Genomic DNA, 574,549 nt, shown 5'->3' with positions numbered 1-574,549 from the left:
GTCACCAGAGCCAGGTGCTCCAGGGGTGTCCCCTGTGTGGGCTGCATGCACCCTCCTGTTGGGGTTGGGCCATGATGTCTGTGGGCACATTGGTGGGGGGCAGGGGGGGCACTGGATCCTGGCCCAGCTAGCTGAGATGTCCAGCTGTGACTGTTATGGGCACAGTGATATGCATGGCTGGCCTCCGGCATGGCTGGCTGAGGCCCAGACACAACTGTTGAATGCTGGTGTGCGGGGCTGGCCCCCTGGAGTGGAAGCCACTTTGGAGGGGACCAGTGCTGGCCAAGGCCACCCACTGGGTGGGGCGGGACAAGAGCTGCTTTGGAGAGCCAGCCAGGGTGGGTGGGTCCTCACAGCAGTGTTAGGTTGACAAAGAGTGACAGATATAGCACCCACCCCACCCAACTGGCTGGGTAGAAGGAGAGTAAAAAAAAAAAAATGGTGCCCAATAGAGCGGCCATCCCCAGAGGAAGTTCCACTGTCTCCCTGCACCTCTGGCACATGCCCTAAAACTAGTCAGTGAACCTCCTTCTCCTACAATCCAGGTGCTTTTTGAGCTGCTGCCTCTGTACTGGGACTCAGAGCAAGTGAGTCTGAGCACGAGCCCTTCAAGAGCAGATCCTTGGTTTCCCACAGCCCTCTGTCTCTCCCGGACATAAGCCCTGCTGGTTTTCAAAGCCAAACGTTATGGGAGCTCCTCTTCCAGTGCAGACCTCCAGGCTGGGGAGTCCGACATGGGGCTCTGACCACTTGCTCCTCAGGTGACCCCTGCAGTTGTGACATCCCTCCTGCTGTGAGTTGCTGCACTGGGGTGGGTTCTGACCAGACTACATCTCTGCCTCTCCTACCCCTCTCAGTGTGACCTTTTCTTTGTGTCCTCAGCTGTAGACAATCTGTTCTGGGAGGCTTCAGGTCCTTCTCAGAAATAGCTGTTCTACATACACTTGTGGTTTGGTGTGTCCATCAGAGGAGGGGAGCTCAGGGGCTTCTTACTCCACCATCTTTATCCAGAACCTCAGTCTTAAACTAGTTTTAAAAGTTGGGCTTCCCTGGTAGCGCAGTGGTTGAGAGTCCGCCTGCCGATGCAGGGGACACGGGTTCGTGCCCTGGTCTGGGAAGATCCCACATGCCGCGGAGCGGCTGGGCCCGTGAGCCATGGCCGCTGAGCCTGCACGTCCGGAGCCTGTGCTTCGCAACGGGAGAGGCCACCACAGTGAGCACCCACGTACCGCAAAGTAACAAGCACCCTAAATACCTAAAAGAATGCAGACCCCCAATTTTTCTTGAATTGCTGAGTAATGAACCCTTCATTCATGTAGTTTCTCTCTCTGACAAAACTTTCGTTGCCAGAAGTCTCAATGGGAATTACAGGGCTCTCTCCAGTTCTCCAAAACTTTAGTTCACTGTATCTGAGATGCATATAGCTGGGCTGTACCGCAGTTGTTGAAAAGACTAAAACTCTTGCCTTTACCTCTTTATGTTTATATATTTAGTTCATATAGCTACAGTTACATAGTTTATATAACTACAGTTATAGTTTAAAAAATGTTTCACACACATTATCTCTAACTGTGTCAAATATTGCTCCAAAAAGGATCTGAGCAATTTACTGAAAACATATGCCAAAATTAAAACGTCTGGACGAACGGTGAAAACAAGGGAATGGGTGGTTAAGGGCAAAGAGAAAAGAACACAACTAGATAAGCCGCAGGTCCTCCCTGAGCTGGAATTTGGCCCTAAGCTTCTGAGATGACAAAGCGAAATTTACCATGATCAATTATGTGGTTCTCAATGTCCAGAGGAGAAAACACATAGATTCTCCAGCGATAACAAAGCTGTTCCTAACCCCCAGGCTTTTCTTTAGAAGAAATAGGTGAGTGTAGCCGCTCTCATTGAACCAGGGCCCTTGGCAGTTCTCACTCTTGGCCACAGGACTCCTGGGGCACTGAGGGGGCAGTGGTGACATCTGCCAGTTAGGAGCTCGGACCCTGGGTCTGGTGAGCTCATCCACCACTGACGAGATTTGGCATCAGGCAAGCTTCTTGACCTCTCTCAGTGTTAGTTTTCACATTATAACATAAGAAGAGGCATACAACCTGTCTCTTCCTTGAAACAGTGCAGCACAGAGCCTGCTACATGGTAATACCCAATAAATTTCTGTCAAATATGTGAGTAAATGAAAGAAAAAGGACACAAATGAACTTATTTACAAAACAGAAACAGACTCACAGATCTCGAAAATCAAACTTATGGATACCAGAGGGGAAATGTAGGGGGAAGTGATCAACTAGGAGACTAGGATTAACAGACACACACTACTGTATATAAAATAGATAAATAAGGACCTACTGCAGAGCATTGGGAACTCTACTCGATATTCTGTAATGACCTGTATGAAAAAGAATCTGAAAAAGAGTGGATATATGTATTATATATGTATAACTGAATCACTTTGCTGTACACCTGAAACTAACACAACATTGCTGTACACCTGAAACTAACACAACATTGTAAACCAACTATACCCCAATAAATTTTTTTTTTAAATATAAAAGAGAACCAAAAAAAAAAAGGAAAGAAAGAAACATGAGTGCTAATGTAGATGTTTTAGTAGACTGGATGGCAAGCAGTTTTGTTTGTATTTGTCTGAGAGTTTCCATTTTGTGAAGTAGTAGTCACAGTGTTCTGCTGAAAAGAAGGGAGATTTTGAGGCGGGAGGCATGATATAGCCCACTAGAGGGGGAGAGACCATGCCGACCCCCAACACTTGGTGTTCAGGGCCCATTAGGGCAGGTGACCATGAACTCGTACTGTCCCAGGTCTTCCTGCTGTGCTCAGCGGCCAGGGGCCAAGCACGGGAGGGTGGATCAGGGCTGGGGCACTGCTGGATGGAAGCTCAGAAGGCATACACAGGCAAGGGAATCCAAAATCTCTGGGCAAGAAAAAAATGAGGACTAAAATGAGCACTTACCTCATCACGTTGTGAGGGTCAAATGCATTAATACGATAAAGGACTTAGTGTCTGCCATAGTAAATGCTCAGGAAACGTTTGCTATCATTATTATTAATAAAAATCTAAGCTAAAGAGAGAGGGAAGGGAGATCAGGAAACAGCACATAATGAGAAAAAAAGCTAAGGGAGAGGCCTCATTATATAAGGAGCAGTTGTAGTGGGAATAATTGAGAAATTTTTCTGGAAAGATAGGAGATTCTGGTTAAAGAATGTGATTTCTGAGTCATTAAATTAGACTGTGGGATAGTTTTGATGAGAACCAAGTTTAACACAGTGGATCTCAAAGTCACTTTGCCTAAGAATCACCTGGGAAGAGTGTTAAAATGCAGATTTGCTGGACTTTTCCTCCAAAAATGTGATTCTGTAGAACTGGACAGTTGGCCTATTTTATCAAGCCTCCTAAACCATCCTGGTACAGCCAGTCCCTGGACCACACTTTGAGAAGTCTGGGCTAGACCACGACAAGGAGCAGAAGAGAAGGTGGCTGAAATGAGGAGACCAAGGACCGAAAAGCCTCGGTGTGGGATGACACATTCAGATGGTTGCTGACGTCACTCAGGATGGAGACCAGACAGGGTGGAGAAAAGGACGGTGAGCCAGAGGACAGAGTCATCACTGGATGGGGGAACATACAGTGAGAGGTGAGGAACAAAATGCTCTTGGGGACGGAGAGGAGCTGGGTGAGGACAGGGGGATTAACCTGATGGCAAGAGTCTTATAGGAGCAGGAGTGTTTCAAAAAGATGAGAAAGTCAGGGTCTGCTGTTAGCTTTCCAAAGCAAGTTAGTCACTAAGAGAACACGTAAGGGAATATTCCTAACATAAGAGAATGAAAGGCTTCCATTGAAGAAGGCTGCTGGGAAAGCCACGTACCAGGGGAGGAATTGGTTTTGATTAAAGAGTAGGATATAGGCTGTGAAGAAATTCAGGAGACGGGAGAGTCATTAAATTATGGAGAAAGTTCCAGAGGATACCATGAAAAGAGGTGGGGAGTGCAAACCTAGATTAGAGAACAGGAAGCACAGAGACTGGAAATCTGGAAGAAGGAAGTTGGCCAGAGGGGTTGACATTTGGGCAAACATAGAGGAAATAGCACATGAGGCACAGAGTAATATAATCCCAACAAACTCAAGGAAACAAGTGTCTTTCCTCCTGACTAAGTACCTTGGTGGCTGGGGGAGAGATTTTAAAAAGGAAAGATGGCCAACAGTATTTTAAACATTTTTTTCTCAGATGTCTGTCTCACACATGATGTGTGAAGTTCCCAGATTTTCTCAGTTCATGGTGTCCTAAGTGACTCAGAATTTTTCATGGCAGTCTGAGCACAAACGAAGTACTTAACAGTTCTGTTTATTAAGTAATCAGGTCCAAACCATTTACTAAGTAATTGTGTCCCAACAACTTAACAGCTGTTTGGAAAAACAATGCATGTAAATTGAAATAAAAAGTAATTTTTAGGGCTTCCCTGGTGGCGCAGTGGTTGAGAGTCCGCCTGCCGATGAAGGGGACACGGGTTCGTGCCCCGGTCCGGGAAGATCCCACATGCCGCGGAGCGGCTGGGCCCGTGAGCCATGGCCGCTGAGCCTGCGCGTCCGGAGCCTGTGCTCCGCAACGGGAGAGGCCACAACAGTGAGGGGCCCGCGTACCGCAAAAAAAAAAAAAAGTAATTTTTATATCATTCTTTAATAATAATTTACTGATGGGATGTGCATGTCTATTGGTCACAGAGAACATCTCAAATTTTATTAACTCTCAGGTTGGACACCACCACCCTCATTTCCTGTTCCACACTGATTTTCACATAGTACTTTTTTTTTTTTAATCAGAGAAAACACCCGAAACCAAACTTTGTGTACGTAAGACGTCGTCAAAAGAAAGGTAGCTCGATCCAGAAACTGGTAAAGACCTTAAGCTATGATATTGTGCAGGAGCTGATAGATGTCTCTGTGTTTGCCTTGAAATTTTTAAATATCCCACTGTACCACTGTGAGTTTGATGTGATGTCCCAGGGTAACTTGGTGCACAGTTTGGGAACTACAGTTTTATGGTAAAGAATTGGAGTTATTCATATTATGGGGAGTGATCCAGGGATTTAAAGGCGGTGAGTAATGTAGTCTTAGAAATATCAGTGTGGGAGGAGACAAGTTCATAGGTGGTGGCAGCAGTGCAGGAAATGTACTAAAAGCTAAAGCAAAGCCGTGGCAGAGGCTGTGGAGAGGAGGACGGTGGTGGAGTGGAGAGAAAGAGCCGGGGTGGCTCTGTAACTTGGCTTCTCCATCCTCTGACAGTCTGCCCGTCTAAAACTGTCATGGCCCCTCTCCTTGAACCCGGGTTCTGTGGCTACTTAACGATAGAATATGGTGGCAGTGCAGTGCCAGTTTCTGCACGCGGGCCTTAAGATCCTGACGGCTTCTGTCCATGGGGTGCTTGTTCTCAGGACTCACTTCCTTTCTCGTGGGTGCTCATTCCTCCTGCGATGAAGAAGCTAACGGGCAGGGGGGCCCACATGGAGAACGTGGCTCTCTGGCCCCAGGCCCAGCTGAGCTCAGCCACAGCCAGCACCAGCTTGTCAACCACCTGAGCGGTTGAGCCATCTTGAAGTCTACCCTCCGGCCCCTGGTCCAGCCACCCCAGCTGATGCTGCAGAGGGAGCAGATAATCTGGGCCCTCTGAGCCCTCACTTCTTTGCAGATTCATGAGCAAAAGAAATTCATGAGTGGCTTGTTTTAAGCCACTGGGTTATGGGGTGTCCTGTTACATATCAAGAGAAAACTGACATATAAGCTAATATTTATTTCAGATGTTTTATGAGCCCAATACTGTTTGAAGTGCTTTTTTCCCCCCCATGGTTAGATTTACTTTTCTTCTCTCTTCTTTTTTTTTTATTGGAGTATAGTTGCTTCACGCTGCTGTGTCAGTTTCTGCTGTACAGCAAAGTGAATCAGCCACATGTATACATATATTCCCTATTTTATGGATTTCCTTTCCGTTTAGGTCACCACAGAGCACCGAGTAGAATTCCCTGTGCTGTACAGTAGATTCTCATTAGTTATCTATTTTATACATGGTATTGTATATATGTCAATCCCAATCTCCCAATTCATCCCACAAGCCCCCTGCCCTGCCTTTCCCCCTTGGTATCCATACATTTGTTCACTATATCTATGTCTCTATTTCTTCTTTGCAAATAAGATCATCTATACCATTTTTCTAGATTCCACATATATGCATTAATATGCGATATTTGTTTTTCTCTTTCTGACTTACATACGTCACTGTATAAGTCTCTAGGTCCACCCACGTCTCTGCAAATGGCACAATTTCATTCCTTTTTACAGCTGAGTAATATTCCATTGCATATATGTACCACATCTTCTTTATCCATTCCTCTGTTGATGGACATTTAGGTTGCTTCCATGACCTGGCTATTGTAAATAGTGCTGCAGTGAACATTGGGGTGCATGGATCTTTTTGAATTATGGCTTTCTCTGGGTATATGCCCAAGAGTGGGATTGCTTATGTGAAGGTTTCACTTCATCTTCTTAACAAATATTATGGATACCTCTGTTTGATTTATGAGAAAACTGAAGCCTAGGACATTTTCCCAAGGTCATGCAACTAATTAGTGATGAATAGGAGACAGGAAGGCTGGAGGTGAGAAATCCAAAGACGGGGACTCCCTGGCAAGTGCAGGGTGTCCATGGTGTCGTTGCCTGATGTAATAAATATAAGAACACAGGAATGTGTAGGAAATATAGAAAAAGGGTAAAGCAGGTTTGGAAGGAAAATGGTATTTGTAGGTTTGGACACTTAGGTGAGGACGCCTAAGATCATTTGACTGTGTGAGTCTAGGATTCAAAGGAGAGCTCAGAGCAGGAGACAGAAACTTGCAAACTACTAAAAGATAAATGATCGTACAACCCTAACAGCTGATGAAATCACACAGGAAAAGAATGCAGATTTAGAGACTAAGAAGAGGATGACACTCTGATTGTGATAAGATTTATGATTTGAAGAAAGAAGGAGAAAAGAAAATGCAGAGAGGCAAGAGGAAAACAATAAAAAGTGGAGAAATTCAAGGGAGAAGATAGTTTCAACAAAAGGAGAGATTGGCCAATATTTTCAAGCTCTACAGGAAGGACAAGTGAACAAATGCCTGGCAAAGAAGTGAACTTGGCGAAGGAGCTTTGAGTGTCACGGCAGGGCTGGAAGATGGACCCCAGCGGACGAGAGATGAATGAGAAGGGAAAAATTGCAAACCGTGAGGAATGTCTTGTGAGACATTTCTTTGCTTGAAAAGGACAGAAAATAATACAACTGAAATGACTTATGTAAAAAGCTATCTATGGGCTCATGTAACTAAAACATCCAGGAATATTTCTGGCTTCAGCCACCGCTGGACTCAGCCACACTGGTGACGTCACCAGGATCCAGTTTCTCTCCATTTCCAGGCCCGTCTTCCATGTTTGCTCCCTTCTCAGCTGGCCTCTCCTTTTGTTGGCAGACAGCCTGTTGCAGCTCCAGGACTATTTGTTTCCAGGTTTCAAGCCCTTGGGGAAAAAATCTATTTTCTCAATAACTCAAACAAAATTCCTTGCGTCTAATTTATTCTAATTGGCCCAACTTGGGTCATGTGTCCATCTCTGAATCCATCAGTATTGCCTGTGAGATTGGTTAGATAAGGTTGAGATCACAAAGAGGAAGGAGGGCCTGGTTCCTCAGAGGGCAGTCAGGTACTAGTTACCCAAAGCAGCAAGAACGGTTGCTAGCAGCAAAAACAAGTCAGTCAACACAGCAACAATGAACTGTCATCATAGGAAGCTTGGCTGCAGAGGCAAGAAAAAAGAGAGCATGGAGGTTCCTCAGAAAACTAAAAATAGAATTACCATATGATCCAGCAATCCTACTCCTGGGCATATACCTGGACAAAACTATAATTCAAAAAGATACACACACCCCTATGTTCATAGCAGCACTATTCACAGTATCCAAGACATGGAAACAACCTAAATGTCCATTGACAGATGGATAAAGAAGATGTGGTACATATATACAATGGAATACTACTCAGCCATAAAAAAGAATGAAATAATGCCATTTGCAACAACATGGATGCAACTAGAGATTATCATATTAAGTGAAGTAAGTCAGAAAGAGAAAGACAAACACCATATGATACCACTTATATGTGGAATCTAAAATATGACACAAATGAACCCACCTACAAAACAGAAACAGAATCAGGGACACAGAGAACAGACTGTGGTTGCCAAGGGGGAGGGGGTTGGGGGGAGGGATGGAGTGGGAGCTTAGGATTAGCAGATGCAAACTATTACATATAGAATGGATAAATAACAAGGTCTTACTGCACAGCACAGAGAACTATACTCAATATCCTATGATAAACCATAATGGAACAGAACATATTAAAAAAGAATGCATACATATGTATAACTGAATCACTTTGCTGTACAGCAGAAATTAACACAACATTGTAAATCAACTATACTTCAGTTAAAATAATATTGATCAGGGCTTCCCTGGCAGCGCAGTGGTTAAGAATCCATCTGCCGGGGCTTCCCTGGTGGTGCAGTGGTTGAGAGTCTGCCTGCCGATGCAGGAGACACGGGTTCGTGCCCCGGTCCGGGAAGATTCCACATGCCGCGTAGCGGCTGGGCCCATGAGCCATGGCCGCTGAGCCTGCGCGTCCGGAGCCTGTGTTCCGCAACGGGAGAGGCCACGACAGTGAGGGGCCTGCATACCGCAAAAAAAAAAAAAAAAAAAAAAAAAAGAATCCATCTGCCAATGCAGGGGACGTGGGTTCGAGCCCTAGTCCGGGAAGATCTCACATGCCGCAGAGCAACTAAGCCCATGCACCACAACTGCTGAGCCTGTGCTCTAGAGCCCACGGGCCACAATTACTGAGCCCGCGTGCCACAACTACTGAAGCCCGCGTGCCTAGAGCCTGTGCTCTGCAACAAGAGAAGCCACGGCAATGAGAAGCCCGTGCACTGCAACGAAGAGTAGCCGCCTCTAGCCACAACTAGAGAAAGCCTGCGCGCAGCACCAAAGACCAAATGCAGCCAAAAATTAAAATAAACTAATTATATATGTATAACTGAATCACTTTGCTGTACAGCAGAAATTAACACAACACTGTAAATCAACTGTACTTCAGGTAAAAAAATATTGATTAAAAAAAAAGAGAGAGAGAGAACTGTAGTTAGAGTGGGGTCCAATAAGAGTTTTAGGAGGAAGAAAGAGCTGAAACAGAGAGGCTGACGATGTCAGGAGGGAAATGGATGAAATAAACCCCTGAGGAGCAAGGGAGTTGGCAGGATCAAGAGAACAGGTGGCAGGATTCGCTTTGAGCTATAGAAGGGATGCCTCTTCCCCTAAGACCAGACAGAGGATGGGTACCGACATAAAGAGGTCTTTAGATGGAGGAGAAGCAAGTTTAGGAATTGATGCCTCCTGACTTCTGTCTTAGCTGTGATTTAGGAAGGAAGCATTTGTGCAGAGAATGAGAAGGAAGAGTTAGCGGGGGAGGAATGGGACAGTTTCTGTGGGACAACGGGAGAGTTTAGACATGCAGACAAGTTGCTGGATGACAGTATTACATTTTAAAACAACATCATCCCCAACTTAATTTTCTGTACTATTAATGTCATCAGGAATATCAGTGAATAAAACAGAACATAAACATCAGCTCATAGAGTGGAAACTTCGGATGAAGTTATGCTAAAATGTGGAGATATTTTTATTCACTTATTGGCTAGCACAGGGATTATCATAGTGAGAAATCTTTGTTGGGAAAATTGATTACAAAATTCCCTTGGGATTCTGAGACCTCGAGTGTCCTCCATGTGGGTGGAGCTGATCTACTGACTACAAGGACAGGAGCATTTCTTTGTTTCTTGAAGAGTGAGAAGAAAATGAGAAGGAAAAAAAAACCGCAAAGAAGACAGCAAACTAACAAAAGACTGCATTCTTTTTTATGTGACCTTCAAACCTTTAGTGAAATTTCTAAACTTTTTAAATGATTGGTAAAAGCAGTTTTTGTTTTGTTTTCATGTATGTTCATGAAGGACTGTGTTTCCAAGCTGGGGTGATGCGAGCAGAATTGGGGCAGGGCTGTGAACGTGAAAGGAGGGATCCTGGAGATGCCCCGCTGGACCCCTGTGAGTGCCAGGAAGGCTCTGGAATTGCTTGGCCTGTTAAATTGAACTTCTCTCAGAGGGAATATTCACCAGTGAACATATGTATTTTTCTGGTCATCCTCTTACATTTATTTAAGTAATAGCAGAAAAGAGAAGTCATATGGGTAAAATAAAATGTAAACCAGATTTTATTTACCATGACACATAACCATTTAGTTCATAGAAACTATTATTGGGACTTGACTCTATTGGCAAAATGTCTCTATAACATTCAGCTCTGTGTTTTTTCATTCAAATCTCTGTGGCTTTTTCTTTCAGGGACTGGCTGCACACTATCCAACAAGAGAATATTGGCTGTAATCGTTGAACATCAGTCTACTACATCAGGCACCCCTTTCAGATGTGCATTGCTTTGAGGTTATGTACAACAAAATAGTAAATATATTGGTGTAAGATGGGGGAGATTATGATGAGCATTCCATGAACAACTTCGTTCATTGGAGAAAAAAATAATGCTGTTTCACTGGTGCTACTTCCAGCTTTGGACTCTGGGAGGTCTAGGATATTACCATCCAAATTCACTAGTGTAATTTCGTCCTCCTAGTAACCTGAGAGGAAGCAGGGAAGGGTGTTGGCCTTATTCTTACACTTCCAGAGACAGAATAAGGGTCCAGGACCAGGGTCATGTGTCCAGTCATTTAGAGCTTCTCAAGCCAGGTATTCTGCAAATAGAACTGTGCCAAGAAATCTGGATCCCTGCAGCCTTCAGGCAACAGGAAATACTCACTACAACTCCACTCCTTATTACAGATGCACACACAGACACACACACACATGCACACAAGCAGGGAGCAGCTACTACTATGTACCAAAAATTACCATTTTTTACTGTGCTTTGACAGGGAAATGTGACAGAGGGCATTAGAATCTGACTCTGAGTGCAGAACTGTTCACCCCACTGCCTCTTCAAGAAAATCATGGGATTCTTTTCCTATAAGTTCATTTCTTATGAAAGGAGTGAAGCTTTATCCACATGTGTTTTCTTCATTCAATGCCTTCAGTATTTATTTAGCTATTTAGCTGTACAATGTGCCAGCCACTTTTCTGGGCCAAGGTGATACTTCAAATCTCGATGGTGACAAACAATCAGCGGTCACTGGTGGGAAGATAACAGTGAATCTGTTTCCAAGTCCATTAGCATCTGTCGAGTCAAAGAAAGAGTCCCACTTATCATTCCTGACCTGACACCAAATCTTACAAATCACCTATGGCAGATGGTGGCTATAGACTGAATGTCTGTGTCCCCCCAAAAGTCATATGTTGAAAACTTAATGCCCGGTGTGATTTTAGTAATAAGGTTTTGGGGAGATAATGGTAGGGGATGGAGCCTTTGGGGGATGACTAGGTCATTAGGGCAGAGCCCTTATCAAAGAGGCCTGAGAAAGGTCCCTTGTCCCTTCCTCCATGTGAGGTTACAGCCCAAAGATGACCATCTAGGCAGTGGGCCTTCACCAGACACTGAATCTGCTAGCACCTTGATCTTGGACTTCTCAGCCTCCAGAACTGTGAGAAATACTTTCTGTTGATTATAAGCCAGCCAGTCTGTGGGGTTTTTATTAGAGCAGCCTGAATTAGTGAACACAAATTCCTCCATTCCAGTATATCAGACCCTCACATGTGTCTTTGTCACTTCTCTTACGCAGAGGTGGTGTCTGTTTCTCTACCCCCTTGAATCCGGGCTCTATTTGTGACTTGCTAAGACCAATAGAAGGTGGCAGAAGTGATGCAGCCAGATTCCAGAGCCCAGATCTTCAAAGGCTTCATCATCTCTATCTCAAGCCTCTTGGAGTGCTCCCCTAGGCTACCGTGGCATAGAGAATTAATTCCAGGACAGGAAACTACTTGGAGGAAGGGGTCCAACGGTCCCAGCTGAAAACAGAAAACGGAAGGAGTAGCATGAAGGATCCCAGGTGAAGCTAGCTAACCCATAGAATTGTGAGAAATTACTGTCACTGCTTTAAGTCACTGTCTTTGGGGGTGTTTGTTACGCAGCAGTAGGTAACTGAGAACTCAAGGGAGATGCCGGGGTATGTGTAGAGCTGCCAATCATTTTCTCAGTCAGATACTTGGAAGACATAAAAAAGACAATGACATTTTTAGATTCTTTCTACATTGCAATGGGGTCTTAGATTTACTGGTCTTTTCTGAAAGCCACCTTCGAATGTGCAATCAAATATTTTGCTTTTGGCAACAGTTCAATTATGCAATTTTTTTCCAAATGGGAAAAATGTAGATGACTTAGGATTGTGCTTTTTGGCAATGAAAAAGCTATTGGAAAAATGCACATAATTTCTGAAGACCCAAGGAATGAATTCATCCCACTACCTTTTCCGTTTTTATGTTACCTTTTCCCTCCTTCCAAGGGAAAGGGTGCAAATAACGATGGATTCATTTTCCTTTAGATAAATTTGAGCTCATTTAGGAATCATTTTACTTCACATGTCTTTAATGCAGAATAATATTTAAAGAATTTTCACGAATAGAATACAAGAAAGCACGCTTTTATGGAAATCTTTTTTCTAAGAGTATAGCTGAAGGCAACCTCACTCCTGGGCTTTGTTAAGTTACGTACATTTAATTGCCTGGAGCAGGTCTTCTAAAGTCAAGTTTACTAAAATATAGGCCTATGGGACCATATTTTTTGGAAACAAATTCTTTGCAAACATCTCATTTTATAATTTAATTGTATCCGGACTCTGCAGAATGTGAATATTTTAAGAATGAAACCACTGATCTGAAAATAAATTGATATCAAATATACAATTCCTGCAAGTTCCCCAAATTAAGGTAATTTTTTGCACATTTAAATGTTATGACCATTCCTAACTCCCCCCAACCCCTACCTCATGAGCCTTTTAGCTCTTAAAACTGTCTGGAAACCGAACCATACTTTAAATATTATTTTTATGGGAGAAAAATGAAAACACATTTCCCTTTTCTTTATGTGAGATGGGGCACCTTCGCATGACCCCTGCAGTTTGCCAGGGACCAGGAGTGGGCAGCTCAACTTCTGCGTGGTCCCCTACATACACGAAGTGACAACAGTCAGTCAACCTTACTTTCTAACGCCAGAACTCCTCTTCAAAATGATCAATACTCCTGCCCTGATGGCAACTCCAGCTTAACTTTGCTCTCGTCAACAGACTCTGCTGTTTTTGTTTTTGTTTTTTTTTTACGTCCCACATGAGCTTAAGTAGCTTCATTTTAACTCTTTCAGAGCAAGCCCAGACCTGTTTCTCTCATCAAGAACAGGGTGGGAGCAGGGGCGGAGGGTACTTGTCAGAATAAATTACAATTTTTGGCAAAAGCATCCATGTCTCTTACCCACTTAGGAACTAGAATATTGCCTTGTAAAAGCAGTGCAGACTTCTGTTATGACTTAATTATGAGGCCAAAATAAGGACACCGTTTTATAGGCTCTTTTAAGGTATATACATAAGATTTCCATCTTGGAACATATCAAAAGAGATTACATTTTTCCTAGCTGCCCGTGGGCTTGTTCTGATAACACCAGCTCAGCAGATTGGCCCAGGACCCCAATCTCAAGGTCCCGGGGGGAAGTTACACTGCGCATTTTCTTTGTCTACTTTCTCCTCCCCGTCAGTGAAAGGCTCATACACCTCAAGCCCGAGGCAGGAAATCACAGTTCCCACTCTTACCACACAACTGCATCAGGGTCCCAAGAGAGGGGTAACGACGATTAATCCCTGATGCTGGAGGAAATACAAGGCTGTCCAGCTATGAGAGACCCTTCTCGTACCCCATCCAAGTCATTCTCACGTGACTCACACGTAGGCTCTGTCTCACCTGGTCCCAGTGTCATTTGGAATTCCCGACCCCTACCCCAGCCTCTTACCCGAACTGTGCTGTATTGAGCTGGAAAACGGAGCAGATTGTATAATCATGAAGAAGGGACATTTGGGTGAGAACATGGGCTGGTTGACACATTTGTGTAGGTCAAGACTGAATCCTTCACTCCATTTTAGACCTCAGTGATTAATTTCTTTAGGATCAATAAACCCCTGGGAGAACTGGCTCATGCCGTCAAACCTTAAGTGAGAGGGTTGTGAACCAGAAAACATATTTCGTATTTTAAAATAATAAACATTAGTTGGCATGCCCATAGGTGTTCAGTACATTTGTTTCCCCTTAAAGATGTTTACTGAGGAGACAAAACACCTAAGTGGCTTTGTACGTATATGGGGTTCCTGGATGAGGGTGTATCCATAGAATAAGCCTCTTTAAACCAATCAGCTGCTCCGTTTCTCAGGTCCTGCCCCCAGGACTCATAATCAGTTCTGGCAACTTACTGCCCTGGATTTTACCTAAGCTGCCTTACCAATTTTAGGATCACACCAAGAATTAATTTATTGAATATGCTCTGAACAAGAGGATGTATAGTGATCTACTACAGTTGCCAATAACATTTTTTTTTCACTTACATTTGCACTGGATCTCAAGCTATTTGGATTTTGGAGGAAGGGGCAGGGTGAACTTAAAACTGAATCTAGACCTTCAGGTAAGAATTTTACATTTCATTTTATAATCAATCCTATTCTTTTATCAGAGTGCTGAGAAAATCTGTGAGGAATATAGCAAACGGACAAAAACAAAATAAAATATATAACTATCATGTATTAATTACATGTTGCAGTCTAAAAATATGCTAAACAATTTATATGCATTGTTTATATACATTGCTTTACTTAATCCTTATAACAACCTGCAAAGTAGGTTTCATCAGTGTTATTTTACAGCCAAGGAAACCAAGGCTCAGTGACCTCAGTGTTTATCCAGGGCCAGTCCACTCAAAGCCATGAGGTGGTAGAAGCAGGATTCAAGCCCACATCTTCCACCACACTGTACACTTTCAAGTTTCTGTGTTGCAAAATGACATCATTATTCTCTTTCTGTCCCTCTGAAGTTTGGTCTTGGAATCCCCAAGGGCATGACTTCCCATATTGATATATCACGGTCTACACGCTGGAGTAGCACAGAGTCAAGTGGTTCTTGAATGCAGAGGGGACCATATGCCTGGTTTCCCAAGGCATTTCATCAAGGTCTTTGGTTAAATTAGTGTCTCTGTTGTACTAGCTGGGAAATAATGAGTGAGACATTGATAAGAAGCAGAAATAATATTTATGTAAACATTACTTTGTGCCAGGCACTGTGTACTTTTCTGGCATTATCTTTTATTCATTCCAAGTATGCTATCCAAGGAGGTTTACTATCCATTTTACAGATAAAAACTGGGGCTCAGAGAGGCACAGTCATTTGCCCGAGGTCACACAAAGGGGGAGCTGGTGTTAGGTAGATTGGTACCTATAGATGTGGTCTGGCCGACAGACAGTGTTCTTAAATCTTAGGTTCTACTTGGTGGACTTTTGAGTATCAATTTTCGTGACATGGGCATGGAAAGGTCAACCCTCACAGGGCAGAGGAGACTTACTGTGACCCAGACTTACCAACAGACACAGTCATTTCAATAATAGCAACAAAGAAAAAAGAGTCGGCAATGTAGCTGCTTCACTAGGGGTTAAACACAAATAAGAGAGATGGGAGGATGTGCAGGATATATTAGTTTTCCATTGCTGCTCTAACAAATTCCTGCAAATTTGGTGGCTTGAAGCAATACAAATTTATCATCTTAAGTTCTGGAGGTCAAAAATCAGAAATGGGTCACACTGAACCAAAATGAGATGTGTGTGTTTCTCCCAGAGGCTCCAGGGAAGAATCTGTTTCCTGTCTTCTTCCACATTTAGAGGTGGCTTTCATGCCCTGGCTCATGACCTCGGTCTTCCCTCTTCAAAGTCAGCAATGACCAGTCGAGTCTCTCACTCCACCTCAGTCTGACACTGATATTTCTGCTTCCTTCTTCCATGTTTCCGGACTCTTGTGTTTACATTGGGTTCATCTGGATAATCCAGGATAACCCCCCTATTTTAAGGTCAGCTGATCGGCAACATGGATTCCATCTGCAACCTTAGTTCCGCTTTGTTCTGTAACCTAACATATTCCTAGGTTCCAGGGATTAGGATCTTTGGGGCACCATTGTTCTGTCTACCACCCAGGCGCACCATAGCAACACATGGTCCAGGGGCAGGACACAAGGAGGTGTGGCATCGGGGAACTTTGTCAAGAGGCTGCAGGGCTTCAGGATCTACCGGAACTTTAGGGGCAGAGAATGTACAACTGACAAGCACAAAGCAGGGTGTCAGGTTTAGAGGCTTGCATCAGAGATAGGTGCTCGGCTTCCAAAATACTTGATCCCAGAATTAGAGCCATACCAACAGCAAGGTTGATGATTCTGAGCTGCCTCCATTTTCAGTGGGAAGGATGTAAATGTCTCCTGAAGATGTTTTGTCCCAGGGCCTGAAGTGAAACAGATCTCGCAAGTGCAGGTCAAGTACCGAGCATTTTGTCTCCTCATTTGGGGACTGTCAACTCTGTAGTAGAGTCACAAATGACAGGTTGTAGAAGATTCCAGAGGCTGATGGGGGATGACTGGAGGGTAGGCACATTTCTAAATATATACACCGCTGGTCTCTACTTCCTTAATTTCCTCCAATGCCATTCAAATTACATCATGGGTTGTTTGTCAGCTAGCTTTTATTTTTTTAATTTTAATTGAAGTATAGTTGATTTACGATGTTTCAGGTGTACAGCAAAGTGATTCAGTTAAACATATATACATATATATATGTCTGTGTGTATATATATATATATATATATATATATATATAAATATTCCTTTTCAGATTCTTTTCCATTATAGGTTATTACAAGATATTGAATATAGTTCCCAGTAGTAGACAGTAGGTCCTTGTTGTTTACCTATTTTATACATAGTAATGCACACCTGTTAATCCCAAATCCCTAATTTATCCTCCCCTTTCCATTTTGATAACCATAAGTTTGTTTCCTATGTCTGTGAGTCTATTTTTGTTTTGTAAATAAGTTCATTTTTACCATTTTTTTAGATGCCACATATAAGTGATATCATATGATACTTGGTCCACTCATTGGGGTCACTTAGTATGATAAACTTTAGGTCCATCCATGTTACTGTAAATGGCATTGGTTCGTTCTTTTTTACGGCTGAGTAATATTCCATTGTATATATATATATATATATATATATAAAAATTTATATTTATATTTATATTTATATTTATATACCACATCTTCTTTACCCATTCATCAGTCAATGGACATCTTTTTAAAGTTGTAATGGGCAGCAAGGACTAAAAGGGAAGTGTGGCTCACTGAAACCAAACACAGAGGTGTATCCTAATGGAAGTGAACACCAAACCCTAGTGGAATGAATGATAATTGAGACCCGTGGGAGTGGACAGCCGTGGGATCTTCTGTGCTGTGTGAGTCACTTTCTCGGGCTCTCGGAATCCCAGTCTGATGGGGTGACTGGCTGACCAGAAAGCTCTATCAGAAGTCTCCAGCAAATCTCAGCCAGAGATGACGATGGCCCCAGAACATCCAAGGAGAGACAAAGTCAAAAGAGCTACAATCTAAAAACAATTCCATGGCTTTCCCATCTCTAATATCATCTCTATCTTTGTAAAGGAAGGACAAGGAGAGAAGAAGGAGCTGAGAGTTTGGTGAGGGAAGAGATGGGAAAAAGAGAAATCATAGGAATTCAGTTATTGGTGCATTATTCTCTTAAATTTAGTTTTACTCCTTTTGATATTTTACAAAGGGGGAAAAAATCATACCAAAGACTGTCTACTTACGTAATATATATAACTTTCTATACTCTATAGACCCATTGGTGATTTTCCAAACCATTCAATGGGACAGCTACTTTCAATGAATGCATACCCTCTATGGGCCTCCATTCTCATGTGACGATAACAGCAACACAAATAACAAATATTTGTGTGGTATTACATTTTACAGAGACCTATACCCTAAATTCTGTTCTAAAAATCTGTCTACCCTGAGCTAAAACCATAGTTTAATACATTAGTTTCTGACCTGGTGACCTCACAGAAGTCTTTTCCTTTTTCTCACATTTCCCAATCATAAAATGGGAAGAATTTTAACACAACACATTTACATATTTGAAGACTACCATAAAAATACGTTAGCGTGTTCTATTTGAGATTGCAAAGTAAAATACTAATATTGAATGTGAAGTGTTGTTTTGGACCTTCTTCAAGGTTTATTGTCTTTAATAATTGTATCTATAAAATTTTAGCTTTTTTTCTTTTCATTATACAAAATAAAAATAATTTCTCTTGCCTTAACGGGTACTTTGCAAACAGATTCTAACTGAAAACTGAAAGAATTATCATTGCTATTTTCCTTAGTGGATAGTACATGATCTTATCCTTCAGGCTTCTAAAATCCAGTCTATTTGCATGCAGTAATAAAATTATGAACTATCTTACAGTAGTTTTCATTTCAATATGCTATACAATGCAGTGTACTAGAATTGGGGTGGCGCTGTATAACAGAGTGAAAAGAGGCTTGATTTTGGAGACCAAACAGACATGGTTTGAGTTCTGTCTTTACTATTAGCAAGTTACTTTACCTCTCTGTGTTTTAATTTCTTTTTTTTAAACATCTTTATTGGAGTATAATTGCTTTACAATGGTGTGTTAGTTTCTGCTTTATAACAAAGTGAATTAGCTATACATATACATATAACCCCATATCTCCTCCCTCTTGCATCTCCCTCCCTCCCACTCTCCCTATCCCACCCGTCTAGGTGGTCACAGAGCACCGAACTGATCTCCCTGTGCTATGCAGCTGCTTCCCACTAGCTATCTATTTTACATTTGATAGTGTATATGTGTCCATGCCACTCTCTCACTTTGTCCCAGCTTCTCCTTCCCCTTCCCCGTGTCCTCAAGTCCACTCCCTATGTCAGTGTCTTAATTCCTATCCTGCCCCTAGGTTCTTCATGACCTTTTTTTTTTTTTTTGAGATTCCATATATATGTGTTAGCATATGGTACTTTCTTTACTCTTTCTGACTTACTTCACTCTGTATTACAGATTCTAGGTCCACCCACCCCACTACAAATAACTCAAGGTCATTCCTTTGTATGGCTGAGTAATATTCCATCGTATATATACACCACATCTTCTTTATCCACTCATCTGTCGATGTGTTTTAATTTCCACATCAGTACAATAGATAAAATGATTCTGAACTCTAAGAATTTTTGTGAAACTTAAATAAGAAAATAATAAAAATTTTAAATGCCTGAAAAAACTTAGTCATTCTATAAATTGTTAGACCACTTCCTCTTACCCTCCCTTTAATTAGGCTTCACTGCTTGGGGTTGTCACAGGTGGGTGTGTTTCCAGAAAAATTTTACAGGAGAAAATGAAGCACAGTAATCAAAGTCTCCTGGATATTTCTATACACACATATGTCTACATATATGTGTACATTGTATGTATATGTATAAACATTCAGCAAAATGTCTGGAAGATACACCTCAATTGATAACGGGGGTTATTCTGGAAAGGATTTGGTATTAGAACAGCAGTCAAGAAAGACTAGCTTTTTCAGAACTCTACTCAATACCTTGTAATAACCTATAATGGAAAAGAATCTGAAAAAGAATATATATATATATATATATATATATATGAATCACTTTGCTGTACACCTGAAACTAACACAACATTACAATATTGTATATCAACTCTATTTCAATAAAAATTTTTTTAAAAAGTATCTTAGAACCTCATGGCCAGAAACAGAGGCCACATTGTTTTAAAGAACCCTGCCTATTCCTGGTTTGAAACCCACTCAGAATGCCTGAGACCCTGGTTTTCAAAGGTACTTCAGCAAGAACATATTTGTTCCTCTACGCCTTAGCCCCAGGCGAGGACTCTGATTGACAAGGAGAAACAGCATCTGATCGGGGGGTGCTCACTGATAGTTTCTTCAACGTCACTGCATCTGACTCAGTCTATCCAGGCTACTCCAGTGCTGGCCTCATGAGAAACGGCAGAGCCAGGCTGGAACCCAGTAATATAACTCCATGCTCTGTGTTGCCTCTTCCATGATTGCATTTTTGTTAGACGTTTTTATATTCACCCAGCATTTACGCCATTCTTTGGAAACCAAGGTTAGGCTTGCCTTCTCTCTTCTGAAAAATGTAATCCCATTTCTTTGCGTGTGCCAGAACCTGAGAGCACTTCGAAAGTCTCCATATTCCGCTCTCATTATTTACAGAGTAATGGTACTTAGCAATAAATGACACACAGAGGGGATTCTCCATACGGTGGCCATATAAAACCCACACTGATGTGGCACAAGAATAAAAAAAAGCTCAAGGAGACAGCAAGGAAAGCAAGGTTGTATCTAGTTTTGCATCTGTTACTATCTCTCTGATTCTGGGCTGGTTATTTAACTTCTCTGGATCTGTTTTATAATCTTTACATTGTTCAGGTGGTTATCAAAAAGATACAATTCACAGCTCACACGCCAATGCCATAGACTTCTGTTTGACAGGCAGCATTGCATCAAAATGCATCAGAAGCAAAAACTCTTTAACTATGGGAGAAATGGACAAAAACATAATTTTAATAGATAAAGCCACCCCTAATTGAGTGGGAGCTGCTCAACTGCAGGGTGGGGGGGTTGGCTTTAGATTTCTCCAAGGTTCCTCCCATCGGGGGAGCCGTCATCCTGGGGATGAGGTCAGCGTTTCTGTGTTTTCACATGACAATCCCAGCCACCTCTGCAAGTCCAGTGCCACAGAATGCACAAGGCAGAGCTTCCAGACTCCTTTTGGTTCAAGCACTACTTGTAGCCAAAGCCATGCCCTCAGCTGCAGAATTTGGAACTTCAGACCATGTCATGGATTAGATCGCTGATGAGCAGAGCTCATGGCTTTGAAGCACTGAACACATTTTTTTTTTTTTATCTTTCCAGAGACGGTGTTTGTATGCTTGACTTAGCCGAAATGCATCACGGGTGTTTTCTTTATTATCTCTCTTTTAGTATCTAGTTCCTTGCCACTTTCAGTGTCCCGGACTGGCTCGTACTTCCTGGCATCCCTGAGCTTTAAGCCTAGGTTGAAAGTTAGAGCAAAAGTGAAACAGTTTGGAAATGTGGTATGACTGCTTTCGGCTGAAGTGTTAAAATTGCCAGTAAATCAGAAAACAAAGAGAAGACAGAGCATTTGCCCAAAGCAGAATTTCACCAGCATGAATAATTTTCAGGGCTTAGGAGGCTATTAAACCTTTTCTTTACACATATTTCTAAGCTCCGTTGAGATCGCTCCCTGAATTCCCAGATGTTTATAATATCTTGATGAGTCAAGCAATGTTCGGTTTCAGAGTCAAATTGTAAGTCCCCTCCAGCTCACATTTTTTTAAATTTTATTATCTTTACTAACAGGTCTGGCATGCAGCTTTGAGACCATAACGTGAAACTGGGTCAGACAGATGGCTGAACTAGTGGCTTATGACCTAAGTCTCAAAATGTGGGCATGTGCTAAATATAATTACCAAAAGAATACATTCACAATTTTTTATTTAAGTTTTTAGTTAAACAGTGATTGAGTCACCACTCTCCACCAGAGCCTCAAGTGGAAAAGTCTTAAACAGTCTCCATGTATATGCTGCTAGTTTAGTTTATAGTTTTCGTATCTTAAAATTTCTTATTTCATCTTTCATGGACTAGTGCCACTGTTCTTAAACTTTAGAATCCTAGGTACAAGCAGCAGGTGATGCATTCAGGATTACTTCAATGTGGTCAGGAAACTCAAGGGTTTTCTGTGGTTCTCATCCTCATCACCTCCTCTGAAGATGAAGAATCAGGACCAACTCCTCCCCACACCTACCCAAGGGTACAAAGAGACCCCAGCCCCCTTTGTAATCCAAGGGACCACTATTTGGATGGGTCCACCACATTTGAGAAAGAAAAGAGAGGATTGTCTCTCGCCTTGTGTAATCCTGAGTCATTTAGGTGGTTATCTTAGAAAAGATGCCAGATACTGTCTTACAACAAGAAAGGATACAGTGTAGAAAATAGAGACATTGTAGAGAGACATGATATCACTGGTTACATTGACAAGAGCTAGAATTAGTTGGTAATGTCATTTCCAAATGGTTATTTTCAGGGACCTTTTGTTTCTTGAAGTTTTGTAGGGACCATTGGAGCAGAAATTATACCTAGTACCCATTTGACTATTTTTTTTTAACTCTGTGCTTTTTTTAAAAGCCCTTTATGGAGCTTAAAAAAAGAAAGAAAGAAAGAAAGAATACAACAAAAAGCTGGCGGGTGGTCTTGAAATCACGGAATCATATCTTTATTTGAACTACGCTTAGATTTCTTGGCACGTTTAGGGCTGAACAGGTTGGAGAAATTCAGTACAAATAATCTCTGCTGGAAGAGGATGTGAACCTCAACCAAATGCTGGGAGGGACCTGAACATTTTTTTTTTCATCAGATCCTGAACCCATTTCAGCAGCCCTAGCTATACCTCTGAGGTTACACTTCCATGCTGTATAGAGAAAACATACCAGAATTTTCTAGTATAACTACAACCAAATCTGCAGTCTCCACTGGTCCCTACCAAAGAGTTACAGCTAAACATTTCCTACTGTAAAGAGTCACTGTCAATTTTGTAGTCAGAAAACAGAGGAACATACAAAAACATCACAAGCCATTCCTTCCTTGTGCCTTATGATATAAACACAGGCCCCAGTAGTTTGTGTCCAAAATAATCAGGGCAGAAACAGTCAATGAGTCTGATTAGAATTGCTCAGCAGATTTAATACACACTTTATTCTACATGGGTCTCCATTTTATTTTCTTTCTTTTATTAATCTTTTAGATTAATTACTCAAGAAATTAAATTACTCAAGAAAATTCTTGAGTAATTTTTTTTCTGGAAGCAGAAAACAGGTCAGTTTAGGTAAGATTAATGCACATGTACTGAATTTCTATGGGGGAAAAACAGAAATTAGGACATGAATGAAAAGGAAGGCACACCCTTATCACTGCTGCATGCCAGGTTGATTTGACCCACTAGTAAACATGCTATTCAGGGTGTCTATCGATGTAACATAAAACAGCACAGCTACTTTTTACCTTAAACATTTTTAAGCAGAAAGACTACTAAAAGGTGGTAACCTGGGCTAACCCGACTGTCTTTATTTCTGCTCCCAATGCTAAGCTGCTGGGAGTTTTGGGTCCAGCCCCAGGACCCAGCTGATTTCGCTTCCATGATGGATAATCCTACTCAAGTGCACAGGACTCCTTGGCCAGCCCTCAGCTCATCTCCTGCGTAATTCACCAGGTCAACTCTTTCAAACTGTTTTCCTTGTTAAACCCACAAACTCACGCTTTCAAGATATTACTTTGTAAACTAACACATGGATAAAGAGATTAACTTCTCCCTTCCTAATATTCCCCTTTCCCTTTGGTTTTGGGAGATGAAATGTTCTTTCCAAGCCAAAGCTTCCACCTTTGCTTTTGTATCTTTTTTTTCAGATTCCACATATAAGTGATATCATATGATATTTGTCTTTCTCTGGCTGACTTACTTCACCCTGATACCTAAAGCAGACAAAGAATGCACACAAAAAAGAAACTTATAGGCCAATATCACTGATGAACATATATGCAAAAATGCTCAACAAAATACTAGCAAACCAAATCCAACAATATATTAAAAGGATCATACACTTCTGCTTTTAAACCAGTTTGGTAGAATCCCCATCAGGTCCTTGACTGGGCACTACTTACCTACAAATTTATGTTCAGGTCCTAAATCTTACCTACAAATCTACTCACTTCTCTCTCATCTAAAGATATCCTCCATTCTCTTTAAACCACTGCAACCAGGAGTTTGTACCTGCCACCCACTAGGACTGACCCCTGACCTTGACAATGACAAACCCAAGTCAGTTCTCAGCCCCCATCACGCTTGCCCTGTCAGCAGCACTTCACACAATCACCCTTAGTCTGTTCAACCCAAGAGGCCAAATCCAATTAACCAATTGCCAAATCTCAACCTGTTGACTCTTCCAGAGCATTTGAAACCATTAACTAACCTGTCATTACTGAAACCACCCGCCTCCAGTTTTTCTTGATATTTAATTCTCTTGGTTTGTCTAATAATTCTCCAAATATTTCTTTTCAGTCCTCTCGGTGGAGTCCCCTTCCTCTATCCATCCCTGAAATGTAGACTTTCGATCAAATATACAAAAAACTATATGTAGAAAAAATAGCTTGAAGTGAGTCACTAAAACGTTTTCTCAGGTTAGTTAGAGAGTGAGTTATTTATTTCCATTTTACTACTGTATATGTTCTATTTTTCTCTAATTATCTTAACGAACTTTCATTTTATTTCCATCAAAATAATGCATACACATGCTTAAAAATTAAATGGCATAGAAATAGTTACAAGGAAAAACAATGCTTGTCTTCGATTCAACTACCACACACTGAATCCTGCTTTCCAGAAAACAACTTTTAATCATTGATGTTATAAGACTTACATGCCTTTATGTCTTGAAACAATTATTCATAGGAATAGGATACAAGTCAGACTGCTTTAACACGGAACTCCAAAACACAGTGATATAAGGCACTGTTCTGGCCTCCCTGTGGAGGACATGGCCCTTTTCCACAAGCTTCATAGACATTCTGCCTCACCTGCACTCCAGCCTAGGGAAGGCAGGGAGAGAGAGGAGGGGCGGCCAGGCTCCTTCTATTTCAAGAAACTGACCTAAAGGCTGCACACTACATTCCAGCATGGCTCCTTGTTGGCCATACCTAGCTTCAGGGAAAATGTAGTTGTTAGCTGGGTGTTCATGTACCCAGATTCATTTTTATTGTATAAAAGAAAGGGAGAATGAACATTAAAAGATCCACTAGAAGCCCCTGCCACATGTATGCAGCTCTTTCTGAACAATCAGCTTCAGATATTACCTGTTGGCTTCCGCAATGTTGGATGAAGATCTAGTTCATCTATAACCCCTTCCCTTCTTCCTTCCCCTCCCTAATAGAGTTAGTTCACTAATATTGGTCCCTCTCTATGTTATCTTTATGCCCTCTTTGTAAAATGACCATGTTATCACCTGTATCCTTCCCTCCACTTCTCAATGTTGTAAACAAATCTTACTCTTATATCATCAAGGTTCATAACATTTACATTTTTTGATGTACCCACATAAAGTCTTTGGTGTTTGCCTCTGGGTTGCTTCTACAAGATGAAAAAACAGTTAATAGCAGTGACAACATTTGATGGTGTAAACATTAATCACTTGTGCTAAGTAGTGCGCTTTAACTCCACTCTCGTCTCTAAGACACCAAGATCGTGAACACTCTCTAAAGAGGATCTTCCTAGAATCAAGTTCAAGTTGATTCTCCCTTCTAATGTCTTCACCATTTATTCAAACTCGTGTCATAGTTTACTTTGCTCTATTTCTGAACTATGAATTTATTGCACAGTTTATCCTTCTGCTTCTGAATGGATTTTCTTTGTCATCTTTCCTCCATCCCTAATATCTTCAGCTTCCTACTCCTTCTATCAATTGCTTGAACCTCACTTCGTTCATCTTCATTCATTCATCATCATGAGATGTACCCTAGCTCATTTGCTTCATATCCAGACTATGATTTTCTTTTTTCTTTTAAAAGATTTTTTTGATATGGACCATTTTTAAAGTCTTTATTGATTTTCCTACAATATTGCTTCTGCTTTATGTTTTGGCTTTTTGGCCCCGAGGCATGTGGGATCTTAGCTTGCCGACCAGGGATCGAACCTGCACCCCCCTGCATTGGAAAGCGAAGTCTTAACCACTGGACCACCAGGGAAGTCCCTTGTCAGCACTTTTAAAACTCAGTTTTCCTTCTACTTCCTCTGATATCTACCATGCTTTCTTTTCACTGTATGTTTAAACCTTTTTTTCTTTTACTATAATTTTAATGAGGTTTCAACAGAGATAAAATAGAGTGTGCCCGGTCTGGCATTTTCTATTGGAAGTACACATGTTATGTTGAAAAATTTCAGCAGTTTGGTGCTCACTTTGGTAGCACATATGGTAAAATTGGAATGATACAGAGAAGGTTACCATGGCCCCTGCACAAGGATGACGTGCAAATTCGTGAAGTGTTCCATATTTTTTGCACCCCAATGTTCATGGCAGCACTATTTACAATAGCCAAGACATGGAAGCAAACTAAGTGTCCATCAACAGATGAATGGGTAAAGAAGATGTGGCGCATATATACAACGGAATATTACTCAGCCATAAAAAAGAATGAAATAATGCCATTTTCAGCAACATGGATGGACCTAGAGATTATCATACTTAGTGAAGTAAGTCAGAAAGAGAAAGACAAATATTATATGATATCACTTACACATGGAATCTAAAAAATAATACAAATGAATTTATTTACAAAACTAGAAACAGACTCACAGACAAGAAAACAAACTTATGGTTACCAAAGGGGTAAGGCTGGGGGGAGGACAAATTAGGAGTATTGTATTAGCATATACACACGACTACATTTAAAATAGATAAACAATAGGCACCTACCATATAGCACAGGGAACTATATTCAATATCTTGTAATAACCTATAATGGAAAATAATCTGAAAAAAATATATAAATACGTGTAATTGGATCACTTTGCTGTACACCTGAAACTAAAACAATATTGTAAATCAACTATATGTCAATAAAAAAAATGTTTAAGAAAAAACATTTTAACAATTTGTACTCTTTAGAGGTTTCCCTGAGCCCTTTCTCCTCCATCTGCCTGCTCAGCCTGGCTCTTCACCATCACAATTGAGATTTCTTCAATTTCTCCATACATATGGTTCCTAAATTTCTGTATGTAGCCTGATTTAATACTTACCACACTCCTGTGCTATTAGCACTATTATTATCCCTACTTTATAAATGGGGAAGCTTAGGGACAGAGGAGTTAAATTACTTGCCCAATAACTCATAGCTAGGAAGCTACGGAGACAGAATTTAAACATGCTCTTAACCATCACTCTGTATGGCTTCATCCTTTCAACTCAAACAATCTAATTTCTATGGTCAGTAAAGGTGAATCATTCATCTTAAATACCTCAAATATAAAAATTAGTTAACATATCACCATCTCCTCTGATTATGCATTCTTCTAGGACTACCAGTAATTTTGATTTACTGACAACGTATGTTTTGTTTTCGTGACGTTTAGCAGGAATATGCCATTAATCAGCCTTTTGTTTTTCCCAAATCTGAAAATTCATTCCAAAAGAGTTTCATAGAAACTCTTAATGACTGAAAATCATGGTTCTGCTACTATATAATGTTGAGAATAAGAAATACTATACTTATGGGGATTAATTATTAAATCCAGCTAGGAATCACAGCCTTCCTAAGGCAAATAATTATAATGACACACAATAATGTTTAACATCTACGATGGGTACTGAAGTTGGGAGTGCTTTAATGCATGTCAAAACAGTAACAGAGATTCTATGCATCATAAGAAAATAATTCTGAGAATTTCTCTAAGAGAAGTAACTGTTGGTCAAACTAATGAGCATGAAATATTTACTACCAGAAATCTATGTATCCTTCCTGATCTATCTTTTAGGACCCTGCATAAAAAGTCTCTTCTAACCCTAAAATTTTATATTCCTATCCACCCATATGCTGGTGGGTATGGCCAGGTTGGGATGAGATAAAACAGTAAGACAGGCTTTGAGGTCAGACGATGTTGAGCTTAAATTCCGGTTCAAGGTTCAGCTACCTATGAGCTGTGTGATCTTGGGCCAGTTATTTCCTCTCTCTTAGTTTCCTTATTGACATAATGAGGGAAGTACTACCTATTTTAGGTAGGCGATTAGGAAAAGCCTCACAGGAGGTGATATTTTTTGCAGAGTCCTGCATGACGTAAAGGGTGGACATTTCTAAGAGGTACACAAAATCTCAAGCTCATAAAGGGAAAAATATGTATAATTTCTTTATGCACTCTGGGTAACCATAATCTGTTTTGCAAGGAAAACAACAGACCTAGAGGTAGTTTCCATAACTAATAAAGAGCTCACACAAACCAGTAAGAAAGGGAGCAATCAAATACATTTAAAACGGGGTATAGAAAAGCAAGTTAGGAAAAAATACCTATGGTCAATGAGCAAAAGAAAAAAAAATGTCCAATTTCTCTCTTAAAATCAAATATTATCAATTAAAAATCTAGGAGATATGATTTTTCACATATCAGAAATTTTTTAAAATAACAAAAAACTGATGCTGCCCAGTTCTAGAGAAGATGTAAAGATCACTCTCATGCAGGTTGTTACAGTCTCATCAACGTTTAAAATGACATATTTTTTGACCCAGTAACCCCACTTCTGGCAATTCGGCCTGTGGATTTACTTTCACAGCTTTCCAGCATGTACGAGGATATTTATTATAGAAATTATCTGTGATAGCAAAAAAAAAAAAAGTAGCAACAATCAAAGCTTTATCAATAGAAATCTGACTAAAGTATAGTATATGCATATGATATAAGTCTACAAGAATTTTTTTAAAATAAGAGATATTTTTTAGATCATCTAAATAGTTAAAACAGGGACTCTATAATTAATTTAGGGGAATCTGACCCTTTTACAAAGCAGAATCTTTCTATTCAAAGCAGAGTTTTATTCTCTTTCACCTGAAATTTCTTTAATGTCTTTCAGAAAATTTCTTCTCTTTGTCTTGTACATCTTTTAATCAAGTGTCTAATGTTTCAGTCATTTTGTTGGCTCTTGGGAATGAGAATTCTTCTTCCATTATAATTTCTCAATGATTTTTTCATGACTATAGCAGGGGTCAGCAAACAACCAACGTGGGCTAAGTCTGGGCTGCTGCCTGTTTTTTAAATAAAGTTCCATTGGAACACGGCCATGCCTGTGTTTACTTTTTGTCTACAGCTGCTTTTGCCCTACAACAGCAGAGGTGTGTAGTTGCAATACAGACGGTATGACCACAAGCCTAAAATATTTACTAGCTAGGCTCTTTACAGAAAAACATTTGCCAACCCCTGACGTACAGGAAAGTTATTTGATTTTATATGTTAATTGATAAGCAACTTCCCTACTGAATTTTCTTAATGTTTTTAATGATTTTCACTTTTCTTGGGTTTTCTAGGCTAAAAAATCACATCATGTGCAAGGAATGATACTACTGCCTCTTCTTTCCTTTATTTAATGTTTTTATTCTTTCACTGTTGTAACTGCTTTGGATTGACTTTCCAGAGAACTACCAAATAATTCTGGTGGTAGCAGGCATCCTGGCTTTAATAGCAATGGCTTCTAATGTTTCATTGAAAACTGTGACCCTGCATTTTAGCTTGACATAGGTATTTTTATCATGGTGAGGAAATATCAAGCCATTCTAGGGTTTTATACCAATCAGGCTTGACCATTTACCTTTATGAAAGAACCTTTCAATAGTTATGATCGTTTAGAAAAATCGTAAACCATTCCTATAGCACATTAGCAAATGTCCTAATGTGGTCGCCCCGGAGACCAGCTATCAGCTCCTTCAGGTCCAGCTGTAGACAGTGGCCTCCCCATAGCCACACCCTCCCCGGGCATCCACAGATCTGCTGATTGCACAGGACAAGGCATCAGCTCCTTGAGATTTATGAGGGCTCCCTCTGCGTTCTCCTTCCTACAGAGATGTTGATCTCTAATAAATACCTTACACCCCCAAACTCCCTCTCCGCATATGCCGCCAGAGTCCCCAACCTGCCCATCTAGGGAGTTACTGAAGGGCTGAGTCTGAACTCCTTATCGTGCCCTACCTACATGCCACGTTACTTTGTCTCTAGATTCCTCTCTGCCTCCCTGAGCTCAGCCCACACGTTGGCTTCCTCCTCTCCCTGCGCCGCCATGTCCTGTCCTGCAGACTAGCCGGGCCTGAGGACCACGCCCTCGCGTTCCCCTCTGTCTGGACGGACTCACGCCCTCAGCTCGCTCAGGACCCTGCTCGGCGGCCTCCTCTTCATGCCTCTGGATGTCAAATGGTCCACGCTCACCCCTCCCACCTCATCCCAGCTCACCATTCTCACCCCCTTTACCCTGCTTACTTTCTTCAGAGCGGATCACAACCTGACATGCACATATCTGTTGATTTATTTATTGTGCCTCTCCCCAACTTTAATGGAAGCAGGCCTGTTCTATTTTACTCACTAAAACAGTCCCTGGGACAGAGTAGGTGCTCAATATACATCTGTTGAAGGCACAAGCAATTAACTAAAAATAAAATGATCTTACTCTACAGGCTCAATGAGATCTTAACACAAATTATTATAAAAATTGAATGTAAAAGAGTGTTGCAAACAATCCTATTTTGCCCTTGACATAGCGTATTCGTCTGGAAGTGTTTTCTTCATCTATTTTACTGACTTCAATTTTCAGAGACCTAAAGTTTGGGGTTTAAATTTTTCCACTATCATCTTTTTTCTATAACTAATGAGGAGCTAGTAAACTCCAAAGCATTCAAATATGATTGTAAAGCTCAATAATAAAAAGAATCCCCTTGTCATATAGTTATATTTTTAAATTAATTTTAATTAAATAAGTAGTATATGATTACATTCTTTTGGGAAAATAACTAAACATCAATGATAAGGCTAAGGTCTACTTTGACTTTTACCACCAAGATCAATCCCCTTTCTCTCTCTCAAGAAATAAACATAATAGCAGTTTAGTACAGATTCATCCAGACCTTTTTCTATATACTACTTGTATATATAGTTAAGTCATATTTATGTGTATGGAAGTGTTCATAAGTGTATTAGCTCATTTAATCCTGATGCAAGTCATATCCACGAGGCATTATTTATTAAATAATAATGATATTCTATATCTCATAGGGTTATTTTGATGATTAAGAGTTCATGTGAGTGAGAACACTTAGCGGTGTGCTTCCTACAATGTAAGCACTTCTTAAGTGAGATGGAAAAGTCTACATTACATATTCTCTAATATGCAGGCACTCATAATCACTGGGGTGCTAGGATCTGGGGAGACATCTAACACCTATATTCAATTCCTGGGATGAAAAGGGGTTTTTAAATATCCTAAGGAATTATCATATGTCACAGAAACTCATATACTTCCAGTAGTTCTACTATTAGTGGTTTATAGTTTTATTTAAAAATATAATCAACTTATCTCACTATAGTTAAAAATAGTTTTTTGGTTTCAATGCAAATGATCCTTATTAAATACAGTAAAACTGCTAAAATTTTATGAACAGAGACCTTCATTACAGTATTATTTACTGGAAATAACTAAATATCTAATAATAGGAATCTGTAGAATAAATTGTGATATATGCATTGATGAAATATCTTGTCACCATTACAATGACATTTACAAAGACTTTGAATGATAAGGGAAAAGGTTGAATAATTATGTAGTTTAAAAAACAACATATAATGATTTTGTACTTAAAAGAAGAGCAAGAAATGTGCTCCATTTGTAGACGGCAATGAGTATAGAAACCACAAGCCTTGTGCTCTGGGGAAAAGAAATGATCAGAATACAAAATTGTACATTCAGCATGATTTCAACTTTGTAAAAAATGTTATGGAATTAGAGCTAAAAAGAACTAACCCGACATGTCAACAGTGGTTATTACTCTGTGAAAAAAATTACAGATGGTTTTAAATTTCTTTACCATGTATTTGTTCTGATAATCAAAAAATAATATTCTTTTAAGATACTTCCATTAGTTTTCTAGAGATCCCTAATTCAACCATATACAATATAATTTGAATATTCTGAACTTTATACTAATGGAACTCATGGACTTAGGATGCTCAGCAAGGCAAATGCCAAGTTGTTAAATATAAATTATCACTTGGGTAAGAGGTATAGAATTTGATATTTATAAACTGTACAATTGGAAGCATTTAATACACGCTATATACTTGAAATTATTTTTTAAGCCAGCCTCATAGCCAATTATGTTTCATGTTTATATTCTTCATTTTCTTAAATAAAAGTCTGCTGCTTTATTCCAAGTATCCTCTATAAATTAGTTGCACTAATAGATTGAAGAGAACTGAGAAGATAAAAAGGTTTGCCATTCACTAAGTTCTGAGCCTGGATCTCTCTTCTTTAAAGAAATATCATTAACCAGATGGAATTCTACTGCCTGGGTTGCTGCACCCTTTTATGAGTTGGCTCCCCAGGGAATTAGTCCGTGAACGTTACCTGTGAGAGGCATTTCCCCTCCTAGCACCCCTTGGCCTTTTCCTTCCACAGAACGGTCAAGATATCCCTGCCCCACTTCTTCAGAAGTGCTTATGATTCAAGATGAGCAGGGAAATGTAATTAACAGAAAAAGATATAATAGAAAAAAGTGTATAAATATGCACACATGCAGACTGTCTATGGTCACCGAAAATTCCAGTGAGAAATCTTGGTGTTTATTAAATGTCCCTACCCTCTCAGAAGGCTCCCGTGAAAGGATGCAACTCCCCTTTGCTTGGTGCCCCCTGAAGTCTTGGCTTCACCTGATGCTTCTAGGCTGTCTCAGCATCTGTATCCCCTAAGGTTTATTCCCATCTACATAGAAAACACTTAGTTAAGAGCCACTGAAAGAAAAAGAAACTCTCTCCAATCCTCCTGTTGGGACTGCCAGTTTTGTCAATGCCTTTTCCTACATTATCACTTCTCTTATCTCCTGAGAACGTCCAGGAAAGAAAAAGATTCTGTCCTCTCAAAGTTGGGGCAAGTTTCAAAACCTGGCTAGGTCTCCCCCTAGTGACAAAGTCAATTCATTTCTTCTGAGAGACATATTTGTTTTTGGATTTAGTTATTTCATAAAATGCTGGAGGTAAATATTTTCCAGAATGGGAAACCTAGACCAAATTCTTTATAAAAATGCTATGGAATGCACATGGACACTATTAATGGGAATCCTGATAACACAGCAGGTTAATGTCACAATTTTAACATTGGGATATAAGTCATAACAAACTCCAAAAATATAACTCAAAGGAGCTCCGAATTACTGGAAGGTAGTTATGTGCATGAAGTCATAAATTCCATAATAGCAAAATTCTAAAATTAGTTCTCCCAACCCCATTGTTAGGTAGATAGTATTACCCATTATTTATTTATTTTACTATGCATCGTTTATTAATGACAGTTAAAAAAACCTGAGGCTCAAAGAGGTTGATGTGTTGAAGACAACAGAGCTAGGAAAAGGTGAACCTGGGATTTGAATTTTGTCTAACTTCCCAGCCGTTGGGCTTCACGCTGCACTGTGTTAACCTAACATTCCACATCTCCTCCTAATACCTGGCCTCCTGTCGTACCTGTACTGGCTCTAGTATGGATGTTAGACCCAGATCTCATGCATTTTTCTGTTCTGATAACTCCTGATTTATCCTTTAAGCTCATATCTGTCTTTGTTTCTTGGAGCCCATGTTCCCTTAGCACTAAAGTTCTCATTTTCTAGAGCACCACAGACTACCTAGTACTCCTGTCAGAATCTAATCAAGTTAAAAAGTGGTTGGACGTTGCCCGCCTCCAACCCCACCTCCTACACCCCTCACTTTAAGTTCCATACAGGGAAGGATCACGCACGGAATAGGTGATCACAGATGTCTGCTGAAGGAATGAATGAGTGAATGAGAGAATGAATAGCAAGCATCATTCAAACAAGCTAAGTTTCTAACGTCGATTTTTCTGTCGCCTCTGTCTAGCCTAAAATTCTGACCCCCGTGTTTCTGATACTGATCTGATTACTGTGATCCTGATTTCTGACTACATCCTTGCTCTAGCCTTGGCACTTTGGGACCTGGGTTTTATCCTGAGTATCATATATGTCCCTCTTCCCTCTTATCTGTAAGACAAAACACTCTTTCCCAGATTATAGTCAGGGCCCAAGGGATTCGAGGGGCCCAAGTCTCTGGGGTTACTCCCTAGATACAACTTTCCCAAAGAAATGTAAGAAAATACATTTACTTTGTAACCCACCTCCTTTTGAGAAATCCATCTGTTCTACAAATGCAGAGAAATGCAGCTGGAGGGAGGACAGTTCACTTAAAATCTTTCAAGTGTGGCTCTTGTCACAGGTTAACATTTAGTGGGTTACTTGACCTTAGGCCAGATGAAATTTTCTACTAAGAAGTAATATGTGGACAGATCATCCAAAATGAAAATAAATAAGGAAACACATGCTTTAAATGATACATTAAACAAGATGGACTTAATCGATATTTATAGGACATTCCAACCAAAAACAACAGAATACACATTCTTCTCAAGTGCTAATGGAACATTCTCCAGGATAGATCATATCTTGGGTCACAAATCAAACCTTGGTAAATTTAAGAAAATTGAAATTGTATCAAGTAACTTTTCCGACCACCACGCTATGAGACTAGATATCAATTACAGGAAAAGATCTGTAAAAGATCTGTAAAAAATCTGTAAAAAATACAAACACATGGAGGCTAAACAATACACTACTTAATAACGAAGTGATCACTGAAGAAATCAAAGAGGAAATCAAAAAATAACTAGAAACAAATGACAATGGAGACATGATGACCCAAAATCTATGGGATGCAGCAAAAGCAGTTCTAAGAGGGAAGTTTATAGCAATACAATCCTACCTTAAGAAACAGGAAACATCTTGAATAAACAACCCAATCTTTCACCCAAAGCAATTAGAGAAAGAAGAACAAAAAAACCCCAAAGTTAGCAGAAGGAGAGAATCATAAAAATCAGATCAGAAATAAATGAAAAAGAAATGAAGGAAACGATAGCAAAGACCAATAAAACTAAAAGCTGGTTTTTGAGAAGATAAAAAAAAAAAGATAAACCATTAGCCAGACTCATCAAGAAAAAAAGGGAGAAGACTCAAATCAATAGAATTAGAAATGAAAAAGGAGAAGTAACAACTGACTGCAGAAATACAAAAGATCATGAGAGATTACTACAAGCAACTCTATGCCAATAAAATGGACAACCTGGAAGAAATGGACAAATTCTTAGAAAGGCACAATCTGCCAAGACTGAATCAGGAAGAAATAGAAAATATGAACAGACCAATCACAAGCACTGAAATTGAAACTGTGATTTAAAATCTTCCAACAAACAAAAGGCCTGGACCAGATGGCTTCACAGGCGAATTCTATCAAACATTTACAGAAGAGCTAACACCTATCCTTCTCAAACTCTTCTAAAATATAGCAGAGGGAGGAACACTCCCCAACTCATCCTACAAGGCCACTGTCACCCTGATACCAAAACCAGACAAGGATGTCACAAAGAAAGAAAACTACAGGCCAATATCACTGATGAACATAGATGCAAAAATCCTCAACAAAATACTAGCAAACAGAATCCAGCAGCACATTAAAGGGATCATACACCATGATCAAGTGGGGTTTATTCCAGGAATGCAAGGATTCTTCAATATATGCAAATCAATCAATGTGAGAAACCATATTAACAAATCGAAGGAGAAAAACCATATGGTCATCTCAATAGATGCAGAGAAAGCTTTTGACAAAATTCAACACCAATTTATGATAAAAACCCTCCAGAAAGTAGGCATAGAGAGAACTTTCCTCAACATAATAAAGGCCATATATGACAAACCCACAGCCAACATCATCCTCACTGGTGAAAAACTGAAAGCATTTCCACTAAGATCAGGAACAAGACAAGGTTGTCCACTCTCAGCACTCTTATTCAACATAGTTTTGGAAGTTTAACCACAGCAATCAGAGAAGAAAAGGAAATAAAAGGAATCCAAATTGGAAAAGAAGAAGTAAAGATGTCACTGTTTGCAGATGACATGGTAGTATACATAGAGAATCCTAAAGATGCTACCAGAAAACTACTAGAGCTAATCAATGAATTTGGTAAAGTAGCAGGATACAAAATTAATGCACAGAAATCTCTGGCATTCCTATACACTAATGATGAAAAATCTGAAAGTGAAATCAAGAAAACACTCCCATTTACCATTGCAACAAAAAGAATAAAACATCTAGGAATAAACCTACCTAAGGAGACAAAAGACCTATATGCAAAAAATTATAAGACACTGATGAAAGAAATTAAAGATGATACAAATAGATGGAGAGATATAACATGTTCTTGGATTGGAAGAATCAACATTGTGAAAATGACTCTACTACTCAAAGCAATCTACAGATTCAATGCAATCCCTTTCAAACTACCACTGGCATTTTACACAGAATTAGAACAAAAAATTTCACAATTTGTATGGAAACACAAAAGACCCCAAATAGCCAAAGCAATCTTGAGAACGAAAAACAGAGCTGGAGGAATCAGGCTCCCTGACTTCAGACTATACTACAAAGCTACAGTAATCAAGACAGTATGGTACTGGCACAAAAACAGAAATATAGATCGATGGAACAGGATAGAAAGCCCAGAGATAAACCCACGCACATATGGTCACCTTATCTTTGATAAAGGAGGCAGGAATGTACAGTGGAGAAAGGACAGCCTCTTCAATAAGTGGTGCTGGGAAAACTGGACAGGTACATGTCAAAATATGAGATTAGATCACTCCCTAACACCATACACAAAAGTAAACTCAAAATGGATTAAAGACCTAAATGTAAGGCCAGAAACTATCAAACCCTTATAGGAAAACATAGGCAGAACACTCTATGACATAAATCACAGCAAGATCCTTTTTGACCCACCTCCTAGAGAAATGGAAATAAAAACAAAAATAAACAAATGGGACCTAATGAAACATCAAAGCTTTTGCACAGCAAAAGCAAACCATAAACAAGACGAAAAGACAACCCTCAGAATGGGAGAAAATATTTGCAAATGAAGCAACTGACAAAGGATTAATCTCCAAAATTTATAAGCAGTTCATGCAGCTCAATATCAAAAAAACAAACAACACAATCCAAAAATGGGCAGAAGACCTAAACAGATATTTCTCCAAAGATATACAGACTGCCAACAAACACATGAAAGAATGCTCAACATCATTAATCATTAGAGAAATGCAAATCAAAACTACAATGAGATATCATCTCACAGCAGTCAGAATGGCCATCATCCAAAAATCTAGAAACAATAAATGCTGGAGAGGGTGTGGAGAAAAGGGAACACTCCTGCACTGCTGGTGGGAATGGGAATTGACACAGCCACTATGGAGAACAGTATGGAGCTTCCTTAAAAAACTACAAATAGAACTACCATATGACCCAGCAATCCCACTACTGGGCATATAACCTGAGAAAACCATAATTCAAAAAGAGTCCTGTACCAAAATGTTCATTGTAGCTCTATTTACAATAGCCCAGAGATGGGAACAACCTAAGTGCCCATCATCGGATGAATGGATAAAGAAGATGTGGCACATATATACAATGGAATATTACTCAGCCATAAAAAGAAACGAAATTGAGCTATTTGTAATGAGGTGGATAGACCTAGAGTCTGTCATACAGAGTGAAGTAAGTCAGAAAGAGAAAGACAAATACCGTATGCTAGCACATATATATGGAATTTAAGAAAAAAAAATGTCATGAAGAACCTAGGGGTAAGACAGGAATAAAGACACAGACCTACTAGAGAATGGACTTGAGGATATGGGGAGGGGGAAGGGTAAGCTGTGACAGTGAGAGAGTGGCATGGACATATATACACTACCAAACGTAAGGTAGATAGCTAGTGGGAAGCAGCCACATAGCACAGGGAGATCAGCTCGGTGCTTTGTGACCACCCGGAGGGGTGGGATAGGGAGGGTGGGAGGGAGGGAGTCGCAAGAGGGAAGAGATATGGGAACATATGTATATATATATATATAACTGATTCACTTTGTTATAAAGCAGAAACTAACACACCATTGTAAAGCAATTATACTCCAATTTAAAAAAAAAAAGAATATGCTACCCTTTTCTTTATTTGGAGAAAAAGGGCACAAGGTGAGTCCCATCCCTCCTCCAATTTTGTTATAAAACTATTTTATAAATATTTAAAAGCTATGGAAACACTAGCATTTATTAAACATAACACAGAATGGTTATTTTGGATTCTATTAGCACATGCATTATTTGAAAAGATTTCCTATATTTTCACCTGAAGGAAAATATCTTGCAAATCTATGTTTACCTTACACATTTTACTAACTACCTTGTAGCCATAGGCTGTGATTTGCAACAATCCTTAGAATATGCTGTTTTATTAGTTCAGTGACCCAGAAAGAGTATATATGTATAAAGCATATACATAAGAATATTTGTGATGGTGATTAATTATACTGCCTGGCATCTCAGAAGCATGTAAATGAAAAGCTGAATAACATATCCTATTATTAACACTCCTCTGTGAAATGAGGGGTGTGGAGAGCGTGGAACAATGGTGTGCCGAGAAGTTGGGTCAGACAAGTGATAAATCAGTTGTGGAGAAATAGGGAAGGAATTACCATAAGCATTAAGCTACCATTCTCACGCGATGAATGCAGAATAATAATACCATCTTTGTAAGTATAATGATGTTCCTTATAAATTATAGATCAATTCAGAAAAATAGCACTTTTATATTTTAAAATAAACGTAGGCAGTATATCCACAACAATAATGGAAAGGTCCCGTAGTAAGCCTCAATGAAATCTTAAATCCCAAAATAGAGCTCTCTATTCATATTAATTCAAGGTAGGAATTATTCCTACCTTTTCCTTACAACAAAGAATCATTGTGTTCAATTTCCTTAACCTGTACATAATAATTCACCTGCTCCTTTATCTCTGAATGTCAGCTAGGAAGCACTGCCAATGACACTGTACAGAGAATAAAACAACCAGGACTTGGAGAAGCACCTTGGATTTCTTGGGTGGGAACGGAACAGGGAGGGTGACGCTTTTGCCTGTAGCCTTACTGTTTTCAGGTTTTTATCTCCCCTACTAGATTCTAACCTCCCTCAAAACTGGATCTTATTTGTATTTGTATTTCCTATAATGCTGCTCACGATATGTACATGGTAGACATTTGGTAATTAAATGACTGCTTTTAGGGGCAGCCTGTTCTGTGACACAGACAAAAGAGAGCTGGAGGAAGCAGATGGGAAAAAGGAAGATCCAGTCTCCTGGATGGATATCAGTAACACCTCTGTAGTTCTAAAAATATACAGATTCCTGGGCACAACACCAGACCTATTGACTCTACCTCTCTGGAGGAAGGTTTAGGAAGACCTGGCTTTAATGTGGATCCCAGGGGGTTTTGACTGCAGCTGAAAACGAGAGCCATTGTTCAGGTACTTAATCTCTCTTTTCGTAGCCTGGTGTGCTATACATTCATGCAGTAAATAGCACCTTCTTGCTGTATATTTCTCAAACTGTATACCTATGATTTATATGTATATTAATATATATACATATTTTTTTTACATTACCATCTCATTTGAACAATATCTACTGAACAAATTGTATTCAACAACCATGATTTTGACAAATTGTTACATTCATAGGAAACTGACTTGGCAGCTCTCCTCACGGTGGGATTTTCCCTCCTAAGGAGGACCTTCGCCCAGCAGGGGTACCCTGATCTCACATGAAGACGAGTGAACTATTCCCAATAGTCATGTGCAGAAGGGCCAGTGCTTGAACCTTGGACTCTAGGACACACCCAAGCAAAGAGCAGACATTTCCTCTACTCTAAGCCACCTCTAATTTGTTCACAAATGGAAAAAAGGAAGGAAGGAGTTTCCCTCAAAACAGATTTTAAAAATTCAAACTTTTTCAGCTTAAAATGATTAAAGTAAAGCTTGTCAGCTTATGGATTTCGTGTTTCCAAAGCAGTACTGCATAGACACAACTTCCAGTGCTTAACACTGCCAAGAATTCTATCTTTCTTAGTCCTGCAAAATTGTGCCACAATGAAGATGTCAAATGTAGCTCACCTGTCATGAATGCTGGAAAAGCTCACGTGCTAACAGATTTGTTTTCTCCATGCGGTTGGGACAAGGCTGTCAGGTATGGTTGTTCAGGTTTTGCACTGCACAAGGGCACTTATCTAAGGGGATATTAGTTACATCATGGACTCTTTATTTCTATGATTACAGTTTTATTGACTCTAAGGATGGGCTGTTTCTATATTTATTGTGACAATTCTTTGGCAGATGGCAGTAAAGCATCTTGTTCCAATATGGTAAATGTATGTCATTTTACTTTGACTTACAAAACTGGAATTAACCATCAGAAACCTAGTTGATCTAACAACATCTAAAATTACCTGTGCTTCTGAACAAAGTGCAGCTTTTTTTTTTTTAGACTGATGTATTGCTTGGCAAATATCTCAATTTTTTAAAAAATCTCTTGCTGGAGTATGAGTACACTGGGTAAACTGATTTTTCAAATTGTAGTTTATATCATCTATCTGTTGTTTACAATGTTAGAATAATATTTATGAGTTCTCAGTTTACATATCCATTTAAATTAGTCGTTATGCTCAAAATTATATAATAATAATAATCACCAATAATAACTCACAATGTATTATTTGGACATAAGTTGGTCATTATTACATAATGATCTAATATTACAGCAGTTGTTATTTGTTATTAGAGAAAAGTCACCAATACAAAATTTAACTGCTGCTAGAATTTAACAGCTTATATATAATTATTTCAAAATATTACAAATTCTTAAATAAAATACTAATCATTACATTATTTTTCTCCAGATACCAGAAAAAGTATATTTTTTAATTTCTCAAGATCAGAACATGGAAAGCCCTTAGAGAAGTAAAATTTTGAAATATTTGGAATATTGAATATATATATTGCAAATCCATAATAAAAGGAAAAGTCTTCATAATTACTGCTTTGAACAAAATGTAGCATAGACACATGCTGTCTACAGAAAGCAGAAGATATGAATTTCACTTCTGCTTCCATGTCAACCAAAACCTATGATTTAAAAAACAAAACAAAACAAAAAATTTTTAAAGCAAAAAAAATTCTTAAACGAAATGTATTTTCTGCTAACCAGGTACAGGACATACAATTTGACTATTATGTCATACTAAAATTCTGTTGATAATTATCAACCTCAAGTAAGAAATTTAACATTTATAAAATAACACCACATTACAAGTAGGAAGTTTAGGAGAACCTACTACACACAAAAACCATCCAAGTGGTTACAAATAATCCTATCTCTTAGTTACTTTATTCTATCTCCAAAGACTCTGCATTACATTTATGTTAAAAAAAAAAAACTCTGGGGCTTCCCTGGTGGCACAGTGGTTGAGAATCTGGCTGCTAATGCAGGGGACACAGGTTCGTGCCCTGGTCTGGGAGGATCCCACATGCTGCGGAGCAACTAGGCCTGTGAGCCACAACTACTGAGCCTGCATGTCTGGAGCCTGTGCTCTGCAACAAGAGAGGCCGCAATAGTGAGAGGCCCGCGCACCGTGATGAAGAGTGGCCCCCACTTACCACAACTAGAGAGAGCCCTCACACAGAAACGAAGACCCAACACAGCAAAAACAAATTAATTAATTAATAAACTCCTACCCCCAACATCTTCAAAAAAAAAAAAAAACTCTTTGGGAATAAAAACAATAATAATTTGAAGAACAAGAATGGGTGCAGTGGTGGATAGCATTTATTACAGATTTTAGTAAACGTGAATAAATGGAAATGCATGTCCATACCAACATTGCAAAGGATTCCAAACTGATGTCTGGTCTGAACAATATGTAATTAATCATGCTGCGTGTGGGCAATGAGGGAAACTGCACACTGTCAAGTGCACAATATACAGGATTCCATTTTTGGCAAGGCAATCATGGTGTTCAGAGACCACCCAGGAGACTTTATAAGCCTAATAATGAGAATGTTCCTCATTTGACAGAAACCATAGCAATGACTGATAATAATATTGTAGAATATTTACATAGAATACAAATATTAACATCAAATAATATACCTCTTAGGGGATGGAATACAAAACCAAATGATTAAAATTATAGTAGATGCAATGATCATGATTATTCTGTTTGATCCAAAACAATGTTAATTATTTCTCAGTTACTACAGATCCAATCTTCATGTAAACCACATAGAATTTAAACATTTATTGTTAGATCTTTGCAGATTTTCAAAATACAAATATTTAGTCCAGTAGACACATGGATCCAAAAGAGTTATATACATTTTAGTAGACTTTTTTTTTTTTTTTTTTTTAAGTTTTGGCTGCACTGGGTCTTCGTTGCTATGCGTGGGCTTCTAGTTGTGGCGAGCAGGAGCTACTCTTCATTGCAGTGCGCGGGCTTCTCACTGTGATGGCTTCTCTTGTTGCGGAGCATGGGCTCTAGGTGCGCAGGCTTCAGTAGTTGCAGCACGTGGGCTCAGCAGTTGCGGCATGCAGGCCCTAGAGCATGCGGGCTCAGTAGTTAATGGCTCGTGCGCTCTAGAGCTCAGGCTCGGTAGTTGTGGCACACGGGCTTCGTTGCTCTGTGGCATGTGGGATCTTCCCGGACTAGGGATTGAACCAGTGTCCCCTGTATTGGCAGGAAGATTCTTTAACCACTGCACCACCAGGGAAGCCCCAGTAAACTATTTTTAAAAACTTCATCTAGATAAAACTATTTTGAAAAACCAAGCATAAATAATAGTGTCACAACTATGCATGGAAAACATAATGGATCATAAAAGAGGGTCTTCAAAAAAGAATATTTAGGCATTCTTAGTTACTTAAGAGTGTGCATTATGTAAGTCTGATAATGAAAAATTCAGGTAAGTTCTTTTTTGATACCACCATATTTTATATTATCCAAGAGCTAACAACTATTTTTCAGCTTCAGTGAAACACTAAAGTGTAAACACAAGTTGACATGTTTATTAACTATGCTACACAATAGTCAACTTGACACTATCATGCCACCAGAAACACAGCTGGAGGTAGGAGGCTCTATTCTTAGAAACCATGAGTGATATCAATGAAGGCATCTATTCTAGAGACAAGTCAGAGTTGCACTTACAAATATTTCCTTTGTAGAGTCACGTACCACAATGTTCATTGCAGCTCTATTTAGAGCAGCCAGGACATGGAAGCAACCTAAGTGTCCATCGACAGATGAATGGATAAAGAAGATGTGGCACATATATACAATGGAATATTACTCAGCCATAAAAAGGAATGAAATTAGGTCATTTGTAGTGAGGTGGATGGACCTAGAGTCTGTCATACAGAGTGAAGTAAATCAGAAAGAGAAGGACAAATACCATATGCTAACACATATATATGGAATCTAAAAGAAAAAAAAAATGGTCCTGAAGGACCTAGAGGCAGGGCAGGATAACGACGCAGACATAGAGAATGGACTTGAGGACACGGGGAGGGGGAAGGGTAAACTGAGACGAAGTGAGAGAGTGGCACGGACATATATACACTACCAAACTAAGGTAGATAGCTAGTGGGAAGCAGCCGCATAGCATAGGGAGATCAGCTCGGTGCTTTGTGACCACCCGGAGGGGTGGGATAGGGAGGGTGGGTGGGAGACGCAAGAGGGAGGAGATATGGGGATGTATGTATATGTATAGCTGATTCACTTTGTTGTAAAGCAGAAACTAACACACCATTGTAAAGCAATTATACTCTAATAAAGATGTTTAAAAAAACATTGCCTTTGTAAATTCATTGCTCAGAACGAATCAGGCATGATATTTGAAGTAAAATTAATGTTATGAGCAAAATTATGCAAGCATCAAATTCAACGTATATAATTTTCTTGAAAATATCAAAGGGATTAATACATTTTGGAAGAAAAATTAAACAATGATGTTTATAAAAAATTGCTGATGATAAACAAATTGCAGCCGCTTGACATTGATACCAACTTATCCAATGTGAATACTAGTGGAAAAGAGTAAAAAGACCAATTTCGGCTACAAACTCCCTGATCAAGTGGGTCTACATTTCCAAATTAAATCTCAAAATCAATGTATTTTTTCTATATTATATATAATATCACCATTAAAAAGAAAGATTTATCATACTGAAGAAAATCATGGCTTGAACTATTGCAACTATATAAACATTTTCCCTTGAAATCAATTAATGGCCCAGTACAGACCTGACATTGAAAGGACCTTAAATTGTTTTCTCACATCAGACACCAGTGGAGAATATCGTTTTTTAAGGTTAAAATATATTAAAAACTACTTAATGCCTACAACATCTCAAGAAAAAACAGATATTGGAGCAAATAAACAGCAAAAGAATTTTACTTCCAAAAGAACAAAATGTATAACTGTATTACATCTGTTCTAGTTCCTATTGCTAAGAAATGAATAATCTATTAGCCATATAAAGCCTTTCTAAGAGAAAGGGTACTTTGTTCAAATCTATACAAAGGCACCTTAATAATTAGTGGCCACCCTGGAGTTAGGAAGATGGATGCACACAGGTCCAAGTTCACATTTTCTTTTTACATGATCCCCAAAGCAGGACAGTCCTCCACTGTACTTTAGCTAAAAAGACCTGAGCAGAGCTCTTGTTCCAACCTGGCTCACATGCCCTTTTCTGAACCAATGGTCAGTGAGAGGAGATATTTGCTTCCCCAGATCCAACTCACATGTCCAGTCTATGGCCAGGATTGGGAAGTAGGGGTCAAGTAAGACAGTGACAGCCCTACTCGAGCTACATGGAGTTAGGAGAGGGAGGGGATTCTCAAAACGAAGGCTGAAGGTGCTGACAACGAAAGGAAGAAGGAAAATCATTCAGCAGACTAAACCACAACCACTGCTATCCACCACCACTGCTTACCACTTTGTAATGGAAGTCTGGACTGAGAAATTGCTAACATAGGCTGAGAACAGCCAGCAGTGAACACTTTCTCAGCCCTTCTCCAGAGAAATGACCAACGTGTTGTAGATCAACATAAGACAGGAGTCAATGAAGAATGCAGAATGACATCATACATACAGAAAAGTCTCCAAATTAACCTGGGAGAGGAACAATTTTCTTAACCATATCAGGTTAAGTGCTTTGCCTGATTCACATAAATAAAAAAGACTGAAAATTTACCCTAGAATCCCATTGTCTTCATTTCTGTATATTATTTGAAATTTGTGGCATAACATTGGAATGTTTAGTGAACATTTTATCATTCATCCTATATGTGGTTTCAGTCATTCTTAATGAAAACTCTTTGTCATACTGATAAAGTCCTAGAAACTTTTTCACTTTTTAAGTAGATTCACATGAACTTGGCAGATTCTACCAGGAATTACATTTGGATTATGGTGCCAGAACAAGGTAATCAAGACCTTTAGGAACAGAACAGTTCCTAAATAATGTTCGTTCTTTTCTGGTTGTGTCATATTCCTCAGTGAGAACTAATGTGCAACATTCTGTTGCTGTTTTGTCCCTAGCTCATTAGAAGTTCTAGCCTTGAAAATATTCTTTTGAATCTAAATTTGCAATTGTGTGACAGGTTCAGCGATAGCGTAGGAAAAGAAAATGAACTCTGATTCAAGTTTCCAGTCCCGGTTTTACCATTAACTTATGAAATCTCATGTATGTCACCACCTTCTCTATGCCTTTGGGTTTTGCCCAAATTTTAAAAAAGAATAATAGCATGATTTAGCAAATATTTATTAACTGCCCCGTATCAAATGTGCAACATACTAAATGCACATTCTCTGCTAATAACTGACGTTACAAGCTTGGGCAATTCTATTTCTTCTTTGGGTCTCAGTGGAACCACAAAATGTGGATTTTAAGTAGACAGTCTCTAGAACTCTCTGATCATTACAAAGCATGGTACAGTAGGGGTCAAAAGAAACAGACAATGGATGTGAAAATTATTTGAAAAGCAGAAAATCTTTCATAACTCTTTTTCAGTGATGATACAAGAGCACTGGAGAAACTTACATATACCATCATTTTTGGCTGTCAGTTTCATTTAATAAGCATATCTTATCAAAAGCCTACTGACATTTAGACCTAGTAGGAACTATCCAGTTCGAAGTGGTGCGAAGACAGAGTTATTTATGTTAGTCAGGCTAAAATTGGACATTTTAGATAATCAACATTAAATTGGGGATTGTACTCCCTTCCACCCTTCCCTTTCAAACTACAGTCCTCCCTCAGTATCTGCAGGGTATTGGTTCCACGAGCCCCCACAGACACCAAAGTTCACAGATGCTCAAGTGCCTTATGTGCAAAGCAGAAATAGAGTCACCGATGTAGAGAACAAACTTAAGATTACCAAGGGGGGAAGGGGGAGTGAAATGAATTGGGAGATTGGGAATGACATATATACACTACTGTGTATAAAATAGATAACTAATGAGAACCTACTGTATAGCACAGGGAACTCTACTCAATGCTCTGTGGTGACCTAAATGGGAAGGAAATCTAAAGAAGAGGGGATATAAGTATACATAGAGCTGATTCACTTTGCTGTACAGCAGAAACTAACACAATATTGTAAAACAACTGTACTCCAATAAAAAATTAATAAAATTAATAAAATAAAATAAATAAATAATGAGGTATTTTATAAAATGGCTTAGAACAGTGAATACACTTGGCCCTCCATATCCGTGAGTTTCACATCCATGGATTCAACCAACCGCAGACTGAAATTTCAAAATCTCCGTTGGTTGGATGTGAAAGCTGAAGATATGGAGGTCTGACTCTCCTCAGTTACCATTATTAGTATGAAGTTACCTGAGCTAGTAGGCCCTCCCATAAGGCTGTTCTCTCTTATCCCCATGAATCAATCTGAACTAATTCAAGCTAGTAGTTTATAATCAGGCCAATTTGTTTCTCTTTCAAGTTTAGAGGTTGGTTTGAAAACACTTAGAAAGAAAGAGGCAAGGTTACTGGCACTGAAAATAAGAAAACATAAAAAACAGTTTTTACACTTGTATGCATCCTCAGAACTATAAAGGGAAATTATAATTCATGGAAAGCATCTTCCTTCTGACAGGTAATAATGATAGCTAATGAGACTGACATTTACACTGTTCTACAAAAAAGTATTTTTCTAAACATGATGTATAATTAACACAACTTGCACACAAATCACACACACAAAATCATCAAATTATCAAGAGTTATGATGAATAATGTCCTCCAAAGGATTCTGTTCAACTCCCCTTGTGTCCTATGAGGAATTTAAAGGCTATTTTAACATTTCTTCTTCATTCTGCTAAGTACAGATAAATCAGATCACATTGATGAAAAATATCAATTCTTTCATCCTGGAAGGAAGGAAAGACAGAAGGAAAAGGGAAGAAAGGAAGCAGGAAGGGAGGTAGAATAAAAAGAAAGGGTAACATGAGATTTTGAATAAAAACCATTAAAAAATGTATGTTACATTCCATAGAGTATAAATAATGTCTCATTTATGCTTTGATCCTTTTTGGCTTTCTTTATGTAAGTTGTATTTTTTGTCATTACGTGGTATTCCCGTTATTTCTAGTAACATTTATTTGTTTGTTTTTCAAATATCTTTGGATCCTTTTTATGTTAGCAGCAGAGAGAAATAATGCTAGAGTAATAATGGACTTTTATATATGGTGAAGGCTAAGGCTTTCGCAAGTCCATGTGGAATTATAAACGTCAAGTGTGACTGTACACGTAAATATGGTAAAATTGTTAAGTTTTTGTTTTGCTTTGAACTTTATTATTTTATAACTTTAGCAAAGCTTTTAGCAAAAACTTTAAAATGGACACTGATGCAGGGGAATAATAAGGCTGAGAAAATAAAAAGGAACCGTGATTTACATTGTTGAACGTGTTAGGGAAGGTTCTAGTCAAACCTGTGGTTGGGTTGGGTTCTGTATACTTTTTTATTCCCTCCTCACTAATTTCCCAGACTTCTCATACCAGGAGTCAGCTTTGCCATCAGCCCTGCCTTTCCTGCAGCTTATCAACCCCAAATCCGTCACAATCCTCCATCCTGACTCTCCTTTTCTAAGAACGCTACATTTTAATGAACATATTCAACATTTCAACTTAATGTGCACTTGTTAGAATACAGCCTGCTAAGAGGGGCTGTTTCTTTTTCAGAAACATTTCTTTAAGTCTTTCTTGGACCTCACCAGATTTTGAAACAAAATTATATTCTAAAAACTTCCCTGAAGTGTCATTTGTGTTCAGGAACCTGCACTCAGATCAAGTGTTTCGTCAGCTGATCCTCTACCAATTCCATCCAGCTCCAGATTTTGACTGGATCAATTCCAGCTACTCACATCAGGTTTTTTCACTGTTCCTCACATATGGGATTCTCATGCTCACCCTTGTGCCTGTGTAATTCCCCCATCCAGTCACCTCAATCTTTGTTCAACACATAATCAACCAAAATTTATATATAAATATATATACATGTATCTGCTGAAGTATAACTCTCAAGTTATAATACATCTCCTTAATGAAGCCTCATGCCCTTAATCATCTAGTTCTTGTCATATCTGCTTTACCAGCTTGTAATGGCACTTGTTCATTTGATGTTTTATTCATGATTTGCTACTGTTAAAACATTTTAATGTGAATTGCAGCTATTTGGACCCTCACCTGAAAGCATTCAAAGTTTTTGAACTAAAGGGTAATATGACAGGAGCTGCATTTTCTCCTCTCATAGGATGGATAAGAATTGGGCTGCCGTGCCAGTCCCCTGCTTAAAATCCTTCAGGGGTGTCCTACAGCTTTCAGTAAATGATGATTGGGCATTGATCTGCCTTTACAATCTTTTCTACTGGAAATTCCTGCTACCCTTCCCCTCTGCTCTATGGAAATATTTCCAAATCCATGAACTCATCAGGCCTCCAGGATAAAAGGTGGAGGAACAACAGAAAAGAAGGGAAACCCAGAGCAGGCAATTACCTTAGAAAAAGACAAAATGTTCTCTGTATAAGCCATATGCTCTGAAAGATGATAAATAACCTGAAATGAACCTGAAAGCCATTGGTAAGTCATTGATCTACTGAACAATAAAAAGGAGTTTGTGTGCATTTAGTAGTTTAACTTCCGAAGACGCTTGGGGTTAGACGATAAAAGCCTGAAGAAATGTCTAGCTAACAGAATTTACCATTTCATTTGGAAATGAGACCTGAAAGAAAAATTCCCACACGTATCAGCAACTACATGTTTGCAGCTTTCTACTTAAAAGGGAATTTAAATTTTCACTGTACTACTACTCAACGTACTCCTTTCTATAAAACACTAGTACATCTCTACACTTCTCAAATTTTTATTCTGGAAAGCTGAAACTACTATACCTTCTGAGCTACCTGAAAGGGAGACTCAGACTCATTCTGGTGGCAATGACCAGTGTAAGAACAACGCACTATAAAAAACAAAATAGCCTCCATAGGAAATAGTTAGAAAGCTCCCAGGCAAGTGTGGCTCAGTGGCTTAAGGGAAGGAATGGCCTGTGACAACTTACAGCCATGCCCAATCCTAGTCTCAATAAAACCAAAAAGTTGAGGAAGAACATCAACTTTTAGAAGTTGGACACCCCAACTGGACACTGGAAAAAGACACCCCAAATGGCCAAAGGCCAAGAAACAGCTGGGAGAGATCCTGCTCAGCTTGCATCCACTCTGATCTTTTTTGAAGACAAATTTTGTGATGTTTCTCCTTTACAAAAAATACTTCCTGTTGTTCTTAGGATAGGACAAAATTTGTTATATGAATCCCAAAGCCCTATGTCATCTCGCCCTGAATTGTCCAATACAGTTGCTACTAACCCCATGTGATTATTATTTAAAAATAATTAAAATCAAATAAAATGTAAAATTCTGTGCTTCACTTGTATTAGCCACATTTTAAGTGATCTGTAGCTGGGAGCCTGGCAGTGTTCCGCTTCTCGATCTAGTCATATGTGTGTGTATTCACTTAGTAAAAATTCATGGAGCTGTACATTTATCTTTGTGCACTTTTATATTTGTATGCCCTACTCACATTATTATAAAAACTTAAAAATGCATTTGTTTCTTTATTTCATTTAAATGCTTGGCTTATAAACTAATGGTAAGGCTTTCCTTCTAGTTTAAGATGGTAGACTAAACACATGAGTTCACCTCTCCTTTTTAAGGATGTTCCATTGAAAGGACACAAAAGGTGTTTTTTAAGGAATAAACCATAGGAGGGCTGAAAAACTAGAAATAGGGCTAGCAATGGACAAGAAGATTTCAGATTGGTAGAGAAAACAAGTCAGGAAGAGTTTTATCCCCCAAACCAGAAGTAAGAATGGCCCTTTCCAAAGAGGTCCTTAAGAGCTGGTAGGTCAAAATCAGTGACCACAAAGAGTGGACCGTGGTGACAATTGAATAGATCATTGCTTTTGGCATAGTTGAATCATTTAGGCAACTTTCCCTCCCTTCTAGCCTCCTTCTATTCAAAGTTTATGAAGCAGAGTTTTTAAGTCCTCAAGGATAAAACTCAAACTTGTTTTTCTACCTGGGAGAAGAGTCAATGTGTTGCTGAAGGCTATAAGAAAAGCAGAGAAGAGCCAAGGCCAAAACGAGCAAAGCCGAACTGTTACCAGTGTGGTGGTAATACTGGCCCATCGCATAGTCACTAAAGAAATTATAGGAAGAGAAGGCAGCTCCATCCAGTGGTGAAGCACACCAAAGCACTCCACCCCAGAGTAAAGCTCTCCTTGGTAAAGTAATGAGGAAGCTTCTAGCAGGCATGGAAAATTTATAGCATCTAGAACTAGCCCTCCCATTTACAAGGGTGACATGTCAGGAAAACGGAACTACACAACGTCAGAAGAAATGCACACTAAATGCCTTCAATTTTTATTCAAAAATATGAACAAAAACAAGTCTTCCAGCTACCTAAGGGAAACTAATAGCACAGAAAGGGGAGAAAATGCCATCATAGAAAACAGAGATAATTTAAAGAAAAGAATAAATAAACTTTAAAATATACAAATGACAAGAATTTCTGTTGGGGAAAATAGATAGCCAGTGCTAATGAGGAGCTAAAATAACTAAGAATGAAACAAAACAACAACAACAAAAGAAATTAATTCAAAATTGGACTTGGAAGAAGAGAGAGGGAAATTTCCAAGAAATGAAAATGGGAACTAAAAAACAGAACAATAAATATAGTGCTGTGGATCTAGGGGGTTATTACATCAAGAAATAGATTTTCACAAATCACTTGGGTTCTAACATCCATGCAGGAATAGAAAAAATCTTTGATGCACAAAAGTGTAGTAATTGGAACTCAGTCACCTGTATAAAACCAGGATTTTCAGAAGGCTGTTTTCTCAGAAAAAGAGAGACCAGAAAAATATTGCTCAGTAGTATGTAACAAGGAAATTTATCTTTGTCCAAAGCTTAGGGTTAGGGGAAAAAATGTGTTATATGGGAATTTGGAGTCAGAATTTAATCTGTATGGTGAGAGACTCTCAATGCCAAAAAATAATAAAATCTGTCCCCAGTCTAATCCCACCTCGTCTGGGTGTCTGGCAGAAGAAAACCTAAAACTTTTCTGTATCACCCCTTCTACAAACAGGACCTAAGAACTGTCACAGGAAAACCAAAATCCACTGAAGATGAGCTCATAATCAAAAATTACAAAACATGCAAAAATGATTGAGCATGAGTAAGAGTCAGGAAATACAACAAACAAAAGGATTCACATCTCAAGAACTGAAGATAATACTCTTAAACAGATCAAAATAATTATTTTTAAAATAATGTAAATGACAAAAGGAGGCAGAAACTATGAGAAAGATATGACACTATAAAAGTGAATGATCAGATTCTAAAATGAATCACATGTAACAGCTAGAAATGGAAAATATAGTCATTGAAACTTAAAACTAAATGGATGGATTAAAGATTAGACTTGGTACAGTTGAAGAGGTAATTAGTAAAATGGAAGCTGGACCTGAGGAAAATACCCAAATATAGCACAGAGATACAAAGGGACAGAGGATAGTAAAGAGAGGTTATGAGGCAAGGAAAGTAAAATGTGAAGACCCAATGCATATCTAAGAAGAATTTCAGGAGAATGTAAAAAAAATTTTTTATTTTAAAACAATTTTAAAAAAAAGGAGACACAACATTCAAAGAGATCATGGTTGAGGATTTTTGAAAATTGATGAATATACAAATGCTAAAATCAGAACAAGTATTAAAGAAAAATTTTAAAAAAGGAAACTTACAACTTGACCAACTGTACATAAACTGCAGGACATCAAAGCAAAGAAAATCTTGAAACCAACCAAGGACATAGGACAAATTACCTCTAAAAATAGACGGGCAGCAAGGAGAGCTCTCCCAAACAGTGAACTGACATCTCCAAAGTGCTAAATTGTATTTCAAGAGAAAGAGCTGAATAGTCATTTTTAGGCCTTCAAAGACTGAACTTAGCAAAATATTCTCACTGAAAAAATTTGTAAACAACAGACTTTGAGAAGAAAGAAACTGGACTCAAAAGAAATGGGTATTTACAGAAGCAATAGGAAGCAAAGAAATTAATAAACATGTGGGCAATTTAAAAATAAAACATTGTAATTTATTTTGAAAGTATTACAATTATGCCTATTATTAAAGCACATTAAAGTCATCTATATCAGGTATCACAATAAATATAAATTAATTAAATACATCTGTGTGTGGGAAGGGTGTACCCACGGAGATTAAAGGGCTTATAAACCATTTTAATAAAAGAAGGTGGTACAAAAAAAGCAATCAAAGAATGAGGAATAGACTTGGGAATCTAAGAATGGTGATTGTTGAAATAAAAATTCAATGAATAGTGTGAATAATAGAACAGACAACTCTCAGACCCAAACTAGTAACTGAGAAATAAAATCAAGGAAATATCCCATAACATAGATTTATTTGTAGACCTGATATATGCCACAGAGTACATATTTGCTCCTACTATGCACCAGGCACTGTTTTAAGCACTTGAAATTACCAAACAATCTAATAAGATGTTATTAGTCCCATTTTACAGATGAGAAAACTGAAACACAGAACAGCAAAGTAATTTTCCAAAAGAGTGAAGGAAAATAATAAAGAAAATTTCAGAAACATAGAACATAGATCCCCAAATTCTAATATGTAGGAATAAGAGTTCCAGAAGCCAAAATTAGAGACAACAGAAGGTAGGACATGAGTAAATAATAGATATTATCCTTTTTAACTCAAAAAACTTATCTGCATTAAAAAAATTGGTGTGTATTTTGATTAAAAGAGCCTATCACATATATTCACGGTAAATGGAGAAAATATCTATGCCAGTAAATGGTCTAAATTCTAATAACAAAGAGATAAATCAAGAAAGTTTCCAGAGTGGAAAATGTGGTATCTTACAAAGAAATGGATATCAGACTTCTCTTTAGCAGCAATGAGTGATAGAACAATATGAAATAATTTCCTCTCCCCATTCTGAGAGGACAGTATTAGAAACTATCAATTGTAAGAGAAGAAATAAAGAGAGAAAAATATAAAGATATTTTGGGATTGGCAAAGCAAACTAAAAGAAAATTACCTTTTATGCACCCATATAAAAAAGTGCACGAGTAGATACTCCAGGAAAACATAAAAGAATACCCACTAAGGATGACTGAGATACCAGGAGAAATAACAGCAAGAAAAGCTGATAAAAATAAAGGATTCCTTTGGACTGTGAGATTGGGTTATACACCTTAAATAGTAGAGGACTGGTAATATAAAATTGCATTCCCTTTCTTTATGTGTCCATTCACATCAGTTATTTCTCCAGTGTATAATATTTACATCATAATGTAAATGCACTTCAAATGATTTTAAGAATAAGCCTACAGAAAAAAAGCATAGAAGACACACAATACAGAATACCTATTATAAACTTTGTTAGTGTAAAAATAATAACTACCAAAATAGAAGATGGGGGAGAGGAAAAGAACGTAGAGGTAAATACACTAATAAATATTGTCTGAGGTTCATGTACCAAGAAATATCAGTCTAAATTTCAGCTTAGTCAAGTGTAGTTTATGTTGAATCATAATTATAAAAAGACCTAAAAAGCAGAAATTGTTCAAAAAGAGTTACCTTTAGGAGTGGGGCTAAGGGTAGCTGTAGGAGAAGTGAGATTTTAGTTTTTCATTTTAGATCTTATGTTTAGAATTTTTTTAACCATTTGCCAGCAAAAATACCACAATGGCAACTACTGTGCTCTCTACTGAAAATCACTATTTTTTTTTTTTTTTTTTTTTTTTACCTATATGCGGGCCTCTAACTGCTGTGGCCTCTCCCGTTGCGGAGCACAGGCTCCGGATGCGCAGGCCTAGCGGCCATGGCTCACGGGCCTAGCCGCTCCGCGGCATGTGGGATCTTCCCGGACCGGGGCACGAACCCGTGTCCCCTGCATCGGCAGGCGGACTCTCAACCACTGCGCCGCCAGGGAAGCCCAGTCAAATGTTTTAGTGCCTTGAAATACTCAAAAAATACCTCATTCTAAAGAATAACAGAATTTGTATTATTAGGGATGGATACATATATATCTATATACACGTTTGTATATATTATACATATATATTTCAGGAGAAGAAATACAAATAAATTACAGAATAAAATGAGCAGAGCTTTTAAATGTTTTACACTGTCCTGTAAAAAAAGTTTATGAGTGTAGTTGGAATTGAGTTCTATGCACAATCCTGCAAATCCCTGAGCACTTTTGAAATAGGGGGAGAAAAATACCATAAGCGTTAAAAGGTGTCACTAAGGCTAATGCAACATGAGTCTCAGCTCTGGGAGGGTTCACCTTGAGTTACTCTCGCTGCGCCAATTAAGCACCTGCAGTGCAGGGACTGAGGGCAAAGGGCTCCCACAAGCCACCCCGAAGGCTCGAGACACGTCCCCTGCCACTCGTGGCCAGAGGAGGAATATACGTGTGATTAGGGGAGGCAAAGAGGGGGCGAGTCTAACTGGGAAACTAAGAGCAGCTTCCACAGAAGTGCTAAAAATAATGCTTTTAGTGCTTAATTTACTTTTATTTTCAGAACATTTCCCTAGAGCTGCAAATTGTTCTCCTTTATTTGTAGTACAAAAGATTGAAAAAAGAAAAACCTATCTTTGTGGTGCTCTGAGTTTAATGGACCTCCCATTTTACCTTTTTACTCTATTTTATTTATATTAATTTTCTTTATATTAATTAAATTTCTTTATAATTTCTTATATATTTTCTTATATATATTATATATTTTATATATTATTTATATAATTATATATATTATATTTTTTTCTTATATAATTTCTTATACATTTCTTTATATTAATTAAAATTAATTAAAGAATAAAATCATAAATAGCAAGTTGGTTTCTGAAGGAAAAATATATATATTGCCCTTAAAGTTTATTTCCACAAACTGCTTAAAATTCAAAACTAAAACTGTATTATATTATACCTTTCAGTGTAACCAGAGAGTGTGGTTCATTTCAATGAAACAAACTAAACATTTAAATGATCCACTTACTCAAAAATCACTCGTTGTTCTTTTTTAAAAAAATCTTTAAAATTTTGATTTTATAATCACCTTGAACTTAACTCCTTTCTAAAAGTCTTGCATAGACAACAAGCTAATGCAAGAAAATTCTGGTGGATGAGCAAGAGGAATCTTTCCTGCCAAAGCCTAGCGGAAGGCATAGTGGATCCAGTAAATGCCTCACTTACCAGACAAATGTTATTGGTCTTGCTTGATATTGTATTTCTTTTGTGTGACCTTTTTTTTCCTTTTCAGAGCTTTAATATAAACTGAATTTTCCAGAAATGCTATTATTGTAATTATACTGAAGAAATATCGTATTATAGTCTTATTTTTAACTTTATAAAGATGTGATTGCCACTTTGGTAAATCATGCCATCAGTGGGTCCACCTGCTGTTTGTAGTAGACAAATTTGAACAGAACACAAGCTCATCAAGACACATCTGCTGCTGCTGTCCCATGTGTGGTGGTTCTACACACAGGTGCCAGAATCGGGCTTCTTCTTATGTCTTCCACAGAAGTTTCAGTACTGCAGTGTAGCTGTGCCTGAGAATTTATATCACTAAATGCCAATTTGTTTATTATACGTTGTTTTCTTTAGATAGATATAGATTATACATTATTTTCTTAGACATAGATATAAATATTTAGTAATTATGGGTACAGACAGGTTATGTTACCTATGACAGTGTTCATTACAAAAATATGTTAGGTCTTATAGAGTTAATTGAGTTTGAACATCACACAAGCACATATGTGAATTATATCCATTTGAAAATGTCAATAAGAAACATTTGAATTCATTACATTTCAGAGATTAGGTTATGGAGATATATATATATCTCCATATATATATATATATATATATCTTCTTTATCCATTCATCTGTTGATGGACCCTTAGTTTGCTTCCATATCTTGGCTACTGTAAATAATGCTGCTATGAACATTGTGGGTACATATATCATTTTTAATTCATGTTTTCATTTTCTTTGGGAAAATATCAAGAAATGGAATTGCTGGATCATATGATCATCCTATTTTTAGTTTTTTGAGGAATCTCCATACTTTTTTCCATAGTGGTTATTCCAACCTACAATCCCACCAACAGTGCATGAGGGTTCCATTTTCTCCACATCCTCACCAACACTTGTTTTTTCTTGTCTTCTTATAATAACCATTCTAACAAGTGTGAGGTGATGTCTCATTGTAGTTTTGATTTGCATTTTCCTGATGATTAGTGATGTTGAGCATCTTTTCATGTGCCTACTGGCCATCTGTATATCTTCTTTGGAAAAATGTCCATTCAGATCCTTTGCCCCTTTTTTATATTGAGTTGTATGAATTCTTTATGTATTTTGGATATCTGTGTGTCTTTATTTTTTATGCCACTACCATACTATTTTGATTACTGTAGCTTTGTAGTATAGTTTGAAATCAGGACATGTGATACTCCCTACTTTTTTCTTTATTAAGTTTGCTTTGGCTTTCCAAGATCTTTTGCAGTTCCATATTATTTTAGGATTATTTGTTCTAGTTCTGTGAAAAATGCCATCAGTATTTTGATAGGGATCTGTGTGAGCTTTTTAATTAACTGCTTAGAGCACACTGAAGTCATAATGTGAGCACTTATTGAGCAAGACAGAGGTATAAACAGAAAAAATCCATGACCATAAATTGCACCCAAATCCTACTCAGCCATCTTGTAAACCAATATTGCTGATTATAAGAAAACCAGGTAGGAGGATACAAATGTCTCAGGGGAAACCATAATTATGAACAGAAAAGAAACTCGACTCCCAATCCTGCTATCTGTGAGTTTGCAGCATTGCTTCATTACAAAGAATAGCAACCAGTTTATGATAATTGGTACTATTTCCTAAATAATTTGTAATATTCTGTTCTATGCAATCTCCTTATGTTTTAATGGAAATACACCACCATAATAATTATTATTTTATTAAAAATATTTACACATATCTATCTGCAACCTATACTCTTTGATCTCAGGAGAGAAAAAAATCGGCTTTTAAAATATTCATTGACTTTTGCTACATTTTGGCCCTTCAAAAATATTATTTTATTTGAATTCCCTCTGCTGACCCTGACATTCAGTGTGCACTTTCAATCAGAAGCACAAGACATCTAATTGGTAGATAATGTTTGATGAATTTAGCTGTCACACTGAGACACAGGCAAGCCTTAGAAGCATGTACTCTGTTCAAATATAGGTTTAACACTACGAATAGAATTTTATATTTTTAATAAACAATTAGAGATTATATCTGGTTATAGTTTTAATGCAAATTTTCCTATATTGAAATCCTATTCTAGATCCTCTGAGAAGCAATATAAAGAGGAGATTGACAGTGCAAGAGTTTTATTAGGGAAAAAAGGAGGAGCTAAAAGAGCTGTCAGACAATGACACAAGTCTGACCCCAGAGGAGGAAGCAAAGGAGAGAAGGAGGGAAGGCTGAGTGGAAGGAATCATCCAGACGGCCATGCAGTCCAATCAAGGCTTGGCAAGAACGTTTGGAAGTCTCGAGCCAAAGCAGGCCATCGGGGGGCCCCATGTGTTCAGTAATAGGTCTGCCCTAACACCCCGGTCACATGCAGTCATTGGCTGGAGCAGTACAAACATGGGAGTGGGTTTCAGAGGATAGCCACTGGAGCTCTTGGTCAGTTATAATCCCCATAGCTGGAGGTCAGCAAGGCCCACTCTCATTGCTATCATGATTTCTGCCACTGAACCTTTGGAAAACTATTTTTCCATAGTTTTGAGATACATGATTTTGACAAAACTGTCATTACATCAGACTTTCAAAGTGACAAAGTTTTAAATTTTTTTATTTTATTTTGGAGTATAGCTGATTAAACAATGTTGTGTTAGCTTGAGGTGTACAGCAGAGTAATTCAGGTATACATATACATGTATCTATTCTTTTCAAATTCTTTTCCCATTTAGGTCATTACAGAGTATTGAGCAGAGTTCCCTGTGCTATACAGTAGGTCTTTGCTGGTTATCTATTTTAAATATTGTGATGCCAAATTTTGTTAAATCTCACAAAGATTCTAACAGAAGCCATTGTTAATCCATGAGAGTTATATTGAATTAATTGTGATATCAGATACCACAATAACAACGTGTTTTACTTCAGATATTTTCATGGTGATTTAAATCAAGAAAACTGTCTCGATTTAAAACAAATGGTGGAGATAAATAAATGTAAAGAATTATTGAATGTGGTTTTATAAAAGCAGATAAGAAAATAAATGATGCAATGGGATCAAACTTACATATTCTTTTCTTTAAAATCTATTATTTTACTCAGTTACCTTCATATTTCATTTGCTTTTCCAGAAAGCACATGAATCTTGTTATATCTAAAAGCATGATAAACATTCTCAAATGCCATAGAAATTTGTGACATCCCTAGAAAACATCTTAAGAGAAAAGAAGTAATAGTACTAAAACAACTCAACCACCTCCTTAATAATGGCTAATCTATTTTCATTTCTTCAAGTAGCTAGAGAATAATAAAAAGACTTTTTAGCAAAGGACTTTTTAGCAAGTCATCTGTATGTAACAGAAGAAAGCTTGCCATACTTTCCCGACACACTTAGTAATATACACCTACTGATTTATGTTCACCAGTCCTAACCATTACTGTCTGGGGTATTTTGCCTTCAGAAATGTCCTTGTATTTTTCAAAATTGTAAATGATAAGTGATTTGTTGTATTTTTAAAAAATATATTAACCCGGAATTAGTTTTTCTGAGTCTCTCCCATGTACAGATGTTGTTAAACTTTTGTTTGATTTTCTACTGTTAATCTGTCCCTTGTCAATTTAATTCTTAGACCAGCCAGAAGAACCTAGAAGGGTAGAGGGCAATTTCTTCCTACCCAACAGCTGGGATGAGAATGTTGTGCAACTTTACTGTCTGGACACTACTTTCCCCAAAGCTGTTGCAGTAAGAGAAGCTGGGCAAGTGACGGAAGCCAGCAGAAGGTGAGAATTCCTACCACATAAGTCAGTCTCCTGGATCTCTGCCTGCAGGGTGTGTTGGAAACAAGAGTGGGCCTTGGTGCTCTGGCCGGGTGTCAGGTCTGAGCCTCTGAGGTGGGAGAGCCGAGTCCAGGACATTGGACCACCAGAGACCTCCTGGCCCTATGTAATATCAATTGGCGAGAGCTCTCTCAGAGATCTCCATCTCAACGCTGAGACCCAGCTCCACCCAACGGCCAGCAAGCTCCAATGCTGCATGCTCCATGCCAAACAACTAGCAAGACAGGAACACAACCCCACCCATTAGCAGAGAGGCTGCCTAAAATCATACTAAGTTCACAGACACCCCAAAACACACCACCAGACGTGGCCCTGCCCACCAGAAAGATAATATCCAGTCTCACCCACCAGAACACAGGTGCTAGTCCCCTCCACCAGGAAGCCTATACAAGCCACTGAACCAACCTCACCCACTGGGGGCAGACACCAAAAACAATGGGAACTATGAACATGCAGCCTGTGAAAAGGAGACCCCAAACACAGTAAGTTAAACAAAATGTGAAGACAGAGAAATATGCAGCAGATGAAGGAGCAAGGTAAAAACTCACCAGACCAAAGAAATGAACAGGAAATAGGCAGTCTACCTGAAAAAGAATTCAGATTAATGACAGCAAAGATGATCCAAAAACTTGGAAATAGAATGGAGAAAACACAAGAAACATTTAACAAGGACCTGAAGAACTAAAGAGTAAACAAACAGTGATGAACAACACAATAAATGAAATTAAAAATTCTCTAGAAGAAATCACTAGCAGAATAACTAAGGCAGAAGAACGGATAAGTGATGTGGAAGATAAAATAATGGAAATAAGTGCTGCAGAGCAGAATAAAGAAAAAAGAATGAATGAGGACAGTCTCAGAGACCTCTGGGAAAACATTAAATGCACCAACATTTGAATTATAGGGGTCTCAGAAGAAGAAGAGAAAAAGAAATAGTGTGAGAAAATATTTGACGAGATTATAGTTGAAAACTTCCCTAATATGGGAAAGGAAATAGTTAATCAAGCCCAGGAAGCACAGAGAGTCCCATACAGGATAAATACAAGGAGAAACACATCAAGACACATATTAATCAAAGTATCAAAAATACAAAGAGGGCTTCCCTGGTGGCGCAGTGGTTGAGAGTCCGCCTGCCGATGCAGGGGACGCGGGTTCGTGCCCCGGTCTGGGAAGATCCCACGTGCCGCGGAGCGGCTGAGGCCGTGAGCCATGGCCGTTGAGCCTGCGCGTCCGGAGCCTGTGCTCCGCAATGGGAGAGGCCACAACAGTGAGAGGCCCGCATACCAAAAAAAAAAAAAAAAAATACAAAGAAAAATTATTAAAAGCAGCAAGGGAAAAGCAACAAATAACATACAAGGGAATCCCCATAAGGTTAACAGCTGCTCTTTCAGCAGAAACTCTACAAGCCAGAGGGAGTAGAAGGACATATTTAAAGTGAGGAAATTGAACAACCTACAACCAAGATTAATCTGCCCAGCAAGAATCTCATTCAGATTTGACTGGAGAAATTAAAACCTTTACAGACAAGCAAAAGTTAAGAGAATTCAGCACCACCAAAACAGCTTTACAACAAATGCTAAAGGAACTTCTCTAGGCAGGAAACTCAAGAGAAGGAAAAGACCTACAAAAGCAAACCCAAAACAATTAAGAAAATGGTAATAGGAACATACATATCGATAATTATGTTCAATGTAAATGAACTGAATTCTCCAACCAAAAGACACAGACTGGCTGAATGGATACAAAAACAAGACCTGTATATATGCTGTCTACAAAAGAAGACACACACTTCAGACCTAGGGACACATACAGACTGAAAGTTAGGGAGTGGAATTCCTCACCTTCCATGCAAATGGAAATAAAAGAAAGCTGGAGTAGCAATTCTCATATCAGACAAAATAGACTTTAAAATAAAGACTATTACAAGAGAAAAAGAAGGACACTACATAATGATCAAGGGATCAATCCAAGAAGAAGATAGAACAATTGTAAATATTTAAGCACCCAACATAGGAGCACCTCAATACATAAGGCAAATACTAACAGCCATAAAAGGGGAAATCAACAGTAACACAATAATAGTAGGGGACTTTAATACCCTACTTTCACCAATGGACAGATCACCCAAAATGAAAATAAATAAGGAAACACAAGCTTTAAATGACACATTAGACAAGATGGACTTAATTGATAATTATAAGACATTCCATCCAAAAGCAACAGAATACACTTTCTTCTCAAAGGCTCATGGAACCTTCTCCAGGATAGATCATATCTTGGGTTACAGATCAAGCCTTGGTAAATTTACGAAAATTGAAATTGTATCAAGGATCTTTGCTGACCACAACACTATGAGACTAGATATCAACTATAGGAAAAAAACTGTTAAAAATACAAATACATGGAGGCTAAATCATATGCTACTAAATAACCAAGAGATCACTGAAGAAAGCAAAGAGGAAATCAAAAAACACCTAGAAACAAATGACAATAAAAACATGATGACCCAAAACCTATGGGATGCAGCAAAAGCAGTTCTAAAAGGGAAGTTTATAGCAATACAATCCTACCTCAAGAAACAAGAAAAACCTCAAATAAACAACCTAAACTTACACCTAAAGCAATTAGAGAAAGAAGAACAAAAAAATCCCAAAGTTAGCAGAAGGAAAGAAATCATAAAGATCAGATCAGAAATAAATGAAAAAGAAATAAAGGAAACAATAACGAAGATCAGTAAAACTAAAAGCTGGTTCTTTAAGAAGATAAACAAAATTGACAAACCACTAGCCAGACTCAACAAGAAAAAAAGGGAGAAGACTCAAATCAATAGAATTAGAAATGAAAAAGGAGAAGTAACAACTGACACTGAAGAAATACAAAGGATCATGACAGATTACTACAAGCAACTCTATGCCAATAAAATGGACAACCTGGAAGAAACGGACAAATTCTTAGAATAGCACAACCTTCCAAGACTGAACCAGGAAGAAATAGAAAATATGAACAGAGCAATCACAAGCACTGAAATTGAGATTAAAAATCTTCCAACAAACAAAAGCCCAGGACCAGATGGCTTCACAGGCGAATTCTATCAAACATTTAGAAAAGAACTAACACCTATCCTTCTCTAACTCTTCTAAAATATAGCAGAGGGAGGAACACTCCCAAACTCATTCTGCAAGGCCACCATCACCCTGATACCAAAACCAGACAAAGATATCACAAAGAAAGAAAAATACAGGCCAATATCACTGATGAACATAGATGCAAAAATCCTTAACAAAATACTAGCAACAGAATCCAACAGCACGTTAAAAGGATCATACACCATGATCAAATGGGGTTTATCCAAGGAATGCAATGATTCTACAATATACGCAAATCAATTAATGTGATATACCATATTAACAAATTGAAGGAGAAAAACCATATGATCATCTCAATAGATGCAGAAAAAGCTTCTGACAAAATTCAACACCCATTTATGATAAAAAAAAAAAACTCTCCAGAAAGTAGGCATAGAGGGAACCTACCTCAACATAATAAAGGTCATATATGACAAACCCACAGCCAAACCCACCGTTCTCAATGGTGAAAAACTGAAACCATTTCCTCTAAGATCAGGAACAAGACAGGTTGCCCACTGTCACCACTATTATTCAACATAGTTTTGGAAGTTTTAGCCATGGCATTCAGAGAAGAAAAAGAAATAAAAGGAGTCCAAATTGGAAAAGAAGAAGTAAAACTGTCACTGTTTGCAGATGACATGATACTGTACATAGAGAATCCTAAAGATGTTACCAGAAAACTACTAGAGCTAATCAATGAATTTGGTAAAGTAGCAGGATACAAAATTAATGCACAGAAATCTCTGGCATTCCTATACAACAACAACAAAATTTGTGAAAGAGAAATTAAGGAAACACTCCCACTGTAACAAAAAGAATAAAATACCTAGGAATAAACCTACCTAAGGAGACAAAAGACCTGTATGCAGAAAACTATAAGACACTGATGAAAGAAATTAAAGACGATACAAACAGATGGAGAGATATACCATGTTCTTGGATTGGAAGAATCAACATTGTGAAAATGACTATACTATCCAAAGCAATCTACAGATTCAATGCAATCTCTATCAAACTACCAATGGCATTTTTCACAGAACTAGAACCAAAAATTTCACAATTTGTATGGAACACAAAAGACCCCAAATAGCCAAAGCAATCTTGAGAAAGAAAAATGGAGCTGGAGGATTCAGGCTCCCTGCCTTCAGACTATACTACAAAGCTACAGTAATCAAGACAGTATTGTACTGGCACAAAAACAGAAATATAGATCAATGGAACAGGATAGAAAGTCCAGAGATAAACCCATGCACATAAGGTCACCTTATCTTTGATTAAGGAGGCAAGAATATACAATGGAGAAAAGAAAGCCCTTCAATGAGTGGTGCTGGGAAAACTGGACAGCTACGTGTGAAAGAATGAAATTACAACACTCCCTAACAGCATACACAAAAATAAACTCAAAATGGATTAAAGACCTAAATGTAAGGCCAGACACTATAAAACCCTTAGAAGAAAACATAGGCAGAACACTCTATGACATAGAGCACAGCAAGATCCTTTTTGACCCACCTCCTAGAGAAATGGAAATAAAAACAAAAATAAACACATGGGACCTAATGAAACTTCAAAGCTTTTGCACAGCAAAGGAAACCATAAACAAGACGAAAAGACAGCCCTCAGAATGGGAGAAAATATTTGCAAATGAAGCAACGGACAAAGGATTAATTTCCAAAATATACAAGCAGCTCATGAAGCTCAATATCGAAAAAACAAACAACCCAATCCAAAAATGGGCAGAAGACCTAAGTAGACATTTTTCCACAGAAGGTATACAGATTGGTGGGAATTTAAATTAGTACAGCTACTATAGAGAACAGTATGGAGGTTCCTTAAAAAACTAAAAATAGGGGCTTCCCTGGTGGCACAGTGGTTGAAAGTCCACCTGCCGACGCAGGGGACAGGGGTTCGTGCCCCGGTCCAGGAGGATCCCACATGCCACGGGGCAGCTGGGCCCGTGAGCCATGGCTGCTGAGCCTGTGCGTCCGGAGCCTGTGCTCCACAATGGGAGAGGCCACAACAGCGAGAGGACCACGTACCGAAAAAAAAAAAAAAGAAAAACTAAAAATAGAACTACCATATGACCCAGCAATCCCACTACTGGGCATATTCCCTGCGACAAGCATAATTTAAAGAGAGTCATGTACCAAAACGTTCATTGCAGCTCTATTTACAATAGCCAGGACATGGAAGCAAGTGTCCATCAAGAGATGAATGGATAAAGAAGGTGTGGCACATATATACAATGGAATACCACTCAGTCATAAAAAGAAATGAAACTGAGTTATTTGTCATGAGGTGGATGGACTTAGAGTCTGTCATACAGAATTAAGTAAGTCAGAAAGAGAAAAGCAAGTACCATATGCTAACACATATATATGGAATCTAAAAAAAAAAAATGGTTCTGATGAACTTAGGGGCAGGACAGGAATAAAGACACAGATGTAGAGAATGGACTTGAGGACACAGGGAGGGGGAAGGGTAAGCTGGGACAAAGTGAGACAGTAGCATTGACATATACACTACCAAATGTAAAATAAATAGCTAGTGGGAAGCAGCCACATAGCACAGGGAGATCAGCTCGGTGCTTTGCGACCACCTAAAGGAGTGGAATAGTGATGGAGGGAGGGAGATGCAAGAGGGAGGGGATATGGGGATATATGTATACATAGAGCTGCTTCATTTTTTTATACAGCAGAAACAAACACGACATTGTAAAGCAATTATACTCCAATAAAGATGTTAAAAAGTTTTCAAATTAAAAATAAAAATAAATAAAAATTGAAAAATAAAATTAACGAGGACCTACTGTGTAGAACAGGGAACTTATATTCAATATCTTGTAATAAACCATAATGGAAAAAATCTGTAAAAGAATATATACAAATGTATGTATAATGAATCACTTTGCTATACACCAGAAACTAACACAACATTGTAAATCAACTATATATCAATAAAATAATTTTTTAATAAAAAAAAATCTAGAAATAGACCCACATATATAAGGACAACTGATTTTCAACAAAGAAGCAAAGAAAATTCAATGTGAAAATGACAGTCTTTTCAACAAATGATGCTGAAACAACTGGATATACACATGCAAAAAAAGAGAAACTTCAATCTATACTTGCACCTCATACAAAATTTAACTGAAATGGATCATATATCTAAGTGTAAATCCTAAAACTACAATATTGTAGAAGATAATATAGGAGAAAACCTTTGTGACCTATGGTTCAGCAAATATTTCTTAAAACTATGACAACAGAAGCACATTCCATAAAAGAAAAAAACTGATAAATTATACTTCATCAAAATTGAAACCTTTCACTGTTTTAAAGACAGTGTTAAGAGAATGAAAAGACAAGGCACAGCTTATGAAAAATATTTTCAAAATATTTATCTGATAAAGGACTTATACCCAGAATATATAAAGAGCCCTCAAAAGTTAATAGTAAGAAAGTAAACACCCCAATTTCAAAAGATGCAAAAGACTTGAACACACAGTTTACCAAAGAAGATACACTGATGGCAAATAAGCACATGAAAAGTTGCTCACCATCAACAGTTATTAGAGAAATTCAAATGAAAACCACAATGAAATACCATTACACACTACATCAGACTATTGAAAATTACAAAAACTGGTTACACCAAATGTTGACAGTGTGGAGAATTGGAAATTCTGTAAACTGATAATGGGAATAGAAAATGGTACAACCACTCTGGAAACCAGTTCAGCAGTTTCTTAGAAAAGTGAACATACATGGACCGTATGATCCACCCATTCTACTCCTAGGTATTTACCCAATAGAAATAAAAACAAATGTCCCGGCAAAGACTCACATATCAAAGTTCATAGTGAACTTTGTTATAGCCCCAAACTGGAAACAACGCAAATGTCAACAGACAATGGATAGACAAATTGCAGTGTACTCATCTAATCCATACTACTGAGGCAAAAAAATAAAAAAAGGAATGAACTAATGACACACTCAACGTGAAAGACACTCAAGATAATCGAATTGTACTGAGCAAAAGAAGCCAAACGCTGGGCCTTAAAAGTATATTTACTATATTATTTCATTTTTTTTTGAAGTACCAAATAATCTCTAGTGAAGAAAGTACATCAGTGGCTGCACGGGAACAGGTTAAGGAGGGAAAAGCAGTGGCAGGAGGGAGGGACTGTGGAGGAGCCTTTTGGGGACAATGGAATGTCCGTTATACTGACTGTGATGATGGTTCACAGATGTGCATCACAGATGTCCATCAATGGATGAATGGGTAAAGATGTGGAATATGTATACAATGGGATATTATTCAGCCATGAGAAAGAAGGAAATCCTGTCATTTGCAACAACATGGATGGACCTTGAAGGCATGATGCTAAGTGAAATAAGTCAGAGAAGGACAATTACTGTGTGGTATCACTTATGTGTAAAATCTAAAAGAAAAAAGCCAAACTCACGGAAGCAGAGAGTAGGAAAGTGGTTGCCAGGGGCCAGAAAGGCAGGGATGGGGGAGAATAGGGAGAGCTTGGTAAAAAGGGTATAAATTCTCAACTATAAGATGAATAAGGTCTGAAGATCTGATGTAAAACATGGTGATCTGATGTTGTACATGGTGATGTAAAACATAGTGACACTGTATTATGTAATTGAAATTTGCTAAGAGGATGTAAATGTTCACACACACAAAAAAAGGTAAACATGTGAGGTGAGCAGTGTGTTCATTAACTAGATGGTAGGAATCCTTTCACAATGTACGTGTATATCAAATCACCACAATGTAGACTTTAAATATCTTATCATTTTATTGGTCAATTATACTGCAATAAAGTTGACCAAAAAAGGGGAGCTGGAAAATGGACTCCTCCTTTTATACTTTTATTTTTTTCTATTTTTAGCTACACCGCCAGGCGGATGCAGGATCTCCCCCACCCGGGGATCGAATCCTAGCCTCCTACAATGGAAGTGTATTGTCTTAACCATTGGACCGCCACGAATCCTCCTCTTGATGTGGGGAGAGGCCTGGATCTAAGGAGGAATAGAAAATTAGGGCCACTTTTTTTAAAATTTTTATTTATTTGTTTATTTTTGGCTGCATTGGGTCTTCGCTGCTGTGTGTGGGCTCTCTCTCGTTGTGGCGAACGGGGGCTACTCTTTGCTGCGGTGCGCGGGCTTCTCACTGCAGCGGCTTCTCTTGTTGCAGAGCATGGGCTCTAGGCACGTGGGCTTCAGTAGTTGTGGCGTGTGGGCTCCGTACTCGTGGCTCGCGGGCTCTAGAGAGAATGCTCAGTAGTTGTAGGTCATGGGCTTAGTTGCTCCGCGGCATGTGGGATCTTCCCGGACCAGGGCTTGAACCTGTGTCCCCTGCACTGGCAGGCGGGTTCTTAACCACTGCACCACCGGTAAGTCCCTAGGGCCACTTTTTGCATTCAGTCTACCGCCTCCCTCTACAACTCCGATTTTACATCCTTCCACAGCACCACCTACAATCCATGAACCCCACTCTTCCAATGTAACCTCTCCCACTCGTGTCCTTACTCCCCTCCATGGTCAATCATTAGCATCATTTCCTTGCATTCACCCTCAACTCTGTGCTATTCTCTTAAGGTATATGATGGGTTTGTCCAAATCACAGCTCTGGTTCTGTCCATCTTTCCATGGACCCCACACCTGTATCTTTGTTGCCGAAGGTAGTGGGAGACCAACCACAAAGGGACACTGACTTGTCTGACTTTAAATCAAGACCATGAACCTCATGGAGGTCCATATGCTGCTGGCATCATTCCCACATCCCTACTGCATTCACTTTGATCTCCCAGATAATTATTTCATACCTTCTCTCTCCTCAAACCTCCAACACCGGCTCTCTATGCTCACTCTCAGCTGGTGACTTCCTATTTCAGAGAAACAACGGAAGCAGTGAGAAGAGAATTTCCATACCTCACCTGCCACCTACCAGCATCTCTGCTTCCTTGTACTATTACCTGCCTAGAGCCATGCCATCCACTTCCACATTGGATTCCATTCCCTCTTTCTCCTCTCCTGAGTCATCTATTGGTCCTCCTATATTAGGTCATTCTTATCATCAATAAAGATTTTTAGAAAAAAAAAGAATCCCACTTCCCTCTCCAATGACCCCATTGTGTCTCCTCTCCTCTTTATAGCAATTTCTCAAAAGTTTTGTTGGGTCTCCCCATCTCTCCAATCCTGTCCTCTTCTTCTCTTTTATAATTGTTCCATCGTAATATCATCTCTAAGAAGCGTGTGGCACAGTCATCACTTTCCCCTTGAAAGCACCTGTTCACCTGTTGCCTGGACACCACTCTTTTTCTTCCAATCGCATCAGGGGCTTCTCAGTCTCACTTGCTGGTTCCCCCTCAAGCTCTCAACCACGGGATGCCCCAGGGCTCCGTTTTTGCATCACATTTCTTCACTCATCGACTTGGGAAACTCATCAGTTTCCTACTCTTTAACACCGTACACGTGCTGACAATTCCCAAATTCATATCTTTTTTTTTGCTTTGCCAGAAATATATTTTATCAGTATTTTAACCGGATTCAGCAGTTGCACTGTCTAGACAGTCTTGATTTTCCTTTGCACAATGACAAACACCTTTATTCAACTTTGGAGAAAACACGTGAGCATAAAGCATTCTATCACTGCACGAGCATCTCTCATGGGTGTTAATATCCTTGTCCAGTGATGTCGCAAAGACCATCTCTGCTACTTTATACACTTGAGATCAAAATTTTGTGGACTTAGTAACTGGGAGGCCCGAAGAAAGAGAATAGCTATGACCCCAAATTGATATCTTTAGCTTGCACTTCTCCCCTAGACGTCCTCTTAGAACTATAATAGGCCTTTCAAATGGAACTTGTCCGGAACCCAGCTCCTGGTCTCCTCCAATCCAGCTCTCCCCTCTCAGTTAATGGCAATTCCGACCTTGAAGTTTCTCAGGCCAAAAATCGATTAAAGTGATGCAGCCATAAGCCAGAGAAGGCCAGCACCACCTGAAGCTTGAAAAGGCAAGAAACAGATTCTCCCCCGGAGCCCCCGGAGGGAGCACAGCCCTGACGATCCCTGGATTTCAGCCCATTGATACCGATTTCGGACATCAGGCCTCCAGAATGGTGAGAATACATGTCCGTTGTTTTAGCCAACAAGTTTGTGGTTCTTTGTTATTGCAGCCACAGGAAACCAGTGGGCTCATCTCTAGACCTTTGCACTGGCTGTTTCCTCTGCCTATAATGTCCTTCCACTAAGTATCAGCTCTGCTAGTTCCCCTACCTCCTTTAAGTCTTCACTCAAATATAATCTCAGGGAGGCATTCCCTAACTACCCTATTTAAAATCCACATGGCATACTCAGACACACACACACACACACACACACACATTCTGGACTTGCCATCTCCCTGAACATTTTTCATATCATTATTTCTCTACATCCTATGTATTTAATTTTCTCCTGTCTCCCTGTACTAAAATGTCAGCTTTGGGAGACCGGGGATGTTTTTCTTTTGCATTCTCTGCGTATCACGAGCACATAGAACAGTGTCTGACATAGAGGAAGTGCTCAGTAAATATTTATTGAGTGAACTTGAGGAACTTTAATATTCCACACCAACTGAGGAGAAAAACAGGTCCTCCACAGTCATCATAACCGTGTTCTGACTCTGAAACCTCAGTCATCACTCGTTCTGATGACACCCACAAATCTGGACTCACAGCTTGGTTTAAGACCCCATGAAGAAGCTCCGATAAAGACAGAAGACCTATGAAGCAAAGCAGAGCGGGCCAGTCCTGGGAGCGGCCCCTAAGTGGGTCATCCTGGGCTTCTCTTTAGAGTTGCTGAATCACAGCCTTCAGGGGGCAGTGCCAGGGAGTCAGCGTTTTCTAGGAGAGCCCTTACATAATGCTGATGATTAGGTAGATTTGGGAGCCATCTCAGTTTTTCTTGGCCCACATATTTTAAAACTTGCGGAAGAATGTTATTGTACTTTTTGTGATGAACTGCAAATGTTTTCAGCACAGCACATTATACATGGATCATTTTTCCGCCCCCTAAAACAACCACAGCTGTTGTTTGCCGCACGGCACGTGTCACTAGATATGATCAATGTTTGTGCCGGCAGACCTTATGCTAACCATCAAAATGTGTCACCATTCAACATCACCGAAGTGGGAGATTCCGCCTTCCTACACTGAAAACATCTCCAGTTTCCTCCTGAGCTTTCCCAAAAGCAATTACACTGATACATTACATTTAAGGAGAGTTCCACTTTCTTTGGTGGGGGAAGCTTGTTCTAAAAGTAGTTGAGTTTTGTGATTTACATTCATCATTCTGCATAAACTAATTCTGACCCATGACCCTAAGTGTCAGCACCACTTTTTGCCTTCACTTCACCCTTCTTACCAATAGGGAGAGTTTAGGGTCTTCCTTCCATTTTCCAAGTCATCCTCTTAATGAAGAATGGATGAGGCAGATCCTGGGTCAGATGGAGGCATCTGGCTTCTGATGTGGGCAGGTGTATGCACCTGCCGTGGGACAGCTATGCATTCTCAGGTGCACAGTCTTAGCGCTGAGATACATACTCAAAAGTAGAGCTGCATCCTCTTTTGAAGTCAATACTTATTAAAAGGCATAGTCACCAATAAACTGATACAAAATTAACCTACCTTTTTCTTCTTCGGCTTGGAAGATTTGGTCTGGGGAACAAATAGGAAGTAATGGTCTCAGGAATAAAATAGATTCTACAATAAAAATAATAACTAATATTTACTGAGAGCTCACTATGTACCAAGTATAATGGCTAATGTTTTTCTTTTTAATATTTATTTATTTTTGGCTGCGTCAGGTCTTCGCTGCGGCGGGTGGGCTCCAGAGCACACAGGCTCTCTAGTTGTGGCTTGTGTGCTCAGTAGTTGTGGCAAGTGGGCTTAGTTGCCCAACCAGGGATCAAACCCATGTCCCCTGCTTTGGAAGGCGGATTCTTAACCACTGGACCACCGGGGAAGTCCCCTAATCTTTTAAATATATAATTTAATCCTATGTGATAGGTATTACTACTACTACTACTACTATTATTATTATCTCCATTTTACTGTGGAAGAAACTATGGCAGAGACAGATTAAATCTCTTGCCTGAGCACCACCCATAAGTGACTGATCCAGATTCTGTTCCAGGCCTGTTGGACTCCAAGGCCGTCAATCACTTGGCTGAATTTCCTTGCTGTGATGTAAATTCAATCAAGGACTTTGTAGGTTTCAAAATATTTCTCTTGAAGAGCTGTTGTCCTGAAAATTGAGAAGAAGACGAATTCTTCTGTATTCACCTTGAGTTGTACTTCAAGAGAAATGCCAAGTGTCTGGGAACACAGAGAGGAAAGGGGTGTTTCAAGGAAAAACAGACCACAGCTATAAAGAGTCAGATGGCCAACATCTCACCAGCTTGTGGTCAGGCTGCATGGGCTGTTGTGTGAATTACAAAGGTATGACACATTTTCTGCTCTGTTCTAATTTGTCTCAGTCTGACTGCTTTCAGCTTTTTCGGCGACGCTTCCCACATTTGAACTAAAATGCCCTTTCACGATACAGTATACAGCTGAGACTTTCATGCAGACTTTCTGTTTTGTTTTCCACCTCACTTTGTTTATGTACTGCAGCGTGCTGTTCTCATAATGTTTGACATCGTATTCTCTACCCGGTGCACGGAATGCCACTTTGTAGAAACCCGCGCAGTGATACGGGGATTTATGATTTGAGTCTGGTTCTGCGGGATACCTACAGCTCACCTAGCTTGCCTCTTTGGGACCCTCTAAAGGCTCGAGGACCCTCTGTGAGGTTTCTGACCCATGTTGCCTCCTCTGCAGTGGCTGAGATTCACACGCAGGACAAACATCCTTTGGCAATTTAAGATTTCAAGGCAGATTTTAAAACCTTGATCACACTTTAAAAACAAATTATTACTCTCGTGTTAAATTCCTACTTAAGAAACAATTCACGTAGTCATGTGGCATGAAACATAACTGCAATGACAAGAATGCTGAGTCACATAGTAAGACCACGTGACGTACTGAGCATATGTACCATAACGTGTAGCACATACAGCTGTGAGGCAACCCTATAGACGATCTACATCTTACAGATGTGGGAAGTGTAGCACAGAGAGGTAAACTGACTCAATCAGGGCCACACAACTATGAGGAGGTATAGACAGCACTACGACTCAGTCTGTCTTACTTGAAAACCATCATGTTTAACCACTATATTATGTAGACAACTAAAGACATCAGTTTGGACTATGTTGGATCAGCAGTGGGTTAACTCTTTGGAAATTTGGATAAATGTAATAAGGGAAAACAGGAAGAAAAGTAATAAAGAGCACATTCCTTCCTAGATGAATAAAAAAATAATATTGAAGGCAAAACACTGATAAACAGAAGACATGGGTTCTAATCCCAACACGACCATACAAAGCTTCTCCTGACATGAACTGGGAAAACTGCTTCAGTTCTGACAGACCTGGGTGATCAAATGAGCTTTGAGTCTCCTCCACACTTAAGATCATGACTAATCTTATAGCTACGGTGATAGTGTTCTGTTTACAAAGAAGGGACCCCAAATCCATTTTATGCGAACATTCAAAATTAGACACTTCTCAGATGACCTCCAGATCTCCCACTTCCTAAATATATTTATAACATCATTTCCATGTTTGTACTTCGGACTTTCTTCTGAACAGCACACTCTGAGTCACCATCACTGTTCCATATCAGGCTGGAAATTTTGCCTTATACACACTTTGCTCTCAGAGATAGTTTGCAACTTCCTTCCCCAAAGATTACTATATTTTCTCTCAAGAAAAGAAACTCTGAAAGCAAAAAGATATGGCATCTATGGTCTTGTCATCTCCCAGTATCTAAGCACCCCCTGCGCTTGAGCATCATTATTCACCAAACACCAGCCCCCAGTTAACCCGCTACTGGGTATTTAATGACCAGAGTGGTTTGGAAAGGTGACCAGATGAGGGTATGACATAGGCTGTTCTCAGTCTAACCTTGCCATGGGATCCTAGAAGCCTCTTCAGGGACCTCCAAAATCAGCCTATTTCTTAATTGTTCTTCAGCAAAGATGTATAGAAGAGAGCTGGGGAAATAGCAGGGGAAAGGGATGGAAAAGCAAGCTGGATACTCATCTGGGAAACCAACAGAAAAGATCACGATTTCCTCACGCCGAGAGGAAGGCAAAATATAAACTGTGGGGTGTCTAACCATTGAGGTATAGGGTTATAAAGGTAATGAAATCATTCTCTAAAGCAGCAGTCCCCAACCTTTTCGGCACCGGGGAACGGTTTCATGCAAGACAATTTTTCCACCACAGCGGTGGGAGGCAGGGGGGCAGGGGGGCAGGGATGGCTCAGGCGGGAATGCGAGCTATGGGGAGGGGCAGGTGAAGCCTGGCTCACTCGCCAGCCACTCACCTCCTGCTGCACAGCCCGGTTCCCAACAGGTCCCCAGGGGTTGGGGACCCCTGCTCTAAAGATGATAGAAATTTTTAAGTAAAGTGAAATTACAGGCAGTTCTCACTTTCAAAGCTCTTCTAATATCTTAGCACCAAAAATAGAATGTGATTGTCCAAGTCATGTGGGGAAAAAGCCTATCTCAAATGTTTCAGGAGACTTTATTGTTAATGAAAAAAAATGGTAATGAGAAAACTAAGTGAGTAAAATCAACTTACATGAAGATTTTTATTAAAAATAACAAATGATCCTAAATCTCTAAAGCCTAGGAAATCTTTCTAAAATCTAAAGGATGCTTCTTGAATGCTATATTCTTTATTTTTTTTGGCTGCGTTGGGTCTTTGTTGTGGTGTGTGGGTTTCTCATTGTGGTGGCTTCTCTTGCTGACGAGCACAGGGTCTAAGCGTGCAGGCTTCAGTAGCTGCAGCACGTGGGCTCAGTAGCTGTGGCGCATGGGCTTAGTTGCCTCGCAGTATGTGGGATCTTCCTGGACCGGGGATCGAACCCGTGTCCCCTGCACTGGCAGGTGAATTCTTAACCACTGTGCCACCAGGAAGTCCAAATGCCATATATATATATATATATATATATATATATATATATTTTTTTTTTTTTTTTTTTTTTTTTGCGGTACGCGGGCCTCTCACTGTTGTGACCTCTCCCGTTGCGGAACACAGGCTCCAGACACGCAGGCTCAGCGGCCATGGCTCACGGGCCCAGCCGCTCCGCGGCACGTGGGATCTTCCCGGACCGGGGCACGAACCCGTGTGCCCTGCATAGGCAGGCTGACTCTCAACCACTGTGCCACCAGGGAAGCCCCGAAATGCTATATTCTTAATGAAGGTGTTCAACTTCACTTTACCCACTCATTTGTGGCTATTAAAAAAATTACATAAATAAGAACTTTATCTAGTAACTCATGATAATGTATTATTAAACAAAATCAATCTACAATGTCTCCTTACATTAAACATAGATGCACCAGAAAATTCTATGGTAACCAGTGTATGGGTGCATTTTCTTAGTTGGTTTTAAGACAATGCTTGCAATTATTTATACAACAAAATCGACATCTGGCCCTTAGTCAAGAATTTAATTCCCTATTATAATAGGGAAAATTCAGGTCTGATCTCCATTATTTAGATTTAGATGCTAGTATCTAAAAGCGCAGTCCACTGTAACTCAAAAAAAAGTGTTTCTCAATAATTCAAGATGCACATGTATCAACTTTTTAATGTTGGAAGCATTTTTAATGTGTGCATGAGTGCACAAAATACTGGACAAATATATTTCTATATAGCCATATATATGTGTAAATTATATATGTGTGTGTATATATATATATATATATATACATACATACATCAAGCTATTAAAGTATTACTTTTTTTAAGATAGTAGAATTATTCTTGGAAATTTATTTTCTTCTCTGTGCATTATGCTAACTTCCCAAAATGAATAAATATTACTTTTATAATAAGAAAAGGGCTATTTTTAAAACATTTTAAATTATGTTTCATTTCTCATCTCTAAACTATCTTGATATCTGTTACTTACATTATATTTTACTTAAATAGCTGTGTAAATACTGCTGAAAGTGATTGACATCTGCGGTGAGAATATCTAAATATCAGACACAGTTAGTAAACAGAGAAAATGTACCTGACAATTCAAAACATGAAACAGAGCAAAGAAAGTGACAATTTGGGGATATCCAAAAACTGTTATAACTCTCTTGATAGGGAATTGCTGTTAATAGCTAGGCTAAGATATCTGTAAACAGTGAAGCTTAAAAAAAAAAAAAGTCAAAAAAATAAATAAATAAATGGCCAAAATGATACACTGACATTTTAAAACTATTTTTCCTACAAAAATAGGGCTTAGATGACTGTTAATGTCTTTTTCAACTCTAATATTCTGACTGTATACATTTGCATTCAACTTCAGTTTCACAGGCTGAATATTTTTCTAAGAAAGCAAGTTCTGAAAATACACAATCAAATGCCATGAATTCATGTTTGGTATTTATATTTTAACCTGTGAAATAAATATGATTAGTGTTTTTCAGCATTTAAGAAGTAATACATCAGGTAAAGATTTTGTCAAAATGCACTGAAAAGCAAAATGAAGGTATCACATTCTATCACTTTACTTTTTAAAAATCATAATTTAAATAGTCCAGGAAACTAAACAAAATGGCCCAAGGGATTCAGTGGCTTCCTATGAAGATTACTGCCCCTCAGCCTGAGATGACTAATGCTGAAGCTCAAGACAAAATAAAGAAAAATGACACATATATGAAACTGGAAGGATATAACAAGAGACACAAAATAAAATGCTACTTTACCTGACAGAAAATTAAAATGTAGTTTGTTCTTCAAGGGACTGTATAAGCTGCAAAATTAAATATAGTTATGCCATGTTTTATAAAAGCAATGTCCGTGGGAATATGTTACAAATTGAATTTGGGGAAACACTGTCATATTAAATGTACTATGACAATTGGCTATTTGAAGTTGAACTCGTCTTATTTTTCTAAAGAATCTCAATCTCTTTTAAGTTACCAGTTTCCCAAGTGTTTTGTTTCATATAGTAGCATCCCATCATGAGGCATTATTGTAGATTTAAAGGCTCATATAAAGTCATGTAACGGTTGGGTCCGAATAGGTTATAAAGAAGCTGAGTGGTTTGGGATAGCTTTTTTCACTTTGGGATTTAGCTTTCTTAGAAGACTTCTGTGCTCTTCCACAATACCCCCTTAGTTCTACATTATTAAAGAAACCCCTGTCCAGAACCAGTGTGTTGTTGAGCATTTTTACTGTCGAGTTTGAAACTAATTCTCAGCTCTATTATTTCCATGAAGGGGAAGAAGAAGAAGAAAAACAAGTGAATGGAGATGCTTACAATAAGCAGATTATCTTCTCCCCCATCTCCCAGTGAATGTTGTAACGAGGGATGCTTTTGCCTCACCACAAACACAAAAATGAAAGAACAGACGTTTGGACCTTTACTGTACACATGGGTCTGTGTGAAAGAGATCCTGCCAACTCATCTCACTTCAAATGAAGGATTATTTCAGATAGGTCCATATATTACCTTTTCTAAAATGTTACAACTGTAAATATTTCCAAAGACACCTGTGCCTGGCACCATGTGGGACACAGTGCTTTAAACTTCCTAACATCCCCGTGGTCAGCCCCGTGAAGTGCGTTGATATTATTTCCCTTTGATGGAAAACTGAGGCTCTGCGTAATTAAGTCTGTGCTGCTACAAGGTGACTAAACTGGGTTTATCTGTCTCAAAAGTCATGCTGTTTCTTAAAATGTGGTCTTCAGACGCTCTGGATAAAAAGCTCCTGAATTTTCTTAAAAATGTAGAATGTGGATTCCCGCTCTCTGTCTCTTCCGCCCCTTGATCCCTTCCCACATATTCTTATATGATGGGTCTGGGTTGAGGCTCAGGAATCTTTTTTCATACGCTCCTGTCGACTGGAAAAATGTGCACAATCTAAAAGTTGAGAATTATGTTTTATTTAGGGGACAACACTGAGGACGTAAGCCCAGGACACAGCATCTCAGATAGGGACTGCTATCTGAGGGACTGCTCCAAAGGGCTAAGGGAAGAGCTGGGATACATAGGAGGTTTTGCAACAAAGACCAGGTAGTTGGAACTTCAAAAGATTACTGTTAATTAAAGAAAACCAGACATCTCAAGTTAAGGAATTTAGCACTTTTATATATGGGAAGATACTAGCATCTGGGCTTATTGAAATCCTTCCTTTGATGTACACCTCAGCTGTCTGGGGCCAGTATCTTGTGTTTTCTCATCCTGAGTTTCCTCAGGGTGCACTGCTGGGGGGGTGACGGGGTGGGGTGGCTACAGTGGCTGATAGCTTGATGGAGGGCACCCCGTTTCCACTCTGAGTTCCCACAGGGCTCACCACAGGGGCGGCTATAATGGGATGGCTTGATGGCTGCAAAATTTTTTGTTTATTGATACAGCAGGCAATATTTTTTTCATTGATACTCCATAAACGATCCTTCTGTACCTCAAGTTGGAGAGCTACAGCTTGACAACGAACTCTCTCCCTTGATCTCTTGCCTTGAGAAACAAATGTATTTTGATCTCTCCTCCTCTCTGGCATCTTCTCTCCATGACACTCATACCGGCTCATGGTCGTGTATCTCTCCCTTTGCCTTACAGGCAGTGCCGGTGGGAGCGTTCCTTTTTTGAGAAGATATGAACATTGCTCCAGAAAAAAAGCTATGGCAGTTCATTGTCCTAGTGGACAGTACCACCCTAAAATAGGTGGCATTGACCCAGCGCCAAAAGCTCAACTATAAAAAAAATGAGAAAAAATGGAATTAATGCTTCCTAAGAATATTTCAAAGAAACTGCGTTTTAGTCTTCGTTTCCACTCCCATCGGCATCAAACCTCCCTGCTGTTGGCAGATTGCAGCGGAGCATGACTCATACAAAGGTGAGAATCTGTTCAGCTGCTCTGTTGATCTCAGAGGGGTGACTGGGCTTTTTTTTTTTGCTTTTGTGCTCACCTCCCGGCTCTTGGTGGACTTAAAAGGCATTCATTTCGCAAGAAAAAGAGTTTTAAATGTTAAGTGCGTAGCATGATAATAGACACAGAGGCTTTGTCGTGGGCGAGAGAGATAACAGATAGAAGTGCCAACAGCAGCAACAGAGAAACGTGAGCTGATAGTGTAGTAAATTGTAACCACGATGCTGAGGAAGACACAGTAAGGAATATCTTGGAGGTAGGAAGGGGAGGCTGAGATTGGTGCAAATAGTAGGCTTCTGCCGGTGGAAAGAAGATAGCAGAGTGGTCCAAGCAGGGGAAAACCGGCAGAAGCAGAGGCGTGGGGTGGAAAGTGAGGTGTGTGGTGCAGAGAGAGGACAGTAAGGAAATGGACGTGGCTGCGAATAGTAATATTCAAGGTCAGATCCGTCAGCAGGCTTAGGGAAGCCTTCATCTAGATGGCGGTTCGGAGTAAGGCTCTTGACCTCTTAGTGTGGAAAAGCTACCTGTGAAGCCCTGGACATCTGGGGTCACAGTGGGAATCTATTCATGAAGTCATGGAAGAGGTGCCCCTCTCCTCCCAGGCATGAGTCCCGACAAATCCTAGGGGCTGGACGCGGGCGTGCAGATCCAGTTTTTGGTTAAGGCCTTGCAGTTGACCATGAATCATGATTGACTGGTTGGTGGTTCCCACTAAATGCTCACTCCACAATGTCACAGAGCCTGTCCTGATCTCAATATGCTTGGCTTTCCTAGTACCCCTTAACTTCTGGCACTACAGAAATTTCTAGTGGAAGCCCTTTAGGCACCTTTTTTGTATATGCTTCATAAAATCTTAAAGGTCTTCTCTCTATAGTATAATCTGTATGATCTTCTTTGTATCTTAAGGATAACTAGACAGTTTTCTTTTCCCACAGGTGCTATCATTAACAAAGAATTTGGCCTGTACCTGTGATGAAATGAAGTCAATTTAGCTTTTTGAAACCTATTTCCAGCCTTCAGGGAAAAAAAAAATCCTATCCAGCTGGTAGCGTATGATGCCTTCAACAGAAATCCAACATCATTATTAGTCAATGGGCAGCTATACTGCTTAGCCGAAGGTGACCTGCTGTGAAGCTTTTATAATCAGATTCATCCAGAACCCATTTAAGTCAAGCCTGCGTTGCCTGCCCCCAAACCACTCATTGTCTTTTTACAGAATTGGTGGATTCTCACCCCTCAATGGTCAGAAGACCTCAGCAGCACCTCACTCATTACCTATAATTTTTATACTCTTTGCTCAGGTTAGAACCTTTTGTCTTTCAGTCAGATAACCTATTCAGTACACAAATTTGAAAGTAATGCCTTTCTTGGTGCTAGTGAAAGTGCTTATGAACATGGTGAGAGCCAGGGAGCAGGGCGCTTGGAAGGATGGGGAAGGAAGAAGGGGGTGGGCACAGGAGCATACAGCCATCCTGGGGTGCAGTAAAACAAGAATGAGCGAGCTTCCCACAGACATAGGAAACAAACTTATTGTTACCAAAGGGAAAGAGTGGCGGGGGGGGAGAACAAATCGGGAGTTTGGGATTGACATATGTGCACTACTATATATAAAATAGATAACCAACAAGGACCTACTGTATAGCACAGGGAACTCTGCTCAATAATCTGTAATAACCTAAATGGGAACATAATTCAAAAAAGAATAGATACATGTATATGTATGACCTGAATCACTTTGCTGTACACCTGAAACTAACACAACACTGTAAATCAACTACAGTCCTATATAAAATAAAAATTTAGAAAAAAAGAAAGAATTAGCGAGTTTCCAAAACTGATATGCCTTCTGCAAGCCAATTCTGTTGATCCTTGAAATAGCAGTGGTACAGGTCAGTTAGAGCAGGGTGAGCACACTAGGGTGTATGTGATGGACTCGAGTCTGGTGACAATTTTCCTTTAGTTTCTTATATTTCCACATGTCTTGAAAACACAGGCCCTGACTGCTTTTGTTTCAGACTGTCATTTCAACGATGCTTCCTAGCAAACATCTTTGGAAGGCAGAAACAATGCTTTCCACCAGGGCAAAGGGCAGGCATATTCACTCTGCAGTATAGAAGGTTCTGGTTCCATAAACTCCTATTCCAACCCAGTGAGTGTTCAGGTGTCATCTGACTTTCTTCACATCACCCAGTGGGAATTGGGGCTCAGGGAACTGAAGCAGGAATGTGGCTGCTGCCATGAGTAAGTAAGAAAGTCCTTTGTCTCTGACCCAGAAGTCTCGTGTCTTCTGTCAGCATCCAGTGAGTGGCAGGCTTACTTGATTCCCTGCAAGTAGGGTCAAATCTCAGCCCATCCCCAGTTCTTGACATAGAGTGTTCCTTCACTCTATGAGCAGGAGAAGCCCTTTGAGGTGGTAATTTTGTCATTTTCACCATAGAGAGGAGGTCTTCTGGCAGGCATCTCAAGTGATGAAGGCGAAACTCTAACATTTACCAGGGTTCTCTGTGGTCAATACTTACATGAAACTGAAAATGTGGGACCAGTCCTATCCTTGATATATAGGTCTCAGGATGCTAATTCTATAACAAGAAGCTCAGTTTTAACTCTAAGGCAGAATCTAGTTTTAGGCTCTTCTAGTAAGACATTCTGAACCTCCTCCTACTTTGCCACTAGAGGGGAGGAAAAATAATTTTCCCTCTACCCTTGTATGTTCTTGGTTGAGACCCTCCTATAATAAAAAATGGATTAACAGGAGAAAAACAAAAGTTTAATAACATGGATACTTCCTGTATATGTGGGAGAGGCCCAGGAAAACTGAGTAACTCTCACAGATGGCCCAAGCCATCACCTTAAATACCATCTCCAGCTAAAGACAAAGAAGGGTGTTAGTGGCTGGGGGATGGGGGAGGAGGCCTGTTCCGGGGAGATGACCAAGGAGAGTACAGTAAGCAAGGGTATGGTCGTTATGCAAATTTAAGTCAGTGCCTTCTCCACTGATAAGAGTTTCCAGAGTTCTATTCTCTTCCTCTTCCTGGTACAGAGAATAAAGCACAGTTACAAATGGATATTTAACCCCTTATAAATGTAAATTTCTCTTTCAAAAGGGTAACTTCTGCTCAGTTTTCAGAGCTTCTTCTGTGTCTGCTACTTCTCAAAAATAACCAGCTCAAGATCGTCCTTATGCCAAAGAGGCATATTTTGGGGTAGTAGATGCTGCTTTCCCTCACACCTGCACTATTACAGGATAAATACCAGTTTCCCTGCTCTCCTTAAAACTAGGAGACATTCCGGCCATTAAGATATAACTGCAATTCTGCTGGGGACTTTAGAAAAGCATTTGTTTTCTATTCTTATAAACAGAAGCAAACGTGACTAGTGTGCACTCCCTTCCTGCCTTGAACATAGACAGGATGCTGGGAGCTGTTGGGGAAATCATCTCTTGACTCTGAGGAAAATCCAAGGGAATATAAGGAATACGTAACTGACATCTCAGTGATTGGCCACCAACAAAACTCTTTGTAAAAACAAGAAATTCCCATCTATTTAGGCCACCGTAAGTTGGTTTTATGTTACTTGCAGACGGGAGATTTCTAACCACTCTTCTAGTTCTTTTCACTTGCCAAACAGCTACCGGGCTTGCTCTGTGAAGTTTATGTTTTGATTGGAAATCCAAAAGCTAATTTAGCAGGCACCATACTGCAACTAAATTTCTTCTGTTAGATTTGTTCATGAAAGCCAGGAAAAGACCAATGAGATACAGATACATACATATATATGTGTATATATATACATATATTCATATGCATATGTAGTGGCAGTGATATATATATCACTGCCACTAAAATACGCCACACAATGGATATCAGTTCTTAAAACTTAAACATGGAAAGAGCTGGCAGGAGATTTAAGGTGAAAAGCAACCTTGAAAAAGAACCTGCAAATGTTTACTATTCAATAAGAATTCCAAGGAAAGAGAAAAAAAACTCGCAAGAGGAGGAAAAGGGATGTAAAGAGAGCAAATCTCAGTAGCTTTAAGGAGTGTTGTAGGTCAAAGAATGGCAAATACCTAGAACCTGTGAATATTAATTTCTACTATAAAAGATATGATTAGGTTAAAATGTCCTCAAAAAAAAAAAGAGGCAGGAACTCTGTCACAGACACAGAGGAGAATACTCTGAAGACAGAAGCAGACTGAAGTGATGGTGGCCACAAGCCAAGGAGCACCAAGGAAAGCTGGGCAGCCACCAGGAGCTAGAAGTGGCAGAGAACAGGCTCCCCCCTTGAACCTCTGAGGAATTACAGCCTCCAGACTTTTGGCCTCCAGAACTGGTAGAGAATGTCTGCTGTTTCAAGCTACCAAGTTTGTGGTCGTTTGTTATGGCACCTCTGGGAAACTAATACAAGGAGTTGAAGCAATGCACGATAAACAAATTTCCTGACAATGGATAAAACAAACAAACAAAAAAAACCCCACGAAATTCCATTCATTTTAGCAAATGTTTATTGAGTAACGCCTATGTGCTTCCCCAGGTCAGAAGTCTTAAGATGAATAAGAGATAATTCCTGCCTTTAGAAGATCACAGTATTGTAATGAGGAAGAGCAAATCTGACTCCACATTAGATTTGTTCTGTCAGCTGTGCTTACGTCATGCTGGCTCTGCACGTTTTGTAAAAGAGTGTTGCCTATAGGCTGAAATATACAGGGTAGGGAGGAGCTTCAAGATGGCAGAAGAGTAGACGCGGAGATCACCTTCCTCCCCACAGATACATCAGAAATACACCTACACGTGGAACAACTCCTACAGAACACCTACTGAATGATGGCAGAAGACCTCAGACCTCCCAAAAGGCAAGAAACTCCCCACGTACCTGGGTAGGGCAAAAGAAAAAACAGAGACAAAAGCATAGGGACGGGCCCTGCACCAGTGGGAGGGAGCCGTGAAGGAGGAAATGTTTCCACACACTAGGAGCCCCTTTGCGGGCGGAGACTGCGGGTGGCGGAGGGCGGAAGCTTCGGAGCCGCGGAGAGCACAGCCACAGGGGTGCGGAGGGCAAAGCGGGGAGATTCCCGCACAGAGGATCATGGCCGACCGGCACTCACCAGCCCAAAAGGCTTCGGGGCGGGCGGGGCTGGGAGCTGAGGCTCGGGCTTCGGTCAGAGCGCTGGGAGAGGACTGGGGTTGGCGGTGTGAACACAGCCTGCAGAGGTTAGTGCGCCACGGCTGGCCGGGAGGGAGTCCGGGGAAAAGTCTGGAGCTGCCGAAGAGGCAAGAGACTTTTTCTTCCCTCTTTGTTTCCTGGTGCGTGAGGAGAAGGGATTAAGAGCGCTGCTTAAAGGAGCTCCAGAGACAGGCGCGAGCCGCAGCTGACAGCGTGGACCCCAGAGACGGGCAGGAGACGCTAAGGCTGCTGCTGCTGCCACCAAGAAGCCTGTGTGCGAGCACAGGTCACTATCCCCACCTCCCCTTCCAGGAGCCTGTGCAGCCCGCCACTGCCAGGGTCCCGGGATCCAGGGACAACTTCCCCCGGAGAACACACGGCGCACCTCAGGCTGGTGCAACGTCACAGTGCCTCTGCCGCCGCAGGCTCGCCCTGCATACGTACCCCTTCCTCCCCACAGCCCGAGTGAGTCAGAGCCCCCGAATCAGCGGCTCCTTTAACCCCATCCTGTCTGAGCGAAGAACAGTCGCCCTCAGGCAACCTACACGCAGAGGCGGGTCCAAATCCAAAGCTGAACCCCAGGAGCTGTGCGAACAAAGAAGAGAAAGGGAAATCTCTCCCAGCAGCCTCAGGAGCAGCGGATTAAATCTCCACAATCAACTTGATGTACCCTGCATCTGTGGAATACCTGAATAGACAACGAATCATCCCAAATTAAGGAGGTGGACTTGGGGAGCAACGATATATATATATTTTTCTCTTTTTGTGAGTGTGCATGTGTATACTTCTGGGTGGGATTTTGTCTATATAGCTTTGCTTTTACCTTTTGTCCTAGTTTCTGTCCATCCGGTTTTTTTCTTTTTTTTTTTTTTAGTATAGTTTTCAGAGGTTGTTATCAGTGGATTTGTTTTTTGGTTTCATTCTCTTTCTTTCTTTCTTTCTTTTTAATTACCTAAAAAAGTTTTTTTAATAATTATTTTTTGTTTTTTATATTAATAACTTTTTTATTTTATTTTATTTTATTTTATCTTTTTCTTTCTTTCTCCCTTTTATTCTGAGCCATGTGGATGACAGGCTCTTGGTGCTCCAGCCAGGCATCAGGCCCATGCCTCTGAGCTGGGAGAGCCAAGGTCAGGATATTGGTCCACTAGACACCTCCCAGATCCACGTAATATCAAACGGCAAAAAACTCCCAGAGATCTCCATCTCAACGCCATGACCCAGCTTCACTCAACGGCCAGCAAGCTACAGGGCTGGACACCCCATGCCAAACAACTAGCAAGACAGGAACACCACCCCATCCATTAGCAGAGGGGCTGCCTAAAATCATAATAAGGTCACAGACACCCCAAAACACACCACCAGACGTGGACCTGCCCACCAGAAAGACAAGATCCAGCCTCATCCACCAGAACACAGGCACTAGTCCCCTCCACCAGGAAGCCTATACAGCCCACTAAACCAACCTTAGCCACTGGGGACAGAAACCAAAAACAATGGAAACAACGAACCTGCAGCCTGTTAAAAGGAGACCCCAAACACAGTAAGTTAAGCAAAATGAGAACACAGAGAAACACACAGCAGATGAAGGAACAAAGCAAAACCCCACCAGACCTAACAAATGAAGAGGAAACAGGCAGTCTACATGAAAAAGAATTCAGAGTAATGATAGTAAAGATGATCCAAAATCTTGGAAATAGAATGGAGAAAATACAAGAAACATTTAACAAGGACCTAGAAGAACTAAAGAGAAAACAAACAGTGATGAACAACACAATAAATGAAATTAAAAATTCTCTAGAAGGGGTCAATAGCAGAATAACTGAGGCAGAAGAACAGATAAGTGACCTGGAAGATAAAATAGTGGAAATAACTACTGCAGAGCAGAATAAAGAAAAAAGAATGAAAAGAATAGAGGACAGTCTTAGAGACCTCTGGGACAACATTAAATGCACCAACATTCGAATTACAGGGGTCCCAAAAGAAGAAGAGAAAAAGAAAGAGACTGAGAAAATATTTGAAGAGATTATAGCTGAAAACTTCCCTGATATGGGAAAGGAAATAGTTAATCAAGTCCAGGAAACACAGAGAGTAACATACCGGATAAATCCAAGGAGAAACACGCCAGGACACATATTAATCAAAGTATCAAAAATTAAATACAAAGAAAAAATATTAACAGCGGCAAGGGAAAAACAACAAATAACATACAATGGGATCTGCATAAGGTTAACAGCTGATCTTTCAGCAGAAACTCTGCAAGCCAGAAGGGAGTGGAAGAACATATTTAAAGTGATGATGGGGAAAAATCTTCAACCAAGACTACTCTATCCAGCAGGGATCTCATTCAGATTTGACAGAGAAATTAAAAACTTTACAGACAAGCAAAAGCTAAAAGAATTCAGCACCACCAAAACAGCTTTACAACAAATGCTAAAGGAACTTCTCTAGACAGGAAACACAAGAGAAGGAAAAGACCTACAATAACAAACCAAAAATAATTAAGAAAATGGTAATAGGAACATACATATTGATAATTACCTTCAATGTAAATGGATTAAGTGCTCCAACCAAATGACATAGACTGGCTGAATGGATACAACAACAAGACCCATATATATGCTGTCTACAAGAGACCCACTTCAGACTTAGGGACACATACACAATGAAAGTGAGGGGATGGAAAAAGATAATCCATGCAAATGGAAATCAAAAGAAAGCTGGAGTAGCTATTCTCATATCAGACAAAATAGACTTTAAAACAAAGACTATTACAAGAGAAAAAGAAGGACACTACATAATGATCAAGGGATCAATCCAAGAAGAAGATAGAACAATTGTAAATATTTATGTACCCAACATAGGATCACCTCAATACATAACGCAAATACTAACAGCCATAAAAGGGGAAATCGACAGTAACACAGTCATACTAGGGGACTTTAACACCCCACTTTCACCAATGGACAGATCATCCAAAATGGAAATAAATAAGGAAACACAAGCTTTAAATGATACATTAAACAAAATGGATTTAATTGACATTTAGAGGATATTCTATCCAAAAACAACAGAATACAGTTTCTTCTCAAGTGCTCATGGAACACTCTCCAGGATAGACCATATCTTGGGTCACAAGTCAAGCCGTAGTAAATTTAAGAAAATTGAAATTGTATCAAGTATCTTTTCCAACACAACGCTATGAGACTAGATATCAATTACAGGAAAAAACCTGTAAAAAATACAAACACGTGGAGACTAAACAATACACTACTTAATAAGCAAGAGATCACTGAAGAAATCAAAGAGGAAATCAAAAAATACCTAGAAACAAATGACAATGAAAACACGACGACCCAAAACCTATGGGATGCAGCAAAAGTAGTTCTAAGAGGGAAGTTTATAGCAATACAATCCTACCTTAAGAAACAAGAAACATCCCAAATAAACAACCTAACCTTACACCTAAAGCAATTAGAGAAAGAAGTACAAAAAAACCCCAAAGTTAGCAGAAGGAAAGAAATCATAAAGATCAGATCAGAAATAAATGAAAGAGAAATGAAGGAAACGATAGCAAAGATCAATAAAACTAAAAGCTTTTTCTTTAAGAAGATAAACAAACTTGATAAACCATTAGCCAGACTCATCAAGAAAAAAAGGGAGAGACTCAAATCAATAGAATTAGAAATGAAAAAGAGGAAGGAACAACTGACACTGCAGAAATACAAAGGATCATGACAGATTACTACAAGCAATTATATGCCAATAAAATGGACAACCTGGAAGAAATGGACAAATTCTTAGAAAGGCACAACCTTCCGAGACTGAACCAGGAAGGAAGAGAAAATATGAACAGATCAATCACAAGCACTTAAATTGAACCTGTGATTAAAAATCTTCCAACAAACAAAAGCCCAGGACCAGATGCCTTCACAGGTGAATTCTAGCAAACATTTAGAGAAGAGCTAACACCTATCCTTCTCAAACTCTTCCAAAATATAGCAGAGGGAGGAATTCTCCCCAACTCATTATACAAGGCCACCATCACCCTGATACCAAAACCAGACAAACAAAGATATCACAAAAAAAGAAAACTACAGGCCAATATCACTGATGATCACAGATACAAAAGTCCCCAACAAAATACTAGCGAATAGAATCCAACAGCATATTAAAAGAATCATGCACCATGATCAAGTGAGGTTTATCCCAGCAATGCAAGGATTCTTCAGTATACAGAAGTCAATCAATGTGATGCACCATATTAACAAATTCAGGGAGAAAAACCATATGATCATCTCAATAGATGCACAGAAAGCTTTTGACAAAATTCAACACCCATTTATGATAAAAACCCTCCAGAAAGTAGGCACAGAGGGAACTTACCTCAACATAATAAAGGCCATATATGACAAACCCACAGCCAACATCGCCCTCAATGGTGAAAAACTGAAACAATTTCCACTAAGATCAGGAACAAGACAAGGTTGCCCACTCTCACCACTCTTATTCAACATAGTTTTGGAAGTTTTAGCCACAGCAAGCAGAGAAGAAAAGGAAATAAAAGGAATCCAAACCAGAAAAGAAGAAATAAAGCTGTCAGTGTTTGCAGATGACATGATATTATACATAGAGAATCCTAAAGATGCTACCAGAAAACTGCTAGAGCTAATCAATGAATTTGGTAAAGTAGCAGGATACAAAATTAATGCACAGAAATCTCTTGCATTCCTATACAGTAATGATGAAAAATCTGAAAGTGAAATTAAGAAAACACATTTACCATTTCAATAAAAAGAATAAAATACCTAGGAATAAACCTACCTAAGGAGACAAAAGACCTATATGCAGAAAATTATAAGACACTGATGAAAGAAATTAAAGATGATACAAATAGATGGAGAGATATACCATGTTCTTGGATTGGAAGAATCAACATTGTGAAAATGACTCTACTACCCAAAGCAATCTACAGATTCAATGCAATCCCTATCAAACTACCACTGGCATTTTTCACAAAACTAGAACAAAAAATTTCACAATTTGTATGGAAACACAAAAGACCCCGAATAGCCAAAGCAATCTTGAGAAAGAAAAATGGAGCTGGAGGAATCAGGCTCCTGGACTTCAGACTATACTACAAATCTACAGTAATCAGGACAGTATGGTACTGGCACAAAAACAGAAATATAGATCATTGGAACAGGATAGAAAACCTTACCTTTGATAAAGGAGGCAGAAATATACAATGGAGAAAAGACAGCCTCTTCAATAAGTGGTGCTGAGAAAAGTGGACAGCTACATGTAAAAGAATGTAATTAGAACACTCCCTAACACCATACACAAAATAAACTCAAAATGGATTAAAGACCTAAATGTAAGGCCAGACACTATCAAACTCTTAGAGGAAAACATAGGCAGAACACTCCATGACATAAATTACAGCAATACCTTTTTTGACCCACCTCCTAGAGAAATGGAAATAAAAACAAAAATAAACAAATAGGACCTAATGAAACTTAAAAGCTTTTGCACAGCAAAGGAAACTATAAACAAGACGAAAAGACAACCCTTAGAATGGGAGAAAATATTTGCAAAGGAAGAAACTAACAAAGGATTAATCTCCAAAATTTACAAGCAGCTCATCCAGCTCAATATCAAGAAAACAAGCAACCCAATCTGAAAATGGGCAGAAGACCTAAATAGACATTTCTCCAAAGAAGATATACAGATTGCCAACAAACACATGAAAGAATGCTCAACATCATTAATCATTAGAGAAATGCAAATCAAAACTACAATGCGATATCATCTCACACCGGTCAGAATGGCCATCATCAAAAAATCTACAAACAATAAATGCTGGAGAGGGTGTGGAGAAAAGGGAACCGTCTTGCACTGTTGGTGGGAATGTAAATTGATACAGTCACTATGGAGAACAGTATGGAGGTTCCTTAGAAAACTAAAAATAGAACTACCATATGCCCCAGCAATCCCGCTATTGGGCATATACCCTGAGAAAACCATAATTGAAAAAGAGTCATGTACCACAATGTTCATTGCAGTTCTATTTACAATAGCCAGGACATGGAAGCTACCTAAGTGTCCATCAACAGATGAATGGATAAAGATGTGGCACATATATACAGTGGAATATTTCTCAGCCTTAAAAAGAAACAAAGCTGAGTTATTTGTAGTGAGGTGGATGGACCTAGAGTCTGTCATACAGAGTGAAGTAAGTTAGAGATAGAAAAACAAATACCATATGCTAACACATTTATATGGAATCTAAAAAAAAAAAAAAGGTCATGAAGAACCTGGGGCAAGACAGGAATAAAGACGCAGACATACTAGAGAATGGACTTGAGGTCACGGGGAGGGGTAAGGGTAAGCTGGGACAAAGTGAGAGAGTGGCATGGACATATATACACTACCAAATGTAAAATAGATAGCTAGTGGGAAGCAGTTGCATAGCACAGGGAGATCAGCTCAGTGCTTTGTGACCGGCTGGAAGGGTGGGAAAGGGAGAGTGGTAGGGAGGGAGACGTAAGAGGGAAGAGATATGGGGATATATGTATATGTATAACTGATTCACTTTGTTATAAAGCAGAAACTAACACACCATTCCAAAGCAATTATACTCCAATAAAAACGTTTAAAAAACAAATGTTAGCTGTGTAGCGTTAGGAAAAACGTTGTATTCCTTTGGAGCTAATGGATGTTAACAAAACATATATATGTATGTATGTATGTATGTATGTATGTGTGTGTGTGTGTGTGTGTGTATACAGCATAGCCTATTCTCAGAGCTCTGACCTTTAACAGTCCATTCATACAGAGATAAAAAGTTGCAGAACAGAATAACATTTGTTTTATTGGAGGTTTACAGGAACATCACGAGCAACCTGACCTACATGGACAGCAACACGAACAAAGGATTCTGACACCAATAACTTTGCAACAACTAACCACACCCCTCCCTCACCTTGCCTTTAAAAGTGCTTTGCTGAAAACCCTTCAAGGAGATTGGGGATTTTTTTGAGCACAAGCTACCCAGCTCCTTCATGGCCCTGCAATAAACCTTTCTCTGCTCCACACTCTGACATTTCTGTTTGTTTGGCCTCATTGTGCATGGGGCACCCGAACTTGCGTTCGGTAACATGGTGAGTGATGGCAGAACATTTACAGAGACAATTGTAAAATTAGGCAGATGTGACAAAGCCTTTATTAGTAGTAAAATGAAGTTTTCTAAGGACATGAGGCAATTTCTGTCCACAGCAGATCCAGGAAGTCTTACTGACCTTATTGGAAGATGGCAGGGTTTGAACTGGAGGAGGGGACACTGGAGAGGAAGGGCGCTGATGCAAAAGACATTCCTGCAGTAAAACCAAGACTGGAGCATGTAGCGAAGAGCTACAATCCTGTGGCCAGAGTGTAGACTCACAGGGAGTTCTGAACGCTGTATGAGGAATTTAGACTTGGTTCTGTGAGCCATGGGGAGTCATGGCCAGTGTCTGAGCAGGTGTACAGAGTGACCTTCAGCTCTCTGTTTACTGTGACGACCCAGGGGCCATGAGTGGGAGAGTTCGGGTAGAGGGGACCGGGAAACAGTAGGTAGGAAAGTGGGGAACAGGGAGATTAGTTAAGGGATTATTGCAACAATCTAGAGAAAGGTGGAAACGCTTGAACATAGCAGTGGCAGTGGGAATGAAAAGAAGAGGATAAATTCAAGGGATGTGACAAAAGTAGAATTTATGGAATAAGAATTCTGAATGAATATGAAATAAAAGAAAGGAAAGAGTGAAACATTTTCAAATCTGAGTAGCTGGGGGTTCTGTTATCTATCACCACATAACAAACCATCCCAAACCTTAGTGGTTTAAAACAGTAACCAACTAACTACGCTACTATTGTGGATATCCACTGCTGCATCACCAACCACCCCAAACTTGGTGTCACAAAACAACAGTCACTCTGTTATACTACTGGATTCTGTGGGTCAGGAATTTAGAGAGCATACAGTGGGAATGGCTGGACTCCATTCCACAGTATCTGGTGTCCCAGCTGGGAGGTCTCTGCTGTCTCGGAATGACTAGACACAGAGCCATTGGTAAGGCGATTTACCCATATATCTGCCCCCTGGGCTGGGATGACTCGAAGGCTGGATCAGCCGGGATGGTGGACCGCATCACCCACATGTGGGCTCTCCATGTGGCTGAGGCTCCTCTCAGCATGAAGGCTGGGCTGTGAGAGGAAAAAGCTGAACAGGAGCGTCTGGAGAGGGAGAGACCAATAGACCAAGGCAGAAGCTGAAAGGTGCTTTACAGCCCAGCCTCAGAAGCCACCTGGATCACTTCTTCTGTGCTCTGGGGGTTACAGCAGTCAAAGACCTGCCCAGGTTCAAGGGGAGAGGACACAGACCCCGCCGCGATGTAGGAGGAGACCCAGTACAGAAGTGCAACTAGAACGGGATTTTGTTGCAGTCATCTTTGGAAGACACGATCTTCCCATTCAAGAATCCTGTGGGTCAAGAATTCAGACAGGGCAGAGAAGGGAAGGCCCGGTCCTACCCACAACGTCTGGAGCTTCAGCCAAGAAGAGCTGAATGAATAACTGGGACTGACCTGATGGCTGGGAGCTGGAATCATATCGAAGCTTCTCACTCTCAAGTCTTGCACCTAGGCTAGGCTGACTCGTGAATGTCTGGAGCTCACTGGGCCCCTTCTCTCCCTCCCCCTCCCCCTCCCCTCCCCCTCTCCCTCCCTCTCTCTCTCCATGGCTACCTCTGTGAAGTCAGGCTTCCTACATAGTGCCTCAAGGCTCCAACAGCAAGTGTCCCAGTACAATAAGGAAGAGGTCCCAGGCTTTTTATGATCTAGCCTCAAAAGTAGCATAGCATCACCTTCATGGTACTGTCTTGGTCAAAGCAGGCATAAGCCCAGATTCAAGGGGCAGGAATATAAACCCACCCCTCAATGGGAGGAGTGTCAAAGAATTCATGGCTATGTTTTTAAATGGCCACACTGTGAAAATGGTGACATTAGTAAACAATGTCCAGGATACCCAGGCTTAAGGGTTTCGATGATGAGATTTGTTTTGTAAATATCACATTTGTGATATCTAGCAGAATCTTGGCAACATGAATCTGAGATTTAAGAAAGAGTCATTCCCAGAGAAATAATAAACTCGTGAGTTAATTAAAACAATGAGGAAAGTAACTGGGAGTAAATTAAAATTTAGTGAGAAGGGGCCTAAGACCACGGAACCACGTACTGTGGGTTCTGTTGGTTAGTTACCCAGTCTTCATCCCCCACCCCTTCCTTTCTGACAGAATCCCCACTCCGTTCATGGGCCCCGACCCACATCCAGGGTTGGAGCCAGTTTGTCTAAGCCTGTCACAGAGTCCTCTTCCCATAGGCACTGAATGGGCATGTGACAGCATTGTTAAAGTCAGGAGACAAGATGTGAAGTCTGTCAGGGCTTCTAGGAAAGATTTCCTCACTCCTTGTAAGTAGGCAGAAAGACATCATGCCTTTTTTCCCTTTGCATGTGGGACAGGCTGGGACCTGGGACCCTTTGCTGGGACCTGGGACCCTTTGCCTCAAGCAACAAAATACAACGAAACTATAAGGGACTAAAAATAACTGCGTGCATGCACATTTGGGGCAAATTCTGGACCAAAAAGATACAAAGAGACCAAAAAACCCAACTGCCACTTTTGAAGAGCCTGGAGCAAAAACAGGGTGTCGGGAGCAAAAGGAGGGTATTGCACATGCCCCCTGCACACACCACCACCTAAGGGGTGGGCAAACCACCTAAGCTACCCCCTGGCCTGACCCCTGGACACACCCCTCACCCCATATAAGAAAGAAGGTTACCCGCCCTCGGGGAGCGAGCCAGCAAGGGAAACTTGTCTGCTCTCGCCCCTCTTGCTGCAGCAGGGGCCCCAATAAAGCCTTGCCTGAACTTCTTGTCTGGCCTCTAGACAATTTCTATTGATTGGGGAAGGCCAAGAACCCTGGTCGGTAACACATGTAATCACCTCTGAGGATCTGAGGATGGGCAGAAAAAATGAATGGCAAAGAAGACCCTGGACCATCCTGCAGTAACTCTGGGCCATTTGTTTTGTAAAATAACAAATAGCTTGTTGTTTTAGTCATACTGACTTGAGGGTTTCTGACATTTTGAGCTAAAATCATCCAACTTAAATACAGTCCCAGCTGATACCCCAAAACTCCAAAATTCCCAGTACACACCTAAACTTTGGTTCTGGACTCGAGGAGTTAAAATAATACAGTTAAAAAGACTTTTAAAGACATTTCGCGTTATTTATTTAGTATTATTTAATTACAGATATAACAATATCCGGCATTTGTGTAGTACTTGACACATATGTCATTTGATCCTTACATCTTTTGGAAATAAGCAATGTGGGCATTATTTCTTCCGTTTTCAAGTGAGGTAAGTAAACACTGCCGTAAATCCTCTTGTAAATTTAGAAATGATTCAAGCAATAAATCTTATTCCACTTGTCAGGCTCCACTTTGCTTTGCAGATAGTACCTGTTCTCTGTAGATTTGCATATCTTAAATTTATAGCACTCACTAAGATAATTTTGAAGGGGGAAAATAATGATCACCTTCAAACACAAGCCAATATAAAACACTCTGGCAAGGTTTCACCCATAGACCGGCAAAGAATTGCAAGGTTTGTTTATATTAAATGCTCCGTCGGCTTGAAAAATGGTGGTAGACTTTCTGGGTGCTTAGTCACCCTTATGCTTTATGGAAAGAGGTCAAAGAAAGAGGAGGAAGTTCAAGACATTATTCTTTGAGTCTAGCATAGTACCAGGAGCACAAGTGAGCCCGATCTTATGATTTCACTGACAATAAATTTAAGTGCGGGGCCATTTCACATGAAATGAGCATTTAGGAACGTGTTCTCCGTTTTAAATCATCTGTTTATGATGGCTCTGTCCTTTCCTGTTACAGAGAGTCATTGTAAAGGTAAACATTAGTATTAATGGCTAGATCTTCCTTGACCATTTTTCTTAGTCAAACTCCATCAAATTTGACAAGCAAACTTTTATAAAAACGTATTGTTTTAACATGTCTGCTAAATCACCTTGTTGCTAGGCATTAACTTAAAAGATTACTTTCACTGTTACATCAACAGTCAAAAACAGATGGGATTCCTGCAAGATGGTGCAGAGAGAGAAGCTCTTGGGACATAAGCTGATTTTGTTGTCTTAATGAGACATAGTTGGGAATAATTCTTTTTTCAAGTCCCTGCCACAAAGGAGAATCATTTTTTCTATTTACAGAAAATGTGAAAATTCTCAAACCAAAACAATATTCTCTAGTGGAAAAGTGTTACACTCATCTAAAAAAAAAAAAATTAATTATTCAAAGTGCATGTTCATACTACCAGAAATCTACATGGATCTTGAAAGGAAATTTGCTCTCCTCTAAGCAATACTTTTGCAAGCATTTGCAAATACCTTTTATGTAAAAAAGGAATAAGAGGGTTGAGGAGGTGGAAAAAAGAATGCAAATGAGAAAAACGCTGAAAAGGACAGGAATACAAAAAAGTAACAAGTTTCCTCCCAACACTTAGCTGCTGTAGAGGCTTCCCTGTCTCCACGCTCTTCATAACTCATTATCAGGCGAAGCAGAGTTTGAGACTACAGTTTTTGAGTCTACAAATCGTTTATTCATTCATCCCAGGTGTGGGTGTAGATCCTGAGTGAAATGCCGTGAGCAAATACGGGCACTGCCCCAACCTCACTGAGCTTACAGTCGAGAAACCAAAAACTCTTTGTTATACAACCCCAATTGGCAAGATACTACTGTGTGACTTTTTGCTATAAATTCTGTGACACTTTGGTTTTGGCTTTGGTTTTGGTTTTTCCTCACTGGGCCAGAATATCTACCATCTGGATGGTTTTAACGGGTGTCCATCCATTTCATTTTCCTTGCCTATTTTCTACCCATCATCAAGGCTCCTAAATACATTCTTGGTATTTTTCTCTTCACGATATTTATTTCCTACATAGATATTGTTCTAAGAGAGTTATTCCCAACTTTCAGCAGTAAACATTAGCGTAAAGATCATTCCCAAATAAAGCCACTGAAAAACACCAGGGAGTATTTCAAGTTGGGATCCCATGCCTCCCTAGTTTACAGCTTTATCCCATCCTTCATTTTACCTTAAATGTTGAGAAGGAAAGACTAGCTATTGGTACCATCTGCTTCAATCCCTCTACCCTGTCCAGATCATTAATGAAGACAATAAAAAAATAGTCCCCATGAGAACATAAGCCATTATTAAGAGGAAATCAGAATATACAGAAATCACTATACAGACACACTTCTGACTTTCTGTGGGTAAAATATTTTTGATGTAATAAATGTCATATTTTTGCTTTAAAATGGATATTCCATGCATACTAGACATGAAAGGCACTAGACTATGGTCGCTAATACATGCTGCTTTCAAGGACCATGGCTTTTAGTGTAGTAAAGTATGTGTAAAACTCTAACAGTAAGATGTGAGTTGACGCCTGCATGGAGAGATATAGTTACACATATTCATTTTTTTTAAATTTTTTAAATTGAATTATAGTTGATTTATAATACTGTGTTAGTTTCAGGTATACAGCACAGTGATTCAGGTTCATATATATATGAACGTGATTCTTTTCCATTATAGGTTATTACAAAATATTGAGTGTAGTTCCCTGTGCTGTACAGTAGGTCCTTGTTGTTTATTTTATATAGAGTAGTGTGTATCTGTTAACCCCAAACTCCTAATTTATCCCTCCCCCCATCCCCCTTCCCCCTTTGGCAACCAAAGTGAGCTTATTCACAGACATAGAACACACATATTCCCTTATGTGGCTCTTGCGCCAGGCACTCTGCTAGGCACTAGGTATACAAAGGTGGATGAGACACTGTCCCTCCAAGGTCTAGGCTTGCTGAAGTTTATGGGAGATCCTTTACACAAAGCTTACACATGGCGCCTGGCTGTGCAACTCTGAATTTCATTTTCTTTGATTACTCTAAATGGCTCTCGTGTCATTATTTCATTAAAGCATGAAGCATTTCCAGTGTGACGTCCTACCAGACTTCCTGTGTGGTGTGTCGGCCTGTGGGCTTCATGGGATGGTAACTGTACTTCTCACAACTCATTCAAAGGCGATTGGTGGGGGACGGGAGGGCAGACCTATCACAGACTAGGAAAAACTCCTATTTTAATTTACTGTTACAAAACGTTGACTTTAGTGTTGATAGGAAACATTAACTGTAATAGGATAGTACAAGCCCCCAGTATTTACTCCATTTGAACAACGAGAGGTGCTTAACAAATACCCGAACTCTGGCACATGCCATGTCAAAAAGCCAGCTTTTCTGTTCACTCGCTAACCAGATGAGGGATGACAGCCCTGAGAGCCTAACTAGCACTTCACGTAAAACTGATTCTTTGTTAATGGGGGAGCTAATTACTATGCCACTTCCTTGGCTTAAAAGTCTTGAATTTCTCTACTTGCTTATGCCTGGGGCACAAAGAATAACAAAACCAAAGACAAGCCTTCCTAGGAGTTACATTAGTGAAATAACCCAGCCGTGTTTTAGTGGGATTGTTTGTCATCAAATATGTATGAAGAACCCAGTGCCCCACCTGACTAGACGCGACCATTTACCTCGGTGTTTTCCTATTGTGGCGACATGATCATAAACGTATTAACAAGTCCCACAGTGTGATCAACAACAGATGTAGAATTAAAAGTGTTGACAAGTTTCATCAGGTATCTGGACCTTATGCCCTTTCCACCACATCTAAATCCCATTGCTCCAAAAAACTGCCCAAGCAACTGTTCTCTCTGAAAAGCTGTTTGCTGTGAAAACATTCCCTTTTGTTTTATGCTTCGACTGGAGAAACACAGATTCCCTTGAACCAGCTTTTTTGAAAGAAAGAAATACTTTCAAAAACAAATTTATGAAATGAAATCAGTGATTTGATTAGTATCTATTAAAACAGAATAAAATAGTATTTTAAATAATTTAAAGGGGGGGTTAGTAATCATCTGATGCTTTTTGTCTTCCAGCCTCTTCCCCTTTAGGGAATTTCCCAATGGCCTTATATGCATCCTCTGGCCTCAGGATCTCAGACGCAAGGTTGAGCACATCACCCAGGCCGGCTGGTTGGAATCCTTACCTCTCCAGGCCTAGCAATTCATGCCATCAATGAGCTGTAATTCCACGGGTAGAGGGAGCAGAATTTTCCTCTGTGCTTTTGGAAAAGCCCTTGGGAAATACATGCCTTCTGGGTTCATGAGCTGTGAGAACAATGTAAGTCTAATGGTATATTTGCTACCACTTGGGAAGAGCATCCTTGACCACAAACCTAACGTAGAAAAAAGCAGAGCTAAGGATGGAAAAAGAGAGTGCAAGAGGAAGGATGGTGAGAATAACAATGAGACCATGTTTGAGGCTCCTAGTTCCAGCCAGACCTGAAAACATGTCCACCCCTGAAATTTTCAGTCATGTTAGCCACCAACTCCTTTTTTTTCTTTCTTTTTTTTTTTTTTTTTTTGCTTAATCTAATTTAGATGGTCTGGTACCGCAGGCTGCAAACTTTATTCTAAAGAGCCAGATAGTGAACTGGCTTTACTTAAGCTTTGCATGTCGCATGCTCTCTGTTGCAACTACTCTCGCTGTAACATGAAAACAGCTACAGACAGCACATAAACAAACAAGCATAACTTGTTACAATAACCTGTCCCCAATAACAGTCTCACTGGGGACACCAAAATTTGAATTTTATATCGTTTCCATGTGTCTCAAAATATTATTTTTCTTTTGTTTTTTTTCAACCATTTAAAAACATAAAAACCATTTTAGCTCAAGGGCTGTGCTCAACAGGTTACGGCTTGTCTAAGTTTCCATCCTTCCTTTCTGCCGACACACTCAGACTTTCCTCCAGCGAGTCACCCCTTTCTCCACCCTATGTTGTTCACTTTGGGTGGATGGACACTACCCTTAGCTCTAGGAATAGATATGATTGGTTTAAGCCAATAAGAAAATTCCATCTCCCTGGCCACAGAGTTGATTCAGGAGTGGACCCATGATGGAATTCAGCCCAGGGATACTTGAAGACGTTTCCTCTCTTCTCTCCCTACCTGCTCTGCCTCCCATGCCATCTGTCAAAGGAGATGTTCTCTTTTTAGCTGGTATTGCAAGGAATGAGGATTTGAAACTCAGAATCACTGCGGCCGTGAAACTCCAGCTTCTAGGAGGCAAGGTATTGCGGACTGGGAGTGAAGCTGAAGCGGAGCTGGGATCACGTGACACAGTCACTGAGCTGGATGAAGCCACATCTGAAGCCCAACTACCTATGGGCTCTTCAGTTATGAACTGATAAATCTCTTTCTTTGCTTAGCTTCTTTAGGACAAATTTTTTGATAAATTTGTATGTCTTAAAATGAAAAGAATACTGATGAAATTTTTAAAAACCTAAGAGGGCAACTACCTGGCTGACTCAGGAAGGCTCACATCACTGAGCAGCATCACGGCCAGTTTAGTCAAGTTTAGGGTCAAGGCCTCAGCTTTTCAGGTTCAAGTGCTCAATTTTTTTTTTTTTAATCAAAAGTCGCCGAGACGCTTCAGGAAGTAATTCACATCAGACAAATGCACAAAAGGCAGTATATTTATTTATAAACAGAAGTCCCCACCCCAATTTCACAGTTAGGAAGAACTCCAAACTCCTTACTGCTGCTGCAAGACGCCCCCCATGGCCAGTGCCCTCTGCCCTCCTCCCCCACCCCTGCTGCTCCCTCCACTGTGGCCAGTAACCATATCCCTGCTCATCCCCAAACACCGTGAGTGAGGAGCACATTACAATTACTTTTGCCTCCATCTAAAGTCCTCAGAGCTTACTCTGGCTCCCTCATTTTATTCAAGCCTCTGGTGGAAAATCATTCCCAGAGAGGCATGCCCTGGCCACCTGGTCTACAATAGCTCTTCCTCCTATGCATACATGCCTCCATCACTCTCTATGCCCTGACTCTGCTTTACTTTAGCCATATAATTTTAATCCAGCTGAAATTATGTTCTCATTGTTTTTAATCATCTGTTCCCCTCACTAGAATACAAGTTCCATGAGAACAAGAACCTTGACCACACTGTTCACCATTATATTCCCAGTGAGGTGCATGGCAATAAATAATTGCTGAATGAAATGAACAAATGAAATGAAATTAAATGAAATCAAATCAAATGAAATGAAGGAGGGAGGGAGGAAGAAAGAAAAAGAAAAAAGGAGAGAGAGAGAAGGAGGAAGGAAGGGAAAGAGGGAGAGGGAGAGAAAGAAGGAAGGAAGGAAGGAAAGAAAGAAAGGAAGAAAGGAAGGAAGGAAGGAAAGAAGAAAAGAAAGAAAGAAAAGAAGGAAGGAAGGAAGGAAAGAAAAAGAAAGAAAGAAAGAAGGGAAGAAAGAGAGGGAGGGAGGGAGGAAGGAAGGAAATCAGTCCATGCAGTCTTATTTCTGTAAGAAAATCTACAGAGGGAAACAACTAGTTTTTAGAAAATGTCTGGAAAATGTAATTCATACTAAAATTTTCTCACCTTAAGACCACAGATGGATAATTTAAAAACAGACCATTATCATGAACATAACTGTAAACCATCTCCATGGTAAATTACTTGCCAAATAACATGATTTAACAGATTTACATGTGTATAAGAATTTATAGCTTGCAAAGCACTTTTCCCCTAGATTTGCATTTAACTCTTATAAGACCTTCCTTGAGGAGACATTGTTATTTCTCTTGTATTGAGATAAGACTGAAGCTCAAAATTTTAGTAAGGAGTAACTCAAGGTTATAGATGGTAAACGGCAAAAACAGAACTTGACGTCTGAATCCTCTGATTTGCTTTTTTCTACTATGCTACCTCCCTCCAGCAATGACAAATCCCACCTATGATGTGGTGATTTACTTGCTTCAGTTTCCAAGTGTGGGATACTTCCCTGGTGGTCCAGTGGTTAAGACTTCGCCTTCCAATGCAGGGAATGTGGGTTCGATCCCTGGTTGGGGAGTTAAGATCCCACATGCCTCATGGCCAAAATACCAAAACATAAAACAGGAGCAATATTGTAACAAATTCAATAAAGACTTAAAAAAAAGTTTCCAAGGGTGACCTAAACTTATCCCCATTTTCTGGGACTTTCCACACAGAAATTCTTGTACAACCTGTCCCAGGAGGGCTTGATTATTTAAGTTCCTCACCTCCGTTTGAAATCTACTGGACTCATGCTGCTCAAACTTTAATGTGCATTTGAGTCAGCCTGGGGCTCTTGTCAAAATGCAGACTGTGATTCAGCACTTTTTGAGTACGAACTGAGTTGCTGAATTTCTAACAGGCTCCCAGGTGATCCTGGTGCTATAGTCATCCACAAACATCCATACTTTGAATAGCAAGACTAGAGCATACTTACATGGAATTTTTAATTGCAAGGTAAGTGTTATGGACTGAATGTTTGTATTCTTCCAAAATTCATATATTGAAATATAATCCTCAATGTGATGATATTTGGAGATGGGGCCTCTGGGAGGTACTTGTGTCATCATGATGGACCCCTCATGAATGGAATTAGTGCCCTTAAAAAAGAAGCCACAGAGCTAGCTAGCCCTCTTCTTTTGTCATGTGAAGATACAAGAAGTTGGTTGCAACCTGGAACAGAACTCTCACCAGAACTTGACCGTGCTGGCACCCTGGCCTGGCCTTCCAGCCTCCTGAACTGAGAAATAAATGTTTGTTGTTTAAGACACCTAGTCCATAGGAATTTGTTTTAGCAGCCTGGACAGAGACAATAAGTAAATAGCATTGCAATCAAGGTCAAAGATCTATTTTTAACATAATTGATGTTTGTCATCACTTCCCCAGCCTGCCCCCCACCTCTAACTATGTCCACATGTTAGTTTCCTTGGTTTTCTTTGGTCCTTGGTTCTCTTTGGGTGAAGGTACATGGATGGCTCAAACTCACCATTTGTCACTTTACCTCGACCATCCCTCCTCTCACTCAGAATCACTACGAGTTCCAACTGCTTAAAAAACTGCCTCATTCTTTAGAATGTTGGCTCCTAAATATCACAACACAACTTGCTGATAAGACAGAGCTAAGTTCATTGCCAGCCTTGACAGCGTAGACCACCACCTCACAGAGCTTTGGAAGGATCTCAAACAAGGAAGGGCATGGTCAACTTTACTGAGAATTTGCAGTCTGTTTCAAGGTGGGTCTTTTAATACAGGTGGGGGTTTGATTAATATTGGGTAAGAGACATGATATAATACTTTAGGACTGATGGTAGCATTAAAGTAGTTTAGCAAGACAAGGATTTTGAAGACATGGTTTCAAAGATTTTTAGGGCATAAACTGTCCTTGGTTGATGCTCTCTATTGAAGAGTTGATGGCTTGTTGGAGAACTTCTTGGTGTAAACAATAAAAACATTTCCAACTTTTATTTTCCCAGGAAAGAGTTTACTAAAATAATAAATCTGTGCTAATGAAGACAATGGAATGGTGAAGTTGTGTCAATGTGGATAGTTAATTGTGTAGGGATAGGTAGTTCCAATTATAGGATCCCAGTATCTTCAACCTGAGCTGAAGGACAGACCATTAGCATCTCCGTGTGGGATCCATCTAGATCTTCTCTGCTATTTTAAGTGTCATGGTCACTTATAAGATTTCCAGTTGCACTAATTTGCTAGGGCTAGATAACAAAGTACGACAGACTGGGTGGATTAAACAGAAACTTATTGCCCCACAGCTCTGGAGGCTAGAAGATCAAGGTTTTGGCAGGACTGGTTCCTTCTGAGGGCTGTGAGGACTCTTTCATGCTTCTCCCCTAGATCCTGGTTGTTTGCTAGTGATCTTCAGCATTCCTTGGCTAGCACAAGCAACACTTCAATCTCTGCATTCATCTTCATATGGTGTTCTCCCTCTGCATGTCTGCCTCTGTGTCCAAACTTCCCCTTTTTATTTGAACACCAGTCATACTGGATATGGGCTCACCCTAAGATGTCATCTTAACTTGGTTACATCTGTAAAGACCCTATTTTAAATAAGGTCATATTCTGAGGCACTGGGATTTAGGAGTCCAACATACCTTTTTTGTGTGATGCAACTCAACCCATAACACTAGGGGTTGTTTCACCCTCCATAAATGTCAGGCTTTCCTGATCTTTTTGCTGGGCAATTTCATTCGTTGGATCATTTCATGGGATAGTGACTGTACAGCAGCATGTTAAAATTCTGGAGATCACACATCTAATCACCACACTACTGACAAATATCAATACTAAGAGAAAGATTCTGATCCGTTTGAGTCCACTTCTCAGACAAGATCTGAGAGTTCCAAGATTTAATCAATAGAGAAGATTCTAGCCCCAATCTGAAGAGCCCACAGAACCAGGTAGGGGGTTATTAACCAAATTACCTAATCTCCTAATTTCTTTGCTGTATTCCAGCTCTTTTTACTAACAGTAATCTGCAGGGGTGGGAGTACAACATTCTTCTCCTAAAGCAGCACAGGTCCACCCTTGAGAAGCCAATGCTGTGGCTACAGTGGTTCCATTCTTAACCGCCACCTGCCAAGTTTATGCACCTCTCAGATGAGCAGGTATCATCTAACTTGCCTGCTATTCTCCTAACCACAGCACGTAGGTGTGTTCCCCCACTTTCTGGGCCTTTTGTAAAGCATGAATGAAGAAGCTTGAGGAGACAATAATGTAATCTGGAATTCCCCTTGAGACGTTAAGGTTTAGGTTCCAAATCAAGGTCGAGTTTTTCTCCTTGAATTATGTTTTCTAATTATGTCTTTCTCCTAAAGGAGAGATGTATGGGCCAAAGGAAGAAACTATATTGATGTCAGGAGCTACACTGAAAGGAGGTACCAGGAAATTCCCTGATGGTCCAGTGGTTGGTACTCTGCGCTCTCACTTCTGAGGACCCAGGTTCAATTCCTGGTTAGGGAACTAAGATCCCACAAGCCGCACGGCACAGAAGGAAGGAAAGAAGGAAGGAAGGAAGGGAGGGAGGGAGGAAGGAAGGAAAGGAAGGAAGGAAGGAAGGAAGGAAGGAAGGGAGGGAGGAAGAGAGGAAGGAAGGAGACATCAGTTTACCAAGATAACAAGTTCCTGTCCAGATTATGGGTAGTAGCTTGTAGGCTACAAATCCAAAACCAGTCATTGGAGGTCACCCAATGACATGTTTGCAGCCAAAATACCCCTACTGGATTGTCAAATAATGTTGTAATATTTTGGCATCACTTACAAAGAATAGTTTGGTGCTGAGCAATAAAATCTGTAGTGTGGAGATCATTAGGTAAATCAAAAACAAATAGTGCATCTTACTTGTAAGATCTATAAAAGTGTGATATCCTCCAAACAAACACCATCTGTTTTCTAGCCCCCTTTCAATTCTATTTCTATAAAAGTCTAGTTACAAAAGCCAGCTCCTACAAAAGTTTGTTGACTATTTTCCAGTGGAGACAGGAACTTCCTTTTCTAAGAACAACACAATAGGGAGTTTGGGCTAGGTTACTTAGTCTATTGTGCTATTTTCCATCTAAAAATCACCTAATGGTTGAGTTCATTTACCCAGAAAATCAACTGATTAGTACAGGCAGCTGGAACCAAGGGAGGCTGGGGGGCCCTGCACTGGGTTAAGTAGTGCTCCCTCACAAAAAATTTTTTGTCCACCTGGAACCTGAATGTGAACTTATTTGGTAACAGAGCTTTGGAAGATGTAATCAAGTGAAGATGACCTTGTACTGCATAAGGGTGGTCCAATAACCATGACTGGGTGCTATCAGGAAGAAGATTTGGACAGAGACTCATGGGAAAATGCCATGGGATTGTGAGGAAGGAAAACTCTTCCCTCCTTCGCTCCTAGGTTCCTTGGCTGGTCTAATAATTAAATTGGCTTAAGACAGACTAACAGAAGAAAACCAAATTATATATATATGGGACCACAAAGAGAGTCAGGCAACTGAGGCTTATGTGCCATCCCAAGTTAAGGAGAAGCAGGTAGGGGTCAGGGTTCAAAGGGGAAGAAGGCAATTCATAGGAAGATGAGCAAGTATTTGGTAAACAAATGTTTGCCATGCCATGCAAATAAGTCTTTCTGATGTAAAAAGTTATCCTTGGTATTTGCTCTCTTCCTGGTATAGGCCCTCTATCTAAATTCTTTTAGGCAATTAAGGGAGAGGCCAAATAACCTTTTCCTGTGTCAGCTGAGTCTTTTCACCTTCAGCCCAAAACAATGCATGTGCCAAAGTGGCACATATTGGGGTCACCTATTCTGCTCCCCTCACGATGCTGGAAGCAGTGATGAGGGTGATGCAGCTTCAAGCCCCACTGGCCACCACCAGAAGCTGGGAGACAGGTGTGGAACAGATTTTCCCTCCTTCTCCAGAAGGATCAGACCTGGCTGGCACCTTGATTTTGCACTTCTAGCCTCCAGAGCTATGAGAAAATAAATATCTTATTTTAAGCCACCTAATTTGTGGTCATTTGTTATGGCAGACCTAGCAAGCTAAGACACTCCCAAATGAAAATGTATACAAACCATCAGTTTGCTAGTCAGCTGCAACTGGGTACTGGGCTCATATAAAGCAGTGATTAAGGATGCAAAAAGCAGCATTAAGAATAGTGGCTTTATAACTAACATAGATAAAGGTAGCTTTAAATCAGCAAAAGAAGAGAAAGGGTAGCTTGTTTACATCCAATTTACACTCATATTTCTCCCAGTACCTGTTTTCTGACTGGAGCTGGCTGCAGGCATTCTATAATAGCCTTTGAACCTCTCCAAGAATTTAGTTAGGCTCTCAGTGAGGGCTGCCTGCCTGGCATAATGATCAGCCAAGGCATTTTATTTAATTCTTTTTTTAACCTCCATGCTAGCTATGAGCACCTACTTTTACAAGGGCACCTACTTTTATATGAGCACTTACTTTTATAATAGCCATCTCTTTAGGAAGCTTTATAGCACTCTAAAGTTCACTAGTTTGCTGAGCATTCCTTTTAAGAAAAATATTATTTTTGTTTTTCCTGTTTCTTTTTAAATTTATTTTTTATCAAGGTATAGTTGATTTACAATATTATATTATTTTTCAGGTGTATAACATAGTGATTCAAAATTTTTGTAGATTATACTCCATTTAAAGTCATAATAAAATATTCACTATACTCCCTGTGCTGTACAGTATATCCTTCTAGCTTATTTATTTTATACATAGTAGTTTGTACCTCTTAATAACCTATCCCTATCTTGCCCCTCCCCACTTCCATCACCCTATTGGTAATCACTGGTTTATTCTCTATATCTGTGAGCCTGTTTCTGTTTTGTTATATTCACTCATTTTATTTTTTTAGATTCCACATATAAATGATATCATACAGTATTTGTCTTTCTCTGTCTGACTTATTTCACTTAGCATAATACCCTCCAAGTCCATCCATGTTGCTGCAAATGGCAAAATTTCACTCTTCTTATGGCTGAATAATATTCCATTGTGTATATATACCACATCTTCTTTATCCATTCATCTCTTGATGGACACTTAGGTTGCTTCCATATCTTGGCTCTTGTAAATAGTGATACTATGAACATTGGGGTGCATATATCTTTTTAAATTACTGCTTTCATTTTTGTAACATATACACCCAGGAGTGGAATTGCTGGATCATATGGTAACTCTATTTTTAGTTTTTTAAGTAACCTCCATACTGTTTTCCATGGTGGCTGCACAGATTTACATTCCCACCAACAGTGTCGGAGGGTTCACATTTATCCACATCCTCGCCAACATTTGTTATTTGTAGTCTTTTTGATGATAGCCATTCTGACAGTTGTGAGGTGATATCTCACTGTGGTTTGATTTGCATTTCTCTGATAATTAGCAAGGTTGAGCATCTTTTCAGGTACCTGTTGGTCATCTGTAAGTCTTCTTTGGAAAAAATGTCTATTCAGGTCTTCTGCTCATTTTTTTTATTGAAGTGTAGTTGATTTTCAATGTTGTGTTAGTTTCAGGTGTGCAGAAAAGTGATTCAGATATATTTTTTTTCAGAATCTTTTCCATTATCGGTTATTAGAAGATATTGAATATAGTTCCCTGTGCTATACAGTAGGTCCTTGCTGTATGTTTTATATATAGTAGTGTATATATGTTAATCCCAATATTTTGATTTGCATTTCTCTAATAATCAGTGATATTGAGCATCTTTTCATGTGCCTGTTGGCCATCTGTATGTCTTCATTGGAGAAATGTCTACTTAGGTCTTCTGTCCATTATTTGATTGGGTTGTTTGTTTTTTTTAATATTGAACTGTTTGAGCTGTTTGTATATTTTGGAAATTAATTCCTTGTCAGTCATATCATTTGCAAATATTTTCTCCCATTCCATAGATTGCCTTTTCATTTTGTTTATGGTTTCCTTTGCTGTGCAAAAGCTTTTAAGTTAAGTTAGGTCCCATTTGCTTATTTTTGCTTTCACTTCCATTACTCTAGGGGACATATCCAAAAAAATACTGCTGTAATTTATGTCAAAGAGTATTCTGCCTATGTTTTCCTCTAGGAGTTTTATAGTATCTGGTCTTACATATAGGTCTTTAATCCATTTTGAGTTTATTTTTGTATATGGTGTTAGAGGATGTTCTAATTTCATTCTTTTACATGTAGCTGTCCAGTTTTCCCAGCACCACTTATTGAAGAGACTGTCTTTTTTCCATTGTGTATTGTTGCCTCCATTGTCATAGATTAATTGACCATAAGTTCATGGGCTAATTTCTGGGCTTTCTATCCTGTTCCATTGATCTATGTTTTTATTTTGGGGCCAATACCATACTGTTTTGATGACTGTAGCTTTGTGGTATACCCTGAAGTCAGGGAGCCTGATTTCTCCAGCTCCATCTTTCTTTCTCAGGTTTGCTTTGGCTTTTTGGGGTCTTTTGTGTTTCCATATAATTTAAAAAATTTTTTGTTCTAGTTCTGTGAAAAATACCATTGGTAATTTGATAGAGATTGCATTGACTCTGTAGATTGCCTTGGGTAGTATGATAATTTTAACAGTATTTATTCTCCCAGTCCAAGAACACAGTATATCTTTCAATCTGTTTGTGTCATCTTTGATTTCTTTCATCAGCATCTTAGAATTTTCAGAGTACAAGTCATTTACCTCCTTAAGTAGGTTCATTCCTTGGTATTTTATTCTTTTTGATGTGATGGTAAACTGGACTGCTTTCTTAATTTCTCTTTCTGATAGTTTGTTGTTAATGTACAGAAATGCAACAGATTTCTGTATATTAATTTTGTACACTGCAACTTTTCTAAATTCATTGATGAATTCTAATATTTTTTGGTAGTGCCTTTTGGATTTTCTATTGTTAATATCATGTCATCTGCAAATAGTGACAGTTTTACTTCTTCCTTTCCAATTTGGATTCCTTTCATTTATTTTTCTTGTCTGACTACTGTGTCTAGTACTTCCAATACTATGCTGAATAAAAGTGGCAAGAGTGGACATTCTTGTCTTCTTCCTGATCTTAGAGGAAATGTTTCAGCTTTTCACCATTGAGTATAATGCTAGCTGTAGGCTTATCATATATGGCCTTTATTATGTTGAGGTATGTTCCCTTCATACACATTCTGTGGAGAGTTTTTACCATAAATGGATGCCGAATTTTGTCAAAAGCATTTTCTGCATCTATTAAGATGGTCATATGATTTTTATTCTTCAATCTGTTAATGTGGGTTATCATGTTGATTGATTTTCATATTTTGAACAGTCTTCGCATCCCACTTGGGACAACCCCCTTTTGATAATGGTGTATGATCCTTTTAATGTACTGTTGAATTTAATTTGCTAATATTTTCTTGAGGATTTCTGCATCTAGGTCCATCAGTGATATTGGCCTGTAATTTTCTTTTTTGTGGTATTTTTCTCTGTTTTGGGTATCAGGGTGATTCTAGTCTTGTAGAATGAGTTCAGGAGCATTCCTTCCTCTGCAATTTTTTGGAATAGTTTGAAAAGGAGAGGTGTTACCTCTCCTCTAAATGTTTGGTAAAATTCACCTGTGAAGACATCTGGTTCTGGACTTTTGTTTGTTGGGAGTTTTATTACTGGTTCAATGTCATTACTGGTAATTAGTCTGTTCATGTTTTCTATTTCTTCCCAGTTCAGTCTTGGGAGATTGTACATTTCTAGGAATTTGTCCATTTCTTCTGGGTTGTCCATTTTATTGGCATATAGTTGGTTGTAGTAATCTCTTCTGTGGTGACAGTTGTAAGTTCTCCTTTTTCATTTCTGATTTATTGATTTGGGCCCTCTCTCTTTTTCTCTTCATGGTCTACCTAAAGGTTTATCAATTTTGTTTATCTTTTCAAAGAATCAACTCTTAATTTCATTGCTCTTTTCTATTATTAGTCTCCATTTCATTTATTTCTGCTCTGATATTTATGATTTCTTTCCTTTTACTATGTGCTTTGTTCTTCTTTTTCTAGTCCTTTAGGTGTAAGTTTAGGTTGTTTATTTGAGATACTTCTTGTTTCCTGAGATAGGCTTCTTGTTTCCTGAGATAGGCTTCTTGTTTCCTGAGATAGGCTTGTATCACTATAAGCTTTTCTCTTAGAACGGTTTCTGCTGGATCACATAGATTTTGGATCATTGTGTTTTCATTTTCATTTGTCTCCAAGTATTTTTTTATTTCTTCTTTGATTTCTTCAGTGATCCACTGGTTGTTTGGCAGCACATTGTTTATCTTACATGTGTTTGTGTTTTTTGAAGTTTTTTTTTTCTTCAATTGATTTCTAGTCTCATACCATTGTGGTAGGAAAAGATGCTTGATATGATTTCAATTTCCTTAAATTTACTGAGAATTGTTTTGTGGCCTAGAATGTGATCTAACCTGGAGAATGTTCCAGGTGCACTTGAAAAGAATGTATATTCTACTGCTTTTGGATGAAATGTTTTATACACATATTAAGTCCATTTGGTTTAATGTGTCATTTAAGGCCACTATTTCCTTATTGATTTTTCTGTCTGTATGATCCATCAGTTGATGTAAGTGGGGTGTTTAAGTCCCTTACTATTATTGTGTTAGTTACTGTCAATTTTTCCCTTCATGTTTGTTAATATTTGCTTTATATATCAGGTACTTCCATGTTGGGTGCATACATATTTACAATTGTTATATCATCTTGGATTGATCCCTTGATCATTATGTAATGTCCTTCTTTGTCTCTTGCTATAGTCTTTATTTGAATGTCTATTCTGTCTGATATAAGTATTGTTACTCCAGCTTTTTGTTTCGATTTGCATGGAATACATTTTTCCATCCCCTCACTTTTAGTCTGTGTGTGACTTTAGAACTGAAGTAAGTCTCTCATAGGCAGCATATATTTTGGTCTTTTTTTTTTTTTTAAATCCATTCAGCCACTCTATGTCTTTTGATTGGAGCCATTTAGTCCATTTACATTTAAAGTAATTGTTGATAGGTATGTATTTATTGCTATTTTGTTGTTTTGGGGTTGTTTGTGTAGGGTTTTTTTGTTCCTTTCTTCTTTTATTTTCTTCCCCTGTGATTTGATGACTATCTTTAGTGTTATGTTTATATTCCCTTCACTTTTTTCTGTGCATATCTATTATAGATCTTTGGCCTGTGGTTACCGTGAGGTTTATATGTAGCTATTGATTATTTTACATTGCTGATCTCTTAATTTCAAATGCATTTTAACAACACTGCATTTTTACTCTCCTCCCCCCATCATATTTTACATCTTTTTTGTGTGTATTCCTTAGCTACTTATCATGGATATAGATGATTTTACTACTTTTGTCTTTTGACCCTCCTACTAGCTTTGTACATGGTTGATATACTACCTTTACTGTAGGCAGATATCCATGCCATGGGTAGTTTGTTAACTCCAAGGGTGAGGTTGTGTAACAGTTAAGACTTAAGATTGATAAATCTATCAGAGTGCCTATAACAGTTTAAAAATTACAGGGCTTCCCTGGTGGCACAGTGGTTGAGAGTCTGCCTGCCGATGCAGGGGACACAGGTTTGTGCCCCGGTCCAGGAGGATCCCGCATGCCATGAGGCAGCTGGGCCCGTGAGCCATGGCCGCTGGGCCTGCGCATCTGGAGCCTGTGCTCCACAGCGGGAGAGGCTACCGCGGTGAGAGGCCCGCGTACCACCAAAAGAAAAAAAAATTACAAGTTTATCTTTTTAATATTTATACAAACTTCACCTTGTGAATTTAAGGGCAAAATAGGAGATTAGGTGCTTTATTCCCCCTCTTCCAGCACATTTTCTGATCACTTGCTTCATTGTTTCCTTTAGTTCCTTGGCTGATGCAAGGCAACTCTTTTCCCCAGGTTTTTTTGTTTATAGTTTCTAAACGTAGCTATCGAGAGACTCTCTTCTGCAGGGTTAAATGACCGGGATGGGAACCTATAATTGTTTTATGTATAAATTCATCAGTTTATTATGAGTTCTACAGCTCTTTCAAAATGCTTAGAGAGATGCTGGCATTCTGGCAATGGGGGTTATTTCCCATTAGAGTTTATGCTCACTACTGAATTCTCCATTTTGAGCTTGATGCCATTTACAGAAAGTGGGGAGAGAACTGGAGTCACATTTGCTGTGCAGTCTACTCCTCAGTGCTGATTGAAAGTGTATAAGAGCCTGTTCTGAAGTCGTCCACAGACTCATGCTTTCTTTGCTTGCAGGACTGGATTAGAGTCTAATCTATTTTCACAGAACAGACTTTGATGAGTGCCTCTAAGACACCTTGTCCACCATCTATAGCTTTTCTAAACCCCTCCGGTTTCCTATGCAGTTCAGGGTCTTTTAAGTCACCCTTGTGGTTTCCCGTTCTGCCTTTTCCATACAATTTTTTTTTTTTTTTTTTTTTGGCGACACAACATGGCATGTGGGATCTTAGTTCCTAAACTAGGGATTGAACCTGTGCCCCCTGCAGTGGAAGCATGGAGTCTTAACCACTGGACTGCCAGAGAAGTCCATCCATACCATTTTTAACATGGAGGTTTCTGCTAACATATGAACTAACCTGGTTTATAGGTTCCTAAAACTATTCTAAGTCCCCCTGGTAATTTTTCTTTATCCTGTCTAAACTTTGGCAAGTCTTCACAATGTCCTTCAGCTCTGATAAGACCAGGGCTTACAGTCAACTCTAAGAAGTTTTCTCTGTCTGATGGGTGCTTAACTTCAGGAGGTAACTGAGTGTCAAGACTTTTTATTTTAATGTTCACAATTTTTTTACTGAGAAATGTTTTAATTACTCAAGCAAAAAGCAAAAGTTAAAAAGACAAAAATGTTTACATTTTTTTAATTTATTTATTTTTCACATATTTATTGGAGTATAATTGCTTTACAATGGTGTGTTAGTTGCTGCTGCATAACAAAGTGAATCAGCAGGACTTCTGATGGTTGAGGAGGGATGGGGAACTGGTCAGAGGGAGAGAAGGAGGCCCAGGAAAGCAGTGGAACATAGGTTGGAGGAAGAGGAATAATGCAATAACAGTACAGTAAAGGTTATCAGATCCAAGCTGTGATATAAGGGGATTTGGGAGAGAGAGAGTTTTAAGATTTGCACAATGTTCTTTTGCTTTGGCTGAGGAATATCTTAAGGACACAATTTAAAATATGAATTTCTTTTGGACACTTCCTCATACCTATGAGAAAATGCAGACCATATTGGATTTTTGAAATTATATACTCTTTTTGATCTAAGGCACTTCTCAAATAGACAACGTTGGTCATTTGGTATATCTTAGAAGAACACCAAGGAGCAGGGGAACTAAGTTTAGACTGAGACAAATCCTAAGAGTGAGAAAAGTTGGTCAAACAGGCTGCAAAAGCTTGTGACTCAGACTCTACCCCACCACACCCTACAAAATTACAAAACCCCAACAAGATTTTGGAGAGGAACCGTCTTCCAGAACCAGACTCTCATGAACAAAGCCAAGCAAGATAGGGGAAAATTCACACAGAATTTGAGGAGCGACTATGGATAAAATTTGTCCAAAAGATGCTAGTCTGAGAAGAAATCTTTTCAACACCTCAGTTCCTGGGGTGGCTTGGGGAACAAGCTTATATCAGGGCCTACATCCATCCTTTTCCCTATGAACTTTCCTCTTACTGACAGACAACAAAAATGTCAAGGACAGGGCTTTCCTGGTGGTGCAGTGGTTGAGAATCTGCCTGCCAATGCAGGGGACACGGGTTCGAGCCCTGGTCTGGGAAGGTCCCACATGCCGTGGAGCAACTAGGCCCGTGAGCCACAACTACTGAGCCTGCACATCTGGAGATTGTGCTCCGCAACAAGAGAGGCCGCGACAGTGAGAGGCCCGCGCACTGCAATGAAGAGTGGCCCCCACTCGCCGCAACTAGAGAAAGCCCTCGCACAGAAACGAAGACCCAACACAACCAAAAATAAATAAATAAATAAATAAATAAAATTTAAAAAGAAAATGTCAAGGACAGACAGACAAACAGTAATGCTGTTAGGAATAAGGTAGATTTCCACCAGGGATAATTTTTTTTTTTCAAATCTAATCAGATAACCAAAGGATTCCTAAAAAGTATGCCCTACTCCTAGGAGAAAAAAATAAACTTAGTATTTGAGGAGCTCAATGAAAGAGACCAAAATTCAACCCAACACTAACAGACCTTCCTGCCCCCCGCCCCATATAAGTCAGAGAGTCCCAGTAGGTTCTCAGGTGAGGGTCTTGGACTACAGAGGTTAGTCTCAATTGAGCCCAGGGGGCCTACAAGGCTATTGAATGCCTCGTAACCAAATATCACCAGCCTTCTCACCCTCAGAATCCCTGCTTGTTCTACCCCCACCCCACTGTAAATCCTGCCCCAGCCCTCAGGATTTTGCTTACTAGATTAGGAGAGCTAATTTCAAACAAATAACCATAAATATTGAGTTATGTTCTCATAGAAAATAAAATTATACCAATGTCTTTAGCTAGCAGACTGGTGGAAACATAATTTGGTCTTGGAAAGAGAAGGCAGGATTTGCATGACCTGTTAGCCACTTTCCAACTAAGGGACTTTAATGGACATGTTATTTCATGTCTCTGAATCTTCTCTTCTCTGTGAAATAAAAATAATAAAGTATAAGCTGACATCATAACAGAGAAGATTAAATAAATGTGTCAACTATAAAGTACCAAGTAATGCAAAATTATTAATAAAGATAACTAAACAAGAATGAAATTAATGATAGAAATTTTAGGTTCTCTAAAATTGTAATGAGAAAAACTATTTTTGTAGATAGATAAATTGTACCACTATCCATCACAGATTTTTTGTTAACCCCCAGTAGAGTCATAGTGCCTGTAAGCTCTAAAATTGTCATTAGCTGATACTGTTGCATTCTTTGTAACATTGCTTTCCAGGGTTGTTGCTGTTTTCTCCTCTAATATGTGCAGTCTGGGTAATTTAGGTATGTTAACAATCATCTTCATTAAATTGAACCTTTATAGATTTAATTACTAGTCATTAATAGATATGAGAGATTGAAAAATTCAGAGCAAGTTTTAGAAAAATAATTAAGTATCTCACCTTAAAACAGTATAAATACTCTTAAAATAACTACCAGGTATCATTGAGTGAGTTTGCAGTTGTCTTACCAAAACTCTGGGTCCTTTCCTGTCTCCTGGGTCCTTTCCTCCTGTCTCTTGCCCTGTAAGGCAGCAGAGATGGTCTGGAGACCACTTCCCGGGAAAACACAGTCTTGAGTTTCCTCCGGTGAGTTAAGCACTCAGCTTACCTAAGTGACCTGTTCTTTGCTGTTGACATCTCCTTCTGCTCTGCAGCAGTCTCCTGACAAATCTCTACACGTGCTCCCTTGCCATTCAACAGTCTATTTTCCACAGCACAGCCAGCATGATCTTTCAAAGACATGTATCTGGTCACACCCCTCCCTTGCTTAAAGCTCTTCAGAGACTTCCTGATGCAATAAGGTAAAGCCAAGCTCCTTTTCCCAGATCTGATCTGATCCCGCCCACCTCAACCTCAACTCCTTACAACCTGAGCCCTCGTTCATCTGCTCCAACACCCCATCTCGCTGACCCCAAAGGAACAAGCACAATTGAATCCATGTTTCCCATTTGCTTGCTCCCCTCCAGAAATATTCTCCCAGGTAACTGGGTCTTCATCAGAAGAAATCAAATCTCTGCTCAAGCATCCTCTCTTCAGAGGGGATTCCCTGCCACCTGCTAAAGCTGCTCTCTCCCCCCACTGCCCTCTATCACACTAACCTCTTTCATGGCTTTCTTACTACTTCCCATCCTGGGTTTTTAAAATTTATTAGCTTGCTCATATGTTTACTTTCCATCTCCTTACGCAAGGACACAAACCTGACTGGTTCACCATTGGATCCTCAGCACCTAGGACAGCGCCCGGCACAGGGTAAGAGCTCGATAAATGTTTAGTAAGGGAAAAAAGACAACCCATGAAGATAAAACTCTCATACTCTCCTGTGAGTCAAAAATGCAAACTCGGATATCTGGAGAGACATTCCATGTTTCCTCACTAGAGGGCTTAATATAATAAAGCTCTTGCTTCTACCCAAATTTAACTATTAAACGAACTCAGTTACAGCTTCAATTCCAATCAATGTAAAGATTCTAAATTTTATCTGAAAAAAATAAATATTTGGGAAAAATAAATTTACCAAGTAGTCAAAACATTTTTTAAAACAAAGCAGAACAAAAAATTCAAAGAACAGTAGGCAGAGGGGGCCTTGTCTATCAGACAATAAAACATATGTTTAAAGCACCAGGGTTGGTTAAAACAGAAATCCAAGAAACAGGCATATACATAAAACTGCTGTCTCTATCATGTTGGAAAAAATAATTGGTAAAATTTTTCTCTTAGAACTAATAACTTCTATATAACAATAAAATCCACAAAATTAAAATATGAAGTAGGATAACATTTACAAAGTGTATTGTATTTAAAAGCTTAACTCCTCAATATGTCAAAGGATTTTCAAGTTAATGAGAAAAATTATAAATGCTCTAGAAGAAAGCAACTCTAAAAATACAAAGCTGCAATGCACTGTAGAAAAAATACAAATGTACGATAAATGTACAAAAAAAAAAATCCCTCTATTGATTCAACAAATGCACATTGAAACACAAGATAAAATTTTCATTATCGGATTGACAAAGATTAAAAATAATACTACCCAGGGCTTCCCTGGTGGCGCAGTGGTTGAGAGTCCACCTGCTGATGCAGGGGACACAGGTTCGTGCCCCGGTCCAGGAAGATCCCACACGCCGCGGAGCGGCTGGGCCCGTGAGCCATGGCCGCTGAGCCTGCACGTCCGGAGCCTGTACTCCGCAATGGGAGAGGCCACAACAGGTAGAGCCCTGCGTACCGCAAAAATAATAATAATAATAATAATAATACCCAGAGTTGGTGAGCCTGAGGGGAAATAGAATCCCTTTACCCACAAGAAAGTCTAGAGGAATATTGAGGAATAACTCCATGGAGGTCAACTTTTCATTGTGATTCATAACCCTTTAAAATTGCCACCTTTTGCCAATTCTCCTTTTAGTAATTTATCACAAAAATTTAACTGGACCAGAATACACAAGAATGTATCTCACATGTACAAGAATGTTTCTGGTACAGTTTTTTATAAAATCAAAAAATTAGAATCAGTATAAATGTATATATCATGTCAGTCTAACAGCGGACTCTTACATAGCAGTAAAGAATGATTGAGTACCAGTGTGTTAACATGAAAAGATGTTCATAATATATTGCTGAGAGGAAAAAAGCATGCTAAGAATACTTTGTAGAGTTTGAATTGTTATAAAATGAATATAGAGATATACCCGATTTTTACTATTTTGTTATATTACATTATAGCATATTAGAAAAATTCTAACCCCTTAACCAAAGATTAACAGTTGTTATCTCTGACAATTATTTTATGTGCTCACTTGTATTTTCTAATTTCTCTATAATGAATTTGTATTGCTTGCATCATAGAGAAAGTTTGGGAGGTTTTGTGGAAAAAGGAGGTAATTACTGATGTCCACTTAGCTGCATACAATGTTTTCAAGCCTATTTTTCATAAGCAAAATCTAGATTAAAACTACAAGCATCTTTTGAGTTGAAAAAATAAAAAATGAACTGTTCCCACAGATAATTTCAGCACTCCACCCAAATAAAGGACTAGATTTACAATTATAGTGGCCCTTTTGTGTTTTCTGTTACTACCAACTATTGCAGTTAATAAAGAAGCTTTGAAAGGCAAAAACTAAGCAATAAGGTGTGACAGATAATGTAGTTATTGTATGGTAATGAACTCCAGAGGCACGAAAAGTTTGAGATATTGCTGAGTACTGCTATCTCCCTTGGGTGTAATTAAAATCTGAAGAGCTTGCCCCAGAATCACTGATATAAATAGTCCTCCTTGTAGATAAATATATTTCCAACTGTTGTATGGGTGCTTTAGCTGTATTCAATTACACTGCACAGTAAAAACATAACTAAAACTGATTCTAAATTAAGGTTTGGGAACCATCATAACAGCCCAAAAGATTAATCCTAAATCTAATAGCAAAACTACACCAAGTTAGTAAAAGCCACTACAACAACAAGTACTAATACAAGCATCATAATAACAATAACAAAAGACTTCTGAAAAACACCTATCCTTCCAGATAACCTTCTATGTCCTTATACACCTGGAAAATAAGCCCATTAAATATTTAACATGTAATATTTCAACAGGAATGGATTAACAAGCAGAAATTAAATCTGGAATTTCAAGCCTATTCAATCTGCCATGGATCTTAATTGGAACACACTGTTAAAAAAAACATCATGCAATAGTCAGGGAAAAGTTGATATTAACAACATTTTAAATTTTTATAATTGGTATTATGGTTATACTTTGTAAAAGAATTCTTACCCTTAAGAGATAACAATACATTCTGAAATATTCAGGGAGAAAATGGTATGATGCCTGGGGATGGCTTCAGAATAATCCAGTGGGGGTGGGTGACTCTCGATGAATCAAGACAGGCTTTGGGTTATTAAATGTTGAGGCAGAGGGATGGACACATGTGGGCTCATTATATTATTCTCTTCAGTTTTGTGAATTTCTGAAATATCCCATCAAAAGTGCTTAAAAGCTATTTGTTTCCAAAAGAGTTCCTATATAGTAATCATTCCACATTATTGTATATCATAAGCAGTGGGGTGAAAGAAGTCATTATAAGATTAAGTTATTTTTTAAAACTTAGCTTATTTGGTAATACATAAAATCTCATTTGGTTCAAAACAGAGTTTTACATTATGGAAAAGGAAGCAACAACAATCGTCAAAAACATAAAGTTAAATGGGTATAAACCACTGAGATGAAAGCAAATGAAAGTACAGAATTTTGAGTGAGTCTGGTTATTCAGAGTTGAGATTGTCACCAAGATGGTGGGGAGGGTTGGGGGCAGGGGGCTGTCCTGTTTGAACTGAACTGAGATACTTGCTGAAAGCAGTGATTTTTAAACAATCAAATTCCTTTAAATAAAGAGAAAGACAAATTCTGTTAAATAAGGAGTCACAGCAGTTGTTTATCAATGAAGTAGACACAATTCTATTAACAATATAGAATAAATAAAGGGACAAGATGGAGAAATGAGCAAATCAATTTCGTTTCAGAGATACTTTGAAAGATTGCCAAACACTGCACTGTCTCTCCTTAAATAGCAATTACATTATATCAATATTTTGTCTCTGTTTTGCTTTTCAGGTGCCTTCTTAAGACCACTAAACAAGTCCGAACAAAAACAATGTGTCCAACTGCCCACAGTAGGTCTGCGCATAGGAGAGAACAAACAGGGTGGCACCTGGAGACAGCTCAGCTCTAAATACTTCGCACCTTCACGTATGTATTCTTGCCTTTATTCTCTCAAATAGTCCCTGCTTTTCCTCCTTTTCCTCAGGGTGGGAGGGGAGGACCCGGTGCAAGGCCCCGGGAATATAATCATAAACAAAACACTGATGTTTGACAATAACACTGCAGGTCGAGGGCCTCAGGCTCTGGGTGAAGTCACCAAAAGCCAGTTAACTAAAGTAGTCGTGCAAGACCTTATTTCTCAAATCTACCAATTTGCTACATTACTGCATTTTTTAAAATAAAGTACTTCTAAAGGGCACAGAAATTCATACTGGATGGCTGGGCAGAGCCTGTGAAATATGTAGGAAGACAAGATATCAAACCCTCCTCCCTGCCTTAAACATGCATCCTCTTCTCTCTGACCTTCTCCCCACTCCTCTGACCTTCCTCTCCCGCCTCTCTGACCCTCGGTCTCCTCCTCTCTCAGAGGCTCAACGTCGCTGCCTCTGCTTCTCAGTCCTCTGGTGTCCCCAGCACAGAGTCCCCTCTGTGCCCAGGCCCTGCATATGGAACAGCAGAAGGCAGGTGAAACATTCACACACTGCCACGGAAACCTACCAACTAGGACTTCTCAAAATTCTCAAAAACACATTCTAAAGCCTTTCATTCTGCATGAATATCCCTATAGATGATGAATCTGTTTCTCATAAGTGCTTAGAAAAGAGTACATTTAGAAAACTGGCCCTTGGGTGAATTGATTCTTGGATGAATTGGCTTTTGCAAATTTGGCTTTGGTTGAAATGTCATCAGCTCATTACATTGCATCCGTGTTGGAGAGAGACCCCCAGGAAAACCATGCAGGTGACATAAAACACACCTCCAAGGCTGGAGTCCCTTGGCTTTCCCCATGAGCTCTGGGCCCATCTCAGACCTAAAGACGAGGGGAAATGAAGACCTGCCCATTCACATCTAAACAGACTTGGCAAACCCTGTGCATGGGTGCGTTAACCAGGTTCCTGCATTGAACTGTCTTTCTTTTCCTTAACTGGGGTATAATTGACATGCATTATTTTAGTTTCAGGTGTACGACATCATGATTTGATATTTGTATATATTGCAAAATGATCACAATAATTGTAGTTAACATCTGTCACCAGAGTTATGTTTTTCTTGTGATGAGAACTTTGAAGATCTACTCTCAGCAACTTTCAAATGTGCAATACAGTATTGTTAACTATAGTCACCATGCTGTGCATTACATCCTCAGGACTTACTTGTCTTATAGCTAGAAGTTTGTACTGAATTTTCTTATATTAAAAGCAAGGCTCTTCACTGGATGTGAAAAGCTTTGATCAATGAATATAAGACAACACTTCTCAAAGCATGTGGTGCTAAATATTGTCTCTATTAGATGTTCTGCCAAAAATTATTTTAATCTTAAATAAGTCTGGGGAAAGTGGAACACAGTACCCCTTCTTTCTTGATGCTCCATAATGCATATTAGTGTATTAAATTCCTGCACTAAAGTATGAAAAAAGGTATCCAAATCCTGTTTTCTTGTGATGTTTTTGTTGTTATAGCTGTTATTTTATTCCTCTCTCTTTGATATATTTAAATAACTCTGTTTAGAGGTCATTCAGGATATGCTCTACCTTCTTGACACTTTGGGGGTGCGTTTTATGCTCTCTTTTATTCTCAAGTTTCTTCAAGGAGCACCTTCACTTAGTGGACCATGGGGAAGGGAGGCGTGGAGAGAATCAGACACACAAAGCCACGGTGAATGACTACATCACCTAAAATAATCAGAGCTGAACTATGGACCAACAAGTGAAATCCCGTAAGCGATGTGATCAAAAATTCTGAAATTAACAAGTTATCATTGATGCTGTGATAACTGGAGGCAGCTCAGGAAAAACTGTCTGCCTAAGAAGGTGCTAATCCCACGTAAGGGCTGAAAACCCCGATATTAAGACTCTCACTGAATAACTTAAGCAGAATGAAGGCCAAAAAGTCATAATAAAAAATAATGTGAGATTGTTGCTTTCTCCAGGGGCCAATGAAGACCCAGAGTAAAAATTAGTTAGGTTTGATCTCCTTGCCCTGCTTGTTTATCCAACTCAACCCAGACAGAAATCTTGCTGACAGTTTCAGGGCACACCTTCCAGCAGTTTGAAGTGGCAATTGCCCCACTAGCATTGTTCCCCATTTCATTCCAAATACTTATGACTTCCACAAGCTCGCTCTGTCTACACCTTTCCAAAGAATTCCAGGACACCTATAACAGAAAGGCAATGCCCATCAAAGTTATTACTTCCCACTGCCTCCTGTATCTAATCATAAGTATTCTAGACTTTCACCAAGTTTTCTTTACTACTTCTTAATGTTTTCTACCTCTAGCCACTTTTTTCTCTCCCCTTCTCTTCTGAAAGATTTAATTCCTATGTGATACTAATTTTTATACTATACGGCTCAAAGTGATGAATAAATATATACATACAATTAAATAAGTGAATAAATAAATAATCAGGATCCCAGTCTCAGTGTTTAATTTCTGGTACTCCTATTGAGTTTAAGTTTGTCACTTTTGATTTAATGTTTCCAACTTCTCAAATCCCTATTTTGTCCATTTTTTTAAATACGTAAAACCTTAAATAAAGGAAATAAAAAGGAAGCAAATGCCTTACCCTCCCAACATGGCCCCCCACCTCTTTTTTTTTTTTTAATTCGGTCTCAAATTATATCAATGTAGAGTATATTTGAGATCTATGTCATTTTATTTCCACATTCTTTATATTTGGGGGTTCCAAATAACCTCATATAATACATAATCACCTTATTGTTTTGCAACATGGAAATTTTTTGCCGGTATGAAATCCTCTTATTTATGTACCCAAAAAGGGGGGAAAAAAAAAACTTCAGACATTCAATTCTGGGAGATAGAGGCCCGAGTGTACTGAAATACCTAAATAAATCTATAAGTGGCTCATAAAAAATTGAACAAACCAGCAAGCTAGCTCAATTATACCAAAAAAAAAAATGATTTCTCAATACCCCATATTATATCATTTGTGGTAAAAAGCACGTGAAGTTAAATATAAACTTAAACTCCCTTACCATTGCTTATGGTTTCCAAAAAGGCCTGTCTGGTAAGGTGAAATTCTCCATGCTTGGTTTCAGCCTAAAGGGGAAACACTGATGGAAAGCTGAAGAAAACTCTCAACAAAGACTAATGATTTATGAAGGGTGAAAAAATGTTTTTAATTTTATCATAAAGAAATTATTTGGGGGATGCATAGTTAATCTAATATATTTATGTTAAAATCTCTACATGAATTTGTTACATACTAAGAAAAGTTATCAAGTAATTTAAGAAAATTTATTTCACTCAGATAAAAATCCATGTTGGCATATACTCAGAATAAGAATACCAACTACATTTGGTGTTGTTGAATAAAATAACTAGGAACTAAACTATAATTGGTGGGTGGAGTGTGCATCCAACAAATTTTCAACGACATCAATTAAGTATACTATTATTTCCACGTTGGGCGATTCCTATGTTGGGTAGAAAATGTTTCCTTCATAAACTCTAACTCTTTTCCCAATTCTAAAATTCTGTTATTCTCATACTTTGAATGGGCAATGCAACCTGCATCCAAGTAGTTGCCTCATGTGATTGATTAAATGCAGGTAGTTAATCTGTATATTTTCTCAATGGCTGTATTTTCTGACTGTATTGTTTGTACCTTAACGTTACCCTATCCATCTCATATTTCTTAATGTTACAACTGAAATTTGGGCTACAATTACACTTCCTATATTATTTTAATAAATTACATTATTTTTAAAAGAATACCAACTACATTTGGAACCCCCTGACAAATTCTCAAAAGCTTGTAGACACACAAAAGTTTGCTGTCAAAGAGTGAAAAGTATTTTGGCCTAAATTTGCTTTGGTTTTATTTATCAGTCTCTGCCTTAAGCAGGTAGTAAGAAAGCCACTCCTTTAAGAGTAACTCTTGACATCTGAATTGTGATCCAGTTTGTTATAACAATGTACCTTCCGGTCTTCCAGCTCCTGAGTGTATCTCACCTCCTTCATGAAGTCTTCCCAGATTACCCCCATCTAAGAGTTAACATGCCATTCATCCACATGTACTCTTTCATGACATAGCCCTTAGCAGTGTAAAGCTCTCCTTTAGATTTATAGAGGTCGCAAGCCCAGAAATCAGATCTATTACGAATTTTACTTCTTCTTCCAACTCCCAGTCCAGGAGAGATCTTGGTAGATACATACTATGTGCATCCACTCCATCCTGCCCCTCACTGAATTTAGGAAAAACAGCTCTCTGACCACAGAAAACATTCTCACATCTTTTGTACTAGCAATATTATAACTGAGCTAGAGAAATGAAACAGAAAGGGAAACAGAATTTAATGATTCTATCTAGAGTATGATAATAGTTATCTTCAAGTATATGAAATCTATTTGCAAGAAGATTTAAATTTATTTAGTGTGTACCATAGTCACTGGAAGTAATAAAAAGATATATATATCTTTTTTAGTTTAAGGAAGAATTTCTGAATGACTTGGGAAGTCAAGAAAAATGGAGTGAGTTTCATTAAGAGATTAAATTTCCTCAAAACTGGAAGACTTCAAACAGAGGATAGATTATCAACAAATACTGTATCACAGAAGAAACTCAAGCCTTGGATGGAGCGTTAGACCATGTGTATCATCCCTAAGGTGCTTCAGATACTGAGGTTCTTACTTGTCAGACTCACACTCTGATTTTTGAGACACCTCTGCTCATTTATTTCAGGCCTCTGCTTTTCAGGCAATTGCCAACACCTAATATTCTTTTTTTTTTTTTTAACATCTTTATTGGGGTATAATTGCTTTACAATGGTGTGTTAGTTTCTGCTTTATAACAAAGTGAATCAGTTATACATATACATATGTTCCCATATCTCTTCCCTCTTGCGTCTCCCTCCCTCCCACCCTCCCTATCCCACCCCTCCAGGCTGTCACAAAGCACCAAGCCAATCTCCCTGTGCCATGCGGCTGCTTCCAACTAGCTATCTACCTTACTACGTTTGTTAGTGTATGCTAACACATATATATGGAATTTAAGAAAAAAAAAATGTCATGAAGAACCTAGGGGTAAGACAGGAATAAAGACGCAGACCTCCTAGAGAACGGACTTGAGGTTATGGGGAGGGGGAAGGGTGAGCTGTGACAGGGCGAGAGAGAGTCATGGACATATACACACTAACAAACCTAATATTCTTTTAAAGAAAAATTTAAATCCTCCACAGAACCATTCTTACCTGTTCTTTAAAATGCTATGTTAAAACACAGTTTAAAAAACCTTCCTTGAAACTAGCCACAAAAGCGCTTTTGGTAAAGAGCTTTTCCTAGGAAGATAAGTACTGAGAAGATAATTACACCAGGAAATCAGAATTTTTCCTCAGCAAGGTTTCATCTTTCAAAAATCAATCTGACGGGACCAATTAATGTGCTGGAGAATAATGTGGCTTCAGAGAGAGAAAGACTGGAGCCTTCTTCCCCCTTGAAATAGATGACATCTTAATGCTCACAGAAGGTTCTCAGGAAATTTTTCTCTGACATTGAAATAAATATATGTGATTCATCATCCTAGATTTAGGAATGAGCACTCCACTCCTGGCTTTACTTCTGCTGCCGTGTGCAGCTGATTTTGGTACCCGCAGTGAGCAGGGCTGTGAAATTCATTGCTCTTCTCTAGAACCAGCCCTTTTATTTACCTGGTTGGAAGAGGAGGAAAAGGTCCTTCCCTTTGGTCTCAGCCCCACCATCCCTTCTCTCCATATCTCTTCTTTGTCCTTCCCAGAGTCAAAATAAATGTGTTAGAACCAGCTAAGAGCATGTGATGGTGTAAGAGGGATACTTAGATGAGAAATACTAGTTTGAACAGGTCATTTCAGTCTGCTGGGCTCTCCTGCAGTCTCTGGGTCTTCAAGGCAGTAAAATGCATCCTTATTTTAGACCACAGCTAATGATTTTTTTTTTTCTAGAAAACCTTCCCTGATAAAGGCTCCTTAATCTCCAAGCTGCTGGCATGATTTTTAAGACTTTCCTTATTTCTCCCCAGGTCATTCATATAATCACTTAAGTATTCCATGTATCTGGGCCAGACCTGGCCTACTTACAGTTGCAGGCCATATCTGCTAAATCTGATGTGTTTTGTGGTCATTGCTTTAAGATTTTTTTTTTTTTAATTTCAAAATCTTCAGTTTCACCATAGGTCCCACCAAAACCAGATGCCTTACGTAGGCTAACATTCACACTTTTATATGGCCTGTCTGGCCCCTGCAGCCATTTGAATCTGCACCCCTGAATCTTATGCAAAAATATTTCCATATCGACCCTCAGATTTGTGTGTCTCTCTGTTGTATTTCAAGCTGAAGGTAGGATGGTCTCATATCTACTACATGTTCTCTAACATCTAAAACAGTGCTAGGCATTGATCATGCTATGGATTTGGCAAACACTTAATATTTGAGGAAAAAATCATTATCAGAAGAAGTCTGCTTCTTAGAGCTCCTTAGGCACGTGTTCAGGACAGAGGGAAAATATGACGTGATTCTGCCGCCACACTAAATAAAACTCTTGTTCCTTATTATGGCCTCATAGGTGGAAACATTTTTTTTTATAAACAGGTTTAAAATTTTTACTTTATTTTTTACTGAGGGCAAGGAGTGGTGGAAGAAAGAATATGACTTTGTTAAGACTAAAAAAATGCCTTTTTTTTTTCCTCATCTAACTGGGTCCTGGGCTTGATTATAAACTCCCTGGAGGAGAATGCAGTGGCCATTTGACATTCTCAGCACACACAGGAAGAGATATTTTAATGAGCAGAGCTACTTGGGCTCTTTCTTCTCTCTCTCTCTCTTTTTTTTTTTTTTTTTTTTAGTGTCCAGAGTAGTCTCATGGAAATAGAATGTCTATTTAAATAAATATGATTTCAAATCTGTCATATGAATTTGGATATGTTTCTCCTTGGGCATGATCTACCTAGATTTGAAGCATCTTAAGTAAAATTTTGAGGATGGAAGGCTAAAGATTTAGAATGGGTCAAAGAATCCAACACAGGGAAAACTGGTAAACACAGAGAGGTCTGCTGAGTCCATGAGGATGGATTTCAAACTAAAAAGGTACCCTTTGAAATTGGAGCTTTTCTTCACAAGTCTGATTAGATATTTTTGGCACCTCCCTCCAGTGTCTTTCAACCTCCGTCTCGGCTTTCTGGTCCCCATTTCTTTTCTATACACGCCTCCATCTCTTCCTCCCCATCCCCTTGTTTCTCTGGCTCGCTGGGATGCATCGTTTTTCTAAATGAGTCAACGTTCATGCCTCTGTTCTCACAAACGCCCAGCCCACCCTGCTACCTCGGCTCGAAGGACTACTTCCATTTAGAACGCACACATCTCAGCTACCAGTCTACAGAAGCTATTTCAGGTACAGTGTTCAAGAAGCACATTAAAAACAACTGAAGCACATGCTTGGGAAATTTTATGGAATGGTAAAACATTTGGGCAGCTACTTCCCATAGAAAGGAGTGGGGTTTGGAAGGCCATTTTGTCTCGCACAGAAACTCAGCTGTTTTTAATTTTTTGCCACTCAGCACGTTGGAGAGCACGCCTCTCTCATTTACGTGCTCAGTTCGCAAGCAAGAGGCTAAATCAGACTTTCAGGGCCAGGCTGTCTCTGAACTTTCCTTACCTCTAGTCTTCTCCTCCATTGGCACATGGATATTTTTTTCAGTATTTCCTGCAACACTGTTTTTATTTAGCTGCCGTGTATTCTGTAAGGTTACACACCATTCCTCTTGATAAACTTCTGCATTTTTCATTGCTATAACTTAGCAGCTACAGCCTTTTCAGAGACATGGCTCACTTTTTAGAGAAATATATGGTCCATCTGTCATCACACAAAAGTGGACTTGACCACATGTCCTTTGAGAATTTTCAAACAACTCCCAGAGCAAGTATCGTGACTCTTTCCTGGACTGATTGAATTCTGCCCATAGCCTTTCCTGGGGCCAAGGTAATAGGAAAACTGATTAAAATTATGAAAACAGTGTGTTTAATCATTTAATCATTCTTAAAACACCCTCAAAAGAAAAGCACTATTTAATCCACTGTGCAGATAGCTGGAGACACAAAGAGTCTAGTGGTTCAAAGGACTGTCTTTCTCAACTTTTCTACTATCTCATCAGTCAAATGTCCAAAGGGAACTGATGTAATATTCTTAAGTGGCTTAAAATACCAAAACGATAAGAATTCTATCTTCACTTAGACACACTGTCCAGGAGTCTTTCATGACAGGATCTCTCTTTACTACTAGAGCGTCCTCCTTTCCAAACCACTCAGAAGGGAAAAGATTATTTATGAGTAACTTCTAACAGTTTATGTTGTATAAAAGTTTTCATGGGATTTTGCACAACTTTAAATCAAGAAGGATGCAAAAGAACACATTCCTGTTTACCTCTAATTAACAAGGAACAAACTGGATGGAAATGTTTGTTATTTTATCTATTTTGATGCAATAAAATTTGATGGCAATTACATGGTGTACATGTACATGAACTCAGTGTTCAGCCACCTACTGTGTGACCTGGTTCAAGTTACCTCACTTCCAGAGCCTCGGTTTCTTCATCTGTAAGTTGGGGATAATAAGCCCAGCCTTGTAGACTTGCTAAGGAGATTAAATAAGATAATGCCTGCAAAGCAGTGATCGGCAGGGTCTGACACACAGCATGCGTTAACACGTGGGATTCACACTATAGGCTTAAACCAAAACATTGCATAATTATAATGATTTGCCTTAGACTTTCAAAATTGTGAGGGATATTTTATAGGACTCTAGGTTAGGTCTATCAATTTATTCATAGACTTCTCCATATCACCATTCTAACTTTTATATAAAAATTATAGAAAACAAAAACAAAACTATTTATGTACATTGAAACTCAACACCCAATGGTTTGGTATGAGAAGGGAGCAGGTGGAAATATCTTCAGGTATTCAAGTTAGTGCCCTTATCTTAGGTGCCCCAGAGGCAGACCCCACCCTGAGATGAGGAAGTATAAGCACGGGGTTTATTAGGGAAGTGCCCCAGTGGAAAACCAGAAAGGGGGGGCAGGGAAGCAGCATAGGAAAGGGGACGGAGCAAAGAAGGGGCCACTTCAGGTCAAGCCCTGCCCTTCCCGGATCCTGCAGGGGAGCACTGAAGTACAAATTGTGCCCGGGGTTGGGTTAATCCTTGCTCAAGGCAAGGGAGCTAGGCGTGGCACACTTTGGTCTTTGGCTACAGGCTGTGGACTGGGGGTCAGAAGGGGAATGCCAACTCCAGGGGCTTCCGACTCTGTGTAAGTGGACAAAGCAGCTCCAGTGGCCCAAGGGCAGCCCTCCAGAAAGAATGGGGGGCTGTAAAAACCCCAGACACACTGAAGTGGGAGGGGAGTAGTAAGCGGGGGGAGGACAGCGGGAGATGAGTGCTCAGCAAAAGTCCAAGAATGCAGGGCTCTGAGGGCATCTGGGCAGAGCCCTGAGCAGCATCTACTCCATCACACAGCTAACCTGGTACCCATGAGCCCAAACTCGTGAGGGAGCTGATTTACAACTAGAAGGGATTAATTGTTTAAAAGTCAAACAAGGAAATAAAATAGCCTATCTTTCCCGGCTGCCTGCTTTGCATTCCTTCAAGAAGGCCTTCACTTAAAGAAAAGACTGAAAATTGAACAAATTCTTGTACACACTCTGGCCCCAGTTTGCCCCGATTTACTCCATTTCCATTCCGGTCCAAGGATATCAGCCGAGGTAAACTCCACAGCTCCAAGAGTGATTATAGAGCCCTTCAATGCTAACGCATTTTGCAGTTCACAAATCATTACCAAATGTGTTATCTGACTGTCCACAACCCCACGAAATAGGTATAACAGGCATTATACGCTACCCCGGTCCCAATTTTACAGATGAAAACCCCAGGCTCGGAAGTTAAACACCATGCCCAAGGTCATATGACAAATAGAAGAATTGGAACTCAATCCGGCTTTGCTAACTCCAGTGCTTTTTCTAAGACATCAGTGTCTGAATGGAGACATACCAGGTAGCTGTAAGATGGCACTACGGTAGCGACCCTCTGCTGGCTGTCTGCCTTTGGATACACTCTGGACCCTAAACAGTCCTACCAGTTAAGACTCTCAATCGAGTTCACTTGTGATGTGAAGGAGGATGAGGTACTCTTGGGTTTCAGGGTCCCCGCTGATGACTCTCTGTCCTTCACCCACTCTTTAAAGGAAAGCTTTCTGTCTTTTTATCTTTGGCTCTATATACCCTCCTTTGCTCATCTTATCTACCCTTACCCTTTCAACTCTTAACGGTCATATTTTGATGACCTGTGAATCCATTCCTCTTTAGGGGAAACTACTCTCTAGTCCTTACGACTTGTGTATCCAACAACCTACTGGCCGACCCAATGGCGCCTCAAATTTAACATGGCAAATTAGTCTTGGTTAAACCTGTTTTCCTCCTGAATCCCCCTTGTCACTGAATGCCACGCTCAGTGACTCTCAGGCACTGAAGCCACAAACCGGGGGATTGTTCTCAAGTCCTCATCCCCAAGAATAGGTCTGTCAACCGCATCCCCTGGAGTCCACACTCTCAACATCTCACTCATTTATACCCTCCTTCCACCTGCAGTGATATCTGTCAGAGCAGCAAAAGGCAACTCTGGTCATTTTGTTTCCATGCTTCGAATACTAGAATTCTCAGTCTCATCAGCCAATGTCCAGATGCAGCATGTTCTCCAAGCCCCTCCGTGGTTGAGCTTCTGTCTATACCTCCAGCCGCATTCGCACAGCTCTCCACGTCCCGTCTCCCCACGGGACAGTCTCTGGACAGTCCCTCAACATCCTTCTTCTCACACGGCTCCTTCCTCGAATGACACTCTCTCCCCTCCCTCATTTACCTGAAATTCTGATTTTGTGATTTACTTTAAGGAAATGTCCTTAATGTATGTCTATTATAGGATGAATAGCACCTTTACACTTACTTAGTTTACGTGTCTGCTTCCTCTTTCCCTTCATCTCGAGGGTCTGTAGTTTCTTCCGAGGTGGGAAGTTAGTTTTATTTATTTGTGCATTCCCAGTATCTAACATAGTGTTGACATTTCGCTGGTGCTCGATACATTTTTATTGAATTTAAAATGTCCATCGATAGAAGAATGGATAAAAAAAGGTGGTACATATATACAATGGAATATTAGCCATAAAAAAGAATGAAATAGTACCATCTGCAACAACATGGATGGACCTGGAGATTTTCATACTAAGTGAAGTGAGTCAGAAAGAGGAAGACAAATATCATGATATCACTTATATGCAAAATCTAAAAAAAAAATGATACAAATGAACTTATTTACAAAACAGAAACAGACTCACAGACTTAGAACAAACTTATGGATACTAGGGGAAAAGGATGGGGGGAGGGATAAACTGGGAGTTTGGAATTGACATATACACACTGCTATATTTAAAACAGATAACCAGGGGGGCTTCCCTGGTGGCTCAATGGTTAAGAATCTGCCTGCCAATGCAGGGGACACGGGTTCGAGCCCTGGTCCGGGAAGATCTCACATGCTGAGGAGCAACTAAGCCCGTGTGCCACAACTACTGAAGCCTGCCTGCACTAGGGCCCACATGCCGCAACTACTGAGCCCGCCTGCTGCAACTACTGAAGCCCACACACCTAGAGCCCATGCTCTGCAACAAGAGAAGCCACCACAACGAGAAGCCCGTGCACCGCAACTAGAGAAAGCCCGCGTGCAGCAACGAAGACCCAACAGAGCCAAAAAAAAATAAATAAGTAAATAAATAAATTAAATTAAATAGATAACCAGGGACTTCCCTGGTGGTCCTGGGTTAAAGAATGCAGGGGACGGAGGTTCAATCCCTGGTCAGGGAACTAAGATCCCACATGCCTCAGGGCAACTAAGCCCATGTGCCACAACTACTGAGCTCACACGCCCTGGAGCCTGCACACCACAACCAGAGAGAAGCCCATGCACCACAACGAAGAGCCCGTGCCACAACGAAAGATCCTGCACGCCTCAACGAAGATCCTGTGTGCTACAACTAAGACCCGACACAGCCAAAAATAAATTAAATACATAAATAATAAATAAATCTTTAAAAACAAAAAAAGGAACTTGTACTTAAAAAAAAAATAACCAACAAGGACCTACTGTATAGCACAGGGAACTCTGCTCCATATTGTGTAATAACCTAAATGCGAAAAGAATTTGAAAAAGAATAGATACATGTATATGTATAACTGAATCACTTTGCTGTACACCTGAAACTAACACAACATTGTTAATCAACTGTATGTCAATATAAAATAAAATTTTTTAAATAAAATATACATATATTTTTAAAAAGGTCATGTACATTGGATTGTCAAGATAAATATATTGAAAACTAGAATAGCATCTATGTCAACATAGTGTATGTTTCCTCATCATAATTTCAATATTAATTTTACCCATTTTCAAAATAAATGAGAATTTTAAAATTATTATTATTAAAAAAAAAAAGAAACACCAACTTAGAAAGCTAGACTGGTTACATAAACCACCTGATGAAGATGGGACAGATGTTACAGCCATTGTCTTATCAACCTATGCATTCCGTCCACTTAGAAATATCCCTGTCTTCTTAAGGGACTATGTCCATGCAGGGTACCATGCCACAAATTTGAGAAACCCTTGGCTTCTATCTCTCAGTAAGCAAATTCTTTCTCCAAGGGAGTTACTCGTGGTTTTCAGATGGCCACTCCTGACGAGAGAGCTGAGAGATTTTTAATAAACATTTCTACAGAGTGAGATAAACACATCTACATCACCCACTCCAAGCCACAGTTTCATCTCAGCGGACAACAAAGGCTAGAACCTGCCAATTTCAAAGCATGCCATGCCTCCACATCCTTTTTCCGTTATAGACATTAGTAGACTGATGCTTCAGACACCAAATAGTTAATATTATAAAATTTATGAAAGTATGATTTCTTAAAAACATTCATACAAGCTGGGGCAACTTGTTAAGCGTTAAGGTGTGTTTACATGTTTCTCAATGTGACTTAGCTCTCACTAGAGAGCTGGGCTTCCAGATGGTCAGGCCTCATCTTGGTCATCTCTGTGACCCTGGTGCCCAGCATATAGCTTTGACCCTGAGTGCTCACTGGTGGAGTTGAAGATAAATTAATGAGAGCCATAAGAGGAAAGTCAAAAATTACTAATCATAACATGTTTTTTCCATTACTTGCCTTTAGCTGAGGAATTAGAACAGATAGTATCTTTGTCATTCCTTTTAGCTAAGTGATCCTAACTTCGCTGAACACTGTAATTTCTTATGCTATACATAAAGGCCAGATCTCTAACATGGTGAGGTGTGGGAGGGAAGAAAAGTCGATCTCATTCACACTGTGACCCAGGCCTGTTTACACGTCCCTTTACAAGGAAAGGAATGGCTTTGTTTTAATTAAGTTCCCATTAGACTTAAACTCTTCTTTATCTCCCCAATGTTTTATTTTGAAAGTTCTCAAACCTACAAAGATGTTGCAGTAATATAATGAACACTCACATGTCCTTCATCTAGATTTACCAATTCTCGACAGATTAGTATTTTGCTTTATTTCTCTTCCAAATATTTTATTTGTATTTCATAATTGTATATATATATATATATACACACACACACATACACACATGTGTATATTTATTTCCATTTTTCTCCATTATTTAAAAATAAGTTGCAAACATGATAATTCACCTTAAACTCCCCACTATGTGTCTCCTAAGAGCAAAGGCATTCTCCTTCCCAACTGCAACATGATTATCACATGAAATAAATGTAATATTACACAAGAATATTAAGTCCTCATTCAAATTTCCCTATTGTCATCAAAATGTTCTTTACAGCTGTGCTCTGCGTGTGTGTGACATCCAGAATCCAACCAAGGAATCCCCCTTACTTTTGGCTGCCAGGCCTCTTTTTCGTCCCCTGTAACCTAGGACAGGCCCTAGGTCTGTCTGTTATTGTCTTTCATGACATTGATATTTTTGAAGAATCCAGCTCATTGTCTTGCAGATGTAGACCGTTTCCTGATCTGGATGTTTCAAATTCTTACCTCGTGACTATATCAGGTTGAACGTTCTTTGGAAGCTTCAGTGCTACGTGGGTGACGGTTTATACTTTCCTTGCATCACATCAGGAGGCGTGCCATGTGCATCGATCCCATCGTCGATGAGCAAAAGGCTGATCTCTTCTCTAACATGATACGTGTCAGATTTATCCATTGTAAAAGTACCTTTTTCCTGTTTGTATTGAACGCATCATCTGTGGGTAACACGTGAAGACTGTGTAACTATCTTGTTCCCCCACAAACATTTACATAATGGGCTTCATATCCATTGATAATCCTTGCCTGAATTGATAATAGAGGTGGTAGTAGAGCAGCGATTTTTAAATTCTATTATTCATTTTACGTTTGTAAGCTGGCTTTCTTCTGTGCAAAAGAGTCCCTCCCATCCCCTCTTTTTTAAATATCTCTGTGCACTCACACATTCTTTTTTATTCATGGTTATAATACATTTTCATTTTCTTGTTTGTTTGTTTTGCTAAATCTTTCCATTTTATTTATTTATTTTTAAACTTTTTATTTTATATTGGAGTATAGCCGATTAACAATGTTGTGATAGTGTCAGGTGCACAAATTCTACCATCTGAGGTCGCACATGCGTTAGTTGTCTGCTAACTCTCCTTGTCCAGGTGCAAGTGGCAGAAAAGCACCCGTCTTTTTTATTTTTATCTTTTTTTTTTTCATCTTTCTTCTTTAACGGAAGCTGAGTTCTTTAAAATGATTCTATTTGAACAGCTAGTCTGGAGGCTTTCATGACAGACTCCACTTTGACCAAACGTTGAAAGAGTTTTAAAATAGGAATTCAGCATCTTTTCTGCTCACCCCACTTATTTTTTCCTTAACTTACAGCTAGTTCCAAGGGGGTGAATTAAATGGCTTACTAGATTTTCTCTTCTTTCAAAAAGCTGCGATTTTCCAAAACGGCAGCCTGCCATTTAAACCACAGTCGTTAGGCGTCTCTGTTGTAGACTTAAACTGGCTGCTGCTAAAAGCTGAAAGGGCCATTTTTAAAGCAGCCCTTAGGTTTCAGGAGCCAAGAGGGTCCTAAAATCTAAAGTGTCTCTACTTTTACTGGGGGGAAAAACGTTAATTTTTTTAACCAGGAGAGAGTAGATATTTTCACCAGTATTTTTCCTACACAGTCATCATAATTAAGAAAACCACTCATCAAGGAGCTTTGGCTAGCATATATTTATATAACAATATACTTTTCTGAAAATGTCATTATTTTGTAAGCCACCTTTCATTATTCCTATCTTAAACCTGTATAGAGGACTTCCCTGGTGGCGCAGTGGTTAGGAATCCGCCTGCCAATGCAGGGGACACGGATTCAAGCCCTGGTCCGGGAAGATCCCACATACCGCGGAGCAACTAAGCCCATGTGCCACAACTACTGAGCCTGCGCTCTAGAGCCCGTGAGCCACAACTACTGAGTCCGCACGCCTAGAGCCCGAGCTCCGCAATGGGAGAGACCACTGCAGTGAGAAGCCCGCGCACCGCAACAAAGACCCGACGCAGACAAAAAGATAAATAATTTTATTTAAAAGAAAAAAAACCTGTATAGGGATTCTTCAGAGAGGCAGCTTTTATGATTTTGATTTTGTCAATAACATGTTACATAAATCTTCAATAAATAAATATAACGCATTTTTAGTTAAATGCTTATAAGGGCCTTCATTTATAAGCCAACAAAATATACATTATTGACGTTATAACAAGCATTTTTTGTTTCCATAAGGAAAGGTACAGTGTATTATGCTAAAACAACATATTTTAAATAATGTTTTTGCTATAATTTATCACCTATGACCCTGAAAGTGACCCCCTAGGACTTGAACACCTTATGAAAAGAGAAGAAAAGCCTCACCTTTTTCTAAGGAAGACACAGAAGTGACTGATTCTAGGTCAAATATTGATACCTTGGTGCCAAGTTGTGCTGGTTAAATGATTTGAAGACATCATTGAACAAATGTGTAATTTATAAATAACAAAGTTCAGGAAGTCTTCCTTGACAGTTTAGCTATTCCTGGCGATGTGAGTCCAGGTATTACCTAAGCAGAGATGGCTCATGGTTAGAAAGCCCTCATTCAGCTGTCAAGGAACTTGTCTCTGGGTTCAAGTGTGTCTTATCAGAAATGGTCCCTTCTAGTAGAATTTATTCTGGGACTTCTCTTTCTCGGCCCCCATCTCTCCATATATGCCTAAAAAAGCTCTAATGGACCATAGTCAGCAAGAATCTATCAATTGCTAATGGCGTGCCTCCACCCACACCAGGTTGCTTCTGGTACTTCGATGCTCCTTTTTTTTTTACTGCGAACAGTGAAACTGGCCTCTCTTTGCTTTAGCTGGAAGCACTCTGCGATTGCTAGTGGTCAAATACCTCTCATTCAAGGAAAGTTTAGTCTGAGCCTTGATTATAAACATGGCAACGTTTGACTAAGGATTGAAACTTCTTATCATGATTTGTCGAGAATGAGATAATGTTTATAAATTACCCTCAGTCCATTCAGAGCTCTAAAAACCAATCTAACGCATGGTACGTTTAGACGATTTAAATAAAATTATTTAATAAAAATTGGGATTGGTTTATTTTTTGTGAGACACAGAAATTATAAGAAACAAACATTCTTGGAATTATACAAGAAATTTCTAGGGGTTACTCCGACTGAAAGGCTGTCATTCATGCCCAAAGATAGTTGATCAGTTACTCATTCAGTAATCTTGTCAAGAAAAAAGAATTGTTAATAATTAAAATGTCCATCCATTTACGGTTAATTGTTAATTGATAATCTATTGATAAGAGATTGATTAATGAATAATGGACCACCATACAACCATGTAAAAATAGCTCTATCTAAATTGACTGGTTCAAGACACAGTCTCTAGGGAAAAATGCAATTTATTGAATAGCATGTATCATATTATCTCACTTCTATTATACTCTATATGCATATATAATTATAATACATATTTTAAATCTGAAATCTAATCTACAATTAGGACATATCTGTATACAAAGACAATATATACTTTATACACACACACACATACACACATAATGGGTATGAATTATTTTCATGATCAGAGGAAGAAATCAATTAAGATTTTATAAATAAAGAGGATTCTCTAGTGATATGGTAAAATACTGACAATATGTCAACTTAGAGAAAAAAAAGTCACAAAGCAGCATACATGGTGTGATCCTAATGTCGTAAATGTGATCCTAATGTGTGTATGCACATGTATGCAAGTAAGCATATGTAGTTGCATAGAAAAAAAAACTGAAATAGTCTCCAAAATGTGGAAAGTGTCTGTTTCTGGAAGGCAGGGTATGGTTGGATTTGTTTCCCTTCTTTGATATTTTCATCATTGTCCTCTCCTTTATTTTCCAAAGCTTCTATAATAAACATCAATTATTTTGCAATCAATGTAACACTTTTTAAAGGAAAAGACTGGGTGCAAAGGAGCTTATTGCAGCCTTGTTTGTAATAGACAAAACATGACAAGACTCACATCAGATGGGTAACAGTGCTTACCTTGAATCGGGGTGGGGATGGGGACAGGAGGATAGGAATGGAGAAGGGCAGACAGACTATACAATGCACGTACATGTGTGTGTGTGTGTGTGTGTGTGTGTGTGTGTGTGTGTGTGGTGTATATCTATACTATATCTACACTATATATTTATATATACACACATAGTGCATGATTCAGCTAGGAGTCCAACATGCCAGGATCAACATGCTTTATTCCGTTTGCCCTGCCCAGCTGAGTCTTCCACTTCCTAATTGCAGGGATGGGACCAGATGAAGTGAGCTGGCTCAGTCTGATTCTGGACCATTAGTCCATAAAATTCTCTCTGATGTTGTTCAAGGTGTCAGCAGCTCCAGCAAGCCTTCCTGAACAGCTCTCTCCATCCCATCTGCTGTTAGCTGCTCCTTTTCAGTGTCCCAGAACAACTGTTATCACTGCACTGGGAAAATTCTATTTTATTGTAAGTCCCAGCTTGTCTGTGTGTCTTCCCCAGCAGGCTGTATTACCTTATCTTCTTTGTACCCCTACCACCTGTACAGTGCAGCACGTAGTAGGTGCTCATTAAAGATGGATGTGTATTGCTCGATTGAATGAATGAATAACCAGATCCTTTCATGGAGAAGCCCGCCAGAAGGATGGAAAGCACCAGTCACTCCGGGGGCTGCTCCGTGACAAACTCGAAGGCCAAAGTCAATCCCTAAAATCACTCCACAACCTGATACCTTTCTAAATCAGGACACCAATTCGGATGTTACATGTCAAGGCCTGAAATACTGTAATGTATGTGACCCCAAATGGGCAAATAACATCCCAAGAACAAAAATCTGTTCCTGGGTGGCTGTGAGAAAAATATCTAGATATTGCAGTGGTTTCCAGTCCTGCAAAGCTTAATTCCACCAGACAGAGTCTTCTTCCGTAATATTTAATTCTTCTTGATAGGGGGAAATTAAATCTATTTATGTTTAAATTAATTTTTAAGTAACATTAATTAATTTTGTTAGATTCCCACAAGCATCACTGATCTAAAGTCAGTTGCACTCTGCCTGAACGAGGACCAAAACTGATGTCCATGGTAAAGGTAAAAAGTAAATTGCCTAGTTAATGAACTCCCATCTATTCAATATCTTACTCTAATCGGAAGAAGTGTGGCATCCAAGGTGTAGATTTGCATCTATAAAACACTCCTGCATTTTTTGATCATCTCCTTGTCACACCTGCCACAACACATTAGCAGGATAAAGACACCGACGCGGAAGAGGCAGGAGGCACGACCCTGCAGAAGCAGGAACAGGCCACCGCGATCGGTCCATGAGATCAAGAACAGAGCAGTGGGCTGAGCAGATTGTCCAATGAGAGCTTTGTGAGCTAATGAAGTAACAGGAGACAGTGATGTCCTGAGGCCAGCCCCAGGCATCGCCTTGGGTCATGTTCCAAAATATAACATTAGGAACCATGTCGCTGCCACTCTCTTGACTTCAAGTACCATCTATGCTGGGAAATTTTGTTTCTAAACCTCTCTCTCCAGAGTAGGCCAAGAGGAACAGACATGCTCTTTCGGACCCAGTTTTCTGGCCTGATTGTTTCCCTTGGCCTTGATCCCTCCTGGTTTTGGCTTCTTCTTCCTCTTCCCCTGCCTGTCCCTGAGGTCTCAACAGTCCAAGTGTTGGCACTGAGGACCCTTCCAACTATGAGATGTTTATTAGGTGATACGTTCCTCGGTCGTTTCATACCACGCGAACTCTGCCCTCTTATAAATTATCATGTGTTACTCATTCCACATATTTTGGATTTTAAACAAGTGAGGGCTTACATTAGTCTCCAATTCATCATTTCCCAAACTGTGTTCTACGGAGAAACCTGAAAAGTGTTCCTTTGGTACGAATGATGGACGTGTGTGCTATTTACCTAACAGAGAGTTGATGTTTCTCATCGCACAGGACTGGAGGAGAGAAAGCCGTTCTGGGATCCAATCTTCACTTTATTGTCATTTCCCAGATGGTCATGGGCAGATCCCTCTCCTCTCTGGCTCCAGCTTCCCTGTTGCAAAATAACAACTTGAACCAGAGCCTCTCTGCGGTCAAGTCCAGGCAGGCATCTACAGGCATTCAAGTAACGTCCAGGATAAGAGTCTTTAAGTTATCTTTCAGATAAAGAAATTTTTTGGAAAAGCTATGTGTGGTTCCCACAAATATGCCAGAGTCCACATCATTCCAGGGTATCTGATACTTAAAGAGCAAAGCCTGGCACTAAAGTAACAGAAAGAAATCTGAAAGGGGAGTAACCAAAGCCAAAAAATGTGTTTTCCTTGAGATATTTAAATGAATCTATGAGTCTAGATGTAATAAATATTAACTGCTTGGTCAAACTCTTGAATATCATGATGTATTAAAATCATATATCTTTCTTAAGCTCATATATTAATGCTATATCCAATTCTGTACCCTAAAATTCAGTTCAAAGAGATTTACCCAGATTTGCTCACTCATTAATTCATTTGAGAACTAGAAATATAAAGAACTGGGTTTGAGTCACAAGTTCTTAGATGTGGGAAATTCTTTCAGTTCTTTCCTCCTAAATTTCATCACTGAAGGAGCAACAGTAGTTGAGCAATAAATGGTACTTGTTAAAAAAATGCTTCTTTAAAGAAATGTGAAGAGATTCAAGATGCCCATCATTGTGTAAAAGTCTCCATAAAGTTGCAGAGGGAAGAAATGTCAACCCAGTGGTTCTCAAAGTTCTTGTTTATTAGTAACAACTTTTCTTTAGTGCATCACCTCCTAACACCTATGGGACACAAGTGTGCCTTGGAACATCAGTTGGAAAACGCGGTTCTAATTTTATCACATAACCATACGTTAATTCCTTTCAATGAGATTTTAGTCTCTCCTGTTTATTATAGCCACCACAGTACTGAGAATATAACAGGTACTCAACAAATATTTGCTAACTTAAACTTAGAAGGACTTGTGAGGGGTATGGGCAGGCTGAAACCTCAGCAGACATGGTACCCCATGTGCCAGTAGTCAAACTGGCCTAAGAGTATCCCCAAGGAACCCAGGAAATGCTTCCTGGGCTGCCTAGGCTGCCAAGGGAGGCCAGATTGGCTGCAACCCTCTGTGTCGGCCTTTGGGTCATGAGGGACAGTATGCAGGACATGGTGACCTCTCACTCAGCAGGACCAACTACAGAATTTGCAAAATGAACATGCAGATCCTTTGCCTAAAAGTTATTAAGAATTTCAAGACAGTAACAGCAGAGGATTAAACCCTTTTTAGTAACAGGCACAGTGTAGCTATACAGACTGCATGCCCCCGAAGTTGGCCCCTGCTGCTCAAAGCTGGGAGGAAAGCTGAAGGCAGCAATGGACACCAGGGGGCTGCTGGGTGAGAAGTTACAGTGTGCTCATGAAGAACTCAGAGAGCCCTCTGTCCAGGAATGTCTTCCTTCTGCATCCTTCCCTTGGACTAAAGCAGGTAGAAATACTTGGTGACCTCGTGGCAAAGAGAAAAGAGCAGCTGATTCAATGATTGAATTCAGCAGCCTAGACTCTGCTTATCCATAGTGTCACAAGTCTGACTGATCCCATGGGTGACCCTCCTGCCATGAGGTGGTGAGTCACAGTAAAGATGCAGGGAGGTGGCATGGGATTCAAAAGGAATATTTGGAGGAGCAGCAATGTTATAGCAATGAGGCAATTTTTTTTTCATATAGATGGGAGCTTGTAAATGTACACATGAAAGAAATTAAACATGGCAATACAGTATTATTCCTAAGTAAGCCAAAGGGATTGATCTTTCGTTTTTTCTAGAATAATGACAATATTTTTAAAAACTAGTCTAGGGGCTTCCCTGGTGGCGCAGTGGTTGAGAGTCCGCCTGCCGATGCAGGGGACACGGGTTCGTGCCCCGGTCCGGGAAGATCCCACATGCCGCAGAGCGGCTGGGCCCGTGAGCTATGGCCGCTGAGCCTGCGCGTCCGGAGCCTGTGCTCCGCAACGGGAGAGGCCACAACAGTGAGAGGCCCGCGTACCGCAAAAAAAAAAAAAAAAAAATTCTAGAAGGGAGTTCTATTTCCAGCATGACAGTGTGAGGACTTCCAAGGACCCTCTCCCCAGGGAAACTGGTAAAAGTTTAAAAAACAAAAAAAAACTGTTAAAAGTCTCTGGAAATGGTCCTAAGGGCATACAGCAAATGAAGACACATTTATTCAAGAAAACATAAAGACTCTGTGAGAACAATGAGAGTCAGTGGTATTTGACCAAGACCTGCTCCCTCCCTCCCTTCCTCCCCCTCCCAGCTCAGTGATGCAAAACTCCACTCCAGACACAGCAGCCAAGAACACAGAGCTCCCTCATGCCTCAGTCCCTGGTCAAAAAGTTATATTCTCTGTTTTCTATGCTCTAGCTTTCTTCCATTCATGGAATAAGAAAGGACACTTTTTAATAAATAAGTAATGATCCTAAATTGTATCACCCAAACCTAGTCTTTTCCAGCCTCAAATCCCATGCCCAGGATCACTTGAAAGCACTGGGATATGTTTTCAACAAGATGTCTTACTCACTAAATGCTGCCTTGTTTGGCTTCTGAATCAATACAGTCTGTTAAAAGTTTGAAAAAAAAATTTTTTTAACCTTAGATTAGTGTATCTAGAAACAATGCAAAAATTAGAAAACATAGGACTAAAGGAAATGGCTTTTTCTCACTGCTAGAGTTTTCCTTTCAGGTTTCCCAATTTTTGTTATATGTTGATCCTGGTTTAAAGAAACAGGCTTACCTTAATGAATACGTGAAAAATAAACTTCTGGAAGCAAATTCTCATGTAAGATTGAAAACAAAACCTTCTGGGTAGGAAAATGATTAGTCTAAATAAGGATTAATGAGTCATGTTTAAGGAGTTGGCAGGTGGTTACCAGGGATGTCAGTTGTGAGGTCCAAGAACACAAGGGGGCGCTCTCTGTACTTGAGGGACCACAAGGAGGTAGGGCAATTCCTTCACCATCATGAGCTGACCAGAGAACCATGGAAAGCCTCAACTGTGACAGCTGCCTTTGTTTCACCTTGAGACTGAATGGTTATTGTTCATCAAATATTTACACGTGTCTGCCACATAATAAAAATCTTTTTGATTAATTGAATTATTAGCTTCTAGAAGTATTTTGATTAAAAATATTATGTCATATTTAAAGTGATGAAGGGGAAAAACCTACAACCAAGATTACTCTACCCAGCAAGGATCTCATTCAGATTTGATGGAGAAATTAAAACATTTACAGACAAGCAAAAGCTAAGAGAATTCAGCACCACCAAACCAGCTTTACAACAAATGCTAAAGGAACTTCTCTAGGCAGAAAACACAAGAGAAGGAAAACACCTACAATAAAAAACCCAAAACAATTAAGAAAATGGTAAAAGGAACATACATATCGATAATTACTTTCAATGTAAATGGATTAAATTCTCCAACCAAAAGACATAGACTGGCTGAATGGATACAAAAACAAGACCCATATATATGCTGTCTACAAGAGACTCACTTCAGACCTAGGGACACATATAGACTGAAAGAGAAGGGATGGAAATATTCAATGCAAATGGAAATCAAAAGAAAGCTGGAGTAACAATTCTCATATCAGACAAAATAGACTTTAAAAGAAAGACTATTGCAAGAGACAAAGAAGGACACTACATAATGATCAAGGGATCAATCCAAGAAGAAGACAGAACAATTGTAAATATTTCTGCACCCAAAATAGGAGCACCTCAATACATAAGGTAAATACTAACAGTCATAAAAGGGGAAATCAACAGTGACACAATCATAGTTGGGGACTTTAACAACACACTTTCACCAATGGACAGATCATCCAAAATGAAAATAAATAAGGAAACACACGCTTTAAATGATACATTAAACAAGATGGACTTAATTGATATTTAGAGCACATTCCATCCAAAAACAACAGAATAAATTTTCTTCTCAAGTGCTCATGGAAGATTCTCCAGGATAGATCAGATCTTGGGTCACAAATCAAGCCTCGGTAAATTTAAGAAAATTGAAATCGTATCAAGTATTTTTTCCAACCGCAACACTATGAGACTAGATATCAATTACCGGGGAAAATCTTTAAAAAATACAAACACATGGAGGCTAAACAATACACTACTTAATAACCAAGAGATCACGGAAGAAATCAAAGAGGAAATCAAAAAATACCTAGAAACAAATGACAATGAAAACATGATGAACCAAAACCTATGGGAGGCAGCAAAAGCAGTGCAAAGAGGGACGTTTATAGCAATACAATCCTACCTTAAGAAACAAGAAACATCTCAAATAAACAACCTAACCTTACACCTAAAGAAATTAGACAAAAAAGAACAAAAAATCCCCAAAGTTAGCAGAAGGAAAGAAATCATAAAGATCCGATCAGAAATAAATGAAAGAGACATGAAGGAAACGATAGTAAAGATCAATAAAACTAAAAGCTGGTTCTTTGAGAAGATAAACAAAATTGATAAACCACTAGCCAGACTCATCAAGAAAAAGAGAGAGAAGACTCAAATCAATAGAATTACAAATGAAAAATGAGAAGTAACAACTGACACTGCAGAAATACAAAGGATCATGAGAGATTACTACAGCAATTATATGCCAATAAAATGGACAACCTGGAAGAAATGGACAAATTCTTAGAAATGCACAACTTTCCGAGACTGAACCAGGAAGAAATAGAAAATATGAACAGACCAGTCATAAGCACTGAAATTGAACCTGTGATTAAAATATTCCAAAAACCAAAAGCCCAGGACCAGATGGCTTCACAGGTGAAGTTTTTCAAACTTTTAGAGAAGAGCTAACACCTATCCTTCTCTAACTCTTCCAAAATATAGCAGAGGGAAGAACACTCCCAAACTCATTCTTTGAGGCCACCATCACCCTGATAACCAAAACCATACAAAGATGTCACAAAGAAAGAAAACTACAGGCCAATATCACTGGTGAACATAGATGCAAAAATCCTGAACAAAATACTGGCAAACAGAATCCAATAGCACATTAAAAGGATCATACACCATGATCAAGTGGAGTTTATCCGAGGAATGCAAGGATTCTTCAGTATACGCAAATCAATCAATGTGATACACCATATTAACAAATTGAAGGAGAAAAAAACATATGATCATCTCCATAGATGCAGAGACAAAATTCAACACCAATTTATGATAAAAACCCTCCAGAAAGTAGGCATAGAGGAACTTACCTCAACATAATAAAAGCCACATATGACAAACCCACAGCCAATATCATCCTCAATGGTGAAAAACTGAAACCATTTCCACTAAGATCAGGAACAAGACAAGGTTGCCCAATCTCACCACTATTATTCAACATAGTTTTGGAAGTTTTAGCCACAGCAATCAGAGAAGAAAAAGAAATAAAAGGAATCCAAATCGGAAAAGAAGAAATAAAGCTGTCACTGTTTGCAGCTGACATGATGCTATACATAGAGAATCCTAAAGATGCTACCAGAAAACTACTAGAGCTAATCAATGAATCTGGTAAAGTAGCAGGATACAAAATTAATGCACAGAAATCTCTTGCATTCCTATACACTAATGATGAAATATCTGAAAGTGAAATTAAGAAAATACTCCCATTTACCATTGCAACAAAACAAATAAAGTACCTAGGAATAAATCTACCTAAGGAGACAAAAGACCTGTATGCAGAAAATTATAAGACACTGATAAAAGAAATTAAAGATGATACAAATAGATGGAGAGATATACCATGTTCTTGGATTGGAAGAATCAACATTGTGAAAATGACTACACTACCCAAAGCAATATACAGATTCAATGCAATCCCTTTCAAACTACCAATGGCAGTTTTCACAGAACTAGAACAAAACATCTCACAATTTGTATGGGAACACAAAAGACCCCAAATAGCCAAAGCAATCTTGAGAAAGAAAAACGGAGCTGGAGGAATCAGGCTCCCTGACTTCAGATTATACTACAAAGCTACAGTAATCAAGACAGTATGGTACTGGCACAAAATCAGAAACATAGATCAGTGGAACAGGATAGAAAGCTCAGAGATAAACCCACGCACATATGGTCACCTTATCTTTAATAAACGTGGCAAGAATACACAGTGGAGAAAAGATAGCCTCTTCAATAAGTGGTGCTGGGAAAATTGTACAGCTACATGTAAAAGAATGAAATTACAACACTCCCTAACACCATACACAAAAATAAACTCAAAATGGATTAAAGACCTAAATGTAAGGCCAGACACTATTAAACTCTTAGAGGAAAACATAGGCAGAACACTCCATGACATAAATCACAGCAAGATTCTTTTTGACCCACCTCCTAGAGAAATGGACACAAAAATAAACAAATGGGACCTAATGAAACTTAAAAGCTTTTGCACAGCAAAGGGAACCATAAACAAGACGAAAAGACAGCCCTCAGAATGGGAGAAAATATTTGCAAAGGAAGCAACTGACAAAGGATTAATCTCCACAAGCAGCTCATGCAGCTCAGTATCAAGAAAACAAACAACCCAATCCAAAAATGGGCAGAAGACCTAAACAGACATTTCTCCAAAGAAGATATACAGATTGCCAACAAACACATGAAAGAATGCTCAACATCATTAGTCACTAGAGAAATGCAAATCAAAACTACAATGAGATATCATCTCACACCAGTCAGAATGGCCATCATCAAAAAATCTACAAAAAATGGGCTTCCCTGGTGGCGCAGTGGTTGAGGGTCCGCCTGTCGATGCAGGGGACACGGGTTCGTGCCCCGGTCCGGGAAGATCCCACATGCCGCACAGTGTCTGGGCTCGTGAGCCATGGCCGCTGACCCTGTGCGTCCTGAGCCTGTGCTTCATGGCAGGAGAGGCTGCAATGGTGATAGGCCTGCATACTGCCAAGAAAAAAAAAAAATCTACAAACAATAAATGCTGGAGAGGGTGTGGAGAAAAGGGAACCCTCTTGCACTGTTGGTGGGAATGTAAATCGATACAGCCACTATAGAGAACAGTATGGAGGTTCCTTAAAAAACTAAAAATAAAACTACCATACGACCCAGCAATCCCACTACTGGGCATATACCCTGAGAAAACCGTAATTGAAAAAGAGTCATGTACCACAATGTTCATTGCAGCTCTATTTACAATAGCCCGGAGATGGAAACAACCTAAGTGTCTTTCAACAGATGAATGGATAAAGAAGATGTGGCACATATATACAACGGAATATTACTCAGCCATAAAAAGAAAAGAAATTGAGTTATTTGTAGTGAGGTGTATGGACCTAGAGTCTGTCATACAGAGTGAAGTAAGTCAGAAAGAGAAAAACAAATACCGTATGCTAACACATATATATGGAATCTAAGAAAAAACATATGGTCATGAAGACCCTAGGGGCAAGACGGGAATAAAGACACAGACCTACTAGAGAATGGACTTGAGGATATGGGGAGGGGGAAGGGTAAGCTGTGACAAAGTGAGAGTGTGGCATGGACATATATACACTACCAAACGTAAAACAGATAGCTAGTGGGAAGCAGCCACATAGCACAGGGAGATCAGCTAGGTGGTTTGTGACCACCTAGAGGGGTGGATAGGGAGGGTCGGAGGGAGGGAGACGCATAAGGGAAGAGATATGGGAACATCTCTTATACATATACATAATTCACTTTGTTATACTTTGTTATACATCTCTTATACATATACATAATTCACTTTGTTATAAAGCGGAAACTAACATACCATTGTAAGGCAATTATACTCCAATAAAGATGTGAAAAAAATATTATGTCAGAGAAAAGAAAAATTAAGACCATAAAAGCTAAAACTTATATTCACAGCTTAGAAATTTTCGAGACACTTGAAAGTTATGTCAAAAAAACAAACAACAACAATAAAAACACAATTACAAAAATTCTCAGCTTTTTAAAAAATTTTTTTCTTATTTATTTCTGGCTGCATTGGGTCTTTGTTGTGGTGCGTGGGCTTTTCATTGTGGTGGCTTCTCTTGCTGCAGAGCATGGGCTCTAGGCATGCGGGCTTCAGTAGTTGTGGCATGGGGGCTTCAGTAGTTGTGGCTCGTGGGCTCTAGAGCGCAGGCTCAGTAGTTGTGGCGCACGGGCTTAGTTGCTCCGCGGCATGTGGGATCTTCCTGGACCAGGGCTTGAACCCATGTCCCCTGCATTGGCAGGCGGACTCTCAACCACTGCACCACCAGGGAAGCCCATGCTCCTCAACTTAAATTGTTAACATTGGTTAAGAAAAGCACCATTCGACTGTATTCTTTCCCTTAGCAAAATATTTTAATATTACTTTTCAGTGTGAAGATTAACGGACAGTGCTAGTTGTATAAATTAAATTCTCTAACCCGTGTGAAGCTCACGTCCCTATTTATAGAGTCTGCGTTGTTACCAATTCCAGTTTCTTGTACCCTGTGGGCAGGTTATTGATTAGCCAAGCCCCCATGGTGGGAGGCATCTGGAGGGCACAAAACCCCATAAAAATGAAAAAAAGTGGTAACCCTCATTCCAAGCAGTGGTATCATTCATAACAATGTGTTCTTGTGGGGAGCTTGGGGGGACTGGGAAGTTATGCCCTAGTCTAGGATATATTGTGTTATCTCCTTCTTTAAGTAAATATCTTTGTATGTTTCCGTGTCATTTTTCATTAAAGCAACTACGTTCAAAAAAGAAAAAAGAAAACCACCATTCGTTCCATTGCCCAAGTTGGAAACCCCAAAGTCGCCCTTGGCTCCCTGGTTCCAACTAATCAGCCTCCAGTTCCTGCAGGTTCTACTCGAGCAACCTCCATGCCCAGTGTGGCTCTTCTACACCAGACACTCATCCTTTACCCTCACCTGTATTACTGAAAGCTGCTCTTCTAAAGCACCGTATTTCCTTCACTTCATCTCCCATTCTCCACAGGAGTCTTAGCTAATCACGTGACTCCAATGCTGAAAAGCCTCCGTGGCTCTCGGTGACTTCCAACCTCCAACCTCCACGAGTAAAAGGCTCTTCAAACTCTGGTCCCAGTCTGACTTTCTTGTCTTCTTTTCCAGTCATTCACCAGTGCCCTCTTCTGGTTTGCTGCAGCACTCACTCTTCTGGGACAAGCCTTGTGTTTTCTCGCCCCCGGGCCTCTTGCCACTGCCTACGGTGATATTCCTCTTAGCTGTCCCTCTCCCCCGCCTGCCGCCTCCTTGGACTTAAAGACTCTCCTTACTCATCGCTTCTCAGTTCCTACGTGGCATGCCCTCCCCTCCCCCTCCCTCAGGCAGAATGAATTTCCTCCTCATCTCTATTCTCACGGCCCCCCAGCGACTCCCTTACTTATCACTTTGGGTTATAGCTGTGTCACTTACATGTCAATAAAATGTTTAAAGGAAAGGACTTATTTATCATCGTATCCTGACACCACACCTGGCATAGAGGAGGTGCAGACTTTCTTGAAGGAGACCCATAGGTAAAACTAGTTCAGGCAGTATGATCTTCGGACCTGGAGTCCTCAAGTTTCTATTCACCAAAGAGGCAGTGCGATAGAACTGGTAAGAGGTCAAACCTGGTCAGACAGCATGGATTCGAGTCAGGGCATGTGTCACTCTGTGGGTTATTTAACTTCTGAGTTAATCTCCTCAACTCCACAGTGTTGGTAACAGTACCACCAACCTCAAAGAACTGTCCTTAAAAATAAACAAAATTATGTGTGTCAAGCATTTCAGTAATATGAGCACTTACTAAATTCTAAATAAATGCGAGCTGTGTCACACTTCTGTCATTTTGATGCGCTGTAAAGACTCTGGCTTACATATTTTTGTTCTAAAATATAAGTATTCTACTATAATATACTGTTATATTATAGCAATATAGTAATATAATAGAGTATTCCACTCTAATCAGGATTGAAAGGCAAAGTAGGGTTCTTACAAAACTTAGACATTAGTATCCCCTGAAAGTAAAAGTTGGAAGATTCAGTGTTAGAAAGAACAAGATTTGATCGGAGAGAACTGGTTCTGAATCCCAACTCAGCCAGAAGCAAGCTGTGAGACCCTGGGCAAATTCTTGAACCTCTTTTTTTTTTTTTTTTTTTTTGCGGTACACGGGCCTCTCACTGTTGTGGCCTCTCCCGTGCGGAGCACAGGCTCCGGACGCGCAGGCTCAGTGGCCATGGCTCACGGGCCCAGCCGCTCCACGGCATGTGGGATCTTCCCAGACCGGGGCAGGAACCCATGTCCCCTGCATCGGCAGGCAGACTCTCAACCACTGCACCACCAGGGAAGCCCTCTTGAACCCCTTTGAGCTTCAGTTTCCTTACCTCTAAAATGAGTATCAAATACCCAGTCTGCAAACTAAGAGTTAACAAGCCTGGTGGTACATCATAGGCTCAAAAAATTCAGTGATTACCCTGAGATCAGTCATCTGTGAACAAAGTGCACCTTGAAATATGGTCTAAAAGTGGGTGGTTGAGAGGTATCTAGAACCACCACCCCCCCCGCCAAGTCCAAGCAATCTTCTGGGCACTTAGCTACAGGAAAATAGGCTTAGCCAGAAACAACAGCAATGGCTTCATAAAAGAAGGTGTTAACAGAAGGGCTGCAATCTTCATGCAATAGAGGATACATGGAAACACAAGATTCAAGATTTTAACAGTACTTATCCAACTCTGAATCAGAAAAAAAGGAAAAGAGATACTGAATCCAGATGAGTCTCAACAGAAGTGCCCTCTGTCGAGCAGCAGAGAAAATCCACCACCAGGATTTACCACCATGGCATCATTAAAATATCATCCCAAAACATCCATTCCCTTTGCTCTGATTCCACAATCACCAACCAAGCAATATTCTGTTTATTACTGTGTCCTTCCCCGTAACTTAATTCTAGAAACTGGAATCCCTAAATGGCGGAAACAAATACCTGGATATCGGAAGGGCATATTCTCTGGAGATCAATAAGTTGTGGCTTTTTGGGGGTTTTTTTGTGGTACGCGGGCCTCTCACTGCTGTGGCCTCTCCCGTTGCAGAGCACAGGCTCTGGACGCGCAGGCTCAGCGGCCATATAGCGCACGGGCCCAGCCGCTCCGCGGCATGTGGGATCTTCCCGGACTGGGGCACAAACCCGTGTCCCCTGCATCGGCAGGCGGACTCCCAACCACTGCGCCACCAGGGAAGCCCTAAGTTATTGCTGTTAATAAACTCAGATGTGTAGTGTTATTACTGTTGTTAATTTAGTTCACATGAGCCAGACTTGGAGCGCCTGATCAAGTCAGGCAAAAGTGGCCCAAAAAATCAAGATGCTTTGCTTTCAAACAAGGGGAAAAGGTTCCAGAGTAAGGAGCCAACTGTTGCCATGGGAAAACCTGTCTAGCTGGCCGGACTTCTCAACTCTGAGGATATATCTTCAACAACAGCATGAATGACTCAGTTTAATGACTTCCGTATTTGGAAAGATCAACCATGAGATGCCATTCTCTTTCTCATACCTAGAATGAGAAGAATCTCAAAATAATATGAGGGGAACTTCCCTGGTGGTCCAGTGGTTAAGACTGCACTTCCACTGCAGGGGGCACGGGTTCGATCCCTGGTCGGGGAACCAAGATCCCACATGCCGCACGGCATGCTCAAAAAATAAAAAAATAAATATTATGAGGTATCTTGCTGACGCGCACACACCAAGCGTTAACAGAGCAGGGATGAAAACCCTTAGTACCACCCTGGACTCCGACATGACCTCAGATCCATTTTCATATTTATGATCATTCTCCCCTATAAAATATGACCCACTACTGCTAACAGGACAATAGTAAGAAAGATTATGTTAATAATGCTTATACAGATATATGAATCTTGGTTTACTAAGCCGCATACTTCATCAGACTTGGTTAATAAAATAAAGGAAGGGCTACCCTTTACCTTCCCACTCTGATCCTCTTTGAGATGCTTTCTGAAACTCACCCACACACAAGAGACATTTTAAAGCTCTTTAAGTGAAAACGGAATCTAGCGTTCTATTTTTTAAAACATAGTCATATCAACACCGCCAAACACAAACTAAATGCCTTCCAAGTGTTTGAATTCAAAGCATTAAATTACAGAGAATTTCACGGTTTACTTCTTGGTTGAGGGTGGTATCTCAAAATACAGACCACTTAGTTTTTAAAAGCTTCTTGGCAAGACAAATATCTGAGCCAAAAGGCACGCAAAACTTGGAGAAGAAAAAAGAGCCCTAAATTTTGTTTCCAAAATCCACTAAATGAAAACACAGATTCTATTAAGGAAAGAGAGAGACACTCCCCTCCCCATCTCACTCTCAGCAAGGAGGATGTGTGAAGGATCCCAGCCCCCAGAGAGCAATATTTGACTCACGGCAGACAGCATGGTTTCCCACGTTTGTCACTAGACGAGTCCAAATAGATGCAGAAACACACAGCCACTCGTTCAGTGAAGTTTCTAGGCTACTTATGAAATCCAGAAATCTTCCCTACAGATGCAAATTTTCTTTTTGTTTCTCACGTTCATAGCCCAGAAATATGCCCCTAAATGGGCCTGTGGTCGAATTTATTGAAACTCTTTGGTGCTGCGATTCCCTCAAATATTTAAAAATGTAATGAAATCGACATATTTAAATACATGTTTCAACTCATGGTTACCAAGGGGGAAAAGCGGGGAGAGGGATAAATTGGAAGACTGGGATTGACAGATACACACTACTGTATATAAAATAGATAACTAATAAGGACCTACTGTAGAGCACAGGGAACTCTACTCAATAATTTGTAATGACCTATATGGGAAAAGAAGCTAAAAAAAGACTGGATAGGTGTATATGTACAACCGCTTCATTTTGCTGTACAGCAGAAACTAACACAACATTATAAATCAGCTAGACCCCAATAAAAATTAATTTAAAAAAATACATGTTTACTAAATTAATGTTAGTATGTTCAGAGTAAAAATAAACTTCCCCTTAGTACCATTCACGATTCCAAGTCATCGCACTAAAGAGAGATGGGGCATCCAGAAGACGACTAGACCCTTGTTTACTAGCAGGGAGCTCTACGCGTTCACCCCTCGTCACCCAAAAGGCTTTGGAACGTGAACAGTGACACACCGGCAAGATGAGCCAGGCTGAACTAGCAATTCACTATGATACACAATCAATCCTCCCCCATCCTCTCCAGTCCCAGGAGAGAGATGGCTCAACATATCAACAGGAACAGAGTCGTGCAAAAACTGAAACACTACGCAAACCATACATTTGCCCAGGTCCCGTTCACATCAACCTAGTGATACAAAGGCTTCTCTCTGCGTCACTCCTGGGGTGTTGCCCAGGCCACAGCCTTCTCAGAGAACTTCTGGTGCCCACCTACCCACAGGGAGAAACCGGCCTTCTGGTTTGCATCATATAACCCTGCCTCACTGGTGTGGCCCTGACCACAGTGGGTCCCATCCGCATCTCTCTCCAGGAGTCCTGAATTAGGAGAGAGGTGAGTCAGTCAGCCACTCTGGTCCTTAGTCCCAGCCCATACATGGACCCCCAGGAGCTGTGGTGCAGCCATGTCTGTCCGTCACATGCCAAGCAGTCAAACCCAACTGGAGAGAGAGAAGCAGAGGCAAAGGGCCATGCAGGGATGCGGGGATATGGGGCTGGGGGGAGGGGGAGGGAAAGAGAGCTAAGGACCCAATATCACTCCACTTCCTACTTCCAGCCCCTCAGACTCTGCTGTATTTCTTCCTGTTCCATTTTCCCTATGCTAGTTGGAGGGAGTTCTGTAACTTAGTCTATCTCAGCTTTTCTTCCTCTTTGAGATACCTAATCCTTTCCCACCTTCTCCCGCTATGTGACGCACACCACGTTGAAACAACCGATTTCTTTCCAACCACTTCCTTCTCTCAGTTCTCGGTTAGCAATCTCTGAATATGTTTCCACGGGTGTCTATGAATGCAGTAAATGAGGCAAGTTTGAAATAATCTTTGTTTTCACTTCTCTCTTGCACTGGGGGCTTTTAAGGCCCCTTGACTTAAAAGCATTTCCCTTTAAAACCGACTTAAGTTTAATCAGAACCAGAAACATACAACCAACAGACGACAGCCACCATCCCAGCAGCACTTCGATTTCTGGTTCATCTGTGTCTGCTGTGCTCGTTTCCGGCCTTTCCAAAAGAAAAAGGAAAGACTTTCTCTCTGACTTTCCATATTTTTTAATGACTTAGCACACTGACCTGCCAAAGAGCCCAAGGCTCCGAAACCCTAACGAGGCCTTAGAATAACAGTTTCTCCCCAGAACAAACTTCCCCTCAAGAGCACCTGAGTCAGCTGCCTCAGTCACACCTTTCCTAACGCGCTGTCCTGCAGCAAAGGCCTCAAACCCAGAACGGAGGCTTGTGTTCCCAAGCCGGTGACCAGAGAATTCCAAGGATAATTCAAGCACAGAGACAGCTCCAACCTTTGACACAGCGTGGATTACTTTTTCAAATATATTAACGCTAGAGTTTTAAAATTTTGAATCTTACCTTTTCTTTAGACGTGTAGGCTCATGATTTTTCTGAGTGAGATTTCATGCTATTGTTGTAAATGCACGTGAAGGTCATGAAAGTCTCTTTTTTTTTTTTTTTTAATAAAGAGGAGCGAGGCATCCCCAGGTCAGCGCGCTGTGATGAATTTTCTCATGGGCCTTTTGCCCGGAGAGATCTCTCTCTACCTCTCAGCCAGGTGAAAACCTTCTGCCAGGTGATTCTCGGTAGGCACCAAACTCTAATTGGAAATTGCCTTCTGGTGTTTAAGGACTATTAGGCAGATGACTCTGACTTGTTCTTAACTCCCCTAAAAGAAAAAATAAGGGCATAGGCTTCAAATTCAATAAAAGTGTTTTACAAAAGCTATAACCGGAGAGAGTCCTAGAGCACAGGATGGACTGAGCTGCACGGTGGCGTCTCTTGGCCAAGGTGTTTAGAGCTTGCGGGACAGGCTGGGCTAATCCAAACTAGGACCCGTTGGAGGTACTTCCAAGGCATATGGTTTTACTATTAACAACTTCTGAGAATACATCCACTTTTTTTTTTTTTTTTTTTTTTTGCCTTCCCTCTGTTTGTGGAAATAGTCCCAAAGAGAAGTCACAGCCAAGGGGCACTTTTAGACGTTATTTCAAACTCCTGTTAATTAATGAATTCTCCCCGTTGCTCAGAAGCCTTTCTGTAAATTGGATTTGGAGGATACCCGTCATGACGGTCTCCGTTTTCAGAACCTCACTCTCTCACTTCCTCTGCTACCGGGACTCCAGCAATTCTTGGCCGGTGCAGGGAACCTCAGTGTGCGGATGCTGACGCCCTTCCAAGGTCTCTGGGTCCCTCCTGTCATCACTCTGGCCCCTGTAAGCACTCGGCTTCCGTGGTGCACCGTGGCCGCCGCTCCCCGGCCTGGCCTTCCCTCCCAGGGCCCTCTCACACCCTGCCCGCCCTCGTACCTCGGCAAAGCTCCCGCTCGGGCGGAATCCACGCCTGTACCCGCTCAGCTGACGGCGGCTGGGACACGCAGGGCTCTGTTGAAATTCACCACCATGACCTTCGAGGGGGCCCTTCCGGCTGGCAGGCAATGCTGCATCCTTTCCCGGGCCGCGGGCTCTCCATTCCCAGCCCGTTGTTTCATGTCTTCTTTTTCATCAAACCTCCGACCGCTCCTTCCCTATTTTCTCTCTCGCTGATCACCTCGCTTCCTTTTCCACTGAGAAAATTAGTCAGTAAAGAATTTCCACCGGTTGCTCTCATCACACTGACCCTCCCCCAACACCTGTGCTGCCGAGGCTGCCTTTTTTCTTACCATCCTTAGGGTTAGGGTTAGGGTTACGATCGATTGTGACAATGTTTTTTTTTTTCGGGGGGGGGGCACTAAAGCCCAACCTCTCTCCCACCTGCAGGAGAAGATCACCTCTCCCCCTCTCTCAGCATTCCCAGAGCTCCCATCTCTGCGAGATCTTTCCCACCAGCAAACACACCAAATGTCATTCATTGCATCAGTTAAGATAATGTCAGTTAGTCCTCAGTCACTGCTTACTCAGTGTCTCCGCTTGAGATCTAATAACTATCTCAAACTTAATGTGTATAAATCCAAGCCCCCAATGTCCCATTCTCCACCCCAAGCCCTCCTCCCACAGCTTTTCCCACCTCGGCTGATGGATCCCCATCCTTCTAGCTGCTGAGATGAACGTGTTTTGAATAATTCTTAATCCCTTTCTCTCACAGCCCTTATCCAATCTGTCCACCAACCCATTCAGCCTATGGAAATGTCAGTATATCCGAATCCCATCACTTCTCGCCAGTTCCATGGCTCTAAGCCGCTTACATCCACCATAGTTTCTCACCTGGCCAATCGCTACAGTCTCCTGACACGTCTTTTGGCTCTTCTCAACGTAACAGCCCAAGTGATTGCAGTAGAACATTAGACATTAGACATTAGAACATTCGATATCAGACATACGGTGTCAGGCCTCTGCTGCCAACCCTCTGCTGGCTTCCTTTCTGCTCTTTTCTGTCATTCAATCACACTGAGGCCATCTCAGGCCGGGAACACTTTCCCCCAGCGGCCACATGCCTCCCTCCCCTCTTACATGGCTCCATTCGGCCTTATGCAATTTTGACTCCTTCCAGCCCTCCCCCACCCCAGTCCTTTGCTGTTCTCTTCTCTGTGGCACTGTCACCATCCAACACTACTTGTATATGGACTTGTGTTTGTGTGGGTGCCCTCTGTTTCCACAACAGAGAGCTGCAATATGCAAGCTGCCTGAAGACAGGGATGCCTGCCACTCCATCCCCTGCACCTAGGCTGGTGCCTGACTCCACGAAGGCCCTCCAGAACTGTTTGCTGTGCATTAAGAGTTACGTGAGGCCACTTCCCTAGTCTGCAGCGCATCCAGGTCTTAAGTGGTGCCCTTTTTGTTGCCTTTAAAGCACGAGTAGATAAAAGTCTTAGAAGCTCACCTTTGGGCTGGTGGGACTGCTGACTGATAGAAATTAGGAGCTAAGAGAGGAAAGTAATGTTGATCACACATGGCCTGTATTACTCTGCTCAGGCTGCCATGACAAAATACCATAAACCGGGTGGCTTAAACAACAGAAATTTATTTTCTCAGTTCATGATCGAGGTTCTGGCTGACTCGATTTCGGGTGAGGACTCTCTCCTCTTGCAGGTGGCTGCCTTCTCCCCTGTATCCTCACAAGGCCTGTCCCTGGTGTGGCACGTGGGAGAAAGACAGCACGAGCTTATAAGGACCCCAATCCTGTTGCATCAGGGCCCACCCTTGTGACCTCACTTGACCTCAACTACTTCCTTAGTCTCCAATCACTGCAGACTGGGGTTAGGGCTCCAACACGTGAACCTGGGGGGATAAACATTTCAATCTATGAACTGAATTGTCTTGCCTCAGCCTAGAACAGAGTAAACCAAGTTCTGTTTTTCTTCATGAGTCATGGCATATGTGGGATTCAATTTTTTTTGGTTCCCTGTCCTTGTTGTTTAACTATTTCATATATAGTAGTGTGTATCTGTTAATCCCAAATTTCCTAGTCCTCACATACAATGTCCTCACATACAATATCTTTTTAATGGATGTAATTATGCTTTTCCTTCCCGACAGGACTATTAGGGGTCTATTTAATACTCCAATCTGTCAGAACGTCTCATTCACAAAAACAAAAATAAAACAAAATAAAAACAGAACCTGGTAATTGAGTTTCAAGGTTCTATTCATGATCTGCTTCCTTAGTAATAACTAAACAAACAGTCCAAGATGTACAAATGGCTTTTCTCACTCCATGAATCCATCAACTAGCATTTGCTATGCTTGGCCACAGATGCAGCCCCCAAACCACAAAAGAAACATGTAACACTCTCCCCGGGTGCAAGGAGCTTGTGATCTTAGAGAGGAGAAAAAATTTACACAGAACACAGCTGTGAAACTGATACAAGACATGATAGAGTGAAGTGACAAAGAAGGTGTCACCCACAGTACGTGCTGTGGGACCTCAGAAGTTCTCTGGGCAACTTGGACTAAATGAAGCCTGTTGGTGGTACTTCTATGTATAAAAATAGTGTTGGTTTTTTTAATATCAGTGAATTGTGATCAAATATGCCATGCAAATTTCAAAAACAAATGAAAAACTATCCTGACAGAAGAGAAACATCCTACCATACCACTTCCTGCTAACCAGTGAGGAAAAGGTAACCCCCCCTTCTGAGACATCTTATTTAAGGGAAAGGAGAAAAGGGCTGGATTCTGGTAAGAATGAAGGTCTTTGATTGTATACTCACTCCTTTTTAAATCAGGACACAACTCTCGGTCACCAGAGGGAATGTACATTAGGCAAACTGTTATCCTGCCAAATAGGTGTATAGGAGGGCAGAATTTTTCCTTAAATACTGCTTTCACACTTGAGAATGGGCAATGGAGTTTTTAAGGTCTTTTGGGGAAGAAAAATATTTTTCCCCTACCTAACTTACTGGAATGAATACAAAACCTTTGCCAAATTTCATAGCATAATGTTTACTGTGTAACCTGTATGAACATGTGAAATAAAACATGCCTAAAATTATCTAGTCACGTAAAAGAACCCAAGACTTCTTTAATTCAATTCTATATCTATTGAGTGTTCACGACACAAAAGAAGTGATGCAAAATTTTATATTTCATGGTATTGAAAAGTATCATGTTTATGAAGTGATATATTCTAAAACCGAGAGTTTTCCCTGCATAGAAGTCCAACAGCTGTGTTTCTAAAGATCTTGATGACAGCGGGACTGCTGACACTCTGTCACCTGGTCGTATGAGTGGAACTTTGTCACTTTTCAAGGCACAGTCCTTCCTTAGGACTTCAGGTCTTGTGTCTTGAGCAGGGTACCATCTGCAGTGGCCGTGAGTACTTTGCAATTTATCTCTGAAAATATCTTGAATCAGCAATAGCTGTAGCACCTATGCAGACGATAGTGATGTTTTTAGCACCTTTAATAAAAAAGTAGAATCTTAATGGGCTATGAGAACTTGTAGCAGGACCTGCTTTTATCACCTAAAAACTGAGTCTTACAAAAGTTTTGACCCTCTTGGCCCTGCCATTTCTATCAAATTCATACTAGAGATTGTAGTGGCAGAAATGGAACAGATATTATTTCCCATATCTGGTGCCCTATAGGAGGAGCCACTGGTTTTTCCGTGGACCATTGTCCCCTATAGATGAGGCAGGTAGTAAATAGGGAATGAAAAACCAAATGTAGATATAGTTTGGTCCTGCACAGAAAAGTGTTCCTGGCTGACCTTCACTTTTATATTCAGCTGCCTTCAAAGCCTTCTTCCCCTCCCTTCACTTCCTGTTTAATTTTATACTCTTCTTTTATGTGAATCTGCATTCCAGCTAAATTAGCTTATTCTCTCTATATATTGCCCTGTCATATATTTTTTTCATCCTACTCCACCCTGAAAATTCAACCCCTCAACGCTTCTGAAGTTTACTTTAAGACTCACTTTAAATCCTGTGAACTCTTTCTAAGATCATATCAGACAGACACTAACAGCAATTACCAAATTAGCCATGAAACTGGCCCTAAAACTGGCATAGCAACCAATTACTTGTATCAACAGTAGACAGTAGATCATGATATGTCTTTTCTAGTTCTGGCATCCACCATTTTTAAATTCTGCATTTTTTTAAATCAAATGTCTCTTATCTACTATTTGCACCTGAACAAAACTGTAAATTTCTGGAAGACAGTTGACCATGTCACAATCATGTATTTAATTCCCTAAAGCAAATGGTCCTCAAATTGTGGACCCTGGGCCGGCAACATCAGCATTACCTTGGAATTTGTCAGAAATGTAAATTCTTCCGCGACACCCATGACCTACGGAGTCAGAAATTCTAGAATTGGGGCCCAGCAAACTGGGCTTTAACGAGCCTTCAGGTTATTCTGTTGCTGAAGTTTAAGAACCAGAGCCCTGGAGCATCTAACACCGTGCCCTGAACGTACTGTTATTTATTCGACCCACATTCGTTCAATAAATATTTATAGAGTGTCTACCACATGCCAGGCATGATGCTAGGGATACAGTGCAAGAGTAGAAATGTCCCCAGCCTCCCGAATTTGTAGGTAAGTTAGGGAGATTGGAGTTAATTAAGTAATCTCACAAATAAATATACAATGGCAGCTGTCACCAGTTGTAGAAAGGAAAGGCACGTGATGCTATGAAGGCTTATCATGGAGAATTGATCTTGTCTGAGGTGTGCTTCTAAGAAAGTGTCACTCAAGCTACAAAGGAAGAATGAGCGTGTGTCGGAGGGACTAAGACGCATTCCAGGCTGAGGGCACAGCAGGTGCAAAGGCCCCGAGCCCAGGGAGAATGCGATCCCCAGGGCTGAAGCACAGGGATCAGGGGGCAACAATGAAAGGTAGGCCTTCCATCCCAAATTAAAAACGGGTCCTTTTTCTGAAATGGTGGGTAGCAGCATAAGAAAGGTTTAGAAAGGAGGTGGGGTGATGGTGGGGACACGACTGGAGTTATGTTGAGCGGATGGAAAATATATGATGGGAACACATAGAGCCCATTCAAAGCACTGCTGCAGCCAAAGGCCAGGAGGGTGCAGGCTCAGACCACAGAGCTAGCAAAGGGAGACCTGGATTTGAGAAATATTTTGGAGTAAAACCTGACAGAATGTGCTGATGGATTGGCTATTAGAGCTAAAACTAAGCATTTAAAAAAATGTTGGAGAGGGTGTGGAAAAAAGGGAACCCTCATGCACTGTTGGTGGGGAAGTAAATTAGTGCAGCCACTATGGAGGATGGTATGGAGGCTTCTCAAACAACTAAAAGTAGAACCACCATATGATCCAGCCGTTCCACTCCTGGGCATATATCCAAAAGAAGAACACTAATTCAAAAAGGTACATGCACCCCAACGTTCATAGCAGCATTATTTACAATTGCCAATGTATGCAAGCAACCTAAGTTTCCATCAACAGATGAATGAATAAAGAAGATGAGATATATATCTATATCTTCACACACACACACACACACACACACACACAATGGAATACTACTTAGCCATGAAAATGCATGAAATGTTGCCATTCGCAACAACATGGGTGGACTTGGAGGGTGTTATGCTAAGTGAAATGAGTCAGACAGAGACACTGTAGGATCTCACTTTTATGTGGAGTCTAAACAAATACAACAAACTAGTGAATATAACAAAAAATAAGCTGACTCACAGATGTGGAGAACAAACTAGTGGTTACCAGTTGGGGGGACAGAATATAGGGGTGGGGCAGTGGGAGGCACAAACTGTTGGGTGTAAAATGGGCTCAAGGATGTACTTTACAGCACAGGGACCATAGCCAGTATTTTGTACAACTGTAAATGGCATGTAATCTTTAGAAATTATTTTTAAAAATTTGAAAAGGTTTCTTAAAAAAGAAAATTAAGCGTTAAGTTTTAGTCCAAGGTTTCTGGCTTGTAGGACAGATAAATGATGATGCCATTCCCTAAAATAACAAAAAAATCAGATAAGTTGACGAATAAGAGAGAAGATGAATGACTTGTGAACAGCTCCTGAAACACTAGAGAATATGGATCCACGGATAGAAGGATTTTACATGGGAAAGGAAACCCCCTTCCCTGGGACAGGAGAGAAGAGAGGTTGAATCTTGATGATTTGGTTGGTCCGTTTTAGCAGGAGTTGGTATGGTTCCCATTCTAATGGATTCCGTCTCCCGGGAAATAAGCCAGGTCATCTGCTTATAAAGAGTGGGCTGCACAGTAGGTGGTGTCATGGAGAAGATGATGTAAGAGGTTTGACAAGAGTGGAGCAGATCTGAAGAGCTGTTGCCGAGGATGAGGGGTGAGTTCGATCAGAGGAATTCTTGGATGGCCAGGAAATATTGAGGCTCATGCTGTGAATTTATCACAGCATCCATCTGACCTATTGTGCAAATTTCTGCAGCAGAGCTCGGCTGTTTGACTGGGGTCGTGGAAAAAATACATCGTTAGGCTCATCCAAGTTTGACTTTTTGTCACTCAAACGTGATGAAAAGATGGAGTGAGAGGACTTAGATTATTAGCAAAAGTGTATAGATGAGTGAATGAATGGTAGAAGAATTCCACTCCATAAATATTTTACACTTGGTTCCTTGAAAATTCGTGTATGAAAATAACCATAGCGAGACCACGTTCCAAATGATTGTATATCATCATAACCTTACATTCCATCTTCTAACCTTGCTTGTAGGCAGCCCTCATCTAACTATTAGGATTTGGGCTGTCACCTCCCCTCTTCCTGTGTTCCATCTGATGAGCCAAAATTGCAGTGAGCTTGACTTTCACATCCGGGGCTGACCCTGGGGAAAGGTTCCAGTTATCTCATGACTGGTGACCTGATTGGGAGTGAAAGGGCCTGCGTTATACTGGTGGCATTGATAAAAGCCACTGTGTCCCTTCCAATGCTGCCTGCATCCCAGCAAGGGTTGAAGCCAGCCTCGGTCAGTCTGCCTCACCTAGGTGATGTGTATCTTCACCCTGAGTGGGATAAAAACAGGAATACGGCCCTGGAAAAAAAATTTTTTTTTAAGTGGGAGGGGTAGGGATGGGAAGCTCAACAGGCCAGGGATCATCTGAAAATCCATTAGGAAGGTACATGAAAGTACACAAATACAAGTTCTTTGTATACTCAGTTCTTCTACTCTTTCCCTTTTGCTGATTCGTGCATTGTGAATACTCAAGTGGAAGGCTTATTTTTGAGAGAGAGAGAGAGAGAAATAGTCCAGGAATAGAGATGCAAGAATACAGAGATGCAGACGTAGAGAACGAACGTGTGGACCCAAAGAGGGGACGAGGAGCGTGGGATGAATTGGGAGATTAGGTTTGACATAGATACAATACCATGTGTAAAATAGATAGCTAGTGGGAATCTGCTGTGTAGCACAGGGAGCTCAGCTCGGTGCTCTGTGAAGACCTAGATGCGTGGGATGCAGGGGCTGGGAGGGAGGTCCAGCGAGGGCGGGGCTATATGTATACATATAGCTGCTTCACTTCATTGTACAGCAGAAACTAACACAACACTGTAAAGCAATCATACTCCAATAAAAAAAGAAAAGAAAAGAAAAATCATCCAACTCATGAGGCACTTCCGAGTAAATGCAGGGGTTTGGGGGCATTGGGCTTTCACCGTACAGCTTCTGGCCTCTGCAACAGGCATCACGCACTGGGCCCTCATTTGAGTGACAGATCATGCAGTGATCTGGACACATCCTGACTCCTTCTCAAGTCAAAAACAGCACAAAGCAGGGTCATCCAGAGGAAAACTTCATTCTCCTTTCGCATGGGACCCCTCCAGCCACAGTGGCCATGGCATCCGCCCTTCCTACATCCTCTTTTGAGGAATATACAAGGGCGGTGGGTGTAACCTCTCTTCTGGAATCTTGGACCTCGAGTACTACTACCGCCCTCATCTCAGCTTCCAGTCTCTTGCTCCACCCCCGACACCCCACATCTATTCCCTAACACTTGAGACCTAACAATTAGCTACCATTTTGTTCTCCTGTAGATTTCCTAAAGAACGCCCTAATTGAAGCAAAACCCAGAAAAAAATTTCCACAAAAGGGAATCCCATCACAGCTTCAAATGAATCAAAATATACGAACTCAAAAAGCACTGCAGGTTTTACAGGATAATCACTTTTAAAATTCCTGATGGAGCTTCGTGTAAACAAATGAGGACAGAAGTGTTAGGAGTTCCAGAAAGTAACAGCAGCAGTTTACCTGCTTGAGGAGGAAATTTTGCTATTTTGATGACTTTTTAGGACATCTGTTCTCAAACTTTTTGTTCTCACTCTTATCTCACTCGATATTTATGGAGGACCTCAAAGATTCTTGTTTTTTGCAGGTTTATATCAATATTTATCATATTAGAAATTCAAACTTAGTCTCACAATTTCTTGTTTTCAGTCTGTTACAATGTGTTGTTTTGGTTGCAGTATATGAAGAAAATTTGGCCTCGTGAGGAAATGTAATTGGAAAAGAGAGGAATATTTTAATAGCCTTTCAGATCATTGTAAATACTTTTCTTTGATCCTACCCCAAAACTGGACAATGGTAGTTTCTTTCTTTTTTTTTTTTTTATCTTTATTGAAGAATAATTGCTTTACAATGTTGTGTTAGTTTCTGCTGTACAACAAAGTGAATCAGCTATACGTACACATATATCCCCATATCTCCTCCTTCTTGCGTCTCCCTCCCACCCTCCCTATCCCACCCCTCTAGGTGGTCACAAAGCATTGAGTTGATCTCCCTGTGCTATGCGGCTGCTTCCCACTAGCTATCTGTTTTACGTTTGATAATGTATATATGTCCATGCCACTCTCTCACTTCGTCCCAGCTTACCCTTCCCCAACTGTGTCCTCAAGTCTGTTCTCTACGTCTGCGTGTTTTTTTCCTGCCCCGCCACTAGGTTCATCAGTACCATTTTTTTTTGGTTCCATATATGTATATTAGCATACACTTTCCTGTTGTTGTTCTCTTTCTGACTTACTTCACTCTGTATGACACTCTCTAGGTCCATCCACCTCTCTACAAATGACTCAATTTCATTCCTTTTTACAGCTGAGTAATATTCCATTGTATATATGTGCCACATCTTCTTTATCCATTCATCTGTCGATTGATATTTTTTTCTTAACAGTTTCCCAGAGTGGCTTTTATTTATTTATTTTTAACATCTTTATTGGACTATAATTACTTTACAATGTTGTGTTAGTTTCTGCTGTATAACAAAGTGAATCAGCTATATGTATACATATATCCCCATATCTCCTCCCTCTTGCGTCTCCCTCCCACCTTCCCTATCCCACCCCTCTAGGTGGTAACAAAGCACCGAGCTGATCTCCCTGTGCTATGCAGCTGCTTCCCACTAGCTATCTATTTTACATTTGGTAGTGAATATATGTCCATGCCACTCTCTCACTTCGTCTCAGCTTACCCTTCCCCCTCCCCATGTCCTCAAGTCTAGACAATGGTAGTTTCTTAAAGGTTAGTTGCAATACAGGATCTGAAAACATTACCACAAACTTATCACACTCTGTACACTCGAAAGAATGAGAGTGAAAATGGCAAATAACATCTTAGTAGTATTATACAAATAGTTTTGACCTTGTGGAAGCTCTGAAAGCATCTAAGGAACCCCCAGTGTTCCCAGCACCATACTTTGAGAACGATTGCTTTAGCGTCTCCCCGGGGAGGTTGCATGACTCTGAGTGGAACAGATGAATTCAATTATAATATAATGTGTTAGGTGTCATTACCTCCATCTCTAAATGACAAGTTTTCACTGACTGGGAACTACCATAGAATTGTGAAGCATTAAAGTTGAAAAAAAACACTGAGATCACCCCATCCAGACCACTGTTTTTAAGAGGAAACTGAGTGTGGAAGGAGGTCAGAGCTGATTTACCTGATAACCCTGAAGCCACCCTCTAATTTGGGAAAGTCAGAGTCACAATCCAGTGTGGATTGTGGAAAGAATACTGGAACCATTAACGTATGGAATATTTTTATTGCCTCAGTTATTTTCATCCCACACCCCAACAAGGAAACAACACACCCTGGTGTTACTATAATTCTTTAAATCCTAGCAGAACAAATATCTTTTTTTTAAAATTCATATCATTTTCTAGCCATACACTTTGGTGTATGGCTGACCTTAAAAGAAGCCAGCTTAGGGCATATACCCTGAGAAAACCATGGTTCAAAAAGATACATGTTCCACAATGTTCATTGCAGCTCTATTTACAATAGCCAGGAGATGGAAGCAACCTAAGTGTCCATCAACAGATGGATGGATAAAGAAGATGTGGCACATGTATACAATGGAATATTACTCAGCCATAAAAGGAACCAAACTGAGTTATTTGTAGTGAGATGGATGGACCTAGAATCTGTCATACAGAGTGAAGTAAGTCAGAAAGAGAAAAACAAATACCGTATGCTAACACGTATATATGGAATTTTAAAAAGCGGTACTGATGAACCTAGTGGCAGGGCAGGAATAAACACACAGACATAGAGAACAGACTTGAGGACACAGTGGGGGAAGGGTAAGCTGGGACGAAGTGAGAGAGTGACATGGACATATATACACTACCAAACGTAAAATAGATAGCTAGTGGGAAGCAGCCACATAGCACAGGGAGATCAGCTCGGTGCTTTGTGACCACCTAGAGGGGTGGGATAGGGAAGGTGGGAGGGAGGGAGATGCAAGAGGGGAGGATATGGGGATATATGAATATGTATAGCTGATTCACTTTGTTGTACAGCAGAAACTAACACAACATTATAATGGTTTATACTCCAATAAAGATGAAAAAAAAAAAAAAACGAAACCAGCGTAAAGTTCTGAATGGCAGGAACACTAAAGGAAAAATGAGAAAAAGTTAAGAGCAACAGCCTTTTATAATCATTATAGTCTCTGAAAATACTGTCCTTGGACTTGCACAGTGCACAGCCTATGCAATCATATGTGACTTCCCTGGCCAAGTTTCCAACAGTGACGAAATGTTCCTAAAATAGGAAGATGCAAAATTATTGCTTCCAGATGATCACAGCCATGTGAGAACATCATGTCCCCGTATGGTTTGCCCAGAACAGACATGTTCCCAGTCTTAGTACACTCTTAGTGCATTAACCCAGCCTCAGATAAAATCACGTGTTTTCGGGAATGACCACATCACCCTGTGGGTTCCTAGTGAGTATACCTTGAACTAAAACTAATCACGTTGTTTTCATAGCCGTCCCGTCCTCCCATTTTTCTCCCCTCCCTCACTCTCTCCACTACCTGAGAGCCCAAGAGCTTTCAAACCAGGTTTTACAAAACCTCCGCAGGGGCCATGGAGAGAGGTGAGGAGAAGTATGGGGTCCCCAGCTCCACCACTCCCACCTCAGCCAGAACACATTTTATGTCCTATCTGAGAACTCTGGTAAGATTTTGTGTTTTGAAAGCACTCCATGGTAAAATGCATGCAGCGATCTCCATCACACCTTGAATTAGTGCAGGTGGAAGTTAGGGTCTCCATGTAGCTCTACATGTTCTTCCTGCTAAATTTTATCTCTTAGGTTCAGATCAGCCTCTTGGTATCTTCTCCATTCAGATTTTGCCATCCGCTGTATTTTCTATCCCTCCCAGCTTCGCGCCATCTGCAAGCGTGACTAGCTTGACAGGTCTGTCCTAATTCAGTAATAAAAACAGAGTCCTTGAACAAGCCCCAGGCACCTCCCTCAGGGGGTATCAATTCATTAACTGGTGCTCTCTGGGATTGAGTTTTCAAATCAGTTCCCAATCTGCACATTCCATAGAGTGGTTCTCCCACCCTGAGCCCGAATTGAGGTTCAAATGTGTCGAATCAGGTCTGGCAAAATGGACAGACCTCGGATGAGGCCATCTGCAGGAATTCATTGTCTGAGGACTTTTGTTTGGGGGCTGAAGGAGGAAGGAGCGTTGCATGCAGATGTCTGGGGGTGACGTGGGGGGAATGCTGAAATGGTATCTCTCCCCCAGCCCAGTCCTGTGGGCTGGCAGCAAGGTCTGGGGGCAGGGGGACCCCAAGCAGAAGTTGAGGAAGGACTCCGCCCCAGGGGCAGAGCAGCTGTGAGCCAGGAGAGGAATCCTCCTTCCTTGGGAATCTTAAGAAACAGCATCTTGGGCACAAATGTCGAATTCTCAGGAAGACACCCTTGTTCAGAAGACACCCAGGGAAACCAGAGGAGAGGGGGAAACACAAGGGCACCTCCTTTACATACCTGCCAGATGAGTGAACGAACGTGTCTGAAACACCCCCTGGGGACTTGGGAAGAGAGTGGTGTACAAGTCCTTCCGGAGCACGAAGCAGATAAACACTGAGACTGGGGTGACTGAAACCATGTGATGTCTCTGCGCCCGCCCCCAGACAGACAAGCCTGGGGAGGTGCAGAAATATGTATTTTGTAATCAGTACACTTTTCACCCCAAATGATATTGAGAAGCACTTTAATAGCTTACTGAACTCTGAACACCCTAGTTTTTGCTACTTTCTCAAAGATTCCTGACTGCTGTTTTGGCAAGTTTCCTGGAAGCGAAACACCTTTATATAATTGTCATTACTCCAGCAGGTTTAAATTCCTGCTTTTCAGTTGCTACACTCTTTCCAATCTGAAGAAACATCCCTGTCATAGAGCAACCCGTGGAAGAAGTGGAGGAACTGAGTGGAACCCTAGAAAAGGTTGGTGCTGAAAGTTATGGCAGAAAAGATGGAAGCCAGTGTTTTCCCAAACTCACCCCATTACCTGGGGCACAATTATGAAACAACGGATTTCAGAACTCTTCCATGGAGTAGGGGCGGGGCCAGAACCCCTTCTTCCAGCAAACCCTCCCGGTGAAGCGTAGGGTAAGGTAAGTGTTCGAAACAATGATTTAGGGCAGCCTCACTTTTTACAGATGATGAAACCAAGACAGACACTGTTGAAGGAATTCACCCAGGTCCCAGCTTTGTTCACCACTTTTACATTCTCCCCCATCTAACTGATGGCCACAAGAGGTTCATTTTGGGGCCTCTCTACACATTTATCAAAATCTTTAACAGGGGGGCTTCCCTGGTGGCGCAGGGGTTGAGAGTCTGCCTGCTGATGCAGGGGACGCGGGTTCGTGCCCCGGTCCGGGAGGATCCCACGTGCCGCGGAGCGGCTGGGCCCGTGAGCCATGGCCGCTGAGCCTGCACGTCCGGAGCCTGTGCTCCGCAATGGGAGAGGCCACAACAGGTAGAGGCCTGCATACCGCAAAAAAAAAAAAAAATCTTTAACAGGACCTCAGGACTGGTTCCAAACTCATGCTTTCCAGAATGAGCACCTGAAGCCCCCGGACCCCACAGCAAGGCTCCATGGGACCACGGCTTACCACATGCCTTCTTTTCTCCACCAGAAAAGCCTTATTCTCACCTGTTTCATACATTCAGTTCTGTGAAAAAGTTCCGCGAGAAAGTTCCACAAGCAAGGTTTTGTGACTTAAAAGAAGAATTTGGGAGCAACTGGCCTGAAATATCTGCAAATCTGATCATGCTTGAAAAGTTCACCTGTCTCAAAAAAAAAAAAAAAAGAAATACTTCAGAGCCTCTTATTTCAATGTTCATTGGATGGTCATTAATCCTCGCTGCTAGGAACATCTATATGTATATATCTAAAGGCTGTGTCTATTTTATTAAGTAGAGATGGCCAATCACTAGACACCATTTATCTCAAAAAGTTCATGCTTATTAAGGACTATTAGCATGGATTTGGTGGAGAAAATTGATACCTATTTTCTAACGTGAAGGATACCAAAATCGACAACCATCCTTGGAAAATAATAGGATATATAGACACCTGTGAGCTGGGGTCTCTCAGGGAGAAACGATCATGACCCCTTCTGTCACACAGAGACTCTCGACCAGAACACTGCTCTCTGAGGAAACTCTGGGAAGCCTTTGCAGCTCAGCTGTGACCACCACAAAGGGTTTCATGCCAAACTCTGATCAGTGTACAGAATTTATTTTTGTCCTGAGTTTATATACTGATAAGGTACTGCCATTGGCTAGAGGTCTGTGGAGCCAGATATATTAATACTTGGTGTCCACAAGAGGAAGAAATGTAGCTTAACACGAACCTGGCACCAAAAAAAAATATCAATGCTTATCTAAGTATGAAGTTTGCCTTGTAAATGTATAAGAAAGTCCGGTCAGGGTAGTACACAACCTTACCAAGACTGGAAGGATTGGCTGGTAAGCAGGCAACAGCTCAATGTCTTTGTCATTCGTGCTGTTATCATTGGTGACCAGTGTGGTGCTCCTTTGAGTTTTTTAATTCCTTTCCAGCATGCCTCCAAAAACACACTGGAAAGCAGTGCTTGTAACAAAATGGAAAGAGCTACTGCAGTGACATAACAGAAAGATTTAGGGCAAAGAGCTCCTGTGCTTCCCAACAGGACGCCAGGATGGGCCTCTGGAATTTTCTCTCTATGAGAAATGTACAGTGATGATGGCTGTCATATTCCCTCCATTCTGGAGAGGTTAAAGCCACAAAGCATTTATTGGTCAGAGAAGGAAAGTAAGACTCGAGTAAGTCCTGCTGGATCCATATCTGTCGCCTTTCCCCTGCCTGACATCATGGAGAATTCTAAGGGCCAGCAGTAATTCTCCACAATGAAAGCTTATCTTTCCCCCAGAGCTCATGTCACAATGTCTTCTTCAGCCAGTTCTATCCACTATTCCATGAGAGAAGTACTGCTTCTCAACTCAGTTGTTAAAAATGCTTACTGAACAATTACTATTTTCCTAGCACCTATAGAAAGGCAATAGAGGTATAAGACACCATCCCTTTTCTCAAGAAATATATAATGTTTGAGAAAGAGATAGGAAATAATACTCGTGTCAGGACAAAAATACTCATGTCGAGGGTGTGAGACATACATACAGTGAGAGTTATGGGGGTCTCAGCAAGGAAGACTTGGCTTATCACAAACATTAATGAAGACAATTTTCATGGAGATAGAATTAGAATAATTTAAAGAAATGATCATTGTGAGGTTCAAACAAATTGCCACTTACTGAGTGCTTATCATACCCCAGGAACCACAGGATAAGCTTTAACAAGATACCGAAACTGGAAAGGAACTCAGAGAAAGCATAGAGAGATGTTATATGATGGTTTGGGGATTGCAGGTGATTTTATTTCTTCTGAATTTTTTTTGGTTATTAGTATTATATGTGCTGTAAGGAAGGAATAAAAAAGGATTTCTAAGATGTAGGCAGATAAGAAGCAATGGGAAATGTTTTATACTTAGAGAAGGGACTGTGGGCAAAAATATGACAGAATATGGCCTGTGCTACAGACAGTGAAGTGTTCGTTCTGGGAAAATAAACCAAGAAAGTAAGACCAGAGTCATAGTACCAAGAACCTTGGCTGTCTCATAGAGTTTATATTTAATCATATCTACATTGGGAACTCATTAAAGTTCCTAAGAAAGAAGGTATAGCTGGAAGATAATGTTGAGAAAGATTGCTCTGGTAACGTACAGGAAAGATTTTGAGTGGAGAGAGACTGAGAGAAAAACAAACAAACAACAGCAAAAAACCGCAAAGCTGTGATTGCAGTCTGAGGGTATGTGAGCAAATCAGGGCTTGGATGAGAACCTCATGGAAGAGACACAATGTGAACTCAGATCTATCTGCCCAAAGCCCACGATTCTGCTCTTCACACACCTGTCACGTGTGACTGGAACCAGAAAGGACCCTGGAGACCATCAACTCCACAACTTCAAATTCCTCCACCAGCGTCCCGAAGGACCTAGGGCACAGCAAGCTGCAAACCTAAATTTTCTTTGAAACAGAAGATTTTACATTTCAAACAACCCTTACTTTCTCCTATTGTGCATCGCATTTGTTTTGATATAAAATTAATATTTAAAATGTTTGCCACATAGTTCATCTATATTAAAAGTAATAAAGAAATTGTATTATTCTAAGAAAAGAAAATAAAATGTTTGCCACGTAAAAGTAATGATAGGTATATTCTATTCCAATTATACATGGACCAAGAAAGCCCTCCTCCAGCTGTCTAAATGAGCAGCAAACCAGGATCTTTTTAAATCCCCACAGAGAAGAGTCATTATCTTGTAGATTGTAGGCTTCTACATTCATGAGAAAGTTATGTCATATAATTAGTTTAAATATAATCTTTTTTAAATTGCTGACCATTGGGTCTACTCTTATGGGGGATCAGGGTGCAGAGATGGGGAAAGCAAAACAATGTCTGGAACGACTCACAGCTTTCACAGAGAATATCTTCCCACAGGTCTGTGCTGGTCTGTCCCCTACAAGTTCCAGTGATATAGGGGTGGGGGCATGGCAAAAAAAAAAAGTGGATCAACAGGGCTGATCAAACACATAGGCTAAAGAAAGGATCAATAGGATTTGGCAATAGAATGATACAAAAGGAGGTTTTTTTGGTCAAGGAGAAGGCAATGGAGAAATTGATGACTCAGTGACTCCCAGTCTGGGTGATGGGAGAAGAGTCAAATCATGAGCAGAAATAACAAAGCCCAGACGTGAAGTTTGCTGCAGAGAAAACAATGAGTTCACCATCGTTCCTGCTGCACTTTCACTGACAGAACAGTCAGGGGAAGGTATCCCAAGAAATATATTTGGAGTCATCCCTAAAAAGATGAAACTTTAAGAAAGAACTTCCAGGGAGCACGCAGAGCCAGGCAGAGAGGTCCCCAAGCTGGACGGTGACATGGTGGCCCTGAGTCAGCAGAGCAGGTGCTCTGATTGTGGAAAACCCCAGGGCTCGGGAGTCGTTTTAGAGAAGCAAGTCATAAGGGGTATAAAATCTGGCACCAAAGCAAATGTGATTAAAGATAGGGGAAATACCATGATTTTGATAAAGAAAAAAGAAAATCACTGCTAACTTGAAGGAAAATGGTTTCAGTGGTGTGATGGGAAGAGACATGTGATGAAAGGGAATTTTAGAGGATGGGGGTGAGTAACTGAAGAGATGAATAGAAGCGGCGAATGGTTCTAGAAAAGTCCACGAAGTAATAACCCTCTGTGTTCTGTTATCATTGTCATCTTTCTAAATGGAACGTACATAGCACTCACAAAGCAGCAGCAATAAATAAGCGATATTAGCAGTGGCCATACTACTGCGCTGATGTGGTTCCAGCATTGGGTTTAAAAAAAAAACAAAAAAGTAAATCTGCAGAGGTTAAACTGGAACTCTTGATATCCCTGTTTTTCTGAGGGAAGCCCACAATTGTCTCTGAACTAAAAACAATACACATCTGTCTCAGTGCTTTCTGTTTCAACAGCAAAAGGAAGAAAAGAGGGGGTTGGGTAGGATTTGAGCCAGACTATTTACTAAGGTTCTTTCCAACCTACAGAGTGATTCCATGAGTTTATCCATATCTGAGTCACAACGAAAACAAAAACAAAGCCCATGGTGATCATTTTTGTTGGTGATATGTTCCTATGCAAGGTACTGCAGAGAAACAGAAAACACCAGAGTTGATGCGAAATGTTTCATAACCCAATACTTAACGGTTAGGTAATCAGGCTATGGGAGTTGCCTGTGTGGTGAAACGTCTCTTGGTAAGCCTCAGAATCTAGCCGCATCTATCATATGATATGCATATTTAGCATACCATCCTGCATACTTATGTGTCCACAAGTATATATTTATACTCATGATCACTTACAAATGCATTGAGCTCTAGCCACCTTAACAGACTAACACTGCTCAATTTAAACCAAAATATCTTCCTTGAATTATAAAAGAACCTTTTCTTTCTAACACGCCTCTTTTAATAGATGAAGTAAGTTAAACTGTTCACTCCAACAAAAATTGCCTTTTCTGTTTTGGTGGTGGTTGTTTGTGTTGAAATGTAAACATTAGTCAAACTTTGTTGAACAGAAAAGTCCAACCCAGGAACGTAATTCCAATAAAAAGCAAAGTTATGGCCAAGCTCAGTGAAGACAGTAACATGCACGGAACCCAGAAAGAGGATAGATCAGCAGGGAAGCTCTGGGGAATGTAGCTTCATGTTAGGTTAGCAAAAAGTAGGCCTATTACAATATCTCCAACTTAAGGAAAATTGACATTATTTTGCTTTTTTGTTTAGCTTTTAATTAGAAGTTGAGCCTTCTTTCTTAAAAATATATGTCTTTTCATGGGTGCTACACACACACACACACACACACACACACACACACATGCAGGCTGGTGATGCTTAAGAGGAAAATTAGATAAAGAATTCTATTAGAACACTCGGAAATATAAAGATCTCCTTGTCATTAAAATATCCAAGAGGAGAACTGAGACCTGCACTGAAATAATAAACTGACTGTGTAATTGTATTTATAAAATAAACTGTCTCTATTTATATTACAGAAAAATACCATCATTTAATTATTTACATAACATTTTGGAGGTTTTTACAGCTCTTTAAAAATCCTGTAGAGCATCCAGGTCAAGCTGGTAAAATGCTACAAATACTATATTTAAAATAATTTCCACTATATTTTTCTTCTGAAAACACCACTGTAGAATTCAAACAGCTTCAACTGCTTGAGATGGTGAAATACCTTTGTGCTTTTCAAAAATCACATTTCATAAAGGATATTTATTCTATAGAATTAAAGTTTACTGAATAATAAATATAACTTTAAGTGATGCAAGCTGTCAAAACCCTTGAATGTCAAAGTTAAAGCAGATAGCCCTTCATGAGTTTTGCTGCTTCGGAATAAGAAAGGAAGCAGAAAGAGAACGATTAAGGAAAGGCAACCTCACCTTCGGACTTCTTCATCTTTGTATTTTCATCGTAAATAACAATTTAAATACCCTTTGAGGTTAATATTTTCTGGTTCAAAGGGAAAGTACAGAAAAAATTAATATATTCATGCATAATAGGAGGCAACAGAGACTGGAGTATCTTATTTGTAGCAAATTTTATTTTCAAATGACCATAAAAGGTATCCAGTTACTCTTCAGATTAATTTATGAGATCATGCAAGATGTAAACATGACATTCCAAAGGAAAAAAAATCATTCCTGACAATTCTAATAGATGAGGAAAAAGTACACAGAGATACACACCAGGAACTTTCTACATATGGCTAATACCTGGATCTTTATTCTTGCCTGCCTTTTGTCATTTCAGCACAGATAAATGCAGTGCAAAGAAGCAAAAGTTAATAATCCAAGGGAAGAAAAACTCGTTGATGTGATGCATGATACGAGAGAGTTTACTATATTAATATTCGCAAAGGAATGTTGGAAGTGGGGAGTGATGTTAGGTAAAAATATCTATTTTGCAACAGAGTTAAAGAGAAATTTAGTGGTGATTATATTGCTACCTACATCATATCCATAGGCTTTCCCTTGAGTACCACGCCCAATTCCAAACTTTTTTTTTTTGCTATGGAAACAGATAAAATGAAATGGAAATCTTTCCAGAGGGCATTCAAAATAATATATTAACTTAGAGTTATAATGTATTTTGAAAATATGGTAGATGGTAATATTATTCTGAAAAAAATGTTATATGGGCAGAATAGGTATCATAAAAATATTTTAAAATCAATGGTGCACTGTAAAGAAAGTAACTTCCTATTTTTGACATAGACTGTAAAGCAAAGGACTGTGGCTTTACACCAGAAGCGTTTTATTTATTTGAATATTCAGAGTTGGTTCCCGATTACTAAATGTATAAAATAGATCCAAAAGTCCAATCCAGAGTGTATCTATATAGTTATATAGCTGTAGGGTTTCAAAGAAAATACAATGCCATTTCTGCAGTTTGGACAAAGTCCTAGTGTCCTCATTTAACCCTGGGGTCTAGAGGCCATAAAATGTAAAAGGTTTTGGATCCCCTGGAGAGTCCACGTACACAAACTCCCTACGAGTAAAGCTAGCTTTGTTTATAACATAGTTGAAAATTAAACAGCAAAACTCCATACAAAATTAGTTCTTTACATTATTTTTATAACGATATTATCCCTAGGATTCTCCGTAAGAACCTAGAATAACATGACTCCAAATTTCCATTCCAGAATTTCCCACTTCTTTTTTTTTTAATTTTATTGAAGTGTAGTTGATTTACAGTGTTAATTTCTGCTGTTCAGCAAAGTGATTCAGTTATACATATATATGTATATCTTTTTTCATCAGAATTTCCCACTTCTAACACTTCTCCCTGGCAGGCACACTGCAACAGAAAATGAGATGCTATTTCTATTTTTTCTGGCTTATAAGATGCTGCGCGGCCAAAGAAATGTTATTGTAAAATAACGTGCGGTGGATTCTATAAGTTTTTGTTAAATAAAGCTATCTACTTTATAGGTGATGAAACATCACCAAGCTTTTAAAAGTGTTTGCTTTGGGTCCTTTGCTATGGAGTCATGTCCTTATTTGAGGTATAAAAAAAAACCCACCCACTCTGCAAGTCAGCCTCAATGTGGCAACTCACCAAAGCCGACAGATGCTGACTCCCAGTGAAGCGTTTTGTGCCCAAGATCAATTTGCAAGAAGTAGACTAACCCAAGCCTTTGGGAGGTAGAAGCTACAAAAATACAGTGCCCTGCTCCCAACCAAGAAGTCCGCGTCTTTCTCTTCCACGCCAGACAATAAGGGTGCAGTTTTGCAGACTCAGAGACCGCTGTCCATCACAGAAAAGCACCACGGACCTTCGGATTCAGCATCATATGCTTTTTTCTCTTCCCACTCACATAATTAACGCTCCTTTCCTTTCCTCTTTAAAAATGTGCCTGTTTCAAATGTGTATTATTTTTTTCAGATGTCTAATTTCAGTTACGTTCTTTCCCTCTGTGGTCTCTTCCCACAATTCACATTCCAGAGAAATATTTAAAGGTCTGTAAAACCAGGTGAAATTCCAAAATATTTCTAAACGAAACTGCCGCAGTTGACAACACAGGGAAAGAAGGCAAAGCTACAGGACAAGGATTGGAATAAACTGGCTGGAAATGTATTGGAAAATCTATTTAAGTTACAACAGCCTTGGATGAGGTTTCAATGAGGCATAAACATTCAAGTTACTGACAAAACCAACATGTTTCATGATCACTCAAAATAGTCTACTTGTCATGGTGCATTGTTTTTTTTTCTTTTATTAGTAAGTTGCTCTCTCTTTTTAAATTTTTTTTTCTTTTTTAGTATTCAGGAAGCGAAAGCATTTTAGAAAACATTCAAAATTCTGAGAATACATGTAAGTGAAATATTTACACTATCATTCATAAAAGTTACATCATTTACATAGGGTTCATTTGTATATAATAAAAATTTCATCATAATGAAAACTTTTCTGGAAAGTTATATGTTAATTTGTTTAACATATGCTTTGGATATACAGCTAAATATGAATAGTTTAAAAAATTCTGTCTGCAAATATCCCCTTAACAATTAAAAAACCTCATTCCTAAACATTTGTTTTTCTTTCCACTTGCTCTTTTGTTTGTGATATCATATGTAGTTTGAACTATGCAAAGATTGGATCTTGTCATAGTTCAGAATATATTTGTATACTTTCAATAAATTTGCTCATTGCATAGCAAACATGTAAACTTACAGAGGATCTATAAATTTTACCCTAATTATCTAAAAAAGTTGCTGAAATTTTACATGACAGTATATTGAGGTTTATTTTTGTTGTAATTTGGGTTCTCTTTGTTCTTTTAAAAAATATTTTTAGTCCATGTGTCAAGTGAATACAATAAAAAGTCATGAGACGTCAAAAACCAAGTAAATAATTTTATCCTAGATTACCAGAATTTAACCTCATTATATCATTTGGGCTTTTTCCTAAGTATAACAAGTTGGAAATGTATTGTGCTGCCTTTTAAGACAGTGTTCCAAGTTAATTTCAAAAGTGTGTGTTTAACATAAAGTTAACTATGTTTCCATCAAATAAAATGTTTATTAATGAAAGCTATTTATCATACAAGAAACAGCAAAGATAAGTCATCATACAGAGATGTACACTAGAAGTGACAGATGTAAAAGTGCATGCAGAGATTTCTGTTTAAAAAGGAAGTAATAAACAATAATACTAAAATCACTGGATTTTGATTCCTATACTCTTAAATGAGTGATAGCTTTTCTTTGAATTTACAATTGGAAAATGCCATTAACAGAGAGGACTAATACACATTAGCAAGCAGGTGAAATGAATGTTTTTTGGATTTTATTTTACAACTACTGTGCTTGACAAATGTGTGGGAATTTTTTATTCAATAATTTTCTTCAAATATGGGGTGGGCATATTACTGCCTGGTTGCTCTGATTTATACACGATTTATCTAATTTTGTTTAAAACCATATAATTTTAAGCCTCCATTTGTGTTAGACATCATAAAGAACAGAAGTTTTGTTAACATTCAGTAAATGACATTTAAGTCTCCCGGTCTCTCTCTCTCTTTCTTTCTCTCTCTCTCTCTCTCTCTCTCTCTGTCTCTCTTTTTTTGGCTCAATAGATTTTTAAATGTATGATTATCATAACCTAATATTGTCTTTGTCTTCACTGCAGTGGATTTCCGATCAAACTTTTCCCCTTCTTTTAATACTTTAGGGAATTTTCAAACGTCGGGATGTTTGGCTGTAATGCCCCAAGATTTGTTCTCCCTGAAAAAAATCATAGTGACAATTTATTAACTACAGAGCAACTTGGCTTTTAGGGGTCTGCAATTTCTATTTAGATTTACAAATATCCATTTGTGCTCAATAGACCTAACATTAAACTTAATCATATTTAAGGTTTCTTTTCATGCAATTACTTTATCTGCTAATTATCTTTTTTTTAATTCTAAAAATCAGGCTGAGTCAAATCAGTGGGGCATTACTTTTATTGTAGAAAAATATATTTAAAGGTAATTCTAAGTTGAATTACACTACATATGCAATGGTAATTTAAAATGAATCAGAAGTTTGGAAATCTAAAAGCTATTTGTATGTTTGCATATCTAAAATTTTTCATATTACCGTTTTAATAGCTTTTACAAATAGACAATCGAAAACACACTAGTACAGTTAAGCCTTAAGTAAAACTAATGGGAAATAAAACTCCTTAGATTCAAAATCGTTTATTCACACAAATTTAATAGGATATATCACAATTGTTTGGTCCATAAATATGTAGGGGAAATAGTTTCTATACAATGCATTTATCAATAAACAAAGAAACATGGACAATTTTGCTAGACCACTTACTGTACTATAAACACGAAGCTCAATATATAAGATTATTGAATTTATCAACTATATTGGGAAGAGTGCACAACTGCTTTCTATGACATGTTTGTCCCCTCTAACAGGATACACCATAAAAAGAGTTTCAGAAATAAGAGGTAAAACAGTACAAAACTAGTGAGGTGTCAAAAGGGCTTAAAACAGTTAATTTAACAAACAACACATATATCCTGATTTTTCACAAACTTACTTCCAAGTTATCTCATAAGGCACATAGGAGAACTGAGTTATAATTAGTCTACTTAATAAAGTAGATCTATAGTACCATATATTGTTCTGTCAAAGAACAAAATTTATAAGTATCAATATTTTACCTGTAAAAGTGTATTAATAAGATCTCAGCCTTACCAAGGTTGTTTGGTCTGGTTAGTGGTAAATGCCCAAAATGTAATAGAAATATGAAAAGTCAAGATTTAAGCTCCATATAAGATGATAACCACACTTGCTAAATATATAATGGCAATCACACCTTCTTCTGTTACAGTGTTATCTTCCATCATCTTTTTTTAAAAAATAAGCTACTTTCTGTGCTAATTTTCTAAAGACCCTGAGCAAAAGTTACAATAATGCACTTTAATGTGGGCAGTGAACTGTCAATATGTAACCACACATTTATACAGCCAGAAGGACACCTTTAAAATCTATTAAATAGCCACTTCGACCACCAGAGGAGATTTAAGGGGTCCAAAAAGTGGAGAACATGTGCAAAGTTATTCTTAACAATCCACTAAAGCAAGACATATATCTTGACTTCTTTTTTATTTTTATTTTTTTTAGGAAATCCACAATCTAATTGGTATTTAACTACAACAGAAGCATATAGATGAACATTCACCACTGCCCAGACCATTAAGATTTTAGCTTAAATTAAAAGAAAAAAAATGCTACTGTAAACTAGGAAATATATTCAGATCAGCATCCACAAGGCTTCTGAGTTTATCTACTTTAAAACTAAGAACCTCAAATCTCTACTGTCAGAAATTTTTTTTTCTGACAAATACATCAACCTGTGTCAAAGTAAAATGAAGCAAAACAAAACCAAAGAATTCTCATTGCTAGCATGTTACTAAGTTGTTTTTTTTTAAACATTATTTGTATAGAATGCCAGATACAATATCATGGTACAGCTGAAGCCAATTAAGAGCTATTGATTAAATTATACTGGTTTTTTTAACTTCTTAAAAAATTATATTTTGCTTATTTCCATTTTCCCTGGGAAAAAAATAATTTAGAAAGAATGGTTTTATAACTATCATTTTTAGCTTGAGGAGGTTAAAAGTATAGAATTTCAAATTCTGTTTGGAATTTTTATGGATACACAGGAGGTTTAAGTATTTTTCAAATGTTGAAAAGCAATAACTAACTAATAAGAAAGTTTTGTTGGGATGTACACCCTAAGAGAAAAAAAGAGTCACATTCCTGGTTAGATTTCCCACCTAATTAATCCTTAATATTTAGATTTGCTATCCTTAATGCTCTTGTTTAACCATATTCCTCAATTGTAAAAAAAAAAAAGGAATAATCAAAACATGTTTTTTCCATTTTAAAAAAGACAATATGAAATTTTCAAAATTCCATAAGTACACGTACAATTGCAAGATTAAAAAAATAATTTTAATAATTATCTGATTCTTTATTAACCTAATTATATAACCGGGAATATGATTATTTGCCCATCATAATACCACTCTTTTTTTTTTCTTCGAGATTCTGGAAATAAGTAACATACAATTTTAAGAGGCACTTATTAGAATGATTCCCAAACTCCCCTTACCGACTGAAAGATCTAATTAATTTTTTTTAAATCCAAATACACTTTGTAGACAAAAAAAAATACACTTTGTAAAGGAGACAATACTGTAAACTCATTTGCCAAGTGGCTGCAGAGGCTACACACCAAGCTGTTGTTTTTATTTCCCAAGTATCTTGTGGGTTAGGGAAAAAAAAAAAAAAAAGTCTTGTAAATAATAAAATAATCATTAGAATAATAATAAAAAGAAGAGGAAGAATTAAAAAAAAAAAAACACCAATGTTAGAAAAGGTTCGTTAAGGTAGTTTGCGAGGGGCTTCCGGATTCGCGGCTGTCCATGTTAGAGGTCACGGCTGTCACTACAGTGATAGTGGGATTGGTCAGGTCTGTTAAAGTGGTCGCAGTGCCGGGTGGACTGAGCGCGCCGCTGTCTGCTGAGGGCGGGGCCGGAAGCGACGTGCCATCAGCTTTATCAACACCCCCATTCTCCTGCCGCAAAAGGTTCCTTCTGAATTTGGCTCGTGCGTTTTGGAACCAAACCTGCAAACCAATCCCAATGGATTTCTTTACCGATGTTTATTTTTATACTTCTTTTTTTTTTCTCTCTCTCTTTCCTTTTTTTCTTCTTCTTCTTTTTTTGGGGGGGATATCTTTCTCTTTTAAATATAATTGTTTATTTTTCTTGGGAAAGCAGGGCCTTTTTTTTTTTTTTTTTTTTTTTTTGCTTTCTTTTAAAACAGAGTAATTCCAGTAGGACTACGGACACCCTCTGAGCAGCACGTGTGCCCCCGCCCCAGCATTAACAATGCCGCTTGGGGGCTACGGATGCTTAAGTGGAGATACCGTGGGGAAATGAAGGCACAGAGGTGAAGAGGGGGAAACACACCCTGATTCCTCAACTACCGTCTTTTTGAGAATGAGGGCAGGCGAGGTCAGGGAATGGTTCACAAAGTAAGAATCACTCGCATGAAATGAACATCATTGAAACAGATTTCAGCCTATTCTTGAGTCTGACACATGGCAAGTATTACTTGCATAGGAAAAACCCCGAGGGCCACAGACTCCAAGCAACCGGAAACTGGCGGGTGGAATTTTAAATGCCTGCTATTTGTCACTGAAAAGTGTAAGAGCATCACAGGTGACCCACAGCAACCCACTATCATGTCTCTAGTTACATATTCTTACCATGATGAGTTTAGGAAAGCAGTTGGACAGCAGATCTCACTCCCGGTATTTAGTTGTGAAATATGGTTGGTTAAAATGGGAAAATACTTTCTCCAAGTGGTTGCCGAGACACTAACCATACTTGTGGCTTTTCAGGAGTTGACAAAAAGGGTCGTCTTGAATTTGGAAGCTCACAACAGGTAGTGAGGCTGCCAAGAGTGTGCTGAAGTAAGACAGCGCCAGCAGGTCCCCCCGCCAAGTCTGTGCACTGACCCTAATGTGAACGTTGTCTCCAAAGCCACAGCTTGCGCAGATAACGTCACCCGCGTTTGCAGAGCAGCTAGGCAAGCTGAACTGGCTTTGGTGCACCCGTCTGTCCATCTGCAGGGAGAATGTGGCTGCATCTTAGAAGACCCTGCGTCTCTCTTTGGGCAGTCTCCGGAAAGCCCCTGCAAAATCTCAGTACACTCTCTAGGGAGTTACCTAGAGTAACTGAGGGAGTTACCTGACAGGGTACCTCTCAGTACCCTCTAGGGAGCTAACTAAGGTAGACTAATGAGAAGCAGTACAGGAAATAGCCGTATCACTCCAAACAGGGAAGAGAACTATTTTTACTGCAAGGGGAAGATGTATACACAGCCAACGATGGAGGTTTCTTACCTGCAAAACTCTTTTGGTCAGGCCTGTTTTCTGAGCAAGCTGCTTGAGGTCCTTGGCGTCCGGGTTGTGGTTGATGGCAAAGTAGGATTTCATGGTCCGGAGCTGGTGATGCTTGAAGGAGGTGCGCATGCGCTTGGTCTTCTGCGAGGGCGGGTAAGGCTGCTGATCTCGGTCCAGATGGTCGGCCTCATTCTCGTTACAACCTGTTGCAGTCACAGTGGACAAACAGGGGCTCAGTGGAAAGTCCTGTGTTAGCTGAGAAGATGGCAGGTGGCATGATAATGTCACGACACGACAACAACGGTGGAAAAAGCTGTCGACCCAATTATGAGTGGGAGCCAGACAAAAGAAAGAGGTTAATTGCCCACGACCTCCAAACTAGTCTGTTCATGTGGACACACCCGAAGTTTAGGTAGAAGAAAAAGATTAGATAAATCCCCTCTTCGGCTTAATGGTTGCTAGAAAACCTTGAAAAGATGAATAAGCTCTAAGTGTGGGAGGGAGAGAAATATTCTCCAAGAGGGAAAAGAAAAAAACCCTTTTCTACTATATTTATGTGTATCAGCACACCACCGCTCCACACACAGTTTTTAGAGACTCCACGTTTTGTCTGTATTTGTGAGATAAGGTGTATTCTCTGAAGGCATGAAAGATACGCGAGCGAGTAATTTCAGCTCTCTCACATCTGAAGGTCTGGGAGAGCCCCCCAACGAAGGAAGAATCTGTGTTCCAATTTTTAGCCTTTTCTGCTAATCCTAGAACGTTTCCAGAAAAAGTTAAAAAGTGGCTGGACAAGGGAGAGAAGTTAGAAAATACAAATTTGCAGGATTCTTATGTAACCGTAGGAATATTATTTTTGAGGGCTTTTAGCTATAACTGCTTAGCGTAGGGCTAACCAGGATGAAAATAGTTTTCCCTTGGAGTTATTTTAGTAAATATTTCTGAAAGAGAAGGAGCGCAGACTTTTCTTCCCTCGGTTCATGCCTGCAGCGCACCCCACAGCTCCCAGTTCAGAGGCTCTGACGTCCCTCTAGGATCGTGGCCCCGTCTGCTCTGGCACGTGGTACGGAGGCGGGTTGAGCTGTGTCCCTGGCTGGCAGGGCAGAAGGAGGGCGGCATCACAACACCCCTTGCACAGCTCCCTCAACACTGAGGGCAAAACAACCCAGCCTTTGAAACATGCCTCAAAGTCCTTATCCCCAGGATGTAAAGATGTGCATTTAAGAGGTCATTTCCAATAACCTACTGGCTCTGCATAAGAAATATGATTACAAAATGAAAACATTTTGCTAAATATTTACTGATTCAGCCAACTTCGCAACTTAAAGGGCATGGCAGGGTTGGGTTTTTTTTCCCCTTTAAACCTTACTTCAGATGTTTATCTCATATATATTCACACTGATCATCGTGCATGTTAGTGCATTATAATAGAATATCTAAAGTCAACCTGGTCGTTTCCCTGGGGGAGATGGGGGGGAGAAACCTGAATCTTGAAAGAAGTAAGACATCTCTTACTATTACCTCTTTCATTCTGCTTGAGAAAATAGTATTTGCCTGCTATTCTCTGGTTACAATTACTTTTAAATTGTATATCAGTACAATTGTATATCAGTATATATACAGTATATATACAGAAACCCAGTAGTTTTATAGTCATCAACAAGAGTCAGCTGCATCACAAAATCCACTTAAGAAATTCTCCCTAATGTAACAAGACTAGGCATGGACTAATGTCTCCTTTGTTCATATTTCCATGAAATCCATAAAGAGGGCACACTTGGCAAAAGAGCAATTGAGTTCATGGAGAGAAAGGCTCTATCATGTTCACCATCGGGTCCTCTAAGTCATGCACAGGGCCAGGAGCTCAACGAGCATTCGATCAAGATTTTGAATCTTTGTTCGTCCGTAAAATCACGAGTGACTATAAATGCAAAGTCAAATCAACTTGAAATGGAATGCAAGTTAGATATATACGGCCAAATGTTGAACAGAGGCTCCTTAAACTCCACCAGAAAGGGTAACTTGTACCCAGAAATAAGAGAGAGAATATGCTTTACATTTTATCCTATTGCATCCCCGGGGAGAGATGTCAAGTTCAAATATTCTACAGAATTGCACTTTTGTATCCTCAGATGGATGAAACAGCATCGCATGACCGACTATAAAACTATACTTATCTCCAGTAAACTGAGCTATATTTCACAACCAGATTATAAATGAAGCCACACCAAAACAGTCAAAGAGGCACACCTTAGTCATTGGAGGCTTCTTCAAGTAAGATTTCAATTCTGTCATAGGTGAGTGATGTGTAACCCTTCCTGAATAGCACATTAAATGGAATATTACACTTGAGGTAGAACACTTAACTTGGTACGTAAGTAATGCCCTTAACCATCCACCCCCACCCAAGTTATTATTTCTTAGAAAGGGGTTTGATTCCTATCCTAACTATATACTCATTAGTCTTTAAAATGAAGTTTATGAAAAACATTATAGACAGGTTTGATAAAATTGCTTCTCTGAATATGCATTCTATATCCATTATTGCTGATTAAGAACTCAGCAGAGAATTATAGTGTATTAAACACAATTATGGGACTTGTTTTCACATAGAATACAATTCACTGTGCAAAAAGATTGTTAGCTCTTTATTAAACTGTTATTAATATAAACAGATAAACTGTGTGATCAGTTATATTATGTGAACTAATAGAGCAACCTATGTCATCTACAGAGTAACGCAGTGCATTGGCCTAAGTTACGTGTGTTTACTATGAATGCCTCACATAAACTTGCAAGTGATTGCGTTTCCCCAGGGTCTACTTTTAAAGCTACAGGGGTTTTCTTCCCCCCGAATTATGAGAAGATATGATAAATCTCTTAAGACTGTCTTAAACATACACCTGTAAGTACACATCTGGCACTATAAAGTTAATTAGAAGATCTAAATATTTTATTCTCCGGTCAATTATGGAATGGTCCCCTATCCTGAAGTGAGTTTCTATTCTGCAGGTGTGTAACCTTCTGAAAACTGATCCCTGGGAGACCACTAGGGGTCAGTGCCAGGCAAATTTAACGACTGCAAGCAGCTTTTGAAGTTTGGAAGCCAATAAAGACCCTAAGGAGGGAGACTCGGCGAAGTGGCAAAAATTTAGTCTCTCAATTAATGTTAAATTACCCAAACAAGAGCTACCTGCCCCAGACTAAATCCTCTTCTCACCCTGGAGGGCTGCATTTCAATCCAGCACCCCAGATAAACTTTCCAGGTCTCTTTCTAAAATATCTGCCTGATATCTGTACAAAGAGCTACAAACTACATCAGGAAGAGTCTCATGAAAAGGCGTTTGCCTTATGTCGAGCACTCGCTGATCTTTGCCAAGCTTCCCATCTCTGGAAGTCTGAATCATAAACATATTCTGTGTACATGTGTTTGAAAATATATCAGTGTATAAATTAGATGTGTTTAGTATCAACATTAGTCTTTTCTGAGATTTACACTTAAGCAGAGATGGCTCCAAAGAAAGCTAAAATAATGAGCTAAAACCGCGGGTCCATTTTACTGTCTGCCCTTTAACGTGTTTTTAATGCACTGAAGTGTTTCTTTGGCTAGTCTTATAATAACAAACTGACATTGGATTCATAAACTTTTTTTTAATGGCAGATTGATTTCTGGTCAGGCATCTTTAACCCAATTTCTCTAGATCATTTTCACCTGATCTTAACTCTATGCTATTTGCTCGTATCTGGGAAAAGTCCAGAAGGGAGGAGACGGATGTTAATTAAGAGGCCCCGGCTCTGCAGTGGTGTGATCTACAAACTCCCTGGGGTCAGGGAGGCCCCTCCCTTACTTTTCCCTCCTTGATGAAGGAGAGCACCAACTTTCTCCATAACCTTGTAGCAGCGCTAATTTGCAAACTGAAGGCCTAAGTGGAAAGAGATTTTCGTTCTTTCTGAGAAATAAATGTGTACTCTCTAGCTCTCCTCGGAGAAGCACAATTTTCTTGACCCTAAAGCTCTGTGGATATTTCTCACGTAAAGTAAGATCAAGGCGAAATCAAACGTAGCTAATTAGGTTAAATAAACAAGCGAAAGCCCAGGCTTTTGCCACCTTTGGCTAGAAATCTCCCCACACTTCTGGACCTTCTCTGGGCTGAGGGCTTCCCTGCCTCCAAAAGCCTAGCTAGTTTCTCTCTCTCTCTCTCTCTCTCTCTCTCTCTCTGTCAATCTCTCTCACTCTAATTAGGGCATTAGGGCCTTGGTCTGTGGCTGGAGATTCCGATGTCATCTTCTATTAACAGAGAACAATTAGTGCCCTGCCCAGCCTGCCCCGGGGACCACGCATCAAAGGAGCCCAAGTAAGCGCGCTGGGCACCGTGGCCCCAAACCAGAGCCCCAGCCTCGGGCACAGCAAGGGCAGTGCGCAGCCCGACCTCCGGCGGGGGGTTGGCAAAACCCAGGGGTGCGCCCGCTGTGCGACACCAACCCAGCCGGTCAGGGTCTCAGCCGGCAGCCGGCCCTCCGCCTCTGCCCAGTGACCCGGGCTTGAACCCCCTGGGACCAGTACAGTCACGCTGGGTCCCCGCTCCTTGGGACACCACCCGCTGCGCCTTTTCTGTGAAAACCTCCCTAGAACCAGGAGGAAGCCGAGGAGAGAGCTGGGCAGAGCCCACTCAGCCTGCGGGGACCCTGAAAGCTGTGGGCCCGAGCAGGACTCCAGATTCCTCTAGCACACACTGGCTGTGTGACCCTGGGCAAGTCACTTATCTGACGGGACAGTGTCCCTTTACCATTGAGCCACAGTGGCTCACACACCACACCAGGCACGTGGGAACTGGAAGAGAAAAACAGGCAAGATCCGTGCTCTGGGCGCCCACCCTTTGGCTGGCATCTGGGTGCTCATGGTAACAGACAGGGGTTGCCACTATGAGGTCCCCAAGGTCCTTCCCAATAGAATGGACTCCCCTGGCCTGAGTCTCCTGCCTGCTGAGGTTTCCATCTGGGGCCAGGCCAGGGGACAGGGCGTCAGAGCAGCTAAACCAACCCTTAGGTTGCCCCAAAGTTATCCTAGGGCTTTCTGGAACCTCTTTTCCAGTGGCTGGGACTCACCGGAAGAGCTTCCATCCCTCTTGGAGTTAGACTGTGGTCCTCAGGGCCTGTCACCATCCTCACCTGGGGGATGGCAGGTGAGGGCGGGCTACCAACAATGAGAAACCGGTGAGTGAGAGAGATTGATGAATGATAACGTGTGCCCCTCCCAAAGCAAGGAGGAAAGCGTGCTCTCTGGCCTGTTGCCTGCATTTTGTTTTGAATTAAGAGAGAAAGCTGGAGGAGGACAGAAGAGCAGCCTGTGACACCACTAAGCCTCCTCAGAGGGCCTGACCTGGAGGTTCTTCCAGTCTTCAGGGCGGTCTGGGTGTCTGGATGGTTTATCCCGCAGGGAAGGAGCTGGCTGGATGGGTCCCCTGACCCAGGGAAGGAGCAGGCCAGCTCAGCTGTGGAGAGTGACTCCCGCCCCTACAGCTGCTTTTCACCAAGATCAGGGATTTGGTTTTTCAACACTCTTGCCAACTGTTTCCCTGATTAACTCTGGGCTGGTGACCACAGCCTCTGCCCTTTCTAGACAGGCTGGGGTTGGGCTCTAAAGACTTTTTTTTTTTTTTTCTTTTTTAGTATTTAGGGAAACCTCTTCCAGGATCTATAATTTGGCCTCCACTCAGGAATTGCCCTGGGGCTGTTTTGCTCCAACTGGGAGCCAGAAACTAATGGGCTCATTAACTAATGGGCAACAAGGATTTGGCCTGGCCTGTTTGGGGGGAAGGCATTGCAGCCTTATGAATGTGTTTTCTGCCCCAAACTACAGAAAGCTCTCTCTCACCTGTTCTCCCTCTCCCTCCCCCTCTTCTCTCCCTCTTTCCCTCTCTCCACCTCTCCCTTCTTTCTGAGTGAAAGGGAGCTGTAGTGAGAAAAGGGTCGTGCTAAGGAAAGCAGGGTCTTGCAGCCAGGTCTCGGACGGGAAGGAGCTGGATAGAATTCTCCTCTGAGCAGAGGAGGTTAGGGCTACAGGGGCACTGGGGAGGGGCTGGGCGCCCACCTGAGTTGTAACTGACGATGTCCACCCCCAGCGCGGGGCTCTTCCGCTTCCGGGGCCGCCCCTTCTGCACGGTGCCAGCGCCGTTGAAGTAAGGCAGGGCCAAGCCGCCGCTCTTGGCTGCCAGCTCGGTGTAGCTCAGCTGAGGTGGATACTCCCCTTGCAAGAGGGTCTCGAAGTGGGCACGACAGTACACCAGGCTGTCCTTCATGCCAAAATGATCGCCCGTGGTCAGGGTTTTGTTGCAGGTGGAGCAGGTGAAACAGCTCAGGTGGTAGACGGAGTCTCGGGCGCGCATGACCATCTCGGAGGCGGAGATGCCAAGGTGGCAGCGGGCACATCTCTGCACAGAGAACCTTCTGGAAGGAAACAGTCGAGTCAGGGCGCTGGTGGAGGCAAAGGCAGGGCCACCTCCCACTGTGACACCTGGGGCATGGTCAGCAGTGGCCCAAGACTGAGACCTGGGAGGGGTCCGGGAGCGGAGGACCCACGCCCACTTGGACATTAATTTTATTTGCTCATTGACCTGCTCTGGTGAACAAGACAAAGAACCCTTGCATTAAACTCAGAAGAATCGGGTAACTGATCCTCCGTTTTCTTCTCTGTAAAGTGAAAATTTTAAAAAGCAAAAACAAAACCAAAACCAAACCCTGCTAACTGGCTAAACTGGCTAACTCACAACACTATGTTAAGAATATTACATTGCGATGTCAAGTGAAAACGTTTCCTCGATTACAAAACATACAAACGAAGGGTGTTACTATTTATGGAAGCGTGAGCGTGCCTGAAAGCATTCAGACACGGCCCTGGAAGAAAAAGGACAGTTTTGCAGAGGGAAGCTAATTCTTTTTTAACCACTTTTCTCGCCTCAGCCGAGAGCGGAGTCGAGTCCCTGCACAACACTCGCGTCCCCAGTCCAAAAGCAGACCTGGGAAGAATCAATAAACAAGCTGCCGGCGACTTGACTCTCCGGCGTCTCTCGAGGCTGGCGGGCAGGTTCCTACCAGCGGGAACGGCATCTCGGAACTGAGAGGCCTGGGTTTCGGCGACAGCGATCACTCCTTTTCATGGTCCTTTACGTGAGTTCCCCCCGCCGCCCCCCCGCGAAAACCTGCCACCAGTTGCTGCTGCCCCGGCCACCAGTTGAGTTCCAAGGCACGGGCCTTGCTTAGTTCGTAGTAAACGGAAAAAAAAAAAAAAAAAAACCGCTTTCGTCTCGGTGGACCGAGAAACGTTCATTTACCCTTCCGAGATTTGCCCAATCCCCTCGGCCGAGCTGCCAAGCGCCCCCTGAGCGGGATAGTCGCTGATCAAGCTCTGGACCTTGGGTGCCCCCGTCCGCGCGCATCCTCCCCGCGCGTCTGGCGGGGATGGGGATGCTGCAGCTTGAAGGCGCACGCGGTGGGCTTCTCTGGTCTGGGGACTGGTAAGAGTACCCCCAAGGGACCAAAGGCTGGGGACAGGGAGGGGACTCCGGGGCTCGGGTAGGTGACCCCTCCAGGTGTGCCAGGGCATAAGGGATAGGGGTGGGAATACCTGTAGTAGTCCTCCTTGCAGTAAATGCTACCGTCCTTGGCGAAGCAGGTGAGCTCGGACTCGAGGGCCAGCTTACATTCACAGCATTTCAGGCACCTCAGGTGCCACTGCTTGTCCACGGCCAGCAGGTAGTACCTGTCGGCTATCTTGCCCCCGCAGCCGGCGCACAGGGCGGGCTTCTCAGGGCTCAACGGAGGCATCCCCTGCAAGGAAGCGCGCGCGGCGTCAGGAGGGCGCGCGGGGCCGCCCCACGCGGGTACCCTTCGCGGCGCCAGCCCTCGGCCTCGGCGAGCGCCGCAAGGTCAGGGGCCCCTGCGCAGAAACATTTGCAGTTTTTCCCTCTGCGACTCGCACGCTTTCTACTGCGTCCGCCTGAACGCGGCGTCCGCGTCCTTCCCGGACTTAACCTAAAAACACGCGCCGGCCACCTAGAGCCTGTTTCGAAAGGGCTAGGAGCGCACGGACTATAGTTTGGTGGATGTTTCCAAACTCGAATAATTAAAAGTTAAAAATTGTGGGTTCCGGTGCGCACGAAATAAAACAACGGAAATTGTTATTGGAGAATGGAAAGGCGATCTGAACAAGCACATACTATTTTTTCAACAAATACTATTACATTGCTATTTCTCTAAATCCTTATAAGCAACGTTGAAATTAAAAGGAAGGGAGAGGTTTTTATACTGGTGCTCATAATTTGGTCGACATTGTTTTGATAGGGATGTATTTGACAGATCTTGCTGTTCTCCAATCTTAAGGGTTATTGGTCCTTCCCCTAGTAAGGGTGTACCGTGCCTGTTCCCGGGGAGGGTCCGTTATCCCCTCTGCACGGGCCCTCTTTCCCTGGCATCAACATACCCAGGAGATCTTTGTCCTGAAAATCTTTTTAATGCCCAAATTAAGCTTCCCGCCTGCGTCCCCACGACACAGCAAGGATGGGGACACCTCGCCTTAACAAGCGCAGCCCCGCTGTGAAATTCGGGTTTGGATTACTGCTTTTTGTTTTTAAACAGGGTAGCCACAAAAGGGGGAAAAATAGAAGTTAACCGCTGTACATTTCCCTCAGGACTAGCAGAAATGGGTTGGACTTCCCCCACGAAACTCTGGCGGGCCTGGAAAAGTAAAGTTTCGCCCTTTATTCAGACAACGGCCTGCATTGAATTCATTTTGCAAATGTAGAAACATCCACCAACGCGGCTACTTGGTGGACCCAAAATACCGCTGACCCGCCCAGGGCAGTCTACCGACTTAGTTTGAGCCACAATTCCCGGTGTGATGCCTGAGGATCTACACAGCTATGTTCGGCTGAAATCATTTCCGGAGACTTTCGTAGTTTCCCTCCTCCGGCTCGTAAGTGGGAAAGGCGAGCACATAGATTATTCATTGGTTTTCTTTATTAAGCTGGCATGACTTTTATCCTACGTATGTAATCGACAGAGGTGGTCGATCACAGCGTTTAAGGGTTGGAAAGTTCTCGCTCTTGGGCTAGGTGCCCCACTCCTCCGGATTTTCTATTAGAGTCCCCTGCACACCATACCCGCCCGGCCCGAGAGCTGAGCGCAGTCCTGTCTCACTCAAAGGGCCCAGATGAGCTGCCAGAGACCCCGAAACTCGCGGGGTTTGAAGGTTCCACGTTCCGAGCATCCGGAGAGCTGGAGGGAGCCCAGTCGCATTCTAGTCCGCGCCAAATGTCCGGTCACCAGACCCAGGGACTAGAGTCACCAGGCTTCAGCTCGGCCCGGACGCTCGGCCGCGCGCCGGCAGCCCGTGGCCCGCACCAGCTCGCCCTCCGGCCGCCGATCCTCGCCGGGGAGGGGCCCGGGAATCTGAGGTCCGGAGGAGAGGACGTCCTCATCCTCTCGCGCCCGGTTCTCCCTGCTTTCCCGGGACCAGCTGCAGCAGAGGGGAGCGAGCTCGGGGTGTCAGGAGCGTAGACAATTCAAATCGGAAAAGAGCCCTTTCTTACCCTGTAGCCAGGCGGACCAGAGATAAGCCACCCGCCAACCTGGAGCGGACGCCCCCACGAGCCGCCATCCTCGGTCGGCCGCCGGGGAGGCTCGGCTCGGCTGCCCCGCGCGCGCACGGGCGCCCGGCTCCCGCCGGCGCCGGCCCTTCCTTACCGCGTCGCGGCCGTTGAGCTGGGCGCCTTTGGCCAGGCGGGCCTCGGTCTTGGATCTGCGCTCCATCTCCTCCATGATGCCTTGGATGTGGCCTCCGGAGATCCCGTGGAAGAGCATGGCTGGGGGGCGGAAAGGACACGAGTTGTCTTCTGCTCGGCACCCCACTATTTCCATATACACACTCCCGTGGCTCTCAGCTCATCCGAGGGAAGGAGAAGCAGGGACCGCAGAGGCGGCGCGATGGGGGGCTGCGGAGACGCTCGGGGACAGAGGGCGAGGGGGCGAGAGGGAAGAAGAAAGAAAGAGGCAGACGGAGTGGAAATTGGTCTGCTCGGAAAGGAAAAAAGAAGAAGGGGGGAGAAAAAGCCCCAGCGGCTCCCTGAAGGAGATGTGCGGAAAACAAACAAACACGGGCGGAGGGGAAAGGAGGCGAAGGCTAGAGAATCTTACTGCTCTGAGAGATCGAGTTACTAATGGGAAACAACTGCAGCGGGGGGAGGAAAACAAAATCTGGTGAAGAAAGAAAATAGTTTTGAACACAAAGAAAGAAAAAGAAGTGCTATTTTCAGCGGTCCCTGGCTGCTTGCAAGTTCCCAGTGCCTGTAGGTTGGGTTGGGGACTGCTCCTGCCGCCGGAGCTGTGTCCAATTTGTTAAGAGACTAAAGCCAGCCCATTTTTGATAATTTAGTAGGAGGAGTTCTCTCCCCGGAGCTGCCACGGATTTTTATTCAGACAACAAAGACCTGTCATACTCCTCTCAACCCCCTGGTGATGGACAAGTGGGGACAAACATGGGGGGGGGTAGGGGGGAGGCAGTAGGAGGGGGCATTTACTTCCCCCCAACACACACACACACACACACACACACACACACACACACACACACCCTTCCAAGAGTTCCCAGCAATCACGTTTTAAAGGGAAAAAGGAGCCCTTATTGTCCCCGCCCTGGCGCAGAAGGCAGAGAGACGGCCTGTTTGGTCCAAGTTCAAGATCAGACCCCGGCTCAAGATATGCAGAATGTCAGCTCCCACCTTTAGGTTTCCTCCTTGTGGACTTTCTGGTCCCCAGCTTATGGGAACCCCAAATAAGTAAATATTGAACAGACATTCCTGTCCTCCCCATCCCCTCTTCCTCAATTCACTTTTTAAAAGTAAGTTGCTTCACCTGCCCGAGGGCTTCCGACCCCAGCAGGCACTGAAGGAACCCCCAAAGCGAAAAGGAGCTAGAAGAGCCTATGTATCTGGAGTTTACTTCTGGCAAAAAGATTCTTCTTTGACAAATCAGTGTAGGGGAAAGGCCGTGGGCTTGGAGACGTGATGTGCAACTGAACCGTGACCACAGGGGGATGTAGTCTCTCACCCAGTTCAGGTTTGGAGGGAAACCGATGGCGAGTCCCGTGTCCCGTATGAAACTTGTCAATGTGGGCAGCAACTCGGGGACTCGCGCGAACTTGGCGCCGCCCCCCGGGACCGGGCGCGCGTCCCACTGCCCCGGCTGGACTGGGGGCTTGTAATCTAGACGCGCCACACATTTAGGAGGATGTGAAGGGGGCTTCTCGCCGTGGAGGAGGGGAAGGTGAGAGCCGACAGGCAGAATGGCAGCCCCGCGCCTCACAAGAGGCAGGATTGTTCTGTCTCCCTCTGTTCCCGTGAGCGGCGGCCCCTCCTCGGCCCTATTAAAAAGTGTCCACAATACTCTGATATTGTCGATTCATTCAAACCACCAGAAGCCCCCTAGGGGCCCGAAGCGGAGAGCGGGGGCGGCAGGAACCGACCCAGCTCTGAGCCGAGAGGAGGAAGCCCCGGCTGCGCTCTGCTCTGCGCCGCGCCGTCCTCCCTCTGGCCGCCTGTTTCCCACCGCGTCCCGTCGGCTTTCCCGGGACCGCCCGTTTCTCCCCGGCACGTCCCGGACACCTGGAGGAGTCCCCTGGTGGCGCATTCGCTTCCCTCGGGAGGAGCCCGACATGGAACGGTGGCCAAATCTAGAAAGATAGAGGGAGAGAGGGAAGAAGAGAGGGAGGGAGGGAGGGAGGAGGGAAGGAAAGAAGGAAGGGAGGGAGGGAGGGAGGGAGGGAGGGAGAAAGGAAGATCATGGGGGAGGAAGGAAATGAGAGAGGGAGTCGAAAGGAAAGGAAGGAAGAGAAGAATGGTGCAGATCCTGACTTCCTGCCCCAAAGCATCACCTTCTGAAGCTGCTGGAGTCACCTGTACCACGAAACCCAAGACTCCACTGCTTCCCCCTTACTCTTTTCTCTGGGTCAAAAATAATGTTATTTGCAGACTGGACGCTGTTACGGTCCTCCGGGTGCCAGAATACAGCTCATAAAACACAATTTCACACAGAAATGAAGCCAATCAAGTGAACTAAGCTGGAGACCTCCCCTCACTTTGGCAGCCCTACTGGACAGCAGGGCTGCTATTTACTGTAAGTAATGTAATTAGCCCCTTTGGATGGAAATCAATGAGCTTTTCAAACCCACGTGCACAAACGCTGAGGCTGGGGGCAGCAGCCCTTTCAGAGACAGCAGGTCCTCTCACAAAGGGGCAGACTGCCTTCCCACAAGGCGGTGACTGGGACTGGGGAGGGGGGGGGTAGGAAGAGGAGGGGTCTTTGAGAAGAACATCAGTCAATTAACCCAAGGAGGCTCCAAGGAAAAAGTAAATATGGGACCTCAATCCAGGGACCCGCTTTGTCTAGTTTCTAGGCTAACTCCCCCTGCCGCCGCCCCCCCCCCATGTGGATGTTCAGAAGTGGGTTTGGCTATTGTTGGATTTCGGTCCTGCTCAGCAAAAACAACAAAGAACCCAAGAACACCACTGCCTCCTTGCAAGGGCTGAAACTTCGGAGACTTCATTAAGTGAGACCTTAACAAACAACTCCAAGAAAAAGCCAGAACTTTGTGAAGTCTCCAGGGAAGCCAGGCACAGAAGTCCTGTGAGCCCACCAATCCTTCGGTCCTTCCTTCAGCCGCTGCACACAGATTTGTTCATTGTGAATCGGGTACAGGCAAGGCAGAGGACCTCCTGCCATCAGCTTCCAGGTTGGAGCCCAGCTATCCCTGCTTTTTCTTATAAAACTCGGGTTGCAAGTTCCTGTGCCGGGTGGGATTTGCTACTTCCCATAAAGATGAGAACTGCTAGGATTCTTCCTTCTCAGCCAGTGCAGAGAGCTAGGGGTGGGGCAGGGGGGCTGTTGGAGTTCGGGAGGTCCTCCTTAGTTCTGGGGAGATCGGAAATCCCTCCCCATTGTTCCAGCCCTGTCTCCTCTCACAGTTCCTGAAAAAGGAAGCCCATGGGAGCGGAGGATATTTTCTCCAAGAATTGGGCGCGTGCCCTGGGACGTCCTAACATTTTTGTCTTGCAGCCTCGGGGAGATGGCCTAAGAGTGTCCCCCAGCCCACCACCCTCAAAGCACTTTAAGGAGAGCATCTTGGTGGCTCTGCCTTCTTTCCTGTCTCCAGAAGAGCTGCTGGGGCCCCGGGCCCGCCGAATGACCCTCAAGTGCTCCGCACCCGCCAGTTCCTGGGGCTGAGTCCCCGCATCTCTCAATGGGACAGGTGCAGGGACCCCTACCCCCGCGGCCCGGAGGGGCATCTCGAGTCTCCCCTCTAAACTCAAAGCTCTATTTGGAGCAGGGCGGCAGAACCTTGGCCAGGGACTGCCCTCCGTCACGACGGAGCCCACTTCGTCCGCTCTTGCCTTTCTGCTCCACCAGCCACCCAGCCACTTACAGCGGCCGCTTTGAGGAAAGCGGGCGGCTAGGATCGGGGGCAGAGGAGTTGGGATTGAGGGTCAGGGCCTCGGAATCTCCGCTAGGGCGGCAGCCTGGTCCCGGGTTCCCACTCCCTCCCCAGAGGGGTGGAGAGGGAAGCAAAGGGAACGCGCGGCTTGATCAAGCGGCAACGGAGGCTTTAGGGTCCCAAGGGGAAACCCTGCCTCGACTGAGAGAATAAGCGACTCAAGGTCTCTTCAGACCTGAATTTTGGAGGCCAAGATCCTGTGCCCCGAGCTTGCCCTTAAAAGGGCAGAGGTCGCCTTTCCGCCTGACCCAATTAAGCTAGTTGAGGCGCCTCCTTGGTCTGAAAGGTGCAGCTCTTGGAGCGGTGTCCGTCTTTGGGCGCCGTCCTGAGCATCCCAGGGTCCGGGAGAGTCGGCGCCGTCCTGGGGCTTGGAGCCCCGCAACCAGCCCTGGATGCCTCGGGGTCTGCGCTGGGCGGGAGGCCAGAGCATAGCCCGGAGGCAAGCCGGCCCTTCTCCGTCCGTGGGCGCAGGGAAACTCTGTGTACACCGAGGGTGGCCGATCCAGACTGGCGCCGCCGCCAGGGCCCCCCTCGGATTCAGTCCTACTAGGAGGGCGGCCTCCCCCCAGCCGGGATGGGAACGGGCTGAGAGGCGCCGGGGTGCGCGAGCTCCAGCGCGAGGAGAGGGAGCCCCGCGGGCGGGCCGCTGCGCACCTCAGCCGGGAGCCCGTTCCGCGCGGTCGGCGCGCCGGGCCCTGCCCTCGGGTGCGCCCTATGTCCACGCATCCCCCTAGCCCCGCGAGGCCTCCGGCCCGCTGCGCGCTCCCTTCAAACCTCTGCCTCCAACGCCCCTGGGTTCTTCTGCAAGGGACGGCCGGCCGGTGGCGGAGACTGCGCTTCTGAAATCTGAAGGTCTTTTACCTGGGGTTTGCCGCGCGGCGGGCCCGCAGCAGCCGCAGGAATAAAGGGAGCCTCCCCCCGCCCCTTGCCACCCCCGCGTCCGCGGAGATCGCCCGCAGAAACGGCTACGCGCGGGTCAGGTTGAGCCAACAGAGGGGGTGAAACCAGTTTCCAGTTAAGCCCTAATGGGTGGGAAGCGACGTCTTCCTGCCCCCGTCCCCGCCCCATCCCTTCCAGTGAGGAGACGCCCCCAGCAGCTCCGCGAGGGACCCGGCGCGCATCCCTCGCGCCCGGACACCTCGCGGCTTAGTGGCACCGTGACCTCCGCCCCCAGCGCCTCCGCCCTGAGTAACTCAGACCTTCGAGAGAAAGGCAAGAGGAGGGGAACGCGGATTTCAGGAATGCTGTCAGGAGACTCGGAACGAGACCATGTATATTAGAGCCTACGGTTCGCGGTTTAATTTCTAAGACAAACACAAACCCCTGTTCTTCCCACCCGGTGAAGGCGTGCACACGCGCGTGCACACACACACTCACACACCCGCACAATATATGCTCCGGCCTAAGAGAAAGGGCAAGAGAAAGAGCCTGGCGTGTAACTCACCTGCCTCTAGAGTGGTGCCGTTCAGCATTCTGAGAGCTGGCGTGGGTCACTCAGCGATGGTGGCTGCACCGCGGAGAAACGAGCGCATCAGCTCCGAGGTGCGGCCCGGGGCTCCGAGCGCCTCCCACCCCCGGGGGGCGCGTCCCATCTGCTCCTCCCGCCGCGGCCTCGGGTACCGAGAGGCCTCGAGGGAAGCCGGGTAGCCTCCGGTAGGTGCCCGGGGCGCTCCCGGGAGCCGGGTGGTCGGGCTCACGCCGAGGGCGGAAAACTGCTCCGGACAGACAACCCCCATCGGGATCTTACCTTGAGGTCCAGACGTTCCCGCCCAAGAACCCGGTCCTCGGCGAGGGAGGGCGGGAGGCGGCGGCCAGAGGTGCGAGCCAGTCCCCAGATCTCGCCAAAGGGTCCTCTGTTAATCCAAATAAAAAAGTCAACCGGTGGCTGGGTGGGTGGATGGTTCTCTCTCCCTCTCTCTCTCTCTCTCTCTCTCTCTCTCTCTCTCTCTCTCTCTCTCTCTCTCCCTCTCTCTCTCCCCCGCCGTCGGAATTGACCCGAATCCCTCACCTCTGACCCGCAGCTCCCTCCACCTGTCTTTTATTTTCTATTTATGCTTCCAGACCGGGAAGAGGAGGAGAAAGGGGTGGGCAGAGGACACAGACGCGGACCAGTGCAGGGAGACAAGCTCCGAGGCTGCGTTCAGCCCTTCCAGCCTCTCAGTAATCAGGGAAGGTGTTAATGGAGGACTCGGCCGTTTGGGAACCTCATAAAGCCGAGAGCATCATGAGCCTTGGGCGCAGCGGGAGGGCTGGAGTCCCGCGGAGCGCCCTGGGCTCCCGGGTCTCCATCCGGCCCTGGCCTTCCAGGTGCTGCTACCTCAAAGATGCTGCTGCCAGCTGGTGCCTGCATAGACGGTGAGCGGGCGGTAGCTCCTGCAGGGAGCTGGGCTAAGCCACTGATTGCTCACCCGTCACCTCCCCGCCTTTCCCTCGCCGTCCTCCCTTTCCTCTCTGCGCTCCCGGGCTTGGCGCCAGCAACCCAGCACTTTGGGGTGCGTTCTGCGCTCGAGGGTGGCGTTCTCGGCCGGGTCAGCGCGAGGGCCCGAGGTATCTCTGCAGCCCGGCTCTGGCTAGGAGGCGGGGATGGAGATCCAGCCGGGAGAAAACTAACTCAAACCCTGGGAAACGAGAGTTCGCGGGGGCACAGACAGACTCCCGCACCTGGACGGGACGGGGGCCCGGTTACCTGGTCTCGGCTTCCCGAGGGGCTGCGTCGCCCCAGCAACCAGGGGCGCAGTCAGGCCGCGGGGAACGGAGAGAGAACCGGGAAGCCTGGCCTCTGGCCAATTATTTACCTACTCGCCCACCCTGTGCGCCCCTCGCGCTCAGAGATGGGGGCGGGGGGATCTCTGGGAGGCTCCAGCGCGGATGCGGAAGGGGTGTGAGCAGAGAGACTGGCCGCTCCACGGTGCGGGTCCGGGTGGGGCTGCCGCGTTCCCTTCCTGCCCCTCCACCCCTGGGCTACAGCAGGGGCTCCTCCGCAGGGCGCGGGCCGAGCGCGCAGGGGGTTGGGGGATCCCGCACATCAGCGAGCCGCAGGAGACCACTGCCCGGGATGGGGGCCCGTGGGACTGTGCAGGGGTAGACCCACCCCTTCGCCCGCCCCGCAAGCTCTGCCCACAGCTTAGGGCTGGCAAGGGATCCAGCAGGAGCCGCGAATCAAAGCCCTCAGGCTTTCTCTTTCCGTCCCACGTCCCGGAATGTAGCTCAGAGCACCCCGGTAGAGTCCCTCTTTCTACCGGAACCCTTGGTTGCACTTAGCCAGTCCCACCAGCCAACTATTCCTACTAGTTTACCTTCTAAGTTCCCCTCACCCCCGACTTTCCCCTTCCCAACCCGTCCTCTTTAGCTCTTTCTGTCCTCGAGAATCCCCCCTATCTCGGTTCGTGTTCCCAGCCAGGGAGCGGACAAGCCTCCCAGGTTCAGCTCCTCCGCTTGCTGCCTAGGCCGTCGAATGGATGGACGGCGACACCGACCCGAAGACCTTCAGTTGCTCCCGCTCATCTGTGTCCAAAGCAGTGGGTTTAATCCTCTTTGGGGTCACGAACCGTTTTAGGTATTTGATAAAAACATGCATTCTACACACACACACACACACACACACACACACACACACACACACACACACAGAGGCAGAGGTGCGCGTGCGCGCACTGAAGCGCACACAGAAGCTCACACTTCAGAATACAAATTTCGGACGGGAAGATGCTATCGCCGGAAATCTTCCAATCCTCCCAGAGCCCATGATTCTGAGTTTTTACTCTCTTTTACACCCACGGTCTCAGGAGGATGGTGGGGCGTAAGGAGGTTCTGGGCCAGGAGCCCGACCTGGAAGCCGTTTGTAGGGGCGAGGATCAGCCAGTGCGGGGCTTGGGCGCTCTGCAGGGCATCCCGCGGGCCTGGGTGGGCAAGAGTCAGTTGCGAGTTCTTCCACGACATTTTCTCAGAGATCGAGCTCTCCAGAGGCGCGCAAGAGGGTGCCAACACACACACCCCCGCCACACACACACACACACACACACACACACTTAAACATCTTTCTTTTTTTCCTGAGGGAGGGGATACTTCTGGCACCCAGAAGTACCTTTTAATTGTTGCAGGGTAGTAAAAAAGAGCACCGAGTTTTAATCCTCCTTCACGGTCAGACGTCCCGTCCACAACTCAAGCCTTTGCTCGAATGTAAAGAAAATGAAAAGGCAGGTGTTGACAGGCAGTGGGCAGGTGGGGGGAGGGGGGCTCCTTCGGGGAAAGGCGGGGACCGTGAGGCCTCAAAGTGCTCAGGGGAAGGCGACATGCCGATGGCCGTTTGCCAGGTCGTGGGCCCCCTTCCCCAGCCTTGTCTGGAGACCCCGCTGGCCTCCGGCGGTGGATACGGGCGCGCGGGAAAGACTTGCGGTCGCCTTAGGACACGGCGCCCTGCGGGGAACAAAGACCCGCGCCGCGTCCGGGGAGCATCCCCCCTTCTCCAGGCCCTTCTGGTCCAAAGACACCCACACCGGTGTGGGAGCCCCAGGTTGCCCTGGGGGGGGGCGGGAAAGCCTTTCCCTTCCTTGCTCTGCAAAATCGATGGGGTCGGTGTGGCTTTTGGAAGAGGGGGGAATGTGCACGTAATCCACCTGCTGGGAGAAGGGCCCAGGGCAGGGCCTTCCCCGCGAAAGGAAGAACCACCACGGCAGGAACGTATCCCCGCCCTCCACCCCGCTAAACACCGCACAAGACCCCCCAGCTTCCCCTTGGGTCTTTCAGTATTAGAAACAATCTAGAAATCAATCTCCCTTGATTTATGGTGCCTGCCTTGCGGCGGCAGGACTCTGCAAAAACCTTAAAAGTGGAGTAGCAGCGGAGTTGATTTAAACTGGGAAGTCTATTTCTCGGTATTTGTACACACACCCACCCAGTAAGAAACCTAACTTTTTACTTTACAAGGTGCGAATACAATAGAACCTGAAGTTCTTGCAGCGAGGCCCATTTATGTGGCCGTATTGTGTGTAATGTGGGAGCACCCGCCGCTGCCATCCCCGACGTGTGGTTCACGAGCATCTACCCAGAACCGCGGCCGAGAACTTCAGACCTCGGCTCCCCGGCTCCAGAGGCAGGAAAGAGTAAGAGCGTCCCCCTCCCCGCCCACACCCCAGCGGCGGCTCCTCGGCTGTTGTCGCCAGGAAGCCTAGAAGTTCTGCCAGGAAGAGTCACAAAGTCCCACGCAAGGGTCCTCCCGTCTTAGGCCAGTTCGGCACTGCAGGAGCTGCACTGGGAGAAGGAAAGAGCTGCCTCTAGGAGGGAGGCATCCCTTACCTTATTCCCATCTGCCAAGGGGCTTTCTCAAAACACTGCCTTAGGAGGGGGCGGGGACTGGGGGGGAGCCTCAAAGTGAACTTGCAAAAAGCAAATAGAACTCTTCTCTTTGCTTTCCTCCTCCTCTTGTGTCTCCAGAAAGTTGGCCTTCTCCACTCCATTTCCTTCTGGTCTTCCTCTTGGGACTGCTGAAGAACGCCCCATACAGCTCCCACCCAGAAGATGTCTGTGGTAATCTTCAAGTCTAGTGGGAAACGTGGAGCTAGCTGGCTGCTCGTTGACCTAAGAGTGGAAAGGAAAGTGGACCCCAGGAGTCCATAAACCTTCCTGGAAAGACTGACTGCCTCCTCTGTCACAATGCTGATCCCTTCTCCTGTTCTCCTCCAAATAGTTCCTGGAGAGGGCAACACCAGGCCACAGACACTGCTCTTTACGTCCAAGGAGGGCCCCGGGGCAGTGCTGCTGAGGGACCCACAGTCAGGAACATCAGAAACACTGGGACACCAAAACCGCCGACAGTTTTGGGAAACGACTTACTATTTGACATAAAATGAACACGTGGCACATTAGAGACTTAATGGGCTTCTTTTCACTCATTTTACAGTTTAGGTGTTTTGTTTTGAATCAAATATGGGAGAAGGCACCAGAGCCTTTTTGCTGCTTAAGATGTTTAGAAAGCTTTAGAAAAAACCTTCATTGAGGGCCACGGGCAGAGACAAAGGCAGACCTCTGAGATGTTGGAGAACCATTCAGATTCTGCCGGGAGAAAAAGCTGAGGGTCAGCTCTGGGTAAAGCCAGCCTTCCATTTCACTGACCAGCTTTCCCCTGCAAGGAAAAGGCTTCCTGGGGGCTGCTATCCTCAGAGGGAAACAGAAAAGGAGGCATGGGGAGGGGACCCAGAACCTGGGTTGGAGACTGAAGCCCAGGGTCTTCGCAGCAGTGAATGAAATAGGTGTAAAGCTAATAAAACATCCTAAGACAGATGAGCCTGCAAAGTGCCGTCAGAGATGGAGGAATAAAATGGGGGGGGAGAGAAAAAAAGAATGGTTTAATCGAAGCATCTTAAGCAGCCTGACCCCCAAGTCAGAATGATTTAAAGGTTTTATTAGGAGAACAGATGGAAGATGAGAGCATTTCTCGCCGCAGAACGGCCCTTCTTGGATACTCATATGCTGCAAGATATAGCATCATATCAATCTCCTTATAGCTCAAGATATAAATAAAAGGAAGAATGTATTCAAACTCTTCTGTTTGCCAGCAACCTCCCTTGGGTTGCTAACACTGAGGAGAAAACAGTAGAACTGAGGCTATAAAAAAAAAAATCAAGAGCTACTAATGTGACCCAATTGCTGCTATTTAGTTAATGGAACAGTCATTATTTTCTTTCTTCGACATACGTCTAATAATGAAGCAAAAAGAAAGGAAAATAATCATCAATGTGCCACTTCAGATACACACAAACAGAGACTTCCCTGGTGGTACAGTGGTTAAGAATCCTCCTGCTAATGCAGGGGACATGCGTTCGAGCCCTGCTCGGGGAAGATCCCACATCCCACGTGCCACGGAGCCTGTGTGCCACAACTACTGAGCATGCGCGTTGCAATTACCGAAGCCCACGCGCCTAGAGCCCGCGCTCCACAACAAGAGAAGCCACCACAATGAGTAGCCCAGGCACCACAACGAAGAGTAGCCCTCCCTCGTTGCAACTAGAGAAAGCCCACGTGCAGCAACGAAGACCCAAAGCAGCCAAACATAAATAAATAAATAAATTTATATTCAGAAAAGAAACACACAAACATTTGCTAGCTTTTTCATTTTACTGATGTTCTTTTAATACATGTTTAAGATTAATATATGCTTAAGTTTAAGATTAAACTAGTGCCCAAGTACTAACAGCACAGAAAGCAATTCTGGATTACGGTTTTATTTATTTTTTTAATAAGGCTCAATTAGATGGAGAACAGCAATGAAATTCTTCTCAAACATAAAAGTGTGAATTGAATCGCTTCTTTTTGGATGGATCTTTGACATTGACGTGACCATATGGACACTGCAAAAGTAATAAAACAAGTTACTGTTGAATTATTTAACAGTCATCTCGAAGAAGTACACTTTTCATGGTGAAAAAAAGAGACTGCTAGTAACGTTCTATAGATTATTTTTTCTACCTCCTATAGACTAAGAGGAGAACGATGGCAACATCTGGCAAATGGTTCTAATTAGGGTCCAAGAATCACTTCCTAAATGCATCCTTCCAACTTCAAGAATTTTACTGTCAAAACCTCACCCTTAAAAAATTCTCCAGTCCTCAATTCAGGCAGAGCTCTTATGGGTTTGATTAGAAACAGCTAATGGCACAGGTAGGAACATCCATAAAAGTGAAGGCTTAATTTTTCAATACTGGCTACTGTTAATACAAGCATTTAATGTCAATTCCTTGATTAGAAAGTAGGTCGCTTAGAGGAAATAACTCCTTCTTGCCCCCCAAACATACAGTCAAAGTGGACTATAAACAGAGCTTATCTGTTTATAATCTTAACTGTATAACAATTTACCTTACTAGTAGTATGCTTTTAAAAAGTTAGAGGGAAGAACCCATTCCCATTTATTTTTTGTTCAAAGTAGGGAAGTATTACATAGTTAGTTCATTTTAATCAGTGAGCATAGAGATATATGGCTGCTGAAATATACATTTTAGGAAACGTACAGCACTAAGTTTGGAGTAGCAAGTTTCATGGTTATTTTAAAGACACAGTAGAAAACAACCACAGAAAGAATGGGCAGGGGGTGGGGGGGAGAGAAGGAGAAGAAAGCGGAGGGGAGGGGGAGTAGTAGTAATTATAATAATAGTAATAATAATGGAGAAGGAGGAAAGGAAGGGAGGGACATGGAGGGAGGAAATCATTATCATTATAAAAAACCTACCTGTCAATGTTAGGCAAGTATCTATTTATTCAGCTAAAAATGAAAAATAAATGCTTCTTCCTGGGATCTAGTTTGCAATATTCCGGATTTCTTTTCCTGCCCTCTTTCTACTTGCCTAGTAAACACAACTTATTTGAAACCTCGTGAAAAGTTTCCTCGTAATAAAGAACTCCCATGAATTTCCAAACACAGTGTTTCAAGGAACTGATGCTCACGGTGAAACGTTACAAAATTCCATTAACTTTAAAGGTCCTCTGTTGGTCCTAAGGACTTTATTGTCCATGGCCAGAGCAGCTTGTGAAAAGTGCACACCAGGTTCTATTTAGCATTTTTATTTGACTTGTTTTTCAAATAATAGGTATTTACGAAGTCACGGAAGCACCGAAAACTGCTGCCATCCTGCCGAACTGGTACTCACGTGTCTGCAGGTAGAGCCGCAGCATCTGCCCCTCTGCAAGTGGGCCAGCCGGGTGAGCACCATGTAGCCGGTAGCTGGATCCACGTAGTTCAGCTGGCCAGCCTGAAGAGTAGTGAAATCAAACAATTCATTCATCTCAGTATTCATCGTATCTCCTCACCATCATTCCTACTCATAAAATACTGCAACATTTTCTTCAAACAATATTAAACTTCTTCCCAGCCATTTTCGTGGCACTTGCAATTAAGGACTGAATGCATTCCAACATTATACACAATCCAACTTTATGTGACATAAGGAGAAAATATACAGTTTGAGAAAAGTGAGAAGTTGATGGAAAAACAAGAACTCCTCTATACCCAATAACGATGTAGCCGCTGCTCAGGTATTTTTCATTCAGTTTCTAGGTAACAAGTTTAATAACAGGTGATTTAATGACTTTAAGAGCTTAAGAGGCTGAAAATGAACTTTCACTCAGAAGTTGCAGTTGCAATTTCAGTACTTAAAATATGTGGATAATGATTTAAACTTACAGAAAAGGTGCTAATCAAAACCAACAGTCCTTAGAGAAAAGCACTACCTTTACTATTATTTAACACTTTTCCTTACCTTCATCGTCTGCTACTCCACTGCATATTTTGTGGTTTTCTTTTTTTTTTGGAGTGTTGTTAGTGCCATTTTTAAGCAAAATAAAACTATTATTTTTAACATATTAACACTCACTGCTTCACGACTTTGATCAAAAGCAGCTTTTACTACAGCACTTCAGATGTCAAGAAAGCATCCTCTATCTACATTCAAACATAGTCTTAAAAAGCTGTCCCAAGCACGTTGTGTGAAGACAAATAATGCAACCTCTTCTGTGGATTTGGGCCACATGAGTGACATTATTTAGCCTTGAGATTTTGAAGGGGAACTGTCTCCTGGGCTTTTTCTATAACCCTTTTACCACGCAGTAACTCTGCACCACTCTTGCATAGAGCCTTTCCATTAAAATACACGTGACACTTAAATATCTTCTTACATGTATTTTTGCGTATGCGGCAAACTACTTCTTCAGAGTGTCTTCCTTAGCGGCTGAATATTTTGTTCTGGTTCAGCTTCTCATCAACTATGCGTCATGAATAAGGCGTGGAGTAAAAGGACAACTAGAGTTCAAGCCTAGGCCTCCTCTAAGGCATTCCAGCAAAGTGAGCCCAGGGCAGCAGAAATCCAGCCATCAAGTCCCAAGGCCAGCCTAAGGGGCCTCCCGAATCCTTTGGGGCCGCAGAAGCAGATTACATGAAACCAGCGGCACTGAACACTACTTTAGAACGACCGATTGTCAAGACCTTGCTTCTTTATTTACTAAGTCCGTGTTGGAAGACTTGGAAGAAAAGCAAAAGAACGCTGGGAACTCTGTTAGCAGACTTCTTTCTGCTTTTCATCGCTGGGGGTCTTCTGGAACCTGGGAGCCTCACAGATTGTTCCTGGGCCTGGGCTGCTCTCCTGCTCTCCAAGTCAATGGGGAAACTCTGATGGCTGCCCACGCAAACGTAATTTGTCCTCAGTAAGTGAGCCTCAGGTCATGGTGGCAACAGACAAAGGCAGGGCAAGAGTGTTGACAGTCTGACTGGAGAACAAGATGCCCAGTGATGCAGGTCAGCACACGTGAGAGAGCTACCTGCCTGCAGGTGTGGAAGAAGGACCACTGTGAGGGGGCTCTGATTTGTTGAACAACAAAAACAACAAGCTCATTATTGGGTTTGCTTATGGTCTCCTAGACAGCCATTTAACCTGCGATTCTGACACTGATGAAACTGTGTGAATTCCTTGAGTGAGAAAAAGTTTCTTTCCCTTCCCGGGCCGATTGAGCTGGTCGTTCCAGGCCACTGGTGTTTGCTCTATAGAGAATGATACTTTTTGCTTCTATTTACCACATTTATATAGTGAAGTGTGGGAACAAATTACACATTATTTTAAAAAGAGTATAAACAAGAACCATCAAAAGCTGCCAGTCGTTTCCTAAAGAGTCTTTGTGCAAAAGTTTCAACACAGAAGTGGATCTCAGGGCCTACTAACTAACCGTGGGAAAAAAAAAGTCAACTTTAGGCAACCTCCAAGGTTTTCTTCTCTGCTCCCCTGGTTCAGGCCAGATCAAATAACACTAGTCATGTCAAGTGCTGGTCACCCGCAGTGTATTCAACAGGCTACTTTTGTATCTTTTCTATATATATTTATCACAGAACTCACTTGCTCTTTCAAGATGATACAAATATAAACATGCTACCCTTGAACGTATGTAGTCTGTGTCAGAAAGCGTTAAGGGAGGTGATAAGTTTTGATATTGGTGCTAACAAGCAATTGTCAAATCCCCAAACCAGAAGAACACACAGCTCTAGATTGTCTAGTAAAAATGTAAAGGCCTATTTATACTTTCTTTTGTAACTCTGCTCCGATAGGTGGAAAGGACGAAAGGATGATAGCAAAAATTAAAATAAATTAAAAATAAGTTCATGTTTTATGTTTTCATTATTGAAATCATTGGATGGCAGTGTTTGATACTGCAGATAAACACACACATATTTCCCTGTGACTTCTCAGCTCCTCTACCTCCTCTATCAATGCCTTACACCACTCCCCCAACCCCAAACACACACGCGCATACACACACACACACACACACACACACACACACACACACACAGGACAGTGATGACAGGCCCTAGACTGCGACCGGAGTTTAGCTCGGACACTGATCAGAAAGGAGTCGCACTCATACTCAGGATAGATCCACGTTAACTCTTTGCCCGGAATAGGAAACTGTGGCCAGTTATCAAGCGAAAAGTTCTGAGCGGTAACCTTGCACGCCGTCAGAGGCCCGAGGCAGAACTGCACCGACCTCCGGCAATCCCTCTCCAGACCGGGGACGCGCAGGCGCACCTATCACCAGGCGGCCGGGGAGGGCGGGGCTGCAGGGGGCGGGGCTGCCGCGGAGGGCGGGGCGGGGTGTCTGGGGGGGAGGGGCCTCACTGCGCAAGCGCGTGGTCCTGGGGCTGCGGTCCGGGCGGGGCGGGGAGGGGCGGAGCAACCCGGGTGCCCGTGAGGGACGGGGCGGGGCCTCACCGCGCAGGCGGCGGCGTGAAGCTCCGAGATCCTCCGCTCTGCCGCTGTTAACTCTTTGCTCGCCGGACGCCTCGCTGCTCCCTCCGGCCCGCCCTGCGAGTCGGGCCCAGAGCCGCCGCAGTCTCCCTGCGAAGCGGAGCAGAGGGTGAAGCTGAGGCGCTGTCGGAACCCTTCTCCGACCCGGGGCGGTTCTGGCGGCGGGGCGGCGGACGGCTGCCTCCCGAGCGCAGCGCCCACGGACGCCGGGACCCGCCAGGCCGCCATGGCTGCCGCCTTGGGAGGCGGGGCGCTGGGGCCAAGGGGCGGTCCGTACTGCTCCCGCAGAGCCAGGCCGGGCACAGACCCACCACCCCGGACCCCGCCCTCCGACCCTCGACCCCGGACCCGCCTTCCGGTCCTGGACCCCGACCCCCACCTCCTGACCTCGGCCCTCCGGATTCTGACTCCCTCTCCGACTCAGGGCCCCGGCCTCCGGACTCGGATCCCGCCCTCCGACCCCCGACCCGGACCCCGCCCTCAGATCCCTGCCCTCGGACCTGGACCTGACTCGGACCCCGACCCAGCCCTGGCTCTCCGGCTCCGGACCTTGACCCCTGACCCCGGATCCCGCCCTCTGGTCCTGGACCTGGCCCTCCGAGCCCAGACCCCCGACCCCGCCCTCGCCCTCCGGACCCGGACCCCGGCCTTCCGCAGCCCCACCGGCCCTGCCCGGCAGATAAAGTGGACCTTAGGCAGCTGAGGAGGCTCCCACACGATGCGGGGACGGGGAAGAACGTGCCTTTTCCACTCTCTGGACTTTCATTCTAGGTGTTCCATTGGTCTTCTGAGGTGACATGTGGACCTTTTTTCTCGTGTCAAACTGGTCTTGGGATCTTTCAGCATAATCGCTACAACTAAGATGCCAGAAAGTGATCAAAATATCCCAGGTTTGTTTATAACCCGCTTGGGCTCGTCCAGAAAAGGCTGAGTATCTACAGGTGATGTGTGCTTGGAGGGCAGCTGGAAGGGGAGCCCTCACGGCCTGGTTCTTTGACCCAGACTAAAATGAGGACCAAAAGGAAGAACGGGCGGTGGTTTCATGTTGCAAAGTATTTGCAAAATCCAAACTAAAATTATATTTCCCGTCCGAAAAATGAAAGTTATTCTGCTACCCTCCACAAAATTAAATTTGAGAAAATTAGCACAAGCCCAGGAGGTAACTTCAGGCGTTAGAATTAAATTAACACCACTCCTGACTCCCGCCCTCAGCCTGTGTTTCAGGCTTGAAGAGTAGCCGTTTTGTAAGTGTTCTTCACTTTTTGAGAAAATGAGGGCAGGAATTGATCCCTGAGGACAAGAGTAGATTGTTGAGTGGTGCAGGAGAAGGATGACCCTGAACCATCACCACCCCTTTTTTGGCATCTGCATTTACCTATAATCATATCTGGATTCTCTTGGTAGGTGCTGATTGAAACGACCCTATTGGTCTGTTATAGTGAATCTTATAGTGAATTAATAAATCGGAATCCTGTTTTGCAGACCAGTTTCCTTTGTGTTGGAATAATAAATTAGTTATCAGGCTCTGGAGACTGCTTAGTGATCTGAGAAGAGTTCAGAACGTGGAAGCCTGAGGAGGGACCCTAAGTAAAGCTATGGAAAGAGCAACTGTGATTAGAAAAAGGAATTCACCATAAATCAGTTGTGTGTGTTTGCTTTTTGTGTTTTTTTTGTCAAACCAAATTATCAAATAAGGGAAATAAGTCTGGAAGTTCCAGTTGATTACATTGTTTTTAAAACTGAGGATGAGGATCTATTAATAGTTCATGACATTAATTCAAAGGGTGGAGACCAAATTTTATAGAAATGAAATAGACTAGACCAGGTTCAAATAGAAAATAATAGTCATCTAGGAAGAGTAAACACTAGTTTGTGCAGCTTTTGCTTTGGTGGATGAGGGGCAGGTGTGAATATAAAGGGGTAGGAGCAAGGGAGATCTTTGTGATAATGGAATAGTTCTGTGTTCTGGTTCTGTCAGAAGTCTACACGTGTGTTTAGAGGTAGAACTAGAGTACTTTGTTCCAATGTCACATTCCTGGCTTTGATTTGTGTTACAAGTGTATAAGATGTAACCAGTGGGGGAAACTGGGTGAAGGGAAACTGCTGTACTATCTTTGCAACTTTTTGTGAATCTAATTATTTTAAAATTTAAAAACAGTACTTGGAAAAAGAGATGTTAAAAAAATAGCTTTCGGATTACCCGGTAAAGCAGATCATGAATTAACCAGAACCTTTCCTTATCTCCTCCATCCCCAGGTTTAAAAATCATCCATTAGTTAGTAAGGCCTTTGGGCATTTAGGCCCAGAAAGCTGTTTTGTGGGACTTCCCTGGTGGTCCAGTGGTTAAGACTTCACGCTCCCAATGCAGGGGACCTGGGTTCAATCCCTGGTCAGGGGACTAGATCCCTAAAAATCCCGCATGCTGCAACAAAGATCCTGTGTGCCACAACTAAGACCTGGCGCAGCCAAATTAATAAATAAACATTAAAAAAAAAAAGAAAGCTGTTTTGTACTATTCACGTTACATGTGTGTGCATTCTTATATATCTTTAAACATAATCTGAGCTGGAAATCTGTATAGTTAAGAGTTGATAAAGTATTTTAGTACAGATTGTTTCCAAACAGATTTGATAATTAGAGTGTCATTTAGACTTTGAATAGGTTATCTGCCCGTTTCAGTTTTCGTCTCATCTTCACACTTGGGAGTCAGTGTCGTGGCACGTCACGTAACTTTCATTCACTGCATCTCTTGTTTGAAAGAGCCTCCTTGGATCTTGACCCTTACGTTATTCTAGCGCGTGTTCATTTCTTCTCAGACTGTCTGCGCTCACAGTAGACACACCTGTATGAAAATGGGGGCACGGCGTTCCACCTTAGAATGGTAAATGTAGTTCCCACTTTATTTATGAAGGATTTACACCCAGGTTTGCTTTAGAAAGAGTTCTGTGCCCCATCTCTGCATGTTACATGATATGGCATATATTTTATCCCCCTTCCTCTCATCTGTGATGTTTGTGTTGATACTGAACATGTTTGTTATTTGGAGGAGGAGGAAGGAGTTTCAGAGAAACGTGTTTCCCTAGGCTTCCCTAGGCATTGATTTTTAAATAGGTACATTAGCCCTCTCTCTGTTGTAGGCTGTGGATCACACAGCTTTGTCTGGTTACAGTAAAAGGGATGGGCTCCCATCACCGTGAGGCAGCACTTGATCTAGGCTCAGTGCCACGGCCAGGGCTCAGGCTCCTTTCCCAGCTCTGCCTCCTTATTGCTCGTGGCCTTTTCAGTGCTTCAGGTGCTTTTCTCGTGGGTGAAGGATGGCTGCAAACAGCTTTCTCATCCTTGGCCAGCTGAAAAGAGAGCCTTTTTATGAAGGTCCTGGACGAGAAGAAGCCTTTTTGCCCCCAGAAGTTCTAACAGCCATCTCTTCATCATGTGTCCGTTCCTGAACTGATCTTCACGAGTATAGCTTGTGCCGAAGGCAGTCGGGGCCTGTCTCGGGAACTGCCTTGTGAACCCTCCCAGACCCAGGCCTGAGAACGGCCTGTATTGATGCTGGGGACACAATTAACAAATGTCCACTGCAGTGTGACTTGCAAAGGCAAAATAAATTCCTCCAACCCACCCAGTCCTCTTAGCATTTAGTATTAATTGCTTATTGTTTAAAACATTTTTCATTGTTCCTCTGGTTCCCCTCTAGATGTCCTTCCTTTGATCTCCCACAATTATTTGCTCCATTTTAGCTTTTTACATGTAGTAATTTTGGGGGCACTGTTTTCTTAACAGATTGTAAACAAGATGGTAGGGCAACAGTACCTTTTTGGTACCAGGGACCTGTTTTGTGGAAGACAGTTTTTCCATAGACGGGGTGGGGTGCTGGTGCAGGATGGTTTAGGGATGATTCAAACGCATTACATTTATGGTGTACTTTATTATTATTACATTGTAATATACAATGAAATAATTATACAACTCACCGTCATGCTGACAGGAGGCGGAGCTCAGGCAGTAATTGAAGCGCTGGGGAGCGGCTGTAAATACAGATGAAGCTTCCCTCGCTGGCCCACCGCTACCTCCTGCTGTGTGGTCAGTTCCTGACAGGCTGTGGACCAGTAGCGGTCTGTGGCCCGGGGGTTGGGGACCCCTGTGGTAGGGAATATGCTGTTTTCATCTTTGTATCTCCACAACCCCACCTGTACTTTTTTACCTATTGCTATGACACTTAGTGAACAAAGGCTTTTCAAATGGGCAAGTCCGTGGTGGTTCATTCTGAAATATGTAATCCTTAGCCAGTGGATAAACATTTCATATGAAATTCTAAAATTAACATTCTTTACATAATGATGCAAATTTGAAAGTATTTACTATGGATTAATAATTACAAATAAATACTTTAAAAACTGGGTGATAAAGATACTAACTCTGAGGTCTTATTAAATCGTATTTATTAAATAGCATTGGGCCATTTTACTGACAATCAGGACATATGTACACATTATCAAAGTGTCTGATGTAAGCCCCCAAAAGCTGCCTCTGATTAACTTTAAGTGTTATTATCTGCGTTATCTTTTAACGAATTATGAATGTACTGCACTGTTAGTGGGCAAATGGGTGCTGGGGTCACAGAGCACAGACGTCTTGTCCGGGCACTGCCTGTTTTGCGCAGTTGTTTTTGGACACTGGTTTATGTATTTGATGTTTTTCAAATAGCCGGATGGTGAGTTATGACATGTCATGCTCCACGTAGAGCGCATTTCACTCTCAATTCTTATGATTGAGAGCAAATGTTACACGCCCCTAAGGTCGCCCATAGGGAATCTTCGTTTCATTTCATCCGACATCCCATAGCACACTTTGTTTCACAGAGCTGGTCTTAGAAAATTCTTCGGGGAATTATAACCGTTTCTGTTTGCCAGCCCAGCGAATCTCGGCTTTTTCACGAGGGGTGCTCGCCCACCAGCGCTGCCTGCCCGGAGCGCACCTGCACTCGGCTCCTATCTTTCCGTTTTATTTTTGTCTCCCTGGACAGACAAGATGTGGATGGGCTGCCTGACATGAAGGAATCTAGCCATTTCAGGTCCTCCTCCACCCTCGCAATCACTCTCTACTGAGCAGTAGACCAGCTTCTTCCCCCACCACCAAGGTGAGGCGGTAGGCTTGACTTGGTGGTTAAATTCGGGGCACTCGGACAGACAGTACTTACCCGACTGCATTGAAAGCAGCAGCCCTCAGCCCTTCTCACTGCACACTGCGCCCTCCCGTGATTTAATCTATGCTTACGTTTTTAATCTGCTACCTACATGCTCACGGCTCCCAGATCTCCGCTCAGGACCCACGATTGTGGGCTCCCAACACCTACTCTCCACCTGCCTGCTGTACAGATACACTTACAAATACCCCCAAACTCAGAATGGACTTCACCATTATTCCCTTCGAAGTCCTACTGCCCCGTTTACTTCCTCTTTTAAAAGCACAGCAAATTCAGAGATTTCTTTTCAGAGCATGACCCTTCACTCTTTCCACATCTCCCTGCCCATGGGATCACCATGTCCTACCCGTTTTACTTATCTATGTCTCAAACCTGTCCTCCTTTGCGTCTATCATTCTTCTAGTTCAATTTGTTATCATTTCTTTCCCCACGGCTACAGCTAGAACAGAATGGCTCATTGATGTAAATAACAAATAATGAGGACTTATTCTGTATCAGGGCCCTCTCCTAAGTGCTGGAGACGGATTGTTCATACTTCACGCGCGATATTTATTCTGACAAAGATATCCATCAGCTCCTTGAAGTGGTGAAGTCGTGCCTGTCCCTAAACCTCGGTTGCTATGTTCCCTCCTCTATGAAGCCCTCCCTGACTGCTCATCTTGCTTACCGCCTCCTCTGCAGGCTGGGCTGGGCACACCACTTCAGTGCTCCATCCAAAACGTGTCTCTATGTTTGCACTCTCTTATTGTATGTATTTGCACTCTCTTATTGTATTTATGAGGGCTTTTTTACTAGCAGCTTGTGAGGTCTTTAAGGGCAAAGGATTGTCTTAATCATCTTTGTATCCCTAGCAGCACAAGTACATAGGAAATGCTAAAAAAGAAAAGCTTGTTGAAATGAATGGATGAACACATAACGGCAGCAAAACCCCACATCTGTGTCACACAGTAAAGAAACGATACAAATGCACTTTCCCCTAAAATTTTATGGTTAAGAATCAGTGTTGGGTTTTATCGACACATCGGTTGATCTCAGTCTATTGTCCTGAGAGACAATATCCTAAGATAACCACAAGGTAACCGTGATTTTATCTGGTAATCTATTTAGTAAGCTCCCCCCAAACAGTCATCGAATTAATGGTAAGTGCAGTGTATGGGCTGCATTTCAAATGAAGTCAGTGTATGTTGACAGTGAAGTGCAGCCTTGTTAACCCTGAACAATCATTCCAATTATAAACTACATGCACACAATCACTGTCACATAAAATATCCAGACTAATTACTTCTAGCCCTTTTGTTATGCAATTATTCGAAATGAAACCTACTCTTATGGATATTCGGTATTAACAGTGTATTTCCCAGAAAGAACATTGCTAAAGAGCTAGCAAGAATGTGATTCCATTTGTACCTTATTACAATAGATGGATTAGTGTTGTGCTTTTACAATTACACGGGCAGCCACTGTTTTGTAGGATTTCCCACTTACCAACACAGCAGCAAAGAGATCTCGGTTCAGGTCGTAAATACAACATACAAATCAGAGCCTTGTTCTCTGCACTCTTGCTGCAGCCTGAGGGAGAAGAGCATGTCCACTGTTCCATGACTGCAGTGAAAGGCACACTGAGTTTCAGGTCAAATATCCATGACATTGATGTGTCTGACTAGTCTGCCTAGTATGGTCTATGTTAATACCCTCCCCGTGGTGGGCAGGAGGGATATGCCTCAGTGATCAGCACAGCACACAAGCCTTTTAGGTTTCCTACAGGTGTAAAATTGATGCATCTGTGGAGTCCTGTGGAATGTCGATCTTCTACATGTAGCTAAACTGTACACTTGCTGTGTGAATGGTCATGTTTGTACAATTCTATAAGGATGCTCTCACCACCAATTGCTCTATCTGATGGTATTTCTTTCTTTTTTTTTTGCGGTACGCGGGCCTCTCACTGTTGTGGCCTCTCCCGTTGCGGAGCACAGGCTCCGGACGCGCAGGCTCAGCGGCCATGGCTCACGGGCCCAGCCGCTCCGTGGCATGTGCGATCTTCCCGGACCGGGGCAGGAACCCACGTCCCCTGCATCGGCAGGCGGACTCTCAACCGCTGCGCCACCAGGGAAGCCCCTGATGGTATTTCTTGATGACACATTTCGATAGCATTGTTAAAGAAGATAGGTTTGGGTTTGTCTATGCTTGTGATTTGTTCAGCTTTTCCTTCATGTACTTTGAAGCTCTGTTACCAGGTGCATAAATACACAGGATTGTGATAGCCCCTTGCCTTTACCCCGTTATCATTATATAATGTCCCTTTTTACTTCTGATAGTTTCCCTTGTTCTGAAATGCGCTTTGTCTGATATTAGCATAACCACTCCAGCTTTTTTTTTTTAATTTAATTAATTAATTTATTTATTTATTTTTGGCTGTGTTGGGTCTTCGTTTCTGTGCAAGGGCTTTCTCTAGTTGCGGCGAGCAGGGGCCACTCTTCATCGTGGTGCGCGGGCCTCTCACTGTCGCGGCCTCTCTTGTTGCGGAGCACAGGCTCCAGATGCACAGGCTCAGTAGTTGTGGCTCACGGGCCTAGTTGTTCCGCGGCATGTGGGATCCTCCCAGACCAGGGCTCGAACCCGTGTCCCCTGCATTGGCAGGTAGATTCTCAACCGCTGCGCCACCAGGGAAGCCCTCCAGCTTTCTTTTGATAAGGGTTGTCATGGTATAACTTTTCCTACCCCTTTATTTGTTTTTATATTTTAAAATGAATTTCTTTTAGGCATCATATAGTTGGGTCTTTTTTAAAATCCAATTTCACAAGCCCTATGTTTTCATTGGTATTTAGACCTGTAATGGGCTAATGGTGCACACCCCCCCGCCCCCCAAATATATGTCTGTGTTCTGATCTCTGGAACCTATAAATGATACCTTTTCTGGAAAGAAATGGTCTTTTCAGATGTAATTAAGCTAAGGATTTTGAGATGAGGAGGTCCTCCTGGATTATCCGAGGTGGCGGTGTTGAATCCCGTGAAAAGTGTCCTTATAACTGACATACGGAGGATATGATGATATGACAATGGAGGGAGACGCTGGAGAGATGCGGCCAGAAGCCCAGGAAGCTGGGCAAGGCAAGGAAGGGATCCCCCCACCACCGGAGCCCTCAGAGGGACGGCAGTGCTGCTGGATTTTGGCTTCCAGTCCCCCAAATTGTCAGAGAGTAAATTATTGTCATTTCAAGTCTGATAAAATATGCTTGCATCATTCAGCGTCCACCTAAAATGGTATTTCCTCCTTCAACCCTTTCATATACACATAAAATGTGATCTCGTGTTCTTCATGACAGCTTGTTTGTAAAATTGACCTCAATAATCCACCCCCATCCATGTGCTCATATCCCCTCGTGTTGGGATATTTGCATCTCCTCCCATCAAGCGTTGAGGTTTCTCTTTCCCACGTAAATTGGAACTTGCTTTGACTATTGTGACTTTAGCAAACGTGACACAAACCACTGTTTGTAACGCTTGCATGCCCCCCCACTTCTTTTAGACAGAGTTGGAATCATGAGACCATGCTGTAAATAAACAAGCCCATGATAGTCTTTGGCAGAGCACTCGAGGAGGAAAACTGAGGCGCCCCTGCTGACTGCAGTACCCGCCGCCAGATGTGTGAAGGAGGCCTCCTTAGTCCAGCCCCGGTCAATCTGTCAGATGGATACGGCCTCAGGAGTGATTTCTGGGTAGACCAGAAAAAGAACTGCTCAACTGAGCCTGCCCAATTTGCTGCCTGTGGAGTCATGACAGATAAAATGGTTGTTGGTTTAAGTCAGTAGGTATTGGGGCAACTTGTATCATCAACGGTTAACTGAAACACTTCCCTAATGCCCCTGTTTCAGTCAAAGCAAGGTAACTGCTTTAATGAGCAATACCAAGGTGTGAATGAATTTCTACAATGAAAGTTTATTTCTTGCTTATGCAAAACCCACAGGATATGTTTCTGGTCAGTCAGCTCTCCTTCAAGTAGTGATCCCGGAATGCAGTCTCCGTTTCGCACCACTATTTTTAACTGATAACCTCTAAATTCACCAAAAGGTACCTACCCACTTCAGCCTGGAAGTAAGTTCATCCACTAGCCATATCTCCTTATCCGGATGGAAATGTATCCAACTCAGTCCTTGCCATCTCTGATTTACCCCTCTACCCCTTTCCTCTTCATATCTTCTTAAGACATAAATAATTATGTGTCCCTTCTCCCAACACTGAGCTATAACCTTAAAGAATATAGTCATATCTGCTAGAGTCTGTTGTAATACCAAACCTAAATCCTTGTATACGGTAGAGGTGCCCTAATACACATCTATCATCTTATAGAGTTTTCAACGTACTTTCAGAAACTCTATTTCATTTAAATCTCACAACATTTTAAGATAGAAAATATATAATCATATCCAGTTTTTACAAATGATGGAACTGAGGACTAAAGATTCTAAGTGATTTGCCCGAAGTCACCACCCAGGAAACGGCAGAGCTGGAACTGGAACCCTATAATATGACTCAAGTCTTTTTCATACGGTCAAAAATATTTAAGTAAACTAGCGCTTTGCCTTTTTTCCCCCTAATTTGTCCTATGTCCAATTCAGTCACCACATTTCATTCATTCTTCTCTCATAATGTGTGTCTCTCTTTCTTTAAATTCCTATTGAAATCTTACCTGTTTTGGGTCGTTGTCACTTGATGACTAAGTTACTGCAGTAGATGCCTAAATTATAATTCCTGCCTCTATTCTGTTCCTCCTCTAATTAATTCTTAACACTGTTGTCAAAATAACAGTACTAACACCTCATTTTAATTGTCATTTTCTGGTTGGAAAATCCTCAATGTCAAAATTTTACATGTAGGATAGAATATGAACTAATTAGCTAGGCATTTTTGGTACTCCAACACTTTGACCCCTGAAGTATCTTTCTAGTCTCACGTCCTGTTACTCTCTAGGTCAAACATTCTGTACTAGTCAGACTAATTTACTCACCTCCCCTAAATTATCCATGTTGCAGTCATGCTATTTTGTCTCTACAACAGTTCCCCAAATATGTTTCATTGTCCATCACTCCTCCATGGGACCCTGAGAGAAATTCTGACCAGTCTAAGTCAACCTTGGAAATCCCATTCTTCCTGCACTGATTGATTTACAAAAGCTCCTACCAATGAGACACAGGGGAAATTCTGCAGGAATGTTTCTGGGAAAGGTTTTCTTACTCGTATAACAAGACTAATGGGACCTTAGTTTCCAGGCATATGGCACAGTAGGTATCCTTAAAAATTTCCCTTACCAAAAAACCTAGATGGAGAAACCAAACAACCATATTTTTAAATGCACAGTTAAGCCTGAAAAAGTAGGAAAAATCTAGGTACCCAAACCTGAAAACTGAGCTAAACATCAGGGTTGTAATTTGTCTCTGACACTACTGTTGTCCTGGAGAATTTCTCAGTCTTGGGAATTGAGTCTTAGTGGCTGATGGAGTCATTGGCCTGTGCCGGTTGAATGGTCTGAGACAAGATCCTCGGGTTGAGACATCCTGAGAGCTGTTCCCTTAGTGAGGGCAGCACTTGACCTTTGTCAGAGCCCTGCCCTCGGTGAATGGCTGGACTATAAAACAAATCTGCCCACCAGGAGTGAGAGAAGGCAGGGCTCCTGTCTGACTCTGCCTGGACTCCCCAGAAAATCTGTAAAGAGAGGTCTGCACACACATGAGTTAGAGGTTAAAGTTTTATTCCCTACTATGTTAGTCTGCTAGGGCGGCCACAACAAAATACCACAGACTGGATAGCTTAACCAACAGAAATCTGTTTTCTCACAGTCTGAAGCCTGGAAATCCAAATCAAGGTCTTGTCAGGTTTGGTTCCTCCTAAGACCTCTCTCCTCGGCTTGCTGCCAACTCTTTCCCTGCTGTGTTTTCACATGGTCTTCCCTCTGTGTGCATGCAACCCTGGGGTCTCTCCCTCTTCTTACAAAACACCAGTCCTATTTGGATTAGGGCCCTGCCTTATGGCCTCATTGAACCCTAATACTTCTTTGAAGGTCCTACTACAAGTACAGTCACATTGGGGGTTAGGACTTCAACAGATGAATTTGGTGGGGAGTACAATTCAGTACTATTTACTTGAAGCAGGTAGTAGGTAGTAGGTAGTAGTACTACCTACTTAGTCTTGTAAAATCTAAGTCAGGATGAGAACAAGAATTTGTCCAAAGTTAGTAGAACCCCTGGTTGCTTGACAGGAGCAAAAAGAAACACATTCTCTCTAGTGAGATAAAGCTTCAACATTGGCCCCACAAGATTCCTCAGAAAAAGTCCTCTGGCCATGATTTCACAACCCAAAATTACAAAGCACAGGAGGAATCAAGGCATCATGGGCAACGGCAAACGCAAATAACAAACAGTACACTCTGACAACCAAAAATTCCAATAATGGAATTATTGGTTAGAAAGTAAAACATAAAGGCCTAACATGTTTAAAGAAATAAAAATGAGAATTGAAAACATGAGACGGAAGCAACACAAGCGGTTTAAAAATCAAAACAAGTTGGAATGACAACTAAATGGAAATTCTAAATGAAAAACAGAATAGCTAATGTTAAAAACTCAAAGAGTGGCTTAAAGGGCAGATTAAGCACCATTGAAGTGAGAATTAGTTAACTAGAATGAGAATATATAACATACATATATTAGTTAACTAAAATGAGAATGTGTGTGTGTGTGTGTATGTGTGTGTATGTACACACACACACACACACACACACACATATATATATATATATATATATATATATATATAATATTTATGGGGTTGGCCAAAGAGTTCGTTCAGGTTTTTCCATACACACATACACATACATAATGTTTCCCAAATTAAAACACAGAAAGATCAAGAGATGGAAGATTTGAAATAGGGGTAAAGAGACATAGAAGACAGAAGGAAGACAGAATTAGAAGGTCTACCATATGTCTAATTGGGTTCCCAGAAGTAAATAATATATTATAAATGATGGGAAAGAGCAATAAGAATTTTTTCCTGTAACTGAGAAAACACAAGTTCCCAGATTCAGAAAGTACAGTAACTTCCAAACAGCATAAGTAAAAAGACACTAATGCACATCATGGTGAATGTATGGAACATGAAAACAAATAGATCTTAAAAATGGCCAGAGAGAAAAGTCAGACTATCCACTCAGGAATTAAATTAGACCAACAGCAACTTGAAATCAGCAACCTTAGAAACCTGAAGGCAACTGCTTAATTGTTTCAAAATGTTGTGATGAAATTCCTGTCAACCTAGAGTTGTACATCAAAGCAACCAGAGAATAAGTGTGAAATAAATATTTTTTCAGACAAAAAAACTATTTATCATCGACAGAAACGTAGTAAAGGAACTCCGTAATAACATACTGCAGAAAGAATGGAGATGTGAGAAGGGAAGTTAAGCAATGAAACTTGTAAATCTGTGAGTAAGTAAAGCTAAACAAAGACTGATTTAAAATTATGATACTAATGTCTAATTAATGGAATTTAAAAACACTATTAAATAAAGTTAACACAATGGTCAATAGTACGATGTAAGCCAGGAGAGGAATAAGCAGAATTGAAGAGTTCAATAATCTTGTATTGTTTGGGAGGAGGAAAAAGCTATGGAATAAAGTTGTTCACTTAAATATGCTTACTACTTTTCAAAAATAACCACAAAGAGGATAAAATACAGCATATAATTTTGAAAACAGAAAAAAAATGGCAGAACAGAAAAAAAAATCAATCCAAAAAATCAATCCAAAATAAGAGAAAGAAGCGAAAAAAAATAGATGCATAAGAATTATAAAAATAAACACAACTATATTAGTAATCATCAAATAGAAGTGAACTAACATCTCAGTTAAAGATTAAAATTATTAGAATGAATTTTTAAATCTATATGCTGCTTAAAAGAAACATATGTAAAATATTAGTGCAAAAATATTGAAAGAGAACAGATGAGAAATTATATACCAAACAAATTCTAACCAAGAGAAAGCTGCTGTAATTATATTAATAGCAGATGAAATAAACTTTAAGGCAAAAAAAGTTAGAATATAAAGGGATACTACATAATGTTAAAGAGTTTTGTTCACTCGAAGCTTTAATACTTCTAAAATAGTATGCATTGGGTCTTAGAATATAACTTCCTAAAAGTGTTTAAATGTAGCTGAAGAAATCTATAGCAAACATTATACTAAATGGCTAAACTTTAGGAGAACCTCCTTTAAAACGTGAAATAAGAAAAAGATATTTGCTGTTACCACTTCTCTCAACAATATACTGAAAGCCCTTATCAGCATTAAGACAAAAAAGAAAATTAAAAATTGTAAATTTTGGAAAGACAGAAACAAAACATGGTAAAGTTGTCATAGAATAGAAAACAACAATAAGTTTAATTTCATTGTGAGAACAAATGAGAAAATTTAACTGGGTTACTGGAGATAAAAATCAATATTAAAAATCAACTTTATTATTTTTATGCATGTTACAAACAATTAGAAGATACAATTTTAAGAGATAGATTTATAATGTATCAAAAATATAAAGTACCTAGGGATGAATATAAGGAAAGCTGTGCTATACCATACTGGTGTAAATTGTAAAACTTTGTGGAAAGAGATAAAAACCACTGAAGGAGTATTATGAATAGACACTCCATATTATGGCAATGTAAATTCTTAAATTGATCCCTATATTCAATGCATTTCCCATCATACAAACCAACAGGGGTGTTCATTGAACATGACATAAAGTGGATCTTAAAATGGAATCACAGAAAAAAAAAAAAAGAATCCTTTTAAATGGAATTATTTTACGTGGAAGAGAAATGAACAGACTACCCCAGAAAACTTTGAAAAGAGATGTGGGTGGGACTGTCTTATCAGATATGCAGGCAGATTGCAAAACTAGTACAGTTAAGACACTGTGGAGTCGGAGAAGTGATAGACTAATAGTTATTGGAACGGAACAGAAAACTCATAAACAGCTTTATGTGTATATGGAAACTTGGTACAGTACAGAGATGGCATGGAAGATTAGCAAGGAATATGTGAACTGTTCAATACAGAGTGCTAGGACATTTTGGTAAGAACAAATAAAATAGAAATTCTATCTCACTCTATGTGCAAAAGCCAGTTTCTGATGGATAAAATACTTCAAAATAAAAATCAAAAATTTAAAATTTCTAAGACAATATATGAGATTATTTTATGGCCTTTAAGTTAGAGAAAATTTTCTTAAACAAGATATAAAAAGCACAAAACATAAGGAAAATGATGAATACATTTGGCTACATTAAAATGAAACTTCTGTTCTTGAATATCTACCATTAAAAAGTGAAAAGACAAGTCAGAAACTGGAAAAAAATATCTGTGATATATACAACACACAAGAGACTCTTGTTCAGAAAATATAATAAACTTGTACATATTAATAAAAACAACAGAAAAGAACACTATGAGACTAGATATCAATTACAGGAAAAAAATCTGTAAAAAAATACAAACACATGGAGGCTAAACAACACACTACTTAATAACCAAGAGATCACTGAAGAAATCAGAGGAAATAAAAAAATACCTAGAAACAAATGACAATGAAAACATGATGACCCAAAACCTATGGGATGCAACAAAAGCAGTTCTAAGAGGGAAGTTTATAGCAATACAATCCTACCTTAAGAAACAAGACACATCTCAAATAAACAACCTAATCTTACACCTAAAGCAATTAGAGAAAGAAGAACAAAAAACCCCAAAGTTAACAGAAGGAAAGAAATCATAAATATCTGATCAGAAATAAATGAAAAAGAAATGAAGGAAACGATAGCAAAGATCAATAAAACTAAAAGCTGGTTCTTTGAGAAGATACAAAAAATTGATAAACCATTAGCCTGGCTCATCAAGAAAAAAAGGGAGAAGACTCAAATCAATAGAATTACAAATGAAAAAGGGGAAGGAACAACTGACACTGCAGAAACACAAAGGATCATGAGACATTACTACAAGCAACTATATGCCAATAAAATGGACAACCTGGAAGAAATGGACAAATTCTTAGAAATGCACAACCTTCCGAGACTGAACCAGGAAGAAATAGAAAATATGAACAGACCAATCACAAGCACTGAAATTGAAACTGTGATTAAAAATCTTCCAACAGGGGGCTTCCCTGGTGGTGCAGTGGTTGAGAGTCTGCCTGCCAATGCAGGGGACACGGGTTCGTGCCCTGGTCCGGGAGGATCCCACATGCCGTGGAGTGGCTGGGCCTGTGAGCCATGGCCGCTGGGCCTGTGTGTCCGGAGCCTGTGCTCCACAGTGGGAGGGGCCGCAACAGTGGGAAGCCCGCATACCGGAAAAAAAAAAAAAATCTTCCAACAAACAAAAGCCCAGGACCAGATGGCTTCAGAGGCAAATTCTATCAAACATTTAGAGAAGAGCTAACACCTATCCTTCTCAAACTCTTCCGAATTATAGCAGAGGGAGGAACACTCCCAAACTCATTCTATGAGGCCACCATCACTCTGATACCAAAACCAGACAAAGATGTCACAAAAAAAGAAAACTACAGGCCAATATCACTGATGAACATAGATGCAAAAATCCTCAACAAGATACCAGCAAACAGAATGCAACAGCACATGAAAAGGATCATACACCATGATCAAGTGGGGTTTATCCCAGGAATGCAAGGATTCTTCAATATACGCAAATCAATCAATGTGATATACCATATTAACAATTGAAGGAGAAAAACCATATGATCATCTCAATAGATGCAGAGAAAGCTTTCGACAAAATTCAACATCGATTTATGATAAAAACCCTCCAGAAAGTAGGCATAGAGGGAACTTTTCTCAACATAATAAAGGCCATATAGGACAAACCCACAGCCAACATCGTCCTCAATGGTGAAAAACTGAAACCATTTCCACTAAGATCAGGAACAAGACAAGGTTGCCCACTCTCACTACTATTATTCAACATAGTTTTGGAAGTTTTAGCCACGGCACTCAGAGAAGAAAAAGAAATAAAAGGAATCCAAATCGGAAAAGAAGAAGTAAAGCTGTCACTGTTTCCAGATGACATGATACTATACATAGAGAATCCTAAAGATGCTACCAGAAAACTGCTAGAGCTAATCAATGAATTTGGTAAAGTAGCAGGATACAAAATTAATGCACAGAAATCTCTTGCATTCCTATACACTAATGATGAAAATCTGAAAGTGAAATTAAGAAAACACTCCCATTTACCATTGCAACAAAAAGAATAAAATACCTAGGAATAAACCTACCTAAGGAGACAAAAGACCTGTATGCAGAAAATTATAAGACACTGATGAAAGAAATTAAAGATGATACCAATAGATGGAGAGATATACCATGTTCTTGGATTGGAAGAATCAACATTGTGAAAATGACTATACTACCCAAAGCAATCTATAGATTCAATGCAATCCCTATCAAACTACCACTGGCATTTTTCACAAAACTAGAACAAAAAATTTCACAATTTGTATGGAAACACAAAAGACCCTGAATAGCCAAAGCAATCTTGAGAAAGAAAAACGGAGCTGGAGGAATCAGGTTCCCTGACTTCAGACTATACTACAAAGCTACAGTAATCAAGACAGTATGGTACTGGCACAAAAAGAGAAATATATATCAGTGGAACAGGATAGAAAGCTCAGAGATAAACCCACGCACATATGGTCACCTTATCTTTGATAAAGGAGGCAAGAATATACAATGGAGAAAAGACAGCCTCTTCAATAAGTGGTGCTGGGAAAACTGGACAGCTACCTGTAAAAGAATGAAATTAGAACACTCCCTAACACCATACACAAAATAAACTCAAAATGGATTAAAGACCTAAATGTAAGGCCAGACACTATCAAACTCTTAGAGGAAAACATAGGCAGAACACTCTGTGACATAAATCACAGCAAGATCCTTTCTGACCCACCTCCTAGAGAAATGGAAATAAAAACAAAAATATACAAATGGTACCTAATGAAACTTAAAAGCTTTTGCACGGCAAAGGAAATCATAAACAAGATGAAAAGACAACCTTCAGAATGGGAGAAAATATTTTCAAATGAAGCAACTGACAAAGGATTAATCTCCAAAATTTACAAGCAGCTCATGCAGCTCAATATCAAAAAAAACAAACAACCGAATCCAAAAATGGGCAGAAGACCTAAATAGACATTTCTCCAAAGAAGATATACAGATTGCCAACAAACACATGAAAGAATGCTCAACATCATTAATCATTAGAGAAATGCAAATCAAAACTACAATGAGATGTCATCTCACACTGGTCAGAACGGCCATCATCAAAAAATCTACAAACAATAAGTGCTGGAGAGGGTGTGTAGAAAAGGGAACCGTCTTGCACTGTTGGTGGGAATGTAAATTGTTACAGTCACTATGGAGAACAGTATGGAGGTTCTTTAAAAAACTAAAAATAAAACTACCATATGACCCAGCAATCCCACTACTGGGCATATACCCTGAGAAAACCATGATTCAAAAAGAGTCATGTACCACAATGTTCATTGCCGCACTATTTACAATAGCCAGGACATGGAAGCAACCTAAATGTCCATCAACAGATGAATGCATAAAGAAGATGTGGCACATGTATACAATGGAATATTACTCAGCCATAAAAAGAAATGAAATTGAGTTATTTGTAGTGAGGTGGATGGATCTAGAGTCTGTCATACAGAGTGAAGTAAGTCAGAAAGAGAAAAACAAATACTGTATGCTAACACAAATATATGGAATCTAAAAAAAAAAAAAAAAAGGTCATGAAGAACCTAGGGGCAAGACGGGAATAAAGACACAGACCTACTAGAGAATGGACTTGAGGGGAGGGGGAAGGGTAAGCTGGGACAAAGTGAGAGAGTGGCATGGACATATATACACTATCAAACATAAAATAGATAGATAGTGGGAAGCAGCCGCATAGCACAGGGAGATCAGCTCGGTGCTCTGTGACCACCTAAAGGGATGGGATACGGAGGGTGGGAGGGAGGGAGATGCAAGAGGGAAGAGATATGGGGACATATGTATATATATAACTGATTCACTTTGTTATAAAGCAGAAACTAACACACTATTGTAAAGCAATTATACTCCAATAAAGATGTTTAAAAAAAAATTAAAAATATCAAAAGACATGAATAGTTATTCCAAGAAGAGAAAATATAAATGGCTAATAAAAGTATGAAAAGGTGCTCAACCTAAATTACTCAGGACAATCCAAAGTAATACCACAATTAGATATTATTTTATACCTGACAGATTGTAAAACAAAGAAATATTGCCTGTGAAATGGAGCAAAGAAAACATTTATACTCTGTGGGTGGGAGTATAAATTTGCACAAATGCTTTGGAAAGCTAGTTGGCACTCTATTAAGTTGGAAATGTGCATATCTTGCAACCAATAATTTCACTTTTGGCAGAGAATCTGATATATTTGTCTGCAGACTTGTAGAAGAATTTTTCTAACAGCATAGTATGTAAGAGCAAAAACCTGTACACTATGCAAGTATGTGTTAACAAGAGAAAAAAAAACCCAGTGATATGATCTAGCAATGGGATACTGCACAGCAGTGAAAACAAATGGACCTCAGCTGTACAAGACATGGAGGTGAAAAACAGTGGAATGCATACATGTAACGTCATTTAAATAAAGCTCAAAAACATACAAACATCAACAATGTATTATTTAGCTATGAACACATATATTTCAAAGACTATAAAGAAGAATAGGTACATTCATGGTATGGGAATGTTTAGTTGAAAACCAGCCTTCCACAATCACTGGTGTTCAAAGAATTGGTAAGATGCGACCCAGCATGATTTTACAACTGTCTTCTTAAACATTTTTAAAGCCAGTATTTTTTTAATTTTAAAAGATGTTTATGCTTTAAAATTTTTTCTGGTTTATTTGGACCTATCACTCCTGCTCGTTGATTTTATTACGAAAAGTAGAGACAGAACCTAAGTATATAACAATAGAAAATAAGATGGAATGCCCTAATTGTCTAATAATTAGTAGATGACTGAAATTATGGCAGGTTTTTTAAGAGTATATATAGCCTGACCCCATTTTAAAATAACACAGACACACACGTATATGTACACACATGAACATACATGCATGGAGAAAGACCTGAAGGTATTCACTGAGATCTCTCAAGGTGGATGGGATTGTGTGAATTCATTGTTGTTCTTTTGATTATATTTTCTGATATTGCCTTTGTGATAATAAAAATAGTCAAAGAAATTAGATGAGAATCTTATTGCTGGGCATTAAGTTGTTCTGACTAACACGTGTGCACTGCTGGCTCATACACTTGACATGACATACATTCAATGAAAGTTTTTTTCCCAACCAATCCCTCTTTGGGTATTTGAATTTATTTTCCTTTTAAGTTAGGGAGACTTTGTTGGAATAATTCGAAAAGCACTGCCTTATGACGTGCTTCAGATTGCCACATATTAATACACATTGTTAAATCTCATTTTTAGCTACATTCACCTGTACCTCTGTAAGTATCTTGTCATTTATTATCATTGCTTTTAAATCTGATGGAAGAAAATTCTTAAGTAATCTCATTAGTTTTATATTTTTTAATTTGAAGCCTTCAGTAAGATACATTTTGAATGTATCTTCAGAACATTCGGTAAGTACATACTTAGCTCCCTGACTGAAGCTGATATTTACAGATTTATTCAAGTTCAATTGCTTAAGGTGCTGTGCTTAGTATCTCCTTATACAACATCAATCTGTTCTCCTAGGGAAAAGGGAAAAAATTAAGAGCTGTTCTTAGTTATAAAGATCTTTCACTAGTACTGTTTTTTATCTTTAAAAATTTTAAGTGCACCCTTAAATGAAGTGTTATATTTGAGTCTCCAAAAACGTATGAATTAGATATGATACTAAATTACTCCTGTTTGATAGATCAGAGAACTGAGTTATTATAGAGAACTTAAGTGAGAGTGATAGTAGTTATTTTAGCTACCATTTATTTCTATACATATCTATACAAGAACTCTCCCTGCTTACTTAATGTAGGGGCCATAAAAAAGTGCTGTTCATATCTCCAGGGAGCACAAAGTAGGGAGCTAGGTGGGATACGGAGAATCCTTACTGCAAGATGGTGGCCTGGTTGCTAAAGATTTCACCAGCAGTGACCTAGGAAGACATCGCATTGGAGGGCAATGCGATGTACTGATGCAGGTATTTGAAAGGTATGGGGGAAAATACCTACAGGCAATAGAGCTAAGCTGAATTGGTGCCCCGAAGAAGGAAAATGAGAACCTGAGAGCCATTAACAGTGGGTTAAAGGCTGGGTGTGAGGATCAGAGGTTCTGTGGGGTAGCTTACAAAGAGGTCCTTGTTTCCTGCAGTGGAAGAGCACCCAGCTGAGCTACAGGCTGTAGGTCTAATGGAATCCATTTAGATGCTCCTCCTAGGCAGGTCTGGTGTCCTGAAGTCAGTACTCTGGTTGGGGAAACCTGGAAGCTTGACACATGGGGTGGTGGTGTCTACCTGGGTGCCCCTGGTGCTCTGCAGAGCAACCTGAAACCTGGGAGCTTGCAGAGGTGGCCCAACCTTCCCCAGTAAGAGCTGGCAGTTCCGTTGTGCTAAAAGATGCCTTTGGAGCCTCCCTTTCCCCCAAGAGCTGCCCCCGCCTCCTTTCCTGGCTTCCAGGTTGATAATCCAGGGTTAAATTTCAGCATAAGCCAGCTGAGGACAGCCTGGCAAGTGAGGGAGGAGACTACCCCCCAGGTGAAAGAATTATTAACAGGACGGACCAGGAGGAACCAGGTGAGTATCCCCAGGACTGGATCTTCATGGCCAGAAATAAGAGCAGGTAAGTAAGAATCTTTGACTTGAAGGATCCTTCTCGGAATTTAATACCCTGTCCAGGACACTCTAATGTGTCTAACTCACTGCTAGGGTGGCTTTTAAAAGCCTGAAAAAAAGTGAAGAACAGAATAAATGCCCAAGATGGCCTGGAAGAAGGAGTAAAGATGCTAAGGGAAGTGAATGTGTTACCGACCCTGACGAGTGGGTCCCCAACATGGTTCCTCCTGCTTGGTGTCTCTCCGGCCAGTAGAACGAGACCCACTTGGGTTCAGAAGCAAAGGAAAGCTTTCTTCTTGGGTCAGAGAGTGGAGAGGTGTGAGCTCGGGCTCTAGAGCACAGGCTCTCCGACAAGCCGTGCGGGGCTGCTTTACAAGGGCTGCTCCGCGGGGAGGGGGCGGGGCTCTAGGGGGCGGGGCAGCTGCCCTGCTCAGCCTCCAGATCTCAGTGCCGGGTGCAGCGACTCTGCCCTCACCCGGTACCCGCCATCTTGGATGGAGTGTCGTGCGCAGCGACTGCATGAGGCCCTGAGCTGAGGTGCGGGGCACAGCCCTTTAGCGCCGGGAGCTCCGGTCGGAAGGGCCTGGTGTGATTCCACTGCACATGGGACCCTGTGAGCCAGTGAAACGAGACTAAGCTCAGAGTATAAAAAAAGGTTAGACCTTATTTGATTATCCATAGTCGATTTTTATTTCCTGGGGATTGTTAACGGGCTTTGCCGGTGACGAATGTGCTGGAATGGATATATTTTGTGAGGCCAGAAAACCCGAAAGTGTTCAGCGGGAATGACCTGGAGAGCATCCTGTTCCCGGGGCCGCTAGAGCGCGCTGCTGAGCGGTTCCCACCACCGTGGGCTGGTGGTGGGGAATCTGGAGCCGCAGGAGGGAGGTCCTGAGACCGGAGATGTCCAGCCAGGCTGGAGGGGCAAGAAGTGGTAGAGATAGTTAACAGAGCATAGCACCCTGAGGGCCAGACAGACCCAAACGACTACTTAACGCGTACAAACCATAAAAAAATGACACGAGTGAAAGAACCGGAGACTCAGGATGGGCATCCCAATAAGATGTCCAAGCTCCTACTCAGTTCCTGGACCCGAGCCAGTTTAGGGTCGAGAACTCACTGACTGAAGCTGTTGGCCGGGTTCCTAGGAAGAACCATGCGGCACCGTGACAAGCGTATACAGTAGTGACGCCCTGGATCCTTCACTGTGGGACCATTTCCTTGAGTGAGAATACACTGGGCGGAGGGGAACATCTAGGGATTTTGAGGGTCTGTTGGATGCAGGGTCTGCGCTGACGTTAATACTTAGGTCGGAAGTGTCGCTAGCAGCCATGACTGGAGAGAGGAACGGCCTGCCAGCTCCAGCTGCTCAACTCCAAATCCATCACCATCTTCATATCCAGGCCATGCTTTCCCCGGGCTGCTTCCAGCCGATGACTAAGCCAGCCAGGGCAGGACCACTCCTGGGAGGTGCGCGATTCCTCTGAGAGGCCACTTGTGGATTGAGGATCCCCAGGCAGCCTTGCCAACTTTGCTTGGAACTGCAGGGCTGACACTTCACCCAGCCTTCCTGCCGCGTCTCTTTCACTTGGGGTCACAATGGTGTTGTGGTCTGCTGGTTCCCCCAGCCTCTTCTAGCTCCCTCTGCATTTATTCTTACAAGTTCTCTCCCAAAATTAATTGCTTGCATTTCTTAAATGTGTATTTTAATTTAAAAGATGCATAACATAAAATTTATAAACATTAATTTTTTAAACATTAATTTTTTAAATTGTGGTAAAATACATGCACATAAAATACACCATTTTTTAACCTATTTAAAAGGGTACAGTTTTTTGGGTTTTGGGGGGGGGTGGCCACATAGCGGCTTGTGGGATCTTAGTTCCCGAACCAGGGATCGGACTCAGGCCCTCAGCAGTGAAAGTGCAGAGTCCTAACCACTGGACTGCCAGGGAATTCCCTAAAAGGGTATAGTTCTTAAAAAGGCATTAAGTGCATTCACATTGTGCAAATATGACTGCCATCCATCCTCAGAACTTTTTTCATCTTCCCAAATTTCATATCCATTGCCCTGTCTCCCCAGCCCCTGGAGACTGCCATTCTATTACTTTCTGTTTCTATGAGTTTGACTACTCTAGGTATCTCATCAAAGTGGAATCATACAGTATTTGTCCTTTTGTGATTGTCTTATTTCACTTAACCAATAATGTCTTTAAAATTCGCCTATGTTGTAGCATGTGTCAGAATTTCCCTCCTTTTGTTAAAAATAAATTTATTTATTTATTTATTTATTTTCAGCTGCATTGGGTCTTCGTTACTGCAAGTGGGCTTTCTCTAGTTGTGGCAAGCGGGGCTACGCTTTGTTGTGGTGTGCGGGCTTCTCATTGCGGTGGCTTCTCTTGTTGTGGAGCACGGGCTCTAAGCATGCAGGCTTCAGTAATTGTGGCATGTGGGCTCAGTAGTTGTGGCTTGCAGGCTCAAAGGTGTAGGCTCAGTAGTTGTGATGCATGGGCTTAGTTGCTCCACAGCATGTGGGATCTTCCCAGAACAGGGCTCGAACCTGTGTCTTCTGCATTGGCAGGCGGATTCTTAAACACTGCGCCACCAGGGAAGTCCCTCCCTCCTTTTTAAGGCTGAATAATACTGCATTGTATGTATGTGCCACGTTTTGTTTACCCATTCATCTGTTCAGTGGATATGTGGGCTGCTTTTTGGCTATTGTGAATAATGCTTCTATGAACATAGGTGTACAAATATCTCTTTGAGAACTTACTTTCAATTCTTTTGGGTTTATACCTAGAAGTGAAATTGCTGGATCATATGGTAATTCAATTTTAAATTTTTTGAGGAATCACCATACTAGTCTTCCACAGTGCCTGCACCATCTTACATTCTCACCAGCAGTGCACAAGGTTTCTAATTTTTCTACATCCCCACCAACTCTTGTAATTTATTTATTATTTTTATAATATCCATGCTAATGGGTGTGAAGTGGTATGTCATTGTGGTCTTGCTTTGCATTTCCCTAACCATTAGTGATTCTGAGCATCTTTTCATGGACTTATTGGCCACTTATACATTTTCTTTGAAGAAATATCTATTCAAGTCTACCCCTTTTTAAATAGGTTAGTTTGTTCTTTGTTATTTAATTGTGGGAACTCTTTAAATGCTGGATATTAAGTTTCCAGAAGTCCCCGTGGGCCCCCCTCCAATGGCTTATAATGATAATTTATTTCTCTTTCATGTATTTTTAAAATTGAAATAAGTTAATATACAATATTATGTTAGTTTCAGGTGTACTAAATAATGCTTTGCATACATTATGAAACGATCACTACAATAAGTCTAGTAAACATCTGTCCCCATACAAAGTTATTTCAATATTATTGACCATATTCCTTATGCTGTATCCCTGTATCCCTGTGACTTATTTATTATATAACTGGAGGATTTTACCTCTTAACTCCTTCACCTTTTTCACCTCCCCCACCCCCTTCCTTCGGCACTTACCCTTTTGTTCTCTGTATCTGTGAGTCTGTTTTCATTTTGTTTTGTTTTGTTTGTTTTGTTTTTAGTTTCCACATATAAGTGAGATCATGCAGTATTTGTTTTTCTCTGTCTGACTTATTTTACTTAGCATAATACCCTCTAGATCTATCCATGTTGTCAAAATGGAAAGATTTCATTTTTTTATGACTGAGTAATATTCTGTTTATATATATATATATGTATATATATATAATCACATCTTCTTTATCTATTCATCTGTTGACACTTAGGTTGCTTCCGTATCTTGCCTATTGTAAATAATACTGCAATGGACATAGGGGTGCATATATCTTTTCACATTAGTGTTTCTGTTTTCTTTGGGTAAATACCTAGGATTGGAATTGAAAATAATTCTATTTTTAATTTTTTGAGAAAACTCTGTACTGTTTTCCATAGTGGCTGCACCAAATTACATTCCCACCAACAGTACATGAGGGTCCCCTTTTCTCCACAGCCTCGCCAACACTTGTTATTTCTTGCCTTTTTGATTATAACCATCCTGAGAGGTCTGAGGTGATATCTTACTGTGGTTTGATTTGCATTTCTCTGATGATTAGTGATGTTGAGCATCTTTTTATGTGTCTGTTGGCCATCCAATTTCTTACATGTTTAATACCATCTTGGTTTCTGTTTCTTGGAGGACTTGCACCAACACAATCATCATGTTTCTGTTAGAGTGAAGAATTCAGGAGCCAGGTGAAAAATGGAGTCTTGCCTAAGTCTGGCTTACAGTGGGTCTGGTCTGCTGTGGAGACAATGGGTCTGAAGATCCATCCATTGGTCCTTTCTCCAAACCCTGCCCTGAATGTATTACCAGTATTGATATACTTGGCAATTGGAGTAACCCTAACATAGGGTTCTTAGCTTAGGGGGTAAGAGCTATTACAGTGATTAAAGCCAAGTGGAAAACTCTGCAAACAAACCCCTCTCCACCAAAATAGTTAAGCAAAAATATTATTGCATCGCAAGGGTCATGGTGGAGGTTAATGCTACCATTAAAGGCCTAAAGAATCAAGGTAACATTCCATATCATATTACCAATCTGGGCCCTATAGAAACTGATGAATGACTATGGACTACTATAGACTTAACAAGCCTCAATTGTGCTGCTAGCCAGAAAAAAGCTAGAACAGTTTACTAAGGTCTCAGGTAGGTGATATGAGTCAACTGAAATGGTGAGTGCACTCCTTTTCATTTTGGATAGAAAAGAGTAGGAGTGAAAAACAACTACAGCCTGTGGATCCAATCTGGTCAGCTGTCTGTTTTGTAAATAAAGTTTTATTAGAACACAGCCCCACTTACTCATTTACATATTGTCTGCTTTCACACTACAACAGTAGAGTTGAATAGTTGCAACAGAGACCATATGGCCTGCAGAGCCTAAAACATTTGCTATCATGCTCGCCATAAAAAATTTTGCTGACCCCTGGAAAAGAAGACCAGAATCAGTTTGAATTCACATGGGATGGATAACGATATTCATTTGCAATTTTGCATCAAGTTTCTGTTAATTCTTCCACCCTCCATCATAATATAGTCCGAAGAGATCTGAACTGCCTGAACATCCATAGAAATCATTATGATCCATTACACTGATTATATCATGCTGATTGGACAGGATGAGCAAGAAGTGGCTAGCACTCTGGAGGCCTTGGTAAGACACATGCACTCCAAGAGGTGGAACTTAAATCCTGTGCAGATTCAGGGACATGCCTCTTCAGCGATGTTCTCAAGAGTCCAGCAGTCAGGAGAGCATTGGGATATCCACTCCTAAATAAAACACAAATTGCCACATCTTGCATCTCCTACCACAGAGCAGGAAGCACAAAGCTGTGTTCTGGAGGCAACACACTCCACATCTAAGAACACCTGTCCAGGTGGTATGTTAGGTGACATGGAAGTCTGATAGTTCTGAATGGGGCCCAGAGAATGAAAGAGTTCCGTACCAGGTCTAGGCTTGAATGCAAACAGCCCTATCCCTTGGGCCATACAGTCCAACAAACCTTATGGCATTAGAGGTGTCAGTAGTAGGAAAAAATGCCATGTGGTGCTAATGGCAAGCCCCAGGGGGAGGATCACAGCATAGGCCTCTGGGATGCTGGAACTCCAGCAGTGGAGTTGGTATGATGGGCCCATAAATGAAGTGACCCTGTTGACAGAGAGGGAGTCTATAGGACAACAGGTTAGACTCCACTTAGAAGACTGATTTGGATACTGCTGCCTCCGAATGTTTAACCTGTGAGCAACAGACACCAACAGGTACTACTGGTGTGGCACTTTCCAAGGAGACCAACCAGCCACTTGGTGGCATATCAAACGCACTGGCCCCTTCCACGCTGGAAGGGTCAGTGGCTTATCCTCACAGCGATAGATACATATTCTAGGTATGAGCTTACCTTCTGGCCCTCAGAGCCTCAGCCAGCACCACAATCCAGGGAATTACAAAATGCCTGATCCATGGCCATGGAATCCCATACAACATAGCATCCAACCGAGGGACTCACTTCACAGTGAAGCAGGTGTGGGAGTGGGACCATAACCAGAGACCCACTAGGATGGAGAGTGGAAGGTGAGCTGGGAGCCACCAGCTGTGCCCAGAGACCAACCAACTATGGTATTGGGGGCTATAATTTGTCCCACTATCCCCTCTTCTCAGGAAGAGAAGGTCCCAGGAACCACAGAATAGCTGGCTGTTCCTGAATTGCTGGGGGCAGTAGATCTGTGAGGCACGAGGGTGGTGGATTTTTGCAGTCATGGAAATGTGCTGCTTGGATCCTGCTGCGAGGAGCATCATTGACTGATGGCCCAAAATGCTGCTCCCCTGGGCCCACTCCTGTGTTTGCGCAGACACCACATTTCCCACAAGCATCTCCAAACTGATGACTGAGCACAGAGGGGATACGAAAGTCGGCTCATTCCATCAAGGCAAGGGACTCCTCCAAAAGGTGACTTTGGCTCAAGGACAACCTCTCCTCCTGGCTGAGCATCTCTTGGAACTGAGCTGCCATCTGACATCTTCCCACCCATTCCTCCTTCCTCTCTGTCTCCTTCCACTTGGGTCAAACCAGCACCTGCCCCTTCCTTCAGTAAGTCTCTCGCACGTCTAATCCCGTCTTGGCAGCTGCTTCTAGAGGCAACCTGAACTAATACATTTACATGCTTACAAAATAGCTTAAGGTTTATGTTATTATCCCAAGCACAGAGGCAGATGAAGAGCTGAGTTTTAAAGAGATTAGATGACTTGCCTGATGTCACTCAAGACCAAATGCTCCTCAGACGTCTTTCCAACATTCCTAGTTGCCATGTAAAAGAGAGGCTGTGCTATAATAGGATAGACACACTACTTAATGGGGTTGTTGCAGGAAAATGGGATTCTTCTACCCCAAATATGTCAGCAATTGAGAGTCTTTTCAAATGAGAATTTTAGAGTTGTTCCTCTCTGTGCCTTTCAGTCGCAAGAGCTTATGATTTTTCTTTATAGATAGAGTGGGGTTTTTTCTGCTTTTTTGGGGGGGGGGCTTGTTTTCTTTCTTTCTTTTTTTTTCTATTCTAACAAAGGGGTCTTGTTACTATAGATTAAAACCCTAAAATGACCCAGAAAGAGGAACGCTCCATTTCTAATATATTTACATGATCTGGGGTTGTGGAACTGGCCAAGCTCTCCCATCCCCCTTCCTCTCCCTTACAGGTTAGTCATTTTGCTCTTCCTCAAATAGGCCAAGCTTCAGGAATCTGCCTTTCTTTTTCTCTAGGCCTAAAATGCTATTACCCAGGTTCAGCCCCACAATTTAGGTCTCTACTAACCTTAGTCTCTAAAATGGACTCCTCCCCCATCACACATTCTATTATTTTACACTGCCTTGTTTTCTGCATAGCAATTATTACTACTTGAATGGTTTTATATGTTTCTTTAATTATTGTCAGTAAGTAATCTCCTGTAGAATAATATTTTTATAGCAGGCAGTTTTTCCTGTTCACTTGTATATGTAGGTTTTTCATAAATATTTGTTGAATTAATTATTAATACAGAAAATATATACCTTGCTGCTTTAGCAGGACTCTTTTCCAAACTTTCTCCCTTCCCATTCTCTTGCCAGTCACCTTTCATGTAGGTAAAATCTGGTAAAAATAAACATACATTTTGAAGAAGTAAGTAAGTTATAAAAATTTAACTTTGTAGAATCCTCTCATTCATTTAATATGTTTGTTGAAGGCCAACTATTTATATGCTAGGGATTTTTCTAGATCTGGAGACTCAGCAATGAACAAGACATAAAAGGTTCCTGCTCACCTGGAACTTACTCCGTAATAAGGAGGAGACAGATAATAATGACAAACAAACACCATAACTGCCAAAAATCAGATAATAATATGTGTTTGTAGAACATGTTAAAGCGGTGACAAGATGGAGTCAGTGGGCAGGTATTTGAAATTAAATGGTCAGGGATGATCCCTTTGAGAAGATGGCAGGGAAAATCATTTTAGTGATTCATTTCAAACTTCAAGAGGCCCTTAGAGTTTTTCAAAGTTGTTGTACCAATTTACACCAAGCCCCTTTCAATTTGTGAGAGTACCAGAGGGAATATAGCTAGTTTAGATGCTTAAAGCAATATGAACTTGGGGAGCTTGAGGAAGACAGAGACCAGAGCAGTGAGTGATGGGGAGAGTGGTGATAAGTGTGATAAGAGATCCAGGCAGGCAGGATAGAGATGTTTGGGTTTTGTAAATCTGGATAAGAGGATTAGATTTTAATACTGAGATGGGAAGGCATTAAGGGGTATTAAATGGGGACTGACATGATCTTTTTTACGTTTTAAAATGAATGAAAAGTAAAACAAATTGAATTTTAAAATGGTCAAAGGAGGAAGACTCTGGGAAGATGGCAGAGTAGGGAGCACTAGAAATTTCTCCCCGCAGCATCCACACAGCACAGGAAGATCAACTCGGTGCTTTGTGACCACCTAGAGGGTGGGATAGGGAGGGTGGGAGGGATATTCAAAAGGGAGGGGATGTGGGGATATATGTATACATATAACTGATTCACTTTGTTATATAGCAGAAACTAACACAACATTGTAAAGCAATTATACTCCAATAAAGATGTTAAAAATAAATAAACAAATAAATAAATAAATAAATCTCTCCCCCAACCCAGACAACAATGGCACTGGTAGAATATGACTATTTTGGAACTCTGCAGTCTACTGAAGGCTTGCAAATTCCAGGGGAAGGCTTGAAGAGTAAATTGTGATTAATTTTAGTCAATTTCAGCCTTTAGCATAGCAGCAGCTACCCATCTACCCCCAGCCAGCACTGTGGCAGGCAGCTGTGCATGTGTTTTGGAAGTAGTTTGCAGGAGCCAGGGTTGGCAACAAGGACCCTGTCTTCCAAATACTGGCGATCTGTGCTCTGATCTCTGCTTCTAATCACAGAAAGGCAGGCAAAGAGGCAGTGGCCATTGTTATTGCACCTCCTCCCACTGTTGTAAAGTGATTTCCAGGGGGTTAAAGGGATGGTGCCTTTTCCCAAACACCCTTCATTTTTCTTTTTCTCCTTTTGGGAATCAGACATTGAAGATTAGAACATTCAAAAGCAACTGCACATGCAGGGGAAATTAGAAAGTCACCATGCATGCCCAGGGGAAAGTACAGATTCAGAAAGGATTTGAGATGACCTTAAGTTTTCATGCAGACTGATCCTCAGCACAGAGTCTACAACAATAAAAACAAAAACAAAACAAAATCCAGTAAGCCTTGGGGAAGGGAGAGAATCTGACTTCTAGAGCTACCACATTATTAGATTTAAATATCCAGTTTTCAAAAAAAAAATCACAAGGTATACAAAGAAATGAGAAAATATGACTCATTCAAAAAAGAGAAGAAAAAAAAAACCCAGAAAAAACAGAATCTGGCTCTGAAAAAGACCTGATGGCAGATCTACTAGATAAAGACTTTAATATAACTGCCTTAGAGACACTCAAAGAACTAATGCATTTTTATTTATCTAAAAATAAACCAAAAGAAATTATGGAGCTAAAAAATTAAATAACTGAAATGAAAAAAGTCACTAGTGGGATTCAAAAGCAGATTTGCACAGGCAGAAGAAAGAATCTGCAAACTTGAAGATAGGACTATGGAAATTACTGAGTCTGAGGAACAGAAAGAAAAAAGATTGAAGAAAAATGAATAGAGCCTAAGGGATCTGTGGGATACCATCAGGCAGACCAATATATGCATTGTAGGAGTCCCAGAAGGAGAAGAATGAATATTTAAAGAAACAATGGCAGAAAAGTTCCCAAATGTGATGTAAGACATGAATATAAATATTTAAGAAGCTTAATGAATTCCAAGTAGAATGAACTCAAAGAAACCCACCAACAAGACACATAAACAAACTGTTGAAAGACAAAGACAAATAATTTTGAAAGCAGCAAGAGAGAAACAATTTGTCACATACAAAGGATCCTCAATGATCATCAGCAGATTTTTCACCAGAAAATTTGGAGGTCGAATAGTTGTAAGTTGATATATTCAAAGTATTAAGAGAAAAAATAAACTGTCAACCAAGAGTCCTATATCCATAAAAACTGTCCCTCAGAAGTGAGAGAGAAATTAAGACATTCCCAGATAAATAAAAGCTGAGGGTGTACATTGTACACAAAAGGAAATGATAAAGGAATTAAATCAATTCACTACCAAAAAATCAACTAAACACAAAAGAACACAGTAATGCAGGAAATGAGAGACAAAAAAATCTTTAAGACATAGAGAAACTAAATAGGAAAATGACAGAGTTCTCTCCTTATCCAATTACTTTAAATGTACATGGATTCAGCTACAATCAAGAGAGAAATTGGCAGAATGGATAAAAAAAATTATCCAACTATATATTGTCTACAGGAAATTCACTTTAAATCCAAAGACACAAATCAGTTGAAAGTGAAAGGACAGAAAAGGATATTCCATGGAAATAGTAACCAAAGGAGAACAGGGATGGCTATACCAATATCAGACAAAATAGACTTTAATTCAAAAAGTTTATAAGAAACAAAGGGCATTATATATTAATAATACATTAATTATATATTAATAAATGTTCAATACAAGATAAAACAATTATAAACATTTACACACCTAATAAAATACTGTTGAATTATACAAAGCAAAAACTGACAGAATTGAAGGGAGAAGTAGAACTACAATTGTAAATGGAGACTTAATACTCCACCCTCAATAAAAAATAGAACAACTAGACAGAAAATAAGTAAGGAAACAGAGGACTTAACTCAATAAACCACTAGATCTAACAAATTTTATACTGTACTCAATGACAACAGAATACACATTCTTCTCAGGTGCACCTGGGACATTTTTCCAGACTAGACCACAAATTAAGTCTTATGACATTTTAAAAGGGAAATATCACACAAAGTATCTTTTTTAACTACAGTGGGATGAAGTTAGAAATCAGTAACAGAAAGAAAACAGGGAAGTCCACAAAATTGTGGAAACAAAACAACATAGGGCAAAATATGATCCAGCAATTACCCTTCTGGGTATTTATCCAAAGAAAAAAATATCACTATCTTGAAAAGACATCTGCACCCCAATGTTCATTGCATCATTGTTTTCAATAGCCAAGACATGAAAACAACCTAAGTGTCCACTGATGAATGAATGGACAAAGAAAATATGTTTTATATACATATATATACACATAAGCACAGACACACACATACATATACATACAATGGAATAATATTCAGACATAAAAAAGAAGGAGGGCTTCCCTGGTGGCACAGTGGTTGAGAGTCCGCCTGCCAATGCAGGGGACACGGGTTCGTGCCCCAGTCCGGGAAGATCCCACATGCCGCGGAGCGGCTGGGCCTGTGAGCCATGGCCGCTAAGCCTGCGCGTCTGGAGCCTGTGCTCCACAATGGGAGAGGCCACAACAGTGAGAGGCCCGCGTACCACAAAAAAAAAAAAAAAGAAGGAAATCCTGCCATTAGCAACAACATGGATGGACCTTGAAAGCATTATGCTAAGTAAAACATGTCAGACAGAGAAAGACAAATACTGTATAATCTTACTTATGTGTGAAATTTGAAAAGCAAACAAACAAACTGAACTTACAGATACAGAGAACATATTGGTGGTTGCCAGAGGAGGGGTGTAGGAGTTTGGTGAAATGGATGAAAGTGGTCAGAAGGTACAAACTTCCACTTATAGGATAAATTAGTCTTGGGAATGTAATGTACATCATGGCGATTATTGTTATTAATACTGTATTGTATAGAAAGTTGCTAAGAGAGTGGATCTCAAAAGTCCTCATTACAAGAAAAAAATGTGTAACAATTTGTGGTGATGGATGTTAACTAAACTTATTGTGGTAATCATGTTGCAATATATACGTAAATTATTAAGTTGTACACCTAAAACTAATACAGTGTTATATTCAATTATGTCTCAATTTTTAAAAATCCCCCCCCATTTTGGGGGGGAACTTCCTATGAAAAGGAATTAATATATATCACATTTTAATTAAAAAGTATTTATATTGAGTCATTAGTTTCCCTTAATAATCCAACAAATTGGTCTTTGTTCCAACCTCTGGAATAAATCCATCTGTACATAACTTCCCCAGCTAGGTAGGTTTGTGCATGTCAAAAACAAACAAACAAAACTTTATCCCAAGCTAACTCACCCTCTGCATATATTCTATGGGAAAATTCAATAGAAAATGCAAATAAATAGTTACAGTAATGGTTATATATTAACCTGTAGTATAGTGGATCAGAAGTTAAAATATGTTTACTAAATCTCATCAAGGTACAGTCCACATTTTTAAATAGCCCATCCACCTCACTGAAATTTAGGGAACTGAATATTCAGAGATCTCCAGAGTCTTAGGAACAGGCTGAATCTTCCATTTATTCAATTTGTTCAATTAATAATTAATAATCTAGTTCAAAGCAAACCAATAACAGGGATATTCAGATAGATTTAACAATTATCTTGAGAGTCCACTACTTTAAAAAATATAGAACCACATTTTGTATAAATGTTATATAAAATCACTTATAATTTGCAAATATAAAATGGCATAAACAAAAAATATTCATAATCACCTAATGAAGCTATTTCTTCTTTACTAGTTTTTTTTTTAACATCTTTATTGGGGTATAATTGCTTTATCTTTACTAGTTTTTATTTCTACTGTTTGTGTGGAGTGTTTAGTGTAGGGTTTAGAATTATTTCAATGCAAGACAACAATACATAGCTTGGTATCTTGAGTTTAAAGAAGTGATGTATAAATACATTGCAAAATGAGCAGTGAGAAAATGTGGGGAAATTGTAAGGAATAAAGCTCCATGAGCTCTTGACCTCGCATGTGTGAAATAATTTATCAGAATAAAAGAGTTATAATGTTAATATGGCCTGGATTTCAAGAGATTAACTTTATTCCCCATTCTGAAAGTGCAAAAAATAGAGGAAAATTAAGAAAAAATAATTCTCTGATATAAGAGATTATAAATGAAAAATACAGCCTAAATCATAGGTGTTTCATCAATGAAAGAAATGTGGTTAGAGAGAGAAAGACTTTACATTAGTATATCCTTGGTTAACCTTTGATTGACATACCAGATACTCATCACGGGCATATTTTACTTCCATTGTGCCGTCTGATTTTGTTTTCTATTTGAGGTTCCACCGAATACATTCTCTTGTGATAAATGTGGACATTTTTGTGATTTTAATGAACATGAATTTTATTATTGTACTTTCCATTATCTTTGAATTCCTATGACTGAAACATTATTAAACTTGTCTCTTGTGCCATACTCTTAATTATTGTATTCCTAGAAGACTTAATCCTAGATCTATATAGAACATTCCATCCAAAAGCATCAGAATACACATTGTTTTCAGGTGCACGTGGAACTTTCTCTAGGATAGATCACATACCAGGCCACAAAACAAGTCTCAATACATTTAAGAAGACTGAAAAAAAAAAGAGAGACTTAATCCTTAGGTATGTGAGGTATTCTATAAGAGTGTGCATTTCACTGATGAATTTGACTGAGACTTCAAAAATATAATGGTATTATGTTAATCTTTCCCATTAATGTTTTGTGTTTTAATGCTTCGTACTTGGTCCCTCCTCTGGAAATTTTTAGTCCCCTTTCCTATAAAGACTCATAGTTGGCTTGAATTGGGGTCTGTAATAAGTAGGAGATACAGATACTACCATTTTCTCCCTCTTGCCATTGGGTGAGTTCTGTGAGCTGATCTTTCTCAGGCTTCCATTAAAATCTCTCTGGTTCTAGAGCTAAAGACTAATGGAGAGGGATTTCCCTGGCCGTCCGGTGGTTAACACTCCGTGCTTCCAAGGCAGGGGGTGCAGGTTTGATCCCGGTCAGTAAACTAAGATCCCACATGCCACGTGGCACGGCCAAAAAAAAAAATATCAGCAATGAAAAAAAAAAAGACTAATGGAGAACCTCATTAAGTATTTCAAGTATTTGTAGTATTTTCATATGTAAAAAAGTTTTGGAGAATATGTGGGATAATAGGAGTAGACTAGGAGCAGTGAAACAACTACAGAAAGGCATGTTTAGGTTTGTAAAGAAAAAGGTTGGCATTCAGAATTTTATAAACCTGCCTTTGGGAGGCAGTAAGGTGCAGAGATTGAGATGGTTTCCCATGGACTTCAGCTCAGCCATTGCTGTCCCTGTGATGTGTGCCTTGGTTTATTCTGTGAAATAGGTATAATAGTAATGCCTCCCCCAGAGGGTTTTTGTAAGGATTAAATGAGATGCTTCCCGCCAGGCACTTTTAAGTGTGTGGTACAGAATAAACATTAAATAAAAGTTAGCTTTGTTGTTATGGAATGGCTGTCTGCTTTTGTAGGCTCGCCAGCACTAGAGGAAATTAAGCAGAGGTACAATAATAAATTGGTAGGAGTTTTATGGATCAGAGTTAAGCATTGGATAGCGTCTTTAACCCCTAAGGGTTTCTGTTTCTATCATTTTGTTTCCAGTGAATAGCGAGGTATCTTTCATATATGACAATGGTGACATTAACCTGTATATCATGCTTTTTTCCTGGTAGTACCATTCCAATGGTACAATCTCCTGTAAGCAATCTATGACCACAGAATAGGGCAGAGCACACCACTGCTTCAATCCAGTCTCCAATGCCGACCTCATAGAGCAAACCACCTACAGATGTCAGAGACCTACACAGACTGTGAGTTCAATTCAGGGAAAACACTAAGGAACAGTTCTTTTGATAATTTGAATCTCTCTTATTTGATGGCAAAAATTAAAAAGGCTCATAACATTCATTGTTAGACGTAAATGAGAAAATGGACACGGTAATATATTGTTAGTGGGAGTATAAACGGCAAGCATTTTGAAAAGAAGTCTAGCAATGTCTATTATAGTCTAAAACACATATTCTCTTTAACATACCCACTCCATTTTGAATAGCTTTTCTGTAGAAATAGACACATTGTTTTTTTGGTTTTTTTGTTTTTTTGCGGTACGCGGGCCTCGCACTGTTGTGGCCTCTGCTGTTGCGGAGCACAGGCTCCGGACGCGCAGGCTCAGCAGCCATGGCTCACGGGCCCAGCCGCTCTGTGGCATGTGGGATCTTCCCGGACCGGGGCACGAACCCGTGTCCCCTGCATTGGCAGGCGGACTCTCAACCACTGCGCCACCAGGGAAGCCCCTAGACACATTGTTTTTTAAGGCCATGTTAAAGAATCTTTATTTTACCATCGATTATGGTGGCCAAAAATGGATACAGTCTCACTGTCTATCCACAGGGCGATAGTTCAGCGAAGTACATTTTTACCATGGAATATTATGTGACTGTTTAAAAGGATGATTTAGTTTTCTATGGACTTGAGAGGTCCATGATATACTGAACAAAGCAAGTCCCAGCATAATAGTTACAGTATTATCTAATATTGGAAACAGCAAATAAACAAAAAATTTCCAAATGCCCTTTGAATGTTTTTATATATAATGGGAGAAGTGAGGATGGTCACATGCCAGACTGATGACATTGGTTACCTCAGGACTGGGGCTAGGAGGGAATCAGCATTTTCTATGTGTGTTAATGCATTGTTTTGCACACTGCTTTTGGATGAGAGAAACTAAAAAGGAAGTGGTTTAATTAATGAAGAACTTAATAATTACAAAAATATACCTACTTTTGGCACAATGCAAATTTCTTGAGAAAAATACTCCTACTCTCCCTTCCTATCCTTGTTTTTTATTCCTTTATTCCTCTTTCCCCCCCACTTTCTTCCTTGTCCCTTTCCATACTCTACTTCTCCTAACAAAACAAAAGTATTTTTGTGAAAATGGGAACATATTACAAGTCAAGTGTTCTACCAGACTGGAAGTGTACAGAAAAGCAGCTTATTATTATTTTTTCTTTTTTATCTCAAGCACTAAATATTTATTGCAAAATTTCTTTTTAAGCAGAAGAATAGAGTACCCCCCCATCCCTATTAGTGGAGTTCTGCCAGTGAAATGGAATCTCCAGTGAAATGGAATTTCCTAAGATCATGTTGTTCAGAGTGAATACAAAAACAACATGCCTTTAAAAAATATATATATTATATATACGTATATATGTGTATATATATATTATATATATAAATAAGAAACCAGCAGTTTATCTTCTTATGGTAGGCAATAATGCCAAGTACTCTAAAAGAAAAGTCAGATCTTTAGACTCTGACTTTATGTGGACAAGGGCAAAAAAAAGAATAGAATATATTAATTAGTTAAAGGGACCAAGCCAAGATTTTTCTCATGTAGTGACAATTAGCTATTATTAAACACTTGTGCAGATAAACCTTTTGAAATTTTTCTTCCTAAAATGGTATATATTTAGAGTTTTTAATGAGTTATGTGAACTATGCGGTTGAACAAATTTCTATCTTTATTTCTGAAGGGTTTGAGCCTTGGCTGACCTCTTTGTTAGGATTGCTATCATCTTACATTAATTTTCTTCCCAGAGTTCTATTTTTGTCCTTTCTTATTACCTTAAAATCTTTCTTGCAGAACATATGAAACAAATACAAAAGTATACGGAGAAAGTGTAATGAATCCCCATGTACCCATCACTCAGCTTCAACAGTCATGTACCCATGGCAACTGTTATTTCATCTACAGCACATCTGTTCCTTCAACCATATTATTTTGTAACAAATGACAAATACCACAAATATTTTAGCTCTTAAGTCTAAAGCATATGAACTCTTCCAAATATAGCCACAACACTATTATTATATCTAAAAGAAGAGGGATATTTTCTTAATATCAACAAATACAGAGTTATTGTTAGAATTTCTAGTTGTCTCTTAAATAGTATATTTTCTTTTCTTACAGTTTTTAATCTATAGGTTCTTCCTCGGTATATTTTTCCCCTTTGAAATGTATTTGCTGAAGAAACTGGGTTGTTTGTACTCCTTGTAAATTGGAAGTTGGAGCTAGAGACTTCATCAGATTTAGATTAGACATTTTTTCTTGCCAAGACACCTTACAGGGACTGTTGTGTTCTATAAGGAGACACAAATGGTTGATTGTCTCATTTTTTGTGATGTTGGTAGCTGTTAATGCTTAATATCTAGCTGTATTAATTTATTAGAAGCTGCAAAATTGTGATATCCTAATTATGGCATTCCTTCTTTATTTATTCGCTGGGCTATTTTTCTAAATAGAAAATTCTACTGTTTGATCATTTTAGTTACCCAGTGTTACAATTCATAAAGAGAAAGCAGGGTAAATGTTTGAGTTTATCCTTTTACTTACCAGTTTTCACAATAATGAATTTGTTCCCTAGCATCATGCAAGAGTAACCAATTAGGTTTTGGGGTTTTCTTTGGTTAGTATCACTGCAAACACATGGGATTAAACATATTTGCTATGTTTCAAGACATTATAGCTATTATTCTTATTGATGCTGTATGTGGCTAGTGTCCTAAGTAGTCTGATTCCCACTGACATTACCTTAGTTTTTGATGGTTTCTTTGCTCTTTGGGATGACAAGGTGTTCCACACTCACCTTGCACATTTCTAATTACACTTGGAATTAGCCAAGGCTCCTTTTGGTGGGTTCTTAGCTCTGTTGAGGTGGTCATTATTTCTAGACCTTATGAGTGGACAGAGTAGAAAATATTTTTTTTCCAATAAAATATGTCATTATATCAGAGTTCGTATTTACATATATTTTTAAGTAGATCAATCACTTTTTAAAAAATGTATTTATTTTTGGCTGCATTGTGTCTTCGTTGCTGCGTGCGGGCTTTCTCTAGTTGTGGTGAGCAGGGGCTACTCTTCGTTGCCGTGCGTGGGCTTCTCATTGTGGTGGCTTCTCTTGTTGCAGAGCATGGGCTCTAGGTGCGTGGGCTTCAGTAGTTGTGGCTCATGGGCTCTAGAGTGCAGGCTCAGTAGTTGTGGCGCACGGGCTTAGTTTCTCCATAGCATGTGGGATCTTCCCGGACCAGCACTCGAACCCGTGTCCCCTGCATTGGCAGGCAGATTCTTAACCACTGTGCCACCACGGAAGTCCCCCTATTTATATTTTAAAGTCAAAGTCAGGGCTGTCTTATATCTGTATTGCTTGTATTTTGCATCTATATATCCTTTACATTACTGAAACCCCCAGTTCTCAAGGTCATCACAGATGATATAATTAGAATATCACATACTTGCCTATTTGTTTTATCCACAATGTACAAGTGTCAGAATAACAGTACCAACACGCCAGCCACAGTACAATTTTTGTATTTCTGTGTTCCATTTTGCACGATTCTATTGCTATATTTTCAAGTTCAGTAATCATTCCTTCTGTTATATCTAATCTGCTGTTTATGCCATTTAGCATATTGTTCATTTCAGATATTATACTTTTTATGCCTAGAACTTCAATTTTAGTCTTTTTTAATCTTCAAATTTTCCTCTCATTAAGATGATTTTTTCTCTATCCTCTTGGACATGTGGAGTATATTTATAGTACCTATGGAGTATATTTTATAGCTTTTTAAAAATTGAAATATAGTTGATGTACAATACTATGTTAGTTTCAGGTGTACAAAATAGTGAATCAACATTTACATAAATTACAAAATGATCAGCGGGATAAGTCTAGTAACCATTAGTCCCCATACAAAGTTACCGCAGTGTTATTGACCATGTAGCTGTACCCTCGTGATTTATTTGTTTGATAACTGGGGGTTTGGACCTCTTAATCTCCTTCACTTATTTTGCACCCACCTCCACCTCTGACAACCATCTGTTCTCTGAATCTATGAGTCTGTTTGTTTTGTTTTGCTTGTTTTGTTTTTTTAGATTCCACATATAAGTGAGATCATACGGTATTTGTCGTTCTCTTATTTTGCTCAACATAATGCCATGTAGATCTATCCATGTTTTCAAAAATGGCAAGATTTCTTTTTTATTGAATGGCTGAGTAATATTCCATTGTGTGTGTATATATATATGTGTGTATATATGTGTGTGTGTGTATATATATATGTGTATATATGTGTGTGTATATGTGTGTACATGTGTGTGTATATGTGTGTGTATATATATGTGTATGTGTGTGTGTGTGTGTGTATATATATATATATGTATTGCATCTTCTTTATCCAGTCATCTATCAGTGGACACTTCGGTTGCTTCCATATCTTGGCTATTGTAAATTGGCTTGCTGGTATAAACATTAAGGTGCATATATCTTTTTAAGTTAGTGTTTTTTTTTCTTTGGGTAAATACCCAGAAGTAAACTTGCTGGATTGTATGGCAGTTCTATTTTTAATTTATTGAGGAAACTCCATAATGTTTTCCATAGTGAGCACACCAAGTTTCATTCCACCAACTGTGCATAAGGGCTCCCTTTTCTCCACATCCCTGTCAACACTTGTTATTTGCTGTCTTTTTGATAAAAGCCATTCTGACAGGTATGACATGATATCACATTGTGGTTTTGGTTTGCATTTCCCTGGTGATTAGTGATGTTGAACATCTTTTCATATGCCTGTTGGCCATCTGTATTTCTTCTTTGGAAAAATATCTGTTCAGGTCCTCTGCCCATCTTTTAATCAGATTGTTTGGTTTTTATGATATTGAGTTGTATGAATTTTTATGTATATTTTGGCTATAAATCCCTTATTGGATATACTGTTTTATAATAGCTTCTTAAAAATGTCTTTTCTAATGATTCTATCCTCTGTCATTTGGGGTCCATTTCTATTGATAGGCTTTTCTCCTGGTTAGGGATTACACTTTCCTGCTTCCTTCCTATGCAAATTTTTGATTGGATGCCAAACATGGTAAATTCTATGTAGTTGGTGTTGTATTTTGCTGCATTTCTTTAAATATTGATGGATTTTGTTCTAGAATGCTGCCAGATTACTGGAATCATTTTGACCCTTTTGAGTCTTTTTAAGCGTTGTCAGAGCAGGTCCAGAGCAGCCCTCCATCTAGTGCTTATCTGATTCCACTGCTGAGATTACACCCTTCTGAGGACTCTACCTAATGCCCTAATGATTCAGGGGTCTTTATACTCTGATTGCTTAGAACATGACATATTACCCACCCTGTAGATCGCCAGGGAATATTCCACTAGTCCTTTCTTAGGCTTCATGCACTGTCCTCCCATGCACATGAAGACCACTGTTCAACCACAGACTAACAGATCCTTCTGCAGATCTTCGGAGGCATTTTTTTTTTTTTTTTTTTTTGCACACCTATCTGCTTCCTGGAATTACACACTAAAATTCTAGCTGCCAAAGCAGCTAGGGAGCCAAAGCCTCCCTTCACTTTGAATTCTCTCTTTTCAACTCATCAAGAACGCCAGGCTCTGTTTGGGGACCTCTTCTCACTACTGCAGCCTGGACGCTCTCCGTAAGCAAGAAGCTGGGATAATTACAGGGCTCACGCTCTTTGTTTCTCTTCTCTCCGTGGTTATTGTGTATACTGTTCATTGTTCACTGTCTGAAAATGAGTGTTTCATGTAAACTCACCCATTTTTCTAGCTGTTGAACTTTGGAGGGTTAAATTGACCCCTATTATTCAATTATAGTCAAAATTTAAGTTTCGTCAATTTTTGACATTGAACACTGAAGACCCTCCAGGGTTTTCTCAGGCTTCTATCTATACAGCTTCATATCCCATTGTCCCCAGGATTCATTGTTCCTTTTAATAATCAGGATCATTTACCCAAGCTAATAATGAAACCTACTTTGGTCTGTTTGCTTAAAGGCATGAAAGATCTGAAATACCCAGGTGGCAGTCTACTTCCAATTCAGTTATCATTTTGTGTACCTAGAGGATGTATTATTTCCGTGTGTACTAAAGTTTCTAAAAGATCAGAACCCTGATTCACAAGAATAGGAAGAGTTTGTCACCTACAACTTGTAGTCCAAGCCATGGAGGCTCCGGCTAAGTTCCCAGCTTTGGCCACTAACTCCTATGCCGGGCAAAGCCCTGTCGCAGCAGGGCAGCCCTGGGAGGGATAGTGATTCCTCAATGAAAGAAAAGTAGATACCTGCCTAAGGCTCTCTCTCCTTCAAGGCAAGTGAACCATTATAAACCATCAACAGGATTTGTTGCCCACCCTCCTACCCATGCTTTTTAAAGGATCAACCCTGGGTGGGGCTGTAAAGTTTCAGCTGTTAATTTCTGTCCAGTACCAGCAAATTATACAGCAATACCTATATATAAGACCTAAACTTTTCCCTTCCTGGTCAATTAATAATTAAAAAAACTCCCCCTGGGATAAAAATAGAGATTGAGGGAGGGGCAACAGAACAAAGGACAAGTTGGGAATGACAGTCAGATGCTGATGAAATTTACCTGTGCTTTCAGGGGCTGCTTTGTCTGAACCCATATATTTTATTTCCACTTGAATAGTGGAATGCCACCGGGTATGCCTAACTCTGTGACTTCCTAGAGTTAGATAACTGCCGGGCTTGTGATAGCAATGGCCTTATGTTGTTACCTGATGTTCCAAAGTCAGACTTCTCTGTCAGGGACAAATTAAGTCGAGCTATTTCTCAAAATATCAATACTATTGTTATTGCTAAATATAAGTGGCTTTGCTCAAAGATCTTGGGACCCAACCTTAGAAATTTTTGCTCCAATATTTGACAAAAGCATTGTAACTGCTCATAGACTCTTAAGGTATAGTTAAAGCTTCTGGATCGTGAGGACCTTTGCGTTATGTTTTTTTGTTAAGTTTTGATTTGCTCTGGGACCCATTAAAAGTATTTGGCCTTTTCTTAAATCTGATAAATTGATGGGAGCAGATGCTTAAAGGTGGTATATTGCTTCCAAAATCAAAAAATATTTACCAAGCACTGTGTCTGTTTCTTTCAGGTAGACAGTGAAAAGGCGTAGGAGCTTCACCTCTTTGGAGAGGGTAGATATGAAACAGGGGGGAAGGGGGCAGGGCACAATCTTTAAAAATATGACATAGCCATGGAGGCTATGACAAAAGCTGGTTAGAACAAACTAAGTCCAAGATGGTGGAAGATTTGACTTCCAGTGGACCTTGAGCCTCCTTACTCGCTCATTGTAATACATTAGCTAAATGACACACCCACCAGCGCAATGACAGTTCTGAGGCTGACCATAAAAGGTCAAAAAGTGGACGGTGGCCCAGTTCCGGGAAATCCCCGCCACTTCCCCAAAATAATTGGAATAATCCTCCCATTCATCAGCCTATGAAATTACCCAGCCCATAAAAACTAACCACGCCGTATTTAGGGGTCTCTTGCCTTCTGAGATGGCCCACACTGTCTATGGAGTGTGTTTCTTTCTAAATAAATCCACTTCTTACCTGTCACTTCGTCTCTGAATTCTTTCATGACGAGGCAAGAACGTTAAATTCATCAGGAACAGATAGACATGCTGAGTTCTACTGGATCCCCAGAAATTTTCCTGAAACTGAGATAGGAGGGAAGGGGGCATGGCACAACCTTTAAAAGAATGACATAGCCATTGAGGATACGACAAAAACTGGTTAGAACCTACCATGCCTAAGATGGAGGAAGATTCCACTTCCAGTAGACCTTGAACCGCATTATGTGCTTATTGTAATACATTTGCTACACAGGTGCCATGACAGTTTTGAGGTCAACCATAAAAGGACAAAAAGTGGGCAGTGACCTAATTCTTGGAAATCCCTGCCCCTTCCCCAAAATAGATGGAATAATCCTACCACTCCTTAGCCTATGAAATTACCCAGCCCATAAAAACTAACAACCCCATACCCTGGGGCCCTCTCACCTTCTGAGTCAGCCCACACTCTGTCTATGGAGTGTGTATCTCCCTGAATAAATCTGCTTTCACTCTATTTCCACTTGCTCTTGAATTCCTTCCTGCACTTGGCAGCCTGTTCCAGGGACTCACTCGAGACCTGGGACATGACCTTCCTCTCAAGCCCCATTTTCCTGCAACAAAGTGGCTAACAAAAGTGGTATTTTAGTGGAACCAATATCCTACCCCTTGGCACAGAAGTATTTTATCCAGGCTTCTTGGGCAGCTGCCACTATATGCTTTCTGAATCCTATCAGCATATTGTCATCAATGTAGGGGACCAACATGAACTCCTACGCTCTGATGAGACAATAGATGTCAGTAGTGGCCCAGGATCCATGAGCTGTCACCCCTCTGGGGCAAGATAGTAAAGGTGTCCCACTGTCCTGCCAGGTGAAAGTAAACTACTTCTGTGTTCCCTGATTGTCAGCAGAGGAAAAATATCTGCCACCTCAGTAGCTGCTTACATGTGCCAATGGTATCAATTTGTTCCAGGAAAAAGACACATCTGTAGCAGTTGCTATACCTGGAGCCACAAATTAATGAAAACTGTTTTATATATTTTATAAAATATTTAAATGTAATAGAAATTTTAGACAACTGGATACCTAAGTTTTTATTTCTTGACTGTTTTTTTTTCCTCTGATGTATGTGTTCATTAATTTGAAAGTTTTCAGAGTAAATCACATTTGATACCTATTAATAATAATTGAATTTAACATATAAAAAATAATCATAGTCTAGGTCACTTTTATGTCATCTGGTTCATATTCCTGTGTGACTCTGAAAGAATATTATAAATGGCTATTTTTAATATCTATTTTGAAATGATAAGTCAATGTGTATAAAAAATGTAATTCTCAAAATATAAATTCTTTTTTGCTTTTATTTATTTTCTGATTTATTTTTTCACATGTAATTAAAGAGTTAAAGTTATATCAAACAGGTAATGAACTTTAATTACCAATTTTAAGAAACACTATAGTTTTAGGGCAGATGTCATTTGTTTATGTGTTCAATGACAAAAAAATCTGGTTGTTTTTTGTCTAGACCTTTAACACAGAGCAACTCCTTACAACAGAATGGGGTCTCCCCATGCCTCGTGAAAGATGAATATAGTCACTTACCTGTATTGTTTTTTATGGAAATATGCTTTAATCTGGTAATATTTTATGATCTAATGTTATAATTTCTTCTACTGTACTTTGTTAGGACTTCTAACTAGATAGTTGGATTATTAAATAATACATAATGTTTCCTTTTCTCTGTTTCCAATTCCCTCATTTTCAGTTACAACCCCTGGTCATAAAAATGCAAATTCAGTATGCAAATTATATTCATTTAAAAATGTATTCACAGCAGCTTTAGGTGAAAACACAACTGCCTTTCAGCTAAAGCCAAAATGAAAATCATGCCACTTATAAAATGAGTATTCATAATTTTTTTTGGAAAAAGCATATATGAACAAAGAGACTAGCTGATCTGTCTTGAGATTGTGACATTTGTGAACAAAAAGGGTATGGGCTGAAAATCTAGATAAACACTATGTGTAGAAACTCATAGCTTCAGTGAATCTTTGGACAGACACAATACTGAGCTATTGCAAGGATACAAGTAATGGCTACACAAACATTAGAACACAAAGCTTTTATAAAAATGCGAAAAATATGTAGGCTCTGTCAATAATAGAAGGTGCTGGCAATAATATCCATCATGGCTAAACTAACTGAACAAATATTTATTGAACACCTTCCAGGTGCTGAACTGTGTTAATGCTGGGGATTCAAAGATGAGAAAGTCATAAACTCTGTTCCTGAACAGCTTACTTATCTACTTAGAGAGAGAAGCATCTAATAAATACTTAGAATTCAATGTACAGCAATAGAGATATTAAAATATTTATGGTTGCTAGAGGAGAGACTGACAGATTTACATGGAGAGGTGGTGAAGGCTACGTAGAGGATGTGAACTGAGCAATGGAGGATATAAGAAGAGGGTAAACATACTCCATGTTGGTATTTAGAAAGTTGTTTATGTAAGGTGTGGGAGAGAGAATATGATGATTGGGAATCTTAGGATGCATCTGGAAAGGGGATGCAGGAAGGGGAAAGAGGTGGGATCAGGACTCCAGCAGGGTGGGCAGGAGAGCTGTAAGTTTCTGTATGTGTAGCAACCATGCTCAATCTGCCTTTGAGAGAAAACGCAATTCAGGTAAAAGCAGTGATATTGACCGTCAGTGTCCAGTGGTAACACCTTCAGGGGGCACGCCTGCAGTTGGGCTGAGGCCATGTTCTCCCTGGAGAGCCTCCAGCTGGTAGCTGAACACTAGGTGGGGATAAGGCCCTGCCGTTTCTGCCAACCGGGGGCTCCTCTAACAAGGCAATATCCCCAGCTCCCCACTGGGTTGGCCAAGGCTTTGGCAGCTCTGCCTCCTGGTGTGAAGTCCTCTCTGCCAAATTCCCTTTCCTTTCCCAGCTGTCAGATCAGCATCACGGTCTGAAGGCTTTCCCTTCAGCCGCCTCTATTTTTCATGGAGAAGCAGTAGACGCTGTCTCTCCTAACATCACTTCAGCACTTGCTTCCTGGAGGACCCAACAGACACAGGAAGTATCAGTTGTTTGTAAAATCAGTGTTGCTAAGAAGGGTACTCCTTTTATATCTATATTTATATGTTTATATCTATATACATTTAAACATTTGCTAAGTAAATCTGATTCAAATCCTATAAAATGTAAGAGATTAATTGTATGCAAATGCTATGAGAATTTTTTCAGAATTAATCATATACTTCTAATGTGCTTAACATTGCTGAGTTTCTTTTAATGAGAGTTTATGCATTTTCAGCTTTTGTTTTGTTTTTTTTGTTTGTTTGTTTTGCGATATGCGGGCCTCTCACTGTTGTGGCCTCTCCTGTTGCGTAGCACAGGCTCCGGACGCTCAGGCTCAGCGGCCGTGGCTCACGGACCCAGCCGCTCCGCGGCATGTGGGATCCTCCCGGATCGGGGCACGAACCCGTGTCCCCTGCATCGGCAGGCGGACTCTCAACCAGTGCGCCACCAGGGAAGCCCGCGTTTTCAGCTTTTTTACTGTCATTTCAGAAAGACCACTGGCTAGTGTTTTCTTCATATTATTTTTTAACAGCATATGCTTGATACATTGATGATGTCTTAAATTGCACAGGAGACTCACATGCATCTGCTTTTGCATGAGATTGTAATACTGAGATAAAGGTTGTGGAGATTTTAGGTTTCTGTTTTGCTATCCTTTTGAATTCATGACCTCAACATCTCCAAATTTATAATTGGATTTGAATCCTTGAGACACATGTTTACATTTTTTCCTCCTTGTTTTTATGTTTTCTATTTCTTTACTGAAAACCTTAGATGTATCCTATCACTGGCTCATTGATAGGCAACTAAAGAATTGACCTGAAAACACCACAATGAAGTATCACCTCACACCTGTTAGAGTGGCTTTTATCAAAAAAATAACAAATGATGGATGTGGAGAAAAGGGAACACTTGTGCACTGTTGATAGGATTGTAAATTAGTACGGCCACTGTGAAAAACAGTGTGGAGGTTCCTCAAAAAAATTAAAAATAGAACTACCATATGATCCAGCAATTCCACTTATGGGTATTTTTCCAAAGAAAATAAAATTACTGTCTCAAAAAGATTATCTGTACCCCCATGTTCATTGCAGCATTATTTACAATAGCCAAGACTTGGAAGCAACCTAAGTATCCATAGATAGATGAAGAGATAAAGATGTAATATATATATATATATATATATATGTTATACTGTATATATTCCTCAACATGAAAAAGAAGGAAATCCTTCCAACTGTGACATTGTGGATGGACCTTGAAGGCATTATGCTAAGTGAAATGCCAGACAAAGACAAATACTATATGATCTCACTTGTATGTGGAATCTAAAAAAAAAGCCAAACACATAGAAAAAGAGACCAGATTTGTGGTTGCCAGAGGTGCGATATGGGGGGAGGGGGAACTGGAAGAAGATGAGCAAAAGGTACAAACTTCCAGCTTTAAGTACTAGGGATGCAATGTACAGCATGATGGCTACAGTCAACACTGCTGTCTAATACACAGGGAAGTTGTTTAGAGAATAAATCCTAAGGGTTCTCATCACAAAGAAAAAAAATTTTTTCTTTTTTTTCTTTTTCTTTTTATCGTACCTACATGAGATGATGGGTGCTAACTAAACTTACAGTAATAGTCATTTCACAATATATTACATGTAAGTCAAACCATTATGCTGCACACCTTAAACCTATACAGTGATGTCTGTCAATTATATCACTAAAACTGGGGGGAATAAAGGTATCCTCAAGTAACTGTATATTTTCTGTCAGCAGGCTTTTTGGTATTTTTTTTAAAAATGTTGTGCCTGTGATTCTTCTCAGCATAATATTTTACTTAGTTGATAAGTGGTGCCTGTTTAATCTGCTAAATGCTGAATCATACTTTCTGTCGTTTCTTCGGTCTTTGAGTACGACTTTCATGTGTGTGTGCATCCATGTGTTTTAAAATATTTTGACATACTTCAAGTGAGAACAGCTAATAAATAACGTTTTAAAGAGGAGTATCGTCAGCACAGAAATGTTTCTATAAAATCATTGCACATTTATTGATGTAGTTGTTGAATTAACTTATCTATGTGTACTGGTTTCCTAGGGAGGCTCTAACACAGTACCACAAACTGAATGGCTTAAAACAACAGAAATTTATTTTCTCATGGTTCTGAAGGTTAGAAGTCCAAAATCCAGGGGTCAGCAGGGTTGGTTTCTTCTGAATGTTTTGAGGAATATTTGTCCCATGCCTCTCTCCTAGCTTCTGCCCTAAAACCTTGGCATTCCTTGGCATGTAGGTGCATCACTATAAATTCTGCCTCTGTCATCACAGGGTGTTTTCCTCTGTGTCTGAGTCTCTCCTCTTCTCAGAAGGACATTAGTCTTAGGTTGATAACATCAACAAAGATCCTATTTCCAAATAAGATCACATTCACAGGAATCCAGGATTAGGACTTCAACATCTTGTTGGATGACACAATTCAACCCATAGTAATATGTAAAACTACATTTTTGTGATTACTTTTAAGTTTATAGATGGCTTTGACATGTTTTCTCATTACGTTTCAAATGTTACTTCTTTCACATCTTCTTCCTCATGATGATTTTAAAGAAATTATTATGACTCATAAGTGTTTCATATTTAATCCTAGAACCATTAATATCTATTGTTAGTATATGAGATACCACTGCTTAACTAATTAGACCAATACAAAGTGAAGTAGTTTAAATATTCTGAACATTTACATCAAAATGTTAATCATTCGATACTCTAACTCTCTTCCAAATCTCTCTCAATCTCTGGAATTTCTCAATATAGGAATTGGACAATTATATCATTTTCAATTTCCTTGTTCTTAAATACCTCAAAGTCATGTAGGGCTTAGGGTAAATTTCACGTCCTTTTATAAGCATGGCTTTCTTATTAACAAAGGATCTTGGTATCTAATTAACACAGGAAAGACAGGGGGTGTGGTGGGAAGAACATAGGCTTTGGACAGAACTGGGATCCAAGCCTGTGTTCTACTACTGTAAACTTTTCAACCTTGAACAAGTCATTTAACCTCATCTGTTAGATGGTGCTCGTTGTTTGGAGGATTAAGTGACAGCAGCTAATGTAGTTCATTAGCTTCAGTGCTAATAGCTTCTGTAGCCTCTTTATATGCCAAGCATTGTTCTAGGTGCTTTACATATATTACAGTAAGTAAGTTTTACACAACATACCAATGAGTTAAGTTCTATTATTATCCTTATTTTAAAGAAGGGGAACTGAGACCTAAGACGGTTTAGTAGCCTTCCTGTGGTCAATTAGCTAGTTGTGATACCATTGGAATTTACACCATCCTGCCTTTCCAAGTCATTTATTGGAGAGCCTGGCCTAGTGGTCTGTGTGCCTTTTGGACATTTATGTGGAGATGTATTCAGACACCTTTATGTATCTGTGGTTTAACGGTAATGCTGTTTTTACTGGAAAACTAGAGCTAGCAAGGCACTGAAAATCCAGAAAAAGAGTTTTACATTAAAAAAAAAAATCAAGCATAATGTCTTTGGAAGAATGCGGAAACTGTCATCTGCTTCTCACCAATATTGATTTCTTTTTCATTAATTTAATTTTGAAGATGCCCAACTTCTCCCATGCCGTTTGTGAGTGGCCACCAGGAAAGTGTCTTACAGTCTTTAATATGTACTAGGGATTATGAGTGTGTGTGTGTGTGAGCACATGTGCGTACACATGCACATGTGAGCATTGGGGAGGGTGTACAATTTGCGTGAGAAATGTTTGAATCCCTCTCGAGACTCTCAAACTGTTCAGCAACACCTAACTGTTCAGCCGGATAACACTACAAACGCAAGAGAACATGAAATACCCTCTTCACATACACAAGAACAAGGCATGTTGTACTCTAGGGATCAAACACTGCCTTCTGTGAACTAATCTTGTGATTTCAACATTCACCAGGGAGCAAGGTGTAAATAACTGGAAAGGAAATTTGACTAGAAGTGACAGTCCAGCTACTCACAATGTGCAGCAGTAGAACTAAGGCTTGTTTGTTTAAGTGGACGTGAAGAGTTAATTTCTGGCTCTTGGCACTAGATAGTGGTCGTCCACTATCTGAGGAGGGCCCGGGGAATCTGGTAGGAGGTAAATCAAAAGCGTCTGGCACGTACGAGCAGCGGGCTGTGGGAAGCCCCAGCCTTACTGCTGATAGCTTATCTTTTTCCTTCCATGGAAGCTGGATCATGGTATTTAAAATATTGTCAGAGTAAATTTTGTGTGTGGTACTTTGGAGGTATTCATACAGATTGAAATCTTTAAAAAATGTAAGTTATATTTCTTCTTTTATTAGCAAATAGAACTTAGCAGCATATTTTTATTTTTTAATTGAGTATAGTTGATTTACAATGTTGTGATAAGTTATACTTCAAACTTACCAAAATATACAGAAAATAAAACGACACCCAGTTAGATATAATAGATGGTAAACCACCTACTTAACATATGTTTTTTTCTTCCTCGTTCTCTTCCTCTAAAAAAATATTTATATGCAATTTCAAAGACATAAAAGAAGAAACAATCTTCTTTCACCTAAACCTCAACCCACTTCCCCCAGCTGCCCAAGATTATTTGGAAGCAAGTCATAGCTATCATATCACTTCATCCATGCATTTTTAAAACATTAATATCTAAAAGATAAAGATTATTTAAATATGTCCACAATATCATTGTCTCATCTAAGATAATTAATAGTAATTCCTTAATATCCTCAAATATCCATTCAGTATTCGAATTTTCCTGTTTTATTCTATAATACAAACAGTCTGCTCGTTTGAATCAGAACCAAAGTAATGTCCACACATTGCAGTTGATTGACAGGTCTCCTAAATCTCTTTGAATCTGCAGATTTCTCATCCCCCTGTCTATTTACTTCCTTGCAATTTATTTTTTGGAGAAACCCACACTCCAGATTTTGTTGATCGCATCCCAGTGGTTCCATTTAATATTTTCCTTTGTTTTTCCATAAATTGGGAGCTGGGTTTAGAAATTTAAGCAGATATAAGTTCTCTTTTTTAACAAGAATATTTCAGAGGTATCTTGTTGTACTTCTATCAGGGGCACATAATGTTGGATTATCTTTCTTTTATGATTAATGCTCAGATTATCATCTTCTCTTTAAAGAAATAAAATGTTATACAGTTAAAGTTCCATCCCACCTCTCATTCCCTCCCCAGAGGTAACTACCATCCTGAATTTTGTGTGTTTCATTTTCTTACATATTTTTACACCTTAATTATATGTGCATATTTTTATAAACAAGATTTTAAATGTATATGTGTTTTAAATTTTTACACAGTATCATACTGTGTGAATGTATTTGTAGCTTCTTTGGTGATTTATCTATGTTGAAATATGAGGATCTAATTCATTTTATTTTTAACCACAATTTAATGTTACATTATATGAATGAACCCCAGTTTATTTATCAATTTGTCTAATTATAGACAGATATGTCATTTTCACTTTCTGCTATTATAAACAGCACTGCAACAAATACTCTTGGACCTGGGTCCTTGTGCGTACGTACTCAAGTTTCTCCAGTACTGGTACTGGAAAGGGAAATTTCTGGTTTGTAGTGATACACTGGAGCTGGCTTGGGCTGGCTTATTAGAGCCTATTGTTATATTTTCAAAATTTTTGCAAACTGGATTTTAAACACAGACATTATTAAAAATTAAATTACGTAAACTTACAAGTAACTTATATTAAAAACAAAGTAATAAATACCCAAAGTTTATCACTTACTAATTATTTTACTGTAATTTATTGATACTATGCTCTCTTTGTACATACTACCGTTATCTATGCTCTTGAGGTTATTTACATCTGTTTTATCTGTATGGAGGAAATACTATATAACAGTGTGATACTGCTTATCTCTTCCCAGCTCTGCACTGAGTGGCACCACACTGGTAGCTTGAAATCAGTCATGGTGGGAGTGTTCACATCACAGAAATTGAACCCTACTACAAATCAGGACTTAATTTAGTGTTTTGTTGATGGTCTAGACTTAAGAAAATAAGGAGGGAAATGTTAATACTGCAGATTCATCTTAAAAATGTATTGTGTCTACAGTCCTTACATTGTGAATAGCCCAAAAAGTGAGGAAATCGTCCCTCAGTGTTCAAAAACCATTATCCAGTAACACATCCAAAGTCACATTAAATGGTCACATTAAAATTCCTTGGGAAGTGATGGGCTATCCAGTGAATGATGGCAAAATTTAGAGGCCAATTCACACCACACTCAAAAAGCAAATTCCTCATGGATTAAAGATCTCAAAGCACAAGCAGTTTTCTTTTGAAAGGAAATGTAAGAGGATACCTTTGTGGCCAAAAGAGGAGGCACCACGCAGATCCATTTTGAAGAAAGAGCTCGTTGGTGGGCTACAAGCAGTGTGGACAGCTGTTAGCCTCCAGATGTTAGCTTTGTCCAGATCCACCTCAGCTTTTGGTCCAACCTAATGCTGTTCTTGGGGAGGTTGTCAGGCAAAGACTGAGCAAAGTGGTAATTCAAGCCATTTCCACCCAATGAGGGACTCCTTGGATGGGCAGTCTTTGCTCTGGAGTTCGCATCAGGCTGGTAGAGACTTTGTCAAATCTGCACTGTGGTCTCACAGTCCCTCGCCCAATCCTGTTTTCTCTCTCTTTTTCTTTCTTAGGTGTTATGCCCCAATGAATCTTCTGCGCACCTGACTTCATTTCAGGGTCTGCTTCTCCTTGGGGAACGCACCTGCAACACTCTTTATGACTTTTTTAACTTAGAAAAGGATTTTTCCTTTATGAGTTAAACAGTTCTACAATGTAAGTCCATACTGATCATATTATAGTATGGCTTGTATACAGTTCCACGGAGTTTGGAATTCTAAACCCCGAATTCAGACTAGGTTCTAAACACATGTATTTGCCAAAATGTTAGGAGTCGTTGCCTTTGGGTGGTGAGATATGGCTGAAAACTTTCTATTTGCATATCCATATTTTTTCGTTTCAACAAGCTTATTCTACTTCTATATGAGTTATGTAATAAAGTATATTTCTTCACTAGGAGTGTTCGTAGCAATGGCTGGGAGCTTGATGATTAATTCTACTCAATTAAAAAAAAAACATTTGTGGGTGTCCCTGGTGGCGCAGTGGTTGAGAGTTCGCCTGCCGATGCAGGGGACACGGGTTCGTGCCCCGGTCAGGGAAGATCCCACATGCCGCGGAGCGGCTGGGTCCGTGAGCCATGGCCACTGAGCCTGCGCGTCCGGAGCCTGTGCTCCGCAACGGGAGAGGCCACAACAGTGAGAGGCCCGCGTACCGCCAAAAAAAAAAAACCAAACATTTGTTGAGAACCTACAAGCTGCCGAGCATTCTAAAACAGCAGGAGATGTAAACGTGAGTAAGATCGTTCTTACACCCAAGGGTCACACAAATGAGACCAAGGCAGGAGACACTTTGTAGGGTTGTTCTGATCAGTTCATTGTATTCTATCTTAATGCATTTTGGTCAAATTCTCTTTGCTGAGAAACTTTTTGTTTCACTTTCAGGTGGTAGCTTCAGTACATCTAGAAACTTACCCTCTGTATTTACTTAAGGGAAGAAGTCATTCTTTTTTGGTTGACATAGGGCCTTTCTCACCCTATTTCAAAATGGCACTACAATTGTGTCTGTTGTGTGAGGAGGAAAATTTCTTCCTGGACTTAGTTGGCTCGCTGGCGCTCCCCTATGTACATCGGCCATGTCCCTGTTAGCTGGGGACATGTAAGTGTTGCAACTCTAAATGGAAGGTCCGTGCAAAAACACAAGCAGCACCCCCGCCCTGAGGTCCCTCTCTTGATCTCTGATAGGAGGAAGCCCTTTCCTTCCTAGAGCGGCAGGAAGGTGAGCGCCATACGATTAGAAACGGGAGTAGGAGTGAACATTGCAGCATTGCTTGGCAATAAAATAAGACACAATTTTAAAAAGCTGTTTAGATTCACCTTGAATGAAGAATATGGAGGAATGAAAGGGAAACAGCTGTGTCCTGAGACTTTGAATAAGCTGCCCCCAAATCCCTTATGGCAGAGAGAGATATGTGTGTGATGAGGCCAGTGGCATAGACTAAACTCAGTGATAGTGATGATTTAGAATCTGGCGTTGCAAAGTTTTTGTGTGTGTGTAATTTTTTGTCTGTGTGTAAATTGTAACCCCCCCAACCCCCCAGATTTGAATTAGGAAAGTTACTCCAACTCATCTCAGTCAACCTTCAAAGGAAAGCTAATCAGCAGAGGGGCTGGGGGAGAGGAGAGAGGACTGGTTTTATGTGTAGCCTGTCAGGGCAGGAGTCTCTGAATTTCGTCTTTCCAAACAGAAAAGATTGCTTATTGTTTTCCTTGTAGACCTATCACACAGCTGGCAACGTCCCAAAAACTCAATTTATTCTCTAGGGTCTTAGAACCAGAAACAGACAAAGAAGAGTCGTTTCTCATGGTCACTCAGAGGACATGGAATGAATATTTTGTGCAGCTGTAGTTAAAAAGGAAACGCCTTGAAGACTAAGAAAACTGTGCAATTTCTGTGTTTGGGCTGTTTTTAAATTTAAAGTGGAGAGGCCTGAGAAAAGGCAAAAGTAAAAATATTTCATAGACGGTTTAGCTGCATTTTGTCCAAACTCTTACGGCCAGTGTCGACTGAAGAAAAACACGCAACATAAAAGGTGTGAGTTGAGTTTATGCAGTGTCTTACTGAGGACACTAGCCTGGGAGACAGGCTGTCAGACAGCTCTGAGAAATTGTTCCAAGGAGGTAAGGGTGGGAGGTCAGCGTATATGTGTTTTTGGCAAAGGAGAGACGTGTAAACAAGCACACATCTCGGTAGAAGTTTGCTGCTAGTCACGAGGAACAGACATCTTAGTTAATTTTAGTGCTTTTCGAAGTATGGGAACATGCAAGAATCCAGGTTCATAAAACTTTTTAATGAAAATCCTGAAAACATCTACTATCTGAAGGCCTGTTCTGCCAGTTTTCCCAGAGCACAGAGGGCCTCATTCCTGATCTCCACCCTGAACTCCTTTCAGGTGTGTTGAAGGTCAGCGACTGCAGCGGCAAGTGACTCAATCCTTGTAGAACCGGGTGGCCAGCGACATTCCTTAGTTGGCACCAGACTTTTGGGGAAGAGGAAACTATGCAAAGCCGTAAGTTCCTAGCAGCTTTCTGTGGTGCTTATGGGGATTAAAATGATGTCCTCTCTCACACCCAGGCTTGAAATCTAATTCAGGACCTGAAACTGTCTACACATTTCTTCACAGTCTCCACCTCCCAGACCTTGGAGCCTCCATTGGAGGTTAGCTGTTTCCTGATCCCTCACTTAGCAAAACTAGTGTTTTTCATCTATTTAAGATATATTGTGTTGGGCTTCCCTGGTGGCGCAGTGGTTGAGAGTCCGCCTGCCGATGCAGGGGACACGGGTTCGTGCCCCAGTCCAGGAAGATCCCACATGCCGTGGAGCGGCTGGGCCCGTGAGCCATGGCCGCTGAGCCTGCGCATCCGGAGCCTGTGCTCTGCAACGGGAGAGGCCACAACAGTGAGAGGCCCACGTACCGCAAAAAAAAAAAAAAAAAAAAAAAGATATATTGTGTTCACATCTTTATTTATCTGAAAATCAAATGTATCTTGTCTTGATGACCCATTATTATGCAATTGACAGGATTTCTTTCTTTCTTGGTGGTAAATAAAATAATGGTCCACTTTATAAGAGGTTAAGTAAACAATAAAGTAATAATGAAAGTAATATCAGCTCCATTTTTGAGGACCTTCTTTGTACTAGTCACTGTGCTAAGTGCTTTGCAATTAGTATCTTATCTAATATAATCCTCACAAAAATGTGTGAGGATTAGCTTCATCTTACATATGTGGAAACAGACTGGGAGACCTTACCTTAAAAGAAGTAAGGGGGGGCTTCCCTGGTGGCACAGTGGTTGAGAGTCTGCCTGCTAATGCATGGGACACGGGTTCGAGCCCTGGTCTGGGAGGATCCCCTATGCCGCGGAGCAACTAGGCCCGTGAGCCACAACTACTGAGCCTGCACGTCTGGAGCCTGTGCTCTGCAACAAGAGAGGCCGCGATAGTGAGAGGCCCGTGCACCGTGATGAAGAGTGGCCCCTGCTTGCCACAACTAGAGAAAGCCCTCGCACAGAAACGAAGACCCAACACAGCAAAAATAAATAAATAAAATTATTAAACTCCTACCGCCAACATCTTCTTAAAAAAAAAAAAAGAAGTAAAGGGGCTTCCCTGGTGGCACAGTGGTTAAGAATCCACTTGCCAATGCAGGGGACATGGGTTCGAGCCCTGGTCTGGGAAGATCCCACATGTCGTGGAGCAACTAAGCCCATGTGCCGCAACTACTGAACCTGCGTGCCACAACTACTGAAGGCTGGGTGCCTAGAGCCCTTGCTCCGCAACAAGAGAAGCCACTGCAATGAGAAGCCCATGCACCACAACAAAGAGTAGCCCCCGCTCGCCGCAACTAGAGAAAGCCCGCGTGCAGCAACGAAGACTCAACGCAGCCAAAAATAAATAAATAAGTAAATAAATAAACAAATAAATAGAAAACATTTAAAAAAAAAAAAAAGGAAGAAGTAAGGGCTTCCAGAATCCAGGTCTACCTGAATCCAAACTGTATTCTCTTTCCACTGTGTTATGAGATAACAACAGCTGCCTCTTTTTATCCAGCTCTAATAACAGTAATAACAACAACAACATCATGGTATAATGATGATAGCAGCACTTATATGGCTTTTATAAAATGTGTGTGTGTGTATACACACACAGTCATTTAATACAACACGCCTCTATAAAGCAAGTACCATTTGCCATTATTATCCTCACTTCACAAAAGAGAAAACTGAAGGATGGAGACACTGCCCATTGCGCGAGGGCACACAGCTGCTCAGTGGCGGAGCCAGAGTTGATCCAGGGGCTTGACTAACCCATCTTGCTCCCACACTAGGGTTAACAGCCAACACTAGGGAGCTCTTCTCTTCATAAGAGCTCATACCCAAGTGTCCACAGGCCCTGAGCATGATTCATTCGTCTGTTTTCAGGAAGCAGATAAATTTACATCCTAGTTTATTGTCTTTTTCGCTCAGGTCCCGTACACCTCAATAAAGAACAGCTTGTAGGTTGCAAAAGAAATGTATCTAATGCTACTCCTTCAGGAGACTTTATTAAAGTACCAGGGCTTAGCCACATCCAACAGTAATGTAAATTCTAGGGTAAGAGAATGGAATGAACCTATTTTGTACTTAACCGGAGCTAATAATCATTTTGCTTAGGATACACCTGTCATCCTCCTAACAAGCTATTCTTGTTCTCATGACACAGACAAAGATGCTGAATAAAGGTGAGGCATGTGAAATCATGTGAACAAAGTTACCTCAGTTGTGACAGAACAGGTCTGTCTGTGGCCACAGTCATTACATACTTAGCAGCCAAAACGGGGGTCCGTTCGGGGAAAGATAGGAAGAGAGAGAAATTTGAGGTGGAGTAGAATATGGGCCCCAGTGTGATACTTGGCTCCGTCTAGGGCATAGAGAGAGCCTGCTAGGAAGCTGTAGAAACTGTATGAGGAAAAGCATGAGAGCAGGAGTAACTTGCCCTGTGGAAGAGGACAGTGGCCCTCAAAGGAGTGGCCCTTCTCTTTTGCAGGAGGGGGAGGTAAGCTTGGCTAACATTTTATTTCATAACGCTCATCTTTAAAAGACCAAATACAAAGTCTGAACCTGATTAGAAGCCATGTGAGGCCATTCCCGTAAGTCCCCAAGAAGTGCCCGAAGGCTAATATCATAATTAATGAAATGGTTTGTGAGTGAACATGAGAGAGCACATCCATTAAACTACAGCTGAGGATAATGCAAATTTTAGAGGTAAATCTCAAAATCTGGCAAATGATACAGAAAATCTGGCCAAGCTTTTTACCACAAATCTGCTGCTTTAAAAAAAATAGCCAAAGATCTTCAAAATAATGCCTGGACAATTGAAAAAGCCAGCATGTGATTTATAATATGCCACTGAATTTGAAGAGCGTTGGAAGGAGATTTGCTTAAACCTCATGAAGACAATGATTGAGCGTATGGAAAGGAGCCGCTCGTGTGGGCAGACGTGAGAAAGGTTACTGCAAAAACAGCCTGTCTTGTCTCGCAGGGAAAAAAACCAGAAGCAGGGAGGCTCTGTAGTCAATCAGCATGTCTGAATGACTCTATCACCCTGAAAAGTGCAGGTCAACACTGGACTTTTCAAAGCTGAGATGGGCTTCACCCCCTACCCCTCGTTCCCCCTCCTCCACCACCCAGGACCCTGCACCACCATCCTTCCTAATCGCTACAGGATAGAAGCAGCAACGAGCTGGAACTGAGACTTGGAGCAGAGCGCTGCACGGTCAATACAGCGCTGGAGCAGAAAGTCCATGAAACATAAATTTCTTGGAAAATGACCCTGGTTTTTGGCAATTATTACTGTGAATGAGAATGCTTCAGCATCTCAACCCAGAACAAAGTAGCAGGATTTTTTTTTTTTCTCCAAATTCCTCTACAGTATGTTTTACTCTTGTGTTTATCCCTGACTCACAATTGCAGGGACATTTTAATCATGCCTATTCCTGAATGACTTTGAAGGCGTCTATGCTATAAAACAATATCTGACTTTATTGTATACTATTTATTATCGAAACTTTAAACATTTTTTTCTTACTCAGAAGATTTTTCTTTTAAAGACAGAATATTGTAAATGTATTTCTATGGAACGTTTTAAAAATGAAAAACACAATAAAGTTAGACTCTACTAAAGTTTACTGCTTAAACATTTCCATTTTCAAGGGTAGAACTGGTATAGCAAATCAGCCTAACCTAGAACCTTCTGTAATTAGGACCCGACAGAGTAGAAAATATAGACAAGTGAGAAGTGAAATACTTTTAGCATTTTGTTGACTTATTCCTTTGGGGTCAGTGTACAGTAGGGAACCTGAATAATTCCAGCTTATTCTATAGAAAGTAGATTATGTTAAGTCCTAGAAGCTTTCTTCTGCAGAAATTAGGGTTCCTCATTAAAAGTCTAGAAGTAGGGCTTCCCTGGTGGTGCAGTGGTTGAGAGTCCGCTTGCCGATGCAGGGGACATGGGTTCGTGCCCCGGTCCGGGAGGATCCCGCATGCCGCGGAGCGCCTGGGCCCGTGAGCCATGGCCACTGAGCCTGCGCGTCCGGAGCCTGTGCTCCGCAACGGGAGAGGCCACAACAGTGAGAGGCCCGCGTACTGCAAAAAAAAATAAAAATAAAAATAAAAAATAAAAGTCTAGAAGTAATTTGTGACCTGGAGTTTGGGCAATCAGACAGAATAAAAGACCCATGTCACATGTTTTCAATGTAGGGATTTCATTTTTTGCCTCCATGTATTCTTTGTTGTTTTTTAAAGGAAGATTTATCGACAAGTTTCACTTAGTGCAATACACCTAAAAGGAAAATCACAGTACAAAGAAAGATTTAAATCAAGGCCTCAGAATTTCATACAAACACCAAGACCAAAATCCTAAAGTATTGGTATTGCATCTCAAAATTTCCCCGTTAACTTAAAAATAAAAGATTAAACTTATGTGCCATCGAGGTTATTAAATGAAACTAGAATTAACAAACATGCCAAATGTTTCACTTTTAGTTGTAGACACAGCTCCTATACTGAGTTTTACAAAAAAGCATGTCTTTCAACATGCATCCAAACAGTGTTCAATGTAATGTGGTATAAGAGCAGCATTTAACATAATTCAACTGCCTTAACCTAAATACACCTACTGCTTAAGTGCATCCTACAATATAACTAACTTGAGAAAACCTGAAAAGTATTTAACAGTAATAGATTACTCAACCTAGTTGTTACATCCTAAATGAATGTTTTGTTCAAAAATACTGAACCTGGGCTTCCCTGGTGGCGCAGTGGTTGAGAGTCCGCCTGCCGATGCAGGGGACACGGGTTCGTGCCCTGGTCTGGGAAGATCCCACATGCCGCGGAGCGGCTGGGCCCGTGAGCCATGGCCGCTGAGCCTGCGCGTCCGGAGCCTGTGCTCCGCAACGGGAGAGGCCACAACAGTGAGAGGCCCGCGTACTGCAAAAAAATAAAAAATAAAAAAAAAATACTGAACCTTAAATCTTTAAAACAATCCTGATTTCCATTTAGAGTAAGCATAAATCACAAGCTTGTATTGCAAAACTGTTAAAACTTAAGTTTTGTTTTTCTTTTAAAAAATGTTGACCAAGAGTCAGTGATCAGGATCAGTTACATTCCCCATCCACCACTAATACTGGACATGCTAGATATCCCTCCCATTCTGTTCACACCTAGAAAAAAAATGGCAATGAAAACACGACAACCCAAAACCTATGGGATGCAGCAAAAGCAGTTCTAAGAGGGAAGTTTGTAGCATACAATCCTACCTCAAGAAACAAGAAACATCTCAAGTAAACAAGCTAACCTTACACCTAAAGCAATTAGAGAAAGAAGAACAAAAAACCCCCAAATTAGCAGAAGGATAGAAATCATAAAGATCAGATCAGAAGTAAATGAAAAAGAAATGAAGGAAACAATAGCAAAGATCAATAAAACTAAAAGCTGGTTCTTTAAGAAGATAAGCAAAATAGATAAACCATTAGCCAGACTTATCAAGAAAAAAAGGGAGAGGACTCCATGTATTCTTGTATTCTCTCAATTGACCTCTAAAAGGCAAATGGTGAATATTAGTGGAAATAACTCAAGAATGGGAATTCTTTTTGGAGTTAAAGACCTGAGTGCTAGTCACAGCTCTGCCCTTGAACAGTTTGGTTTTAGACAACCTAAACCTCTGAGCTTCAGTTTTGTTCAGTTTTACTTTTTTTCTTGTTTAACTTGCTTATTCAACCTCCATTTACTGTATGTCTACTCTTGTGCCAGGCGCTGGGTTAGACACTGAGGTTACAAAAATGAACAGTCTACATAAACTCTGCCTTCATGAACCTTACAGCCCATGGAGGTAAGCAGACTTAACACAGTAAAATGGCATTAATACTTCGCTGATTATAGTTTTGGTAAGTGTTAAGAAGGAAAAGTAGGGCTTCCCTGGTGGTGCACTGGTTAAGAATCCGCCTGCCAATGCAGGGGACATGGGTTCGAGCCCTGGTCTGGGAAGATCCCACATGCTGCAGAACAGCTAAGCCCATGAGCCACAACTACTGAGCCTGCGCCCTAGAGCCCACGAACCACAACTACCGAAGCCTGTGCGCCTAGAGCCCATGATCCACAACAAGAGAAGCCACCACAATGAGAAACCTGTGCACTGCAGTGAAGAGTAGCCCCTGCTCATTACAACTAGAGAAAGCCCACGTGCAGCAACAAAGACCCAACAAAGCCAAAAATAAATAAATAAAAGTAAGCTGCAAAATGTCATTAAAAAAAAAAAGACGGAAAAGTAGAGTCTAGATTGACACCTCACAGCAAAGTTTCACCATCTTGCTTTTGTGGGTCTTAAATGACAAAATGAGCTGGCACTTAAAAGGTCAATAAGTGAAAGCTGAATCTGAAAACATGCTGTTTGGCTAATGGAGAAACTGGCCCAAAAAACCAGGATCAAATTTCTCTGATTCCTATTCCTCTTGCTTATCAGAAAACTGATCGCAATCTTATCAGAGGGCTGGCAGAGGAAAAAGGAAGAATTTCATGAAGCGTATGCTCTATCTTAAGGACTCAAATTTAGTATGTCTCTTGGTATGAATAAACCTTAAAGAATTCATATAATTTTTTTTTTGCACATTGCTTTGGTTTTTTACTCAAAATTTAAATCCTTTGACAAACGCTTTTTTTTTTTTTTTTTTTTTTGCGATACGCGGGTGGCCTCTCCCATTGGGGAGCACAGGCTCCGGATGCACAGGCTCAGCGGCCATGGCTCACGGGCCCAGCCACTCCGCGGCATGTGGGATCTTCCCAGACCGGGGCATGAACCCGTGTCCCCTGCATCAGCAGGCGGACTCTCAACCACAGGCGCCACCAGGGAAGCCCCCTTTTTTTTTTAATTTTTAAAGAAAGAGGCTTAGAACATGAAGCAAAGATTCAAGTGCCATTGGGTAAGGGATTTAATTGAAGGGATTTCATTCAGTTCTGTGCAATTCATCACATTCTGCTGTGAAAAAAAATGAAGGGAATCTGTCCTGGTACTAAATGAAGCCTTGTTCTGATACCATTGATCACATACAAGGACTCCTCTAAGCCAAACTAAAAATGGAATATTATAGACCCCAGAGGCAGCTTAGGAAGCTTCATACTAGCTCACCTGATGAACTCTTAATGTATGAGGGAAAGTACTGCTTTGTATGCATGGCCCTGTTTTGCATTTCATTGGCTTGAGATATTTAAGATACCTTGTGTTTTTGTGGCTGTCTTTAAGATCAAGAAAGCAAAACAAGGTACGGAGGAAGTTACTTCCTCAGGGAAACATGTCAGAAGTAAAGTCAGAAATACCTTTGTCTGACCCATTCTGGCTGGACCCGGCTCTGTGGGTCAGTGGTACGATGAGGGGAACTGGCAAAATGAAGAGGGGCATGGGAAGAAAGCAGAAGCCCATATAGAAAGGGAGGGGAAAGAAGTTGAAAGAGAGAAATTCTGAAAGGAATGCTTCTTCCATCAATTTAGAGTGGCTGATAATGCTTTTGGAGAAATTTCAATGAAAGAAAATCTTGGGGAAAGTTTTTCTTTGATTGTTTTTGAATGAAAAATGCAAATTCTGAGAAATCAGTTCAGATCAAAACCTGGAAGGGATAACTTAATAGGAAAGAAAGTAGAATCAAGATTCAAAAAGAATTTACAGGTTGGAAAATTGGGTCAAAATAAAGAATATAAAGAGATAACAAATGCTGGATGTGGAGAAAAGAGAACACTTGTGCACTGTTGGTGGGAATGTAAATTGGTGCAGCCACTATAGAAAACAGTATGGAGGATCCTCAAAAAATTTAACATAGAACTACCGTATGATCCAGCAATTCCACTTCTGGGAGTATATCCAAAGGTAAAAAAAAAACACTAACTCAAAAAGATATCTGCACCCCCATGTCCACAGCAGCTTATTTATAATAGACGCGACGTGGAAACAACCCAAGCAAGTGTCCACTGATGGATGAATGGAGAAAGAAGTTGTGGTATATATACAATGGAATATAATTTGGTCATAAAACCTGAGAATTCTACCATCTGTGACAACACGGGTGGACCTTGAAGACATTATGCTAAGTGAAACAAGTCAGGCAGAGAAAGGCAAGTACTGTAGGACCTCACTTACGTGTGGGACCTAAAACAAATCCAGATTCACAGAAAAGGAGATCAGATTTGTGACTATCAGGAGTTGGGCTTGGGGGAGGGGCTTGGGGGACAGTAGGTGATCGGGTAAGGTCATGTGACAAAGTAACCTAAAGCAGAATGTTTAAGGATGTACATGCAATGTCTTAAGTTAAAGTTTTGGTATAGGTGTTCCTCTATCATTTTGTTCTCTCCTGAAAATTAAATTATATTCTAATTGTTTTTTTACTTTTTTGTTGCTGTTGTTCAGCCTACAAATTTAATTCAATTCAAACCATACTTAGTTAGCCCTTATCATTGCCAAAGAGGTACCCAAAGAGATTCAAGAGGAAAATTTTAGTGAGACATGTTTTCGGCCTTTATGCAGCTTACATGCATGAAGTGACCAACCATCCCACATTCAGTTTGGTTTTTTTAAATAAAATTTTTACTTTAGTAAGTTCTGGACTTACAGAAAACTTACAAAGATAGTACAAAGAGTCCCCAATATAGTCCACACTTAGTTTCCATGACTAACAACTTACTATGGTACGTTTGTTACAATTAATGAACCAATATTGATAAAGTATTAATAACTTAAATTCATACTTTATGCAAGCGTCTTTATTCTTTAGCCAAGGTCCTTTTCTGTTCTAGGATCCAATCGAGGACACCCCGTTAGTATTTATGTCTTCATAGGCTCCTCTTGTCTGAAACAGCTTCTCCAACTTTCCGTGTTTCTGATGACCTTGACAGTTATGAGATGTGCTGCTCAGATAGTTTGAAGAATGCCTAATTGGGATTTGTCTGCTGCTTTTCTCGTGATTAGACTGGAGTTACGTTTTGGGGGTAAAGACAACAGACGTGAAGTGCTATTCTCATCATATCATGTGAAGGATACGTATTATCATACGTATGACTTACCACCTTTGATGTTGACTTTGATCACCTGGTTGAGACAGTATTTCTCTTCTGTACTTACTTTTTAAAATTTTTTTCACATGTACTTATTTTTTCTTCTCCTTTCCATACTGTTCTCTCTGGAAGAAAGTCACTATGCACAGTCCACACTTAAAAATGGGGAGTTTTGCTACACAAATTATTTGGAATTCTTTTGCATGGGAGATTTACCTATTCGTCCCCATTTATTTATTTATTCAATCATTTATTATACTGATAGAGACTCATGGATATTTATTTTCTACTTTGGTTGTAACTCAATACTACTTTATTTTGTTGTTTAAATTGTTTCAGCTCTGGCCATTGGGAGCTCTTTCCATTGGCTTTTGAATTCCTTTGACATTTCCCTTATCGCTGTGGGTTTGGTTTTTTGAGCACTTTCTTATTTCTGGGACGACAAGATGCTCCAGGCTTATCGTGCATCTTTCCTGACCCAGTACTAGAATCCAGCCATTTCTCCAAGGAGTCTTGCTTCCCTAGTTTGGAGAATGACATTAGAAACTAAGATCTGAGCACTAAGTGTGCTTGTTACTACTCGGGACTTCTCATCTGACAGAGCAAGGAAACACATGTGCATATGTGAACCTGTGTATGTGCACATCACTATCAAGATATCTATATGTAACCACTGTACGTATACTAAGCTGACCTTGAGTTCATATTGTTCTCTCAAGCTCTATGTTATTACTGCATAGCTCATCCTAGACTCTGCCCCTCGCTTATTTGTAAACTACCATTGCAACAGGAAGAGCCATGCACCCCGTTCACTAACTTAAATCTTCAACTGCAGTACACATGTAAGGTGGTTTCAGACTTGTTAGCCTGCACCCCTGCAGGAAACAACTTTTGTCAACCCAAGTACAGTTAACAACTCCTCTCGACTTTAATCCTGCAAAATCTACTCATTCCCAGAGTTACTTAGGTCAACACCTTTCCCCCTGCCCTGTCAGTGAGGATGTTTCACACATTGATGTTGCAGTTAGTTTCTCTCAGTCACATTCTGCATTCCATCCTGGTCCTCCTGACCTCTTAAATATTTGTTTTTTTAAATTGAAATACATTAAAGTTCGCTCTCGGTGCTGTTAAGTTCTATATTTTTGACAAATGCATAGTCATGTATTCACCTTTATAGCATCATTGTCATGGTTTCACCAGCCTGAAAAAAATCCCTGGTGCCTCACCTACTGAACCCCCACCTGGGAACCCCTGACAACCATTGATCTTTTTATCATCTCTATAGTTGTGCCTTTTTCAGAATGTCCTGTAAATGGAACCAAACAGTTTGGAGGCTTTCAGACTGGCTTATTTCACTTAGCAAAATGCATTTAAGATTCAGGCATGTTGTTTGGTCACTTGATAGAACTTGTTATCCCTTCCCAGTTATCACTTGTTCGTTTACTTTTTGGTCTCACCTACAATACTATAAGCTTTGTCAAGACAAAGATTCATCTTTCTTGTTCTTTATTTTATCCCCACTGCCTGGTAGACTTACAAAAAAAAAGATCAATAGCTATTTGCTGAATGAATAAACCCAATCAAGTCCTTTTGGATATTGTTGTGTAAAAGCTCTTTGCTCTGTTCTACTCCATAAATACTAATATTATAATTGTTAATACCTGGATTAGAACAAGAGAAGTTACTGTCAAAATCTATTTGCTAATTCTTAACCATTTCTTAGACTTTTCATAAACTTCATATTTAAGATAGTATTCCAACTGTAGCCTTATTTGTGACAAATATGAAATTGGGATAGCTAATTTGCTTATTTCTCTTGGTATACTGCATATAATTTGAACATATAAATAACATTTAAAAAGTCTAAGTAATGCGGCTTCCCTGGTGGCGCAGTGGTTGAGAGTCCGCCTGCCGATGCAGGGGACACGGGTTCGTGCCCCGGTCCGGGAGGATCCCACATGCCGCGGAGCAGCTGGGCCTGTGAGCCATGGCCGCTGAGCCTGCGCGTCCGGAGCCTGTGCTCCGCAATGGGAGAGGCCACAACAGTGAGAGGCCCACATACCGCAAAAAAAAAAAAAAAAAAAAAAGTCTAAGTAATAACCTTTAGCATTAATTTTTACAACCTGAGAGAAGCCTCTGTTTGTATTCACTTATATTTTAAGAAAAATGAAAACCTTACTTTTTAATTATGTAAATTCTTTATTAAAGTAAAAAGCACATGCAGAATTATGCATAAATTGTAAGTGTACATCTTGATAGATTTTCCAAAATGAACATATTCAGATAAACTTCACCCAGATCAAGAAATAGGATGTTGCCAGAACCTCAAAATTTCCTGTCATGTCTCCTTTTAATCACTACTTCCTATTAAGGTTAACACCCTTCTGACTAATTTTGCCTGTTTGTGAATTTCATATAAGTGGAATAATATATTGCATTTTATTTTTGCGTTTGGTTTCTTTTGCTCAACATTGTATTTATGAGCTTCATCCATATCGTTGTGTGTAGATTTAGATTTTTTTTTCCGCTGTTAGATTATATTCCCATATATGAATATACCATTAATTATTCATTCAACTATTGGAGGGCATTTAGGTAGTTCCTAGTTTCAGGCTATTATGAAGAGTGCTGCTGTAAACATCTGAGTATATGGCTTTGATGAACATAACATATATAATGTTTTAAGTACATATTTAGGAGCAGAATGGTTGGGTCATAGAGCATGTGTAATGTTATGATATAATCTATTTTTAAAACTATGTCAGGATTTTACTGATTGTCCTAGAAAGCTAGAGTTGAATGCTTTAAAATCCATAGTATTTAGTAAGCATATTCTACTGTATTTCATTTAAGAATATGAATATACCTGTGGTGGGCAGAATAGTGACACCCTCCCCTAAAGATTTTATATCCTAACCCCTGGAATCTGTTTAGTATGTTATCTAACATAGGAAAAGGGACTTTGCAGATGTGATTAAGTTAAAAGTCCTTGAGATGGAGAAATTATCCCCGATTATAGAGGTGGGCCTAATTTAATGACAAGGGTCTTTACGAGAGGAAGAAGCAGGAAGGTCAGAGTCAGAGCAGGAGATAGGAGGACAGGAAAAAAGAGGTCAGAGAGAAGGAGAGAGATTGAAGATGAAGGAAGCTGGCCATGAGCCAGGGGATGCAGATGGTCTCTGGAGCTAGGAAGAAAAGGAGCAAACTCTCCCCAGAACAGTCATCAGCAAAGTAATGGACTCTCTTTCTGAGCCTCCAGGAGGGACACAGATTTGTCAACAGTGGTTTTAGTCCTGGAAGATCCGTTTTAGACTTCTGACCTCCAGGACTGTAAGAGAATAAATTTGTGTTGCTTAAGCCACCGAGTTTGTAATTTGTTACAGCCGCAATAGAAAACTAATACAATATTGAATGTGATCCTTTAAAAAGGAGCTATTTTAAGTTCTGCTTATATGTTTATTTTTTAATAAAGTCTCTATTTTGATTCATAGTTTCATTTTAACACTAAAGATGACACGTTTTATATGTTAAATTCTACTGCATAAGAATGAATAAACACAGGTGGAATTCAACTAAGTACTAATACGAGCTACTTTTTATGTATCACATTTATTTTAGTGATACCATATTTATCGTGCAGCTTGTCTTTCTTCACATTTTAATTTTCCCATTTGCTCTATTTTCTTTATTTTATTTTGGTACCCATCATTTTTAAGCTCTGTATAGTTCACTCTATATTCCAAGACCGTGCTTTTCCCTTGGGGTTGGCAAAAATTTGCCCCTCTCCATATCAGATAGAGAAGAGTGGCTTTTTGTGCTGAAATTCAGGAAACAAGTAATTCTTGAGTCTCTTTTACGTACATTTGAAAACTATGGTCTAGTAAGCGAGTGGGATCAAGATGCCAGAGGAGGAAAACCCTGAGCTCACCTCATCCCATGAACACACCAGAACTACAACCACATGTAGAGCAACTCTCTCTGAGAATGACCTGAAGACCAGCAGAACGGCTCTTTTACAGCTAAGGATATGAAGAAAACACCCACATCAAAACAGGTAGGAAGGGAAGAGAAGTGATCTAGTCAGCACCCACGCCACCACAGGTGACTAAGAAGAATAGGGGGACATCGCAGGCTTGGGGATCCTCCCCAAGGAGTGAGGGGCTTGAGCCTGGGGTCTGGCACCAGGGAGAGGAGCGCCCTTGGCTGGGACTGACATAACCAAGGGCTGTAGGAAACAGAGACTCTGCGCTTGAAGGGCTCAGGCACAGACTTGCCTTCTCCCAGTCCCACCACGGAGGCGGCGTATTGCAAAGTGATTTGTGCTCTGGCCAGCCCTCAGTGGGCTCTGGCTCCAGCCCTGCACCCACAAAGGTGACACCCTGGTGCACCCAGAAGAAGCCCAAGTGCATGACTGCTTCTGATCCAGCTCCCAAAGCAACTGGGCACACTTAAACAGCATGAAGATATTCGCACACAAGGACACACTTTCAAGACTGGGATAGGTAACTGTTTGGCCTCATTTCAATAAAGGATAAACATAATGATGTAAATTCTGACATCAAAAACATAAAATGTGGGAGGGAGAGTAAAAAAATGTAGAGCCTTTAGAATGTGTTGTTTGACAAACAGAAAATCTAGAATGAAGGTTAAAAGACAAAAAGTTGTAAAATCAACTATAACTACAATAAACGATAAAGGATAAACATAATGATGTAAATTCTGACATCAAAAACATAAAATGTGGGAGGGAGAGTAAAAAAATGTAGAGCCTTTAGAATGTGTTGTTTGACAAACAGAGAAAGTCAAACAAAATGATAAGACGGGAATATTCCAAATGAAAAAAATAAGATAAAACCGCAGGAAAAAATCCTAGTGAAATGAAGGTAAATAATTTACCTGATAAAGAGTTCAAAGAAATAGTCTTTAAAATGGTTGCCAAACTCAGGAAAAGAATAGAGGAACACAGTGATAATTTCAATAAAGATTTAGAATATACAAAAAAGAACCAGTCAGAGCTGAAGAATATAATAAGTGAAATGAAAAATACACTGGAAGGAATTAACAGCAGATTAGGTGATACAGAAGAATGCATAAGTGACAGAGTAGTGGAAATCACCCAATCAGAACAACAAAAAGAAAAAATTATTTATTTATTTATTTATTTATTTATGCCACACAGCTTGTGGGATCTTAGTTCCCCAACCAGGGATCAAACCCAGGCCCCCTGCGGTGGAAGCATGGAGTCCTAACCACTGGACTACCAGGGAATTCCCTTTATTTTTATTTTTTTATTTAAATGAAGATAGTTTAAGGGACCTTTGGGACATCATCAGACACACTAACATTCACTTTATAGGGATCCCAGGACAAGAGAGAGAAAGGGACAGAAAACACATTTAATGAAAACTTCCCTAACCTGAAGAAAGAAACAGATATCCAGGCTCAGTGAGCAAAGAGAGTTCCAAACAAGATGAACCAAAAGTGATCCACACTAAGACATATCATAATTAAAATGGTAAAAGTTAAAGATAAAGAGATAATTTTAAAAACAGCAAGAGAAAAAGAGTCACATATATGGGAAACCATATAAGTATATCAGCTGAGTTTTCAGCCAAAACTTTGCAGGTCAGAAAATAGTGGCATGATATATTTAAAGTACTGAAAGGAAAAAAATCTACAACCAAGGATACTCTGCTCAGCAAGCTTATCATTCAGAATTGAAGGAGAGATAAAGTTTCCCAGACAAGTAAAAGCTAAAAGAGTTCATTGACACTAAGCCAGCCTTATAAGAAAGGTTAAAGGATCTTTTTTAAGAGAAAAAGAAGCCATAACAAGAAATAAGAAAATATATGAAGGGAAAAATTCTCACTGGTAAAGATAAGTATACAGTAAAGGCACTGGATTAACCACTTAAAAATCTAGAATGAAGGTTAAAAGACAAAAAGTTGTAAAATCAACTATAACTACAATAAATGATAAAGGATAAACATAATGATGTAAATTCTAACATCAAAAACATAAAATGTGGGAGGGAGAGTAAAAAAATGTAGAGCCTTTAGAATGTGTTTGAATTTAAATGGCCATCAGTTTAAAACAGATATATATAGAGGTTGATCTTTCTGAACCTCATGATAACCACAAACCAAAACCTACAATAGATACACAAAAAACAAAGAGAAAGGAACACAAATACAGCACTAAAGAAAAGCATCAAACCACAAGGGAGAAGACCAAATGAAGAAAAGAACAGAGAAGAATTACAAAAATAACCAGAAAGCTAGTAACAAAACGGCAATAAATACATACCTATCAATAATCACTTAAATGTAAATGGAGTAAATGCTCCAATGAAAAGAATGTCTGAATGGATTAAAAAACAAGACCCACATATATGTTGCCTACAAGAAATTCATGTCAGAGCTAAAATACACACAGACTAAAAGTGAAGGGATGGAAAAGGATATTTCATGCAAAAGGAGACAAAAAGAAAGCTGAGTAGCAATACTCATATCAGACAAAATAGAATTTAAAACAAAGTTATAACAAAAGTCAAAGAAGGGAATTATATAATGATAAAGAGGTCAATCCAAGAAGAGGATATAACATTTGTAAACATATGCACCTACCATAGAAACATCTAAATGTATAATGCAAATATTAATAGACATTAAGGGAGAAATCGACAGTAATACAATAATAGTAGGGAACTTTAACACCCCACCTACATCAATGGACAAATCGTCCAGACAGAAAATCAATAAGGAAACACTGGCACTAAATGACACATTAAACCAGATGGACTTAATAGATATTCTCAGACCATTCCATCCAAAAATGGCAGAATGCGCAATCCTCTCAAGTGCACATGGAACTTTCTCCAGGATAGTTCACCTGCTAGGCCACAAAATAAGTCTCAATAAATTTAAGATTGAAATCATATCAAGCATCTTTTCTGACTGCAACAGTATGAAACTAGAAATCAATTATAGGAAGAAAACTGAAAAAGTCGCAAACATAAGGAGACTAAACAATATGCTACTAAAAAAACAATGGGTCAATGAAGAAATCAAAGAGGAAATGAAAAAAATACATTGAGATGAATGAAAATAAAAACATAACTTTCCAAAATCTATGGAACACAGCAAAAACCAGTTCTAAGAGGAAATTTATAGCAATATAGATATCAAGAAATAAGAAAAATCTTAAATAAACAGCCTAACTTTCCACCTAAAGAATTTAGAAAAAGAACAAACAAAACCCAAAGTTAGTAAAATGAAGGAAATAATAAAGATCAGAGCAGAAATAAGTAAAATTGTGACCAAAAAAAGTAATAGAAAAGATCAATGAAACTAAGGGCTTGTTTTCTGAAATGATAAAAAAAAATTGACAAACCTTTAGCCTAACTCATCAAGAAAAAAAGAGAGAGGAGACCAAGATAATAAAATCAGAAATGAAAGCGAACAAGTTACAACTGGTATCACAGAAATACAATCATAAGAGAATACTACAGTAATACACCAACAAATTGGACAAACAAGAAGAAGTGGGTAAGTTTTAAGAAACATACAATCTTCCAAGATTGAATCAGGAAGAAATAGAAAATCTAAACAGACTGATTACAAATAATAAAATTAAATAGGTAGTAAAAAAAACTCCCAACAGACAAAAGTCCAGCACCAGATAGCTTCACAGGGAAATTCAACTAAACATTTAAGGAAGATTTAATACCTATACTTCTCAAACTATTTCAAAAAATTGAAGAGGAAGGAACACTTTCAAACTCTATGAGGCCAGATTTACCCTGATACCAAAATCAGACATAGACACTACAAGAAAAGAAAACTATAGGTCAGTATACCTGATAAACATAGATGTAAAAATCCTCAACAATATATTAGCAAATTTAATCCAACAGTACATTAAAAGGATCATACACCATGATCAAGTGGGATTTATCCCAAGGATGCAAGGGTTTTTCAATATCTGTAAATCAATCAATGTGATACACCACATTAACAAATTGAAGAATAAAAATCATATAATCATCTCAATAGATGCAGAAAAAGCTTTTGACAAAATTCAGCATCCATTATGACAAAAGCTCTCTAGAAAGTGGGCATAGAGGGAACCTACCTCAACATAATAGAGACCATATATAACAAACCCACTAACATACTCAACAGTGAAAAGCTGAAAGCATTTCCTCTAAGATCAGGAACAAGACAAGGATGCCCACTCTCACCACTTTTATTCATCATATTATTGGAAGTCCTAGCCACAGCAATCAGAGAAGAAAAAGAAATAAAAAGGATTCCAAATTGGAAAGAAAGAAATAAGACTGTCACTATTTGCAAATGACATCATACTGCACATAGAAAATCCTACATACGCACTGGAAAACTACTAGAGCTCATCAATAAATTCAGTAAACTTGCAGAATACAAAATTAATATACAGAAATCTGTTGCATTTATATACACTAACAATGAACTATGAGAGAAATTAAGGAAACAACCCCATTTACCACTGCGTCATAAAGAATAAAATTCCCAGGAATAAATCTACCTAAGGGGTAAAAGACCTGTACTCAGAAAACTATAAGACACTGATGAAAAAAAACTGAAGATGACACAAACAGATGGAAAGATATAATGTGTTCTTATTGGAAGGATCAATATTGTTAAAATGAACATACTCCCCAAGGCAATCTACAGATTTGATGCCATCCCTATCAAAATACTCATGGCATTTTTCACAGAACTAGAACAAATAATCCTAAAATTCACATGAAACCACAGAAGATCCCAAAGAGCCAAAGCAATCTTGAGAAAGAAATACAAAGCTGGAGGTATCAGGCTCCCTGACTTCAGACTATAATACAAAGCTACAGTAATCAAAGCAGCATGTTACTGGCACAAAAACAGACCCATATATCAATGGAACAGGATAGAAAGCCCAGAAATAAACCCATGCACATATGTTCAACGAATCTACGAAAAAAGAGGCAAGAATGTACAATGAGGAAAAATACAGTCTCTTCAATAAGTGGTGTTGGGAAAAGTGGATGACTACACGTAAAAAAGAATGAAACTAGATGTATATCATACTATATAAAAATAAAATGGATTAAAGACTTAATGTAAGACCTGAAACCGTAAATCTCCTAGAAGAAAACTTAGGCAGTACACTCTTTGGCAACGGTCTTAGCAATATTTTTTGGATATGTCTCCTCAAGCAAGGACAACAAAAGCAAAAATAAACAAATGGGACTACAGCAAACTAAAAAGCTTTTGCACAGTGAAGAAAACCAGCAACAAAACAAAAGGCAACCTACTGAATGGGAGAAGATATTTGCAAAAGATACGTCTAAAGGGGTTAATATCCAAAATATATAATGCACTCCTACAACTCAATAGAAAAAAAAATCTGATTAAAAAATGGGCAGAGGACCTGAATAGGCATTTTTCCAAAGAAGACATACAAATGGCCAACAGGGAAAAGAAAAGATGCTCAATATCACTAACTATCAGGGAAATACAAATCAAAACCACGAGATATCACCTCATACCTGTTAGAATGGATATCATCAAAAAGACAAGAAATGATTAAATGTTGGCAAGGATGTGGAGAAATGGGAACTCTTGTTCACTGTTGGTAAGATTGTAAGTTGGTGCAGCCACTGTGAAAAACAGTATGGAGTTTCCTTGAAAAATAGAACTGTCATACAGTCCATCAATTCTACTCCCGGGTATTTATCTGAAGAAAACAAAAAACACTAACTCTGAAAGATATATATACTCCAATGTTCGTAGCAGCTTTTTTTTTTTTACGACAGCCAAGATATTGAAGCAACCTAAGTGCATATCGACAGATGAATGGATAAAGAAGATTTGGCATGTGTATACACACACACACACACACACACACACACACACAAAAAAAAAAAATGGAATATTACTCAGCCATAAAAAGAATGAAAGCTTGCCATTTGGGACAACATGGATGGACCCAAACGGTATTATGCTAAGGGAAAAAAGTCAGAGAAAGGCCAATACTGTCTGTTTTCATTTATATGTAGAATGTAAAAAACAAGACAAATCAGCAAATACAACAAAACAGAAACAGAATCACAGATACAGAGAACACACTATTGGTTACCAGAGGGGAGAGTGGTGGGGAGAGGGGCAAAATAGGTGAAGGGGATTAAGAGGTATAAACTACCAGTTATAAAATACATAGGTCACAGGGATGTAATGTACAGCACAGGAAATATACTCACTGTTTTATAATAAGTTTGTATGGTGTGTAATCTACAAAAATATCAAATCACTCTATTGCACACCTGAAACTAATATAATGTAAGTCAACTATACTTCAATAAAAAATAAATAAGTAAATACAATAAAATACAGTCTAGTAAAGGAATCAGTAGACATAGAACATGTAGAGAATTTTCAATGGTAAAAATTGCTATTTCATTAACCTTCTTGATCTCTATTTTAATTAAACTTGTTTTTGATCTAAATTTGGACAAGACTTACTTGACCAACTAAGTAGATAGAGGAAAAATGCAAGAATAGACAAATACAAGACACACAAATGTTCTCTGGACTCCATCTTTCCCTGATTTCCCTAAATGTTTTCATCTATATTCTGTGCCGTTCCTTTCCCATTAGTATATAGCCCCTCTTCAACCCAGCAAACAAACATTAAGTACATGGATTAGGGCCAGGAATAAAGAAAAGCACGAGAATTAACTGAAAGTCCAGGAAAATTTTGATCGCCAGCAAGTATTCCCCTAAATTAGAATATGGACACAGCCCCCAGGTTAAATACCAAATCCCAGAGCCAGCAGCATGGTAGCATCTGGGCAGGGATTATCTGATCCTGGGGTTTATGCTGAAATCCACCTCAGGGAAATTAGATCCTCCTCAGGGACTCTGAAGCCACGTGTAAATTGTAACAAAGACCCAGATAGCAAGATTTTAAAACTTATAAATATTGTATTAGTTTTGTACAGATTAGATAGGAAATACTTAAACTCTGCCTTAAAGTAGAAAGTGGTCTAATACTTTGGCCTTCGAAGTATTATAGTTCTAGATAGAATGTACCAGTTGTACAATGAGTCACAAAATTGGAAAATACTATATACAAAAATTTTAAAAAGAGATAAATTAGGGAGTAGTTATTTGTGTCTATATATGTGTATATTATATATATATATTTTTTTCTCTTCTGTTTGTTTTGCTAAAGGATTCATAGAAAGTAACTGATACGTTTGAAAGGTGATGCTTGCCTAATTGGTGAGCAATATTTAACAATCCCCTTTCCCATTCCCCCACAGCCCCCCCCACCCCGGTTTACTGTCTTGACTTATGTTGTGGGCTGGTCAGGGGTGACTGTGCACTGCACTACTGCATACCACCTCCAAGTTCCTGCCCTGAGGTCTCAGCCTGCTGCAGATGCCTTTTGTTGAATTGGTAGCCTTGGTCAGAACTAACAGCAGAGGACAGTGTACCAGAGTTAATGACTAGAAAGAGAATTTGTGAATGCAAAGGAATATACATGAGTTACCAAGTTGGGGGAGAAAGACAAAATCAGGAGGAGAAACTCGAGGATGTTTTAGTTTCTTTGAACTCCAGAGATAAGGTGAACCAAATACCCAAGTAGATTAGGGTTTCAATAAAGACGGAATTAAAAATCCTCCACTCCCATTTGCCTTGGCAAAGGCCTTCTCCCCATGTTAATTATATTAAACTGACAAAAGATACAATTGTGGCACTAGTAAGAGCCCAGATATGGGGAAAAAACCTAAGTGTCTGTCGAGATGAATTAGTAAAAAGATGTGATATATATATACACACACACACATATACAACATGGTGTATTGTTCAGTCATGAGAAAGAAGAAAATCCTGCCATTTTCAGTCACATGGATAGACCTTGAGGGCATTATGCTTAAGTGAGGTAAGTCAGAGAAAGACAAATACTGTGTGATCTCACTTGTGTGTGGAATTCAAAAAATCCAAATTTACAGAAACAGAGAGTAAAATGGTAGTAACCAGGGGCTGTGGGGTGGGGAAATGGGGATATGTGGGTCAAAGGGTATAAGCTTCCAGTTATAAGATGAATAAGTTCTGGGGTTCTAATGTACACGATGGTTTATCATTAATAATAGTGTATTATTACATAATAATATTTATGTTACATAATATTTATGTTACATATAATTGATTATCAATAATTATAGTTAATAATACTCTATTATAAACTTGAAAGTTGCTATGAGAGTAGACCTTAAATGTTCTCATCACGGAAAAGAAATGGTAATTATGTGACATAATGGGGGTGTTAGCTAATGCTATGGTGGTAATCATTTTGTAATGTATAAGTGTATCAAATCAAACTTATACAATGTTATATGTCAATTATATATCAATAAAGCTAGGGGGAAAAACAAGAAAAGATACAAATGAAGTAACTTGTAATTAGAAGCAGAGCAACACACGGTTTAGTTAGCTACATTTTAAAAGAAAGTCTCCGCAGGGGTGTCAGTCTGTGAGAATTTCTTGCTGCAGAGGAAAGATTAAATCATGAAGGAAAAAATTCAAGTCATAGATAAAAAGGTAAAACAAAGCCCACATACTTAAGTGCTTCTAGGGTACTGGAGATGTTGGCTAAGTGGTGTTGATGATAAACCTTTGTGTTCAATATGCATATATCTTGCATGGTTTAGGTCACCTGCATTCCTGCTTAGAAGTAGTAACCTTGGGGACTTCCCTGGTGGCGCAGTGGCTAAGAATCCGCCTGTGAATGCAGGGGACACGATTCGATCCCTGGTCTGGGAAGATCCCACATGCCGCGGAGCAACTAAGCCCTTGCGCTGCAACTACTGAAGCCCGCGCGCCTAGAGCCCGTGCTCCACAACAAGAGAAGCCACTGCAATGAGAAGCCCGCGCACAGCATTGAAGAATAGCCCCAGCTCGCCGCAACTAGAGAAAGCCCGCGTGCAGCAGCGAAGACCCAAAGCAGCCAAAAATAAAAATAAACAAATAAATAAAAAAAAAAGGTAGTGGGGCTTCCCTGGTGGCGCTGTGGTTGGGAGTCCACCTGCTGATGCAGGGGGCGCGGGTTCGTGCCCCGGTCCGGGAAGATCTCACATGCCGCGGAGCGGCTGGGCCCGTGGGCCATGGCCGCTGGGCCTGCGCGTCCGGAACTGGTGCTCCGCAACAGGAGAGGCCACAGCAGTGAGATGCCCGCGTAACGCAAAAAAAAAAAAAAAAAAGTAACGTTGGTCGGGGAAGTTGAAACGCTCTCTTGGAAACCTGCGCCCTGGGAAACTTCACTGAGGATTGCAGGAACTGTCTCAACCTATAGCTAGAATTGTCCCATCTGCCCCATAATGATCACTCCCAGAATTGTACCAACACCAGCTCCTCCCTCATGGGCTGGAGTGGCCTACTCCTTAAGGTGAGAAATTTCTAAAAATGTGCCCCTTGGAACCCTGACTCTCTGCTCTGGAAGTTCTCTCTCATGCTCCCCCATCCCCACCTCATCCTTCTGTTTCGTGGAAGTAAGGAAATAAGGCCTTAGGAAATAAGGCTAAGCCTGTGAATATAAAACAAATTGTGTGTGTATTATGGACCAAGGGTTCCTCCTTACTGATTTTTGTATGTTCATACTTTCATAACCAACTATTAGGACTTTCCAACTTCAAGAGGCTGTGATACTTCTAGAACACATCTGTCATTACAAACCGAGTTCTTCTCTCATCTTAAATTGTGAACCTCTATGATAATTTGGGGATGTAGAAAACATTAACTTTGTGGCAGTTAGAAAAGAGAAAAAAGGGAATTCCCTGCTGGTCCAGTGGTTAGGACTCGGTGCTTTCACTGTTGTGGGCCTGGATTTGATCCCTGGTTGGGGAACTAAGATCCCACAAGCCATGAGCCACGGCCAAAAATAATTTCTTTTTAATTAAAAAAAAAAGCATGCATATGCGATAATCTTTTTTTTTTAATTTAGTAAACATTTATTGAGGTCATAGTATGTGCCAGGTATTGCATGTACATGAACTACTGGACAAATTGTTGCCCAAAGTCTTGCAAGAACATACTTTCAAAAATAAATAATTGTTTATAACAGCAGAGTAGTTATGAGAATGGGATTGTTTCCAAAGTATATAAAATACTTTGTACTGTATAATAGTTTAAGCTTTGTCTTCTAATTTTGTTTATAGTATTAAATGTTCATGAAACTTTTTTTTTATAGACAAAATAAAGGGACAGTTCAGCCACATCTTTCTTGGAATTACCACAACTTCTAAATTATTGAAAAAAGTCCTGGATTATTACAATGGCTTTTCTAACTGGTCGTGTTGTTTCTGTTCTTACCCATTTAAAGTGAACTGTCTACCCTGAAGCTAGATAATTTTCTTATATTGTTAATTTATGTCACTTCCCTGCCTACGACCCTCCATTGAGGGTCTTTCCACTTGAAAAAAAATTGAATCTTTTAATATATATTATAAATATTTTAGACCAATCACATTTTGTTGGGTGCAACATATTTACAAAATAAAACAAAAAAAATTACGATACATATGAATGAAATTGAATCTGATTAACAAGCAGCTCTATCACAACCACCTACTTAAAAGGAATGAAAAAACCTGTTAGTCTGCATATATTAAGAGTTTTGAGACATCGGTCCAAAATTGTATCTGGGAAAGAGATGTGGAGAAAATCCAAAAATTTTAGGACAAAATCCAAACTCGTAACCATAGTCTTCTTGGTTCTAAATTCTAGAGAAAGCAAAGTGACGACCCACTTCTTGCTTTCTATTATATATTTCTCTAGTTGATAATCTTTTTCAGGTATTACTTACATACTATAAAGTGCATAAATATTAAGAGCACAGTTCAGTCAGTTTTCACATATGCATACTCCCAGGTAACCACCGATTAGATCTATATCAGAACATTTCCAGCGCTTCCGCAGGTTTCCTTACGTCCCCTCCCAGTCATTACTTCCTCTGTAGAGAAACCCTGTTCACACTTCAATCGCCATAGATTGGATATCCTTATTCTTTATCTTCATATGAATGGAATTATACAGAATGTAGTTTTTGTGTGTCTGCATTCTTTTGCTTGACACTATGCCTACAAAATTCATCTGTGTTGCTGTGTATAGCAGTGGTTTATTCTTTATATTGCTGAGTCGTATTCTATCATACGCATATACCCAAAGAGATTTATATTGGTTCCTGTGGACTGATATTTGGATTGTTTCCAGGTTTTGTCTCTGATGGATAAAGTGACTATGAACATTCCTGTACATGTGTTTTGATGGACACGTGTGCTAATTTCTCCTGGACGTACACCCAGAGGTGGAATTTCAATGGCATAAGGTATTGTGCGTGTTATATTTTAGCAGATTCTGCCAAGGAGTTTTCCAAAGTGGTTGTACCAAGTTACATCCCCAGTAACAATGTACGGGAGTCCCAGGTGTTTCGAATCCTTTCCAACACTTGCTATTAATCTTTTCATAATTTTGGCCTCATGTTGGGTGTATTGTGAAATCTCTGTGGTGTTCATTTGCATTTCCTTGTGACTAATAACGTTGCACACTTTTTCACGTGCTGACTATCCATCTGGATATCTTCTTTTAATGAAGTGCCTGTCCAAGTCTTTTGTCCATTTTTGGGTCGTTTACTTTAAAAAAAATTGCTTAGTAGGAGATTTTTAAACATTTTGGGCATGAATCATTTATCAGCTATAGATACCCATGTGTCAGATATATATCCCTTAGGTTGGCCTGTAAGACAATGCTCCAGGACGATCTTGAAAGGATATCCTGTCATCATTTTGCTCTATTTCCAGAGTGTGGGTAAGTTTTCCTAAAACAGAATATATTTCTACTACGTTTAAAAGAATTAACATCACTAACGTAGGGCTTGTAAGCTGTTCAAAGGTACCTTTCTTTTCAGCTAACGGCACATCCTAGGGATGAATGTTGAGAACAGCCAAAAAAAAAAAGAATTACTCTCATTTAAATACAGGAAAAGGCAACGTCACAGAACGAAAATTGTCACCACTCCCACCCCCCCTTTCATATATTTCAGTTCATAATATCCCAATATGGGCCAAAACACTGTTTCCAGCAGGCTTTGCATTAACAGAAATACATGTAAGAAAGGAAAAGGCAGGAAACCTCCAAGGTTTATGAGGCTTCCTCATTAAGGAATGCTCCTCCTTTATTTGGCACCCCAGAAATCTGTATATCCTTGTAAAATACCTTTTGTTAAGATTTTGGGTAGTGAGGTGTGATCCTTTCCTTTGCAAAGCGACAGGCTCATTTTCAAGCTGAGCACTTTAGAAATGGGTACAATTTCAGTGGAAGTTGGAAAACTAGAAATCGATTCTCCTACAACAGTCTGTGCCTGTATACCCTTGGGAAATGTTCACATGGAAACACACACCTCAGTTAGGGAAACTCTGTATTAAGACTTGCATTAATCACTCACAACTGAAGCTACTTACTAACTCCGGGCAGCTATCAGAATCCCGAGTTGTGTCAGGTGTGCTGGATGTCTTCCATTTGCCTCTTCACACCACCCATCCCCTGCTCCCTAGGAGAGGAGTTTTAGTGGGTTCAGTCAATGAGCACCTCCACCCTCTGGCTTCCAGGAGGGTTTGGCCAATGAGAATCCCTGACAGGAGACTGAGATAGGGTATTGATAACCCTGACTCTTCCCCTATGAAATTGCCTTGAGGTGACTGTATCCCTCTTCTGAAGCCATTGCTCTTCTCAGTCTTTCTCTCCTGGGTTTTGATAACCTCTGTCATTGTCCAAAAGGCCAAAAGGCTCTAGAGGTGGGATAGTTCTGCTGCTGGTAGCCCAGGTTCCCGCACTATTCTCTGTAGCTTCCCAACACTGTCACTCTTTTCAATTAGTCTCTTTGTAAACGAACCCTCCTTAAACTTTATCCTAATTTGGGCGTGCCATGTGCTGCCTGTTGAGACCCTACATGATACTCACTTTAGAGATGCTGGCTAGTCCCTGGCCTGAGATCCATCAGAGAAGGGCTCCAATATGTTTTGGAGCCGAGCAGCTCCAGTTGGGCATGGCTGGGATGTTCTGAGGCTGAGGGGTGCAGGGGCTCAGAGCCACTCTGTTGGTCTTCTTTTATGTGTGTTGTCCCTGCTCCACCAGCATGAAGCAAGCTTAAGAATTATCTAAGCCCAGAGGCTCGGGTGTTTGGAGGCCTTGCTGGGACAGGTAGGCTGCAAAGTATCCCTGAGGGTCATAGCAGACCCTGCGGTGATAGTAGAGACCAGACCGGCCAGTCAGCCTAGGAGAACCTCCTAACAGTGAACCACATGTGTCAAACTATACTGCAGCTTAGAGCAAATAAAAGGCACAATGGCGTGGGAAGGAGACAACTTAAACCTATTCCTTAGATATAACTTCTTCCCATGTTCAAGAGACCAAACGGTCAAACAACATTTCCTGTGTTCAAACGCTGAAGAAGCCGATCAGTTTATCCAGAGTCCCCTTGAGGAGGAGCTCAGTTTCTAACTTAAGTGTTTTCTCTCCCAGTTCCCTGCCAGAGGGTTTCTTTTTGTTAAATTCTGTGTAAAAACTCCACCTACCTTGAGAACTCCTAACCTCATACCTATCAGAGTCTGTTATCATCCCAGGACCCAGCCTCCTTTGTCAGGCAGTTAATATCCCTAAACCTGGTTGTTCAGCTTTAGAACAACCTCAGCAGGCCAGTCTGGGGTAGGCGCAGCCCTCCAAATCTCATCAAAAGCCGGAGAGGACACTCGAGTTACTGTTTAGCCTTCAAGAACTTCCTGAGCATGAGTGCCAAAGGGTAATCTTTGCAGCAAAGCGAATGTTTGTTCTGACAGAGTCTAGCTTCCTAACCGTTCAAGAGAAAGAGGACGACCTTCCTAACTGCCTCTTCCTTAGCAAAGTTATCTACCCCAGGCTTCTGCCAAGTTAGCCTTTCGTTTTATTATGCAAGTGTTTAAATGACTCCTGTTCAATGGCGTTAGCCTTCCCTGTTATTATGCAGAATGCTTTAAATTGCTCATTTCCTTCCTTTTCCAAACTCTACCTCTAGCTCTTTCTTAAGGATGATGCTCTTTATAGAGTGATATACATCTTAAAGGTTACTTCCTTAGCCATACACACACACACACACACACACACACACACACACACACACACGCACACACACATGCACATACACGCATGCACGCACGTGCCAAAGCTCTGACCTGAAAAGCTTTCAATTTCAAAGTCCTATAGTACTTTTAGCTTTCTGATGAAAAACAGCAGTACCTGCCCCATTCCTCCCCACTCCTTATTCCCATCACCTTACGCACTTCTGTTTTAGCTATTTTATCTTGCCTACTTACCTAATTCTAAAAATTGTGCTTAGTCTGAAATTTCTGGATTTTTCTTTCACTGATATTCCTGATTGTGGACATTTATGATGCTCCTCCGTTAGGAACGAAGGGCTTAGTCTCCCACCTGCTACAAGAGCTGCTGGCAGACATCCTCAGGTGTCGGTTACCTTCAGAAACTGCCTCTGTAAAGGGGCGGTGCCGCTTTGCCCGGGTCACAGCCTCTTCCGGGGAGGCCCACATTCAAGGACAACGTTGAAGAGCTATCCAGCATCAGGGTGCCCTGAAGGGACGGCTGAGGCCCTCTTTGAGACTCCATTAGAGCCCGACTTCTTCCGCCCAATCTTCTCTGTGCCTTCCCTTCTGAAGAACGTTCCCTCATAAACGTCCAGCGTGATGATCTCCATCTCAGAATTCAACGTGGGGCATCCCCGCTGACTTCCTGCCATAGTAGATGAGGACTTCTCTGTCTTGCACAGATATCTCCTCTGTCCTCTGTCCCCGCATTCCACCTGTCCTAGGTAGTTATCTTACTCTTTTTAGATAAATCAGCATGCAGTAAAATGACAGTGTAACTATTATTCACAGCTAAGTCACATGGTTTTCTATGACTATATTGTGTTTCATGAACTTTTTCTTACTCCTGATGTAAATAGTTGCCTCCTATTTTTATTCCCTTGGTTTTTGTACCAATCATCTTAAAACTAATTCCCCTCTGCACAGGGTCACAGATATTAGCTCTTCAATCAGTCTTATACTATTCTTAGAGACAGCACTCTTGGAGGCCTCTGTTCTCTCTAATCTCGTTTCTCTCTGTGCCTGCTGACTGCTGTTATCTTGGTATTTCTGTCACCATCATTCTGGGAATTCCTTTTACTTTCCCCCTGTGTTGTGTCCCTTGGTCCCGGGATCCCTATCTCCCTCTTTCTTGGTTACTACTTCATTTCAGTGGGGGAGCATTCCCTAGTAGCTTCCTGAAAAAGGGTGTACTCTTAACACCTTGCATTTCTGAAAATGTCTTTATTCTTTCCTCATCCCTGGCTGATAGTTTGGTGGAGTATAAAATGTTAGAGAAGGAACCATTTCCACGGCTTGCGGGATCTTAATTCTCCCAAGGGATCAAACCTGGGCACTGGCAGTGAAAGCACCAAGTCCTAACCACTGGACCACCAGGGAATTCCCTCCACGGAGTTTTGAAGGCATTTTTCCGTTGTCTTCCAACCTCAGGGATGGGAGGGTCCTGTCCTTTTTATGTAATTTGGTTTTTTGTTTGTTTTTGATGTCTGAACATGAAAAATCTTCACATTAACCCTGGTGCTCTGAATCTTCATGACAATGTGAAATGAGTTTCTTTCTACTCAATGAGCTGGGGGTGGCCCCTTTCAGTTTCGAACGTCATGTCCTTTAGTTCTAGGAAATGCTCTCTTACTATTTCTTTGATAACATCTTCTCTTTATGTCTTTGTTCTCTCTTTCAGATGTTGAACTTCCTGTCTTGACAGTCTAGTTTTCTTCTCTATTCTCTTTCTGACTTTTATGCTAATTAGGAATATTTTCTCAACTTTCTCTCCCAATCCTTTTTACCGAGTACTTTTTTTACTTTGTTTTTGCTATTTACTTTCAAGAGCTCTTTCTTATTCTCTAAATGTTCCTTTTTTTTTTTTTTTTTTTAGGCAGTACCTAGTTTTTATTTCAGGGACTCAATAACTTGTCTGAGTGTAATAATTATATGTCTTAATTTTTTTTCCCTTGTTTCCTCTTTGTTCCTTTCTTTTGTTTATATTGTCTCTGCCTCTTATGTTAGAGACTTTCTGCAAATGTTGGTGATCCTTTGCTATCCAATTATTATTATTACTAAAGAGTGAGGCACTAAAAAGCTGATTAGAAGCTCTGTGTGCTCAGGTGGACTTTACCATCAGGCCATTTTGCAAGGCTCTTTTCCCTTGGGCTAGTCCACTTGCCTAGAGAAGTATCTTCTCTTTTCTGCTTGGAGGTTATACACCCTGGCTGCTGGTGTTGGGGGGAAAGGGAACTGGAGATTGCAGTATTCAGCATGTCCACTTTTCTAACCTTCCTTCTAAGTCTGGAGTCTCTCCTCCCCAGCGCATCAGCTATGCCTGTACTTGAGTCTTAGAGCCCCTGTGGCTCAGTTGCTCCAGAGAGTAAAGGTATCTTCTCTTTGGGAAAGCACATTTGTTTGTTGCGTGGGGTGAGGGAGATCAGGGTTCAAATGCCATTTTTCAAGGACTTTCAAATAGCCCTCTTCTTCTCAGCTTCACCCTGTTTTCAGAGGCACACATTGCCTCTAATTCCTTTGTCTTTCCGTTAGTCTGGCCTGAGAATTGATTTGCATCTTTTGGACTTGGATGCTTAGATTTGAGCTTTCTCTGGACTGCTAGGTCAGTTCCCTTCTCCATTCCAAGACTTCTTTTTTTGTATGCTGGCATATATTTTCCTAGTTGTGTGTGTGTGTGTGTGTGTGTGTGTGTGTGTGTGTGTGTGTGTGTGTCTGCCATTTTTCCTCTCTGCAATCATTGCTGTGGGGTTTTGGGAGGGACTGGAGATAGACGTTTTTATTCTTTCTTCTGTGTTTACATGACCGTCTGAGGGAGCATGCGTGGAGGAGTCTCATTCTTTCAGTACCTGCACAGGAACATTGTAGAGAGCGTCATTTCCACTGGAAAGATACGGACTCTGAGATGTAGTGACCAGCCTGGTGATACAGTGTGATTCAGTGTCAATTAACTGTGTTGACCTAAAGCAAATAGACTGTCAGTTATTTCTCCAGCAAACGTGGGTTTATTTGGGATCATCAGAGAGTTGAAATTTGCAACCATAGTGAGCCACGTGCCAGTCCCTAGCAAAATTGAAGAGGACAACTCTTGTATTTATTTATTTATTTTTACATCTTTATTGGAGTATAATTGCTTTACAATGGTGTGTTAGTTTCTGCTTTATAACAAAGTGAATCAGTTATACATATACATACGTTCCCATATCTCTTCCCTCTGCGTCTCCCTCCCTCCCACCCTCCCTATCCCACCCCTCTAGGTGGTCACAAAGCACCGAGCTGATCTCCCTGGGCTATGCGGCTGCTTCCTACTAGCTATCTACCTAACGCTTTTATACAGGGGAAAAGGAAGTCGGGAGGGCTACGTAAACAAAGAGTCCTTGGCTTTTCATTGGCTGGGTCCTTCCAGGAAAGGAGTCTTTCTTCTTCCTATTGGGCTCTGTTATTGTTACAGGGCATGAGAGCTCTCCCTTCTGGTCTCCAGAATCTATTTAATTGAAGGTCCTGTTTATTAATTTTTTTACCGTCATTACCCAAGGAGGCCCAGAGGTGAGAAAATATAGGGTAGATTAGAGGATAGCATGATATTTGACATTCTTTGGGTGATTCAAATTAAGTGTGTGGGACATGAGGATACAGAAGTAGAAAGGGCAAGTCTTGGACTAACCAGCCTGAGGGCTTGAAGAAACCATATGAATCAGCATGCCAACAAAAAGAAGTTTTTCCCTCAAGGCCTACCTTTATGCTGGGTGAAAAAGAGGATGAAGTTAAACAAGCTAGTGTGCTGTTCCTACCTTAGTATATACTTCGGTTTAGAATTTAGGACATACAGCATGTCTGCTTCAAAAGGACAAGAGGTAGTTTAGTGTGTGTACAATACAAAATGGACAATGGGCTGAATCTCTTCTGCTTGCCTCTCTAGATCACTTTTCCACCCCTCACTCTGCTTTTGGCCCTGGGGGACAGAACTGGACAGGCTACATCAACTCAGCTCGTGGGCCCCCTGCCTTTTTGTTGGATCCAACCCAAGGAAGCTTCGGTAGGAGATCCAAGGAAGAAAGGAGGGTGAACTCAGGGTGTTCCTCCCACCGGCTTCCTCCTTGCGGTGTCTGCTCCAGCTTTCTTACCAAAGGTGATGGCTCTCCTCAAGGCGCCGGTTCTGCAGGACCCCACCCTACCGCCTGCCCCCTCTTTCCCTCATCGTGCAGCTGGCACCCCCTCTTGCTCTGTGATTCCGGTGGGTGGCACAGCTATGACTATACTGGAACTTCCAAACGGGGTGCATAATGATGAAACAGAATAGTGTTACACAACTGGGGCTGTCTGCCTTTGGGGCTAAAGCACTACAGGGTGTAAGGCGCTGGTTTTTTTTTCCCTTGGGCTTTTTGTTGCCTCTGGATACATGACTGAGGGATAAGTTGCCAATATGTGAATTTAATGAGTGTCTTTTTAAAAAAATTATTTCATTTATTTATTTTTGGCTGTGTTGGGTCTTCATTGCTGTGCGCGGGCTTTCTCTAGTTGGGACGAGTGGGGCCTAGTCTTCGTTGCAGTGCATGGGCTTCTCATTGCGGTGGCTTCTCTTGTTGCGGAGCACGGGCTCTAGGCGCACAGGCTTCAGTAGTTGTGGCTCGTGGGCTCAGTAGTTGTGACTCATGGGCTCTAGAGCACAGGCTCAGTAGTTGTGGCGCACGGGCTTAGTTGCTCTGCGGCCTGTGGGATCTTCCCGGACCAGGGCTCGAACCTGTGTCTCCTGCATTGGCAGGTGGACTCTTAGCCACTGCGCCACCGAGGAAGCCCTGGAGAAGCGTTTTGAATGTAGCTATGAAGCCCTGCAGGTAACAGGTGTGCTGGGAGCATGCTAACTGATGGACCTGCTTGTGTAATGCATGGTGAGGGATGGTGATTGGCGCACCCTCCGTGTCCTGATACAGAGGGAACAAAGGCTTCAATGTAACTGCAAAGGGCAGAGAAGAGCCTGCCCAGTGCACTGCTGAAGGGAATGTAGTCTTCGGTACAGTCGTCAGCAAGAGAAGGGTAGGGTTTTTTGTGCCTAAAGAGCAAAGCACTACCTCTGTCTGGGCAAAAGCTGCTGTTGGTCACCTTGGTCAAAGTTCTGTTGAGGAATGGGTGGGTTGCTGAAGTCCTAAACGTCAGAGCTTAGCTTCTCTATCTGTAAACTCATGCTTATCCTGAGAAGCCGTGAGGGAGAGGGGGCCGCCAGTTCAGAAAGCCCTGGGGCAGGAGCCCACATTTCATCAACACCACCCTGAAAGCACCAGTGGGCCATATTTCCGCACCTGCCGCCAAGGGTTCCTCAGGCTGGAGGCTGCAGGTGTGGTGAGGAGAAGCCCCAGCATGACCTGGCTTCGCAGAAATACAGAGGACACGCTTTTGTAAACTGCAATAAATTGAATTGTTCTCTAAGTACAAGTCCTGAGTCTATGCAGTTCAGTCTCCTAGGAGCTAGGAAAATTAGCATTCCAAATATTTGTTATTATTGAATAGATGAATGAATGAAATAGGAGTAGGTTTGGTAAATTTAGGGGAGGGGAGAAGGAGAAGAGTGTGGCAAGACAGAACCTCATATTAGATGATGCCTCCGGGGGAGAGTCTATGACCTGTTTAGGGGACCTTCTCTCCTCTCTTCCCCTTCCTCAAATTATTCAAGTAATAAAATGATTTATTAAGTACTCACATTTTAAGCCATTTGAATTTTTCACAGAAGAACTCTTATTCAGTTGATATTGATGTTAAATATTTTTTTTATTTTCTCTTTTAGCTTTTTTATTCTTTCAAGTGTAATTTTATATATTGAGCCAAATGTCCTTTCTCTATCAAAATCTTATGGAGGAACTTCCCTGGTGGTGCAGTGGTTAAGAATCCACCTGCCAATGCAGGGGACACGGGTTCGAGCCCTGGTCTGGGAAGATCCACATGCCATGGAGCAACTAAGCCTGTGCACCACAACTACTGAGCCTGCGAGCCACAACTACTGAAATCTGCATGCCTAGATCCCGGGCTCTGCAACAAGAGAAGCCACTGCAATGAGAAGCCCGTGCACCGCAATGAAGAGTAGCCCCCGCTCACGGCAACTAGAGAAAGCCCACGCGCAGCAACAAAGACCTAATGCAGCCAAACATAAATAAATTAAATAAATAAATCTTATGGAGACAATAAAGTTCGCAGATGGACCCATCTTGAAAACAGTGAAATCCTGAATGGCGATAATATGCACTTTATCATTCTTCCCTTCTTTACCTGGTGGTCATCCCATCACTGTACTAGTCAGTGAGTAATAAATACAAATGGCCCCCAAATGATGTGGGTATTACAGAGGACACACACACACATGCAAAGCAGAAATCATACTTCCTGCCCTTAAGGTATTTATAGCCAGAAGTGCTTAAATTATTATATGTAAAAAAAGCAAGGAGCAGTTAAATATGAAACAGTTGGAAATTGGCTAAAAGTGCCATGGAAACGCAAAGGTCCACACTATCGCGGCCCAAAACCAGTAGAAGGAGTTTCCATGAAGGAAGCAAGAGCTGAGCAGGACCTTGAAGTATGGGCAGGAGGAAGATGGAAGGTCTTCCAGGTGGGATGGCTAAGCAGGAACGCAGGCATCAGAGATGGAAGAAGGCTGATGCTGATGCATCCTCTGTGTTAGAAGCCAGAGTAAGGTGTGTCTCTCACAGCAAGCACCAGGCTGTAAGTGCCAGGTTAATGTTATTTGAGGAGAAATGCTGCCTTGGGACAGTGACAGGTGGCACTATTGTTTGGTAATTGATTTGAGTCTTAATGGTTTGTGCCTGCAACAGGTATGCTGTGAATACTCTAATTGGTGATGAAAGAGGCTCATGGGGAGTAGCTGAGCTGCTGGGTGTTCTGTTTAAAAAAATAGGTAAGAAATTTAGAGTGTTGGTTATGTTTTAGGGATTTAGGGACATCATTTCTTAATTTTTGGCACAGTCTGACTTGTTCCTTTAGTCTAACTATGCTTCACCTAGTAAAATCCTGTGTTTTGATGGCTTGGGATCCAGAAAGACTTGGGTTTGTAGCCCATTTTGTGTAACTTTGGGGAAGTTATCTTTCTGAGTCCAATCTGCGAGAGAGGGAGAAAAAAATGGCCTCACTGGATTGTGAAGATGGAAGGAAAAATATATTCAAAATATGGAGTAAATCTCTTGGCACATAATTTTCCTTTTTCCCCTCTTTTCCTTTCTCAGTTCAAGTAATAGGCAACTGTACTCAAGAATACCACGTAACTTATACAAACTTGTGACATTTCTTTGGTGTAAAAGGGAGCGTTACTGAAAATTACCCTGGGCACAGTATTAAATTGCGACTGACCCTCACTACATTTCTTTATGAAAAGAGAAGAACAAAGACATGAGAAAAAAAATTTTAAACCCTATAAACCATTGAGTAAAAAGCCAACAAGCTTGTATCATGAGAAGTGTTCCACGTTTCTCAAAGTCAGAATCTCGTTGTGGTGTGCTTGGCAGTTGTCCCTGAAAGTAGCAATGCACACAAGTATTAAATGCAGACTGCCACTTCTCTCATGACAATCATGTCTTTCTCTATCATATTCTTTCTTCTCAAACTTTCTGGCTGATGCATTCTGGCTGTTCTGAGAAATTAGGGAGACCTGAATTGGGGCCTAAAAAGGCCACGTTTGTGTCTGTCTAGATTCCAGAGTGATTAAGTTTGGGGACTGAAATTGAATTCATGTGATGGCCTTTGCTGCGCAGGGTTGCAGGATGCCGTTGCATGTTGTGGTGTGGTAACACACGGGAATAATTAGACTTGTCATTAGAGACTTTCTGACGTCTCATCATTGTTGTATTTTTATGCTTTGAATTCCTTCACTGAAAGGTGGGACCGGAGATACAGTGAAGTGCCACTGAAATATCACTGCCCTCTTTCATAGATGACGTAAAGCCTCATCGATGTAAGGCTTATTATTTGGTAGCACTTAATACTGTGTTTATAAACGTAATGCTTGAACTTGATTCTTCTATTCTTGCCAGACAAACTAAATGGAGAATCTCAGCCCAAGAAGCTGCAGTCCTAACACATTCATTAGCACATGCCCGAGTCTGACTGGACAGGCACGGGCACAGTGAGTCAGCAAAGGCTGTACTCTGACCTACTCTGGGCTTCAGGAAGCAATTATTTGTAACCAGATGCATCTGTTCCACTGAGGGGACTCCTGCCATTAGGCTCACAACAGTTAAGGACTGATTTCAGGGTATGTTGGGCTGATCCTACAAGTCACTACTATAGATCCTGTACTGATTCTATAGATCCTGTGATTCCACAGATCCTGGCCTAGCCCCATGAAGCTGCCAGGCCCCTCCTGCAGGGTCCCTGAATCAGCATCACAGAATGTGAGGCAGCCAGGAGACATCAACACCTTCGTGGTGAATGCCAGGATACAGCTCTCTTCTTCTCTTGCTTGAATTTATGCTGGTTTTCTTGCTATGAGTTTCAAGCTTTTTGTTGCTTACTACCAAAATAATAGGACTCTATTTTTCACTTTCGTATAGCGTTGTCTGGGGGCAAGAACCATTAAAGAAAGCTCAGAGAACGTGATGAAGCTGGTAACCTGAGTCTGAAAAGTTTAACCCATCACTGGGCTCCGAGCATGCCAGTCACCTCTATTTATAAATGAGCCCAAAGAACACCCCCAAGACTTTAGTTGTCTGCCTACAATCCCTGGATATTGTGATGGTGACAGCTCAGGTTCATAGGTGAGAAATGCAGGCTGGTTCTCCTGAGCAACAGTCACCTAGGCCACCTCCTCACTTGGATGTCTGGCAGGCATTCAGCCTTTTAATGTTCAAAGCAGAATTTGGGGTTCCTTCCTCACCCTATACCATCACATCCCTTCTGTCCCTCACCAAATGGTCAAAAGGCCCATAGCAACGTGTCTTTGAAACCTGACGACTTGTCATTCTCACTGCAGCTGGAATCCAGAGCACTGTCATTTCTCCTGGGTTATAGCAATGGCCTGATGGAGAGCTTCCTTAATCCCTTACTTTGCTCCTATGCTTCACTGCAAGTAGAATAAAATACATAGCCTTTGCCATGACCTGCAAAAACCCTTTGCAATGTGGCCCCTGCTCAGCTCTCTGGGAGACTTTATCTCCTACTACTCTCACCAGCCACCCTGGTTTTCCTTAAATGTGCCATGCTTGTCCCTGCCTCCAAGATTCTGCATTACCTGTTCTCTTGGCCAGGAAGCCTCACCCCTGGATCTTCACACCGCTGCAGTCTGCAGCTCAGATGTCTCTTCCTTAGCGAGGCCTGCCTTGTCTATCCACCATCACTGTGTCACCATTCTGTTTATTTTCTTCTTAGCACTCATTGCGATCAGAAATTTTATTATTTATGTACTTACATGTTTATTGTTGGTCTCTATTAACTAGACCATAGGCTCTATGAGGGCAGGAACTCCGTGGTCTCTAGTGATAAAAATATTAGCCTAGGCAAAAAATCTGAACTTCACCAAAGAGTAGACTAGCCTTTATAACCAACTAGAGAATACGGATCACATACTCTAGCTAGGTCAGTTTGGGAGCCAAGATACATAGAGTCCTCTGGGAGAATGATGGTATGCGGGAAAAGTGCGAAACAGCTTAAAACAAGAGGACGGCATCTTTAAAGGCTTTGCTCATTTAGTTTTTTACTGTTGTGGTACTGTTGTACCTTCCGGTTGTTGATTCATCTATATTTTTATTTTTTTATTCTTTCTAACATATCTGTTAGTTTCCTAGTCTAATTTTATTTTTTAGTTTGTTATTGTTCCCTTTTTTTTGGCCACCCCACACGGCTTGTAGGATCTTGGTTCATGAGCCGGGGGTTGGGCTGAAGCTCCTGCAGTGGGAGCTCTGAATCCGAACCACTGGACTAACAGAGAAACTCAGACCCCAGGGAATATTCATTGGAGTGAAGTCTCAAGGAGGTCCTCATCTCAGCATCAAGACCCAGCTCTACACAACAGCCTACAAACTCCAGTGTTGGAAGTCTCAGGCCAAACAACCAGTAAGACAGGAACTCAATCCCACTCATTAAAAAAAAAAAAGAATGGCAAAAAAATGTCACAGATGAAGGAGCAAGGTAAAAACCTACAAGACCAAATAAATGAAGAGGAAATAGGCAATCTACCTGAAAAAGAATTCAGAGTAATGATAGTAAAGATGATCCAGAGTCTCAGAAATGGAATGGAGGCACCGATTGAGAAAATACAAGAAATGTTTAACAAAGATCTAGAAGAACTAAAGAACAAACAGAGACAAACAACACAATAACTGAAATGAAAAATACACTAGAAGGATCAATAACAGAATAACTGAGGCAGAAGAACGAGTAAGTGAGATGGAAGACAAAATGGTGGAAATAACTGCCGAGGAGCAGAATAAAGAAAAAAGAATTGAGGACAGTCTCAGAGACCTGTGGGACAACACTAAATGCACCAACATTCGAATTATAGGGGTCCCAGAAGAAGAAGGGAAAAAGAAAGGGTTTGAGAAAATATTTGAAGAAATTATAGTTGAAAGTTTCCCTCACATGGGAAAGGAAATAGTCCCCCAAGTCTAGGAAGCACAGACAGTCCCATACAGGATAAACCCTAGGAAAAACCCACCAAGACACATATTAATCAAACTAACAAAAATTAAATTCAAAGAAAAAATATTAAAAGCAGCAAGGGAAAAACATACAAAGGAATCCCCATAAGGTTATCAGCTGATTTTTCAGCAGAAACTCTGCAGGCCAGAAGGGAGTGGCACGATAAAGTGATGAAAGAGAAAATCCTACAACCAAGATTACTCTACCCAGCAAGGATCTCATTCAGATTCCAAGGAGAAATCAAAAGCTTTTCAGACAAGCAAAAACTAAGAGAGTTCAGCACCACCAAAACAGCTCTACAACAAATGCTAAAGAAACTTCTCTCAGCAGGAAACAGGAAAAGAAAAAGACCCACAAAAACTAACACAAAACAATTAAGAATATGGTAATAGGAATATACGTATTGATAATCAAATTGAATGTAAATGGACTAAATGCCCCAACCAAAGACACAGACTGGCTGAATGGATACAAAAACAACACCCGTATATATGCTGTCTACAAGAGATCCACTTCAGACCTAGGGACACATCCAGACTGAGAGTTAGGGGATGGAAAAAGATATTCCATGCAAATGGAAATCAAAAGAACGATGGAGTAGCAGTACTTGTATCAGATAAAATAGACTTTAAAATAAAGACTGTTACAAGAGATAAGGAGGGACACTACATAATGATCAAAGGATCAATCCAAGAAGAAGATATAACAATTATAAATGTTTATGCACCCAATATAGGAGCACCTCAATACATAAGGCAAATGCTAATGACCATGAAAGAAGAAACTGACAGTAACACAATAATAGTAGGGGCTTTAATACCCCACTTACACCAATGGACAGATCATCCAAACAGAAAATAAATAAGGAAACATAAGCTTTAAATGACAATGGTCCAGATAGATTTAACTGATATTTATAGAACATTCTACCCAAAAGTGGCAGAGTACACTTTCTTCTCAAGTGCACATGGAACATTCTCCAGGATAGATCACATCTTGGGTCACAAATCAAGCCTTGGAAAATTTAAGAAAATTGAAATCATATCAAACATCTTTTCTGACCACAATGCTATGAGACTGGAAATCAATTACAGGAAAAAAAAAATAAAGAAAACACAAATACATGGAGGCTAAACAGTGTGCTACTAAATAACCAAGAGATCACTGAAGAAATCAAAGAAGAAATAAAAAAATACATAGAAACAAATGAAAACAAAAACACAACGACCCAAAACCGATGGGAAGCAGCAAAAGAAGTTCTAAGAGGGAAGTTTATAGCAGTTCAATCTCACCTCAAGAAACAAGAAAAATCTCAAATAAACAATCTAACTCTACACTTAAAACAATTAGAGAAAGAAGAACAAAGAAAACCTGAAGTCAGTAGAAGGAAAGAAGTCATAAAGATCAGAGCAGAAATAAATGAAATAGAAATGAAGAAAACAATAGCAAAGATCAATAAAACTAGAAGCTGGTTCTTTGAGAAGATAAACAAAATTGATAAACCCTTAGCTAGACTCATCAGAACAAAAGGGAGAGGACGCAAATCAATAAACTTAGAAATGAAAAAGGAGAAATCACAACTGACACCACAGAAATACAAAGGATTATAAGAGACTACTACAAACAACTATATGCCAATAAAATGGACAACCACGAAGAAATGGACAAATTCTTGGAAAGGGACAATTTTCCAAGACTGAACCAAGAAGAATTAGAAAACATAAACAGACCTATCACAAGTAATGAAATTGAAACCATAATTTAAAATCTTCTAACAAACAAAAGTCCAGGACCAGATGGCTTCACAGGCAAATTCTATCAAACATTTAGAGAAGAGCTACCAGCAATCCTTCTCAAACTCTTCCAAAAAATTGCAGAGGGAGAAACACTCCCAAATTCATTCTAAGAAGCCACCATCACCCTGATACCAAAACCAGAAAAAGATATCACAAAAAAAGAAAATTATTGACCAATATCACTAATGAACATAGATGCAAAAATCCTCAACAAAATACTAGCAAACAGAATCCACCAACACATTAAAAGGCTCGTACACCATGATCAAGTGGGATTTATCCCAGGAATGCAAGGATTCTTCCATATACACAAATCAATCAATGTGATACACCACATTAACAAATTAAGGAATAAAAACCATATGATCATCTCAATAGCTTTTGACAAAATTCAATACCCATTTATGATAAAACTCTCCAGAAAGTGGGCATAAAGGGAACCTACCTCAACATAATAAAGGCCATATATGACAAACAAACGGCAAGCATCATACTCAATGGTGAAAAACTGAAAGCATTTCCACTAAGATCACGAACAAGACAAGGTTGCCCACTCTCACCACTATTATTTAACATAGTTTTGGAAGTCTTAGCCACAGCAATCAGAGAAGAAAAAGAAATAAAAGGAATACGAATTGGAACAGAAGAAGTAAAACTGTCACTGTTTGCAGATGACATGATACTATACATAGAAAATCCTAAAGATGCCACCAGAAAACTATAGAACTAATCAATGAATTTGGTAAGGTCGCAGGATACAAAATTAATGCACAGAAATCTCTGGCATTCCTATACACCACCAACAAAAAATCAGAAAGAGACATTAAGGAAACAATCCCATTTACCATCGCAGCAAAAAGAATAAAATTCCTAGGAATAAACCTGCCTAAGGAGGCGAAAGACTTGTACTCAGAAAACTATAAAACGCCGATGAAAGAAATCAAAGATGACATTAACAGATGAAGAAATATACCACGTTCTTGGATTGGAAGAATCAACATTGTGAAAATGACTGTATTACCCAAAGCAATCTACAGGTTCAATGCAATCCCTATCAAATTACCAATGGTGTTTTTCACAGAACTAGAACAAAAAAATTCACAATTTGTGTGGAAACACAAAAGACCCTGAATAGCCAAAGCAATCTTGAGAAAGAAAAACGGAGCTGGAGGAATCAGGCTCCTGTACTTCAGACTATACTACAAAGCTACAGTGATCAAGACAGTATGGTATATGGTACTGGCACAAAACCAGAAATATAGATCAATTGTACGGGATAGAATGCCCACAGATAAACCCATGCACATATGGTCACCTAATTTATGACAAAGGAGGCAAGAACATACAATGGAGAAAAGACAGCCTCTTCAATAAGTGGTGCTGGGAAAACTGGACAGCTACATGTAGAATAATGAAATTAGAACACTCCCTAACACCATACACAAAAATAAACTCCAAATGGATTAAAGACCTAAATGTAAGACCAGACACTATAAAACTCTTAGAGAAAAACATAGGAAAAACTGTCTTTGACATAAACCACAGCAAGATCTTTTTTGACCCACCTCCTAGAGTAATGGAAATAAAAACAAAATTAAACAAATCGGACTTAATTAAACTTAAAACCTTTTGCAAAGCAAAGGAACCATAAAGAAGACAAAAAGACCACCTCAGAATGGGAAAAGTTATTTTCAAATGAAACAATGAACAAAGGATTAATCTCCAAAATATACAAACAGCTCATGGAGCTCAATATCAAAAAAACAAACAATCCAATTAAAGAATGGGTGGAAGACCTAAATAGACATTTCACCAAGGAAGACATACAGATGGCCAAGAGGCACATGAAAAGATGCTCAGCATCACTAATTATTAGAGAAACACAAATGAGAACTACAGTGAAGGATCACCTCACACCAGTCAGAATGGGCATTATCAAAAAATGTAGAAACATTAAATGCTGGAAAGGGTGTGGTGAAAAGGGAACCCTCCTGTACTGTTGGTGGGAATGTAAACTGATACAACCACTATGGAAAACAGTATGGAGGTTCCTTAAAAAACTAAAAATAGAACTACCATACGACCCAGCAATCCCACTACTGGGCATATACCCTGAGAAAACCATAATTCAAAAAGAGTCATGTACCACAATGTTCATTGCAGCTCTATTTACAATAGGCAGGACATGGAAGCAACCTAAGTGTCCATGGACAGATGAATGGATAAAGAAGATGTGGCATATATATACAATGGAATATTACTCAGCCATAAAAAGAAACGAAATTGAATTATTTGTAGTGAGGTGGATGGACTTAGAGTCTGTCATACAGAGTGAAGTAAGTCAGAAAGAGAAAAACAAATACTATGTGCTAACGCATATATATGGAATCTAAAAAAAAAAATGGTTCTGATGGACCTAGTTGCAGGGCAGGAATAAAGTTGTAGACATAGAGAATCGACTTGAGGACACGGGGTGGGAGGGGGAAGCTTAGGCAAAGTGAGAGTGGCATGGACATATATACACTACCATATGTAAAATAGATAGCTAGTGGGAAGCAGCTGCATAGCACACGGAGATCAACTCGGTGCTATGTGACCACCTGGAGGGGTGGGATAGGGAAGGTGGGAGAGAAGCTCAAGAGGGAGGGGATATGGGGACATATCTATGCATATGGCTGATTCACTTTGTTATACAACACAAACTAACACAGTGTTGTGAAGCAATTATACTCCAATAAAGATCTATTAAAAATATGTATATATATTAATACAGTGAATCTATAGGTAGACTGAGGTCCAAGTATACTCTTTCTTTTTGGAAAATAATAAAAAAGCATAGTTCCTATGATTTTTTAAACGATTTATTTATTTAATTTATTTTTAGTTTTGGCTGTGTTGGTTCTTTGTCGCTGCACGTGGGCTCTCTCCAGCTGCGGCGAGTGGGGGCCACTTCTCGTTGTGGTGCGCAGGCCCCTCATTGCGGTGGCCCCCCTTGTTGCAGAGCATGGGCTCCATGTGCATGGGCCTCAGCAGTCGTGGCTTGCGGGCTCTAGAGCACAGGCTCAGTAGGTGTAGTGCATGAGCTTAGTTGCTCCACGGCATGTGGGGTCCTCCAAGACCAGGGCTCAAACCCATGTCCCCTTCATTGGCAGGTGGACCCCCAACCACTGTGCCACCAGGGAGGTGCCCTATGATTTTTATAAGGTACAGAGCTTAGCAACTTTTAAATTTGTTCTCATTTTATTTAACCAGAGTTCTACTCTGCTGAACTTGTCGATGCAGAAAATTAACCGTATTGTAGAAAAGGGTATACTGAGAAACTAAGATTGAAAAGTAATGATCACAGGAATGAAACTGGTTGGCCTTTCTTTGAGAGAATTTTCTTGTATCTAGTTTCAAGTTCCCATTTTGATCCCAAGCAACAAATACCACCTATGTGCCAGATGTCAAGGCAACCATAGGCCCAAGATTGGTAACTGAATGTGCAAAATACACCCTCAGGGGGAACACAGAGGGCCAGTCATGGTTGACATTTGGGGTTTTGAGGGTTTTATCTAGGACACAGTCAAGCAGGGATTGTGTTTCATCTTTTGACATGTTGTAGTGCCTCAATCGTTATCCCTTCAGCTGAAACACTTAGATATTCAACATGGAAGGGACACAGGCGGGGAAAAGTACTGTTTCTCCAATATCCTGACCAAGTAGAACCTTGACAGGGGTAGACTTCAGGGTTGTATTTATTTATTATTTTAATCCCAGGCTCCAATGACACAGAGCAAAAGTTCGGCTTAGTCAAGGGAAAGACAGGGGACACATGATCAGCCTAATTAGTAGGTTACATCAGAAGTCCGTAAAGTGAGGGATGGGTGAAAATTTGACCAGCACAGCCAAGGGGACATAATGATCAAGTGCAGAAAGAGGCTTTGGATGACAGATCCATTACTAAAGCGATTACCTACTTTTGCCAAAATGGAGACATCCCGGTCACCTGAGTTGTCCTCTCCAGGACAGGGAGGTTAAAAACAAAGGACTAACAAAAGAGCAAATCCTTCTTATACCCCAGCAAGTGATTGAAATTGCCTTCTTAAGAGTTTGACTTGGGATTTTCCTGGTAGCGCGGTGGTTAAGAATCCGCCTGCCAATGCAGGGCACACAGGTTCGATCCCTGGTCCAGGAAGATCCCACATGCCATGGAGCAACTAAGCCCGTGCGCCACAACTACTGAGCCTGCACTCTAGAGCCCACGAGCCACAACTACTGAGCCCATGTGCCTAGAGCCCGTGCTCCGCAACAAGAGAAGCCACCGCAATGAGAAGCCCGCACACCACAACGCAGAGTAGCCCCTGCTCACCACAACTAGAGAAAGCCTGCGCGCAGCAACGAAGACCTGACACAGCCAAAAATAAATAAATAAATTTATTAAGGAAAAAAAATAAATACAGGCTTTGCTCATTTAAAGGAAGAGGGCTAGAGCTGGACAGGACCGTGGCAACCGCACATCAGGGGAGAGCACTGCCTGGAGCCAGAGGAGACGGTGTGGCGAAGCATAAGGCCCAGTGGGTATTCAGTAGCAGATGGATTTGAACGTTAGTTCGGGGGGCGTGTGCCTGAGCCCATCCTGAGATAACTGTCAGTTCAAGTCTACCCAGGCAGCTCTTGCTAGCATCCATTTTTTGTAATACGCAGCTCAACTAGAGAGACGGGTATCTTCATTGGCTTCTTTTTTTCTACACCTCCACCTCACATAAAAAAATTGCTACTGCATAATTGTTTCCCAGTATGGAAGTTTAATGTAATAGGTTAAAAGCTTTGTGTTGAATGGAGACTCACACAACAAATAATATAATATAAAATAACAAGAATCATAATAGGAAGTCTATTTTGAATTTTTATGAATGTTCATAGAGGATTATACTTAGTTTTGCTTTTTCATCTTTGAGAACCAGGAAATCCAGTTGCCGGACCAAGACTTTCCCTAAAGACACAGTTCATCTGTGGACTAATTATTCAATACATTAAGAAAGTTTCAACTTTAGCTTTCATTATCTATAAAATGAGGGGGTAATAAGTTTTTCAGCATCTTTTAGATCCATATAACAAACTTATAACAAACTCTTTTAGTTTCTTATATAGGTGCTTTTGTTTATCCTATTGTACGGCGGACTTCTAAAGAAATGAATAACCTCAAAAATATTTAATACTGCTTGTAATTTGGGTATGTAAAGATGTCATGAGAGAGATGCCATATAATAATACTTTTGAATTGAAATTTAGACCTGCTGGAGTGTTGCTCACTTTTTTTGAGTGAGAGAGAGAGAGAGAGAGAGAAAAGAAATATATGTGCTTTATAAAGAAAATGGCTTTTAAAAATGGCTCAGTGGTATTCTGCAGGCTGACTTCTATTTCCTGGTACCTCTGGCACACAGGGGAAAGAGCATTCCTCCACACAGGCTTTCTTGGAATAAAATGTCCCTGGAGCGTTTGCTTCCTGCCTCATCATGTACAGTAGTACCTGTTTTACTTACTAATCTGTACCTCACAGGACTATCGAGAGACCCAGCTAATAAAATATCATCATAAAGCACTTGGCAAAATCACAACAGCTATAAAAAGGATACATGCAAATGTGGAGAGGCTTGTCTTTCTGGTATGTACACGAAGTCTTTGTGCATGAAATGATATAGTGACTCAAATGTTAAGATTTTTTTTCTCTCTCACAAATTGGAAGTAGTTTTGCCAGCTGGCTTGCTGGAGTGAGTTTTTGTTAACTCAATCATAGGCCACTTGATTGAAAACCTTCCTTCTAATTCTAATAGTAGGCCTCTCCTCATGAATTCATGCCTGCATCACTTAAGAGTTCATACCTGCTTATTTAAAGGGGAAGGGCAACATGCTTGTGTTAAAAATCAGAGAGGGAAATAAATGGGTCGTGTGGGGATCAATGGCCTTATGTCATCGTGGAATAGGAATTACTAGCACCTGTTTGGTAATTTTCTTAAGTAACCGCTGTGAGAACACAGTGTAATTACCATGCACAGTACGTAGGGTAATGTCCTATGTTCCTGATCTACAATCCAACGCAGAGGGAGGTGAAGGGAAGTCCAGGGGGTGGCTGTGTGGCAACAGACAGAGCAGTCAGTCCACACGGGTGCAGGGGCAGCAGATGGGGTGACTGAGTCACCGGTCCTGAGCCCCCCTGCATTCCTGCTTTGCTCAGCCATCCTGATTGGCAGCCTCAAGAAGACAGGAAAAGCTACTGGAATTGTGCACGTTGAATGAAGAAAGGCAGGTACGGCCGAGTCCTCTTTACAAGTCAAGCGAGTTCCCACCAAGCTAAGAAGACCTTGATGAGTTTCATGGAGCTGCCCGTCGGCTTCCCTTCCCAGGGAAGATTACCGGCCACGGTTGTCTTGCCAGATACCTGCCTATGTCTTGGATCTGTGACATCAGAAAAAACAGCAGAGAGATAAGATGACAGCCAGGAGACCTCTCAGTCCTTGTTTATTTTTATTTTTTTTGCGGTACGCGGGCCTCCCACTGTTGTGGCCTCTCCCGCTGCGGAGCACAGGCTCCGGATGCGCAGGCTCAGCGGCCATGGCTCACGGGCCCAGCCGCTCCGCGGCCTGTGGGATCTTCCTGGACCGGGGCAGGAACCCGCGTCCCCTGCATCGGCAGGCGGACTCTCAACCACTGCGCCACCAGGGAAGCCCTCCTTGTTTATTTTTATCATCTTCTTATTTGCACCAGTAAGAAAGGGGGAAGTAGACATTTTGAAGTTTTGAATCTCTGTTTATCTCCTCAAGGATATTCTGCTGTGGTATTTAACTGAGTTCTGTTTGCGGGCACACAGCATTTTCCTTTCTCTCCCTAGAATTGCTCAGACATAAGTGCGTGTAATGTTTGCCTAGTTATTGTATCTTAGGAAAGTAGAACTTGCTGTAAGGAATTGGCTGGGGATCATTTCTCTGTTTGTATCAGGATGAGGGCTGCTTATAGGGGTTACTGACTGTGTTGAACTAGTAACATTGCATTAGATGCTCTTACGCTACCTTCAAGTGAATTCTAACGTCATTGCTCATCGGATATGATTACTAGGCTCCAGAGAGTATTAGATGGGTGTGAGCAGAGTTGCCATACAATGCGGATGTCTTTATTTGTGTGGAGTATCTGGTGGGTGTGAGGGGGCTATGTTCTACTTTGGTGAGAATAGGACTGAGTTGACGCCCTGCATTCAATTTGTGCGGCCGAAAAAGGACCATTCCAGGGCGCGGCACTGGGCTTGCCACATTTGGGAGCGCCGCCTGAAGTTGGGCACACAGCCTCCCGACGCCCTGCCGTTGGGCAGGTGGAGGCCGCAGCAATGCTAGGGTTGCATCAGTCCTCCTGTTTGCACTATTTCTTTTTGCGACCATGGCCCCGCCTTAAGTATTTCCAATTAAGAAACAAAACCTCAGGAAACCGAAACTTAACCAGCCGCTCTCGCTTCTGTAATTACGCCTGCTGACCCCCCCCCCCGCAACCGTCCAACCAATCAGACGGCGACTAGTGTCTCTGTTTAAAAGTCAACCAATCGGCGACTAGTGTCTTTGTTTAAAAGTCAACCAATCGGCGACTAGTGTCTCTGTTTAAAAGTCAACCAATCGGCGACTAGTGTCTTTGTTTAAAAGTCAACCAATCGGCGACTAGTGTCTCTGTTTAAAAGTCAACCAATCGGCGACTAGTGTCTTTGTTTAAAAGTCAACCAATCGGCGACTATGTTTGTACCGGTCTATAAAAGAGCTGTACTAAACTCCACCAGGACCTTTTAGCGTCACCGGCAAGGAGTGCGCGGAGGTCCAGGTTCGAACCTGCAATAAATGACCCTTGCCGTTTGGCTTTGACTCTCGACTCTGGTGGTCTTGTGGAGGGGCCTCGCGACCTTGGGCATTTCAGGTGGGGTTGGGAGAGTCTTTCCCACGCCACAGGGTTACACACACTCCGCCCTGCTTCTTGCAATCCAGTGCAGCTCCCAGGACTTAGGAAGAAAACTTGTCTTTGCTTACAGTCGGTTGCTGATACTCTGCTCCGAATATTCTTTTATCTTAACTCGAAGGACTGTTTTTAAATTTTCCAGTGTCTGGAAAAATGAGGAACAAAGGTAAAAGTGAACTAGCTGAAGGTGGTCAGAGGTAAGAGAATCTGATTTTATAATTTTGGGCAAATCACCTGAAACAGGGGGGAAGGAGAATCTCTTTTTGCTGCATTATTTTTGAGAATTCTACTGTCTTTTTAGCTAAAAGTTTAACAGCAAAAGAAACAAATATCATCATTTCCTATTTGAATTTTATAAATATTTGGATATGTTCAGATTTGGTAATAAAGATGTTAAGAATGATCTGAACCCTTTGTCTCCAAGCTGGAAGACAACTTCTGAAGTTGGCTTTCAAATTAATATAGAATGCTAATATAGGCTATGAGGTGTGAAGACAACTCAAGGAATAATATGTTCAGGAAACATATTGCTCCAAAGTCTTCTCATCTACCTTATCTGTATTAAAAAAAATTATTTATTTATTGGCTGCGTTGGGTCTTAGTTGCTGCCCGCGGGCTCTTCATTGGGGTATGTAAGCTTTTCTCTAGCTGTGGGGAGCGGGCTTAGTAATGGCCGGCAGCATGTGGGATCTTAGTTCCCCAACCAGGGATCAAACCGGCATCCCCTGCATTGCAAGATATATTCTTAACCACTGGACCACCAGGTCTCTCTATTTTAAAAGTACTTCATATGTCATTTGAAAGGAGAATTTTACCTTTAGATTCAAATTCATGATATTGCTGCTAAGCCTAAAAAGAATAATATACTTAATGTTCTTTTTAACAACACTATCTCAGTTGGTATTAGAAGGCAGGTCCTACTAAAATATTTTCAAGATGTTTTTCTAAAGACTTCAAGAAATTTGACTTGTTAAATACTTTATATAAAGGATTTTTCTTCCTTAGTAAATGAGGTGATGATATTATTAATAAATTTCACCAGGGAATAATAATAGGAGGCAGTGTAGCGTTAGATTTCAGGGAATGCCTGACTTGGATCCATGCTGAGTGTTAACTCATGAGAGGGTTGTGTCTAAAAGCTCATGTCTAAGTTAATTGTTTGGAACTTAAAACCCTGATATAAATTGGTGAAGCTCATGGCCCAGATGAGTCTAGCTATGCTGTTCCAAACTTGAAGCATTATTAAAGGTATTAATTAAGAAATACCATTCTAGAGTTGACAATATTGTTTCTTTTTCCATACTCCAAAGGGGAAGGAGCTGTCGATACTCCAGGTATCAGTATCTCTTGATTTCTGTCTAAGGCATATTTCCATTGTGTGAACGGATCGAGTCTGGGGGGCCAGGGGTTACCTTTATGGTTATCACAGTACATTGTAAAGCAGGACAGTTGTCTTACTAAAGGCCCTGAACTTAGATTTCCCCACACCATTAATATATAAGGATGTATATAAGTCAGGGACTATTTGGGTATGGCTTGAGGAAGGTAGACATTATTAGGTGGATAGTGTAGTTAAAGCCAGTCAATTATGATGTCTAGTTAAAACTTATGCTGAAAGTAGTTAAAACTTCAGAATTAAATATTTTGAAAATTATTAAAGGCACTTAAGGGCAGTCAGGGAAGCAAGGAGTACTTGGTGGGGGTGAAGAGCAAGTGAAGTGGCCACCACAGCCATCTTCCATCGAGAGGGGGTTTGTTAAACTGGATGAACTGGAGTCTCTGTTATTGTGGCCATTTGGGGCTTAAGGCCCTTCCTAATGTGGGAAGTCCAATAGGATACCCCTCAGAACCAGGCATGCCAAAGGGATTCAAGGGAAACTGATTGTCTCAAACATTGGAGCAGAGTTAATCCTCCTGGAGGATTCATAACTACAAGTCACATCTCACCTGGGTGGTCTGAAAAGTTTCAAGCTGAGAATTTAGTATCAGAGGGTTCTGAACTGGTAGTGCTCCTTAGACTTCTACTGGCAATAAATGAATATCCTCTCCAGAGAACTCAGCTTCCTTTCAGATCTCACTAAATTTCCACATATGAAGCTCCAAGGATCAGGTAACAAAAGGAAATCACCACACGTGGAAGAAAAGAAGGGACCATAAATTAGAGCCAGCAGAAAAAAATCAGATAGTAGAATCAGACCCACAAAGGCTGCAGAGATTGGAATTATCATAAACAGAATTTAAAATAGGTATGTTAAATATATTTTAAGAAATTAAAGAGAGGCTTAAAACACAAGTTGAGAAAGCAGATTTAAAAATAACCAAAAAGAGCTTTAGAAATAAAAGTAATATAAATTGAAAACTAAATGTTTAGCTTTAACAGAAGATGAGACAAAGCCAGGGAAAGAATTAATGAAAAGGAAGATACCATATGAGGGGTGAGATAGAGGGAGGGGATATGGGGACACATGTATGCATGTGCCTGATTCATTTTGTTGTACAACAGCAACTAACACAGTATTGTGAAGCACTTATACTCCAATAAAGGTCTATTAAAAAAAAGATATTTGTGAAATTATCCAGAATTCTGCCTAGAATGATAAAGAAAAAGAAATTACGAAAGAGATGTTAAGAGAAATGGAGGGTAAAAAGAGAACATGTGTATAATCAGAGTCCCAGAAGGAAAGAGGAGAAAGGATGGGGTTCAGAATTTCCCAGAACTGACGAAAATCACCAGTCCAGGGTCAAGAAATGCAAAGAAATCAAGAAGGATGGATTAAAAAAAAATCTGCATCTCAGTGCTTCATAGCGAAACTAGAAGTCTAAAGACAAACAGAAAATCTTAAAAGCAGAGAGAGAAGACAGATTACACTTCAAGATTACTTTCAAAATTCACATTATAACTAGAGATGCTAGAAGACAGTGTAATGGTATTGCAAATGTACAGAAAGAAATGTCAATTTAGAATTCTTTGTCAGTGAAGATATTTTTCAAGAGTGAGGGTGAAATACATAACATTCCTCACCCAAACAAAAAGTGAGAGAATCAGTCAGCACCTATGGCATTTATTTTAGGCAGAAGGAAGGCAATCATAAATGGGACATCTAAGATGAAAATAAGAAAGAAGAGCAAACTAAGTGGTAGATGTCTGGGTAAATCTAAACAAACATTGATATAAAACAAGAGTATAATACAACATAAATAATGTGTTGTAGTTTTGGAGGGTATTTTAAAGGTCCTTGTGTTGTCTGGGAGAAGGTTCATGTAGTGAGAGAAGGTTCATGTAGTGATAAACTTTGGACTTAATCAGATAAATTTGCCTGTTAAAATTTCCAGGATAATCACTAGATGAATAGGAACAGAGTACATAACTTACAACTAGAATAGGGGAGAAGTGGAAGCATTAAAAAAAAAATCAATCAATCCTAAAGAAGGAAAGGTGAGAGAAAAAAACCACAGATCCAGAGAAGACAAATGGAAAGTACAACATTAGATGGCAGAAACAAATTCAAATATGTCAGCAATTATAATACATGCACTGGTCTAAAAGCGCAATCTAAGAGTCAGTGATTATCAGACTAGGCTGAAAGCCAAAAGTAACATTTGTTAGCTAAATCTACACATAATGATTTAGAAGGCTTTGATGTAATAGGATGAAAAGAGAGTTACTAATACTAGGTAAACACTAATCAGAAGAAAGCTGTTTAGATACTAAGGCAAAAGCATTGCTAGAATTTAAGAAAGTCACAACATAATGATAAGTTTACCAGGCAGATATAATAATTGTAAACTGGCTTGCATATTACAACACAGCCCCAAACTATATAAAGCAAAAATTGAAATAACTTCAAATTGAGATAGACAAATCCACCGTCACATTAGGAGATTTCAAGTCATCTCGTCCATTAATTGAATTGTGTCAATTGTGATGCAAATCCAGTAAGAGGAGATGTCAACAACACAATCATAATATTTGATCAAGGACATATTTTTATTTTTATTTAGTTATATTTTGGCTGTTTCGCATCGCGCGGCTTGTGGGATCTTAGTTCCATCGACCAGAGATTGAACCTGGGCCCACAGCAGTGAAAGTGCTGGGTCCTAACCACTGGACCACCAGGGAATTCCCAAGGACATATTTTTATGTATATTCTTTACAAACACACACAGAAAACTAAAATAAGCTCAAAAGATTTTAAGATTATTAGCTTATAAACTATGTTCTTTGACCACATGCAGACTATGTCCTTTGATGACTATAGTCCTGAAATACGTTAACATCAATAGTCAAGTAGGAAATATTACTGCTGAAATATGATCTTAGGAAGATCTAATACCAATTTGAAGACTTGCCCTTTGTAGAGTTCTCTACGACTCATGTCAGAAGTTCTAAAACTGCTAAACTTATACCATGGGTTTCAATAAACATCTCACCAAGATAATTGTATACAAAATTCTCTTTTTTCAGTAATTTTAAACAAATCATGCAAATTGTGTCCATCTGTGTTTCTATCCCTTTTACCTCAGTAATATCTGAATAGATGAATAAACCTCTTCATCATGGTCAGCCTAAAAGCCAGTTTAAAAAGATTTGTGTGTGCATATGTAGTATTTCCTCTTCATATACTTAAAGTAAATTTAAAAAAATTATATTGTGCAGGGGTATGACTGTCACTTAAATCTCAACAAATGGTTGGAGAAAACAGTTGTATTAATAGTGCCTCACCACAAATTAAAAACTCCTGATGCAGGCAGCCCAGGTAGGGTTCCTTTCTTTGGAGAAGAATTAAATATAATGAAAGTAGAAGTCTGAGAAATTTAGTGACACTTGGAGCAGAAGTGGTTTTTGAGTTTACAGATTTTTTTCCAAGGCTTTGGACTATGGTAACTTCTTATGTAGAAAAGAGTTTTATTTGGGAAAAAAATTATGTGGTGTATGTTGCCTCATTGTGAAACTGAAATCCACAGAATGGTTTCTCAATAGAGCACACAATTAGTAGCACTTTTAAATTTGAACATCATATATCATTCATGTGATACACAAGTAGTAATTACCATTTTACAAATGTAGGAACCAAGAAACTGAGTGTCTCACCCCAAGTCAAGCTATGACAACACATTATGCTAAAATATAACTTTTTTGTTTCCCCATTATGTCCTGTCCTCATTTTAAGTTATCGGGTCTGACTATGCAATATATCTTGTTCTGTTGGCCAAGTAACAGCCTATCTTTGGTAAGAACGTTTGAGATCGGTATAACTGAGTTTAATTTTAGGTTCTTGATTCTAAATTCTTTACTTAATTCCCAAGACTTCCTGTTTAACTTGTATGTCTCATGACTCACACTCTATACATACCACATTTGGTTTCCTCTCATCCTCTTACCTTTTACGTGAATAAAGTCTGAAGCAGCCCCTATTTGGATGAAAAACACTGAAGCCATGTGTCAAGGGTGGTAACGTGTGGGAGAAGCCTTCTTGGGAAGGTGTCTGCGTTAACAGCCCAGCCCTGGACGGCCTTTCGCACGTCCATCCTAAGACTACTTCTAGCTCTGTTCTCACCCCAGGGAGAGAGGCGGTATAGGGTAGACCTGGTCTGAAATCCAGCTTGGCCATCATCCCAGGGTTGGTTTGGCCCGCTTCTTCATCTATGAGATGCTGGTGAAAGTGTCTGTCATGTAGAGTGACCGCAAGCGCTGGGACGGTGCATACCAGCTGCTCCCACGTACCCCAGGGCTCTGAACACTGCAGCTCTTTGTACAAGCCCCTCTGCCCTCGGGCCGCCGTCCAGCCCTGAGCTCCCTGGCTGCCCTTTCACGAGGCCTGTCCCTTCGTGGGTGTGTCCCCAGGTGAGTGCTTGGCCGTGCGGCGGCCTGTGGTGGGGGAGGTCTGTGTCCCCGATGTGCAAGCAAGTGGAGCACTGTTATTTGGCTGCTTGGCAGGGCTCTTAAGCAGGTGCAGGTCCTAACCTTCCCGACTCCAGAGGGGGCGGCTCTGGAATCGGAGGTAACCAGGCCCAGCTGGAGCCGAGCGGCACCTGGAGCTCCGTCCGGGTTTGCAGCCTGACAGCAATGAAACGCACCAGCCTACGCAGGGTCGAGCAAACACGGGCAATTGGTGCGCCGGGCGCACGCGGGGTGGAGCACAGGGCGAGTCCAGGTGCTTCGTCAGGTTCTTAGCTTTCCGCGGGCTGAAGCCCTGACGCCCCGAGCCTGGGCCGGCCCCGGGGAGGCAGCCGGCCGGTCCGGCGCTCAGGACGCGGGGCACTTGCGGTCTGGCCTAACAGCGGCCCGCGGGCCACCGGGCAGGGCCCCTAGGGGGGCCCCCAGACGCCCGCCCACGGCCCGGCCCCCCGCCCCCCCGCGGGGGCCGGCGGGCCGTGCGGCCCAGGTGAGGCGGTCCGGCTGCGGCCCCGCCCGCCGACTTCCTGGTTCGCGGAAGGTGCAGGCAGCGTGAGGCCGGCGCGAGGGGGCGGCGGGGGCGGCGGCCGCGCGGTCACCCGGACGTGGGGGCGGGGCGGGCGCAGCTCCACCGCCGGGCCGCGGCCGCCGGGCTCTGAGCGGCCGTTCCCGCGGCGGCCGGCGGGGCGGGGCGGCCCCCGCGACATGCAGCCATGGACTGCAGGACCAAGTGAGTGCGGGCGGCGGGCAGCGGCCCCTCCTCGGTCCCCCGACCCCGGGCCCCAGGACCCCCGGGTCCCCGGACGGCCTAGGCCGCGGAGCCTGCGGGCGGCGAGGACGCGCGGCCCGGCGCGGAGGCCTGGGCGCCGGCGCGGCCGCTGCGGGTCCTGGGCCGCGGGTCGGACGTGACAGCCGGGCGCCCGCGCCGCGTCGGGCCGCGCGGTGCGGGTGTGAGGTGTCTTCCCGGCGCGGTCCCAGGTCCTTCTTTTTACGCCTCTTCTTAGGACCTGAAAGGGGCCCCCGTGTGCGGTGATACGGCCGCTGGTCCCTGCCAGAGGGTCTGGGAGGCTGGGTGGGCGGTGGTGGTGTTTTGATGTGTTGGCTCCGGTACCCACCAGGGGAGGCTTTTCTTTAGGAGACGAATTAGGCAGAAAGCTATTTGTGTTAAGTGTGGTGATTTTCTTTTGGGTACCTTAGAGGCATGAGTTTTATATTTTGCTACAGAAACTTAGTTTGCAAAGAATTCCATTTTTCTTCTCTTCCCCCGCCCCCCTTAACCCTCCCTTCCTCCGAGTTTAAAATCGTGAATAACGTGTATTTTTCTTTTAGCGTGAAAGGCCTTTAAAATTTCCCAGTATAATAGAATCGATATTTACTATTTACACTTGAGAGATCCTAAAGACTATTACGAAAATAGGAAAATTGTGTGATTTAGAATTGTTTTCTTCAGTGTTTGATATCTTGCGGGGGGTGGGTTGCTAGGTGCATGACGTGAAAAGTGGACCTTTTGACCTGAACCGGCTTAGGAGGGAGGGTCACCTGACTGAGGGTCCAGGTTGATTATTCCCATTGAAGCAAGTGAATCGTGGGAGGGCTGAGGAAACTTCTATTTGCAAATAAATTTATGTGGGTTGTCGCTTCCTATGTTTCTAGATTCTTGTAATAAATTTTTTAAAAATCAAATGTTTATTTAGAAGCCAAAGCTGCCATTAGTTTCTTGAAGGAAGTGCATATTACAAACAGCCAGTGCACACAAAGACACTAAGGTCTCCTTGGCAGGAATAACTGAAATATATTAACACTTTGATCACATGGACTTTGTGGTATCAGACTTTGACCTTTTATCTTCTGGCAGAAAGATTAAAACAGAACTAAGTTTTAAAAAAAACCCAGAACTACGTTTTTAAAACAGATGTCTCAGTAGGTTTCAATTTGCTTTTTGAAATAAAGCAGAGACTATGTTGAATGTATGAGCAGTTAGTGAAGATGTGGATAACTCTTGAATGAAGCAAAGCCTCACTGTTCTTAGTGATAAAATCCAAGTATTGAGGCAGATGTCCAATTTCCCCAAAGATAACTGACATAAAATAAGGCTTTTTTTGGTTGGCCTTGGAGGCTATGTATAGTTTGGCACTTTAAACATGCTTATGTGCTGTAATTATTATATCTCAAGAAAAGTTTATGCGAAGTATTGCATTTAAGGAACATTATGAATGACTCATGGTGCTCTAGAACATGGCAGGTGGAACCAGGTGTTCATTTACACCTGTATTGCAAGTCCTTTGAAGAAAGCTGGAGAACCTGCTGTCAAACTCTGCTGGCAGGGAAAGGTAGAGACACTTAGGAACGTGCTGGCTTTCCGGTTTTGATTCAGTAAGATAAAGGCAATGCTTTATATTTATACAGCACTTAATACTTTATAAAGTACTTCCACTTGTATTATTTGATTTGTAATCCTCACCATTATTATTCTTTGAAGCGAACAGGGTACTTTACAGGTAAGAAAACAGGCTCAGAGGTTAAATGTTTTGCCCCAAGACTCCAGGCTCCTAAGCCTCAGGGTTCTTAAGTTGCTGAACTAGGAAAACACTTTACTTCTTATACGCTGTGGTCATGTAGTTATATGGAACATACTGAGACAAGAACGAGATTAATTTTTAGAGTTAAGAAAATATAAACTTTGTTATAGGAGATAAAAATAACAAAGTTCTTTTTCTTTTAGGGAAAATCCAGAAAGAACCTTTGACTTGGTATTGAGAGTGAAATGTCATGCCTCAGAAGATGAAGGTATGTGTGTTTGCTAATTCAAAACAAGCGCTATTGTTGTAGACGACCAGAACGTGGTGGCATCAGGATCGTACTGAATTAAATGTGTATTCTGTGTCTAGTGTCTCAAGTTCTGGTAATAAAATAGATGCTAAGTCTTTGCCACGAGGTGGTAGCAATCCAGAATGTTATCTGTGCAGCTTAAATTTCAGGTGTATGTAAAGGCCATGTAACTTACAACTTAACTTTACCATTGGTTGATGAAGTTATTGTTAGTTTTGGTGGAAGGGCATGCCTTTTCATTTTTCATTTTGTTTTGAAAATTCAGCTCCTTTTTTAAATGCTAGCAAAAAATTTCTCGCCTGTACAAATGGGAGCCGCACCAGTTCCCTTCTAATGTTTCCCAAATGCAGAATGTGAACTGAGTACCCACTCCATGGGGTTCACTCCGGGAGCCTAGGACTTTCAGGGGGAGGTAAAGAGTCATGGGACATTGGTAGGAGTGTAAAATGGTTCAGGCTCGTGAAAAACAGTTTGATGGTTCCTCAAAAAGTTAAAGATAGAATTTCCATATGATCTAGCAATTCAGCTCCTAGGTATGTACCCCAAAGAACTGAAAACAGGTATTCAGACAAATACATGTACACGCATGTCTGCAGCAGTGCTACTGACAATAGCCAAAAGGTGGAAACAGCACAAAGGCCCATCAGTGGATGAACAGATAAACAAATTGTGGTTTATACATGCAACGGAATACTATTCAGCCATAAAAAGGAATGAAGTGCTGATACATGCCACAATGTGGATGAACCTTGAAAACATTTATGCTAAGTGAAAGGAGTCAGATATAAAAGGTCACATATTGTTACGATTCCATTTATATGCAATATCCAAAATAGGTAAATAGGTTTCCAGGGACTGAGGGGAGAAGGAGATGTGAAGAAACGTTTAAATGGGTAGGAGGTTTTGTTTTAGAGTGATGGAAATGTTTCAGAATTAGCTAAAGGTGGCTGGGATTGTACCAGACCGTGAATGTACTAAATGCCATTGAATTGCACACTTTAAAAAACAAAAAACAATCACGGGACATTACTTGGAAGGGTTTCAGCTGTCAGTTCTATATAATTTCCTGAAAGGACAAGAACACTTTAGGATCATGAATTTTTGTCAGTTTCTCCCTTACTTTTATCCTGCGTGTGTGTGTGTGTGTGTGTGTGTGTGTGTGTGTGTGTGTGTGTGTGTTTGTGTGTGTGTGTGTGTGTTGGGTGGTGGAAAAGAGTAAGGGACATCTCTTCTTGCTCATTTCCTTCGTATTGTGCCCTCGGGCGATATGCTTTCATGGATATCTCCAGTGTATGATTTCACTGCCAGTGTACTTAGACCCCAGACAGCTTGATGATTCAGTGTGGAATTTTTGTCCAGGCTAGTTGTCCACTCTCAAGGCTTGGTGGAAAGTCTCTCGACACTCTTAGCTCCTGAAACCGGCCAGCAGTTATATACTCCTAAGCAATTTGGGGCTGCACACCTTAAAATAGAGGAACCTAACCCAGCTGTGGTGAAGTGGGCCTGGCTAATTTTAGGTAGGAAGTCAGACACCTTCCTGGCTCCCCCAGCCCTGCCTGCTGCACTTAGGCCCATGTGAGTTGCAGCTGTGGTCAGGTTTTTCCCCAGGCGGGGACTGATCCTAGGTTGTACGTGAGCTTTCTCCGATTAAAAAGGTAATCTTTTGTTGTCCTATATGTATTAACATTGGTCTGTTTACGTTCTTTCCAGGCCCAAGTAAGTTCTCTTTGAAGACTCCAATGGATACGTTATTATTATTATTTTTAGCTCCAATTTAAATCTGTTCTTATAGTATATTTGATATGAATAAATCTTCACAGTACCTACCATAGCATCAGCTAAGGTGTGTGAAGTAGTGCCGACCTGATGTGTTTGTAAAACAGGCTAAATTCCTTTGGCAAACATGGTTTCTCTGTAATTTTAAATGCATGCTAATGTGATCTTGATGAAAGCATGGACCTACCTTATGGAACACCCGCTCTGTGTGTGTGTGAGAGGGATTCGGACTTTCCATGCAGACTCCTGCGCGGTTTACTCCTTACTTCCGCCCTCTGCCTTTTTTCCATTTTTCAGGAACTGGTCATTTCAGTTGGTATCTTTTACTTCTGCCCTTCTTTTATTACCTTCTTGCTTTTTTGCTGTTGTTATTGTTAAATCGCTACTCATCAGAAACATCTTCATTTGTATGTTAGCCATTTATCCAGCATGATGAAGTTGGAAATATAATAAATGGTTAAAATAAGCACTTTGGCTTCTCTGTAGGGTGCAATTAATCCATTCTACCCATGTATTCCATTAAAATGGCTCATTGGCACCAAATTCAAAAGATTTTTTAAAAAGCTACATTCAACTAACTATGTAAAAAGCATTAACAACTGTTCTTTTTTGATTGTGACTTAAATTTATGAATATAACTAACATTTTAGGGCCTAACAAGTTACACTTTTTATGCTCTAAAAAGTGATGCTACTGTATAACTAAAATTTTATGTCAAATTGAGAGTTTGATGTTTCTAAATTTTTTTTGTTAGTTTTCTATTGTATTGATAAATATTGAAGGGCAAAATGTCCAGAAATTATTAAAATAAGTTATTGGAATATTCTTATTTAACTGTCAATGAAACCTATTTATCTAATGAGTCTCATATACGTATCAGTTTGTTTAAAGTAGGATATGGTTTTTTGGCTAACATTTACATGAACATGGATGATATTCTTATGTAGTAATGGACCGATAAAACAAAATGTGTAAGTTAGGATGTTTCAGGGTACAGATATAAAACCAATTTAAATAATAAGGAAACTTGATATTTCATAGGAGAGGAAGTCTAAAAGTAGGTCACCAGAGGCACGAACCCACGTCCCGTGCATCAGCAGGCGGACTCTCAACCACTGCGCCGCCAGGGAAGCCCTGGTGTATTTTTTTTTTTTTTTTTTTGGCGGTACGCGGGCCTCTCACTGCTGTGGCCTCTCCCGTTGCGGAGCACAGGCTCCGGACGCGCAGGCTCAGCGGCCATGGCTCACGGGCCCAGCCGCTCCGCGGCATGTGGGATCCTCCCGGACCGGGGCACGAACCTGCATCCCCTGCATCGGCAGGCGGACTCTCAACCACTGCGCCACCAGGGAAGCCCCCCTGGAGTAGTTTTTTGATGACTATCTGTTTGATCCAGTAGAAAATATGATGCTCAGGGTAAACTTGGTTTATGCTAAGACTGGTCATATTACATTAAGATATTTGGCATGTTTCTTGTTTACTTATTAATAGAGAAGTTTTAACTTATTTATCCCAAATAATTTACGTCATAAATATCTTCAGAGACAGACCGTCGTTAACTGAGTTTTAGTTACGATTGGAAATGGCGGTGCTGAACTATAACTTGATACATCCGGCTCTGGTGAGGTGATGCTCATCATCTCATCTGTTGCTGTTTGGACTTGTTTCAAAGGCAGTATATTGATTTTTTTGAAAAGGACACATTTTAGAGCACATGTGAAGGGCCCCACAGATTGAAGCATTGCTGTGAGTGGGGTTGGTAGTGTTTCCTACCGCGTCCCCTTTGTGTTAGTGGATGGGGTTCTGGTGGTGTCCGCCCGGCTGGCTGGGGCGTCTCCTCGTGGATGTTTTCCTGGCAGGACAGCTTCCCTGGTAGCTTCTGCTCCAGCTCTCCGAGAGTGAGGTGCCAACATCTAGGTCTTAACGCTCCTCCTGTTGGGTTTCCAGACATTGCTGGCGCCCCTTTTCTTCTCTTTGCTGTCTTTCTTCTTCCCAGCCATCAGGGAAGTTCAGCCAGCAGGGTGGCCTCCCTTCGATTCTAATAGCAGAACTTATTGTAACCCGGCTGCCCCTGCTTTCCCCAGAGTGATTCAGGGAAGGGAATGCTCAGTAGAAGATGGGAGATGCGGCCTCTTGGGGTTTTCCTTCCAGGCAGTGGCCTTGGAGCTCCGCTTTCTCTTTCGTGTTGTTGGCAGTGCACCCCCAGCAGCAGGAGGGCAGTAGCCCCTACTCGTGTAGCGCTTCGTGCCACACACAGTTCTGGGTACTTTACAAAAATGCTGAGGTAGGAAATGAAGAAACTGAAGCACAGAGGAATGAAGAAAACTTGCCCAAAGCAGTCTGGCTCCAGAGTCTGTATTTTAACCTATTGCCTTTTTATAGATTTGATATATGCATGTATATTTTAAATCTGCTGCCTCTGTCGCCTTTCAGTGTGCAGTAACTTCGCATCAGGAAATACTAGAGTATAAAATGTATGCGGTTCAGGTATTTTTTTCCTGGAAATTAATGAATGAAGTATAATTCCACATAAAATAACTAGTGAGCTTTTTCCTTGTAGTGTTGATTCTGGCACTAGTCTTTTTAGGATTTCCATCTCCGTATTTAGTGACTCTTTGATCTAACAGTTTTACTTATTAGTAGTGTTCAAGACATCTTTTAGCAAGTCTTGTCTTCTTTATCCCTTTCTCTTTAGCTAGAATAATTTCTCTTAGGAGCAAATCCCTCCTTGCTACTGACTTTTCACTTTATCAGCCTGCCTATCCCAGTATCAGATTATGCGTCCTTCTGAGCTCTAGCTTATGTGAACAGTTTAACTGCCTCTTTTTTCTTAAATCAGAACCTTAGGCCAAAGAATCCTGCCTTGGTCTGTGTCCCCCATGCCCTGCAAATGAAAGGTACTTCTAAACTCACTTTTACATTTGATGAGTTTTCATCTATAGGGATACTGTTTACACAGATTCACAGCATTTTGCTTCTTCCTGTGTTTTAGCACTTACTGTGTTCTTCTAGATATGTCTAGTATAGTAATATAGAGACATGTAGATACAGCATAGCATCTGCTTGCCCTGCTTCAAGGAAGCTTTTCAAGGACTGGGCCACAGCATAGTAACTGTATGTATCCTTAAGGAACAGTTTAGCACAGTAACTGGCATGTTTAGTGCATAGTTACAGAGTGAATAACAGAAATTGGACCGAGCATAGAGCCTGACCATTGGTTGGATGAATTCACAGAGGCTGCCCTTGTGGACGTGATCCTCAGTGTGTGCTGGTGGACAGTAGCAGGGACATTAGCGACCTGTGCCTTGGGTGGGGCTGTTTGGGGTCCCTGTGCTCACCCCCCATCCCCCATTCAGGACCCACATCTGCCCGGCTCCCTCCTCACGTCACAGGATTTACTGGCACACGTGCTGTGTTTGTGCGTTTGTGGAGGCTGCCCTAAAGCCCGTTGACGCCCCTCCACACATGCCAAAACCCCGCGAAAACCTTAACAATTGGAAAGTAGAACTTCGATGAGTCATACATACGATAAAATGGTCTAGGAGACTACAAATTGCCCAAGTGGAAAAAACCCTGTGAGTAAAACGCGGTTCCCCTGCTTTTGCTCTCGCTTTGTGTTCGTTAAGGAACTCTTGAGTCCCTCTCAGCCCACGTGCACTAGGATAACTTAGAGTAATCTTGAGTGAAAGTTTTAACTTTATATCCTACATTGTAGAAGAAAGCAAAACTTATTTTCTCATAGTTGCTAACCAGGGGCAAAGTTTAATGTGGTTCTTGAGGAGCATGTCTTTGAGATACACCGTTTTCGTTTTACGTCGAAGATATTGAGAACAGCTCTACTTTTCTGTTTGGCTCTGAGCATTACCTCCTTCACGCAGCTGCCTGCAGGGGAAAAAGCAAGTCACATTTCAGGGTTCAATATTTGTTGATTGTTACTTTGATAGGGATGCTGCAGAATTTATACTTTGGTAGTTTGATTGTAACTTGTCTCATTAGGTGCTTTTATTTCTTCACATGCTCTTTAATTTTGCTGCTTTCGTCCAAGGTGCCCTTTTGATTTTCCAGGTGAGTGACCCCGCCATTCCACTGGCGGTGAGACAGCTCCTCCAGGCGCTGTGCTCTCAGGCTGCTGTTTGGCCACTGCTGTGTTGCACGGTGCCATGAGTGTGTCCAGGTTTTTTCTTGGAACTTCCTTGTTTTCTTGACTTTCAAGGTAATATGTTTCTGGTATACTTTTGATCATATTCTCTCATTTGGAGAGAATATTGAGATTATGGTCAATTAATTTCCCTCTTTCTTTTCCTCCTAATTTTACTTTTCTACTTGCAAGTTAGAGGACAGTAATTTACCTTTTAAAATATACAATTTCAAAGTGCATATACAGTATTAGCAGTAGACATTTTTGGAGTACTTTAAACAAGCAGCCATGGAATTATTTTAGATAACAATGAAAATCAAAGGGATTAAGGGTGAAGTATGTTGTCAATCAATTCCAAAAGAATCCTTCTTCTGTAGAAATAGGTTTTAATATTTAACATTCAAAAACTCTTCCCACTTTCAAACTCTTAGGCTTAATGCTAAAGGGATATTATGGAAACCAAGAGAGTTTTTTAAAATTTTTTTTCGAGCTAGAAAGCATTCAGGACAGCTTTTTTTTTTTTGTTTGTTCGTTTGTTTTTAAAGAAGATGTTGGGGGTAGGAGTTTATAATTAACTAATTTATTTTTGCTGTGTTGGGTCTTCGTTTCTGTGCGAGGGCTTTCCCTAGTTGTGGCGGTGCGCAGGCCTCTCGCTGTTGCAGCCTCTCTTGTTGCGGAGCACAGGCTCCGGACGCGCAGGCTCAGCGGCCATGGCTCACAGGCCCAGTTGCTCCACGGCATGTGGGATCCTCCCAGACCAGGGCTCGAACCCGTGTCCCCTGCATTGGCAGGCAGATTCTCAACCACTGTGCCACCAGGGAAGCCCTCAAGACAGCTTTAATAAACTCCTGAGATGCTGTGATGGTCTTATACCGTTAGGTTAAATGGTTTTCCTGCTGTATTTATTTTGGGCACAGCTAGACTCTTAGTTTACATAAATTAAGGATGTTAATTTATTCCAGGTGGTGGTTTGATTTTTATCTATGGAAAAGGATGTGTTGTTTTGCATTTCTGTGGTAGGTCAGTCCTCAGGCCTGGTTGGGGAACTTGCCAGAGATGCTCCTGAATTGATTTTCTAGAGGCATTTAGGAGGTTAGTACTGCCTGGGGTCTTAGGGCACACTGCAGAAGAGAACAGTAGAATTGTAGAACTGGAAGTTTCCTTAAAGAGCACCTGGTATAGCCCATTAGAGGGGCACCGCGTTGACACGTTTTCTGACTCCTGGAGCCCCTCTGGTCCCAGCACGCAGGTGCGTTGTCCTCATGCCGCTCGGTGACCACACAGAGACTTGGACAGAGCATCACACAGGCCTCCCCCACCCCACCGGCACCTGGCTTTAAAATTACCCCTCTGCTCACCACTCTTCAAATCACAGTTTCTTTAAGTAGGTAGTGTTGCTTAACGTATTTATCTGATTAAAGTAATTCACCGTGAGGTGTGAACAACTGGTAGACAGCCCTCAGGGGAGCATTTTAATTTTAAAGAAAGCCTTGCACACTTGAATTAATTAGAAAGATGCAACTTGCTATAGTGGAGAGATCTCTGAACTGAGGATCAAGTGCACCTCTGTCAGTTACTGGTTAGGTTACTCATTTCCCCCCATTTATATTGATACTCTGTTCGTAATTTGTGATTAACAGCTTTAATATGAGTGTAAGTATATTTAGAGTATTTGTTCAGTGAATTTCATTAAGACTTTTTTTTTTGGTTTATAAGTTCTCAGTTAATGAAATAAAGTTATATAGCATCATGGTTACGGAGCCTTATTTACCAATTAATTTTCTCTGATTAGGCTTCCAGTTAGATGTATTACAGAAACAGAAATAAAAACTATGTATCTAATTTATACAATGTGTCAGTAAATGTGCCAAGAGCCTACAAATCCTATTTATCTTCACTACAACCGTATGAAGTGGGGACTGTTATCATTTTCATAAAGATGAGGAAATGGGATCTCAGAAAGGTTAAATAATGTGCCCAAGTCACACAGCTGTAAGAGGTGGGACTGTGATTTGAATCTGTTTTTCTGATTCTAGAACCAGTATGCCATGCTGCCTTTAAAATAATCATCTTTTTCTAATAGCAGTGACTTTTTTTTGCAGCAATTTTAGAAAACCATCCTTTTAGACAATCCCTAATTCTAGGCTTGACCAGAGTTGTGATATTATATGAAACATTTTAACAAACGTCAATCAAAAGACGAAAATGGGAAGAAAAGTATAAACGACATAGGAAATATTCAGTCCTCTTTCATTCATTCAGTGAGTGTTTCTGAGTGGCAGTTATGTGTCAGACACAGATGCAAAGCAGTTGAGAAGGTGACATTCTCGGAGAGAGTGTGTCAGTTCCAAATCAGTGACTGTAATCATGTTGCAAGGGCTGTGGTCGGGCTGGCACAGTGCCCAGCACCGAGTGTGAAAAGGGCGGCACCTCACTCTGGGTCATGGGGGCCATGGTGGGGGGTTCCTGACGGGATGTAGGGAGAGACAGATGTCTTGTCTGCTCTCAGCTGGGCACCAGGCAGTTATCTCTTTCCAAAGTTAGTTGTACTTCGTATTCAGAATCTTGTGTGAATAATTAAGAGTAAAGAATATATTGCTTTTGGTGTAAATATTTCGAACTAAGGAAGATGATTAAGAAGGACTCTCTCTGCTACAGTGTGATCTGCCTTGGCAGGCGATTGTTGGGCTTTCTCAGAGCCCAAAACAGTGTCTGACCCAAAATATCTGTTCAGTGAGTATTTGCTCAGTTGTTGAAGCACTATTTTTAAGGTACTGAGATGGCTTTTACGGAAAAGGAATGAAAATTATGAAGGGTGTTGAGAGGTATTGCTATTAAAATCTTTTCTTTTTTAAAAATATAACAACTTTATCGAACAGGTGGAATTTGTGAAAGTGAAACTACAGAAGTAGAAGATATAAAAAGAAGTTGATGAGTAATAATCCTTTTGATATTTGCCTCATGGCAGTTATATTGTATATTGAACTTGGTCTTTACTGTCCTGACTATGTGAACACTGGATTTTAGGTTTCTGAGGACAAGTATCTCTTTGGATCTCTTGTAGATTTTTGGAAGGTGTCATCTGTATGGATGATGTTCAATAGTGACTTAAGTTATACTCTGTTATTAAGGTGAAATTAGTAAAAAGTTGTGCTGTATTTCCAATACCTATTTTAGATTTCTTAAATCTTTTAAAAAACTTTAATGTGTAGAACTTTGAAAGACTATAGATTTTTATTACCACAAGCAATAGGTGCTTTATTGAACTTTTTTTTTTTTTTTCTAGTAGAACTGTTTATAAACCACAAACTCTGTAACTTAGTAGGCAGAACTGGTAAAGATCAGATAGAGCCTTTTCCTCTTTCAGTTCCGTCTTATCATTTGAATCTGAAAATAAAGCATAGAACTATCAGTTTAGTACATCTGATGGTCTTCTGCAAATGTGTAAGCGTCCAGAAATTAGTCATTTCAAAAATAATTTTGTCCTGGTTTGGTAGCAGAGATGCACCAGCATAAAGATATGTTTAGATATGTTTCATTTATCATTAATGAAAATTAAGCAGTCCTTTAAAATTTTGTAACCTGAGTAATTGTAAAATTTAAACTTCTTATTCTGATAAAAGATTATTTGAAACAGCATGAATTTGTGCAGAAAACATTGGTTGAAATGAAACACAAATAAGTTCAGAAGTGTGTTAATGTCCTCAAGGTCTGCACGTTAAAGATACATGGAAGTGGTTCAGGAAAGATTCTTAAGTGGCTTTCTTTTTTGAGATTCCTGTGTATTTTGGATATGGTATTTGGAAGAGGAAGTCATGTAATATTTGGGGAATTTTTTTCAAGGTCTTGGTCATTGTTAGTCTTTTATATAAATTAAAATGGTATTTTGTATTTAATAATTATAAGCAATTAATGAGTTTACTTTTGGAAAATACTGCTTTATCTATTTTTATTTTGTTCTTATTACCTCAGAGGACATGAGAACTAACCTTTGGAGTTGTCGTTTTGCTGTGTAATGTGTGATTTTGGTGATGAATATTTGCAGAATAATCATTGTGATAGTAAGGGGCAACACAGTTTCATCAAGATTATGTGTTGGTTGTGTTTACTGTGTACAGGTTTTGGCATGGTGCAAAAGACATAGTAAGCTAAGAATTGTTATGTACAAAAATACTAGTTTCCAGTTTTCAGTGGTTACTGTTGTGTTTGTTCATAACAGTGTTTACTCTAAAAAGTGGAAATATTAAAATGGAATATGACTTGCAAGCCAGAATTTTAATTTGTAAATATTTATTTCATTCTTAGCTCGATAGTTGAAGACATAATGAATCTCCAGTATAGCGCTTTTCATGTGGCATTGTTCTGCATTTGGTTTTTGAGGCTGATGTAGCTGTCCGGAATTCCTTATGTAGCCATTATAAAATCCACTCGCTTATAGTTTACTCAGTTTGGGAATTCATATAATCTCTTGGTAATTTTTTGACTCATTTCCCTTAGGTATTATCCAGATAGGCAGTGACCATTTTGTTTATAGATGGGTATGGAAAGAAGAGTGGAGATGCCCCTCATATCAAGTTTTCTACCTTAAACCTTGTATCATATACCACTCTTTTCTTCCTTGTGGTACATTCAAATGGTGGCCAGAGTATTGACAATGAGGTCACTGAACACTTCAGAACTGCCAGTAGGACTGAGTTATATTTACCGTGGTTTACAGCTTATATTTTCATGGTATTGTAGTCCTTTGAAAATGTATGATTTGTATTACCTTTAATATGTATGACAGATTTACCACATATAATTTATATTTACTTAACATAATTTTAAATTTGACTAGAATTCACCTTAGATATGGCTGAATTTAATTTGGTCATAACACAGAAATTATTTAGGCATTGTTATTAAGGGACTTATCGATTCATATTCTGAGTTACAGCTCTTAATTTTAAAGCTAGGCTTGAGGAGAGTGGACGGTGGGTGCTTTTGCTTGGCTTATGGGTTGGAGGAGGTGAGTAAGCTGGAGCTCAGTGGTCCCTGAGAGATGTCTTCTTCCCGTACAGATGTTTACAGCCCATAGGGGCAGGGGTGCTGAATCTTCTACAACCAAAGGAAAGGCCAGAGGCCCTGTTTCTGCTTCTGGGATCTGTAACCAGTAACTTGGCCCACTGAGGCCGGCGAGCTGTTTGCACACCTCATGCCACGGAGGTGTTAAATTCTGGAATTTGTATTTGCCTTGTTTCGCTTTTACTTTTTGGCGTATGCCGTGTTTATTCTTTCATTCCTTAGACATTTAATATTCTTACATTCCTTTGGACTGTTTTAACTTTAATTCTTTAGTTTGTAATTTTATTTATTTATTTTCTTTTGTGGTACGCGGGCCTCTCACTGTTGTGGCCTCTCCTGTTGCAGAGCGCAGGCTCAGCGGCCATGGCTCACGGGCCCAGCCACTCTGTGGCATGTGGGATCCTCCCGGACCGGGGCACGAACCCACGTCCCCTGCATCGGCAGGCGGACTCTCAACCACTGCGCCACCAGGGAAGCCCTCGTTTGTAATTTTACTTTTAATTGTACTTTGCTTTTGTTATTTTATATTCTTTTATTCAGTTTTTAAAAAGGTTTTATTCCTCTTATTGTTTAACAAATCATTTAATGAAATTCTTTTGTTTGAAAAAGTTTTGTTCTTTCTTGTTCTGATACAGAGTGCCCTTTGGGCATTTTTTCTTTTTCTAATGAAGAGACAAGGAGAGCTAGTAGAGGAGAGTGAATATTATTATTATATTTCCTTAACCTGATTATTTATTTATTTGCTTTCTTTGAATGAAAAATAAAAATAATATAATATAGCATAAGGTTTTCTTTTTTCTTCCAGTTTTATTGGGATATAATGGACGTACAGCACTGTATAAGTTTAAGGTGCCCAGCATAATGATATGACTTACATACATCATGAAATGATTATCACACCAAGTTTAGTGACCATTCATCATCTCGTATAGACACAAAATTAAAGAAAGAAAACAATATTTTTCCCTTGTGATGAAAAGTCTTAGGATTTACTCTCGTACCAGCTTGGTAACATACAGCAGTGTTGTTTGTGTTTTTCATGTGGTTCCTTACATCCCTCATATACTCACTTATCTTAAAACTGGAAGTTTGTGCCTTCTGACCACCTTCATCCAATTCTCCTTCCCCTACTCCCTGCCTCTGGGACCACAAATCTGATCTCTTTTTCTATGAGTTTGTTTTTGAAATATAATTGACCTACCACACTGTGTTCGTTTCTGTTACACAGCATAGTGATTTGGTATTTATATACATTTCAAAATGACCACCAGGATAAGTTTAGTTACAATATGTCACCTACAGAGATATTACATAGTTCTTGACTATGTTCCCCACACCGTACATTTCATCCCCATGACTCATTTATTTTGTAACTGGAAGTTTGCACCTCTTCATCTCCCTCCCCTAATCACCTATTTCTTACCACCCCCATCTCCTTCAACTACCTTTTGTTCTCTGTATCTGTAACCCTTTTTCTATCTCGTTATGTTTGTTCATTTGTTTTTTAGGTTCCACCTGTAAGTGAGGTCCTACAGTACTTGCCCTTCTCTGCCTGACTTATTTCACTTAGCATAATACCGTCTAGGTCTATTCATGTTGTCACAGATGATAAGATATTATTCTTTTTTTATGGCTAAGCAAATATTCCATGGTGTGCATGTATATTTACATATATATGTATACACACACACACACACACACACACACACACACACACACACACACACCACATTCCTCTGTTGATGGACACCTGGGTTGCTTCCATATCATGGCTATTGTAAATAATGCTGCAGTGAACATAGGGATGCATATATCTTTTCTAATTAGTGTTTTTGTTTTCTTCGGATAAATACCCAGAAGTGGAATTGCTGGATCATATGGTGGCTCTATTTTTAATTTTTTGAGGAGCCTCCATACAGTTTTCCAAAGTGGCTGCACCAAGTTACATTCCCACCAGCAGTGCAGGGGGGGAGGGTGAATATTATGAAAGGTAATTGTTGTGGAAACTCTCAGAGCAGACACACTCTACATAAAACTGATGCTTACTCTTTGATTGAATATGAATAGGTAGTTAAATCTCTGTTTCAAGGTGAACAGGAGTAAATGGGTCTGATGACATGATTTTCTAAAAACCTGAAGTTTGGAATCCTCTTATGAATAAAACAGAATGTCTTAACCTCACAGACGTCATGGTGGAGTGGAAAGGTACTGGACTAAGGGTAGAAACATGGCTTTTGGTCCTGGCTTTGCTACTTCTTAGTTGTGTGACTTGGTAGAGTTGTTTAACTTCTTTTAATTTCACTTTTCACAGTTATAAAAAGTTTGCACTGCATATCTCAAGAATTGTTATGAGAGTCAGATACAAAATGGCATGAAAGTGCTTTGTAAACTGCTGTAAATCACTATGTAGATGGAAACTTTTATTTGGTTTCTGTACCATGGTCATAAAGTCTTTGAAAAAAGGCATGATCTCTTCAACAGAAATCAGGTGTCAGTGATGAAGTTCCCTCCTATTTTGATGTGTGTGATCAACTTGGAAGAAAAGAATGAGAAAGGAAGGTGGTAAGGAAACCTCCCAGGCCCCCATTTAGTATTGCAGAAGGGTCAGACACTAGGAAGATGGAAGATGCCAGTGTATTTTGGGCTGATGAGTTAGTTTCACTTTGACAAGGACGTTTGTCAGAGAATACAGATGTGTAGTACTGAGTCTGACAGTACTCATTGAAAGGCTGGGTGGCATCTAGAGGGACTAAGCAGACCTTGGAAATCACAATGTGACTTTTCTTTACGCTCTTCCACATTTTTGACATGCACTAACTTAAACAGGGAAGTGGGGATTCCATATATGCGTAAAATTTCAAACTTTGAAGAGTTAATATTGACAAGCTGGAAGGTTATCAGAATGGGAATAAACTAAGGGCCCACGTCTCTCAAGGAATGATAATGAGGTGAGAGTAAGGGTAACATTATGTAACTGTAGGGTTCTCAAAGGACTTGTTATCAGTTGGAGGTGCGGTGCAGTTCCTTAGGAGTTCTGTGTAAACTGATACTAAGCATTGCAGTGTGTGAGTGGTTAGACTATAGCAAATTCAGGGTCGTCCCGGTCATGCCATCACTCTTACTTATTTGCATTCCTGTATAACTTTCTGGAATGCATGCTAAATGAATCCTATAGCTGTGGTGAGCATTAGAAGTTGTATGCATAGCACGGGCTAGCTTATCAATGCTACAGAATAGAATAAGCCACTGATTGGATAAATAACTAATGATTAAAAGTTGCTCCAGTGTTAATTACTTGAAAAACCTGTTTAGGCTTTTTAACAAAAATCTGGACTATGTGCCATAAGAGTGGGTTGTGGTTATGAACATCGTCTTTTATTCAAGTGATAATGGATAAAATTTGAGAACCATTGTGTTCAGATTTAAGTCCAGCAATTAACTTTGAAGCAGAATTGTTATATCATTGATATCAATCTCTTTTTATAGGCATTTTTATAAAGTTTATGAAGTTTACATTTTTTCAAACAAATTTAAGAGCATTCTGTATATTCCTGAGTTCTCAGTAGCAGTGTTCTCAACCTTATTCATGTCATGACACATAGAAGATGACAGGGCTTCCCTGGTGGCGCAGTGGTTGAGAGTCCGCCTGACAATGCAGGGGACACGGGTTCGTGCCCCGGTCCGGGAAGATCCCACATGCCGCGGAGCGGCTGGGCCCGTGAGCCATGGCCGCTGAGCCTGCGCGTCCGGAGCCTGTGCTCCGCAGCGGGAGAGGCCACAACAGTGAGAGGCCCGCGTACCGCAAAAAAAAAAAAAAAGAAGATGACAGCATTTGTATGGACATCTGGGCAGATGGACTTTATCAGTGGTTAGGAGGTATTTGGCCTGGGGCTCCCAGGGTTGAGGGCATCATTTTATTCTCACTCTTCTTTTAACCATGAGAGGGGCACGGGGGGGATGTTCTCTTTATGGTTTCTTTGGTGAGAGGAGAGTCTGCTCTTTTATTCACTGCTGTTGATGCTAGTATGGTAGGACTCTAAAGTTAGATTGGATTTAGAAGAACTTGGTTGGAGTTCTAAGTTTGTAGTGTGACTCTTAACCTCTCTGAGCCTCAGTTTGTCTTTTTTTTTAAATTTAATTTACTTTTTTTATTTTTGTTTTTGGCTGCATTGGGTCTTTGTTGCTGCACGCGGGCTTTCTCTTGTTGCGGCGAGCGGGGGCTGCTCTTCCTTGTGGTGCACGGACTTCTCATTGCGGTGGCTTCTCTTTGTTGTGCAGCACGGCTTTAGGCACGTGGGCTTCAGTAGTTGTGACACTCGGGCTCAGTAGTTGTGGCTCGTGGGCTCTAGAGCGCAGGCTCGGTAGTTGTGGCGCACGGGCTTCGTTGCTCTGTGGCGTGTGGCATCTTCCCGGACCAGGGCTCGAACCCGTGTCTCGTGCATTGGCAGGCGGGTTCTTAACCACTGCGCCACCATGGAAGTCCCTCTTTGCCTTTAAAATGACAACAATAACAACCTTCCTCTTTCCACCATAAAGTTGTGATGACCAATAGAGATAATAAAATATTACATATGAATATGCTTTTAAACAGTGGTTATTTTTATTGTAATTTAAGCAAAGTGTAGGTACATGTCTTTCATAACTCACAAGAAGTAATACTTAGATGCTTTTGTTAGATATGTATACTGTGTGTGTGTGTGTATATATATATACATATATATATACATATTTAATATATAATGACATAGTGTCCATCTATGAGGGCTGCTGACTCCAAAGGTAGGAGGGTGAATTGCAAGATTTCACAATGTCTGTGATAATATAAGGATTAATGAGGGATGTATGCATTTTTTTGCATTTCAGGCTAAGGCCTAGCATACACTTTTGATAATAATTCTAATTATGGCTTCTGATAAATATTATAAACAACTTTCATATTCATCTATTTTAATGAATTAAAAAAAATTTATTTTTTTTTGTCTGTGTTGTGTGTTCGTTGTTGTGCGTGGGGTTTCTCTAGTTGCGGCGAGCGGGGGGCTACTCTTCGTTGCGGTGTGTGGGCTTCTCACTGCGGTGGCTTCTCTTGTTGCGGAGCTCGGGCTCTAGGCATGCAGGCTTCAGTAGTTGTGGCTCATGGGCTTCAGTAGTTGTGGCTCGCGGGCTCTAGAGCGCAGGCTCAGTAGCTGTGGCACATAGACTTAGCTGCTCCACAGCATGTGGGATCTTCCCGGACCAGGGCTTGAACCCGTGTCCCCTGCATTGGCAGGCGGGTTCTTAACCACTGTGCCACCAGGGAAGCCCTTAATGAATTTTTTAAAATAAAAAGGATAAAAAAAAAAAATAAAAAAAAAAATAAAAAGGATAATGAATAAAGTTCAGTATTCGTAACCCACACTTACTGATAGTCTGGATATTCATACCACTTTTTTCCTAAATAATAAAGCTAAGCTAAATGTCCAATGGCATTATTCTAATTCCTAGGAATAAGTAGCCTCTGGCCTTGCAGAGTAAGACCACAAAGTAGTGGGTAAATATGTTAATTCTGTCCGTCACAATTGACTAATCAAAATGTTCTCCTCCATCATGTTAGACTCTGTGTTTAGGATAACTCTTCGCACTTTTATTGAAGAACTAGCCTGATACCATTGAAGAAATGAGGTCTCTGTTTTATTACACGTCTGTAACGCTCTCTGGAACCAAAGGTAGCCTCCTTGCTGGAGCAGCGCTGCTCTTTTGAGCGTGTGACCAGTGTGTGGGGCAGTCTTGTCCAGCCAAGGAGCTGTCAGCCTCTGTTGTTAACTGCATTTTTTTCAAACTAGGGCCTGCAAACTCTCATGTGTAAGAGACCCTGATCTCCAGAATAAGCTCTACCTTTAAGCCTAATGTTCTAGATCCTCCGTGACCTGGGCTCAGATGACCATTTTAGACTTGACATTCCTGTTTCACATCACTCACCACTCAAACAAATCAGGTGATGCTAAGATACACTTCCTTTCTGTCTAGAGTTCTGTTTCCTTCCACTTCTATATACAGTCTCCCTCAGTATCCTCGGGGGATTGGTTCCAGGACCTGTCGGGGATACCAAAATTCAAGGATGCTCAAGTCCATGGTTGGCCCTCCGTATCCGCGGATTCCACATCCACAGATATGGAGGGCCCGCTGTATATTCATTGAAAAAAACGGGCGTGTAAGTGGACCAGTGCGGTTCACACGTGTGTTGTTCAGGGGTCAACTGTAGTCTGCTTGTACTCATTCTTAAAGCTCAGCCATGGTGATCGTGTCAGTCATGTCTAAATGCATGTTAGTGTATTAAACCTAGCATCAGGTTACACACTCGTTTTAATGGCAGTTCTCTAAAATGTATATTTGTTTTAATGGCAATCATTTAAAAAGGTTTTTCTAAGGTAACAGTCTTTTATATCATAAAAAATAAACACAAATGATAAAAAAAAATTTTATTACCATTATATAAAATTTAATACAAAAAAGAGTCTCTCCCCACATCAGATCCAAAGTGCCTTAGCACCCCTTCCTAGAGAAGACATAGTTTTGGCCATTTCTTGTACATCCTTTCAGAAAATGTCAGTACATTTGCCAGCGTATTTATATAAATGTTCTCTTGGACACATATGGATGCATTCCATGCAAACTTATCTCTTTGCTTTATTTAGTTTAGTTTGCAGATTCTTCTACTTCCTCACACAGGGCTCTGGCTAATTGCTCTGTAGAGGGGTCACTCAGTGACTCTACTGTGATCTGGTTCCCCTTTACAGTTTCTTCCCTGAGATTTTCTCTGCATAGGATAGTTTTTCCATCTCTCAATTAATTTTGTTGTAAGTGATGTGTTCAGATTCTTGAAGGCTTTTATTTTCACTTTTTCCTCATTTGTTACTAATGCCATCAATTCTGTAAAGTGGAAATATTTAAGCTTGCTTTGATGAATAAAAAATTTCACTTGCCTCTCATTTAATTTCTTTTCACCATGATATAAAGAACTTTACTCCCTAAAATTGCACTTTGAAAATATTATTCTTTTATTAATAGTTTATTATAAAATGTGGAAAATCTTAGATCAAAAATCCATTTGCATCATCTACTGTCTTTGTGACTTTGGGCAAATTACTTACCCATTTTTTATGTCTCTCTTTGCTCATTTATAATAAATGAATCCATTTTGCATTATCACATGAGAAAATATATGTGGAAAAATGACAAATGTAAAATTTTTACGAATGTTATAAGAAATTAAAATCAACGTACCATCTAATATATAAGATTTTTCTCAACATCTATCCAGAAGAAGCCCAAAATAATATTTGTCATCAAATATTTTCATTGTCAGATTGTATGCAATTATTTATTTTCTACCTTAATGGCCAATGCAACTCTAATTGCTTCTCCTCTTCTTTTCCCATGTACTTTGGGAAGTCACTTGGTAAGATGGTTTGTATTACACTGTGTGAGAACCATTGTTGAATCCCTCAAGTAAGATAAGGAAAAAGCACGCCTTCTGTCCTGAAGAGGCATGAGACTGCCGATTCTGTTCAGAGTTCTCAATGTTCTATTTGCTTTTAATGTCTCTCCTTTCTGTGCCTTTTTGGCTGTTTTCCTTCATTAGTTTATTGTCCTTGCCTTACCTTCTCCACCTGGCTTCGTGCCATATCTCGGTGCCCCTTCCTCCCTCTGTTGGGCAGTGGAGGCTGTGTTGTAGAGATCACATCTTCTCCCTCCGTTCCAGCCAACTTCACACTCCGTGCCATTTCACTTTCCCGGAACCTGTCTTTAACAGCCAGCTAGTTAGTTTCCCGAACATTCAGAGTATTCTGTTAAACTTTTAATCTCTGTGACACACATCTGTTTGTTCATGGCTTGTTTGTCCATCTATCCAGTTATCCATCTGAGTGTATAAAACGTCATTCCTGTTGCTAAAAGGAATGCAGAGATGATACTGGCTGCAGTCATCAAGGAATTTATAGTTTAGTGAGAGAGAACATATATTGGGTTTATTGAATTTGTTAGATTTTGGACTCTTTCCAAACCCCATCTGTAACTGCTACTCTCAGTAGAAGATTGAATGCTTGAGAAGCCAATAATTACAACTGGATATGATAAAGTTTTAATTCTTTTTTTAGTTTATGGAAGTGCCTATGTTAATATCCTCTCTGAATGGGATCACTTCCGATTTGAAGATGCATTTATTAATAAGGAGGCTATGAGGAAGAGCTATTCTGAATCAATCAGTGAGAAGTGCTGGATCACAACTGGTCTTTGTTTTAATGTCTAAGCATTATTTAAAAAATTTAATTTAATTCTTTTTTTACAATTTTTGGGAAGCTCTCCAGGCAGGCTGTTAAAAAAATATTACCCCTCCGAACTTTTTCCCTTGTTTAATTAATGCTTGGGTGACCTCTGTGTCAGGCAGATAGAGACAGCCATTATTTCCTGATGGCTTCCTTTTCCTCTCAGTTTTGGCAGTGTTTCAACAGGAATGCAGCATTGACCAGGTGGTGTACTGTATGACAACTTATTTAATGGTTAGTATTTTATTTCCAGTGAAGTAATATCTGGTAACTAAATAATTCCAGTTGCCTGGCCCAGTCATCTCCAGAAGCAGGAGGAACTCTGCTCCATCCCCATGGTCTGTGTTGTAGCTTCAGGTTGCTGCTGACACAACTCAGACACAGGTGTGATGACGACTCAGCCTCTCTCTTATTCCTGGGCTATAATTCCGTTCTTCTACCCTTTGCCATGTGTGTCTCAGTTCTCGTAACTGGGTTTAAGTTTGTGTTGGTACTCCAGTTCCTTCTTTGAGTAAATGGTAAGTTTTTCAAAAACAAGAAATAATGTCACAGGTACCTCTGAATTCCATACGCTTAGCGTAGCGCTCTGTATTCAGTAGGCATTTAAATGAATGTATACTAGTCAGTGATGAAAATGCTTACTTATATTTTATAGAGTAGCTGTAAGTTCCTTTGATGGCTGGCGCCAGGTATCACATTCATCTTATTCATTAAAAGTATAAAAGATACTTTTATAGGGAACTCATATTTCAAATACTTTAGGTCTTAACATATGGTGGATAAAGTTCAAATTTTTATTCTCTATTTGGCCATGTTATAACTACTTCTCATTTTGTCTTTGAGGCAGTCTAATCAACTGTCAACTTTTTAAAATGGAAATTTGTTAAAGTTCATTTTCTTTTCTCAGTATATATCTATATCTGTATATCTATTTATTCACATATTTCCCCTTACTAATTTTCTTCCCATTTTAAAAATTCTGCTTTTTTCTTTCCTTTCATTGTTTTGGTGTCCTGAACCATTATCCTTCTGCTTTGCAGTATACTGCAACTGCTAATATTCATTAGTTGGAAAGTATTGTAGAAAGTATTCTCCACAGGAGCTACTCGTTTGATCATCCGTCAGCCTTGTCCTAGGACGGCAGTGGCTGGGCCATGTAGATGGTCGGCCGACTTGAACCATGACTTTAACCCTGAAATCTACTCTTTGCAGTCCACCTTGATCTTATGTCAGAAAAGTAGAGCAAATTGAGGAACTTGCCCCAAAGTACAGAATCAAGTGAATGATTTCTTTAGGTAGAATGAACTTTGTCTTTGCTAGGATAAATTGGAAGTTAGAGTAGCTAAATTGTCTATGTGTATCTGTGACTATAAATGCCCTTATTATTATTATTTTTTTTGGTGGTACATGGGCCTCTCACTGTGGTGGCCTCTCCTGTTGCGGAGCACAGGCTCCGGACGCGCAGGCTCAGGGGCATGGCTTACGGGCCCAGCCATTCCGCGGCATGTGGGATCTTCGCAGACCGGGGCACGAACCCGTGTCCCCTGCATCGGCAGGCGGACTCTCAACCACTGTTCCACCAGGGAAGCCCTGCCCTTATGTTTTGAGAAAAGAGATCCAGGCTTATTGGAAAAAATTCAAATAAAAGAAGAAAATAATAGAAGAGACTAAAAATCACTAAATCTTATCACCCAGAGAATATCATGATTAAAATTTTGCTGAACAACCTGTTACACATCTCTGTATAATGTGTAGTGAATATGTGTGCATTAATATTATGTACCTTTTCATAAACTGGCTCCTCTGTCCGTAGTGTCCTGTAATCTGACCTTCACCAATTGACAGTTTATCATGAACATCTTCCTGTGTCTGAAAATAGCAGTCTGCTTCATCGGATTTAACAGCTGCCTAGAATTCCATTATATGGGCCTGCTGGGCATACATCTTATTGCACTTCTGTTATTATCTACTTTGAATAAATTCTTAGAGGTGTCATTGTTGGACTTTTGATATGTATTGGCAGATTATCATACAAAAAGATATATATTATCATCAGTGCAAGAGAGCGTTTGAATACAACAGTTCTCAACAATACTAGGTATTACTCTTTAAAATATTAATATATTTTACGTGACTCAGCATATTCACATCATTACAATATGCAGTCAATATTAAAACATTACTGAAATAATTTACACAATTTTTTCCAACTTAGTCTATGTATATTTTTGAAAAATACAGTATTTTTAAGCGTGCTTTTAGGTTCATAGCAAAATTGAGTGGGACGTACGGAGTCCCCAAACCCCCCTCCAGCCTCCCCCATTATCAGCATCCCCCCCACCAGAGTGGTTCACTTGCTACAACTGATGAACTTACACTGATACATCACAGTCACCCCAAGTCCGTAGCTTACATTCGGGCTCATGCTTGGTGTTGTACATTCCGTGGGTTTCGACAAACGTGTGCTGACATGTATCTGCCATTATAGTATCATACAGAGTGCTTCCCTGCCCTACAATCTGTGTACTCTGCCTATTCATCCTTTCTTCTGCCCTGACCTCTGGCAACCAGGGATCTTTTTATTGTTTCCACAATTTTGCTTTTCCAGAGATATCGTCCCTCTTAAATTTTTGAAAACATTTTTACCTGTCTTACTTTATATTTCTTTTGATTGATTAGAAAAGTTGGCATTATTTCATGTTGGCATTATTATTTGTTCGATACGTTTTCCATTTTTGTCTTTTGCACATTTGATCGATAAAGTCTTTCATTTTATCTATATCCACCAATTATTTATCAAATATTGATATTTTTCCAATGTAACATTTATATTTTAATCTTGTTTATGATCTTTATTCAGAAGTTAAAAATTTTTTTTCTAGTCAGATTAGTCTCTTTTTATGGTTTCTGTTTTTTGGATTTTTGCCAAGGAGCTACTGAACCCAAGGAAGAAATCAGGAGGAGCAAGTGCTTTGAATATATTTCTGATACAGGTCAGCTTTATTACAGTTATATTTTTATTAGTGTACAGAGAAAATAAAGTTAATTGAATTACACTGACATTATTTCCTTAAATGTTTGGTAAGAATTCACCAGTGAAGCTGCTTGCTTTTGGAGTTTTTTATGTAGGAAGGATTTTGATTATGATTTCAGATTCTTTATCACACAAATGGCTATTCAGACTTTTTGTTTCTTCTTGTGTTAGTTTTGGTAATTTACATCATTTAAGGAATTTGCCTATTTCATCTAATTGTAAAATGTATTTGCACAAACGTGTTCATAAGATTTCTCATTGTCTTTTTAATTTCTGTGAGATCTGTAATGATAAGCCCTTGTTTTCATCCAGTATTGGTAACTTGAATATTCTCCCTTGTTTTTCTTGATCATTACAGCTCTGGGGGTTTACCAGTTTCACTGATATTTTCAGAGAACCAGTTTAGGGTTTTGTTCATGTCTCCACTATTTGTTCACTTTCTGTTTCATTGATTTCCGCTCTTTATTATTTTCTTCCTTCTTATCTTGCATTTAACTTCTTGCTGCCACTGCTGCTTCTGCTGCTTCCTGTTCTCCTTCTTCCCCTCCCCCTCCCCTCCCCCCTCCCCTCCCCTCCCCTCCCCTCCCCCCTCCCCTCCCCTCCCCTCCCCTCCCCCCTCCCCTCCCCTCCCCTCCCCCTTCCCCTCCCCTCCCCTCCCCTCCCCTCCCCCTCCCCTCCCCTCCCCCTCCCCCTCCCCTCCCCTCCCCCTTCCCCTCCCCTCCCCCTCCCCCTCCCCTCCCCTCCCCCTTCCCCTCCCCTCCCCCTTCCCCTCCCCTCCCCTCCCCCCCCTCCCCTCCCCCTTCCCCTCCCCTCCCCTCCCCCCCCTCCCCTCCCCCCCTCCCCTCCCCTCCCCTCCCCCCCCTCCCCTCCCCTCCCCTCCCCCTCCTCCTCCTTTTGGTGTTTGTTTATTGCCATTTTTTTCTTTTGCTTTTATAAAAATTGAAGTATAGTCGATGTTCAATATTATTTGAGTTACAGGTGTCTTCTAGCTTCTTAATGTGGAAAATTAGAGCATTGATGTTTAAACCTTTTTTTCTAATAGAATCATAAATTTACCTTTAAGCATTGTTTCAGCTGTATCCCACAAATTTTGACATGTTATGTTTTCATTATTATGTAGTTGAAAATATTTTCTAACTTCTCATTTTTTTCTTGGTCCATGGGTTATTTAGACATGTAGTGCTTAATTTCTAAATACTTGGGATTCCGTCTTGTTATTGCCTTTTTAAAAAATTTAGCACATTTAATGATCATTGTTTTTCTCCCCAGCTACACTGTAAATTCATTCAGGATGGACTTTAGACTTCATTATATTGCTGTTGCTCTGTGTATCACTTTTATTTTATTTATTTATTTATTTTTTTTGCGGTATGTGGGCCTCTCTCTGTTGTGGCCTCTCCCGTTGCGGAGCACAGGCTCCAGACGCGCAGGCTCAGCGGCCATGGCTCATGGGCCCAGCTGCTTCGCGGCATGTGGGATCTTCCCGAACTGGGGCACGAACTCGTGTCCCCTGCATCGGCAGGCGGACTCTCAACCACTGCGCCACCAGGGAAGCCCTGTGTATCACTTTTGAATGATTTTTAAATGAAATCCCAGCCCCATCTTCGAGTAACACTGAAACAACCTTGTCCATTCTGTCCAGTTTTGTGTGTCTCACACCTCAAGGCCATTGTGGTGTAGCCACTGGCCCTTGCACTCGGGAGTCAGTTTTGACTTCCAGGCCGAATTCTGTAATTTAGGCTGGACTCCTTTATAAAACTAGGAAAATCCTGTCACCACAGGTTTGTGGTAAGACCAAATGAGATGCCCGTGTAAGGACTGTCACAATCCCTGGTGTGTTGTGCACCCCCAGTAGAGGCTGGGTGAGTTGAGTAACTGAGGTACTGCTTTCAGACAGCACTTGGATGGGGAAGGTGGACTGCGGTTCCTTGCTCTCGCACCATTGCTCTGCGGTCCCAGCCGCACTTAGGGGCACTGGCCCGTGCTACCTGGTCTTTCCCCCCACCCCCAGCCCTGTGGCCCATCCAAGCCCAGATGCTGGTGAGCACAGCGCCGTGGCTGGTGCCCAAGGACAGACCCCACTGACTTATGATGCAGTTTAATTTAGGTGAAAGAACATAACTCTGTATATGACTTCAGTACTCGAAAATGTAAGGTTTGTTTTATGGCCCATAATGTGTTCTGTCCTGGTCAATATTCAATATGTGCTTAAACACAGTATACATTGTGCAGTTGTTGGATGTATTGCTGTATAAATGCCAATTAGGTAAAGTTGTTGATACTGTTTTTCAAATCGTTTATATCCTTACTGATTTTGGGGTCTATTTCTTTCAGCTACTGAGAGAGAAGTGTTAACATCTCCAACTATAGTTATGTGCTTGTTGATTTTCCCCTTCCAGTTTGGGCAGTTTTTGCCTCATGTATTTCGAAGCCCTTTTATGAGATGCATACACATTTTTGATTATGTCTTCCTTATGAACTAACCCTCTTAACGTATGGAATTTCTTTCTTAGTATCTGGTAATGCTTTTTGTCTTTAAGTTCACTTTGAGGAATAAGCCGCTCTGCCTTTCTTATGATTAGTGTTGACACGAAATTCCTTTTCCATTCTTTTCTCTAAGCTGTATTTCTGTATCTGTATTTAAAATATGTAGATTTGGATTTTCCTTTGTCTATCCAGTCTCACAATTGCTACCTTTAATTAAAGTGTTTAGTACATTTACATTCAATGTAATTATTGGTATGTTTGGGTTTAAATCTACTGTCTTGTTATTTGTTTTCTAGTTGTACTATCAGGTTTTAAAAAAAATTTGTTTCCTTTTTTTTCTACCTACCTTCTTCTATATCAGTGGATTTTAGAAAGTATTTTATACCTTTCTCTTCTGTTGGCTTTGTTTTTAGTGGCTCTAAGGATTACATTATACATTATTCAATTATCATAGTCTACCATAAATTAAAATTATAAGAACTTTCCAACAGTAAATTATATTTACTCCCTCCCTTCCTTTGTGCCTTTGCTGTCATACATGTTACTTCTATATGGGTTATTATCCCCACAATAAATTATTATTGTTGTTTAAACCATCAATTGCTTTTTAAAGAAATTAGAAAATATTAAAAATAGTCTTTTATATTTACTTACACATTTATCATGTCTGGCAGTCTTCCTTATGTAGATTTGAATTTCTATCTGGTTTCATTTTCTTTCAGCTTGAAAATCTTGTTTTAGTATGAATTGTAGGTCAAGTCTGCTGGTGAGAAATTTCTCTCAGCTTTTGTTTATCTGAAAATGTATTCATTATTTTGAAGGATAATTTATTTGGAAATAGAATCCTAGTTTGACAGATTTTTCTTTCTGCATTTTAAAGATGTTGTTCCATTGTTTTCTGGCTCGCCAAATTTTTGATGAGATCTCAGCAGAAATTTTTAATCATTATTCCTCTATATGATAATATGTCTTTTTTCCCCCCTCTGGCTGCTTTTAAGGTTTTCTCTTTTTATTTTGGTGTTCAGAAATTTGATTATCATGCGCCTAGATTTACTTTTCTTTGCATTTATTCTGCCTGGGGCTTTGTTGAACTCCTTGGATGTGTGTGTGTGTGTGTGTGTGTGTGTGTTCAGATTCTGAAATTATTGACCATTATTTTTTTCTAATGGTTTTTCTGTTCACCCTCCTCTGTTTCTCCTGGGACCGCAATTCATGTATGTTAGGTGTTTCACTAATCACAGAAACTCTGCTTTATATTTCTTAGTATTTTTTCTCTCTGTGCTTTAGTTTGTATAGTTTCAGTTATTCTGTATTCAGGTTCTCTAATCTTTTATTCTGTAATATTCAGTTGCTGTTAGGCCCGTAAGGTGAATTTTTTTGTTTCAAATAATGTATTTTTCAGTTCTAGATTTTTCCATATTTGGTTCTTTTTGTTAGTTTCTATTTTTCCACTTAAATTCTTTCTCTGTTCACTCATTCTGGCCTTTCCTTTAAATTCTTAGACATATATTTTTTTAAACAAACAATTCTTTTTTAAATTCTTTTTTTAAAAATTATTTTTTATTTTTGGCTGCGTTGGGTCTTCGTTGCTGCGCGCGGGCTTTCTCTAGTTGCAGTGAGTGGGGGCTCCTCTTCATTGCGGTGCGCGGGCTTCTCGTTGCGGTGGCTTCTCTTGTTGCGGAGAGCGGGCTCTAGGCGCGCTGGCTCAGTAGTTGTGGCACGTGGACTCAGTAGTTGTGGCTCGTGGGCTCTGGAGCACAGGCTCAGTAGTTGTGGTGCACAGGTTTAGTTGCTCTGCTGCATGTGGGATCTTCCCGGACCAGGGCTTGAACCCGTGTCCCCTGCATTGGCATGTGGATTCTTAACCACTGCACCACCAGGGAAGTCCCTTAGACATACTTTTAATAACTTGTATTAGTTTCTCATTGCTGCTGTATTAAATTACTACCAACACAGTGACTTGAAGCATCAGAGGTTTATTATCTTACAGTTCTGGAGGTCAGAAATCTGAAATGAGTCTCACTAAGCTAAAATCAGGGTGTCAGCAGGGCTGTGTTTCTTTCTGGAGGCTCTAGGAGATAATCGGTTTTCTTGCATTTTTTAGGTTCTAGAAGCTGCCTGTGTTCCTTGGCTCATGGCCCCCTTTCATCTTCAAAGCTGGTGATGGCCAGTGAGTCTATCACATTGTGTCACTGACATGGACACTTTCACTTCCCCCTTTCATATTTAAGGATTCTTGTGGTTACATTGGGACCACCTAGATAATCTAGGATGCTCTTCCTATTTTAAGGTCAGCTGAGTAGCAACCTTAATTCCATCAGCAACCTTAATTCCCCTTTGCCTTGTTACCTAACATATTGACAGGTTTTAGAGATTAGGGCATAGACATCTTTAAGGGTCGTCTGCCTTCCATATCACTCTCTTAAAATTCTTGTCTGCTAATTCTAATGTCTGGTTCATTTGGGTTTTTTTTCCTACACACGACCCCTCCTGATCTGGTTATGGACTACATTTTATAGCATCTCTGCATATCTGATAACTTTTAATTGTATGTTGAACATTGTGGAGGTCCTATTATTGACAGCTTAAAATGTGTTACCTTCTTTTAGTGAATGTTGTTTTGTTTTTGTGTGCAGTCAGTTCTTTGACGGATGGATCAGCTTGATTCTCTTAAGATTTCTTTGTAATCTTTGTTTGGGTGGGTCTAGAATATTTTACTCCCAAGGTATATCTCCAGAACTGTGCAAGGTCGGAGATTTTACCCTATTTCATGGATGCTGTCAGATGACAGGGAGTTTCCTGACTCAGAAACAAAGGACTTTATTGCTTGTGGCACATCAGGCAGAGTGTGCACCATCATGTTTTCCTTGCCCCTAAGTTACATGGGGGTGGTATGAATGAGCCTAGATGGATGCCTGCAGATGCAACTGGTTGCATTATAGGGGAGGAACCCTGAGGTTAGGGGACCCAGATTGTCTGTGATGTGCAGTCAGCATGCCTGCCCTTTGCTCCTGGAGGGAGATTCTCTGTCTGCTTTAATTCCATTAGTATCACGTTAATAGTTTTGACCTGCTTTAATGATTACTTGCTTTATTAGTAAAACATCCTGGAAAAGATAGTCTGGAACGAAACCTAGTTAGCGGCTCTTCTCTCAAGAAGTGAAGAAAGATAAGAGCCCTGTGGCCTTGCTTCCCACCAGTGTAACCTTTCCGGGGTAGCTTCAGTGGGATTTCCCGGTGTTCAGTGTGGCATTGTCTGTGTGCTGTGTGACCTCTAGAATCCGTTCACCTGCTCACAGCCAGGTTTTGTAGACTGTCACCCCGCATGTGTGCAGCCTAGTGTTTGGCTAAAGACTTGTTAATATGACCCTTATGCCTGTTTTTGGAGCTCTTTGACTTTGGTCTCCCGTCGCCTCATACCTGCTTATTGGCCGGCTTGACTCCCTCCTCCTCTGCTCAGCAGGACTGCTGTTCTTCGCTCTGTGCTGAAGTTTTGAAAACGCCTCCAGATGCAAAGCCAGGGAGCTTGTAGCGCTCGATTCATTCTGTGTGTTTTCTTTTTCTCAGGGACCATAATTCTGCTTTGCCTATTGCCCAGCATCTAAAAACATTTTTTTCAGATACTTTGTGCAGTTTTATTTGATTTTATGTTGCTTATGGTGGGCTGGCTAGTTTTTACCTGTTACTGCCTCATGGCCAGAAGTGGAAGTCTCCTATCACTTTAATTGATTTATGCATTATGTATTATGGCATCCAGACTATGAGACTGTTAAAAATCAGGGATCTTATCTTTCTTTTTATTCTTCAGACTGTTATATAAATAGGTGCTTAATAAATGTGTCATGTTCCACAAAACACACAGTAGAGATGAGACTGAAGTACACAATTTGTACTGAAGTACAAAAGTGCTGTCCCTTGATATTATTGCTGTGATAATGTTGAGAATGCTATATGTCAGATTGGTTTATAGCTATTTACCTCTATGTAAACAGATGTCTAAAGCTGATAACAGAAAACTTTGTATGAATTGTTGCTGAGTTTTTTGAAAGAAAAGGAAACCCCTGGAGAAATTAGTAAAAATTAGAGTGCTGTGTTTGGACTTCTTTTTACTGAAACTTGAAATAGTGCCATTGTATTATATTTGATATTTCTCTATATAATTTAAATTTGCATAGTAATTTATGGGTCAAAAAGGAATTTTACATGCATTATCTTAAGTTACTTTTGAGTTTCTCAGCAGCTCTTTGTGTTAGGCGCTTCAACAGCTCTCCTCATTTTACTGATGAGGAAATTAAAGCTCAGTGAAGAGTATTCACACTTAAGGTTCCAGAGCTATGTAGTGGGAGATCTGGGGCTGCCATGGGGTCTCCACATGAAGTTTAGTGGTCTTGTTGCACACCATATGTGTGGGCCACCAAGTTAGCTTTATTTATTTTCTGAGTGTGTACAGTTTATGTCCATCTTATGTATTCTGATTTCTATTTGGGATCATAGAACGTTAAATTCTTAATCTGGTGAGATTGTGTGGGCGCTAATGTTGTAAACTTTGTGTAATTGCTAAAATTTGAAACTCCTTTTAAAGGTTTTTGTTAATAGTAAACACTTTCTTAAAGGCATAAAAAGTATGCTTTTGTGTTACCTCAGTCCATAAATATTTATGGTCCTATTTGTCAATTTGATAATTAGGTTCAAACTATTATGTAAAAAACTTAAGAATTGTTTGTTGACACATCCTCATATTAGGCTTATTTTACTGTAGATATTAGTATTCTAACATTAGAATCTACTTAAATCATGTTACTAGTTTAAAACTGCTTTAATGATTATTTACATTATTAGTATGTATAAATAGGTATGACATCATTGTAATCACCCTGTGTGTATTTATTTGGATAATATATCCTTAGTTGCATTGAGTTTAAATGTTGACAATTTGGAATGCATGCTTGAATTATATTGATTACTGTATTTTAGGGTATTTCAGAAGTACCAGTACTTTCACTGAGAGGATTATTTGGCATGAGATGTTAGTTTTCCTCCAGCCAGTGGTGTTTGCACTTGATTTGAGAGAGGCTAGCTCTATCAACACATAGGATAATGATTTACTTGCCTTATCCTTTTTCTTTGTAGCCTTTAGAAATTCCAGAAAACAGAGTCTCTTTGTTAGGAAGAAAATACGGTCTTTATATGAAAGCTTTGAATGCTTTTCTTATCAAAATACAGAAGGCTCTTTATCTTTTGATCCAGTGGATTTACTTATCAACATAGGTATCAGCTTTGTGTTTCACTCTTTCCCTCAGAATTATAGGGCAAATCTTTGGGGCTGGCCAGCAGCTGGTTTCTTTGGACATCATAACAGCAAGTGAAAGTGACAAGTGTTTATCCGTTTTTGCAAAAGTGGTTTATAAATATTGTCTTCAGCTTATCCTTCATTCCATTGCTAAGCTGGACTTCGAACTGAAGATAGCTCATTTCTAGTTCTACCTGAGCCTATAACTAGTTACATAACCTTGCATAAATCATTTCCCCTTTCTTCGCTCGAATTGCTTTGGTTAAAGGGAAACTGTAACTATCCTAAAGCTTCTTGCAGTTTAAACATTCTGTTATTTTAAGGGTATTTGTGCTTTAGTTCTTCAACTAGATTATCAACTCAAGAAGGCAAGGATTTTATCTTACTTTTGGTACTTCTCACAACATATAGTATGGTACATCGGATATAATAATAGAAACTTGTTCACAGCCTCAATCCTCAGACCTCAACTTTACAAGAATCACTTTTCCCCTACAGGAGTGTCCTTCCCTCTGCCGTTTCATATCATTCAAATAAAAACTAAAAACCTTCCAGGGACCTTCCATGGCCCTCTACAGTCTGATTTGAATCCCCTCTTTTTGTGTTTTTAACCGTATCTTCTATCCTTTTCTCCTGCTCCCTCAGCTGTAGCCAGACTGGCCTCCTTACTGTACCAGGAACACATCAGAAATGCTCCTTTGAAGCCTTTTGGTTTTCACTCTGCCAAGTGCTCTTCTCCAGGATATCTCCATGACTAATTCCTTTACCTTCTTCCAACTGTTTGCTCATTTGCAATGAGACCCGCTTTGACCAACTTAATGAAAATTGCACACTTTTTTTCCTTGGCACTCATGGTTCAATTATCTGCCCAGCCCTGAATCAAACACTAGTTAGTTCACGGCTGTAGTGATTGTCTTTGCTGATATAAAATGAAATTTGATAGCCCCTGGAGTCATGAAGTGAAACCGTTAACAATATCTTAGCACGTTACGCATTTTAATTTAGAAGTAAGGTTCTGATTTCCTATAAGTCGATAGAAGCATTTGTAGACTCAATTATGTTCTATTGGGATGAACTCATTCTAGGAGTTGGGAGTAACGTTAACTTCCTTGGAACTACATGGTTCCCTGAATGGAAATCAGGGGCCTTTAGAAAAAGGTGTTATGGATTCTATATGTTGTATATGTCCTCATATTTCCACGTATATATGACAGTAAGAGGTGCTCTTTCAGTCATGAAGTTGGTATTAAATTGGACATGCTATTTATCTGATAAATGCCATATTGGTGTGTGTGTGTGTGTGTGTGTGTGTGTACATACATATATACATATATATGTATGCATATTCTTCCTTGAGTTTCTGATATAAGATGAAATTTGATAGTACAGAACTCCTTAGGGTACTTGAATTATGAACAATATCTTAGCATATTACACATTCTCATTTACAAGTAAAGGTCTGATTTCTTAGAAATTTGTGAAAACATTTTGGAGACTCAGTTATGTTCTATTAGAATGAATTTATGTGCTTATTTTCCATCTGCATATCTTTTTGGTGAAAAGTCTATTCACATCGTTTCCTTATAGTTTTTAAAATTGGGTGTTTGTTTTCTTTATTGCTAAGTTTTTAAGGATACACACACACACAGGACTTCTTCGTTGGATATGCAAAATTTTTCTCCCAGTCTGTGTCTTGTCTTTTCATTCTCTTAATTGAACAGTGTCTCCCAGAGAGGAGTTCCTAGTTTTGGTCAAGTTCAGTTTATTAGTTTTCATTTTCACTTAGTTCAATATATATCTAGTTTTCGTTTTGATTTCTTCTTTGACTCATGGGTTATTTAGAAGTGTAGTACTTAGGTTCCCATTATTTGGGGATTTTCCAACCATCTATTATATTTTGGTATTGTAATGCCAGAGAATATATATGTGTTTGATTTGAATCCTTTTAAATCTATTGAGACTTGCTATATGACCCAGAATATGGTCTTTCCTCTTAAGTATCCTGTATGCATTTAGGTTTTTGTTTTAGGACACAGTTAAATTATTTGAAAACAGTTTGAGGGCTTCCCTGGTGGCGCAGTGGTTAAGAATCCACCTGCCGATGCAGGGGACACGGGTTCGAACCCTGGCCTGGGAAGATCCCACATGCCGCAGAGCAGCGAAGCCCGTGCGCCACAACTACTGAGCCTGCGCTCTAGAGCCCGCGTGCCACAACTAGTGAGCCCACGTGCCACAACTAGTGAGCCCACGTGCCACAACTACTGAAGCCCGTGTGCCTAGAGCCCGTGCTCCACAACAAGAGAAGCCACCGCAATGAGAAGCCCGCGCACCTCAACGAAGACCCAACGCAGCCAAAAAATAAAAAATTTTAAAAAGAAGAAGAAAAAAGAAAACAGTTTGATTGTTTGAGGCTTGCTTTGAGGCTTTGTCAGGTGACACCTTCAGTCTAGTGCTGAACTTGTTCTGCTTTCAAAGCAGTACTACCCTCTGGGGACTGGACCCCATACCCTGTTTATTATTAGGTTTTTTTCCCCCACTCGGATGGTGTGAACGTCAGCTACTCCTGGTCCCGGGAGTTTTCATTCTGCTTCCTTTGGGTGGTCCTTTCCCCAGCCTCAGGTAGTTTCCTCGTATGTGTATGCACCCACGGATCAGACTCCACTGGAGAGGTGGGCAGGACAGGGAGCTGGGGCGGTGGTGAGCCCTTGCGGATCTCCAGAGCTCGTTCCTGTGCAGCTTTCTCTTCCCCATGCTCTTCTCTGGGCACACTAGCTGCCTCAGCCTCCCAGGCCCACCTCCTAATCTCAGGAAAACCACAGGGTTCTGTCCTGCTTGTGCTACACGCTGGAAGCTCTCCAGACAGTAAGCGGGGGCAGCTGCAGGGTTTGCCTTCTCTGTGTTCTCTGTCAGGGATCACTGTCCTGTGCTGACTGATGTCTGAAACATTTGTTTAAGGTCGGGGGTCAGTCTAGTTCCTGTTCCTTTCTCTTGGCTGGAAGCAGATGTCCTGTTTATAGATCATAGAAGTGCTGCTTTAACACTCCGTACCTTGGGTTAGAGGAAAAGAGATGGCAACTAGATATACGGGATAAATACGTTTTAGAAATATAGTTCATGGTAGTTCTGAGGATCTTCTGTCATCTTTCTGCCAAGAAAGTGATTCTGCATCAGCACCTCCCACTTTGTGTATTTCTCACTTCACAATCGGAATTCTTCTATGAGAGAGAACGGGCCCAGATTTGGGCCTGTGTTCGGCTCATTCAGCTCTGGCCTGGGGTCAGATTTACCAAGTATGGATGTGGCTTTCTGGACGCCACCTAGGGTCTAGGCTGCAGCTCCCAGGAAACAGGGAATTGTGACCTGGGCTCTCACTCCCTTTGTGGATTTAATATTGCTGTTTTTGGTTTTGGAAGGAAAAGATTTATAAGTCCAAATGAGAAAAATAGTACCTTAAATTCAAAACTCAGCATCTCTTCAAAATAATTTGTCATGAAAGCAGCTTCTCCAGTTGTAATTATATTAAATTCTCCTCTTTGTCCTAAACAGTGGTTACTCATGCTTGCTTATCCATACTGGGTTAGAGAAAAAGAGGAAATGTAATAAACAGGCATCAGAGAAATTACTAGTGTAAAAGCCGTTGAAGAGGAATGTAAGTAGAGAAGGTAAATCGTAGGAAATCAGGGAAGTAAAGAGGTCCTGCTGGAAGAGAACCGGCTGGATTAGGTGCTTTCCAGTAAGTATCCGTACATCATTGCTTTCCTTTCTAATGCTGTTTCAGCGTTATACTGGGAATTTTGCCGTTGCAATAAGTAATGCCTTATTTATTTCTCTAAAGGCTAGTTAATTGGAAAACACAGTTCTGTCAAGACTAAAGAGAGATGTGTGAAAGAAGGAAGGAAGCCAAGCCTTTTTTTTTTTAAAGCTAAATTCTAAATACTTATTTTGAAATTTACCAAATTTTACATAATTGGAATCTAGAGGCTTTGTATCCTTTACTAAATTAGATTCTTATGTTGTGCATGTCTTTCTCATCTAGCTAAGGAAAGGCCTAAAAACTAGTAAGGATAATGGCCCTACTGTCATTGAAATGATTAAGTAGAATTGCCTATAATACTTGGTAGTAAATAGAGGCAGATGAGTCTAACAAGAGAATGCAGACATCTCCTTATCCTGGGGGGCCTCTGGAATTCTGTAATGTGTCCAGGTAGAATGCTGCTAGGTGGGTGTCCACAGCTTTTTTAGACCTGCTGTTCAATGTTTGTCAGTATGTTCTGGAGCTATTGATTGTTTGCTTGACTGATTGATAAATCAGGTTCCTGGGGTGCATTTTAGATTGTTTTTATGGGAGGAAAGAGATAGAAGTGGGACCTGCATTTTTGAAGAAGTTTCCCAGGTGACTGTTAAGCATATGGAAGTTCGAAGTCATTGTCCAAAGGAGGAGGGCTGTGGTGGTGCATAGGTCCAGCTGCTTGGGCACAGGGCAGAGGCTAAGGTCTGACCCCCCGCTCCGTAGGTGCGCTGCTGGTCGCTGGCTGCAGGGGCTGGGCAGTGTCTCCCCTAGGGCGCTACGTGTGCAGTAGGAACACCGGATCTGGTTGGGGACGGGTGCGGGCCGGCTGAGAGTGGGCAATGGTACTTGAACAAGAAAGACTGGGGGGGATTTGGGCTCATAACAGGCCGTTGACCGTGTAATCGGGCAGTCGGGTGACTTTGAAGAGGGGGTGGCAACGGATTTTTGATGTCTTGCATAAATGCTAGTACTGAGAAATCTCATTTATGAAATCAGTCTCAAAGAGACATTCAGAAAAATAGAGGCTTGGGTGTGTACACAGAAGTTAACAAAAAAGAGGAAGCGTTTTCAGAATGAGTGATACGACAAAAGCAAGGAAAGCAGTCAGAAGCGAAGGTCATGAGAGCAGGAGAGTTGAAGCTAGTGCATAGTCATTCCACACAGTGGGCGTGGAGCACAGGCGTGTGTGTCAGATGTATCGCTCATCATCATCATTCATCTCAGGGATCATCTCCATGACAGATAGAATTTATTCCTTTAACTTAAATGGTTTGCCCAATTCTTATATTTTATCTTCTTGGGTCGCAAAACGAGTGGATGAGATTAGGTATTATCTTTGGTTCCCTCTTAGTGTCTTTACTATTCAGATTCAATAAAAGTTCTCATCTCTTGCTGCTGAGCTCTAGCAAGAGGGTTGTTTTACAGTTTTTCCAGCCTGCATTTTCTAATAATATCTCAAAATTGATAGGAGTCTAAATACCCATTGTTAATGGAATGTTTTATGGCTCACACAAAAGTGAGCATGAACTGTTGAGCAGAACTCCAGATCACCCACCCAGAAAAGGAAATATGCTCATGAACCCATGAGAAATAGCCTCAGAGTGAGGAGTTCTTTTTAAGTGTAATGGATGGAGATAATGCTCAGCCTGAATTTTTTTCATTTCAATTTTATCTTCCTGCCAAAAGCCAGGGTATTTTATAAAACCCTTCTTATGGAGCTGAGTAGCCTTCTGCAGCAAAGAAGACCCTTGAAGCAGGTGTGTTATGCAGAGGACATAGTAAAATAAGAGCTACTCTCCCTCCAGCATTTGGAAGGATGCCCTTGATACTGTAATCAAGGAGAAACAAATCAGGACCCAGACCTGTAGGAACAATGTAAGATTCTACACCTTGAATTTTGAACTTTGAGCAAGTACAGAAAAGAAAGAATTTTCCTTACTTATTATGTCAGCTTTGGTATAAAGAAGTGACTTGTCTATTTGGAATCCATATAGATTTTTATGCTGTTCAAAACAGAGCCATTGTACCTATTTTATTTTGCCCATTTTGTTTCCCGTTAAAAGAACTGTCCCTTTTCTTATTGAGACCAGTTCGTTTGTTTGTTCATTCATTCATTCAGCAAACATTAATTGATGGCATACTTTGTTCTAAATGCAGTACCAGGTACTACGGATACGAGTTTTTGAATCAAAGTTATGCTAGATGCCAAATTAAACTTTGTGTCTCTTATTTTTTTTCTGGTCCTTTTTTCCTCCTGTGAGTTCTGGCATAATCCCTAAAGCTGTTCTCCATATCAGTTATTCCTCTTTCAAAACTGTCCGTTTTTTGTTAGTGCTCTATTTTAAAGAGTAAAGGCCAACCTGACGTTTTTTGCTTTGTTTTTATTTATTTATTTATTTTTAAAGACCTCAAAATGTAGAGGCTTAAGTAACAAGTTTAGAAGCAGGTGGTCTGTCTGGAGGACGCTGTTGTGTGAAGTTATTCAGGGATTCATGTCCTGCTATTTCCTAGACTGTTGTTCTCATCTGCAGAGTCAAAGCTGGGTCACTACTGTGTCCAAGTTCAAGCCCACAGGATGGGCAAGGGAAGTAGTTCCAGCAAGGCATTTCTTCCGTGGCACGGCAGGGAGAAATTTGATACATCACTTTCCTTGGTAAAAACTTGGTCCACAGTGATCCTTGGCTATAAGGGAGGTTGGAAAATGTAGTCCTTACGGTCAGGCGGCGAGGAAGGAGGACAGGAGTTAAGGGGCTCAGCTAGCAGTCGGCTGTTTGTGCCCGTATCCAGTTGGCATCTTTTGTGGTTTCAGGAGCTCACCCCAGTCCAAGGAGCTTGTGAGGAATAAACAACACATTATAGGCCCAAACCTGTTTACTGTTCTTTCTCTTGTCCTTCATCCCTCACCTCCAGTGCAAACACATCTAATTTCCAAACATAAGCTGCCGTGTGTGTCACTGGGTTTAACGAAATACCAGGGAAAGAGTGGTGGGAATGATGTCACTCTTTTTACCGATTACACGGATACTAGCTCAGCTGGCCATTATAGTGGAAAAGCATTTAAAACTATGAACAAGCTTTATAGAAGTGCCAGATATTAGCTCTAATATATATTTTTTTATTCTTTCTTACGATAAAAACCTTGGCTGGTCACCATCATGTCACTGCATTGTTTTTTGTGACCTCTGGTATTTCCTTTCCTCATCTTTCTCTTCTCCCTCTATCCTTCATTTATTTACAGAAGACTTTATTTTTAACATTATGCTTTCTTTAATTTTGAAAAGCTGGCATGTTAATATATTTAATCCTAAACCTGGTCAAAATTAAATTTTTAACAGAAGTATGGAGTGAATTTCTTATTTAGGATTTTCAATTTGATTTTATGTTGGAGGAGGTGACTATAAGGTATAGAAATACTTCTGAACGAAAAGGTTTTGTTGCAAAGTATTCTTCTTTACCAAGTTAAGATACTCTATAAATTAACTTTTATATTTTAATAGTAGTCTAATACTGATATATACATATATCTATTGTATGTATATGAGTACATATATATGCATATTTATTGATGAGAATTTGAAAAATAAAAAATGCATATATCAGAAAATATAAATCACTTATAATGCCATATTCTAGAAATTACCATTGTTAACATTTTTAGGTGTTTCCCTTGTGTCTTTAATATATGTGATGTTGATTTTTTTTTTTTTTTTTTTGCTGTACGCGGGCCTCTCACTGTTGTGGCCTCCCCCGTTGCGGAGCACAGGCTCCGGACGCGCAGGCTCTGCGGCCATGGCTCACGGGCCCAGCCGCTCCGCGGCATGTGGGATCCTCCCGGACCAGGGCACGAACCCACGTCCCCTGCATCGGCAGGCGGACTCATAACCACTGCGCCACCAGGGAAGCCCGATGTTGATTTTTAAGAGTCATGGTCAGTTGGTTGTCTTTTGTCTTCATTTTACTGTGGCATAGTTCATAAATAAAAAAGATATTTAATGGTAGACATGATAGATTCATTCAATCTTGAGTTTTGTGTTTTTCTGTTTTATCAAATGTTGTCCTTTTTAATTTTGTTAAATTGTTGTGCATTTTTTCCTGCAGCAGTCAGAATAAAATATTTAACATTTGCTGCCAGTCATTGCCTATGTGCTTAAGCTCTAGAGTCTTCAATTTAAATGTTTTCCTTTGCCAAACTTAGATTTTTATGTAACTTTTAAAAGAGTAAGTACATACTCCTCCAAGCCAGACATCTGTTGTGTATAAGCATTGATTCCCCGCACACCCCTCCCCACCGCCCCCCAAGGATAAATGTATTCCTTTTGTTAAGCTTGTTTGTCATAACCTCTTGAAATTGTCAGGCTAATCAGCATCATAGATTAAAAAAGAATCACATTTTATTTCTCCTAAAATTTGGGAAATCAACTTTATATTGCTGTATGGGCTATGTAAAAGAAATGACTTATTCCTTAATCCTGAATACTTTATACAGTGGTTGCACGTCTCTCATTAATCACTCTCCATTTGTAGTCTTTTGAACTATTCTGATTATTTTGTAGTTTCTTCTTTTTTTAAATTATTAATGTAGTATGTTAACAATTTTGAAAAAAAGTAAAAAGATTCTTCTTTTTCATACCAGCAACATAAAAATATTCATTTTTGTGCATTCCCTTTCAGATTTCAGTGTGAGCTTACTTAATGTGGTTGTAATTGTATAGAATAGAGTTTTTACTTAATAATTTTCAATATTGGTTGCTGCCATGGATGTGAATTACAAGATTATGTATATTTAAAAAGCTGCTCTCCTCCCTACAGCCATTGTAAATATTCATGAATCACCCATAACTTAACATGCTTGAGAGAATTCTTTTGTTGCCATGATATGACCAAATATAAATTTGTCTGAGGTATTTAATACTTACAGGTTTAAAAACATTTACAAATAGTTTTCATAACTATGGTTTGGCTCATGTACCATTATACTTCCCATTTCTAAATTTTAATCAAATACATGCTTTGTGGTTTACAGTTTCTTCTTTGTTCAACATGAAAAAACTTGTAAAATAAATAAATATTATGACATGTGAAAAGATCTGGGTTTTTTTGACTTCTGCATTTTGACCAGCTCCTTCAGTGATAAATGCAGCAGTAAAATTTTTAATGAGAAATAGCTAATGTAAAAATTGCAAAAAAAAAACCCTGTTGTAATTTTTTGCATGTATCCTTTAGTGAGGCAGATTTTTAAGTGCAAGAGACTAGAATATCATAAATAGTCCTGCGTATTATTTTAGGGGCGTGCATGTATGTCAGTAAAATACAGTTACTGACCCATGTGCGAATTGGTGACTGAGATTGTTCAAGCCTTGAGCTTTAAAAGTTTTCCTCTTATCTTTATGTTAAACAATGGAAAGTTTTACCGTATGGTCAAATGACATCTTCATCAGGTTCTCAACAGGGTACCTTAGTTAATTTTCAGCTGAGTGCCTGACAGGATTTTCTCTCGGGCGAGCCGGCTGGACGGGAGTCTAGACGCAGAGGCCGGGCCGTGGAGGGGCCTCACGATAGTGTCACTGTCCAGGCCGAGTGGGAGCAGCTTCCTCTGATGTGGGGACTCCATGCCCGAGCCCCGGAGACAAAGACGTGGCCTTTGTTCTCCAGGAGAGGGGCTAATCCGCCTGCTGCCCACTGGGAGGAACCTTTTATGAGGGAGAGAAAAAACCTTCCCTGGAAGGTGAGGGGTGAGCAGTTTAACCTCTGACCGCAGAATAAAAAACCAGTCAGGGGGAAAAAGTGCTGGGAAGGGGCGAGGCAGAAGAATAGGAGGACCGTCCACTGAGGTCTCTGCCGGGTTTATAAAAACAGGTCCAGCGGATGGGTGACTGTCAGAGATGGATCCCTGCATTCTCGTAAGGCAGGCATTTTTCCAAAACTGTCTTTTGACTCAATAGTCTTAAATGTAGGTGTTTAATATCTTTATTTGAAGATTGAATCTTGCGGACCACAATATAAATGCAGGAAACAGTAGAATTGTAATATTTTTCTTTTGCTGTCTCTCTCTGATTAAGCAGTGCCATTAACAGACTTCTGCTAAGCTCTGAATGTTTATTTCCTTGCTGTACGAGGATAAGAGCCTGTTCCTCCTTTTTTCTTGATTCTTTTACCCCTCAGTTTCTTTATTTGATATGACTCCGCATCTTTACAGCAGAGAGAAGCAGGATGTGCACATCTCTGTACATTTTAAGACTCCCTTCCATTTGATCTGTGGCATTTTCGTAGCTACTGTGTTAATTCCGGGTCTTTGGGAGGTCAGGGTTATTATACAACTCCAGGCAGGAGCTAGTTGCAGTCCTAGTGTAAAGAAGCCTCTGAGTTTGTCTCCCAGTATTATCAATACTGCAAATTTAGTTATAATCCAATTAGAACGGATGGAAGTTAGGTTGTTAGTTAATCATTGGGTCACCTGCCCTCTTGGCTCAGCCAGTATGGACTGTTTGCTTCCCCTTCTCCTCTCAATCAGGTCGAACAATCCTGGGTGATAATTAAGGTCTTGTGCGTTTGGGCCCCTTGCTTGACCGCGCTGATGTATGTAACTTTTTCCTGAAAAAAACTGAATGTCAATACGGGGTAAACAGCCGCTTGCATCGTGTTATGTGGGACATACTCTCAAGCTCAGTCGGCCAGGGGTCACCGTTCACTGAGTTAATATTCCTTCTGTTGTTCGGATTTCCTTTGGTAACAATAGATGCTTCTCCCTGCAGTACCCAGTTTCACCCTGAAGAAAATGGGAAAAGAGGGAGGGTTTGAAAAAGAGAGGGGGAGAGAGAGAGCATGCTGGCTGGATGAGCAGAGAGACGCTGGAAAGTGGAGGTGCAGAGAGGGTTGGGGGAAGGAGATGGGGTTGGGGGCGACGTCTGAAACGCACAAGTCAGGGAGGTGGGTTTATGTGAAGAGAAAGAAATAGCTATAGTGACCTGTCACCTAGGCTGATGGATTATCTTCATTCATCACGGCCACACCTGTATCTCAGTGTTTCCCCTCTCGCCTTATAGTAATGAGTGTTAGTGATTTCTAACAGTGAGCGGAGGCTTCTCATGTGTCAGGTGCTTTTATAAGCTACGTGTGCGTGTGTATGTATATAATCTCCACTCATCCTAACAACATGCCACAAGGAGGTACTAGTGATAATTCACCGCTTTACCAAGGGGGAAACTGAGGCCCAGCCTGAAGTATCTTGAGAAAGATCACGCGTAGCTCATGGGTGGCGGTGAGCGGCACGTCTGCCTGAAGTCTGACTGGAGCTTAGCCACCTGGCCTCCTAATGCTATGCTATGCTTCTTGAAAAATTCACAGAAGGTGTAATTATATACCGCCTAAAGTTTTGAACTTCAAACGATAGTCCCCCAACTTTTAAAAAAAATTGTTCTACTTTCTTAGTACTTCCTGTAGAATAACCTAAACAGGAGTCAATTGCTCACCTTTTAAGAGGAGAACCTGGTGTTGAAATACACAAATAAATATAGATACTTTTGATCTGTATATCGTGAATTTCAAATTCATTTTTTTCTTTCATTTTGTCTTTTCTTCCTAGTATAGTTTCTCATTTAATTATTTTTCTAAATGTGTAGTTCTGTTCGTTGTTCCAAATGACATAGTTCTCTTTCTTATTCCTCTATTAATCTGTTTTGATTCTTTGCCCGTCTGGTTTTGTCATTTCTTCCAAGCTGTGATGTGAATACTCTTGGGCAGTTACAAGAATAAAGTAGCACCCGCTGTTCCTCAGACTCTCTAGGAGCAGTTGTTCTCTATGTTGAATCATGGAGTTGTCATATGATGATATCAACATTTATGAGTTGTAGTAAGCTGCTTTTGAGCGTGATAAGCTCTCTTCTACTTTGAGATTGTGTTTTCTTTGGATAGTGTGCCTGTAAAATCGAGACCTCTCAAAAACGTTAAATTTCTGTGATGTGTATATGTAACAGTTATGATTAAACAACCTGTATCTGACTTTTATTTTTTTTTAAGTGTGGTTCTTAAGTCCAAGGAAACTGGTTTGTTAATACTATCCATTTTCATTTTATCTTAAAATGTTACCTTAGAATCAGCAAACTGGAGGGATTCTCCTGCACTGAGTGTGAACTTAGATACGCAGGAACCATCTTGATTCTAAAAGGCACCAGAACAGATTTTTAAAAATTTCAAAATAGTGGTTTACTTTGAACATGTGATCAACCTTAAAGAATTATTTTCCTTTTCTAATTTAAATCCTCATACCATAGTGAAGAGGTCAAAAAATAATGGCCCCCTGAAATACGTTATTTGGCTCACACAGTGTTTATGAAATGTTCGATTGTTTTTCCCAATTTAAAAATTAGGTAACTTTTTTTTCCTGAAAATTCTGACTTCTCTTGAAAAATCAAGAGTATCTGTCAGTGCCAGGCCCACGCTCCACGTGGCTGGAGCTGAGTGGCGGCTGCCTTCCGAGGAGGGGCTTGGGATCTGCCCTCCACCTGTGTCTCCCCGCAACAGCCCCCAGTTCCCTGCTCACTCAGTTCCATCCCCTGTGTATCCCCTGGAGGCATTTGGCCTTGAAACATCATTATTCCTTTTCTGTCTAGAAAGAGGGACTATATTTGTGAAATGAATAAATAATTATACCTTGACTTTGCTCAGATTTTTAAGAAAATTTTATTTATTTTTTGCTTTATGCCACATTTAAACATTGGCACAGATACTTGATTCATTATATTACTTTTCAGTCAGGGTTAATCAGACTTATGTTAGAGTAGGCTGACTACTTCTCAAAAGTAAGCAAATTAAAATAAGGAAAATTCACGAAATTTACTCTGAATAAATTGGTGTGATAGGGAAGAATTTTGTGTGCATTATATATGTTCATTGAATGGAGAGAATGAAGAATTCAATAAAAACCTGAAAAAGCCCTTTAGGCCATATACATCAAGAATATGAAACATGATTTCTGCCTTCAGGAGCTTTATTTAAATGGGGAGACACAAATAACATAGTGAAGTCGTAGTGTAAGGCAGTGTACTTCAGAAGAACTGGTTCAGATGGTGTGCGTGGCCCGGGGGGCGGGCCAGTCTGCGTGGTTGCAGTGTTTCGGGAAGGCCTCAGAGCCTAGGTGCAGAGCAGTGCATATAGAAACTTTGGAACGATAGAGAAAAGGATTTCAAGGAAGGGGTTATAGCATGAGTCAGTGCTTGGAATTGGGGATAAACTTTATTTATATGAAGGACAGGAGGCCTGGAATGAGCAGAAAACTTGAATTGGAGTGTGGTGGGAAATGCACTCAAGATTACTTAAGTAATTGGGTGCACAATGCAGAATTTTGCTACACTGACTAGTCTCAATACATGGAGTTAGTTATTGTGTTAAAACGGAATATTTTATTTGAGGCACAAAATACCTACGAAGTTTGAAGAGCTGAGTTTTGTTAGCCTCAGCAGCGGGAAGCCACTGAACATTTTTCTGTGAAGGGAGACATAACAAGAAGGCTTTTCTAAGAAGATGAATTTAGTGGCAGAGGATTGAGAAGAGCCGGGGGCGGGAAGACTTAGGTAATAAGGATGTAGAACAGGATGAATGTGGAAGAGGAGGAACGGACGAGAGCCACATTTCAAAGCAAGAACTGACATGATTAGGAAGTTGATTGGATGTAGAGGATGGAGGAGGCATATTAAGGCTGAATCTGAGCTGTTTGAAGAAGCTTTGGTGCCTGGGTTCTATTAGTAGAGATGGATAGGATTCCGTTTTAGATACCCGTGTAAGGTGTTGGTATAATGAAATCCTTGGAAAAATCAGGCACGAGATACAGAACTTTGCTTTATTGATGCTTGTGAGCGACTCTGTACAGCACTTATGTTTTATATATGGCATTATATGTTCTACTTTTGAGTCCAGTGTCTGAAACAATATTTGAAACTTGAAGAAGACTGAAAACTTTTAAAAGGCTTGAGAAAAAATTTCTTTACAGAAAGATTGAGGCAGTCATTCTCAGCCCAAGCTGCACATTAGAATAACCTGTGGAGTTTTAAAAACTCGCAGACATCCTGTGGTCTGGGATGTAGCCAAGAGGCGGGGGTGTGTGTGTGTCACTTTTTTTTTTTTTTTTTTTGGTTGATGTTTCTTAGGTAATTTCTAATTAGCAGAAAGGGTTGAGAACAACTACCTTTACATAGTGGAAATACTTGGTGATGGGAAATAGAGTTTCAGTAACCATTTTTGAGTTTTTTTTTTTTTTTTAAATTATATGTGGGTATGATCCATTCCCCCTGCCCTCCCACCCCCGCCAGTTTTTCAGGAAGAGAAAAAAAGATGTAAATTTCCAACCATTAGGTTTATTTGACACTTCAGGAGGGAGGCTGGGAGATTTGGAGCCGACCCTGTGTGGGCAGAATACGAACAAGTACATCTGTTTAGTGGAGCAAAAAGGAACCTGACCTTCAGGGAGAAGACAGGCCCCTTAAGACCCCTCCAGCCCGTGATCTACAGTGCATGATTATCTCCATCTGTGATAAGTAACCACATCTTCTGCACACGTTCTCTGTAATCTCACGTGACAAGTTATTTTTGTGAACTTGTGTTTGCTCCTGCAGCCTACTTAGAAGTAGAATCCAGCCCAGTTCGCCCCCAAACTGGATCACTGTTTTCTACTTGAAATACTCGGCAGTCTTCTAAATGTATCTTCAATAACTTGATAATTATATGTTCCAAGGAAAAGGGTGAAAATTACCCTAGGGCTTAATTATTTGCAAGCAAGTTCAGACTAATAGCTTTCTGCCCCTTCCACAAAATGTTTCTTGTTGCCAATATCAGTATTATATTTACCAATCACAGTATTGGCCTCGGTTAATGGTTAATGATATATGCCCATTATTAGTTCAAAGAAATTCTCTCTACCAACAGGGAAGACTTTAGAACTAAAACAGCATAATTCAGTTAGGAACAGGATGAAATGTCTATTCACGTATCTCTTCCTTTCATTTGTTCTTTTATAGTATATCGAGAAAGACCTAAAAGTTCCTCTCTTGTAATTGAGAACTGAGCTATAATATCTAGGTTATGCACACTTCGCTTATCGTAACGCATCTCATTAACAAGGTCCGTAATCTTTACTGTGGACATTTTACAGGTGTTGTCCCAGTGCCCGTAGGCCTCTCTAGCTTGAGGGTACGGGTGGCGTCACATTGATATTTAGACTCAGACGTTGACTGCTTGATAACCCCTAGCTGAGTACCCTCCAGGTCTCTGTCCCATTTTGGAGTGTTCCCTCTTCTTTAGGATTTCTGTGGACCCCTCAGAGGTGCCTCACAGGTGCTGAGGAGTTGCTTGTCGACCTCACCTGCCCTGCTTCCTACCTTTGCTCTCAAAGCCTCACCGCAGTCATTTCTGTAGACTTGGCAGTGCTCCCGCTAGGATGCTGCTTGTGCTGCTGGCCGGTGCCGACGGCGATGACCCTTGCTCTCACCTGGGCTGCTGGAGTCACTCTTGCTGCTCCTGGCTACTGGACCGCCACGCCACTCGCGATGATGTCAGTCACAGCTCGTTGCATTTTCAGTGTCACCTCACAGCCTGGATCGCAGTTCTGCAAAGTGGGCGAGGAGGTGGCCCCTAATCATCTATGTTAAAGGAGTTCTGCAGAGCTCCTTTCGTTTTTATGAAACACTCTTCTTTTCTCGCCAAAGTACTCACCTGCCACTGGGTCAGGTCAGATGCATAAAATGTCTACTGTAATCTGTTGGGAGAACTTCCCTTTGATTTTTAGGCCCTACTGCGTTCTATCTCAGGAGGGTGGGTCATCTCGTAAGTTTTATCTGCCGCCTTCCCTTCTGTTTTACCACACAGATTGTCCATAAATGTCTGAATCCCAGTCCCAGAGGTTAATGATATATGCCCATTATTAGTAAGATAATGAGATCTAAGTTCTTTTCTCAGGAGGTTCATTTTATGTTATCGGGATTGGTGCAGTAGTCTGGTAACTGGCTTTATTATTTTGTTGTCTTTCATTTTGTACTCAAGGCAGCAGCCAGGTGATCCTGTTAAATACGTCAGAGCTTGTCACTTCTCTACTCAGACTCTTGTGTGTCCCTTTCTCAGAGTGCAAGCCAAGGTCCTTTTGCTGACTCATAAGGCCCTCCTGTTCTGCTGCCTCATCCTTATCTCTCTGACCTCATCTTGCCTCCTTGTTTTCATTTAACACTGTGTTTCAGAGATTTTTTTCCTATGAACAAATATGTTTTTCAAGGCTTTGGTCTTTTTCAAGGCCATATAGTATTTCATAGAATAATAATGCTATAACTGTTTCCATACTAATGGACTTGTACGTTATTTCCAGGACTTTATTAGTTGCAAACAATGATTCAATAAATATTGTTATGTGTATATGTCTGGGTACATGAAATATATTATTTCTTGCATTTCATACTTTTCTTTTGGAGAATTAACTTTTTTCCTGATGATGCTACAATCTTTAGAAGTTCCTTAGCCAGTGTCCAGTTTTATCTTTCTAAAAATATCTTTATTTTACCCACATTCCTGTTTATACAGTTCTCAGAGGACAAGCATACTTCTTCAGAAGTTTTAGATATATTATTCCACTGTCTTCTGGATTCCATTGCTGTCTTCGGGAAGTCTGCTGTAGGTGTAAATATGTATATATATTTAGAGATTTAGAGTTTACCTCTTTTCCTCTAGCATGCTTTTAAAGATGTGTATGTCTTTTTGTACTCTGTAACTTCATTATAATGCCTCTGGATGTGTCTTTCTTGAGATGTTCCTTGGGTTTGTTGTGATTTCTAATTCTGAAGATTTATGTCTTTCACTGCTTTTGGAAAACTCAGTCATTATTACTTCTAATGTGACCTCCATCCTTCCCTTGTTTTGTACACCCCAGTCTCTTAGATCTGATCTTTTAGAACTTGAAATAGACTTATATTATCATTCTAGTCTCCATTTTTCTTAACCTTCTTTATATATTTCACATTTTGGAGGGTTTCGCTGTGCCTTATTCTGCTTAATATCTTTTGTGTCTGATTCATTTCACTGTTTCCCTCTTCACTTGTATATGATCTGTTTATTTCTTCTAGTGAGCTTTTAATTTCATAGATTATATATTTTTTCATTTCTTAAAGTTTTGGTTGTTTTCAAAATTTGCCTTTTGTTTTTTTTTTTTTTTTTACAAAAAAAGAATCTCATTGCTCATGTTTTGAATCCTTATTTCTTTAACTATTAAAAAAATCCTTATTATATATGCTGTTTCAGATAATTGTAATATCTTAAGCCTTTGAGGGAGAGGGGTTCTAATTCTGTTGTTTCTGATGGCTTATAGATTTTCTGTAGTAAATTTGAATTGCAAACCCATCTTTGGCAAGACTTGGGCTGAGTGTTTCTCCTAGAGGCAAATATGCTTGCCTCTGTCATATGCCTGATAATGCCATGTTTCTGGGGTCACAGAATCCGTTCTCAGGCTCTGGCAATACAAAGATAAATAAGATAAGGAGTTATGGCATTTACAGTAAGTCTCTTAGTGAATTTATATGTTTGAGCTTTAAACTACATTTCTTTTACATTTAATTTGTTTCTAGCTTGAAAGTATTTTGAAAAAACTGAGATGCATCGTTTTATTTGGTTCTTTAATATTTTGTTTTATAGTTTTATTTTTCATTTTAAAATTAGTTTTTAAATGTTTTTAGTAGTTATACTTTATAAAGCTCACAGAGATTTTGATTTTAGTAAGCTTTGAGTCATTTTAATAGTATATTCTATTTATTAACTTTGGCTTATTCCCAAGTGATTGAAACTTGTGTTATATCCAAGAGTGCCAGGAGTCTACTGTATTTCAAGCTATATATCAAACAAGAAAAGCTTTGACCCAGTTTGCCCTTGTGCTTGAGATTATTTCTTGGTCTAATATGAACATTATTTTAAATGTTGTAAATAAAACAGAACTGTTTTATGAGGCTCAATTAATTTTACATTTCTGAGTTTTCATGTCAATGCTATTTCTTGAAAATCTATTTTAATTCAAAGAGTTAAATATAATGAGTACTGAGAACATAAACATGTCTTCTTTTTAGTTAATCATGTACTCGTAGAAAGAATATATAAAGAGCAACAGTCTCGAAATGCTAGTCTGAGAGCTAGCTTAAAGCATGGCCCCTTGCCTGCTCTTCTCTTTAAGGGAATTATAATAGAAGCTATTGCTTTAGGATGTGATGAACATCTCAGCTGACTAAAAGGTATTCCAGATTTTGTATGGAAGATCATCTTTCTATAAGCAGCCCACTAACTTTTATCCCTTGCATTCTAATAAAAACTTTTGTGTTGGTTTTTAATGACTGGTATCTGAAAAACGTCAAAACATTGATTCTCAGGTGTAAGTTCCTTGTCATAGATTAATCAAGATTGAACATCTGTGGTACAGCATTTCTTTCCCTTTTTTTTGTTGTTGATTTTTTAAAAACGCTCATGAAGGGCCCTTGGGACAGATGGCCCCTCACTGTTGATGGTTCGATTACCATGATCACCCACAGCTTCAGAGGAGTGCGAAGAAAAGAAATTGCTTTCTTTGTCAAGGTGTTTTCAATTCAATTCTCACCCATTAGCCCTGTTTGGTTAAGTTTGGAATTACTCAATCAGGTGATTGATGAGGGTTTTCATTTTATTATAATAGGTCTTGTGTAAAAGGAATGGAAGTAGCAAAATGATATATCTAAGCTGCTATGGAGTATATTTTCTTAAGGTTCTTTGAAGTTCCATTTTCATTACCTTAGCTAGAATTTGCTTATATATGAGCAAAAAGAGCTTCATTGTTTTGAGTTGTGATGCTAATTTTAGATCGTTCTGGGAAGAAACATTTATAAAGGCTAGAACTGGTAATTAAATTGCTTCTATAGTTTAAGTTTCAAAAGCACCAAAATAATTTTACAGTAGTAGTTGTTTAATTATCCAGATGATTCTTCAGAGTGAAGATGATCACTATGGGATCATTATTATATTCAGATGTTTCTACACCATTGCTTATATACATTTTTAAGAGGTTCAACAAACTGACAGATTTCCAAAATTGTGTGTTTTTAATTTTAAATATGTACGTTATGTAAAGCAGTAAGTAGAAGCATGATCTCTGCCATTTTTGTAACTGGTTATAAAGTAAGACATCTTGAAATAATATTTTCATTTCCTTAAGGTTTCTGTATATGTAAGTCAAACTCAAATGAGTAAGTGAAGAATTATTTTAGTTCTAGAATGAGAAGATACTGATTTGAATCTATTAGTAATTAATATTCTATTTTAGCTTTGTTCACATATATTTTTCCAAAGATTGTTCAGAGAAAGTCTGTAGGGTTTAGGCCATTATTTTACAAAAATGCTTAAATATTTGGTTTGCTAAAAGTATTTTCCTGTGGATAATAAGGAAAATTTCTAAACTTGTGAATATGCCTTAAACTACTGTCCACTTAATGAACAACAAAATTAAAGATCAACAAGTAGAGCAAATTTGGCTTATTTGTAGTGTGCTTTTATATGCAGCAGTTTATGTTAGAAACGCTGTATAATAGGAACAAGGATATCTGGATTGTGGTCTTGGCTTGAATAGGTAGTACGTCCAGACATGAAATACAATATAATGTCCTAAGTATGAGTGGTAAAAAAAGAATCTTTAAGGTCCTCTCCCATTCAGAAAACTCTATGATTCTATCCATACATAATGAACCTTTTTTTGAATGTTTTAAAAGAAAAAAAAGAAAACCAGGCCCTAAAATTAGTTTTTACATTCACAAATATTGGCATTTATCCTTTCTGTTGTTCACATTGGAACTAATTGCTTAAATTCTACAAAAGAAAGCATTGTAGGAAAGCACAGAAAAATAATTTCTCACAGACATATTAGATGGTATGGTACAAAAAGACTTACATCTTTTTTTTTTTAATTTAATTGAAGTATAGTTGATTTACAATGTTGTGTTAATTTCTGCTGTACAGCAAAGTGACTCAGTTATACATACATATATTCTTTTTCATATTCTTGTCCATTATGGTTTATCACAGGATATTGAGTATAGTTCCCTGTCCTAGACAGTAGGACCTTGCTGTTTATCCATTCTATATGTAATAGTTTGCATCTGCTAATCCCAAACTCCCAGTCCATCCCGCCCCCCACACGCCCTCCTCCTTGGCAACCACAGGTTTGTCCTCTATGTCTGTTTCTTAGATATGTTCATTTGTGGTATATTTTAGATTCCACATATCATATGGCATTTGTCTTTCTCTTTCTGACTTACTTCATTTAGTATGATAATCTCTAGGTCCATCCATGTTGCTGCAAATGGCATGATTTCATTCAAAAAGACACATCTTATTTAGACATGGACTATCTGTGTGTATGTATCTGGCATATAGAGATAGAAGAAATAACAGTGTATCTTTATGTCTATGTAGCCATAGTTCCTCATCATTGTTCCTTAAATCATATAGTCCCAATGTCATAAAACACTTAATTTTGAGATAAAATTATTTCCATTGTGGTACAGAAATAGAATTACCATTTTGATAGTAACTTTTAGCATTGAAATAGTTTAAAAACATTTTGGTAACATTTTTCTTGCTCAGATTACTTCCCACTATCACTGTCATGGTTGATATTTTCTCTGAAAATATACCTGTTGCCAGATAAAATGTATATGTAATAGAGGGAATTCTGAATTATTCATTGCCACATTTTAAAGAATATTTTCAGTCAACAAATATCAAATTCTTTAACATGTGGTTCGTAATGCCCGTCAGCGTGAGAGATACGTGGTCCTTTGCTATTAGTTCTCAAAGTGTGGTCCTCAGATGAGCAGCGCAGCATCACTTGGGAACTTGTTAGAAACGCAATTCTCAGACCCACCTTTGACCTCCGGACTCAGAAGTTCTACAAGTGGGACCCTGGGCTCTGTGTTTTAACAAGCTCTCTTGGAGCTTTTGTTGCACACTAAAGTTCGGGAACTACTGAGCTGGGCTTTGAAGAAGACGCTAAAATTTTAAATTAACATCTTATGTTAACTTTAAAGTAATTTGTACAAACACCTGGCTATGTATGCTTTCTTAAGACATAGCCTGAATTTAACATTATTGAGCAATGAATTTGTTTTTACTTTTACTGTTGCTAGTAGTCTTAAAGTTTGTAATGTTATGCAGTCTATGGTACTGCATTTTTTGGGTGGATTGGTAAAGATTTTTATTAATATCTTGTTGGCATGCGTGGTATCTTTCTACCAGGGCTGTAAATCTGTGTTTTACTGGGTTGCACACCAAGGAGAAATGGGAGGATATATGTTTTCTGGATCTCTGGCTTCACCAAGGTCATCTGTGGCCCTAAATGAGGGAGTGAGTTGCTTTTTTAAATACTTTTTTTGTGATCAGGCTGGATATTAAATTACAGTAATTATTTTGCAAGCTATTTTGACAGATGTAGTGAAAATTACAATTTTAGGGGTGTGACATCAGCAAGATGGTAGAGCAGGAGACCTCCATCCCCTCCCCCCACCAAATATAAACAATTAGACAGCTGTTCACAAACAAAAACTGCTCTCTGGGAGAGCTCTGGAGCCCACTTTAGAAACTTCAGCAACACAGTGGAACAAGAAATTTGAGAATAACCAAAGTGGGGAAGGAAGAACAGCTTCATTTTGACTGTATCATCCCATCCCCCAGGCCAGCATTGCTCGGTACCCAGAATGAACCCTACAGCTAGAAGGAGTTCCCCTTGTAGGGAAAGAATAGTGGGATGAGTGACCAGATTCCCCAGTCTTTTCGGGCACCACACAAAGGTCCCGCCTCAGTTTCACCCACCCAGAGACCGGCAAAGCCAAGAGGTATAGAGATAACTAGGAACGAGGAAGAAAAGCTGGCCACCCAGCCCATGTGGCAAGAGCAACTGCAGTTCCCCGTGACCTGCTCTGCAGGTGACCCCAGCTGGTTCGGAACCCCTGCAGATTTTACTGGCTTTCACCCCACGGATATTTGTGTTTGCTGACACCAGCCACCTGAGTCCCTCCTGTTTTGCCAACTCCTCTCCCAGCCTCCCCTACTGGAGCCTGGGAATCGCACCGGTAGCCAGCCCAGGCCTCTACAGCTATGCAGGTGCAAGACACCAGTCTAGACCCTTGTGGCTGACCCCCACTGCTGTGCAAGCGCTCAGGGCTAGCTCCTCCAGCTGTGCACGTGCATCCCCTGGTCTGATGCGTGTCACCGCCCTCCACGGCTCTGTGCATGCCTGAGGGAAGACTATGCAGTCTTGGGAGAGCATGCTGACAGTCAGGGCCCCCTGCTGTTGCGGGCCTGGATCAGATCCTGTGCTCTGTTGCTGGCCGGAACCACTATGCGGACCTGCAGCTGGTCCCTCCAGCTCTGTGCCTGCATGCCTCTGGTGGGATCCTCATTATTGGCCTTCACTGCCCTGTGAAGTGCTGAAAGAGACCACCAACCAAGAATACAGTTGGCCCCCGAATGACGTGGGGGTTAGAGGGACTGACCCCCACACACCATGTAGTAGAAAACTTGCGTATAACTTTACAGTCGGCTCCCCTGATCTGCCATTCCACAGACTGTGTAGTACTGTAGCATGTATTTATTGAAGAACATCCATGCATAAGTGGATCTGCACAGTTCAACCATGTGTTGTGCAAGGGTCAACTGTACTATACCCAGCAAAGTCATCCTTCAGAAATAAAGGTGAGATAAAGACTTTGCCAAGCAAATGAAAGCTGAGGTGGTTCATCACCACTATACCTGCCTTACAAGAAATGTTGAAAGGACTTCTTCAACCTGAAATGAAAGGATGCTAACTATGAAAAAATATGAAAAGAAACAACACACTGGTAAAGGCAAATGTATAGTCAAATTCAGAATGCTCTGATACTGTAATGTGGTGGTGTGTTAACCACTTAACTCTAATATAAAGGTTGAAGGACAAAAGTATTAAAATTAATTGTTATAGCAACAGTTTGTTAGGTACACAATATAAAAAGATGTAAAGTGTGACATCAAAAACAAAATGTGTGTAGGAGGAATAAAAGGGTAGAGTTTTTGTATGTGATCAAAGTTAAGTTGTGATGAGGTTAAAATAACTGCTGTGTCTCTAAGATTTTTCAAGTAAGCCTCAGGATAACCACAAAACAAAAATCTATAGTAGATACACACAAGATAAAGAGAAGGGAATCAAAGTATACCATTATGGAAAATGATGAATTCACAAAGGAAGACAGCAAGAAAGGAACTACAAAACAGAAAACAATGAACAAGTATTTGCTTGATTATTTAGGTGTTCTGATGTAGTATGCATTTATACTTACGATTATTATAATCTCTTGATGAATTACCTTTTAATTACTTCAGATGTTAACAGACTAAATTCTCCAGTAGACTGAATTCTCCGATGAAAAGGCATATAGTGACTGAATAGATAAGAAAATAAGACCCAACAATATGCTGCCTACAAATAACTCTGTTAGGTCAAAGGGACCTAATAGACCTATACAGAACATTCCATCCAACAGCAGCAGCAGAATATACATTCTTCTCAAGCACACATGGAACATTCTCCAGAATAGACCATATGTTAGGTTACAAAATAAGTCTCAGTAAATTTTAAAAGATTGAAAATACCTTTTCCAACCACAGTGGTATGAAGCTATAAATCAGTAACAAGAGGAAAACTGGAAAATTCCCAAATAAGTGGAAATCAAACAACACACTCCTGAACAACCAATGGGTTGGAGATTAAATCAAAAGGGAAATAAAACAATATATTGAAGCAAATGAAAATGCAAATATACCAAAACTGATAGGATGCAGCAAAAGTTGTGCTAAGAGGGAAGTTTATGACAATAAATATCTACATTAAGAAAAAAGAAAGATCCCAAACAACCTAACTTTACACCTCAAGGAGCTTGAAAAAGAACAAACTAAGCCCAAAGTTAGCAGAAGAAAGGAGATGACAAAGATTACAGCAGAAATATGTTAAATAGAGAATGGAAAAACAATAGAAAAGATAAAACATAATAATCTTATCTTTTGAAAAGATAAACAAAATTGACAAATCAGATTTATCAAGAGGAAAGGAGAAAGTACTCAAATAAATAAAATTATAAATGAAAAAGGAGACATGACAACTTGATACCACAGAAATACAAGGATAATAAGACACTACTAGGAACAACTATATGCCAACAAATTTGACAACCTAGAAAAACAAGAAATGTATATATTTAACCATTCAAAAAAATATAACCTACCATGTCTGAATCATGAAGAAATAGAAAATCTGAACAGACCAATAATAAGTAAGGAGATTGAAATAGTAATCAAAAACCTCCCAACTAAGAAAACCTAAGACCAGATGGCTTCATGGGTAAATTCTACCAAACATTTGAAGGAGAAGTTAGTGCCAGTTTTTATTATACTCTTCCAAGAAATTGAAGAGCAGGGAACACTCCCAAACTAATTTTATAAGACCAATATTACCTTGATATTAAGCCATATGAGGATACTAAAAGAAACCTACAAGTGCCAATAACCCTAATGAATATATGTGCAAAAAATCTCAACAGAATACTAGCAAACCAAATTCAACAACACATTAAGAGGACCATACACTATGATCACGTAAGATTTATCCATGGATACACAGGTGGTTCAACATACACAAATTAATATGATACATCATATTAAAAGAATGAAAGATACAAATTTTTGGTCATCCCAGTAGATCAGAAAAAGCATTGGATAAAGTTCAGTATCCTTTCCTGAAACTCTCAACAAATTGGATATAGAAGGAACATACCTCAACATAATAAAAGCCACATGACAGTCCCACAACTGGTATCATGCACTACAGTGAAAGGTTCAAAGCTTCCCCTCTAAGATCAGGAAGAAGACAAGGGAGCCTGCTCTTATTCAGCATAGTGCTAGAAGTCCTACCCAGAGCAGTTGGGCAAGGAAAAGAAAGTCATCTTAATGACTTAAGGAAAGAAAGAAGTAAAAATGTTTGCTGATGACATGATCTTATATATAGAAAATCCTAAATACTCCACCAAAAAACTGTTATAACTAATACAGTAAAGTTTCAGGATACATACAAAAATAAGTTACAATTCTGTCCACTAACAATTACCTGAAAAATAAATAATCTTATTTACGATAGCATCAAAAACAATAAAATACTTAGGAATAAATTTAACCAAGGAAATGAAAGATTCATACAGTGAAAACTGTAAGACCAGTGATGAAAGAAATTGAAGAAGACACAAATAAATCAGAAGATATCCCATGGTTGTGGATTGGAAGAATTAATATTGTTAAAATGTCCATACTACCCAGAGTCATCTGTATATTCAATATAATACTCATCAAAATTCCAATGGCTTTTTTCACAGAAGTAGAAGAAGAAGTTCATATGGAACCACAAAAGATCCCAAATGGCCAAAGCAATATTGAGAAAGAACAAAGCTGGAGGCATCCCACTTCCAGATTTCAGACTATACTACAAATTACAGTAATCAAAACTGTGTGGTACTGGCAGAAAAACAGACACAGAGACAAATGGAATGGAATCCAGAGCTCAGAAGTAAACCCTACATGTATGACTGAGCAATATTTGGCAAGGGAGCCAAGAATACTCAATGTGGAAAGGATAGTCTCTTTCAATAAATAGTGTTGGGAAAACTGGATATCCACATGCAAATGAATGAAAGTGGACCTCTACCTTACAGAAGTCACAAAAATTAACTTGAAATGGATGAAGGACTTCAACATAAAATGTGAAAGTATAAAAATCCTAGAAGAATGCATAAATGGTAAGTTCCTTGACATCACTGTTGGCAATTATTTTTTGGATATGATACCAAAAGCACAAGCAACAAAAGCAAAAAGCAAGTGGGACTATATCAAACTGAAAAGCTCTGCACAGCAAAAGAAAATGAAAAGGCAGCGTATAGGATGGGAGAAAATATTTGCAAACCATATATCTGATAAGGGGTTAATACCCAAAATATAAAGAACTCATACAACAGCAAAGAACCAAATAATCCAGTTAAAAAATTGGCAGAGGGCTTAAAGAGACATTTTTCCAAAGAAAAGATAACAGCCGCCAACAACTACATGAAAAGGTTCTCAACATCACTAATTATCCTGGAAATGCAAATCAAAGCATAATGAGATATTATCTCACACCTGTCAAAATGGCTGTTATAAAGACAAGATAACAAATGCTGGCTAGGATGTGGAGGAGAGGAAACCCTGGTTCATTATTGGTGGGAATGTAAATTGATGCAGCCACTACGGAAAACAGTATGGAGGTTCCTCAAAAAATTAAAAATAGAACCACCATGTGACCCAGCAATCTCACTTCTGGGTATTTATCCAGCGAAGATGAAATCACTATCTTGAAGAGAATCTGCACTCCCATGTTCATTGCTGTATTATTCTCAATAGTCAAGATATGCAAACAACCTAAATGTCCATCAGTGAATGAATGGTTAAAGAAAATGTGGTGTATACGTAGCATGGAGTGTTATTCCACCCTAGAAAAAAGGAAGGCTACCTTGCCATTTGCAACAGCATAGGTGGACGTCCTTGAGGATGTATGCTCCATGAAGTAAGTCAGAGAAAGACAAGTAGTATGTGATCTCACTCATAAGTGAAATCTAAAAACATTGGACTCAAAGAATCGGAGTAGGATGGTGGTTGCCAGGGGCTGAGGGGTGGCAGGAGATGTTGGTTCAAGGGTACAAACTTTCAGTAATGAGTAGGTTCCAGGGATCTAATGTCCAGCATGGTGACTATAGTTCACAAATACTATACTGTGTATTTGAAAGTTGCTTTGAGAGTAGGGCTTTAATGTTCCCACCATACCAATGATAATGAAAACAACAAGTCAGTAACTATGTGTGATAAAGGATGTGTTAATTAACCTTATTGTGGTAAAAATTTCACAATATGTACGTTTATCAAATCATCTCGTACACCTTAAGCTGACAGAGTGTTATATGTCAAATATAATTCAGTAAAGCTGGAAAAGTTGTAATTTTAACTGTAGTTATCTAATTCCATGGTTTTCTGGGTTTTTTCCCCCACATAATAGTATATGTGGAAAATGAGATTTATATGGTAAGCTTGGGTAAACAGATACGACTGTTCTTTCAGATAATTCCAGAGAGAGCGGGGAGGAGTGGAAGGCAAGGAAGAGAGGAGGGAAACTGATTCTGTACTTTTCAGTACCTACCTCTGATCGCAGACAGAAAGCATTGTTATGTATAGGTATAAGACCAGAACTTCGTCTGCCTAACTTCATAATTACAAATGTTCCGTTTATTCATTTTACTTTATTTTTCAGTCCTACAGTCTTCAGATATATGCAGTAGATTTTCTACTGAAAAGACACTGTTTTAAAATGCATTAGCATGACTTGGTATAACATTTAGTACTAATGGGTTTTACAGAAAAAAATAAAACCACTTCTCTTTTTTAGCTTTTGATCAGCAATTCACATCTGTAACCACTCTTCTGTTGAGGCTCTCATTCCATCACACATGGCTGACAGAAACCTCAGCCCTGACTGAATCTAGCAATTATCTCCTGCACCTTGGCCCTTGGATGATGATGGGGAAATACCACATTGTTGCCCTTAAACACTAGGCTGAGCACCCACCAAACTGAGTGCTCAGCAGTGCCTGAAACAGCTGTTTCACACCTCCTCAAGCCCCCCAACAACTTCCCTCCTAGGAGGGAGCTTTGCTCCTACTATACACACAAAATAATCAGGAATTTTTGCACAAAACTCTTAACTTTGTACCCCAGATTCTAAAATCTCCTTGGATTCATACCTCCTCTCCTCTTTTCTCATCCCTATAACAATGGGAAAATATTCTTCAGCTTCTGTCCAAGGCTCATCTCACTGTCTTGATCAGGATGCCCTCTTCCTGCCTCCTCAGGGGTGTGCGTCTCTTCTTTTCTGGCTCTCCACTGCCTCACTAACTCCCGTGATCACCTGAACATGTTCAAGTCTGCTCCGGTCTAAAGGAAACAGAAACGACAAACAGACCTGTCTGGCTTCACCTCTTTCCTCCTATCTTTACTTTCTTCTCCCTTGTACTGTCTCTTAAATACGTTGCCCCCATACACGGTGCCTCTCTTTCCTCATACTCCATGATCTTCTTAATTGGCCTTCTGCTTCCCATCCTGCCACTGGAGCTCATTTTACTGTGTGTGGCTTATGCTCTACACACACTTACCATTTTTTGAGCCATCACCTTGCTTAATGTTCTGCCACATTTGTTTGAGAATTTTTTGGATACCCTCTCTTCCTGTGACTTTCATAAACACACCCTCTAACTATATTCTCCACACAGTTCAGGTGGTCCTTCTCCCACGGTTTAGTGGCTCCCTCTGATACCTTGGGTACATCTTCAACTCTGTGGTCTGTCCCCTGTCTCTCCAGCTTCATCCCGTGACATTCTCTCTCTCCTACTCTGCATTCTAGATGTATTTCTTCTTTTTTTTATTTCAGTTTCCAAATGTTTTCTGCTTTCTTGTAACCTCTAAGACTTAGTGCATATTGTTTCTCCATTCCGGAATGTGCTCCTCTGCCCACTTTATAGCCCAAATCATCCTTTGCTTGTCTAACTAGTGGCTTTCTAAATTAGATTGGCTTTCCTTGTGCTGTCTGGTAGTATCCTATCCTTTTAGCATAACACTCATTAAATTTTACTGAGCTATAGGTTTAGATGCCATCCTTTTTTGTACATTGTAGAGACCTATTTTGTTTAGTTCACCATTATATCTCCATAGGTGGACGATTTTCTTTAATGATTCCTGCTCATTTATATTCAAGAGACATCACCATTCTTTTCTTAGGAACATTTTTTGAAATTATTAAGCCAGTGAATTTTCAAATTGAGTTCAAGCATTCCCGCAGGATACCTTGTTTGCACAAAAACTAGGTAGCTCTGTGACATTTTTCTCCATGTATGCTATAGGGCTTTGAAGGGCAGGGACTTTTCCTGTTTCTTTAGCATTGCATAGATTTTTGAATAAAATAAATTGAACTTAAGTGGGACACAGAAATGTATTGATTTTGTAAATTATTTAAAATAGCTCCTCCTTAGATCTCAACTAAGAAAGTTCTAGCCTCTGACATTAACTAGCCTTATAATTAAGACATGCTCCCAGGGACCTCCCTGGTGGCGCAGTGGTTAGGAATCCACCTGCCAGTGCAAGGGATACGTGTTCAAGCCCTTGTCCGGGAAGATCCCTCATGCCACGGAGCAACTAAGCCCTTGCACCACAACTACTTGAGCCTGCATTCTACAGCCTGCGAGCCACAACTACTGAGCCCACGTGCCACAACTACTGAAGCTGGCACGCCTAGAGCCTGTGCTCCGCAACAGGATAGGCCACCTCGGTGATGAGTAGCCTGCGCACCGCAAGGAAGAGTAGCCCCCACTCGCCGCAACTAGAGAAAACCCACGCGCAGCAACGAAGACCCAATGCAGCCAAAAATAAATAAATAGATAACTTTATTAAAAAAAATAAAGACATGCTCCTCATTGCATTGGCTTCAGTTTCCTCATTTGTAAAATTCTGATTCTACAATGTAGGTGAATAAGCACTGAAGCTATAATCAAGCAAAACACTAATACTATATATATATTCTGCCTTTTCAAAGGTATATAGTCTCTGAACTGTGGTTTTACAAATGCATAATTTTAAATATATTCATCTATGAATTCCACAGAGTTAAGTAAATATTATTCATTTGTGTAAATTAAAGTTTTTCCTGCATGAAAAAGTGTAGTTGAATCAGTAATATTTTAAGTTATTTTAATTTTTGGTTTTAGTTACAGGCCAGAAAATGTGAAAGGTCTGGTTGCAAAGGAAAATAAAATATTACTAAATTTATCTCACTTTACATTAAAAAAAAAGCCTCAGGAATTTGGAATACTTGTGATGGTGATGCACAAATAATACATTAAATACTCTCCTTCCAAATTTACTGATTTAATAAAAATTTGTATATTTTTCTCACTACACTGTAACATTCTTTTATTAAAATAAGAGATTAACTATATTTATGTAAAAATCAAGTTACATGTTCTTCCTTTCATGCTTATTTGGTTTCTGGATTGTTGGTGGCAAAGTTCCTCTTTAAGATGGGAGTCTTCTCTGAGTTACGGGTGGACACTGGACAGAAGAGAAACACAGTGTGTCCCAGTCACCGCAGGCAGCGGTGACTCCTACCAGCAGTTCCCATCCTTTCACCCATAAAATCAGCATAAAATCGACCTAGCTTTGCCAGGTCAGATCTCGCATCTGGAAAGTAATCCGCAGGGAACAGAAAATTCCGTCATTGTGCATAAATTTGAAAATTGGACTATTATCATTTTTTTTCAGAGCTCTTTTGTTTCTTCCTCTGCAGTCCTTGTGAAGAGTTGCTGCCAACATGTGTCAGATACGGGGTAAACCTAACCACACAGGCAGTAACTAAGTTAATCCATTTCAGATACGGATTGCACATGATTATAATACATTTTTGGGTGCTGAAGTGTAACACGCATTTAATGAAAAGAAGAGAAATAGGGTATTTTCCACTATGTGACTAAACCGATATTTGCTGTTTTCATGTATTCACTTGTTCATCCTCTGTGAAAGAACAGACCAGACGGGACAGAAAAAACTGCGTAGTGTAAGGGATGAAGAAAAGTGAGGGAGGAAGACGTCATTAGGTAAATGCTGCAAACAGCAGGGCAAAGTGTTAGGGCTGTCCAACAAGACAGCTATCCTGGCTTTAAGGTGTAAGTGTAAGGAATCTGTCGTATTTTCTCAAATGGCAGCTGTAAAATTGAGGTTGTTTAAAACGGATATTTAAAATATTCACATTGAAACTCTCTAACTCCATTATTTATAAGAAGGGACTATTCCACATTTCTGCATGATGACTTGTTTATAGGGCCATTAGTTATTGTGTTAATTTATCAAGATAATAACTTGTTTAATATTTCATGAAGAATCCGTCATACACTTTTGTTTTATGAGATGCAAATCTTAATAACTACTGTTTTGGTAAAACTGCCACATAAACACACACACACATACATATATGTACATACGTGGGCACATATATATGTTTTCCAACATAATTTCTACAGGACGTTAATGTTTCAGTATTTTTAGGTGATGTATACATGTCACAGTCATTTTAGAAATGTACACATTTTGTTTTACATGAAGGCATAATCATTAATGTTAGCTCCATAAATTAGTAATGCATTATTCTTATATAAGATGTTTTAAATGATTTTTATGTAGAAACTTTTTATTCCTTAGTAAAAAGGTTAATTGTAGAAAGTATGCTTCCTTTTTTTTTAAGCTAAAATATTTGAAAAAAATTTTTTGAGCCTAATAAGTAATACAGCAGGAGAAGCCGCCTCATGCTCAAAATGTTGCTGGTAATTACTGAGTTTTGAGATTAAATACTTGAAATTATGCATCCTTGGACTGTATTTTTTAAAAAGCAATATGGTATAGTGGAAATAATGGGATTGAGCCGTAATTTTTTACTGACTGGGTACATAAAGTGGTATTTTTGATATTTTGATCCTGTCTTGTCGGTTGTGCTTGTTACTTATATTGGGCTTTCAAAGGCTTTTTCGGAAGTAATATTATCCTTTGTACAGTACCCTTTTAAAGCACATTTGCAGTATTCAGAAGTATGTTATTGACAGAATTAAAAGATACGTATGCAACCAAAATATTTTTTAGTGTTAATTAAAGCCTTCTTTTTATTATGCTAAGTAGAAGAGAAATAGTGTGAAGAAATAACGAAAATGAAAACCAGTGCGAAAATTTATAAAACAACATTGATTTTTATATATGAATAACTGGATATAATATATTAGAAAAAATATCTATGAAATACCCCAAAAATGTCAATTGTATTTTAAACAAGCTTGATGCCTTATGCCTACCAACTTATCTATTGTTTTAAAAGCTGATTTATGGTGTTGCAAATATAGGATTTCAAAAGTGAACCTTGATATAAAACAAACATTATTACTGTGTTTATACACTTTTATTGAGGATTTTATTTTCTTTTTCATTTTTTAAATTGAAGTATAGTCGATGTACAATAAATAAATGTAAGTTACAGGTATACAGCATAGTGATTCACAATTTTTAAAGGTTATATTCCATTTATAGTTACTGCAAAATACTGGCTATATTCCATGTGTTGTACGATACATCCTTGTAGCTTATTTATTTTGTACATAATAGTTTGTACCTCTTAATCCCCTATTTTGCCCCTCCCCTTCCTTCTCCCCACTGGTAACTACTCATTTGTTCTCCACATCTGTGAGTCTGTTTCTTTTTTGTTATATTCACTAGTTTGTTTTATTTTTTTAGATTCCACATATAAGTGAGATCATACAGTACTTGTCTTTCTCTGACTTGTTTTGCTTAGCATAATGCCCTCCAAGTCCTTCCATGTTGTTGCAAATGACAAAATTTCATTCCTTTTTTATGGCTGAGTAGTATTCCATTGTGTGTGTGTGTGTGTGTGTGTGTGTGTGTGTGTGTGTGTGTGTATGTATACACATACATACCACATCTTCTTTATCCATTCATCTGTCAGTGGACACTTAGGTTGCTTCCATATCTTGGTAATTGTAAATAATGCTGCTGTGAACATTGGGGTTCATGTATCTTTTCGAATTAGTGTTTACATTTTTTTTCAGATATATATCCAGGAGTGGAATTGCTGGATCATATGGTAGTTCTTCTACTTTTAGTTTTTTGAGGAACCTCCATACTGTTTTCCACAGTGGCTGCACCAATTTACACTCCCATCAATAGTGTAGGAGGGCTCCCTTTTCTCCGCATCCTTGCCAACATTTGCTATTTGTGTTCTTTTTGATGATGGCCATTCTGACAGGTGTGAGGTGATATCTCATTGTGGTTTTAGTTTGCATTTCTCTGATGATAATGATGTTGAGCATCTTTCCATGGGCCTTTTCACCATATGCATGTCCTCTTTGGAAAAATGTCTTTTAGGATTTTAAATGGAAATTTAAGATGTTGTATTTTAGTCTAGTTTCTGAGGGCTGTAATATAATTGATTACATATTTACCACATTTATATTTTTCTTTTCAAATTAAAACCAGTATATTAAGTGGAGTTAAATCTGAAAATTTATATTTCAGAATCTTAAAATCTAAGGTATATAAGTAAAACATGAGTTGCTAAAAGAAATAATATTTTTAATAATCTGACCAAGTTATTCGTTTTATTATTCCTGTTCCAAAGGTCATTAAAACCCTTAAACTATCAAAATATTTAATTTTGAACCTCATCAACTGTAAATATTTAAAGAAAAAATTTAAAATTTTTAGAAAAAGTAGCTTTGACAATTTTAAGAGTATTTGAACAAGACTGTTGCTATAAATGTGTTATTTTCTCTGTTTAATGCTCTGTGTCAATTATTTACAGATCCGGAGGTATTGTGGAAGTTCCCAGAGGACTTTGCAGACCAGGTTGGAACCACATAATTTTTAAAAAGCATTTAAAATTGGAGAATTAATTATTATTACTACTGTTACTACTACTACTATGACTACTACATATGAATTGATTTAAGTATTTTCTCTTGATCAACTCTGAGAATAAAAAGCCATGTGTGCAGAATACATGGAAAATGTTTTGAAGTTACCAGGTAGATGCGTGATGAAGAGGCCCTTTCGTGAAGCTATTAGGAAGTGAATGTTTACAGTTTCAGCATGTTTTTATACTCTTTTAATGTGTCTGTGGAATATATATTTGGAAACAAACATTTCCCCATCAGAAAACTTGATGATGTGGTACTTTGAGGGATACCCTTCTGTAAGTAAGACAGTAAGAAGTAGTAACTGCTATAACTAAGAGGTCAATTCTACCCTTGTTACAGTAATGTTCGAATCATTAACATATATAAGTTGAATTGACATTATTTTCTTATTTTAAAATAATTCTTATCTATGGCTTTTGTTTTCTTAAAATGGGAGACTTGGAAATGAATTTACTGCATTTGTATTTTAATTATAATATTCTCTAGTTCCTTAAGTATTTTGTATAGCCAAAACTATGAATTATTTTGACATAATGTATGTAAATTTTTAAAATCTTTATAATTTTTATATGGATTTATCATTTTGAAGTGAATTATATGGTTAACCGTACAAATTTAAATTTTTATATAAACAAGTACTACTGGAAATCTGATGAGCAGGTTCCTTTTTTTATCTACAAAGAAATGGGGTAAAACAATCTTGTCACTTAAAATTATAACAGTACAAGCTTAACCATCAGTTAAGTTCACAGGTATGATTCTCATAATTTACCAAAATAAAAGCTGATAAAAGTATTCATTTTAAAGCAGTTCATTCAGAGCTATACAGACACATGTGATTTTGATGTGGAAGAATAATTTTCTACATGTGAAAATCAGTATAGAAGATTAGGAAATGTCACTGAAAAAGTGAGTTAAATGAGCATGTTAAATACTAATTAGATCTAGTGCAGTCCTTGACTGTTCTTTCACATAAAAAGAGAGCATGTACTCTTAATTTGTTTTTAGCCCCTTGGAGAAAGAATAGATTTATAAGTATCTTAAGTATATAAAATAAGTCCCCACAGTGAAGACATGATTTGCACATGTGAGGCTTAATTGGGTTTGTTTCCCAGTAATGGGAAGTTACGTTAGACACTTGTTGACTAATGTTACTGTTTTGAAATATCAATACTATTCCTCTCTTGGTCTTTCTAGTTCTCTCTGGTCTAACCTCCTGTCCAGATTCATTTTTCTTTTCTTTTCTAACTTCTACCTCTTAAACTGCCCCTGAGAATTCCTAGGGTATCTGAAGGCTCCTAACTTTGGGTTCACATAAGGGTGATAGTGTACTTGTCGAGTTCAGCTACAGTAAATTTTTCAGTGAGACCAGCAATTGCTGTTCCTCTTTGTGACAGATAAAACTGGTGCTAGGAATGTTTTAGCTGTTGCTTTGTTTCCCAGATTTGTGAGGTCAGTGGAACATTAATAAGCCCTCACATACTAAGTAAAACATAAAAGCATTTGACCATGTACTGGTGATGAGCATTCGTAACCCCCAGGATTCCAGGGCATGCGGTTCTTACAGACTTTTTGAAGGTTAGAGCTGAAAGGAGCTTTAGATACCATTTTGTCTTACTACTTCAGTTTATATTTAAAGAAACAAAACTTCATACGGGAATCCAGCCAAGGGCCTTGAAGAATGGTTTTGCTATATGCTTTTTGGTGAATATGCTGCATACTACAGATGACACAAGTGCTCTGTGTGTATTTCTCATCCTCCTTATCTTTTACTACTTTCCTATACTAATTGTCTACTTCTTCCTAAACAGCCTGTTCACTGGATCTGAGACTGCTTCAGTAAGAGTAATTCTTAATCTCTCCTTATTTAGCTCTTAACATGTACTAGGCACTATGCTAGGTGCTTATGTGCACAACTGATTTTATCTTCAAATTCTCCCAGTACTGCTAGGAGATAGTATCAGCCCTGAAACTGAGACTTAAGTAAGAAACTTGCCTGATAACACACTGCTTAGAAGAGGCAGAGCTAGCTGAGACTTGAGGGCAAGTTGGTGTAACTCAGAAGCATGTGTTATTAGCAAGGAAGCTGTATTATTCCTTCTGCTTGGAATGCTGACCCAAACCCTACTCACTTATTTTAGTTCTTTTAGAAAAAGTTTATTAGAAGTTTTCCCCCCAGTATCTTTATAATTTGAAAGCAGTGTGTTGTTTAATCCAAATAAATGATACCAATCTGTTTAGTCCTTTAGTTGTACCACATACAGCTCTTGGTCCATCATAGGCATTGGCTTATTATATACTTCTTTGCATGTGTTTTCCTTCTTTTGGCAATAGAAGAACCAATGGGACAACCCACATCACATTTCAGGAGTTGTAATTAATTTTTGTTGTTGTTTTTTGTACAGTGGAGAATTTTGTGTAGGAGAGTAGGAGATGAAACTATAAGCATATACTGGGCTGGGTCTTGGCAACAATGAAAGGCCTTGCTGAAGAGTTGGTCCTTCAAATGAACTTAAGGAGAGTGTGATATAACAAGATAAGTCTGTTAGGAATATTGATTTGGAAGAGATTTCAGTATGGATTGGTTGTGGGAGAAACTGGAGGCAAGGAAGTGAGTTGGCTTTGCAGTAGTGCCGCTGAGGAGCAGGAAGGATCTGAAAGAGTTGGTTACATTAGGAATGAAGTAGAGGATGAGTGTGTTAACCTGAAACAAATAGACTGCCAGACGTTTCTACGGCAAAGGTAGGTTTATTCGGGATCAGCAGAGAATTGCAGCTCGGGGTCTGCAACCATGGCGAGCCAGGTGCAAGTTCCTGCGTGATGAGGGAAGGAGAACCTTTTATCCAGGAGGGAGGAAGTCAGGAGAGCTGTGTAAACAAAGAGGCCGTGGCTTTTCATTGGCTGAGTCCTTGCAGGAAAGAACAGTATTTCTTCTTCCTGTTGGGTTCCACCATGGTCACAGGGTGTGAGAGCTCCCCCTTCTGGTCACCCCGGTCTATTTAATTCAGGTTTTTGTTTATTAATTTTTTACAAGTGTAAAGGGGGGAAAGAGAGACTGCGTGCAAAGGTGTTTTGGGGAGCATGGGGTGGAGAAGAGTAGTGAAGAGAGAATGAGTTTCTTTTTGGCACTTTGAGAAATCTTGAATTATCTTCCATGCAAGTGATGGGAGGGGACTTTGGGGATTTAGGAAAAATGGAGGGTTTGCAACCTTCGGAAATAGAAAGGTGTGAATGAATTTGAGGATTTACAGACCGATTTAGTTGATGTCAGATTTATGTTTTGCAAATACATTGAGAGCTGTGGCTGAAAAGATTAATGCAGAACAAATCTTCCCATCCATGCTGCTGATAATTGCAACATCTCCTATTACCTTTGTGAGTTCACCACTTCTGTATAAAATGAGTAATTTTGTTTCTTTTTGCTGCTGTCAAGCTAAGCTCTCCATTGTTCTTATATTCCTGTTGCTCACATTTACACTTAATAGCTTGATGCTGTTTTTCACAATACTTGACTTTTCCCCGGTACTTTCTGCTTGTTATTTCATGGTTCACTTTTCTGTAGGTGTGCTGCTTTCATGAACCATCGGCCTCTTAGGGCCACGGCTAGTCTGTATTTCTTGAGCGAGAGGAGTCAGGCTTTGGGAGCAAACTGTACCTTTAGAGAGTGGTCAGAACTAAAATCTTATAAATGCTGGGGGCATTTTTGCGTTTGAATCACGGCTCTGTATTTACAGATTGCACGAAGTGTTGCTTTCGGCAGGGGTTTTCTCTGTCTTAGTTCCTCACCTGCAAAATAGGGCTGACGTTGCTACTCTGACAAAAGTTAGGGTAGGAATGACGTCTACGAAGCATAGTGAGTGCCTGGCACATAGAAAGCACTCCATAAATGTGAGCCGATAGTTCTATTGTTACATTGTAATGCCACGAGCGTTTATTAATTTATGATGAGGAATAGATAAAACTGTTTTATGTAGAGTATTGTTTTTATAGTTTGATAACAAGTTGGAGAATTTCACTGCTTTATAGATCTCCAGAAAGATGTATAATTTTATAGTGTCAGGGAAGAAGAAATTTTCCTCTACCCTTCTAAGTCCTTCTGGCTGGCTTAAGAATTACATTGACATGAAACAGATTAACAGGAGAAGAATCAAACAAAAGGTTAATAACTTGTACACGTGGGAGAGACCCAGGGAGACTAGTAAGCAGCCAGAATGGCAGAAACCCTCCCCTTAAATACCATCTTCAGCTAAAGACAAAAGAGGATGTTGGGGGTCGTGGTCTGGGACCTCAAAGGGGAGGAAAGCAATTCACATGGAGAGGGAGAAGCAAATGTTTGGTAAACACGTGTTTGCTGGGTCAGGCAGGGACAGGGGGGGCACAGAGTGGACTCTGTCTGATCTCTCTAGTCTAGTTCCCCCACCACACCTGGCCCATATTCTTTGCAGGTTTCTCTGGTGACGGGTCTATTCTGGGAACAGGCCCTCTCTCTAAATTCTTTTAGGCAGTTACCGGGGAGGGAATAAGAAAAACTTCCCGAGTCTTGGTTTCTTAAAAATAATCAGCCTGAATAAATCTTCTGCCAGAGACACACTTTGTGGTGACAAATATTGCTCCCCGATGGTAGCATGAGAGACATCTTCAGGATGGCTCCCAGCAGAAGTCATAGGACCATGGAGCCATCCTCTGCTAGTAATGGCCAACACACAGAAATCATTAGGTCCATCTGCTTGGTTTCTAGATAGGAAAAGTAAGATGATGAGGCACTGACCCCAGGTCATATTTCTTGTTTACCTTTAACTCTTCACTCTTGCAGTATTTTTCCTGCTTTCACACAAACTGCAGGCCTTTCATGATTCTGGGCCATTTCTTATGTCTCATATGCCGTTTTCCATTTCTCTGATGTGCTTCCTTTGTAATACAACTTAGACGCTTTACCTGCTGTGATATATTGAAGCATTCCTCTTTTTGTGTTCCGTAGGCATTTTTTGTGTTTTGGGGTTTATTGCGTTACCTGACGTGTGGAGGAGTTGTTCTTGTGCATCTTATTTCAGGGGATGCTCCAACTTAAGCTTCTTTCTCAAGCCATGGACTTTTATATATTTATTTTTGACTTCTGTGTCCCCCACTCAGCTGCTGTACTCAATCTGTCATCAAATCTTATTGCTTGTGCCTCTTTTATGTCTTGTAAATCTGTCCATTTCTCTTTACTTCTAGGGTCCTTTCCTTAATTCACATCCTCCTAACTCTCCTTTTCACCTCTGTTTTTGTTCCTATTTAATGTATTCTCCACAGTGTAGCTAGAATGATCTGTAAGAGAAATGATCTCACTAAAGGGAAAATACTGCTACTGACATCACTACTGTCACTGGTTCCTTACTGCGTGCTAGGCAGTTTTCTAACTACTTTACCTGTAGTAGCCCAATTAATCCTTATAGTACCCTTATAAGCCTAAGGGGCTACTGTAATTCCCATTTTACCGATGAAGAAACAGAACTGCAGAGTACTTAATTGATATAGCAGGAGTCACACAGCAATAAGTAGCAGAGCCATTATTCCAAGCCAGTGTGACCCCAGAGCCTGCTGTACTAAATGCTTATTGAACTCAGTTCTCCCCACTGACACCTTCAAGATAAAGTCCAGCCTTCTTACCATGATCAAGCCCCTTGTTCAAGGCCTTTGTTTATATCTAGCCTCATATTTCTGTCTCCCTTTCCCGTTGTCTAATACAAAAGTGGTCTGCATTTCATAGCGAACAACAGTTTCTCTTATGTACTCACCATCCATTTACCTTCTCCCTTTGAACATGGGAGTCCTTCAGCCTGAAATGCTAGTCTCCTCCTTGCTCTCCCCTTTGCTTGTCTTTCTGGTCTCAGCTCGGAGGTCATATCTTCTGAGAAGCCCTTTGTTTGTCATGGGTCTGGATTGGATGTACCTCATTGGAGTTCCCTCAGCATTTTATGTTTCCCATGTTATGGCACTGAGATCTGTCATCTCTTTACTTTCTATTTACCCCATTAGACCAACGATCTCTGAGACTAGTATTAAAGAATAATTTTTAAAAGAAAATAAAATCGTGACTCCTACACAAATTGAAGATTTTATTTGGTAGAAGTGTTTTACTTTTTTAACTCGTTAACTGGCAAGGGCATCAGTAAAATGCTATAACCTATTCAAAGAAGAGTTCAAAGTATCACGATTATATAGGTAAATCAGGAATATTGTAATATATTTTCAGTGACTTTTTTACATGGGGTGAGGGAGGAGGGGCATCAGCTTTCCCTCCATCGGACGTGTCTGTGGACAAATATCATTTGCGATGCTGTCATTTATCTGCAACTTACAGGATTATAGAATAGCTTAGACAGTGAAAAATGCAGGGCCCTGAAAAGAAGATGTCAGACGATGGCTTGTTTTTCATTGAAGACAGCCAGTAACCTTCGGTCCATTTCAAGTTTTACAATTTTTCCCTGCAGTCTTCCTCTTTATCCGGCAAGCATAATAATATCAAACAAAGATTATTCTAGATAACAAGTTCCATTAGGTTTGGCCTGATTATTTACATAGGCAGGACAGGAGTGTTAATTTAGCCTATAAGCCTCCATGAATTTACATATCCAGGGCCATGCAGTGTAGAACAATTACTATATCTACAAAATCAACTTCTTTCTGGAAGTTTTTATAAGGAATTTCAGATTAGACTTTTAAAAGCGTCTGTTTCTAGATAATCCCAAAGCTAGGAAACCAAGTCCAAGAAAATATCTTTCCCAGATTTTATGTGTACTATCTGTAATATTCGTAAATTCCTCTCAAGCTTAACAAATTTGCTAAGGTTCCTGGGCCGTGAGGAAGGGACCTTCTTTAACACTGTCAGGCAGGCATTAGGCCAGGTTTCCTGGGAGGGCTTTGTAGGCTCCCTAAGTATAGTTAACCTTTATTCCTTCCAAGTGCCTTGACATGGCTGATTAAACAAGCATGTTTCTCCAAAAGGACACTTTAAGTAAGGTCTTGGTTGTTAGTCAGTTTTTCCACTTATATCCTGGTAAAGTGAATGACAGATTTTTATTAAACTTATGCAAATAATAATATTGCAATGAAAAGTAAAGGGACTTAGTAAGAGTTTCTGAATTCTGGGAGGGAAGGAATCAGTGAGAACTAGATGTAATTTAAAAACTATATTTCAGTTTACAGGAGCAGGGTTTACAGAATTATTGTGGGTTACAGACAGCTTAGGAAGAGAGGAAAGGGCTTCCTTATATGTCCAGAAAATAGAGCATTAAAACAGCATCAATATTTCAGACAATAAGATTTCCATTAGTTTATCCAACACAGTGCAGTAAATTATTGTTCTGCTGGACCTTGGCTTAGCAGTTTCATGAAACTTTCTGCTTCTTGACTAAAAGCGTCTTGGAAATCCTGACTCAGTCCAGTGGAATGGCCTGAACGTTGTCTCAGTGATGTCAGTTCAGAGACCTGTACCCAAGCGTCTGTTCTTTGAAGTGTCAGGAGTTTGAAGTACCTGATACAACCCCTTTCCACAAAGCTCTGAGGCTGACCTTCTTTGTTGAAAACAAACTGTGGCCTCTAGCTTATGGCAGTCCTCAGGGTATCAGAAACAGAAGTAAACTGTCTGTAGATGACAGAGACTTAATGGATATGGTTAATTTATTAATGATTATTTTCAAGTTTGAAATGTCTACTGAGGGTTCATAATAAAAATAAAATATGGAAAAGGAAATTTGTTTCCGTTGTATGAAAAATGAAGGTAATAAAGCCATTCAAAAAAAGTTTTAGACAAAACGTGTGTAAGACCAACAAGTAAGCCTGTTTTCGAAGGAGCCAGTTCAGGTTATGCCTGATTTATGAAAATGGGTGAACAAAATTTATGGAGGAAAGATCTTGAGATATAACATACAAGAATCCTGAGGCATAATATGGCAAGAGTATACCCAGAATATCAAGTGAAGAGATTCATTGTATCTGGAGTAGGGCCTAGATGAATATATTTTTGTAAAACTTCAAGGGTAAGTCTAAGGTGCATATCCAGTTCTGAACCACTGACTTAGAAGATACAAAGAATTTAAAATAAAGAACTAAGGTTGCGACCAAGTGGAATTTTAAATAATAACTGAAATTATAACTGGCAATATTATACTATTGTTGTCTAATATTATCAGGCAAAGCACTGCCAGTAGTCTGATAGTATGGGAAAATTCAGCAGAACTATTTCGTAAGAGTTTGACTCTTGTTTTCCTGGAGAGTAAAACATATTCTGGAGACCAGGGGCATTGGCATGTCTCTGGAAACTTCCCATAAAGCATGTGATTTCTGAAATATTCATATTCATAAAATTTACATGTACAAATTTAACCTAGGGCAGGATAAGCACCTCTTCTGATTTGCCAGCTTTTTGTGTAATAATAATAATAGTTATATCAGACAACCCTCATGATAATAATATATCAAACAAACCAAATTACTTCTAGCATCTCATTTTATAAGGCAAGAGTACACATTCCTGTGATTTTCAGGGAATCTCTAGGAAATCTCCAAGATAGTTTTAGTTATAAAACGTATCCTGAAAGTTTTTGATTTTTTTTCTGCATTCAGAATCTGAGTTTGGGAAGGCAAAATTTTAAAAGTTGTTAGAAGATTTGGCTGTTTGATTAAGATGGGGTCCATAGGTGCCTAAGAAGCAACACTTGATTATCTGTTTAATCAAAGTGACACGGCTTCCCTGGTGGTGCAGTGGTTGAGAGTCTGCCTGCCAATGCAGGGGACACGGGTTCGTGCCCCGGTCCAGGAGGATCCCACATGCCATGGAGCGGCTGGGCCCGTGAGCCATGGCCGCTGAGCCTGCGCGTCCAGAGCCTGTGCTTCGCAACGGGAGAGGCCGCAACAGTGAGAGGCCTGCGTACCGCAAAAAAAAAAATCACAGTGACAATAAAATATTTAAAAGTAAATATAGACGGTAACACAATTGAATAGTTCTTTCGTAAATGAGGAACTTTTGTACCTCCCCACTCTGCCCGAATAATAGAAGACATAGTAAAATCAGTATCAAGGACAGAGAATTATTCTGTTAAGACACAGAGTTCTGGCTATCTCAGAGGTACACGGAGGTGAGGATAACTTTTCATGTTGCAGGCGAAAGCGTTAATCAGGAATCCAAGGAAGCAAGCCCATCAAAACTGAGTGAACTTTAAAAATTCTTACAGCTTCTTTTCAGTCAGGTATTACCAAACATTTTAAGTTTTATTCATTGTGCTCTGTCATAGTCAAGAACAAACTGACACTTAGAGACATATCTCAGAGATCTGCAAGGTCAAACTAATTTCATTATCATCACCATAATAATTGTGTCATTTGTGTTAACATGTAGTGCATCCATGATTGCTATCTTCAGATGAATTCATGTATCTTTTAAAAATTTATCAGTTTTAATTTCTAATACACTACATTTCAATAGTTATTACATAAACACTAGCTCTTCACCATCCTCAGCAAGTCCCAAGTATATAGAGGTAAAAAACAAAAAAAGCCCAAGAATTGCTGTTTTAGGATAAAACTGTTCTTTGAAAAAACAAAACAAAACACACAGTTGTATTTATCTGATACTGTTGTTCCTAGTGTAGTCTTAACCACTCATATTAATCATAACTTTTAACCTAAATAACTAACTTCTGTTTCACAGAAAAAGAAAAAACAAAAAACACTTGGGGGACAGATAACTGAGCACCTTGTGTCCTGCACAAGCATTTTACAAGACTACCAGACATGGTACCCATCATACCACTTTCTAACACCACACACCTCCCGATTAGATCTCTGTATAGTGGCCAAAATGAACAAGTTTATTAAAATGAGCCAAAAGTGTAGGATTTTCACAGCACACAAAAATAAAAAGTATATAGACTTAAATATGCTTAGTAATCAGTGTTTTTAGTATTCTATCTTAGAAATTATCTAGGTTCATAATATATATAATGTATCATATAATGTATAATACAATGAGTATACATTGACTAACTCAATATCAGTTCAATATTTTGGTTACCTAAAGGTTTTCAGAATTATGTTTTAGCAGATACATTACAAAATATAGTTACTGTTGAAATAAAGCTTACCAGAATAATGATACAGTTTGGTTGAGTAGAAATTTACACCTTTTGTAACCTTAAACAGTATGCCATTTGTTCATCAAACCTGTATACATTTAGGAAAAACAACCCCAAAGAGAATGAATGTATGCTTATATTGTACTTAATATTGATACATCAGAGAAGTCCCAGCTATATTTATTAAACTAAATTGATAGAACTAGGTGTTTGCTAAGGATTTTCCTTAATCATGTGAATTTGAATTCACCAAGAATTTTTTTGAAGTCTAGCCCATCTGAAGTATTAGAAATTCAGTTTCCTTATTTTATAGGACTTTTAGGAATAATCAGTTTATGCTCATTTCTCTCTATAAGCCAATCAGAATAGCGCTCCTTTAATTTAGTTAAAATTTTTGTAAAGGACTCTGTTTTTCAGAGCAGCTTAAGGTTCACAACAAAATTGAGAGGAAGGTACGGTGATTTCCCATTTACCCTGCCCCACGTTTGCATAGCCTCCTGCGTTATCAGCATCACTTACCAGATGGTGCGCTCTTGACCAAGGATGAACCTACACTGATACATAATGACCCAAAGTCCGTAGTCTGCCTTAGGGTTCACTCTTGCTGTTGTACAGTCCGTGGGTTTAGACAAATGTATAATGACATGTATCCATCACTATAATATCATATGGGTATTTTCACCGCCCTAAACATGCTCTGTGCTCCGCCTAGTTATTCCTCCCTGCCGTCCCCTGCCCTAGCAACCACTTATCTTTTTATTGTCTCCATAGTTTTGCCTTTTCCAGAATATCATACAGAGAAACCATACAGTATGTAGCCTTTTCAGATTGGCTTCTTTCACTTAGTAATATGCATTTAAGGTTCCTTAAAGTTCCTCCGTGTCTTTTTATGGCTTCGTAGCTTATTTCTTTTTAGTGCTGGCAAATATTCCATTGTCGTAAGTACCACAGTTTATCCATGTTCCTACTGAAGCACATCTTGATTGCATCCAAGTTTTGGCAATTATGAATAAAGCTGCTATAAATATCCATGTGCAGGAGTTTAATTTGTGACTTTATAATCTAGTTTATTGATACTCTCTGGAGATAGAGCACCATTTCACACCAACTCAGTAAGAGCAAAGGCCTTTCTGAATTATAGACATAGAGACTCACAGACACCAACAATTTTGATCATATTTTTAGGTATACTTTACATAGTGAACAGATAATATAGATAGGTAGGAAGCTGAAAGATACATTGTTAAAAGCAATGCTATATTTTACAAGGCCTTTTTAGTTACGTTTTTGGTTGTTAGTTTTATGATATCAGAGGTGAAAATTTTGCCAAATATTGAACAAGTTTACTTAACCTAGGCAATTAGCATGTGCCTAAAGCTGCCTTAAAAATACTCATAGAATACTTTTTTTTTTTTTGCAAGGTACTGGTCTGGCAACATAAGGCTTGTAAACAGAAAGACGTGTGGTCCTTGCCTTCCAGGAGTCTTACTATTGGGGAGGAAGATTGGTTTGGGAATCAGAAGTGAACTAATATTCCGTTTCTACTTCTAACTTGAATGTACGACTTCAAGGAAATCATTTTTACTCTCTGAGGTTCAATTTTCTCCTCTGTAAATGGAGACACAGGTTGCTTATTGTTTTTACAATACTTGGTTCTACGTATAATTCCAGCAGAAGGCCGGGTGTAATATGTGCCATGAAAGTTACTCACAATGCAGTGTAGACGTTCTGGGAAGGAAGACCTCACACATTTAAACAGGCTAAGAGGGAAGTAGTAAGTTTAGACTAATTGTGCTGGTGATGGCAGTATTTAGTGTATTTTGGTAGTTTCTAGGATTAAAAGGCTTGAAGAGGGAAGACCATGTTTATATAGAATAGCAAGAAGCCACTTTAAAAAGGAGATTGAAGACAGAAGCTAGAACTGATTTCTGTGTCAAGAAGTGACAGAGATGGCAAGATGACAAATACTACCTGAATACACACCATGCATTATTTTTTTCTAATACTAGATAAATAAAGATAAATATAAGAAGTTGTCAGCTCAGAAGGACCTCGTAGTCCAGTAGGGGAGAAAAAATTATTCATAATATACTGTCTGTTCTGTAATACTAACGGACAGGTTGTAACGGTGGTTCCCACAAGGGTGCCTCACAGCTGCAAGCGGAGGGTTTAGCTCTGGACGGCAGTGGTGAGGTGTGCCTCCCTCTTTAAGATAAGCAGAAAGAAGGAAGACTGATGGCAGGGGCTTATTGATAAAAGACAGTATTCTGGGAGGACTCAGTTTCAGGGATGTTGAAAGTACCTTTGTTCCTTAAATCGTCTTGATTGTCATTCTTATGCTGGCGTGACTTGAGAGAAAGGGGTAATGGGATGTGAGAGGAAAGTTTATCCTGGATATTCCGCCTTGGTCCTACTACATTATTGTCTCTTGCTTCCCCAAGAATTGTTGTCAGTTGGTACATGCAGAACAATGGCAGTGCAGTTGGTGTACTTGAAGGGTGTGAATCTTCATTCATTACTTCTGGGACTGAGAGTTATCAGAGGCCAGCAATAGAGAAAGTGGTTTACAGGTCTCTCAGCGGGCGTTGGAACGATATTTGGGAAGAGAACGTAGTTGTGGCATTGGGTGCATGTTTACAGGTCTCTAAGTGGGCACTCGAAGGATATTTGGGAAGAGAATGTAGTTGTGGCATTGGGTGCATGTTTTACTTCCATTCTGATATCCACGTGGCGATGCTGGTGTTTGGCAGGTGTGCGTGGAAGGGTATCTTTAAGCCTTGTTCCTGGACCACTGAGTGTATTCTTGGAGTTGGTCCTCTTTTAGGGTAAGAGTGGAGGATACTGTCTTTTATATAGAGTTAGGGTAACTGATTGTGACACCCTATTGTATTAGAAGCGCAGAATGATGAAATTATTTTGTGATTTGGAATTGATGTGGAATGATAGCTAAAGACATTAGAATTTTATTTCTTGCATTAAATAAAAGACTTTTTTTTTTTTGGATAGTATAAAGTGGAGTTTGAATTCTGTCAAGTTATATGCTTGGCTCCATCAAACTACAGGGTAGGCATTCAACAAATGAGAGGGCGTAGTCAGATTCCCTTCATGCCCTGCCCTGGCTTTTCCTAGATCCTGTTTCTTTTTTTGGTGGCATTTCTGTTTTTACTGCCCATTTTTCTTCTTCTCCTTTTTTTTTTTTTTTTTTTTTGTGGTCGAGTTCTACTTATTCTTAGACCTTAGCTTGAAAATTAATCCTTCTTTGAAGGTTTTCCTGACCTCCCAGGCAACCTGTCTGTACTTCTGTGTAGCCTCTTGCATTTGCCTCTATATTTTACAGTTTTATTTTCATTCTTTCTTTTTTCAAATGTCTCTATCTCCCCTACTCTGTATGTATCTTCTTATTTTTCAGTCACCACATCTAGCACAGTGGCTCGTACATAATAAGGTCTGAATAAATGTATTTTGAATTACTAGTTGAATAGATAAAAGGAAGTTGAGTAAACTCGTTATAGATTATTTTAACCTTCTTGGAAAAATAGGAGCAAGATAACCTTCTAAGCAGAATAGATATGAGGGTGTGGAATATTAAATTTTGAAAGATTTCAGACTGGTGTTATGACACATATAATAGGGATTCATCAAACTGTGAATGAAAAGATGCGGCTCAGTGGAGGGGTCAGGCAACATGAAGGTTTAGTAGGTCCACCACTGTTCGTTCATGACGAGCACCTGCCTGTGTGTGTGTACCTTCTCTCTTTCTCACATTTCTGTTGAAGGTTAAAAAAAATTAAAAATCAATATATATTGACACACTAGTATGGCTCTCATGCTAGATAACTAAAAAACACCCTTGGTAATGCATTGAGAAACGTTCACATATTACATAATTATTTTAAATTACAATAATAAAAATTCCATTAATTAAGCAAATCTTGGTAGAAACTAATTAAGAAAACTTGGTGGAATTCAACAGTTTGAATTACAGTTCTGAGCGAATAGTAGTAAGAAACTATGTAATATACAGTAATAAAAGAACATTTTAAATCTTACCCTTCAGCTGTATCTTTGTAGGTCTTTTGTAATTGTAGGTAACTTGCTAGTTAGCTGTTTCCAAAACAAATAAACTCATCAGCACTGTATACAGTTTTCATGTTCAGCAATATCTGGTAGTTGGTCTGCATGGTTTAGGAAGAATGCCTGTTCTTTATTTAAAAAAATGTTTTACACATCCATCATTTCCAAAATGTATTTCTTTTAATAATTTTAAAGGGATTTGATCGCAATAAATAAAGTCTTTCATGATTTGAAATTGCGGTAGATTGATAGCTGGACATTTTATAATTATGCTTCTTGCATCAAGCATAAAATCTAAATTATTTGGGAATAATTTATTAAATCTGAATACTTTCAAAATAAATATTTAAACAATTACAGGTATTTTTAAAAACTGGATTTCTTTTTTTGCTTGTTTGGATTTGATTCTGTCATTTTATACTACCAGTTGATTGTATCAGGCACAGAAAAAAAATTTAATTGCATTCTATACCAACTATTGTTTTTCCAAATGGAAAGAACAAATTGTCTTGAACCAGTTTTTTATGTGTGATGGTTAATTTTTATTTTACTACCACTATGAATATTTCCATTATATATGAACACGTATTTTTGATTTCTTAATTTTTAATGAAATTAAATCTTATAAAGAGAGATGATGGCTAATTTAAGAGAATTATCATATCAAGACTGTATACTTTGTTTCATATTCCATTTTATCAGTGATTTATCTTAATAACCCTAAAATATAAATTATTTCTTATAATTTGCTTTGTAGATACACATAGTGTTATGTGTTTCGCACATTCCTGTGTCAAAAAAAGAAGAATCATAATAAAACTAAGTGGCAAGCATGTGGGAAAGTGCTTAAAATTAAGTCCAAGATCATCACCATAATTATATCTTTCTGTCTTTCTTCACGTAGGCAAGATTTGTTTCCTTTGTAAATGCAGTGCTAGAAAGCTCAAGGCAAAATGTGATCATGTTCTTATTTTACCTGCATGCTTGTCTTATATTTTCTACTGTTAAAATTTTAAAGTTTTATTGCAAACAGGGAAACTAATTTGGAAAAACATAGTGAGAAATTTTGCTTTAGAGCTGAGGTATTTATTGGAATACAGAACTGTGTAATCTAGCAAACTCCTATTGAAAAGAATATTTTTGCATACATTTTAGATAATAAAATTTGAAAGCTCCTGAAAAAAATGACCTTATTTTTCTGCTGAAGGGTGAACAGGTTTTACTTTAATGAGCTCTTAGAGGTGAGGGGTTTTATACTCATTTTTATAGCAGTGAAATTATTATATTTTAACTATGCAAATAATTTAGACCAATCCTGGAAGGTCTGGCATTACTCAACAACCTATAGAAATTAAGTAATAATAGATGATGCAGATTGAAAAAGATAAATGTGGTTTCACAAGAACTTACTTTGTATTGAGCAGTAAACGTTTGATAAAAGTCACTTTGGAATTTAGTTCTATAACGGGTTCTGAATCTTTGAGATAAAGCGTTAGGAAATAATTTTTTTCAAAATGATGTAGCATAGGCTGATGAATCAGAAGCCATTCTCCTGAAATCAGGAGAAAAAAAGTTAAATTTAATATAGGGGCATGAAAGTCTCTCTACCAGTTCAAAATGTTACATTTCACATTTTTCTTTATTTTTAGCTTAAAAAGAAGTTAAAATTAATTAACTATGAAACAAAGGATGGAAGCAAAAGTAGCATGTTTTCAGATGTTACTTGGTGGAGAAATTAAAATCCTTCAAATTGACATAAAGTCAATATTAATTTACATGGAGTATGTTACTTTGAAATAATCTTAATCATTATAACTTTATAGTGCTTTAAAAAATGCCTTTCAGGGAAATTTCTTTTTTAGGAATAGGTATAAGTTGAGTGAAACTTGTGGGTTATAAGAATCAGTAGCTAACCATAAATTGCTACCTTACCTTTTTATTTTGCTATTTCCATTTTCTCTCCCCTCTCAGTACATTATTAATAGATAAGCCCTATTAAAGTAATATTGCCAGGTTGTTTACTGGTGTTTAAAATTTAAGCCTGAAATACAGTTAGGGAGAATAAGTAGATATGAAAGCAATTCACAATTAAAATTTTGAAATTTAAAAAATATCCTCTGTTAGCTGAAAATGTTGAACTTGATCAACATATGGTACCAGCTAGCCTCATCCCCACCCGTTCTTTTGTTATCTTGTTATTGTTATAAGGCTTAATGACAGTTGTAAGCCATAGTTCTGGATATGGGGGTTAGTCCACCCTGGGGAGAAGAGGAGGAAACAGCAGTGTGGATTATGGAAATATGGATTGATCTAAAAAGAGACCCCTTGTAAAAGAATGGGACTCAAAGGAAAGCTAGGAAAAACTGAAGAAAAGATGATGGAATATGATGTGAAAATGATCATTTGAAATCTTTCCTTTCATTCCCAGCTGCTGTGTTTTGGAGAAACGGAATGCATTTGTATGTTAAGGGAGATGCCAGATGAATAGTATTATTTATTAGATATATTTTCATTTTGAGTGAGATAAATTATGTGCATTTTAATAGACTTTGCATATGTTAGACTTTTTAAATCTTAAAGACATAATGTTAGGTATGATATTTCATAGAAATATTTCAAGCAGTGTACAATGTTTGATTAATGTTTGGCCTTTAAATAGACCTAATTTCAAAAATTAACTTCATGGTTGTTATATATTAAGTATTTTAACTAAATGTGATGGTGAATATTATATTTAAAATATGAATTATTTTTTTGTTACTTTTATAACTTAGCTATTCAAATATATAGTTACACGTTTATTCATATGTGTTTTTCTAGACAAGTGATAACATTGCGGCTTGTCTTGGTAAGCTAGTACTAAGAGATAACATACATCTTTATCCTTAGCCTCTTTGATCAGAAGCGACAACAATGCAGTCTAGTGGTCATTTTTGCGAATGCAGACACAGAGTCCATGTGGTTTTAACTAGTTTGTGATGTGTTTGTATACAATGAAAGAAAGACTGTTGCCTTGATTCTGAAGTTTGGGAAAAGTTAGATTGGCAAAGAGTTAGCTTAAAAGCATAGAAATAAGGCCTTTGGGAGGAGGTTTTGAGGGAGGATGTTTCCAGTTTTGGACGTGCCAGGTAAGCTGGTAGGGATGTCTTCTAAGTAGTAGGACGCCTCTGGCTGGACGCCGCCGGCTGGGGTTCAGGAGAGGAGTATGATGTGGCTTCACACAGCTGTTGAGTAGCTGAACTGGGTTCTGACCCTCACCTTCTGGCTGGAGAATCCAGGCTTTACCCGTGCTGTGTAGCAGTGAGACTGGATTTCCCACGGAGAGGTGAGGGCTGCAGACGGAACCCTGGGAACACCAATGGAGAAGGCTCCATGAAATAGCCTGGGGGGCAAGGAGGAGAGCTGGATGAAGTGGGCACAGACGTCTGGGGAGGGTGCTCGGGAGCGGAAGCCTTGCCTTCCTCGGTCAAGGGGCAGGTCACTGTCAGCCTTTGATCCCACATGTCTCATCCCTGGTAGGCGTGGAATAAACATGTGTTAAATGAATAAAGTGTTACACATTGCAGAAGTCAAACATGATAAAGACTGGAAAAACGGCTATTAAACGTAAAAACTAGCGATCACTGATGACTCTAAGCTGAGAAGACTCACCAGCAAGCAGTGATAGACTTACATCGTTCTTGCAGGAAAATCTTCAGTGAGAGGAAGAACTATTTTAGTCTACTTTTTAGCTGACCAAAGGTTGCCTCTACTTTATAGAATTTACCTTAGTGTGCTTTTACAAGTAAGTCACTCCTGGTTTTTATATATACTCCTTATATTCCATATATTCCAATACAGTAATATATTGTAAAGAATAAATAGAAGGCATTAGATCATTTATTCAAGAGAACTACCAATCCTTAACTGAGAAAATTTATCAAATGACTCTCGCTCTGTGTGTGTGTGTGTGTGTGTGTGTGTGTGTGTGTGTGTGTAGTTTCTGGTTTATTGAGTAAAATGAAGAGACTCTTTATTGTAAAGACAAGAGACTCAGCACATTGTGTGTTCTCTTTAAGGTCATTTATGCTGAAGTGGACTAGACTAGGAATGATCAAAACTCATTGCTATTTGGTGAGGCTTGTTTGGTGGCTTTCTCTGTGTGAAAAGAACCAGTGTTCACAGTTGAATTTCTCATAGAAAGAGTTCTGCATTACAAGAACTAAGACCAAGATTGGCACCTTTTCTTAAAAACCTCAGCAAGAGGCCAAAGATTACATCAGCAGGGAGTGTGAACTAAATTTTTATTCCAAGAGGTAGATGTTCTATAATGGGTGGAGCAGAATAAGTTTGCAAAATAATAGCTCACAATATTTCTATTTAGAATCTCAAGAAGCAAATCATGCAAAAAACAAAAAGACCACTTGTGACTTCAAATTTAATTGTAATTTGACATATTAAAAATTATGGGCATGTACATTTTTTATAAAGGAAAAATCTTGTATAAATTAAGATGACTTAAAAATACAAAAAAAGAAACAGAGTTCCTAGATTCTTGATTTTTAGTCCTGCTTGCTAGCTATATTTGAATAAGGTTTTATATTAATTACTAAGTACTTTAGTTCCTGCTTTAAATTGAAGGGGATAAAAATGTCTCGCAGACTTCATGAATAGAACGGCTAATGGCATCAGTGGCCCGGGGTGTTTACCATCTGAGCTGCAGTTTTCCGTGTCCTCACCTGCCGCCACGTAGAGGCAGCTTTGGCCTGATCTGCAGGTTCCTACTCTTGAGCCTAAGATAATTATCAGTGCATGCTCTCTCCACCCTCAGCCCCTCTGTTGCTATTAACATTGTTTAACCTCATCCTGCCTGTGTTACTTGAGCATTATTTACTTGTTCTGGTATGATCCTTGTTCTGATAAGTGACAGATGATTTTGTTTCAGTTTTTAAATAATAGGCTTCAGGGCTTCCCTGGTGGCGCAGTGGTTGAGAGTCCTTCTGCCGATGCAGGGGACACGGGTTCATGCCCCGGTCCGGGAGGATCCCACATGCCGCGGAGCGGCTGGGCCCGTGAGCCATGGCCGCTGAGCCTGCGCGTCCGGAGCCTGTGCTCCGCAACAGGAGAGGCCGCAACAGTGAGAGGCCCGTGTACCACAAAAGATATATATATATAATAATAATAATAATAGGCTTCAAATTTAATTCCTTGGTCTTTTGTTCCTCTGTGAGAAAGAATCTACTTAAGTCCTTATAAGTCTTACTTGAAAGAAATCAGATGTATGTTTATACTGTAAATCTAATATTTTCAGTGGTGATAAATAAGCGTAGACATAAGTAGCATTGCTTTTTTGCCTCAGGACTTAATTTCAAGGGCATAGAACAACCCAGAGCAGGTAAGACTCACATTTGTGATGACATATTATCCCATCTCTTCTCCCACGATTTCCTCACATCTCGGCCCCCTTTATTTTTCCATACGCCAAGCTGAACTTTGGTTCGGAGGTATTAATTGTATACCCTTAATTCTTGATATGTATGGACAATATCTACCATATAGAGACCAAGCAGGCATCAGATTCAGGCATCTGCTGATTATATATTGAACCCTACATGAAAACAAAGTGAAAAAAAGGCATGGCATGGGGAATAATGGTTAGAAGCTTCAGCCTGTGAGTTCAAATCCCAACTCTAACATTTGTTAGCTGTGTGACTTTGGGCAAGTTACGTAGTCTCTTTCACCTCTTTTTTCCCCTCCACATAGAAAAGGGAATAAAACATGGGTTGTTGTAAGGGTTAAATGAGATAAACATGTAAGTGCTTAGGTCAGAACCTGGCACAGAGTAAGCAATTATTTTATCATATCTTTATTTGGGAAGATAATCAGAAAGAAAGCATGCAGACTCTTAAATCACATTTCCTTGAACTGTCTACTGAGGTGGGTTGATTCTGCTGGTGCTAAAACAGTGTCATTTCATATGAAGTCAACAGTTTTTTTTTTTTTTTTTTTTTTTTTTTTTGAGAGCATGAGTGATGTCCCAGGCACTGGTTAGGCATTAGGAGAACTCCAGAGTTGAATAAGCCGTCAAAGATTTTGGAGATTCGTTTGTTCTGATTGATCATGTCAGTTAGAACAACTAGGACTTTCTGGGTCACTACTGACTTCATTGATCTCTGGTTACTGACTGATGACATACTGTGATTATAATACCAGAAGTGGTTGAGTACTCTATAACGTATATCTTGATACAAATCACTAGAAAAATAAAGACAGGATTATGAGAAAATACAGTGATTTCATAATTTGGGAACATTATAATAAAGCTGCTTGTTGAGGCGACTATAAAAATATGAAGAATAATAGTAACTGTCCATAACAGCAGACAGTAAAAGAGTCCTATCTCTTATCACTTCCGTATCTTTTAATCGGTGCCATTCCCTTTCTTTGTCTCTGTCTAGGCCAGATTCTCTCTCTGGAGCACCAGACGTTTTATCCAGCTACCTCCTGGGCGTCTCCATTTTTACTCTTGTTTATATCTCAGTTTTGTACCTTCTCTGCATTCCTGCTGCACTGTCTCACTTCAGGTCACCACTCCTCACCTCGACGATTGCAAAAGCCTTTCTATCTGATTTTCCAGCCTTCAGTCTTGTCCTTTTAAAACCCATTCTACAAGCTGTAGTCAGAGTGATCTTTCTAAAATTCAAGTCCAGTCATGTCCCTCCCTTGCTTTAAACCTTTCAAAGCTCCCCTGTTTCTCTTAGGTTGGGTGACCATGATTTATTGTCCAAACTGAGATACTTATTTATTACTTTTTCACTGATAATTTGTATATGGTGCAATGCAGATCTCAAGTGTACAGTGAAATGAGTTTTGACAGATGCTTACGCCTGTGTAACCCACATTCCTTTAAAGATGCAGACTATCTCTGTCACTCCAGAAAGTTCCCTCTTGCTGCTTCCTGGTTACTTCCTGTGCCTGCTAACCCACTCCCACAGCCCCAGGGTACCACTGTTCTGATTTCCGTTATGATAAATTGTAACTTGGACACATGAGAGTAAAAGGGGTTGCTGCTGATAACTGCACTGAGAAGATGCATGTAAAGGGTTCTGGGCAAACCAGGAGGGGTGGTTTCCCTACTCTTTGCATCAAGTCAGAACTTCTTAATTGGCCTAAAGCCCTTTTGATAGAATCAGTCCCCTGCTTATTTCTCAAGGCACATTCTCTTATCATCCCCCCAGACTTTGTACATGTTCTTTCTTGTCTCCAGACCTTTCTGGACCTTTCTGTAATATTCTTTCCTGTGATGGGAAAACCACCCTTAACTCCTCTCTACCTCCCTCCCGTTGTACAATAGTCGGGCCAACTTCTTGTTCTCTCTGTATTTCTCTGTTTAGCAATAGATGAGATTTCTTCCCTTGGGACTTCCACCACACTCCTCCAGAAGCACCCCTGCTGAATTTGGTGTACATGTCTGATTTCTAGACTCCCTGGTGTTTTTCACTTTTACCACCCACGCTTTTATTACATTACATTGTGATTGTCTTTGATTACTATTCGCACGTTAAATATTTGCTAACTGAATATACATAAATGTACATAAGCATATTAATTATTCATATAAATAAGTTCATGTTGAGTTTGTAAATATGAGTTAGTACTGATTAGACTTTATACCTAAGTAAATAATCTTCATAGAACAGTCTGTATTTTATAATTGTGTAATTATAATTTAGTTCTTCCAGACAAAGCCTCCAAATGGGTAAATAGTCAGTTATGATTTTTCCAAACTTTAAAAAGACACCGTGATTCTCATTTCTACTAGGTGACCTTATAGACTCCAGGGACCTTCAAGGTATAGAGAAATAATTAGTATGTGTACTGTTGCTCCCAGAATACAATAGTCATCTAAAGTGTAGGGGCCCTGATTTATGCTCTAAAACTAAAGTTTCTGTTGTTTCTTAAAGCATCAGACAAACAAGATTCCCATCTGGTTTATCGCAGGATTCACTATCTAGGGAAAATCAAGCAGTGCAGGCATAGTTCTGAACTGGGTTCAAGGCAGGATCAAAAAAAAAAGAAAAAGGGTAATTGTAGTTTACTTCTCTGGGACATATCATACCTCGTTTGTCATCCATAACAGCAAAATACATTCTTTAATCTGTGATTTACCCAATGAATGGAGAGTATTTACATGAATACAGTGACAGAAAGATTGCACATGGTCTAGGTCTGAAGAATATGAGAAATAATATGAATCAAGGGTCTGGCAGTCCACAGGACTGGGGAAAATATAAAATCCAGACTGGAGAAAATGTAAAATCCAGCTAAAGGTTAACAAAGAATGACTCAAAATTAAACAAAATGGAAAACATAATTCAGTAATCAAGGGCAGTGTACAAAGAGGATGTGTTTTCTAAGGGCATCTCTGTCAGTGTCTTCGCCAGGACAGTTGCAGGGAAGCCCCCTTTGAGGTGAAGGGGGCAGGAAGTCTCTCCGTTCCTCACACTGGACAGTGCCTTGTGCAGAGTTGGTAATTAATCCTTATTAAGTGCATTGATAAATAAGTACATGAAAAAAGAATTTTATTAGTAAACCCTCCCTTAAATGAAAAATGTCTGTTGGCATGACTCTTTGAAGATATTTTTAATTCAAAGAAGTAGCCAGGGTGGTAGCCCAAAGTAAGCTCCTGTACATACTGAAAACATCAGATATGCACAGTGTATGATTTTGCAGCATTAACCGAGTTTGCCTCTATTGTGTTTGATTAAACAGAAATCGTTGAATATATTCAAATCTATATCTATATCCATAGGCACCTATATTAATTAAATGTGTTAACCATTTTCCAAGGAGGCAGATAAATTATTCAGTATAATACTTTGTATTTTGTATCTCAGTATGTTAATGTTTTGGCATAGGTCATTGGACACAGGACCTTAAATGTTGTAGTTATTTAGTAAATATGTGTTGAATAAGTATCTTCTTCATTTGAATTCATATGACACTTGAGTTCTTAAAATAAGTTAACTAATTAATAAAAGAGTTAACAGTTGTCAGTGGGGTTTATGTACCTGACACTGTCTAATCATTTTACATGGATTTTCAACTTAATCCTCATACAAATCCCAAGTAAATCCTCACTTAATCCTATGAGATAGATGATAATTTTGGCACATTTTCTAGAGATGGTGACGGGGGCGCTTAGCCGGGGGCTGGCACAGCCAGGTCTGAGTGTCACCTCCTGGCTCCAGAGCACCGTGCACTGACCACTGGGCTTTGCTGCCTCGTGGGTGTGTGCCTGCACACTGGTGCCTGTGCCTATTTCTGGGATCTCATCGTAGCTCTGAAAATTAGTAATCACGTTTCCTTTACTCTCCACAGCATCTAGCTGTGGGTTGGGGTCATGGTAGCGGATCAGTTGACTGGCGTCAAACTCGTTTCTCTCTAAAAATTGAGGCTTTTTTCTACTTATCTTAATTCTACTTATCTTGATTTAATGGCAGTTTGATATTCATTTTTAAGTAGCTTAGTGTCTATAATGCAAATAAATATTATAGGCAATGCTCTATTTTATTATATAGGTGTTTCCTTTGATCTAGAAAATGTTACTAGTTAAAATAGGAGTGAGTGATGCAAAGAATAAGTATATTAGTCTGAAAGGAATGGGAGGTTACATGGTTATTAGGGAAAAAGAAAGGGAGTCTTCCTAGGTGGCTTTTTCTTAGAGTTGGATAATTGTTATTCAAATCACTGTTTAAAAGTTAGTGTTAACGTAGGCATAAAAATTTGAAGGTGGTTGGAATAGAATTTTTGACAAAAAACCTTTGGAAGCCCATTTGCTTATATATATATATATATATATACTTTCATGCCTTTTGAATTATTCTCTTTATCTTAAATTAATGAGGGAAATGTATTATTCCTTTTATTTGCCAAGTAAACCACCTATCTAATCGTTAAGTACAGTATACGTATTTTTGGTAACATCATGCTGTACTGCTTTGAATCTAGGCTTTTTCATTGGCATTAGCTTAAGCTAATATTGAGTACAGAGCTCTCATCACCTGACTGATACACATAGAACCAAAATCTCAAAATGCGTATTTCTACAATACAGTTCTTTTTACAGTCGAATGTATTTGCTTCGTGGCAGTTATTTAAATCTTTCAACAATAAAAATTCATTCATAATTTTTTTTGTTTGTGGTATGTGGGCCTCTCACTGTTGTGGCCTCTCCCGTTGCGGAGCACAGGCTCCGGACGCGCAGGCTCAGCGGCCATGGCTCATGGGCCCAGCCGCTCCGCAGCATGTGGGATCTTCCTGGACTGGGGCACGAACCCGTGTCCCCTGCATCGGCAGGCGGACTCTCAACCACTGTGCCACCAGGGAAGCCCCATTCTTAATTTTTGATAGTGAAAAATAACTTGATCAGAGTTAACAATCTAAACACTGTTAGTGTCAGAATTCACAGACTTGGTGTTTTCCTTAAATTAAGGAAGAAGGGTGAAAGAGAAATTTACTTCTAATTGAAATAGTACATAAAAGTAAAACCAAGAGAAAAATCCTGCAGTGGTCTCAATTATTCTGATAGTTATTCCTTGGCTCTAAGTTTAAAATAGAGTCTCCAAGCTTAAAAAACTTTAGAAAGTAAGACGATGTTTAAAGAGGCTGTATGTGTAATTTACAGTATAATTGTAGTTCTGCCTTTTAATAAAATGCATCCCAATCTAAAAACCCTGTTAGTGTAGCTGTGTTTCCTTGGAAACTTAGAGCATCTCGCAGTACCCCTGTGGGTGTGCCGTGGTGCCTTGAGCAGCTTGGGTGCAGTTTGGGAATCCCCGTTGTGCGCTGTGCAACCTGCTTGTCACTAGGTAGCTCAGTGAATATTTCTTTTGAGAAAAAAAAAGTTTATTTTTCCCCCATGTAAAGCACAAATAGATTGAGTGAATACATGGTATTAATGAATTCTCATTTGTTTGGGGAGATAATATTCAAAATTAAGTAACTATCTTTTTAGGAATCAGTGGCCATTGTGAAAAATTAGATTAAAATTGATAAGTAAAGCCCCCTTTTTACAAAAGGATTCTGAAAGTGTTATTCAGATGAATAAATTTATGCATATTTGAAAACTGTCCTTATGTAATATCGTGTATATTTTTCCTGAGAACTTTGGTAGAACTGTAATTCTTATATAATTAAAATTGCTGTGAGGAGTCTTAAGAAAGAAAAGATGATGCTTCACTCAAGCTTCTTTGTAATTAATTACAGGTGTTGTGGCCAGTGGAAAATGGATGGGTTTGAATTCTGACTTCTCTAAGTAGTCTAAGGCTAAGCTAAGCATGGGTAACCTTTGCCCTGCCCGTGGTTAGTCTAGCAGTGGCCGCCACCTTCTGGCTGATCAGCTGCCACGGGAAAGTCAGCCGGTGGGCCTGCTGGGAAAGGTTTCCCCGCTGATAGAAAGAGCCTCCCAGGAAGCTTTCGCTGGATACAGCGGTATCTTCATGTGGTCAGCTGAACTCTGGCAGCTCGTTTTGTGACCACGAGTAGATGTGCCTGAGGACAAAGCCACAAACTCCGGACAGCAGAGCAGAAGGATGGAGGACTCCTGAGTCCTTGAGGAGGGTGCTGAATCAGTCCCCGAAAAAGTCCACCGTGTCACTTTGGCAGTGAGAGGGTAACTACTGCTTGTGTACAGTAGGCGCCCTTATCTTATTCCTTAGTTATAGGTGCCAGTCAAACCAAGTTAAACACTCAAGACCCTTACTGTAGGCAATCGAGTGTGTTGTGAAAAACCCTCCCAAGTGATTATCTTATACCGTCTTATCTTCCGTCTAATTCTTTCTGCCCTCCCATTGAGAACCCCTGGAGAAAGACGGTTATGAAGTTGAACAAACAGAATTTGAGGAATGATTGATTGCATATGGGGGTCAGGGAAAGGGAGAGGTCTAGGCAACTACCATGTGCTTGTTTGGGTAACGGGGTGGGCAGTGCTGCCGTTCTGGGTGATAAGGACTATAAAACTGAAAGAGTGACTTCAGTTTTGTTCATTCTGCATTGGAGGTGTCTGGGGAATGTTCAGAGATTGATACTAGAAAGTAGTTAGAAGTATAATCCTGGAGTTCACAGAAGTATCTGAACTATAGGACTAAGAAATTTGGTAGTTGTAGTTGAATCCGTGGGTGTAGGTGAGATTGCCTAGGCAGGTATAATTTACTGAGTGTGGCGGAGAGGACTGGTTGGAACCTCAGCATTTCAGTGGAGGGCAGGGGAAGGAGCCATTGAGGACAAGGAAAACAAGTACTGATCCCAACGATGGTGCATCTCCTTGCCTCTTAGATTTTTTTCAGAGAAATTCTAAGACCTTTGTAGTTACTGAACTCTAATCAGGAGGTAAACTTTACATATTTCAGCTTTTTTTTTTTAAAGTAGATTCTTAAATGCTCCTTTCCTCTTTTATTTGATCAATTTATAATGCTCAAAGGTAACCTCATGGATAGTCAATATACCACTCTTAACATGAGCAGTTTCTTCTCTCTTACACGATCAGTTTGATCATAATGCTTATTAGTACAGATACAGGATATAGTACCAAAAAACCACAGTGTATAAATTTGCATTAATCCTTGTTTTCAGTCATTTATATATTTCCCAGTCAGTTTATTTATATAGTAGTAGACTTGTTTTTAGGGCATATGCAGATATATGTGTTATTGCCTCTTGTATTTTGCTATTCATAATTTTATATTCTATTAATATATCATTCTTTTTCTTATTTCTGTTTTTAACATTTGACATGTTAGTCAATGTGTTCTTTCTATGAAAAATCTTTTAGAGAATTAAGAGGATTTTGAGAACCCAGATAATTTTTCTTGCCTGAGGAAGTTAGGTATTTCATAAAAACAAAAGCCGGTAGGAATAGAGAAACATAACTTTTGAAGAGTATTGTCTTAAACCTTTCACATAATCTACGGATGCCAATCCAGAAATGTGTGTGTGTATGTGTCACATCAAGAACACAGTGCGGTGGAAATACCAGAGTTTATGAGCACTTCTAATCAATATAAAAGTACAGTTTTCAATTAACATCATTGTTAAAAGGATCCAAAAAACTATTTGCATGTATTTTATTCCTCCCTCCAACTCTCTTCCCTCCCTCCCTCTCCCTCTCTCTCCCTCTCTCTCCCTCTCTCTCTCTCTCTCTCTCTCTCTCTCTCTCTCTCTCTTTTCTTTTTCAACCTCAGTTTGAATAGCACCTGTAATTAAGGAAGAAAACCGAGCCCTGGGAGCTAGGTAGGACTTGCAGCCATTGATCTGTGTAAGCCCAGCTTATACTGTCAGGGGAGGAACAGTCAACTGCTGAGCTGCTTTGTCACTGACATAAGCTGAGAGAGGATTTTTTTGTCTATACTGTTTATACACTAGTCTATAGACCTGCTGGCTGGTTGAATTTTAAAGAGTGCGGAGGTTTAAAGACTTGTCCCCTGAGGGATGCTTCTGCCAGTTGGGGAGCGAGCCGTGGCTGTTTTGCAAAGTGTGTGCATGTGTGTTGCTTCTGGAAGGAGGGAGGGGGAGGGTGTGAACGATTGAGCAACTAACTGGGAAACATTCTTCTTTATTTGAGTCTTAAAATCAATGTGAAATATATTATTAATTCGGGTATATTTGGAAGCAGACAGTGGATTTTGAATATCTATCTTTATTGTTACAGAAATGATATGAACAGCTTTGCAGGGGGAGTATCTGAATAGCGTTCATGTGTGTTGTAAATATGGGAAATGGCTTCACTTTTGCAGCACAAGATAAGGATTAGCAGTGGTCAGATGAATTGTTCTCTTTTGTAATGTCCTGTTTTCAGTTTAAGTAATTTGAATTATTTCACGCTTAGCAGCTCTTTTAGTTCCATTTATTGATAATAAAACATTGTCAGTAGTAAAACAGTTGGCTTTTTCTAAATACGGGGTTTGCGCTCGTACTTACAAATGTATGTTCATAAGCAAACCTGGGTACCCTGCCCTAAAGATAGAAGATAGCTTTTTTACATATGCTTTTCTTTCAGCTTCAGGGACTTAAGGCTCATGAAGCTTTCTTAGGTTTTGGCATTGGAATTTTACAATGGTTTATTTTTACTTGATACTTTATACCAGTTTACATTTTAAAAGAATGGGAGAAATTCTGCTTAAAACACTCAATCCTATGACTGTGTATAGGGCTTAATATTCATATACTGATGATTTCTCTGAATGTAAGTTTTATTGGTAGAGAAGTAGTGATAGGGCATTTTTTGCTGGGGAGTGGCTACTGCATGAAGATATTTGCTCTTTACTCTTTTAATATGAAGCCTCTTCATCAATCTCTGCTTTCTCTTGTAAAATCGCCTGGCTTTAAACTTGTGTGATGGTGTCTTCAATTCTGACTCTATGACAGGAGTTAATTTTAAGTTGTTTTTCATATTTAACAAAATAGATCTTTTTCTATGTTTTTGCCAAATATCTGACAATTATCTGCATTTTGTTTTACTTGTTAATGTATATGATTTCTAAAAGCTTTTAAAATTATTTTATAATAACTATAAAATCACTGCAGTTTCAAGTCAGTAAGATTATTTTCTATGCTTAATTAAAACATTGATTTTCATATTAGGAAATTCTTAAATAAAAGTGCACAGAGTAGAAGCTATGTAGTTTTACATTAAAGGCTTATTTTTAGATACACATTTCTTTAAGAGTGTTACTTGGGATTAAACTTAGTGTTACTGATGTTGAATTTACCAAGAGTTCAACATATAAATGTGTTTCTTTAGCTATAGAAAATACTTTTTTTTGAACCATTTTACTCTGGGCCACGTAGAGTTGTTATACCTCTCAGTAATTCATTGCTGCCAACTTCATTCCCTTTTCTCTGCCTGCATTTTAATTGAAACAACATTTATATTTCTGAGCCAGGATCTGTCAGAAGTCCCTGTGGCTACTCTGTGGTACAAGCAGCAGCAGACGCAGCTTACCCATATGGTGCGGTGCTTCTTGTAAAATCCATATGGCCTTGTTGAAGGGAGTCCCAGCGGGGATGTGAGGGGTGTTAATACCCTTCAGGCCAGGCCTTTCCCTCCTGGGGCTTCCGTGGCATTGTCAGTGCAATCTGCCAAAGCACACACTTAATTCCTTTTTAATAATCAATTATTTTAGTCCAGGAACCTCTGTTATTTTTCTTAAGAAAAAGACAAACTTTTTTTTCCTAAAAAATGTCTCCAAAAAAGTTTTAACTGCATCTTTAAAAATATTCTAAAGCTTTTTTTTTTTTTTGCATTTGCAGGAAGTACTACAGACTGTGCCAAAGTTCTGTTTCCCCTTTGACGTTGAAAGGTACAGTATAAGTCATCATTTAAAATAACCTTAGCCTAATCTCAGTGAGCACTTTAAAATTATTACATGTGTTTTCTTTATAAAATGAAATGTATTTTTCCCCCATTGCCTCTAACAAAAAAGACTAGAGGTTCAAAATTAAATAATATTTGAAATGGAGAAGCCTTCTAAATCATTATATCTTCTGTTTATTCCACTGTGGCCAGTTAGGATTAGTCTTAAGGTTCCATTTCTTCCTTTTGTTCTTCAGGTACACGTTGTAAGCACTAGGAGAAAAAAACATTAATATGTCCTTTATCAGAGCCTTAGAATTGTGTCTTTTAAAATTAGATGTATATATCCTGGTTTCTATCTCACTTCACCCTGATTGAAAAGACCATCTGTGTGATATTGTAAAACTCATGGCTGGTTGTCTCCCAAGAATAGCTTTATAGAAATCGTGCAATATTATGGAAGGCTGCAGAGAAACCCTCTTACCTAGCAGTTTTGAAAATCTCATTATGTTTGTATTTTACTGAACAAATGCTGGATGAATAGAGTATTACCTGTGTGTAACTGGAATGTCACAGAATATATAGCCCTTTGAGCATAATAACAGATCATTTATTGTTTTTCATGTGATTTTCATACCCTATTATCAGTTTTCTTTAAGGGTATGCTGTGAGGTGGTATTAAAAGAAAATTTATTTTAGGAAAATATTTTGCTAAAAGTAGAGATTAGTAAAAATCTAAAATTTTACAGTGTTAAAGATAAAAAAGCCTTTCGAACGATGGGCTAATTGATAGTAATAAGTACTGCTGGTGAATGATGCCCCTTGTTTTACCTCTTTTCTGGGGAATCACTTGTGCCTGCTAAAGTTGCAATTTCCAAATTAATAGCAAAGATGAAATAAAGGAAGAAAAGCTATGGAAGTAAATTGTGAACATTGGGCACTAGAGGGCACAGGAGACACTAGAGGTTGTTTGTGAAGTTTGTAAAAGTTAAAAAAACAAAAACAAACCTGTCCCCATAAAACTGTGTTTGTTAAATATTCAGCATTTGAACTGCAGTATTTCCTGACAATTGAAAATGATTTGTAGTATTGGTGCAGTAGGGGTAAGTAGCTTGTTTCCTCATACATAATTCCTGTGGCTATTTCAAAGCCAAAGTTTAGGTGTCCTGGAAACTTTATTTTGGGACAAGGAAGCAGATGTTCAGTTATTGTTGTCTAATGGCAAAGTTATGGCCAGTAACAGGAAATATATTTGTATATTTTAAATAATAGTAAAGGTTCAGCGTAATGATTTATACTGCACCTTACATGGCAGTGTGACACGTATGATGATACTTAGTTCACGTTAGCTCAGATTCTTTGTAGTAAGCTTTTTTTTATAGAAATTGTATTCTTATTTTGTACTTGGAAATTTATTACCAGGATACAGGTAGCTCTAGAAGAGAATGCTAAAAAATTGCCAATAGTAATTTGTATGGTACTTTATTGGGTGAGAATGTCAACAGAAGAAGCAATTAAACAGAGTTGGTGGTGGCTGCCAGTAGGCTGTGCAGCAACACGCTGTGCTGTGTGAGAAGCCTTAGAGTCACCTGGAGGAGAGGCTGGGGAGGGGCGGACCGTCGTATGACCAGCTTCTCACCTCCCCGGTTCCATTAGTAGTACGTTCGGAATTTATGAAATATTTGATAAGTACTTTCAAGCATGTGAAAACTTACGGTAAGATACCTTATGATTCCCTAGTAAGGGATTAGAATATGCTGAATTGCTCAGTCCATAAGGCGTTTCAACCTATTTTGGTACTTGCTTCATGATTTAGTTTGCACATTTCACGCTCATTTTAGTTTTTAAAACGTCATTCTATCTTTGAGAACCAACTGATTGGAAAGGTGAAAACAATGCCACACATACATCTATTCTTGCATTTGCTTTTCTCTAAGAAAATTCTCACACAAGGCTTAAAGTGTTATAATACTGCTGTATTTTAGAGTGTCTCAGAATCAAGTCGGACAGCACTTTGCCTTTGTACTGACAGACATTGAAAGTAAACAGAGGTTTGGATTCTGCCGACTCACATCGGGAGGGAAAATCTGCTTATGCATCCTCAGGTAAGTATTTGTAGTAAAAAATAAAATTGGAGGCACGATAGATTAACGGTGTCTTTCTTTTGTACTTTGCTATGCTTGGGATGCTTAAAAATATGCTTATATATACTTTTAATTGTTTTATTTAAATCCAACTAAGTTGAAAAATAATTTTATTTACTCTCTATATATGGCATCAATTTGGTTTAAAGATATACCAGTAAGAGTAGAATTTTGCTTCAAAGAATTGGCTCCTTCTTTTTTTTTTAATCTATTGAAGTATAGTAGATTTACAATATTGTGTTAGAATTGGCCCTTTTAAAGATTAGTTTTTGTGGGTTTATTTTTGAAAAATTAAGATATGAGGTCAGATAATATATGCTTCACATATTAAGTGGGATGCAAAAAATTCAGTTAAGTTAATATGTGTTGTATTGCTGACCCAGAACTTGGATTTTTGAAAGTGAATTGTTGGTTGTAGGTAAAGGTTGCAAGCTGGTGATTCTGGGCAGAAGTGTTTAGAGGTGTTTTATTTGGCCTCATGGTGTTTAAAAAATTTTAGAAGGTGTTTCTAACCTTATAAATTTTAGTGAAATTTTGCATAAAGTTCACGTTTTTCGTTCCTTTTGCTAGCGCTGGTCTTGCTGTCCCAGCAACACTGAGCTGGTGCTGAGCAGCAGGTGTCTCCTTGTGTCAGGAGTCTGCTTGTTTCACAAGCCCTGCCTGTCCGCCTCCATCACTTACCTGGTTGGCCTGGACTCACTCGGCAGACAGTTGAGAGCGCGTCTCTCTGTCTGTGGACCTTGGGTTTGAGTTGCTAGTGCTGAGGAGGACGGTCCGGAAGGTTAGCTTCCCTTTAATATGTCCTGATGACTCAGAAATGTAGGTGTGTTCTATACAAATAGGACTCTATACTGTGATGACAATACGGATATTGGTCAAGCTAGATTCTATAGAAATGTTTATAGTAAAAGAAATAACATTAAATTTAATGTTCATTTGCTTTTTAGCTACATTCCTCTCAATCTTTGAGGGTTAAGTTATAAATTCTACTCAGAATATCTTTTCATTAAAAAGTCAAATTTACAGAAAAGTTTCGAGAATAGTACCATGAGCTCTTGTCTACACATCCCCTAGATTCACAGTTGTTAGCCTGCTTCTTTCTCTCCCCACCTCCCCCCACTCTCTCAGTGTACACACGCGCACACACACACACACGCATGTGCACGCATGCATGCACGCACACACAAATTCTGTATGTCTCTCTGTTGTAGTATTGTTTTTGCTGACCCATTTGAGAGTAAGTTACAGACATCATTCTTATGTAATATTTGAATCTATTTTACATAAATTAATTATGATATCCATAATTAAAGAGTCTAAATCTTTGTTTTGAACTCTTAACATACTTTGAATACAATGAACCTATTAATAATTAGCACGTTTTTAAATTTTCACAATAGTCCCTGTGAATGGGCTTGTAGAATAAACATTCTTAGCCATTTCTGTTTCAATTTAGGAAAGCCATTGTTAACCTCGAAATATTTACACAAAATATGAACTATAGCTATTTGTTAAATGATTGAAGGGTTAGTATCGTGTCTGTATCTCCAAACCAGTTGTCATTAATTTGTAGGAAGCAGATTCTAGAGCAGTTACCATATCAGGTTACTTTTATGTAGTTCTCAAACCCGTCTGGGTGGAAGGAGACTTGAATGTTGTCGTTCTACATTAAGAACAGTCTCACCCGCAGAAAATATGGTTCACTTATATCAGTGTAATAAAAACCAAAAAAATCGTCTATGCCAATAAAGAAAACCTTTCACAGTAAGCATTATTGGTTATTTAGTCTTTTTAAAAAGAGTAAATGTTCCTTTTGTTATTTGACGGTGCTTTCCAGTAGATAAGAAATAGTAGGTATCAAAGCTTTATGAAAAACTGTGGAGGAGAGTGAGAATCTTAAATTGAGAAAATTCTATCCTACAGCTTATTTTTTCCTAGAAAATTAAAAGACTGCCATCTCATAGATGTTAATGGCATGTCTCAGTCACTGTCCTGGAAAGTAGTATGCAACGGTGTTCTTTGAGAATAGCCAATTTAGAGACTAGCCAGTAAATTAGAGAACAGAGAATTAAAATATAATCAAATTCAGCAGTTTATTTAGAAAGTTGTGATGGGTAGGTAAATACCTATTTTAAGGTGTAATCGGTGTATGTCTGTGAAAATAATTTTGGCAAATCTCGGTGAGTGCTGTAGTGAGAGGAATAATGGTGTTTTGGGTTCTGGTTTGTCCACGGACTACACTGAGTCTTCACCACTTTCGATTGAACTTCATACGTGTTGAAAGGAAGGATGGGACTCTAAACGTGCTAGAAGAGATTGTTGTTGATTTTTAAAAACTACTGTAACTGTGAGAGCCTTTGAATCCTGACATTGAATCCTGAAGCCAAAAACGTTGGCATCCTTTGACTACATAATGACGAAAACTTCTGTTTGGTGACAAATATAGTAAGGAAATTGAATATTCCAATAATAAGCTGGTAGGACTATATTTACAACCACTGTGACAGAGAGTTAATCACCATAGAGTATAATAAGAGAGAGAAACAACCCAATAGAAAAATACGTAAAGCATCTGAACGGCATATTCACAGAGGAAATGTGAATAGCGTATATATACATATATGTGTGTGTGTGTGTATACACACACACACACACACACATCACCTGTGAATGATGCTCAGCCTTACTAAAGGTAAAAGAAACGAGCACATTACGATGGGCAGAAATGAAAAACTAAAAATAAAAAGCATGAGGGGAAATAGATATTTCATGTGCTGCTTGTAGGACTGTAAAATGACATGACTTTTTGAAGGGGGATTTAAAAATATCTATCAGATTTTTAAAGTCTCCTTCTCCTTGACTCAGTTAATTCCAGTTCTTGAAATTTAAATCTCAGGAATATTCCCAGTGGTGAGTAGTAAAGTGTGAGCAAAGTTATTTATTATGACATGGTTTATAAGAGCAAAACCACTGGATGTAGATGTCTCTCAGGAGGAACTGATTAGGTGCTTTAGGGCCCATTCCCCAGGCTCCACTCTGTGCCCCCTCCCTGCCGGAATGCTATCTGTGCTGTTCACTGATGCGTTGTATTCCCAGTGCCTACAAGAGTAAACTCTTAATAGATATTTGTTGAATAAATACGTTAATGAATTAATGGCTAGTACAATGGAATATTATTTATCTGTTAGGAAAAATTATACACACAGATACTGACTTGGAGAAATGTTTATGATATATTGTGAAATGATGAAAAGTTTCAAGGTAATATTTATAGTGTGTTCTTACATTTGTAAAGAACAAGTTATATGTATATATAAATGTATATTTTAAGGAGTAGTCAATAACAGATTTATATATTAATATATGATTGTATATACTTATAAAAGGATAGATCTCTAATTCTTTGACTTTGTACACTTCAGCATTCATCTACTTTTTGCAGTGAGCAAAAGTAATTTTAATCAGTTTTTCCTGCACTAAAATTCTGAGATGTCAGGACTATATAAAGAGCATATTAAAAATGTGTGGGAATTTACCCAGATCATCTTTTGTCAGGTAAGACAACCAGGACAGGAAATGGTCCTACAAGTGTGTTTTCGTGGAGATACTCCAAAGGCAGCAGCTGGTCATTGTTGACTAGCAGAATTAAGAATGGGAAGGGAACAGGCATTTCATTCTACACGCTTGAAATTTGGAATCACAGTGCAAAAGAATGATCTTTGGAAGACAAAAAAATATTACTTGTGAGGTGACCTTCCCATCACCATCTTAGAGCCAGATATTAGTGTTTTTCTGTAATTTCAACACAGAATGTTCAACGTGGTGGAAATGCTTTGTGAGAGGACAGGAGAAATGTGACTACACCTACAATTTATTTTCTATTATTTTTTCTCTTCCAACAACACTCAATTTCATCGTATCCTTAAGATGTAGTAGGAGAAAGTTTGTTTAGCTTCATATAAAACCAAGACTTAGAATTTAGTCATTTTTGAAGGGTTGTGGGAAGGGAAGGTAGAAGCAGCAAACGAATTATTCATGGGATTGGTTGGGGCAATCAGGTCTCTTCCTTTAAAGGCCAATTTCTTGAATTCCAGACTCTGCTGCTTCCAGGGGTTCTGTGAGAGAAGGCCACCTCTGCTAGTGTTCTGAGTGTTCACTGGTGGCTGCCAGGGCTTTAGAGTAATGTTTGCATTCAGTGTTTTGGGAATGTCCTGGTCCTCTTAGAATTCAGGCTTAATTCTAAGTCCTAAATTCTAAGGCTTCTTAGAATTAAGCATTAATAGGGCTAAAATTTATTGAGAAAAATGACAAAATACTTGAATAAGCAAGACACAGAAATATGTGTCTTTAACCATGCTTTTCTGTTAACAAAAGTAATTTATTTTACTATAGAAAAATTGGAAGAAAATAAAGAAAAAGAAAGTAAAGGCACTTATATTTGTAAAACATAATCATTGCTTAAATTTTGGTATTCATTCTAGACTTATTTCCATGTCTTGTTAAGACACATTTATAAATCTTTCTATTGGATAGCAAACTAAATATTTAACTGTAGTGTTTATTCACAGTTGGTAAAGTGAATGAATATGTATAGAAGCAGTTAATAAATTGAAAAAGCTTCTGTGGCTTTCATATTATCCACTGTAAGTGCTGAGAATTTTTGTACATGCTTAATCTGACAATTGGTCATTTCACTTCTTTTTCTTAAAAGTTGAGATTTAGCATAAAGATGATTTCCTTTCTGATTATAGTTTTTAAAACTAGTTACTTATTTCTTTACCTGGAGTATATTATGACTTTCAAATATGAAAAAATTTTAGCGTCTTTTTCTTGAAGCTGTCTTTTGTGAAAAATTAGTGCATTTATATTGAAACACACTACATTTTTAGTTATTGTTGCGAGATAATACTGGATTGATTATTCAGAGGTCATTTTTAGTATCAGTGATTTAAGATTCTTAGATAGAAATTAATAATTTCTCCTGTTGTCTTTATATCCTGTTAAACACTAAAATTTTTTATTGTGATCAACTATATATCTTCATCAAAAAACTCTTCATTTAAAAAAAAAACTCTTCATTTATTTTACCTTCTAATGTTTGAGTTTGTGTTTTAATGATCTAAATTTTAAAAGAAAAGTATAAATATCTCTTGAGTTTTTGTTGACATCGAACAGTTTAAAATATTTTAGGTCCCTAAAGAGTAGTCATAATGAAAATGGGATACATTTAAGGATGTTTAAGATTTTTTAATACAAAGTAAAATTAAATACAAATTGGTAGTAAATTTTCATTAGAAAAGCAAAAAATAACTCTGAGTGTTGGATTTCTTGAATAACTAAGACTTTTAGGTTAGAGATGACAATGATAATACTAATAATAACACATAAATTAATAACATCATTTAGTGTTTGTTTACTATAAGCGAGGCATTTTGCTAAGTGATTTATATACATTATTAATAAAAACTACTCTATGCCTTAGAGTTATGAGCTAGAAAATTTTCACATAAAGCTTTAAAGCTACTTTTCATCCTGGATGATGCCATTATATAAGACTTGAAAGTAATTTAGATTTACCTTAGAGTTCTAAGCTAGAAAATTTGCACACAATGCTCTCAAAAACCATGGGTTCTTCTTTGACTGGATTTATGCTATTATAAGTTTTGAAAGTAAGTGTATTTAATTTGTATTTGTTTCATTCTCTCTGTAGAAGAAATATTACAATTCAGGTTTATTTAATATAAAAGTCAATATTTAATTTTGAATTTTTGTATGCTTTAGCCTTTTCTATGGCATGTCTCTCCTACTTTAACAAGATTTCAAAAATACCCTGAGGGCTTCCCTGGTGGCGCAGTGGTTGAGAGTCCGCCTGCCGATGCAGGGGACACAGGGGACACGGGTTCATGCCCCGGTCCGGGAAGATCCCACGTGCCGCGGAGCGGCTGGGCCCGGGAGCCATGGCCGCTGAGCTTGCGCGTCCAGAGCCTGTGCTCCGCAACGGGAGAGGCCACAACAGTGAGAGGCCTGCGTACCGCAAAACAAAACAAAACAAACAAACCCTGAGATATTACTAATTTAAATCATGCCATTGTTTGTATTTAGAATTGCTTTCGTATAATAGCAAAAATGCAAGAAGTAACTTTTCCCCTAATTTGATTAACATAATTTTACAACTATAAAGTTGTCGCCAAGGGTTCAAAATTAAATACTGTCATAAGGAAGACAGTTTGATGTTTGGGGCCTTTGTAGTCCTCCCTGCCCACATCCCCTGTAACTCATACCAAACTTGAGGCTTTCACACTCTTCCTTGAAGCAAGTCCCTTAGAAGCAGAATGTTTCAATTTTACACATTTTGTGTCAATTTTCCAGGCAGAAAAACAGCCTCTAGACATTAGACATTTTTCTACGGAAAGGCAGTTTCCTTCGTTTTATTTGATTACTCTAAGTTAGGTTCCTGCTGAGCACTTAGACTGTTAGTGGTTACCTGACTGTTTGACAAAAAACATTTCCTTTCCTTTATTTAACCTTTGACTTTTGGATGTAAAAGTTTTATCAGCTCGATAGTGGAAGCCAAGTGTGAGGGAAGTCTCGCATGGCTTTACATATACATCTGTCCTTTGCCTTATGTCTTTATGAAAAATTAAGGAAATAATCTTAGGAGATGCTTTGACTTTCGTTTTAAAATAATTGGCCTTCATGTATTTGTTTTACATTTATGTATGTTTACAAGACTATGAAAGTCCCAGGAATCCTTTGTTAAAGAACTACATTTTCAGTTTTATAAAATTCAAGTAAAGTGTCTTATTTAGTCATTATATGTTGAATACATTTTTTAAAACTTTCTGGGATTTTTGTGTTTGGTTGTACAAAAACAGATTGGGACTGTAAAATTTAGTGAAAACTATTTTAACTTAACGACCATCAGCTTAGGAGCTTATACATTAGTTAAAAATTAATTGCCTTGAACTTATGTTGTTTGAAAAGTATCTAAAAACCACAAAAATAAAAACATGAGAATAACATTTCTTACCTGAGCAAGATAAGCTTGTATAATTTATAATATTTATTTTATATCTATGTGTGTATGTATTTTTTTGGCACACGTTTTATCTTTAAACTGTGCAATGGAATCTTGTTAAAATATTTGAATTATTGACTACTTTGTGTACCCCGGACCATTTTCTTGTCATATAAAAAAGTAAGCAGGACTTCCTGTTGAATAGTTGCACCATACCAGGGGTTGTGAATTCAGTTACCTGTAGGGACAAGATAAGGGCCTAAAATGAGATAAGCAGGTTTGGCTGACAGTAGGAAATTGGGGTGATCCAAATAAATAACACATGCCCCATCCAAAGACAGAAGCTGTTACCCAGCTTTAGGTATTTGTTGCAAAGTTAAAATACTGGTTACAGTATTTTACCAGTATTGCCAGTTCTTTTGATTTTTAAGAGAAGAAATCTAGATTTTTAAGTGAATTATCTGATTTAGAAGTTGGCCACTTACTCAGTTCAACAACAACAATGGTGCGTTGCCCAAACAGAATATGACTGTGGGCTGGGTATGTCTGCATGTAGCCAGTTTGCACCCTCCGCTCTGGATGCTGTTGTTTATTTGCAACGGAAAATGTCCCTGTTTCCTTGACATCCTAAGAGCGTGACTAGGTTACAGAGTAGTGCCACTTGGATACAAGTGATGTTTTCATTAAAAAAAGATGAATGATATGTACTCTTAAAAAGGAGCTAGTTATCACCAAGAACCAGTACATGTTCACGAAGCAGATTGTGTGTAACTAAACTCAGTTCTTTATGGTGATGGTACTTACTGGTGTATCAGGCAGTGCTGTTGTAGAAATTTGAAAGAGTCTGTCCCATTATCTCTCATGAACACATTATATATAGAGAAAAATGTTGGCTAGACAATAGATAATGCAGTTATGAGTCTTCTTATTGATCGAAATTTACTTAGATGTTGATAGATTTATGTTGTTTGGGCAGAGATCTTGTACCATGTTGCAGGCCATATCCTTCTCAAAATTTTTATCCACAGTGATGAACGTATAAGCAGTACTAAAATCTATAATTAGAAGGAATTACCAATCTGTGAAATGAAAGAGTCAACCAGATGTTTATCTGCTGGGAAATTTGCCCATATGAATAAAATATAATTTAAGAGGCAGAAAGGAAGGTAATGCTCTGAACATTAGTTAAACAAATTTTAGAAGATAGAATTTACTTTAGTGTATAGAAATTATAAGTAGGCTGATTTAAGATTAAACTAGAATGAATGAATTTTGTTCACATTTTATGCAGCTTCCTGAAAACCTCTGGTCATTGGACAATGTTTATTCAAAGGCTGGGTATTATAGAAGTACATGCCTGTATTGGGTGATTGGTAGACCCCTGAGCATGTATTATTGCTCAGAGTTCTAATCTCAGGCTTGCCATTTGGTAGCTTTGTGACCCTGGATAAGTTGTTTTACCTTAGTTTAGTCAAATATACATCATAGTATTATTATAAGAATTAAATGAGAGAACACGTATAAAGTACCTAGCGTATTTTCATACCTATAGTTAGTGCCTAAGAAGTTTTATTCTCTGTACTTCCAGTTATTTTAATGTGTGGAATCTCTGATTCTTAGATTCTGCTCTCTACTCCCTAGATGGGCATAGACCTGACTAGTAAGTCTTACTGTCCAAACAGAAATAACTAAGCATGATGGAGCCTTAGAGATCACTGTGAGAAATATCTCATAGGTGTAAGCCTTGTTGTAATAGTTAAAAAATTATATTAGTCTGATTTATAGCAGTGATCTATATATAATAGAGTCAAGAGTTGAATGAACATGAGAACAAAATCCAGCATCCCTGTATAAAGAACAAACATAGCCTGGTATCAGGATGCAATGCAGTTGAAAGTATTCTTGGAGATAATAAAAAATAATAGTACTTGTAAAATGATACCAAAATACCTAGCACTGTTAAATTTTGAAAAGTGAACTGACTGTTAATCAATTATTAATTCAGTTTGTTTCATTTTCAAAAACAGGTCCATAATCTTACAAATAAATTGTGGGTTTTTTGGTATAAACTAGCTTTTTAATGAAAAATTGGATTCCAGTTTGTTTTCATAATTTGAAAAGAAATTGGAAGGGGAAGATAATCGATGAAAAGTAATAACGTAAAGATGAGAAAACCAGAACATTTGGTCTAGAAAAAAGAGATTCTCTCACTTTGCAATAACTTATAATTATGAGATATTTATTACATATCTTATTTTTATAGTGAACCAGGAAGGAAGTTTAAACAAGGTTCCACATTATTTGAGTAAGGTGAAAATGACAGTATAAGGATTAACAGGTAGACATGCAAACCACCTAAAGTCAATAAATCTTGCTTTATCTTAAGATTCTTGAGAGCAGGATAGAAACAGACCTGCATGTTCCTTGAATAGATTAGGTCTCATCTCATCTGAGCATATAGATCTGAATTACATAACACATCGACATTTTCTTGAAATAGCAATTTCTTCAGGCTGTTAAAAGTTGAAATGTGACTATGAAGTGACTTCAAATGAAAGAAATTGTACTGTATCCAAGGAACTACAGTGTGTCTTAGCAGGACATCCTCCATGAAAATTATTTCATTGAGTTATAATGAGTATGGAAAATACGATGTGGTAATTTGCATGATATTGAGTTGATAATCTAAAAACAGTATTAGTAATGTTTAAGGGTTTTTTTTTTGTAAGCAAAAGGTATGGTAGAAAGTAGATTAGCTATCTAAGCACTAGGGTTAGAAGAGTTGAGTAACTTAAACGTGAAAATTGAGATTACCTATGCTAACTTCTGATTCTTAGATTTTCCCCAAACCGTCAGAGCTTTGGCACATACTCACCCAGGTTTTTCGAGACTCCCACATGAGGCTGTCAGCTTGTTGCAACCCCCTGTCCCAGAAAATCCTACCCAATGCCCTCATCCCTGTTTCCATCTGGACTGGTTGCTTACCAGGCTTTGGCACATTTATCCTTAGACTTACCTGTTCTTCCCTGGAATTCAGTTTCTTGTCTCTATATCCCCATATTCCTCCTTTCTACCTCACTCTTGCATTTTGTCGCTTCCCAAGAATATTATGGAGAAGGTAAATTTTTGAGTTCTAGAAAGACTGAAACTGCTATTAGTCTATCCCCAAACTTGATTGATAGTTTCTCTGGACAAAGAATTCTAGGTTGCAAGGGATTTAACCTCTGCCTTTTGGAGGCATTATCTTCTGACTTCCCAGAATTGCTGTTGAGACAGAGGTTCAGGGACATTTTGGATTTGATGCCTTCGTACGCTACCTGTTTTGTCTCTTTGGAAATTCTTAGGTGCTTCTCTGTTGCCCCTGTTCTGCAATTTCACTGTGATACTCTGGTTTGGCTCATTTATTTTACAGTTACCCCAGTGGCACTTTCAATGTGGAAACTCATGTCTAAAGTTCCGGGATTTTTCTAGTAATTTTTTTTTTTTTTGGCGGTACGCGGGCCTCTCACTGTTGTGGCCTCTTCCGTTGCGGAGCACAGGCTCCGGACACGCAGGCTCAGCGGCCATGGCTCACGGGCCCAGCCGCCCCGCGGCATGTGGGATCTTCCTAGACCGGGGCACGAACCCGTGTCCCCTGCATCGGCAGGCGGACTCTCAACCACTGCACCACCAGGGAAGCCCTCTAGTAATTTTTAAAATGAAATTTTCATTTCTTTTTTCCCCTCTTTTTTTTTTAGAACCAGTATTAGTCAACTACATGATAGTCGAGGTTGATACACTGATATTTTAATATTTACTCTTATTTTCTATCTGTTTATCTCTTTATCCTAGTTCCTAAGAGATATTCTTCATTTAGGTTCTAATCTTTCTATGGATTTTTCTTTTTTTTTTTTTTTTTGCGGTACGTGGGCCTTTCACTGTTGTGGCCTCTCCCGTTGCAGAGCACAGGCTCCGGACACGCAGGCTCAGCGGCCATGGCTCACGGGCCCAGCCGCTCCATGCATGTGGGATCTTCCCGGACCGGGGCACGAACCCATGTCCCCTGCATTGGCAGGCGGACTCTCAACCACTGCGCCACCAGGGAAGCCCCCTTTCTATTGATTTTAATTTTTTTTAGCATTTGTATTTTGAATTTATAAGAACTTGTTCTTATTGTCTAAAAATTTATTTTTTCACTTCTTTCTCCTTTTTTATATTTCATTTTGTTTAAAAGCATCCTGTTCTTCCCATCTTGCCCCTCGGTTCTTCATGACCTTTTTTGTTGTCTTAGATTCCATATATATACGGTATTTGTTTTTCTCTTTCTGACTTACTTCACTCTTTATGACAGACTCTAGGTCCATCCACCTCACTACAGTAACTCAATTACGTTTCTTTTTATGGCTGAGTAATATTCCATTGTATATATGTGCCACATCTTCTTTAGCCATTCATCTGTCGATGGACACTTAGGTTGCTTCCATATATACACTACCAAACGTAAAATAGATAGCTAGTGGGAAGCAGCCGCATAGCACAGGGAGATCAGCTCGGTTCTTTGTGACCACCTAGAGGGGTGGGATAGGGAGGGTGGGAGGGAGGGAGACGCAAGAGGGAAGAGATATGGGGACATATGTATAACTGATTCACTTTGTTATAAAGCAGAAACTAACACACCATTGTAAAGCAATTATACTCCAATAAAGATGTTAAAAAATTAAAAAAAATAAAATAAATACTAGATTAGAACAATGAAAAAAAAAGCTTCCTGTTCTTTATTCAGCTCCTGTGGATATTAATGATAATTTCTGAAACTTTCACCTGGTGTTTGTATTGTCTTTGTTTACTTGGAGTTCCTTTTATGTTTGTATTGGTGTCTGTATTTCCTCAAATATCTGGTGGTTGGACCGTTAATTTATATTTAAGATAGAGGCACTAAACTGAATTAGCATCATTGTATGTGCAGTGGTTAGTTTCACAAGAAAATATAGGGCCTTTGAGGTGTTTTCTTCCTTTGAGAAATTCCCAGATCAGTGTCTCAGGATGCTGTGGGGGCCAGTCTATTGGCTAATGGTCATTTTCCCTTCTCTTGACACTCAGGTTTTGGTTTTCTCTTTTCTGCAAAGTCAGTTATTCTTTGCTTGCTTACCACCTTTACAAAGCCATTCACCTTTGTTGCTTTCTATTGCATTTGCCTTGTCCTCATTAATTTATACCCTTTTTATTTATTTACAGTCATTTTAGTGGCATTTCCAAAGGGCACAGAGATAAATGGATGTACTACTCAATATGCTAGATTTAATGAAAAGTTGGTAGATATTTTAAAATATGATAGGTCTCTTTTGTATCATTACTTACTATTTATAATGATCATTTTAAAGAACTCTATAGCATTCTGCTGAGTAAGGATGCTGTCATTTACCTGACTGTTCTTTTGTTATGACTTCAGGCAACTCCTAATTAAAAAGCATCATTCATGGTCACTAATAAATCAGACATTAAATGAAAAAAATGCAGAAAGAATGCTGTTTTTCTAAGCTCTAGTCATTGATTATGAAATCTGTTTTGTGTATCTGTACTCTTGTCAGTATATAATTGTGTAGTAAAAGTATCACACTTTTTTCTCTTAAAAAGTAGTCTGTTGCAGTCATTCTTTGAAGAAAAAAATGAATATTTGTTAACTGATAATTAACTACACTGGTGTGTGTTGTGATTTACTCTTATATGTGAAAAGTGTACATTTTAATAAACAATTAAAAACTTTGGATAGATTTTAAATATACATACCTTAATTTGTTGAAAAGGAGTACAGATTTTATTTTGTACAATTGATTTTTGGATTTAGTATTTTGCTTTCATAAAATTAATTATATTTGTATCTAGCAAAATGAATCAAAATGATTTTTAAATTATACGTGTTTTTGATACTTAAATGCTATTTATAATATTTATAATTTTTAAAATAGGCTTTCTTGTACTGATATTTATTTTGAAATTTACCATCCTACGTAAACATCAATTTCCAAAGAATTGATTTAATTAATAAGCACATAATTCTATTTTTTATATATTTAATCCAGTAATATTTAAAAAGAAATGATTATATCTTTGTTTTAAAAGCTTTTTAAAATTAGTTTTTATTTGATATTATCTTATTACAGTGGTTAATTTTTATTCTATGAGTGCTTTTGGTGCACTCATACCATGCTTACCACACAGTGGGATTAAGTGATTTTTGGTGCTGCTAACATAAAATAGAAGCGTGTAATGAATAACCTTTATAATGGAATTTTGGATTCTGATTACTTTATGAAAACTAATAGTACATTATATGTAAAATTTTACTGTAACAGTAAAGAGAACATGGGTATAGTTCTTTTTTGCCCTCCAGGATCAACCTGTTTGAAATAATCTAGATTTGATGTTATTTTGCCATCTTGTTTCTTGATTCTAAATGATACACACACACACACACACACACACACACACACACATTTTTAAAGTTTTTTGTTTTTTTTTTTTTTACAGTTACCTGCCATGGTTTGAAGTATATTACAAGCTTCTAAATACTCTGGCAGACTACTTGGCTAAGGAACTGGTAAGTCATGTTTTTTCCCCATTTTTTAAATTGTGGTAAAATACACCTAACATGATATTTACCATTTTAACTGTCTTTAAGTGTACAGTTCTGTACCATTAAATACATTCACATTGTTCTGCAGTGATCAGTACCATCATCTTTACAACCTTTTTACTTCCCAAATTGAATCTCTCTACCCATTAAACAGCAACTTCCCATTCCTCCCTGCCCTTGCCAAGTCCCTGGCAACAACCATCATACTACTTTCTGTCTGTCTGCATGGGACCATGTACCTCGTATAAGTAGAATGATATAATATAGATCCTTCTGTGACTGGCATATTTCACTTCATGTTTCAGAGTTCATCCATGTTGTAGTGTATGTCAGAATTTCCTCCCTGTTTGCGGGTGAATAATATTCTGTTATTCACACACCACATTTTGTTTATTCATTCAGACTTAGATGAACACTTGTGTTGCTTCCACCTTTCGGCGGTTGTGAACAAAGCGGCTATGAACGTGGGTGTACAAATAACTGTTTGAGTCCGTGTATTCTTTTGAGTATATTCCCAGAAGTAGAACCGCTGAATAACATGGTAATTCCGTGTTTAACTTTTTGGAGAACTGCCATAACATTTTCCACAGTGGGTGCATCAATTTACATTCCCAGGGGCAATGCACAGGGTTCCAGTTTCCCCATATCCTCCTCAGCAGTTATTTTTTGTTTTCGTTTTGTTTTGTTTTTATAATGGCCATCCTAATGGGTGTGAAGTGGTATATGTTTGTGGCTTTCATGTGCGTTTCCCTAAACATTAGTGAGATAGAGTCTTTTCATGTGCTTATTGGTCATTGTATATCTTCTTTGGAGAATTATTTATTCAGGTCCTTCGCCATTTTTTAATCGGGTCTTCATGTTGTTGTTGAGGAGTGGGAGTTATTTACATATTCAGATATTAATCCTTTTCAGATATATGATTTGCAAATATTTTCTCCCATTCTGTGGGTTGTCTTTTTACTTTGTTGATAGTGTCCTTTGATGCACAAAAGTTTTTAACTTTCATGAAGTCCAATTTATCTGTTTTTGTCTTTTGTTGCTTTGTGCTTTTGGTGTCATGTCAAGAAATAATTTGCAAATCCAATGTCATGCATGAAGCTTTCTTTTTTTCTTCTAAGAATTTTATAACTTTAGCTCTTATATTTATCTTTACACCTTTATTCTTTTTTCTTAAAAATAAAAACAAAACAGAAACTGAAGTTTGCTTTGAATTAATGAACTTCTCTGGGATGATAGTTTGTAAATTTTCCCCTTAATCATTCTTCCCTATTTTAAACAAGGACTAATTTACTAAGATATTAGCTATGCTATTTGATGCAATTTAATTCAAATAAAAGTTTTTTTTAAAAAAAAAGTCTGCAGTGATTGCCTGTTGTTGCTTTCTAATTTTGAAATGTAGGGTATATTTTCTGGTCTCTGACTATCTGCTTAAATTCTTACTTGATACTCCTCCACACTTGAGACTGTATTTTGTTTGGTCATCTGACATTGTGTTTTCTTTGCTTTTAGTTATAGCCTCAGTCTTTCTTTGAACTTTTTCCTTTATCTACACCTAGAATTTTGGTGTTCTTAGTGTTCTTTTCTCTTCTCTCTAGAAATTACTTATGGGCATCTTATGCACATTCTTAGTTGTTAAGTACCACCATATTCTGATCTCTAAGAATGATCTTTCTGAAACCTGATTATATCATTTTACTGCTTGCTTATAATCCTCTCAGTGGTTCCTTTTTTTTCTTAGAATAAAATCTAAACATGTGTGCAGCTTGACATATTAGAAGCTTCATGATCTGCCATCTGATAGTCCTTCTTGGCTTCTCTGCTCCCACTTTTCTACACACAATATACTATCCAATTATTTGGAGCCACTTAAATTTCCTAGAACACTGGTAGAACACTCATCTTTTAAAATTCAGTGTAAATATCTTTAAAAACAGACCTAAACTCAATACAAATACTACTCCAGATACTTTTTATTAAATAGAATTTAAATGTATTATTAATAAATTAAGACACTTCTTTTACTCTTCTAGTGAGCAATCTCCTAATTTGGCAATCAAATTTTATTATTATAACATAATAGCATGTTTTTAGTGTTTGTCAAAAGTCCAGGGTTTGTGTGCATGTGCTGTGTGTGTAAACATTTCCCTCTCTACACTTGATGTACTTCTGTGAAGTATTCATTAGAAGGTCATTTTACACTTGAACAATTTTATATTTAAGCTATTCAGTCATTCATTTTCCTAAGAAAATAACTGGAAATAGCAGTATTCAATTATTGCATCGAAAACCCAAAACCAGAATTCTGCTTCATTATAGTTTCTTGTTCTTTGTGTTTTTGAGTAAACATGTGGAACCAACATTAATTGTATTAGTTGTCCAACTTTTGAATATGTTACCTTCAGAAACTTAATACTTATACTTATTGTATGTCATATGCTCCCTGAGACCATACGTAGTACTGGAATATGTAAAAAAACATACTGTGGTTTCCTGAAGAGAGGAAGTGAGGGAGACTACATTTGTGTTCCTAATTAGAGGAAAAAAAAATTATAAGTTCACAGTATTAATCAATAACTGGAAGTAAATCTATGAGTGTAATAATTTTTCTTTTCATTGTTAATTCAGTGCCACAGGGTATTTAGATTGGAATTTAGATTCACAGTCAGTTATCCTTACCTGATCAGCATTAGGCAACTACAAAGGATGCTTAAAAGCTAGACATTTAAAAAATTTGTTTCCATAAGGATTTTGTATACACAGAACATCACTATCGTCCAGAATATCCTGTGGTACATTTCACTGCTTAAATGGTCAAGTGATGAATGCTTTAGAGTCCTTCTTGTTAGGTCATTCTAAAGAGAATTTCAAATAGGCAGTTTTGTTTTTTTTTAATAGATCTTTATTGGAGTATAATTGCTTCACAATACTGTGTTAGTTTCTGTTGTACAACAGAGTGAATCATCTATATGCATACATATATCCCCATATCCCCTCCCTCCCACCCTCCCTATCCCGCCCCTCTAGGTGGTCACAAAGCACAGAGCTGACCTCCCTGTGCTATTCGGCTGCTTCCCATTAGCTATCTATTTTACATTCGCAGACATAGAGAATGGACTTGAGGACACGGGGGAGAGGGGGAAGCTGGGGTGAAGTGAGAGTAGCATTGACATATATACACTAACGAAAATAGGCAGTTTTGAGTACACACTCTTGCAAGAATTTGTAGAGATCTGAATTATTAAGTTTTCATAGTCAAGTTATGAGAAATTGTGAGAAGTCATGTGTGTCTTGTATCCATATCCCTTAAAATGAATGATTAACTTCTTTGAACAACTGCCTTTACCTTTGGTTTATTCTCCCAACATAAACATTTTAAGAGAGAATAAAAATAACTATGTATATGAGAAGCTACCTTCACGTATTTATTGCTGGATTTGTATGTGTAATTCAGAAAAGTGAGTGTGCACATCAAGGTACATTATTACTGTACAAATCCCATAAAGTAGATGTGTTATATATTTTACGTCATCCCATTTAGCATGGGGCAAATAGTAACTAAGAGCTACTTAGAAAAGAAGTATTTAGAATATTTGCATCTTGCATCAAAGTGGCATCTTAGTACAATAATCTTACTTAAATTGTACCTATTTCTTAAAAACTAGGTTTGTGATTTTAAAATTAAAATGGAAAATGCAAGCATTCCTCTGCACTAAATAGTTGGCCAAGTTGTGAATGCAAAGGAAAAGTTCTTGAAGCAAATTAAAAGTACTACTTCAGTGAACACATGAATGGTAAGAAAGCAAAACAGCCTTATTGCTGATATGGAGAAAGTTTTAGTGGTCTAGATAGAAGATCAAAGCAGCCACAACATTCCTTTAAGCCAAAGCCTCATCCACAGCAAGGTTCTACCTCTCTTCAACTCTGCGAAGGCTGAGAGGGGCGAAGAGGCTGCAGAAGGAAAGACTGAAGCTGGCAGAGGTTGGTTTAATGAGGTTTAAGGAAAGAAGCCATCCGTTTAACATAAAGTGCAAGGTGAAGCAGCAAGTGCTGATGTAGAAGCTGCAGCAAGATCCAGGACATCTCCTAAGATAATTAATGAAGGTGGCTGCACTAAACAACAGATATTCAGTGTAGAGGAAACAGCCTTCTGTTGGAAGAAGATGCAATCTAGGACTTTCATAGCTGGAGAGGAGAAGTCAGTGCCTACTTTTCAAAGCTTCAAAGGACAGGCTGACTCCTTAGGGGCTAGTGCAGCTGGTGACTTTAAGTTGAAGCCAATGCTCATTTATTATTCCAAAAATCCTAGGACCCTTAAGAATTATGCTGAATCTACTCTGCCTGTGCTCTATAAATGGAACAACAAAGCCTGGATGACAGCACATCTGTTTACAGCATGGTTTACTGAATATCTTAAACCCACTGTTGAGACCTACTGCTCAGAAAAAAATTCCTTTCAAAATATTACTGTTTATTGACAGTGCCTCTGGTCACCCAAGGGCTCTGATGGAAATGGACAACAAGATTATTGTTTTCTTCACGCCTGCTAACACAACATCCATTCTTCAGCCTGTTGATCAAGGAGTAATTTTGACTTTTATTTATTATCATTATTTTAAATTTATGTTTATATTTATTGTATTTATCATTTTAAAATTTATTATTAAGTCTTATTATTTAAGAAATACATTGCGGGAGACTGTAGCTGCCACGGATAGTGATTCCTCTGATGGATCTGGGCACAGTAAATTGAAAACCCTCTGGGAAAGATTCACCATTTTAGATGCCATTAAGAACACTTTTGGTTCATGGGAAGAGGTAAAATATCAATATTCACTGGAGCTTGAATAAGTTGATTCCAACCCTATTGGATGACTTTGAGTTGGGGGGATTCAAGACTTGACTGGAGGAAGTAACTGCCGATGTGGTAGAAATAGCAAGGAAATGAGAATTAGAAGTGGAGCCTGAAGATGTGACAGTTGCTACAATCTCATGATAAAACTTGAACAGAAGAAGAATCGCTTCTTTATGGATGAGCAAAGAAAGTGGCTTTTTGAGATGGAATCTACTCCTGGTGAAGATGCCGTGACGATTGTTGAAATGACAACAAAGGATTCGGAATATAACATGAGCTTAGTTGATGAAGCAGCAGCAGGGTTTGAGACGATTGACTCCAATTTTGAAATAAGTTCTACTGTGAGTAAAATGCTATCAAACAGCATCGCAGACTGCCGATGAAAGGGAGAGTCAGTTGATGCAGCAAAGTTTATTGTCTTGTTTGAAGAAACTGCCACGGCGACCCCACCCTTCAGCACCCACCAGCCTCATCAGTCAGCAGCATCAACATCGAGGCAAACCCTCCACCAGTGAAAAGATTCTGACTTGCTGAAGGCCCAGATGATGGTTAGCATTGTTTAGTATGCTAAAAAAGTATTTTAAATTAAGATATGATGTTGTTTTTTTTAGACATAATGGTATCGCACATTCAATATACTACAGTGTAGTGTAAACATAACTTTCATATGCACTAGGATACTGAAAAATGCATGAGACTCGCGTTATTGCTATATTTGCTTAATTGCGGTAGTCTGGAACTGAACCCCCCATATCTCCAGGGTCTGCCTGTATATAACACGTCTGAAGTGAGTAGGCACAGTGAATGATTTTGTCAAGTAGTTTTAATTGTATTTACTTAGTTCCTATTTCATTTATAAAATGTACTTTTTTTTTTTTTTTAACTCTAGGAAGATGATTTGAATGAAACTCTCAAATCACTCTATAACCAGCCAGTACCAAAGGCAAACACTCCTGTCAATTTGAGTGTGGTAAGTATTGAGTCAGTAATTGATGTTTTGAGTCACAGCAGTTTAGAAACTCTGCTGAGTCACCCATGCTGCCATGAAGACTTTAATGCCTGTACTGACATTACTACATGGTGATATTGAGGCTTTCTGACATGCTTTAATCATAACATGATATGATAGATGTATACTTCGGTAGTTGTTAAATCACAGATTTTTAAATTATATGCTAAAAGTTACCAAATATCTGAGAATATTTTGATTGCAAGAAACATTGATTTTCAGGTAAAATCTGTCCATAATAAGAAAATACACACCCACACCCACACAAGTATACAATACCAAATGCCCCTCATAAAATGAAAACAGTACATAATAAGTATTGAAAATGTACTGTATAACCAACTATATGATAAAGATTCTGGGTTAAAAAACTCTTTCCCCATACTTCAATACATCTTTTAGTATAATCACCAAATACTGGAAATATGATTAAAGTTTCTCAAAGCAGTAAGGCTGTGGTGGTATAGATTATTTACCACTGAAACTTTTAATGAACTGTACTGTCTATAACTAAAATCACCCTAGTACTTTGGGAGGCTTTGTAAGTGTTCAAAATTAATAATCACAAAATATGAATGTTTTCGTTAATTTTCTTCATTAATTTGGCATATAATAGAATGTTAAAATTTACCTATGTTGATTTTGGTTCTTCCAAAATAACAATAAACTGTCCTGATTAAGGAAGGAAAATATATAATGATGCAAGAGAAATTGAAGGAGAAAGCAATTTGAAATGTATGTAATCGTGTTAATAGGTCTTTTGGTGGTTTTTTTATATTTAACATCTTTATTGGAGTATAATTGCTTTACAATGTTGTGTTAGTTCCTGCTGTACAACAAAGTGAATCAGCTATACGTACACATATATCCCCATATCTCCTCCCTCTTGCGTCTCCCTCCCACCCTCCCTATCCCACCCCTCTAGGTGGTCACGAAGCATTGAGCTGATCTCCCTGTGCTATGCGGCTGCTTCCCACTAGCTATCTATTTTACATTTGGTAGTGTATATATGTCCATACCACTCTCTCACTTCGTCCCAGCTTACCCTTCTCCCCTCCCCGTGTCCTCAAGTCCATTCTCTACATCTGCGTCTTTATTCCTGTCCTGCCCCTAGGTCTGTCTGAACCCTTTTTTTTTTTTTTTTTAGATTCCATATATATGTGTTAGCATATGGTATTTGCAAGATAAGGAAACTGTTAGCCTTATTTCATTCTTTCTTTGGTAATAACTTTCTTCTTGCTTAGATTTCCCCCTCTAATTTTGTTTGATCATAATATTCCCCTCTGTGGTTTCCTTCTTTATATTTCTGGTGGCAGCAGCCTAGTCTGGGTGCTCATCACTTCAAGCAGTCCTTAGTCTACAGCCTCTCCTTCCAGTCCCTTCTAAAGGCTGTAAGATCAAACTTCCTTCAACTATGTAAAGTCCCCTGATGAAAACCTTTAGTAGTCCCCCATTTTCGGTAGAATTTGTCCAAATTTTTGGCCTTTCAGGACCATCCACTTCTTAGCCTCAATCCAGCTTTTCACTTTTCTGTCTCAGTTTTTTTCCCCATGAATTGATTCTCTACACTGGTCACAGTTTTCTGTTCATCTTCTCGAGTGAACATTGTGCTTTCTTGGTTGTACAGCTTCCTCTAAAACCTCTTGTAGACTATGTATCTTTAGAACTAGCTCAGTTCCCACCTCTGTGAAATGTTCCCTTGTTAACAGCATAATGTTCTCGGCCCCTTTATGTCTGAATCCTCTTTTGTTGCTTAATGCCAAAGTGGAAATAAATGTTATGTAGTCATTTAGAGATTGGGGGCTGGAAAGCTAAGGATAACCTGGAATTTTTTTTTTTAGCGGTACGCAGGCCTCTCACTGTTGTGGCCTCTCCCGTTGCGGAGCACAGGCTCCGGACGCGCAGGCTCAGCGGCCATGGCTCACGGGCCCAGCCGCTCTGCGGCATGTGGGATCTTCCCGGACCGGGGCGCGAACCCGTGTCCCCTGTATCGGCAGGCGGACTCTCAACCACTGCGCCACCAGGGAAGCCCTAACCTGGAATTGTTAACCGGAATCGGGGAGTCATCTGCAGACATGGTTGTGGGAATAACTGAGCAATTTAAAGGGCAGAATGTAGAGAGGATAGAGCAGAGGGTAAGGTCTAATTGCCCGAAGAAGTTGTATGGAAGAAGAGAGTACATGGAGGGAGAGGACTGGAGGAAGGAGCAGTTAAGGAGAAACTCAGATTTGTATGACGTCATTGAAGCCGAAAGAATGCAGGTTCACAGTTAGTGGGAATGAAGTACAAAGGACAAGGAAAAATGCCCCGGAGAAGGAGGAAAAGCTCTGGATTTTCTGAAAATAAGTGTTTTTCTTTGGAAGAGTTGTATGTATGAAGTGATTCTAACACTTTGTTAAATGGTGAAGGAAACATACTGTAAGTGCTAAGATGATAGAGGCAGCTGTGGAAAGCTGAGAAATAAAAATGTATTCTCTAAATTTGACAGTATTATTTGTTCAGGAGTAACTAAATATCTTATAAAAATACATTTCAGAAATATTGGATATTGAAACACTTTACCTTTATTAATAAGAACTGTAAGTCAGAGATGTCTAGGCTTCTTAATACCCAAAGACTAGAAGATTTTGGTTTAAATCACAGTCACTGAATGTGTGATGTGAGGCAAAAAAGTTAATCTCTTTTGATGTTCCCTTTTATCCATTTGAGAAATTTAGTGAATCAGTTTTTGAGAAAGTTGTTTGGGGAATTTTATGAAATGATATATTTAGATATACCACAAAAAGCTATTTGAATGTTAGTTGCTAGTAAGTTGACGTTTCATTTGATAAGGAGAGGATTTTTATTATATCTGAAATAATCTTGGTAAAGGAATTTGAGTGACTGTGTTGTATTTCTATGTCTGATGGTTATTTTTATATTTTAAGCCTCACATATAAGCTTTTTTTTTTTTTTTTTTTTTTTGCGGTACGCGGGCCTCTCACTGCCGTGGCCTCTCCTGTTGCAGAGCACAGGCTCCGGACGCGCAGGCTCAGCGGCCATGGCTCACGGGCCCAGCCGCTCTGCGACATGTAGGATCCTTCCGGACCGGGGCACGAACCCGTGTCCCCTGCATCGGCAGGCGGACTCTCAGCCACTGTGCCACCAGGGAAGCCCCACATATAAGCTTTTGAATCAGTAGTCTGTGATAGGTTTCAAATCTTGTTCACCTGTTCTCAATACAATATCTTAGGTATTGTTAAATCCAACTGGTTGATAAACCTTTATGTAAAGTCCACTCAGTAATTTCATTTGACTTCAATAATAGGTTATAAAGTCACGTGCCAGTGCTGTGCAGTTAATGACCAGCAAAACTGGGATGAAAACACTTGTCTTCACCTACTAGTACAGTTTTAGTTTTGTGATGTCAGATTAAAATTGATGGTCATAGGCATTTTTGTTCCTCCACAAGTGGAAAAGAAATTTTTGTTTGTTTGCAGAATTTCCATTATAAAAATATGACAAGACTTAAGAAACTGCTGTGATTTTCTTAAAATTTCGTATTTCATTAATATTCCATCACATGAGTTTTTCAAGACTTGACATTATAACCACTAGAATATCACAGAGATTTTATGAAATGTTAATATCTAATGTAAATGCTTATTTTGAAAGTACATTTCAAAGCCATTAAATATCCACAGAATTCTGTACTCTCAGTCAAGAATTAAAGTGCTTCAAGATTTTTCTAGCAAGAACTAGCAAATCAGCATTTAAAACATTTGTAATGAATGCTATTCAAATGTTTTCAGCAGATAATGTGGCTACATGGGTTTGTCTCAAATACACAGCAAATTGTTGTGTAAATTTCTCCCATGAAAGTAAAGTACTCATTTTGTCTCTTATGTATTGTAAGAACCAAGAGATATTTATTGCCAGTGAGCAAGTTCTGAAAGATCAGCCCTCCCTAGCACGGGTGAGTTCAAAGGACATTGGCTTCTGAAAATCACTGTTAAATTGGGAAGTTAATTACTTCTTTCACTATGTCTTTAAGATTCACTCTGGTCCTTTGGGAAGTGGTAAATTTGCTTCTTTTAAGAAAATTAATCATTCAGATTATATTTTCTGTTTATACTATCTTTTAAAGCATAGCTTTATGAAATACAGTGCTATTAAAAATCCATCCAAATACAAATAGCTAATAGAGACCAAATCCATGCTTACCCTCGTGTCAGTGGTGGTGATGTCAAAGTGGGCTCACTACATGGGTGTCTGTCACATGTTTTGTCCAGGGTCTCAGGACCTTGTTCTTCCACCCTGCAAGCCACGCATTGTGACGGTGCCAACTAGCCTTGCTCTGACTAGTTCAGTGGTGCTCAGTATTGGCTAGAATGGTTTTTTGCCCCCAGATCTTTAATTATAAGACAATATTAAGTAGGTCCTTACGTGAGATAGTAAAATGATTTTGGAGATTAATATGAACAGAAAATAAAATGATTTTGGTGATTGACTTGTACTCTGATTCTGGGTGGTAAAATTTGGGAACATTCTGTGAAATGTGAAGGTGTGCACAGTATGCTTTTTGTGTAAATATGTCTATGAACTGTTGTATTGCTTTGAATATTATAGAAGCTAATTAACATTTGTTTAGTGGGTGTATAAAAGTCATATTTTGGGTTAATTACCTTTTAAGAAGTTTTAAATATTAAAAAATTATTTTTTATTTCTGCTTTCTAAATAATATAGTGGCTGATATGTACCAGAGAAATTTATGGGGACTTAACTGTAGGAACTCAAAAATCTCAATAGATTTTGATATATTCTTGGGTAAACAAACCTTATTTTTCCAGGTTCCCTAAACCAAATGTGTTAAAATTATCTATCTATCTATTTTTCAGTAATTTGCTTTTTTGGTCTTAATAAACTTTTTCTAGGATTCCCACTTCAATTTTAAAGTGAAATATTTTTAACCAACACTTAAACTTTTTGTATGAGAAAGTTATTGCTAAATCTCATATAAACCTGCTATCTCATTTAAGAATCTCTCAAATTCAGCAAACCCTGAGCATCAGTCCTTGGTATTTATTTAGTTGATATGTTTTAAAATTTTTAATCTCAAATTATACGTAATGCTACCAAATTTTAATTCTCCTTTTCTTATGTGATTTATTTCTGTTGATTAGCATTCCTACTTCATTGCCCCTGATGTAACTGGACTCCCAACAATACCGGAGAGTGTAAGTTTTCTCTGTTTTTATTCTACTGATATTATGAAATTTATTTATTTTGGTCTCACTGTTTAAGGATTTCTTTGTAGAGAAATAGAAAACATTGTAACTCTCTGTGAGAAAAAATGAAAAAATAAAGAATAATGTTATCTCTTTTTCTTCTTTATGTATCTGCTACTTTACCTCCTGTAGATAAGACAAATTATATGAGAAAAACGATTTCTACCATTTGAGATAGTTCAGTAGGATAGTCTGTGTTCAGTTAGGTCCTGGTCCCCAGATTAGGCAGAAGAGAGGTCTCAGGAGATGACTCCTTTTGGCAGGGAAGGAACACGTGCAATGGGAAATATTATCACGCAAATAGTTACTTTAGTGAAATGACCATAGTATTTAGATTCCTTGTATATATATATATATATATATCTTTTCAAATTTTAGATGTTCTCTACTTGATTTCCTGATTTTTAATATAAGTAATACATGTTTTGTAAGGCTTGAAGGATACTACAAGAAATTATAAAATTGCTACAGTTCACATTTATTTAGAGTCCTGATTGTAGCCTTACTAGAAATATTTTCAGTGTTTTAGTAGTTACTACAAATTAAAATTCTGTAGAAAAGCTTACATGGATAAATAGAATTGACAAGTACACTTTTGGATGCTGTGTGAAAAGGAAGTATTTCCTTTCATAATTTTTTTCAGCTTTGTTTTGGAAAGATAAAATGAATTAGTAGAAATAATTCAATCACAGTGAAGGAAACATCAACTTAAGGAATATGTATTATTTTCCTCAGAACTCTATTGTGCTTCCAAAAATGTTTTTGAACCTACTGAGTGTTTGGTTTCCAAAAGCACGTGGGTTATAAGTGAACGAACAAAGTCCAAGAAGACAATTGTAAATTTCCTAATTTCGAACCGAGACTGTCAGTGGTGTTTTTGGTACAGATGAGTCCAGTTAACTCCTGTGAGAGACTGCGTTCAGCTGCTCTTCACGTGGGCCTGGGATAGACCATCAAATCAGCAGGTCACATCCCAGGCTCTCAAGTCTTGTGCGAGTCCACCGTGGGCTGCGGGTGTCTGTTAGGTGTCCTGGAGGCTGACTCACCGCCTTGACTTACGTGCGCCTGCCCCCACGTCAGGGTTGTTCATACAAGTCAGTCTCTTGCTTTAGCCTCTCCTCTTCTTACCTTTCTTAAATTTACTAATAAGCCGCTAATAGCTTGATTTCACAAACTTTGCTGTGACTTTGGAAGTTTTAAAGAACCATTCTAAGGAAAAACTGCCACTGAGAATATACATTTTTACATCTCCATTAATATATTTTATTTTTAGAATGTCCTGTTTAGGGAAGAGGAAAAAAAAAAGCAAGGACCTATACATAAGGCAGCATTCTGCATTGAGAAATAATTCCCCATCTAGAAATTATCTTTGAGATTATAGGAAAAATATTAACGTTGAATGACATAAAAGTAATTTTGTATTACGAAGACTTGAAATAGAAGGTGAGGTGTGCTTCAGCTAGAGAAAACAGGAAATGAATCTCTCCACCAAGTTCAGCATCACTCACTGTTTCCGTTTATGTGCCCTGCTGTGATTACTGGTTTGTTCTGGGAAGGTCTGTACCTCACAGAAATAGAAGAAACATTGGATTTCTTAGTTTCCTGCTCAACTAGAAGTTTTAGCCTTCTGGGTCATAGTGCACCTGGCACTGCAGTTTCAGTCTGTTGTCATCTCTCATTCAGTCTCTTTATCACTTGTTGCTTTCTGATGGGCTTAAGTTTGAGTACAGAAAATTAAAAATGAGTAAGAGGAGAGGATCTAAAAGTGAAAGTTAACGCAGCTTACCCCAGTTTTGTTCCTATGTGGGGAAAACAATTTGAAGTGTTAAGTCAAGGAATCAAATTAACACCAACTTTTATTTGGTTATAGTGGTATAAAGCAGGCCTGACATGGGATATAAATGAGATCTTCCTTAATAAAGAATCAAAGGTGGGCTTCCCTGTGGCGCAGTGGTTGAGAGTCTGCCTGCCGATGCAGGGGACGCAGGTTCGTGCCCCGGTCCGGGAAGATCCCACATGCCACGGAGCGGCTGGGCCCGTGAGCCATGGCCGCTGAGCCTGCGCGTCCGGAGCCTGTGCTCCACAGCAAGAGAGGCCACAACAGTGAGAGGCCCGCGTACAGCAAAAAAAAAAAAAAAAAAAAAAAAGAATCAAGGGTCTGCTTTATAAACCCATCTCATCCTGTGGTTGCCTTATGCGTAGTCTATAGTTTCAGGCAATGATTTTGCCTGCTGGCTGATTGGCAAACAGAGGGAGACTCAAATGTATTTTCTGGAGCAGCAGTTCTCAAAGTTCAGTGTGTGTAAGAACCACTGGCAGTATTTTTTTAGAAAATGGATTCCTGGGGCTGTACTCTGAAGATTACCACTCAGCAGGTCTAGGTTGGGGCCCAAAAAACAGGCTTCTTTTTCAGGTGCCTGGGGAGGGAGGGTGGGAAAGATGTGATGCTCTGATCACCCTCTGAGAATGTTTTCGTAGAGTAGGGCTATGTTTCAAATAATAGTAGAAGGCTACGTGCTCTGTGTGGCGGCAGAATAGAATTAAATTTAATTATTTTAATGAATACCACTTATTCTCCTAACATTGTTCGTACTTCAGACTCTGTGGCGAACGTATCAGATACTTTCCCTGTAACTTACACAGTTGTCTCTGGCTTGTGCAGAGGAACCTCACGGAGTACTTTGTGGCTGTGGACGCGAACAACATGCTGCAGCTCTACGCCAGCATGCTGCACGAGAGGCGCATCATCATCACCTCCGGCAAACTCAGCACCGTGAGTATCTCACACTCCCCTCCGCGCGGAAAGACCTGCAGCCCACGCAGAGGCAGAAATGCTCTGCGTGTGCTTACGAGACAATATCTACATACCCTTTTGATATATGGTTTTAATCTGGCTCTTGGAGTACAAAGGTCTGATTTATGGAAGGCCTTCGCGGGTGCATTAAGTCAGGTTAATTATTTTTTCTTATCAGAAGATGAGAGGTTTTTTTTTTCTTTTTTCTTTTTAACTCTCCAGAGTTCATTTTAGTGCCTTCTACCATCTAACGAATTCTTAAGAGCTATTATGAGATCTTTATTATTCACTTGAGGCTTTTTCCATTGGAGCTACTTGAAAGAAATCAAGGGGCCATGATAATAGCTGCTATCCTAACCTGGCAATAGGTAGATTCATCTTTGTTGCCAAGTAGTGGTTTGGGAGTGGGTTCTATAATAGTTCTGATTTGGAGGAGCTCTTCAGACTGATAATAACTTAAAAGTCAAAATAGCGTTTTTTTTAAATCACAGGTTGTATGCTACTCACTGAAATGTTTTTCTGGAAGGTCTTCATTACTGTGGTAAAGGCAGGGAGAATAGAGTTTTCTTGGGTCATAGAAAAACATTCAGAAGTATTTTGCTAGATTTTCTAATTTTTTTCACTTTGAGCATTAATATTTTTGACCTAAAAATTTTTAATATAAATGTAAATATAGTTTTGAGTAATGTATGAGATATTTATTAAAAACATTATTTAATATTTCATGAATTAGCTTCCTTGAAATTTGGCTAACTGATAAAAATAAGATAATACCTATGTTTTGTTCTCTGATAGTAGAAATAAAAACCTTATTCTGCATAGTTTTAGTATTTTAGAGCAGAAGGAGCTTCAGGATTTCTCTAGGGCATCTCTTTAGGGTGTAACAATGAGAAAGGTGTTGATATTTTCAGAGAAAGGTTAAATGGCTACCCCAAGGCCAACTAAGATAGTTGGAGACAGGTAATGTGAAACTGGGTCTCCTGATGCTAATTTTGGGTTATTTGCATTACTCTAGAGTTGAAAAAATACAGTCTTGAGATTTTGAAATGCAATAATGATATGCCCACTTTTCAAAAAAAATTGAAAATACATTATTTTACACATTGAAAAACAAGTTATATGCATTTGAAGGAGTAAGTGTGGAGAAATGATGTAGTTCAATCAGAGAATAAGTGCTAGTCGGTGATGCAGGTAATTATTTGCATTTTCTTAAAGTGATGTTAAGAAATACAATCTGAATTATTTGGTACTTTTTATATATTTGCTTTTCTGCTGTGCTTAACTTACCGTTGAGGTAAAATCATTCTTATTTATCCTCCCCTTCTCTTCCTCCTCATCACATTTTTTTTTTAACTACATTATTTTTGGTTACACTGACATTTTCTGCATTTATTTATTAATTTATTTCTTTTTTAGCTGCGCCACACAGCTTATCCTCATCACTTTTTTAAGCCAGTTTTTTCAAGATTATAAAGAATATTTCTATATGGATGTTGTCCTGAAGATTAAAAAGATTGTACAAGCTATCCTGGAGACCTAGGAGCTAAATTCCTATCAAGATTAATTCATGTAACATATTTATTATGCACCTACTATGTGCTTGCCACTTTCTAGGCACTGAGGATTGAGCAGTAAGCAAAGCAAAGTCCAAACACTCTTGGAGCTTATGTCCAACTGATAGAGAAGATGAAGACATGAATGAAGCAATAGCTGTTATGTCATATGGTGCTGAGTACCAAGAGATAAGGGAGAAAGTGGGTGTGAATGTGGGGTGAAAGGTCAGGGGCAGATTTCAGTTTTGTGTAGGGAGGTCAGGGAAGCCTTCTCTCATGAGGTGGTGTTTGAGCAGAGGTCCGAAGGAGGTGTGGGCGTGAGCGTGTAAGCTGGTCTGTGTAGGGAAACATTAGAAATAAATCTGATGGAAAGCAGTATGGAGGTTCCTCAAAATATTAAAAATAGAACTACCATGTGGTCCAGCAATTCCACTTCTGGGTTTTTATCCAAAGAAAACAAAAACACCAATTCAGAAAGATATCTGCAACCCTATGTTCATTGCAGCCTTATTCACAATAACCAAGATGTGGAAGCAGCTTAAGTGCTCATCATAGACGAATGAATAAAGAAGATGTGGTGCATATATACAATGGAATATTAGCCACGGAAAGGAATAAAATCTTGCCACTTGTAATAACATGGATGGACCTTGAGGGCATGATGCTAAGTGAAATAAGTCAGACTTTCGAGAAAGACAAATACCATATGATCTCACTTATATGTGGAATCTAAGAAAACAAAGCAAACAAATGTAACAAAACAGAAACAGACTTATAGATACAGAGAACAAACAGGTGGTTGCCAGAGGTGGAGGTGGGGTGGGAGGATGGGCAAAACAGGTGAAGGGGGCTGAGGCACCGACTTCCAGTGAGAAAATAAATAAGTCACAGGAATGTAACGTACAGCAGGGGGAACATACTGAATAATATTGCCGTAACTCTGGCGACAGATGGTAACTAGACTTAATAATGCTGATCGTTTCGTAATGTATAAAAATCCCAAATCACTGTATTTACACCTGAGAATAATATAATATTTCAAGTCAATTATACTTCAATTAAAGAAGGAAAGAAATCTGAATATATGTAAATATTTTGTAAAAACATTTTTTGGTAGGTATTGTAAAATGTTGGTGTTTCTTTTTGTTGTAATTTGTAAACACCTCTTAATGGCTAGGTAACCTCTCTTCCACTCAGTTTCTTCACATTTAAACTGGGAACATGGGAGTGATACTAGTTTTAATCTCATAGGGTTGCTTTAAAGATTAAGGATATGTGTACATGCACACACACATATGTGTATATATGAAGTGCTTAGAATTTTATCTGCATAAGATTAAATGATTATCAGCTATAAATTTATAATAATCTAGATCTGAAGTTTAGAGTAAAAATGAACATGCCTACCCTTTAACTTTGTTTGAATTAGAAAATAAATGATTTTAATAAAGGCTTGGTATTAGTCAGGGAGTTGTTTCTTTTTTTTTTTTTTGCACGAACCTGTGTCCCCTGGATCGGCAGGCGGACTCTCAACCACTGCGCCACCAGGGAAGCCCCCAGGGAGTTGTTTCTTATATTTGAGGTCAACGTAATAGCAGTTGTTTATGAAAGTTCCTGAAAACTTGGTGGTGATGTCACCTCTCAGTTAACAGCTTTGTTTTGGTTCACCATCTGGGGCAGTAGGACTGATAAAAGAAACATAATTCAAGTTTGCTCTCATGATCTCCTCACCCTCCTTCTGTAGGGGAAGCTGCTTCACTTGAATCTAGCTTGAAAAATTCATGTATATACACACATGCGTGCTATAAATTCCACGCCCAGTAATGTTTAAGGTCAAAGACTAGTACCATAACATAAATTAGAAGTAAATATTTTTTTAGAAAGCGTTTAGTGGAACCTCTGAAACGACCAAGGAAGGAGTAGTTAACGTATCAATGAATTGACGTTAAGACTACTGCCAGTGAAGCTTTTTACATCCTTATAGGATTTTATGTACCACAAAGACTATAATGTACTTAAAATTAATGCAAGAAATTGTGTTTTACCCGGTTTTCACTTTTTAATCTATGGCCAAATTTTTAATTATTGGAAGAGCATGTATAAGTTCCTCGCATTTATAATTTTGTTATAGTTTTGGGAACTTTGGATTTATACTTTGATATGGTCATAATTTTATTAGAATCATATCTGTCAACTGTATAGCTAGCCGGGGGTTTTACTGGTGATACCCTGACAGATAATGAGCTACCCGAGTGTTCCTTCCTCAGGTATTGTGTGTAGTTAAAATTATAATTTGTAATTATCTTTATAGCGATAAACTTTAAAATAAAAAAGTTTTGAGCTGTGTTAGCAAAAGTATCAAGAGTATTGTTATGTTCTAAAATTTTTCGTGGGTTTTTCCTCCTTACAGTAAAATGTATTTTGTTAGGACTCACTATTATATTTTTCCGTGTTTTGAGTTGAATGAATTGGAATGTCATCGGTTTTGTGTTTATCCTACTGATGTGTACATTATCCGGTACACACGGAAGGGTTCCTGGTAATGCTGAACAAGAATGTTGATTTTGTACATGCCGTAGGCAGGTCCTAGAGGTTTAAGCCCCAAGTGAATAGCAGACTAGCAGGACATCGGCCCAGAGTCTCATGTATTCAAAGCAAAGGAATAAATCATGATATTACAAGGGTGTATCAGTTGACTTTTTGCTGTTTTGTGACCAGAGGTAGGGAAGGATTGCTGTTTAAAGCCGTGTCATCGGCTCTCAAGTCAGTCAGGCACGAAGCCTTGTCAGGTGCTCTGTAATTGTCCCCCAGACGTTCTCTAGCTAGTCAGCTGGGGCCGTGCGTTTTGTTTCCAACACTGAGCTGGCCAGCGTCTGACAGGAGCTCTCGTCATCCTGTCAGTGATGTGTTAACTAGAGTGTATCTTTGTGGCCTGTGGAAGCAGGTACAAGGGATGCTCTCTTTAGAGCAGATGTCTGAGTGTTAGCTCCCATTTTGACCAATATTTAGTTGGTAGATATCACCTCTTGGAGTCTGTAAGCACATTAGTTACAGAGATGTGATTGTGTAGTCCGTGTCCTGTCTGGACTGCTCAGAGCAAGCAGTGTGCTGTGAGTGCAGGAATTGTGCTAATACACTGTCGTCTCTTCCTTTGTTATAGTTGCCCCCAGGCATTTAAGCATATGCTTTTCTCCCCTTCTCTCATTAATACCATCAAGGGCCTATGCAAAAAGAAATCTTGTGATCCGCGGAAAATCAGCTATTAAAATGTAGATGTTATAGGTTGAGTTAGATTGAAGGGGAATCCGCAGGATTTTAACCTCTCCATCTGGATTTTACGTATTCTTGACTTGTCTCTTAGTAGTGCCACCTATCAGCATTTAATCTGAAACCGGCAGCACAGAGGATCTTTCTGGAGATTAAGAACTGAACAGTTGGTGCGAGAACAAAGATTACCCAGATCTACTCCCTGCTTCAGATTATTGCAGTGTATTTTTCCCCCTTATGATTTTAAAGCTGCAGCAGCATGGTGCAGTTAAAAATTATTATCAAGACCTCTCAGGGAGAGAGAATCTAGGAACAATTTTTGGATTTTTAATTCTCCCCAAAGCCCATAGCAACCACTTATGTCAGCCGAAACTGCAGACAGTGACTCTACTTACCATTGTGTTATTTGACTTAGATACTGCTCTTCAGAACATTGCATTTTCATTCACTGCTAAGTGGATGTGGCTGGAGCGTGGAAATGGGACTATTGAGGTTGGTCATGTGACACTTTGTGGGACGATTTGTGTGGAGGAAACGTCTAAGACGGGAAAAGCTGCAGGTGTTTGTATCTTCTAACTCTTGAGGTGATAAGAGCTGTTTTTCATAAAAACGAGCACAGTAAAGGTTAGAACCATGGTCGATATGTGTGTGTGTATGTGGGTGCAGTAAACTTAATCTTCTGAACTGTGGATATCAGAGAGAAAAGTTTTTAAAATAGAGTAAAATTTTCCCTAATTATGGTATGAAATATGAAATGTTCATCTGATGCTGCAAATGCCAGGGTAGAAACATGTCTCTTTAACAAGTAAAAATGTGTCTCTTTGATTGCCTTTTTTGACACTAGTGTCTTTAAATAATAATAATTATGACAACAGTAAAGGTTTCTTTGTAAATTCTGAAGTTGATAAATTAGAGGATAATTTCCATATAGGCCTTTGTCTTAAAAAAAAAAAGATTTGTGTTCAGCTGTTTTCTACTAGTAATTTTTAAAAAAGTCTATGCCAAAATTGTAATTCCTTGGGGGAAAAGTTATCAATACATCTTAAACTCTTTCAGCTTCGTGAATTTCTCTTGCTATATTGACTCTTGTCCAATCTGTACAGGAACTTGGTTTGCTATCTTTTGGCCTTCACGTAGTCCTAAGGAGAAAACATACTCCTTTCTTCCCATGGCAGGTGGTTTCTTTGTTCATTCATTGAATCACTCCTCATCTATGGCTCACCTAACTCATGCCAGACGGTGTTCTACATACACAGGCAAGGAAACGAGGTCACAGCCTCTGTATCAGTCTGGGTCCACTCAGGAGAGAGAAACTACAATCATCTGAACGATGCAAGTTGAATATAAAGAATTTAAGACTGTCATGTGGGATCGGGGTAACAGGGAGGGGCTGCGGGAAGTGCCGGGAGCCGTGAAGAACCTGGCATAGTAGGTATAAAGCAGCTACAAACCTGAGGGGAGCTGGGGATCTGTGCCCAGAGAGCCCACTGCTCCTCCGGGCTGTCTCGCCGGAGGCCCCCCGCCCCGCCGGAAGCCAGCTGAGGGGAGGGTGGCACCAAGGGAGGCTTCCGGCTGCCGGGCGCTGCTGACGGTGGCGCTTCACCCACCAGGTGCAGGAGAAGCCTCTGTGCCACAGCCGCCACGCGCCGCGGGGGCCACAGGCACCCTGCCCGGAGCTGCCGAGGCGAGCCGGGGCCCCCGGCCCCTGCGGCCTGCAGGGCTGAGCTGCTGTCACACGGCAGCCTGGCAGCCACCCACCGTGCTTGGCGAGCTCCAAGGGGGACCGCCTGGTGAGTAGACTGGGGCCAGGACGTCAACCTCTGTCTTCCCGAAATGTCGCTTCATTGTCTTCTCCGGACAAAGCTTAGCATCGTGCCGGCTGCTAAAAGCAAAAGATATCGAAAGGGCACAGATTTATTTTCTCAGATCTGACAAAGAGGGGTAGACTTGAGGGTGAGAGGCAGTAAATCGGTAACTGGTACAGGCCACCCCTTTGGATGCTCATCCTCCATTGACACCCTCTAAATCACTTGCACTTCCTGAGCAACAGCAAAACAAAGCTCTGTGTCTGCCTAATGAGATGTAGCTGCAGTACAGACATTTTCACCCTTTCCCCCAAATGGGAAGCAGCACAGTGCCGAGAGTCATGTGTCCATCTCTTCAATTACAATTACATTTAATTTTCTGTTAACTACTATCAACATATATGTAAGATAAAGATGAGACAGAGAAGAAAAAGTGGTCAGCAGATAAAAATAAACATAGGAAAATTAAAAATATGGAAAGCTACTACAGCCCTTGTTTATGTAACTGCTCATGAGACCATAATTGATATTTCTGACTTACTTCTTTCATTACCTGTTCCATAGTCCCCTCACCTCAGCCAGAGCCTCAGCTGTTTGGATTTTTTTTTACCTGGTTTAATGATACAAACTTTCATTTCCAAAAGATCTGGATCCTCGATAGTTCTGTTTTTTGTTTTTGATTGCCGTCGTTTCCCGTTAACATTTACTACCAGGCATGGAAGTACCAAGATGCATCCCAGAGAATTCCATGGTTCCAGACATAGTCCTGCCTGCCTGTTGTGTAAAAACAACCCGACTTACTTCTGGTTATTGAGATCAGTCATTCCAGCCAGTAGATTAACCCCAATTTTTAGCCTGTTGATTCAGTGGCCAGGTGGCAGTCACATCTTCTGGTTCAAGTGGAAGCGTTCCACTGTTGGGAGGTCAGATCCCCAAGCCAAAAGCTCCCTGCATGGCTGGGGCAGGAATTAGAATTTCTGCAAGTGGACCGTTAAGAGTGATGATGAGAGGGCCAACCCCACTCCTACCCCTTGACTCCTGGTCCCATGGATTCTGGCTTTGGGAGAAACAGCGCCGCAAAACGGTTTCTGATTCAAAGCGTATCCTGCATCATGTTAAACAGAGCCCCACCCTTTAAGGGTGTTCTTTCCCAACTGGCGTCATAACTGAGTCATCCGTGAGCCATTCCACCTTTTGATTAGGCCAGCAGCTTCTAGGTTATAAGTGTAGGCCAGAGTAGCTGAGTTCATGGACACGAGCCTCTTGCTCTACTTTGCTGTTACATGAATACCTTGATGAGATTTAGTGCTTTATGGAGTGCCGTGCTGACAGGTATGTTATTCTATGAGTCTGATGGTGGTGGTGCTGGCAGAAGGATTATGGCAGAGAAGACGAGTCCTTACCCAGAATATTTATTCCAGTGAGGGTGAACCTAATCAAGCCTCCTTCCTGATGGAAGAGGTTCAGTGTAATTAACCTGCCACCAGGTAGTTTACCTGATTGCCATGGGAGATGTCTCCCTAGACACGTTCTGCTGCAGAACCACCTGAAGAAGGTGCCAGGTGTTACTGCTGGGTACTACTGACCAGTGCCCTACAAGAGCCAGGCCCCGGAGATGCACAGGCCCTTCAGGAGCCTGCCCCAGAGCACACGGAACCAGGAAGCCACACTCCCATCCTCCTGCAGTGCGTCTCCTGTGTCCTCTGCGGACAGAGCTCACTCTGTCCTCCGTCTGGTAAATACTTAAAGGGCCCAGATCCATTGTCGCAGATGGGTAGCAGAGAGTGCACTTGGATCTGAGAGGCATAACTTGAAGGCACAGCTTCCATGAATCTCATATTTTGTTGTGATTTACTATGATAAAATAGTGTAATGGAAAGAGTAAAAACTAGTTAACCACTTGAGAAGAAAAACATAGATCTTTATTTTGAAGGAGATATTTGACATTGGTAGAGTTTTCCAAACATGGAGTATAAGGGTATTTATTTATTTGGTATCAATAAATATTATTATTTGCCAGGTAGTGGGAATTTCAAAGTTATTAACTTATGATTCTCTAGAATCGTAATAAATAATAAATTATATAGTGTCAATCAAGGCCAGTCAGTGTGACTAGAATTCTGATGTGGGAAATATAGGAGGGAAGGTGGTAGATTAAAGAGTTGACCTCAATATTACGCCTGGTTCTTGGAAGGAATTTGTGATTTGTCTAGGAAATAGATACTTGTGTGTGTGTGTATGTGTGCGCAAATAGAGTGACAGAGAGAAGTCATGCTACAAGATGTAGTTGGAGAGAGAGCAGTGGCCAGATTGTGAAGAACCGTGTTTGTTAAATGAAGGGGTTTGGATTTTATCCAACAGATTGTGGGGAGGCAAATGAGGGACATGCTGTGACCAGTTTTGTTTTGGGGAAGAGAAGCTGGTGGCATTAGAAAAAATAAAGTAGGAAAACTCTGACAGCTGTCTTGTTAAAAGGCAGTCACAGTAAGTAGAAAAAGAGGCGACCAGCTCCTGAGCTAACAGTGACCATGAAAGGTAGATGGAGTTGGGTTTTAGAAACATGGCTAATAAGGAAATGTCTGTTGGATGTAGAGTCTGCTTGAAAGTAGGTAAAGAAGAGGGAGAAGTTTACAATGACACACAAAGGACAAATATTCATCAGCTATTTCCTTAGTGTCTGATATATAGTGGGGGCAGAGCCTGATGTCATTTGCTACTAGTAAATTGTAACTCTGTAAAGTGTGTGTGTGTGTTTATGTATAGATGTATATATTTACAAGTGTTTGATATGCCTGCTAAATATACATATGTGTACGTTAAGTATATATGGGAATATTATATACAATTTTAATGATACAGCATATGATATATATGTACAATTATTCATTCTCATTTAAATACCTGTAATTTACAAATAGTTCACTTGTAAGGATTCAGAAGTCCTTTGGGGCTGCTTGCGGTTGTCTCTTTCAGTGGCTGGTGGTTTGCCATTAGTTTTTTTCCTGGTGAGAGGTATTTTAAGTTATGATTTTCAGAGATGCCTACTATTTAAAACAGTGCGTTCAGTCCATTAGACTTTATTTATTGGTTATTTGGAATATGTCCCCAAATGTGGTAGTAGTGTGATTATATCAATAATATCTTCTAAAATTAGAGATTTGTTTTTCAGTTCCTGACTACTCACCTGAAAAATTGGATGACTTCATATAAGCCATTTTTTCCTTTTATCCTGAAGTTTATTATATAAAAAAATGAAAGAATTGAACAAGAATGATTTCTAAGGTTCTTCCTAATTGTTAAATTTAGTGATTCTTTAACTGTACTGTTTATTTCTTAAATAAATGCCTTATTTTAAAATATATGGTCTTTATAGAATTCACACGAACGGTCCTCTAGAATCCAGGGTCTAGAAGTCTGTGTGGAGAGAAGATAGATACATTTGAGCTGTGTTACAGTGTCAGACGCCTGAAAGTTGTGGAAAACTAGATGGGCCTCTTCTCCAGGAAAAGCTAAACTGCTACAGAATTGGCTTGAAGATGTGAACTAGAGAGCAGTAAATTTAGTGATGGGGAAAGTCACGTGGGGGGGGGGAGTGTTTGAAGGCGTTGACATTTATGTGCAGTGTGGCAGCTACAGGAGTTCAGAATTGAGGTGGGGTCGGTATGACAGGCATGGTGCCTGTTGAGGCTCACTAGAGTGAAAGCTCCTTGAGGGCAGAGGCTTTGTCTCCTTGGCTGATTATTCTGTCCCCAGCACCAGCAGCGGTGCCTGACACATGTTTGGTGCCCCACATCTAGCTGTGTGATCTTGGGCAGGTTGGTTCAACTTTGCCTTGGTTTCCCCATGTGTCAAATGAGTGAAAGAATGAGTACATGGAAGAAGCAAGCAAGCAAGAAAATATTAGAATTGTTTGGCTCGGAAGAGCTAATTAACCAGTGACCAACCGTGAGATGAGCAGAACTTTCCAAGGGACTTGGATATGATGCAGAGAGGTCAGGATGAAGTTTAGTAATGAAGCAGCAGAATTTACCATCCTAAAGGGATGGAGAAAGAGAATGAAATATAAGATGATACTTTAGTATAAAAAAGTATTGAAAAAGAAAAATGTACAGCCAAATACTGTCTTTTTTCATGATATAAAATGGCTATTTCTCTAAACATTTCTTTACAACTATCACTTAATTTGAGTGTCAGAATTTTGCTCAAGTAAGAATATCTTATAGGGGGGATAGCTTTGTAGTTTTCAAATACTGTGCTGCTACCTTTTTTGTCCTCAACTTTTAAACGTGAATGTAAATTAAATGTGTTGAAACAGATAGTTTTTTTATGCTTTCCACTGAAATTTTTTTCATTCCACAAGGAAGTTTATCACGTTCATATCTGCAGCAGTTTATTCTGTGTACCTTTAGGTATTTATAGCACTTACATTTCTGAAGTAAACATTGATTCAGTTAAAAATCAAATGAAGTCTCTAATCAATATTTCTTGGATTCTGTGCATAAATACATTCTTAGGGGACATAAATCTGCCCCTCAGTAATTCATATAGAACTTTAGTTGAAGGCAGTGGGACTCCTACATTAAAATGAGGCAGAATCTGGCTAAGAGATACACAGAGACTAGAACAACAGGAGTGGCGGTGCGTCAGGATGAGATCTTTACTTGTAAAGCGTGTGAATTAGAATCGTGCTGTTTTCCGTCGTGGTCATCACACTCGATAGATCGTTTTCCTGTTGTCTCCTTGGAAATCTGATAATGTGGTTTTATTCTTCTCAAAATAGATGTCTACTGAATTGCTTAAAGCGTTGCTTAGTTGTATTAGTAGGCTGATCTCCTCAGTAAATATATAGTTCAAGAACAAGGTATAAATGAGATTCCATATCACAAAGGGAAAGAACTTTGGTTTGGCTTCCAACTAAATATACTCGCAGATGCAGATTGAGATGATAACTGGTAGAATTTTTATCAAGTATCTTATCTTTGTAACATTTTTCAGAGAATCTGCTCTCCTGGTTTCCTGCTGAAGGCGCAGACTGTGATGCCTGGGAAAGTTTTGTAAATTGCATCTCTATCCTAGATCCTGAATTTTTCATTTAAAGGTCAACTGTTCTTGTCTGTCTGTTCAGTCAGAGGCTCATTCTCCACTATATAATTAGGATAAAATATTTTCAGCCAGTATATATTATTCAAAGGCTTACAATGAATGGGAATTTTGAATCTTTTTATATCAAAAGGCAGGTTAATATACTGGTTATTGTACTCTGGAGCCTGCTGGCGTTGGTCTCCTGGACTTGCCACTTGTGTGATCTCAGGCAATTGGTGTAACTTTGCCACAGTGTCCTGATCTGTAAAATGGGAGCAGTGATAATACTGCCTGTTTCATAAGGTTGTTGTAGCATTAAATCTGAGTATGTCAAGTGCTGAGAATAGCGCCTGGCACAGAGCTAGCATCCTATAAACGTTTGCTCTCGTAACTGTTGTCAGTGAGAGCAGCTCCCTTAGACCTGTGGCCAGAACGGGAAGCTCTAGGTGCCTTTATTCCACCACTAAGCTCACTGTTGCCAACCTCTGTTGTCAGGTTTCTCCCTCGGATTTCACAGGCCCCAGTTCTTGTCTCTTTCACATGGTTTTCATATGTACTTATTTTACAGTTGTACTATATGGGAAATAAATATCCCAGTGATTTTATTTTGTGTTAGTCCACGCTTTGGGTCTGAATCAGTTCAATATATTGAGTGTGCTCTATGAAATTATATGTGCGTTTAAATATTCCTATGCCATTTAACGAAGATTTTTTTTCTTTAACCTTTATTTGGTACATTTTTTGCTTTATTTAGTACAGTTCATTTTTATTCAATGATAGCAATGTATAAGTCCTTCAGTTTCAAGGATGTTATGCCAGGAACATGTTCTAACCCAAACACCGAATCTTCTTCTCTCCTCTCCCCTGCTTTCATGAAGAACAGCTTATGTGGTGTTAGAAAAACAGCTGACAGAATGTCAGAAGAGCGCCGTGGGGTTCTAGCCCTATCATGAACCTATCATAGAATTTTGGGTAATTCTGATCCAAAGAAATATGATTAGCATTTCCCTTTAAGCTTAAATATTCAATATTTCATAAATAACCTAAAAGTAAGAAGTTTTTCCTTCTTACTTGGCTTATAAATTGATCTCATTTCTTTTTTTTAATTGACATGTAGTTGATTTATAATATTATACTAGTTTCAGGTGTACAACATAGTGATTCAGTATTTTTATAGACTATACTCCATCTGATCTCATTTCTTTATAGAACTTGATTCTGCAAAGCAAACTTCTAAAGTATGTTGTTTATTTTCCTTAATTTGCAAAGTTCTGGAAATGTTCTAGGTAAATTATTTGTTGTGACAGTTAGCACTGTGTTCAGAGGTGCGGACAGATCTTATCCAGAATGAAATCTGGCGTCTTTGCTGTGTCCCAGGAGGCTCTTCAGTTCCGACCTTGCTTCCTCTCTGACCTCAGCTCCTGCTGTTCTCCCGTTTAATCTAATCAGCCGACCCCCTACTACTCCAAGAAGGTGCCAAGCCTGCTCCCACCTCAGGACTCCTGAATGCCCTTCTCCCCAAGTGCACCATACGTGGCTCCCATATTTCAGTCAGGTCTCAGTGCAGATGTGGCCACATCAGAGTTTGTCCCTATGCTCCTGTCTAGAATAGCCCTTCTGCTCTTACCCTGCTTTAGGTTTCTTCATAAAATTTACCTCTGACATAATATGTGTTTCACTTGTTTATTGTTTGCTTTCCCCACTGATATGTAACTTGTTCTGTTCTGTGTCCCTATTGCTTAGTAGAGATTTATGATGGTACATGGCAGGTACTCAAAAACTCTGTTGAATTAAGCAAGTAAATTATTATAATGTCTCCAATTTCACAGTTACCTAATGTGCTTTAAAGCTTTTAGAGATTATGTTTAGATAGATTTAGAAGGTGGATCTGAATTATAGTCTAGTTAAAATGTTCTGTTAACCACCCGTATGGAAAAAACAATTCTTAATTATTACTAAAAATACAAAATGTTAGAATTGATCTGATCCAAGAGTAGAGAATGTTAGATCTCTCAGAGACGGGGTTTATAGATCATCTAGCATATATTTCTTATTTTAAAGATTGGGAAACTGGGATCTGGTTATATTTGCAGGTGTGCCAGAGTGGCACAGCCTCTTAGTGGCCAGTCCCTAACTTTTGTCCACGATGTACTTCATTGTTCTTACCTTATACAACTTGCATATAACTGTTTAATTTCCTAGTAAATTTATTTTTTCTTAATTGTATTTTTTTTTTTACTTACAACTTTACTATCTCCTCTACAAAGTATATGCTGTAATAGTATCTTCTCTATTTTTTAAATCACATAGTTATTACATGATGCTAGGTGTGTAAGGGAGATCTTCTTTGGTAGGTTTCTGCCTTCTTTGGAAATCTCCACTTGGATGTCTCATAGTTAACAGAATCAATATTCGTGAGAGCACATTCCTTACAGTCCCACCTGAACCTGACACTTTTGTTATATTTCTTTAAATAATTCGTCCTGGTCGCTTAGGCCAGAAACTGAGGTTTGGGGCCGGGCAGGGATGTGGGATGGGTAGTATTTTTACCTCTCCCTGTCACCGATCCCCTGCATCTAAGAAGCTAACAAATCCTGTAGAGCTTCCTTCTTTCCTGGTGGATCTTGATCAGCTGGCATGACCCTCTGCTGAATGCTGGCCTTTGCAGAAAGTTTGTGACTTTGCTTCTCATTGCAGAAATCATCCTCTAAGAAACCAGTCAAATTCATCAGATGATATTGTGCCTTATTAGTGAGAAATTCATAACTTCACTTAAGGATAACCATTAAGGGCACAGGGAAACAGCTGTAGCATTTAATAGAGTGCTTTGGACTCTGGGTGTGCCTAGTAAAATAAGTTACTATTATTATCATTCCTCATTTTGAGAATGCATTTTTTCTCTCTTGTTACACTGTTAATTATTTTCTAAACAATAAAAAAGAATACTTTCCTTTTTAAAACGGTTTTAAATGAGCTCTTTTAAAAGGCATCTATCTGCAGATGGAGAAACTGAGTAAATTAACTGCCTTTCACAGCTACATAAGTGCTTTTAGCCCATCAAGTTACACTGAAACATTTAAAGTTACCTCATTTACAACCAGCGAGCACATGCAAGCTCTCTAAGAATTGACACAACTGAGATCAACCCCATTTTCATTTCCCTCTAGTTCAAATATGTGAGAGAAATAAATCTGGTCCGTAATTGTTACATAGAAGTATCTGAATGCCTCCTAGTGGTATACTGTATGCTCTAATTAAGGAATTTTAAAAATAATATTTATTGAAGGAATAGTATAGATAAAATATTAAAACTTCGAAGTGCCAAGTAATAAAATCCTTTAATGATAGCATTCTAAATGGAACAAATAAATTTTTTTGCCGTATAAAATTAATTAAAAATCTTAACTGGAAAAGAAATATAATACATATGACGAAGGTGAAAATACTTTTAGTCAAAATTTTTATGTTTTTGGTTCAGATTAGATTATTTTAACTGACTTTTAAAAAATCTAGTGGAACTATTTTGCACTTAAATATAGACAAATGTTGCTGTTAAGATTGAGTCACTTTGTTTACATTTATCCTTTTGAATTAATTTGATTACTATGTATAAATTTTAATTTCTTTGTATAATAAAATAGAAATAATGGTTTATAGAAATTTTGTGGTGCATTTTCAGATGGTTTTGTTTTTAAATTCTGATTTTCAAGTTAAATAAAATGACTTATTCAGTAAATGTCTTGAAAATGCAGACTATAGCAAAACTTTAAAATGAAGAATGCTGATTTAATTATTGCTTTAAATGCTAAAGAAATGACTCAACACATACAGAAATATAATTTAAAATGTAAACGAAGTCAGAGAAAGAATTCTGATGAGGGTCAGTAGGAGGGAGGAAAAAAAAAGCGATATCCCTTTGCTAAGCATTAAAAAATATTTAATTAGCCGCTTGCCAAAACAAAACAATTAAAATGGCAATTACCTTTAAAATAGCATCAGTGTATTTGCAGCTGTTGTGATATAAAGCTAGGAAACACGATGTTAATCTGAAATGAACAGTTTAAATATGAAATTATGATATCCTTGGCTTCCTGTGGTACAGCTGTCAAGCTTGGGCAGCTCGCTGGTCAATAGTGACATTCTCCGTGTCAGTGAGCAGAGTCTCCTGATACCGTCACCCGCGGTTCACACGTTGCTGAAGCTCCAACTGTCGAACGTTGAGTCCCCTGGTGATACTGCAGCTTCCAGACTCTCCTGACTGGCTCATGTTTCATTCTTTGGCAATTTGCCCTAATGATATCCCCCAGGAGCTTTCAGCCTCTCCTCCTTCCCATATTGCATTGTGGTGTATTAATCTGAGTGAGTGCAACCTGGGCGGCACACACTGTAATTTCCTATGGTTCCTTCTAAGATGCTCGCCTAATTTTTCAGGTTTCCTTTTATATGTTCTAAGTTTTGCCCCCAAACACTATATTTTCAGGAAGTTATAACCGTCCACATAAGATGCCCAAGAAGCTACTTTGCTGCTTATGTGTTTTTCAGAGGGCCTTCTGAAACATGAGGCTTTTTGCAGGCAGAATTGGTCAAGATAATGTGATTCAGGTCGTTAAGTAAATTGTTTTGTGAGTGTCTTCAGTCTTTGATAACTTGAACATGTCTCTCTGTTTGGAAGGTCAGCGGCCGCTTACTGCTGTTTTCCTTTCACAAATTCTAGTTAACCGCCTGTCTCCATGGATCGGTCGCCCTGCTCTACCCGATGTACTGGCAGCACATCTACATCCCAGCGCTCCCTCCTCATCTGCTGGACTACTGCTGGTAAGCTGGCTCTGCCGGACCCCTGGCAGCCCAGGTGTTAGGGTTAGAAAGAGCGATTCATGTGTAGATCCAGTGAGCTTGGAGTACATGTGTGTATATACATGAATGAGATCCCTGAAACGTGACGTGGAGATGAGTAACAAGTATTAAAAGGTGGTTTTATGAAGGGAAGAGTAGTTCTCTCCAAAGGTAGCAAAAATTTATACTTGGCAAACATGAAGTTCTTTAGATGTTGTGAGTTTCCTCTATAATCATCTAGATAACTAAATGCATAAATAGAAGCCGATCCGGTCTTCGCGGTGGTTAGGAGCATTTTACAGAAGTTGTAGTGTCAGTGAGAGCACCACATCCCAGATGCCAGCATTTGTCCGCAGAGTCTTTCAGACACCAGGTTGCCTCTCTCGGAGCACACGCTCGTGACCTCCCCTCAGGACACGCTTTCCCGCACGCCTCTTCCCTCAGTAGCACATCCAGTACCAGATACCAGCAGAGGGGTTGCCTCTAATGCAGGGGTTCCCTGAGTTCCTGGTTATCGAAGCCTCAGCCTTGAGCCACTGTGAAAATCAGTGTTGACAAGTGTCGGGGGCAATTCTGGAAAGTTTCTTGGCATCACAGACACAGCTGCCAGTGATCTCACCCAGTCTGATTTCAACTGTCCCCTTCTCCTGGAGGTTAGGGAAGAATTAGACTCCCAAACAGCAGCCTTGGGATCTTCCTCGGGGCTGTAGGGTAATCATCTTCTGCAGGCGTAGCTCAGTTCTTAAGAAACCAGATGACATTTTTACTCTAAACCATGCATGTGCGCGCGCACGTACACACACACACACACACACACAGAAAGAAGGAACTGATTTTGACCATAATGTGTTCATTTATATCACAACTAATGTTATTAAAAAACAAAGATCTTTTAGAATCAAAGTAGTTATTTATTTAACTTTCTGATTTCATGAAAAGCAGATCACTTAAAGTGTTTAAGGGTTAAAATGATCTAAGTTCATAACATTGACGTTTTCAAGACTAGCCTTCTTCAGGACAAATGATTTTTAACGAGAGTACGTACCTTTGGCCACATATTGATTATACCAGTGAATTGTGTGTTTCCACAGCAGGGTAATAGTATTGATAATGCTGGGCAGCAGGTTTCCAGTGACCTCCCACTGCCATTCTGCACTTTGGGTGCTGGGAGGGAGAAACAGTGGGGCAGGAGACTGTAAGTGTGTGGTTTAATTACACTGTGAAGCACCACACACACGAATCTGCAAGTAAAGCTGGATCTAGAAATAGCTCTCTTGGTATTTACTTTAGAGTGTTCTTCTCTGACCAGTATACCTAGAATAGATTAGCATCCTTGAAAGCAGGAACCTCAATTCTTTCATGTCGACATGTGTAGTAGTAGATCTTTCCACATAGTATTCAGTAATTAAAACTTATTTTAAATAATATTGACAAAAGTATTTGAAAATATATTGATGTATGATTCTTTAAAATCTATATTAAAGTAGTGGTTCAAGAACCAACACTTTGTGAGGTTTAGAATTATATTTTATCATATGTAATGTTAATGCCATTTAAATTTTTCTATAAAAATGTTCTGAAATCTTAGGAGGTAACATCCCTTTAAGTTCAGTTCTCTGTAATGATTACACACTTAGGACTTTCTAAAATATTGTTATTTAGAAACTATTGCTACCTCTTTACAGATATGTCTTCCTGATACTTTCTAACCCTGCCATCAAGTCCTTTTTCTGCTGCTTCCACTGTGATGAAGGAAGCTTGTTTCAGTCTTACTAGTTTCTAACCTCTGAAATAGCCACTTTAGGACAAGTTCTAACAGCCGCCATGCCAGGCACTTCCCTGGCCCAGAGAGTAGAGCAGTGATAGTCAAACAAGGAGTTATCTGAGAGTTCCTGAACCTTAAGGTCACAGTGATAGGCTCAGCTTCTGACATAGGAAGTGGGCAGTATCATATACTTTTTTTTTCCCCGAAAATAGCTGTCTATGACTCCAGCTCTCTTTCATTGTCAGAAAATTCCATGGACTAAACTGTTCCCTAGGGAAAGTGTTTTTCTTCCCTTTACATCTTTGCAAATGATCCTATATGCAAAAGGGAGAAAAATATTAGAGATTATCCCTTCGATCTCATGGGGTTTTTTTAAAGAAAATGTTATATTCCACTCCAAAAATAGCACCAGGAAGATGTGATGGGGTAGATGTGTATTTTGCCAGCTCTTCAAGGTGATTGGACTTTCCCAGTCCTGAGGCAGTCCTGACTCCTGGAAGTGTGTCTCTGGTGTGGCACAGACTTGGAGGGCCACGATGCCATCTTGTGACCGTGGATGAATAGCGCATCTTGGTCGGCTGAGGAAGGCTTGCTAATTTGCCGGCTCATTCATTCATCCATTTGTACGCCAGACGTTTAGTAAACATGTGTTTGCCAGGCTGCGAGTATGTAATGTAATGAGTAAGACGTAGCTCCTGCCCTCTCGGATCCCCAGATAGGAAGAAATTCCCACGTTTGTGCACATGTACACACGCGCACATGATGAGCACAGAGGAATACTGTGATGCTCTAGGGTTTAGGTCTGAGGCGTATAAAAGAACGCTGAGCAGAACACCTAGGAGGAAGTGCCCACCTATCTGCTAGGGTAGGGAAGGCTACTGGGAAGAAGTGACGCCATCTTTGTTTTCCCCTTAATCTACCAGTATAAGGGGGAAATGGGGAGTTTCTATTTAACAGGTATAAAGTTTCAGTTATTCAAGATGATTAAGTTTTAGAGATCTGTTTAACATTGTGCCTTTACTTAACCAATACTCTATTGTAGACCTAAAAATTTGCTAAGAGGGTGGATCTCATGTTAGGTATTGATACTGTAAAAACAAAGCAAAACAAAACAACAAAGGGAAAGTACTTTAATATAGCAAGTCTAAAGTAATGTTGCCAGACACGCTTAACCTTCTGAGCCCTTAAACACCTCGGAGGTAGTATGATTCCAGTACCAGTAAAAGTATAATCATTTATTTGTTCGAGAATGGTTGTCACCTTTTTATTTAGGCTATCTATCTGATTCTTCATTCTATGAAAGGAGAAGATGTAGCTCCTAAGAGAATAGTGTTTTAAAAACATAAATGGAAAATTATGTTGTTTAGACTACCCTAAGTTAATATACTGCTGTTACAGCCTACCCCATGGGTGGCCTCCATGAGAAAACCTAAAAAGAAAAAAAGCTATTACATAGTAATTATTTTTCAGCAAAGATTAGTTGCTACCGAAAAGAAGCAGCAGTCATAATAGAGCCTTCTGTATCTTATCTTTGCAAAATAATTCCATTGACAGAAAGATCTAGGATAGTTTTGCACATAGCTGATAAAACATCTGTGTTGCCAAGGAACTCTTCCTGACTTATTAACACTCTGTCTCATTAGGAGATTTCAGCTAGGGTAGCAAAATTACTTTTCATGAGACTTGGCTGACTTAATATTAGGATGTATACAATCCAATTTTCATGACAATGAAATAACTATTCAGTTAAATCTATATTCTGAAAAAACATCATGTTTATTTTAGGAAAGTATGCTCTAGTTGATAATGTTTGCAGTCTAACATGTTTATATTTTAGATTTTGTAGAAATTAATGAAGTAAAAACACGTAGAGATACCCAGTGATCCCATAGAAAAAGTTTTGGTTTACTTTATTATTAAGTTCTGCATAGGAATTCTTTATTGGATTTTTATTCTAGTTTAACAGTTTCTGTAAATTTATTGTTTATGTTTCAAGAGGTGACTAGCTTTCATGAAGTTTTAAAAGTGTTACCTTAGTGTATTTCGTAGGACTTCAGTTGGTAGTTATTACTTTTGGCTCTGATTGTTTGAAATCTGATCCACTCAGTGTACCTTCAACGTATGTAAAATGGATGTAATAATTTTTAGAAGTCTTAAGTGTTTTGATTAACACTCATTGTATTAAAACGTGCTTTGAGGTTTGAGATATTATGAATCTTTCTATATTATGAATCTTGTTGGTCGGGTAACCTAGCCTGGGGTGAATTGGAAAATTGCACAGTAACTTTAATAAATTTGTACTATTTTGGGTGTGGAGAAGGCTTGACATATTTAAGATCTTGGGAGTTGCCCACCCTGTTTTGTGAAAGTTGCCGGAACCCAGTCATGGGAGCCCAGAGGAGTTAGTGGCACATATTTTATATCGTCTATGGAGTCACAGAAGGAATTCCAGAGATGAGAACTTGAACTGGGGAAGCAACTAGCCTCCTTTTATTTAAGCAAAAGTGGAAGAGTCCACATTTATTCCTTCTGTTTCCTTTTGAAGGCAGAAAATATGTTAGATCCTAGGGATATCAAGGCCTATAAATAGTTCTTAACTTTCAGTCAAATGAAATATCCAGAATATCAGATCAATTCCAGATGGTCTGCTGCATAAAAATAGAAAAAAATAGGAAGGAACAAAGCTGTAGAAGACAAAGACAACTGGGAATTAGAATCTAGTACAGTATGACTTAAGGAACAGGCTAATAAGGATTGGAAGAAGAACTTGAACCGTTTTTATTTTTTGTGAATCCTGGATATAGAAGTTAGTGGCTAGCCATCCTTAAATAAATTAGGAACTGTTTAAGGTTACTTTGAAAACTGTGGATCTACCAAGGTGCCTCTTTTATCTGTTACTGATTCTCAGTAGCAAAGTGGACATGCAGGAGTTTGGACAGCTCTGTTCTAATAATGACGGGGATGTTTGGAAAATTATGCAAATTCTTTGAAAAAGAAGGTTATCTGTTTTCATTAACAGAAAAGGTTTGCATTAAATATAACACAAAGATGTATATAAAAGAAATGCCAAAAATGTTTTATTTTTAAATAGCTATTTATTTGCATATCTTCTATCACATTTGTAGACCTTGTTCATTTTCATGTTTTCTTGTTAAATAACATTTTAATTTTGAAATGTCAAGTTGAATAATTTCCGCCCTATATTTCATGAGAAATATTTTTGAAATTGCTAGTAAGTCTTAATTTGTATATTACAAAAGTTATTTAATGTCTGTATTCTCTGCCAGAGTATAAGCTCCAGAAGGGAATATATTCTGTCTATATTGTTCATTATTGTACCCTAACCCCTATGCCAGGTACTGGCACCTGAGTATGCTCCACATGTTGTGTTGAATTAATCAATAGAATTCTTAAACTTACCTGAATATTTTAAAATTTATTAAAATTATATTATTACTACAATTAAAAGTGGGATAAATAAGAATGTACAGAGTTTAAATAATAGACAAGATACATGAGTGGAAAGATAGCACAGAAATAGAATGGTAACAGTGGGGGAGGAAATTATTTATCTTTGCACCTCTAGTTCCCAAACCGTGCCTGGCACATAGTAGGTCTCAGTAAATATATTGTGACTGACTCAAAAATTTGGGTGACTAAATAGTAGGTGTGAAACAATGAATATATATTAAGAAAATCATATAAGAATCTAACTGAATAAAAAAACTGTACAAAGAAATGTGAATAAATTTGATGATTATTTAGGATATATTTGATGGGAAGTATACAGAAAAGATTCATCTCAGACTACGGCCTAGACCCTAATATTCTTGTTTTTTAAACATTATAACTTTTAATTATAAATGATTTTGTGATTTTATATAAATCAACCTTAATTTGAATATATTAATGGCCTCTAAGATTATATTTGAGTTTTCTATACTGAATAATTTTAAATATCTATGATGTACTATGTTAGAACTATACATTTAATAAATTTCTTTTTAAAAGCATTCTGAATTACTTATTGTTTCAGTTTTAATGAGCTATATGAACACGTACATATATATTTTTAATTTAGTGCCCCAATGCCATACCTGATCGGAATACACTCCAGCCTTATAGAGGTGAGTATCTTTCAGACGTGAGATGGTGATAACTATTATTTTTATGAATTAATTTAAAACAGGTGTGTTTTGAAAGAATATCAATTGAATAGTACAAAGAAGTGACTAGTTGCATATTTAGAGTGTACTTACATGATCATTTTCAAAAAGGTAGTATTAAAATAACTTTATTTTAATTAGTATGCAAAATGACCATCTTCAGTGGTACGAGACCCATTGAAAGTAGGTTCAATTTGGTTGAAGTCATATGGTAAGTTTTAAATACTAAAATCCTTAGTCTTTGATGAACCACTTTCTTTATGGAACTTGAGATCTTTTATATCTATTTGTCTTTCAGAAGAAATATTTCTGTATTTTGAAAGTGAGAATTTATGTAATTATGTGTCATAAAGGGAAAGTTTTTATTTTGCAAACTTCACTATAATTCAGTGTACCAGTGTTTTTCAAAATGTGTTTTAATACACTAATCATGAACTTTTAAATTAGAATATAACTTTGTAAGACTTTAATTTCAGTCCTATTGGGACTTAAAATGTAGTTTGGTTTGTTTTTTTTTTTTTTGCACTGTCATTCGAAAATGACTTTTGTCACTTGTTATCACTGTAGTGAAAAACCTTGAGCTTTAAACACCTTGAGCTTCAAATCAGTGAGATTTCCAGAGAAGACTTCTTGTAAGATTAGCTTCTAAAAAAGTAAACAAAAGACTTGGGTCAGTTGCATGGCATCATTATGCCGGCTGATTTTTTCAAATATATTTCTTTTCTTGCTGGTTGTTCATATTGTACTTTAACCCAGTTTCTAATAAGCAACTTTAATGAGTTAGATTTGGTTTTCTGATTAGTTGTTGTCATTGTATATACCATCAGTCATCACTTTGCTGATCAAGAAAGAGCCTGGTGATTATTTTAAAATTCCTGAGCATCCTTTGTGGAGAGAGTCGTGCTTTAACCATTAATAAAGAATACATTTTAATGAATTTTTAGTAGGTTTAATTCCTTTTTAATTTTGAAGTCTGGGTTGGGTAACATTATGACTTTATATTTTGTCAATTTTTAGAAAATAACTTCTTACAGCCCAAGGTACTTGCATTGAAAGGACAAATTGTATAAGATAAAACATGAATAAATAGGTATTTAATCTGTTAGTAGAGTGTGGAATATATGACTGGAATTTTATTCATCAGTAGTTTGACTTTTTGCAAAATCTAACCATGGTTGGTTGGTATGGTTTCAAAAAAAGTCATCAAATTTGATTTTGATGTTAGTGCACGTATCTCTTCTTATGTAATGTACCTAATAGAATATGTCATTTTTATAATACATTTATTTATACAGATGAAAAATATGTAAAGTGGTTGATTGTACCTGTTGATGTTGTTGTTATTATTTTTACATAATGATTCTAGACCAACTTTTAAAACAAATGATTCAGCTTTTCCAAAATATTGTAGAAAGGAGTACATGCTTTAAATATTCAATTCAGTTTATCACATGTTTATTGTACACCTGTAGAGAAAATCAGTCCTTTTTTAAAGGAGCAAATTTAAGAATTTTTTACTCCTTAGAGTATTGTCTTGGAGAAGCAGTCCTTTCTAACTTTAAATTGGCTCTTATTAAATGAGACTGTGTAAAGCCATGATTAGATCGGCTGAAATCTCTGTACCTTTTATACTCTGGACTTATCAAACTGTCTTAATAGTCAGTTTTATTTGGTTTAATAGTGAATGAGAAACTATAATAGGAACTTTAAGAATGTTTTTCAACCAGTTGGGTACCATTTAGTAACTTTCTTCTTAATCTTTTACCAGGTGATACAGATCCTACGTTTCTATTTTTATGATGACATTATTACACAGATTATTTTCACTAAAATTCTGATCTTTTTTATTTTATATAAATGGTATTATAATTAAAATATAAATATATATTTACATATTTTATATATGAGACAGAACTGAATAATCTTTCACATTTGTTTGGCTGCAAGTACAACTAATTTTTTGTGGAGGAAGAATCAAAATATTCTCTTCTCTCAGTCAAGACAGTTTCAACACTTTTTATCAGTTTTACAAAGACTTTTAAACATAATTGTTCAAAGACATGAAATTAATGTCTTTCTAAATCTTTTTTAAAAATTATTTTTATGCGATCATAAGTAAAAGATGACTAGAACTCTCTTTTTAAAAAGTAAATTTGCTTCTAAAATAAAGGACAAGGGCATTTTGTTCTCCCTGAAAACTAGACTTTAGGGATGAAGTCAAAGCAAACTAAGGCCTGTGATTGGGAATAAGTCAGTACAGGCTACAGATGTGAGGGTTATATTATTTGTTTTAATGCACAAATGATTCTAGGTAAAGTGTTGGCCCAGTTTCACAGTATCGTGTGGCTGCTTCCACCGTGTCCCTTCCCTTGCTCCGTGTGCAGAGTGTGCAGGTGTGCTGGCATCACCTGGAAGGAGGATGGCGTGTGGAGGATGCCAGGAGTCTCGCCAGTTCAGCATCTGCTGTTGTTCTCAATAAGATTTTGTCTGTGTCCTAATATCATTTTCTTATTTTTGAAGAAAAAGCACATTGTTTTCTCACATTTTCTTACTCTTTCCCCATCCAAACAAGTTGATGAATTTTATGAGACGTAAAAATATGGGACAGAGAAAGTGGTGCTGTTTTATATGCCATATGACTTTCCACTCCTGTTTAGAAAAAAATGGCTAAAGCCTGATTTGGAGGGAAATAACAGAGAAAATACATTAATAAGAATTTTTTTTTAAAGATTTAAATTACATGCTATCTTCTCCCCCCTTTTTTGCCTTTGTAGAATTGTTCTCGTTTTAGGGAGGCCCAGTCTGTTGATTTATTGAAATGAATACATTTTCCATTCTTAATGAGTGTTCCCGTTAACAAATTTTAATATTCAGCTATTATTAGACTTCTTAAAACTAAGAGAAACTTTGAAAAAGGTATACATTTCATACTAATGGTAATTTCCTTTATTCCGAGATTTTTTTTTTAAAACTTTTTATTTTATATTGAAGTATAACCGATTAACAATGTTGTGATAGTTTCAGGTGCACAGCAAAGTGACTCAGCTATTCAGAGTTTAGTGTTAGCGTCATTACAAACATTTTGGGGTCACATAACCATTACTCTATGCTATTTAGATGAACTCATTTCATTCCCTGAAAAATACATCAGGTTTCTGGATTATCTTTACATTTTCTGTTAAAAGGGCAACTTAGAATTGAAGAGGGAAATCAAAATTATGATATACTTTTTGCATACAAATGCCATTAATATAAATATAGTTTTTGTTCATAGGTTATTTTTGTAGTTATGCTATAGTTGATTTGTAGATAACCACATATTTATATATGTAAACCTTTTTTACGTATATGTATGCACATGGAAAGGAAATGAGTTTATTTATAAATGTTTTGACAATAGTATCAATGTTATAAGTTACTTTCTTAGAAATGGCCATTTTCTGAGTCTTACTTTAGAATAATTATAATGTCTTTTACAGGATAGAGTTTTAGAATCACATGCCCCCTTGAGAATGCATATTCCACATAGACATTGTGGCTATCCTAACACATAAAAATTCCCTACTCTAGACTACCATTTTCCTAGCAAATTTAACATTCTACCTGATACGCAGAGATTTGAAATTCTAAGTGGATCACAGAAATTCCAGTCTTGGCTAACTTAAAAAATTGGCTTGGCCAATTTAATATTAAGCTATTTAAATAATCTGAAAAAATGGCTATTATTCTACAATGTCACTTTTAAAACTACTGCACTGAAATTAATTGATCAATTGCTAGTTGACCTATGCAATTAGGGAATTCTGGGTTGATGGATATATTTCATTAATGCACACCTTACTTATTTTCATTAGGAAATAATATTATTTGCTATCATCTAGATAAGACTAATAGAATTATATGATTTAAGTAGACATATTAGTTTAAATAAGAAAAATAAACCATAAATATTTTCTTTCTTTAAGGATAAAAATTTAATAAATTCTAATTTACTATCATTTATGCATATATTGAGATAATTTGACCATTTGACTAAGCTTTCAAACAAATATGACAAGTCAAATAGTTAATCTGATAGGCTATTAAATTTGATCCTTTATATTAAAGTCATGGGATAAACATTACTAACAGTAAATTCCATATTACTGCTCTCTGTCATTTTTTCTTACTCAATTTCACTTGTCATCATCAACTTATACCAAATTTACATGAAGATATAGAGAAAATATTTATTAATTTAAAACTTACTTTACTACTTAGTAGTCATATTTATTGTTTTGTGTTAACCCTGCAGTATGATTTAGGCTAAAAATAGCTATAGAACGGGCCACATGTTCCTGTATCATAGGATTGAAATTCAATTGGTAAAATTTAAAGGATATAAATTTTTACAGTTTAATATAGCCATGCCTATTTTGTATTTGTTGTAGTATCTCTTTGGTAGTTAAATTACATTCAGTGTCTCCAAACTATTAATATATTTAGATGAGTAAACATGCTATTTTAAGCATTTTTAATCTTTCTTTTTGAATGGTTTAGACAGACTTTCTCATAAGGCAAAATTGTTTATATTCTTTTATAACATAGAATTTTCCTTTTTTCTTTTCCTAAGGATAATGCATTAAGATAATTTTCTCTACATATCTAAGTTCATTATAACTTTGGAAGGACAATATACTAAGATGTTTGTTTATAATTGTGTTTTTTAAACAGAGAGTGAAAAATAAATCATTGGAGGATGTGGTTATGTTAAATGTTGACACAAACACTTTAGAATCACCATTTAATGACTTGAGCAGCCTACCGAGTGACGTGGTAAGTCTGGAGGATATTTTGTGGTGAACAAGCATATATATGTTTTCTGCTGGACCCTTGAATCAGCAAGAGTTACTTTCCCATTTTTCTGTCTGAAATAGAAGGGCTGAATATGAGCATGTGGTGTGAGAGGAGTCAAAGCAGAGTCTGTCTTTCGTATTTTTACCTTTTGGCAGTTGAGGAGATGTCAGATGCAATATCATATTCCTTATTGTAAAAGTAGGATCGTAATTAAAAAGCTAGATGCATTCATTAGGCAGAGTTTCTTTAAACATAAGTCTCTTCATCTCATCTTAATCATTATATTACAAAGTAGGCATTTCTGTCTGCCTAGTGGCATGTCTTGCAAAAGAATGAGAGAGTTTTTGAAGGCAAGAAGAAGAAGGGGGCCAATTATCGGCTTTTGCTTCCCTGCCACCTGCCAGCGCTTTTCCTTTTAATTAATGATCTGATGGCACTGGTCAATATAATAAGAAATGCTTGTACAGTTGGGGTCAGAAAATTCTGGCTTTGATCTCCCCCAACTTTCTGAAACATTTATTTGTTTTCTCTAAATTATTTCAGTTTTATTTTAATCCTTTCTATCCTGCTGAGGGCTGCAAGAATGAAAACCTACACTGTTTGTCATTTGCTCTGGCAGAGCAAAGACTGCTTACTTAGAATTCTATTTGTAAATTAAACTGCAAACCCAGTTTGTCATAAAAGACATCTGATCCTTTTGAAATGACGAAAACTGTCTTTTGTCTGTAAAGGCTGATAAATTAAGTGCCGTCTCTCTTCTGGTCTTTGATCTTGCAGAGGTTTGTGTGTGTGTGCATGTGTGGGTCTGCAGCTTATAATAGGATATATTCTGTACTTTGTGTTAAATAGTCTCCAAAGTCAATTTTCTGGCCTTCCTATTCCTCAGAACAGGGTAAAAATGCAGATTGTACTGTTTCTGTATATATTCTAATGGCTATTTTAAAATATCTTTATAACATAGTTCTAAGTTAAAATAACTCCCCTTTAAAAAAAAAAACCATTGTTTATTCAGCTATATTAAAATTCGGGAATAAAAAACCTTTAAAATATTTTTTTTTTCTGTAATACTGCAAGTACTTTGAAATCACTGTTAGGGAGCTTGAAAATAAAAAAGAATAAAAAAAAATCTCAAACTCAGAAAATACAGTAATACTAGCCTTGATTGCTTTTATGGCTAGTGATAGGGAAAATGTGACTTTAAAGTCAAACTCAGATTATTTATGCCCATAAATAACCTAAAATACTTGCTGACCTTGAAGCAAATTAAATCGAACTACTTTATCTAACTGTAGTAAAATTTATGCTATGTATGAACAAATCCAAACCCAGGCCAGTGAAGAATTATATTATCTTTTTAGCTCATTATAACTCGATTGCCTCATTATAAAGATTTTGCAGAAGCTGCTAGAAAGGATTGGAGTTGTTCATTTAGAAATCCATCAAAGTATTCTTCACTGGATAGGGACATAATTATGAAAATAAAGTCCCAGCTTTTAAGAATGTTTTCCTTATGTGCATGTAGTTCCTACCATTAATTCCCTAAGAAGAAAGGATTGTTTTTTCTTTTTTTTAAATGAGGAAGGATAAGAAAGAGGAAGAAAAAGAAATCAGCTTTTTTGTGTTATATTAAAATTTTTATAGTCAGCCCCAGTGATAGCTGATTATTTCTTTGAGAAAAACAATCTTTAATAGTAATTTTTTGATGAGTGATTCTTTTTAAATTGGGAACCTCTACTCTCCTAGTAGAATTAGTTTGATATTGAAACATTTATTTAAATATGTGAGGAAGTTAAACAATATTCATGAAATGTAAAAGCCTAAATATATAAAATGACAAGAGGGACCATCTCATTGTTTATTTATAAGCAACAGTTAACTGAACATAACTGAAATAGTAAAAAAATATTCATAAAAAGGAACTCTGCAAGGTAATGTAGATATAACTAAATATATGCTCGGAATTAAGGAGTGCAGACTTAGACAAATTTGAAGAATGAATAAACTGAAATAGTCCTGAGGTGGAGCTAGGACTATCTACAGAAAGTATGAGATGTTTTAAAGTTAGAGTCATTTTCTAAAAGTGTTTCATGTTATTGTTTGTTTAACCCAGCTCTAATAAATTTAGCTTTTTCATCAGTTTTCCAAAGCTATCTCTTATAGTAGGAAATACAATAAAGTATCACATCATACTTGCTATAATTGTAAATGTTTTAAATGAGACGTGTTAAAAATCACAAATGATCATACTGAATTTTTCTGTGACTTGAATTAATAAAATATACTTGAAGCCTGAAAAATATTACAGTTGGTATTGTTTGATAACTTAATAAATTAACTGATATTTAAATGGGGACATTTTAAAATCATTCACCAAAACATTAAAATTATGCTTACAGGCTAGATGGCTTTCTGTGCATGTGCACTTTATTATCGTGTCAGCTTGACCAGTGGTCTTGGCTGTTCCAAGGTCAGTGGTCACAGTTGTCCTGAATTACTAGTTCTTTTTTCCTGTGGACCCTCTGCTGTGTTGCATGCTGTAATCTTCTTAATGGCTTCATTCCAATATTCACACATAATATTTTAGATTTATTGACTGTTAGAAATACTACCATGCCAGTAGCAGTTCCGCTACTCTTAAGGTATTTAAAATTGGAAAAATAAATCAGGCCAAAGCTTTCAGGAATCCTTTGTTTTCCTTAAGGGAAGGGGAAAAAACTCTCTTCCTGTCTTCTGACAAGAACAGTTGTTTTTCGATTTCATCATTTCACTTTAGATCTGGATCATTAAAAGAAAAAAAACAAATTTTATTGGGAGTGATTTTAACGATATTGATTATTACATGGAATAACTTTTAAAAGCATTAAAATATACTGTTGTAGTTTTTGTCTACGAATACATTGTGAGTTTTATTTTTTTTAGTGGCTATGCCAAGTTATAGGTACCTTCAAACATATGTAGTTTGAGTGTTTTGAAATAAAAAAGTAAATTTTAGGGCTATGTAACAGTATCGATTGCAATTAGTGTTATTGTCGTATGTTTTTAAGTGGGGGCAGAAAGAGCCAGTTGTATTAAATAGAACATTTGAAATCTCAAATGGGTTCATTTTAATTTAAGAAAATGCATTATTGAGACCCCCTTCATTGCAAATATATACACAAATTTAGTTTCAATTACATAATAATGTAAAATGTTGTATTTCTAAGGTATTAGTGCTCATTTAAATTTTTATCATCATTAACATTTTAAAAAGTAATTTGGAAATTGTTACTATTTCAAAAATAAATAGAATGCCTCACTAGTGGGAAAATTAAGCTAAGTAAAGTTATAATGAGATACAGGAAATCTGTCTTTATGTGAATATTAAGTTAAAACAATTATAAACTAACTCTTATAGAAGAAAGCAGGTTAGAATTGACGTCTGAAAAAGTTACATGCATTAGAATATTCATTACTAGGAAAACAAATTTTGACCTGTACTGCTTAACTGTTTTTAAATAATTTTAACTTATTAGACTGTAAAAAATAATATACTCTGAGACAGGTCAATATACTTACACCCCTATGTTAGATAAGAGGGTAAAGCCACAGAAAGTATGCTGTTAATGGTATGTCTAGAGCTTTAGTTCATAGCAGTTGATCCTCTGACTTACGCCCCAGGCACTAGAGCATGGTCTGTCTTGTATAAACGTGATACACAGTGCAATGAGTAACTCTTAAAATTTGATATAGAAGCTTACTCTCCATTCTAATCTTGTTAAAGAAGTATCATTATGACCTATTTGATTTAAATTAGGATTGTCAACACTGTTTTAAAAACTCATTTTCATGCTATATGTAATGCTATTGGAAAACGATTGTCTATTTTCTATTATGAGCCTGTGTAGAAAATACAGTATGTACGCTGAAGAGTTATTGTACCATTCACGGTAGGCCACAGTATGTTACAGGACAGCAACATTTAGTATAAAGCATATTTAATTATTCAAACATTGAAAAGACCTTATTATAAAATAGAGTCATTTAAAATACTGTGCGTCTTGGGCTTCCCTGGTGGCGCAGTGGTTGAGAGTCCGCCTGCCGATGCAGGGGACACGGGTTCGTGCCTGGGTCCGGGAAGATCCCACATGCTGCGGAGCGGCTGGGCCCGTGAGCCATGGCCTCTGAGCCTGCGCGTCCGGAGCCTGTGCTCCGCAACGGGAGAGGCCACAGCAGTGAGAGGCCCATGTACCGCAAAAATAAATAAATAAATAAATAAAAATAAAATACTGTGCGTCTTATACTGAGGCTTTCAAGTATCACACCAAGGACTAGGTTAATGGTTTTACCATTACATGAAAAGGAAAGACACAAATTGCTCCGATTAACTAAAAATCATTACAAGCCTAAAGAACTAGAGAAAACAAACCCAACTCTGACTTTAAATTAAAATTTTCATATATCTGTATTCAAGTGAGTTAATTAGTTTGGGAATAAGTTTGGAAAAGAACTGGCTTTTTCAGAGAGTTTTTAAAATCAGCTTAAAAAATTAAAGTATGTAAACAAATTTAACTCTTACAACCATACAAATAAGTCAATAAATATATTTAATTCATTGGATATTTCCTCTAATCTAACACGAAGGTTTAGTATGTTAAATTGTCATAATATATGTTAGAAAGAGAAAAAAAAAGGCCCCAGAGAATATTTTATTAGTTCCAGGTTTGCCACAGCCATGCTGTAATCCTTATCTTGTTTAGCAGTGAATGAAGTCCCCAGCAAACTGGTAGAGTGTCCAGGTTTACAACTATGTTACAATTTCACTCTGGTTCTGGAGTAATTGAGAGGACACTTTTTTGTTTAATAGAGTAGTCTCCAGGAGACAAATCCTGCTTTCAGTTTGCCCCTGAGAGTAGTGTTTGTAAGGGTATTTTCATCTGACTTTCATAGTAATGAAAGGGAGAAACCTGGAAGCCGGTTTAATATCTATCTTTGTGGCTCTGCGTGCAACTGTGTGTTTCCTGTCTCTGGAGAAGGAGAGCAGGTTGTGATGGCAGTCACCGTGCTCCTGCACTCGACTTTGGCTGTCACGGGGATTCACCCTTCTTCTAAATAGTTACTTTCAGAGATGAGATTGTTTACGAAAAGGCTTTTTGTTTGTAAGTAAACTATGAATAGATCCTGCTATTTTTTCCTACTGTTTTCTTGGTGTGTATTTTTTAATATAAACTTTAAATACCAAAGCATAACAAAACAGAAATTAAAAGCTCAAAATCTTAATTAATTGGGCCCTCAACATTTAAAAGGTCTTTGTTGTTTTTCTCTTGGCTGCGTGAGAGAATCTGTGCCTCCCTCTGCAGGACCCAGCCCTGCGCGGTTCCTCCCTGCATGTCTCTGTATGTTTGCCATTTTAAAGTTGATTTAGAGTTTGCTACTTCTGGTGATTTTCAGTGCTCATGAATTTCCTTGGCTTTCTCCTGGCCTTTCATTTCCATCTAAATTAGCCAGCTCTTCTCCTAATGTCTTATTCTAAATTTATTTTTGGCTGCGTTGGGTCTTCGTTGCTGCACGCGGGCTTTCTCTACTTGCGGCAAGCGGGGGCTGCTCTTCATTGCGGTGCGCGAGCTTCTCATTGTGGTGGCTTCTCTTGTTGCGGAGCACGGGCTCTAGAGCACAGGCTCGGTGGTTGTGGCGCACTGGCTTGGTTGCTCCGCGGCATGTGGGATCTTCCTGGACCAGGGCTCGAACCCATGTCCCCTGCATTGGCAGGCGGATTCTTAACCACTACGCCACCAGGGAAGCCCCTCTCCTGATGTCTTTTTTCCTCCACTATCATCTTAATAATGTGCTTCTCTGTCTTCTTATGGCCAGTATGTGTGTATGTATGTATATATATGTTTTGGCTTTAAAATAATTTAAAAATTTGTTCCTTGTTTTTTAAGTTCTTCTCCATATTTGAGAGACTTTTTGTGTGTGTGATGTTGTGAGCACTGTCATCATAGTGGTTTCCAAATCTTGCTGATATGATGACTTGGTGGACTTCTCAATGAATTTTGTTCCCGGGCACCATCACAGATATTCTGATCCAGTTAACTAGAGAAGTTAGTGTAGCAGCATGCCTTGGACAGGTTAATTTGTTCATTCGTTCAGCAGATACTGATTGAGCACCTACTGTATGCCTGTATTGTGCTGGGAGCGTAGTGGACAGGAAGACGTAGAAGCTGTGGTCCTGGAACTCACATTCCATTATTAGCTGAACCCAACCACAGGGCCACACCAGGTCATGGTGATCCTGGGAAATAGCTGGGTTTGCCCAGCTGGGTTAACCAAGCACCGTTCAAAACTTAAGATTTCTGTTACCAAAGAGAGGGAGAGTGGCTGTTGGTAGGCTGACAGCTGTCTCTGCCATAAGCGAGCCCAAATGAAAATAATGGTAGCCAAGCTGAGAGGCCACTCTTACCCGCCTCCAAACTGAGATCTGCCTTTGGAGGTTCAGCTCAACATGTCAAAACACCTGAGTGCAGACCTGGCCTGAACAATGAGTATGAGTAAGGTGGAAGGTTGAGGAATAGCATATACAAAGGCTCTGCTGTTGGCAGATTCAGGGAATGGAAGGAAGTCCTGTATAGCTGCGCTTAGAGGAACAAAAGAAGAGGTTACACAGATGAGGTGGTAGAGACAGGTAGGAGTGAGAGCATCATCTACAACTGTTTTCCCTTCAGAGGCATCTTAAAATGAGTGGAAGGTCTGTGCTTCTTGTTCAGGACCTCCAGACTTTACTGGGAATTCACTGGAGATTTGTAGCAGAGGAATAATAGTGAGATCCACTTTGACTTCTAAAAATATCATCTTGGGTTCTAGGTCCTGAAGATCACTGGGGTAACGAAGCAGAAATGAAGCAGTTCAGAGACCATTTGCAGTGGTCTAGGTGAGAGATGGGAGGCGCTTGAACTGGATAGTGGCAGGGAGTTGGAGAAAAGCGGACAGATTTGAAATCTACATCAGAGGTCAAACAGCTGGGGCTCAGTGATTACTGCTTATGGAAGATGAGAAAGGGTGCAGCGTTGAGAGGGACCTGCAAGACACCTGGATGCACGGAAGTGACACTGACATTGGACTTGAGGTAGAGTAAGAGCAGTTTGGGTTGTGATCATTTTAAGATGCCTCTGAAGGGAGAATAGTTGTAGATGACATGGTATTTTAGGCTTCGAAAGGTAATTTAAGCATTCAGAGAAACAATGTCATGATACCCTCTGGGAGTGTATCATATGTTTTTCATTTAATAAATGTTAAAGGTTACTGTTTTAATTCTTAGATAGAAGCATGTTAGAAAATTATGTTAAGAAGGAAGCGTTAATTTTATTGCTTAAAAAACTGAACATTAGAAGGATTAAAGAAGTGTAGGGATTTAATATCTGATGCATACAATGACCATAACATGTTTCATGGAAGAATAAAAGACTTTAACCTTGTAACTTTTTCCTAAAGCAAATAATTATTTGAAGCATTAACTTTTCTGAATGTCCGTAGTTTCTAGAGTGCAGCTTAGTTAGGAAAAAGGATACTTAAAGACATCACAGAGATGTTTCTGGTCATGTAGGTTTTATCCTAATGTTATTCCTGAACATTTATTTTTATCTTCTGTTCTTTACCCTTATGTTTCTCTTTGTGATCCTAAAAAGTAAAATTAAAATTTATGGGTTACAGCGATTGATTTATTTTTCCTGAGAAGACACATCTAAAAGTCAAGAGAAAATTTCTGTCACTTCTCTGAAAAACTCAGCTCTTTTATGTCACCTCCCTTCCTAACCCCCGGTTGGCATAATTGCTTCATTACTCAGCCCATGTGCACGTGGCTTGCACTCTTCTATTTATACCTGTTTGCTGTGTTTACTCATGTAATTCCCTTCTTTTATCCATGGTCACTTAGTGCTAAGAGGGTAAAAGTGGAGAATTGGTGGTAATATTATTCATGTTGCAGTGAACTCCCACTGGGCTCAAACCCAGGTTATAATTCCTCCTGTGATGGCTGCTTTAGAAGCCTGGATTCTCGTTGTATGAAAGGAATTTGAACATTTGATAAGAGCAGTGAAATGACGTTTATTCTGAAGTTTTTTTCACTGTTTAACTTTTTTTTTTTTTGCAGGGGAGGTCTAGTATGATACCTAATTAGACTTCAAAAATAATTTATATACAGACTAAAAAATGTCATAATAAAATAAAATGTCAGTTTTCAAGTCATCTTTAGCCATCGGAGATTGAAGCTTACTTTGTTAAGAATAAAAAGAGAAAACAATTGATACTTTTTCAAGATCCCATGATAGGATTTTGTGATAATAGCCATGTGACCAAGGTTCCAAATGCTTTTCTGAATTCAGTTATATGTGAGTATAAACTTTAGGATCTCATGGAAAGATGTACATTTATTTCATAACTAAACTTAGAAGTTTGGAAATTAAAGCAGAAAATGCTATTTCCCAGACCAAGTATTTTAAATAAGTGCAGAAGATATATCACCTTATTTATAGATAAAAACTGCTAAAAGCTATTTAGCTCTGCAAAGCGTAGTGGTAACTGGTGATAATTTACTCCAGTGGTCTAAAGGACAGGAAAATAGCAAGGCTGACACAATCATTTTATGGTAGAGTAATATCCTAATAGCTGAAGCTGACTATTAAAAAACGCTTTCATTTTTACAGGCTGTTTTTGAGCGCTCATTGGTGCACACAGAAACGCTTAACTCAGCTGCCCTTCTGGTCTCTGAAAAACAGGAACCACCTCAGACCTACTGGCAGTCGAAGCCCACCTAGAGTAGGTCAAGGAAGAACTCCTTATATGCTGTTTGTAAAGGTTGAAATAATGTAGAAATAGGCAAAGGAAAAACTTAACCATATTTCTTGCTAGTCTCACATGTCTGTTTGAAATTATATAGTGTGCTCATATAGAATAGCACCGTCCAATAGAAATATAATATGAGCCACATATGCAATTAAAATGTTTCTGGTAATCATGGTAAAAAGGAATAGGTGAAATTAATTTTAATAATGTATTTTATTTAATCCAGTATATTCAAAATACTGTTTCATCATGTAATCAATAAAATTATTAATGAGGTATTTTGCTCTTTTTAAGTCTTCAAAATCCAGTGTATTTTTTTTTTTACACTAATAGCAAATGCTAATTTGGGCTACTCACATTTCAAGTGCTTGTGCGTCTAGTGGCTACCGTTTCGGACAGTTCTAGAACAGGTATTTTCTTCTTTCCTATTTTGTATAGAGCTCTTGAGGAAGTTCAGGAGCTCTCACTGACTAATTTTGGAAGTGAAGGCTACCTCGTTATGATTTGGTTAGGAAGGGCCTGAGGCAGTGTGATGAATACCCTGGATAACTTACGCATTGATTAAGTAATCAAGGACTTGGGGTAATAAAGGGTGAGGGATGGTTTGACTTGCCTCCAGTCTCTGGGAGCATATGTGTCATGCTTGTCCTAAGGATTCTTAATTTGTGGAGAACTGAATTGTCGCTTCCAGATTTTATAGAAAAATACATCTTGAGGAATTTTCTTTTACAAAGATACAAGGCATGACATTTAAAAAATTTTTTTGTTTTCTAAAGTAAAAATTAAAATAACCCAATCATTTTCTTTTTATAATACTTTGGAAGACTAGAATCTTATTCTTTCCATCATAAGCCTTTTTAGAGGGCAATAATGAAATACATGTATTGATTTTCATCCCCATTGGTTTTTTTTCAAAGGCATTTGAAACCTAAAAAATAACATTATTACAGACTTAAGAATAAAGGACGTTAAGTCAGAGGTTTGTTTTTGCATCCTTCAGCTGTATTTATTTTTGAATATGTGGGTTACCTAAAAATATGCATTAATTGAGGTTAGATTTTAATAATAAAAACTTCTTCTTAAATGAATCCTAATTTATGCACTTTGTGGGCTAAATGAATTAGGGTCTAAACTTTTATCTGAATCTATGGAGCTTGGGTATAAATTGAAAAGATCACAGCTATGGGGAAAGACCTATACTGCAAAGGCCTTTCTGCATAGATTATGAACATCATAACTCAATAATTTTTTCAAAACTGTGGTTATAATTGGACCCAATGGGGGTCTCTGTCTTTGATCAGATCACAGTAACTGTGACTTTACACTGGAAAATGTCACTACTGTGAAGGTTTATCACCTGTAGAGCTGGTCCTTCCTCTGATGCTGTGTTCCTTTCTCATTAGCATTATTCAAAGTTTAGTTGTTAATTAGGTTGACACTTCAATTACAATCATCATCCACAAGAGTAGTCAGGGCTGCTTGTATAAAGAAATAAGAATATTCCTCCTTGCATATATATGTAGAGGAGGAATGACATTGTTTTGTTATCTGGTAGTATCGTAAGGGTAAGAACGTGCTCTGATAAGGGAACAATCCAACCAGAATTTGTCCCATCAGTTTTTTCTTAAGAAAACAGAATTTCTACGTGACTTCACGTTCGCATGTAGAGCATTGACAAGTAATGTATATGAGCATCAATGGTATTTTTTAAGTGTGCAGAGTGTAGTTTTTATTATCTGTGAAAGGAATTGGTCAAGTGAATTGGATGCATAGGAACAGATCACATCACCTCCCCTTTAAAAACTAAGAGTGAGCGTCAGAAGGTTGATTACTCTTAGAAAATACTCATCTAAGTAAGGGCTGTTCATAAACAGCATGCATTCTCTAAAATACACACAACCTGAAATTAAAGGATGCAACTGTATGAAAAATTATAACAAATGCAGGTGCCTTTTAAAATTCCACAAATTCCTAGATAATATATTTTTCTTTGATCTTAAAACATTATTAATGTGATTACTGGTTCATAAGGCAATAACGTTGACCTCGAATCCTGCATGTGGTGGTGGAGAAAACTGGACAGAACTGGGTTGAAATCTCAGTTTTGCCACTTAGTAGCCAGATATTGAGGGCAAGTCGATTCACATGTTTGAGCCCCTGTTTCTTCATAAATGGTAACGTGAGTACCTTTCGTAGAAGACTCTGAAGATCAGATGGGACAGTGTCTAACGAGCACAACACAATTCCCCACTTGTGGTAGGTTCTCAGTAACCTTAACTTCCCTCCCCTCTTTTTATCTAATAATGGTGAAAACTATTCGACAAATGACTGGAAAATTATTTATATATACAAACGAAGCTTCCAAAAATAAAATTAACTAGCAAGCAGTCGAACGCTACCCAACCGGCTTCATCTCCAAACAAGTAGACACATGTTGTAATTGCTAAAAATCTGCAGAAAAGTGGCTCACAAGCAGTTTACTGTAAAATAATTAAAGCTTATTTATGTCAAGAGGCCTTGGGAAAAAAAGAGAGCACAGACCAATTTGCATTAGCTCATTACTGTGGGCCCCTGCTTTCCTTTCAATTAACAGACCAGCAGGTGCTCCCTGACTTAGAAGATAAGCCGTCAGGCAGAGGATGAGGCTCCGGCTGACCTGCACACGCTGCGGTCCGCCTGCCCATTGGGCTCGTGCCTCGCTGTACCAATCTCTGAGGTGTGAATTTAACGGTTCCTCTCTGTCACGCAGGTCTCGGCCCTGAAAAATAAACTGAAGAAGCAGTCTACAGCTACGGGGGACGGAGTGGCTAGGGCCTTCCTGAGGGCGCAGGCTGCTTTGTTTGGATCCTACAGAGATGCACTGAGATACAAACCTGTAAGCGTTTTATTTCATCACTGTTTTAATGTGCTCTTGTGTGGAAACATTTTAATATCCCACCCGAAAAAGTATCGTAAAGGTTTTTGAAAATACAAAATAATGTGCTTTAACACATGATGTTCCACCTCCAGTTTCTTGACTTTATGGTTTTCGTTCTTTTAGTAAATAACCCTGAGTTAATATTTCCCACATTCTCTTGCATAGCACCTTGTTTATTGTTCTAAAATTGGAATTCTTACTCGTAACTAATTAATGAGTTGTGCTACTAAGTCTTAGAGTAACGACCCAATCTTGTTAGGATTACTAAGAAATCAACCGGACAGTTGGGTTTATTAGATCAGAGTTTAGAAATGACAAGTATAATGTGAAAGTTTAAAAATATTAGAACTTGAACATTTTGCAACATTTGGAAATTTATTGTCTTCCTAATTCATAACACTTTTCTAAGTGGGCTTATCTATTTAGCATATCCTAGCTCACTTTGCCATTTCTTTCTTGTTTTAATAACCCCCAAATTATTATTATGTAGAATTGTAACCCAAGTTGTTAGATGGTCCAAAAAGGTATAAATTAAAATATGTCTTTTTCTCTCGGAATTATTGGTTAAGCGTGTTAGTCTGATTTTACAAAAATGATTACACTGCCCTTTCATGACCAGGTGAATAAATGGATTAAAAGTATTGAGTTAATAATAAGTAATAAGACCTGTTATCTAGTGGATACTTCACCATTGTTAAGGCTGTGTAACCTCGACCCATTTCTTTAGTCTCACTCGACTTCCATCTTATTTGTAAAGTGAGAATTCTTATACCTTCTCTGTCTACCTTTCAGGGTTGGTGTGTAAATCCTGTCATAAACCATGAAGCACTAAACAAATGTGAACGGGTTATATGCTTTCCGAGCTGACTTCTAAATTAGTAGTTCCCACCCAGTGGCTCTTGCACCTCTGAGGAGTTATTGAGTTAGGCAGATCAGCTACTGTCTCTGGAAAAGTGCATGTGGTCTAATTTGCATGCTGATCTTTTTGAAATACGTGTGTATATTTTAAAACATTATACAGAACTCATAGTCCGTACAGAGTATACGTATCTCACGTGGGGGAGTCTTCAAAAATTATTGACAGTGATAGGGTCTCATTCTTTACAAGACTGGAAACCAGTCATCCACACTACAGTAGAGCATAGTCGTTAAAATTAGTAAACATCAATTGAAACAGAAAAATGGGTTTGAAAGACAGTTAGTTTGCTGCATTTAAATACTTAATCTATAAACTACATTTTTCTTTTCATTTTCCTTTTTAAATTTGTAAAAGACTTCAGATTTGAGGAAAGCAGATTGAAGAGACAATTTTCTTAAATGATTTAAATTATCCGTGTTGTTAGGTGACGGTTAAAATTATTAAAATATTCCATCTTGAACATTAATTACTTACTATAGTTTTTGTAGCTTGATTTTCTACCTCTTTGAGCTTGATTGAGCAGATAGTAGGGTTACAGGATTTCAATGACTGACTTGTTTTTTAAACATCGTGAAAGCCAGATTCTCAGCATTTGTGGGAAAATAATTTTGTCAGAGAACGTCTTTCCTGTTTATTGATCACAGCTTATAAATTTATTTGTTAACTTATCTACATTTTTCCTTTTTATGTTTGATGTTTTCTCCTTTCCTTTCTACTGCTGGTTCTTTCTGGGAGTTGGGGGATGGTATTTTCATTCTGTATGCCTTCACATTTCTTTTGACTCAGTCTTTGAATGAAAGCTCAATTTTTAAAGTATACTGAATGTATTTGGACATTTTTTTCCTATATATTTTCAAAATAAATAGTTTTTAAGGAAAATTATTGTATATAAAATATTTGTTGTTTTAGGTATTATCTTTACAAATAACCATGGACTCTTTTTTTGGACATTTATATAGCAGGCATATATCTTTGATATATTTTCTGATTGATGTAAAAAAAAAAAGAAAAGAGCCAAGTTTAGAAGTTACAATTATTTCATGGTTTTGTCTCTTTTCATCATAAATGTATTTTAGTGGTATCCTCCAGCTACTGGAGTACAATTGGAAAGGAAAATATTACAAAATAGCTTTTAATGGATATGAATTCTTTAATTAGGTATTACTTTTTGAAATTTCATGATTGTTTATACACACACAAAAATTGAGCCAGTATTTCCCTTACGTTTGACAAAATTGAACCTGTTGATTGGTCTGTGACGGACCAGAGTCTCAGGGCCCTGCCTTCGCCTGGTGTTCAAGGCCCTCGTGATGGGCAGGTGGTCTGTGTCTTCCTTTATTTTTTCTGAACTTTGACCTCAACTCAGAGAATTCTGCCTGAGGCTCTAAATGTCCCAAGCTTCTCAGGCTTCCAAACCCTTATTTACAATGTTCTTTCTTCCTGGCAGTGCTTTTATCTTTCTAGCTTTTAATGGCCATCTAGTTCTTTCCTGATCCTTGAAGCAGTAGTTTATAGTGACACTTTCTTTCTGTGAATTGATTATATTTACTTTCCTTAACACATTTCTTTTCCCTCTTTTTTTTTTTTTTTTAAAACATCTACCACTTCTGTGCAAAGTTTGAGGGTCCTTAGAGTTTGGTGTGCTGCCTGACAATTTGCAAGGGTCTTGAAAATCTGCTAGTTTTTTTTTTTTTTTTTTTTTTTTTGCGGTACACGGGCCTCTGACTGCTGTGGCCTCTCCGGTTGCGGAGCACAGGCTCCGGATGCGCAGGCTCAGTGGCCATGGCTCACGGGCCCAGCCGCTCCGTGGCATGTGGGATCCTCCCAGACCGAGGCACGAACCCGTGTCCCCTGCATCAGCAGGCGGACTCCCAACCACTGCACCACCAGAGAAGCCCTCTTTTCCCTTTTTAATATATTATTTATTGTAGTTCTTATATTATTATTTTCCCAGACATTAATAGTTTATTAATTGCTATTAAAATAATAACTGTTGAGTGCCCACTGGATGCCAGGCATTGATGGGCCCTTTGAATTAACTCTTTCATTTAACCTTTACAAGCCTCAAAATATTACCCCTTTCATTTTAAAGATAAGAAAAGTGATGCTCATAGAGTTTAAAAACCTCCACTAAGGTTCCCCAGCTGGTGACGAGTGGGGCTGCATCTGGATCTGTCCTTCCCACGGTCCCGGTCCTGCTTCAACGTGGAGTGTTTCGTTCCATTAGGCCTCCTTCCTCATATCATCTACTCCTTGAGATAAATTTTCTGAACTTACATTTCTTCTCAATGAAAATATATGGAAGACACTCCGTATACATTTACGTAAAGACTGAACAAACAATACACAATCTTAAGAATTTTCTCAAAAGGTGCAGATGGTATAGGCGTCTCATAGAGTCCATGTAAGTTTGTGAAGTAATTTGTTACTCATGCCATATATTTCCATGCATGGTTTTGTCCACGAGGGGTGACTGCCGCCACTCAAACTGCTTCTTCCTCTTCCCCCTGCACCCTCTGCAGTGGCACTGGGGAACCAGTTGGTTGTGGGTTGTGAGGGAAAGCCCTCAGGATGATCTGAGTATTCATTTTCAAATGCACATGACAAATACTGCCAAAGAGTAACTTATTTTATAAATTAAGCACTTAGAATGTCTAAGTGACAACGCTTAATATGTTCTCACTTTTCTCCTAGTGCCTAATTTACACTCTCTGAATGACACACTGGCATGATTGACAAATAAGTGGTACCTGCTCTTAATTACAGAGAAAATTATAAAACTCCTTAAATTTTGGGAAAGTGATTTCAATAAAATAATGGGTGTTTTGTTGGTTTTGGATTTTAGCCAGCAGCAAGTTAGCTACTTTTTAAGAATTCCAAAACAGGAGATCAAGCTAATGTGCTAAATAAATGGAAGAAAAGTGCTAAGGGCACAGAGTCTAAACAGAGCTTGAATCCTCGTTCTGTGGCTAACTAGCTGTATGACTTTGGGCAAATAACCTCTTAGTGCTTTAGTTTCCTCATGTGTTTAAAAAAGAAAAAAAACAGTAATACTTCTTGGGTTGTTCCGAGGATAAAATGAGTTCATATATGTAAATTACTGGAGCAGTGCCTGGTATATATAGTTCATGCTCTGTACATTAAGCTGTGATCATTAAAAATGACTTTTTAGAAGTAGTAAATTTGGTAAGGAAAATTCCCTTAACGTAACTAAAATAAAGTGCCCTCTGCTGATCCCCCCAAAAGAAAAACCTTGCCGTAAACATGAGAATACTTTTAAATGATTGCACTAAATAACCAATAAAGGGTCATCATTTGTACCTCTGTATCATTTGTATCACAAGCTATTAAAAAATAAAAGTCAAATTTTTGACCAACAGCTAATGCTAAAGAAATGTTTGCCTGAGTTAAAATATTGCTTAGTATATTCAAAAGCATATACTTCATTACCCTAAGAGCATGGAGATAATGCTGAAGTCTGTTCCTTTGAATATTTAGGATGATATCATTAGTTTCAAACACCCAAGCTTTTCTGGGCTACCGTGAGCCTTGCTAATGGATAAAAAGGAAATTCCTTTTAAAATAAAGATTAGCTAGTAATCTGGGCTCCTGTTTGACTAGTAGCAAGAGCTGTCCTTCAGACATTTTTTGGATTATGTTCCTTTAAAACATTATCAGCGAGTTATATTTTGTGATTAAGTTCAAGCAATTTAAGTACAGGATTGACATCCATAATTTAGGTGGCCAATCACTAAATCTTTGCCTTAAAGCTTCCATTTAACAAATTTGTAACTGCTAACTTGTTAGAGACTTCAAAATCCGAGTTGGACAGTTTATGTACTCACCCGTCGCAGTGGTGTGGTTCCCAAAGCATGTGAGGTACCCACTCATCTTATTACCCAACCTTGAGTACCTTTTGACCTCAAGATGGTTTCTACAAAAGAAGTATTTGGTATTTGGCTTTCAGATGGAATATGATTGCACTCTCTTTCCGCTCTTTTTTTTTTTTTTTTAAACTAGTAGAGAGGGAATTTTGCTTAATTTTTTAGCAAAAATGTAAAAATATTGCCCAACTAGTATGGGGCAGGGAGAACTGGGGACTTGGCTAGTAAGGGTTCCATATGTATATCACTGGTAATATGTGTCATGAGAATAGAGGATGTTTGTCCTTAAATTGTGGGGAAGAGAAATGTATTTTATCATAGTATGTATAAAATTAATACATAAATCTATTGATCTTTTAAAGTGCTCTTGTTTATCCAAAGTGCTAGAAGCAGCTGTCCCTAAAAACAAAATCAATTTCTTTTCCCATCTTAACTTGCTGAATCACAGGCCAGTGGAACATTGAGAGCTATGTTTTTTCAAGACAGATCTAATAACTTAGGATACACTCCTGTAATAATATGTACATAAGAGAAGATTTTTATTAATGACTAAAGTTTATGATGTGAACATGCGACTTTTCACGAACGATTCTCAGCAATTAAAGCAGCATTGTTTTCATGGTCACTAAACTGAGAGTAGATAACGCCATAATAATAGCATTGGGACACTTGGAAGACAGATGCTACATAGCCTGAAAAATCTTTATTACTGTTTTCTATGAGAACCTAACTATATTTTAATATTCCCATGAGACAACTGGTAGCCAAATATTTCAGAGAATTTAAAAATGTAAATATACCGTCATTATGCAGACATTTTTGCTTAGTTTGTTTATACTCCTTATGAAACAGTGACATTACATATTACGTCCAAGTGTGCTAAGGGACTGAATAAGTACTATGTTGATGCTTTGGATTTTACTTCACATTTTTGTACAGTAGCATTCTTCCTGACACCTTCCTTTTTTTTTTTATCAATATGAACTTTTGCTAAGTCATACACATTCTTAAAGCATAAAGATCTAGTCTATGTTTTTAAGTATTTTCTTGCTCTTGCAAAGTTTCCCACCCTGGAGAATAGTCTAGAACTTTAAACACATCTATTCTTAAAAATAAACTAAAGTGTTATATTAATTCAATAACTTCTCTGAAGCTGAACATAGTAATAGGGTAGGAAAAACAGCTCCATTTCATCCATATCTTACCTGTGCCTTAATTATCTTATAAAAATAATTCAGATAGTAACTAGTGGGTATTTATTGAACACAGACACAAGGTACTGTGTTGGGTGCTACAGGGAATGCAAAGATGTACATTTAATACAGTGCAGAAAATGAGTGCTAAAAGAAAGATACAAATGTCTCTGGATATCCGGAGGATGGAGAATTTACTTCTAGAGGTAAATCCCGTGGTCCGTATGGGCCAGATTGATGCCAGTGGAGGGCAGTTCTGAGTAACTTAAATGCCGTCAGGTAGGAGTGACTTGCACTTCCTGGCACCCTGCAGGGGTGGCACCCTTTTTCTTCCCAATCATTAGTCATTATACAAGTGACTGAGAGTGACATTGTTCTGTGGATAATCATGACTCTGCTCTGCTTTTTATGTTTTAAAAGGTAAATCAGTGTGAGCTTTGGTGTTTTTACTATTGTCAATGGGTCCTCATCGTAGAGTGCTGGTGTGTTGTTGATTGATCCTTAGAATGTGTTTGTTGACTGACATACTTAAATGTGATGGTGAGCAGTGTGCTGGTGGTTCCTTTCTGGAAAGTCTGGTTCTCTTCTCTGTAATAAGAACTTCATTCCTACTCTACGATGCATCATATTTTTCTTACATCCTTCCACGCTCCTTTGTTTGACATTCCAGTTGCAGCAATTTTGGTTTTGATTCCTTTCTGTTGCCTCATGACTGCTCCATGAGCAAAAGAGTCAGTTGCTTTACCGTCATGTCAGAATTTTCCCGTGAAGATTTTTTTCTTTTCCACCTTTTAATATTTCTACCTGATTATTCTGTGTCTCCACTGAACTATATATTTATTTACTTACTTTTCTGTCAATGAGCTGTAGAATTTTAAGAAATTAATTAGATTATAGATGAGTATTTCTCAGTTGCATCAATCTTTGTCCCTCAGTAGGGTGATCCGCTTAACTTGAATACCTAGCTCTGTGCAGCTATTTCCTAAATATAGGTTAAACAGCACATGTTCCAAGCTTGACTTTCTAGCTTGTGTTACTGTACCTTCAGGCGGCCTTCACTGTCCTAGAGGCCCTCCCCAGGCTGTCCCGGCTGGTGTTACTTTCAGAGGAAAATTGCCCTTAGCTAAATGGGCAGGGCCTTCCAGGCATCTCACCTTCACCTCCGCCCCTCCCACCGAGAGGCCCAGGTTCAGTGACTGACCCACACAGGAAGTAGGAAACTGGCCTTGCCTCAAGGCTGGATGGACTCTGCCACACGATTAGTACTTTTCCGTGGGTTCAGTCTGAAGCTGATCTCCAGATGAAACCAACATTCTTGCCTGTCCTTTTTCCCTGCCGTATCCTGGTCCCCTTAGTACCTATTTCCTGAGAATTCTCCGCCAGCAAATCACGTGAACAAGAATCCCCGTCTCAGGCTTGGCTTAGAGCCCAAGCCGAGACACAAGCCACAGTTGATTTTACCAGATTCTTATTAAACCTGGTTTTTGTTCTGTATTCCTAGTCTTTTTTATTTTTTTTGTTTTTTTGTTTTTGCGGTACACGGGCCTCTCACTGCTGTGGCCCCTCCCATTGCGGAACACAGGCTCTGGACACGCAGGCTCAGCGGCCATGGCTCACGGGCCCAGCTGCTCCACGGCATGTGGGATCTTCCCGGACTGGGGCACGAACCCGTGTCCCCTGCATCGGCAGGCAGACTCTCAACCACTGCGCCACCAGGGAAGCCCTCTGGATGTCTTTATACTCTTAAAAATTATCAAGGACATCAAAGAACTTTTGTTTATGTCGGGTCTATCTATCACTCTTTACCATATTAGAAATGAAAACTGAAGTTATTATTGATAATTTATTTCAAAACAATACAAACCAATAAAAAAGGAAGGAGAAAAAATAATTTTTAAAAATGGAAAGGTAAAAACACAAACCTACTAAGCTTAACATAAAACATGTTTTCATGAAAAATAAGTCTATTTCTAAACAAAAAATTTGGTCAGAAGAATGGCACTGTTTTACATTTTTCCAAATCTCTTTACTACCCAGCTTAAAAGAAGCTGGCTGGATTCTCACGTTTGATTCTGCTTTCATTCTGTTGCAGTATTGCAAATTATGAAGCCTCTGGAAAACTCAGTCGGATGTCGTGAGAAAATGAAAGTGAAAGGGCAAATAACATCTTAGCACTATTATGAAAATAGTTTTAGTGTTGCAGACCCTATGAAAAGGTCAGAGTCCCTGGACCACTCTTTGAGAACCACTGCTGTGTGTCAGTTGATAAACAAGTCCTGTTGATTTTGCCATGAAATGTTTAGTAGCGTAATTAACCACATCAACTTCAAACTCTCACAACCTGGGTTAATCTACTTAAACTTTCTAAGCCTCAGCTTCCTCATCTGTAAAATGTAATAATTACCACAGTTTATTGTACTTTTACAGATTACATGACGTGGAATAAATAAAACATTTCATATAGTCTTGGATACCCAGAAATGGGATCATTTGGAGGTTGAGAGCATAGAGTGAATCCTGCCTCTAACAATTACAGTGCTGTGCAGTCTTGAGCAAGTGACTTAAACTTTGTTTTAGTTTAATCCTGTGTAGAATATGATGATAATAAGCTTGAGGTTCATGTGAGTTAATATGTGTAAAGTGCCCTACCACAGTGCCTGGCACATAATAAGTATTATGCAGTCATTAGCTGCTGTTATTACTGTTAGTGTAGTCATCGGTGCCCCGTAAATGTTAGGTAATAAGAGTCGGTGCTGTTTCTTCCTGTCTGCTGCCTAGTTTGTCTTTTCTTGCCTGATTTATTTTGTACCATTATTTCCTCTTGCCTATGCGCTCTCCATTCCAAAACACGTACACATGCTTCTTTGAGCTGCTTGAGGCCTTCAAGGACATAGCCAGTGTCTTAGAATGTGGCTCAGGCCTTTTCCAGGATGGCTCAACCTACCCTTTCCCTCTGGTACTCTCTGTAACCCATGTCCAGTAGCCACTAGGCCTCAGCCAACCTCTTATTATCCCACTTTGGTGCTTTCTCTAATTCACACCCACCCCAAACACACTACCCACGTTTTGTCCACGTCTGTCCTCTCTCAAGACTGTCTTTTCTGTCTGTGTTTCATAAAGCTTCCATTCGTTTTCAAAACCAGCTCAAATTTCCTCTGTGAAGCCACAGATGCCCCCAGGTTAAACCTTCCATACTGCAGGCCTAAACTGGGAATTTAGCACGCAACACTGGGTATGTAGTCACCTTACTTGGAACAAGACAGTTTTTGAGAAACTACTCAGTCCTAATCCTGATTTTTCATCAGGTCATAAATAAACCAGAAGATCCTAAGCAGAGTTCCTTCTTACCACGCCATCCAATTTGACTTGGATTGAAAAGAATCTGTTCCACAGGATACACCCCAAGGATGACAGCAATTGAGACTCTTGTGTATTAATACATAAAACTTTACAGCATTGTTAAACAAGCCTTATTTTTCTTTCCCCTGTGAGAAAATTCTAAGATGTGTCAGGGCTTTGTCTTCTTCGTAATCATTGAGATCCTTAGCGAACAAACTGTTGATCAATTAAAGGTTCAGTTGGAAGCTTTTACCGTGATGGTTGTTATCAAGGAGGGGGGCAGGCAGCACGTCTGAGCTTTCTCTGCCCCTTCTCCTGACAGATTGCAGGCAATTGCTACAAGATTAGTGAGGACAGAGTTCTTCCAGGCAGTTCACATTGGCTGATGACTAGTTACGCCCAACTCTTGAGGAAGAGTCGGTAGACTTTGCTCCCACCCCTTCTCCCTGGAGACTTTCACCCCCGCTCTCTGCACCCTCCAATCAGAAGAAATGCTTGCTTGTAACATCAGAAGTCTAAGCTTTTCAACTGGAGCTAGAACTCTATATTTGAGTTGAAGACTATTCTGCAATGTTAATGACAACTTTTAGACATATTACAGACTGTAATAAAATCTCTCTCACATGTTTGGGGATGAAAAGTCCATCAAATAAAAATTAAGATTATCAATAGTCCTGATTTCTTTGTTATAGCAATGATATAGTTGGAACTGCCGTTAGAGGCAATGATTTTGTTTATTTTTAAAATTTATATTTGCTTTGGAAAAGACAATATGTCATACGGAGCAAGGCTTTAGCTTACTTGCTATTTCATTTATTCACTTATAAAACATTTATTGGGCTCCCAGTGTAACTAGATATATTGCTGATATTAGGGATTCAAAGACAACAGGTCTTTACCTTTAACAGGATTCCTTGTTTGTTGTTTTTCCCCCATTAGATTGTAAGTTCTATGATAGTGGCAAATATGGTGTATTTTTTTTTTTTTTTTTTTGCGTCACGCAGGCCTCTCACTGTTGTGGCCTCTCCCGCTGCGGAGCACAGGCTCCGGACGCGCAGGCTCAGCGGCCATGGCTCACGGGCCCAACCGCTCCATGGCATGTGGGATCTTCCCGGACCGGGGCACGAACCCATGTCCCCTGCATCGGCAGTCGGATTCTCAACCACTGTGCCACCAGGGAAGCCCTGTGTGCAATTTTTAATACTCATAATCAATCTAATGATATTAAATCTTTGTTTTTAGGGGATTTAGTCTTACTGTGAGGGAGTGAAAGTGACCATTTTTTAGAGCCCAAGGGATGCTTGATTAGGAAGCTATGGCAGAAGCTTATCGGCTCGAGGAATATTTCTACCAGCCTGACCTCCAGCCATGATGTGTAAGGGTCTCACTCCCTCTACACCCTGAGTACCTTGAAGTTCTGTCTTACACTCCTGTGTGACCCCCCCAGGTGCCTCTTCAGATAGACTGGTTTGTGCTGACTTTCTGTTGACGTCCCCGAAATTCTTTGTTTCTATCCAGGGTGAGCCCATCACGTTCTGTGAGGAGAGTTTCGTCAAGCACCGCTCAAGTCTGATGAAACATTTTTTAGAAACCGCAGTTAACCTCCAGCTTTTTAAGCAGGTAAGAGTGGACCTCCACGTTTTGTTCTGTAACAAGTTTACAGAAATGTAACAGAAATTTATAACACTTTTTTGTCACTGTAAAATTATGTCTGAACTTTGCTATTAAAAACTTCCTCACTGAAAGTTGCTCAGCTGATGGTCTCACAGAGGAGAGTATCCATGCGCAGCAGCAGAAGCAGTAAGACTGGTTATGTAAGGCATCTTAGAAGGGCTTATCGTAGTGTGCTAGATGGGTATGGTAAACAAACTGAGTTTTTTAATAGGACCATCCCAATGCAATCCAGTTTATAAAAACGATTTATAAATATGTAACTTTTCAAGCTTTGTAAAACTTTACATAATCACAAATTAAAATTTCAGAAAAAATTTATAGTCCTTCTGTGTGTCTTGATTTCTGGCTCAGAAAATAAAACTGTCATTTCAAAAAGCAGCAGCTTGACATCAGATTCCAGAAAGTTTAGATGCAGTGTCTCTTTCATCCCACTGTGTGATCATGGCAAGTTTCTTAATTTAGGCTTGCCGTATTTCTGTTTATGTAATTTAAATTAAGTTCTTAACACTTACTTTTCTTATTCCACATGACAATTTTAAGTGTAAAGTTAGCTATGTGAATTCAACATTTAATGAAGACCTACAGTGTGTCATAAACTGTGCTTGGGGCCAGGGTGCAGACATGAATAAAAACTCAGTGATGGGACTTCCCTGGTGGCGCAGTGGTTGAGAGTCCGCCTGCCGATGCAGGGGACACGGGTTCGTGCCCCAGTCCAGGAAGATCCCACATGCCGTGGAGTGGCTGGGCCCGTGAGCCATGGCCGCTGAGCCTGCATGTCCAGAGCCTGTGCTCTGCAACGGGAGAGGCCACAACAGTGAGCGGCCCGCGTACGGCAAAAAATCAAAAAGCAAACAAACAAAAAAAACTCAGTGATGCCCTTGAGAAGCAGACAAGTTAATAGAAATTCCTTTGTCTGTTAAGAGGAAAGAGACCAAATAACTCAAAATAAGCTTCAAATTAGATAAGTAAAGAAACCAGCATGGTTAAAAAATCCAATACCATTTATCTGTATTCTGAGGAAGTTCTAAATAATGATCTGAGTTAGAAGAATGCTCTGTGGGGATATACCTGTCTTCCAATATGTGAAAGGTTACCTTAAAGAAAGGATTAGATTTGTCCAGTACACAGCTTTCTGGAACAGAAAGAACCAGGTTTGGTGGGTTTCCAGGTTAAAGATGTCTTGTGAATTTCCCAGGATGGAGTGGGCTCCCTTTGGAGCTCTCTGTCCCTAGAGGGCTCCGGTATAGACTGAATTACTTCCCAGGATTGGAACAGGATCGAGTGATGGTCTGTAAATGCTGAAGTGTGTGGCACAGTGCAGGCCCAGGCTAGTCGTCCAGTACATGCTTGTTGAGTTAAATATCAGTGCCCTTGCTGTGTTTTTGTCTGTCAAGAGGAGATAGTTGTACCTCCCATTGTCAAAACTGAGTTATGAAGCTCAAATTATATGGAGGTCAAGGACTGAATGGTTGGGTAAAATGACGTATTACTTCCCTTTTTGAGATTCTGTAACTGGAGTCTTATCGTTTGATAACGTTCATAACATGGTCTTTTTTTTTTTTTTTTTACGTAACTACAAAAAGCGTATGTATTTTAGGAGTCAGGTAGAGTTGGGTTAAACCTTGGCTTTGTCACTCAGTAGCTTTTTGTTCATAAGTATCTGTTTCTTTCTCTATAAAATAACAAGTATCGTACCCTGCCCCACAGGTTGTGATACAGTTTATGTGAATTAACACCTGTGCACTCTCAGCTCGACAGTGCATGAAACTTTGTGGAAGCTCATAAATTTTAGGGTCTGCCTCATCCTTAGAGCAGTTACATTAACAAAATACATATCTATGCAGGATGTTTTAAAAGTATAACTTGGTCAAAAAGGCTAAATGTAACATATGAGGAATGGTCAAAGTAGAACCGATTATAGGACAACTTGGATAGTTTTACATATACCAATTGACTGTGTTCTTGAACTTGATACTATTTTATGAACCTTAAGAAAGAGATAGTTGAAGGTATCCCTGAAAGGACTTGAAATTCTGTTGACAGCATCACAAAGTTGTAAAGGTGAGTCAGGTCCAGCATCCAAGGTGCCGACAGTACAGTGTTGTGTGCTTTGGAATGTGTTAGGAATGTGGATCTCCTGCTCATGTTCTTATCACACACAAACAGGAACATAAATGGACACAAGGAAACTTTTGGAGGTGATGGACATGTTTATTACCTGGATTGTGGTGATGGTAACAGGGGTATATACATCTGCCCAAACTCAGCAAATTGTCTGCATTAATTATGTGCAGTTTTTTGTATACCAGTTATGCTTCACTAAAGCTTGGGGGGAAAAGGGAAAAAAAATAGGAATCGATTGATAAAAATTATTAGCATAGATGAATTCTCAAAGACACTACTGATCTTTCTGAAAGAATATAAAAATATTTATTAGGTACAAATGATTAATATTCCTGACCATGAGTTTGTGATCCATTATGGGTCAAGAACTACCCAGGTCCTCTCTTCATTCAACAATTCTTATGCATCAAAATTGAGAGAACATGAACCCAGGAGAGAAGCATATAATCTTAAGGTAGGCATTAAAGTGAACTGTAATTTCTGATAATATGGCAGGGAAGGATTCGGAGCTCACTTATGTACTGAAACAATTTAAAATGCAGAATTTGAAAAAACATCGTGTGGTGAGGGTCACAGGAGACAAAGCCCAGTGCTTACTCTCCAAGATGAGAAGTGTGATAGGAGATTCAACTCGCATCAATCTGGGAAGACTTACTGTAAAGGTAAACAAGAAATAAAGGTGCTCCTTCCCTTCAGCCACTTCCTGGGGATTGTACCTCTGAAGCTCTGGCATGAGTGGAGGGGAGGAAAGAGCGCTGCTGAGAAGTTGCCACTCACCAGCATGCACAGGACTCTGAAGCCTGAATTAATAATTTCTGATTTGGTCTGACCAAACTCAAGTCAAGTGTAAAGTTATCCTGACTGTTAGTGCCCTCAGGCAGAAGCAAATATGCATCCTCCTTGAGGAATCCCCCTTCATCCAGGCATCAAGGAATTCTCCCAGCTAAGATCCCAAAGAGAAATTCCACTCTTAAAAGTCATTAGACATACAGGGAAACAAATCGTGAACCAGAAACAGCAGACAGAAACTGACCTGCAGAGACTTCAAATACTGGATGTAACAGAAGTAGAATATAAAATAGCTGTGCTTAAGATGTTCAGAGAAATAAAAGACGAGCTTTAAAAATGTTCAAGGCATAAAAACTTTGAAGAATGTAAAGACAATTTTAAGAATGTAGCAAATAAACTTCTGGTAAGGAAGCATGTAATTTAAATGAAAGGAAATTGATGTATTAATAGCCAGTCAGATCTAACTAAAGAGAGATTTGCTGAACTGGAAGATGTGAAAAAGAAATTATCCAGAACATAGTACAGAGCCATGAAGAAGTAGAACATGTAAGAGGTTAATAAACATAAAGGGTGGAGTGGAAATGTCTGAAATCCATACAGTCAGTCCTGAAAGGAGCAGACATGAAGTGCAGGAGAGATGCTGGTTGGAAGGACAGGGACAGAGCCAGTTACATGCACACTTTATAAATTCAGGAAGTCCCACATCTCCAAACTGAGGAAATAAGAAGAAATCTACACCCACACAGCAGATTCAGCTCTAAAACATTCAATAAAGAGGAAATTTTTTTAAAAGAGAAAAAGCAGATTACTTTCAGAGAGCAAATACTGACAGATGACTTCACACCAGCAGCAGTGGAATCCAGAAGACACTGCCATATCTTCAGTGTGTTGAGAAAAAAATGCCTAGAATCCTACACCAACTAAAATACGTTTTAATTGCAAGAGTGCCATGCAGACATTTCCCTGCTAAAGCTGAGTTTGCCCTCTGTGTTGGCTTTAATGATGTGTCCACTTGGTGAGGCTGCGGCCCCCAGTTATTTAATCAAATGCTAATCTGAGTATTGCTGTGAAGGTATTTTTACATGTGTAATTTAAACCCCTAATCATTTGGCTTTAAATAAGGACGATAATCCTACATGAGCTGGGTGGGCCTGTCGGAAGCAGTTGGAAGGCTTGTAAAACAGGACTGAGATTTTCCTGAAAGAGAGAAGGTACACCTGTGGGTGGCAGCATCGGCCCCTGACTGTGGTCCCACATGCCCATGGTCTGTCCTTCCTGACTGCCTATCCTATGAATTTCCTACCTGCTTAGCCAGCCCTCATAATCCTGTAAACCAGTTTCTTATAATAACTCTCATATGTGTATATGTATCTGTCTATCTGTCTCTTAAATCTTTTACTGGTTCTGCTTCTCTGGTTGAACCCTGACTACCCTACCAAAAGGAGAAAGAAATTCTTAAGGAAGTACTTTAAGAAAGTAATTCAGAGAGAAAGTTTTCTCAGATCTAAGATGGAATGTCTGAAATGCAAGAAGGAAGGAAGAGCAAAATAAATGGTAAATATGTTAATTAAATTTAACCAATATTTACTGTGTAAGACAGGCCAGTTCTCCCACACATTCCAGAATCAAATGGTTCCACTTCAATTTCCAAAAAATTCCTGTTTTGACTATGGCAAAAGGGAGATAACTCTTCAGTCTCTTTTTTAAGGCCAGGATAACCTTGATTCTAAAACCTAAGACAGCATGAGAAGAAAACATTATAAGCCAGTTTCATTTATGCCCACAGATGCAAAAATTTAAGCAAAGTATTTTCAGCCAATTCTAACAAGGTGTAAAAAGGATGCTGCTTCATGGGCAGGTTGACTTTATCCCAGAAATTAAATGGTAGTTACACATTAGGAAATCTATGAATGTAATTCACTACGTTAACTCATTATAGGAGTGAAATCATTAGATCATCTCAACAGATGCACAGATTTTTCATAATATTCATGAGCGTCATGATAAAAGCAAAAAGGCATGATTAAACATCTTTTCAATAAACATCATACTTAAAACACTAATGTTTCCCTCTGAGAAACGTTCTATCTATTACCATTGGAACCCCTCACATATATAATTTAGCCACAAAAAACATAAAGATTTAGAAAGTAAGACACCAAACTGACATTATTACTTTGAGTATAAAGACAAGTTACTTAGGACATAAAGAAATGGCCTAATAAATTTGACTTCATGAAATTAAGAACTTTTGGCCATCAAAAGACTCCATATTTGCAATACTTTTGAACCACCCAGGAGTTTAGAAACTAGAATATAAAAAAACAAACTCCCGCATGTCGGTAAAAAACATATATAATTGTGCAGAAGATTTGGATAAGCACATGCAAATGAAGAAACCTGAATGGCTAATAAAGATATACAAGATGTTCCACCTCATCTATAATCAGAGAACAGCAAATAAAAAACATAATGAAATACCCCCTCACACTCACCAGACTGGCCCAGTTTTAAAAACCTGAAAATCTCAAATTTTGGCAAACACATGGAGCACGGGACCAAGTTTCAGCTGTTAAGGGGAGTGAAAATTTGCACAACTTATTGATAAAACACTTTGGCGCTATGACTTAAACTTCAGTTTCTTTTGACCCAGCAATTTCACTCTAAATTGTGCACCAAAAATCATCTACTAAAATTACTCATAACAGCAAAGTACTGCTGGTAATCTTAGACAGTCATCGGTATTAAGATGAATAAATTGTCACATTCATACAATAGAACAGCTACACAACAGGGAGATGAATGAGCTTCAGCAGAACTAAATGTGAATGAATTAAAGGAACAAATCACTGAAGAATTGATATGATGAGTCCTTTTATGTAATAATGTTCAACAGTGAGGAAAACTAAATAATGTATTATTTAGGGAAACGTGATAAAATTATAAAGAAAGACAAGGAAAGGATAAGCTGAAAGGATTATGATCTTTTCTGTAGGAAGGAAATGTTCTGGGAGTTGGCTTTGTCATTATTAATTAGGCTATTAATTACTTAAGTTATTTAAATTCCTTAAGTGTTGTATAAAAACATTCTTTTTTTTTTTTTTTTTTTTTTACTATTTCTGGATTCGCCGGTAATAGGCTTTGTTTTCACTGACAGCTGACTTCTTATCCTCTTTAGACCTCGGTTACTGCATCTGTAACATGAATTAGACTAAAAGGTCACTAAGTCTGAGATACCTTTCGGCTCTAACATTCCATGATACCATGGAATAAACATGGCTTAGACAGATGATAGGAAGTTCCATTTGGATAAATTCCTCTTTAGATAATGGATTTGGAAGGAATCCCAGAAACCACTTCTTAAACCCATGGCTCTGACAGCACCTTCTTTAGCTTGCAGCTTTACAGAGATTTAAGCCGTTAGTTTTAGGTCTCTTCCTTTTGTTTCCTATTACACTAACCCAGCAGAGGAAATTATTTTCTTGGGTATTGTTTGTTATTAAGGCCACGGGAACTAGAGTTGTTTCTGCTCATTTTACTATACACGCCCCATGGCCAAGGACCGTGGCTGAACTTAGTGTGGAGATCCCAGAGCCTCATGCAGACCACGGACCTGTGGGATGTCCATGAATACAGACTCTCTGTTCGCTGGCAGCCTAGGTCACTGTTGGACATCTGGAGCTCAAATATATTACAGTAGATACATTTTTTCCACAAAATAATTCTGCTTGTCCATATTCTAACTTTATCGGAGTGGAAAATGATAGGGAAATTCAACTTGGCAAAACCTCTTTTAGTGTTCATCATAAGATAATATAAATGTGTCTTTCTCAAACTTTCCCATCCAATAATGTTGTCGTTCTGCATACTGGAAGAGAACACTTTTTTTTTTTTTTTGGTTTGTAATTTTTCTTTTTTTTTAAACATCTTTATTGAAGTATAATTGCTTTACAGTGGTGTGTTAGTTTCTGCTTTATAACAAAGTGAATCAGTTATACATATGTCCCCATATCTCCTCCCTCTTGCATCTCCCTCCCACCCTCCCTATCCCACCCTTCTAGGTGGTCACAAAGCACCGAGCTGATCTCCCTGTGCTATGCGGCTGCTTCCCACTAGCTATCGATTTTACATTTGGTAATATATATAACTCCATGCCACTCTCTCACTTCATCCTAGCTTACCCTTCCCCGTCCCCATGTCCTCAAGTCCATTCTGTACGTCTGCGTCTTTATTCCTGTCCTAGCCCTAGGTTCTTCATGGCTTTTTTTTTAGATTCCATATACATGTGTTAGCATACAGTATTTGTTTTTCTCTTTCTGACTTACTTCACTCTGTATGGAAGACTCTAGGTCCATCCACCTCACTACAAATTACTCAATTTCATTTCTTTTTATAAAAGGCTGAGTAGTATTCCATTGTATATATGTGCCACATTTTCTTTATCCATTCACCTGTCGATGGACACTTAGGTTGCTTCCATGTCCTGGCTATTGTAAATTGTTTTTAAAAAGAGTGGGCGTGTGCTTTCTCCTGCGAGGGTAGCCTTTGTTTTTACAGCTGTAGTGAATAGGGAAAGAGTCCTCACTCTGCTGTTCTTAAATACTTACTTATTGGCATATTGACTAGTAGTACTTCTTAGAATACTCTTGTTCTTTTTATCCGTGATACAACATTCTAACTTTTTCCCTTTCTCTAGGCAGTTCCTCCTGGGCCCTTTATCATTACGCTTGCCTCTGTCTATACCCTGAATGTCTCTGTCCTCAGACCTCTACGTCTCTAGCTCATACCAGCTCACTGGGCTTCCTTATATAGGACCATACATGCATTAATTACCTATTATGATAAGTCCTAAACGTATCTTTAGTCTAGACCCATGCAAATGTATACATGTGTGTATGCATATACATACACTCCCATACAAACATGTGCATCGCCCATATACATACGTGCATCTGCACATACGCAAACATACTGGCCCCTCCTGCACCCCTTCTTTTGGGAACTAATTCTACCCTGTTGCCTAAACCAGAAAATTAGGCGTCATCTTTTCTCATACCATCACCACGAACCTTTCTTGCACGCAGTTTCTAGTTGTTTACTATGTTCTGTTGATTCTGCTTTCTAAATATTAGATTTACCTATTTTATTCTCCCCCGTTTCAGTGTCAGTGACTCGTTGGGTAACCGGTTTGTGTTCTTTCATTTAGCCCCCATTTCAAGCCATCCTCCAGTCTGCTTTGAGAGTATTCTTTCTGAAAAGCATATCTTACGTATTTCTCATTATATCTAGGGTGATGTTCACACCCTAGCCTGGCACACAGACTCCGTCATCTTCTGACATTTGTCTCTCTAGTTTTCTCTCTAATACTTCTCTCAATACCCTTACTGCAGCCATTCTGGATGTCTGCTCTTAGGTCTCTGAAAATGGTTTCCCCTCTTTATGCTTCTCACTTGAATTGTAATGGATACTTAATAAATAGTGGGAGAATGAATGATGGTCATCATGAATAAATAAAAATAACATTTGTTGAATTATGACTTATGCAGGGTATTGTTTGAGTGCTTTATCTAGACTAGTTTAATCTTCACAGTGACCTACTTTATTACTGCCACTTTGCAGGTTATAAACCTAAATTATGGGGAGGTTAAATAATTTGCTAAGAGTGTACATAGCAGCTAGTATGTGGTAGAGTTAGGACTTGCGTCCACAGAGCCACTAAGACTTACCGTCCCTTCAGGAATAAGGGAATGAATAAATGCATGTATGCTTGTCTCCTTCCTGTCTTCTCTGGCTTGAACGCTCTCTCTCCATTTTACGTTACTCAACTCAGTCATTCTTTAAGACTTGGTTCAGATGTCCCTTTTGCAGGTTCTTGATCTCTCAGTCGTTTATAAATTCCTTGCCTTTTAGCGTCTTGGATTTGTACCATATGATATTTGTTGGTTTGTTTGGCTCCTTCTTGAGTTGTAGGCTCTGTAAGGACAAGGATCATTTTTAAAGTGTTTGTATCCTAATATCTAGTATATAGTAGACACTTAATATTGTTAAATAAAGAAATCAAAAAAAACTGCTATTCCTGTTATAAGAAATAGGCAGGAAAATGTCTTTATGATTTTGGTAGATGATGAGCTCATAAAATTGAATATAATGGATATTTTATAAGCTCTTCATCTATTTCATTTGGGAAAATCCAAACATTGTAGGAGTCAGGTGTTTCAACTGAGTGGTGTCTGTAATTTCAAACCCGGAGTCACTTAATGGTATAGTGTGTAAAAGTGAAAATTCTGCGGGATCCTCAGCACTCTCTGTATTTTGTGCTACGACCCACTTTCTCTGACTTCGTAAGATATTGGATAAAAGGAGTGGGTCAGAAGCCAAATATTTTCCTTTTATGTTAGCTGGAGATTTTAGAAAGCTTTTAACATAAGTAATAAATTCTTATTACATTTCTACATTTTCCTATTGATCTTTTTTGAAAGAAGCACGATAGTTATTTATGGTATGTCATCTATAGCTAAGATCAACACATGCATTCTAGTACTAAAAATTCAACAGTTCGGGAGTATTAGGAAATACTTGACATATGAATGGATGGGAGATGGTAATTGTATCCAGCACATATTTTATACGATGAAAAAAGAATAAAAATACCATGTGACATAGGGAAGACATGGACTCCTATTGGTAGCAAAAGGAATACACAGAAGAGAGAGCTTATTAGGACAAGGGATACATTTTTTCAGCATCCTTTGTTAACGAGTTTCAAGTAGTATCCTAAACAGCGTTTGTCTAAATGTGGGCTCAAACCACCTGCAGATTTAGCTAGAAAGTCTATTAAAGATGCATCTTCTTGAGTCTCACCTTCAAAAATTTTGGATTTAGGAGGCTTGGATTAAAACCCAGAAATTTACATTATTAATGAAATACCATAAAAATAGGCACACTAAAATTTTAGAAATACTCATCTAAGTATTCTTTATTCATTCTCTCATTCAACAGTATAATTTGAGTGTCTACTGTCTACTAGAAAGTGTTCTGGGTGCTGGGATAGTTTGGAGAACAAAGCAGAAAAGAATTTCTGACGTTGTGAATTCTGTGTTTCTAGTGGGAGGGAGACCAACAATAAGTTAACTAAATTATGTAGAATGTTCAGAGATGATAAGGACTGTGGAAAAGTAAATAGAACAAGAAGGGGGACCACCAGGGGTTGGGGTGAGATTGCAACTTAAAGTAGCATAGTCGGTGTAGATTTCATGGAGAATGTGGCATTTGGGCACCATCCTGTAGGGTGGTCACAGGGGGAAGCAGAAGGAAGATTTAGACGCTGTGCTGTAATCTGTGTGAGAGGAGAGGGCAGTTTGGAACTGGTCTGTGGAAGATGAGAGAACTGGTCAGACTGTGGATCTGTTCTGAATATAGTCAGTGGATGTTCTGAAAGATTTAACGTGCAGTGTGAGAGAAAGGAGTCAGGGATGATTCCATGATTTCTCATCCAAGAAACTGGCAGGATGTATTCGCATTTTATCGAAATGGGCAAGATTGTGGGCAGGAGAAATTTTGGTGGGCAGAATAAGAGTTCAGTTTTGGACATGTTAAGTCTGAGGTGTCTTCTAGACATCCAAGTAAGATATTTATTAGGCAAGTGGATAGATGAGGCGGAGGCAAAAATTAGACCTGAGATATACATTTGGGAGTCATCAGCGTGTAGATAGTAGCTCAAGTCATTAGACTGGAGACCAAGTGAGACGACCAAAGGAGTGAGTATAAATAGGAATGACCAGAGGTCCAGGGACCAGGAAATAGCAGAGGGCAATGACCAAGGACGCCGAGAAGGAGTGAGTAGTAACCCTGGAGGTAGGAGAGAACTCAGGCTAGTGAGTACCTTTGGGACCAAGTAGAGAAAGGACACCATAGTGGAGGGACCAACTGTGTCAGATGCTTGTGACAGGTTGATTAAAGGAAGAACTTGGACTTGAGCACTGGATTTAGTAACATGGAGATAGGATGACCCCAGCAGGAGCAGCTTTACCGGAGAGGTGAGGGAGACCTTGTGATTGGGGTGCAGGCGGGGAGGGCCTGGAGACAACAGTACTGGCTGCACTTCTGAGTTTTACCCTAAAGAGGAGCATCAAAGTGGACAAGGCCAGAGAAGACATGGGGTCAGGAGGAGAAGGCACGTGTTCGTGGGCTGTAGGGCAGACCTGGCAGAGATGGGTCTACTCAGGAGATAGGAGGAGGAAGCATTAGAGGAGCTGGTCCCTGCGGAGCAGACACCCCGTGACAGCAGGAAGGAGTGGGGCCGTGAGCCAGGAGCTGTGGCAGAATTTCTCTTTCCGTTGCTTTAGGTTTCTTGTTTTTTTTTTTTTTTTCCAGTGAGATTAGGAGGCAAGGTCATGGGCTGAGAGAGGAAGGGGAGGTGGTTGGACCTTTAAGGGGAGAGAAGACCTGAAGTAGATGGAGAGTGAGCGGGCTGGAGAAAAAAGGAGGTGGTTCAGCATCGTTCAGAGCACCGTTGAGACTGCAGATTGTGAATTAAGGTGAGAACAGGCATCACTGCTGCTTGATTTTTCCCTCAACCCCTGGACCTCGGGACAGGCCTGCTGGGTGCATCCACACCTGCTGTGCCTTGTTGATGCCCGTGGTTCCCCTCTCCCGGGTCCTCTTCTCCCCCGGACCAAGGGCTTACTGCCTCATTGCCCTCCAGCCTTGGCTCAGGTGTCGTCCTCATGGTGATGCCTGCCCTGGACCACACTGTTGACAGCTGAAAGCTCCTTGCCCCACACTCCCCGAGCTCCCTTGTTCAGGTCTGTTTTATTTTCCAACACTCATTCCCTTCTAACACATTACATAATTTATTACACTTCTTATTTCATGCTATCTGTTCTGTCCCCCCGTCCCCAAACGCTAGATGTTTAAATATTATGAAGGCTTGAATTTTTGTCTGTTTCATTCATTTCTGTTTTTTTAGGCATCTAGAAAAGTGCCTGGCATATAGTAAACATTCAATTAAATGTTTATTGAATGAACAGATTAATGAATTTTTTTTTGTCTGGTGGTCATGAAGCTCAAAAGACTTAATTCTGTTGCAGATTATTTTGTGTCTGTTGATATATCCTGGAAGGGCTGTTGTTGTCCCACTAAGTTATTAGTTCTGATGATAAATTGCACTGAGTGGGCTTTTTACAATACCCTTCAAAGTGTTTTTCTGTTCCTTATACCATGGTGGTCTAATTTAGTATACTACAGTCATATGATTACCTAATTCTTGAAATGGAATAAAAATAACTATTTCTGTTCCTTCACATACTTAATTCTCTTGGTTTAGCTTTAAGCTGACCTAGCTTTTCCCCACTTGTAATAGCAGTTTGTGTTTATATATAGCTACTAACTGAATGCTTAGCATTTAGCAGATGTCTGTAAGTATCTGTTGACTAATTTATTGTAGCACTTCAGTGTAGTTTTCACTAACCTGTCAAGGTGTACTGAGCCTGTTTAAGAAGAAATATTTAAATTAGACTACTTTTTTTTTTTAGCCCAAGCCCAAAGCATTATATAGAAAGGAAAATTTAAAGATCCATAAGAAATTAATATATTTTAAAAGTAATTTTTTTGCAGTATTTAAATTTTCCTTTACATTTCTAAAGATTTCTAATTCGTTAAAAAATGTCTTTTTTCTAGCTCTCAAGACTTTAATAGTTATCTTTGTGCCCAAGAAGGGTTTCTAATATGAGGTAACTTTTTGAGACTTGGTCATTTCTCCCAGGTGGAGAAGGGGTGTGGGCGTGTGGATTTGCGTGTTGTGTGGCTCCAGTGCACCTGCTGCTTTTCTTCAGGGACAAGACTGACATGTTGGCACTAAAAACAGTGCTCCCCCTCCCCCCTCCCCAGCTTGGTAGAGAAGTGCTCCCCTGGCCCCCTCTCCCCAGAACAATCTTTTTATGAGCTCTTAATTAAAAAGTCAAATATTTCTTCTAAAATGATATAAGAATCTTGAAATTTAATTATTGTTGTCCTCAGAGTTTTGATGGATCAATTGCAATTAAATATTTATAGGACATATTCCTAGACCACTGAAGTCATTGGAACACGGATTAATAGCATAACTTGTTTTGGATTTTTGGACTAAATGCCAGAAACTCGCTGAATGGTGAAGAATCAAAGAACTATGAAAAACATACACTTTGTCTCTCAGAGGAAAGATACATTCCCTCTGGCCTACTGGCCATCTATTCACGTTTAACTTGTGAATCTGATCAGAACATACTTTTTATATTTTTTATAAAGATGCTTGCCATCAAGTCTGTTCTTTATGTTTTATTACATTTGTAAAACATTCATTTTATATTTAATTACATGTTAAAAGCTGAAGTGGAGATGTTCATTTCCATTTAACAGTAGTGCTTACTGAAGGGCATTTACAACAACAGATAATTTCTTTAGATTGACTCAGTTTCCTATTAAGATGGTTGTTTGAAGATAAAAACTCTTTGGAAAACCTTAGTGATGTCAATATCAAAAAAAAAAGAGTCAGCAGGAAGCAGTTTCACTGCTTAATTACATTTATCTTGTAACCTGTTACACCACTTTAAGAGCACATTGTAAGGATTAGCAAAATCCAGAATCTTGCAACTGTTAATGACTTAGAGGGGATGATGTTATTGATCTTGAGAACTAAATTTATTCTTATTAAATAAATTTTGTCTATTTATAGTTTATAAGTAAATTATGGAATCTATACTATGGAATTATGTCTATGAATGTTTTTGAGATTTCCAGTTATGTTGTGTGATTATTTAGCATGTTTAGTTCCAGGTTTTAATTTTTACTTTTGGAATAAAAAGCAAAATACTAAGATTTATGTAAAAAGCATTAACTTAAAGCATACTCATAAATTCTTTTAAAAATCTACTTGCACCTAATTTTAACTTATGTCTTAGATACATGTTTACTAAGTGATGTGGGTAAGTACTAGTCAAGCGACAGGTTACAGTGCATTATATAGACATTGATTTTTCCAACAGGTAATACGTTTTAGTTCAAAATTATTTCTATACAACTGTAGCTATTGTTTTCCCTTACTATGGAATGCTCCAGAGTTATTAGAGTGGTGTGATCATGAACCAATCTCACTTGGAAAAAATAAAAGCCGTTATTGACTCAAAAATACAAAAAAGAGTTTAGAGAACTGTTAGGTTCAGCATTCCTCTCCATTTATACCACTTCTCAGTTATTCCTGGGTGTCTGCATTGGTATGTGTGTGTATGTAATGTGTGTGTGTGTGTGTGCGCGCGCATGTGTGTGCACACAAAATTAATCTTTTAGGAACAGACATTTTCATTAAGTATGTATGTTGATAAGTGTCAGTCACTGACAGGACTGTTTGCAAAGTCAGTGATAACATGGGGCATTTTACCAAGTGATGAATTTCTCTTAGCTCAAATCACTAGTTTAGTAACACAGAGTAGTTACTCATCCTCAAAAACGCATCATCAGTAAATAGTTTGGGGATTTATCTCTTTTTAGACTTGAACTGTTCCACTCAAACTAAAATGAATGGATTATTCCCAGTAAACACAAAAATGAAAACCTTTTAAAAAGTCTTGTAGTCTTAATCTTTTAAGGCAAATTAAGTCCTTTAAAAGGCTGTCTTAGTTTGTTCCATTTGTCAGTAATGTATTATTTTAAATTTAACATTTTGCTTCACCTTATTTTTTCAAAATCCATCACCTTAGATCACTTTAGTTTGATTTATCATACTGTGCTGAAAGTGTGTGCAAGTCAAATTCTGCAAGCATTTTAAACTATATTATTTTCACATTAACCATTTATTGTATATAGCAAAGGTGCCCAAGGTTGGAAGTTACTATCTTTTATCTCGAGATGAAATGAATAATTCCACAACTTATAGTTCTTTAACTTTAAAACCATGAAAAGTGTATACCCTTTAGTATTGTTTCAGTGTATTCAGTCCCTCGTAAACATTCATTTCCAGCTATGTGTTAGGTGTTCTGCCAGGTGTTAAAGCTGCCTACCTGAGGGGCCGTGATCCCCCGCTCAGGAACCTCAGGGGTTGACAGAGAAGGAAAGGGTGGTGACAGTAGGGAAAGTGAACTTGATCATTTAACATTTATTCTGTGTCTACAATATAGGCACTTCATGTTATTTTAGTTAACTCTTACAAAACCCCATAAGGTATTTATGTATTATTATTCCCATTTTATACAAGGGGAAACAGAGTCCCAGAGATGGCAAGTTGCCTGAGATCATAAAGCTAATAAGTGGCAGGGTGTGAGGGAGGGCTTTCAGACTCCAAACTCCACATTCATTTTCATTTGTTCTATCAGAACCTTCTCCGTGCCAAGCATAACGTGGCTGTAAAAATGGATAATCTACGGCTCCTGCCCTCAGTTCTAATTTTTATGAGAACAACTCATACTCTAACAAAAAAGCCAGGACCGGATCCTTTTTCTTTTCTTTTTTTTTTAGTTTTTAACATCTTTATTGAAGTATAATTGCTTTACAATGTTGTGTTAGTTTCTTCTGTATAACAAAGTGAATCAGCTATACGTACACATATATCGCCATATCCCCTCCCTCTTGCGTCTCCCTCCAACCCTACCTTCCAACCCCTCTAGGGGGTCACAAAGCCCAAGCTGATCTCCCTGTGCTATGCGGCTGCTTCCCACTAGCTAGCTATTTTACATTTGGTAGTGTATGTATGTCAATGCCACTCTCTCACTTCGTCCCAGCTATCCCTTCTCCCTCCCCGTGTCCTCAAGTCCATTCTCTGTGTCTGCGACTTTATTCCTGTCCTGCCCATAGGTTCATCAGAACCACTTTTTTTTTAGATGCCATATATATGTGTTAGCATACAGTATTTGTCTTTCTCTTTCTGACTTACTTCACTCTGTATGACAGACTCGAGGTCCATCCACCTCACTACAAATAACTCAAGTTCGTTTCTTTTTATGGCTGAGGAATATTCCATTGTATATATGTGCCACATCTTCTTTATCCATTCACCTGTCGATGGACACTTAGGTTGCTTCCATGTCCTGGCTTTTGTCAACAGAGCTGTAATGAACATTGTGGTACATAACTCTTTTTTTTTTTCTGGTACGCGGGCCTCTCACTGTTGTGGCCTCTCCTGTTGCGGAGCACAGGCTCCGGACGCGCAAGTTCAGCGGCCACGGCTCTCGGGCCCAGCCGCTCCGTGGCATGTGGGATCTTCCCGGACCGGGGCACGAACCCGTGTCCCCTGCATCGGCAGGCGGGCTCTCAACTACTGCGCCACCAGGGAAGCCCTACATGACTCTTTTTGAATTATGGTTTTCTCAGGGTATATGCCCAGTAGTGGGATTGCTGAGTCATGTGGTAGTTCTATTTGTAGTTTTTTAAGGAACCTCCATACTGTTCTCCATAGTGGCTGTATCAATTTACATTCCCACCAACAGTGCAAGACGGTTCCCTTCTCTCCACAGCCTCTCCAGCGTTTATTGTTTGTAGATTTTTTGATGATGGCCATTCTGACTGGTGTGAGGTGATACCTCATTGTAGTTTTGATTTGCATTTCTCCAATGATTACTGATGTTGAGTATCCTTTCATATGTTTCTTGGCCATGTGTATATCTTATTTGGAGAAATGTCTATTCATGTCTTCTGCCCATTTTTGGATTGGGTTGTTTGATTTTTGATATTGAGCTGCATGAGCTGCTTGTATATTTTAAAGATTAGTCCTTTGTCAGTTGCTTCATTTGCAAATATTTTCTCCCATTCTGAGGGTTGTCTTTTCATCTTGTTTATGGTTTCCTTTGCTCTGCAAAAGTTTTTAAGTTTCATTAGGTCCCATTTGTTTATTTTTGTTTTTATTTCCATTTCTCTAGGAGGTGGGTCAACAAGGATCCTGCTGTGATTTATGTCATGGAGTGTTCTGCCTATGTTTTCCTCTAAGAGTTCTATAGTGTCTGGCCTTACATTTACGTCTTTAATTTGTTTTGAGTTTATTTTTGTGTATGGTGTTAGGAAGTGTTCTAATTTCATTCTTTTACATGTAGCTGTCCAGTTTTCCCAGCACCACTTATTGAAGAGGCTGTCTTTTCTCCATTATATATTCTTGCCTCCTTTATCAAAGATAAGGTTACCATAGGTGTGTGGGTTTATCTCTGGGTTTTCTTTCCTGTTCGATTGATCTATATTTCTGTTTTTGTGCCAGTACCATACTGTCTTGATTACTGTAGCTTTGTAGTATAGTCTGAAGTCAGGGAGCCTGATTCCTCCAGCTACGTTGTTCTTTCTCAAGATTGCTCTGGCTATTCGGGATCTTTTGTGTTTTCATACAAATTGTGAAATTTTTTGTTCTAGTTCTGTGACAAATGCCATTGGTAGTTTGATAGGGATTGCATTGAATCTGTAGATTGCTATGGATAATATAGTTACATTCACAATGTTGATTCTTCCAGTCCAAGGACAACTGTCTCCAACTGTCTGTATCGTCTTTAATTTTTTTCATCAGTGTCTTATAATTTTCTGCACACAAGTCTTTTGTCTTCTTAGGAAGGTTTATACCTAGGTATTTTATTCTTTTTGTGGCAATGGTAAATGGGAGTATTTCCTTAATTTCTCTTTAGAATTTTTCATCTTTAGTGTATAGCAATACGAAGATTTCTGTGCATTAATTTTGTATCCTGCTACTTTACCAAATTCATTGATTAGCTGTAGTGTAGTTTTCTGGTAGCATCTTTAGGATTCTCTGTGTATATTATAATGTCATCTTCAAACAGTGACAGCTTTACTTCTTCTTTTCCGATTTGGATTCCTTTTATTTCTTTTTCTTCTCTAATTGCTGTGGGTAAAAATTCCAAAACTATGTTGAATAATACTGGTGAGAGTGGGCAACCTTGTCTATTTCCTGATCTTAGAGGAAATGGTTTCAGTTTTTCACCATTAGGAACGATGTTGGCTCTGGGTTTGTCATATATGGCCTTTATGTTGAGGTAAGTTCTCTCTATGCCTACTTTCTGGAGAATTTTTATCATAATGGGTGTTCAATTTTGATGAAAGCTTTTTCTGAATCTTTTGAGATGATCATGTGGTTTTTATCCTTCATTTTGTTAACATTGTGTATCACATTGATTGATTTGCATATACTGAAGAATCCTTGCATTCCTGGGATAAATCCCACTTGATCATGGTGTACGATCCTTTTAATGTGCTGTTGGATTCTGTTTGCTAGTATTTTGTTGAGGATTTTTGTGTCTGTTCATAGTGATGTTGGCCTGTAGTTTTCCTTTTTTGTGACATCTTTGTCTGGTTGTGGTATCAGGGTGATGGTGGCCTCGTAGAATGAGTTTGGGAGTGTCCCTCCCTCTGCTATATTTTGGAAGAGTTTGAGAAGGATAGGTCTTAGCTCTTCTCTAAATGTTTGATGGAATTCGCCAGTGAAGCCATCTGGTCCTGGGCTTTTGTTTGTTGGAAGATTTTTAATCACAGTTTCAATTTCAGTGCTTGTGATTGGTCTGTTTATATTTTCTATTTTTTCCTGTTTCAGTCTCGGAAGGTTGTGCTATTCTAAGAATTTGTCCATTTCTTCCAGGTTGTCCATTTTATTGGCATATAATTGCTTGTAGTAATCTCTCATGATCCTTCTTTGTATTTCTGCAGTGTCAGTTGTTACTTCTCCTTTTTCATTTCTGATTCTGTTGATTTGAGTCTTCTCCCTTTTTTCTTGATGAGTCTTACCAATGGTTTATCAATTTTTTTTATCTTCTCAAAGAACCAGCTTTTAGTTTTATTGATCTTTGCTATCGTTTCCTTCATTTCTTTTTCATTTATTTCTAATCGGATCTTTATGATTTCTTTTCTTCTGCTAACTTGGGGGTTTTTTTGTTCTTTCTCTAATTGTTTTAGATGTAAGGTTAGGTTGTTTATTGAGCTTTTTCTTATTTCTTGAGGTAGGATTGTATTGATATGAACTTCCCTCTTAGGACTGCTTTTGCTGCATCCCATAGGTTTTGGGTCATTGTGTTTTCATTGTCATTTGTTTCTAGGTATTTTTTGATTTCCTCTTGATTTCTTCAGTGATCTCTTGGTTATTTAGTAGCACATAGTTTAGCCTCCATGTGTTTGTGTTTTTTACAGTTTTTTTCCTGTAATTGATGTCTAGTCTCATAGCGTTGTAGTCGGAAAAGATGCTTGATACAATTTCAATTTTCTTAAATTTACCAAGGCTTGATTTGTGACCCAAGATATGATCTATCCTGGAGAATGTTCCATGAGCACTTGAGAAGAAAGTTTATTCTGTTGTTTTTGGATGGAGTGTCCTATAAATATCAATTAAGTCCATCTTGCCTAATGTGTTATTTAAAGCTTGTGTTTCCGAATTTATTTTCATTTTGAATGATCTGTCCATTGGTGAAAGTGGGGTGTTAAAGTGCCCTACTATGATTGCATTACTGTCGATTTCCCCTTTTATGGCTGTTAGCATTTGCCTTATGCATTGAGGTCCTCCTATGTTGGGTGCATAAATATTTACAATTGTTATATCTTCTTCCTGGATCGATCCCTTGATCATTATGTAGTGTCCTTCTTTGTCTCTTGTGATAGTCTTTATTTTAAAGTCTATTTTTTCTGACACGAGAATTGCTACTCCAGCTTTTTTTTGATTTCCTTTTACATGGAATATCTTTTTCCATCCCTCACTTTCAGTCTGTATGTGTCCCTAGGTCTAAAGTGGGTCTCTTGTAGAGAGCATATATATGGGCCTTGTTTTTGTATCCATTTGGCCAGTCCATGTCTTTTGTTTGGAGCATTTAATCCATTTACATTTAAGGTAATTATCGATATGTATGTTCCTATTAACCATTTTCTTAATTATTTTGGGTTCGTTATTGTAGGTCTTTTCCTTCTCTTGTGTTTCTTGTGTAGAGAAGTTCCTTTAGCATTTGTTTTAAAGCTGGTTTGGTAGTGCTGAATTCTCTTAGCTTTAGCTTGTCTGTAAAGTTTTTAATTTCTCCATGGAACCTGAATGAGATCCTTGCTGGGTAGAGTAATCTTGGTTGTAGGTTTTTCTCTTTCATCACTTTAAATATGTCCTGCCAGTCCCTTCTGGCCTGCAGAGTTTCTGCTGAAAGATCAGCTGTTAACTTTATGGGGATTCCCTTGTATGTTATTTGTTGCTTTTCCCTTGCTGCTTTTAATATTTTTTCTTTGTATTTAATTTTTCATAGTTTGATTAATGTGTCTTGGCCTGTTTCTCCTTGGATTTATCCTGTATGGGACTCTCTGTGCTTCCTGGACTTGATTAACTATTTCCTTTCCCATGTTAGGGAGGTTTTCAATTATAATCTCTTCAAATATTTTCTCAGACCCTTCCTTTTCCTCTTCTTCTTCTGGGACCCATATAATTTGAATGTTGGTGCATTTAATGTTGTCCCAGAGGTCTCTGAGACTGTCCTCAATTCTTTTTTCTTTTTTGTTTATTCTGCTCTGCAGTAGTTATTTCCCCTATTTTTTCTTCCAGGTCACTGATCTATTCTTCTGCCTCAGTTATTCTGCTATTGATTCCTTTTAGAGAAATTTTAATTTCATTTATCGTGTTGTTCTTCATTGTTTGTTTGCTCTTTAGTTCTTCTAGGTCCTTGTTAAACATTTATTGTATTTTCTCCATTCTGTTTCCAAGATTTTGGATCATCTTTACTATCATTACTCTGAATTCTTTTTCAGGTAGGCTGCCTGTTTCCTCTGCATTTGTTTGGCCTGGTGGGTTTTTATCTTGCTCCTTCATCTGCTGTGTATTTCTCTGTCTTCTCATTTTGTTTAACTTACTGTGTTTGGGGTCTCCTTTTCATAGGCTGCAGGTTTGTAGTTCCCGTTGTTTTTGATGTCTGCCCCCAGTGGGTGAGGTTGGTTCAGTGGCTTGTGTAGGCTTCCTGGTGAAGGGGACAGGTGCCTGTGTTCTGGTGGGTGGGGCTGGATCTTGTCTCTCTAGTGGGCGGGGCCACGTCTGGTGGTGTGTTTGGGGGTGTCTGTGAACTCAGTATGCTTTTAGGCAGCCTCTCTGCTAATGGGTAGGGTTGTGTTCCTGCCTTGCTAGTTGTTTGGTATCAGGTGTCCAGCACTGTAGCTTGCTGGTCGTTGAGTGGAGCTGGGTCTTAGCATTGAGACGGAGATCTCTGGGAGAGGTCTCACCGATTGATATTCTGTGAGTCCAGGAGGTCTCTGGTGGTCCAGTGTCCTGATCTTGGCTCTCCCACCTCAGAGGCTCAGGCCTGATACCAGGCAGGAGCACCTAGACCCTGTCAGCCACACGGCTTAGAAGAAAAGGGAGAAAAAAGAAAGAGAGAGAGAGAGAGAGAGAGGGAGGGAGGGAGGGAGAGGGAGGGAGGGAGGGAGGGAGGGAGGAAAGAAAAGAAAGAGAGGGAGGGAGGGAGGGAGGGAGGAAGGATAATAAAATTATTAACATAAACAATAATAATAATTTTTTAAAAAGGAAGACAGCAACCAAACCAATAAATAAATCTACCAGTGATAACAAGCGCTAAAAACTAAACTAAGATAAACATAAGTATCAGAAACAAGTCAGTTGCAGACAGCAAACTCCAAGTCTACCATTGCTCTCAAAGTCCACCTCCTCAATTTGGGATGATTCGCTGTCTATTCATGTATTCCACAGATGCAGGTACATGAAGTTGATTGTGGAGCTTTAATCCGCTGCTCCTGAGGCTGCTGGGAGAGATTTCCCTTTCTCTTCTTTGTTCGCACAGCTCCCGGGGCTCAGCTTTGGATATGGCCCCGACTCTGCGTGTAGGTCACCCTCAGGCATCTTTAGGGAGGTCTGAGGTCTTCTGCTAGCGTTCAGTAGGCGTTCTGTAGGAGTTGTTCCACATGTAGATGTATTTCTGATGTATTTGTGGGGAGGAAGGTGATCTCCATGTTTTACTCTTCCGCCATCTTGAAGGTCCCCCCAGGACCGTATCCTTTTAGAGTATGTCTGTTTAAACCCATTTTACCACATTTTTTGTTAAAACCATTCTATGGTAATAAGGTAGTTAAACCACATTTTGAATGGGAATCTCTTGATTCCTTTGCCATTCTTCATTAATTTGGGTCTGTAGGACATTTCTGTCTCAGAATCTTACAACTGACGTGACTTCCTGCCGTTCCTGGCCTTCACCTTGCTGCCTGAGAACAGCACTGCCCTCACCACTCCCCTTAGTTGCTTTGTCCGCTAACCATTTAACCAGAACACTAGGGCAGACTGTGAGAATTTTAAAAAAATTCTTATTTTAACTAATATAAGCTACCTTATTTTAACTAAACTTTAAATTTCTAGGGTGAAAAAATTGTCGCCAGGATTAATTAATTCCAGAATGAAAATGAGCATTTTATGTTAATCCCCAGATCTTCATGTCTGCTCTTCAAGCATCATTTAAGTCTTTCTTGTGTTATCCTTTGCCTCTCATGCAGTGGAGCCTTAAAGATACTTCACCGTCCTTATGAGTGGAGAAACCTCAAAACATTTATAATATTATTCATAATGTAAGTGATACAAGTGTCAGATGCCACAGATTAACAATATAAAACTAACCAAGTGCCAGTAGTACGTGTGCATGTAAAATATATCACTGATTTATGCCTGGGATTGGTCAGCAAAATAATCACCTAAGGATATTTTTCAAAACCCCAAGATTCTGCTATGCTGTGTTTGTAGTAATAGGACAGAGATGGGGCAAAGCAGGTGGTGGACGAGATACGCTCCAGGTACTGTGTTTTGAAAAGGATCTCCAGGTGCTCTTGGTAGCGTCTACTTCCCACCCCAATCTCTTCTTTCAGAATGCTGAAAAATACTGCTGAAAACAACCTCATGCAAGTCAAGTCAACATGTGTTTACCTGAACGATATTCATGTTCGTAACTGTAGTTCTGATCATTCAGTCAATACACATGCCAGGAATTGTGAAAGTTCTGTTTATTTTGTTGTTAAGTGGTTAGAATTATCTGGTGCTCTGTTGTGCTTTAGAATGTAACAGTTTAGATGAGTGTTTTATTTTACTGGATGAAGTTAATATTAACCTCAAAAATAGTAACGTCTGACATTTCTTGAATGCTTACTGCGTCAGAAGCTGTGCTAATAAGTCTGTGTTAATTTAATTTAATGTTTGCAGCAATACCATGAGGCAGATACTGAGAAAACTGAGGCCTGGGGGGAGGACACAGCCTCATGGGCCAAGGCTCGCCTGGCAGCAGCCTCATGCAGACCCTCACAGAGGCTGTGACCTTCACCACCACACTGTTTTGTTTCTTGTTAATGAAGTTAGTCTGTGCCGTACCTTTCTCATTTAACTAATAAGCTGCTATTTGCGGAGTACCTGCTATTTCAGTGGTTTGAGAATTTTCTTGTCATGTATCTGTATGTGTGTACACACATGTGTGTGTAATTTATATGAATGTCTGCTATTAATATTTTTGTTGTAAGTAAAAATTAAATACTTGAAGTAAATGAAAATTAACATATTTGACACTTTTTAATTTCAGTTTATCGATGGTCGACTGGCAAAACTAAATGCAGGAAAGGGTTTCTCTGATGTATTTGAAGAAGAGATCACTTCAGGTGGCTTTTGTGGAGGTAAAGACTAGTTCCAGTGAGATTATCCATTTTCTGAATAACAATTATCTTGATATTTGCACTTGTGTCTCATATAATCTACTTCATAAACAACTATTTTCTCCTAAATATCTAATATCTTAGATACGTTTTTTCATCTTCTAAGAACTATAGTATTAAGTAACTTCGCCTGGTATGTTATTCAAGGCTGAAGGCGGTCTCATGAGTTGGTAGTGGTTTGCTTGGATAGTCTCTTAATATTACTGGAGATGAATATCATAGAAATGCAATTAGTTTGTATTTTCCAGCCTCCTGACTAGTTTTCTCCACTAGAAAACGACTAGTGATATCTACTACTAAGATTAAAGAACTGAAATTGTTGTTGGTATAGTAGATTTTAATGTAGTCCAGAAAGAAAGGTTTGAACACCACAGCTGCTTCTGTAGTAAGAGTGTCATTGTAGAAGTCTACTTTTTTTGCTTTGCAGACCCTGCAGCGTTAGGAACAGACTTTTCAGTTTACTGTCCCATGTTCTTACACTTGTCACTGTAATAGGTGCTCACTTAAAGCAGTGGAAGGAGGCGTCTTATTTTGTATGTGTGACACACAGGTGATACCCCATTTTTATTTAATATAATTAATGTAATATAATTGAGCAGTTACATTGTTTGAAATGTAAGTAATTCAGACAGTGTTACAGTACTTAGGAAATTAATGACTTAGGGACTGGTACTCCGTACATAATGTTCCAGTATGTAGTCCTGATTCTGGCAGAGAATTTTGCTGGAGACCTTGAAATGTCCTCTTCATTCTTTCAGCCAGTATTTGCTGAGTGTTTCCAGTGTACCAGGTGCTGTTCTAGATTTGGGGTGGGCTAAACAAATAATCCCTGGTGTGTTCACTTTCACCTGGTGTGATAGTAGTTTTTCCACTTATATGTAGGTTTAATTTAGGAAAAAAAAAACCTTTAGTCTGTGTGTGAATAAATAGTTGCTAGCATTGAGAAATAAAATGTGAAAAGACAAAGAGTAATAAGTCCTCATCTACAAACTTCCCCAAATTTAATTTTAATCTTGAATAAGATTTACTTTTGCACCACAAAAGTGTAAAAACCATTGAGGTCATTTGTTCATTATAAGAGGTACAGATGAACTGAGCAGTTACGGACCTTCCTCTGATGTAAGCATAGCATTTCACTGAAAGCTTTCAGCTTTGAGAAAAACTTAGTTTCCTCGACTCAGCAAGTGAGCTGAATGTGGAATCGTTCAGCTCCTCGCTCTCCTCAGCTTATGGATAAAAATGTAGCTTCAATGGAACTTTTGTGTTAAAATAAGGCTTTTTTACTTTTCAACTCAGACAAGCAAAAGATTGTCAGCTCGTGGACGGATTGCTTGAGGCGCCTACTCAGCATTTACATACCTGCCGTCTCATTATCGCTATGACCCGTGGGGCTAGTATCTTATATGGGATTGAGGATGACATCGTGTGACAGTAATGGGGTGGAACTATGATCCTTTTGTGTAGTGAAACCCTGTAGTCTTCACCATTGGTCCACAGACCCTCTGTAACAGAGTAGAGGGTAGGTGGCTTTTCTGGTGGGGGGAGGGTCACCAGATTTTTTCACGGAAGGCCCTGCTGTTTAAAAAAGAACAGAAGCATATTTATCACCAGGTAGCATCTGATTTAGAGGCTGCTGCATTTTCAGTACAACTTAATGCCAACCAGTTTGTTGTTCCTTCTTAAAATGAAAAAGGTTTTGAACTCTTATTTTACTTTAAGGAGCCCATACTGATCCAAAAGGAAAGCATCATTTAACAAGTATTCATTTCAGTAGGTACAGCAATAAAGTACATTAGAAAATGATGCCTGGCTGTCAGGTGTTATTCTTTTAATTATCATATTTCAGGTTATTATCTTAGAGATACATAGAGATTCTTCTTAGAAGAAAATAAAGCAAAATCATTAGAATTTGAAATAAAAAGACTAATAATCTTTTAAAAATTAGCATTGTGCTTACTAATGAGATATATGTGTATGTATAGTTCCAAAAATAGTTCCTAGAAGTCTACTGCAAACATTTGTCATCTAGACCACATTTGTGAGAGAGAATGCGTCTGAGATACCGAACTGGGGTTCAGAAAGTAAACTGTTATAATTTCTCATTTCTCTCATAGTTACAGTAAAAATTATGATAAATGTTCATACTTATTGAATGTTAGTATGTGGTAGAAGCTCTCGTAAGAGCTCTCCAAGCATTATCTCACTTAACCCTCACAGCACCCTGTGAGGGACTTTGAGTAGGTTTTTTGTTTTTGTTTTTGTTTTGGTGTAGCCTTATTTTTATGAGGGTACCCACCTCGATAATTTGCCCAAGGTCACACGTGACGGCCTGGCTTCAGAGCTCCTGCTTTAATAACTGTGCTCTATTGCCTTCTTATGATAAGAGATCTTCTCAATTAGAAGACCTTCAGTAAACAAGAGCAGTACTCAAGCCTTCTCTGCTCTGATGGATAAAAGCAAAATTCCTGTCTCTTTTGAATATCCTTTGAAGATTTTTTAATATATAAAACCTTCAGAAAGATCACTGTAGGAGAAATCAACATTCACTGAAGCTAAAGAAAAAATCGTATGTTCCTTTAAGCAAAAATAGGAAATTTTAGACAAGCATCTCATTTCTCCTCTTTCTATTCCATTACAGTGGCAGTTTATATACTATTTTTGTTGCTAATATGCATGGTTATGATAAAATGAATATGAGGATAGTGGAGCTGTGTAATTGCTGTGGCTATTGTGCAGCACATCACATGTAGAACATCTCGATTCACATTGGGTCTAGAACTGTGGTTAACAGCTGTGAATGGGTGTGGATTTTCCGAAACGCTTCTCTGTCCTGTGAATCCCTGTGGTCAGAACTGTTAAGGAAATCCATGTTACCCCTGATCCCTTTCATGGGAGACTTGTAGAACATTCAACCTTATCTTAAGAGGGAAGTAAAAAGAATATCAGAAAATGTGTAGAGGGAAGAATATCATAGATGTTAAAAGGTCATCAAAGAGACCACAAATAGGACAAAGGATACAATTAGATAAACACAGATATCAGTCTGTGAAAAAGCAACTGAGGAGTATTGAGTAGTTAAGATCATGTTTTTTCCCCCCCATAATTTTTAAAAATTGAGTTACAATGTTATATCAGTTTCAGGTATATAACATAGTGATTTGGTATTTTTCTAGATTATGCTCCATTTAAAGTTATTATTAGATATTGGCTGTGTATTATACTGTGCTGTACATTACATCATAGTATTTTTATTTTACAATGTACCTAGTAGTTTGTACCTCTATTTTTTTTTCATTTAAAATAAGACTAGTTATTAAAAATCCACATCCAGTTTTCTGAACTTTAAAAAGGAGACACATTTTCAGATTGATTTTATATAGAAGTGTGTGGTTACTCTCCATTATTAGCATTGGTTTCTTCATTAGTTTCCCAGCATAATCTGATCAGTCTTGTATTTATTTAATCCTATTTCTTTTTTTACTGACTGGTTACCAAAGAAATTTGAAGGGGTGGTAGGTAAGTAATCATTAGTTTTAGTGACATTTTTCTGGCCTCACTGAACAATTTAGAACAATTTACATTTTTTGATAAGTGACTGCAGGTTACTGGAATTTAAGCAACTATATTTGAAGAGAAAGTCTTTGCACAAGTGAGAAAGATATTTTGTCCTTGAATGTGAGAAAATCACTTGTTTGATTAACAAGTACAATGTTGAGAATTTCCTCCATAATGCTTATTATTTCCATAATCCAGTTACTTTAAAAGAAAGACTGAGGGTTGGTTTTTTTTTTTTTTTTTTGGCCTTTAGATTTATTTTTTGAGAAGAAAAACAGCCTTTTTTAAAAAACACACATTATCAGAGAATAATGTGCTTGTCTCATAAATTTTGTGGAAATAGGAGCCTTCAGACTTAAAAGCACTAGAGTTGAAAGAGACAATTAGCCTTTAAAAATTTTTTTACCAGGAATCTACCTAAATTGTACTACATGTTTTCCTATTAAGCTGTTACTTAGGGACTTCCTGTTTGTCCCTATACCACATGATTCCACATTATTGTTATGGGTGGTTCTGACTATCAGCTGTTTCTCCTCTAGGTATCAGCTTTGAGCAGCCCCCTTTCCTTTCTAGTATAATCGCTTTGAAGTCATTCAGAGAAAATCTCTATATAACTTAACTCTTCTCATATTTTATTTATCCTTCCATCTTAAAAGTTGAAGGACTAATGAACCAAGAATTAAAATACCTAGATTCTTATTCTTTCTCAGTTGCAATCTTTGTGAACTTGGGCAGGTAATCACATCAGAACCTCAGTTTCCTCATTTGGCAAGTTATTTGTCAGAATAACTAAGTTGATGGTGTGCTGTCACATGCTACATGTTGCAGCAGCCAGGTTACAGACCTAGTCCCAGTGGCATGGTTCACAAGGGCAGAGTGGCCTGACCCACAGACTCACTGGACTGCAAAGCCCACTTCCTTCCCATCCAACTGCTCTGCCTGTGGCACCACCTGCTTGGCCTATTTTACAGTAGAAAGATGCAACTCAAGTAATATAACGCAGACAAAAACATTTTGCAACCTGTAAAGAGCTGAATACGTATGAGCTATTTTTATTCCTCACAACTTTCTCCAAGAGCTGACCTTTCTGTAACTGCTCTGAAGTTTTATGATAGTTACTTTCTTTGTGGTTCAGAGGTTTAAAAAATATGTTTTCTGGAATGACAAGTGTTCCAGAATGCTAAATAGTTATATCATATAGTAGTTGGTGTTTCTCTTTCCACTTTCTAACTTCATTTTGGGGAATGAATTGAAACACTTTCCAGAATACTATGAATAATAACCAAGTTTTAAATATGTGATTTCCACACAACCATTTTTAGTAGAGAAGTAAAACGTATATGAACTGATGAGACTTTTTAATAGAGAAGTAAAAGTATATGAATAATCTGGATAAAGACATACTGTTTATTTTCTGTTAATAAAGTCTCCTTGAGAAATAAATTAATAGAATAACTTGTATTTTTTCATCATTTTACAAGGGAAATAAAAATTTAAAAATTTTGGTCAGGCTGTATACTATCTGAAACTCATGCCCTTTAAGCGATGCATAGGCTATTTTAGGTAGATACATTTTGTTGTAGTCATTTCATAAGATTAGAAAAATATTGTTTTCCTCGTAGTTCTTCTTCCAGAAAAGGTACAGTGTAGTGCTGAGTAATAAGAGATGTTCTTCAGAATAGGGGTTGTTTCTTGATATTTCTTTGAAATTAGGGAGAGATTTTTAAGTATAGGAGTGAATCCAGAGCTGGAAATTTTTTGCCTGATGTTGATTAGGGATGCAAAGGTAACAGCTAGAAAGAAGTTCTTGGGCTAAGGATCATTCTGCCTCTGTGTTATAACAGCAAGGTGATGCATTTGTTAAAAAGCCACAGCTACACACAGGAGGAGAACACAATCTACTTTAGGGATCCTTTGTACTGGGTAGTCAGTCTCTGAGTAACCTTTGTTTTTTTTCTTGTGGGAGTATTTAAGCATTTAAACAACCAGGAAGGTAGATGAAATCTAACTAAAGTCAACTGATATAAAACAGTACTTTAGTTGTGTGGCTTTCTTTTTTTTTTTTTTTTTTTGCCTTCTTATATCATCTTATTGATTAAATTAATTATCATATTTGGAGCCAAATACATGATTACTGGTTTTACTAGGACTGGTTGTGTCAGCATTTGAACTTTCTGATAACCATGAGGAGATACTACCATATTTCCTGGGGTAGTACCTTTCAGATTTGGGTTTACAACTAGAGAATATTTTCAGAACATTACTGCAGGTTAATTGCATCAAAGTAAAATTTGCTATCAATTAATACTAATGTCTAACAACTATAGAGGAATCTTTTTGGTCCTCAAGGATCTTTGCATTTCTAAATTTCCTTCTAGTTTTTTCCTTTCCTTATACACTTTTTAAAAAAATTTTTTAACATCTTTATTGGAGTATAATTGCTTTACAATGGTGTGTTAGTTTCTGCTTTATAACAAAGTGAATCAGTTATACATATACATATGTTCCCATATCTCTTCCCTCTTGCGTCTCCCTCCCTCCCACTCCTTATACACTTTAAATATTGTTTTAAATGAACCTAATTGTATAAAAGAGCCAAACTTTTACAGAACAACATAGACATAAATATTAAAAAATCAGTTTAAAAGATGTAGGAATTTTGGATTTCGAAAGAGAGGTTATTTTTTCCCTCTGAAAGTAGTGTTAAAATGAAAGAAGATAGAATACCTTAACATGTTATCTTCATATATGAGTAAAGAAAAAGTAGTCTTAAAAGTGCTAGTTACTATTTTCCTAAGAATTAGAGCATTTATTAGTTCTTATGGTGAAGTGCTTCTTTTACAATATTGCAGATAAATAAAATTTGCCACTAAAATCCTGGAAATGCTAGTTCTTGATGAATTTTGGTTTATGGATTTATTTTTGATCAGATATTCCTGACATCTTATTTTTATATATTTCAGGGAACTCGAGGTCATATCAGCAATGGGTGCATACAGTCAAGGTAATAATAAACCGTCACAGTTTCTTTTTTTTTCTTTCACTCTAACATATATGGGAAAGTGTTCAGTTCAAGTATACTGTTTATGTTTATGCTGTTTATTGGCAATATTCGAAATGTTTCTATGTTTTCTCACACTTTAAATATTTTTATTTTATGCTTATGGTTTGTTGCTACTTATAAAGAAAATTTTTAAATAGAAAGCTTTTGTCTTTCCGTTTTCAAAATAAATGGCTTGATTTGGAAAGCAAGATTTTACTGTCACCTTATAATATATTCCAGAAGAAGGAGTTAGGCAGAGTGGTAGGATTTGATGGGAGTTTTATTATTGCTGGTAATGTGCTTTTGTTAATATGATTATTTAAAATATAAAACTCTCTGTCACAGATTGAGACCTTACTACAAAAGAGAGAAACAGATGATTGTAGTTCTTTTTTATTAAACTTTAAATATATACTGGTCATATTGCCCAAGTCTGCCTAAACTGCAAAGACGAAGGGATTTTATTATGCCAATTAAAAGAACAGAGTAGAATGTTTACATTTTGTGTGAAATTACTATAGCGTATATAAAAGCTTGAAAACATCCAACATGAAATAATTTTGTAGGTCTTTCTTTAAGCTGTGAGTAAAGCTCTTTTTCTATACTATTAATAATGCTTTGTTTTCAGGACAATCTGGCCAAAAATTTTTAGGACTGTGTTTCTGTTTTTCCTTTGCAGAAAGGAGGTGCACTACTCAACACAGCAATGACCAAAGCAACCCCCGCTGTGCGAACAGCATATAAATTTGTAAGTTCTCTTTGGTGTTTTAAAAGTTCTACTGGTAAAATTTTATAACATTTTCCTAGATGATAAACATGTAAATCCAAAATCTTTTCTATTCTCCTTTAAATAAGCTTTTAAAAAAATTTAGAGTTAATATCGACTGAAGCAAACTCAGTTATTAAAATTGTATCATTGTCCAGACAGGATATTTCCTCTGTATAATCTAAAAACGGCTCTTCATTTTATTTCAAAGCTATCAGCAAAATTGTGCCCTCAAATCGAAACAGTCCATGATGAAGAGCCATTTTTAAAGATTTGATTCTTTCATTTAACAACATATTTTAAATTCTCATTGTGCACTTGAGGCTTAAGTAGAAAAACATTTTTAAAAATATGGCAAGTTCTCTTCCCTCAAAGATACTTTGACTCTCCAAAATTAGAATTCTTCAGTGATACCCCATGGCTTGTAGTAAAATAATAATGATGATACCAGTAGCAGCCACGATAAGTAAATAATTAACAACCTAAAAATCTCTTTGCTGTGATAACTGAGACCCTCCAGGAGCCGGCCCCTCCTGCGTCCCGTCTCGTCTCCCCGAACCCCCAGCCTTGGTGTTTCCAGACCCTGAGCTCTGCTCATTTCGTGAATGCAGGGCTCTCTCTTCTGCCTCTTGATTCTTCACAGGCCGTTCCTGCTGCTTTGGGACGTCCTTTTCTTGGCTTCTATCCACCTACTAAATTCATCCTATAGACGTAGTTCAGACATTAGTTCCCCTCAAAAAAAAAGTCCCAGCGCCACACAAAAAGCGTTTATATAGCTCTTCTGTGCTTCCACAGGACCTGTGGACAGACCTCTGCTTCAACACTTGTGTCTGTGCACCTGGTATCTATACAGGAGACCTGCAGGAGCTGGTGGATTGGCACTCAGCAAGGCTTTCTTTGAAAATTCAATAGGTCATATATATAGTCTGTATTTCCAAAAATATTCTGGGCATTAGTTTTGATTTTATAAGAATTTATCTTCACATGCTTTCTCAGTAATGAATCGATGTGATTGAATTAATGATAGAATAATATGTTTTGATAACTTTAGAACTTACACTCTTTCCCTGACTTACAGTTTTGATATATATGTAGCCACCATTTCTGTTTAAAAAAATCTGTTTCAAAGGTTATGTTTTATAGTAGCGAGGCTAATCTACAGAGTGGATTCAAAGATACGGAACCAAATCTCTGAACTATCTGAAGCCTTATCAGGAAGTAAAAGTAAGAAGAGGTGACGTTTTGTCTTAGAAGTGTCAGCCTCTGCCTTTGTTCAAAGCCTTGCTAGGAAAGCTCTCTGAGTAGATCGCCTTCTCACTCTAATTAATACTGGTGGTTTGATCTATATACAGTTTTTGAAGAGATGTTAATTTTTCACAATGAAATAGCACATAGCTGCCATGTAAAAAAAATCGAACTAATGTTGAGCCTCGTTTTCCACATTTAAGATTCTAAAAAGGTGTCACAGTCAAGTACCCTTCATTTTGATTCCTGAGAGAATGCTCAACATTTTCCTTCAGGCTTGGAGAGGTTAGATTTTAGTTTTGCTAAATACGTGTTCTTCTCCTTAATTTCACTCATATCTTCCATAAAAGCACAGAGATAGAGCAGACATGTTCAAAACCCCATTTGTTATTTAAATTTGTATCCTTCTAACCAGTATTTTATTTTGAACCCTGCTCAGCAGAACAGTAAAATATTTCAAAAATTTAAAATTCTGCTCTTTGGAAGATTATTCCCTAAATTAATTTCAGGCGAATTAGAGTATTTAGAATATACTTAATCACTTTTAACATTTGTCTTGTGATCAGGTTGAACATGAATCAAGAGGTTTGGGGCAAGTAGATAAGTCAATCTGTGACCTTCATGGTTGTACCTAAAACTCTTCTTTCTAGACTGCTCATATTCTGAAATATGAACTCTGAAATTCCTCCTTTGACCACGGATTGCTATGAACAAAATTCCCAATTTCTCTTGTATGGTATAACAGGGTTTACTTACCTTGAAGTTCTGTAGATAATACATTTTTAAAAACCCTGGGAACCATGTTTTTAACTGTTTTATGCATTCAGCAAATCACTGTCATGACCTAGGCTTTGTACTGGTTATTGGAGCAGGGCAGGCACTGTGAGTAAGAGAGGGGCTGTCCCTGCTTTTATATTTGTATTGCTGTGTGACTCTCGGTGCTTTGGACGCACTGCAGAGGTACCGAATATGTATTCATTGAAGGAAATAATGATTTTGTCCTATACTTAGAACATTTTTCTGTCTTTTGTTTTTCCATGCTAATAAGGAGCCATAAAGAAAACTCGAGTGGACATACGTATCTTCTTACACATCTAAAAATAACAGCAAAGTGAATACATATTTGATTTGGCTAAAAGATTTTCTGAGTCAACTTTCTTGTTAGATCTTTGCATTCTAAATTATTAGCCAAAGCCGTATGTGCTGGGTGCTTTTCTGCAGAGAATACTTGTTTGTTGATAAGTTTCCACTTGATAAATTGAAAAGGATAGAGAGATCCTGTATCCCACCTTCCGGAGGGTCTGAAAAAGGTCAGTGAGGGGGAGGTGGACAGCAGGCGTGTGAGTGAATCAGCACAAGGATGGCTGACCATGACTGACACCTCACTCAGCTCTGTGCATTAGAAGCATCTGAACGATGAGTGTGAATCAGATGGGTTTTGAAAGAATAGAGGATATTTAGGCAAACTAGAATATAGTCCAAATGTGAGTAAAGATAGGTGCAAATTTGAGGAGATTAGAACAGGAACATTTTTGAGGGGGGTAATTATGCATTTTTACCTAACGGGAATGTAGGCATTAATCTAGGACCCTTGAAATAGATGCAGTGGCTTTACCACTAAAATAATGCATGCAAAAATGCTCTATTGATTCTAAAGAACCATGGAAATATAATTTAGTGTTATGTGGCTTTTTAGATAATCTTTTAGATTATCTTTTGCCTCATTTACAATAACGAAATCTTTGTTTTGGTTTTGCCTCATTTACAATAACGAAGTAACTGTTTAGTTCAGTTCAGAACATTTCTTGAGCAGTTACTGTATGCCAGATGCTTGCTGAGTACTTCGGATATTAACAGGCCCCTCTTCCCCTCCGTGAGCTTGGGAAGACCCTTCCTGGAAGTAACTTGGCTTCATCCGCATGACCTGAGTCTGTAGAATAAGACTCACAGTGCCATTTCTTTCGTGAGGCTTAGATTCGGTGGATGTATTTTAAAAACCTTAGTTTCTCCTTCTTCTTGGGAAGAAGTTGGACTTGGACCTGGATTTGAATCTAGGCTGTGGAGGCTTATACCCTCTGAGTCACTTTCCTTATTTGTAAAGTGTAATAATAATAGTACTAACTCCATAGCGTTGTGATGATTAAACGAGGTAAAGCATGCTCGGTACCCAGCGCACAAACGCCGAGGAAACGCAAAATAAATGTGAATTTCTTTTCACTTCTTCTGTGGGTGGGAATTTCCAGTGGGAATTGAGCTTTTCTGAAAGCCCCCCCGTGGTCTTCAGTTCACTCACACTGCACGGGAAACACAGCGGGACCTCACGGCCTCCGATGCTGGAGCCAGGTTCCCCTGGAACATGAACAGAGCCTTTAAATTGTTAAATGACTTGTAATTTTTTCCAGGAAAACTGTATATGACATAGACACAACAAGACTCGTGTCTGCCTATAAAAGCACTTTGTAAAGTTGCCTGAGTTTCTTCTTTTTTTTACATCTTTATTGGAGTATAATTGCTTTACAGTGGTGTGTCAGTTTCTGCTTTATAACAGAGTGAATCAGCTATATATATACATATGTTCCCATATCTCTTCCCTCTTGCGTCTCCCTCCCTCCCACCCTCCCTATCCCACCCCTCTAGGTGGTCACAAAGCACCGAGCTGATCTCCCTGTGCTATGCGGCTGCTTCCCACCAGCTATCTATTTTACGCTCGGTAGTGTATATATGTCCATGCCTCTCTCTCACTTTGTCCCAGCTTACCCTTCCCCCTCCCCGTATCCTCAAGTCCATTCTCTAGTAGGTCTGTCTTTATTCCTGTCTTACCCCTAGGTTCTTCATGACATTTTTTTTTCTTAGATTCCGTATATATGTGTTAGCATACGGTATTTGTCTTTCTCTTTCTGACTTACTTCACTCTGTATGACAGACTCTAGGTCCATCCACCTCACTACAAATAACTCAATTTCATTTCTTTTTATGGCTGAGTAATATTCCATTGTATATATGTGCCACATCTTCTTTATCCATTCATCCGATGATGGACACTTAGATTGCCAACAAACACCTGAAAGAATGCTCAACATTATTAATCATTAGAGAAATGTAAATCAAAACTACAATGAGGTATCATCTCACACCGGTCAGAATGGCCATCATCCAAAAATCTAGAAACAATAAATGCTGGGGAGGGTGTGGAGAAAAGGGAACACTCTTGCACTGCTGGTGGGAATGTGAATTGGTACAGCCACTATGGAGAACAGTATGGAGGTTCCCTAAAAAACTACAAATAGAACTACCATATGACCCAGCAATCCCACTACTGGGCATATACCCTGAGAAAAACACAATTCAAAAAGAGTCATGTACCAAAATGTTCATTGCAGCTCTATTTACAATAGCCTGGAGATGGAAACAGCCTGAGTTTCTTAAAGTCCAGACGTTTGCCCAAATAACCTGCTGCTCTGATGTGCTTTCTCTTTTCCTTGCCCATTTGTCAAAGTTTCAGATTATGGCTGGGCGGTAGTCATCTTGCGGCCTCTTGTGTTTTTTAATAGTTTAGGAGGCAGAATAGGCTAACTGCTAGCCTTTGTATGATTCCTATGCAAACAGAGACTAATCATGCTTTCACCACCTCATTTAGGTGTAATAGCGTGTGGTATGTGTCCCTGAAAATAGAGCTTTAGATGATAATTTCTTCTTTCTCTATATAATATGAAGACTTAGTAATTTTCGTTAAATGGGATCTCATGTACTTATTCCTTAAGTGTAATAGAAGCACGCTGAGCCAGACACTGGTGTTATCATTTCCTAGGCAAAGAATCATGCAAAGCAGGGAATAAAGGAAGTGAAGAGTAAGCTGAGACACAAGGTACGTCCTGTGCTGCTTTTCATTCTACCTTGATTCTTGTGTTAGTTTGAAGCTTATGCCTTAACAAATCACACGAGATTTATGTTTCTAATGACTTTTGAAATATGCTTAGCCCTTTGTTCAAGAATGTATTTTTCATAACAAGCCCTCTGGCAACTATCTGCCATTCTCTATGCACCCCCTGAATAATCTCTTTATTGTCTGCGTATTTTATCACAGAGCGACCAAGATCTTCAAAGGTGCTTTAACAGGATGTATGTTTTCATAAAGTTGATTGCCTTGATATCACAATTGAAATTCTTGCTTCAAGCTGAGAATTTTTTTTTTTTTTAAAAGATGATCTTTGGTGCAGAATTAAGGCAGGAATGCCATCGTTTGGCTTTATAGGATCTTTCCAACAGTAGCTACTTTAAATTGAAGAATGTTCTTAATTTACAAAGGTGTATTTGAATCTGTGAATATTGCATATATGTGAATAGTTACGTTTATGTATATGTGTGTTTGATTTGATTACATATAATATCTTGGCAGATTTTATCAGTTGTTGTGTTTTGAATTTCTGCCTCTGGAGGGAAGAGACTACTTAAAACTTTCATTGTAGTAATGGAGAGTGAGCGATCTTCGTATAAATTTTATTGAAATTGTTCAAAAGAGTCAGACTGTTTTGGAATTTATTAATTCATAATATAGAAAAATGCATTTTCTTCCTAAATAGGTTTTTTTAAACTTATACCCCAAGTGTTATTTTGTTACTTGCATCTGTATTGGATACTTTATCTATTAAGCAAAAAAGTTTAGTAATAAAATGAGTATTTTAGAATAACCACTTGTATGCTTCTTCACGTGTAGGAAAATGAGGACGATTATGGGACTTGTTCTGGTTCTGTACAATATACGCCCGTCTACACGCTACGCAGTGAAAAGGGAAGAAACCTAGCAAGGCGTAAGCTTGCCCAGGTGAGGTTGTTTACCCTCCCATCTCCCAGATTCTGAAGTCACGCAATTCCAATCAATTCTTCAGGAAAATTTGGAACCCATTGATTTTTTCTATCATATGGTGAGAGAAACCCTGCGTTGACGGTCAAGGAGGTGAGTAGGTGGCGTCTGGGCCACGTAAGAGGGTCCTGGGAGCCCAGGGTCCAGGTCCCAGTCTGTACACACATCACTGGGTCGTGTCCTCCTGGTGAGTGGAGAGAGACAGGGCAGTGTGTGGTGGCCCGGGACTCGGGGTAGCTTATTGATGGCTTCCTTTACTGCAAAGGTAAGATGAAACTCATACGTGGGGATTTGACTGCTAAAGTAATCTGTAGAAATTAGAATACGAAGTAATGTATGTCTGTCTTTTTCTAAAGTTAGATATTTTATTTGCTCTCAATAGTTAAAGCTTCTGCTTCTATCTAATGCTACTTAAAATATTGTCCTAAAGTAGGAAAGGGTTCAGGATCATAGCTGTATGTGTCTCTGATTTTGCATCATAAGTGCGTTGCTGCTTGTTTCAAGGAAGCAAAATTTGCATACGCCAAATCATACTTTAAGTGGTCTTAGAAAACTAGCTTTTAAAATGAATTCTCAAGTGGATTATAGTTACGAAACCATGGAACTGGAAGCAGCTGCAAAGCTTCATTTATCACAGTCACCAAAGTTTACAGTTGAGGAAGTTGGTAGCCAAATGGTCCCATCACTTACCTGAAGTCCTGTAACTAGTTAGTGGCAGGGCTGGACGAGAGCCCACCTCTGGTGCTCAGGTAGCTCCCTGGATGTGCAGACACTCAGTGCAGGGCTTTCCTGTGTCTTTAGGAATGGGGAGAGGGCCCTGGAAGCGGTGCTAAAACCTCAGCCTTTGTAAAGAAGACCCATTCGTTTGGTTGTTCAACAGCTATTACACGTCAGGCACCTTTCTAGGTATTTTGGAAAAACATAAAAAAATCTCTGCTTCAGGGGACTGTTTTTATAACATACAAAGTGCCTTCTCTATGATTTATCCATTTGTTAAGCTTACGTTTTCATACATTAGTATTGCGTAACTGCAGCATATTGGTCATGAATGCTAGTTGCATGACCTGAATTATTTCAATGAAATAATTATTCCACAAGGGTAGGAAACTTTTCTGGCTACCACCATTAACTGGAAAACATTCATTAACTTGTAAATTCGTGATGGATTTGCAATCAATTTCTTAATTTTTCTCCTTAGATTATATTAGATTAGATTTTAGGTTATCATGATAAATAGATTTTTATGTGAAAGAAATGTGGGAGTCTTTGTTACCTGCAGGATGCTTTAAGATAAAAAGCAAACACTTAAATTGGAGAAATCCCTGTTCTAAATGTCAGTTTTAAATTAAGGAAATTATTTTTCTCTCCTCATATTTAAAATTTTAAATCTGCCTTTTCTTTAACGTGGCACAATATTTTTATGATAATTTAATTATAAAATACATTACTGATTTCTGTTTTTGTTTGTTTTCTTTGAATTCCTAGAGACACAGTTTCTGATAGAGAAAATTATATTAGGTAATAGAAAACCTTACAGGATAATAGGTTACATTCATCACATACTTACCCTGAATCTTCATGGCTATCATTTGCTGTAATACCATTCGTGTAGTTGTCTGCATTCATTAGTTAGCATTTTATGGTTTTCAGGTGGACATGACATGACTTTAACAAGAATTAAAAGAAGTAGGGCTTATTCTTTTGAGAATTATTATTTTCCTACTCGGTATATAGGAATTTGTTAAACCAACATATTTAGATTTATCGTGCAGATGCTGACAATGTCTGCGTAACAGTCTTTGCAAGTGATAAATACCTGAGTTTCAGGCAATGTGTATACCCAGAATATGTTTCTTTGTATACATCTGTCCCATTATGTAAATAGGTACATACATCTGCGTATATGTATTTTAACAGCTAAATTTTTTGAGTTTATATTTCCAACCGTTTGCAACCCAGTATTTATTGTAATTTAACTTTTTGCTTTTGCTTGTATTTCTTCTATAATTGAAATTTGATAGCTTTAGATTCACATAGACACTAACCAAAGAGGTAAATTTGGGGCCCTTTGGCAATTCTTTTCCTTGCTGCTTTCCACCCTTACTTTTTTTCCCCATAGCTGCCAGAATGCATGTTTTCTTGCAATACTAATTTTACTTCTTTGAGCTGAAAGTTACAGGGCTCTGAAATGATAGCCAACTTGTGGTCAGCAGCTTATTTATAAAAGCAGACCATGGTACATTCAAATTGAAATTGTCATCTAATTCCAGATCTGAATTATTTCTTTAATTTCGTAGTGTTAGCAAACACATACACGTGAAATACGACAACAGCAGGACATTTATTACGAGGATTTAGGTGTTCCTGCCTCCATGTGCTGGGGGGATTGGGACTGGAAAATGGGAAAAGCAGTCGGGGGAGAGTATCGACCCCACCATCTTCTCTGTCTGTCTCACCTGGTCTGTTCTCTCTGCGTGTTTGTTCACTGTGCATTCTGTAGATCGGCTTTCTCAGCTCCTCTGTCCCTTCGGTGAGCTTGCAGGCCCTCAGTTCAAACAACTGCTAGAAATGCACCACATATACCTATGGCCACTCTTTTCTTTGGATTCCTGTCCCATATAGGCCATTACAGAGTATTGAGTAGAGTTCCCTGTGCTACACAGTAAGTCCTTATTAGTTATCTATTTTACGTAGAGTAGTGTGTATATGTCAGTCCCACCTGAAACTAACACAACATTGTAAATCAACTGTACTCCAAAAAAAAATTTTTTTTATTTAAATTTAAAGAAAAGAGAGAAATTGACCACAATTCCCAAATCCAGTTTCTTAAGGAAGGACGTAATCAGCCCACGTGGATCGGGCTTCAATCCTTGGCTCCGTCAACTCTAGCCGGAGAGGCCGGGAGAGGACCACGTTACGACAGACACTGGGACGGTGGTGGGTGCGAACAGGGAAAGCAGTTCTCAGAGTAGGGGTTTTAAGGGGTGTGACGGTATCTCAGAGGATTTCTCTGTTTCTAATTGCCTTATAACACTATTTGCCAAGAAGTCATCTTTGCAAAAGAAAAGAAAAATCTGTGTTTTTGAGTGGTTAGAGGCTGGATCTTTGTCCCACAAATCTGAAGCTTGGTAAGTTTAAGGTCAGCCTCCCCTGATGGGCTGCTGTGGCCTCCGTTCTCGCGGGAGAGATGAGCCACTTACGCCAACAAAAGGACCTCAGCAGAAATAAGCTTCAGATGCAATATTTGCACTTTGGGCAAAGAGATCAAGAGGGATCAGGCATAGTCTACTGCCTTTTCTTTGTGGTCTGGTATTGAGAAGCTTCCTTGGTTCACTTTTTGGAGATAATCCAATCTCATTGATTTAATCAAAATAAGATCCAGTATCCTGTGGAGCAGACAAAGTTGATGCTAGAACCATGTGCGTGTTGTTCTATGGTGATTCCCAAATCAGTATGTTCTCTCACTCCTATCTCCACAAGTTGTAATAATATTAGGATCTGAGCACATTAAGATTTTCAATTAAATATGGAAGCAATTCTGGGAGTAGTTGGGTGCGGTTAAAGAAAGAACCTAGATATCAATAAATACGTCAGAGACACTGATGTTTATTTGTTTATATTCTACCTATTTCCAAAAATAAATTGATACCTTACAAAGAATCATAGAATAAAGAATTAAAATTCATTTGATTTAGGGAAGATTCACGGCAGAGAGAAAGTAAGTGTAGTAAGAACCTAAGGCCCCGTCCCGTGCTTAGCAGCCAAAATGAAAAAGCGCAGCTACCATGATTCCTAATGCAGAGATTTAGAAAGCTGTTCAGGAGATTCATCACCATCTCAGGACATGGGGCTGGCTGCACACGGTCCCGAGGAGGTACCTGGCAAGGATCCCTGTGTCAGGAGACGGAAGGTCGGTTTTCTTTATTTGGTCTCTCCCATGCAGTCTCATGATGTGAAGCGCTCAGGCTCATCAGAACCTTCCTCAGAGCCCCCTCAGCTTCCTCGCTGTGGCCTCAGCTTTCACATGAGTGTTGAACTGCTTAAAAAGATGCAAAGGTTACAAGCAGAAATAAGCCTAGAATACACTCTTTCCTTCGTTCTATAGCATCTCTCTCGTGTCAGTACTGGCTTCTCCGGAAGCAACCATGTCCTGGGCCGCATCTTATATTTGATGGTTCACGTGACCAGATTCTTTTTTTTTTTTTTTTTTTTTTTTTTTTGCGGTACGCGGGCCTCTCACTGTTGTGGCCTCTCCCATTGCAGAGCACAGGCTCCGGATGCACAGGCTCAGTGGCCATGGCTCACGGGCCCAGCCGCTCCGCGGCATGTGGGATCTTCCCGGACCGGGGCACGAACCCGCGTCCCCTGCATCGGCAAGCGGACTCTCAACCACTGCACCACCAGGGAAGCCCCAGATTCTCTTAAAAGACTTGCTTGGTGGTAAATTCAGTTACTTGAAAGCAAGATTCTGTAGATACCTATGGGATTTGGTGATCCAGATAGTTTTGATGTTCTTACTACTGTTTTCTAAACCTCAATTGTGATAGAGTTGAGATAACATTAAAGTGCACTGGAGCAGCCTTGGAAAACACAAGGAAAAGAGACAGTTCCTTGATTAGCAGTCTGTGTGTGTTTGTGCATACTACAGGATTAATTTAAAACTCCCAACAATCCAAGCAGAGTGGGAACTGTCACCCCCATTTTTTCAGATTTAGAAATGGGGGAGCAGAGGGGTTAAGAAATGTGCCCAACGTTCTACAGTAAAAATAGCAGAGTAGGGGTTGAAAAGCAGACAGACGGACTGATTCTGGAACGTTAAGTCCCTGGCCACTGCTCTCATGCTTTGCTTTGAGAAGGGTGCTCGTGGAGGAGGGGCTGTTAGAGGCAGGGGTATGGACTTTACAGCCAGAGAGTGTTGACTTGGAGGAGGCTGCTGGCATCGAGCATGAAGCCAAACACACCATCACTAAGCCTTAATTTCTACATTTGTGAAACGGTAGGAACAGTCCATGTCATCTTCCGAGGACGCTGTAGGCATTATAGATCATGTATGTAAAGCACCTGCCACACAGTAGGCACTAAGTAGTTGGCCGCTGTCCATTTATACATAAACACATATCTTGAGCTTCAGGTCTTTTATAGCAGTGGCACCATCTGACCTTCTCTGTTCTCTCTTTCCAGAGTCACTAACAATCCTGTAGTCACTGAAGCATTGGGGACCCTAAAATTATCTGTCTTCATTCTAAGTAGGGATACCTTTAGATCTCAGTTTATGATTTGGAAAGAAATATACAACTTTCTGTTTTCAACCAAGAAATCTCTTGGTTTATAAGCTTATAAGACCTGAAGTATGCCATTTTATTGTCAGATTATCTACATAGAGGATGTGGGCTTGCCTCATCCCATTCCTAACCTGTTTGCTTATCCATTTGAAAAGTCAATTTTGGCTATATAAGAAGAACTGTACATTTCCAGTTTCCCAACTAGATTTGTGTAAAAGAAACACTTTATCTTCATCCATTTTTCGAAAGAGAAAAATGAGACTTTGGTAATTTAAATTCCAAGAGTGTATTTTAAAGTAAAAAAAAATAAAATTTTATAATCTGGGTACTGTAGAAAAGAACAAAAATTGAAATGTGTGGTGTTTTAAGCTTCCATGACTTAGCTTACTTTTGAAATGGATTGTGAATCTATATCTACTCGCAACAAATGGTAATTTGTGTATTGGTCTGCTAATTAGTATGGTTATTTCCCGTTTTGTTGATGAGGCTTAAATAAATGTCAGGGGTATAGCCATGAAGATCTTCCAATTAGGCTTCACATTTGTAAAACCCAACCCTTTTCCCTTTTGTGTGAAGATGACAGTTCCAGCAGCAGCCCCAGCCTAACAGGACTCCAGGGAAAGGTTCCTCCTCTGGTTTTATTGAAAATAGGGCCAGTTGGGTCCAGGGAGAATACCGCCACTGGCCATGGTGCAGAACCGTTTTCATCTTGACTACATACTTACCTTCTTTCATCCATTTTATTTTAGAACAAAACACTGTAGACTCAGTGAGCAATGTCTAGACTAAGTCTGTCATTTAAAATTATGTTTTAAAATATTTGCTTGTAAAAATTTATTGAAACTTTCTAAGAATGAGAAATAACTTTACTATGCAAAATTTATATGAACCTAAGATACTGCTCCATATTTAATAATAATAGCCTTTCTTAACTTACTCTGGTAATCGTAATGTGTGCTGTGTGTCTGTGTGTCTCACAGGCTCACACACACACAACTAGACCAGTGAATGGCAAGCAAGTGTGTCGCTGTATTACAAGTCAACCTTAACAGATGGATGGCCCTAAGCAAGCAAAACCACTGCAGCAAAATCGAGTGAAAGTGGAGGATTGAAGCTTTTTGTTGTTAAGCCCCATTAAAACCCTGGCACACGTATCACTCTTAACTATTGCATGTCTGGGGCAAGTAGCAATCCACTCAGGTTTATTTTCAACCTGTCTAATTAATTATGTAAAAGCTGCATGAGAAAATATGAATGGAAGGTTATTTTTGCGTTTGTACTATAATATAAAGGGTGTGACTGCTGACAAATGCCCTCACTTGGAATGTAGTCAAGACTTTAACCCAAATACAGTGTTTACAAATAGAAATATGCTCAACAGCCATAATGCCTCCTAATAAGATGAGGTACTATTAAACTAGTGGCCATTTATTGTTTTTCAAATTACATTCACATGTAGACTAAGAGTCCGAGATATGAATAGTTCTTTAGAGTGAAGAAATAAGGACAAAGTTTATGCCATAAAATATGATATATGTGATTTTTCCATTTTTTACCCATAGTACAAGGTGATAATGTACACTTCAAATGAAACTGTATTTTTGAGTCCTTATGTATTTATTGGTTTATAAATCATCCTAATGGATTTGGAATATAGCACAGCATCAATGAGCTCATTTTATAATTGATGAGTAATGGAATTTCATCTTCTAAAAATGTGCTTAGAAGTTGTATATGCCTTTTTTGGCATGTGGAGACTTGCAGGTAAGGCATTTGAAAGCCACATTTCAGTTGAATGGAAACTTAGATCCCAGTATGTAAGCATGTTTTAAATATGAGATGTCAGATGGTTTACATTTTACACAGAATAAATCTCATATTTTAAAATACTGCCAATGAATTTGTTTCTGTGAAATCTACCAGAAAAGTTAAACATTTAGATTCTCTAAATTGCTTAGTTCCTAAGCATCTAAGTGATGGGATATTCACACCTAGTAGGGTGTGGTTTATGCTATTGTGATTGTGACACACTTTTCTTCATTGGAATTCAGTGGAATCTGGGAGTAAAATGAATGTAATTAAGGACAGTGTTTCTTTCTCAGGTGACAGAATAGATTTCAGAAAATGACATGCTTGTTGAGGTCTTTGAAAAATATAGTCCATTGAATAGCTTTGCTTTATTGGTCAAGAAAGAAATGGCATAGTCATTGGTTTACAGAGGGAAGTAGCCACTTGCTTCTTCTGACCAAGAAAAAAATGACTGTAAACCACAATGAGAAAAATAGTTGTGACCTCAGGGGAAGGGGGAGAAATGAGTTTATGAAGGAGGAGAGCCAGATACTTGGAAAAAATACTTAATATAATATAAATCTTACAAAATAATAAAAATAAGTTTAACCAAATCATGGTAAGCCAAAAAAAGGAGAAACCCTAGTTTTTTATTTTTAGCACTCTGTTTACTTTGGCTCAGTATTGAGAATTCTGTTATTATGATTAAGCTAAAGTGCTGAATTAAAGTGATCAGAAAGTGTAAGTATTAAAGTATAAGAGTTCCAAATGATAACATGTTTTAAAAAATAATTTAAGTAAGTGTGTTTCTATTAAAAGATGCCCACAAAAAGGACTGCCTAAATGAAAACATGGTTTAGCAGTCTGTCCAAAAGCCACTCTTTGATATAGCGTCTATTTAGTCTAATTTACACTAATGCTACTAATTTATAGAATTGATCCTTTCAGTCCAATTTGAAAATATGGGTACCATGTTGTTGTTTTAAAGAAAGTTATTTTTCTCTGTTGAAATAATATTAATTTCCAACATGTCAAATTTGATTATTGTTACATCTGTGCCCTGCCAGCCCTTCTCCCCAACACCCCAGTTATGGATGACAGGGGTGCCCTCTAGTGACCATTAGGTAATATTTTCTTTCCTTGAAAGAATGGTTATGCAAGACAAAATTCATAATTATAAAATTTGCCTTTCTCTTTTAGAAACACAATAGAATACATATTTGAGAAATTTATATTGTCATAAAATTGTTCAAGAACATTGTTCTTTCAAAGAGATAATTCAAGACCAACTCCTTGTTTCAGCAACTGGCCGGGACTTCATTTTTAAAATGAAGAATACCTAGGGTATGATAAAGACTTATGTGAACATGTTCCCTATATTTTATGAGATGTTTTTGGGTTGAAATGTACCTTTTTAATGTTATACTTTTACTCTTCAGATTTATTGCCACAGATGGCTATGTCATTCATCACAAAGTCTTGAAACAAAAACAAAGATACTTAAAATTTCCATTTGGTAAATATATTATTACCATTCTAGACTTTACATCGGTAATTACATCACTAAGATCTTTCTGTTCTGTTTAATTTTGTGAGAGCTTTTTCTCGTTATATCTTTATTTTAAGGGCTTTTGGTGAAAGTAACAACAGCTCTCTATTCCAAAAGTCCCCAAGTTTTCTAGACAAATTTTTATTTTCTCCCAGGCATCCTGGCATACAGAAATGATTACTTTCTTCCTGTTTTGTGTGTAAGAGCTGCTTTTAAGGTTGGTCAGAGGTTAGTGTTAGTGTTGATGAAAGGAAAGGCCAGTCTTGTCTTTGTACGTGTTCCTGCTGCTGTGCGTTAGTGTCCCTGAGAGGGAGAAATTTCCAGGAGTGTAACTAGAGAGTATTATAGAACCTTATTATTATCTGAAGCGGATTTATGTCTGTTACACATGATTATATTTCCTGGTATAGAACATAAAGTAGTAGCATGATGCATAAATATCTTAACAAGGTACAAAATAGGACTACTTTGTGTGCAGCCTTCTCTGGAAGTTCTTCGTGGCTTTTCTAACACTTGAGTCTAATCCTGGTCAGGTTAGTTAACACACATCCCTCACCCCCTATAACTACCACTTACTTATTATAGCGAGAACGTTGAAGACTTACTCTCTCTCTTAGCAAATTAGCAACTCTCAAGTATACGATGCAGTGTTGTTAACTGTAGTCACCATTCTGCACAGTCCCTGAACCTGTTCGTCTGGTAAGGGCAAGTTTGTACCCTTTGACCAGTGTCTCCTCATTTCCCTCACCCCCTAGCCCCTGGCAACCACCAATCTACTTTATGCTTCTCTGAGTTTAGCTTTTTCAGGCTCCACATGTAAATGAGATCATACACTATTTGTGTTTTCCTCTCTGGCTTATTTCACTGAGCATAATACCCTCCAGCTTCATTCATGTTGTCACAAATGGCAGGATTTCTTTCTTTCTATGGCTGAATGGTATTCCTCTGTATAAACATACACCACATTTTCTTTATCCATTCCTGTACACAGGCTGTTTATGTATCTTGGCTGTTGTGAAAAGTGCTGCAGGGATTGTGGGATGCAGATAGCTCTCCGAGACAGTGATTTCATTTCCTTCTGATAATTACCCAGAAGTGGAATTACTGATCATATGGTAGTTCTATTTTTAGTGTTTTGAGGAACCTCCATACTGTTTTCCAGAGTAGCTGCACCAATTTACATTCCCACCAACAGTGCACAAAGGCTCATTTTCTCTACACCCTCTCCAGTATTCCTTCCCTCTTGTCTTTTTGATGATGGCCATTCTAACAGGTGTGAGGTGTTATCTCATTGTGGTTGTGATTGGCATTTTCTTGATGATTAGTGATGTTGAGCACCTTTTCAATGTACTTGATGGTCATCTGTATGTCTTTGGAAAAGTGTCTGTTCAAGTCATTCGCCCACTTTTTAATCAGATAATTATTATTTTTGCTATTGTATGAGTTTCTTATATATTCTATATATTAACCCCCATCCAATATATATGATTTGCAAATATTTTCTTCCATCCCATGAGAATGGGAGAAATTTTCATTTTGTTGATAATTTCTTTTGCTATGCAGAAGCTTTTTAGTTTGATGTAGCCCCATTTGTTGATTTTTGCTTTTGTTGCTTGTGCTTTTGGTGTCATATCCAAAAAAATCATTATCAAGACTGATGACAGGGAGCTTTTTCCCTATGTTTTCTAACATTCTATGAGTTTTACAGTTTCAGGTCTTAAATTTAAGTCCTTATTAACCCATTTTGAGTTAACTTTTATTTGTGATGTAAGGTTAAATTCATGCAATTTCATTCTTTTGCATGTGAATATCCAGTTTTCCAGCATCATTTATTGAATAGACTACCCTTTCACCATTGAGTATTCTTGACTCCCTTGTCAAATCTTACTAGACCATAAGTGCATGGGTTTATTTCTGGGTTTGTGATTCTGTTCCGTTGATCTATGTATATTTCATACCAATAACATACTGTTTTGATTACGATAGCCTTGTAATATAATTTGAAACCAGGAAGTTCAGCTTTGCTCTTTCCAAGACTGATTTGGTTATTTGGGGTCTTCTGTGGTTCCATACAAATTTTAGGATTCCTTTTCCTATTTCTATGAGAAATGCTGTTGGAATTTTCATAGTAATTGCATTGCATCTGTAGCTGGCTTTGGGTCGTATGGACATTTTAACAATATTAACTCTTCGTATCCAGGAACACAGGCTATCTTTCCATTTATTTGTGTCTTCTTCAGTTTCTTTCATCAGTGTCTTAAAAGTTTTTGTTGTATAGATCATTCACTTCCTTGGTTAAATTTATTTCTAAGTACTTTATTGTTTTTGATGCCGTTGTAAATGGGATTGTCTTTTTCAGATAGTTAGATCATTGTTAGTGTATAGGAATGCCAGTTTAAATAATTTTTATTGACCTGTTTTAAATGGCTGATGAACCCATCAAAGAATTCTTATCTTTTATATCATGTTTTTGTTTACAATTCTGTCATTCAACTTGACTCTTTTATAGATTCCATCTCTCTGCTGTCATCCCATCTGTTTATGCATATTCTCCTTTTTATTTTGTTCTTACTTTTCATGTCTGGTAGTTCTTGGGTGATGGACCCCATGTGTAAAAAAGCAGTAGAGAGTAAGTTAAATAGTACTTACACCCAGAAATGGTGTGAGGCCGTTAGTACAAGAGGTTGAGTTCATCGTGTGTTGGACTGGTTGGGATTTTGTTGTTGACAACATTACCTGCAGTGGCTGCTGTTATTACAAGTGTGTGTAGACGGCAGTACTTCTGGAGGTACCGGAAGGTTTTTGTCAGTGTTCCGCCTTCACCCTCAGCTGTCGGCAGTCCCTCTACATAGCGGGTCTCTCTCGGTGTTTGCAGCCATCCCTCAGCAGTTAATTTCTGTTGCTAGTTACGTGGTCCTAGCCTTATGGGTTTTCTGTGCTCTGGTCCAGCTTTGGTCTTCATAGGCCATGTGCCCCTGTGGCTCAGGTGTGGGACCTTCTCAGCATCCCTCCCTTCCTGCTTGTGGTGGATAAACTTCCCTTTACCTGTGATTGGTTTGGTGCAGTTTGCAGGCCGCCTGCCCCTCCCTAGTGGTGGTAACTTTATGCTTGGTATCCGTGTAGGATCCTGTGCCTGTCAGGGCCTCCGGCTCCTCCCTGGGGTGTAGAGTTTGTACTTCTACACCTGCCCCCGTGGTCTTGGGGTTGAGTTTGCTGACGTCTGCCAGCAGCTCTGGCTCTTGCTGTATGTAAATGAAGGACCTTCAGGAGTCAGTGGGCTTCGTGCCTGTCTCCTGCAGGCCTGCACCCCCATGGGAGCGCTTTCAGACTCCTGTCTGTCCCCAGTCCTTCTCTGCAGCACCAGATGGTAGAGTTGCCTGATCTGGCAAATAAAATTATAGGATTTTACCTGTGGAGAAGAGCTTGCGAGTGCAAACACCCCTGTCGCTGAGTCTACCAGCTCTTCCAAACCGGCATGTTAGTCCCCATGTGGTCTTGGTTGCATTTCAGCACGTTTCTTCCTCCCTGTTTATATTCCAGCTGCTCTTCTTCTGTGTGTGTGCTTTGCCAAGGATGAAATAGATCCTGGCTCCTATCTCTCTTTGGAGGGGCTTCTAACTCTATGGAATTCATTTTACTTGGTTGCCTTACAACTCAGCATTCTGATAGGTTCAAGAAAAAATTACGATATTTTTCTTTAAGACCATCCAGATGTTTGTCATGGTTAGGATGGGAATCGACATTCTTTTGCTGCTTTTTGCATTCAAAATGGAAGCGGATTTAAAAGCAAAATCAATTAAAAGATATGATTCTTGGCCTCGAGGACTTGGTAAGACAGGAATGTACTCACAGAGCACTGCTTTCATAAGAGAGGGCGTATCAGGTGACAGCCGAGTGATGGAGAATGAAGTGGCTAAAGCTGGCAGAGAAGGCGCCGTGGCTGTAGGAGGGGAGGCTGGTGAAGTGGTCACGGATGTGTCCGGACCACTTCAGAATCTTCCCGCCGGAACTAGTCTCACGTGACACTCAGCTGCTCAGAAACGGAATTCTGACGCTTCTATTCAAGCTTATTTCCTTAGCCTGGTAATAGAAGCCCTTCATAACCTGAATTCATCAGACTTCAGTAAACACGTATCTTGTTAATCCTTCGATTTAACTTTCTTGCTGTGACGGAAATATCTTTGGAAAAGTGTCGTAATCTCTTGTCTCTTCACCTACCCGGACAGTAGTACTCTTGTTCATTCTGTAACTACCACCTGTTTTAAAATTGAGGTTAAGACTTGCCATTTTAAGAAGGTCTTTCTTGGGTTAATTTTCAGACATTTCTTTTTTCTGGGTCTCTGAGGACTGACTTATCTAGTGTAATTATAATGAAGAGTTCTGTTCAGAAAGCCAGAACACCTGGGTTGCAGTCTCGGCTCCGTCACTAACTGTCTAATCTTGCCCAGGAGACTTTACTTCATTAAGCTTTTGGTTCCCTAATATGTAAAACAGGGAAAATGCTCACCAGAGTGTGTGGTGAAGTAGGTATTTAACGTATGACCTATAAAACACCTAAGACACTGAAGCAAGTAAGTCACGGGTAAGGCACTTTGTGCTTCAGTTACCGCCTGTAAAAATGATGACACACGTTCTTAAACCTCTTTTCAAATTGCAAACTGCCATGTATTTTTAAGGTATTGGCATTATAATTCTGTATAGTAGCTTTCTTGATAACTTATTCCCATATTATTTCACGCAGATATTTTTTGTGTTAGGCTGCAAAGTGCATAGGCCCGGGGGGTTGTTGTAGACTTTGGAAAAGCCAGGTAACGCTCTGGACCTCAGTCACTTCAACTCTGAAATGGGGACAGTAGCACAGAGAGTACCTCCTTTCCAAAAATTCATATATTACAAGCATCTCAATTTTATGAAGTCTAAAAACTTTTATTTTCCCATTCATCTGCCTGTATCCCTTATCCTTCCCTGGCCCCTTAACCCCAACTATGAATTTCACCTTACCCAGGATTTTGCCCTAGTGTTAGATTTGTCTGCCATCTAGTGACAGAAATGGTAACTGCAGGATAACAGGCTCCTTGTGCATCGGGGAAGATCCTCACCATTTTACCCTCTGATATGCTTTGGGGAAACCATTGTAGTGAAAAGAAAGGAAACACTTATCTTGCTTGTTGTAGCTAAACCAGACTCATTTCTTGCTGCCTCATTAGACATGGGGTTTGATGGTATTGTGACCTGGACCCCCTGCCTCTGTCACTCTCCTCGTGTGTTTGCTCTTCCTTCCAGTCTTTTCCAGTCCGTTCTCTTCGCTTCACTCAATGTCTCTCTTCTCTAATACAATATCTTCTCTAATAAATTTCATTCCACACTGATAGCTTTTTTGCATTAGTTTAGTATTTTTCACATTCTTAGTAAGCATCCCTTGCTACACAAGTGCTTTACTTCCAAAATATTGATAGTATATTAATTTTTCGCTTTATATTTTATATTTCCATGTGAGAAAATTTTTATTGCACAATTATGTGTTTAGAACCTAGTGAGTCCGATTGAAGACGTGTGACGGCCAATTCCCCATCTTTATTTTTAATTCTTTGCGTCAGAGGGATGTAAAACTCTGCTTGTTTTGTTTCCTTATGATGTCTTCTTGCATCCAAAAAATGTACCCTTTTAGTGTAGTACTGGCTCCCAAGAGAGCTGCAAATGCCAGTAGTTACTTGCTAGTTTGCACAGCCTCTGGGGTCAATAGTGCCTGACCATGGCTAGAGTTCCAGCTGCACTAGGTCTGTACAGTTCAGAAACTTCCAGATCTCCTTATTGATCCCAGTTTACCAGTATTTAAAGAATGTAGTTACAATTCTATGTTGTTAGTATTGTTAGCCTGCTGATGGAAACTACTTATTAGGAATGTTACAGTTTGACATAAATCATGATCAGTATTAATGGTCATTTACAAAAGTTGCCATATGTGATCAAAAAGCTGAGTGCAGTTATATCCATAGGAAGAATTGTGTTTGTAACTGCTTTATTATATTCAGTATTTGGCATTTTCACCCTTTTCTGAAAATCTTGAGAGGAAGGGAACATCTTTTTCTTTTCTTTTGTGTGCCTCACAGCATGGAAGACAGTAGCTCACGTGTAGTAGGTGCTTAACGGATGTTTGTGGTGTGAAGAGACGCCAAGAATTTTTTTTTTTTTAAATGAGGTGTGGCTGCTACTTACCTTCAAGGAGTACAGAGAAGCTTTCAGGAGGTCCTCAAATATTTGTTGAAGGGAAAAGACAATGAATGGCTTCCTGTTACCCTCCACCATCGGGGCCTGCAAGTTGGGTCTGTCCCCGTCTCCATCCCTGCTACCACCTTCTGCCTTCCCACTCTTTCCTGCTACACCTCTGATCTCCCCCAGTTTCTGTGACCTGCTGTAAACTTACCTGCATCCAGCCTTGTGCCTTCTTAGTATACACCTGCCATCTAGTGGTCAGCCAGGCAACTGCAAGACCAGTGGGCCCTTAAATAACCCTGTGCCGGGGACCCAGGCTCTGACCAACGGGGCACCGTAGGCATCTTTGATTCCATTGTGTTTGCCCTGGTCATCCCACCACGGGACCTTTGCACGTTTTAGTTCCTCTTCTCATCATCTGCTTAATTCCTACTGACCTTTCAGAGCTGAAGTCAAACATCTTTCAGGGGAAGCCTTCCCTTGACCTCCCTGACGAGGTCAGATTCCTTGTGGCAGTCGTAGTTTAGTACAGGTTCCTGCTGTCGTAATTGTATGCTTATATTATTCAACTTAATTCATGTTTCATTTACTAGACCACAGTCTCCATGAGGGCAAGGGGCCCTGTTGTCAGTCATACTCATACTAGCATGTAGCCCACTACCTGGTACATGCAGACATTTCTGTAATCTTTACTGAATGAATGAGCGTAACACTCCTCTGTGCCTCGCGGGTGCTGAAAATGCCCATGTCGGCCAGTTAGCGCAGTACCGTCTCCTTTGCGTTATGTATTTTCTTATCAGTTTTAAAATTCGTTGAAGTGCTCAACAGAAACTACTACCATGTATGGAGGTATTCATTTATTCACGAAACACTAACCGCCTGCTTTAAAGAAGAATTTTTTATTAAAGGGTAGAATTATAATGCCCTCATTTTCTTTGGTTCATTAGCTAATGAGAAAGCCAGTAAGATGTAAAAAAAAACTGATACAAAGGATACTTCAAAGAACAGACACCTAGACAGTCAAAAATACTGAAGTGTACATGCTAACAGGTACTAAAACCGTCGTTGTCTGCACCACATACCTGCGGCTCCACTGGGCAGAGTTTGCTGCATCCCTGGGGACAAGAAACATTGCCGTTGCTGTCAGTCCTCCCCAAGGTACCTTTGGTCTCTGCAGGGTTATTAATAGTGCCTATGGGGCTTCCCTGGTGGTGCAGTGGTTGAGAGTCCGCCTGCCGATGCAGGGGACACGGGTTCGTGCCCCGGTCTGGGAAGATCCCACATGCTGCAGAGCGGCTGGGCCCGTGAGCCATGGCCGCTGAGCCTGCGCGTCCGGAGCCTGTGCTCCGCAACGGGAGAGGCCACAACAGTGAGAGGCCCGCATACCACAAAAAAAACAAAAAAAATAGTGCCTGTGAGCCATGCAGACCTCCAGAGCGCTGGACAATCCCCCAATCTGCCCCAGGAGGCTAGGCAGTACCTAACATTCCTTTGAGAGGACACCCGTAATTTTGGACCCGTTTCAATATCTTTTACATTTTTCCTGACATTCTCTCCCCCTGTGATCCTCGTGATCTCAAAGATTATTCTTGATCAGAAAAGAAGGCTGTTCTCATCAGGTTTGACCTGATTATTTACATCACACCTTTGTGAATCTAGAGCCATGCAGTATAGGCCAGCTGTGGCCACAATTTACTTCTGGAAGTTTTCGTAAGAAATCCGTTTGGGCTGATAAACGTCCTGTTATTTGCTATCTGAAGGCTAGGAAACTAAGCCCAAGAAAGCTTTCTACCAGGTAAAAATATGTTTTACCTTCAATAGCTACAAATTGGGGTGAATCCCTCTTGAGGTTCTCTGGATTTTCTCAGGCTCCCGGCCTGCTGGGAAAGGCGCCTTTGAGGCTGGACCCTGTCAGGTGGGTACCTTGCAGCTCTCCTGGGAGGGCTCTGTAGGCTTCGGCTCCATAAATCTACAACCTTTGGTCCACAGCAGAGGCTCCAGGTAAGGACTCGGTTGCACAGTTTGTCCACTTGTATCCTGGGCAGGTTGTTAGAGACAATGAAAGATGGAGAGCCCTGTAGAATCAGGTAACCCCACAGTCTCCTGAACACCATCCAGATACCGCTGACAGGACACGCCGTCATCTTTAGCTCCTTTCAAAGTCTTTTGCAGTTTTCCTGACACTAATATGTACCACACGCTGCGTGGTTCTGAGGGTACGAGAGAGAAGGGAGCAAGGCGCCTGTCCTCGGAACCAGCTGTGGAGCAGGGAGGAGGGGCTCTAACCAGGACGCGGTGCAGTGGGACGGGCCCCCGGCAGGTGTGCGTCTAGGTGCTCTAGGGATGCACGAGGCAGCAGCAAACTGACGCGTGAGTGAGGAAGTGTATCCTGCAAGGCGGGAGGGGAGAGCAAAGCATGAAGGACAACTAGAGAAAGAGGGGAAAAGGCCAGGTGGGGGAGGTTCTGCTGGACCCGCACGCACGGGAGGGAAGACGGCTGGTAGAACACCCCTGCGGCAGAGTCTGGGCAAAATTGAGGAGTCGGAGATTTATCCCAAAGACAGTGGGGAGCCACTGAAGGAGGTATGGAAAGAGGAGCAGAGCATTGTTGTATTTGCCTTTAAAAAGATGTCTCTGTCAGCAGCTCAGCGACTGTAGCTTTTCTACAAGGTGGGAGGAAAGAGGCTCAGATGCGGGTGGGCAGTTACAGATTTTCCAGTGAGTCCAGACGCGTAGTGGCAGAGACAGTGGGGCCGGGAGGAGGGGATCAGTGTAAGAGGAGAACCTGCAAGGCAGGGGGATCAACCTGTGCAAAGGTCCTGTGGTAGAACAACTCAGGGCAGGTATCAGGCGCTGAAAGGGGCCCAGGTGATGCCTTGTGGGTCAGAGCAGAGTGAACCAGGGAGCAACTGCTAACTTTGTGGACGCCCAGAAAATGTCATCACAGGCTATTAACGCTCCCTAAAGATTAGAGGCACCAAAACCAGGATTACAGTCTTCTTTCTTGTGTCAGTAAATTAAAGAAACCTGGCCATTATTTGTACCCTGATCAAGAAGGAAAGAGTCTTTACCCCCCCTTTTCAGAAAAATTCATGGAAAAAGCTATGCACATTTCAAAACACAGAAAACAGAGAAGCTTCCATAACTGCACACGGCAGATGCACAGGCGATGGGAGGCTTACCTGTGACACTGGCTGGTTTTCCAGGGGCAAGAACCATGTTGTGTCATTTAGTGCAACTTTGAAAACTATAGGGTCTTTTAAAAATGTAAATCAACTTAATTTTTTTTTCTTTTTTCTCCATGTTGACTGCTTATAGCTCTCTCTCAATCTATTTCATAATCACTTTTTCTTTAAAGAAAGCTCCTGTTCCCAAGTATAAGCCATGTTACGACTGTCCTGGCACTTGTTTCAGGGGGTTCTAGGTAATAATTTATGACGAACATGTTCATTGGCCCTTGGGAACTTTCCCACTGTACACCTGTTACTGTGAGGTTTCTATCCAGATCTGAAATAGAATAGTATTTTTCTCTGAAAACATACCGTATACAAAGTCCATTCCACTGGCATCTGCAACTATTAACTATCTAACGTTATAGTTAGAAAAATAACGATATGCACAGCTTTTCAAAAGCTATAGTCAGTTTATTAAAATATATATATTTTTAATTTTCATCGTGTTGGGATTATTTTTCTGTTAGTCGTAGTTTCGTTCCTGTGTAGTTTAGTGTGCAGGTTTTCGGCAATGATGTATCCGTGAGTTATGAATCCAGATAAAGATGCCCTCATGTTGGCTGTGTATCACACACCCTGAAGAGTACACAGTATATTTTTTGCACTCTAAGCTTACTAGCTGCCAGTTACCCATAAAAGACTCCTGTTCATAAAGTTATGACCAGGTCTTTTTGCCTGTGTCGTGTGTGCTGGGTATAGTGGAAACAATTCTTTATTTCCTCTGAAAGCACTGTGCCTGCGTCCAAACCCATCAGAAACAGTGACGTAGAGATAATCTGGGGTCATGTGAGCTCAGGAGCTGATGATGCTTTTGTTAAATACGCTGCCATTTCCCTCTATCTTGAGTGTCGATCAAATTATAATTATTTTTCTTTTTTGTGACCTTAACAATTATGTAATATGAGGTCATCAAGCAGTTGACACATTCACCGTGTGTTTGGACACTGTTACTTCATACTGTATATGGAGATCTCAGGTCCTAATGAATTGAATTATTGCATATACATATTCGATAACTGTTCATTAGAAGCTTATTTCAGTTAGCCAAAGCGTAACGCCCGTAGAAAGCAAAACATTAATCAGTTTTACTTCTGATTCTAATTCTCATTCTGTTGTGAAAACTCACCCTAAGTTACACTTTTACACTTCTATGTATATATAAATTGATAGAACCCTGGCCTAGATAGAAAATGGAAAACTAAATACAGAGGTACTTGTGAAGCACTTATGACTTAAATGACTTAGACTGTGGAAAAGCAGGAGCTTCATTAAAAAATATATATATAGTTAATAAAAAAATAATTGAGAATCTATGGTATATGCAGGCAGATTGTAGACTATGAAACTAACTTGTGGAAGAAAATGAACAAGGGGCTGGCAACACATGAGGTTCCACTTTCTGGTTCTTATTCTTGATAAGGTGTGTGACCTTGAGCAATTATGGGGCCTCCCTGGTGTTCCTCCAGATGTACTGTGGGGTTCACTAGACACTGAGCCGCTTAAAGGCAGAGACTCAACCTAACTCAACTCTGTATTCCCAGAACCTAGCCCAGTGTGTATGTGAGAGTGCTTTACAAAGTATGCTGTAAACATAAATATTATGTGTTTATTATCTTCTTGTATTAGTTCTTAAATAGTCAATGACGATTTGTTAAATAGCATAAAGTCCCAGCTCCCTCATCGTTTTTGTTCATTTGGTTTTTGTTTTGATTTGTTTTGTTTTTAATTAAAAGAATTAAATGCAAGACCCACAGCTGGCATAATGGTAAGCATACACAGAGGTCAGTGTAATAATAATGACTTGTCTTTAGAATCAGAGCACTGCATTATATTTTGTGAGTTCTGGAGTGAGTGGGTGAAATATATTTTTCCCACAGAAATAACGTTGTAAGTGGTAGTTGTGTTTTTAGGCTATTTCCCAAATTTCTAGTTTAACTCACATACCTTAAGCTTATAGTTGTAAAGTGGTATTACAGTTATAAGTCCCAGTACATTGCTGATTACCAAAATTATGGAGAAACATACTGCACATTCCCATATTTCTCTACTCATTCTTTCCTTTCTGTCACTCTAGCACATTGATTAATTTGTGGATATTGAATCACCCTTGCATCCCTAGAAGAAACCCCACTTGATCATGGTGTATGATCCTTTTAATGTATTGTTGGATTTGGTTTGCTAGTATTTTGTTGAGAATTTCTGCATCTATGTTCATCAGGAATATTAGCCTGTAATTTTCATTTTTTGTAATATCTTTGTCTGGTTTTGTTATCAGGGTAATGCTGGCCTTTTGGAACAAGTTTAGAAGCTTTCCCTCCTCTGCAGATTTTTGGAATAGTTGGAGAAGGATAGGTGTTAACTCTTCTTTAAATGTTTGGTAGAATTCACCTGTGAAGCCTTCTGATCCTGGACTTTTGTTTGTTGGGAGTTTTTAATTATTACTGATTGAATTTCATTACTAGTAATTAGTCTGTTTAGATTTTCTGTTTCTTCCCCATTTAGTCTTGGAGGATGGTATGTATCTAGGAATTCATCTATTTCTTCCAGGTTGTCCAATTTGTTGGTATATGAGAGGTTGTAGGAGTAGTCTCTCAGGATTCTTTGTATTAGTTGTAACTTCCCTTTCATTTCTGATTTTATTGATTTGGGCCCTCTTTTTTCCTTGATGAGTTTGGATAAAGGTTTATCAATTTTGTTTAGCTTTTCAAAGAACCAGCTCTTAGTTTCATTGATCTCTTCTGTTGTTTTTATAGTCTCTATTTTATTTATTTCCACTCTGATCTTTATTATTTTCTTCCTCCTACTAACTTTGGGCTTTATTTATTTTTCTCTTTTCTAGTTCCTTTAGGTGTAAAGTTAGATTGTTTATATGTTTTTTTCCTGAGGTAGGCTATGAACTTTCCTCTTAGAACTGATTTTCCATCAACTTTGGAACAGTGTTTTTCATTTTCATTTATTTCAAGGTGCTTTTTATTTTCTCTTTGATTTCTTCATTGACCCATTGGTTGTTTAGTAGCATGTTGTTCAGTCTTCATGAGTTTCATTTCTTCCAGTTTTCCTCTTGTAATGGATTTCTAGTTTTGTACTGTTGTGTTCAGAAAGGATGCTTGATATGATTTCAGTCCTTTTAAATTTACTGAGACTTTTTTGTGGCCTAACATGTGATCTATCCCAGAGAATGTTCCATGTTCCATGTGCACTTGAATGTATACTCTGTTTGGGGGTGGAATGTTCTGTGTGTGTGTGTGTGTGTGTGTGTGTGTGTGTGTGTGTCTGTCCATCTGGTCTAATATATTGTTTAAGGCCAGTGTTTCCTTATTTTCTGTTGGATGTTCTGTCCATTGATGTAAGGTATTAAAGTCTCCTACTATTATTGTATTACTGTCAGTTTCTCCCTTTATGTCTGTTAATATTTGCTTTATATACTTAGGTGCTACTATATTGGGTGCATACTTTTTTTTTTTTTACTGTCATGCCATTTATTTACTTTTTAAAAATTTTTATTAGAGTATAGCTGATTTGCAATGTTGTGTTAGTTCCTGCTGTACACCAAAGTGAATCATATACAATACATTTACATATATCCACTCTTTTTTAGATTCTTTTTCCATATAGGCCATTACAGAGTATCAAGTTCCCTGCATTATACAGTAGGTCCTTATTAGTTATCTATTTTATATATAGTAGTATGTATATGTCAGTCCCAATCTCCCAGCCTATCCCTCCCCGCTCTTTCCCCCCTGGTAACCATAAGTTTGTTTCCTACATCTGTGACTCTATTTCTGTTTTGTAAATAAGTCCATTTGTACCATTTTTTTAGATTCCACGTATAAGCAATATCATATGATATTTGTCTTTCTCTGACTTACTTCACTCAGTATGACAATCTCTAGGTCCATCCATGTTGCTACAAATGGCATTATTTCATTCTTTTTCATGGCTAAGTAATATTCCATTGTATATATGTACCACATCTTCTTTATCCATTCCTCTATCAGTGGACATTTAGGTTGCTTCCATGTCCTGGCTGTTGTAAATAGTGTTGCAGTGAACATTGTGGTGCATGTATCTTTTCAAGTTATGGTTTTCTCCTGGAAAAAAAAGTCCAGGAATGGGATTGCTGGATCATATGGTAGCTCTACTTTTAGTTTTTTAAGGAACCGCCATACTGTTCTCCATAGTGGCTATACCAATTTACATTCCCACCAACAGTGGAAGAGGGTTCCCTTTTCTCCATATCCTCTCCAGCATTTTACTGTTCGTAGATTTTTTGATGATGGCCGTTGTGACCAGAGTGAGATGATACCTCATTGTAGTTTGGATTTGCATTTCTCTAATAATTAGAGATGTGATGTTGAACATCTTTTCATGTGCTTTTTGTGCATCTGTATGTCTTCTTTGGAGAAATGTCTATTTAGATCTTCCACCCACTTTTTGATTGGGTTGGGTTTTTTTTTTATATTGAGCTGCCTGAGATGTTTGTATATTTTGGAGATTAATCCCTTGTCAGTCACTTCATTTGCAAATGTTTTCTCCCATTCTGAGGGTTCTCTTTTCATTTTGTTTATGGTTTCCTTCGTTGTGTAAAAACTTTTACGTTTCATTAGGTCCCATTTGTTTATTTTTGTTTTAATTTTCATTACTCTAGGAGGTGGATCAAAAAAGATCTTGCTGTGATTTATGTCAGAGTGTTCTTCCTGTGTTTTCCTCTAAGAGTTTTATACTGTCTGGCCTTACATTTAGATCTTTAATCTTATTTTTGTGTTTGGTGTTAGGGAATGTTCTAATTTCATTCTTTTTACATGTAGCTGTCCGGTTTTCCCAGAATCACTTACTGAAGAGGCTGTCTTTTCTCCACTGTATATTCTTGCCTCCTTTGTCATAGATTAGGTAACCATAAGTGCGTGGGTTTCTCTCTGGACTTCCTACCCTGATCCATTGATCTATATTTCAGGGGTTTTTTGCCAGTACCATACTGTTTTTGTAATTTTTTAAATTTTTATCAAATTTTAGTGCCTGAAAGTGTAGTTCTTTTTTTTTTTATTTAACACCTTTATTGGAGTATAATTGCTTTACAGTGGTGTGTTAGTTTCTGCTTTATAACAAAGTGAATCAGCTATACATATACATATATCCCCGAATCTCTTCCCTCTTGTATCTCCCTCCCTCCCCTCCCTATCCCACCCCTTTAGGTGGTCACAAAGCACCGAGCTGATCACCCTGTGCTATGCGGCTGCTTCCCACTAGCTATTGGTTTTACATTTGGTAGTGTATATATGTCCATGCCACTCTCTCACTTTGTCCCAGCTTACCTTTCCCCATCCCCGTGTCCTTAAGTCTATTCTCTAGTAGGTCTGCATCTTTATTCCTGTCCTAGCCCTAGGTTCTTCATGGCTTTTTTTTTAGATTCCATATATATGTGTTAGCATATGGTATTTGTTTTTCTGACTTACTTCACTCTGTATGACAGACTCTAGGTCCATCCACCTCACTACAAATAACTCAATTTCGTTTCTTTTTACGGCTGAGTAATATTCCATTGTATATATGTGCCACATCTTCTTTATCCATTCATCTGTCGATGGACACTTAGGTTGCTTCCATGTCCTGGCTATTGTAAATAGAGCTGCAATGAACACTGTGGTACATGACTCTTTTTGAATTATGGTTTTCTCAGGGTATATGCCCAGTAGTGGGATTGCTGTGTTGTGTGGTAGTTTTATTTTTAGTTTTTTAAGGAACCTCCATACTGTTCTCCATAGTGGCTGTATCAATGTATATTCCCACCAACAGTGCAAGAGGATTCCCTTTTCACCACACCCTCTTCAGCATTTATTGTTTGTAGATTTTTGATGATGGCCATTCTGACTGTTGTGAGATGATATCTCCTTGTAGTTTTGATTTGCATTTCAGTAATGATTAGTTATGTTGAGCATTCTTTCAAATGTTTGTTGGCAATCTGTATATCTTCTTGGGAGAAATGTCTGTTTAGTTCTTCTGCCCATTTTTGGATTGGGTTGTTTGGTTTTTTGATATTGAGCTGCATGAGCTGCTTCTATATTTTGGAGATTAATCCTTTGTCAGTTGCTTCATTTGCAAATACTTTCTCCCGTTGTGAGGGTTGTCTTTTCATCTTGTTTATGGTTTCCTTTACTGTGCAAAAGCTTTTAAGTTTCATTAGGTCCCATTTGTTTATCTTTTGTTTTTATTTCCATTTCTCTAGGAGGTGGGTCAAAAAGGATCTTGCTGTGATTTATGTCATAGTGTTCTGCCTATGTTTTCCTCTAAGAGTTTGATAGTGTCGGGACTTACATTTAGGTCTTTAATCCATTTTGAGTTTATTTCTGTGTACAGTCTTAGGGAGTGTTCTAATTTCATTCTTTTACATGTAGCTGTCCAGTTTTCCCAGCACCACTTATTGAAGAGGCTGTCTTTTCTCCATTGTATATCTTTGCCTCCTTTATCAAAGATAAGGTGACCATAACCATATGTGCATGGGTTTATCTCTGGGCTTTCTATCCTATTCCATTGATCTATATTTCTGTTTTTGTACCAGTACCATACTGTCTTCATTACAGTAGCTTGGTAGTATAGACTGAAATCAGGGAGCCTGATTCCTCCAGCTCCGTTTTTCTTTCTCAAGATTGCTTTGGCTATTTGGGGTCTTTTGTGTTTCCATACAGATTGTGACATTTTTTGTTACAGTTCTGTGAAAAATGCCATTGGTAGTTTGATAGGGATTGCATTGAATCTGTAGATTGCTTTGGGTAGTATAGTCATTTTCACAATGTTGATTCTTCCAATCCAAGAACATGGTATATCTCTCCATCTATTTCTATCATCTTTAATTTCTTTCGTCAGTGTCTTATAGTTTTCTGCATAGAGGTCTTTTGTCTCCTTAGGTAGGTTTATTCCTAGATATTTTATTCTTTTTGTTGCAATGGTAAATGGGAGTGTTTCCTTAATTTCACTTTCGGATTTTTCATTAGTGCATAGGAAATGCAAGAGATTTCTGTGCATTAATTTTGTATCCTGCTACTTTACCAAATTCATTGATTAGCTCTAGTTTTCTGGTAGCATCTTTAGGATTCTCTTTGTATAGTATCGTGTCATCTGCAAACAGTGACAGCTTTACTTCTTTTCTGATTTGTATTTCTTTTTCTTCTCTGACTGCTGTGGCTAAAACCTCCAAAACTATGTTGAATAATAGTGGTGAGAGTGGGCAGCCTTGTCTTGTTCCTGATCTTACTGGAAGTGGTTTCAGTTTTTCACCATTGAGGACAATGTTCGCTGTGGGTTTGTCGTATATGGCCTTTATTATGTTGAGGTAAGTTCCCTCTATGCCTACTTTCTGGAGGGTTTTTATCATAAATGGGTGTTGAATTTTGTCGAAAGCTTTTCTGAATCTATTGAGATGATCATATGGTTTTTATTCTTCAGTTTGTTAACATGGTGTCTCACATTGATTGATTTGCATATATTGAAGAATCCTTGCATTCCTGGGATAAACCCCACTTGATCACGGTGTATGACTCCTTTAATGTGCTGTTGCATTCTGTTTGCTAGTATTTTGTTGAGGATTTTTGTATCTATGTTCATAAGCAATATTGGCCTGTAGTTTTCTTTCTTTGTGACATCCTTGTCTGGTTTTGGTATCAGGATGATGGTGGCCTCATAGAATGAGTTTGGGAGTGTGCCTCCCTCTGCTATATTTTTGAAGAGTTTGAGAAGGATAGGTGTTAGCTCTTCTCTAAATGTTTGATGGAATTCGCCTGTGAAGCCATCTGGTCCTGGGCTTTTGCTTGTTGGAAGATTTTTAATCACAGTGTCAATTTCAGTGCTTGTGATTGGTCTGTTTATATTTTCTATTTCTTCCTGGTTCAGTCTCGGGAAGGTTGTGCTTTTCTAAGAATTTGTCCATTTTATTGGCATATAGTTGCTTGTAGTAATCTCTCATGATCCTTTGTATTTTTGCAGTGTCAGTTGTTACTTCTCCTTTTTCATTTCTAGTTCTATTGATTTGAGTCTTTTCTCTTTTTTGCTTGATGAGTCCGGCTGATGGTTTATCAATTTTGTTCATCTTCTCAAAGAACCAGGTTTTAGTTTTATTGATCTTTGCTATCGTTTCCTTCATTTCTTTTTCACTTATTTCTGATCTGATCTTTATGATTTCTTTCCTTCTGCTAACTTTTGGGGTTTTTTGTTCTTCCTTCTCTAATTGCCTTAGGTGTAAGGTTAGGTTGTTTATTTGAGATGTTTCTTGTTTCTTAAGGTAGGATTGTATTGTTATAAACTTCCCTCTTAGAACTGCTTTTGCTGCATCCCATAGGTTTTGGGTCGTCGTGTTTTCATTGTCATTTGTTTCTAGGTATTTTTTGATTTCCTCTTTGATTTCCTTAGTGACCTCTTGGTTATTAAGTAGTGTATTGTTTAGCCTTCATGTGTTTGTATTTTTTACAGATTTCTTCCTGTAGTTGATATCTAGTCTCATAGCATTGTGGTCGGGAAAGATATTTGATATGATTTCAATTTTCTTAAATTTACCAAGGCTTGATTTATGACCCAGGATATTATCTATCCTGGAGAATGTTCCATGAGCACTTGAGAAAAATGTGTATTCTGTTGTTTTTGGATGGAATGTCCTATAAATATCAATTAAGTCCATCTTGTTTAATGTATCAATTAAAGCTTGTGTTTCCTTAATTATTTTCATTTTGGATGATCTGTCCATTGGTGAAAGTGGGGTGTTAAAGTCCCCTACTATGATTGTGTCACTGTCGATTTCCCCTTTTATGGCTGTTAGTATTTGCCTTATGCATTGAGGTCCTCCTATGTTGGGTGCATAAATATTTACAATTGTTATATCTTCTTCTTGGATTGATCCCTTGATCATTATGTAGTGTCCTTCTTTGTCTCTTGTAATAGTCTTTGTTTTAAAGTCTGTTTTTTCTGATATGAGAATTGCTACTCCAGTGTTCTTTTGATTTCCATTTGCATGGAATATCTTTTTCCATCCCCTCACTTTCAGTCTGTATGTGTCCCTAGGTCTGAAGTGGGTCTCTTATAGACAGCTGCCATACTGTTTTGATTACTGTAGCTTTGTAGTACAGTCTGAATTCAGGGAGCCAGGGTGCACAAATATTTGCAACTGTTATATTATCTCTTTGGATTGACCCCTTTATCATTATGCAAATGTGCACTCTTTTGTTACGGTCTTTGAGTCTATTTTGTCTGATATGAGTGTTGTTACCCCAGATTTCTTTTGTTTCCACTTGCATGGAATATCTTTTTCCAGTCCTTCACTTTTAGTCTGTGTGTGTTTTCATATTTGAGTGAATCTCTTGTAGGCTGTATATAGATGGGCCTTGCTTTTTCATTAGTTCAGCCACTCTGTGTCTTTTGATTGGAACATTTAGGCCTTTACATTTTAAGTGATTATTAATAGGTATTACTTATTGCCATTTTGTTAACTGTTTTGTGGTTTGTTTTGCAGTCCTTCTGTGTTCTTTTCTTCTTCTTAGTCTCTTCTCTGTGGTTTGATGATTTTCTTTTGTGTTAATTTTGGGTCTTTTTCTCTTTTATTTTTATGTGTCTATTATAGGTTTTTGGTTTGTGGTTACCATGAAGTTCATGTATAACAACCTATGTATATAGCAGTCTGTTTTAAGTTGATGGTTACTTAAGTCCAAACATAAAACACTGTATTTTTATCTCCCAACACACCTTTTTGACATCACATTTTACATCATCTTTTTATTTTGTGCATCTCTTAACTACTTATTATAGTTACAACGGTTGATTTTACTACTTTTATCTTTTAACCTTCATACTTGCTTTGTAAGTGGTTGATACACTCACTATGTTTACTATATGTTTATGAGATTTTTCTAATTTTGGCCTTTTCTGCCTAAAGAAGTCCCTTTAACATTTTTTTGTATGGTTAGTTTACTGGTGATGAGTTTCTTTAGCTTCTGTTAGTCTGGGAAACTTTACTGCTACTTTAATTATGAATGATAACCTTACCAGGTAGAGTATTCTTGGTTTTTAAGGGTTGTTTTTGCTTTTTGGGTTTTTTTCTATCAGCACTTTGAATATATCATACCAGTTCCTTCTGGCCTATAAATTTTCTGCTGTGAAAGCCGCTTATAGTCTTATGGAGATTTCCTTCTATGTAACTAGTTTTTTTCCTCTCTTGCTGCCTTTAAGATTCTCTCTTTAACTTTTAAGATTCTCTCTTTAACTTTTATCATTTTAATTACACTGTGTCTTGGTTTGGGTCTCTTTGGGCTCATCCTGTTTGGGACTCTGTTTCCTGGACTTGGATGTCTGTTTCCTTCACCTGGTTAGGAAAGTTTTCAGCCACTATTTCTTCAGATAAGTTTTCTGTCCCTTTCTCTGCCTCTTCTCCTTCTGGGACTCCTATAATGTGAATATTAGTGTGCTTGATTTGTCCCTAGGATCCCTTAAAGTATCTCTTTTTAAAATTCATTTTTCTTTTTTGCTGTTCCTTTTGGGTGATTTCCACCACCCTGTCTTCCAGATCACTGATCCATCCATTCTTCTGCTTCATCTAATCTGCTGTTGATACCATCTAGTGTATTTTTTTATTCCATTTATTGTATTCTTCAGCTCTGCTTGGTTCTTTTTTATATTTTGTAATTCATTATTGAAGTTCTCACTGTTTATTTTCTCATGAGTTCATTGGGCACATTTATGATCATTAGTTTGAACTCTTTATCAGATTACTTATTTCCATTTCATTTCTTTTTCTGAGTTTTTGTCTTATTCTTTCTTTTCGAGCACATTCCTCTGTCTCCTCACTTTGCCTCGCTCTCTGTATAGTTTCTGTGTGTTGGGTAGATGGGCTGCATCTCTCCGTCTTGAAGGAGTGGCTTATGTAGAAGGTTTCTCATGGGCCCCAGAAGAGCAATCCCTCCTGGTCACCAGAGTCAGATGCTCCAGGGGTGTCCCCCTCTGTGGGCTATGTGTCCTCCTGCTGCGGTGGCACCAAGGTTGCCCACTGGCTGGAAGGCCCACCCAGTCACAACTGCTCTGGGTCCACTGGTGGGCAAGTTGGTTCCAGGCCCAGCTGGTTGTAACTGCTGCAGGCACCCTGGCCCTTGGTGTGGCTGGCTGCAGGGCTCAGCCGCTCAGTTGCAGGTGTCCTGGTGGGTAGGGCTGGCCTCTCAGGGCGGGAGCCTCTTTAGGGGATGCTGGACCCTGGCAAGTCTACCTGCCAGGTGTGGCAGGACAGGAGCCGCTTTGGAGGGGCAGTGGCCAGGATGGGCAGGTTGGATGCGGCTGAAGAACGCTGGGTCAGGGCTGCGGTGCTCACAAGACAGATGGAGAATGTCAGAAGTGGCAGCTGCCAGTGCCGGGCCAGCTAGGTAGAGAGAGAAGAATAATTTAAAAAAGGGTGTCCACCAGCACTTCGGTCCCTGAAGAGAGTTCTAACAGATCTCTGCCCCTCAGCACCTGCCCTGAAGCTAGTCAGTGAATCTTCTCCTTCACATATGACCAGGTGCTTTTCCAACCACTGCCGACTCAGAGCTAGTGAGTCTGTGCAGAAGCCCTTCAAGAGCAGAGTCTCGGTTTTCCAGAGTCCCGTGGCTCTCCCAGATGTAAGCCACACTGGGTGTCAGTTAAATGTTAGGGGGCTCCCCTGCCTAGTGCAGGTCCCCTGGGCTGGGGTGCCCCCATATGGGGCCCTGACCCCTCGCTTCTGAGGGAGGGCCTCTAATATTTGTGATATTCCCTCCTGCTTACAGGTCACCGCATGGAGGGTGTGGGTCCTGACTCGATGGTCTCTGTCCCTCTGACCTGTTTCAGTGTGTGTTTCTTTATATCCTTCATCGTAGAGGAGCTGCTCTGCTGGTCTTCATGTCGTCCTCAGATGGGTCACTCTGTGTAGTTATAGTTTTGGTTTGTTCATGGGGTGAGGCGTGTCCGTGGGCTGAGGCGTGTCCTTGGGGTGAGGCGTGTCCGTGGGCTGAGGCATGTTCATGGCATGAGGCGTGTTTATGGCGTGGCGAATGCAGGGTCTTCCTACTCTGCCATCTTGGTCCATAACAAAAACTGTAAAAGTTTTTTATTTTCTTGTGGAATGAACACTTAACATGATTCAAACATGCAAAAGTAAAGAGAAGCTTATATGAATTCCCAGGTACCTTGCATACATCTTCAACAATTATCAGCTTACGGCCAATCTTATTTCTGTGCCAGCCCTACCCATGATCCCTCCCCACCTCTGGATTAATTTGAAGTAAATACCCAATAGCATATCATTTAACCCTGCAGATATTTTGAGATAAATCTGTAAAAGATAACTACTTAAAAAACATAATCACAGTGTAGTTCAAAAATGGGACAGATTGAACCTCAAGAAGAGTAGTAACCGTGATGGGGTGATGAGCCATATCAAATATATACAAATGATAATTTTTAAAGGCCCCTCCTGGCTCACCTTTATAAACTGTTAGATTAGCTCATTGCTCTAAAAATTGTTAAATAAAAGGAAGGAATTATCCTGTTTTTCTGGTACACATTGTATTTCAGGATAGCCACATAGTTAATAAGACAGTTCTTTATGGAATGCCAACAAATAAATATAAAGGAAATGCTTTTGAAAAGCATAATTTTGAAGTGCCTACTGAAATAATGGATTTAGCCAGCGGTTACTATAGGATGCTAAAACCATCAGGTGAAAGGCTGATAAAGTTTGTAGTGGATGCACTGGCCAACCACACCTGAAGCCATTAATCAGTCTTAGTACCACCCAAAGTGAGACATCTGATCACCAGGTGCCTCCAGATGTGATGCACTGAGAAACACATCAACACCTGGGGGAATTCTTGCCAAAAACAGGGAAAACCCAGAACCTGAAGCTAACCAAGCTCCAGATGTAATTGCCAGTTTATAGGAAACAAGGGTAAAATAACACGTTAAAGGATACAGGTGGCATGGAGGGGGGGATGGTGGAAGGGATCGTCCTCTGAGACGAGGGACATGTCAGCCAAATCCAGTGCTACCCTGTTGAGATTCTGGTCCAGATAAACTCACTCAAATATTTTGGGGGCAGTAAGGGAATATGAGATATTAGAGAATAATTATTAATTCATTATGTATGATCGTGATATTTGGTTGTGTTAAAAAAATCTATCTGTTAAAGCTACATAGTGAAGTATTTACAGGTGAAATGATGCATTGTCTAGGATTTGTTACCTTGAGACCCAAGAGCAGCCTCACCTAAGAGCGTGTTAGAATCAGAACCTGTACCAAACTCCAAGAGATGTACATGCACTTTAATGATTGAGAAGCATTGCCTTAAAGTACTTGGTGTGAGGGAGAGTGTGGGTAAGGGATAAAAGCAACAAGATTGCAAGTATTGATTATTATTGAAACTGGGGGCTAAGTGCTTGGCGAAGTGATTGCCTGTAAGTCAGGGATTCCTAAATCGGGGACCGACAGACTGGGAGAGCGGGCAGAGTGTTTATGTACTCAGCCCAGTGATTTGTTTTTTGTTGACTGGTTTGAGATGTGAGCGTTGAGGTAAATGTTGTCTGATATCCTCCCCTTCCTCCTGCCCAGCTAGTCAAGTTACTGGCTAGTATTCAAAACCCCTGAATGCATATTTCTTTAAAAAGTATTCCTTGTCAGATCAAATTGTCGGTTAAAATTTATGGAAGAGACATACCTTAACGACTTAACGCCAGTGTGTCGATCTCTCTCTGTAGCCGCGCCTAAGAAGGACTCTTCAGAGCCTGGATGGTGTTCTGTGCGCTGACAATGATGAGGACGCAGAAAGAGCTAGCAAGTAAGTCGCGGGGTCTCCTGTTCTGTTACGCGATGCGGCTCAGCGGCAGAAGCTTTAGGTTACAAGAGAGATGTCAAAGAACGTGCACTCCCAGAGATCAGGTTTTACTCCCTTGTGGTATATTCTTCAGCAGGAGGAACCAGCGCTAATTGGAGTCTCACGGGGGATGAATCTTGAGATGGGAAAGCAAGATAGACCTGAAATAACTTGTTCTTGGGAAGCAGTAACGTCTGCAGCAATACCTGGGATAGTGTTAAAGGGGAAACAGAAGCCCACTCACTAAGTTAGACTCCTACCCTCCTCCTGAAGAGGGCCAGGTAGATATCAGGAACGGTGAAAGTAGTCAATAGAAACAAACCAGATAGGCGAGGGGCGGGACCTAACTCCATGGTGGTGTCAGAAGAGGAGAATTTAACGCAAAATGTTAAAAATTAATTTTAACATAAAACAAGGGAAACAATAATAGTATATGTTGAACTTCTAAAACAATTTTAAGATATTTTGGGATGACAGAATCAACATTCTTTTTTCTGCATTAAGTATATCTTTGTTTCTATAAGACAAGTGAATAAACAAATAAAAGGAAAAACCATATAAAAATACTGAAAGTGAACTTGGAGTTAGCAAACTTCCCAGGTATTCTGGGAACCTGATATTTCTAAGGCTAATGTCCCAAATTCCCCAGGATTAGACTGTGAGAAGCCCCGCTTGTGCTTCCGGATTGATAAGGAGCCATAAACGTTTGTTTGCTCTCAGTGCACATACTCAAGATTTCCAGCATTTGAATCGGTGTGTACATCACTACAAAGAATTTGGCCATGAACCAATTATCCACTTTGCTGTTCTACAGAAATATTACATTGGTTTTAAAACTCCCACCTTAGTTGACGATCTTTGGTAAGAGGTTGCTTGTAAGTAGCATTCGTGGTCACGTAATCACCAGTGCGTGTTTTCTTTTTCTTCAGGTTGTCCTCTGAAGACGGAGAAGAAGCGTCTGCTTATTTCTACGAAAGTGACGACTCTCTTGAAACCAGAGCACAGGCCCCTTCCTCGGGTGAGATGGACTTGCTGGGCGAGATCCTGGACACGCTGAGCACGCACAGCCAGGACCAGGGGAAGCTGGCGGCGGCCAGGAGCCTGGACTTCTTTAGGTCGATGGACGACATTGATTACAAGCCCACGGTGAGTCGATTTTCCAACTGGTAAAATTAAATGAACAGTTTCTCGCACTCACTGTGATGGCTTTTGTCATCACCTTAGTTGGTAGGAGCGTTTGACCTCAGATAAGTGTCAAAACTCCAAAAATACTGTAAGAGTTAATCATTAAGAATTATTTCTAGTAACAAAATTCCAGCATTTTCCCTTTTATTTATGCAATTCTGGTGGTTATTGTCATTAATTGAAATTATTTTGTCAAGCAGTAGTATTTTCCTACAACCTAATTTTATAGTTGTCTTTTCTGGGGAACTTTTAAACGTGAAATGTTCCCACTTTTTTTCTGTATTTTCTGGATGTTCAAAAAAGTTTTAATAAATGTATTAATTCAAGTAATGTTTCATTGTATTGCTTTAGAAATAATACTTTAAACAGATTCAACTGGCTGCTTTAAGAACACAAGAGAGAGAAGTATAAGTAATTTCCACTCTGTTCTGATGGTAATAAATTCCAGAACTTGGCATTGATTATATAATATAGTTTGTCTGCTTGTTTTTTGTGTTATTTTGAAGGATTGTTTTGCAAATCCTTTTTATTTTTCAGCTTTTTTGTAGTATAATGACAAATAAAAGTTGTGTACATCTAAGGTGTACAACTTGATGTTTTGAAATGCTGACCACAGATGAGCTAATTAACATATCCCTTATCTCACTTAGTTACCTTTTCTTTGCGGTGAGAGCACATGAGATCTACCTTCTTAGCAAAGAACTGTGGTCACCGAGCTGTACATTCGGTCCCAGCACTTTTCCCACCTGCACGACTGAAACCTGCCCCTCCAGCATCTCCCCATCTCCCCACCCCCCATCCCCCTCTGGTGACCCCCATTCTACTCTCGACATCTGAGTTTGACTATTTTAGGTTCCACATGTAGGTGAGCTCATGCAGTGTCTGTGTTTCTCTGTCTGGCTTATTTCACTTAGCATAATGCCCTCCAAGTCCATCCATGTTGTCACGAATGGCAGGATTTCCTTGTTTTTAAAAGCTGAGTAACATTCCATGGTGTATACGTACCACGTTTTCTTTACCTGTTCGTCCATCAATGACATCTAGGTTGTTTCCATAGCTTCACTATTGTCAATAATGCTGCCGTGAACACGTGGGTACAGCTGTATTGTCAAGATACTGATTTTATCTTCTTTGGATACATACCCGGAAGTAGGTGTATTATAGATTGCTGGATTGTATGGTAGTTCTGTTTTTAGTTTTTTGAGGATCCTTCACACTGATTTCCACAGTGGCTGCACCAGTTTACACTCCCACCCGCAGCGTGCGACGGCTCCTTTTTCTCCACACCCTCGCCAACACTTAGGGTCTGGTTTGAGTTTTATAGGTGATTGAAAGGTGCAAGGGCCTGGGCACCCGTATCCATCTCACTTCATTCCTGTTGAGGGCGCCCTGGGAGGTGTTCAGAGCTAACTGTCCATGCTTCATTTCCTCTGGGAGGGACTTTGAGTTCCCAGCCTTGAAAGATACTGATTTCAAAATGGAAAACAGTACTGCTGAAGTAATGCTATAATTTTCTTCCATTTTTTCTAAATGCGCTGTTTCTTCTCTCAGAATAAATCCAACACGCCCAGTGAGAACAACCTGGCCCTGCTTTGCGGTGGTTCCGGTGACCAAGCTGAGTGGCACCTGGGGCAGGACGACAGTGCCCTCCACGGCAGGCAGCTCCCGCCCTCGCCCAGGAAGCGGGTGGCCTCCAGCGCGGGAACGGACTCTCTGTCCATCCTCAAAGAGGAGAACGGTGAGCGACGCCTCGGCGTTGGTGCCGCGAGCCGGCCCACAGAGCTGGGAGAGCCGGACCCCGCTCCAGGACTGGGTTTGCCGCTGGCTTCGCCCGGAGCTTCCCAAACAGAGAAGAAAGAAACACTAAGCCAGACTCCGGGTGATCCGCTGGTACCCAGCCTTGGGCGCCGTCCGTCTTTTGTTCCTTGGGAGAAAGAAGGGAAAGGAGCCAAAGAGACTTCAGAAGGTTCTGGACTGCTTCAGGAGGTGGTGTCGTTATGCCACGTAACATCTGCCTTCCAGCAAGACTTAAACATCTCAGAAGGAAAAGCAAGTGGAAACCAAGCTTAAATCAACAAATGAAGAGTCCGTCGCTTGCATCCAAGCTTCTACGGAGACATTTTAGGAGTCCCTGTAACCTATCATAAACAAGGATTGGTAGAAAAGACAACTCTTCCTACCGTCTAAACATTGTTTTTCATTTGGGACATTTCTCCCACTCGTCTGTCTCGTGGTATATAGATTTATCCACTGATTTTTAAATGTAAAGCTAACTCTTCTACTGTGCTCTTAAATCAGGTACTAGCTTGTATGTATGTTGAAAGTATATATTGAACATATGATTTCCCAGTATTTGGTGCTTAACGCCACTTATTTTATTTAAACGAAGTATACATCTAACCCTTGCACATAACCAGTAGCTACTGTACTAACCTGGTTGAGCATGAACTGGCCAAGATACCAAAACCTATCAGAACTAGCCTGAAACTGTTGACCAACTAACTGCCTTAATCTTAAACCTATATTAAGCATACTTACATAATTTATGGAATTGCAGGTAAATTTTGAAAGATAAGTTATAAGTGTTCTGCAGAGCAATAATGCCTTTTTCTATTCATCAAATCAAGGACAAAATTCATTTTTTCAAAGTTAAAAAGCTCTCTTCTGGACACTGCAGCCATGTTTTCCAAAAGGTATAAAGGTTCGCATTTACCTTACATGTCACTCAGCGAAATATATGAAGTGCTGGATTACAATGTGAAATTAATGACTTCTGTTTACAAATGACACTTTAAGTTTTTTCACAGTCTTTCTGTATGACTTTGCTAAAGTAGGAGTCACCCCCAGGAAGCCAAATGTGACATAAACTGTCCTGATAAAAAAGTGTTCCTATCTGTTTTTCCCTTAACTAATAATTCTCTACCAGAATGCTTCATATCATCTCAGATGGACTTCTTAAAATAATTGACGTTATATTTTGGAAGTTTCAAATTTATAGAAACCGTGTGGAGAAAGTACAGTGTCCCCATGTCTCCCTACTCAGTTTCCGCTGTTTTTCATATCCTGTGATGTCAGTGCAGTACGTCTTCACAATTCATGAACCATGCTCCATGCACATTTCCTTAGTTTTTCCCTGCCATCCTTCTTCTGTCCCAGAATCCCACCCAGGGACCACATCACACTTGGCTGCCACAGCTCCGTAGGCTCCTCTTGGCTGTGACCCTCTCTCAGACTTCCCTGGTTTTTGACGACCTTGACAGTTTTCAGGAGGACTGGGCAGATATAGATATGCTGTAGGATGCCCCTCTGCTGGAACTTGTCTGGTGTTTTTCTCATGATTGATTGATTGTAACGGGACGGTTGGGTTTTGGGGAGGGAGTTACAGAAGAAAAGTGCCGTCTTCATCATTACATCTTATCAAGGGTCCATGCTGTGCACATGATTTGTGAATGTCGATGTTGGCCTTGGTCACCAGGCTGAGGTGGCGTTTGTGGGGTTCCTCCCCTGTAAAGCCGTTCCTTCCCCTGCCGCTCCTACTGCCGTCTTCAGGAGGAAGTCGCCGTGTGCTGCCCACACTGAGGCTTGGGGCTCGTGCTTCCTCTCTGTGAGGGCACGGAATCCACGTAAATTACTTGGAATTCTTCTACATGGGACATCGTCTCCTGTCTCTCAAATTCACTTTCACGCTTTGAAGTTCACCTGAGAAGGAATCGTGCATTGACTGCTTGATGATTGGCTAGATAGACAGGAGTAATCAGGAAAAAAATCCAGTGATGCTATGGTTCATTTGTTGTTAGTATGTTCAATATATATACTCTATACGTCCCCACTCATGATTTTTGTTTACATTATCATTTTAGGAAAGGTGTTTGAGAACCCATTCAAGAACCCTCATCAAGACTGTGCTCTAAAATATTTACTGAAATCATAATTTAATTTTCAATTAAAATCCTGGAAGGGGGTTTGTTAAAAACATTGCGTAAAATATTCATTCAGGTCAGTCTTTAAATAATTTAAAGAAAATGACCAAGTTTTACTTTTCTAAAGTGCATTTCAAACTCTCAATGGATATATTTTGGGAGGACAATTATTCATTCATGTTTATGAAGGAAAACAAGGAAGACCTTGTTTTCCATATAAGGATAGATTCTGTATGTATTAAGGAAAAGGGTGTTTAATCCTTTTTTAAATTTAATCCTTTTTTTTAAACACAAAAGATTCAAGGTTCCTGTCAAATTTTGCTTTTATATACTCGTTACAAAATTCCATTTTATTTAATTGAAAGATATAAAAAAGTCCATTTATCAGAAGAGCTATTTTAAATAAGAAGGAAAAACTGTCACTCTGGTCGTTAATCTGCTGGGCAAATATTCTTCATAATTTTTGAAAAGAATGTAAAGCAGCCCTTTAATGTGAATATTGGAATGAGGTATTTTTCCTTCAGAATTCACTGTCTGGAGACTGGGATCATTGTGAGTGTAGCACAGGCACAATTTGGGTTTTGATCCATTTGCTTGATAAGTTTCAAGGCCTCAGAAATGTGAGTTTTTTTCCTGTCTTTTGGTCCCCTCACCAGATGTCTGACTGCACTGCTGTGTGTGGTGAGGGTATTCATCCACTGACAAGTCACATTTGTGTCAAGATATTTTAAACTGAATTTGTGCCTTATTTTAACATACAAAATCAGCTCTTATATTCCATGTTAGAAACAAAAGCAAAACCCCTGCATGTTATTCTTGGAAAAACTCCAAAAGACTAGTAGCAAGTATTCGTATTTCAAACCGTTAACATTTTAAGTATTCAAAGTCTGCTCTGAAACTAGACTTCCCAGTATTATGGTGGCTGTACAGAGAATGAAGTGACATTGAGGCGAGTTCTGAAATAAAAGTATTTTTCCTATCTTCACATTTTCTATTATAACTAAACCAAATATGTGTAAACTCTCCTGCTGTTTGAATTCTTTTTTTTTTTTTTTTTTTTTACCCCCAAGGAGCAACACCTGTTATACAACAGAATTGTATAAACAAATCAGACCTTTGGCTCTGAGGCCCAGTCTTTATGTGACCTCTAGACAAAGTCACAATTCTCCCCAAATCCCACTCTAGTTATTATCCTTTTGCCCTTGGGTATTGCATCCATGGTATTTCAGGGGGATAGAAGAGTCGTGTGTGAATTTAGGGGCTCTTGTTTTGTTAAGTGAGACTGTGTTAAGTGGTATATTTTGATGGCTACCTACTTTAGCATATTTTAGAAAGGCACCAAAATATAGCATGAGTACTTTTCTGATTAAAAATTAAAAACTCATTTAGGAACTATTTATCAGCTGTTGGTACTGGTCATACACAAGGTACAGTAACTGTGGACATAGGGAAATAAAAGAATTGGCCTGGTCCCTGCTGTGCAGGAACTAATTAAAAGGAAAAGGAATTGTAAATCCCTGTTAACAATAATAACGATAATGTATTTTGCTTAGAAGTTATTCAGCCAAGATTCTATCACCAAAAAAAGGCCTTTTAAAGCTGCTTAATATAAAACATGCTCTAAGTACAGAACCATTGTACCATTTCTAATTTGATTAACTTTCTCTACTGTTATACAAAGTACAGTAATGCTGCTACCTAGGATACCTACTTTTAAAGGCCAGATTCAGAGGCTCTTAGAAACTAAGTGTTCTTGTTTACCTGACTGTCCATCACCACTCTGCTCTCCTATCACCAGGCAGCGAGGCTCTGATGAAACCATGTCCCTTTGCACTACTTAGGGCCACGTCACTCGAATCAGGATTAACTGAGCATGCAGATGCATGTTGATGGGATCTCGTTTTACTGTCTTTACCTTGATAATAGCATTCTCTAGAAACAGCCTCCCCTCACACACACACATACACTTTTAAACTAAAACTGTCTGTGACAGTGCTGTTGTGAGGAGTTTGTGCTCGTATCCTAATAAACAGGACCCAGGAATGCTAATGAGTTCATCGTTTCTGAAGTAAGGTGAAGAAGTAGACTGCTGATAAAGAGGACAAAACTGTGACTATTCTCATAATTAGTAGATCTTCTTTTCTAGAAAATCTGAATTTTTCAGGAAAAGATTATTTTCATGAATAAATTTTCTAATCTGAATTCCATTTTGTTTAGCATACAATATCCTGATTCTGGGTAGATATTTGTATATCAGAATATAAATTGAAGAATGTAAAATGAACACCCAAACCTAATTCCCCCAGACCACTTCTTAATATATGAAATGCTTTCTACAAACTGTCAGTATTGACGTCTTTCCTCTGTCGAGCCCAGGAATCTGTTAGTGTCTGTTTCTTAAATCTTGTTTAAGAGGCAGAGTTGTTTTGAGCAAATCAGTTAACATTGTGATTTGGTCAAGGTAGGGAATTATGTGTATTTAGAAAGAAGCATGTTTTATTTTGAAAATAATAGGATTTTGTGCAATATTTTTTCTTGCATAATTTAGTTCATATAAATACATCTGCTTTTCTAGCAGATGCCTTAAGGTCATGTTTTTCAGTATTTGTGTAAAACTGTATGTAGCAACATTCCATGTGATTTTAGAGAAAACATATTCTTTATACCGTTGGCAGGAGAAATGTTTTTATTTAAAATAATTATGAATATTGCATTAATATATCATAACTGCCTCAGCAACAATAAATATGCAACAAGAAAATTCTGAACCTTAGATTACTATTGACAATACTGTTACTTTAAAAGAAATGTGTATAGTGCAAAATGCTGATTCTTCATGTGTACATTTAACAAATAGTTCTGTACCACATAAATCTAGATGGCATTTCTATGGTGATGACAAAACATATGTCAACTGTAATATCCTTTGTGATGAATCTTTGGTAAGATTTATAAAGGGCATTGCCAATACTTTTTGACTGTGTAAATTAAGTTAATTTTTGTATAATGTACAGTTTGTTTAACCTTAGAGCTTCTATAGATTTCTACTTTTGTTATACTTGAATGAGGCAGAAGCACTGTGGAAAATCTGTAGCTCTGGATGTGATATGCAAACATACCAAAAAAATAAAACAAGGTACTGAACAGCAAACTTAACCAGATGCTTTCTATCCAGAAAGCTATGTTTTTTCAAACCATACTTAAGTGAAGGAATTTAAAATATACAATCTTTTATCTTAAAAGATTGCCAAGTCACAAATGATTACCTCTTTGATATGATAAATCTCTGAGTCTCTTCGTCTCTGTGTTACTTCATGTTTTGGAAGAGAGCCTTGTTGAGGTACATTGACAAATCTGCCCTTTGGTTGATTACATGACTTTTAGGACAGGCCAGAATTAGACTCTGTGCATCCTAAATGCACCATGTGTGTTGAGTCACCATCCTTCACATAGTCTAGTTTCCATGTGGTTATTTTGAGAACCTTTAATAATCATATACCAAAAATGAGATTTCTTGAAACTGTCATGATTCAGTACTTAGAGCAATGCCTAAAACAACAAGTATGAACTGCCTAAAACCTACAGTTTAAAATGCATAAAGCTTTTTTACACAAAAGGTACATGAGAGGTTAAAAACTGAACTTTCCCAAAGCTTATTTCTCTTTCTTTAAATGAATAACTATTTGGAAGGACTGAAAAACTCGAGCTTTTTGCTAGCCATGGTGACTGGTATCCATACACACCTTCCCAGCATCAAGATGTGCGTCATTGTTCTTGCATCCTTGAGGCTACAGGATAAGAGTCATCTCTAAAGCTGACTACTATTGGGAGGACTTTGTAAAAGTATTGTTTGGGGAATTTTAAAAAATATATGCAAAAGTAAATATTGGATGAATGACACATTACCATAAAGTGCCCAACGATGCAGGTTTAAAATAAAGTTGGTCATAATCAAAACTGCCTGGTGGTGACTCTTTTTAATGATTGGCTATAGTGCTCCTGGGGAACTGTCGCAAGGACCCTGCATCTCCATCTCGTGACTGCTGCAGTGTAAACTGAGCCCTAAACCTTTCTGGCGGGTTTGCTGGGGAGGCATCTGGTCAGCTAATTTCATTGGGCTCTGAAACCACAGAAGAGGTAATCAGTGTCACTAAGGACAGCACAGCAGGTCTAGCCAAGCCAAACGACTGTTTACTGACCTTCACGTAAGAGTCGAGGACGGACAGGAGATGCTCCCAAGCCTGGGAAGATGGGCTTCTCATCCAGGGACTCTGAAGGTCCAACCTAGAGCAAAAGTCAAACTGGAAATAAGCACAAAATTTCCCTTGGGTGCAGAATTTCTGTGAATAATATGCTGAATTTTTCTTGTTTCCATAGCGGGAGCAAAGGTCTGACCCTGAGAAAGAGAGAATCCTTGGAAGCCTAAGATATAGCTGTGATTGATTTTGATTTTTAACACTTTGCCTGCCACTGTCATAGGGGTTAGTCTCAGTACCGCTTAGTGTCTGTGTCTAAGAAAGATGGTCATATCTTAATTTTATAGATTTAAATACAAAAACCCAATTGGATTTTCCTTATATATAAATGAAAGAGAATACTCTTTTTGGAGTATTATTTTGTAGTGAGTCTGAGAATCTTCTTGCCAGGAAGTAGCAATGAATTATAGGACACACAAAAATGTATACATTTATGGAAAATATAGTATTAACAGCATAAAAATTAAATAGTGTACTGTGGAAGTTTCTAGGTGAATTAAAACCTTCCCCAAGTTCTGTCATTGGTATGGTCCTGTTACCTAATTTCCCTGAAGCTTTATTTCTCTCTATTTAAAATAGAAGTGTCTGTTCTTAGGATGAATTCGTAATATTGAGACACTTTGTGTACATTGCAGCTGCCATATACAGTCTGCCCTCGGTATCTCTGTGTCCACAACCACAAATCCAACCAGCCCAGATCGGAAATACTTTTCTTTAATAATTCCAGAAAGTTCCAAAAAGCAAAACCTAAATTTATCCCCCACTGGCAACTATTTACATAGCATTTACATTGTATTTTACAACTATTTACATAGCACTTAACACTGTATTAGGTATTACAAGACATCTAGAGATTAAAGTACATGGGAGGATATGCATGGGTTACATGGAAATACTATGTCATTTTATATGAGGGACTTGAGCATCCTTGGATTTTGGTATGTGGCAGGGTGGGGGGAAGGGGTTGTCCTGGAACCAATCTCCCACGGATACCAAAGGATGACTATAATTTGAAGGGTAGAAAATATGCCTAAGTACCCGATTTCATTGGAACTGATGGATGTTTGGAGTATAAAACCATAAAATATATAAAACTATAAAAATCTTAGCTTTTGTCCAATCCAGTGGCTCTCAAACTTAGCTTTTCATTAGAATCAGCTCTACAGTTGAAAAAAACAAACCTGGACCATGCTCCTAGGGTTTCTGGAGAAGATGCTGTAATTAGTCCTTTGCAGACATGAAGAAACTGATGAACAAAGGAGGTAAGTAAGCCCTTAGCGTCTCAGAGCAACAGGTGGCTTGGCTGGGACGGGAGCCTGATGGTGGCTTCAGCCCCATGCTGTGGGGCAGGAATGCGGGACAGAAATTAAATGGCATGCCTAACACACAGTCTCTCCTGTAAGTATTGGACAAGGCTTTCTGACAAAATGCACTAGGCAAGTTTTAAATTTTGAGTACAGAATTTCCTGATAGATTTTTGGGAGATGGTATTAATTAATTGCCTTCTCCCCCCACTCCCCAGCTCAGTTAATTCAGTCTCCACTAACCCTTGTTTTGTGTACACGTGTTCTCTGTGGTACCTTTCCCTCTTCTTTTCCCTTCCTTCCTCTTAGTTTTATTGGCATGTATGAGAGCGGATAGGGCAGCCTCACCTTGATTATGCATGATAACACAGGGAACACCTGGTGACATAGCAATGTGGAGGAAAAGGAAAGGCATTACATGAATTTTTTTTATTGTGGCGCCCCTGTTATTGACATATAAAGTTTTTGAAAGCACCTAAATGTCCTTCTCAAAATCTCCACAGATGTTTATCTACTACTTTAAATTTTTTTCTCATGGTCAAGAACCAGCATTCAAGATAAACTACTTACTCTTCACTTTTGTTATTTTAAAATCAAACCCACTTTAAAAATGGAGACCATTTCATACTCATGGTGTTTTGTAGTAACACCATTTAAACATTAAAGCAATGTATTTAAAATTTACAAATTACTTTTTACAGCTGTAGTTTCTAATTTGAGGACTCAATTTGGAATATCAAAATACACTGACGGTATTCATTTAGTATTTTATCTAGTTTCCCCCAAAATATAAACTTAAAAGTATAATTTAATGCATTTTAACAAATGTACGAAGTCATCTACCCACTACCATGCTAAGACTTAGAACATTCTATCACCCAAAGACTTGCTTTGTGCTCTTTTGCCATTATCCCCTCCTCTTGATCCTGGCTTCTGGCCATCAATAGATAGTTTTGCCTTTTCAAGAATTTCACACAAATGGAATCATACAATATTGCCTTTTATGGCTGGCTTCTTTCACTTAGCATAGAGCTACTGAGATGTCTCCATGGTGTTGCAGGTACCAATGGTTTGTTCACTCTTATTGCTGAGTCTATTGCATTGTGTGGATAGGAAACAATGTATTCATCTGATCTCCTGTCCAAGCACATTTGATTGTTTCAATTTTAGGGTCTTTATGAATGACACTGCTCTGTACATGTGAATGAGTACAAGTTACTGTGATGACACTTGTTTTCATTTCCTTGAATTAATACCTAGGGGTGGAATTTCTGGGTCACACGATAAGTGTGTAACCATCAGCATGTGGGAGTTTCAGTTGCTCCAGTAATATGGAGCAATTCACGTAGCTTCATTGGAGAAGAGTATATTCAAATCTTTGACCCATACTTGTATTGAGTTGTTTCTCAATTACTGACTCAATTTGAGTAATTACTTAAATTACTGACTTGGGAAAAGTTTTTAAAATATATTCTGGATTTATTCCCATGCTGTGGGCAACTGAATGCTCTCAGGGCTCTCAGGTGCCTGCTTCTCCTCAACTACACAAAAGGAATCTCTGCTTGTTCTCTCCAGTCTGTGGATAGGGCTGACTAGATGTTGATACAAAATTCTTCAACCAGCGCTCCTAGTTGATGTTCTCAGTGTAGTTTGAATTAGCACTCTTGAGACATGAAGGAGACAAGATGGCAGAGTAGAAGGGCTTGAGCTCACCTCCTCTCACAAAACCACCAAAATCACAACTAACTGCTGAACAACCATCAACAAAAAAGACTGGAACCTACCAAAAAAGATACTTTACATCCAAAGACAAAGAAGAAACCACAATGAGAAGACAGGAGAGGCGCTTTCGCAATATAATCAAATCCCATACCTGCTGTGTGTGTGACCCATAAACTGGAAAATAATTATATTGCAGAGGTTCTCACACAGGAGTGAGAGTTCTGAACCCCATGTCAGGCTCCCCAGCCTGAGGGTCTGGCATTAGGAGGAGGAACCCCAGAGCATTTGGCTTTGAAGGCCAGCAGGGCTTGAGTTTAGGAGCTTCACAGGACTGGGGGAAAGAGAGCCTCCACTGCTGGAGGGTGCACACAAGATTTCACATGCACTGGGACCCAGCACAAACACTGACTCCATAGGAACCTGGGCTAGACCTACATGCAGGTCTTGGAGGGTCTCCTGGGGAAGTAAGTGGGGGGCAGCTGTGGCTCACAGTGGGGGCAGGGAAACTAGTGATGGAGGCCCCAGGAAATACTGATCAGCATGAGCTCTCCTAGAGGGCGCCATTTTGGCACTGAGAACTGGCCCCACCCAACAGCTTGCAGGCTCCAGTGCTGGGATGCCTCAGGCCAAACAACGAATAGGGTGGGAACACAGTGCCACCATCAGCAGACAGGCTGCCTAAAGTTGTACTGAGCTCACAGCTACCTCTAAACACATCCCTTGACAAGGCCCTGCTCACCAGAGGGACCACACGCAGCTCTACCCACCAGTGGGCAATCACCAGTCCCTCTCACCAGGAAGCCTGCACAAGCCCCTGGACCAACTTCACCCTCCAGGGGGTAGACACCAGATGCAAGAGGAACTAGGATCCAGCAGTCTGTGGAAATGAGACCACAAACACAGAAAGATAAACAAAATGAGGTGGCAGAGAAATATGTTCCAGACGAAGGAACAAGATAAAACCCTAGAAGAACAACTAAATGAAGTGGAGATAGGCAATCTACCTGAAAAAGAATTCAGAGTAATGATAGTAAAGATGATTCAAGATCTCAGAAACAGAATCGAGGTACAGACTGAGAAAATACAAATAATCTTTAACCAAGACCTAGAAGATTTAAGAACAAGCAGATGAACAATACAATAACAGAAATGAAAAACTACACTAGAAGCAAACAATAGTAGAAAAAATGAGGCAGAAGAATGAATAAGTGAGCTGGAAGAAAACATGGTGAAAATCACTGCCATGGAAGAGAATAAAGAAAAAAAGACTGAAAAGAAATGAGGACAGTCTCAAGACCTCTGGGACAACATTAAATGCACCAACATTTGCATTATAGGGGTCCCAGAAGGAGAAGAGAAAGGAACTGAGAAAATATCTGAAGAGATAATAGACAAAAACTTCCCTAATGTGGGAAAGGAAACACTTAGGTCCAGGAAGCTCAGAGAGTCCCATCCAGGATAAACCCAAGGAGGGACACACTGAGACACATATTAATCAACTTGACAAAAATTAAAGACAAAGAGAAAATACTAAAAGCAAAAAGGGAAAAGCAACAAATAACATGCAAGGG

General features: G+C 39.5%; 4 protein-coding genes and 1 non-coding gene across 13 annotated transcripts in view; 2 read left to right on the top strand and 3 right to left on the bottom strand.

Moving 5' to 3' along the window:
- Positions 1-114,977, bottom strand: part of NEK7 (NIMA related kinase 7) — a 295,992-nt gene extending 181,015 nt beyond the window's left edge. The window contains exon 1 of the mRNA XM_049703809.1: positions 114,829-114,977. The gene's annotated coding sequence lies outside the window, so the exon portion shown is untranslated. The remainder of the gene's footprint in view (positions 1-114,828) is intronic.
- Positions 26,248-26,354, top strand: LOC117198808 (U6 spliceosomal RNA). Its single transcript, XR_004480044.1, has one exon. It is a non-coding gene; the product is annotated as a U6 spliceosomal RNA (small nuclear RNA).
- A 61,423-nt stretch (positions 114,978-176,400) lies between the features above and the next one.
- LHX9 (LIM homeobox 9) lies at positions 176,401-196,673 on the bottom strand. Of its 3 annotated transcripts, XM_004285830.3 has the most exons (7): positions 196,581-196,673; positions 196,278-196,340; positions 191,032-191,150; positions 188,915-189,117; positions 187,382-187,737; positions 181,291-181,493; positions 179,145-180,006 (listed from the first exon to the last, which is right to left on the bottom strand). In XM_004285830.3, the coding sequence occupies exons 2-7, from the start codon at positions 196,303-196,305 to the stop codon at positions 179,749-179,751; spliced, it is 1,167 nt and encodes a 388-aa protein (XP_004285878.1). In that variant the 5' UTR covers positions 196,306-196,340; positions 196,581-196,673; the 3' UTR covers positions 179,145-179,748. The 3 variants fall into 3 exon arrangements, with proteins under 3 accessions (XP_033272536.1, XP_004285878.1, XP_004285877.1); XM_033416645.2 differs by lacking the exons at positions 179,145-180,006; positions 196,278-196,340; positions 196,581-196,673 and adding an exon at positions 176,401-177,092 and having other exon boundaries at positions 191,032-191,577; XM_004285829.3 differs by lacking the exons at positions 196,278-196,340; positions 196,581-196,673 and having other exon boundaries at positions 191,032-191,637.
- Positions 196,674-201,936: 5,263 nt separating this feature from the next.
- C1H1orf53 (chromosome 1 C1orf53 homolog) lies at positions 201,937-206,861 on the bottom strand. Its single transcript, XM_004285828.3, has 3 exons — positions 206,578-206,861; positions 203,473-203,574; positions 201,937-202,179 (listed from the first exon to the last, which is right to left on the bottom strand). Exons 1-3 carry the CDS (start codon positions 206,839-206,841, stop codon positions 202,108-202,110), a joined length of 438 nt encoding a protein of 145 aa, XP_004285876.1. The 5' UTR covers positions 206,842-206,861; the 3' UTR covers positions 201,937-202,107.
- Positions 206,862-310,176: 103,315 nt separating this feature from the next.
- DENND1B (DENN domain containing 1B) lies at positions 310,177-569,653 on the top strand. 7 transcript variants are annotated; one of them, XM_033416648.2, is made up of 23 exons: positions 310,177-310,312; positions 318,734-318,798; positions 382,255-382,298; positions 411,847-411,896; positions 413,875-413,994; positions 427,559-427,628; positions 433,406-433,486; positions 437,421-437,480; positions 438,688-438,741; positions 441,455-441,565; positions 458,008-458,108; positions 463,973-464,018; positions 468,771-468,872; positions 480,457-480,582; positions 491,478-491,579; positions 515,078-515,168; positions 521,726-521,766; positions 522,485-522,553; positions 527,625-527,681; positions 528,531-528,638; positions 560,476-560,555; positions 561,521-561,737; positions 563,328-569,653. In XM_033416648.2, the coding sequence occupies exons 1-23, from the start codon at positions 310,269-310,271 to the stop codon at positions 563,844-563,846; spliced, it is 2,358 nt and encodes a 785-aa protein (XP_033272539.1). In that variant the 5' UTR covers positions 310,177-310,268; the 3' UTR covers positions 563,847-569,653. The 7 variants fall into 7 exon arrangements, with proteins under 7 accessions (XP_033272539.1, XP_033272543.1, XP_049564594.1 ...); XM_049708628.1 differs by lacking the exon at positions 310,177-310,312 and adding an exon at positions 316,595-316,741; XM_033416652.2 differs by lacking the exon at positions 437,421-437,480.
- Positions 569,654-574,549: the final 4,896 nt, after the last annotated feature.

Source organism: Orcinus orca, chromosome 1 (genome assembly GCF_937001465.1).
Source record: "Orcinus orca chromosome 1, mOrcOrc1.1, whole genome shotgun sequence".
NCBI classification, from domain to species: domain Eukaryota; kingdom Metazoa; phylum Chordata; class Mammalia; order Artiodactyla; family Delphinidae; genus Orcinus; species Orcinus orca.
Note: the sequence above shows the minus strand (reverse complement) of the source record. Positions and strands in the feature narration are given on the sequence as shown.

Excerpts from the sequence above, each read along its gene's own strand:
- LHX9 (XM_004285829.3), bottom strand. The coding sequence starts at position 191,205 with ATGGAAATAGTGGGGTGCCGAGCAGAAGACAACTCGTGTCCTTTCCGC. Across the intron at positions 189,118-191,031 it reads AGCTCAACGGCCGCGACGCG|GGGATGCCTCCGTTGAGCCC; the intron begins GTAAGGAAGGGC and ends GCTTCCTTGCAG. Across the intron at positions 187,738-188,914 it reads TGCAAGGAGGACTACTACAG|AAGGTTCTCTGTGCAGAGAT; the intron begins GTATTCCCACCC and ends GTTTCCTTCCAG.
- C1H1orf53 (XM_004285828.3), bottom strand. The coding sequence starts at position 206,841 with ATGGCGGCCTGGCGGGTCCCGGCGTCCGTGGGCGCTGCGCTCGGGAGG. Across the intron at positions 203,575-206,577 it reads TTCACGCCGCCGCCTGCGCG|GCTGGCCAGCTGAACTACGT; the intron begins GTGAGGCCCCGC and ends ACTACTCTTCAG. Across the intron at positions 202,180-203,472 it reads GCGGCTCTACCTGCAGACAC|TGTCCATATGGTCACGTCAA; the intron begins GTGAGTACCAGT and ends TTACTTTTGCAG.
- DENND1B (XM_033416648.2), top strand. The coding sequence starts at position 310,269 with ATGAGGAACAAAGGTAAAAGTGAACTAGCTGAAGGTGGTCAGAG. Across the intron at positions 382,299-411,846 it reads CAGAGGACTTTGCAGACCAG|GAAGTACTACAGACTGTGCC; the intron begins GTTGGAACCACA and ends TTGCATTTGCAG. Across the intron at positions 480,583-491,477 it reads ATGCACTGAGATACAAACCT|GGTGAGCCCATCACGTTCTG; the intron begins GTAAGCGTTTTA and ends GTTTCTATCCAG.